The following is a 576,716-nucleotide window of genomic DNA, read 5'->3' on the forward strand; positions in this document are numbered from 1 at the left end:
TTTTTTAGTTTCAAAGTTTTTAAGTTAAGAAGTCTTGTTATTATTATTTCTCTGGCTCCGTAGGCACACTTACAAAGCCGTAAAAACGCCAAGATTCACCCCCCCCCCCCCCTACATATCTTTGTACGCATCGCTCCCTACAGGGACTGGTATCGCCTGAACTAGCCTTGTATAAGCTCCTGACACACACAGCGTAACATACATTCTTCTAACGATGCTCGACAACACGTAACACTGTAAATGTAGAGGATGCACAGAGTATATGTGTACTGATATCCATTCCTTCTAGTTTTACTTAAACCTACACTTTTCCTATCAAAAACCTCATGTTGCATATACAAGCCGGATGTTAGGCGGTTACGCATCTATGGCTAATGTGATTTTACCTGTACAATGTTTTTACGCCATGTTACCTACATATGGCCATATAATGCCGTTAAAAAGCTGTGAACATGCGATACGAACAAATATAAAGAATTTAAAAAAACAAAAAAACAAAAGAAGGAAGGTATGTAGAAGAGCATAAAGGTCTGGCTGACTGCCTCAATGAATATTTTTGTTCAGTGTTTACAGATGAAAATGAAGGAAAGGGAGCTCAGTTAAGAAAGGATAAATGAGTAATTTATTACACTTGAGTTTACAGAGGAAGAGGTTCTATTTCAACTGTCAAAAATAAAGACAAATAAGTCAATGGGACCTGATGGAATACACCCAAAACTATTAAAAGAGCTTAGTGGTATACTAGCAAAACCATTAACAGATTTTTTTAACCAATCATTGTTAACAGGAGTAGTCCCAGAAGATTGGAAGTTAGCGGATGTTGTGCTCATTCACAAGAAAGGTAATAGGGAGGAGTCGGGCAACTATAGGCCAGTAAGCCTTACTTCAGTAGTGGGGAAAGTGATGGAAACCATGTTAAAGTATAGGATTGTTGAACATCTAAAAACACATGGATTTCAAGATCAGAGACCACATGGGTTTACTTCAGGGAGATCATCCCAAACTAATCTTATTGATTTTTTTGATTGGGTAACTAAAATTATAGAACAGGGTGGTGCAGTAGACATTGCTTACCTAGATTTCAGTAAGGCTTTTGACACTGTTGCACATAGATTGCTTATCAATAAACTGCAATATTTAAGTTTGGATTCCAATATTGTTGAATGGGTAAGGCAGTGGCTGAGTGACAGGCAACAGAGGGTTGTAGTCAATGGAGTATATTTGAAGCTTGTGCTTGTCACCAGTGGGGTACCTCAGTTATCTGTACTTGGACCCATTCTCTTTAATATTTTTATAAGTGACATTGCAGATGGTCTTGATGGTTAGTTATGTATTTTTGCTGATTAAACTAAGATATGTAACAGGGTTGATGTTCTAGGAGGAATAAGCCAAATGGCAAATGATTTAGGTAAACTAGAAAAGTGGTCAGAGTTGTGGCAACTGACATTTAATGTGGATAAGTGCAAGATAATGCATCTTGGACGTAAAAATCCAAGGGCAGAGTACAGAATATTTGATAGAGTCCTAACCTCAACATCTGAGGAAAGGGATTTAGGGGTGATTATTTCTGGTGACTTAAAGGTAGGCAGACAATGTAATAGAGCAGCAGGAAATGCTAGCTAGTGATGTCGTGAACATAAAATTTTCGGTTCGCAAACGGCGAACGCGAACTTCCGCAAATGTTCGTGAACGGGCGAACCGGGTGAACCGCCATAGACTTCAATGGGCAGGCAAATTTTAAAGCCCACAGGGACTCTTTCTGGCCACAATAGTGATGAAAAAGTTGTTTCAAGGGGACTAACACCTGGACTGTGGCATGCCGGAGGGGGATCCATGGCAAAACTCCCATGGAAAATTACATAGTTGATGCAGAGTCTGGTTTTAATCCATAAAGGGCATAAATTACCTAACATTCCTAAATTGTTTGGAATAACGTGCTTTAAAACATCAGGTATGATGTTGTATTGATCAGGTAGTGTAAGGGTTACGCCCACTTCACAGTGACAGACCAAACTCCCTGTTTAACGCACCGCAAACAACCGCAAACAGTCCATTTGCACAACCGCAAACTCCCCATTTGCACAAGGTTGGATACCAAGCTAGCCATGTCCCGTTCCTTGTCCTCACTGATGTCATTGAAGGTCTCTTCCTGCACCCAGCCACGTACAACACCAAGGGTCCCCGAAAGGGGACAACAAGCCCCCTGGGACGCCTGCTTTGTTTGGTCTTCCACCTCCTCAAAGCCACCTTCCTCCTCTGACTCCTCTTCTTCAGACTCCTCTCTCTGCGTTGCCTCTCTCTGCGTTATTATAAGGTGTGTTAAGTAGTGCTATTCCTATCAGTTTAATCCCTGTTACGTCCCCTATCAGGGGACGTGTATATAAGGCATCGATTTTAGGAAGCTGGAGATGGAAAAACATGCTTGGTCGGTCCTCCTACTTAAAATTTGGGGCACTGCGCGTGCAATCTAATGTGCCACCAGATAGGAGTGGTGTGTTAAGAAGTACTATTCTTATCAGTTTAATCCCTGTTACGTTCCCTATCAGGGGACGTGTATATAAGGCATCGATTTTAGGAAGTGGGAGATGGAAAAACATGCTTGGTCAGTCCTCCTACTTCAAATTTGGGGCACTGTGCGTGCAATCTAATGTGCCACCAGATAGGAGTGGTGTGTTAAGTAGTATTATTCCTATCAGTTTAATCCCTGTTATGTCCCCTATCAGGGGACGTGTATATAAGGCATCGATTTTAGGAAGCGGGAGATGGAAAAACATGCTTGGTCGGTCCTCCTACTTCAAATTTGGGGCACTGCGCGTGCAATCTAATGTGCCACCAGATAGGAGTGGTGTGTTAAGTAGTCCCCCTGATCAGGCCTTTTTTAGTCAAATGTATCGCCCACTGTCAGTCCCTCCGGGATCCATCCCTCATTCATCTTAATAAAGGTGAGGTAATCTAGACTTTTTTGACCTAGGCGACTTCTCTTCTCAGTGACAATACCTCCTGCTGCACTGAAGGTCCTTTCTGACAGGACACTTGAAGTGCGGAAGGCCAGAAGTTCTATCGCAAATTGGGATAGCTCAGGCCACAGGTCAAGCCTGCACACCCAGTAGTCAAGGGGTTCATCGCTCCTCAGAGTGTCGATATCTGCAGTTAAGGCGAGGTAGTCTGCTACCTGCCGGTCGAGTCGTTCTCTGAGGGTGGACCCCAAAGGGCTGTGGCGATGCATAGGACTTAAAAAGCTCTGCATATCCTCCATCAACAACACGTCTGTAAAGCGTCCTGTCCTTGCCAGCGTGGTCGTGGGAGGAGGAGGATTATTTTCACCTCTTCCCTTGTTAGATTCCCGTATACGCTGTGTAAAGCATACTTTTTAATTTATTTTGGAACTGCTGCATCCTTTCCGACTTGCAGTAATTCGGTAACATTTCAGGCACTTTCTGCTTATACCGGGGTTCTAGTAGCGTGGACACCCAGTACAGGTCGTTCTCCTTCAGCCTTTTTATACGAGGGTCCCTCAACAGGCACGACAGCATGAAAGACCCCATTTGCACAAGGTTGGATGCCGAGCTACTTATGTCCTGTTCCTCGTCCTCAGTGATCTCTCTGAAGGTATGTTCTTTCCCCCAGCCACGTACAACACCACGGGTACCAGATAGGTGACAACGAGCACCCTGGGATGCCTGTTGTGGTTGGTCTTCCTCCTCCTCCTTAAAGCCACATTCCTCCTCTGACTCCTCTTCCTCACAATCCTCTTCCAGCGTTGCAGCAGGTCCAGCAAACCATGCTGATAAGGCTTTTTCTGAGGGTGATGGTGACCACAACTCTTCCTCTTCCTTCATCTACGGCCTGATCCAGCACTCTTCGCAGGGCACGCTCCAGGAAGAAAACAAATGGTATGATGTCGCTGATGGTGCCTTCGGTGCGACTGACTATGTTTGTCACCTCCTCAAAAGGACGCATGAGCCTACAGGCATTGCGCATGAGCGTCCAGTAACGTGGCAAAAAAATTCCCAGCTCCGCAGAGGCTGTCCTAGCACCCCGGTCATACAAATACTCGTTAACAGCTTTTTCTTGTTGGAGCAGGCGGTCGAACATTAGGAGTGTTGAATTCCAACATGTCGGGCTGTCGCAAATCAAGCGCCTCACTGGCATGTTGTTTCACCGCTGAATATTGGAAAAGTGCGCCATGGCCGTGTAGGAACGTGCCATGGCGCCATGGCCGTTGTATGATCAGATTACACACATGTGCCATGCACGGCACATGTGTCAACTTGCCCAAATGCAATGCCGCCCACAAATTTCTTCTGTTGTCACAAACCACTTTGCCGATCTCCAGTTGGTGCGGAGTCAGCCACTGATCCACCTCTGCGTTGAGGGCGGACAGGAGTGCTGGTCCGGTGTGACTCTCTGCTTTCAGGCAAGTCAATCCCAAGACGGCGTGACACTGCCATATCTGGGATGTGGAACAGTACCTGTGGAGCTGGGGGGGTGCCGTTGATGTGGAGCAAGACACAGCAGCAGAAGAGGACTCAGCCGAGGAGGTTATGGAAGAGGATGGAGTAGGAGGAGTAGAGGAGGTGGCAGTAGGCCTGCCTGCAAGTCGTGGCGGTGTCAGCAACTCCTCTGCAAAGCCACGCATTCCATGCTTGGCAGCCGTCAGCAAGTTTACCCAATGCGCAGTGTAGGTGATATACCTGCCCTGACCATGCTTTGCAGACCAGATATCAGTGGTCAGATGGACCCTTGCCCCAACACTGTGTGCCAGACATGCCATTACTTCCTTTTGCACAATCGAGTACATGTTGGGGATTGCCTTTTGTGCAAAGAAATTTCGTCCGGGTACCTTCCACTGCGGGGTCCCAATAGCTACAAATTTTTTGAACGCCTCAGACTCCACCAGCTTGTATCTTAAAAGCTGGCAGGCTAATAGTTCAGTCAAGCCAGCTGTCAGACACCGGGCAAGGGGGTGACTTGGTGACATTGGCTTCTTACGCTCAAACATGTCCTTGACAGACACCTGACTGTGGGCAGATGAGCAGGAACTGCTCAAGGCGAGAGACGGAGGGGCGGATGGTTGAGAGGGGGCAAGGAGGACAGCAGTGGTTAACATGGCTGAAGATGCTGGACCAGGAGGAGGATGGCGGCTTTGAGTTTGTGTGCTGCTTGTACTCATGTGTTGATCCCATAGGCGTTTGTGATGTGCGATCATGTGCCTTCGCAAAGCAGTTGTACCTAAGTGGGTGTTGGACTTCCCACGACTCAGTTTCTTTTGGCACAGGTTGCAAATGGCATCGCTGTTGTCAGAGGCAGACACAGTAAAAAAATGCCACACTGCTGAGCTCTGCAATGACGGCATTCTGGTGGTGGCAACAGCATGCGTTGACTGGTGTGGTGTCTGGCTGACCCCGGGTGCCGATGCATGCTGTCTGACTGTGCCACTAGCTCCTTGCGACGACCTCCCCCTGCATCCAACTCGTCTCCTCCTCCTCCTCTCTGTCTCCCAATCTGAACTTTCCCCCTGTTCTTCTTCTCTTCTAGCGGTCACCCACGTGACATCCACGGACGCATCGTCATCATCAACCGCTTCACTTGTATCTGACAACTCAGCAAAGGAAGCAGCAGTGGGTACAACATCATCATCATCACACCATACGTGTTTAATGCTGCCTGACTGAGACATATCCCTGTTATCTACATCCTCTGGCAATAATGGTTGCGCATCACTCATTTCTAGTGATGTCCCGGACGGTTAGCTGGCGAATAGTTCCCAGCGAACATAGCGTGTTCGCGTTCACGGCGGCGGGCGAACATATGCGATGTTCGGTCCGCCCCCTATTCATCATCATTAAATAAACTTTGACCCTGTACCTCACATTCAGCAGACACATTCCAGCCAATCAGCAGCAGACCCTCCCTTCCAGACCCTCCCACCTCCTGGACAGCATCCATTTAAGATTCATTCGGAAGCTGCATTCATTTATTTATTTTTTTCAATTTATTATTATTATTTTTTTTTCAGTGCATATAAATGTTACAAGCAGATACTCCCCCCAGACACTCTGTATTACTGCAGATACTCCCCCCAGACACTCTGTGTTACTGCAGATACTCCCTCCAGACACTCTGTGTTACTGCAGATACTCTCTCCAGACACTCTTTGTTACTGCAGATACTCCCCCCAGACACTCTGTGTTACTGCAGATACTCCCTCCAGACACCCTGTGTTACTGCAGATGCTCCCTCCAGAAACCCTGTGTTACTGCAGATACTCCCTCCAGACACTCTGTATTACGGCAGATACTCCCTCCAGACACTGACACAGAGCAGAATAGGGACTGTTCCTCCTACATAGGGTCACTTGGCAGATATTGATTGACACCTATCCTAAGGATCCCTGATACACACTGACACAGAGCAGGATAGCGACTGTTCCCCCTACATAGGGTCACTTGGCAGATATGGATTGACACCTATCCTAAGGATCCCTGATACACACTGACACAGAGCAGAATAGGGACTGTTCGCCCTACATAGGGTCACTTGGCAGATATGGATTGACACCTATCCTTAGGATCCCTGATACACACTGACACAGAGCAGAATCGGGACTGTTCCCCCTACATAGGGTCACTTGGCAGATATGGATTGACACCTATCCTAAGGATCCCTGATACACACTGACACAGAGCAGAATAGGGACTGTTCCCCCTACATAGGGTCACTTGGCAGATATGGATTGTCACCTGTCCTCAGGGACCCTGATACACACTGGGGGGGACCTACTGTCCTCCCCCCCGGCCCTCACCCCTGCGCGGTGGGTGGGGGCCATAAATCACAATGGTGGGGACCTACTGTCCTCCCCTCGCCCCCACCCCTGTGCGGTGGGTGGGGGCCATAAAAATAATGAGGGGAGGACCTACTGTCCTCCCCCCTGGCCCCCACCCCTGTGCGGTGGGTGGGGGCCATAAAAATAATGACGGGGGGACCTACTGTCCTCCGCCCGGCCCCCACCACTGCGCGGTGGGTGAGGGCCATAAATCACAATGGGGGGAACCTTCTGTCCTCCCCTCGCCCCCCACCCCTGTGCGGTGGGTGGGGGCCATAAAAATAATGAGAGGGGGAACCTACTGTCCTCCCCCCCGGCCCCCACCCCTATGCAGTGGGTGGGGGCCATAAATCACAATGGGGGGACCTACTGTCCTCCCTCCGCCCCCACCCCTGCACGGTGGGTGGGGGCCATAAAAATAATGAGGGGGGGACCTACTGTCCTCCCTCCCTGGCCCCCACCCCTGCGTGGTGGGGGGGGCATGAAAATAATGAAGGGGGGACCTACTGTCCTCCCCCCGGCCCCCACCTCTGCACGGTGTGTGGGGGCCATAAATCACAAGGGGGAGGACTTACTGCCCTCCCCCCTGGCCCCCACCCCTGCGTGGTGGGTGGGGGCCATAAAAATATTGAGGTAGGGGACCTACTGTCCTCCCCCCGGCCTCCCATAATCACAATGGGCGGGGCCTACTGTCCTCCCCCCGCCCCCACCCCTGTGCGGTGGGTGGGGGGCCATAAAAATAATGAGTGGGGGACCTACTGCCCTCCCCCCTTGGCCCCCACCCCTGCACGGTGGGTGGGGGCCATGAAAATAATGAGGGGGGGACCTACTGTCCTCCCCCCAGCCCCCACCCCTGCGCGATGGGTGCTATAAAAATAATGAGGGGGGGACCTACTGTCCTCCTCCCGGCCCCCACCCCTGCGTGGTGGGTGGGGGCCATAAATCACAAGGGGGAGGACCTACTGTCCTCCCCTCGCCCCCACCCCTGCGTGGTGGGTGGGGGCCATAAAAATATTGAGGTAGGGGACCTACTGTCCTCCCCCCGGCCTCCCATAATCACAATGGGCGGGGCCTACTGTCCTCCCCCCGCCCCCGCCCCAACCCCTGCGCGGTGGGTGGGGGCCATAAAAATAATGAGTGGGGGACCTACTGCCCTCCCCCAAGCCCCCACCCCTGCGCGGTGGGTGCCATAAAAATAATGAGGGGGGCCTTCTGTCCTCCCCCCTGGCCCCCACCCCTGCGTGGTGGGTGGGGGCCATAAAAATAATGAGGGGGGGACCTACTGTCCTCCCTCCCTGGCCCCCACCCCTGCGTGGTGGGGGGGGCCATGAAAATAATTAGGGGGTCGACCTACTGTCCTCCCCCTGGCCCCCACCCTTGCGCGGTGGGTGCCATAAAAATAATGAAGGGGGGACCTACTGTCCTCCCCCCCTGCCCCCACCTCTGCACGGTGGGTGGGGGCCATAAATCACAATGGGGAGGACCTACTGCCCTCCCCCCCTGGCCCCCACCCCTGCGCGGTGGGTGGGGGCCATGAAAATAATGAGGGGGGACCTACTGTCCTCCCCCCAGCCCCCACCCCTGCGCGGTGGGTGCTATAAAAATAATGAGGGGGGGACCTACTGTCCTCCCCCCGGCCCCCACCCCTGCGTGGTGGGTGGGGGCCATAAATCACAAGGGGAAGGACCTACTGTCCTCCCCTCGCCCCCACCCCTGCGTGGTGGGTGGGGGCCATAAAAATATTGAGGTAGGGGACCTACTGTCCTCCCCCGGCCTCCCATAATCACAATGGGCGGGGCCTACTGTCCTCCCCCCGCCCCCACCCCTGCGCGGTGGGTGGGGGCCATAAAAATAATGAGTGGGGGACCTACTGCCCTCCCCCCCTGGCCCCCACCCCTGCACGGTGGGTGGGGGCCATGAAAATAATGAGGGGGGACCTACTGTCCTCTCCCCAGCCCCCACCCCTGCACGGTGGGTGCTATAAAAATAATGAGGGGGGGACCTACTGTCCTCCCCCCGGCCCCCACCCCTGCGTGGTGGGTGGGGGCCATAAATCACAAGGGGGAGGACCTACTGTCCTCCCCTCGCCCCCACCCCTGCGTGGTGTGTGGGGGCCATAAAAATATTGAGGTAGGGGACCTACTGTCCTCCCCCCGGCCTCCCATAATCACAATGGGCGGGGCCTACTGTCCTCCCCCCGCCCCCGCCCCCACCCCTGCGCGGTGGGTGGGGGCCATAAAAATAATGAGTGGGGGACCTACTGCCCTCCCCCATGCCCCCACCCCTGCGCGGTGGGTGCCATAAAAATAATGAGGGGGGGACCCCACCCCTACGCGGTGGGTGGGGGCCATAAATCACAAGGGGAGGAGGACCTACTGTCCTCCCCCCGCCCCCACCCCTGCGCGGTGGGTGGGGGCCATAAAAATAATGAGGGGGGGACCTACTGTCCTCCCCCCTGGCCCCCACCCCTGCGCGGTGGGTGGGGGCCATAAAAATAATGAGGGGAGGAGCTACTTTCCTCCCCCCCCTGGCCCCCACCCCTGCGCGGTGGGTGGGGGCCATAAAAAAAATGTGGGGGATGCGTGGCATGACACGGAGCTGAATGGACGTGCACTAGTTCAGCTCCTGGAATGACGAGTTACAATCTAAAGTAATCGGAAGTCCGGTGGCACTATGGGGAACCCAAAGAAGCACATTAACGCTCAGGGAACATCCAGTAAGACACCGACTGCAAAAACTAGCACTTTTACCCGTTATTTTAAAGACGTGGCAAACCGTGAGGACGAGGCCGCAAATACCAATATGGCGTCGGATTCCGCGCCACCCAGCCCGACAGCATCAGAAAGCTCAGGCACTACACAGGCACAGAATGCTGATCCTGACATAAAAGAACTATTGAAGAACTTACCCTCCAAAGCAGACATGGCAAATATGATCGGAAGACTGGAGGCAGCATTTCAGACTAAAATCGATGCAGTGGATGCGATCATACAGCAAGTAAGTCTTAAAGTAACAGACCAAGAGGAAGAAAAAGATGTCATGCAAGCCCAGATCACTACAAATTCCTCTACTTTAAACACACATGCCCTGACCATGTCAGCTATGCAGAGGCAGCTAGATGATTTAGATAATAGGAGCAGAAGGAATAATCTGCGGATTAGAGGCCTTCCAGAAACACAGGGGGAAGATGTGATGTCCACCTTGAGAGAGCTATTCAATCTAATCTTGGGGGATCCCATAGATGCTCCTATATTTTTTTTTTTTTTATAATAAATTTTTATTAGAAAGATTTCTTCTTTTTTCGGCAAATACAACAATATACTGGTCCCACAAATCATACAATATCTTTAGCAGACAGATGAAACGACATAGCTTATTCTTATTAAAGATTCAGTTGCATTATAGTTCTTCACATTTGTCTTATAAACAATTATGGAACAGTATATACTAAAACATACAAACACAAATACAAAAAAGAAAAGAAAAAAAAAAAACCCAACCCAAATCTAGAGCACACGGTCGATTTCGACCCTCAGTTAAATGTAATGTATCATCTATATCAATTATTCCCTCTTTACATATAATAGCTAATCAAATTAAGTAATAATTTAGGTTTAAGAGAGACTATTAGGAGAAGTTTGTCCAAATAATGACTTGTATTTATCTAACCATTCCCCATACCACTGTTTTTTCTTCGAAATCACATCATTGATCATCTCGTGTTCCATTGATATTTGAAACAGAACCTGGTTAATCAATATACGTTTATCAAACGGCTTAGATGATTTCCAGTGTCTTGCTATCGTGATTTTAACAGCAACTAAACAATGAATAGCGAAACAAATATCTTTTTTTGATTCAAATGACAAATTCAGATGTAATAGGGCAGAGGCCGCATTCTCCATAATTCTATTAGCAGTCACAGCTGTAAAAATATTAAAGGCCCAAGACCATAGGTATTTAACAGCTGGGCAAGCCCACCAAATGTGTATATAAGTACCTGAATGGGTACCACATCTCCAACAAGTTGGATCCGAAGTATTAAACATTCTAGCCAGTCTAGCAGGAGTATAGTACCATCTATAAAGGACTTTAAAGTGGCATTCTGACAAATTCAAACAGTGAATATATTTATTCACCAAGCTCAACGAGGAGTTCCAGTCGTCCAGAGAAATTTGGAGCTCCAATTCTAGTTCCCAGGTTTTAGTCAGACTGTGGGGAGACTCTTTGAGAGCTTCCAACATTGATGCAGCAACAGACATAATCTTTTTAATAGATTGGGCATTGAATATGACTTCTAATTTTTTAACAAAAATGGAAGATGATTTAATCAAATTTTTTTGAATAAAAATTTTTATACGGAGATAGGTAAAAATTTCCCTACGTGGAATATTCAGAGTGTCAATAATATTCTGAAAGGGTAGAATATTGTCTCCCTGCATAATTTCTGCAATCCTTAATTTATCAGAGTTGACCCAATTCTTTAGCGAAGAGTCTGGTATAAGCAGTTGCAATATCTCCAAAGTGCAAGTCTTGGGTATCATATTATTTAGGCCTAATTTTTTCTTAATTAGTATCCACTCTTCTAAGATTTGGGATAATATCGCTGAGTTGTTTATAGGCGAGTTTATTAGATTATTACTTGTAACTGTCCACATCGAATATTGTAATTTGTCTACCTGGGCCACTTCAGACTCCATAGTATACCATGGTTCCGAGACCTGTTTAGGGTCCTGAAGAAGATATATATGCCTAATAATGCTAGCGTGATAACTATAGACAATACTAGGGAAATGTAAACCTCCATTAGTCAATTTTTTAGTTAAGATCTTTTGGGCAATTCTAGGTTTTTTGTTATTCCAGATGAAATTATTGAAGTATGTTTGGATCATCGCCAGCCAGGGTCTGGAGACCTTAAGCGGGATCATGGAGAACAAGTATAGCCATCTAGGCAGAATATACGAATTAATGATGTTAATTTTGCCTTGCCAGGAAGTTTCTAGGTTTCTCCATTTTCTAAGTTTAAGGTTCATATTTCTCATAAGAATCGAAATATTCCGCTCCATTATTTCTGACACTTTAGCTGTTATAACTAATCCCAGATAGTTTATTTGTGAATCAGTCCATATAAATGTATAAATTAAGGCTAAACTATTTACTATCTCATTATTCAAGTTCAAAAACATTACCGTAGATTTATTTATATTCAACTTGAAATTTGAGATAGTGGAGTATCTGTCGATCTCAGACATTAAGGATTTTAGAGAAGACTCTGGAGCTGATAGCGTAAGTAGCGCGTCATCCGCATAAAGGGATATTTTAACATTTAACGAATTCATTTGTACACCTTTCATCATTACATTATTCCTAATGTTAATAGCCAAAGGCTCAATAGATAAGATATACAACAGAGGAGAAAGGGGACATCCCTGTCGCGTACCATTTTTAAGTGCGAACCACCCTGCTGTAATGTTAGGACCCACAGTTATGGCAGAGGGAGAAGAATAGAGAGCCATAATGGCGTCATGTATCCAGCCGGTGAGCCCAAAAGCGTTAAGGGCTTCACTAAGATAACCCCACCCGACCCTGTCAAATGCTTTCTCGGCATCTAATGACAGGGCCAGGAGGGGAAGCTTATTTCTATTGGCCCAATCTATAATGTCAATTATTCTCCTCGTATTGTTGGACGCTAACCTGCCTGGAACAAATCCAATTTGATCAGGGTGAATCAGTGACGAAATTATTTTCTTAATTCTGTCGGCAATTATTGCCGCATATAGCTTCATGTCTGTGTTGATTAACGCTATGGGTCTATAATTACCGGGGTCAGAACTTAATTTATTTTGTTTCAGTATTGGAATAATGTTTGCCTGTAACAATTCAGATGGGAATGATTTATTTAAGGCTATTTGATTGAACATTTCTGTTAAGGGATTAATTAATAAAAGCTGCATCTGTCTGTAATATAAATTCGAAAAACCATCAGGTCCCGGAGTTTTATTAGTAGGAAGTCGATTTATTTGAAGTTTGACTTCCTCGACCGAAATGGTCCTATTTAGAGTTATTAGATCTTGAGATGTGACTTTGGGAATCTGGGTGGAAGCTAAATAATTTTGAATATCATTTAAGTTAGGAGACAATTTAAGATTGTATAGATCTTCATAAAATTGATTGAATCTTTCCCCAATTTCAGAAGGTGTCGAATAGATCCTTTGTCCATCAATCAATTGTTCCACTCTATTTTTTGCATAGTGGTTTTGCAGTCTTTTTGACAGATTTTTATTTGCCCTGTTTCCAGTATAGTAATTATTTAGTTTTAATTTATGAATATTTAATTTAATTTTTTGTTCAACTTTCAGATTAATTTGTTTTTTTAATGTATTTAGCTTACTTTTTAATACTGCAGATGGGTTCTGTTTATTTAATTTAGATGTATTATAAAACTCAATATATAAATCAGTCAGGGTCTTGCCATTGAGGACACTCATTGTATGGGCTAATTTAATTAGATAACCACGCATGACAGCTTTATGTGTACACCAATTGTTTGCCGGTGAAGTATCGGAGGAACTGTTTTCTAGCCAGAATTTTTTTAATAATTGAGTTAATTCCTCTTTATTCTTTAAATCATTAATAAGAGCCTCATTTAATCTCCATGTGGTACGGACCATAGGAGATTTATTTCCAAGGTTCATTAGTATGAGACTATGATCTGACCATAAACTCTCTCTGATTTCGATTGAATTACACAAAGATATCGAATTTGCGTCAAGGAGACAGAAATCAATGCGTGCATACGTACCATGCACACATGATTGATGAGAATAGTCTTTATCAGTGGGATGTAATAGTCTCCATATATCATGAATATTATATTGTTTAGAGATGTTATAAAGTCTTTTAGCCTGCTTAATAGTTCTTTTATCACAAAGTTTTTTAGAAATGTGCGTCTTATCCATTTTAGGATCACATACGCAATTAAAATCCCCCGCTATAATTAAGTGTCCCTTGGATACTTTATCGACTCGGTCCATTATAGTCGCAAATTTAGTCATAGGATCGACGTTCGGAAGATAGACATTAACAAGAGTGTAGGTCACTTTATCAATAATGCAAACAATAATTATGAATCTAGCTTCTGGGTCTAATTCAATATATTTAATTTCCAAATCTATATTACAGTTAAACACAACTGCAACTCCTCTTTTTTTGTTGTCTCTTAGTGAGGCGTGGACAATATTAGGGTATTTATACCCTCCCCATCTTTGTTTAATATCTTTAAGCCAATGAGTTTCTTGTAAGAATGCCACCTGCACATTATGCTCATTAAGAGTATTATACAGTCTTCTCCTTTTTTTATTAGTATTCATACCCTGCACATTCAGAGATAGAAACCTAAGCATCTGGAGTTATCGGGGGTTCATCATATAATATACTATTCGAAGCCCCGATATGTGGAGGCAAAAAAGCTTTAGTGTCATTAAATGAGATAACTTTATCAAAGGTATCGTATGCTCTAAAAAAAAAGAAAAAAAAAAGAACACCCATAGAAAAACACAGAGACAAACATAGTGCGCCTAATCTCGCCGAAGGAATTCGCTGTAGATTCAGCGTCAACACACAACATAAAACAAACTCAAAAAGAACATGGTTCTTTTTTCTCTTTTTTAAACCGTAGATTTCTGATTACAATAGAGATCAACGGAAACAGTGTAGTAGCACTACACCAAGAGGGGCAACCCATCGAGAGGCAAGGGGAAGGAAAGAAAAAGAAAGAAAAAAAAAAAGACAGCCTCATAGGATCATGCTATTTCTAATAGATAGAGAATAGAAAAATAACCTCGTCTAGTGTCTAGTGGACAAGATTCCGTTTGTTTCAATTAATTTCAAGCGACCTAAGCAAGATACGTATCAGCCTATATTTTGTGCCACTATACATCCAAGTGGCATAGTGTAAGGACACCCAATTCTGAATTGTCCGTTTACACCAGCCACTCGAGAGTAATTAGGCAAAACCTTGCACAGTTTGAAAGTGAAATAAATAAATAAATAAATGGATAGAACCTAAATAGATAAGTAGATTAATAGATAAATAAATAATAACAGTAACAGTGAAAAAAAAAAAAAAACCCAGAACAACAACATTACATCAAAGACATTATCTAGATTGTTTGTCCCCAAATTTAAGCCATAGCCATTGCTCAGATTGTTCTATAATAGTGCTATTAGATATATTATGTTATGATCATCACCGCGGAACAGTATCCATTGATATAGATCTATAAGATCCTAACATATCAGTGTGTAATTATATTATATTTTATCAAAATATCTGTGGATATGCCACATGTCCTCATCAAAGCACAATATATACATTGTGTACCACCGTCGTTGAATCCACCATAATAATTAAATTGTTCTATGGTGACACCATTGCTCATACTATATCATATTTAGCACCATGCAAAAATATCAAACCCATTGTCATTATGTTACATCGTGTCAGGATATCTCCACACAAACCAGTCCCGAATTCTTTATAGTAGTGTTAAATTGACTTAATAGTCATTATGTAGTGTCTCTCACTTGGCATCTATTAACCCTGCATCAAACCTGTTACCTAGATTATTTATCACCTCATTTAAGTCATCCAAATTTGCTAAATTGTTCTATATAAGTGCTATTACATATATTATCCAATACTCATCCCCATATAAAAATATTGATTGCAATACCTATAGAAATAAATCATACTTATTATATTATTTCAACCTATCTGTGCATAGACCCCAAAAAATATTTTTCCATATCCTCTGTAATAGTGTTAATTAGGCTAATAGACATTATAGAATGTCTGATAATTGTGTAAAGTAAAAAAAAAAAAAAAGAAAAAATTCCGAAACATTGCAGCAAACACCCTATTTACATTATATCTATTTTTACACCCTCCTTTAGGCCACAGTAGTTGGTTAAATTATTCTGTAGTAGTGCTATTACGTATAATATACCATTGTCATCACCGCATATCAAGAGACTGAGCATAAACCGCCCCAAAAATCTTTCCCATACCGTTTATAGTAATATTAATTGGCCTAACAAACCTTAAACCATGTAAGTTGGTAAAAAAAAAACAAAAACAAAAAAACACAACTAAATCACATTATTAACCGACTGCCCTATCTATTGATCATCGTGATTCACCCTCCCCCCCCCTCCCTGAGACCCCACACAGCCCTCTGGATCCGCTATAGTAGTTTCTTGCCCCTCAACCATTCAAGTAAATCAGAATTTGAATCAAAAGTCTCTCTTTTTTCTTCATGTGTCAGAGACAGCTTTAGGGGATATAACCACCTATATCTTATGTTATGAGCTCTGAGAATTTGAGTTGCAGAACTAAATAGTTTCCTGTTTTGACGAGTTTGATACGATAGATCCCGAAAGACCTGAATGTTTTGGAAGCGACCAGAGTTAATTTGCCCAGTTCTGACAGAGTTTAGAATTGATTCTTTAAATTCATAAGAAAAAAAACACGCAATAATGTCCCTTGGTAGATCTTTCTGAATAGATTGGGGTTTAAATATCCTGTGACACCTTTCTATTATTTGGTCGTGTGGATCGAACTTAATTCCCAGTATTGCAACAAAGTCCAGCAGAATTTGTTTAGTATCTTCTTGTCTATCATTTTCCGGTATATTCCTAAAACGTAAATTCTTACGACGACTGCGATCTTCTAGATCAGTTAATTTATGTTCAAGAGCCAAGATCTTGCTTTGGGCCTTCTTATTATCATCTGTAAGAGATTTAACTTGAAAATCAATTGCTTTAAACTGGTCCTCCATCCTTTGAATATTAACCGAAAGGGGATTTATCTCTTGTTTAAGTTCAGTTTTAATTTCTGCTGCAGTCACAGCCAATTCATTCTTTATTTCTTCCAAATGCGATCTTAAAGTAGTGCGTAGTAAAGTAGGCGTAATTTGATCTTTTTCAATAGTAGTTAACCCCTCAGCTTCACATGGCTCAAGAGTAGAATCATTAATATTATCTTTCAATTTCGGATTTTTATGATGTTGGGGGGAGAAATAGGTATTCAATGACTTGTCTTGTGAGACCTCTCTCTTATCCTTTCTTGATGAGGATTTAGTATCACTAGATTTCTTTGAAGCCATATTCAATTGTATTATATTGCCACTGCCTCATATATTGTGAGGTATATAGGCAGAAATGAAAAATTAATATAAAGGATGTATAAGATTACAAGGTATATGATTGTAATATACCCCTTCAGAATATTGTAACAAGTTATAGCAAAGAAAAAAGGCAGCCACGTGGAAAATCAAAGATACCTTCACTTGAAAAGAGAGAGGTCTCCCACAAGGCAGAGCTAAAGCAAAACCAAACTGCCGTATTGCGTGCTGAGTTGAGGGGGGGGGGAGCTGTGTATATGCCTCCTAGGATGATCCATCAAGGCTGGCGCGGGAATGCCGACAGGAATGCAGACGCCTCATCCGAGAGCGGCCGCTTCAGAGCCCGCCATCGCCCGCCATTCCCCTCGCCGGCAGGTGCCCCTCCTCTTCCGTCACGACGACACCGCACGTGGGCACGTGATCGCGTCCACCCGTCAGCACGTCATAACGCAAAAAAACCCATAGATGCTCCTATATTAATGGACAGGGCGCATAGGTGTTGCGCCCACGAGGCGCAGCAGCTGAAGCCCCCCGGGATGTCATCTGTAGGCTGCATTACTTTTCTGTAAAGGACAACATACTCAAAGCCCTCAGAGACACATCTCAACCTCTCCTGTTCCATAACAACCAAATACAAATTTTCCAGGATCTATCTTGGTTCACGTTACAAGCTAGACACGCGCTTAGACCGGTTACAGAAATTCTACGTACTCATAATATGAAAAAGTGATGGGGGTACCCATTTGCTCTGATAGTTCATCACAAAGGAACACTGCACTCAATCACAACACACTTGGATGTGAAGCCGTTCCTACGGGCCTTAGAATTACCAGACACTACCACTATGGATTGGTATGCCCCACAGCCTACCCAGGAGCCCCCTTCCCTCCCCCAAAGACACAGATGGTCCACTCCGGCCAAGAAACGAAGGGCGGACCAAAGGCTATTCTCCGCCAGGGGCAGAGTGATGAGAGACCGCAGGGATGAATCCCACTAAGATAATTCACCTGAGTGCGACACCACACCAAACTGCCGAGAACATGGTGAAGGTTTATGGGCACGGAGACCGCCAAGTTTTTTGCTTACAGTCACCATTGTGAACAAACACAGGGACTATATGGATATATTTTTCAGAGAGACTCACAGACCAAACGGATCACTCAAGGACACAGCTGGGAACGGCATACCATTTGATCTTCCTCACTGAGGATTTGGGACCTTGGAAACCACAAGACACTCTCAAACTCCCAATCCAAAGCTCAAGCCCAGACTAAGCGGACATTGAACGAAAACTCAAGGGGCCCGAACTCTCTCTCACATTCTCACTTAGAGAAGCTAAGCCCCGGACTGACTGACTCGCTTGTACGGGTATAAGGTTGTATACTATACTATACTACGTGATATTACACTATGTTACACTATGTTGCACTTATACACGGCCCTGGGCCCTCCTATCTCCATATGTCTTCTCGATCACGGTTAATGATGTATACCGCTACATACTTTCGCACAGGTAACAGAGTGATATCACTCTAAAGTACGCCATTACTCTCATTCACGCCTCCAATACCCCTCACCCCTCCTCAGCCACTCCCCCTTCCCTATCCTCCTCACCCCTTCCAACCATATCAATTACCCCCTTCCCCCCCCCCCACCCCTCGGACCATCCATCAACTTCAACGCAAAACTTATATGATTGTAAGACTCGAGTTCTAGTCATTTACCGCACCCACATTTATTTTGTTCTGATTCTTGCACTCAGAATACGAAACAACAGAAGGCATTTCTTTGTGTTCTATTGGGATTAATTCCCAGCTCATCCCCATCCCGCAAGGGGTGGTATAACTGGGGAACCCAGGTGACCTTCCGGTGGTCTCTATTGGGCTTTCCCAGTTCATTCTGTTCAATTGATTCCACAGTTTTCGTACATTATTGACACAGTTTATGTTCATATATAAGTATTGATTGATAAGGGATTAACAAGCTGAACTGAACACGACTGAACACACACAGATGACGACTTTACAGGATGACACCACCATCTCCCCCACCCCAACGCTTACCTTAGAATCCAAATCCTCTTTTCATATACATTCTCAGAATGCTAGGGGACTGAACACCCCAGAAAAAAGATCAATCGCGCTTGCAGATTTCAGTAGATACAAAGCAGACATCGTGTTTGTCCAGGAAACGCATTTCCGCAAACATTCCGCCCCATCGTTTAGAAATCGCAAATACCCAATAGGCTACTTTAGTCACTACACGGAAGCTAAAGCAAGGGGAGTAGCAATCTTCTTTGGGACACAAGTCCCTTCTATACTTACGGGACAACTCCATGACGATGCAGGCAGATACATATTCATTAAGGGAAAAATTGGTAATACCATGATAACACTGGCTAACATCTACCTTCCAAACAAAAAACAAAGCGTGGCCATGAGAAAAATCCTAATTAAACTACTCGAATTTCAGGAATGCCTAGTAGTAGCGGGAGGGGATTTAAATATCTCATTGAACGGCAGATTAGACACATCCACCTCTACCAGTGAATATCTAGAGCCCACCCACAGACGCATACTTGACATCCTATTTCAGGCCAGGCCTGTATGACGGATGGCGGGCATTACACCTTTCAGGTAGGGAATACTCATTTCACTCTATGGCCTCTGGCGCTTACACCAGAATAGATATATTACTACTTCACCATAATTACCTCAACCTGATCAAGGCAGCCTCGTATGGTCCCATCACGTGGTCCGATCATGCCCCTCTAACACTAGATCTTACGATACCCTCTTTAAGTAGAGGTTTTCTGCAATGGAAATTGAATGATCACCTCATGAACAGTGAGGAAGTCATAAAGAAAATTAAAACGTGTGCGGAGGATTACTTCGCAAATAATCTGAACCAAGACACTAGACCAGACATGATATGGGAGGCTCACAAATGCGTCCTTAGAGGAGAGATCATTAAAATAGCATTCCACTCCTACTATTCCTCCTTATACAATATTAGGGATAAGCCACCAGAGGCTTATAAGATCCAGGAATTCCTTTGAAACCGAATCAATGCCACTATTCCTCGTAATTTGGCAGAAATTTTAGATAGTCCCATTACCACGGGGGAGTTTCACGCAGTAGTCAAACAACTACCAATAGGAAAAAGTCCTGGACCAGACGGTTTCACAGGCAAGTACTATAAAACCATAGCCCAGATTTTAGCAGAACTGTTTGTGCGTATAACTATACCCGAGATCCGAGCAAGGCACCACGGGAGGCATTGAATGCCACCATAACATTACTACCCAAACCAGGCAAGGACACAACCAACTGTGGGAGTTATAGACCCATTTCCCTAATGAATGTGGATCTAAAGTTATTCACAAAAATTCTAGCAAATCATCTGAAACCTTTACTCCCTGACCCCATACATCAGCATCAGGCAGGATTTGTGCCGGGCAGGGAGGGGAAACATAATACCATGAAACTCATTAATATCATGCATTAGGCACAAACGAACAAAATCGGGAGTGTTCTATTGGCTATCGATGCTGAAAAAGCATTTAATAGGGTCGATTGGTCCCTCATGATGGCTACAATGGAACATCTCGGATTCGGAGCCAAGTGGCTGGAATGGCTGGGGAGGCTTTATTCCTCACCCACCGCTCAAATACGAATAAATGGCCAACTCTCAGAAACAGATTCTTTGCTACAGTCAAGAGGGCACTGACCTCTTTTATATGGTCGCAATCCAAACCCAGACTGACCTCTTTTATATGGTCGCAATCCAAACCCAGACTGCCTCTGAAACTTTTAACCCAACCAAGAGAGAGGAGTGGTATGGGTGTTCCGGACATTGAGACATACTATAAAGCAGTAAATATGTCTCGAGTCTATGAGTGGACAAGAGAACCCCCACTTCAGCAATGGACTATCATAAAAAGGGAACAATGTCCCACACCTCTAACCTCGCTCCCGTGGCACACACTTATCCCAATGCTTCTCAAAATCGACCGACACCCACTTATTTCGACCACTTAGCAGATATGGTCGAAAATAGCCAATAACGAGATCATAGCCCATTATCCCTCGCCATTGTACCAGATCTCACGCAATCCCTTATTACCATCCGGGATCACATTCCAAACCTACGAAATACACAGGGGAACTGTAACCATCACACTGCGAGACATGACAAAGGATAAGGCATTATTAGCCCTACATGACCTCACTCTCGGAAACACACCTACAAGTTCGCAACAATTACACTACTTGCAAGTTAGACACTTTATGAAAACCCAGAAACTGTTGCCAGGAGGTTATAGGGAACTGACGACTTTTGGAAATTTGTGTACAACTCACTCTTTAAAACAAAAACTACTGTCTACAATGTATATTGAATATTGATATTACGAGAGAGCAATGGAAGCAAATCTTTATCAGAACCCATAAAATGTCCATTTCTACCACTAACCAAGAAAGCAACTACAAGCGCCTGACACGCTGGCACTATACACCCTCTAAACTACACAAAATGTTCCCAGGGTCGCAAAAAATTTGCTGGAGATGTGGACAGGGCGAGGCAAACCCGACACACATTTGGTGGCGATGCCCACAAATTCAGAAATTCTGGATACGTGTACACAAACTCACACAAATCATTCAAGATAAACATATTCCCTTTACACCTGAATACATTCTGTTTATGTTGCCACCCCAGGGATTTATGAAAGCAGAAACATATCTGTCAGCCCAACTGCTCATGGCAGCGAACCACCTCATTCCAGTATACTGGAAACAGGAAAAGACCCCTTCCGTTAGGGAATGGACCACTAGGGTAGACAGCATCCATCAGATGGAGGGTTACACGTATGCACAGTCCAAAAACTACACACAATTCACTAAATTGTGGGAACCCTGGTCATCATACTTGAAGGGTGTAAGTGAGATGGGAACAACAGCTCTTACTCATACATAATGTAATAACGGCACATCCCAGAGTTTTAAATCAGGACCAGGAGACATTCACAAAGTCCAGTACATTTAGGCTATAGCACTATATCTTCACACATGTTAAACATTTGCTGTGTAACTCATCCCCCTAGGTTACAGACAGTATCCAAAACAAGCCAGGAGTAACTTCCTCTGTTTCGTGTATGTCATATGTTGTTAAATGCCTCCCATGTTGTCGAGAAATCATTATGTAACTTAATCTTGTGAAAATGTATCGTCAATTGTCTCTACTGTAACCAGCGTATTTTTTAATATTGTTTTTGAAACTTGAAAACCAATAAAAATATATTTGAAATAAAAAATAATAATAATGAGGGGGGGGGACCTACTGTCCTCCACCCCCTGGCCCCCACCCCTGAGCGGTGGGTGGGGGCCCTAAAGAACAATAAGGGGGGGACCTACTGTCCCCCCCACCCCCCACCCCTGAGTGGTGGGTGGGAGCCCTAAATAAAAATCCCCCCCCAATCAAAGGTGACTAGCGGTCCCCAAGCCCCTAGTCACCCACCCCCCCACCCCAAAAGAAGTTACCCCCTACCTATCCCCCTCACACTAAAAAATAGTGAGGGGGGAATAAAATAACTAACCTGTAAAGAAAAATTCTAAAGAACTTTCCCACGCTGTGTAAAATGACACAGAGCACTCTGATTGGTTAGATTCCAAGGCCACCAATCACAGTGCTCTTTGTTATTTTACACAGCGTGGGAAAGTTCTTTGGAATTTTCCCACGCTGTGTAAAATGACAAAGAGCACTCTGATTGGTGGGCTTGGAATCTAACCAATCAGAGTGCTCTGTGTCAATTTACACAGCATGGGGAAGTTCTTTGGAATTTCCCCACGCTGTGTAAATTGACAAAGAGCACTCTGATTGGTGGGCTTGGAATCTAACCAATCAGAGTGCTCTGTGTCATTTTACACAGCGTGGGAAAGTTCTTTAGAATTTTCCCACGCTGTGTAAAATGACAAAGAGCACTCTGATTAGCTTAAACCAGCCAATCAGAGTGTTCTTAGCCTAATTACAGGGCGTGGCAAGGCTTTATAAGCCTTCCCCCGCCCTGCAGACCTCAGTCTGCGCGGAGCCCTCCATGGGTGAAGATGGATTATTTTTTTTTGCGCTCGTTTTTTTTTTTTTTTAATTGCGTCGGTTCTTATGGCTTTTTATTTGGCCTTTTTTGGGGCTGAAAAAAGAAGATTTTAGAAAAAAGAAGATGTCAAATGGTAAGTTGAATTTTTCTTTACAGGTTAGTTATTTTATTCCCCCTTCACTATTTTTTAGGGTGAGGGGCGTAGGTGGGGGGGTGGGTGACTAGGGGCTTGGGGACCCCTAGTCACCTTTGATTGGGGGGGGGGTTATTTAGGGCCCCCACCCACCACTCAGGGGTGGGGGCTTGAGGGGGACAGTAGGTCCCCCACTTATTGTTTTTTTAGGGCCCCTACCCACTGCCCATGGGTGGGGGCCAGAGGGGAGGACAGTAGGTCCCCCCCTCATTATTTTTATGGCCCCCACCCACCGCGCAGGGGTGGTGGCCAGGGGGGAGGACAGTAGGTCCCCCCTCATTATTTTTATGGCTCCCACCCACCGCGCAGGGGTGGGGGTCAGGGGGGAGGAAAGTAGGTCCACCCACCTCATTATTTTCATGGCCCCCACCCACCGCGCAGGGGTGGGGGCCAGAGGGAAGGACAGTAGGTTCCCCCTCATTATTTTTATGGCCCCTACCCACCGCGCAGGGGTGGGGGCCGGGGGAGGACAGTAGGTCCCCCCTCATTATTTTTATGGCCCCCACCCAACGCGCACTGGTGAGGCCGGGGGGGGAGGACAGTAGATCCCCCCAACCCTTTGTTGTTTATGGCCCCCACCCACCGCGCAGGGGTGGGGGCCGGGGTGGGGAGGACAGTAGGTCCCCCCTTACTATTTTTATGGCCCCCACCCAACGCTCACGGGTGGGGGCAGGGGGGAGGACAGGAGGTCCCCCAACCCATTGTGATTTATGGCCCCCACCCACTGCGCAGGGGTGGGGGACGGGAGGAGGACAGTAGGTCCCTCCCTCATTATTTTTATGGCCCCCAACCACCACGCAGGGGTGGGGGCGGTGGGAGGAAAGTAGGTCCCCCCAGTGTGTATCAGGGTCCCTGAGGACAGGTGTCAATCAATATCTGCCAAGTGACCCTATGTAGGGGGAACAGTCCCTATTCTGCTCTGTGTCAGTGTGTATCAGGGTCTCTGAGGACAGTTGTTAATCCATATCTGCCAAGTGACCCTATGTAGGGTGAACAGTCCCTATTCTGCTCTGTGTCAGTGTGTATCAGGGATCCTTAGGATAGGTGTCAATCCATATCTGCCGAGTGACCCTATGTAGGGGGAACAGTCCCTATTCTGCTCTGTGTCAGTGTGTATCAGGTATCCTTAGGATAGGTGTCAAACCATATCTGCCAAGTGACCCTATGTAGGGGGAACAGTCCCTATTCTGCTCTGTGTCAGTTTGTATCAGGTTCCCTGAGGACAGGTGTCAATACATATCTGCCAAGTGACCCTATGTAGGGGGAACAGTCCCTATTCTACTCTGTGTCATTGTGTATCAGGGTCCCTGAGGCCAGGTGTCAATCCATATCTGACAAGTGACCCTATGTAGGGGGAACAGTCTCTATTCTGCTCTGTGTCAGTGTGTATCAGGGTCTCTGAGGACAGGTGTCAATCCATATGTCAAGGTGTCAATATGTCATATGTCAGGTGTCAATCCATATCCATTGTGATTTAGGAATGTTAGGTGATTTATGCCCTTTATGGATTAAAACCAGACTCTGCATCAACTGTGTAATTTTCCATGGGAGTTTTACCATGGATCCCCCTCCGGCATGCCACAGTCCAGGTGTTAGTCCCCTTGAAACAACTTTTCCATCACTATTGTGGCCAGAAAGAGTCCCTGTGGGTTTTAAAATTTGCCTGCCCATTGAAGTCTATAGCGGTTTGCGGAAGTTCGCGTTCGCCGTTCGCGAACCGAAAATTTTATGTTCGCGCACATCTTTTTTTCGATTAGTGGTACTATGCATGCAAGCTACTGTGACAACAGATATGAGTGGCACTGGTGTGACACTGTGCCCTGGCAGGCCCTGAAACGCACACTTGTGAAGGAAACTGACTGCTATTATATTACAGTCCAAAAAGTTTATTTTTTATTAAATGCAAGCTATTGGGACACCAATGAGTGAGTGGTGGCACTGGGCAGGCCCTGAAATGCACACTAGTGAAGGAAACTGACTGCTATTATATTACAGTCCAAAAAGTTTAGTTTTTTTTAAATGCAAGCTATTGGGACACCAGATATGAGTGAGTGGTGGCACTGGGCAGGCCCTGAAACGCACACTAGTGAAGGAAACTGACTGCTATTATATTACAGTCCAAAACTTGTTTTTTTTGTTAAATGCAAGCTATTGTGACACCAGATATGAGTGGTGGCACTGGGCAAGTAGGCACAGTATACGCTGCGAGCCTGACACACACGCTGGCAGACAACTAACTGCTATTCAATCTATTACAGTCAAAATTGTATTTTTTTTTTAAATGTACACTACTGTTACACCAGGTATGAGTTGCACTGGTGTGACACTGTGCCCTGGCAGACCCTGAAACGCACACTAGTGAAGGAAACTGACTGCTATTATATTACAGTCCAAAAAGTTTTTTTTGTTAAATGCAAGCTATTGTGACACCAGTGAGTGAGTGGTGGCACTGGGCAGACCCCAAAACACACACTAGTGAAGGAAACTGACTGCTATTATATTACAGTCAAAAAAGTTTTGTTTTTGTTAAATGCAAGCTATTGGGACACCAGTGAGTGAGTGGTGGTACTGGGCAAGTGGACACAGTATACGCTGTGAGCCTGACACACACGCTGGCAGACAACTAACTGCTATTCAATCTATTACAGTCAATACTGTTACACCAGATATGAGTTGCACTGGTGTGACACTGTGCCCTGGCAGGCCCTGAAACGCACACTAGTGAAGGACAATGACTGCTATTATATTACAGTCCAAAAAGTTTTTTTTGTTAAATGCAAGCTATTGTGACACCAGATATGAGTGGTGGCACTGGGCAAGTGGGCACAGTATACGCTGCGAGCCTGACACACATGCTGGCAGACAACTAACTGCTATTCAATCTATTACAGTCAAAATTGTATTTTTTTTTTTAAATGTACACTACTGTTACACCAGATATGAGTTGCACTGGTGTGACACTGTGCCCTCGCAGACCCTGAAACGCACACTAGTGAAGGAAACTGACTGCAATTATATTACAGTCCAAAAAGTTTTTTTTTTGTTAAATGCAAGCTATTGTGACACCAGTGAGTGAGTCGTGGCACTGGGCAGGCCCTGAAACGCACACTAGTGAAGGAAACTGACTGCTATAATACTACATTAAAAAAAGTTTTTTTTGTTTATTTGCAAGCTATTGTGACACCAGTGAGTGAGTGGTGGCACTGGGCAAGTGGGCACAGTATATGCTGTGAGCCTGACACACAGGCTGACTGGCAGGCAGGCAACTGCAATTACATTATACAGAAGAAAAAAAAAAGCAGACTGATGTTCTAGCCCTAAAAAGGGCTTTTTAGGGTGCTGTCCTTACAGCAGAGATCAGATGAGTCCTTCAGGACTGTAGTGGACACTGAATACACTAGCCTAGCTATCAATTTCCCTATCAAATCAGCAGCAGCTACACTTCCCCTACTCTCACTAAGAATGTAGCTTCACAATGAATGTAAAATAGATGCAGGAGGTGGGAGGGTCTGGGAGAGAGGGTCTGCTGCTGAATGGCTGGAATGTGTCTGCTGACTGTGAGGTACAGGCCAGGGTCAAAGTTTACAATGTTGACGAATAGGGGGCGGACCGAACAGCGCATGTGTTCGCCATCCGTGGCGAACGTGAACAAGCGATGTTCGCCAGGAACTATTCGCCAGCGAACAGTTCGGGACATCACTAATACTAGCAGAATGCTTGGTTGTATAGGGAGAGGTATTAGCAGTAGAAAGAGGGAAGTGCTCACTCCATTGTACAGAACACTGGTGAGACCTCACTTGGAGTACTGTACACAGTACAGGAGACCGTATCTTCAGAAGGATATTGATACCTTAGAGAGAGTTCAGAGAAGGGCTACTAAACTGGTTCATTGATTGCAGGATAAAACTTACCAGGAAAGGTTAAAGGATCTTAACGTGTATAGCTTGGAGGAAAGACAAGACAGGGTGATATGATAGAAATATTTAAATACATAAAGGGAATCAACACAGTGAAGGAGGAGACTATATTTAAAAGAAGAAAAACTACCACAAGAGGACATAGTCTTAAATTAGAGGGATAAAAGGTTTATACTCGAGTGAGTGTCTGTATTATGGCAACTTACATTGCCATAATACAGACAAGGGGCTGTTGGGGGCTGGCAGCGAGCTGTTACTTACCTTTCATGCAGCTTCTGTCAGCTCCCTTCTCTCTCCTCTGGTCCGGTCAGCTCCCCACTGCAAGTCTTGCGAGAGCCGCGGGGTCAGAGCTCCGCGCGGCACTCACACCGCGAGACTTGCAGAGGGAGCTGTCCGGACCGGAGGTGAGAGAAGGGAGCTGACAGGAGCTGCAGGAAAAGTAAGTAACAGCTTGCTGACAGCCCCCCTCCACTGAACTGCCAATGCCACTGGACCACCAGGGAATGAGAGCCCCCCTCCCTGGCCAGCTAACAAGCAGGGAGGGTGGACAAAAAATATAAATAAAAACTTAATAATAGAATTGAAATAATATATTAATAATATTAAAAAATAATATAAAAATAAAAGCTAATATATAAAAAAATTATATTAAAATAATAATAATAATTTTAAAAAAATAATAAAAATGCCCACCCCCCACCAAGGCTCTGCATCACACACACAAACACACTCTGCATACACACACACACACACACACTACATTCACACACACACTGCATTCATACACAGACACGCTGCATTCATACACACACACACCGCATTCATACACACACACACACCGCATTCATACACACACACACACCGCATTCATACACACACACACCACATTCATGCAAACACACTGCATTCATACACACACACTGCACTAATACACACACACACACACCGCATTCATACAAACACACACACACACACACAATGCAAATAAATATTAAATTAATGTAATTTTTGGGGGATATCATTTTATTTAGACATTTACCAGTAGCTGCTGCATTTCCCACCCTAGTCTTATACTCGAGTCAATAAGTTTTCCCAGTTTTTTGGGGTAAAATTAGGGGTCTCGACTTATATTCGGGTCGACTTATACTCGAGTATATACGGTATGTTTCTTTTATTTTCAGCTACCTAATGAAGCTAAAAGGACATTTGGAATATAAGAAAATACAATTAAATAAGATTGTTGCTAGAGAAGCAATATGTTTTCAATAAACGTTCTTAAATCAATATCTGTGCATATTTTATTTCTCAAAAAAACATTTGTCTACTGTAAACTACCTTTACAAGAAAACAAAATATTTGGCCAGCCGTGCTGAACTAGTGCATTTAAGAAGTACCTTACCCTCCTTATTGTTTGAAAATCCTAAAACAATAAAATCCAGTAATCTAACACTTTAAACCAATATGAATAGAACAGGATTTTCTAATGTAATGAAAGGATTAATTGCTACCTTTTCATATTAGATAATGTGTGCACTGTATTCAAATACTGTATTCTATGAAGACTTAGCTTTCTAATCTACTTTTTATTATAAAATGACTGCTGTGTAAATACATCTTAATAGTTTATTCACCGGTTAATATGTCCATTTAAACTGTTAAAAGCAATGAGCGATTGCAACAAAAAAAGGACAATTCTCTGCTGTGCAGAAATCTTCATCAATCATCCTGCTAAATTGTAAATGAAACTAGCTGCTAACAGCACAAAGTATAAACAGCCCAGAACGGGTTTATATAAGGTGAATGTATAGTCAGTAATTATGTTTACTAAATTGTTACAGGAAAAGAAAAATAATTTGCAATGGCCCTTGATCATTAAAGAGTCATTAAACCTTATATTTATTTAAAAAAAATAAAAAAATGTATTAACATTTTGCAACTTTGAAGAGACTGAAGATAACCAGAAGAGGGTGTCGGGGTGTAGGGAAATTTGATGGTGGACCTAGGCATGGACAGATGCTCAAAAGTTATCGATGTTATTTTTTATTTTTAATCCAACTGTACAGAGGTAGGAAGATGAAGAAAGTAAATAAAGTAATGGATGGAGTGAATTGCTGGAAATGAGAACAGTTTTCATAGATAGGAGAGAAGGGGATATCATTAATTAGATTAATAGTGATGTCGCGAACATAAAATTTTCGGTTCGCGAGCGGCGAACGCGAACTTCCACAAATGTTCGCGAACGGCCGAACCGGGCGACCTGCCATAGACTTCAATAGGCAGGCGAATTTTAAAACTCACAGGGACTCTTTCTGGCCACAATAGTGATGGAAAAGTTGTTTCAAGGGGACTAACACTTGGACTGTGGCATGCCGGAGGGGGATCCATGGCAAAACTTCCATGGAAAATTACATAGTTGATGCAGAGTCTGGTTTTAATCCATAAAGGGCATAAATCACCTAACATTCCTAAATTGTTTGGAATAACGTGCTTTAAAACATCAGGTATGATGTTGTATCGATCAGGTAGTGTAAGGGTTACGCCCGCTTCACAGTGACAGACCAAACTCCCTGTTTAACGCACCGCAAACAGTCAATTTGCACAACCGCAAACTCCCCATTTGCACAAGGTTGGATACCAAGCTAGCCTTGTCCCGTTCCTTGTCCTCACTGATGTCATTGAAGGTCTCTTCCTCCACCCAGCCACGTACAACACCAAGGGTCCCCGAAAGGTGACAACCCTGGGACGCCTGCTGTGTTTGGTCTTCCACCTCCTCAAAGTCACCTTCCTCCTCTGACTCCTCTTCTTCAGACTCCTCTCTCTGCATTGCCACTCTCTGCGTTATTATAAGGTGTGTTAAGTAGTACTATTCTTATCAGTTTAATCCCTGTTACGTCCCCTATCAAGGGACATGTATATAAGGTATCGATTTTAGGAAGCGGGAGATGGAAAAAGATGCTTGGTCGGTCCACCTACTTCCTATTTGGGGCACTGCACGTGCAATCTAATGTGCCACCAGATAGGAGTGGTGTGTTAAGTAGTACTATTCTTATCAGTTTAACCCCTGTTACGTCCCCTATCAGGGGACGTGTATATAAGGCATCGATTTTAGGAACCGGGAGATGGAAAAAGATGCCTGGTCGGTCCTCCTACTTCAAATTTGGGGCACTGTGCGTGCAATCTAATGTGCCACCAGATAGGAGTGGGGTGTTAAGTAGTACTATTCTTATCAGTTTAATCCCAATGTCACAACTAATAGTGTGGTCCAGCACGCAGAAACTATGTAAACATATACATAGGCAAGAAAAGGAAAATAAAAGGACAGAGCGTAAACCGGACCTTAGAATGGCCGGACTAATACGCTAGAGACAGAGAATGGTCAAAGGGAAAGCCGAGGTCAAGGAAGCCAGAAAATACACAATACCGTTTACACAAGCCAAGTCAGGGAAACCAGAATTCAGAATAACCAGGGAAAAGCCAAGATCAGGATACCAGGAAATCAGATTCACAATGATAAAGCACTCTCAGGAAACCAGGAACAGGAAACCACGACAGGGCAAGGTACTGGGGTGAGCTAGGGATTTAAATATCACGCGGCGGGCCGTCAGCCGCGACACCCTGTTACGTCCCCCTCATCAGGCCTTTTTTAGTCGAATGTATCGCCCACTGTCAGTCCCTTCGGGATCCATCCCTCATTCATCTTAATAAAGATGAAGTAATCTAGACTATTTTGACCTAGGCGACTTCTCTTCTCACTGACAATACCTTCTGCTGCACTGAAGGTCCTTTCTGACAGGACACTTGAAGCGGGGCAGGCCAGAAGTTCTATCGCAAATTGGGATAGCTCAGGCCACAGGTCAAGCTTGCACACCCAGTAGTCAAGGGGTTCATCGCTCCTCAGAGTGTCAATATCTGCAGTTAAGGCGAGGTAGTCTGCTACCTGTCGGTCGAGTCGTTCTCTGAGGATGGACCCCGAAGGGCTGTGGCGATGCGTAGGACTTAAAAAGCTCTGCATGTCCTCAATCAACAACATGTCTGTAAAGCGACCTGTCCTTGCCGGCGTGGTCGTGGGGGGAGGAGGATTACCTTCACCTCTTCCCCTGTTAGATTCCCGTTGTGCTGTGACATCACCCTTATACGCTGTGTAAAGCATACTTTTTAATTGATTTTGGAACTGCTGCATCCTTTCCGACTTGACATAATTCGGTAACATTTCAGGCACTTTCTGCTTATACCGGGGGTCTAGTAGCGTGGACACCCAGTACAGGTCGTTCTCCTTCAGCCTTTTTATACGAGGGTCCCTCAACAGGCATGACAGCATGAAAGTCCCCATTTGCACAAGGTTGGATGCCGAGCTACTCATGTCCTGTTCCTCGTCCTCAGTGATCTCTCTGAAGGTATGTTCTTCCCCCCAGCCACGTACAACACCACGGGTACCAGATAGGTGACAACGAGCACCCTGGGATGCCTGTTGTGGTTGGTCTTCCTCCTCCTCATCAAAGCCACATTCCTCCTCTGACTCCTCTTCCTCACAATCCTCTTCCAGCGTTGCCGCAGGTCCAGCAAGCGATGTTGATAAGGCTGTTTCTGGTGGTGATGGTGACCACAACTCTTCCTCTTCATGCTCATCTACGGCCTGATCCAGCACTCTTTGCAGGGCACGCTCCAGGAAGAAAACAAATGGTATGATGTCGCTGATGGTGCCTTCGGTGCGACTGACTAGGTTTGTCACCTCCTCAAAAGGACGCATGAGCCTACAGGCATTGCGCATGAGCGTCCAGTAACGTGGCAAAAAAATTCCCAGCTCCCCAGAGGCTGTCCTAGCACCCCGGTCATACAAATACTCGTTAACGGCTTTTTCTTGTTGGAGCAGGCGGTCGAACATTAGGAGTGTTGAATTCCAACGTGTTGGGCTGTCGCAAATCAAGCACCTCACTGGCATGTTGTTTCGCCACTGGATATCGGAAAAGTGCGCCATGGCCATGTAGGAACACCTGAAATGGCCACACACCTTCCTGGCCTGCTTAAGGACGTCCCGTAAGCCTGGGTACTTATGCACAAAGCGTTGTACGATCAGATTACACACATGTGCCATGCACGGCACATGTGTCAACTTGCCCAAATGCAATGCCGCCAACAAATTTCTTCCATTGTCACAAACCACTTTGCTGATCTCCAGTTGGTGCGGAGTCAGCCACTGATCCACCTGTGCGTTCAGGGCAGACAGGAGTGCTGATCCGGTGTGACTCTCTGCTTTCAGGCAAGTCAACAACAAGACGGCGTGACACTGCCGTATCCGGGATGTGGAACAGTACCTGGGGAGCTGGGGGGGTGCCGTTGATGTGGAGCAAGACGCAGCAGCAGAAGAGGACTCAGCCGATGAGGTTATGGAAGAGGATGGAGTAGGAGGAGTAGAGGAGGTGGCAGCAGGCCTGCCTGCAAGTCGTGGCGGTGTCTCCAACTCCTCTGCAGAGCCACGCATTCCATGCTTGGCAGCCGTCAGCAGGTTACCCAATGCACAGTGTAGGTGATATACCTGCCCTGACCATGCTTTGCAGATCAGGTATCAGTGGTCAGATGGACCCTTGCCCCAACACTGTGTGCCAGACATGCCATTACTTCCTTTTGCACAATCGATTACATTTTGGGATTGCCTTTTGTGCAAAGAAATTTCGTCCGGGTACCTTCCACTGCGGTGTCCCAATAGCTACACATTTTTTTAACGCCTCAGACTCCACCAGCTTGTATGGTAAAAGCTGGCGGGCTAAGAGTTCAGTCAAGACAGCTGTCAGACGCCGGGCAAGGGGGTGACTTGGTGACATTGGCTTCTTACGCTCAAACATGTCCTTGACAGACACCTGACTGTGTCAGATGAGCAGGAACTTCTCAAGGCAAGAGACGGAGGGGCAGATGGTTGAGATGGGGCAAGGAGGACAGCAGTGGTTAACGTGGCTGAAGATGCTGGACCAGGAGGAGGATGGCGGCTTTGAGTTTGTGTGCTGTTTGTACTCATGTGTTGATCCCATAGGCGTTTGTGATGTGCGATCATGTGCCTTCGCAAAGCAGTTGTACCTAGGTGGGACTTCCCATGACTCAGTTTCTTTTGGCACAGGTTGCAAATGGCAACTCTGTTGTCAGAGGCAGACACACAAAAAAAATGCCACACTGCTGAGCTCTGCAATTACGGCATTCTGGTGGTGGCAACAGCATGTGTTCATTGGCGTGCTGTCTGGCTGACCCCGGGTGCCGATGCATGCTATCTGACTGTGCCACTAGCTCCTTGTGACGACCTCCCCCTGCTTCCAACTCGTCTCCTCCTCCTCCTCTCTGTCTCCCAATCTGAACTTTCCCCCTGTTCTTCTTCTCTTCTAGCAGGCACCCACGTGACATCCACGGACGCATCGTCATCATCAACCGCTTCACTTGTATCTGACAACTAAGCAAAGGAAGCAGCAGCGGGTACAACATCATCATCATCACACCGTACGTGTGTAATGCTGCCTGACTGAGACATATCCCTGTTATCTACATCCTCTGGCAATAATGGTTGCGCCTCACTCAACTTGTGCCCTGGCAGGCCCTGAAACACACACGTGTGAAGGAAACTGACTGCTATTATATTACAGTGCAAAAAGGTTTGTTTTTTTTAAATGCAAGCTATTGGGACACCATATATGAGTAAGTGGTGGCACTGGGCAGGCCCTGAAACACACACTAGTGAAGGAAACTGACTGCTATTATATTACAGTCCAAAAAGTTTAGTTTTTTTTAAATGCAAACTATTGGGACACCAGATATGAGTGAGTGGTGGCACTGGGCAGGCCCTGAAACGCACACTCGTGAAGGAAACTGACTGCTATTATATTACAGTCAAAAAAGTTTAGTTTTTCTTAAATGCAAGCTATTGTGACACCAGATATGAGTGATTGGTGGCACTGGGCAGGCCCTGAAACGCACACTAGTGAAGGAAACTGACTGCTATTATATTACAGTCCGAAAAGTTTTTTTTTGTTAAATGCAAGTTATTGTGACACCAGATATGAGTGGTGGCACTGGGCAAGTGGGCACGCTGAGAGCCTGACACACAGGCTGGCAGGCAGGCAACTGCAATTACATTACACAGGGAAAAAAAAAAGCAGACTGATGTTCTAGCCCTAAAGAGGGCTTTTTGGGGTGCTGTCCTTACAGCAGAGATCAGATGAGTCCTTCAGAACTGTAGTGGACACTAAATACACTAGCCTAGTTATCAATTTTCCTATCAAATCAGCAGCAGCTACACTGTCCCTCCTCTCACTAAGAATGCAGCTTCACAATGAATGTAAAATGGATGGTGTCCAGGAGGTGGGTGGGTCTGGGAGGGAGGGTCTGCTGCTAATTGACTGGAATGTGTCTGCTGACTGTGAGGTACAGGGTCAAAGTTTACTCAATGATGACGAATAGGGGGCGGACCGAACAGCACATATGTTCGCCATCCGCCAGCGAACAGTTCGGGACATCACTATAAATCAAGTAACATTAAGCTTGTGTTAATGGAGGTAAAATACTAATGTAAAAAATAGAATATTTACATGGTAGATATGCATTCAGTTCAGTTTGTTTTTCCTGATGTTTGTTGCAACTTCCTAAACTAAACTGTTACATGTAAATTTACTTTAATAGGCATACTATTGGCAGCTTAGTTTTGCGGTTATGATAGCAGAACTTTGTGGGTGCAGTTTATCTATATTCGTCAAACCAGTTCTTTCAGCACCCAGTGACTTCTCCATATAATCTCAAGGATAGCAACATAAACCAGGCTTTTGATGCCAGGAGAGCCCTGGTTTCTTTCTTCCTTTTTTAAACATCTGGAGGACTGCACCCAAATACTCTTTGCCCCATAGCTACTCCATGAAGCTGGTAGTGGCTATATTGCTTCCATTACCTCTTTAAGATAGTGTTCCTTTTATAATATAGGTTGCAAAGTGCCCTCGAGCAGTAGGGAAATGTAGGTGTAATGCATGAGATTAGCAAATCAGGAAAGTATCTATAGTCAGTCCTCTTTGAGCTTCTGAGATATGGCTGAAAAAGCGTTATTCTGCACACTGAAGATTATAATCTTAAAATACATACATTTCGGGGGCGGGGCCGGACCGCCGAGCTGGAAAGTCGCAGGCAAGCAGAGCTCCTGCACCACAACAATATAAATGACCAAAAACCATGCCTTTAAAATTAACAACAGACCGACAGCAACTAAGCCAAACACAGAGGGACGGCTGGATCCAGGGAGAGGCTGGCTCCACGGGCTACAGTCCGCTGGAGGAGAAATTCTCGCTAAACTATCTGGGGCCTTCTCCGGCAGTGAGTGGGGCGGACGGCCGCTGCCCCACTGTCCTGCAATACAGCACCCAACCTGAGGGACTAATCCGGGCGGATCCGGCCCTGTTCCCCCCTTATGGACCGGGGGCGTGATCCCGGTCCCCACCTTAAGGCCTTGACCGGGATGCCACGGCTGAAGCTGTGGAGTCAGACCGCGAGATCTAAGATGGCGGGCAACATGTGCGCAGGGGACGAAGAGGGGACCGACACCCAGCATTAATACCCACAGCTGACAACGCGGTTCCTACCTTCGGACTTGGCAAAGCGGAGAGGAGAGACCGTTGTCACCTCCACCCGCAGCTATTTGAACCAGCGACAATGGCAGTGGCATAGGGGGAAGGAGGTAACCCGTGCACCGATGATTGCTACCTGAATGGACTGAGCCTGTCACCGGCGCGAAGACAGACCAACTACACACCCAGTCTGCAACAAAGCCACCCAAGAATCGACAGCACCTTTATAGTGCTACATAGGTGGCCCGTGGCCTGATACCTGTTCCGGAGGTCACTCGACACATGTCACACAGATCGAGCAGAGCAGGTGTTGATTACCAGCGGGACTCCCCGCGTATGTGAGGACTCAGGACCACCAAGACGATGGCTCCCCGCAGAGGCGGCATGGGGGTCCCGGCCGGCCGGGGTGGTAACAGCAGTTAATCGATCAACCGGACTCTAGCCTGTCTACAACTAAAGCATACTTATTGTTTAAAGTTACAGCTTTAGCTTACTTATATATATTCAGAGCAATATTCAGAGCATTTAAAATATAGTTAATGCATAGACCCAACTTGAATATACCATATAGCTACTGGTAAAATCGAATGTTTAAACTTGTTACTAATATAAAATGTGCTTGTCCATCTTGTGCCCCGCATGTTGAGCGTGGGAATTGCTGGAGGATTGCTCTTGGGGCACCTCTAGAATGCCTGTACTATACACATATGCACAACAAAAATAAAGAATTAACCCTTTAACGACGAGTGACGGACGAGGTCCGTCACTCAGGGGAATGCATTAATGACGAGTGACGGACCTCGTCCGTCACCGGTTAAAATTTACCCCATATTGCCGCAATCGCGGCGATCGTGGGGTTAATGGTGCTCCGGTCTGCCTCTGTATTAGAGGCAGACCGGGAGCACCGGATCCGGCTGTCCCAGCACATGTGCCCGCTCTGACAGCATGTCAGAGCAGGCACATGTGCTCTGTATACTCACCTCCGCCTCCCTGCACTTCTGGGTTCAGTGTGAAGTGCAGGGAGACGGATCAGTGTTGATCCTGCCCCCTGGTGACAAAAAATAACGTTTTTTTAAAATCCCACCCCCCTTTACCCATAAATTAACCCCTTCCCTGCCAATTGATCACTGACTACAGTGATCAATTGGCAGGGATTACATTTTACTATGATCTGATTTTTTTTTTTTAACCCCTGAGGGTTAATTCTTTTTTTTTTTAACCCTCAGGGGTTAAATTTATTGTATTAATTAATTTAAATATTTTAAAATTATAAATTTAGCTAGCTGGGGAGGGTGGAAGTTAGTGGGGAATTGGGGGATTTAGTATTAGGCTAACTAGGGGTTAACGTTAAAAAAAAGTTTAAAAATAAGCTTTAAAAAGTTAAAAAATTAAGTTAAAAAAAGTTTTAATAACGTTTAAGTAAAAAATTAAAAAAATAAACCCTTTACACAGTCCAAATAAAAATTAACCCCTTCCCTGCCAGTCGATCACTGCCTACTGTGATCAAAATACAGATCACAGTATTATACTGTGATCTAATTTTTTTTTTAACCCCTGACGATTAACATTTATTTATTTTTTAACCCTCAGGGGTTAAATTTATTTAATTAACTAATTTAAATATTGTATAATTAAATATGTTGCTAGCTGGGGTGGGTGGGAGTTATGGGAAAATGGGGAATTTACTGTTAGTGCTGCTTACTGCTAGTTAGGTGTTAACGTAAAAAAAAAGCTTAGAAAAATGTTAAATCTGTAAAAAAAAGTTTTACAAAAGTTTAGGAAACTTTAAAAAAATTAATAAGCAAAACAAAAGTTTAAAAAATAGTTTTAAAAAGTAAAAAAAGTTTTAAAAAGTAAAAAAATACATTTAATAACGCTAATTACCACTACACCTGGTACAAGCTAGCGGAAAAATGATCCCACGCTAAGGTTCAAAATATGCCTTTTGAAATACCCTGGGATGTCTTCTTTAAGAAATGGTATGGCTTTATGGGGTATTTGGTTTATATAGCCTGGTAAAATACTCTAAAATGGGACATGGGCACAGCGTAAAAATTTTAAGTTTGAAAAAAAATGGAATGGCTGTGTCCCAAATGTGCCCCTCCGATGTCCACATATACCTGACAAAGGTACATACAGGGGTATTTTTGTACTCAGCAGACATAGCTGAGCAACATATGAAGTATTATACAGTGGTAGTACACATAAGGTTTGCAAAATATACTGTGCAAACTCACTTTGTGTGTCAAAAAGGCAGAAAAAAACGCTTATTACCACTACACCTGGTACAAGCTAGCGTTAAAATGATCCCACGCGAAGGTTCAAAATATGCGTTTTGAAATACCCTGGGGTGTCTACTTTAAGAAATGGTAGGCCTTTGTGGGGTAGTTTGAATTTAAAACCTGCGAAGATGCTTGGAAATTGCACATAGGCCCCGCGTCAAAATTCAAAGTTCGGTAAAAACTGATATGGCTTGGTCTTCTATATGGCACTATAGCTTCACAAAATAGTGCCATAGACATACAATGGGGGTGTCCTTTTACTCAGACGACTTAGCTGAGCATAATTTGGGGGGTTTGAACTTAGTTGCACACATGAAATATACAAAATGCCCAGCAAAAATGCAACCCGTACGTAAAAAATGCACAAAATTATTTTTTACCACATACTTTGGCATGTAATGGTAAAAAAATGGGGGTATGTTAAGGCACAATATGCACCTTATGAGATACCCTGGAGTGTCTACTTTTACAAATGGTAGGCCTTTGTGGGGTGTTTTTGAACAGTCAAACTGTTATAATACCCCAAATGGAAGCAAAGGCTCATTAAATCCGTCTCTCAAAATTCTACTGTGAATACTGAAAAGGACAGGTCTCCTGTATGGCACTGTAGCTTCACGAAATAATGCCATAGACATACAATGGGGGTGTCCTTTTACTCAGAAGACTTAGCTGAGCATAATTTGGGGGGTTTGAACTTAGTGGCACATATGAAATATACAAAATGCCCAGCATAAATGCAATCCGTATGTAAAAAATGCACAAAATTATTTTTTACCACATACTTTGGCATGTAATGGTAAAAAAAATGGGGGCATGTTAAGGCACAATATGCACCTTATGAGATACCCTGGATTGTCTACTTTTACAAATGGTAGGCCTTTGTAGGGGTTTTTTGAACAGTCAAACTGTTATAATACCCCAAATGGAAGCATAGGCTCATTAAATCCGTCTCTCAAAATTCTACTGTGAATACTGAAAAGGACAGGTCTCCTATATGGCACTGTAGCTTCACGAAATAGTTCCAAAGACATACAATGGGGGTACCGTTGTACTCAGCAGAAGTAACTGAACACATAATAAAACTTTGTACAGGAATAGCACACACCAACTTTACAAACTACACATGAGAAGTTCTTTGTTATAAGTTTGTGTGCGAAAACCCCCAAAAAACACAATTTTACTCCAATATTTAGCAGAGGTTGGCGGTAAAATGGCTATGTAGAAAGTGTCAAAACAACCTTAGGTAAATAGCCTGTGGTGTCTACGTTATATAAATATATACTTTTGTGTGGCAATTTTGTTTTCTTTTATGGCTATTAAGCTTACAAGACAAACATACCAAATTCTAAAATCGCTCCACATTAAAAGTTTATTTTACTCCTTGTGCTTTGTGACCTGTAACTAACAAAAAAAACTTAAAATCCCAGACACATTATATATTCTGTAAATCAGAACAACTAAATGAATTTATTTGTAACTACTTTCCTTAACCTGCACTAATTGTGCACACATTATTATTGCAAAAACGGTAAAAAAAACCACAAACTTTTTCATATTTTTTGCATTTTTCTGTATTTTTTTTATAATAAATAAGCATGTATATATATATATATATATATATATGTTACATCAAATTAAAGCCCTTTCTGTCCTTTAAAAAAACTGTATATTATATGCATCGGTGCAATAAATTAGTCACATGCAAATTGCAGTTGAACGCAAACAGCAAAAAATGCAAAAAATGCCGTTGTCATAAAGTGAAAGACAAGCTTCCGAACTCTGTCCTTAAGGGGTTAAAAAAAAATACATACATTTCAATTTCTCTAAAATATTTCAGTCTTTTTCTAAAAAGCTTTCCGTCGAGTATAGTTGATGTGCCATACAACAAATACAGCCCTGGTGGTAGTTTTGCACTGTGTATTAACAGGACAACCAAAAGGACAAGGATTCCAAAGGTTTCCCAGTGTCACCATGTAGTAAACATACAGTGGATGTTATGCAAAGCATTTGCTTCCTTTGCATGTCGTTATCTCATCACAAATGTAGAAGTTAAAGTTGAAACAATACCATTATGTAAATTCTCAATAATGCCTTAGTTAGCTGGTAAAACAATTAATGTAGGTGATTATCAGGTAAACCTTCATTTCTTGCCATGGGTGATTGCTAAAAGATTTTAAACAGTGACACTATGATGGATGGGATAATCTTTATATCCCTGTAATAGTTGATGGATAAGGGCAAGTTAAACATTCACAGATCAATATGTCTCTGCAATTTGTGGAACAAGATCCTGTTGGGCCCTGGTGCAGGACTATGTCTGCTTCCTGATTAGTCGACTCTGTGCTTTGAGCCACCTCTTCCTTTTTGACTTTTAAGCTCTCTAGAAATTGACTGTTCATACTTACCTACAGGATTGCAGAGGAATGGTGAAAACTACTGGGCTAAACAGTGACAAAAAAATCTCCATCTACCATGAGATTTGCACCTAGAAAGGATTATCCCACTGATGTCTGTGGCAGCTCCTGACCTTATATACTACCAGTGACCTACAATAGTCATTTTAGATAATGTCCTGCTACATAATAGGAGTTTGATCTATCAGTTTGTGAACATTGTGATGATTGCTCCTACAGAAAATCCCTATGAAAAAAGTTTTAATTTCTCACATCTTAATGAATGTGAATCTAATGATATATTAAGACAAGATTATGATCATATATATATTTTTTTTAAATACCCTTCAGGTAGCTGGGCGTTTTCTGTCATTCAATGAAGAATATTTACTTCAATGCATATTGCAGAGTTTGTTTTGGGGGTTTGTTTTGCCATATATTGTTTTTATTCATGGTATAACACCTTATACAAGACATAGGAACATACATATATACAGCACAGATTTCATAAGTGAGCCAAAGAAAAGACATTGGAATGCTTAAGACACAGCATTATTGCACAAAAATTACATCAAAATCAATTGTCCATGACTTTGGTTGGGTTAATGCTCACAATAAGAACTGCACTAAAAGAAAGAAGAAAAAGGGTAGATAAGGATAGAAAGTGAGTCACATGTCTATTGATGGCATGTCTTAAGGGAGGTCAATCTGCTGACCAACTTTGCTCCACCTCTTTATAATGTTTATTATTCACTGTAAATTTATAAGACATTACGTCATAATGTTTTGTGACTCAAACTCTTGCAATGAAGGGGGATAATGGGATTTTCAAACATGGACAATTGCGGTAATATCAGGGCCCTACACAAACATGCGTGTCAAACATATTGAACAGGAAAACCTTAGGTGCCATATGAAGAACAAATGAGATATCCTTTATTTTTTCCTGAATATCTCTCCAAAACCACTGCAGAACTAGACTTTCACAAAATATATGAAGCATGGTGTTCCTAGCTTGCCCACGTCACCAATGACCTGGATTAGTTGTGGGATGAATATGGGCTAAGTATGGCTGGAAGGAAGTACCACCTTATAAAGCATTTATGGTTGATTTAATGTTTGTGCTTTATGTCACAGGTTATAGTACCTAACCAAACATTAACAATGTTTGCTATTAGTGTATTCAGAATGCATACCACCTTGTATGCTGTGAAAACTTGCTGGGGTTTGGTAGTTGATAAGGAACTCAGTTGCAGTGGAAGAGCACTCCTTCACAATCATGACCCTCAGGGAACCTGGAGATGAGAACAGGGCCCTAATAAATCAGTGGGCTCATATAGGTCTTTAAAAAGAAAAAGAATACCAAGCAGCAGAATATGAGAGTGAGGAGACAGCCAGGCAGTCCAAAGGCTAGGTCAAGCAGCAAAAAGTGTAGTCAGGAAGGAAGTCAGAGTCAGGAACCAGGAAATCAATAAGAAGAGAGACATGTCAGGAAACAGGTAAATCACAATGCATCAAGAATCAGGAACAGAAATCTTAGAGCAGCCAATCACTTGTTAGGAGGCACCCTGGAGTTAAATGGACACTATAGACATTGAAGTGGTCTGGGTGCACTGTCCCTGTCAGTTTAACCATATTATTTATTGAGAACTGCAATAATTACTATCCAGGGTTAACTCAAACTCTAGTGGCTGTCTACCTTTTGCCTGACTACTCATTTGGTTGCAATCCACAATACCAGTTTTAATATAAATGCAATTATAAACTGTTTAGATGACAAATTTAAGTTTTGGTTACTAAGTTAAAACAGAGAATATGAGACCTGAATGGGGATTAACCGAAGGGCAAGCTATTGAGTTTCTCTAAGCTTTTGCCCATTCTAAGAGTTCTCAAACTCTCTCATTGGTTGCAGTGCATTGGTTGCTTGGGCTCTCCCTAAGCTAAAAGGGCAATCCAGACATGTACCCTGTACTCACACTGCCTAAATGGTTATCATCTACACCTGGCTGATGAGGTCCAAAAATGGCCAGAAGTATCGTCTGAGGTTGCTGTATCTCTTTTCCTAATGGGTGGTGTAGTGAAGCTCCATGTACCCGGCTGGGTACCTCTGCCAAGGACTGCTTCCTAGCTGGAAGAGGGTTAAAACCTCAGCTCTTATGCCCCAGTCGCCGTTACTTAACTCCGTCCTGGAACAGGATAGGGGACTAGCTCTATTCCCTCACAGGGATTGGACGACACACAGTCCTGGGAGCTCTAGTCCTTACAAGGACTTTTCCCGCCGAAACCTCCATGAGCTGGAACATGGAGCTGAGCAGGGATTATAGCCCTTCCCCTCCCAGTAACTAGATAACACATAGTTCTGGGAGTACAACTGGTTTAATGCATCAAAACACAGCCTTTATATACACAAACCCCAGCAGGAGGTCTCCATTGTCTTCACGACAAGCCCTTCCTAGGAATCTCTGGACCTGGGAGATAATTGAGTTAAAGACCACTAAGCCAATTATCTCCCAGGAACAGAGAGGCAAATATAAAAATATAAAACATAAAAATACCCAAAAACATAATAAAAACATAAAATAACCCCACAAATAATACATTGCTAAATAGCCCCAATCTGAGCGCCTAAGTTCTCCAAATAACGCTCAGATCCATGCAGTGTAGGGGAAACGCCACCGTGTTAAAGTTCTGACCGGCCACACACGTGGTCCTATGCCCAAAATAGTTCCAGGGCGTTTGGTGCTTTTGCCGGTCAACTTTCTGGAGCTTCACAAATTTCTTATATTTTAAATTTTTTATTAAGAACAGAATAGTTTTTTAAGTAGTTTTTTTTTTCAATTTTATTTTTTTCAATCTAAAGGTTAGAATAATAAAACAAATAATTTCCCTCTGATGCAAAGCCAGATTGGACACAATACTAATTGAAAAATAGCGGAGCTTGAAAGAATAAGAGGTTTCCTACATGTAACCGTCCTTCATCAGTGCTCGCAACAGAGTGAGTCTGAAATGGCAGACGGCGAGCGAAAATGCGATCTCTGCTGCTTCCAAGTTCTGGAAACAGTTGGGAGCAGCGGCCATATTGCATATGGCAAAATCAAGGCAAACCCCAGTTTGGTTCTCACGGAACTCCAGGGTTGAAAACTAATTGAGAAACGCTGCTCTAAGCTCTAGCCCGTTCTCAGAGTTTTCATACGTAATTGAATACTATCTACCATTAAACTTTTGCATATAATAGTAACATTAACAACTTTTAAGAATCCTTTTCATTTACATTATGTGTTTAATATATTGCTAGCATCTGTTTTAGAGCATTAATTAACCAGTCTGCCTTCCTGACCCTGTGGTTTGACTTAATGTGCATCTTGCCCTAACCTTCTGCCTACTATCCTAGCATTGATACATTAATATCATCTATACTTCAATGTGGACATTTTATTTTATTCAGCTTCATTCAGTACATATAAATATAAAATATTTATACTGGCTCATAAATCATTGCAACAAATGAGAAATACAAGTCATAACTCCCTCCATAAATATACAAACAATTGAAAAGAAAATCACATAGTTAAGAGATCTTCTTCAAAGCCAATAACTGATCTCTGCATTAGGCAAGAAATAAATCCTGCTGGGCGGTTTCTAAACAACATGCCACCACAGTGTAGTTAGCACATTTAAACAAAAACAATAATTATTTATCTAATTCTTCTTTACTTATAAATGATCAACTTTGTATTCAGCTACAAACATAGTGTTTACCACGTTCTCTCCATCTCCAATTTAAATATTAAAAAAACTTCCACACTTTCAAAAGAACAAATGTTCCAGTGCCATATCAATGATCTATGTATAGGTTTCCTTATAACAATTTCACATGGCTTGTGTTTTGTTAAGAAGGTATCAGCCCTGACTGGGCAGGAGGCTGGATCTCCTGTCTTTTTTCTTCTGGGTGTTGCCAAATGAATTTACACTGAAATGACTAGGGTGCATGCCTATGACACATGATATATATGTTCTGATAGAAATAAGATTATACATACAAAACAAAATGTCTGGGCTCAAACGTGTCAATATTGAAAAGCAAACTTTAATTGGAGCAAATGGAAACATTATGGTTTACATCCTAAGCCTTTCTCAAGCTGTGGCTTGACAAAGGATCAGGGTGTGAGTCAAAATGTTGCATAAATATTGCATGTAGAGAAAACAAATTTAAAAAGAGAATTAAATTCAAAATGGCCATGAACCTTTAGAATATATGGTTTCAATATAGCCTTTGCACCTTATGCTACTGATGACACTTTCAAAATGGCTACCAAACAACATGACTCAGTATAGATAAAGCTCACTCAAATATATTACATATAAAATGGTAACTTAAAAAGATGTCAAATTAAAAATGAAAACTGTCCTTTATAACCTTTAATCTTCATATCACCATTGGCGGTTTTGCCATTGAATGGTCATATATTAAACAAGTTGCAATATAATTCAATAGTGAAATAATAATAAATGTATATAATTAGATTGCCAGGTGAGCCCAATTTAAGGAAAAACTACTAAAGGAGGGTGTTCCACATTATTAAGCAGAGCACCATTTTCATGCAATATGGGGAAGAAAAAAGATCTCTCTGCTGCCGAAAAGAGTGAAATAATTCAATGCCTTGGACAAGGTATGAAAACATTAGATATTTCACGAAAACTTAAGTGTGATCATCGCACTATTAAGAGATTTGTGGCCGATTCAGAGCAATGACTGGTTCGTGCAGATAAAGGCACATTGAGGAAGATTTCTGCCAGATCCATGCATCGGATCAAGAGAGCAGCTGCTAAAATACCATTACATAGCAGCAAACAGATATTTGAAGCTTCTGGTGCCTCTGGAGTCCCACACACATCAAGGTGTAGAGTCCTCCAGAGTCTTGCAACTGTGCATAAACCTTCTATTCGTCCACCACTAACCACAAGCAGAAACGGCTGCACTGGGCAGAAAAATGCATGAAGACTAATTTTCAAACAGTCCTGTTCACTGATGAGTGCCGTGCAACCCCGGATGGTCCAGATGGATGGAGTAGTGGATGGTTGGTGGACGGCCACCCTGTTCCAACAAGGCTGCAACGTCAGCAAGGCGGTGGTGGAGTCATGTTTTGGGTCAGAATCATGGGAAGAGAACTGGTCGGCCCCTTTAGGGACCCCGAAGGTGTAAAGATGACCTCTGCAAAGTATGTGGAGTTTCTGACTGACCACTTTCTTCCCTGGTACAGAAGGAAGGACTATGCTTTCCGTAATAAAATCAACTTCATGCATGACAATGCACCATCTCATGCTGCAAATAATAAATAGAAATTAGACGGAGTATCTTACATGCACATAACAGTAACAATTATGACTGTTTAAATGGTATTCCTATAACAGGAAAAAAAAAACAAAGGAAACAAATAATGGTGCAATATCGTTAGTACTGATGGGAAAAATTCCGATATTCCTAATAAATTCCCAATGAATTTGCACTTACAAGCAAGGAGCCAATCAATATCCGGCTCAAATCGTCAGCTTTGTGGGATATATGAGGTCCCACTCCCTCCTCTGTATGTGAGATATCCTCCTTTTGTTGTAATCACAGGCATACAGTTGAGGTAATCAAAGTGCTTTATTCCATAAACTGCACAAAACTATAACAATAAAGTTAAGTTAAAAACCTTACAGTTAGTACTGGTGAGTCTTTAAAAGGTAGCAAAACGTGTTTCGCCTCTCTGGGAGGCTTCCTCAGTTGCTGGCTTACTGTCCTGTGGATGGTGGTCCTTTTAAGTCCGTTTTTTTCTCCACATTGGGTGTTACTTCCGGGTCCCGTTCATTTCTTACGTATTTCCGGTTTGCGTTCCACCGTTGGAACGCATAAGGGAGGAGATCGCGGGCTTCCTGTATTTCTCTCTGTTGGAACACATCCTTGCGTTCCACGTCTCATCTGTCTTCATTCCGACCTTTCTGTGTTCTTTTGGAACGCATACATGCGTTCCCCATGTCATGTCATAGTCCCAGTGTCTTTTTATTCACAATTTTTCTCACATTTACAGTAGGGGGGGGGGGGGAGGGGAAAAATATAGAAATAATAAGGAACTGAAGGTTGTAAATATTTAGTGGTTTATACTTTAATATAACACTTATGTGTGTATCCATCTAATTGCATGCATAAAATATATTATTTAAAGGTAAAATTCATATGATTTTTAAAAATATGTACCATTTTATACACATATGGAGATCTAGCTCTGCAAATAATACCTCTGCATCAATGGCTGCTGTGGGGATAAAAGGAGAGAGTCATGGTTTGGCCTCCATCCTCCCCTGACCTCAATCCTATTAAGAACCTTTGGAGCATCCTCAAGCAAAAGATCAGTGAGGGTGGGAGGCAGTTTACATCCAAACAGCAGCTCTGGGAGGCTATTCTGACATTGTGCAAACAAATTCAAGCAGAAACTGTCCAAAAACTCACAAGTTAAATGGATGCAAGACTTGTGAAGCTGCTATCAAATAAGGGGTCCTATGTTAAAATGTAACATGACCTGCTAAAATGTTTAAAAAGTTAAAATGTTGTTATAAGTTTGATTGAAATAGCTTTTGATTTTCGTAAATATGCTGCAAACACAACAAATGACAATTTTCAGTTCTTTACAACCTATAAAGTGTTTTGAAACTTACTTTGCGTAATAATTTGGAACAGTGCATTGTAAGTTTTTTATATTTAAAAAAATACTGTTATAATTAGGAGGTTTGTTCACTAAAATTTGCATTGTACTCTTAATAGTTGATAACATGAGAATTATGCTGACTGTTATTTACATTAATTATTTAGGTAAATTAGAAAAAATCATTTGCATAATAATTTGGAACAGGGTGTATATTGCTCTAACAAATAGTATCAGAGAAGAAAATTTTTGAAGAATCTTGTGGCATCCAATATGATTCCCAAACCATGTTATATCACAACACAACTCGACATAGTGGGAGAGATATATCTCTTTGTGTGAAAAGAGATAAATGCTAAAAGACATTCTATTGGCTTCCATTGTGGTTATGCATTATTCAGCACTTAGCCCCAAAATAACACCTGTTTATTCTTTGATCCTTTGATAAATCTACCCCTGCAAGCAGCAGATCTGTTGCATAGGTAGTTATAGAGAAGTCTTAATATTTAGCTATGAAATGCTGTGCATACCTGCGTGTAACTGCATGTGACTTCACCTCCAGCAGCATCATTGAAACTTTCTTAGCCAGCATGGAACAAGAGTTCTGCGATATCTAATATCATTTTTTGTGTATATTGGATGTCTATCGTCAGCAAACACAGCAGGATATAAGGATTTTTCTAACCAAAACCAATTTTTTGGTTGAAGTAATCGTCTAAGGTCATTTAGTTCTAGTCAATGTATTCCCTTAATCCAAATAGTTCCCTTTTAAGCAACTTTTATCCGTCCACATCTCAAGTAATTTCAGAATATAATTTATAACTAGGAAAGTCAGCTGAGATAGACTATGCTTTACTTCTTCTAAAATATGCTGGGAAAGGGACACTTGTTTAGTCCTAATGGTAGATGTTTGTGTTGAAATTGTATCTGTGTTCATTCCTACAAATATATCTAATCACACGGACATCTTATCATACAAATTTATATGTGGAGTCACAAGTAAAATAAAATATATATATATATATTCCTATCAATTAAAAATGCTTCTGTTTTATATATATATATATATATATATATATATATATATATATATATATATATATATATATATATATTCTTTTCTTTTTTTTCACTTTGATTCAGTTAGGATGCAAGAGGAATGTTTCAGTAATAGAAAAAATGCAATGAAATACGAAAGTCATTGCCATGCTATATTCATTTTTACTTACCATTTTATGCAATACATCTGTTCCCAATCAATACCTCTGAGTATACCTAAAAATAAAACTGCCTGACATATATAACACTGGCTTTTTGGTTGAGAATTCTGACACCAGTCACAGTTCCCCTCCTTTGGGATTACTGGCTTGATAGTCCAATGCCCAGAGGAAATTTCCAATGTTGCAGTAGCATATAAATATCCCTGTGTTTCAAGCCTGGCTGAAAATCAATGGTCATTCTGGCTACCTGGGATTACTCTCTTGTGTTCATTTTTATTTTGAAGTCCATTTCTTATTTTTTATGGTTTATTATTTTCTAACATGAAATTGGCAATCAACTTTCTAGTAGTTAAATCCTGTCTTATGGTCCACACAAATCCAATGCCATGAGCTCTATAATTTAAAGACATTTAACAATGTAGTCTGCTTCATCTGAAAAAGTAAGAAAAAAAGTATCAGTGGAAATCCCTAAGCCCTGAAGCTAAAACCTGTGTGTTACTATAGTATTAGTTGTACGATGATGCTTTTAATAGTTGAAACATTCTCAAGGAATCTTTCCACATTGCAGATCTCATTTCTAACATCTAGAGACTTGAGCAGTTTCACAGTCTTCGATGATTTTGTTTCCTGCGACTGCAAAATGCTACTGATAATATTATATGATTCAAGATGACTAGTACTCCAAGAGCTCAGTGACCCATAGAGAATCGATTTTGCATTCCACTTCTATCCTAACACACAGCGGTGTTCTAAAGTGGAATCTATGAAAAACTAGGAACAATGTTGCATTAAGTTATGACACATCTGTTTGGAATGACTGTAGAGATATAATTTAGCTGTTGCATTGTTGGATATCACTGGTCTAACTTATAACTTTTGACCTATTTTTATTTTACTTATTTTGACTAATTTTTATTTATGTGGATGATGGTCTAAGCTGTATATAACAGAATATATATGTAGCCATATTCAAATTGATTAAAAAAGGAGACTTTTGTATTTCCTGATGCCCAAGATATACAGTTATCGGCAATGGACAGCAAGCAAGCAGCAGGGATGATATAGACAGGGCAATGTTTAAGCAGAGTAGATAGTGGGAACCGCACTCAATCCCAGCGGCCAGCAATCCCAGAATCATATGTAAAAAATAAAGAATCACAGGCACTCCGAGTTCAAGCCGCAGGCAGTTTTATTGTAACAAAATGCAACGCAACGTTTCGACCGTAAAGGTCTTTTTCAAGCTGACACCACATGGTGAAAAATGTGCTTTTGTAGCAAAAAGTGACAAACAGGAAATCAATCCATAATCCGATTAACTCATTAACAGGATTAATTGTTAGTTAATACAGACAATAAATAATTATATTGCAAAACAAACAAGTATCAAATCTCATAATATATATCACATCTAACAAAAAATAATACATTAATCACTAAATACAAAATCATAAATTACTATACAATTGTACAATTGCTAGGCATAATGTGGAGTATATATATATATATATAGACATCCCATTACAGCAACACGATCATCATTTATAGTCAAGTGTTTAAATGAAAAGCTTACCTATAAGTGCCCAAATAGAGGAGAGAGGATAACAAAATAAATAAATAGAGCAAAAAATAGATATATAGTAGATACCCCCATTGCTGTCCGAACGCGGCTCACTTCCGGGTGCGTGAACCGCATATGACGTCACTGGAACGCAAACGAAGCAACCTCCTAAGGACGGGTCGGCACAAGGACCAAATTAACGATGTTCCGTGCTCGATCGTATAACCAACACAATGGAGCCTGCGCAATGTGCCTCAAGGCACAGAGCGCCGAACTGCTAAAGAATGTATCTCCCTAAAGCGTCCTTGTGATCAAACACACAAATTTACCACAGACCATAGGTTAAGGACACAATCCATAATAGACAGAATGAGCAGGGATATAGTAAACCAAATATTATAATAATTAATCATACCAATATCTAAATAAAAAAACAAATACTAAACAGAAAACAGGAAAAGAGAATAAAGAGAAATAAATAAATAATAAAAGAAATAGTAATAATAAAAAAATAAATAATAAAACATGTATAATGAAAAAATAACAATAAAAATATACAAAAATAAAATAAAGAAAGAAAGAATAAAAAAAGAAAAAGAAGAAGAAAAAGAAAATAAAATAAAAAATACAAAAATAAATAAATACAAAAAGATAAGAAACACGAGGGGGGGCGGGGCCGGACCGCCGAGCTGGCTGGTCGCACACAGGACCAGCTCCTGCAACTTATAATGGAAACACACACAAACCTAAAGATTTTCGACCCCAAACTGACCGGCAACGGCGGCCCCCACCGGGCGGAGTATCCTGGAACCAGGGTGAGGCTGGCCTGATAGGCTTCAGTCCCCTGGTAGAGAAAGCCGACATGACTCCATTGAGGCCTTCCCCGGTGGCGAGCGGGGCGGACGGCCGCCGCCCTGCAGCACACCGTCCAGCACTCGGAGTCAGACCCACGGGGACACCGGCCCCGTACCCCCCCCCCCTATGGACCGGGGGGGTGATCCCGGTCTACACAAACTCGAGGCCCGACCACTACAGCCGACCGGCAGGAAGCTCGACCTGAGACCGCATGGGGAAGCCCAAATCAAGATGGCCGCCAGAACTGGGCCCGCCCGCACACGAATCGGACAACCTGCGCCCACGACTCTGGATGAAGCTACAAATGAGCAAACAACCTCCTGCCCAGCAGTACCTACCTGCCGACGAACAAGGCATGAAGCGGCCCCAACTGTGTGTCCCTCAGTGATACCGCGGAGGTGCAGACGCAGACGGATGCCGCGATCTGAGCATCAGCCACGACGGCACAGCCCCCAAACCGGCCGCCTCTCACATGAGCCGCGGGTTACCCGGGAGGATCCCTGTCGGCGAGCATCCAGCAGAACTGAACACGTGAGCCGGAAAGCCCACACACTGCTGACCCAACGACCGATCAGGATCGGCATCAGAGGGGCGCTGCATCGGAGCGGATGGCGGCTGCGGATCGTTGGAGCGACCTGCTCAAATATTCTGGACTCAGGTTACGCTGGTTACTCAGTGATCCTCTAAGAACAGCGGCTGAAAGAACTAAAGGCAATCTTTAATAGATCGTAGTCTGTACTAATCTTTTTAGATCGTAGTCTGTAATCCAATCATATGCTGTGTTAGCGGTAGTCAGATCTATCAACCCCAGAGGCACCAACAGCCTGATATTTCACTCGTGATTCACTAGCCTCTGAGTTTAAATATAGCTGCAGTTGTTACACAAAGCTAGCTACCACTATAATTTCAAAATTGTGCAGTATAACGGACAGGCATAAAGCAACCTTGTCAACAACAAAAAAAAAAAAAAAAAAAAAAAAAGAAACACAAAAAAATAAAAGGTACAAAAAAGTATGCTCCTCCTCATAGGTACAAAAGGGCCACCCAGGACTACAAAGATATAAGTGTAACAATCTAACACTAATCCTAGCAAAAGACAAAGAAAGAAAAAAAGAAAAATAGTAGGAAAATGATTTCCAACATGAAGCACAAAATATAAAAAATAAAAAAAATAAAAAAATATATAATAAACTGTACATGCAAGACATATATATCAATACTAAATATGGAGAAGGACAGAAAAAGTATCTAATATACAAATATAGTTCTCAAATACTAAGTGCTAGAGTTCGGTTGAGATCACTAGCATACTGTGTGTATTTTTTTAAGTAAAGTGCAAACAATACTAATAGTAAAGTGCAAGTGCAAAAAAATGAAACAAAAAAAAATTAATAATAATAATAACCAAATAATCTAGATGATATAATATAGTGATCACAGTGTATAGCACTAAAGCAAGATAACACCATGATTAAATACTTTTATCAAAAGTGTATACTTATACTTATAATCATAATAAAGTGCAAGTGCCACAAGTCATAAAGAAAATTATAACATAGTGATCACAGTGTATAACACTACAACATGGTAACACCATGATTAAATACTTATGTTAAAGGTGTATACTTATACTTATAGACATATAACAGTGCAATGAGAAGTGAACAATTGGTGTCCACATATTAGTAGTCCCCGAAAGATCCAAGGTATCATGCCATGTAACAGAGAAAAAAGGGTGTCAAAGAAACCAGCACCAAATATATAAAAAAATCCTGTAAAACAAGAAAATACAATTAAAAACAAAATAAAATCAAACAATCATTCCTTAAATGAGCATAGATAAGTCATATTCATAGTTCAAGTCCCTTGGATGTAATGTGTCAAGTTCCCGTATCCAATAAGCCTCACGTAATAGAAGTCTGCTATTCCTGTCACCCCTTCTAAGTGATTCCATGATTTGTTCCAAGATCTGGAATCTAAGTTAAGAGACACCACGTCTAGCCTCTACAAAATGTGCCGGAATGGGCAAGTTAGTCAATCCAGTTCGAATTGTGGACTTGTGTTTAGAAAATCTCATCTTAAATTTCGGACTGGTTTGCCCAACATATAGAAGGCCACAGGGGCATTTCAATGCATAAACAACAAAGTCAGAATTGCAAAATTGCAAGTCAAATGTTGGAATTGGATACTTTTTACCACTGTGTGGGTGATAGATAACATCCCCCCGGGTCATAGAGTGACAAGAGACACAATTATAACAAGGAACATTTCCTTGTCTCACAGCAGTTAAAACTAGGCTGGGGGACCAGAGTTTTTACTAACTTATGCCTTAATGAAGTGCCTCTCTTGTAGGCAAACATATGTCTTTGAAAGAATTCCACTATATTGTGATGACATTGGGAAAGAACATGCCAATGCTTGTATACAATCCTCCGCAAGTCATCTGAATACCTCCCAAATTTGGACACAAATTTTAGCCTATTGTCATTACATTGGTGTTTATGAGAATGAAGAAAATACTCTCTATTCTGATCCTTAATCTGGTTAAGTTGAGCATTCAGCAATGGTAAGGGATAGCCCCGTTCCATAAATCTAGTGGTCATCTCATCAAGACGCCTCTCAACCATATCATCGTCAGATACAAGTCTCCGCACACGTGTGTATTGACTCTTGGGGAGGGCTTTAAAGATAGCTGGAGGATGAGCACTAGAGAAATGAAGAAGTGTATTTTTATCCATAGTCTTCCTATATAAATCAGTGACAAGCCTGCCATCATGCTTTTTAATCAAAATGTCCAAGAATGGTATCTCAACCACATCATAAGTCATCGTGAATTTAATGTCTTCAGAGCATGTATTCAAGAAAGTATAGAATTCTTTAAGGGACTCCAATGTGCCAACCCACAACAGCAGCATGTCATCAATATAACGACACCACCTGGTGGCGAATTGTTGGAATAAAGCGTGAGGATAAATACGTTTTTTTTCCATGTCTGACATAAAAATGCTGGCGTATGTGGGTGCCACATTGGAGCCCATAGAAGTTCAATTGTAGAAAGAATTGATTTTGAAACAAGAAGTAATTGTCTTTCATAACAGTCTCCAAAAGCACCATCAGAAAATTCAAGACATCATCATTGAAACCCAATGAGATAAATGCTGATCTAGCAGCTGCCAGGCCAGCATCATGTTGAATAGATGTATATAGACTCGTCACATCCAAAGTGACAAGAACCACATTATCATTAGGTGATATCTCTTTAAGAGATATTTCTTTAAGTTTCAATAACACCTCAGTGGTATCTCTCACATAAGACTTGATATTAACCAAAAAAGGCCTCAGAATATTATCAAGAAATTTAGCTAAAGGGGAAAGGAGGGGGGCGGAGCCCACGGCGCACCGAGGCAGTCGCCATTTCTGAGCGCTCCACACAACGGGCACTAAAGACCCCAAAAAACGAGCATACCCGACACCCATTGACCTAAACCAACGACGGGCACAACGTCTGGGCACCCTGCTGAACACGCAGATGCCTTTTTTTCAGCCGTCAGGCACGAAACGCCGGAGCAAGGGGCGTTTATCGCACACGCGACCAGTACCTCACCAGGGAGCTGACAACGTGGCTTGAACAAAGCCCGCAATCCACAGAGGTAGACTCCCCGATAGCTGCAGATATGGGACGGAGGTCCAACAAACTGACAGCAAGTACCCCCTCACTTAACAGGGACATCAGCGGCATACTGCAGCACCATCCGCCCGCACAGGCCCAGGCTCCCAAGGCAACCTCACCTAAAAGGTCTGATGATGAGGACTCCATACACAGCACAGCTGAGACCACTGCAGGCACCTCGAATGCACAAGCCCATAGTGCAATAACCCCAGCGACGAAAATGGACATCCAGACCATGTTAATGGGACTCCAAAGTAACCTGCAAATCATGTGGCAAGCTGACCTGAAAGGGCTGGCAGCAGAGGTACAGACATTGACGGCCCGAACACAGACCACGGAAAAAGAAGTGAAAGACCTGAGCCAAGCCTTGAACTCACTGACAGACAAAGTGGCCCAGTTACAAACAACACAAGCTTCTGTCGCCAGGCAGGTAAACATCCTTGATGATAGGGGTAGGAGGAAAAATATTAAGATCAGGGGGGTCCCAGAGTCAATACCTTTGGACGAACTGCCCCACTTTGTAAGACGCTTGGTGGCCTCGCTCATTCCTAACAAGCAGGCGAAGCATTTTACGTTTGACGGGGTGTACCGCATTGCTAAACCCCAAAAGGCACCCAAGGCGGCCTCACGGGACATAATCCTACGCTGCCAAACCGTCACAGATAAAATAGCCCTAATAACGGCCATAAAAGGGAAAACGCCATATGACTTTGAGACTCACCAAATCACGTTTTTTCAGGACTTATGCAGAGATACACTAGTATGGCGCAAGAGTTTGCAGACCATAACCACCACCCTGCGCACAGCGGGCTTGATATACAGATGGGCAACCCCCAGAACGCTTTGGGTGACCAAAGGAGAGCAACACTACAGAATCGCTAACGGGGAAGAAGGGCAGGCCTTGCTACACACACTGGGACTCTACAACAACGCTACCGGTGAAGATGACTCGCACCCAGAACCAATTCCCTGAAACATGAACTGTTCAAAGACCAGACCTTCAGTTCCTGTTATTGTTAAAGTTTTTCTATGCTCTACTATTTGTCTAACGCACCATGCTGAGTTATGTTTAACCTGTATACAGTCAGCTCCCTCTCTCTAACGACGTTAGGTTGTAACTGACCAGGGGCCCGTAAGGCAACACGGCAACAGATTGCCGTTAACCCCCCCCCTAATGTCTCAGGGTTAAGAGACGTAGCAACCGTTGGAACACATTACGCCCTGAATGGTACAAGCTTTCACTCACGCAGACCTCCATTGCCATCTTCGAGAACCCCATCTCAACACGGCTCAGACACAAATATCTTGGGTTATAGACAACCCACACATAGACGATACTCAAACTCCTAGTTCCTACATTAGTACATTCACCTATGCCTCTCCACGACTAAAGGGGACAGGTGGCTTCATAGCACAACCCCCGTACCAGTACCATCTCGTTTTAGGTGCAACACCCTACTTTCAAACTAGACATGACACGCATAGTCCACACTGGTATTGGAGACCATGTCGTTATAACTATTTATCCTTGTATGAAAAAATGTGTACGACCACTCCTAGCCCCAATGGCAGTATATATTGATTGTTGAAACGTTTTGTACGACTGCTGTTGTGGCATATTTCAAACTTGTAATATTGAACTGGCACTGAAAAATAAAGATTTACAAAAAAAAGGGGAAAGGAGGGAACCAATCCCTGCTACTATAGGCCTACCGGGAGGTCTGATTAAAGACTTATGAACCTTAGGGAGAGTGTATAGAGCTGGTACAACTGGTGTAGTTTCCAACAAAAACTTAAACAATTCCTTATCAATAATAAGATTATCCAAAGCCTGTTTTAAAAAAGTTTCAATTTTAAATTGTAAACTCAAAGTAGGGTCATCAGATAGGCATTTGTATGTTTTGGTATCAGTCAGAAAAGAAGGTTGTGAAGGAGGCTCCTCGTAGCCATGGGGTGCTTCACCTCACAACCACTACCCCCAGAATGAATATCAAGCAGTTTTAACTAAAAAATAACAAAACTTTAATGAAACAAAATTGCATTCTATATACGTAAGACATATACTGTCACCCCAAATTGTGAGGGTTAAAAAAATGAAAAAAGTGAAAAAAGACTGTAGATCAAATTAACAAAACGGCAAGGCAGGATCTATATACATATAGGGGAGTCTGCAGCAGTGTATCACATAGATGCAATTAGTATATGGTTCATGTGAAACATCTAATCATAGTTGCAAGTGTTACAGAGAATCATTGCAGAGAAGAAGCACTCCCCAGAGAAAGATCCAGCCTATCCTTAATTCGATGCAAACAGCTTCTATATACGTAAAACATATACTGTCACCCCAAATTGTGAGGGTTAAAAAAGTGAAAAGAGACTGTAGGTCAAATTGGCAAAACGGCAAGGCAGGATCTATATATATATAGGGGAGTCTGCAGCAGTGTATCACATAGATGCAATTAGTACATGGTTCATGTGAAACATCTAATCATAGTTGCAAGTGTTACAGAGAATCATTGCAGAGAAGAAACACTTCTTCTGAAGGATAAGCCTATCCTTAATTTGCTTACCCCTAATAGGCAACCTGGGGAGAATATAAACCTAAGTTACCTATAGCAAATACAAAAGTCCTATGGTACATACAGTTTAGCAATTCTGAATAAGTAAGTGTCTCTAGTATGGCCAAAAGGAAATAAATCGAAAGGATAGAGAGATAAGGGGAAGAGGAAACAAAGCAGCGTGAGAAAACTGAATCTAGACAGAATTAAAAAGAGGGTTCTGTCAGCACACCAGTTCCTTTCTCATTGATCCTATATCTTCCTCCCTATATAGTAAGTAGCGAGATCATAGGTTTTAGGATCTCTAAGTACGGGGTATCAAGCAAGCCGCCAATACAGTCAATTGGAAAATAATATAATAACAAAAACCATCAAATCATAATTTCGTGTAAAAGAACAAGTCGCCCAACGCGCGTTTCGGCGGTCTAACCGCCTTTCTCAAGGGCAGATGGTGCAAATCAGCCTCTCTCTCCCTGTCTTAAATATCATATACCTCCTACCTTTCAACAAGGGGCGGATTTCAAAAAAGCCGCCGGCCGAATGCTCTTGATTGCAGCTGTACGGCACGGCGGGTCTGTGATTGGAACTCCTGAATGCGCATGTCCGTATATAGTTACCGGCGCATGCGCGGAAACTTTGTATCCGCAGGTGCGAGTATCCGTGTCCATTCCTAGGCGCATGCGCCAAAACTCAGTGTTCGGACAGAACGAGCAGAGTGGGGGATGATCCTAATATTTAGGGGACATAGAGAGAGACAGACTCTGCACCTGTATCGTACAGAAAGTTAAGTCATCCAACAGACTAGGTGCAGAGTTATTCTTCCTAGTAGGGAGTTCCTCTCGGGAAAATTTAAGTCTCCTATCAAAGGTTATGGACCAGTCTCCATCAAAAATAGAAGAACCATTATATATATATTCACATCTGTCTTATGTCTTATCCAAAATATAATTTTAGAAGGGAGCCCTTATTTATTCGGGTATGATGGGTCCGGATGAATACATCTTTAGCCATACTATCTATACCCATATCAGGTAGTGGCATATATACAAGGAGAGAAAAGTTATCAAAAATTAAGAATTTAAAATTAGTCAATCATAAAGTTATAAATAAAGTTTTTATGTACAAAGATAAAGTGGTATATAAATGAAGAATAGGCATGGTTCAGGAGAAAGAACCTCAAAACCAGGTCTATATCATTAGGTAGAGTAGATATATAGAGAGGTTAATGTGGCAATTGGAAAATAATATAGTAACAAAAACCATCAAATCATAATTTCGTGTAAAAGAACACATCGCCCCTTTGTTCAGATAAATGGGGCAAAAGAGAAACCCTCGTTCAGGCCTCGAGGTTGGAGTGTCTTTAGTCTATAAATCCATTTGGATTCCCTCTGTCTTAGGGTCCTATCGAAGTCTCCACGTCTCTTGTTCCTCTTTACTAATTCTAAGCCACAGAACCGGAGACTTAAATTTTCTCGAGAGGAACTCCCTACTAGGAAGAATAACTCTGCACCTAGTCTGTTGGATGACTTAACTTTCTGTACGATACAGGTGCAGAGTCTGTCTCTCTCTATGTCCCCTAAATATTAGGATCATCCCCCACTCTGCTCGTTCTGTCCGAACACTGAGTTTTGGCGCATGCGCCTAGGAATGGACACGGATACTCGCACCTGCGGATACGGACATGCGCATTCAGGAGTTCCAATCACAGACCCGCCGTGCCGTACAGCTGCAATCAAGAGCATTCGGCCGGCGGCTTTTTTGAACTCCGCCCCTTGTTGAAAGGTAGGAGGTATATGATATTTAAGACAGGGAGAGAGAGGCTGATTTGCACCATCTGCCCTTGAGAAAGGCGGTTAGACCGCCGAAACGCGCGTTGGGCGACTTGTTCTTTTACACGAAATTATGATTTGATGGTTTTTGTTATTATATTATTTTCCAATTGACTGTAATGGCGGCTTGCTTGATACCTCGTACTTAGAGATCCTAAAACCTATGATCTCGCTACTTACTATATAGGGAGGAAGATATAGGATCAATGAGAAAGGAACTGGTGTGCTGACAGAACCCTCTTTTTAATTCTGTCTAGATTCAGTTTTCTCACACTGCTTTGTTTCCTCTTCCCCTTATCTCTCTATCCTTTCGATTTATTTCCTTTTGGCCATACTAGAGACACTTACTTATTCAGAATTGCTAAACTGTATGTACCATAGGACTTTTGTATTTGCTATAGGTAACTTAGGTTTATATTCTCCCCAGGTTGCCTATTAGGGGTAAGCAAATTAAGGATAGGCTGGATCTTTCTCTGGGGAGTGTTTCTTCTCTGCAATGATTCTCTGTAACACTTGCAACTATGATTAGATGTTTCACATGAACCATGTACTAATTGCATCTATGTGATACACTGCTGCAGACTCCCCTATATATATATAGATCCTGCCTTGCCGTTTTGCCAATTTGACCTACAGTCTCTTTTCACTTTTTTAACCCTCACAATTTGGGGTGACAGTATATGTTTTACGTATATAGAAGCTGTTTGCATCGAATTAAGGATAGGCTGGATCTTTCTCTGGGGAGTGCTTCTTCTCTGCAATGATTCTCTGTAACACTTGCAACTATGATTAGATGTTTCACATGAACCATATACTAATTGCATCTATGTGATACACTGCTGCAGACTCCCCTATATGTATATAGATCCTGCCTTGCCGTTTTGTTAATTTGATCTACAGTCTTTTTTCACTTTTTTCATTTTTTTAACCCTCACAATTTGGGGTGACAGTATATGTCTTACGTATATAGAATGCAATTTTGTTTCATTAAAGTTTTGTTATTTTTTAGTTAAAACTGCTTGATATTCATTCTGGGGGTAGTGGTTGTGAGGTGAAGCACCCCGTGGCTACGAGGAGCCTCCTTCACAACCTTCTTTTCTGACTGTTATATATTTAGGGTTATGCCCTGTACTACCCCTGTAACCCGTCTTTAACTATCGGCCAGAGTTCTCTCTGACTGATAGCCTGTTTTTTGTATGTTTTGGTATCTCCCAATTGTCTAAGAATTTCATTTATATAATCCTCTGTATTTTGTACCACTATAGCACCCCCCTTATCCGCAGGCTTAATCGTAATCACCTTGTTCTTACTGAGGGTATCTAAAGCTAATTTCTCTTTCTTGGAGAGATTACAGGAACCTCGGAAATACTTACGTATCGACTTGGAAGAAATTGTATTACTCAAATCTTTTTGTACCAAATTTGCAAAGACTTCAATGGCATGATCACCCGAGGGAGGGTTAAACATACTTTTATTCCTAAGTTTGGTATCACTGAGCTTAATGTCTGCATCTCTTTGAGTAGTAGACAATGAGGTAGAAATATGAGTCTTGTTAAAGAACTTTTTCAACTTCAGTATACGGAAAAAGCGAGTCAGTTCCAAGTCCTACTCTACAAGTGTTAGAGTATAGATGGGACAGAAGGACTGAGAGTTCGTCACTTGTTAATACAGTAGTAGAAATGTTGATTATTGTAGTTTCTTTCTCTACGGGCCCATTTTTTTATGGTCCCAGATGGCTGGCAGCGTGCGATTTCTTATGCCTGCCCCCACCTCGTCGCATCCTTCTTCACTTGAAGTTACTCGTGAGGAGGCGGGGGTTCTAAAAAAGAGAGAGAACTGTCTTGGGAATTTTCCATCTCAGTGTTAGATGAATCACCACCCGCAAGGTGTTTTTGTTTACGTGTCTTTTTTCTCGTTGTAACTTCCTTTTTCTTAAAGGGATAATTTTTCACTCCACCTCGGTTATGCCACCGGTATATATTTCCCATCTCATTGTTTGCACTTTACTTAAAAAAATACACACAGTATGCTAGTGATCTCAACCGAACTCTAGCACTTAGTATTTGAGAACTATATTTGTATATTAGATACTTTTTCTGTCCTTCTCCATATTTAGTATTGATATATATGTCTTGCATGTACAGTTTATTATATATTTTTATTATTTTTTTATTTTTATATTTTGTGCTTCATGTTGGAAATCATTTTCCTTCTATTTTTCTTTTTTTCTTTCTTTATCTTTTGCTAGGATTAGTGTTAGATTGTTACACTTATATATTTGTAGTCCTGGGTGGCCCCTTTTGTACCTATGAGGAGGAGCATACTTTTTTGTACATTTTATTTTTTTGTATTTCTTATCTTTTTGTATTTATTTTTTTTCTCTTATATTCTTTTTCTTCTTCTTTTTCTTTTTTTATTCTTTCTTTCTTTATTTTATTTTTGTATATTTTTATTGTTATTTTTTCATTATACATGTTTTATTATTTCTTTTTTTATTATTACTATTTCTTTTATTATTTATTTATTTCTCTTTATTCTCTTTTCCTGTTTTCTGTTTAGTATTTGTTTTTTTATTTAGATATTAGTATGATTAGATATTATAATATTTGGTTTACTATATCCCTGCTCATTCTGTCTATTATGGATTGTGTCCTTAACCTATGGTCTGTGGTAAATTTGTGTGTTTGATCACACGGACGCTTTGGGGAGATACATTCTTTAGCAGTTTGGCGCTCTGTGCCTTGAGGCACATTGCGCAGGCTCCATTGTGTTGGTTATACGATTGAGCACGGAACCACGTTAATTTGGTCCTTGTGCCGATCCGTCCTTAGGAGGTTGCTTCGTTTGCGTTCCAGTGACGTCATATGCGGTTCGCGCACCCAGAAGTGAGCCGCGTTTGGACAGCAATGGGGATATTTACTATATATCTATTTTTTGCTCTATTTATTTATTTTGTTATCCTCTCTCCTCTATTTGGGCACTTATAGGTAAGCTTTTCATTTAAACACTTGACTATAAATGATGATCGTGTTGCTGTAATGGGATGTCTATATATATATATATACTCCACATTATGCCTAGCAATTGTACAATTGTATAGTAATTTATGATTTTGTATTTAGTGATTGATGTATTATTTTTTGTTAGATGTGATATATATTATGAGATTTGATACTTGTTTGTTTTGCAATATAATTATTTATTGTCTGTATTAACTAACAATTAATCATGTTAATGAGTTAATTGGATTATGGATTGATTTCCTGTTTGTCACTTTTTGCTATAAAAGCACATTTTTCACCATGTGGTGTCAGCTTGAAAAAGACCTTTACGGTTGAAACGTTGTATTTTGTTACAATAAAACTGCCTGCGGCTTGAACTCGGAGTGCCTGTGATTCTTTCTTTTTTACATATGATTCACGGCCATGTTTAAGGCACGGCATGTGAACTCTACATTTCCATTGTTTGCACACTGCAGATTACACTCAATCATGGTACGGCGATCTCTAATGAGTCAGAGCGCAGCCACCGGGACTCCCAACAAAGCACCCTGACTTAAGAGACGGAACCACGAGTAGCAAGGTTATGTATAGAGAACTGAGCTCCATGTATTGAAGCCTCAGAAGGATAGGGAAAGATTTTGCATGCGGCGTATGGGTTGGTGACAGAAATTCAAAACACACTACACTACATACAGACAGGTTATACACAGACAGCACACACATTACATAGAGCCAGCACACACCAAAACACACACACACAAAATAACACCAGCACATACCAGACAAGCATTACACAAAGCAAGCACACACCATTCTGATTACATACAATCAGCACACACTACATGCCGCCAGACACACACCAGATACACAGTACACACATTATACAGAGCCAGGATGCACCGCACACAAACATTACATAAAGCCAGCAGGCACCGTACACACATATTACACAAAGACAGCACCCACCACACACACAAATAAAATACAACCAGCAAATACACACTACATACAGCCAACAGCTGTTAAATACAGCCAGCACCAAGGACAGGCTGGAAAGAGGGGCAGTTTCCCCCAGGCAACTTGCATGCAAGAGTTATGGACTGCAGCCTTACACCATTTTTCTACAGATTAAAACAGGCAGCAGGCAAGATTTGCACGTGGCCTAGCATTGGCTTTTACATGACCTGCTGTCCTTCTGTCAACTGATCCCAGTTGATTGCAGTAGCATGCCAGTTGATAGCAATGGAATCATAAGAAACAGAGTCTGTGGTCGCTTGTAATGCACCAATCTCTGAGAATGCTCCATTATGCTATACGGATAGTACAGATGGAGGTTGCAGAGATATTTGTTTATCAAATATTTTCCCAGGAAGAATACATTGAAATTTCTCTTGTATGCAAGTATGTCCTGCGGCCCACAAACACTGCATTGTTACAATAGAGTACAATATAATATTACAAAAAAAGAAAAACACACTATACAATATATATATATATATACACACACATACACACATAACAGGTAATAACTATAGTCAACCATGACAGGTGAATTCTGTATTGAGGTATGTTGCCATAGATCTCTTAACCCCGTAAGGACACAGCTTCAGAAGCTTGTCTAACCCTTAAGGACACAAGCCATTTTTGCTGTTTCTGTTCAAACGCAATTTGCATCTGTCATTTATTGCACCAACACATATTATATACCGTTTTTTTTAGAGGGCAAGCAGGGCTTTAATTTGATGTCACATATCCATAGATACATTCTCATTAATTTAAAAAAAAAAATTGAAAAAAAACAAAAAAAAATTTTTTTTCACTGTTTTGACAATAATAGCGTGTGCATAATATGTCCAGCTTAGAAAAAGTAATTCAATATAAATTAATTTATGTGTCTTGATTTATAGAGTACATCATACATCATACATCAGCTTATTTTGAAAGTTACAGGTCACAAAATACAAGGTCTAAAATAAAATTTCAATTCGAAAACATTTTAGAAGTTGGTATGTTTGTCTTGTAGGTTTAGTAGCTATCAAAAAAAACTGCCACACAAAAGTATATATAACGTTGACATCACAGGCTATTTACCTAAGGTTAGTTTGACACTTTTTACAAAGCCATTTTAACACCAATGCGCTGCTAAATATTGGAGTAACATTTAGTTTTTTCTCTATTTTTGCATATACACATATAACAATGTTTTTGTAATGTGTAATTTATAAAGCAGGTGTGTGCTATTCCAGCACAAAATATTGTGTTCAGCTACATCTGCTGAATATAAAGATACCCCCATTGTATGCCTTTGGAACTATTCTGTAAAGCTACAATGCCATATAATAGACAAGGCTATTTCAGTTTCTATAGTTAGAATTTTCGTAGATGGATTTGACGGACCTAAGTCTCATTTTAGGGTATTATAGCAGTGCTAAAATTAAATTTTTTGCCTATCATATTATACTATGTATGCTCTGATATATATTTTCAATGTGTATACTTTTACCTTTAAATCATATCCTGTTCTGATATTACCTATTTTACAATTATTTACATTACATTTACATTTATTTACTTTTTTTAAACGTTATTAAAACTTTTTTAACTTTTTAAAACTTGTTTTATCGTAAACCCCTTGCTAGCCTAACACCAAATTCCCCACTAACTTCCACCCACACTAGCTAGCTAAATATATAATTTTAATATATTTAAATTAATTAATAAAATAAATTTAACCCCTGAGGGTTACAAAAAATAAAAGTTGACCCTCAGGGGTTAAAAAAAAATCAGATCACAGTAAAATGTAGTCCCTGCCAATTGATCACTGTAGTCAGTAATCAATTGGCAGGGAAAGGGTTAATTTTTATTTTAAATGGGTAAAGGGGGGTGGGATTTTAAAATAACTTTATGGGTTTTTTTTACATAGGGAGAAGATCAGCAGTGATCCGTCTCCCTGCACTTCACACAGAATGCGGAAGAGCAGGGAGGCGGATCAGCAGTCCCTGCAGCACATGTGCTCGCTCTGACAGCCTGTCAGTATTCGAGGCAGACTGGAGGAGCGTTAACCCCACTATGACCGCTATTGCGGTGATCTGGGTTTAACTTTAGCGCATGACTTACCTGGTCCATCATCCGGTGCTAAGTTATTCCCCGGCATTACGGACCGGGTCTGTCATTCATCATTAAGGGGTTAAAAGATTTTAGATTGAATGAAGATTTGACTGTGTCTGTGAGGTTATTCCATAATTGCGGTGTTCTGTAGGAAAATAAGGATGAAGCCACTTTATTTTTGTATTGCGGTATGCTAAATATCGTGTTGGTATTGGATTGGCAGTTATAGGAGATGGGAACAGCTGGGGAGAGCAATCTACTCAGGTAGGGTGGGAGCTTCCCAGAAAAGCTCTTATGGACAAGGCTGGAAAGAAGAAGAGTGCGTCGGGATTCCAGCAATAGCCAGGTTAGCTCTTTTAACGTGTCACAATGGTGGCTCTAGTAATTACATTCTAGTACAAAGCAGCAGAACAAATTATGCAATGTATTAGGTTTGTGAAGGTGGGTGTGCAGAGAAGGCATCCCAATAGTCAATGACTGGAATTAGTATTTGTTTCCTTACTGTAGGTCTTAGGCAGGATTTGTTTCTGTACCGGGTACCTAGTTTTGGATGAAGGTTTGAAGAGAGTTTTTCAATGATATCTGTCAACTCCATATATTGTATGCACTTTTCTTTCTCAAAAACAGGTCTAACCATCCTCTGGTCAGCACACACCACACACACATTACATAAAGCCCAGACACACAATACAAATTGCACCCAGCCAACACAACACATACACACACAATGGAGCAGGACAGAGACAAAAATAGACAGTTGTGAGTATTTTTCCAGATCAGCTATTTTGGTTTCAGATTTTCAATTCAGATTTAATCTGGGATAATTCAGAGTTTAGTGAATAACCCCGCCAATGTCCAAGCCTAAGTAGGGTCACCAAACATTGAAATGTTGTGTCAGGACAGTTCGATTGTGATGACGGACAAGAAGATTAGGCTACCACTTTAGTCCCTTCAACTAGTAGATTTTTTAGTAGCTGAGTCGGCATTTGGAGGACCCAAGGTAAAAAGACAACACTTTCTAAAATTTGTGACTACTTACAAAATACTTTAGTGGTTTGTAGTCATTATGGTGCTTGGAGTGTTGTAATATCTTAAGAATGCAGTTGTAAAAAACAGCAAAGTTGGTTACCTGTAAACAGCAATAAAATAAAAAATAATTTCCTAGAAAAGTTACTCTATGTAGGGCAGTTGCCAGGGCCGGATTAACATAGGGGCTGATGGAGCTGCAGCTCCAGGCCCATGGAATAGGCCCAAACACTACTCTTGGGTTTGCCACCTGACTGGTATTTTACCAGCACAGCCAGTATTTTTCTCAGTATAAATGGAGATTACTATGCAATACCAGCACCAGTCAGTAGGGGGTCACTGTGTGTGGAGAGAGGCAGGGATAGGAAGTTACAGCATATCCCTCCCTGCCTCTCTCTACTCACTGATCCGCAGGGGAGCAGCTACACAGCACTGAGAGTTCAGACAGCAGCTCCCAGAGACAGACTACAGCTCAGGGAAGTGAAGGATGGTTGGAAGGCAGCAGGGAAACATGGGGACACTGAGACACTTGGGGACACTGAGACACTTGGGGACACTGTGAGACATGGGGATGCTGAGACACATGGGGATGCTGTGAGACACATTGGGACATGGAGACACTATGGACATAGTGTCTCCATGTCTCACAGTGTCCCCATGTCTCACAGCCAGTGTTCCTAGTGTCTCAGTGTCCCCTAATCTCCCAGTGTCTGTGTCCCCATGTCTCTCAGTATCCCTAGTATCCCATGTCTCTCAGTATCCCTAGTGTCTCAGTGTCCCCATGTCTCCCAGTGACCCCAAATATATGTCGCCCAGTATCCACATGTCTCCCAGCCAGTGTCCCTAGTGTCTCAGTGTCCCCATGTCTCCCAGTGTCCCTATGCCTCCCAGCAAGTGTCCCTAGTGTCCCAGTGTCCCCACATTTTTCAGTGTCCACATGTCTCCCAGCCAATGTCCCTAGTGTCTCAGTGTCCCTACGGCTCCCAGTGTCCCCTAGTATCCCAGTGTCCCTAGTGTCTCAGTGTCCCCATGTCTCCCAGTGTCCCCAAATATCTGTCTCCCAGTGTCCACATGTCTCCCAGCCAGTGTATCTAGTGTCTCAGTGTCCCCATGACTCTCAGTGTCTCCAAATGTTTCCATGTCCCCATGTCTCACAGTGTCCCTATGCCTATTTCCACAAATGCCCCCATGTCTCACAGTGTCCCCATGCCTCCCAGGCAGTGTCCCTAGTGTCTCAGTGCCCCCATGTCTTCCAATGACTCCTAGTCTCCCAGTGTCTGTGTCTCTGTGTCCCCAGTGTCTGTGTCCCCATGCCTCTCAGTGTCCCCATGTCTGTATCTACAAGTGCCCCTATGTCTCCCAGTTTCCCAAAGTGTCTAAATGTCCCCAAGTGTCTCAGTGTCCCCATGTCTCACTGTGTCCACATGTCTCTCAGTGTCCCCTAGTATCCCAGTGACACGGGAAACACTGAGACATGGGGACATGGAGAGAAACGAGGACACTGAGACACTGGGAGACTAGGGGACTGACCAACATTGGGACACTGATGCCAGGCTGGCCTTCCAATTCTTTGGACAGACATGCCCCCTTTTTGGGCATGTTCGCCCTTTTGGCAGCTCTGGTCACGTGATTCACATCAGTGGACCACCCTTTTACTCCACCCATTGACTTCCTGCTTCACTGGACACTGCTGTTAGGGGGTATGGATTTACTTGAAAGATGAAAGCATACATTAGAGAGAGATTAGCATAGAGTATGTGTTTTCTTATAGCTGCATCCTTTGAGTTTCCCTCCAACACCATCAGATACATGACGCTTGGGAGGTAAGACTGTTTTAGTGTTTTTGGTTGATAAGATTTTGTAATTAGGCCCCATCATAATTGTCAGCACCAGGCCCACTGGGCTCTTAATCTGGCCCTGGCATTTGATGTAGTGTCTTGCTAAATGGGTCATAGTAATATAACCTCATTATCGTCCTCTGTGAGGAAGCAAGCAGGGATTTGTATTTAAGGTAATACAGTAGCAATGATCTACTTAGACTTTGCAAAGGCTTTTAGAGCCGGACCACTTAGGAGGTATTTGTACTAAATAAAGGAAATTGGTTTTAGTAAAATATTGAGTAAAGCAATTAGAGAATGCATAATTAATTTTGAGATGTTTAATAGCTTTGTGGAGCTAGACCTGAAAACTTCAGAGGGTGTTGTTTGGGATGATAATGCTAGAGAAATATCAATTGTTTTTATGAATTTTGCTTTGAGTAGAAGAGTAGCAACATTTTAGAGTTTAATTTTTAATCACAGAATGTTTTGTACAACGATATCACAGCTGGAAACAAATGAAAACCAGATAAGAGCATGTAAATAATTATTTAACCCAATATTAATCATTTTAAAATAAGGCCACGAATAAATGTCTCAGACCTTTTGGGAACACAATGTTAAACAAGGAGGTTGAAATGAATTTCTGAATTTTTCTGTTGAAAGGTTGATGATTGCTTTAATAAAAAATTGTATTTACATAGACAAAATTGAGATGTGTGATCATATGTCTGTCTGCAAACACATAAATAAATCGTAAAGTGGACCAATGATAAAATCAATAGTTAATGAGTTATGCAGAAATAGCTGAATATTGAATCATACGAAAAACAAAGCATTTCCTTTGTTTGTATATGGCTAGCTTTTTGTATTTTAATATTTTAATGTATATGTCTTATTTTAGAGATATACAGAGCAATAATCTTTTTGAAGTCAAACTAGGTCCGATCTTAATGATGGCTTTGACACTGTATTTATTTATATACTAATTTCCTAGGATGTTTTTCCAAAATCTTTTAATTTTAAAGGGTCAAATTGGAAAAATAATTTGCATTAATTAATCAGATAAATATGGCTGTTACTCTGTTTTTTTCTTTCTCATTTTAACTCCATTTTATTTATTTTTATTAATAAAACTACACTACTCAGTTAACTGCTTAAATTTAAAATACAGAAACAAATCATTTAATAAAGAATAAAATTAAAAACGATTTAATGATCTGTGGAATTAATGATATCACATCAATGGAAATGTTTTTTCTAATTTTCACAAGTTTGCCAGAAATGACTCCCAATTTGACTTTAATGGGGATCTAAAAGTTGATTTTGGAGAAATCCTGGCAAACATGTAAAAACTAATTAAGCTTGCAGACAAACATATTCATTGCACCAGAAGAACCTGTGAAAAATGCATTTTCGATGACCTAAACCCTTATGTAAGCATTAAGTAAGTATGTATGTTGCTAGTTTCATTCTACAAACCCTTTCAGTGAAAAACATAGACCTTCATTGCAAAGGTAAATAAAGCATACAATAGGGAATGCTAGGTCTGTAGCTAAAATCAAAACATGATCGTTATCAAAATTACCTTGCATGTCAATTTCACCAAAGTAAAAAATGAAGAGTATAAAAAGTCAACATTTAAATAAATTCAGTCAGCTATGCTTTTAGTTTGTCTATTATAGTCTAAAAAAAAATAATTCACTTTGAATTCCCAACAATTCTCCCCTTAGTAAATAATCCTGTTTGATTTTCACAGTGTTTGATTGTGTACATTGCATGCTAAATAACTTAATTGAGTGAAAAGTAGTCCCCAGGTTTTAGATGATATATATCCAGTCTGTGGTGATTTGTCCTTGTTTGTATCACTGGTTATATTGGTGTTAATTTAAAAGGTAGGAACGAATTAAATATATGTAAGGTAACTAAAATAACACTATATTCACCAAAACAACTTAGCTTAATGAAGCAGTTTTGGTGTATAGATCATGCACCTGCAGTCTAACTGCTCAATTATCAGCAATTGAGGAGTTAATTCACTTTGTTTATGCAGCCCTAGTCACACTATTCCTGTATCACGATAGTTGAATTGATTACACAAATAAGGTCTCTTCTGTGTTCTGATGAACACCCGCTCATCCCTAGCTGCCTGGTGCCTCATTATTACATCATATATGATATAGAAGCCTCCCATTGATCTTTTTATAATGTCAGTCTATGTGGCTCTATTTGATGATGCTCACATGTGTGACATCATAGTCCTCTGTAACCAATTGAAACCCAGTATAGGGTATATATACTTCCTGGTTGTCTTTGTTTTCTTGCCCTGTTAAAGTTCCTGTTACCTGAGAGTGTGTTTATATTGTGTATTAGATTTACTAATTTCTGACCTCAGCTTGTTTGACTATACTTGTTTTCTGCTATCCTGACCTTGGCCTAACTCGATTATGAGTATCTCTGTTATACTAGACCTAAACCGATCTCTCCAAAATACCTTCACTGTGTGGTATATATAACCACCCCAGTGAAATGGTGGAGCGCTAAGAACTTTATCACTTACATTTACTATATAGGTAAGGTATAGTATCCTACAATAACAAAATGCTTATATAGTGTAGTGTATCCAGTAATATACAAAAATATATATCTCAATGTTGGTGCATTCACATTTAAATGAGCCCTATAGGACAATCTCAGATCACTTGAGTAGGTGTGTTCTATGGTGACACTTCCCCTCTTCCTCTGTATCTGGATGTACTTGCAACACAGAAAGTGGAAGAGAAAATCTGGTGCAATATGCCAATTAGTGTTGTCGCGAACCCGAAATTTTCGGTTCGCGAACGGCGAACACGAACTTCCGCAAATGTTCGCGAACCGGCGAACCGCCATTGACTTCAATGGGCAGGCGAATTTTAAAACCAACAGGGACTCTTTCTGGCCACAAAAGTGATGGAAAAGTTGTTTCAAGGGGACTAACACCTGGACTGTGGCATGCCGGAGGGGGATCCATGGCAAAACTCCCATGGAAAATTGCACAGTTGATGCAGAGTCTGCTTTTAATCCATAAAGGGCAGAAATCACCTAACATTGACACCTGTCCTCAAAGCCCTGCCCTGATACACACTGACACAGAGCAGAATAGGGACTGTTACCCCTACATAGGATCACTTGGCAGGTATGGATTGACACCTGTCCTCAAAGCCCATGATACACACTGGGGGGAGCTACTGTCCTCCCCAACCCCTGCGCGGTGGGTGGGGGCCATAAATCACAATGGGGGGACCTACTGTCCTCCCCCCCTCGGCCCCCACCCCTGCGCGGTGGGTGGGGGCCATAAATCACAATGGGGGGCCTACTTTCCTACCCCCGGCCCCCATCCCTGCGCGGTGGGTGGGGGGCATAAATCACAATGGGACGGACCTACTGATAGGAGTGGAGTATTGTTCATATCAGTTTAATACCTTCCGCGTCTCCTATCAGTGGACGTGTATATGGCAGCCATTTTAGGAACCGCACACTTGGGACCCGAGCAAGGTCACCTCGTTCAAGCTGCTCTGGTTCCTTGATGAGCCAGCTGCCCGTGAGTTAACATGTCCCGTGGAGAAGCACTCTGTCCTGTAAAGCCTCACCACAAAAAAATTAAATAAATAACAGCACTCGGAGTGGTGAGTTTAGTAAATGTTCATATCAGTTTAATACCTTCCGCGTCTCCTATCAGTGGACGTGTATATGGCAGCCATTTTAGGAACCGCACACCTGGGACCCGAGCAAGGTCACCTCTTTCAACAGGCGACATGATTTGGCCCTGTAAAACTATCCTGGATATTCTCTACAATTTCTATGGATATGGCATTGATTTATGTAACAGGGAGATGGAAGAAGATGCTTGGTCGGTCCTCTTACTTGAAATTTGAGGCACTGCGCGGGCAAGCTAATGTGCCACCAGATAGGAGTGGTGAGTTTAGTAAATGTTCATATCAGTTTAATACCTTCCGCGTCTCCTATCAGTGGACGTGTATATGGCAGCCATTTTAGGAACCGCACACCTGGGACCCGAGCAAGGTCACCTCTTTCAACAGGCGACATGATTTGGCCCTGTAAAACTATCCTGGATATTCTCTACAATTTCTATGGATATGGCATTGATTTATGTAACAGGGAGATGGAAGAAGATGCTTGGTCGGTCCTCTTACTTGAAATTTGGGGCACTGCGCGGGCAAGCTAATGTGCCACCAGATAGGAGTGGTGAGTTTAGTATTGTTCATATCAGTTTAATACCTTCCGCGTCTCCTATCAGAGGACATGTATATGGCAGCCATTTTAGGAACCGCACACCTGGGACCCGAGCAAGGTCACCTCTTTCAACAGGCGACATGATTTGGCCCTGTAAAACTATCCTGGATATTCTCTACAATTTCTATGGATATGGCATTGATTTATGTAACAGGGAGATGGAAGAAGATGCTTGGTCGGTCCTCTTACTTGAAATTTGGGGCACTGCGCGGGCAAGCTAATGTGCCACCAGATAGGAGTGGTGAGTTTAGTATTGTTCATATCAGTTTAATACCTTCCGCGTCTCCTATCAGAGGACATGTATATGGCAGCCATTTTAGGAACCGCACACCTGGGACCCGAGCAAGGTCACCTCTTTCAACAGGCGACATGATTTGGCCCTGTAAAACTATCCTGGATATTCTCTTCAATTTCTATGGATATGGCATTGATTTATGTAACAGGGAGATGGAAGAAGATGCTTGGTCGGTCCTCTTACTTGAAATTTGGGGCACTGCGCGGGCAAGCTAATGTGCCACCAGATAGGAGTGGTGAGTTTAGTATTGTTCATATCAGTTTAATACCTTCCGCGTCTCCTATCAGTGGACGTGTAAATGGCAGAGATTTTTAATTGTTGAATCACCTCCCCTTTTTAGGCCAAGGTGGGAAGATGCTTAGACCACTGGTATATTGGTGCCATCTTGGAGGATTTTTTTTTGGTTTGGTTTTTGAAGCCACAGTGCTGCACCAGTGGGCCTAAAAATTAGGCATGTACACATGCCTGAAAAATTTGGTATTGTTGCAGCCGCTGTTGTAGCAGCGGCCAGAAAAAATGATGTTTGTTTAACAGGCAGAAAGTGCCCTAAAACATGGCGGCTTGAACCCTAGTTGGTGGCGGATAAGTCACGCAAGTCAAACGTCATTCAGAGCTAAAATACAGCAGCATGTGGACCATTTTTAGCCCAAGGCAGCTCATCTCATCAGGCCTTTTTTAAGCGAATGTATCGCCCAGTGTCAGTCCCTTCGGGATCCATCCCTCATTCATCTTAATAAAGGTGAGGTAATCTAGACTTTTTTGACCTAGGCGACTTCTCTTCTCAGTGACAATACCTCCTGCTGCACTGAAGGTCCTTTCTGACAGGACACTTGAAGCGGGGCAGGCCAGAAGTTCTATCGCAAATTGGGATAGCTCAGGCCACAGGTCAAGCCTGCACACCCAGTAGTCAAGGGGTTCATCGCTCCTCAGAGTGTCGATATCTGCAGTTAAGGCGAGGTAGTCTGCTACCTGTCGGTCGAGTCGCTCTCTGAGGGTGGATCCCGAAGGGCTGTGGCGATGCATAGGACTTAAAAAGGTCCGCATGTCCTCCATCAACAACACGTCTTTAAAGCGTCCTGTCCTTGCCGGCGTGGTCGTGGGAGGAGGAGGAGGAGGATGACTTCCACCTCTCCCCCTGTTAGATTCCCGTTGTGCTGTGACATCACCCTTATACGCTGTGTAAAGCATACTTTTTAATTTATTTTGCAAATGCTGCATCCTTTCCGACTTGTTGTAATTGGGTAACATTTCCGCCACTTTCTGCTTATACCGGGGGTCTAGTAGCGTGGACACCCAGTACAGGTCGTTCTCCTTCAGCCTTTTTATACGAGGGTCCCTCAACAGGCAGGACAGCATGAAAGACCCCATTTGCACAAGGTTGGATGCCGAGCTACTCATTTCCCGTTCCTCCTCCTCACTGATGTCATTGAAGGTATGTTCTTCCCCCCAGCCACGTACAACACCACGGGTACCAGATAGGTGACAACGAGCACCCTGGGATGCCTGTTGTGTTTGGTCTTGCTCCTCCTCCTCCTCCTCCTCCTCAAAGCTACAATCCTCCTCTGACTCCTCTTCCTCACAATCCTCTTCCAGCGTTGCCGCAGGTCCAGCAAGCGATGCTGATAAGGCTGTTTCTGGTGGTGATGGTGACCACAACTCTTCCTCTTCCTCTTCACGCTCATCTACAGCCTGATCCAGCACTCTTCGCAGGGCACGCTCCAGGAAGAAAACAAATGGTATGATGTCACTGATGGTGCCTTCGTTGCGACTGACTAGGTTTGTCACCTCCTCAAAAGGACGCATGAGCCTACAGGCATTGCGCATGAGCGTCCAGTAACGTGGCAAAAAAATTCCCAGCTCCCCAGAGGCTGTCCTAGCACCCCGGTCATACAAATATTCATTAACAGATTTTTCTTGTTGGAGCAGGCGGTCGAACATTAGGACTGTTGAATTCCAACGTGTAGGGCTGTCGCAAATCAAGCGCCTCACTGGCATGTTGTTTCGCCGCTGGATATCGGCAAAGTGAGCCATGGCCATGTAGGAACGCCTGAAATGGCCACACACCTTCCTGGCCTGCTTCAGGACGTCCTGTAAGCCTGTGTACTTATGCACAAAGCGTTGTACGATCAGATTACACACATGTGCCATGCACGGCACATGTGTCAACTTGCCCAACTTCAATGCCGCTATCAAATTTTTTCCGTTGTCACACACCACTTTGCCGATATCCAGTTGCTGCGGAGTCAGCCACTTTTCCACCTGTGCGTTCAGGGCGGACAGGAGTGCTTGTCCGGTGTGACTCTCTGCTTTCAAGCAAGTCAAACCCAAGACGGCGTGACACTGCCGTATCCGGGATGTGGAATAGTACCTGGGGAGCTGGGGGGGTGCCGTTGATGTGGAGCAAGAAGCAGCGGCACAAGAGGACTCAGCCGAGGAGGTTATGGAAGAGGATGGAGTAGGAGGAGTAGAGGAGGTGGCAGCAGGACTGCCTGCAATTCGTGGCGGTGTCACCAACTCCTCTGCAATGCCACGCATTCCTTGCTTGTCAGCCGTCAGCAGGTTTACCCAATGCGCAGTGTAGGTGATATACCTGCCCTGACCATGCTTTGCAGACCAGGTATCAGTGGTCAGATGGACCCTTGCCCCAACACTGTGTGCCAGACATGCCATGACTTCCTTTTGCACAATCGAGTACAAGTTGGGGATTGCCTTTTGTGAAAAGAAATTCCGGCCGGGTACCTTCAACTGCGGTGTCCCAATAGCTACAAATTTTTTGAACGCCTCAGACTCAACCAGATTGTATGGTAAAAGCTGGCGGGCTAATAGTTCGGACAAGCCAGCTGTCAGACGCTGGGCAAGGGGGTGACTTGGTGACATTGGCTTCTTACGCTCAAACATGTCCTTGACAGACACATGACTGTGGGCAGATGAGCGGGAACTGCTCAAGACGGGAGACGGAGTGGCGGATGGTTGAGAGGGGGCAAGAAGGACAGCAGTGGTTGACGTGGCTGAAGATGCTAGACCAGGAGGAGGATGGCGACTTAGAGTAGGCGTGCTGCTTGTACTCATGTGTTGATCCCATAGGCGTTTGTGATGTGAGATCATGTGCCTACGCAAAGCAGTTGTACCTAGGTGGGTGTTGGACCTCCCATGACTCAGTTTCCTTTGGCACAGGTTGCAAATGGTATCGCTGTTGTCCGAGGCAGACACACAAAAAAAATGCCACACTGCTGAGCTCTGCAATGACGGCATTCTGGTGGTGGACACAGCATGCGTTGATTGGCGTGCTGTCGGGCTGACCCCGGGTGCCAATGCATGCTGTCTAACTGTGCCACTAGCTCCTTGCGACGACCCCCCCCCTGCTTCCAACTCGTCTCCTCCTCCTCTCTGTCTCCCCATCTGAACTTTCGCCCTGTTCTTCTTCTTGCCGAGCGGGCACCCACGTGACATCCATGGACGCATCGTCATCATCAACCGCTTCGCTTGTATCTGACAACTCAGAAAAGGAAGCAGCAGCGGGTACAACATCATCATCATCACACCGTACCTCCATGTGTTTAATGCTGCCTGCCTGAGACATATCCCTGTTATCTACATCCTCTAGCAATAATGGTTGCGCATCACTCATTTCTTCAAACGGGTGTGTGAATAACTCCTCTGACATACCAAGTAAAGCGGCTGTGGTGCTAGTTTTGGTGGTGGCGGCAGGCGGGTGAGTGGTATCTTGAGAGGTGCCTGAAGCTAAGCTGGAGGAGGATGGTGCGTCAAGGTTCCGAGCGGAGGCTGTACAAGATTGGGTGTCCTGTGTTAGCCAGTCAACTATGTCCTCAGAACTTTTCAAGTTCAGGGTACGTGGCTTCTGAAAACTGGGCATTATTCTAGGGCAAAAGGGAATCACAGCACCACGACCAAGACGGCCCCTGCGGGGTGGCCTGCCTCTGCCTGTCATTTTTTGGGGGATTAGTGGTACTATGCGTGCAAGCTACTGTGAGACCAGATATGATTGGCAATGTGAACTGTAACAGTTCTGCAGAGCACACACTGTAGGCCTGACACACCCGCTTGAAGACAAGTAACTGCTATTCAATCTATAACAGTGAAAAACAAATTTTCTTTGTAAAAGCACGCTATAGAGACACCAGATATGATTGGCAATGTGCACTTGAACAGTTCTGCAGAGCACACACTGTAGGCCTGACACACCCGCTTGAAGACAAGTAACTGCTATTCAATCTATAACAGTGAAAAAAAAAATTTGGTTTTAAAAGCACGCTATAGAGATACGAGATATGATTGGCAATGTGCACTGGAACAGTTCTGGAGAGCACACGCTGAAGGAAGGACTGACAGAGCCGCTTGAAGGACACTGACTGGCTGCTATTAGCTTACACTAGAAACCTTTTTTCTTTGTAAAAGCACGCTATAGAGACACCAGATATGATTGGCAATGTGCACTTGAACAGTTCTGCAGAGCACACACTGTAGGCCTGACACACCCGCTTGAAGACAAGTAACTGCTATTCAATCTATAACAGTGAAAAAAAAATTTTGGTTTTAAAAGCACGCTATAGAGACACCAGATATGATTGGCAATGTGCACTGGAACAGTTCTGGAGAGCACACGCTGAAGGAAGGACTGACAGAGCCGCTTGAAGGACACTGACTGGTTGCTATTAGCTTACACTAGAAACCTTTTTTCTTTGTAAAAGCACGCTAAAGAGACACCAAATATGATTGGCAACTGTCAAAGCACGCTGGCACAGGTCTGCTGCAGAGCACACGCTGAAGTAGGCCTGACACCCAGACGCTTGCAGACAACTAACTGCTCTTCTATTACAGTGAAAAAAAAATATTTCTTTTAAATCTAAAGCTTAAGCTATTGTAAAAACAGATATGAGTGGTGGCACTGGGCAAGAGGGCACAGTATCCACTGTGAACCTCACACAGAAGCTGGCAGGCAGGCAACTGCTCTTCTATTACAGTGGAAACAAAATTTTGGTTGTAAAAGCACGCTATAGAGACACCAGATATGATTGGCAACTGTCAAAGCACGCTGGCACAGGTCTGCAGAGCACACGCTGAAGGAAGGCCTGACAGAGCCGCTTGAAGGACACTGACTGGCTGCTATTAGCTTACACTAGAAACCTTTTTTCTTTGTAAAAGCACGCTATAGAGACACCAGATATGATTGGCAATGTGCACTTGAACAGTTCTGCAGAGCACACACTGTAGGCCTGACACACCCGCTTGAAGACAAGTAACTGCTATTCAATCTATAACAGTGAAAAAAAAAATTTGTTTTTAAAAGCACGCTATAGAGACACCAGATATGATTGGCAATGTGCACTGGAACAGTTCTGGAGAGCCCACGCTGAAGGAAGGACTGACAGAGCCGCTTGAAGGACACTGACTGGCTGCTATTAGCTTACACTAGAAACCTTTTTTCTTTGTAAATGCACGCTATAGAGACACCAGATATGATTGGCAACTGTCAAAGTACGCTGGCAGGGTTGTGCAGGGCACACGCTGAAGGAAGGCTTGACAGAGCCGCTTGAAGGACACTGACTGGCTGCTATTAGCTTACACTGGAAACCTTTTTTCTTTGTAAAAGCACGCTAAAGAGACACCAGATATGATTGGCAACTGTCAAAGCACGCTGGCACAGGTCTGCAGAGCACACGCTGAAGTAGGCCTGACACCCAGACGCTTGCAGACAACTAACTGCTCTTCTATTACAGTGAAAAAAAATTATTTATTTTAAATCTAAAGCTTAACCTATTGTAAAAACAGATATGAGTGGTGGCACTGACTGTGCAAATGGGCAAGGCATCCAACCTGACACAGAAGCTGGCAGGCAGGCAACTGCTCTTCTATTACAGTGAAAAAAAAATATTTTTTTTAAATGTAAAGCTTAACCTATTGTTAAAACAGATATGAGTGGTGGCACTGACTGTGCAAATGGGCAAGGCATCCAACCTGACACAGAAGCTGGCAGGCAGGCAACTGCTCTTCTATTACAGTGAAAAAAAATTATTTATTTTAAATGTAAAGCTTAACCTATTGTTAAAACAGATATGACTGGTGGCACTGACTGTGCACATGGGCAAGGCATCCAACCTGACAGAGAAGCTGGCAGGCAGGCAACTGCTCTTCTATTACAGTGAAAAAAAAATATTTATTTTAAATGTAAAGCTTAACCTATTGTTAAAACAGATATGAGTGGTGGCACTGACTGTGCAAATGGGCAAGGCATCCAACCTGACACAGAAGCTGGCAGGCAGGCAACTGCTCTTCTATTACAGTGAAAAAAAATTATTTCTTTTAAATGTAAAGCTTAACCTATTGTTAAAACAGATATGAGTGGTGGCACTGACTGTGCAAATGGGCAAGGCATCCAACCTGACACAGAAGCTGGCAGGCAGGCAACTGCTCTCCTATTACAGTGAAAAAAAAATATTTCTTTTAAATGTAAAGCTTAACCTATTGTTAAAACAGATATGAGTGGTGGCACTGGGCAAATAGGCACAGTATCCAATGTGAACCTCACACAGAAGCTGGCAGGCAGGCACCTGCAATTACATTACACAGGAAAAAAAAAAAAACAGCCTGATGTTATAGCCCTTAAAAGGGCTTTTTGGGGTGCTGTCCTTACAGCAGAGATCAGATGAGTCCTTCAGGATTGTAGTGGACACTGAATACCCTAGCCTAGCTATCAATTTCCCTATCTAATCAGCAGCAGCTAAACTTTCCCTCATCTCACTAAGCATGCATCTTCCGAATGAATCGAAAATGGATGCTGGGAGGGAGGTTGGAGGGTGTGGAAGGGAGGGAGTGCTGCTGATTGGCTGGAATGTGTCTGCTGACCGAGAGGCACAGGGTCAAAGTTTGCCCAATGATGACGAATAGGGGGCGGATCGAACTGCGCATGTGTCCGCCCGCCGTGGTGAACGCGAACACGCTAAGTTCGCCGGGAACTGTTCGCCGGCGGACAGTTCGGTACATCACTAATGCCAATATTATGAAAGTGCAAATATATAAGGTTGCAAACTGCTCACCTTTTCCAGAGCCTATTATACTTGGCTCTTAGTTTGTAGACTTGTGTGTCTATAAAGGGGACACAGAACCCTTCTTTGTAACAGGATCAAAGGCAGTAGAGTGGAGTCTACAGGAAGGATTAAAAAACTATTTATTACAACTTGCAACAAAACAAATATTTATAAAACATAAAGTCCTTACAATGGAGCTCCCGAGACCCGTTTCACCGATATAAAGGCTTTTTCGATCGATATAATCAACACCAAGTCCTGTCCTGCTTTTGAATGTCCAGTCATCCTCTTATTGGTCAATTCCAGGGACCTTTCTCCAATCCTCCGTTCAGCGGATGATGTAATCCTCTTGCTGGTGTAGATGCCGATCGGAATCACCTGCACTGAAAGTGACACGACAACATCCATGTCAGGTCAATTCCGGCTGCTGATCCGCCATTTTTGAAGAGGGAAAAACTCCTGGAAACTGAAGAGGACTTAATGCCATGCCTTTTCCCCATCGAATATGCCCATATTTGGCCATCATAGTGGTTCCATATATATCTGGCACAGATAATGAACTAGTCTAAAGTACTCACAAATGGCCACAGAAACAAATGAAGGGGAAAATGAAATAATTAATACATAATAATATACTTATTTATATGGAATAGTTATAAAATAATTTCTAAAACATGAAAAGGAACCAACGTTGTTTGGGAGGCTTACACATATACAAATATATAATCAATAAATAAAGTGTGTTAAAATAAAATTAAGTGCATAAAAAAATTAGTGCATAAAAAATTATAAGACATGGCAAAGTTCAAAGTCACTTTTAAGACCATGAGGTAGCATTGTATTCAAGTAAAAAATTCACCTTATCTCCGTTTGGCCCATCTTTCTAATTAGGTCGTCTCCTCTCCAATTTGGTGAAACATTTGGAATTGTGGAGAGTAGAAAATGGGGCGCATTACAGAGTGAACATCTCTGAAATATATCAGACTGGTCCCACCCATACGGGCACTCCAGATCCGAAATGCCAGCAAGTTCCCTCTGCACGAGAGACACAGCAACCCCAGACGATCGTTTCAGCCTTGGTTTTATTACAGTAGCCTAGAGAGATATCAGCTGTGCCTCACTGATGATGCCCAACAAGGCTGAAACGATTGTCTGGGGTTCCTGTGTCTCTCGTGCAGAGAGAACTTGCTGGCATTTCGGATCTGGACTGCCTGTATGGGTGATACTAGTCTGATATGTTTCAGAGATGTTCTCTCTGTAATGGCACAAGATGAGCTAAAACCAGCTTGAGATCTGAGCGGGGACCCACCAAAGGGCAGACTTTTTCAGCTGCTGTCCGTTCTCAGTATTCTCTTGCACACTGTTTTTTGCTCTTCAAAACTTTTGGAATTCCCACAAATTTAAGGTGACCACTATGATGGACAAACATGGACATATTTGATGGGGAAAAAGCGTGGCATTAAATTTGCCGCGTCATATCCATATGACAGATTCATACATACAATACAAGGTGGAGTATCTGTCTTGTGGAGCTAAGATAATTCCTGGATCAATATATTAAAAAAAATGAAATATAAGCAAACAAAAAATAGTGCAATATAGCCAATTTAAAAAAAATAATAAAGTGCAGTAGTGTATAGAAAATCACTCACAAGCGTAGAGCTACTGAATTAGGCTCAGAATTCCAGCTTTGTGGGTTATAAAGGTTTCAAGTAATTGGATGTCCTCACAATAATCAGTGTAGATGTAAAGTGCTTTATTGAAAAATGCACAAATAGTAAAAGTATATAAATAAACTAATAAAAAAACCTTACAATTCTGAAGGTAAGTCCTTTGTATAAAAGTCTTTAAAGTGCAAAACGTGTTTCACCTCGTCCAGAGGCTTCCTCAGTTGCTCCTGTGTCTTGTTCGTGAGTTTTTTTTTTAAATGCTTCTTAATTGGCGGTGTTTTTTCACCCTTCCACCCTCGGCCGTCATTCAATTGATTTCTTACTTCCGCTTCCGGGTTTTGCGTTTCAGCAGTGGAACGCATTCGTCATGTGGTGTGTGTTAGAACGCATCCATGCGTTTCATGATTTTAGTTTGTTAGAAATGCGATCTTTCAGAACATATAGTATTGGGAGAGTTCATAGTTACATGTATTGGGAACAATAGAAGGCAAGAGACATGTTTAAATATAAAATTCATATATTAACATTTTTTTACAGAATTGTAAATGATATATTTCTAAAGTTGTTCATGAAGAGGAGTATTTTATGGCAAAGCAATGGACATTTATAATTATAAAAGCAAAAAATATTTGCGCTTTTATTTAATTTTTCATGTTTAAAAAATGCGTGCTTTTTCATGAACCGTACGTCACGAAACAAGAAATCGAAGTAGAAGCATTTCCCCACCCCCAGACACCCCACCTTCCCCTTCTTTTTTTCGGAGGGATCTTATCCAAAACAGAAGGAAACCGACAGACAGCACTCAACCTTGGGAAATACCGGGGAAAAGACAACGTTCATTCGAAGAAGAAGGAGAAAGAGAAGAAAGAGGGAAACAACACAGAGAGAAGAGAGGGAAGACTTCAGTCTAGATGGGATTTTTAACCTTACTGGTATACCACTAACAAAAGAATAGATTAGTATTTTTAAAAAGGGTCTAAAGTTTGCCCCGACTGCTGATTTTAACTCCTTTGATTTTTTTTGTAGACATGAATCTTTTTATAAGAAAACTATGCCTTAAGAAATTCTTTAGCAATAAAAGGAAAACCAACCAACAATGGAAGAAGATGAATATTTCCACACATCTCTTAAGGAGAAATAAAAAATTATTCCCTAGGTTATTTCAAGTGAAATAAAATCATTTGAATCAATAGTAATGAAGGATGTGGAGAAACTAGAAAAAAAACAAATAAATACCAACATAACCTAACGCTAGGAGAGAAAAAAGCCTTAAAAAACATAAAAAATGATGATAACTTCATAGTCAAACCGGCTGATAAGGGAGGAGGAGTAGTGATCCAAAATAAAGAACAATATGTTAGAGAAGCAGAAAGAATTCTCTCAGACCCCTCCAATTACCAGAAATTAACCCATAACCCTACACAAGATACCATTACGATTTTTAAAGAATATATAAAGATTTAGGAATTCTTAATGACAAGGAAACAGAGTATATGCTAGTAGACAATCCGAAAATACCAGTTTTTTACATCCTACCAAATGTCCATAAGAATACAGAAAATCCACCAGGAAGACCTATTATATCTGGCATAGATTCAATTTCCACAAGAATCTCAGAATATATTGATACTTTACTCCAACCGATAGTCATTAAAAATCCTTCCTATCTTAAGGACACCATCCATATCTTACAGATTTTAGAAGAAATAAAATGGGTGGAAGGATATCGAATGGTCACATGTGATGTAACCTCCTTGTACAGTATCATCCCACACAACAAAGGAGTATCAGCAGTCAAATATATTTTAGAAAAATCAAATTTTAAGATGGAACAAATTAATTTTAATTTAGAAGGGATTTTACTCATTTTAACTAACAACTATTTTTGGTTTGAGAATGCATTTTACCTTCAGATCTGTGGTATGGTGATGGGCACTAAGTTCGCCCCCAGTTACGCCAATCTTTTTATGGCATTCTGGGAAGAAACATTTGTGTTACAGGGTAACAAATGGGGGCGAGCTTGGTGTCCTATTGCCGGTTTATAGACAATATTTTTTTATATTGACCGATTCCACGGAGGCACTTCAGGGTTTTGTCATATCTAAACACTAGTGAATATGGGATCAACATAACAAGCCATCATAGTGAATCGGAGATCGAGTTTTTAGACATATAAGCATCCATGAGTCAACAATAATAACCAAAAATTATTTTAAACCTGTTGACACAAATAGTTACATTGAAAAAACGAGTTGTCATTACAACCCATGGCTCAACAATACCCCCAAAAGTAAATTTTTAAGAATTCGATGTAACTGTAAACTAGATTCTCATTACTTTAACCCCTTAAGGACACATGACATGTGTGACATGTCATGATTCCCTTTTATTCCAGAAGTTTGGTCCTTAAACAGGCCAACTACATCAAAAAACAATTTATCGAAAACGGTTATGATAAAATAATTTTAGAGAAAGAAGTAGAGGAAATACGAAAATTAAAAAGAAAAAATCTTATACAATACAAGCAAAAGAAAAAAAACAACTCAGGCAAATGAAATCCCCTTTATTTGCAATTTTAATGGACATAGTGGACGGATACAAAAAAATATCAAAAAACATTGGCATTTGTTAAAGGACGACCCTATTTTAAACAAGATTTTACCATAAAAAACAAAATTAACATATAGAGGAGCCAAGAATTTTAAAAGTATTTTAGTTAAAAGTCATTTAACCCCCAAAAAGACCAAGCACTTTATTCAAGACTTAAAAGGATTTTATGGATGCGGCATGTGCCTTCCTGGCAAAACAACAAAGTAAAAAGAGACAACTAAAGGACATAGAGAATATAATTAAAAAAACGTACACTATCAATGACCATTTAACCTGCCATTCAAAGGACATTATATATATATTTTAAAATGCCCATGCAACTTACTCTGTATAGGCAGAACCATCCGACCCCTGAAAGTGAGGATTGCCGAGCATATTAGAAATATAAAAAAACGGCTTAGAAACTCACAGCGTGTCATTACATTTTAAACAGGTCCATAATCAAAATCTAGAAAACAAAGAAGTAAAAATGAACTGGAGAGGGGGGAATTATATTAAAATACTAGGAAAAGAAAAATGAGTTTTATTTTCCATTTTAAGACTCTTATCCCTCATGGTTTAAATTCTGACTTTGAAGTTTGTCATTTTTAAAATTATATATTTTTACCCTTATAATATATTTAAGATCTACCTTTTTTAAAATTCTACTTATACCATTTTTAATTATATATTGAGTATTTTAAATATCTTTCCCCTCATCTTAATTATACTAACCATTCTCGTATTTTATTACCTATCTTTAGGTAATTTTACAGCACTTCTCTCACTATTCAAGTCTAATTTCATATTGGTGTGTTACTATAGGTTGGCTACATTGTCTATTTTTCAACCAATAATGTATTTTTTATTCATTCAGCACTTTTCATGAAAAAAGCAAGCATTATTTAAACATAAAAAATAAAAAGTGCAAATATTTTTTGCTTTTAGAATTATAAATGCCCATTGCTTTGCCATAAAATACTCATCTTCATAAACAATTTTAGAAATATATAATTTACAATTCTGTAAAAGAATGTTAATAGATGAATTTTATATTTACATATGTCTCTTGCGTTCTATTGTTCCCAATACATGTAATTATGATCTCTCACAATGCTATATGTTCTGAAAGATCGCATTTATAACAAACTAAAATCATGAAACGCATGGATGCGTTCCAACACACACCACATGACGAATGCGTTCCACTGCTGAAACGCAAAACCCGGAAGCGGAAGTAAGAAATCAATTGAATGACGGCCGAGGGTGGAAGGGTGAAAAAACACCGCCAATTAAGAAGCATTTAAAAAAAAAAACTCCCGAACAAGACACAGCAGCAACTGAGAAAGCCTCTGGATGAGGTGAAACACGTTTTGCACTTTAAAGACTTTTATACAAAGGACTTACCTTCAGAATTGTTAGGTTTTTTATTTATTTATTTTATATACTTTTACTATTTGTGTGCATTTTTCAATAAAGCACTTTACATCTACATTGATTGTTGTAAGGACATCCAATTGCTTGAGACCTCCTATCAGTAAAAGAAGGGAGTGGATACCTTTATAACCCACAAAGCTAGAAATCTGAGCCTAATTCAGTGGCTCTTCGCTTGTAAGTGATTTCATATACACTACTGCACTTTATTATTTAAAATTGGCTATATTGCACTATTTTTTGTTTGCTTATATTTCATTTTTAGGAAAATATTGACCCAGGAATTATCTTAGCTCCACAAGACAGATACTCTACCTTGTATTGTATGTATATATCTGTTTGCTTTGAGGTTTAAGGGAAAACTCACTAAGGTGTTAGAGTATCCATTACTCACTGGGATATTGTAATATATATATATATATATATATATATATATATATCCATATGACAGATTCCTCTACAGTCTCCAGGAGTTTTTCCCTCTTCAAAGATAATGGATCTGCAGCCAAAAGTGACGCAAAGTGGATGTTGTTGTGTCACTTTCAGTGCAGGCGATTCCGAACGGCATCTACACCAGCAAGAGGATTACATCATCAGCTGAACGGAGGATTGGAGAAAGGTCTCTGGGATTGACCAATAAGGGGATAACTGGACATGCAAAAGCAGGACAGGACTTGGTGGTGATTTTAACAAATGAAAAAGCCGTTATATCGGCGAAACGCGTTTCGGGAGCTCCATTGTAAGGACTTTTTGTTTTCTATATATTTGTTTTAATGCAAGTTGTAATAAATAGTTTTTTTTCATCCTTCCTGGAGACTCCACTCTACTACCTTTGGTTCTGTTACAAAGAAGGGTTCTGTGTCCCCTTTATAGACACACAAGTATATAAGAGCCGAGTATAATACACTCTGGAAATAGTAAACAGTTTGCAACCTTATATATTTGCACTTTCATAATATTGGCATATTGCACTAGATTTTCTCTTCCACTTTCTGTGTTGCAAGTACATCCAGGTACAGAGGAAGAGGGGAAGTGTCACCATAGAGCACACATACTCAAGTGACCTGAGCCTGTTCTATGGGGCTCAGTTAAATGTGAGTGCACCAATATTGAGATATAGCTTTTTGTATAATACTGGATATACTACACTATTTAAGAATTTTGTTATTGTAGGGTACTATACCTTACCTATATAGTAAGGGTAAGTGAAAAAGTTCTTAGCGCTCCACCATTTCAATGAGGTGGGTATATATACCACACAGTGAAGGTTTTTTGTCTATATTTGCTGTTAATGTGAGGTAGATTCACATATAGATGGTAGCAGCACACCCATTAAATATTATCTTGCTTATTGTTTAAGTGCCTATTACACAGATTTGCCATTTTTACACTAAGGCGATCTCTCGTTTATTCTCTGTCTGCTTGTAGACGTTTCATTTATCTGTCTCAGGCATGAGCCCGGCCACTCTGAGAACTGGTATGTGTTCTGTTACTTTTTAATTAAGGTTTGCGTGTTAGGGTATCTCCATTCCTGACACCCTGCATGTGACCTCCACAGTCTCCCTAAACATATCCTGTAATAGGGATCTAAGAATTTTTTTTACTGCACAGTCTGGTTCATTTAGGATTTCTTATCTCCTGCTCTGTTATCCTGCAGAGGCCTCGAGTGTGATTAAAGTGAAGGTAACAGAGCAGTAGATTAAGAACTCTAAAGTAAACACACTATACTGTCAGTTTTAGTTAAAAATTAAGCCATTTATATATATATATATATATATATATATATATATGAAACATGAGGGGGTGGTTGCACTCACCTGAACATGCTTAAATCGGGTGCTGCTGGGGGCCATATTATACAATAAACAATACACAAGATCCAGCGCACTCTCCTATCTACTAAACAGCAACTTCAATGTTGACAGATTTTATTAGTTTTTTAAAAGTTTTTTCTGAAGGTTTTTTTTAAAAAACACCTAATCTAGGCAAAAAATAATGGGGATTTAGTTACATTATATGATCATACAGTGCATAAGCCTGCCACAACGTCAATGTACCCCATCTTTGGCAGGTCCTACTCTAAAGTCTTATGTCTACTCCTTGGTTTTGCACCCCTCCCTGTTACAGATTCCTCATCTCAGGTCTCCAGAGAGCCTCAGATGGATGTTTTCCCCCAAGTAAGTGAGTTATTCACATAAGAGCAGACATTAGGCTGTTAGAGTAGGACCTGCCAAAGATGGGGTACATTGACGTTGTGGCAGGCTTATGCACTGTATGATCATATAATGTAACTAAATCCCCATTATTTTTTGCCTAGATTAGGTGTTTTTTAAAAAAAAACTTTAGAAAAAAACTTTAAAAAAACTATTAAAATCTGTCAACATTGAAGTTGTTGTTTAGTAGATAGGAGAGTGCGCTGGATCTTCTGTATTGTTTAAGCCATTTTTACATGGATGCCATGTGAGTTACAGCCAGGGGAGGTGTTCCTATGGCTGCATAAACAGAAACAAAATAGATTTAAAGGGACACTTTAGGCACCCAGACCACTTGATCTCAATGAAGTAGTCTGGGTGCAGTATCCCAGCCCCCTTACCACTGCAATGTGTTCTGATAATCTACAATAATTACAATGCAGAGTAGAGGGACACTATAGTGTTAGAAATACAATTTTGTATTCCTAACACTATAATTTTTCCTTAAGCTTCTCAATGGCAGATAATATTAGCTTAATCTCATTATGTGTTCGAATAATGGGTATGCTGTGAAGTGTATTACTACGATCCTCGTTAATCTTGAAAATATAATCTTTCCGCATCTTACGTGTATGTGAGTAGTACCTGACTTTTGATTTACCCTGTATAACATGTTTCTTTCACCTCCTATATGGTCTCTTTAACCCCTTAAGGACCAAACTTCTGGAATAAAAGGGAATCATGACATGTCACACATGTCACACATGTCATGTGTCCTTAAGGGGTTAAAAAAAAAAGTTTTAATTACAAAAGACTACTTAGTATTACCATGAAAAAATATAGATGGGAGAGGGAACATTTAATCATTCTTCCACTTTACTATGTGAATTCTATGTATTAATTATTAGTTATTGATGAGGGCCACAATGCCCCATACCTTCCTAAAGCACTACTAACATATGAATAAATTTCCTACGTCAGGGGTGGTTTAAAATTTAGTGACGTGAGGTCTACATTTGGTAGTTTGTTTCTATTGTTTCTATTCTGTATAAATACCAATGTTGTGTTTTCATAAATTGCTCTAGATATGAGCACTACATAAGAACTATTAAATAAATAAGTAGGGTGTTTTACCATTATAATTTCCTTGATAAAATTGTATTTATGATTCAATTCTAATAATTCCTGAATCTTTATGAAGTATTGCAAGAAACTGATACTATATAATCTATAACACGTAAAAACCATGTCCAGAGCTAAAAAAAGAGTTAACAAATGCATTAACACAACTCTTCTTCAATTAGCACACATCTTTTTTCATGTATATCATTGAATTGCAATCCACAAAATAGTGCTTTGTCATAAATGTATCTGTTAGCTGTGTTTCCCCTACTTGAAATAAATGTGTTTTTTTTTTCATTAAACAAAAAATATAGAATGGATACGGAAAATCTAGTTACCAACTACATGTTAATGACATGTATTACATAAATAGAACAGAACATTTCCCTGTACTTTATATGCTTAAATATTCTGTATCTGTTTTGCAGATAAACTGCAACATTTAAGCAATTCTAAATTCACAGATTTACAAAAGATAAAAATACAAATATTGAAATAAAATAAATGGATACATGATGTTAGCAGGGCCAACCACTGGTATATGTTTAATCCCACAGCATTACAAAACAGCAGCTGTATTCATAATAGCAAATTATTGATTGTACTACGTGTCTTGACTGAGTTTTTTTTACTTGTGAATGGTAAGCCAAAATGTCAAAAGGTTAATTCTCTGCATGAATTGTCACAAGCCATATGTAGCACATTTTAAACCACCTCACGAATGTGAAGTTTCACATGATAATGGCAAAACTCAAATTTACACATGCTACTAGCAATTGCCATTGAAAATTTAGCCCTGGTGAGTAGATTTGCCACTGAATGTACCATGGACTTGACAAAGCCTAGGACTTGACATATCCAATCCCTAATAATGACATCAACTCGTTAGAGTGTGCTTGTCCTAACAACAGTAGAGAAGTCCTTATCTTGGGGTCTTATAATATGAATGGTCTATGTAGGTAGATAATGGATATATTGCCTTGCATTAAGACTACAAGCTGCGTGTTAAAGAGAGAAAGCATTAGACATTGGGTTTGGCTTCTTCAACTAGAACAGTAGGGACATTTCAAACGTATTTGTTTTTCTGACAATCAATCTAAGTGGAATGAGAATTGAAAGTTTTTTTTTGTTTGTTTTTTAAAACAATATAGGTGACTAGGATGGATGTAGATGCACAAAAGGTAATGATAGAAGGAAAGACAAAGAAAGTAGAAAGAAACATATGGAAAGGCACATTATCGTTATTTCTAAAGCGCCAACAAATTCTTCAGCACCCTACAATAGGCAGACTAACAGACAAGTAACGAGACGAGTTGAACGCACAGGAACAGAGGGTGTTGAGGGACCTGCTCAAACAAGCTTACATTCTAGAGGGAAAGATTCTACCCAGAATGGATAGAAAAGTAAGAAAGGCAAACAAAGACCTTTCCAAAATACTTAGCTTGGACACAGAAATTGGGAGATACCAGAAAAGATATTGTATGCTACTTACACAGTATCATACTTGCTCAATATTACAAACAAAGGAGAATACCAAGAGGAATAAGGGTACGTTTGAAACTAACTTTATTAAACAAAAAAGAGAGATGTTTGTGGAAAAAAATAGTGTATTCAAATAAATGTTTGTTTGTTGTTATGTTGCTATGTCTCTGTGTTTATCTTTTAGAATGAAGACATCGGAATGCTAACACTTTGCCTAGACTTCTAACAGTAGTCTTTGGTATACACACCGGTGAAGATGTTGTATCTTGACTGTATAGTCTCGATACTAAAGTACCACTAACAGTTTATTTTTGTGGCAACCTGTTGCTTTTATATAGCAGGAGCGTGACCCCATTATACTGTTACATTGTGTTACTAATACATCTAAGTCAGACAATACCAAGTGACTATCGACCTATCTGGGACATTTCTGGGCTATTGCATATATAAGACTATTTTTGACTCCTATTTATATTTATTAATTTACCACCTATTGGTAGTATTGTGGTTTTTATTTATTCTATTCTATTCTATTTTCTGATTTTGTACGTTTTGTACTTTTTCTGCATGGTTCCTATTCCACTCTCCTGGCCATTTAGAGTATATTACCTATAGGTTTTGTTACTCAAATATCCTTTCTTACACAGTATCATACTTGCTCAATATTACAAACAAAAGAGAATGTCAAGAGGATTAAGGGTAGATTTGAAACTAACTTTATTAAAGGGAATCTCCAGTGCCAGGAAAACGATCCATTTTCCTGGCACTGAGGGGACCCTCTCCCTCTCACCCACCAATCCCCAGGTACTGAAGGGGTAAAAACCCCTTCAGTCACTTACCTGAGGCAGATGCGATGTCCCTCGCCGCTGTCTCCTCCTCTGCGACGCTCCTCCTCTCCATTGCATCGGCCGGTGGGCGAGACTGATCCCGCCCACCGGCCGAGGAGACCTAATGCGCGGCAATGCCGCGCATGCGCATTAGGTCTCCCCATAGGAAAGCATTGAAAACTAATTTCAATGCTTTCCTATGGGGATTTGAGCGACGCTGGAGGTCTTCACACAGCGTGAGGACGTCCAGCGATGCTCTAGCACAGGTTTCCTGTGCTATTGAGCAGGAAGTGACCTCTAGTGGCTGTCTAGTAGACAGCCACTAGAGGTGGAGTTAACCCTGCAAGGTTATTATTGCAGTTTATAGAAAACTGCAATAATTACACTTGCAGTGTAAAGAGTAGTGGGAGTTGGCACCCAGACCACTCCAATGGGCAGAAGTAGTCTGGGTGCCTGGAGTGTCCCTTTAAACAAAAAAGAGAGATGTTGATGGAAAAAAATTGTTTATTCAAACAAATGTCTTTTTGTTGTTATGTTGCTAAATATTGAATGTATGCCAGAAGAAAAATGCTTGAAACTATTAAGGATGTCAAAAAGGTGGAAGCAGCTTTGCGTTCCAGCTTGGCTCTGGAAACTCAAGAAAGTATTAGCTTATAGCTGACAAAACACTAACTGCAGTCATCAAATTCCAGAATGCTGAGTGCCTCCTGTAAGAGGAGATAGCCTTCACTATAAATGTGAGAAATACATTTGTGGAGACTTTGTGTTAGTTAACTCATCTTCATTCACGTCTTTTCTGAGACCTCTGTGTGGGCAAAAAACAAAAATGCAAACATACAGAAAGAGGAGGCAGTAAGCAGAGATGGTGGATAGCTGACAAAGTGACACAGTCAGAGGTTAACAATGACAAGATAATTCCACAGGATAACAGGGAAACAATCAAGCATTTGAAAATGAAGACCAGACAACCAATTGGCTCTCACTGAGGTATATGTTTTTTCCAAAGAGTTACATGTTTGTATACTGTATCTATTAAAGAAAAAACACTGGCAAATGACATTAACTCATATAGATTTTTGTAGACACATGAAAATAACGTTGACTAAGAAAATGAAAGTAGCTTAATAATGAATGCTAATAATGATGTGTCTTCAGGCAAGCCTGTAGTCTGTCATTCCTTAATCTATATCTTCCTCTCTCCTACCATAATTAGTGGTTCCACGGGACACTTCAGTCTCTCACCTTCCTACTCTACTGCTTTCTGATACTTTCATCCCCTTGTTGCTCTTCCTCTTGTGTTGTTATACTTTACGTCCCATAGAATGTAAGCTCGTTTGAGCAGAGGTCTCATTAACCACTTGTTTTTTTTTTTTTTAACAGTTGTAATGATTTGTATTATTTGCTATTGTATCCCCACAATACTTTTTAAAACACTGCAGAATATGTTTGTACTAGATGAATGCAAAGAATAATAACCTAAACGAATTAGGATTGAGGAATAAAAGCAATTTTATTCTAATGACAAAACTATACAGTTTAACATTCAAAAAGATAATGTATTGAATGCACCTGCATTTTCTCAATTAAATACCAACATAAGCACTGAAGAAAGAAAAGCAATTAATAACTTGAGCAATTGTAAAGCAATTATAGTAAAACCAGCCAATAAAAAGTGCACCATAGTAGTTCTTCACTCAGTGGATTATGTAAATGAGGCCAAAAGATTATTGTCTGATGAAACTATATATTTGATTGCAAGACAATCCAAATGAGCAGAGAGAAACAAAACTATCATTAACAAATGATGAAGTAATGGGATAATTACTAAAGATCTATATACTTATCTGCAAAAAAATATATCCAGTTATACTTTACACCAGGCATTCACAAACTCCGGCCCTCCAGATGTTGCTGAACTACAGCTCCCATGATTCTCAGCCTATCTATTTCATTCATAGAATCATGGGAGTTGTAGTTCAGCAACATCTGGAGGGCCGGAGTTTGGGGAAGCCTGCTTTACACTTTATACTGTATACTTTCATTCTTTACACTCTCCTAAATTGTTATGCTTTTCAATATTCAATGAAAGACTGAAACTGCAAATTCAACCCTTTATTAAGTCACCAAAGATAATAATTCGAGAAGCTAAAGCAAGATTTTAATAGAATTTGAATAATGAGTAACTGTATCTTTAAGATTTAACAAAGGTACCATTTCACTTTAAATCGTTTCTAAGGTTTTAAGGCAAACTTGATTTCTTTGAGAAGGCAGAACTTGAATTTAAATATTTTGAAATGGAATGAAATAAGTTGTCACAAACACTGGCCAAAGTTAGTGTTAATATTTGTTTTTGTGTGAAAAATGCAAAAAACTAATTTGAACGCCAATTTTGGCCAGTGTTTGTGACTAAGTGGCTACTGGACATACCCCATTTGCAATACCTTAGGTTGTCTACTATTGCAAATGGTATGCCATCATGGAGGTAATTTTCATTCCTGGGCTACCATACAGTCTCAAAGGCACCAATCTGGCGAATTTCAGTATGAAAACTGAAACGCAAGCCTTATATTTGACACTGTAACTTTTGAAAACCCCATAAAACCTGTATATGAGGGGTACTGTTATACTCGGGAGACTTCGCTAAACTCAAATATTAGTGTTTCAAAACAGTAAAACATATCACAACAATTTTATCGTCCGTGTAAGTGCCATTTGTGTGTGAAAAATGCAAAAAAATTAATTTTCAGTGACGATATCATCGTTGTAATACATTTTACTGTTTTGAAACACAAATATTTGTGTTCAGCGAAGTCTTCCGAGTAAAACAGTACCCCCCATGTACAGGTTTTATGGTGTCTTAGAAAGTTACAGGGTTAAATATATTGCTAGCAAATTAAATTCCCTGGACTTTCGGCCTGGGTTGTCAGGCAGGTCCCGAAAATTGTAATTAATAAAATGACCTAATTATGTAAAATGATTCCATAAATATATATGTAGAATTATTAAATATATATGTGTGTGCATATATATATATATATATATATATATATATATATATATATATAATTTTTGTATTTATATATAGGTATATATAGTGATATATACACATATACTTATGTATATAGATATATATATTATTTCGTTCTACGTGTATTTTGATATATATGTATATATATATATTAATTATAAAATACAGTTAGAATGAAATTACACATATATTTTTTATTTATTTATTTTTACCCGGCGACCGGGCAAGTAGAAAGGACGGTGGGGACGGCATTTAGAGCCAGGTCCCTAAGGACGTCATGCATGCCCACCATCCTTAAAGGACCACTCTAGGCACCCAGACCACTTCAGCTTAATGAGGTGGTCTGGGTGCCAGGTCCTTCTAGGTTTAACCCATTTTTTCATAAACATAGCAGTTTCAGATAAACTGCTATGTTTATGAATGGGTTAAGCCTTCCCCCTATGTCCTCTAGTGGCTGTCTCATTGACAGCCGCTAGAGGCGCTTGCGTGCTTCTCACTGTGATTTTCACAGTGAGAGCACGCCAGCGTCCATAGGAAAGCATTATGAATGCTTTCCTATGTGACCGGTTGAATGCGCGCGCAGCTCTTGCCGCGCGTGCGCATTCAGCCGACGGGGAGGAGAAGAGGAGGATCGGAGGAGGAGAGCAGGAGGAGATCTCTCCGCCCAGCGCTGGAAAAAGGTAAGATTTAACCCCTTTCCCCTTTCCAGAGCCGGGCGGGAGGGGGTCCCTGAGGGTGGGGGCACCCTCAGGGCACTCTAGTGCCAGGAAAACGAGTATGCTTTCCTGGCACTAGAGTGGTCCTTTAAGGGGTTAAACATCTTTATCGACTCTGATAAAACCACCTCTTCAGGCAGAGAATTCCATGTCCTTATAGTTCTTACTGTAAAAAAAATTTAATTTGCCTTATATTAAGTCTCCTACTTCCAGCCTAAATGCATAACCTTGTGTCCTATGTATAGCCCTGTTTATAAATAGATTTCCAGATAATAGTTTGTACTGGCCCCAAATATATTTGTATAATGTTATCATATCCCCTCTGAGGCACCGTTTTTCCAAAATAAAGATATTTACATTTTTTAACCTTTCTTCGTAACTCAAGTGCTCCATTCCTTTTATCAATTTTGTAGCTCGTCTCTGCACTTTTTCTAGTGCCATGATATCCTTCTTTAGAACAGGTGCCCAAAATTGCACAGCATATTCAAGGTGTGGTGTTACCAGCGATTTATAAAGAGGCAAATTATATTTTCATCCCTAGAATTTATGCCCCTATTTAAACATGACAAAACCTTACTGGCCTTAGCAACTGCAGATTACATTTCTCTACATTAAAATTAATCTGCCATTTTAGTGCCCAGTCCCCCAATCAATCTAAATCCCTCTGCAGCAAAGCAATACCATACTCACATTTTATTACTTTACAATATTTTGTGTCATCTGCAAACACTAAAAATGAAAATCCAGCGCACTCACTTGTCTACTAAACAGTTATTATAGTGCTGAACAATTTTGTTAGTTTTATTAAAAACACCTAATCTAGGCAAAAAATAATGGGGGTTTAGTTACATTATATGATCATACATTGCATAAGCCTGCCACATACGTCAATGTACCCCATCTTTGGCAGGTCCTACTCTGTCTGCTAAATGAGCTACTCACTTGGGGAAATCCTTCCATCTCGAGTTCTCTGCAGTACAAGGCTTAAATAGGGTCCTAAGATGAGGCACCTGTAACAGGGAGGGGTGCAAAACCAAGGAGCTGGCTAGACTCCTAAATATATACATATATGAGAAAACAAGGGTTTGGCTGCACTCACCTAAACATGCTTAAATGGGGTGCTGCTGGGGGCCAATAAGTACAGTAAAAATGAAAATTCAGCGCACTCACTTGTCTACTAAACAGTTATTATAGTGCTGAACAATTTTGTTAGTTTTATTAAAAACACCTAATCTAGGCAAAAAATGTGGCAGGCTTATGCAATGTATGATCATATAATGTAACTAAACCCCCATTATTTTTTGCCTAGATTAGGTGTTTTTAATAAAACTAACAAAATTGTTTAGCACTATAATAACTGTTTAGTAGACAAGTGAGTGCGCTGGATTTTCATTTTTACTGTACTTATTGGCCCCCAGCAGCACCCCATTTAAGCATGTTTAGGTGAGTGCAGCCAAACCCTTATCTGCAAACACTAAAACATGGCATTCAATGCCTATTGCAAGATCATTTATAAATATGTTAAATAGAAGCGGTCCCAAAACAGAACCCTGAGGGACACCACTTACCACTTTTGTACCATTAATGACAGCTCATTGTACTCTATCCTTAAGCCAGTGTTCTACCCATGAATTCCTGAATATTATCCCTTAATAGCACTTCAAATATTTTCCCAGTCATAAAAGTTAAGCTCACAGGTCTATAATTTCCAGGAAAGGATTTTGAACCCTTTTTAAATATAGGAACTTCATCTGCCTTCCTCCAATCCTCCGTTGCAATACCCGAAACAAAAAAATCTTGAAAAATTAAATACAGAGGTTCACTTATTTCCGCACTTTGCTCCTTAAGTACTCGTGGGTGAATACTGTCAGGCCCCAGAGCTTTATTTACATTAATTTTCTTTAACTGCTGTAGCACCTTGTCTCGAGTCATCCGATCACAAGTTATCTGCATATGTCTTGCCATGGGACCCTCATAAATATGTACTGAAGAAAAACTGATATATAAAATTTCTGCCTTATCCTGGTCTTCATTAACTAACAGATCCATCTCTGTTTCCAGTGTACCTACACTTTAATTTTTTGTTTTTTTAGAATTGATGTACTAAAAAAATTGGTGTTGGTTTTGCATTCTTTGGATATCCATTTCTCATTATCTAGTTTAGCCACTTTAATTGCTTTTTTGCAAGCATTATTGGCTTCCTTATATCTTATATAGGATGCCTATGATTTATTTTTTATTCTTTATTTTTGCAGTGCAAAGAAATATGACAACACGCATGAGGTACCCCAACGGCATTCCTCACGCTGATTTTCATTGATTATAACAATGGGGTATTCGATTGACTTGCACATTTTTTAAGTTAGTTAAGGAAATGATGATCATGTTTAAACATTTGTAACGATGGGTATTCAAGTTGTAGTTCACACATTTCTTTTTATCAGCATAGAAAGCATAGTGCTAGAGTTGCCTCACCGACGACGGCATGCATAAGTTAGCAAGCTAGTACATTAGATCATCTATACATCTGTCAGGATACTTATACTGAATCTGCGCTTTGCTGCCTGATAGCAGGCTTGAGAGATGAAAATGAAAGCAAAAACGAAAATCATAGTTTAAATAGGTTAGATGAGAGAGACAAATATGCTAGGCGATATGGCATGGCTGGTGTTTGCATTAAAAAGAAAAATCATGCCACAGTGCTTAAGGAACCCTGGGTCCCCGGACAAAGACTCCCCCCCTGATTGTTGTTGTTCAGGAGGCAGAGAGTAGGCAGCCCCAGTCCTCGTGCAGAGAGCAACTCCCATCACTGGCAGGCTACAGGCCTCCGATCGGGGTAGAGCCCCAGGGTAGGCCGGGATAACCCCCACCGGCCCAGAGGGGGGAAGCAGGGCCATCACCCCATTGCGTTAGGGGACCCCCATGTTACGGTCAGGCAGGATAGCAGGGCGGCGGCTGTCCGCCCTACTCACCACCCGGGTAGGCTTGACTAGGCCTCAGTCACAGAGCCCGTTCACAAAGGGGCCAGGAATCAGGTCGCTGACTGATCTCCAGAGTTAGCACCTCACAGTGCGGTTGTCTGCTGTGTGTCAGCGTCAGAAATTGCATTTTGGGACCAAATTGTCAGAAAATAGCAGGAGCTATAGTGCCATGCGTCTTCTATGCTTGGCGGTCCGGCCCTGCCCCCAGGATGCCTCTGATTTGTCCGATTTAAATGCCCTTTTCTTTTTCTTAATCTTTTGTTTTACTTCTCTACTAAGCCACAGTGGTTTCAAATTTGTTTCTTTTATATTTATTACCCAATGGTACATACTGAGAAATGTATCTTTCTAATATTTTGAAGAGCTTCCATTTATCCTCACTGTTTTTTTCACTAACGGGTTTATGTCAGTCAATATGTTGTAGAGCTGCCCTAATCTTATTGAAATTGGCTTTTTTTAAATTATACGTTTTAGTATACCCCACGTGCTTTTGCTTTTTAGCATTTATTTAAACAATTACCATATTGTGATCACTATTTCCCAAATGCTCCCCTATTTGAATGTTGGTCAAAAGATCGACATTGTTTGTTATAACGAGATCCAGACAGAAAGCATCCTTTCTAGTTGGTGCTTGAACCACTTGTGACATGAAGGTGTCATTTAACACATTCAAAAACTTGATTCTCCTTGCGGAAGTACTAGTCACTCTATCCCAATTTATGTCTGGGTAAATAAAATCTCCAATAATTGCAGCTTTCCCAATTTGCTCCAGCAGCTGTTCTTCCTCATTAATATTTACATTAGGTGGTTTATAACATATCCCAACCAATAACTAATTTCCCTACGTTTGCCCCAAGCAGATATCTATCCATATGGCTTCCACATTTTCCTCGTCACAATCCATATGCCTAAGTTTTGACTTTAACTCATGGCTGACATACAAACATACCCCACCACCCTTCTTGTTTTTCCTATCCTTCCTAAATAACGTGTACCCATTTAAGTTAACTGCCCAGTCATGTGTCTCATCCCACCATGTTTCTGTTATGCCTATTATATCATATTATTTAGTGTATGCTATTGCCTCTAGTTCCCCCATTTTGTTATATAGGCTCCTTGCATTAGCAAGCATACATTTAATATTAGCTTGAGTCGTTTGTACTTTTTGTAAATTTTTATCAATATTACATGCCTCCTCTGTTCTGAGCTTGCCCCTACCCCATCTCAACCCCCGTTATATTGAGCTAAAGCCAATCTCCTTCATATCCTATCTCCATTTTCTAAATTGCTATGACCCTCCCCCCCCCCACTACTATTTTAAAAACTCCTCCAACCTTCTAGCCATCCATCCCCCATCACAGCAGACCCTCTTTCGTTTTAGGTGCAATCCATCACGGCTATACAATATTGACATTACCCAGCCCGGAACTCTAGTTGAAACTCCAATGACACTACTGGAGGTGAAGTTACAGCTCCTGCGGCAGAGGGGTTAAATTCAAAGCAAAATGCAGCACATACAGACTTCAGGCACCATGACCACTTCAAATCACTGAAGTTGTCATGGTACTTCGAGTAACCCTTAAAGTATGACAGTTCACATAGAAAAAGGTTCTCACTAAAAGTCAGTTTTTAAGGGTAAAGTCTTTTGTGTCAAATGATGTCAGATATCAGACTGATAGAAGTTTAGAAAAAAAAATTGTTGATATTTTAAAATATAGCCGGTATTTTATTCAGCTTTACAACAATCTGTAAAAAAAATCTGTACTCTGTAAAAAAATAAAAAGTGGAGAGAGAGAGAGAGAGATTTTATTTTTGCCCCCATTTTTCATGAGCTGAACTCAAAGATCTAAGACTTTTTCTATGTACACAAAAGGCCTATTTCTCTCAAATATTGTTCACAAATCTGTCTAGATCTGTGTTAGTGAGCACTTCTCCTTTGCCGAGATAATCCATCCACCTCAAAGGTGTGGCATATCAAGATGCTGATTAGACAGCATGATTATTGTACAGGTGTGCCTTAGGCTGGCCACAATAAAATGTCACTCTAAAATGTGCAGTTTTACTGTATTGGGAGGTTCCAAAGGGGGGTCCGAAAACCAGTCAGTATCTATTGTGACCACCATTTGCCTCATACAGTGCAACACATCTCCTTCGCATTGAGTTGGTCAGGTTGTTGATTGTGGCCTGTGGAATGTTGGTCCACTCCTGTTCAATGGCTGTGCGAAGTTGCTGAATCTTGGCAGGACCTGGAACACGCTGTCGTATACGGCGATCCAGAGAATCCCAAACATTCTCAGTGGGTGACATGTCCGGTGAGTATGCTGGCCATGCAAGAACTGGGATGTTTTCAGCTTCCAGGAATTGTGTACAGATCCTTGCAACATGGGGCCATGCATTATCATGCTGCAACATGAGGTGATGGTCGTGGATGAATGGCACAACAATGGGCCTCAGGATCTCATCACGTTATCTCTGTGCATTCAAAATGCCATCAAAAAAATGCACCTGTGTTCATTGTCCATAACTTACGCCTGCGCATACCGTAACCCCACGCCACCATGGGCCACTTGATCCACAACATTGACATCAGCAAACCGCTCACCCACACAACGCCATACACGTTGTCTGCCATCTGCCCTGTACAGTGAAAAACGTGATTCATCCGTGAAGAGAACATCTCTCCAAAGTGCCAGACGCCATCGAATGTGAGCACTTGCCCACTCAAGTCAGTTACAATGACGAACTGTAGTCAGTTAAGGACCCCGATGAGGACGACGAGCATGCAGTTGAGCTTTCCTGAGACTGTTTCTGACAGTTTGTGCAGAAATTCGTTGGTTATGCAAATCAATTGTTGCAGCAGCTGTACTGGTGCCTCGTCTCAGACGATCTTGGAGGTGAAGATGTTGAATGTGGAGGTCCTGGGCTGGTGTGATTGCACGTGGTCTGCGGTTGTGAGGCCAGATGCATGTACTGTAACCATTGCACAGCGCTACGGAATCTGATGGCACTATATAAATAATATATTCATAATAATAATAATGTACTGCCAAATTCTCTGAAACGCTGTTGGAGATGGCTTATGGTAAAGAAATTAACATTCAATTCATGGGCAACAGCTATGGTGGACATTCCTGCAGTGAGCATGTCAATTGCACACTTCCTCAAAACTTGCAACATCTGTGGCATTGTGCTGTGTGATAAAACTGCACATTTTAGAGTGGCCTTTTATTGTGACCAGCCTAAGGCACATTTGTGCAATAATCATGCTGTCTAATTAGCATCTTGATATGCCACACATAGGCGTGCACACAGGGTGTGCTGGGTATGCCTGGGCACACCCTAATCCCCGCGGCCTGCGCATGGATCGAGGCTGGCAGGGGAGATCACAGGTCAATGCAAAGCCGGCGTTATCCGAGCACCAGCCCTGCTGTGTGCCTCCATGGGCCAGTGGGGAGATCAAAGAAATCTCCCTCACCGGCCCAGAGGCAGTAGAGGACTCGGGGAGCTCTAGCCAGCAGCTCCCCTGGGTTCCTCTCGCAAGGTCTGAGCATTGCCGCGGCAACGCTCAGATCTCGCGAGAGTGAACTCTTGCCCTGCAGGCTAAAGTTCCCTCTCACCACTAAGACCACCAGGGATCAGGCATGGCAGCAAGGATCCCCCCTCCCAGGCAAAAGGTTAGAAAGGAGGGGGGTTATTTCCTAGTCTGTTCCCCCCACATACATCACTCCAAACAAATTCACACGCACAGCACCCTCACACATACAGCACACTAACTGCACCCACACACACAACACACACACACAGCACACTAACAACACCCTCACACACACACACAGCACCCTTACACACACAGCACCCTCACAGCACACTACCAGCACTATCAGGCACCCTCACACACAGCACCCTCACACACACACAGCACCCTCACAGCACACTACCAGCACTATCACACACCCTCACACACAGCACCCTCAAACACACACAGCACCCTTACAGCTCACTACCAGCACTACCACACACACACACCTCCCTCACAGCACCCTCACACACACAGAAGTGTATGTATATGTGTGTGTGAGTGTGTGTGAGTGTGTGTGTGTATATATACATATATATATGTATATATATACACACACACACACACATACATATACATGCGGCGTGTGTGTTTGTGCTTTAGGGTGCAGACTCTAATGCAATAGGCTGCGCACGCCTATGATGCCACACTTGTGAGGTGGATGGACTATCTCGGCAAAGGAGAAGTGCTATCTAACACAGATTTAGACAGATTTGTGAAACATAGAAAAAGTCTTAGATCTTTAAATTCAGCTCATGAAAAAAAGTGTTGCGCTTATAATTTTAATTGTGTATATATACACACACATACATATATACACACACAGTTATATATATATATATATATATATATATATATATAGTATCTTGTGTATATGTACTGTATAGGCACAAATATATGCAAATTACGACATAAAAAGTGTGTATATATAGCAATAATTACTATACAGAATAGCATATTATAGTTATGTGAGTAAGACATTGCAAGGAGTCAAAGTCATTTTTTTTATAAACATAAGAACTGCACAATGGAATATCTAGTATTTAAACACATTATAAACACCTTTTACAATATATCTCAGTAACGGTTTCATTTAACTAATCAAGTGCTTAAAGGGACACTGTAGGCACACAGACCGCGTCAGCCAATTAAAGTGGTCTGGGTGCCAACTCCCATCACCCTTAACCCTGCTAGTGTAACTATTGCAGTTTTTATAAACTGCAATAATTACCTTGCAGGGCTAAGTCCTCCTCTAGTGGCTGTCTACCAGACAGCCACTAGAGGGACTTCCGGCTTCTTAGATGACTTTTGGTTATCTAAACAATGTTGGAAGTCCTCACGCTATGCATGAAGACCTTCAGTGTCGTCGGAATCCCCAAAGGAAAGCATTGAATAATACTTTTCTATGGGGAGAGCGGGCACACTGCTATTGCGGCGCATGCGCATTAGGTTTCCCTCACCGTCAACGTCGGTGGGGGAGGGCCATGGGCGGAGCTGACCCAGCGTCGAGGGACATCGGCGCTGGATTAAGGTATGTGTCTGAAGGGGTTTTAACCCCTTTAGTGATGTCGGTTCTTATATTTGGTTTTCTAATTGCTCTCTTTTTATCGGTCTGGTACTTACGAAATATTAACCTCAGGGAGTCAGTAGTGACTTTATTGTCTATTGTTTATAATTGTAAATGTTTTAATCCCCTGCATTAAGCCATACAGGCCACTGATTGCAAACGTGCTCTGAAATGTGGATTAGATATGACACCTATCACCAGAAAAGGGACAGGCACAATGATGGAGGCAGCCATTGCCAGGCAGTAACTGCTAGAAAATTGATGTGTGTAAGGAGTCCCGCCAATCTGTGTGACTGTATGTGTACAAGAATATATTGGTCTTGTTGTATGCATGTGTCTCTTTGCATGCAGTGCTCACCACTAATATTAACATATTGATAAACTTGAGCAAAGAGGGCTGTGAAAAAATTGTCTTTGTTTATTTTTTTGATCTTTTGTTCAAAAAATTACACAAAAATACTCTGCTCTCATGGATATTAAACAATTGCAAACACAGCACAGATTTATCCAAAAAATGTAAATGTGTTAAATATATATGTGGCAGAGTTGTTGGCACCCCTATGAATTCATGTGAGTAAAATATATTTGAAGCAGATACACCTGGATGACTAGGAACAGGAAATTGTCCAACCATGACTTCCTGTTTCACAGGAGTATAAATTCCCTTACGATGGGTAAGACTAAAGAATATAGCTGTGATGTGTTGCAAAAGATTGTTAAGCTTCACAACATGGGAGGTGGCTATAAGAAAATAGCAAAAGCATTGGAAATTCCCATTTCCCCCAGGGAAATCAGGGCAATAAATAAGAAGTTCCAGTCAACTGGACATGTTATAAATCAACCAGGAAAAGGACATGTGTTTATATTGTCTCAACGCACTGTGAAGAGGAAGGTTCAAGTGGCCAAAAAATTAGCAAGGATCACAGCTGGAGAATTGCATTTTGAGGTCAATCTCCAAAACTACAATCCTACATCTACATCATCCAAAGTGGTTTGGAAGGGTTTCAAGAAAAAAAAAACCTACTCTCATCCAAAAACAAACTCAATCATCTGCAGTTTGCCAGACACTATTTGATTAAACCAAACTAAAGATTTTTGGCAATAAATACCTGTGGTAGGTTTAGCCCACACAGAGAGGTAGCCATATGGAAAAGTAGCTCATGCCCACAGTTAAATATTGTGGTGGCTATTTTTCTGCCAGAGGACCTGGACAATTTGTTAGGATACATGGCATCATAGACTCTATCAAATATCAACAGAAATTAAATGTATACCATCTGCTAGAAAGCTTAAAATCTACCATGGTTGGATCTTCCAGCAGACAATTATCCAAAACATACCTTAAAATCAACACAAAATGGGTTTACTAACAATCAAGGTCCTACCATGGCCACCCCACCCCAGTCCCCTGAATTGAACCCCATATAAAACCTGTGGTTAACTGAAGTGGAAAGTCCACCAATGTGGACCTCAAAATTTAAAGTATCTGGAGAGATTCTGTACTGCAGAATGGTCTCAGATGCCTTGTCATGTATTCTCCAACTTCATCATGCATTATAGGAGAAGACTCAGAGCTATTATGAGCTTTGAAACATCTCAGGAACAGATGTAAAGGTTCACTGGCTTTGCACCTCTTCCTGAGTTGTGTTTCAAAGCTGTTGCATACAGCAAACAAACCCCAAGGAACAGGACCATTGCAAGGATTCTTAGCGCCCCAATACATTTTGACACCCCCTCATGAATGCAACTACATTCCCTCAGAGGTTTATTCACTAAACTCTGAATTACAGTGAAGAGACATTTAGGCAAAGAGACGCACCGAGTAGGAATTAAAGGGAAACTATAGTGCGAGGAAACCAAACTTGTTATCCTGGCACTATAGCTTCCCCCTCTGTCAAGTGCACCCCCCTTGTGGTGCAGAAGGGTTTAAAACCCCTTCTGTCACTTACTTGAGTCCAGCACCAATGTGTTTTATGCTGGCTTGGGTCAGTCTTCACTCCTCAATGGCCGCGCTCGCAGTGGTATTTCCGTGACGTTAGGATTTGCGTAATGCTGGACGTCTCCAGCCACGAGAGGAGTTAACCCTGAACGGTAATTATTGCCGTTTCTTAAAAATTGCAATAAGTACCTTAGCAGTGTCACTTACACAATCTCACTAATACACACTCTCTCTCACTGGCATACACACCTACACATTCTAACTCTAATTTACACACTCTAACACATACACATTCCCCCTCACCTACATATTGTCACTTGCACACTCTCACTTACACACTCTCACTAACACACACACACTCCCACTAACATACACACACTCTCATTGACATACACAAAGGGTCACCTACACACTCTCACTAATACACACACTCTCTCACTGACATACAGTGTCACTTACACACTCTAACTTACACACTCTCACCAACATACAAAATGTCAGTTACAAACTCTTACTAACACCACACACAATGTCACTTTCACACTCACTAACACATACCCAGTGTCACTTACACATACTCACTAACAGTGTCACTTGGACACTCTCCGTAAAACACACACACAGTTACTTGCACACTCTCACTAACACACACCCAGAGTCACTTGCACACTCTCACTAACACGCATTGTCACTTACACTCTCATTAACACACCCACACTGTTACTCAAACACAAACTCAAACCTATTTACATAAAGTCACACTTTATTTACACACACACACCAATATACCAATTTACAAACATGCACAAAATACCAGGTCATATCCCAGCTTCCCCTGCCTGCAGGAAGCACAGTGCTCTGCTCGGGTTTCAGTAAACCCCACTGCCCGAGCAGGTAATCGGCTGCAGAGGGAGCCCAGAAGCTCAATGGCTGCGCTAGGGGGTGACTAAGGAGCCGCTTGTCCAGCACAGCTATAGCAGGGCAGCCCACCAGGAAACCTCTCAGTGGGCGTCCCCAGAGGCTGGCGCCCCAGGCAAATGCCTTATTCGCCTAATGGTAGTGCCAGCCCTGCTCCTTAGTGTGTGTAGACAAACAGTTTGCTAATGGGTTGACTTACCTGTGGACCACCTGCCTCACCTCTTCCACTATAGAGAGCCACAAGCCTCTGCTAGACGCTTGCTTTAGCTCTCCTAAGCAAAGCCTAGCTGGACTTAACTCAGGCAGTGAGTTTCTAACTCTCAGAGTCAGGGAGCAGTGCCTGCTGGTAAGGAGTCATACCATTAGCAAGCAGTTTGACATCTTACATTGGGGGAAACACTAGAGCATGCCATAGTGGTTATAGTGCTTTGAGTGTTACTTTAATTTATGGGAAGTTTCAATATGTTGCTAGCTTATGAAACAATCAACTCAAATTGGTTAAATATTTGTTTTGGTTAACCTATTCTGACCAATATGATGTATTTTGTTCTATCCACATCTCATCACCACATGTCACATCATTCAAATAGCAAATAAACCCAGAAAGGTTCATATCAGTAGTATATAAGACACATCTTTTCAAACCATATTTTAAGTTTTGTAGAACTTTATGGTATATTTATTTGTGTTATGAGCATTGCAGGCAAAATGGATTGCGAATTTCCATAATGGCTGTTCTAGAAAAAAAACCTTTCATATCACATTATGGCATGATGGCAAGTGTGAGACAAACTCCTGACATACACATTAGCACTGTCATGCCACGTTTATTGATTCTATGTATCTTTTCTCACTTCCATAAAACTGTGACTATTATTCAGTCTAATGGTGAAATTATTTCTTGATGAGATGTATAGAAGTATAAAAATGCATCCGAGGAGCTGACCTGGCTGTTCTACTCTGTTAAAATAAATATAGACGTTAATGTAACTTGACATTAGAGTCTACAGTAAGTAGCTCATTTGTTATAGCATCCCAAGTCTTTGGACCCTGAGGGAAACAAGAAGGGGGTTGCATTGGGGAATCTCATGATCTGTTATAATCCATCAATGCTGTCACTGAATTAGTCTTTACAGCAACTGCTTTTGACATTGTATTCCCTCTTCACTACTTGCTGTGTACTCCAGTGTCTGTACTCAGCCAGAGAGTTGCTGTACTATTTCCATATACTGTATTTAGAACAAAAAACAAAAGGCATGTATGCACTTACAGCAAAGGTAATAGCAGCATTATATAGTATTTCCTGCTCTCATACGACATGAGATGAATATAAATGCTGCGAATGGCCCAGGAGAATATACTTAATGAATAGGATGAAAGCTGGGATACGAGCTTGTTACCTCTGTTGATTCACCTTAGTGTGTTGCATTTGTTTGAGTTGTTTGTAACACCATTACACAAGCAAGTTTTCGCTAACAGGCTTTTTCATGCAGGGTTAATCAATAAACCAGGAACTGATGAGAATTGATCAGAGAATTTTACATTTTACGCCAGACATCTCAAACACAGGCCCTCCAGATGTTGCTGAACTGCAAATCCCATGATTTTATTTCCATCCTCTGGCTTCAAAGAATTCTTGAAGTTGTAGACCATCAATTCCTGGGGGGCCATAGCGCAGGTCCCTCTTTTAAAACAATATAGCGGAGGTGGAAAAATATCTGAATTTAAATGGACACTATAGTCACCAAAACAACTTTAGTTTAATGAAGCAGTTTTGGTGTATAGTAATGCCCCTGCATTCTCACTGCTCAATTCTCTGGCATTTAGGAGTTAAATCACTTTGTTTATGAACCCTAGTCACACCTCCGTGCATGTGACTTGCATAGCCTTCCTAAACACTTCCTGTAAAGAATCCTTCTTTTATTTCAAGTTCTGTTTAATTTAGATTTTCTAATCCCCTGCTATGTTAATAGCTTGTGAGAACCTGCAAGAGCCTCTTGTATGTGATTAAAGTTCAATTTACAGAGAAAGAGATAGACTTGTTAAGGTAAATTACATCTGATTGAAAGTGAAACCAGTTTTTTTCATGGAGGCTGTGTCAATCAGAGCTAGAGGAGGTGTGACAAGGGCTGCATAAACAGAAACAAAGTGATTTAACTCCTAAATGGCAGAGAATTGAGCAGTGAAACTTGAGAGGCATGACCTAAACACAAAAACTGCTTCATTAAGCTAAAATTGTTTAGGTGACTATAGTGTTCCTTTAAGAATGTTTTGATTCAGCGATATTAGTTTAAAATGGGAGATTCCCTGGTCAGTTCCCTACAGCTCCTATTTAGTGAAGAACCCTCAAGGTATCAATGCAAATATATACTGACATATATTCTGTTAATTAACTTTTAGTTTTCCTTGCAGGGTTTAAATGCCTGAAGTTGCTGTCACTCGGACACCAACTAAAGGCACTTCCCTCGAAAAAAGCCAAGTAAAACGAGGCTATTTCTATCATGTGGACTCATAGAGACCACCTGATTGCTAAAGCACAGCATTTTGACACATATTTGCACTAGCCTCCCAGTGCTTTTATGTAGGTAAGCAGAGGATTGACTGAGATCATCAATTTTGATGATCACGGCCAAGGAGGCCAGACAGCAGCAAGAAGACCGCAACAAGATGTGCTCCATGGGAAAAATGTAAGTGAAACACCTTTTTTTACTTCTTATAGGTAGAGGTTTGGGACCTAAACGACTACCAGGACACTATAGTATTACATTTGTATCTCTAACACTATAGTGTTCCTTTAAGTATTTCATTGTAATTATGTGTTTTTATTTTTTTATTCTTTTGGGCACCCACTTCCATGTAAGTTAATTTTACTTTGTCATACATTTTCTTGTATGTCGGTTCCCTTTGGCAGGTATTTGCGGTTTGGTCTGTTAGCCCTAGTGGCATCAGACAATGTTTTATATCAGGTTTATGGTACCATTTGTATTTTCTTTAATAATTGCATTAATTTATCCTCTGTACAGTAGAGGGCACTATTGTTTTTTACTTGCGTTGTTTTTGCATTTTTTTATTGTAGGGGGCGCTATACCACCATGGGGCTATATAGCTCATGTAAATAGTAGAAGTGTATTTTTATTTAATTAACTTATGTGCAATTTGTATGCTTAACTCTTTGTTTTGTATGTAATAAAAAGATTCCTACATTATACAGGTTTAAACTTCCTTGAGCGAGTGAACAGGGATAGTGGCCAGCTATTTGTAGTTGCATGGCGTCCCAGTGAAGTAATCTTTTCTTGCAGAGGTCCACACGAGCAGCATTGGAGTTAATTTAGCTGGAGAAAGAGCGTTTCAAGCCTTCCTGGACTCTGTTTGATTTGGTGATTTTTTTTTAAATTCTCTTATATATTGGGATAAGTGCAAATTTGTCATTCACAAGCATTATACATCAACAAAGGTTATTCTACCTGAAACATTTGTTATCTCAATGTCCTTCATTAAATCTAAGTAGCACCAATATTCGTGTTGCACTTTATTTTTTCATTTTATTGCTCATATATTTTCTTTTAGACATGGACAGAAATTGATTTCAGAATACCAGTAAAAATATATATTTTTTAGCACTTTACAAAGAATTGACAAGTGTTAAACAACCTCTCGGAATACATACTAGCACTGTCAACCTTTGACTATTGATTCTATGCATCTGTCAACACATCAATTCAGCTGTGATTATAAGTTTTGCACAGATGCCAAAGGATAAGTTTTAGTTGAGTGAGTTATCAACGTCTTTATTACAGTTGAGATTGCTTCATTTTAAAAATATATAGGTGTATATTATAGTTTTCTGAAAGATAATTATAAAGTACACTGTTTTTAAAGTATTCCGATTTGACAACCGACAAAAGTCAAATCTCCCGATTCTAAACAAGTGTGGGGTGTGTGTATATAGGCTTGTGTGACCTATAAAGGGACTCCCCTTTTCCTATCCTGCCGTCAATGGTATGGCGATCTGCATGCTGCTACTTCCGGCCATCTTACAAACTTAACTGTCCACGTAGAACTACTGCTGTCTCCTGCTCTGCTGTTGACTTTGGTTTTCTGCTAGGTGGTTTGTTTATCCCAGGATCACCCATTGCAGGTTCTGCTGCTGCAGTCTGCTCCTGCTTCAATCTTCTGTGCGGCCTGTGGACAGGCACTCGCTCCAGTGCCCTCCCATGGCGTCATCACGGTTTGATTTTATTAACTTTTCGTTCATTCATTTATCTTGATTGTTCATTTTAATTTGTGGGTTTCTAACCATTCAAACGACATCCTCAGGTCCCTTTTGTGGAAAACTTTCAGGCTATATGCCTTGTAACGGAGCTCCGTGTACTCCGACCGAGTACCCTCCGTTGATGGATGCTCCTAGCGCTCTCAGAGGACTCCAAGCACTGCAGACGACACCACAACCACTGCAGGCTCCACAACCGCCATAGCTTAACTGGAGCCGCGCCGTCTTCCTTCCACCCTGGATCGGATTCTGTCCTCCAGGACCGTGTGGGGAAGACCTCTCCTCCAGTAGAGCGTATCCGGAACAAGCTCTTAAAAGAGCCAAGTGATTAAGCTCAGGGGAATATGCAGAGCATAGCAATCCCCAGTGTGATATAGCAGTTCCCTCCAATAACGAGACGAGGCTACGTATTGAGGGTCAAAAGAGGTCTGAGGTCTGGAACACCCAGCCTGCTTTTTATTACAAAAGTACACACAGGACACACCCAGGGGGAGGTATAAAATAACCAATGACATAGATGTTACAGCTCACAGGTTCCCTCCCCTCTGCTTGGGAGATAATTGAGTTTCCTACTATATCTCCAAGCTAAAACTTACATATTTTTATAAATTTTTATGCACTTTCATAACTTTCCCATTTTACATAGCACATTAATAAAACTTAAATTTTTATGCACAACATAAATTGTGGAACGACATATTCAAAATTCGTGAGAATCCGTCCAGTGGTTCCAGAAATATTAAAAAGTATCTTTGGACCGACCGCACGCCTGTTTGCATGCCCAAAAACAGTTCCACAGATTCAGGCTGTGTGCTCAGTCTATTTCTGTCCTGTAAAGTCCCATCCGAAAGCGGTGTTCGAATAGTCGAACGCACTTCGACTTTTGCCGAAGTGTCGAAGTCAAAGGCGGTTAAAACTTCCGCGGTGATCGCTAGTCGAGTGGCGATCTATTTCCCATGAAAAGATGATAAAGTCCCATTCGAACGGGTGTTCGAACTTTCGAACGGGACTTAGTCTCCAGCTGTGGTGTCGAAGGATAAGGGAAAGTACAGGTCACCGCTGACGCGTTCGATTGCCTTAAGATGGCCGCCGCCACGTGTTCGGCTGTAATGACGGCCACTTCGACGGCTTCGATACTTCGACGACTTCGGCACTTCGACTGCATTCGAAGTGCCAGTTAAAATGTTGAAACACTGCTCCCAAGTATTTAAAGGGCCAGGAGCAGTATACACAAATCCATTATGCCCAAATGTAGGTTTTACAGGGCAATACAGTCCAGGGCCATAGTCACAGGGGAGGAGGCAGGTAAGCAGGCCTCTCCAGGACAAAGTGGCAAAGGGCACTTCGTCACATGCCTGCACAGATACCAACCCCATTTGGCTCCCTCCATGCGAATGGCTTCTTAGGCTTAGACGCACAAAAGCGTTTGCATGATTATGTAAGGTTATGTGGGCATGAAAGCTCTATGGACGTATAGAGCGTTTGTGTCTTTTAATATACATTTGCATGATTTAGAGGGTTTTCGTCAAGGCATTCATTCATTTTAAAAACGAACCCCTGCAAGGGTTAAAAGCTCTGAATTAGTTCAAACAATGTACGTTTGCACCTTTTTTCATACAAACACCTGTCATAGTATTCACTATACAATATTAATCACTCTCGTTTTTGCACCAGACAGCAAAGGTAGATCTTTGGCTTGTGGCCCTTTAGTGCTCAATTCCTATTACTACAGTATGTACTCTCCTTGCATGAAATTGTTATTTTCCATTGTTCTACATTCATTAAAGGGCTTATTGCAGGATGGTCAAATGATATTGATGCTATTATACATATATTATCAGATATTATTTATACGTATATTGTCATTGATTCCAGGTTTTCGTCTGACTGTTGGTTCTCCTCTGTTAAAAGATAATCAGGTTATGGTTTCTTCCTTTAAGTGGGTCATTTAATGGCTCTTAAGTGCTTTCTGCCTAATAAAACCGTGAATAAAATGGATTCTTTACGCTAAATTGTAACATTTTTAAAATATGCTTGCGTGGTTTAATACCCTGTTAGGTCAAGGAATAAATGTGGTAGTGGGTCTCATTGGGTAAACACTATCCATACATTTGCGTATTTCTGCACGGTCTGCGGGGCAGCTTATAAACCGTACCTTATAAGTCTTATCAAATAATATTGTATTATAGGTTACGGGGTTGTCAATTTTCAGAGCAACATTTGCGCTTCATACCTCAAATCCAATTTCAGTAGGTAGGTGTTTTTGGTATGTAGGGGAAATAAGTTTTAGGAGTTCCTTAGTTTAAACATGCTTAGTAATATGTATACACGTCCTTGTCATTATTAGTTATAGGCCTCTCATTCACCTCTCAGCTTCCTTTAGTGGGAATAATGCATTTTTGTTGCGGGTAAGTATATAATGAAAAAAAATGTAAAAAACACAGTTCCTCGTATCCTCCCTACAACTTTTCTCATTCCTTCTATTAGGTTACAACCTTACTATACAGAACCTACACAAGTACAATATTCAACTCCATTGGCTCCCCCACAATACATACCATTAGTTAGAAAGTTTTACTGGCTTATAGGGATCTAGGTGGCCAATAGTAGTTATATTTCTGGCGTTTCTACCTTAGAGTTAGTGGTCCCGCGAGGCCAACACCCATCCTCCACACATGTGGTAATATGGCCCTCTGACCAATACATAGTTACAAAGTTGCATAGAGAGGGTCTCATTTGTCACGCCCAATCTGTCTTATGCTCTAAAAGTCACCGAGAGGCCAACACCTCGCCACAACGTTCGGTGGCCACAAATCCCCTCACGCCAATGCATAGATAGAGCCTCTCAAGCTGCTTGGCAACTAGCAGGGCCTTACCTGTCACCAACTTAGTGAATTGCTTCCCACTTGGCACCTGCTAGCCAGCCAGTAAAACGGTTTTGATACAAGCTAATTATTGCTATAATTTCAGTATATCTCAGATCCCCGAAGAAGGTGATGACATGTTAATCCCCAGTACTCCAGCCAGGTCCACTACATCTACACGTAAACATGAAAGCAATAGCCCTGATTCTATCAGGTCATGGACCATTCCTCGTATAACTGCTGAACTATGCAGACGCAACCTTCCTTTCCCAGCAACAGCCAGGAAAGTGAAGCTGTTCAGGCTCATGCATACTAACACGGATAATGCAGATGCTGGAGAGTGCACGAGTAGCTCAAACAACACCGATCTCCATGCACTCGTGTCTTCTATGGGAAAGATAATTGACAGACTGGAAAGACTAGAAGCATATAGTCTAGCCATATCATCAACAGGGTCCCGCACGCCTGAACTACCAGGCCCTTCTCAGACTCAATCAGGTAATCGTTTATCAGCAGGGCCGGGTTTACACATTATCTCACACTTACACATACTGAGATGTTGTACTAAAATCCAGGGACCCGAGACTGAGCAAGAAACGGTCTATCTCAGATTTCATATTAGCATTTGGGATTTACAGAGATGTTATACGTTTAGTTTACCCACACAGGAGAGAGGAATTGGATCTCTACATGCACAAGGTGGACTTAGGTAATAAATATGGCCTTATGGCATTTTATGACTACCACCGGCTCTTTTTAGCGAAGGCGTCTGCAGCTCTTGCCCAGTTTAATGATCGAACAGATTGGAGTCAACTGGACATAGCTATTTTGCAAACACTTTGCTGGACTGAGGACACCAGCTTGTGCAATTTGTGCATCCACTTCACACTCAGCTAACCTATGTCAAATCTCACCTGATATCTCACATAACCTGGCTACCCCAAGCACCAAAGCAAAGAATGACAAACCATTCAAGGATACGCTAGGATGTCCAATTGTGTCCAAATATGTAACAACTTCAACGAAGGTACTTGTGGTACTTGTGGGTATAGTGCTTGCCAATTATTGCATGTTTGTTCCCACTGCTACAGACCACCAGCAAAATCTATGTGCCACAATAAAATTCTAAACCTTATTTGACCTCTGTAAATGTTGGTTCTCTAGTTAGCCTTCATGCCACCCAACACCTGGTTAATTTTTTAAAAGCAAGTTTCACTCAAGGTTTCCATACAGGCATCATTCACATGCCAACATGAACCATAGAATGCAACAACCTACAATCTGCTATGGCAAATGCCGAGGCAGTAGATTTACTTATACAGCACAAATTGGATCAAGGGTTCTTATTGGGGAACCTCCATTTTCTAGCTGGAGGACAAACCCAATTGGGTTAGTTACTAGTAAAAACTCTTCAAAGCAAAGACTAATTATAGACCTCTCTGCACCACATGCCTCAGTAGTCCCTAGTCTAAACTCCTTGATTCCCTCAGAGGAAGTTTCGCTACAGTACACAACGATAGACAATGCCATAGATGCAATCATTACAGCAGGGATAGGGCCATGGCTCAGTAAAATTTACATAGTTAATGCCATCAAATTACTACCAATTCACCCATATCTATGGCATCTGCATGGTATTAAATGGAAAGGCCTGTATTATTTTTTCACAAGACTTACTTTCAGATCAAAAAGCAGCCCAAAAATATTCAACACATTTGCAAGACCTTGTGCTGACTTTCACTTAGTGGATTACTGTGTGGCAGCGGCATATACTATCTGGATTATTTCTTGTTTATCGAGAACAATACTGCCCCCCCACCCCCCAAAGTAATTTAAATAAAGCAATACAATTATTCAACACATTAGGGGTACCAGTCTTTTCCAAAAAAACAAAAAGGTCATGACACTATTATTATTTTTCTGGGCTTTCACCTTGACTCTGTGGCTTTGGAAGCCAGCATCCCACGAGATAAAGTCAATAACATCCTCAAGAGTATCGACCAATATATACAAATCAGTTCCTGTAACCATATGGAGTTACACTCTAGGCTCCCTTAATTTTGTGATGAGAATCATCCCGCAAGGTAGAGCCTTCATATCTCCTTAGCTTACTCCCTGAATTTCCCAATGACATCTGTCAGATCTCACTAAACACACATACTACAGCTGTGGCGCACATTTCTTTTAAATTGGAATAGAAAGAGTATGTTTCTTCCGCAATTATCTGTATATTCCCCCGTCATTTGGACAGATGCAGCAGCCACCACCAGGTTCGCAGCCATATTTGGTAATAATTGGCATTGGGGTGGTTAGCCAGAGAAGGTACGGAGTATAGAAGCGTTCTCTCACAACTCAGAGTTATTTGAAGTATACCCAATAGTAGCTGCTGCAGTAGCTTGGGGCCATTTATGGGCCAGCTGTTCGGTACAATGTTTTTCTGATAATCTAGCAATTTGTCACATCATAAATAAAGGGTGTTCATCTTCTTTAACTATTATGAGATTTCTTACAAGACTGACTTGGTTAGCAGCCTGGAAACAATTTCTTAGTTTGTTGTCATATTAAAGGAATTCACAATACAGCAGCTGAGCAGTAATCTCGTTTTCAATTCCAGGCATTCCAGGAAACCCTTCCTACTGCCTCACAACTAGCTACAGCTGCCCCACAATTCCAAGACCTAATAATGGATTAAATGAGTTGTTGAACCATAGCCAAGTGTTGACTAAAATGGCTCTATCACTTAATACTCGTCGATCCTATGATAGGGACTTCTCATTATATATATGTGTGTATATATATATATATATATATATATATACACACACACATATATTAAATGGTGTGCACCCATGGAAAATAGCAATAAAATACTTTTTTTTTTAAAACCTTGTATGGATGAAATGAATGCATATAGAAAGATTAATTTTCACAATTTCTGTATTCATAGAAACATAGAATGTGACGGAAGATAAGAACCATTCGGCGCATCTAGTCTGCCCAATCCAAGCATATAACATCTTAACCTAAACTACCCAAACAACTAGCTTCCAGGATTTGTTGATATTTAGTTGAATCAATTCTTTTTTCCTTTTCATTATTTCCTGTGCACTAAGAAGCCACACACCACAAAGCATAATAGATCCATGCATGCTTAAAGGGACACTGTAGGCACCCAGACCACTTATGCCCATTGAAGTGGTCTGGGTGCCAACCCCCCATCACCCTTGACCCTGCAAGTGTAATTATTGCAGTTTTTATAAACTGCAATAATTACCTTCCAGGGTTAAGTCCTCCTCTAGAGGGACTTTTGGCTTCTTAGATGACTTTTGGTCGTCTAAACGACACTAGATATCCTCACGCTATGCATGATAACCTCCAGCATCGCCAGAATCCCCATAGGAAAACATTGAATAATGGGGAGGTCTAATGCACGCAGCCATTGCCGCGCATGTGCATTAGGTCTCCCCCACCGGCGATGTTGGTGGGGAGGAGTGTTGGAGTGGCACTAGAGAATCCCTTTAATAGTTGGCAAGCCAATATCTTATTCAAATGCCTTGCTTTTAACTTTTTCTAAAATATATACCTGTGACTGCAGCTAAACAGTTAAATTTTAATTTTATGAAAACATGACAGGTGGTTCTAAAATGCCTCTTGCATGTCTGTGTAGTTTTACATGCCTGATAAATTGAGTTTTGTAATGGGATTGCAAAGAAAGATTCCTTTACCGACCCTTCCATTAAAACGCATGCTTGTGCAAGCCTCTTGGAAGGTCTGGTTTTGACTTCAAAATTTCCTCCTAATTCCTATTTAATGACAATATGTACAGTGGAGACTGGAAGCAGGAAATTATCTTTACTTCCTGGTCCTTGGTCCTCTGCTTAGAAGAGCCAAAGGCTGTCATTTGTATGCACAACACACTGAGATGTTCCAAGAGATTGAGAATTTGATAAGCTCTGAAATTGTAACCACTAGACTTAGAAAATGCCTAATGACTATTTAAACAATAAGGTTCTGAGGGATGACAAGTGGGTCAACTGGAAAGAAATGACTAGTTGGTCAACTGGAAGTATACCCAACTACATTTGCTGTTATCCTTTAATCAGTTAAATTGAGCAAGCAAATAGTTACATAGCCCCAAAAATAGGCAGACATATGCATTCCACTTAAGAGGTAGTGTTAAGTTCTCTTCACTTAGAAAATTAACAAAACAATATTCTTTCACTAGTGCCCAAACATTTTCACAGAACTCTACAGAAAAAAAAACAGTGAAATGACTACAACTGGTGATTGAGGTCACAGCCTCATCACCATAGATACGAAAATAACAAAAACAAACTAAGAAAAAAGAACAATGTGTAAATTAGCAGCACTTTGCATATTTTTGTCAAAATGCATAAAACGATTCTTTGCAAAAAGTACACAAGATCAAGCACAGATCATTTTTCAAAAATCTGTCAGGCCATAGACAGGTCATGATTTAAATATATATATATATTATTTTGTAAAAATGCAATTCAGAGAGATTTTATTTGAAACACTCAGAACAGCCTTGCAAACAAGTTAAAAAGTCAGCTATAGAAATAAATAGTTTGGTGAACTGTAAATTATAGAAATAAATCATTTTAATATGCAGCTGAATTAATGCATCTCTATAAGGAAAATTCAGCGTCTCCCTGCAGAACGTGGATATGCTGAATGGCAGTGCTGCCTACTGTGCAGCACTGCCCCAGGAAGCACCTCTAGCAGCCATCTGAGGAGTGGCCACTTGGATCTGCCCCAAGGGGCAATATAAACACTGCCTTTTTTTTTTTTTTTTTTTTTTTTAAAGACAGTGTTTGCATGGATATGCCTGTATATAATGATTATACTCACCAGAACAACTACATTAAGCTGCAGTTGTTCTGGTGACTATAGTGTCCCTATAAATAAAGGGCATAAATATGGAAATGTGTTGCCAAATAGACTGAAAAACCTCTAGATTCCCAAAAGTTAAAAAATGACAAAACGATATCTCTGGTGCAATTATTGTGAATAAACACAATCATAAAGTGCAAGTGCATAAAACAAACTGGGGTACTGTTACGTTAAGAGATTTCAAATGAACAGCAGATTCTCATAAAGGATAAGACATAAGCAATAGTAAGTAAATATAGTGTTGTAATTTAATAATAACAAATTACATTAAAACATAATTGATATTCACTCACAAAAATAGAACACAATACCAAATGTTACAACATGTGCTGTTTCCCAAGGACTAGAAGCCTTCTGATGACCCCCCAGAACTACCTTCAAGCATGAATTCAGTCTATTAAAGAGGTTCTTTCACTTTAAGGATCCTTCATAACACCTCCATATCCACTGCCAGCCGACAAACCATTTTTGGACACTGGGATTAGCTTAATGTAAAGTTTTAGACTGTTATCCAGCCCCCTGGGTCTTCTTTCTAGGCACTGCCAAGCGCCTTCTTTCTGAGGGCCTGTGAGACACCACTTCAGGATGTGACGTGGTTCTGCAGGGAGGTGAGTACACACAGAGAACCAATGACAAGTTGACAAAGGCTGTGAAGCATGACTAAAGCTCCACACCATGTCATTAAAAAATATATATATATATGTTTTTTACCTAAGCAATATATTAAAATTAAGTACCTAAGTATTAGGATAAATACAGAGACATAAGACTAGCACAGGGGTAGGCAACCTATGCCATGCATGGCACTCGAGGTATCTTTGCACGGCACTCAAGGCTGCTAGAGCGAAATTGGCTCTGACCTATCAGGAGTCCCAGTGAAACTTCAGATATCTGCCAATACAAAACAAAAAATGTGATGTAGGACAATCCGCAATTTATGCATTGCAGCACATAGAGGAAGTGATCTCATATCACTTCACTCCAGCACTTGTAAATGGGAATCCACACTGGGGTAGAGCAGCCTGCAGCTGCTGTTGTAGCTCCTGCCTTTGACCTGTACCTGGCCAGCCCGGTCCACATTGGACCCCAGGGAAGCCACCCACACTGCTAGATTTACACTGAAATGCAGAATAAGCCTCCACTCATACAAATGATATGAACAGCCCACCAGGGCCGCCATCAGAAATTTTGGGGCCCCTGACAAAGCACAAGGTCTGGGCCCCCCCAATCCCTCCCTCCCGGGCCCGCCCAAGCCCTACCTAGTCCACTCACAATGATGCAGGACTGAATGTGGTGTGTATAGTGGAAGTGAATTAGAATGTGTGTAATGGATGTAGTGTGTGTGTGCAGTGAATGCAGAGTGTGTGTTTGTGTAGCGGATGCAGTGTGTATAGTGAACGCAGAGTGTATTTGAGTAGTGGATGTAGTGTGTGTACAGTGATGCAGTGTGTGTTTGTGTAGTGGATGTAGTGTTTGTATGTACTAGATGAAATGTGTTTAGTGGATGCAGTGTCTGTAGTGGATGTAGTGTGTGTATTAGACGCAGTGTCTGTGTATAGTGAATGCAGAGTGTTTCAATTTGTGGTGGATGTAGTGTGTGTACTGTGAATACATGATGTTTGTGTAGTGGATGCTGTGTGCACGGTTAATGCGGAGTGTATGCAGAGTGTGTGTCAGTATAGTGAATCCAGAGTGTGTGCATAGTTTAGTGAATGCAGAATGTGTGTTATAGTGTGTAGTGAATGCAGTGTGTGTGTTAGTGTGTAATGAATTCAGAGTGTGTGTTAGTGTAATGAATGTAGTGTGTGTGTTAGTGCAGTGAATGCAGAGTGTGTGTAAATTTGTAGTGAATGCAGAGTGTGTGTAAATTTGTAGTGAATGCAGAGTGTGTGTTGATGTGTAGTGAATGAAGACAGTGTGTTAGTGTGTAGCGGATGCAGAGTGTGTTAGTGTGTAGTGAATGCAGAGAGTGTGTTAGTGTGTAGCGGATGCAGAGTGTGTGTTAGTGTAGTGAATGCAGAGTGTGTTAATGTGTAGTGAATGCAGAGTGTGTCAGTATAGTGGATGCAGTGAGTGTGTTAGTGTGTAGTGTATGCAGAGTGTATGTTGTATTAGTGTATGCAGTGTGTGTATTGTATTAGTGTATGCAGTGTGTGTGTTGTATTAGTGTATGCAGAGTGTGTGTGTGTTAGTGTATGCAGTGTGTGTGTTGTGTTAGTGTATGCAGAGTGTGTGTTGTGTTAGTGTATGCAGTGTTTGTTCTGTCAGTGTATGCAGTGTGTGCGTGTTGTGTTAGTGTATGCAGTGTGTGTTGTGTTAGTGTATGCGTGTTGTTAGTGTATGCAGTGTGTGTTGTGTTATTGTATGCAGTGTGTGTGTTGTGTTAGTGTATGCAGAGTGTGTGTGTTATGTTAGTGTATGCAGTGTGTGTGTTTGTTGTGTTAGTGTATGCAGTGTGTGTGTGTTGTGTTAGTGTATGCAGTGTGTGCGTGTGTGTTGTGTTAGTGTATGCAGTGTGTGTTGTATTAGTGTATGCAGAGTGTGTGTTAGTGTATGCAGTGTGTTGTGTTAGTGTATGCAGAGTGTGTGTGTTATGTTAGTGTATGCAGTGTGTGTGTTTGTTGTGTTAGTGTATGCAGTGTGTGTGTGTTGTGTTAGTGTATGCAGTGTGTGCGTGTGTGTTGTGTTAGTGTATGCAGTGTGTGTTGTATTAGTGTATGCAGAGTGTGTGTTAGTGTATGCAGTGTGTTGTGTTAGTGTATGCAGTGTGTGTGTGTGTGTTGTATTAGTGTATGCAGTGTGTGTGTTAGTGTATGCAGTGTGTGTGTGTGTGTTGTGTTAGTGTATGCAGTGTGTGTGTTGTATTAGTGTATGCAGTGTGTGTATGTGTTTGTTGTATTAGTGTATGCAGTGTGGTGTGTTAGTGTATGCAGTGTGTGTGTGTGTTGTATTAGGGTAGGCAGTGTGTGTGTTAGTGTATGCAGTGTGTGTGTTGTGTTAGTGTATACAGTGTGTGTGTTAGTGTATGCAGTGTGTGTGTGTGTTAGTGTATGCAGTGTGTGTGTTGTGTTAGTGTATGCAGTGTGTGTATTAATGTATGCAGTGTGTGTGTGTTGTGTTAGTGTATGCAGTGTGTGTTAGTGTATGCAGTGTGTGTGTTAGTGTATGCAGTGTGTGTTGTTATTGTATGCAGTGTGTGTTGTTATTGTATGCAGTGTGTGTGTGTGTGTGTGTGTTGTATTAGTGTATGCAGTGTGTGTGTTAGTGTATGCAATGTAAGTTGTGTTAGTGTATGCAGTGTGTGTGTGTGTGTGTGTTGTGTTAGTGTATGCAGTGTGTGTGTGTGTTAGTGTATGCAGTGGGTGTGTTGTGTTAGTGTATGCAGTGTGTGTATTGTATTAGTGTATGCAGTGTGTGTGTTAGTGTATGCAGTGTGTGTGTGTTGTGTTAGTGTATGCAGTTTTTTCACAAAAGCATATCAATTAAACTGTTAATGGCTCCAAAAATCCCCACATGTCACAGTTTACCAAGAGTTGGAGCCCAGGTGCAGGAGATGGCACACGGAGGGAAAAATCAAAGCACAGTACAGATGAGAGGTAATCTAAAGGCAGGGTCAGGCGAGAAGCAGAAGTCAGGGCTGGCAGCGGAGTATCGTAGTCAGTAAGGCAGGCAGAGGTCAGAGTCCAGGAAGTCCAGTCAGCAAGGTAGCATACAACCAGCAGGAAAAACAAACAACCAGATAAAAGGCCTCAGGCAGAGCTGGCTTTTACAGCCTGCTGATTAAGAGCAGCTGCCCCTAATGGATAAAGGGGCTGCAGGTGGACCAGCACTTCTCCATCGCTCCATCCAAGCAAAGGAGTCAGGTAGCAGATGAACTCAACCAGATATTGACTCCCTCTACTGGACAGCAAGGTAGAGAACCTGAGCCAGGTTTTTTATTGGGGCAGTCACGCCTTGCTGTCTGCATGGTTCGGTGTGCACTGTGACACCACACTCTTACCTTTTGTGTCACTTTACCCCACTCCCTCGAGCATGTAAGCTCATTGAGCAGAGCCCTCAACCCCTCTGTTTCTGTGTGTCAAACTTGTCTGGTTACAATTACATGTTTGTTAGTCCGCCCATTGTAAAGCGCTATGGACAATATATAAATATAATTTGATATATATATATATATATGTTTATATATATATATATATATATATATATATATATATAATGTGCTAACCCTCTGTCGCTTTAGATGTGACTAATGCTATGGCTGAAGCATACATAATTTGTGGCTTTTTCCAATCGTTAGCTCAACCAAACATGGCTTTTTACATGAACAATTGCTATGTAGCCCTTCAATCTCCTTTGAATTTGTCTTAGTGAATTTGATTAGTGGTTCCTCTTCTTTTGGATGGTGCACTGGGATCAGGACCGGCCTTAGGACCGGCCTTAGGCCATTAGGCGCCCTGTGCGAAAAGTCTTCACGGCACCCCCCTCCCTCCACCAAGTTGCCTTCACACACCGTATACAGTCACACACACACACAGGCACAAGCAGACAGTCACACAAACAGTTACAGACAGTCAGACATGCTCAGTTACAGGCAGACAGTCACACACACAGTTACAGGCATGCAGACACTCATGCACGATGATAGGCACACACACACTCAGTTAAAGGCAGATAGTCACACATACAGGCACAGGCACAGGCACACACAACGACACAGCTACAGCGACACACACAATTGGAGTTACACACAGGCAGACAGTCACACACACAGGCAGACAGTCACACACACACAGACAGACTGTCACACACACACACAGGCAGACAGTCACACACACAGGCAGAAAGTCACACAGGCAGACAGTCACACAGGCAGAAAGTCATACACACAGGGAAGCAGTCTCACACACACACACACAGGTAGGCAAGTCATAGAGACAGACAGTCACACACACACAAAGGCAGACAGTCACACACACACAGGCAGGCAGACTCATGACCAGGCAAACAGTAACACACACACACACACATACTTACCTCTTTCCATTATGGCTGGAAGGGGGAGTGGAAGCAGTTGGTTGTTGGGGAAGCAGGGACGCCTTCCTGCTTCCCTGTACCTGTACAGCTTCATTACCAGAGGCTTCGGGTATGTATAAGCACCGCCTCCACCTTTTGATAAGCCCCGCCCCATCACTCATTAAGCCCCGCCCCGTTACCTATATATATATTTTTTAATAGTAGTAATTAAATCCTCCACCCGGGTACCTGTTTTAGCTCCCCTGTCACCCGGCCATGTGCAAGCTGTGTTGGCCGCACGGCGCCCCCTGGTCCATGGCACCCTGTGCGGCCAAACAGCTCGCACATCCCTAAGGCCAGCCATGACTGGGATATGAAACACAAGTACTGAGGCTATAGAGGCTAGCCAAGCCCTTCCCCGTGTGCACGCTCACTTTCTGTGTATAAAATTACTCTTTTACAGTCATTCTTTAATAATATGTTGTGATGTAGGATACATCCTTATACCTGCTTTAGCTGTATTGTTATCATAGATACTCCAAGGGGACGCCAAGCTCATCGAAATTTAATTACGGAAACTGCACTCGAAAGGTGCAATCGAACCTGCTCACGAACCCGGGGGTTTCTTCAGCAATATATTCCTGGTGAAAAAGAAAACTGGGGACTTCCGTCCCGTCATAAACTTAAGAAGTCTCAACGCGCACGTAATGTACCGGCACTTCAAGATGGAGGGCATCCATCTCTTAAGGGACCTCCTTCAAGACGGAGACTGGTTCACAAGATTGGATCTAAAGGACGCGTACCTGTCAGTGCCCATCCACCTTTCCTGCAGCCAGTTCCTCAGATTCCGGTGGCACGGGCTCCCTTGGCAGTTCACATGCCTCCCTTTCGGCCTCAGTTCAGCCCCATGGTGCTTCACCAAATTACTGAAGCCAGTGGTTACGCATCTTCGAGCACAAGGAATTCAATGCATTATCTACCTGGACGACCTCCTGCTATTCTGCTCCGACAGGTCCAGATTGACACGGCACACTCGCTATACTGCGGATTTCCTTACATCACTGGGTTTCGTAGTAAACTACCTGAAGTCAGCAATGTCTCCAGCCCAGACGGTACAATTCTTGGGCTTCGAGATAGACTCCAATTCCAGCACACTACGACTACCAACGTGGAAGACCACGGCCATCCGAAAAGAACTTTGCAGGGTCATACGCTGCCATGCCATTCCACTCCGCAATCTGTCTCGGATAGTAGGCCTACTATCCGCGTCCATACAAGCCATTTTCCCAGGACCACTCCAGGGCGATGCAACAACTGAAAGCCTCCTTTCTTCGACAGAACCCTTCCTACGTCCAATTGGTCCCAGTAACAGAAGAAGTTAAGGAGGAACTCAGATGGTGGATGGACAGCATGGAGGCATGGAACGGGCGTGCCATCTTCGGGAACACGCCGGACGTCGTACTGAAATCAGACGCCAGCCTCTGGGGTTGGGGCTCAACGAGCGATGGCATATCAACAGGAGGCGTCTGGACTTCACAGGAACTCAACATGCACATAAACTGCCTGGAGCTCCTGGCGGGATCATTCGCCATTCGCAGCCTGGCGAGAGACTGCTGCATTCTCCTCAAGATGGACCACATCAACCACCTGGGCAGAGCCCGATCCCGGCTCCTGTCAGAGATAACGAAGGAGATCTTCGACTTCTGCCTACCTCGCAACATCTCCCTCAAGGCGGAATACCTTCTGGGAGAGACGAATCTCACGGTGGATTGGTTTTCTCGACACTGGTGGGACGGCAGCGACTGGAGACTAGACCCCCGAGTCTTCCTCTGCCTCTCGAAACAGAGGGGTCCCTTTCACTTGGATCTGTTTGCGTCACGCAACAACAAGCAGCTGGCTCCCGTACCTAGGGAGCAGGCCGGTGGACGCGTTCCTCCAATGATCTAGGGATCCCGGTGGGGAAGGATCCACTGGTATGTCAACTCCTTAGGGGCATTCCACTGCAGAGACCCCTGGGACCCAAATACTCATATTTATGGGACGTTCACATTGTCCTGCGATTTTTGAGAGACTGGCCTGCTATAGACAGGCTCTCTCTCTCCGACAGCTCTCGTCTAAACTCACAGTTTGCCTTGTTTCTTTCCGCAGGGTATCTGATGTTCGGGCCTTCGACATGTTCGGGCCTTAGACGCTTTTTTGGTCTCCCCAGAGGTAGTTACTTTTCGGGTATCGCGTCGACCGAAATTGGACTCAACGTCGTTTTTTTTTACCCCTTTTTCGTTACCGACACACAACTCTGGATTATTTCTACTTTACGACGGCATGTGGAGGTAACGTCCCCGCTACCGGTCTCCACTTCGGGACAACTATTAGTGTCTTACATTAGACCGCATGCTCCTGTCTCTGTCACTACAATCGCCAGATGGACACGATGGGTTTTATCTCTGGCGGTCATAGATGCTTCGTTCAGGGCTCACTCTGTTTGCGGGGCGGCGGCTTCCTCTGCTTTCTCATGGGTGCTTCCCTATCGGATATCTTCCGTTCCGCAGATTGGTCTCGGGAATCCACGTTTCGGACATTTTATTTCCGTCCGAGTTCTGGTGCAGCCATGTCACTTCTACATCAGCATTACAAATGCAAAATAGGAACCCTCCTGTCATGGGGTAAAATTTCAGATTATGCTTGCTTTAGTGTACTTTTAATCTCAATTTTAATAATGACAAGAGGCAAGTATTTTCCCACCCTTTTCCCGCCCTTGGGAAGATGGGGACCTCAGAGATATCATACGGGAAACTTTTCTGTCTTCTCTCCGTATCAAGTATCTATTTCTACTTTTCTCTCTACCCTTGATTGTCTAATCTACCGATTTGAGTATGATTTATACTGCATTTGTTTTTTCTAACAGTTAGACTACTATAATTTAGACAGTCCTATCTAGTCTATATGTAGGCATCTATTGCAATTAATTGATGGGTTACTGCCATTGCTGCAGCCAGTTTCAAGACCGGTGCCTAACCTATTTCACGTTCTCTTTTCAGTTTAAATTTGTGGGATTATGGTCTGTTTTCAGGCTGGATCCTATTAGATTATCACCCGTTCCATGAGGATTACCGTACAGTTGGATTGTAACCCGTTGGTGCTTGTTACCGGATGTTATGGTTTTGAACTTTATCTGTCTGTGATGTCGCTTCTGGAAGAGGGGGAGGAGCCTATTCACTGTGGATACTATACTTCCTATTGCATTTTTATTGGTTCTTGTTTTCACTTTTCTTTGCTGCTGTGGAGTTAGTAAAGAGAGTTTAATGCAAAATACTTGACTGCTGTCATTATTAAAATTAAGATTATAAGTACACTAAAGCTAGCATAATCTTAAATTCTCTAATGAGGTAGAAGGGATATTTTTTATGAATCTCTACAAACTAACCAATAATTATCGTGTTTACTAATTCCTAGATTTTACTAGTAGCATGACGTAAAGTCATGATTTTATTAATGACACGGAGGCGAGTATTATGCTTCTCTTTCTTTTATTTTCCCTCAGCAGCGAAGAGAAAAATGAGTGAAAAGAGAAAAAACATATCATTAACATATATACATATTCAACATATTCCACAGTGCTACATTGGGGAACCTCCCCCTTTCAGTATATAAGGTGTAGCACTCTCTTCCTCTTCCTCTTTCATCGCGATCCGAAGACCCGTAAACCGAACCAGAACTTGAATTTGAACTGTAAACTCGGGAAGCTGAACATATCTTCCTAGAAATGCGGAGTCAACTGCGAAGCTCCTGTTAGTTCCATAAGTATTTGGAATCATGCTAAAAAAAGAGAGAGGGGAGAAATATGGTAAAATCTCAACTTGTAACTGGGTGTAATATTTTCCATTATATATAGCAATCTTGACTTCTGAAAAGGAATAAATGTCATATTAACTAGACATAACATAAAATGTGTGATGATCATGATCAATTAAAGCTAATGTAAACTAAGCCAAACGACAGAGAACGTCAAATCTATACAGCATAATTAAATAGAATATGGGCCAGGAAGACCCGTCTTAAAGAAGTAAGTCGTGAGTCAGTCCAGAAAAACAGGGTGTAACAGAAAAACATATTACCACCTCCAACCCAGGGAGGGAGGGAGGGAATAATACTCGCCTCCGTGTCATTAATAAAATCATGACTTTACGTCATGCTACTAGTAAAATCTAGGAATTTTATTAAAGACACGGAGGCTCCTATTATGCTTGTTTAAAGCTGAGCAATGACTTTATCTGAAAAATGTTGTATCGGTCTAAAGTAAAAGTTCCTGAATGTGGATTCCGTAGACCAATCTGCAGCCTTCAGAATGTCTTCCAAGCGGCATCCGGCCGCCGACGCTTTAGAGGCCATGGCGCCTCTAACAGAGTGTGATGAGAAAATAGAGACGTCTATTCCGGCCGTAGCTAATATCCATTTAATCCATCGTGCCAGCGTCGGCGTGGACAGAGGCCCGTCATTGGACGGGCGCAGTGTAGAGGTGCGAGACTCGTATTCTTTTAGGCACGCTATAGGGCATAAGTTAGGTAAACACGGTATCCGTGGATAGCAGACCTGTTTGGTGGCCGACTTCGTTCTTCGTGAAATATCGAACGACACCCCCTCCGGGGTGAATGAACGCGCTCGCCAGTCCAAGGCTCTCACATCCGATACCCGTTTGCAGGATAGAAGGCAGAGCAGCATCAGTAGTTTTGCCGACAATTGTTTAAGTGAAAGATCCACGTTAGTGGGCCAGCCATCTATGAGTCTGAACACACAGTTGACGTCCCAGAAGGACCCGTATCTGGACGTGGGGGGACGTGAGAAACGGACTCCCTTAAGTAAACGACAAACTAGAGGATTCTGCCCCAGTGGGAGACCGTCCACCTGGTCGTGCCCGGCTGAGATGGCCGAGCGGAAAACATTGACCGTGCGGAAGGCTTTGCCTGATTCGAACAGGTGCGTAAGGAAATCTAGTACCGATTTCACAGGGGCTGATATCGGATCCAATGATCGTCCCAAGCACCAATTGGCCCACTGTCTCCATGCTGCAGCATAGGCTTGTCGTGTACCAGGTGCCCATGCGTTTGCCAGGAGCCGCACAGTCGTGTTCGAAACCTCCGTGATCTCCCAGGGTCCCCGGAAAGGAGCCACGCCATGAGGCGGAGAAGGCCCTGTTCCACCAGGGGGTGGTTTTCCCCATCTGGGTTGGTCAATAGCGATGGATGGTCCGGCAGTAGCCGTGGGTGGTCTATCGCCATCTCCAGCAGATGTGGGAACCAAGGTTGAGATCTCCAGCACGGGGTTATCAGTACCAATGAGCTCTTGAAGCGCCGGAGGTGCGCCAGACAACGAGCTATCAGGTTGAACGGTGGGAAGGCGTAAGCCCTGCCCTCGGACCAATCTTGGAGGAAAGCGTCTGTCGCTACGGCCTCCGGGTCTGGTCTCCAGCTGCAGAACTTCGGTAGTTGTGTGTTGAGTCTGGATGCGAACAGATCCATGCTCAAAGGTCCCCACAGGGACGAGATTCTGCGGAATAATTTCGGTAGCAGTTTCCAATCTCCCGAGTCCCTCAGGTAGCGGGAGTTCCAGTCCGCGGTGTAGTTGTCTAGGCCCGGGATGTGTTCCGCGGTAACGGACACGCTGTTTTGTAAGCAGTAGTTCCAGAAGTCTCTGGCCAAAACCGCTAGGATGCGAGACCTGGTTCCCCCTAGATGGTTTATGTATCTTACGGCTGAGACATTGTCCAGCTTGAGGAGGATCGAGCATGAGATGCCTCTGGGAGACAGACTGCGAATGGCGAACGAGGCCGCCAGCAGTTCCAGAGAGTTGATGTGTAAGAAGGACTCCTCCGTGGACCACCTGCCTCCTGTGGATATATTGCCGCAGCGCGCGCCCCAACCATGTAAGCTGGCGTCCGATTCGATCACCAGGTCTGGAGTGGACCCGAAGATCGCTCGGCCGTTCCAGGCCTCCATGTGGGTTAGCCACCAGTTCAGTTCCTCCCTCGACTCTGTGTCCAGGGAAATGTGAGATTCGTACGAGTGGCCACTTCTCAGGCAGGCCGCTTTCAGCCGTTGTAAGGCTCTGTAGTGTAGCGGGCCTGGGAAAATCGCCTGGATAGAGGCTGCCAACAGGCCGATGACCCGTGCCAGTTGGCGTAGGGATATGTCCGGCCGTTGCATAAGTTTCTTTATTTCCCTCTTGATGTTGGACATCTTCTCTGCTGGGAGGCAGAGAACCTGTAGTACGGAGTCGATACGGAATCCGAGGAATTCCATTTGTTGAGAGGGGATCAGAACCGACTTCTTCCAATTTACAAGGAAGCCTAGGTTCTGTATGAGGTGTAGGGCCCACCCTAAGTGTTCTAGTAAGAGGGATCGAGTCCCGGAGAGTATTAGGATGTCGTCCAGGTAAATGATAAGGCGGACTCCGTGTAATCGGAGGAAGGCCACCACTGGTTTTAGGACTTTCGTGAAACACCACGGGGCGGAGGACAGGCCGAAAGGTAGGCATGTGAAACGCCACTTCTTGCCTTCCCAGCAGAACTGGAGTAGGTTCCTGTGAATTGAGGCTACCGGGATCGTTAGGTAAGCATCTTGCAAATCTAATTTGACCATCCAGTCTCCGGGTAGGAGTAGGTCTCTGAGGCAGTGAATGCCCTCCATCTTGAAGTGCCTGTATTGTATGAAGGCATTCAGGGGCCGTAGGTTGATAACCGGGCGTACCCCGCCTCCTTTTTTGGGCACTAGAAAAAGGTTGCTTACGAAACCCGGTGTGTCTAGAGGGACCTCTTCTATGGCCTTCTTGGCCTGTAATTCCCTGATCTCCGTAGAGATGAGATCTAAGTGTGCAGATGGCATGTGAATCGCCCTTGGGGGAGAGGACTGAATGGGGGGAGCGGTTAGTTCTAGTTGGTAGCCCTTTATTGTCTGTAACACCCAACTGTCTGACGTGATAAGTGACCATGCCCGGGTGAACCGGGTCAGTCTGCCCCCTACCTGTATATGGGAAGAAAGGGGAAACATGGTACTCACCATAAGGGCGTTTTCCCGTGGGTGCTCCTCGACTGCCGCGGGTATGCCAAGCCCGTCCTCGCGAGGGGAAGAACGGGGTGAAGGACCGTTCCTGGGTCGGTCTCTGTTGGTTGAAGGAGCCTCTGCCCGGTCTCGAGAAACCCCGGGGGTTGCGGCCGGGTAGACGGCTCCTACCTCTACCGGCCCCGCCAAAAACCTTTGGGCTAAATACCCTCTTAATGGAGGATTGGGCCTTGTCCAAGGCCGTGAATGTCTTTACGTAAGACCCTAGGTCCTTTACAAAGGATTCTCCAAATAGAAGGCCGTTTGCGGAGGCACCGGGCTCATTAGAGGCCATGCTTGCGAGCTTGGGCTCAATCTTGAGCAGGATGGCTTTCCTGCGCTCTGTTGACATGGCCGTATTGGCGTTGCCTATCATGCAAATTAGGCGCTGGAGCCAGCCGAACGCCACCTCAAAGTCTACTGGAGCCCCAGTCGACTGAGCTGTCTCCAGCAGCTCATACAATTTGGTGACCGGGCCCAGGGTGTCAAGGAACTTATCCTGGCAGTTCCGCATGGAGTAGTCCAGGCCTTTTTTGGGTTTCCAACCCGACTTGCCCAGAAACTGCACAATCTGGGGGTCTACCTCAGGGGTCTTGGCTACCGCATCGGGTATGATCGGGCGTGGGCATTCCGCCCTCAGCTTGTTCCGACCCTCCTGTGAGAGGGATTTCCGTACCCTAAGGGCCAGGTATCGGGCTATATGGGTCGCAGGCTCCCATTCCGCGGAGCGAGGGTGCCTGAGGTTGTCTGGGTCAAAAGCCAGGGCATCCTTTTCGTCAGAGGTTAGCTCTGCATCATGGGCCCCTGAAGGGGTTTTGGCCTTGGTTTGCCTGGAAGGGAATTGTGACCCTGGCAGGTCATCGTCCCCTGAAACCTCGTCCCCGTAGGGATCTGAGAATTGGTTGTCTGACTCCTCGTCCCCATCCTCGTCCGAATCGGACAATAAATCATGGGCACGTGCCCGTTTCCATTCCCTGGCCGCCGTAGCCCGGCCAGTAGCTCTACTGCGCGGTTGTTGCGCGCCATCATCGACAGCCTGAGGCGTGTCAGTCAAACCAGGCTTTACCTGGGTGTGGGGAGGGTCAGCGGTGTGTTTGCGCTTTGTAGGCGCCTTGCGCCCTGGGCTAGTCCCTTCAGGGGAGTTGGGAGAGGGCCCTGTGCCAGACTGGGTGGGAAGGGCCTGCCTAAGGGCCTGAGAGATAGATAGGGAGATACTAGATGACATAGCTCCCATGGCCGAGGAAATGGCCTTATTAATGGAGGTGGACATAGTGGTGTCCAAGAGGGATTGGAATTCCTCAGAACCTATAAGGTTAGAGTCGGCCTGGGAATCAGATGCTGTGGTACCCTTAAGTGGGACAGGGTGGGGGTTCAACTCACCACTGGCAGCCTGCATGATAACAAGTAGGTAATGTAAGGCTAAAGGACAGAGGTGCTGGATTGCTTAACCCACGCACGAAGGACAGAGCAGGAGAGAAAAAATACCCGGTAAGAGCAGGAGCGGGTTCAAGCAGCCTCCTCGGAGCAAAAACACGCCGAGTAATGAGGCTTAAAATGGCCGCCGGCACTATCGGCGACGGGAAACCAAGAAAATGGCCGCCGCGAGCGTCCGCGCATGCGCAGAACGCGCTCGCGGCGGAACCGAGAAGGTGAGAAAAACCGCCGGGGAGTAAGGTTGGCGGGATATAGAGGTTGCCGAAAACGACAAGGGTGGGGTGGGGGGATTGTCAGGGGCACAGAGGAGCCCAGGGACCCGGGTGAAAACGGGTCGGGTCAAAACCCAGCCCAGGGTGAAGAGGGGCAAGAGCCCACCCCAAAGGAAAGAATAAGCAGTATATAAGGAATAAAATTAAACTTAAAACCAAGCCCTGCAGATAAACTGCAGGCAGTGTAGGTATAGATGACAGTATAATGATATAGTCAATAAAAAATGTACTTAGCTGGTCTGAGGGAGCAGCGAAGAAAGAGGGAGAGGAAGAGAGTGCTACACCTTATATACTGAAAGGGGGAGGTTCCCCAATGTAGCACTGTGGAATATGTTGAATATGTATATATGTTAATGATATGTTTTTTCTCTTTTCACTCATTTTTCTCTTCGCTGCTGAGGGAAAATAAAAGAAAGAGAAGCATAATACTCGCCTCCGTGTCTTTAATAAAATTGAAAACTGTTTTTAACAGTTTACCGAGTATCTTTTTGCTGTTTAATTCAATAAGTATATAATGATTTAGATACGTTGTTGAAAACACTTCTCCAGAAGGATTGGAAACACTTAAACTTTACTGGTTGACACAAATGAGAGTCTTTTTTGCCGAAAAAGTTAGCGTCAAAAGTGCTGTAGAAAAGAATCAGAACAGTGAGATTGTGATCAACATTGTTAATGGCCCATTGATAGATTTATCATCTAAGTATATATTATGGTTAAGACTTTAATTATTTGTGTAGTGATGTTTTATGGAAGAGTGTATACTTCTCTCCAGAAAAAACAAATGGTTGTTTTGTGGGGTTAAGTTATTTTCTTATTACAAGTTTTTTAAGGCAAGATCTCACTTAGTGATTAGTTTAAATAACAATACAAAAGATAAGGTGTGCTATACCTTTAAAAATATAAATATGTGTAAAATATAGATTTATATAATATATCAATACCATGAAGTGCATGTGCAATGTGCAACACGTGAGAATATCAATCCAAAAGAGGAGATGCACACTTACAAGTGGCGGCTGGAACACACAATGTGTGGCACTGTTTACCCCTCGGGGTGATATATAAAGCAAACACCAAAGAAAATATCATAGGGTAATATGTAATAAGATATATAAAATAAAATAGAGAAGAGAAACACTCACAATGGTAGAGCAGTGAGAGTCTGCTCTAACTGTGTTGACATATTTTACACATATTTATATTTTTAAAGGTATAGCGCACCTTATCTTTTGTATTGTATTCTTAGTGGTGTTTTGAGCTATTTCTCACTCTAAGGTGCAGCTTTATAGCTACTAATATTGTTTCACTGAGTTATAAGGAAAATATTTATTTTATTATCACTACAATCACATAGCGCCTTCTTGCTTGTATTTATATTTTTTATATTAGTTTAAATAAAGCATAACACAAATCAAATAGATGGATTGGTTTATATTGCCAAAATACTTTATAATGTAAATATAATATTTACATATATATATATATATAATAAAGTTTACTATCCAAATATTATCAAAATTTACAATAAGGTTTCTATGCCTTTTTCATAAATATTCTTTTGTTATATCACCTTGGTCCTGGTACAGACCTGGTACTTGGCTCCTGGTGCAGAGGATAATGATTGGTCAAGCGTACTGAAGGTAAATTGTTAACCAAGGTTAAAGGAGATAATGAAAAACCTCAGATTTCGTTCCATAAAAACTTGGAATGCCTGCATTTCTTGGAATAGGTTTGGTGTACTTGTTAAAGTAAAAAGTGTTCCTTATCAGAACTCCTTTATTAAGTACTTATTAATGATAGCAAGCCATACCCAAATTAGCCAACTGCTGGCAGAGAAATATTCAAATCATTTTATTTTCAATCTTCATGTAATAAAATAATTTAACTATAAGAATAGCAAAAAAGAAAAATATGGAAATAAAAATTTTGTAACTAGAGAAGTGTTATCAACAACATGACTTAACCTTTATATACTTATTGAATTAAACAGTAAAAAGAGACTTGGTAAACTATTAAAAACAGTTTTCAATTAATAAACCCGATAATTAAGGGTAAGTTAGTTTGTAGCGGGGGGCCGGGCCGCCGAGCCGAGCGGTCGCAGGACGGCTCGGCTCCTGCAAAATGAGGCACAAATAGCCTACTAATCGTGACTTACACCTCGGTGTAAATGGGCTGCCTGAGCCGAGGAGAGGCGCGCTCCTGAAGTATTAGTCCCTCGGAGGATGGGGCCCGCTGCTACAGGCGGGACCTATGCTGGCGGTGAGTGAAGCGGACGGCCGCCGCAACGCTATCCTGCCCGACGGAGCCCGACATGCGTGGAAAGCCGGCGGACCAGATCCTGTTCCCCCCCCCTATGGACCGGGGGGGTGATCCCGGTCCAAACCAAGCCAGGCCATGCTTACCAGCTCATTGTACAAACACTGACATGCAGCCCGAGACCCACACGCAAGATGGCGGAGGCCACGTGCGCTAGACCTGCACTCTCAAACTCAAGACGATGAGCAGCCACCATCCGCCCTGGCACCTAGAGCACTACCAGGTAAAGGCCCAAACACCCAGAGATACCCTGGCGTATGGAGCCCAACGACCATCACACATGTGAATCCCACTTCCGAGAAGCCCGCTCTCTCTTCATCTGAGCTGGGCGCTCACCGGGAGGAACCCCCCCCCACACAGCCTGCCATACACCCAGGGAGAAGCTAGGGGCCCGGCGGAACCCTGGGCCCACTGTCCTGAAGATGGGTCCAATGGCGAAAAGGCACGAGTGCCTATTAAGGCCTCAGGCGGAAGACAAGCGGCCCTCGGAAGCAGAGTAACCACAGCGGGTCAGCGGATCACAAGCAACGGATAAACACGAGACTCTGGGCACACACCTGGCTCCCTGTCACTTAACAGTTTAAGGACTCACCCGCATAGCGGATCGTTGGTAGTATTTGCTCACCTTTTGGCTCCCAACAGGTCTTCCCTCGCATGGCGAATCGTCCATCTAGTTCTGTCAGCATAATTATCTTCACTCAGCCGATGCTAATGTACAAAAGTTAGCCTAGCCTCTTAATGTATTCATTAATTTTAACCTACAAGGAACTTGCAATGCACACTGTTTTACTCGTTTATCACAAATGCAAATGTTATCTTGCTAACTTATAATGCAGCTTAATATTAATCGATAACCTGATTGCAACATGTTCACAAATTGTACGGATCTAGGCACCCCTTACCCTAACTCGGTTGCTGACCCTAAGTACTAGACCAACCAAGCTTGTTTTTCTTTAATAATAAGTGCTTAATGTATTAATACCACTGTTATCACCCTGCATGTCGCTCTGATACCATCTACTTTGAAACAATTTTGGGCTCGGACAGATATCCTTATAACGATTCTTAAGACATTCCTGTTATTAGGCCTGGCGTAACCTCCCAGCGGGTTTATACCCATGCTTTACTCTATCAATAAGTCGACTGCTTAGCATGTATTTCAATATCCTGCAACTGTATAACCATCTGACGTAACCTTATTATTTTACACATAAAATGAGGCTAGCACCATTTAGAGATAATATGCCTTGCATTGTATTACCCCCGAATTGTTTGATACTTTATTGTCTCCCTTTCTACATTCTGTACCCACGTAACTTTATGCCTCAAAAAAAAGAGATTTACAAAAAAAAAAGTTAGTTTGTAGAGGTTCATAAAAATACCTTTTCTATCTCATTAGAGATTTTACTTCTAGCCGAGAGCAGCAAAATTAATTTTTAGCATAGGACTCACCTAATATGTATTTGGACCCGTAAGCTTACACTTTAACCCCTTAGTAACCAGACCATTTTTCAATTTTCTTACCGTTAAGGATGAGGGCTGTTTTAACATTTCTGCGGTGTTTGTGTTTAGCAGTAATTTTCCTCTTACTCCTTTATTGTACCCACACATATTATATACTGTTTTTTCTCACCATTAAATTGTCTTTCTAAAGATACTATTATTTTCATTAAATCATATAATTTACTATAAAAAATTATAAAGTATGATGAAAAAAAAAAAAACTTTTTCTGACTTTAACCCCCAAAATCTATTACGCATCTACAACCGTTAAAAAAACACCCGCGTTAAATAGTTTCAAAATTTTTTAATTTAAATGTTAACATGTTCTAACCTTTTTTGAAAATTTATAGGGAAATAAGTACAAGTAGGACATTGCTGTTTCAAAATATATATTTTTAAAATGTATCAATAGTGACATTGTAACACTGTTATCTGTCATAAATATCTGAATCAAACCTCACATGTACATATCTTTTTAAGTAGACAATAAACTGCAATCTTTAAGTTTGGGTTCCAATATTGCTGAATGGGTAAGGCAGTGGCTGAGTGACAGGCAACAGAGGGTTGTAGTCAATGGAGTATATTTGAAGCATGGTCTTGTCACCAGTGGGGTACCTCAGGGATCTGTACTTGGACCCATTCTCTTTAATATTTTTATTAGTGATATTGCAGAAGGTCTTGATGATAATGTATGTCTTTTTGCTGATGAAACTAAGATATGTAACACGGTTGATGTTTCAGGAGGGATAAGCCAAATGGCAAATGATTTAGGTAAACTAGAAAAATGGTCAGAGATGTGACAACTGACATTTAATGTGGATAAGTGCAAGATCTTGGACGTAAAACCCCAAGGACAAAGTACAGAATATTTGATGAAGTCCTAACCTCAACATCTGAGGAAAAGGATTTAGGGGTTATGATTTCAGATGACTTAAAGGTAGGCAGACAATGTAATAGAGCAGCAGGAAATGCTAGCAGAATGCTTGGTTGTATAGGGAGAGGTATTAGCAGTAGAAAGAGGGAAGTGCACATGCCATTGTGCAGAACACTGGTGAGACCTCACTTTGAGTATTGTACGCAGTACCAGAGACCGTATCTCCAGAAGGATATTGATACTTTAGAGAGAATTCAGAGAAGGGCTACTAAACTGGTTCATGGATTGCAGGATAAAACGTACAAGGAAAAGTTAAAGGAACTATAGCTTGGAGGAAAGACCAGACAGGGGGATATGATAGAAACATTTAAATACATAAATGGAATCAACACAGTAAAGAAGGAGACTATATTTAAAAGAAGAAAAACTACAAGAGGACATAGTCTTAAATTAGACGGGCAAAGGTTTAAAAATAATATCAGGAAGTATTACTTTACTGAGAGGGTAGTGGATGCATGGAATAGCCTTCCAGCTGAAGTGGTAGAGGTTAACACAGTAAAGGAGTTTAAGCATGCGTGTGATAGGCATAAGGCTATCCTAACTATAAGATAAGGCCAGGGACTAATGAAAGTATTTAGAAAATTGGGCAGATTAGATGGGCCGAATGGTTCTTATCTGCCGTCACATTCTATGTTTCTATGTTTCTATGTTTCTAACTCAGGGTATTCAATACGGGGTATGTCCATTCTTTTTTAGTAGCCACTTATCCACAAACACCGGCCAAAGTTAGCATTTATATTTGTTTGTGTGTTGCAAAGGCAAAAAACAAGGTAGACTAACTTTGGACAGTGTTTGTGACTAAGTGGCTACTAAAAAGAATGAACATACCCTATTTGAAATACCTTGGGTTGTCTACTTTTGCAAATGGTATGCCATCATGGGGGTAATTCTCATTCCTGGGTTACCATACGCTCTCAAAGGCAACATAACCAATCTGGCAAATTTCAATGTAAAAAAACGGAAAATCAAGCCATATATTTGACCCTGTAACTTTCAAAAAAGCTATAAATCTGTACATGGGGGGTACTGTTATACTCGGGAGACTTTGCTGAACACAAATATTAGTGTTTCAAACAGTAAAACACATCACAACAATTATATCATTAGTGAAAGTGCCGTTTGTGTGTGAAAAATTAAAAAAACTTCTCTTTCACTGACAATATCACCGCTGTGATATGTTTTACTGTTTTGAAACACTAATATTTGTGTTCAGTGAAGTCCCCTGAGTAAAACAGTACCCCCTATGCATGGGCGTCCGCAGGAATTTTTCCTGGGGGGGGGCATAATTGTAACGACATCTATGCTTGGCCCCTTTTTGACAGTGTCATGAAGGGGAGGTACATAGTGATTATCACATAAAGCCAGGGTGAATAGCGTTTTCACAACTATGGTGTCAGGAATACATGTTTGTATTCCTGACACTATAGTGTTCCTTTAAGCAAATTAAAGGAACATTCTGGTCACCATAACAACTTCATCTAAATGAAAATGCTATGATGCCAGGAAGCCCCTGGGTGCTCTTTCCTTTAAGGGGTTAAACCGCTCTCAAATGGTTTAACCCCAAAGGCTTCCTCCAGCTCCAGGTCCATCAGTGGTATTCGGCATCTGAAACGGAGTGTCAGGAAGTGCAGATTGACGTCAGGCATGGGTACCGCTGATTGGCTAGAGTTGACAGTTGACGCTCTAAGCCAATCGCTAGTTCCCGGTTCACAATTTTTTAAACTTTCTTATGAATGGGGAGCTACTGATTGGCTTAGTCAATCAGTCGCTCTAGTCAATCAACAACACCCCTACCCAGCAGCACTCTGTGCTTCCTGACACTCAGTAAATAAAAGTGAACACATTAACACTGATATTTTTTTTTACCTGGGGAGATGAGAAGGTCCAGAGTTTCCCTGCCAGGCCCAGGTACCAAAGCCTTATGATGTGGTGTCCAGAATAAAGTGGAGGGTTCACTTCATTTGTCCTTCCTGCTTCAATCTTCTTTTCTTATCCTTCATTTGACAGTCTTCTTTTTCTTCTGACACGGTCTTCTATATTTGGCTCCTTTTGCTCCGTTCTGCTTATTTTGCGCCCTTCTGCTCCTTTCTTATTCTGATTCCTTTCTGCTCCTTGCAGACCCTTTCTGCTCCTTCTCCTACTTTAGCTTTGTGCTCCTTGCTGTCCCTTTCTGCTCCTTCTTCAACTTTACCTTTGTGCTCCTTCTGATTCTTTCTGCTCCTTTACATGTGTGCTCCTTCTGTCCCTTTCTGCTCCTTGCTGCCCCTGCTCCTTGCAGACCCTTCCTGCTCCTTGCTGCCCCTTCCTGCTCCTTGCTGCCCCTGCTCCTTGCTGACTCTTCATTTAGCCCCTCCCTCCCCCCATGCCTAATCTATAGGCTGCCCCCCCATGCCTCACTTGCCTAATCTATAGGCTGCCCCCCCCCATGCCTCACTTGCCTAATCTTTAGGCTGCCCCCCCATGCCTCACTTGCCTAATCTTTAGGCTGCCCACCCATGCCTCACTTGCCTAATCTTTAGGCTGCCCCCCCATGCATCACTTGCCTAATCTTTAGGCTGCCCACCCATGCCTCACTCGCCTAATCTTTAGGCTGCCCCCCCATGCCTCACTCGCCTAATCTTTAGGCTGCCCCCCCATGCCTCACTCGCCTAATCTTTAGGCTGCCCCCCATGCCTCACTCCCCTAAACTATAGGCTGCCCCCCATGCCTCACTCCCCTAATATATAGGCTGCCCCCCATGCCTTACTCCCCTAATCTATAGGCTGCCCCCATGCCTTACTCCCCTAATCTATAGGCTTCCCCCATGCCTTACTCCCCTAATCTATAGGCTGCCCCCCCATGCCTTACTCCCCTAATATATAGGCTACCCCCCATGCCTTTCTCCCCTAATATATAGGCTGCCCCCCATGCCTTACTCCCCTAATATATAGGCTGCCCCCATGCCTCACTCCCCTAATATATAGGCTGCCCCCCCCATCCCTCACTCCCCTAATATATAGGCTGGCCCCCATCCCTCACTCCCCTAATATATAGGCTCCCCCATCCCTCACTCCCCTAATATATAGGCTGCCCCCCATCCCTCACTTCCCTAATATATAGGTTGCCCCCCATCCCTCACTCCCCTAATATATAGGCTGCCCCCCCATCCCTCACTCCCCTAATATATAGGCTGCCCCCCATCCCTCACTCCCCTAATATAAAGGCTGCCCCCCCTCCCTCACTCCCCTAATATATAGGCTGCCCCCCATCCCCCCCCCCAGCCCTCACTCCCCTAATATATAGGCTGCCCCCCATCCCTCACTCCCCTAATATATAGGCTGCCCCCACCAGACCTCACTCCCCTAATATATAGGCTGCCCCCCATCCCTCACTCCCCTAATATATAGGCTGCCCCCCCATCCCTCACTCCCCTAATATATAGGCTGCCCCCCCATCCCTCACTCCCCTAATATATAGGCTGCCCCCCCATCCCTCACTCCCCTAATATATAGGCTGCCCCCCCATCCCTCACTCCCCTAATATATAGGCTGCCCCCCCATCCCTCACTCCCCTAATATATAGGCTGCCCCCCATCCCTCACTCCCCTAATCTATAGGCTATTTTAAACCCCCTATCCCATCCCCCACTTACCTGATCTGTAGGCTGTCTCTGGCTGCATGTGTTGCTCCCCTGCGGTTACACTCAGCAGAGAGAAGCAGGGATAGATGCAGCTTCCTGTCCCTGTCTCTCTCCATACACAGCGCCACCTACTGGCCGGCGCCGGTATTGCAGTTCAGTTTAAATCTCACACGAAAAATAGCAGAACAAAAGCTGAAAAATCCAGGGGGGGGCAAGTGCCCCCCCTTGCCCCCCCCTGCGGACGCCCATGCCCCTATGTACAGGTTTTAGAATGTCATGGAAAGTTACAGGGTCATATATATAAGGCTTGATTTTCTTTTTTCTTTTTTTTTGTTCCGGGGACTGAAACGTTGATCAACACGTTTTAACTTTTTTCAATAAAGAATGGAACTTTTATCATAAAAACCATGAATGCAAGCCAGTTCATACATTTGGTATTATATATATTATATATGTTACAAATGGCTATTTGTAACTGGCCCTTTAAATGAAAAATTGCCCTGCTTCCCTGGATTGTGGAGAAGCCTATTTGCCAGCCTCCTGCCTCATGACTATGGCCCCTGGAAGATTGTGCCCCTGAAAATGTATTAACTTGTATTGGTGTGTATGGCCCTTTAAGAACCGTCTGGGGACATATTGTGAATTTGCTGAACAATGCCCCTTTAAGACTATGTCCCCAGACCTTTAAAATAACTTGTTCCTGGCTTTCCCCCACTTGGTTCAGTAAATAGGGCTTACTGAACCGAGTACCACACAGGCGGACCACCCAGAAGCTAAAGTGTGCAGGCAATTTACCTCCCAGGCTGTGAGGTTACTGCCGGTTAATTGCACGTGGCGGCGGCCATCTTGGTTTACTCGAATGCGGTCAGCGGTGTATGCTAAAGATTCTGTGGAACTAAAATCGGCTACACATTCTGCCGAACACCGCTGACCCTTACCTTCTCCCATACGGAACTTGCAGCTCCAGAGACTAAGTCCCGTTCGAAATGGGACTTAGTCGTTTTTTCGCATGAAATTGACCGACCGCACAGCCCAAATCTATGGAACTATTTTGGGCAGGAAATTGTGCTTGCGGTCGGTCATAAAGGACTTCCAGCTAACTTTTGATCCACTGGAGGGATTTGGCTGATTTTTGGAAGTGTTTATGTTTGATGTATGCTGAGTCGGAATATGCAACTTTTATTGAAATTGGAGGTATGGTTTTAAAGTTACAGTGTGTGTGTAAAAACTGTATTTTTACTGTATGTAATAATTGGTTTAACTGTTTATCTGAGGGGAGGGAATGTGTGGGCTGCACCAGATGTGTGATTGGTGATTTTATGCCTCCCCCTGGGAGTGTCCTATTTGCATGTAACCTCAATAAAAGCCAGGCTGGGTGTTCCAGACCTCAGACCTCTTCTGACCCTCTAACTTGTAGCCTCGACTCATGTTTGTAGGGGACAGCTATAATCACTACAGGGATTGCTATGCTCGTCATACTCCCTTAGCTACTGAGCTCTTGTAAGAGCTCTGGTTCCTGATCCTGCTTCGCTCGACAGAAGGAAGAGGTTCGCCTATTGGAACCTGGAGCCTGGTCGTAGGTCCAGGGCGCAGAGCAGACGGCGAGATACCAGCCCAGCAGCGGTGGTTCGTGGGGTCTGCAGTGCTTATGGTGGCTGCGGTGCTGATGGTCCTTTGGTGAGCGCTAGGAGCATCATTTTCTACGGTCCAACTTCCAGCCAGCCTGGAGGCAACCGTAACAATATATATATATACACACGTGTGTAATTTTATTCTAAGTGTTTTTTAAAATAATATAATATACTAAGTGTATTTTAAGAATATACTATATAAATATATAATATACTATATTAATAATATACCAAGTGTAATTTTATACATTAATATAAAAATAAACATAGTATGGCATTATATAAATATAAATATATATATATATATATATAGATCAATTTGAAAAGGATAGCACTCTCAGGACTCTGACGTAAAATTTAACTTTTAATTATTTTCAAAGTAAAAAAAATCGACGCTTCAGTCTGCTATTCACAGACTTTCATCAGGATACGTGATGAAAGTCTGTGAATAGCAGACTGAAACGTCGATTTTTTTTACTTTAAAAATAATTAAAAGTTAAATTTGACATCAGAGTCCTGAGAGTGCTATCCTTTTCAAATTGATCTACATTTTGCTTGACAAGCACCGGGCAAGTATTTTTTCTATTATATGGAGTGCAAGATTTTTTTCTATTTATATATATATATATATATATATATATATATATATATATATATATATATATTTGTGTGAAGGGCTCATGATGGCAAAGAGAAATAAGACCTAATAAGTGTAGGATGGTATAAAAGTAGCAAGTCGGTTGTGGTGTGCCGAAACCGACGATGAGGTAGGCCTGAAAATAAAGAGGGCCTACCAAGAAGAAATGTAAGAAAAAGGAGTTGATAAAGAGGTGTGGGTGGGAGGGTGATGCAACGCTGACCTCGAAGGTATGGAGCCAGGTAAGGGGTGTCCCTTAAGTAGGGAAGGGGTGTGTCATACGCCCCTCCCACAAACACAGGCCAAAAGGCCTTACTACTTGTGTGAAGGGCTCATGATGGCAAAGAGAAATAAGACCTAATAAGTGTAGGATGGTATAAAAGTAGCAAGTCGGTTGTGGTGTGCCGAAACCGACGATGAGGTAGGCCTGAAAATAAAGAGGGCAAAAATAGAAGTTTCAACATTTTAATACAAACTACCAATATACAACTTAACAAGACATGTTCTGAAAAGCATTCCTTACTTCTTGTACAGGGTTAGGAATGTACCGTGTGTAAGCGGATGATTTCCAGCGCCCCAGTGTCTTGATAACATGAACCGGTATGTTAACACTGGAGGCTGTGGAGGCCGCTCCTATGCGGAAGGAGTGGCCTGAATAGTTAGCTGGCTTGAGTCCCAGCTGTGTTAGTAATGACCTAACGTGGGTCATGAAGTTGGTAGTAGTGAGAACTGAACCTCGTAGAACAAAAAGTGGTTGTGATGGTGGTGCCTTGAGACTCTCTGTATAAGAGTCCAGTATTTGGACGGGGCACCAACTGTTGTGAGTCGGATAGTATTTAACCTCTACGGGTGGAGCGTGTTGACTGTTTTTTGAATGAGGTAGTGTCAGGATATAATAGTCCATGTGTTTGGTTAAGTGCGAATGAAGCAGTAGGTGAGTGGATTGTGTTGTATTGATGGCGGTAAACTCTCTAGGTCTCAGAAACCCATAAAAAGCCACATAAATAGCTGTTTTGATGACTAGTGTTGTGTTGAAGGAGAAGGGTTTTAGATCTAGTAGTTGTGATAATTTCTTAAGGATATGAAAATCTATAGGAAGCCTCTGTGCTGTATGCGGGGGTTCGGATCTTTGTATACCCCTAAGGATGTTCTTGATTTGGTATGATGACATGAAACTTGAGTTGTTGGGTTGTAAGGTCAGCATGTGATGTTGGATGCCTGTAAGATATAGTTTGATTGTGTTGTAAGAAAGTTTGAGTTTGAGGTGGCAAAAAGAGGCAAAACCTAAAAAAGATGTCATGATGAATGGTTGTAATATGTTGTGTTCCAACAGGAATCTTTTGAATAAACTGAAAGCTCTGTTGTAGGTTTTCCTGGTATTTGTAGATAGAGCTAGTTGGGACAAAGTTCTGCAATGTTGCATGATAACGTCTAGTCCATTGTTAGCTGATGGAACAGTGGAGTGGCCGTGGCTGTGAGCGCGGCTGATGGGAGAAGTTGATGAAAGGCCTGGAATTTAAAACGAGACAAATTATCAGCTGCCTCGTTACAAATACCTGGAATATGAACACAGTGCAAGAAAAAATTATGACATGCTGCCAACCAAGTGAGTTTCCTCAAAAATCTCATGATAGTAAGGGAGTTGGAGCGACCTTTGTTGATAATGGAACAGGTTGCTTGGTTGTCTGAGTAACACCTGACTGATGAACCTGTCCATAGATGTCCCCATGCCACGGCAGCCGCCACGATGGGATATATCTCGAAAAGAGCTGAGGTAGAGAAAAAACACTCCAGGTCCTGCACCTCTGAAGGCCAGCTACCCCAAAGCCATTCGTTCCCAAAAATTGCTGCAAAACCTGTGGTAGACGCCGCGTCTGTCCAAACAGTAGGAGAAGTGTCAGACAATTGAGGGAGGAACATGCTTTTCCCGTTCCAGGAGTTTAAAAAGTTTCTCCACATGAGAAGGTCTGCCGTGGCTTGGGTATCTAGGGTCAATCTGTGTGCATCATGTAGAAACCGTGGGAACATGCTGAGGAGACGTGATATGAAAGCACGGCCTTGAGGTATAATACGCATGGCAAAATTGAGTGACCCCAGTAAAGATTGTAATTCTTTGCGATTGCAAGTGCGTAGTTGTATATAGAGGTTGATGTTTGTCAGAATGTTTTCTACCTTGGTGCGTGGTAGGCTAGCTTGCATGTTGGCTGAGTCTAGCATGATGCCCAGGAAAGTGATGATGGTATCTGGGCCTTCGGTCTTGGTAGGGGAGACTGGGACCCCCAACTGGTTGAATAGGCTGACAGTCTCTTTCAGGCTAGTGGGAGGGGAAGAATTCTCCTCGACCATTAAGAAATCGTCCAGATAATGTATGACTGTAGGGCATCTGGATATATTGAGTAGTAACCAGCATAGGATTTCGGCAAATGTGTCAAATATGGCTGGACTACTTTTAGAACCAAAAGTTAGTCGTGAGAAAAAGTAGTAGTTCCCTTCCCACTTGATGCCATGTAGGTGCCACAGTGTGGGGTGGATTGGTAGTAGTTTGAATGCATTTGTTATGTCGGTCTTACTGAGCCATGCACCGACTCCTGCCTGTAAGATAGCCGTAATGGCGTGGTCTATAGTGGAATATTGCAGGGAGAATTCCTCCGATGGTATTAAGGAGTTGAGGCTGGGAGTGGTAGAGGTGTGTGGTGCCGACAAATCGATAATAAGTCTCTGCTTGTTGGAAGATTTTCCTGTGACAACCCCGATAGGGTTTGTCCTCCATGTAGTGAAAGGAGGGGATTGAAAAGGTCCCAATAAAAAACCTTCTGACACTTCTTTAGCTATGAGTGTGTCAACTGCTGTAGGGTTGTGTTGGGCGGATTGTAGATTTGGACATTCCAGGATTCCTGAAGGCATATGTATGATACCTGTGTGGAATCCTTCTGATAGACCAGAGATTATGAAATCTACTAAATGTGTAGATGGATGCTGTGACAGAAATGTCGCAAGTAGGGATATGTTGATAGACGTTAGGTACTGTTTGGGATACATTTTATTGGGACACATGATTTTTGCATGTGCCCTGAAACATTTTGAGCATATATGCAACAAACGACAACCGCTGTAATTACATGTACCAACATTAAAGTTATTACATATCTGGGATTTGCCCAGAAACTTGATAGGTCTACCCAGTTTGTCTTTAGCTATTTTCTCCGTAGGACCAGCGGAGCTAGGTCCTTGCACGTGGGTATGCTCGTTAGCAGTGGTGGGACAAAAATTTGCCGAATGAGACATGGAGGAGCAGTATGCACAAGCCGGTGTCCTTAGCCCTGCAAAGTGTCTGCAGAAAATCACTGTGTCTATCTTACTCCAGTTGGACCTTGTCCCGTACTGTGAGAAGGCGCCTGACACTTTTGCAGAAAAAGATCTATGGTAATCGTAGAATGCCGATCCACCATATTTATTGCCCAGGTCCACCAGCTTGTGCATATACATGTCAAATTCCTCACGCCTGTGTGGGTAAACGGCACATATGACATCCCGGTAGATGCCAAAAGCCAACACAAATTCCGGGATGGTGAGTTTCCTGTTTAGGCGTGCATCCCTGGACTTTACCACCACAGAAATATCCTCATACGCATAAGTTTTATGCTCCACCACATCCTGGGAGGCAATTAGTAGTGCAGCTAAGTTGACATCTTTACCTTCCAGGATGTCTTTCTTAAGGTGCTCAGGTATCATATGGGCAGGGTTAACCTCCTGCTCGTCAGAGGTGGTGGCTGGAGAAACTAGTGGCAACTCGACCAGTGGCGGAGGGGTCACAGTGACTGACCCAGCCAAGGTAAGGGCTGTGGTGACCGATTCCAGTTTCTCCAGCCTGGAGTTTACCTTGCCCATGGATGACATGAGGGATGTAAGCATGCCATGTATATCTGTCGGGTTAGACTGGCTAGTCCCTTCCCCTGCATCAGAGTTATCAGTTGAGGTGTGCAACAGTTTGTATAGTTCCGCTTTCCTGGCAGTCGCGGGGAAAGGAATGTGTCGTCTCCTGAGTTCGTTAGTTATGCGAGGGATTGTCCAGGACCTGAATGATGCAGGACTAGCCATGTCTTCTTCCGGTGGTGGGGAGTTTGGTCTAGCCGGAGTGCTCGGGATGGAGAAATCCTCTACCCCTTCTTGAGACATACTAGATGAGAAAATATACCGTTAGTGTTGAAACCCAGGGGATGTACTGGCGGGCTAATTATGCCGTGTGAGGCTAAAAAATTAATCTTGTCCTTTGGTGACAGGTGAGGCCCTGCTATTTGCCAAGTGGCTATGAGAGGCTCTATCTATGCGTTGGCGCGAGGGAATATTGAGGCCACCCATGTAGTGGCAGGAATTCGTAGGCCTCTCGGTGACAATAAAAGAAAAACAGGGGAAGGGAGTGACAGGTGACGCCCTCTCTAAACTTTGCGAGGCGGCTAACTAACGTGTGGCTCGAGGGGTGTATGCCTCCGAAACGTTTGAGGCGGGGTGTTGGCCTCGCGGACCTCTAAACTATAGGCGGTATGCCAAGAGGGGAGATACCTATTTGGGCCTATACCCCTAACTGCCAGTACTCTACGTCCTATTTAGGGAGAACGTATGTGACACGTGAGCAGGCTTACGTACCTGCTAGTATGTATACGTATATGGTGCGTAAGGTATAGAAAACCTGGATAAACCTAAAAGGGTAGAAATAGATATGATAGTATGAGAAATGGATCCTGTGATACTAACGTAGACTAGATATGCTGTGGTTGATTTTATTAACCGTATGTGTTGAAGGGGAACAATTAGAGTAAGGAAGTACCCCGCCTGATTTATTATGGAGAAAAACCGTAACGCAGGATTAGCTTGTAGTGTCTACATATAATGTGTATACCTGGTGACCAAATTTAAAATATATATATGGCCGTGCTACTGTAATAATCGTAGTGCAGGGAGTATGAGTTTAAACTATGAAAATTGACCATATGCAGAAAGGTAGACGTATGAGAGGTTAAACCAAAAGTGTGATTCAAACCTGAAAGTGTGAGATGTTGGGACCGTGTTCTGTATACACGATATATCGTTTGAGTATATGCAGAAAGGTCAGGAAATGTAGGTGCCATGTAAACGGGTGTACATGGTAGTGACAACGTAATATACACAATTAATTTAGAGAAAACTTTATCACATATATATACACATTATACCTATTCCTGATTAATTATCTGAGTTTCTAGTGTATGTAATTTGAGTACATAAAGAAAAGTCAGCATATGACAAGTGCCATGTAATGAAAAGTGTACATGGTGTGTTTAAACAGGGAGGAGAGAGAGGAAAAAAAAAAAACGTTTGTTTAAAACAAATTCCTAAGTGTAAATGGAAGGTACACAAAAAGTAAAGTGTTCAAGCAAAACTATGTATATGTATACCAGGATAATATCATGAACTAATAATACATGAGCCCTAACCTAGGTATAATTAATGTGACAGCATAAATTATGAAATACATGCTAAAATCGTTATATGTATATAAAACAGACTGGTATTTAATAAACTATAATCTGTATGAAAATGAATAATCCTACTATCAGGTACTAAAACTTACAAAATAGAAACAAACTGAAATAAAGGAGGGAAAAATAAAGCATAGGAATGCTACATACTTATTACTTGGTTTCCGGAAACCGGAGGGTTAATTTGCCTGAGACTTTGGCCGTAAAGCGTGTGGCCGTAAAGTGAGGCTGAAAATTATTGCGACGCCGTGGGAAGTGATCCGGGCGACGGACTTACGTTTTAGAAGTCCAGAGGACTCGATCAGCGAAGAAGACCGGGTTTTTTGTGCGTGGCTGGCCGTGGAGAGACCTGTAAGGAGTTTCCTGGACACAGCTGACACCGAAGAAAAACGCGGGTTTCTGAAAGCAAGATGGCGCCGTCCGTGAACCGGAAGTGGATTCAGGATGCAACGCTGACCTCGAAGGTATGGAGCCAGGTAAGGGGTGTCCCTTAAGTAGGGAAGGGGTGTGTCATACGCCCCTCCCACAAACACAGGCCAAAAGGCCTTACTACATATATATATATACACGATACCAGTAGAGAGCACTCAGGAGTCTTTCAAGGTAAATTTAATCTGTTGCTTTATTGAGCAATTACAAATTCACACAACGTTCCAGTCGACGTTTCAGTCTGTAAAATATTTTTTTCAAGACAATTGTGTATGTGAGATGGATACCTTATATACAAAAAATGCAGTGATACTATTTGGAGGTGAACAGGTGAAATGTAACATCGGATCAGAGTGATGTCATTAATGACGTAAACATGTTTGAATTACATAATAAATTGAAGTTAACCCTATGTGTAACCGGTATGTGAAACATACTCTCGTGTAGATAAGTCATAAAGTAATAAAGGATAAATAACTATAAAAATAAAGTATATACACAAATGTTTCAACCCTAACCAAGGGAACATAGATACATAGTACATATCGTCATTAGCTAAATATTAGCTCAATTATATAGCAAAATATTGTCAGTTTATACATATATATTTTTATTTTTTTTAACATTTTTTATTTTACAGATGCAGGGAGACAGTCAGTCTGTCAGTTCAGACAGTCCCCCTGCAGGCAGCACTATGGATGCTTTTCATGACCATGTGACCGCTCTTTCAGGCTGTCAGACAGTCCCCCCAGACCAGGAGGAACACTGTTCCCCCATCGGCGATTGGGTAAGAAGGACTGCGAGGACGTACTAGGTACATCCGCGGTCGTTAAGGACCGACACTGACAGACACACACTCTTAGTGACAGATACACTCACTCACTGACAAACACGCATACACACTCACTGACAAACTCATATACACTCTCAGTTACACACACCCACTCACTAACAAACACTCTCATTAACAGACACACACTAACACTCACTAACACACATAAACTAAAACACACACACTCACTAACAGACACACTAACACACTCACTAACAGACACACACACACTAACACTCACTAACAGACACACACACAAACACTCGAAATTTCAAATAAAAAAAAAAAATCAAGTTCAATCCACCCAACCTCCCTACCTTTGGGAGTGCTGGAGTGTATTCTTCCTTGTAGTCCAGTGGGGCAAGTGCCGCCCAAGCAAAGGCCTTGTCAGCCTAGATACATCGCTTCCCGGAAGGACAATATCACAGCTTATTTATGTAATGGTTTTAAGAAGGATTGCAATTTGTAATGTTTCTAAGATGGATGTCCTGTTACCACAACGAGAGAGGAGGGACTGCACTCAATTCCTAGAGGCCATAGGATGGATGTCCTGTGTCAGAAGCTGGTGCTTAACAAGTACTAAATAGTGCTCAACCTTCTAGTGTATAATTGTGTAACACTCAAAGTGTACACTCTGAAACACAGTGCTTTAGTGCATAATAAAAACACTTATGTAAAAGTAAAACATTCTATTAAACCAGTACATAAGAAATAATTTATATACTTATATAAAGTATATTTATATAATGTATATACCTATAATACAATATTTTATTGTGGCATATGAATCTGGACAGCATCTTATCTCCAAATCCAAGAACACCCATTAAGGCTTTTTTGCAGTTTGGATCATGTGGTATTGTGGAAAGCTGTAGACTTTTATTGTTCAGGTTAGCAACAGATTCCAGTCCTTGCTTGCTTCACAATTGCTGGTTTATGCAGTGTGTGTGTTTTCCTGAGCAGTAATTCTCCAACACAATCCTTGTGGCAAACCAGTAAACCAGGTTTTAGTATTAATAATTAATTAATTTTTACTTTTACACAAGTGTTTTTATTATACAAAATGTTGAAGAAGTGGAGCGCTGAATTATTGATTGGAATGGAAGGGTATACAAATAGGGAACCTAACAACCTATTAGAAAAATATATAATATACAATAGAAGCAGGTTATACCCTTAACCTTTAACTGCAGTCTCTATTACTACAGTAATGTGGATGAACCTATCTTTCCTTGATAGTCAAACACTAATCTGTCACAAATAGCAAAAAATAGAATCAATTATAGATCTTCTGTATTAGATGCAACAGACTCAGTAATAAAGTCCAATTTTGGTCTGTGCAAATTTCTTTATCCCAGGTATTCTCTTCAGTAGCAACACTCCACAATAGAGTTTAATATATGAAAAAAATATATGCAGAGAAAAAAAAAAATATATACATATATAATTAATGAAACTCTGTATTATTGAAATGCTTAAGAAATAGTCAAAAATGAATTAAAAAATAAAACTTGCTTTATTTAGCTCTTTGCTGAAATCAATTTCTAAAAGTTCAAGTACTTACTTGAACTTTTAGAAATTGATTTCAGCAAAGAGCTAAATAAAGCAAGTTTTATTTTTTAATTCATTTTTGACTATTTCTTAAGCATTTCAATAATACAGAGTTTCATTAATTATATATGTATATATTTTTTTTTTTCTCTGCATATATTTTTTTCATATATTAAACTCTATTGTGGAGTGTTGCTACTGAAGAGAATACCTGGGATAAAGAAATTTGCACAGACCAAAATTGGACTTTATTACTGAGTCTGTTGCATCTAATACAGAAGATCTATAATTGATTCTATTTTTTGCTATTTGTGACAGATTAGTGTTTGACTATCAAGGAAAGATAGGTTCATCCACATTACTGTAGTAATAGAGACTGCAGTTAAAGGTTAAGGGTATAACCTGCTTCTATTGTTTTTATTATACACTAAAGCACTGTGCTTTTGAGTGGACACTTTGAGTGTTATAGGATTTTACAATAATTTGGAGTTTGCGCACCATTTAGTAGATGAATCTTTTTAACTTTCACCTCACATCATTTTTACATTTAAGAATTCTTACTCTAAGGTGCCTCACCACCTTCGATTTATTATGGTTGTACGCTTACAGGGCTCAAACCCCTAGTTATAGTGGTGGAACACATCTATCTACCACCATCTCTTTACTTATAATCAACAGTGGTGGACAAGAAAGGCTTCCAATTTTTCTACACTTTAATCATGTTAAATATGTGGGTGCTCAACAAGCCCTTACTCATAGTGTGTGATTAATGCCATCAACCAGCACCAAAAACACATTGTCATGTTAGGTACATGTCAGGAGTTCATGTATCACTGTATAGTGTAGAATAGTGTAAAAGGGATGAGTTAGCTGCAGAACAATGGTGTAGTCAGATGCCTGTTTTATGATAAAGACCTCTTGGCAGGTTGAAACGTTGCTGTTCTCTGTTTTTTTGTCTTAAATCTGCCTGCGGCTTGAACACCATGAGTGCCTAGAGATGTTCTTTGTTTGCCTTTTAGATGCCTGTTTTATGACATAAAACATATTTCGGATCAATGCAAAGTTATTTTTATATCATAATTATTTGTTGTTTAGGAACTCGCACTGTCTAAATGCCCTAGAATATACTAATAAATTACACTAAAATACAAAAAGGAAATCATGATGAAAAAGTAATAAACTGTCAAAACATTGCACTGGATGAAAAATCATACATATTTTATTGTAATCTTGTATTTTTATAATTAGTATGTCAACATTATCTTATAGACTGCAAATGCTAGCAGTAATGGGAAAGTTTAGTGTGGATTTACAGCCCATTAGCTTTGTTAAATGTCTTGCAGGCAATGCATTAAAAGAGCAAAACTAAAATATGAATGTCTAAAAGTAATTTTGTAGCTAAAACCTTGGCTTAACCTTATCCATTGGCCACAGTGCTAATAGCTGCTAGTTAATGTTCTGTGTAGGACTAAGGTATTGCCTCTTGCTCTTGCAGTCCTGCTGCTGCATCTCTTGTGCACTCTCATCCAGTCTGGCTCTCTTTCCCTTCCTTACACATGAGCAGGCAGTCCTGTGGGAACACAGAGCTCAGCTGGTCTCGATGCTCTCACAGGCTTACAAATGGGTCCACGATAGGACACTGGCCAGACATATCTAAACCCTAATCTTGTTGCCAGCAAAAAAAATAACAGAAATTACATTAAAGGTAAATTTGCAGAACCAGCAATGCTGGTACAAAAACAGCCAGGTGGCAACCCTACAGCCACCAACCCAATACCACATTCATTATATTATGCACATTATTGTCAGGGTTGGTTTTCCAAATAGGCAGAGTAGGCACCTGCCTACAGGAGCATGTCCTGTAGAAGATGTCAGTTTTGATTATTTATAATGTTTGTTTTAGTTTTTTTAACATAAGTTTTTTTTTTTTTAGGGAGATAAGCACTAGGTGCCTTGGCCCGTGTCCTCTGTAGCTGTCAGGATTATAGTTGATCCAGTACGCAGAATTGTATCATACCTAAACACTAAGGATAACTTCTAACCGGACTTTAGAATGGCAGGACTTAACGTACCCGAGAATAGTCAAAATACTCGCCGAGGTCAGGGACACAGAATGAGACATAACGATGAGGAAAGCCAGAAGTAAAGGATACAAGAAATCAGGGAAGTCAAAACAAAACAAAACAAAGTCAAATTACCGAAAAAACACGATCAGGAACACACTCTTGGATAACCAGCTAGTGGAAACCACGACAGGGCACTGGCAAAAAGGAAATTTGGGTTTAAATAATCCTCTTTAGGCTGTAATTGGCTGTCTGAAACCTCTGACCCTAAAACGTGCATGCACGTCTCTGACGTGACGTCGCACGCACGTTGGCGCCAATTTTTATTGTGGTCGAAGGTAAGTTTATTATAAAATCAGCTGCAGCTGCCCGCCGAGACCAAGGTAAGTTTTAAACATTTCTGTCGGCATGGCTGTCTAGTTTATGTGCAGCCACGCCGACAGAAGAGCCGAGAGACATGACAGTAGCCCAGTCTGCCTCCTATGGTTGATAGCAGAGCTGCAGAAACAGTAGAAGGTGTAATACTCAGTGCTGTCCCAGTTCTTCAACAGTCTGTGTGTGTATAAAATTGGACATGTTTGTGGAAGGGATAATTTCCCATCTGCTCATTAACAGCTTCACACACAAGAAATACCTTATAGCAGAAGCATTGTCAGCACTGAGTAATGCACACTGTGTAACAGCTAATGCAGCGTTTCTATCAATCATAGGAGAGTGACTGGACTACAGAAGAGAGGAGACTGGGTACTTTGCAAATAACCACTGAAACTCCACTAAACACTCTTGTAACAGATCCCCCTGTTCCTTAATACTAAATTTTTCATCATTTCACACTCGATGGCACGAACTCCGCTGATACTTCCATACACCCCTATGTCCGGCTCCATTCATCTGAGGAAAGCGACGCTCGTTGAGAACAAACTCCCGAACAAGAGACACTGGGTGAATGTACGCACGAACAGTTTATTCGTTTATTTTATTGGATTTTGTACTCCCGTAACAGACCGACCGCACAGCTTAATTTCATGGAACTATCTTGGGCTGGCTCCACGTGTGAGTTCGGTCTACACTATACCCCGGTGGCATTTTAGCTACATTCGTGGGATCTGAGCCATTTTCAGATATGATGGGCGCTCAGATCCAGGCTATGCGGGGATATAAGACTTAAGGGGTATCTTGCTGTTAACTGTATATTTTGGGGTATTTCTGTTATGCATGTCCTGGACTTGAGAGTTAATATAATTATGTTGTACATTGTGTGCCTGTCCCTTCTCAGGTCCAGTGGGGAATGCCCCTGGAATATGTCACTGTAGACCTCTTGCATGGGGATTTAGACAAAAGGCGGTGTGTGGTCTCATTAAAATCAGTTCAGCTTTACCCTCAACACAGAACCTTGTCTCGTGCTTGTAGGGACCTGCTATACCAGCTATACCTGCTTCTGTACCATTTGGATTCACGCGGGAATACTTCAGCACTCCTCATACTAGGGGGAAAGGATATCTCTGGTGGCCAAACCCCTGCTCTCACTGGGTGGCTGTCACAACTCTTTTGCCTTGACTGTAAATGTAACCTCTCCCAAAACCTAAACAATCGTTTCCTTAGTCCCAAATTTTAGCCACCAAAACCTAAATTTTGATAACCTTTACCTTAATCCTGAGTTTAACTCCTCTTAAAAAACAAACACACAATTTATCCAAATACTAAATTTAACTAAATTCTAAACCCAAACGCAAAAATCCTAAACATTCCCTATACCTAAATACTAAATGTAACCTCACTCTAACCCCCAATATTTCAAATGAACAAAGATGGACACTTTACTTTTAATGGTGTAGTTAGAGGTGTAACCAGGAGCAGGCTGTTAGAAGAAATTGTAGGTGACTTACTAATAACAATTTATGTAACTAAAATGTATTTTAGAACAAGGACAATGAATCTTATTTACATAGATTGGTTTGTAAACACATTTATTGTAGTTTAACCCCTTAAGGACCGGACTGTTTTGGCCATGTTGTACGTTAAGGACCAGGGCTGTTTTAACACTTTGGTGGTGTTTGTGTTTAGCTGTAATTTTTCTCTCTCTCATTTACTGTTTCCATACAAATTATATATTGTTTTTTCAGGACAAGAAGGGCTTTTTTTTTTACATATCATTATTTCTATCATGTTATGTAATTTAATTTTAAAAAATAATAAACGTGTTTTTTTACTTTTACTTGAAAAATATTTTACTCATCTACAAAAACTAATTAACAAAACAGCTAAATATATTACAATTTTGAGTTTAAAAACACCCAATGTTTATGTGCTTTAAGTTATAGGGCTATAATTACAAGTAGGACATTGCTGTTTCAAAATATATATTTTTAAAATGTATCAATAGTGACATTGTAACACTGTTATCTGTCATAAATCTCTGAAAAACACCTCACATGTACACATTTTTTTTTAAATTTGGCAACCCAGGGTATTCATCTAAGGATATTTTGACACTTTCTATGCAGCCATTTTACCACCAATCTTTGCCAAACTTTGCATAGGTCATTTTTTTCCCCCCACATACATTACAATTCCGGTATAAATTCCTGTTATGTGTTGCTGCCAAAAAACACACTAATATGTGTTTTAGCAACATCTCCTGAGTACATTGATATCACCCATGCATAGGCTTATCAGGTTGTTAGGGGGCTAAAAGGCCACATTTGGCAGGGCTGCGTATCCGTTTTCCATCTTGGAATTTTGACATGTAGTCAACTTGCGCCCATGTCATATTTGGGACATTTGTGAAGCCAGCCAATGTATTTTACCCCCATAAAACACTATATTTTTGAAAAGTAGACAACCCAGGGTATTTTAAATTGTGGTATTTTAACACTTTTCATACACTAAATTCTCCCACCAGCCTTTGTCAAACTTTTGGGTAGTAATGTTGTGTTTTTTCACACACATTGTACTTTAGGAATGAATTAACAGATCCTGTTATTTGTTATTGCCAAACAACACCCTGATATGTGTTCAGCAACATCTTCTGAGTACGGGGATACCACCCATCAGGGCCGGATTAACATAGGGGCTGATGGAGCTGCAGCTCCAGGCCCAGGCCCAGGCCCAGGCCCAGGCCCATGGAAAAGGCCCATTTAAAAAAAAAATATATATATATATTTTTTTTTTACACACTACTCTTAAGTTTGCCACCTGACTGGTATTTTACTGGCACAGCCGGTATTTGAGGCTGCCTGGCCGTGCCGGTATTGCAGTAATACCGACAATACAAATGCAAGTAATTTTCTCAGAATAAATGGAAATTACTCTGCAATACCAGCACCGGCCAGTAGGGGTCACTGCGTGTGGAGAGAGGCAGGGATAGAAGGTTACAGAATATCCCTGCCTCTCTCTACTACTCACTGATCCGTGGGGGAGCAGCTACAAAGCACAGAGAGTCCAGACAGCAGCTCTACAGCTCAGGTAAGTGAGTGATGGGGGAAAGGCAGCAGGGACACATGGGGACACTGAGACACTAGGGGACACTGAGACACCAGGGGACATATGGGGACTGAGACACTAGGGGACACAGACACTAGGGGACACAGACACTAGGGGACACTGAGACACTGGGAGACCTGGGAACACTGAGGCACTTGGGGACACTGGAAAACATGGGGACACTGAGACACTAGGGGACACTGAGACACTAGGGGACACAGACGCTAGGGGACACATGGGGACACAGACACCAGGGGACACTGAGACACTAGGACACATGGGGACACAGACACTGGGAGACCTGGGGACACTGAGACACTTGGGGAAACTGAGAAACTAGGGGAACATGGGGATGCTGAGACACATGGGGACGCTGAGACACATGGGGACATTGGGAGACACTGAGGCATTGGGACACGGAGACACTATGTTCCCATGTCCCCCAGCCAGTGTCCCTAGTGTCTCAGTATCCCCAAGTCTCCCAGTGTTTGTGTCCCATGTCTCTCAGTGTGCCTAGTGTCCCCATGTGTCCCAGTGTCCCTATATGTCCCAGTGTCCCCATGTCTATGTCCACAACTGTCCCCAAGTGTCTGTCTCCCAGCCAATGTCCCCTAGTCTCCCAGTGTCTGTGTCCCTAGTGTCTTAGTGTCCCCAAATGTTTCAGTGTCTCCATGTCTCCCAGTGTCTGTGTTTCTAGTGTCTCAGTGTGCCTGGTGTCTCCATGTCTCCCAGTGTCCCTATATGTCCCAGTGTCCACATGTCTATGTCCACAACTGTCCCCAAGTGTCTGTCTCCCAGCCAGTGTCCCCTAGTCTCCCAGTGTCTGTGTTCCCATGTCTCTGTGTCCCTAGTGTCTTAGTGTCCCCAAATGTTTCAGTGACCCCATGACTCCCAGTGTCTGTGTCCCTAGTGTCTCAGTGTCCCCATTTCTCCCAGTTTCCCTAAATGTCTCAGTGTCCCCATGTCTCCCAGTGTACCCGGGTCTCTCAGTGCCCCCGGGTCTCTCAGTGTCCCCAGTATCCTAGTGACATGGGGACACACTGAGACATTGGGACATTGGGAGAAATGGGGACACAGACACTGGCAGACTAGGGGACTGGGCGACATGGGGACACTGACACTGTGATACATAGGGACACTGAGACACAGGGAGACAATGGGAGCAATCCATCTATACAGCAGAATCAAACTGTGAGTAGTTTGTTGGTGATTTTACAGAAATGTCTCTGATGTCACTCCTTGTGATTTACATAATGTGATGTCATGCATAACTAATTAATTATACAAATGATTAAGGCTGATATTTTTTCCAAGAAAGGTGGACACCTTACCTACTCTTCACATACTCTTGCTTAAAGGAGCACTATAGGGTCAGGAACACAATCATGTATTTCTGACCCTATTATGTTAAAACCACCACCCTGGCCCCTTCTTGCCTCCCTAAATATAGTAAAAAATTACATGTAATTCTGCAGCTGCTGGTTTAGAAGTGGTGGTCTGAGCAAATTACAATACTTCCCCATAGGATTGGCTGAGACTGTCAACTAGGCAGATGAGGGGCAGAGCCAGCCCAAGTCCAACATAGCCCTGGCCAATCAGCATCTCCTCATAAAGATACATTGGATCAATGCATCTCTATGAGGAAAGTTCAGTGTCTGCATGCAGAGGGTGGAGACACTGAATGGCAGTGCTGCACACTAGGCAGTACTGCCCCAGGAAGCACCTCTAGCAGCCATCTAAGGAGCGGCCAGTGGAGTTATTTTCTCTGAACAGACAGTGTTTACTGCAAAAAGCCTGAATGGAATGATTCTACTTACCAGAACAAATACAATAAGCTGTAGTTGTTCTGGTGACTATAGTGTCCCCTTAAGGTTGGAAGCTTAAGAGAGATGTATGGGAACAAAACTTGTGTGGACTGGCTGACATTAAAATTAGTTTAGGTAATGCAGACGTTGGTCTCTCTAACACTGTGGCATGTCCCCTTTCTTCTACACTCACTACATACACCGTTTCTCTGTCTCAGACTATATACCAGGAACGTCTGCCTGCTTGTAAGAAAGTAAGGAGACAAGTGGAGTAAGGAGACAAGCTGGCAGCTGGGCAGAGTGCAGTTGGCCTCTGCCCTACCTTTGTCCCTGGTCCAGAGCCTGATGTCCTGCAGGCTATCCCAGCAGAAGAGCTGGCATCCGGGCAGAGCGCCGCTGGCCTCTGCCCTTCAAGTCCCCACAGCATGTTACCACATCACCACAGCAAAATACCCAGGTGCAGTAATTGTGTCTTGTGGGTGGGTCACCCTTGTACCTGTTTGTTGTGGGTGGGCTACTATGGCATTTGGTTATTGTGGGTTGGTGGATCGACTAACGGAGGCACTGATCGACAGAAGGTCAGGTGCCTGGTTAGTCTTCCCCCCAAAGGGGAGATGTGTTACAAATCGCTATTTGTAACTGGCCCTTTAAATGGAAAATCGCCCTGCTTCCCTGGATTGTGGAGAAGCCTATTTGCCAGCCTCCTTCCTCATGACTATGGCCCCTGGAAGATTGTGCCCCTGAAAACGTATTAACTTTTATTGGGTGTGTATGGCCCTTTAAGAACCGTCTGGGGGACATATTGTGACTTTGCTGAACAATACCCCTTTAAGACTATGTCCCCAGACCTGTAAAATAACTTGCCCCTGGCTCTCTCCCACTTGGTTCAGTAAATAGGGCTTACTGAACCAAGTACCACACAGGCGGACAACCCAGAAGGTAAAGTGTGCAGGCAATTTAGTTGTTTTTTCGCATGAAATTGACCGGCCGCACAGCCCAAATCTATGGAACTGTTTTGGGCAGGAAATTGTGCTTGCGGTCGGTCGGTCATAAAGGGACCTCCAGCTAACTTTTGATCCACTGGAGGGATTTGGCTGATTTTTGGAAGTGTTTATGTTTGAAGTGTGCTGAGTTCAAATATGTAAATTTTGGAGATTGAATGTATAGTTTTAAAGTTACAGTGTATGTGTGAAAACTGTATTTTTACTGTATGCTATAATTATGTTATATGTTTATCTGAGGGCAGGAGACGTGGGGGTGGTACCATGTATGTGATTGGTTAATTTCAACCTCCCCCTGGGAGTGTCCTGTGTGTACCTTTCTGTAATAAAAAGCAGGCTGGGTGTCCCAGTCCTGAGTTCTTCTTGACCCTTCAAAACGTAGCCTCGTCTCGTTATTGGAGGGAATTGCTGTATCACACTGGGGATTGCTATGCTCTGCATATTCCCCTGAGCTTAATCACTTAGCTCTTTTAAGAGCTTGTTCCGGATACGCTCTCCTGGAGGAGAGGTCTTCCCCACACGGTCCTGGAGGACAGAAGCCGATCCAGGGTGGAAGGAAGATGGCGCGGCTCCAGTTAAGCTACGGCGGTTGTGGAGTCTGCGGTGGTTGTGGTGTCGTCTGCAGTGCTTGGAGTCCTCTGAGAGCGCTAGGAGCATCCATCAACGGAGGGTACTCGGTCGGAGTACACGGAGCTCCGTTACAATTGTGTTAAAAGATATTCTGAGAAGGTGCATAGTGGTAATTTTTTAATTATGCTTTTTTTATTTTAGCCAGCTGGTTATATGTGAATGCCAGAAAACACCCCAGTTTGTTTTCTGCAAAGTCCACTGAGTACACATATGACCCCCATGCATTGGTTTGCCACGATTTTACAGTAACAAATTTTGGATTTGACCATTTGGGCTTAATATAGTTTTCTTGCTTTGCTAGGCACATGTTGAGTGTGATGCATTTTTCCATCCCCCGAGTTGAATTTATGGTTTGATTGTATATATTTGTATAAAGTAGACATCCAAGGTTTAGACTTCTTTTCCCCAACCATTTTGCACCAAAAATTCAGAGAAAGTGTGTGGTGGTAATTTTTGAATTCTGTTTTTTATACACACATTGCTTTTAGATTTCTGCCAGAAAACTTTTTTAACCAAATGTGCAGGTATCAAATGCACCTTTAGCAGCAATCTCTAAACTGACTCATGCAAAAAGAATCTAACTGGAGATTTGGGTGAAGGAAACTGACTAACTAAAATTTGCCACTTTCAAAAGAAACAAAAATAAATTCAGGAACAGGTATTACAAAAAGGTATGTTTTGTGTGGTAAAGCTTAAAACATGTTCCTATACACAGTCCAGGTTTTGAAGGGCAATCGGGATAGTAAAAGGGGTTGTCTGTCCTTTTCCATTTTTTATAACAGGCCAGGCAACATTTCTGGGGATTTGTTATTTTTTGCAGTTGGTGGTATATTAAAAATAAAATGTGTAGCACCAATTCTGGATTCCTCTGGCACAGTTGTTGGAACTTGACCATCTCCATAAATGATTGTGGAAATCAGTTTAAGTTTAAATTGGAGAAAGGTTGGTTTTCCAGGATTCATTTTTAACCCCTTAAGGACACATGACGTGTGACATGTCAAGATTCCCTTTTATTCCAGAAGTTTGGTCCTTAAGGGGTTAAAAAAAGTTAAAATGAATTTTGGGTTGCTACTTGCATCATATAGATAGCCATCTTTTTATACCAGGCTTTTGTTTTTCTTAAAATCATTAATGGCTGCATCAGCTGATCAGCTAAATCTACATCCCGCAGGTGCCTGTTATAAGCCCTGATGCAAACGGGTTTGGTCTGTACTCTGCTTCGGACAGTGACGTCTGATATGCTTTCATCATGGCACTGGCGGATCCAGGGGGGGGGGCAATGGGGAATCCGAGGTTCTCCTTCTCCCCTGCCGGCTAATGCAGGGCTGGCGCTGTCCAAGCGGCAGCCCTGCAATGTGCCTTCATGGACCGGAGGGGAGATCAGAGATCTCCCTCTCCGGTCCACAGGCACTGTTTGCTGGCCGACGGCAGGGGAGGGAGAGAGAGGACCCGGAGGAGCTCTGTCTGCAGCTCCTCCAGGTCCTTCTCTCGCGAGCACGGAGCGTTGCCACGGCAACGCTCCGGATCTCGCGAGAGTGAACTCTAGCCCTGGAGACCGGGGCTAGAGTTCACTCTCACCACATGGACCACCAGGGATTCCCCACCAGGCCACCAGGGATCGAGAAATGTCCCCCCTCCTCCCTAAACAAAGGTAAGAAGGGAGGGGGGACATTATGTATATTTTAAATAAAAATAAATAAATCATTTTATCAAATTTAAAAAAAAAACATTAGAAAAAAGCCCCCCATCCTTATCACACACATACCCTACACACACATTGCCCCCCACATAAATACACTGCCCCATACACACACACTGCCCCATACACATACACTGCCCCATACACATACACTGCCCCCATACACATACACTGCCCCCATACACATACACTGCCCCCATACACACACACTGCCCCCATACACACACACTGCCCCCATACACACACACTGCCCCCATACACACACACACACTGCCCCACATACATACACTGCCCCCATACACACACACTGCCCCACATACATACACTGCCCCCATACACACACATTGCCCCCACATACATACACTGCCACATACACACACATTGCCCCCATACACATACACTGCCCCCATACACTGCCCCATACACACACACACACTGCCCCACATACATACACTGCCCCCATACACACACACTGCCCCACATACATACACTGCCCCCATACACACACATTGCCCCCACATACATACACTACCCCATACACACACATTGCCCCCATACACATACACTGCCCCCATACACACACACTGCCCCATACACATACACTGCCCCATACACACACATTGCCCCCCCCACACACACACAGACACTGCCCCCACATACATACACTGCCCCCATACACACACATTGCCCCCATACACACACATTGCCCCCATACACACACACTGCCCCCACACACACACATTGCCCCCATACACACACATTGCCCCCACATACATACACTGCCCCCATACATACACTGCCCCATACACACACACTGCCCCCACATACATACACTGCCCCATACACACACATTGCCCCCACATACATACACTGCCCCCATAAACACACACTGCCCCCACATACATACACTGCCCCATACACATACACTGCCCCCATACACACACACTGTCCCCACATACATACACTGCCCCCACATACACACATTGCCCCACATACATACACTCCCCCCATACACACACATTGCCCCCACATACATACACTGCCCCCATACACACACATTGCCCCCACATACATACACTGCCCCCATACACACACACTGCCCCCACATACATACACTGTCCCATACACACACATTGCCCCCACATACATACACTGCCCCCACATACATACACTGCCCCCATACACATACACTGCCCCCACATACATACACTGCCCCCACATACACACATTGCCCCACATACATACACTTCCCCCATACACACACATTGCCCACATACACTGCCCCAATACACACACACACCCTACACACACATTTGCTCCCACACACATACACTGCCCCATACACATACACTGCCCCCATATACATACACTGCCCCCACATACATACACTGCCCCCATACATACACTTCCCCCATACACACACATTGCCCCCAATACACACACACACCCTACACACACATTGCCCCCCCACACACATACACTGCCCCATACACACAAACTTCCCCCCATATACACATACATTGCCCCCCACTCACACTGCAACGCACACACACACTGCCCCCCTAACACACACTGCCGTCCTCACGTACACACTGCAACTTTCATACACACACAGGCCCGGACTGGCCATCGGGCACACCGGGCAAATGCCCGGTGGGCCGCGATGACCGTGGGGCCGAGGCCGGCAGGGGAGATCACAGGATCTCCCCTGCCAGCCCCTGCAGGGCCAGCGCTACCCGAGCGCCAGCCCTGCATAGTGCCTCCATGGGCCGGTAGGGAGATCAAAGATCTCCCTCACCGGCCCAGAGACACTCAGGTGCGGCCGCCGGCTGGGGAGTGTGGGAGGGAGGGAGGCAGGAGAGAGGACCGGCGGAGCTCTAGCCAGCAGCTCCGCCGGGTCCTCTCGCGAGGTCTGAGCATTGCCGCGGTAACCGCGGCAACGCTCAGATCTCGCGAGAGTGAACTCTAGCCTGCAGGGGGCTAGAGTTCACTCTCACCACAGGACCACCAGGGAAGAATGGCAGCACGGCACCCCTCCTCCCCCCAGGCAGAATGGACCCCCCCTCCTCCCCCCAGGCAGAATGGACCTCCCAGGATAAAGGTAAGAAGGGGGGGGGGATATAACTTTTTTTTTTTTTTCTTAATACAAAAATATATTTAAATAAAATATACATTCACACTCACACACACAGCACCCACAGACACACACAGCACCCAAACACACACAGCACCCAAACACACACAGCACCCAAACACACACAGCACCCCCAGACACACAAAGCACCCTCAGACACACACAGCACCCAAACACACACAGCACCCAAACATACACAGCACCCAAACATACACAGCACCCTCAGACACACACAGCACCCAAACATACACAGCACCCAAACATACACAGCACCCTCAGACACACACAGCACCCTCAGACACACACAGCACCCTCAGACACACACAGCACCCTCAGACACACACAGCACCCAGACACACACAGCACCCACAGACACACACAGCACCCAGACACACACAGCACCCAAATACACACAGCACCCAAACACACACAGCACCCAAACACACACAGCCCCCACAAACACACACAGCCCCCAAACATACACAGCACCCACATACACATACAGCACCCAGACACACAAAGCACCCAAATACACACAGCACCCAAACACACACAGCCCCCACAAACACACACAGCTCCCAAACACACACAGCACCCAAACACACACAGCACCCAAACACACACAGCACCCAAACACACACAGCACCCAAACACACACAGCACCCCCAGACACACACAGCACCCAAACACACAAATCACCCCCAGGGTTCTGTGTGTGTGTTTGGGTGCTGTGTGTGTCAGAGGGTGCTGTGTGTGTCAGAGGGTGCTGTGTGTGTCAGAGGGTGCTGTGTGTGTCTGAGGGTTCTGTGTGTGTCTGAGGGTGCTGTGTGTGTCTGAGGGTGCTGTGTGTGTCTGAGGGTGCTGTGTGTGTCTGAGGGTGCTGTGTGTGTCAGAGGGTGCTGTGTGTGTCTGAGGGTGCTGTGTGTGTCTGAGGGTGCTGTGTGTGTCTGAGGGTGTTTTTATGTGCCGTCACATTCTAGGTTTCTAATTTTCTTTTGACGTTGGCAGGCGGGCATCCCTCCAATGGCCATTGGAGCAACTAAATGACCTCCATTTGTCTAAATATACATAGGGATTAAGGAAAAAGCGCAAGTAACATTTTCTTTTCTTTGGTTTTTACTATATATTGGGGCTGATGTGTGTTGTAGTCCTTGCTGCTTTAGCGCAGGACTTCTCTTTTTGTATTTGTATTTACTTTGTATCACACAGCCTGGTTACAATGCTGCTACCCATCCCATGTGTTCCCTATTAAGGGTTAATAAGTAAAGGGGTGTATATAAAAAATACCCCTTTCTGCCTCATTAGAGATATCTTTGCCAGAAGCTCAAGGAAGCAGGCTGAAGGGTCAGTGTTAGGACCCGCTTAGGGGGGGTCTGCCTTGACGTTGGCAGGCGGGCATCCCTCCAATGGCCATTGGAGCAACTAAATGACCTCCATTTGTCTAAATATACATAGGGATTAAGGAAAAAGCGCAAGTAACATTTTCTTTTCTTTGGTTTTTACTATATATTGGGGCTGATGTGTGTTGTAGTCCTTGCTGCTTTAGCGCAGGACTTCTCTTTTTGTATTTGTATTTACTTTGTATCACACAGCCTGGTTACAATGCTGCTACCCATCCCATGTGTTCCCTATTAAGGGTTAATAAGTAAAGGGGTGTATATAAAAAATACCCCTTTCTGCCTCATTAGAGATATCTTTGCCAGAAGCTCAAGGAAGCAGGCTGAAGGGTCAGTGTTAGGACCCGCTTAGGGGGGGTCTGCCTTGACGTTGGCAGGCGGGCATCCCTCCAATGGCCATTGGAGCAACTAAATGACCTCCATTTGTCTAAATATACATAGGGATTAAGGAAAAAGCGCAAGTAACATTTTCTTTTCTTTGGTTTTTACTATATATTGGGGCTGATGTGTGTTGTAGTCCTTGCTGCTTTAGCGCAGGACTTCTCTTTTTGTATTTGTATTTACTTTGTATCACACAGCCTGGTTACAATGCTGCTACCCATCCCATGTGTTCCCTATTAAGGGTTAATAAGTAAAGGGGTGTATATAAAAAATACCCCTTTCTGCCTCATTAGAGATATCTTTGCCAGAAGCTCAAGGAAGCAGGCTGAAGGGTCAGTGTTAGGACCCGCTTAGGGGGGGTCTGCCTTGACGTTGGCAGGCGGGCATCCCTCCAATGGCCATTGGAGCAACTAAATGACCTCCATTTGTCTAAATATACATAGGGATTAAGGAAAAAGCGCAAGTAACATTTTCTTTTCTTTGGTTTTTACTATATATTGGGGCTGATGTGTGTTGTAGTCCTTGCTGCTTTAGCGCAGGACTTCTCTTTTTGTATTTGTATTTACTTTGTATCACACAGCCTGGTTACAATGCTGCTACCCATCCCATGTGTTCCCTATTAAGGGTTAATAAGTAAAGGGGTGTATATAAAAAATACCCCTTTCTGCCTCATTAGAGATATCTTTGCCAGAAGCTCAAGGAAGCAGGCTGAAGGGTCAGTGTTAGGACCCGCTTAGGGGGGGTCTGCCTTGACGTTGGCAGGCGGGCATCCCTCCAATGGCCATTGGAGCAACTAAATGACCTCCATTTGTCTAAATATACATAGGGATTAAGGAAAAAGCGCAAGTAACATTTTCTTTTCTTTGGTTTTTACTATATATTGGGGCTGATGTGTGTTGTAGTCCTTGCTGCTTTAGCGCAGGACTTCTCTTTTTGTATTTCTAATTTTCTTTGTCTGTTAACTCACTGAGGGTTATTTTATATATATTATATATATAATATATAAAATAACCCTCAGTGAGTTAACAGACAAAGAAAATTACACAATAGTGGATGTTTTAAAATCTCACAAACCCCCAAACGATTATATTCAAGTAACCAGTTTTATGCAGCTTTTCTCTCTGCTACCATTTACAGATTATATTTTTATTAGTGTTGCGGTCTTTATCACTCATTCTAATTTGCCTACCTAAATAAAGGGGGGGGGGGGATAATATGTTTTGTATTGTTTTTTTTGTTGCATACAGGCTGTTTAAAGGCTCTTCTGTGTATTTATTTATTATGCGATGTGTACAAGTTGAACAGTTGTTTAATAAAAAATAAAACACACACAGCACCCAAACACACACAGCACCCAAACACACACAGCACCCAAACACACACAGCACCCAAACACACAAAGCACCCCCAGGGTTCTGTGTGTGTGTTTGGGTGCTGTGTGTGTTTGGGTGCTGTGTGTGTTTGGGTGCTGTGTGTGTTTGGGTGCTGTGTGTGTTTGGGTGCTGTGTGTGTTTGGGTGCTGTGTGTGTCAGAGGGTGCTGTGTGTGTCAGAGGGTGCTGTGTGTGTCTGAGGGTGCTGTGTGTGTCTGAGGGTGTTTTTATGTGCCGTCACATTCTAGGTTTCTAATTTTCTTTGTCTGTTAACTCACTGAGGGTTATTTTATATATTACACAGTATACAAATAAGATAAATTGGCGCAAGGTTCAACCTAATAGACAAAAAAATATTATATTATATACCAATACAATAAAATAAGCAGCACCAGCAATGTACCCTGGTAAAAAGGTACCACGTAATACAGAAAAGAGAAAAGTGCTAGTGCGCTGAGAAATTTGTATAGAGACACCTATAAAATCATCCAGTGACTCTCCAAATGTAAAATAGTGATTAAAACAGAGACCCAAAAGACAAATATGTGCACCCAAATCACTGACACAAATATACTTATAGCCTTATAGCCTGTCAATGTTGGTAGCTGGGTATTGTAATGAGGGAGACAAAAACAGGGAGGGGGGACAATAGGAGGTACTCCTAGTGCATTAAAGTAAAAATATACATATAAAACACATATATATAAAATCCCTATAGGTAAAAAACTCACAAAAGTAGAGTGGTATAAGCCCCACTCACGGCTATCATGCCCAGGGAGGATCAGCCCCTTGGGTACGTGGGATCCGCAGAAAAAGCTCTTTGTGACCACTGTTATAGACGCAAAAATTTATTGGTATAATAATGAATTCCAAGCAATAAAACATAAAAATGGGTCAGTCCAGCCGCAAGCTCATCACTACAAGTACATATTCCACACATCATAGTATTCACGTGATAAATGAAACAGTGACCAGGCCGGTCATTGAAGATATGATATGATATAACACTTTATTGGTTTGTATATATGCCATACATATATTTTGTCTAGCATTCCCTGGATACCACTGATTATCTGTCACTGCCTGTATTCCCCTGTTTCCCCTCCTCCTCCTGACTATCTACGGTCCGGTTGCCACGGCAACACATGTTTACACCGAAGGGCTTGGGAGGATTGACTCATGCCGCTGTCCGTAAGTAAAGGGTTTGACCATAGTGACGTTGGCGTCCCTGGTTGCCCGGTAACGACAGTCGGCGAATCAGATACCTCGGATCTCGTCATGTGGCCAGGAACCCGGAAGTGTAGTGTGCTGATACGGCAGGCAGCTGTGGTCCGTCCGATGGCGGGAATGGAGGTGAAACACCTGAATATGTAAGTTTACTAATTTAGATTCTCCCTATATAAGCTTGCTTGTTTCATTGTTTAAGTTGTCCTGATGAAAGCTCCATGAGGAGCTGAAACGTTGACGTCCTGAACTGAATAAAAGAAAACTTGTATCACTGAGAATTCCTGGAGTGCCGGTATTTTTTGGATATTTATATATATATATATATATATATATATATATACATACACACACACACACACACACTACAGCACCCCTCACACTGCACCACTACACACATTACGCTCCAGATACACGCTAGATCCCTTACCCTATATGCACTCTTAAGCCTCTACACACACACACACACACACACACACACACTCTCCTATACACACTGGGTCCTTTACACACTAGATCTCCTACACACACACTACATTCCTTGTCAGCAAACACATACAACATTCTCTAAACACACCCTCTCTACAACCCCTACACACACTACGTCACCTATACACACACACACTACAGCCCGTATGCACACACTCGCTACATCCCCTATAACACTATGCCCCCTATATACACACTCTCTACAGCCCCTAGCCACACATATTACACCACAAACACAAATGAAATTTACCTATTTACACAATACCACACCACACTCTACACACACGCAATCCCACAAGCACGCTCTAAACATATGCACCATACACTTTCCTGGCCCTTTTGTCCTCTGGTATCCCACTTGTGGAGACACCAGAGACAATTTAAAAGCAAACACAGCGCAAGCATGTTATTAAATTTGCTTGCGCTGCGCAGAACAAATTCAGGGCCTTTTTCTAATGCCAGAGCTCTTCAGCGGGGCTCTGCGCATTGAACCAACATGCTCACTTTGAGAGGGGGCGTGCTTGTCATTAGTGATGACAAAACACACCCTCTCTGGCCCCGCCCCCTTAGGGGGCCGCTCTGATTGAAAAAATGCCCGGGCCTAATTTTTTTCCCAGTCCGGCCCTGTACACACACACACTGCTCACACAGTCCTTCTTACACAAACACACACACACTGCACCTCTGCTCCTATGCCCTACTACAGCCCCATTTCCAAGCAGACCTCAGGTAAGTTGTCAAATTGTCTTAAACGGTTTGACTACTTACTCTGGGAGGGGGTCCCGGCACTACTGGCACCATAACCACTACACTGAGCTGTAGTGGGTATTGTGTCTGGATTATTTCTCTAAATAATCTGCAAGTGCCCCTCCCGAGGTCAGGCTCTGGATCCGCCACTGCATCATGGATGGTGGTAATCGTGTTAACATCCTTCCTGTCCCTAAATTTTATTGCAAGCACTTCAGCTTTGTGCAGAGCTTTACATTCACCTTTTTTTTTTTTTTTTATTTGGCCTCTATGAGAGGTCTGGGGAAATCTTTGGCATTTTTTCTCATAGTGCCGCAGGCCAATGTCTGCAAACCATAAAGAGTTTGAAACAAACGGACACTGCTATAAAAATCGTCCACATAAAGGTGGTAACCTTTATTGAACATGGGGATCAGTAGGTCCCAAACAATTTTTCCACTTGTCCCCAGAGACTCAGGACAGCCAGGTGGATCCAGTTGGCCATCTCTCCCCTCATATACGCGAAAGGCAAATGTATAGCCACTTTACCTCTCAGTTTGTAGAATTTTACACCATACCTAAAGCGCTTTGAGGGGATGTATTGTTTAAATCCTAATCTCCCTTTATATTTTATTAAGGATTCAGATCAATGAATACATTTTGTTGGGGAGTATAAACGTCAGAAAATTTGTGCTGCAGATGGTCTACCAGTGGGCGTATTTTATGAAGCCTATCATATTGGGGGTGATCTCTAGGGTGACAGAGGGTATTGCTCACATGGCGTAATTGCCAGTAACTATCTCCCTGGCATGCCTGGCAGATAGTAACAGCGGGATTTCGGCGGAAGCGATCTCTCTTGCCACCGTCACCGGTCCTCAAGGGGATGTTACCAATGACGGTCCTGAACCGTCATCGTTCCTTAAGGGGTTAAAGACACATTACTACGAGTATATTTTCTGTGAAGCTCTGTTATGCACTCATAAACACAAACGCACAATATGGAGGGACATTAGGACAGAGCGATTTGAGTCCAAAGTAGAGACTGTCCCAACTACATAGGGATAGTTGAAAGATATGCTAAACAGTCTTTATACTACAACTTAACCCCTCTCATGCTTTGAATCTTCTTAATACTCTTAACACTATGTGATCTTTCTCAGATGTTAACCCTTTACTAACCTTAAATCCTCCTTTACCCTCTAACATTATCTTCAAACCTCCAGGTACACCTTGCATATATGCTCACATATTCAAACATAAGCACATGATGTCAGGAGCTGTTATATCACTAACACAAAGCTGCTAAAAGGTAACATTGTAATCCAGTACCAAGGTGGTCTCCTCCATATTGAAATCCGGTAATAACTGCAAACAATAATTACAGCAAAACATACATTTGTGTAATAAAAAAACAATATTAAGAGGATGGAGATTTTTTTTTAAATGACTCATGCAAGGTTCTTAAATAACTAGCAATCTATACATCATAAAAAGCAGTCTAAATGTTGCATTCAAATTATTTTAATGGATCAGCAGTTTTTTTTATTTTAACATATTTTTAATAAATGATATTCATTTGCAAGAAGTGAAAACCGATTCAGTTGTGATAACAGATTAAGAAAACTAATGTAGATGTAACCCAGCAGTGGACTTTCCTGTTGCTATGGCAACTAGATAGCTGAGACTGTGATTGCTTTCCCTCCAATACAGTACATTTTGCAGAAGTCAGTCAGAGACTGTTTCTTCATTTACCCACACAAATAGTTGTGGAATGCCTTTGTTTAACACTTTAATCCTGGAAAGTGAACTTGTTCTCTCAGCTGTCAGTGTGCACCTTGCAGTCCGTGCACTGGGCTGCGTGACAGGAACTCTCTCTGGCACTCTGAAACAAGGCACTTCATGAATCAGAAAGAAGAGACAGCTGCTGCCTGCATCAGGAAATGCTGGTACAGAAGTAATGCTAGTGGAGGAGGAATGGTTTGGTGCAATTGCAGCGTTCTTAAGAAAATCTATGTATACACTTTGTTATCAATAAACCCAAAAATTGTATCTCAGATTTCTTTGTTGTACTATTTGCTCTCAGTATGGAGAAAATGTATGTGGGCACCCCTACTAATTATTGACTTCAGAAGTTTCAGTTTCACCCATTACTGGCAGATGCAATAAATCCAGCACATGGCACATTGGTAATACAATGGGTCATATTAAATAGCTCAGTGAAATCTCTGCAGTCCTAGACTTGCCCAAGTCAGCTGTAAGTGCTATTATTCTGTAGTGGGGCAGCAACAGCCCAACCACGCATATTCACAGAACAGTGGAGTAGAATGCTGAAGCATGTAGTATGTAAACATCAACTATAATACGTTGCATTACTGCATAAGAACTGTACATTCGCTGCTTCAAAAAATGTAGCCCATGGATCAGCGCAGCTAAGAGGAATAGGCCTTGACAGAGCCAGGAGGTAGGCATAGCAGCCACAGGAAATTAGTGACAGCTAGCATGCTGGGTAGGGCGGAGCCATAAGGGGAGTATTCACACCAGCCATTATATGAAGTGGCCATTTTAACTGAACCTAAGCTTACCTGTCAGTTGTGAAAGCTGCCTGCTCTGGAGGGAGAAGGCAGCAGCATGGAGGCAGCATAGAAGAACAGAGCAGTATTGAGGTAGGAGGCAGCATGAAGGTACAGGAGAGGCTGGAGTGAGCTGCTGCTGTATGCTCACTCCCATCACCTTGAGACAGAACTCCAAGCAAGCCACCATCCTGGACACAAAGGTTGTGGCAGAAATCGTGGCTGGTGGCTGCAGGAGCAGCTGGGGGTCCCGAACACGTCTGCTCCCCCCCCTCTCGGCGACGGAATGGAAGCCGGCAAGGAGAGCGAGGCTGCCCCAGCGGCAGCCCGGGAGTGACATTGGCAGTTCGGCGGCGCAAGAGCCTGTCAGGAGGCGGCAAGAGGACAGCTGAAAATGAGGTCGGAAAGCAGGCGGTAGTTGGAGGGCGGCTTGCTCCGTCTGTTTGAAGCGGCGCCGGTCAGGCAAGGTGGCAGGTCATGATGAGGCCGCACAGGAAGAGCGCCCACTGCCGTAAGGCGGGGGGCAGGAAAGCACGAAGGACAGCGGAATCCAGCATGACATGATGGCCGCCGGGCAGGGAGAGCAGCAAGAGGCGTCCTGGTGAGTCTGTTCCTGGTGGCATACCTGAGGGCCGGGGGAAATGATGCAAGGCGCCAGCAGTGTAAAAGCGTTCCCCCCCAATGGGCAGGCGGGGGGAGTCCAGGTCGGCGGGACACAGACGGAGGCGGCCCTGGATGGGGCCAGGGTCAGGTCAGAGGTGAAGGAAGGGGATAGTGAAAGCAACAGGCGGAGTCTTCACAGGCGCAGCAGAGCAGCTATGGAGGGGAAGGCCAGCAACCAGGATTAATTAAAGGGGCCACAAGTGGATGAGGCGGCCGGGGAGAGGCCAGGTACTGCAAGCAGAGGGCAGAAGAGAGGACAAGGACGGGTGGAAATGGACGTAAGGGACAGAGGCAAGCGGGAGCCCCCTGGGGGGCGTTCTCAGGAGCAGGAACACAGGAGGAGCGGCAGCAGGTGTGAGTACGGGAGGGAGCAGCGCAGGGACAATGACAGGCACAGCAGCAGCAGGAGGTCGGATGAGGGATGGAGGAGCAGCAGGTCGAGGAGTGTTACTCCTACGGGCTTGAGGCGGGACCAGTGCGGACAAGAGTCGGCGTCCACCGGATACTCCAGAGCCTGGCAAGGTGGACGGAAGGACAGCGCAGCGCAGGGTTTGGGTGGTGAGTCAATAAACACACCACACTTTTTAAATTGCAAAAATCATTTTAGAGTCACGATCAAGGAAAAAAGGGTCCGTCCCTGCGGTGCGGAAGGGTGGGGTCACCGGAGGGTGGTCGAGAGGCAGAAGTTAGGGCAGTGGTGACGGCGTGCCGGGAAGGGAAGGGGAATACGGTGTACCAGTACCGGGGACATCCGACGGGGCAGGCGAACAGTTAGATTGTGGCAATATTCTTGGCGCGGCGTGACAAAATGGGCATGTGTCCATCGCCGGGACTTTGGGGGGGTCACTTGAAGGCGGAGGATAAGATTTGATTAAGGGGATTTGTAATAAATAAATTTTAAAAAAATAATAATAATTTTCCTGTCTTCCACTCCAGGAGTTCCTTGATTTAAAAGGGGATAATAGGAAGGAGGCCGGAAAAGAAGAGGAGGGGAAAGGCGGAAGTATCGCAAGATACTGAAGACTTTGGGAATTGGCCTAGGGCATTTGTATCCTAGTAGGCGTAATCGGCGTAAGGTGCCCGGTTCCTAATGATGGTGCAGGAAATGCGCTCTTTCCGGGGGCTACCGGCGCGCCCCCAGGAGGTGCGGTGCTGGCCGGACAGAAGAAAGGTCAATGCAACTGGAGACCGTCGGGTAGGCTTGGATACGGGTGTTCCGGAGGCGGTGGGAGTCACGGTGTCAACTGACGCATCAAGAAAGGAAAACCTAAGGCAGGAGGGGTACTCGCCGGGGCTTCAGCTCGGAGGGGCACCGTTGACGATCAGTGCGTTGCTGCCTTGGCTAAGGCAGTAAGCCTCCCATGAAGGCGCTTGTTTTATGGCTGGGATTTTGGGGAGGGGTTTCGGTATTCCATTCAAAGTCGAGTGGTCACGCAAGGAAGCCCAATTGGGGGGATGGCGGGTCCGTTACATCCCGCCGTTAGCGGGTCTGTGGGTGTCTCCGTGGGGGTGGTCCCCTAGAAAGGGGCAGGCAAATTCCGTCTGATATAAAACGTATCGCACCCGAAAGGGGCATCGGTAAATGAGGACATCGACGCGGACCTGTTCTGTATCTTTGGCATAATTCGGCCTTGCCGTCGAGTTGGTTCGGGGGAGCGGGACGTGTTCGATTATTGACGACCCTTCCATCTTTTGGGTTGCATGTTTGCAGGTATTGGTACTATTGGTAACCTCTGCTTGCCAAGGGGCAGTTCCATTTCATGTTCCTACTTCGGGAAGTTGGTTCCGTCTGGGAGTGAGTGGTGAAAGAGGAATCAGGAAGGCGTTCCTTAGTACATTATCTGTAAGATAGCTTGCTGTGTGGGCTCGGCTGGGCCGGGCCGTTGTGGACATACCTTACGGTCGTGGGAATCCTACCGCACGTCTTTGCTTAGGCTGGAAATTGTTTCGGTGGTAGGAGAGTGTCAATTGCCTGGCGATCAGTTGACTGCACTTCGGGAGTTCAGGGTGAAGGTTCGCAGGTCCAAGAAGGTCACGCTGAGAAATCGCAGTTGTTCATCAGGCAGTTTCAAGTTCACATGTCAGGTTAGTCGCGAGAAATGGGTCTGTAGCCGTTTCATGGCGAAGGCTACTTGTGGAGCCATTGCGGGTGGTATCGAGTTGTTCACGGATGCCTCTGGGAACATAGATTCAGGGGCATACCTGGAAGGCAGGTGGTGCACGGAGCGGTGGCGGGAGGCATGAAAGGTAAGTCCTCTGATTCGAAGTTGGCATCTTTTGAGTTATTTCCATTGGGAGTGGCCGTGGCTCTAAAAGGTGAAGGATTAAGGGAAGAAAAGTCGTAATTCACGGACAATATGGCGGGGTTCATGCGGTTTACAATCCAGCCGGGTCCTCGGTTCAGTAGGTACGCCGATGGCGGCGATTCATATTACTGTGCAGGTAGTTTAATATCGGGTGCAGGCACGACAGGTGCCTGGTTGGCGGAAGGTAGGGGCTGGTTACTTGGCTCACGCACAAGGGGACAAGCTGCGAATGGTGGCCCCAGGGGGCGCGGGAGGAGGGACAGGCCGGTCTGGAGGAAATGTGGCAGCTCGAGACGCCATGCTTGGAGGATCGATACGGAATCCTATGGCACGGGGACTGCCTATGTGAAGGTTTGGGATATGTGGGACGAGGCGGTTGTTTTCACTGGGGGTCCCAGTCAAAGGAGGGGCGAAGGGATACCTTGCTGTGGTTCCTAGGCCGCTTGTTCTTTCTGCGTTAGCTCCATCGGCAATGGACAGGAGCATGGCGGCACTGGCGTTAGGGTTCAAACTGACCGATTGGGAGGAAGTGACGGAATGTTGTGACATCGCGGGTCTTACGGAGAGGTATGAAATGTCGGTGCCGGGCGGCTTGTTTCCTTGGGTAACGCAACGCCTGGTGGTGTGTTACTCTACTTTTGCAGTGAGTTTGTTTGCGGTGGCCTTCTCGGGGGCTTGGAGCAATTCAGATTGGGGAGCTGGTGAGTGCCTTTCAGGCGGGTGTTGGGGGGTTCTACACTCGGTTGTCGAACCTCAGTCGGTTAAGGTAACGATTCGGTAGCGTTGTACAAGAACGGATGTGTCTGGTAAAGGAGGTTTGGTAAAGCTATATTCCTTGCCGGGGTCAGGGGTACGCCCGGCGTCAAGCGCATCATGCTACTTGGAGCTTTGCCCGGACATCCCAAGTGGCTTACTGGTAAAAGGGAACGGATCGGCGCTGTCACGATTCAATTCCCACAGGGGTTTGTTTGGAGGAGTTTGACAATGTTGGGTTTGGCTCTCGGGCACTTTTGGGCCCATGCCCCGGATAATGGCGGCGACAGAGGTGTCCCGCCTGGTTTTAAGTGAGGACCTGGGGAAACGTTTAGGCAGCTGGGAGTCAGTACGGTTTAAGTCCTGTTTACGGCTGGTCTATTTGGTTTAATGGCTATGGACATATGGGTTTGTGTTTGGGGCTATGCCTTGTCGCTAATTACTTTCGTTTCAGGTTTGGTGGGCTACTCTTACATCTAAGGGGCGCAGAAGAAAGCCGCGGTTCGGGTCAAGCGCAACTGGGCTTTCCTTTGGAATTGGTGGAGCTGGAGTGGTTTTGGTTTTCGGGGGTTTTGGTGGCAAGGCATTAGTGGAAAAAAATTTCCGGAAGGTAACAAGGGGTACTGTCCAGGACATTCTGGTAATCCGCAACAGAATTTAAGTTTTAAAGAGAGACAGGCCCTCAAACAATTAAGAGAGGACCAAACAATTGTCATAAAACCGGCCGACAGGGGGCGTGGCTTGACCGCTCATGGAGTAAGTCGCACGCTGCACTCGCTCCCAGGCCCCAACCCGCATAAGCCCGAATTCAGAGCAGAACCCGCGGTCCACATGGGGAAACCCAGACGGAACACCCCCCGCCATCCTCCCACTCCCCACACGAACCTTAGACTGGGTCCCATGGATGAGTTTATGTCCACCCCGCAACAACTTGGAGGCACACGAGGCGCGGACAAGATGGCGCCTCCCACCCCTCCCTCCCCAAGCACCAGCAGCATGGCAGGCTCCGCGGAAGGAACACCCGACGCCGATGCCTTAACCCAGATGTCCAGAGATTTAGCAGCCATATCGGCAAATATGCTTACGAGGGGAGATAAAGCGGCCATGATCACTGAACTGCGCACCATCATCCGAGAGGAGATTGCAGGGGTGCGTAGAGACTTAACGGTCCTGGAACAGAGGGTGACCGACCTAGAGGAACACCGCCTCCACTCGACGCACCACCAACAAGCCGCAGACCTGGCGACGACGCGACAGGGGAATATCCTGCTCGAAATGCGTAGACAGGTCGAGGACCTGGACAATAGAGCCCGCCGTAACAATATACGGGTGCGGGGCCTCCCTGAAGCGGACGACGAGTCTCCCCGTGATTTATTGCTGGGCCTTTTCACGCAACTGCTTGGTGGGGACTCACCGGCTGACATACCTATGGAACGTGCCCACAGGGCTCTACGGGGCCCCAGGAGAGACGGCCTACCTAGGGACGTAATATGCTGCCTTTCCTCGTTCCCACAGAAAGACGCCATAATGAGGGCGGCCAGGGCCCAGCGCACAATCACCTACATGGGTACCCAGGTTTGGCTGTTTCAGGACCTGTCGACCCTCACTCTGGACGCCCGTCGGGCGCTGAAGCCCCTGACGCACATGCTGCTTGAAAAACGGATTCCCTACAAATGGGGTTTCCCGTTCAGCCTGCAAGCTAAGGTTGAGAACCGCTGGCACACGCTACGCTGGCCCAATGACGTACCTCGATTTCTACAGTCCGCTGGACTGCCACATGTCCACATCCCGAACTGGATTCTTGAATTCCCACCTGCTCGCCCCACCGGACCTTACCCGGCGGCAGAGAACCTAGCAGGGGGACACGCTGCACCCCCCCCCGCAACGTCGTGGCGGCCCTGACGGCCCGGAAGAATGAAGCACTAACGCTCTCTTGCTGATCTCCTGCCCTGCGGACCACGGACCACTTCCTAAAGCATTCTCCTACTCTCCAGGACCTCACACCATGACACAAGGGGGGGTATGACCTACAGGCCTAGATCACCGGTGAACGGGCCGAAACCAAGAACATCACCTAGCAACACGGGACTTGGGGACTCACAGAGGGTGGGATGCTGCTTGATTGGCGGGCCACACGCTATGAGCCGCATTGCTACGGCCAGTATGGGGTGGGGGACTGGGCCGCGAAATCCAGGACTTCGTATGTATGAACCCGTATCTGCGACCTGTAAGTTAAACGCCCTTATGGGTGATGGTTCCTGCTCCTTGTAACAGTCACTTTTTCTCTTTATTATATTCACATTTGCATTTATGTGTTACTCGTTCTTCACTTTGCTGGTTAGGTTACCACGAACTTCCCAATTTGTAGCGGGCAGCCCCGTAACCTACTGCGCCTCCTACAGTGCCCGCGCTGCCCTTAGAACATCGTTCCCTTTCCTGGGAACACGCTACGAGGGTACTGTATGATGCTTTTAAAATGCCTCGCATGTTACTTACGTGGTACAGGGGGCCTATCTAACGCCACATACTTCCCCCTGGAGTGGGCGAAGTTAGTAATTGTATAGCACATATCCTACAGTTTGGGGCCCTCGCCACGTGGTGCCATGAGCCTGATCTGAGCAGTTGCCTTTCCCCCTCCCGCACGCTACAACGCCATTATGTATTTTGTTCCCATTTACTTATTGTGACCACAGGGATGGCCTCTATGCTTCATCCTAGACACAACTCTCCCCCGTTGAAGATAGTAATGCCACCGGGGGAGGGACACCTCACTGCTTTCATGGCGCCCCGTGCTGCCCCTTAAGCCTAGAACACGCCGTCATTTTTGCCCAGGGTGTGTGTTGTAACTTCGCCTCATGTACCAGGTTTTTTCACTTACACGGCTCCGGGGCATGGACCGAGCCATAAAAGTATCCCCTTAGTGAAAGATGTACAGTTTATGTCGGATGTACTATGCAGAACAAACCGCATTCTACGTGGTGTCCACAAGGACTAAATCGAAACTCGTAAGGGCCTAGGTTACCCAGGGCAGTGTAGTGATCTATATGGCTCACATGTAACCGTTCTCTGAAAGGCTCATGGAATCCATATTTGTTTTATGCTACAGTTTGTCTTTTGATGCATACGGTAATGCTGTGACTTGACGTGTTACGCATAATTTGGTATATACTGTTTATGACCTCACCGAGTAGCTATTGACACTCCAGGTGCCCATACCGTGCTGAGGTTATGTTATCTGTGTAGGATGCAATTCCCATGTTTAAGGCACTTCCTAAACACACGTTAAACTCTTTGTGATGTCCGCATGGAGCGGATTAGGCCGTGCCCACAGGTGCAGTGTATGGGGTACTGTGGTTACTAATTTGACACCTGGATACCTCTGGCATTTCTGTTAACGTAACTTAAAATACCAATGACAGCTTGCAGTTTCGCTTCTGAATTAGATTGATATGTTACTGCGATGTTACTGCACAACGCTCACCCAGGTAATCACTGTACCCCCAGCGTTGCCCCGGATACCTGCCTTGAGTTAAGCTTTGATCTCTGTCGCATTTTGTAATGTAACTGTTTGCTGTTTCATTTGCTTTTTAGAGTACGCTGTATTTCTCCTCCTTAGGGAAGTTGGCGGCCACTCTCCCCCTCCCCCCTCCAGGTTCCACGGACCGCGCCATAGTTGTGCCCCCTTCAGCCGACGGCCCCTCCTCCACGGCATCTCAGGACTCGTCCCCTCCCCCCCGACACCTGTCCCCCCCCCCCCCTCCCGGACTTGCGAAATCCCTGACACCTAAACCCGGACAGCGGGTTGGGTGCCGAGGGAAGCGGGCGCTGACCACCCACACTCTAACGTGACAGTCTCCGTGTGCGGACTTCTTCGCACCTCACGCAACTGACCTCTCCCTGTACATAGGACCGGGGTTCGGTTAGACCCTTTAGTTCTCTTTGTCTCCTGAACACCACCAACCGGTCTAGGTTCATTAGTTGCCTTTACTTCCCTTGCCTCTTTGGTCCTACCCTTCCCGCCCCCCACCTATGGATCCCCCCCCACCAGGGTCCTCCCCACGGGGGAACAGACGGGATTTAAACCAGACTTGCTCACGTTTTGGTCCAACAATACCGGGGGCCTCAACCAACCGGAGAAGCGATCCCACCTGCTACGCCGTCTTTGGGCGGAGAGGGTGTCTGTGGCTTTCCTGCAGGAGACACACCTTAGGGGCCCGGACGCGCCCAAAATCGAAAATAACCGCTATAATCTGGCTTACTATGCCAACCACCAGTCGTCTAAGAGAGCAGGTGTAGCGATACTCTTTGCGAGTTCTGTACCTTTTAGCCATACGGAAATTCTCCCTGACCCTGAGGGCCGCTTCCTCTTCGTTAAGGGGACAATTGCTGACCACAAATACACGTTTGCCTGCATATACTGCCCCAACCGTGGTCAACACACTTTCCTCTCCCGCACCCTGACCAAACTTGGTAAATTCAGAGAGGGCCTTTTGTTGGTTGCTGGTGATCTAAATATGCCCCTTGACCCGCTCCGGGACACGTCTCGCGGGACCAGCATAATCCCCTCCCACTGCCTTAGAACCGCTGCTAGAGCGTTGAACGGCTTAGGCCTCGTGGACTGCTGGAGGACCGCACACCCCGATGAGCGTGACTATACCCACTTCTCCCATGTCCACCGTCACTACAGTCGTATCGACTATATATTCATGCCTCAGGAATTCCTCTCCCTACTCCACGATGCCCATATCGGCCTCATGACCCACTCGGACCACGCACCGGTTACGATTCGTACAAGCTCGCCCCTCCACAGGCCTAGGGACAGACAATGGAAACTCAATGTGTCCCTGCTGAACGACGTAGCCGTCCGTGCATCTACGCTCCAAACACTCACACAGTACTTTGACACGAATGAGGGACCCGACACCCCCCCCCCCCGACGGTCTGGGAGGCACATAAATGTGTTATACGGGGCCATTACATCGCCCTCTGTACGCAGCGCAAAAAAGACAGACGCAGACAACTCACAGACCTCACAACTAAAGTGTCAACCCTGGAAGCCATACATAAACAAACATTAGACGACAACGACTACCTACGACTGACCGCTGCACGGAGAGAGCTTAGAGACCATCTTTCCCAGGGACTTTTACACACTATTACGAAATCCGCCAGGTATTTCTACGAACATTCCAATAAAAGCGGTAGGCTCCTGGCGAGGATGCTTCAGGCAAAGAGGAGGGCACAGCACATTCACAAAATAAACATGCATGACCGACGTAGCACGAGACGACCGGACGGGATACTTGACGCCTTTCAGGCATACTACAGAGACCTGTACAATCGGTCGCAAACCACACCCGGGACAGACATCCAGACACACCAGAAGAGGGTCGCGGACTACCTCACCAAACACATCTCCAAGACACTCACCCAGGATCAATCAGACGGCCTAGAGCAACCCATAACACTTGAGGAACTCAACGGCACACTGAAACTCATGAAGCCGCATAGGGCCCCCGGCCCCGATGGGTTACCGATTGCGTACCTCCGCACGTACAGTGACACCCTCCTGCCCAAACTTCTGTTGGGGCTGAATTCGATCCGTGAGGGCGGGCAATTCCCCACTGACACCTTAGCTGCCACTATCACGATAATCCCCAAAGAAGGGAAGGATCCGACTAACTGCTCGAGCTACCGCCCAATATCGTTGTTAAACTCAGACCTAAAACTTTTTGCCAAGACCCTAGCTCGGCGGATCTCCCCACTCCTCCCGGATCTGGTCCACCCAGATCAGGTCGGGTTCATCACAGGGAGGGAGGCCAGGGACGACACGATACGAGCGCTCAATATAATACATTTGGTTACATCCGAGCGGCGCGAGGCTGTCCTACTTTCGACGGACGCCGAAAAGGCGTTCGATCGGGTAGACTGGACATACCTCGCGTCCACTCTCCGCCACTTTAGATTTGGCCCCCAAATATGCACCTGGGTGTCGGCGTTGTACACGACACCGACAGCGCGGATCCGAGTCAATGGGACCCTTACACAACCATTCCCCATCAGTAACGGCACTCGCCAGGGATGCCCCCTGTCCCCCCTCCTGTTTGCCCTCTCTCTAGAACCATTTCTGGAGGCGGTCAGACGGGATGGGGGCATTACAGGGGTGTCGATGGGAACCGAGGAACACAAACTGGCCGCCTACGCGGATGATATGCTGTTTTTTATAGAAAAGCCTTTAATCTCCATCCCCAACCTCCTTCAAGCGTTCCGTGAGTACCGTCAAGTTTCCAATCTGAAACTCAACCTGGATAAATCTGAAGCCATGTCACTGCTGAGTGACGCTAGCTTAGCTGACCGCTTGCAAAGTCTGTTCTCATTTTCCTGGCAACCCTCCAAACTGAAATACCTAGGCACCTGGCTACCACGCGATCTGACACAACTGTACAAAGCTAACTTTCCCCCCCTCCTCGCGAACATCCAAAGGGACCTCCTTCGCTGGTCACCACAGTACCTCACCTGGTTTGGCCGCATTCAGGCACTAAAAATGAACGTCCTCCCTAGACTGTCGTACCTCTTCGCGGCTCTACCTGTCGCGATACCCCAAGCGTTTTTCCGCGTCCTCACAAGGGATATACGCAACTTTATCTGGAATCGCTCCGCATCCCGCATCCGTAGATCCACTTTGGAAAGGCCAAAATCGGCGGGGGGTGCCGGGCTGCCCTCCATGCAGCAATACTATCGGGCCACACACCTTCAACGGGTCGTGGACTGGCATGCGCGCCCAGGGGCCAAAAGATGGGTACCCATGGAGGTGCAGCAGGCCAAGGGGGCGATCCCGGCCAGACTATGGCTTGGATCCCTTACGTTCGCGGAACTCCGGACCCACAACCCACTCATCGATGCTACCCTTAGGGTATGGTGCACACTGCGTTACACACACCGACTCACCACATCACCGAACCCACTTACTCCTCTAGCACACAACCCAAATCTAGCAGGGGGTCTTCCCCCCTCGGCATTTCGGAATTTCACACAGACGGACTGGATCTACCTTCGTCAATGGACAGGAGACAGAGCCCTTAAACCACTGACTGACGTAGTGACGGCACAGAGACCAACCACACTGGACAGGTTCCGTTATCACCAGGTGAAGACCTACTACACGAGCCTCCGAGGTAAAGACCACATACACAGACCACTGACAGACTTCGAGCGCCTATGCACCGACAGGAAACACCAAGACCATGCCGTATCCTATCTTTACACTATGCTACAAGCGCTGGGCAATGAATGCCCCCTAGGATTTACGGATAAATGGGAGAGGGAGACAGGGGTGCGCCTGACGGCCCAGGAGTGGGACAAAATCTTCCTCTTAACCCACAAGTGCTCCATTAGCTCTAAGTACCAGGAAATGAGCTATAAACTGCTCACACAGTGGTACAGAACCCCGGACATGCTTAAACGTATGTATGGCACTTCCTCTGGCGAATGCTGGAGATGTAGCTCTGCCCCTGGCACCAACCTTCACATATGGTGGACCTGTCCCCGCATTGTCCCGTTCTGGCAGTTGATACACACTAAGATCACCGAAATTGTAGACCCAGACCTCCCACTGCAGCCGCTACCAATGCTTCTGCACCACACAGCCATGTCGGCCCAAAGGTATAAGAAGACGCTTACGATATACCTGCTCTCTGCCGCGAAAAGTCTCTCTGCACTGGAAAAGCCAGGCAGTGCCCACATATAGACAATGGGTGGATAAGGTAGAGGAAATTCATAACATGGAAATGTTGACCGCGTCCCTGCAGGAACGCTCGGACAAATGTGCTCTCCTATGGTTTCCCTGGACGTCCTATATCGCCCGTTGACAGGCCTGACCAGCCTACTTTGCCTCCGACAAACCCCAGGCGACTAAACTTACCATTCTGTTCCGCGCCCCTTGGGGATAACCCTGGTTCCAGACATTCCCCTCCTCTCCTCCTTCCCTCCCGTTCCCCCCCCCCTGTGCCTGACCCAGGCCACGGTCATCAGTGACTAGAGCCCTGCCCTCACTACGAGTCAGGTACTCTCCCAAGTAGGGTGACCTCCACCTGCCGACCCGGACATAGGTACACACTCCTCTGCCACCCCAGACCGGCCTGCTCTATGTGTCAATTGCCCTCACCATGGCCCCGCTCCCCGGCGGGACTCCGCTCATGCAGACAAGGTGCAGGCTGGCTAGGTATCAATCATAAAGGTATTACAGTAATCGCTTTTGACTTTAGGTAACCAATCAAACTGTTCATAAATGTACTGTATTCTGTAAAGTGTAACCTGCTTCCCCTCCCCCCCTCCCTTTTCTTTTTTCTGTCTCCCTCCCTATTTTGAAAACTATTATAAATAAAGAATGTAAAAAAAAAAAAAAAAAACGGCCGACAAGGGGGGGGGGGTATTGTCATCTTAGACATAGATGATTACAATCAGGAAATCTCTAGACTACTGAATGACCACTGCACATATCAAACCCTGAACAAGGATCCCACAACAGAGATTAGAAATACTTATAATGATTTAATTGAGAGAGGAAAAATTGATGAGATTTTAAATCCAAGAGAATATAAATTTTTAAAAGTACAACACCCTAAGGTTCCAGTCTTTTACTATCTCCCCAAGATTCATAAGTATAAAGATAAACCACCCGGGAGACCAATTGTCTCGGGGATAGGATCCATCTCTAACAGGTTGTCACAGTATATTGACAAGTGTTTACAACCCATTGTCAGTACCTGTCAGAGTTATTTGAGAGACACTATGACAGAGGTAGGCAACCTACGGCACTAGTGCCGTGCACGGCACTCGAGGTGTCTTTGCACGGCACTCAAGGCTGCTAGAGCCAAACAGGCTCTGGCCTATCAGGAGTCCCAGTAAAACTTCAAATATCTGCTAATTCGAAAAGATGATGAAGGACAATCCTCAATTTAAGCATTGCAGCACATAGAGGAAATGATCTCAGATCACTTCCTCCAAGCACTTGTGAATGGGAATCCACAACGTAGTTGAGCAGCCTGCAGCTGCTGTTGCAGCTCCTGTCTTTGACCTGTACCAGGCCAGTCTGGTCCCCACTGGAACCCAGGGAAGCCAACCATACTGCTAGATATACACAGATATTGTGGATCAAACCAAGTGTTTATCTGAGTATCTGCTCCTTTCCAAATTGTTCAAATAAATGTGTGCACGTTTTGAAGTAAATTACACTGAGACACAGGTATCAGGTTAATGAAAAACTTCGTAATGTTTACTCAGGGGGCGGCAAGCCCCTTATAAAGGCAAAAATACATCATATGCAAAAATGTAGATAACAGAGAGAATACATCTCTAATTGGTTAGGTGTTAAGTGTCTTATCTAATGCACATCCTACGAGGCGTGATGTCACCATCATCCCGGGATTTTACTCTGGATGTAGGCGCCATCTTGTTACACGAGGTAGTTAGTCGGTGGGAGCGGGTGCTCTAGCAGCCATTTTGAGTAGATATTGAATACAGGTATACACAGTAAATAGACATTTTTACTATCACTAATTTACATTCATAACACATAAATGAAGAATAACCCTCCCCTTATACAAATAATACGAACAGCCCACACACAAACATACACACAATCTGCACAAACGTAACCCGCTAACAATCCACATACATGCACACAAAGCCCACATGCAGCCTTTCACATGCAATACCCCAAACAGCCCACACACACACTACCAAACACACAATGTGACATATCCATCCACACACAATTCCACAAGCAGCCCTCATACACAGCCCACATTCATATGTATCATACACAATACCATAAACTACTAATGAACATATACAATATAATAGCTCATATACGCACAAATACAATGATGCTAAGCAACTGCAGTAAAAATAACACAAACAGAATACGGCAGCATACACAACTAAATTTAAAAAAATAGGACCGGCACGCTACGGGACATCACAATCCTATATCGGCACAGTGCTGCTAAAAGGTTGCCTACCCCTGCACTATGAACATCCTACAGATTATCCAACAGGTCACCTGGGATACTGATTATTATCTGGTAACATCGGACGTTAGTTCATTATATACTATTATTTCCCACACACAAGGATGCAGAGCAACGAGACACTTTTTGGAAAACTCTAAGAAATTTTCTAATAAACAGGTTGAGTTTATCATTGAGGGGATAGAGTGGATTTTGAAGAACAATTACTTTTGGTTTGGTGACCAATTTTATTTACAAATATGTGGAACGGCGATGGGGACGAGGTTTGCGCCCAGCTATGCGAACCTGTTCATGTCGCACTTGGAACAGGAGTTCATTTATGGTGACCATAGATGGGACGCAAACCTCGTCACCTATCGTCGTTACATTGACGATATATTTTTTATTTGGAAGGGTGATGAGTCGTCTCTTAATGCTTTTCTATCTCACTTGAATACCAATGATTGGGGAATTGCACTCACTAGTCACTTTAGCAAAACCTCAGTTGAATTCCTGGACCTCAACATATATGTGGAGGAGAATGTCCTCAAATCTTGTACTTTTTTTAAAAAGGTGGACGTCAACAGCTATATAGGGGAGAACAGCTGCCATTTCTCCCCTTGGCTGTTGAACGCCCCCAAAGCCCAACTCTTAAGAATTAAACGCAACTGCACTGACAATATAAAATTTAAGGAACAATCTACTAAAATAATTAACGATTTTAAAGAGAAAGGGTATAGCAATAAATTGTTGGAGAAGGCTTATGGTGAGGTAGAATTGAAAAATAGGATTGACCTACTTGTATATAAGGATAAACAAACGGAGACACAATACCAGGGGCTTAACTTCATCTGTGACTTTAATAGTAACAGTAAACAGCTTAAGAGAATAATTAAAAAGTATTGGCCGATTCTAAAAAATGATCCGGTTCTCCATTCTATACTTCCTGAGACACCGATGATCACATATAGAGGGGCACGTAACTTGAGTAGCAGTTTAGTACATAACCACCTAACATTACAAAGCACTACTGCCAACACATCTTTTTTTAATGAGGCTAATGGATTTTATGGGTGTGGCTCCTGTGGAGCCTGTAGGAATACCAAAAGCGTAAGACGGGTAATAAGGGAATTTACTCATCCCAGGGACATCAGAAAGAAGTTTAAAATTAAACAACTCATTACCTGCCATTCCACAAGGGTCATATATACAATTACTTGCCCATGCAAGTTAACCTATGTAGGAAGGACCATTAGAACACTGAATACACGTATTCAAGAACATATACGTAACATAAAGAATGGTTTTGAAAAACATAGTGTCTCTATGCATTTCAAAGAGAGACACAATTGTGACCCCAGCCATATGGAATTCATGGGTATTCAAAGAGTTTCCACAAACTGGAGAGGGGGAGATTTAATTAAGACCATAGGACAAACAGAGATGAAATGGATATTTAATTTGGATACCATGCAACCCCACGGACTGAATGATGACTTTGAGATTTGTCACTTTCTATAATTTTATTCATGTGAATAGTGATTTTTAACTTTTATATACATTTTTTATATATATTTTTAATATATATATATATATATATATATATATATTTTTACTAGTATATGCCTTTAAATGTATGAAGTCATCATTCCAGTTCCACACTGTGCACTTCTGTATTGACTGAATAATGATGTCACTATGATATATATTTACACAGTGGGGATATGTATATGGGAAGGTGTCCTTTATTGCTATGTTCCCTTGCTTTGGATAAAACACCAACCCATTTTTTCTCCTTTTCTCTCTTTTTCTGTTTGTCTCTCCTCTCTCACTGTGGCTATGTCCTCTGAGAGTTCACCATATTTAAACAGCATGTTTTAATATTGGATCTATACTGGACTACATATGAGCACTGACTTCCAGCGCATTGCCCTCAAGAAAAATGGCCGACTCCTATCAGGCGGATCGACACGCCCACGTCACGATGGGAAGCAGGATGAGACATTTTCGGACATTTTGGAGGAGCCATAACACTCCTCGGACTCATCATTATTGTGGGACGGATGCACACAGGGGGTTTCACTTCCGCGTGTGACGTCACACGCACGAGCCGTCGTGCGTGATGACGTCACGATACCGGAATTATCATCAGCAGCTGTGTCCCTACACTCACATGAGCGCCGTGATTGGATGTATCACGGACGCCATGCACCAATCAACTACCAGTAGGTGATATTTAAAGTTTATACTTGCAGCATGTTTGTACCAATTGATAAAGCCGAATTACACAGGCGAAACGCGTCTTGGACGGAGCACTGACACTTGAGTATTCATTTTATTGTTTTAAAGTTGTATACACAATAAATGTTATATTTTTAAATCAAGTGGATTAGTGCAATATTTAACTTGCTGCAAAGAAGGGTTGTGTCACTCTATATTTGACACCACGTCTGCATACTGGGAGCCTGGTTACTGGCTCCAGACAAGGTGAGAAGCTAATCGTCACCAATATTCAACTGTATCATTGTTTAAAGGATCTCTACACTAGGGGTAGCACTGCTTCCCTTTTCTGCTTTTGTTTCCATTTCCGAGGTTGTTAATCTACCGTGGATAAACAAGGATTTCTGGACTGTTTCTACATATCTCCTGAATAACACAGGAGTAAGTGTTTTGTTTACTGCTAAAGCGCTCCACACTCTTTTGCACTATTAGGCATTTATTTGCACAATAGTGTTCTTTGTATATACCTAATTGTTAATAGGTTGTTGAGTGCCTATTTTTGTTGTGTGAGCTGCTACCACTTTAGTGTGTATTGTATTGCAATCCACCTTTTTTAAGCGCCTTTTATCACAGATTACCACTTTATTCTACTACACAGGAAGGATATCGGCATGGTCCCGGAAAAGGAATTGAACAGGTGGAGGCAGAGGGAGGTGGACCTGCTATGGGTGTGCTGGCCACAGGTGTGGTGGTGGTCCAGTCCGAGATGGTTCCTCGGTTACATTGGAGATATACTAGGTACCCGGTCGCGGTGGCTCGGTGTCGAGGACGAATTAATAAAAAATTTATGGCGGTATTTATCAGATGTGGGAGCGGTGTAACAGTGAGACACAGCGAACTGGGAGGCAAGCTCCCTGGGTACTCCAGGGGGGATGGGGTACGTTTTCGGATGTAAGGTGTGATCTGTTGAAATTGGGCCTTCAGGAAGGCATTCAACAGGCCTTATTCCGGTGTGGTGAGGGTTGCTCGGGAGCTTTAGGTGTCAAGTCCTGAGCTGTGGCGGGGAATGGCCTAGTTAAATCGGAGGGTAGATGGAGGAGAAAGTGGGCATCCTGAGGTTTAGTGTGGATTGGGCAGTGTTGCACATGGTTGGTAGGTTTGAGCCCGTCGGTGGCTCCGAACCTGGGGGTGTGGTGGTGTCTTGGTACACCCTACACTGGAACTGGTGGGTAGCGGTGTCTTGGTACACCCCTACAATGGATATGGTGGGTAGCGGTGTCTTGGTACACCCCTACAATCGATATGGTGGGTAGCGGTGTCTCGGTACACCCCTACAATTTAACCTGGTGGAAATGTGGTCATATTGGGCAGCCAGTTTCTGTATTAACATGTTATTTAGATTGTTAGCTATTGTTATTATTGTGGGGTCATTGCTAGGGGTATGTTATGTATATGGGGGGGATGTTAACTTTAATAAGATTTGTTGGCAATGACCCTATTTGTTATTCCTTAATTATTTTATTAATAATCTAATAAAGCTGTGGACTAATTATTTCCAACAGTATAACCTGTGTCTGTGTTTTCATAGGGGTTTGGGTAAGGTTAGCGCATATGCCGGCAAATACGACTGTGCGCCTGTCATGTAGCCCATGGATCAGCGCAGCCAAGAGGAATAGGCCTTTACAGAGCCAGGAGGTAGGCATAGCAGCCACAGGAAATTAGTGACAGCTAGCATGCTGGGTAGGGTGGAGCCATAAGGGGAGTATTTACACCAGCCATTATATGAAGTGACCATTTTAACTGAACCTAAGCTTATCTGTCAGTTGTCCCTCCCACCCTCCCTGTATTTGGTTAGGTTAGTTGATTTCCAGTTTTTTCACAGCGGCGGGGAATGGCCTGGTTAAATAAGAGGGTAGATGGAGGAGAAAGTGGGCATCCTGAGGTTTAGTGTGGATTGGGCAGTGTTGCACGTGGTTGGTAGGTTCGAGCCCATCGGTGGCTCCGAACCTGGGGGTGTGGTGGTTTCATGGTACACCCTACACTGGAACTGGTGGGTAGCGGTGTCTTGGTACACCTCTACAATGTATATGGTGGGTAGCGGTGTCTTGGTACACCCCTACAATCGATATGGTGGGTAGCGGTGTCTCGGTACACCCCTACAATTTAACCTGGTGGAAATGTGGTCATATTGGGCAGCCAGTTTCTGTATTAACATGTTATTTAGATTGTTATCTATTGTTATTATTGTGGGGTCATTGCTAGGGGTATGTTATGTATATGGGGGGATGTTAACTTTAATAAGATTTGTTGGCAATGACCCCATTTCTTATTCCTTAATTATTTTATTAATAATCTAATAAAGCTGTGGACTAATTATTTCCAACAGTATAACCTGTGTCTGTGTTTTAATGGGGGTTTGGGTAAGGTTAGCGCATGTGCCGACAAATCCGACTGTGCGCCTGTCATGTGTTTTATATAGTTAGACATCTATACACCATCCTCACATCAACATGTGCAATGTTGCAGCTGGATTGCTGTAAGCATACCACCATTGGATTGTGGAGCAGGGAAAGTGTGTTCATGAGAATGTTGAATCACACTTCACTATCTGGCCATCTGATGAAACTACCATGGTGTGGCAGATACCAGAAGAATACTTCCTGGAATATATAGTGCCTCCGGGAAGTTGGTGGAGGATGGGTTATTGTCCATAGATGTTTTTCAGAGTTTGGGTTAGAATCCTTATTTCCAGTGAGAGGTCAATCTTAATGCTATGATATACAAAACCATTTTACACAATTGAGTTTTTCTAAATTTGTGGCAATACTTTTGGGGAAGGCCCTTTCCTGTACCAGCACTAGACCCATGTGCACAAACTGAAGTTCATAAAAACATATTTTGACGAATTTGGTGTGGAGGAACTCAACTTGTCTGCACAGAGCTCTGACCTACAACAGAACACCTTTGTAATGATTCAGGATGTAACTTGTGAGCCAGGTCTTCTGATCCAGCATCAATGTCTAACCTCACAAATGTTCTTTAAACTGTACAAATGGAAAATTAACCACACTCAATTCACTTAAGACAGGGTGCATAGCTGAACCAAAGACCAGCACAAGTCCAGAAGATAATATATACCAGTATTAGAAAAAGCTTGACAAAGACTCCATTGGGAGTCGAAACATTACAGTGTTCCAAATGTTATAACAAAGGTGCCTAAAGACATTGGAGTCACTGGACCTTTTTTAATATTGGTACTTTAAACTGTACAGGCAGACATTCCCTCAGACACAATCCAAAAGGTGGAAAGCCTAACCAGAAGTGTGGTAGGTGTTATAGCCTTAAAGGAGGAGTCAACTCCACAGAAAATCCCATGATTTTGAAATAGGATAGCCAACAAGGTGCCAAACATTACATATCCGAGAACCCTTTTCATTAGTAAGTAGAAGCAATGCACACTATAGCTACTGCATTTCCCATTTCTCTGTTATGTAGTGAACATTGCTTGTAAATGGATTTGGACAAAGTAAGGATTAGTACTTCACACCATTCAGTTCAAAAGGGGTAATACTTAAATACTGAAGTCTATTATACCAACACTCCAGTTGGGGCAGACAACTTTAATACTTCTCATCCCAAATTCTCTCATTTTATTTAATTGCTTCTTGTGGATTTACTTCACAATATTTTAATAATGAATATGTATTGAAATTATCAGAGCATCACTTTCAACCTCAATAAAGTGCACTTGTCTTGAAAAATATCTTCTATATATTATACCAGCAAATGTTTAATTTACATATTCCTAAAAAATGTATTTAATATTTAAAGCCTAAGCTTCACGTCATATCGATGAGGCAGCAATATGCAAAAAGTATCAGTGCACACAGCTCCCCCTTCTCAATGACTTGCAAAGTATAATCTGTAAAGCATAGTGTAACCTTAGCCCCTTAAGGACCAAACTTCATGAAACTTCATGTCATGTGTCCTTAAGGGGTTAAACATTATATTTTGGAGGCTTTAAATGTCCCCGGGTAATTCTATATTTGAATGTAAATATATTTGCAGGCAATTTTGCAGACACAATATGAGAATTCTGTCAATGTCTGCCTTAAAGTGAACTTGTCATTCACATGTTTTGTTTCAAATTCAATTTGAGCTGGTTGAGCCGATGATAAAGTTAATTTAAATAGCCTATAATAGTATACACAGCAAATATTTTGCATGCACAATTTTCTTTTAAACTTTATGCAATTATAATGCATACACAATTACCCTTAAATCCCTCGCCAACTCCATTGTATGCACAGTTGTGCTTTGATGTTATGTTCTTATCTTCTTAACCATGCCATAAGTAGCATATCCTTTGAGAATTTGGTAATCCAGACCCGTATTAAATTGTGATCATTTTTCCGCACCTCAAATATGTTTTTACGCAGCTATAGTAGAAGTTAGTGCATCCAAGTATTTACTAAAAAAACTGAAGACTTTGATTTCTCTTAAACTCACATTAAGATGAATTGTACTGTGGGTGAGAAATACAATAACAAAAGAGGAACTTGTTATGGCAGATTTTGTGCTTAATTTCAAAGGATAAAATATTCTTCAAAGATAAGATAAAATAACCTTGAAAAGCAGTGGAAAACTTTGAAGTATTTTTCAAAGAACACAGCTTGGCTTCAAAGTTAACCATCAATTTCTGGAAGTTCCAATTGAGCTACCTATCTTAATGACCTTTGTTATTGATGTGAAGCTGATCTTTACACAGTATTAAACTATAATAACTGTTGAAATGACTCACAATTAGTCAAGGACAGATTTTTTTGGTAGTACACTATTGTTAAAGTAAATTTTCTAATCATTTGGCTGGAATTGTTAGCTTCCAAGAATACCTTGTAAATTGTGAGCCTAAAGCTAAACTAATGACCTCTTCCTTAAAGCCCCACCCTTGATAGCACTTCAACTTTAACACCTTAACTCACGCAGACTCCACTTTTTAACTGCTCTACACCAATTGCCCAGACTGAGAGTCAATTATTGCCCACCCCTTTGTCATCACTTACATGGTTATTCACTAAAGTGAGAATACAATTGCAATTTCAAATTTAAGGCCAGCATTGCTCAACTGCCTTAAATTCAAAATTCACTTTAATGTCTCCCTTTAGTGAATAATCATATTCATCTCTCTCTACAATAGGGATATACCGTATTTAAATAAAAAGTGCCTATAGGAACAGAATATAAAAGCAAAATGTACAGATACACACAAATAGATCAGTGCTAATATATTATACTGTAAAAAACTCAGTATGGGCTGCGCCACAGGAGATAATAAGATATAAAAATTGGAAATATGTAAATATAAAAATAAAGTCCAGAAATATATATAGAAAAATCCTTTATATTCACACCAATGGTGTATTTGGGATATGTTCAGGGTAGACTATGGGCTCTTAGGGTCTGGAAATAGTGTCCGTGATCAGTCTCTCCGGTATCCAGTTATATATATATATATATATATATATATATATATATATATATATATATATATATATATATATATATATATATATATATATATATATATATATGAGAGAAGAAGTGAAAAGAACCCAATTGTGCAATATGTATCATATAAAGTGGTTATAGTAGAATAGCTATAACATACTCACAATTTACCGAGCTATGGCTAGCTCTAGCATCAAGCGCTTGTGGTGGTACAATCCCCACTTAGGGATATAATGTGAGTATCCGCAGTCTTGGGAGCTCAGCGACAACTGGATTGCTGGATTGCAGGATAAAACTTACCCGGAAAGGTTAAAGGATCTTAACATGTATAGCTTGGAGGAAAGACGAGACAGGGGGGATATGATAGAATCATTTAAATACATAAAGGGAATCAACACAGTAAAGGAGGAGACTATATTTAAAAGAAGAAAAACTACCACAACAAGAGGACATAGTCTTAAATTAGAGGGACAATGGTTTAAAAATAATATCAGGAAGTATTACTTTACTGAGAGGGTAGTGGTTGCATGGAATAGCCTTCCAGTTGAAGTGGTAGAGGTTAACACAGTAAAGGAGTTTAAGCATGCGTGGGATAGGCATAAGGCTATCCTAACTATAAGATAAGGCCAGAAACTAATGAAAGTATTTAGAAAATTGGGCAGACTAGATGGGCCGAATGGTTCTTATCTGCTGTCACATTCTATGTTTCTATGTTTCTATGTTTCTAGTTACTGAACTTCTTCGAGACAACAATCTGGCATACCGATGGGGATACCCGACCAAACTTTTGGTCCATAGGAACGGAGCAATCAACGCTCTCAATACCCCTGAGGATGGCCTGCGCGTGCTGAAAGGATGGGGGATCGCAACACCGGATAGACAAACAGAGACTCACGTTAATGTCCGTTTGCCGCAAGAATGGAAGAAGGCGCGCAAATGAAATAGTCATCCTTTGGAGCACCACTGTATACCACCTCACCGTTTAGCAAGTATACATAGCAAGTTTAATGGTAATGCACATGTTTAGTAATTATGGCCCGTAGGAACCCACTCCCGACGTTTTTAATTGAGATTAAGGTACATGACATACTGTACAGCCCCTTCAGGTGCTTCATAGAGCACCACAGTCTCATCTCTTGCCTACCATGGGAGTACTTAGTGCTGAGGGTGGTGGGAGAGGAACTGTATGCTTTTGGTTTTGCTTCTTTGTACCATTCGCTCGGTACGGAATGAAGAGTGGTGGTGCCCGGCGGGGGCGATGGTGGCCTATATTTTCAGCTTTCATCTCTCCCATGGGGCCGCAGTGCCGTTTCCTATTGATTCCAGCTACTAATAATTCAGCTCCCATTAATTTTTTTTTTTTTTATTCTTTATTTATTACAAGGTTAAACACCATAATCAACAGTTACATTATCATACAAAAAGTTATATGGACACTTTCAGGCAGTGACATGTAAAGGAACCATGTATAAGAGTACAATAAAAACAGTTGGTTCCTTCAGGTATGATGAATGTATATCGGCCATGAAGGCCCACATAAAGTTACGGTGATCCACCCAATTTTAGTATATATGTAAAACAAAGTAAAAATTAACATTAACATGACTGGCTTTATCATATGATAAAATATGATTCGTGTCAATAGGTTGAGTAATTTCCCGGCTCCAGTGGGCCTATGCGCTATTCGGGTACATCTCCCATCACCAGCCCATAGCAACCAATAGACGCAATGTAGGACCCAAGAGAAACTCTAAGGGGTCGTAGCTCTTTGCAAACAAAGCTAAATAGGTACTGGCAGAAGGAAGATGAGAGAAAATCCAGTCATAGTTGAAAGAGAAAAAATAGTGAGCGAGAGAAGGAATAAATGGGAGAAAAGATAAAGATAGGAACAGGGAAGGATTAAAGGAATAGGTCTAGAGGGGGGTGGGGGGGAGGGTTTGTATAGGGGACGACGTGTGTACCCATCCACATATATGGCAATCAGCGGGCATTATCATGCCGGTGTATAGTATTAGGTGGCATCGAGTCGTATGGCATCCATGTGAGCAGTTGCGCAAACACAGGCCTCCCAGCGGGGTCCACAAAGTCCCACTAAGGGAGGCGATATGGAGTGTATTTAACAGACAAGAGTAAGTCCCAAAAGACAGGGGTATGGGGGAGGGGGGGGGATGAACCCCTCCCCCCCACCTCCTAATCGCCCACTCCACTGTCCATCCATGGAGCCCAGATCTTTTCAAACTTTGCAGTTGTGCCTCTGACCTTCGCCGTCAATTTATCCATAATAAAGGAATCTTTAATCTTTCATACCACAACATCCAAAGGGGGGGTTATGCTCTGTAGCCACACTTGTGCCAGGGCTCTCCTAGCAGCCAAATTCACTTTGTGTATCAACTTCTGTTCGGTCCTGGACCAGTCCTCCATAGGCCTGGCCAGGAGGAACACCCAAGGGTCTAGCTTAACCTCTCTATCAAAGATATCTTTTAGTAACTCTGCTACCTGCTTCCAGAATTTCTGAGCCTCCGGGCAGTCCCACCACATGTGTAAATATGTTCCCTTGTAGCCACAACCTCGCCAGCACAAATCCGTAGACATTCTGTGCATTCTACAAAGTTTCACCGGGGTTGTGTACCACCTAAACATGGTCTTGTAAGCCTGTTCCTGCACGGATACACATATGGACGAAGTCCCCGCGGCCTCCCAAATTTCCTGCCAATCTACCCCTTCAAGTTCCTCACCAAGGTCAGCTTCCCATTGGGACGTGTAGGTGAGCGCCCCCCATTCCAACGTGGACGTACTTAAATGCGAGTACATAGCGGTAATAAGACCCTTTGGGAAATGCTCTTTAAGGCACATGCTTTCAAAAAAAGTAAGCAGTGTCAATAGTTTTGACTGCGATAGTTTTAACTGCCGGTGTCAGGGCGTAATCCCGAAGCTGTAGGTACCTAAAGAAATCAGAAGGGCGTAGATTAGCCCTGGTCTTCAAGTCCTCAAACTGAAGAAGTGAACCGCCTTCATATGGATGGAATAAACGTTGGACACCGTTTTTTTCTATACCCTTAAAGTCTCTAGCATCTAATCCTGGGCTAAAGGCTGTGTTTCTCAGGTACGGAGCTAGCGGGGATAGCTGCGGGGATAGACCGTATTTAACTGCAGTGGCATCCCAAATCTTCAGAGAGTTCACTATCGCTGGGCATGTGATGTGTGGTGACGGTCTATTAGCCTTAGGTATCCACATGAAGAATTGGGGGATGTCAGGCCCCATGAGGGAAGATTCCAAATCTACCCACCTCCTCTCGTCCGGAGGAGAGTGCCAGAGTGCTATTTGCGTTAGCTGGGCTGCTAGATAATAAAAATACAAGTTCGGCAAACCTAAACCGCCTCTCGATTTTGCTCTGTATGAGATATTTTGTGAAACTCTGTGTTTCTTATTCTGCCAAATAAACTTGCCGATAGCCTGCTGAAGCGTGCCCAGGTCAGACTTAGTCAGCCTAGTAGGGAGAGCCTGAAACAAAAACAAGATCCTAGGGAGCACGTTAATTTTTACCGCGTGGATCCTGCCGATCCAAGTGATTGGCTTATCCTGCCATTTTTCCATATCCGTTATTAAAGTGCGAATTAGGGGCACATAATTTTGCTGGTGGAGTTGGGCCGGGTCCGCCGTCAGTCGAATCCCTAGGTATTTGATATGGTCTCTAGTGACGTGTATTTTATAAGTCCCCCCTATGTGGGCTATATCCGAATCCAGCATACAAAGAGGGAGAGCGCTCGACTTGGATAGGTTCACCTTATACCCTGCTATCCCACTATAAGTCTCTAATACAGTCATCAACGCTTCCATTGATGCCTTTGGGTCTGTCAGGGTCAGTAGTACGTCATCGGCATAGCCGGATACAACGAATCGTTGACCTCTGATCTGGATCCCTCGAATCTCCTGGGTATTGCGTATCTGTTGTAAGAGGGGTTCCAATGATAGAGCGAACAGTAAAGGCGATAAAGGACAGCCCTGTCTTGTTCCATTACCCAAGCGGAAGGGGATGATTTTTGATCCCGCTATCCGGATCCTTGCCTGTACATCAGTGTACATTGCCCTAACCGCGGTCACATACGTAGCCGGAAGGCCAAAGTGTCGGAGAACCTCGAATAAATAAGGCCATTCAACTCTATCGAAGGCCTTTTCCGCATCGAGTGACAAGAGTAACGTTGGGATCCCCTTGTCTGCCTGCCTCCAAATAAGATCTATGTTACGTCTAGTGTTTTCAAATAATTGTATACTAGGTATAAATCCCACCTGGTCTGGGTGAATTAAACTTGTTAGGAAAGGGTTCAGTCGGGTAGCCAGGATCTTTGCCAATATTTAAGAATCATGGTTTATTAAAGAGATCGGGCGGAAGTTTTCCGGAGCCGAATCGTCCTTACCAGGTTTTGGTAAAAGCACCACGTCAGCTAGAGACATGTCTCTATCCGGGACACCACCCTCCATGAGGTCTATGAACAAGGTTTCCAAATGGGGTGTAATTTCTTTGCGAAAGATTTTATAATAGCTACCTTCAAAGCCATCCGGACCGGGAGCTTTATGACCTTTCAGTGAGGAAATCGCTGCGTCAATCTCATCGGCTGTGATTCGCGTTCCAAGGGCAGCAGAATCCTCTCCTCTTAACGTCGGCAGAGACATATGTGACAGAAAAGTCCTGGTATCATCAATTTCACGTTGTCGTGCCACGTCGTCGCTTCTGGAGTGATTGTACAAATTGGAGAAGTAATCCGTGAAAACCTTAGCTATGTCGGTGGGATCTGTGCGATACTTACCCGTTGCGTCTTTAATTCTTACTATATGTGAATGGCCCTGTCTCGGGCGTAGAGATCTGGCCAATAGTGAATCCATTTTGTTGGATTTTTTTCATAATATGTCCTCTTGGACCACACAATGGCTCTAGCGGTATCATCAAGGAGGGCCTCGCGAACCGATGCCCGTATATCCCGTACACCTGCCAACGTAGCGGGCGACAGGGCAGCCTTGTGTTTCTCCTCAGCTTTACCCAATGCTTCTAAGAGGGATGACAATAATTGTGATTTACGTTTCTTTTTCAGGGAGGCTTCGCGGATCAGTATGCCACGTATAACCGCTTTATGGGCTGCCCACACCGTAGCCGGGCGGAGATCAGATTCCGTTTCCCTAGCGAAATATTCAGTCAATTCCTTCCGAACAATCTCTACCACTGTCGGGTCTTGCAGTAACGAAGTGTTTAGCTTCCAAGACCATGGAGTCGCCACACATAAATTATCCAAGGTCAGCGTGACCTCAGCGTGGTCTGACCACGTGATAGAGCCTATCGTAGATCTTGAAACCTTCGATGCAGAATGCGAGTACACCAAGAACATATCGATTCTGGAGTAAGTATCATGGGGGGCAGAGTAAAAGGTATAATCGCGGTCAGCTGGATGATGTGCCCTCCAGATGTCTAAGAGGCCTGTTTGGAGTATAAAGGAACGGAGCAATTTGTCCTGTCCCCCTCTCCTGTGTGATCTCGGCAAACCGACGCTCTGGCTTCGGTCCACCGCTGGACATGGTGTAGCGTTAAGGTCTCCTCCCACTATAATCATGCCATGTGGCAAATCATGTACCATTTCAGCCATATTATTCCAAAATTCAGCGGAGGGGTCGTTGGGGGCATATATATTGAGAAAGTGAATAGTGTGGGAATACAAACTCCCCGACACTAGGATAAAGCGTCCAGATGGGTCCGCTATCACTTTCCCCACCCTGAATGGGCAGCTGTGGTGTATAAGCACAGCTACGCCATTCCGCTTGTTCAACGCCCTAGCCTCGTGTACGGTACGAAAAATATGATCCTTCAGAGCAAATTTCACCGGCGCCGGTATATGCGTCTCCTGGAGGAACGCTAGATCTGGGCGTGAGCGCTTAAGATCTCTGAACATGAGGCGACATTTACTTGGGTCTTTAAGGCCCTTGACATTCAGGGATAGCAACTTTAACGACATAGCTTCTGATAGAGGAACTTGCGTATCTTACACCCCTGACCCGTCCGGGGCCAACGTGTACGAAGTAATGTAATAAGCAAGAACAGAGAGTAGTAGCCTAATCCCTGCCGACCAGAGCAATATAATGCGTCATAATGACATACTCTTACATCCCCCTCCAAAGGGTAAGGGATAGGGAAAAGGATAGAAGGGAAAAGGGGAGTAAAAAGGATAGAAAAGAAAAAAGAAACAGAGAGAAAAAAGAAGAACATTTGTGAGAACTTTTGCCTGGGCTTACCCATAGCCAGGACAATATGGGGTGTATGTCGTAGCGTCCCCAGAGCACAGAAAATACTCCAGAGCAGCATGGACATAGACCAACAGTGGTAAGCACCTCGAGGTGCCCTACCCAAACTTAATGCAGACAAACACCTACAACTAAGAAGCCAGAACGAACCCGCCCACCCCCCTCTGCCCTAGCCGGGCGACACTTAGAATTTGTTACCGTAGCCCCAGGCAACGCAGCTGCGCAGCGAAGCGACTATCGCAAACCCCATGCCCGTGGTGCTCGGGTAGACTCCTTCCCGGTGAAAGTAAACCCCACCCCCTCGCATGCGATCACAATTAACACATACTCTCGGGCCTTGGGGGGGGGGGCCCAGTCCCCAAACATTAGTGCTTGCACAGTGGACGTACAAGGAAATACAGTAAAGGCACGTCCCCAAAGCATAGAATCTACCCCACAATAAACGTATCCCAGCACCCGGGCTGCCCCTCGGAACTATGGTATTAGAGAAGTTGTCACTCCCCTAGTTGGAAAACAGGCATACAGGAGCCCTAAGCATATAATATACAGCAATTCGCATGTGTAGGTGTGTAACAAACCCGCAACCCCCCATGCCCTCGAGAAGAAACCGGCCCTATACAAATGCTATCCCAGCCTATACCCACATACCTAGTTGGTGAACAGGTTAACAGGGGAACTCAAACATTAACATCCCCCACCCTAACAAGACAGCCAGGAGAAAACACCCAAATTGCTCCCCCTGTCCACCGTGTTGTACAATCTCCCTAACCAAAACAAAAGAGCCAGAGCATTACCTACCTCACCCCTGACCTGAACACTAGACTTTTACCCCAATACGGTGTAAGGATAGGGCCTGACAAAAATCACATTACATCCAAGACCCCAAAACATAGTACCGGGATCGCCGCCCTCCGCCCGCCGCCCAGAGCAAACGAGAGAGGGAGTAATGTACATCTGCCTCGAGCCACAGTGGGTCCGCATGGAGGAGTAAAGTAGGCCACCCCCGTCCTGCATGAGTCACCCGTCGCCAGTCCCGAGAGGAGTCATGAAGCGACTGCATGGGGGTTAGGCCAAAGAACTAATACGGGGAGGTAGAAAACGGGGATAGCAAACAGCCCTAGTCCGCCCCAAACAAGAAGCCCACCCGCGAAAGGGACACTGGTAAACCCATGGGAGCCCCACCAAAGAGCCCCCAGACTGGGGCCGGCACAACAAAAAAGGGGGGAACCGGCACTACACCCCCAAACACAATAATAGCCCGCCCGGAGGACCTCACCGCCCGGATCCACGATTACCCGACCTCCGATCGCCACAGGAAAGCCGGCCTCGTCATTCGTCCGCCGCAAGCCACTCACGAGGAAGAGCAGTCAGGACCTCCGTCGATGCTTTAGGTACCGCAAGACCCTCAGGAACCTGGATCCCCAGATCGCGCAGAAAAGATGTTGGATCGCCATCTGGGAACAGAATCTTGGTGCGTCTGTCCTTAAATGCCAGCAGGCGAAAGGGGTGACCCCAGGCATATCTGACCGAGTGTCTTTGTAGGAGCTTGGTTATTGGACGCCACTCACGCTGCCGTTGCAGAGTCGTTGGGGTCAGATCCTGGTATAGGGCTATGTCCACCCCTTTGTAGGTGATCGGGCGATCCCTGCCGCATCTCATCACGGCTTCCTTCGTTTGAAAAGAGAGGAACTTTATGATGACATCTCTGGGCCGTCTGTCATCCGCCCTCTTAGCTCGGAGGGCTCGATGTGCCTGCTCGATGTGCCATAAATGGTCCGGTATGTCGGGGAGAAGTGGACGGAAGATGCCCAGGACCACCTCAGCGGGAGAACCTTCCCCTTCCTGCTCCGGCAGTCCGAGGAGGCGAACATTATTGCGCCGTGATCTATTCCCTAGATCATCAATTGCCGACGTAGCCGTGAGGAGCTGGGAAGTCAGGAAGTTGATCTGTGCGGCGGCTTCATTATGGGCCAAGACCGTGGATTCAACCCGTTGTTCCAACGCTGCCGTCCTGACACCTAAGGCCTGAATTTCAGCTTTTACCTCAACAGTGTTGCGGACCATTTCTGTGGCCAGGTAAGACTTAACTTCGGCTAGTTTAGCCAGTATTTGGCCGGTGTCGGAGTCCGAGCCCACCAATGCCGCCCCAGTTCCCGGGCTCGAGGCCGAGCGTGGTGTTCCCTGGCCGTCCCGTCCGCCATCTTGTGTGCTTAGTCGCATAGCGCGAGAGGCCGCAAAGAACTCGGACACCGTTGTAGCCGGTTCAATCACCTTTTTAGCTTGTTTCCTCGGGGCCCTCTTATACATCTTTGTTCCCCCGCGGGTAAATGAGATTTTTGTGGTTTGTCTCTGCTAGTGTATGCCGTTGGCACCGTGGTCGCAGCGGAGCTCTACCCGGACACGTCCAGCTCGCTCGGCTGCTAACCACGCCCCCCTGTCCCATTAATTTTTAAGGACAAAAAAAAACCTACTATTTTTCTGAACACTCGATCTCCAGTTGTATAGGACTGCTAGTATTAGGGTCAACTAAATTCAACCTACATGTTACTTAAGGGTCGACCTCGCCGATGCATTCCCAGGATTGAATCTTTTTGCTTCAACCCCCATGGCGCCTTCTACAGTTTTTTGTTATGTTTCAAGGTTTATTGATTTTTGGTTATGTTATTTTAAGTGAACAAAGCTTTACTATGCCTATTATGTATTCTCCTATTATGTAAATTTTCAGACACTCCACCTCCCTTTCAATCAGCTTGTATGCTGGTGCATCACACTAGGGCCCCCAATGCTAGGTATAACAGATCAGTTTAAATCTGAATACAAACATCACAAAGCAGATTATCCTTCCATTTTGGAAACCATCATATTGCTTAATATATGTCTGCTCAAATGGAGGAACTTTGTTCGACAGAAGAACTATATTTTTGGGGCTACAAATAAAATGAACATGTAAATGGCATTCTGGTCTCACTTGTTACGAAGGAACTGTCTTGGTTTACTTGGTACCCATGGCTTGGCTATTTAAAGGAACACTATAGTGTCAGGAATACAAACGTGTATTACTAAGACTGTGGTTTTAAATTAAACAGTTTAGTTCCCCGGCTTCCCTCTCTTTAGTTTGCGTGCCTTTTTTCCAGCACCACGCTGGTCTTGCCATGGATTTCTGAGCCCTGCTTTACCTCCTTTACTGGGATCATCAAATTTGAGGATCTCAGCCAATCCAGTGGTTTCCCATAGAAAAGTTTTAGGAGGCTATTTGGGAGGCTGTTGCATATGTGCGCCAATCTGCATATCCTCATAGAGATGAATGAAATCAATGAATCTCTATGGGGAGTTCTTAGTGTCTCCATGCAGAGTGTGGAGATGCTGAGAACTGACCCAGGAAGCACCTCTATTGGGCGTTTGAGTGACAGCCTCTAGAGTTGTTACTAGGCAGTAATGTAAATACTGCGTTTTCTCTAAAAATGTATGTATTGTACTCAGATGCACAATATTCTGTTGCACCTTCTCACACTTATTTAATCACCTGTGTAGTAAATCTCTCTTGACTTTTTTATAATTTCCTTTTGTTCAATTTTTAAAAAACTTGCTCAATAAATAATGACAAAAAAAACACTTATCTAGATCTGCAATTAATCTAAGCATTTGCAGAGACCTGTAAGGTACTATATATAGAAAAAGGTTTCTCTAATATGCACAGAATCAACAATTCATAAGTACCTGTAGGCACAGAATTGACAAATGCTAAACCCAGAAAAAACGTCACAAAATAAGAAAAATATTTAAATCCGATAAACAGGGCCAATATACCGTGTACAAGGCCAATGCAAGGCTTTTTGGCTAAGATGCACTTTGCTGCCCTTTACACTTTTGAATGTGCTACCCCCTTTAGTGTATTGTATCCCCTCCCTTATATGTCTCTCACAGCCCCCCTTGTGTGTCTCTTTCTTTCCAATAACCCTTTTCGCTGTATGACGGTATGCCTCTGTATGTATGTATGTATCTGTATGACGGTATGCCTCTGTATGTATGTATGTGTCTGTATGACGTTATGTCTTTGTATGTGTGTATGTCTTTGTATGCCTGTATGTATGTATGTATGTGTCTGCATGCCTGTATGTCTCTGTATGTATGTTTCTTTATGCCTGTCTGTATGTATGTGTCTGTATGACGGTATGCCTCTGTATGCATGTATGTCTTTATATGCCTGCATGTCTCTGTATGCATGTATGTCTCTGACTGCATGTGTCTGTATGTCTCTGTATGATTATTTCTGTCTTTGTATGACAGTGTACCTGTATGACTTTGACTGTGTGTCCGAAAAATGATGCCTGTGTGCCTGTGGCTTGGGAGGAAAGACACACAGGTGAAGATGCATTTTTTTTTTTTTAAATGAGGGTTGGGGGCACCAAAATGCATCTTCGCCTGTGTAACTAAAAATCCTAGCACCGGCCCTGCATACAGTCATACAGACACACACACAGAGAGACATGCAGACACTGTCATATAGAGCAATACAGACACAGTCAAAACAAGGGATACACAGACATACAGTTACAGTCATACAGACACATACAGAACAAGGCATTCAGAGACATACAGACACGGTCACAAATAGACATACAGAACAAAGCTATACAGAGACATACAGACGCAGTCATACAGAGACATACAGATCAAGGCATACAGAAACATACAGAACCAAGTATACAGCGTCATACAGACACAGTCATGCAGAGACATACAGAACAAGGCATACAGAGACATACAGACACAGTCATACAGAGACATACAGTCACAAGCATGTATACACAGACATATAGTGATACAGAGATACAGACAGGAATACAGAGCAGGGGCAGGTACAGAGCCTAATCTCGAAAGGGGGACTGGTAGAGGGTTGCAGTAGGGTCATAGGTGATGTCTGTAGATGGGGCAGAGGGCCTCTAGGGGAGGGCACAGGTGCAGCAAATGGGGCACAGGGACAGCAGATGGGGGGGGGGGACATGGGCAGCAGGGAGGGACAGGGGCTGTAGATGGAGGAGAGGGGCTACAGAGGACCACAGGTGCAGTAGAGGGGAGCACAGACTGTATAGGGGAGGCAGGGGTTGTAGAGGGTAGCTGCTTTAAAAAAAATGCAAAAAAACTTTTTGATTAAATTAAACAAACTAAAAGGTCTTCCCACATCCCTGAGGCTTAACTTGGGCCAGGGAGGAACCTTATCCCTGGTGGTCAGGTAGGACGGGCCAGACGGGAGCTGGAGATCCATTCAGGACCACTGGGGAGTCTGGGAGCAGCGGAAGTCATGCCCCATCATCAGAGGAAGTCGGCTGCCTTCACTGCGAACCTCTTGCTGTGGGTTACATGAGGAAGTCCAGCATCGTTTCATGGGATTAAACTTTGTATAAATGCGGGAAGCACCTCTAGTTGATGTCTGGTAGACAGCCACTAGAGGTGGACTTAAACCTGCACTGTGAACATTGCAAATGCTCTGAAATTGCAATGTTTTACATTGCAGGGCTGAAGAAAGGGACATGGACACTGCATCCACACCACTTCAATGAGATGAAGGGTGGTATGGGTGCCTATAGTGTACTTTTAAGGATAAAACCTCCACTAATATATTAAATTCAATTCCACAGTACAATGCCATAGGTGGTGGACTATATTTTGTATGGGGATTTGATAGACAACTATTAATATTTCTATAATTTTACTAGTAAAATATTGTGCGGCATTTTACACATTCATACACACATAAGCATTTCATTTTCATGTTTTTAGGCAGTATACAGGGAGTGCAGAATTATTAGGCAAGTTGTATTTTTGAGGATTAATTTTATTATTGAACAACAACCATGTTCTCAATGAACCCAAAAAACTCATTAATATCAAAGCTGAATATTTTTGGAATTAGTTTTTAGTTTGTTTTTAGTTATAGCTATTTTAGGGGGATATCTGTGTGTGCAGGTGACTATTACTGTGCATAATTATTAGGCAACTTAACAAAAAACAAATATATACCCATTTCAATTATTTATTTTTACCAGTGAAACCAATATAACATCTCAACATTCACAAATATACATTTCTGACATTCAAAAACATAACAAAAACAAATCAGTGACCAATATAGCCACCTTTCTTTGCAAGGACACTCAAAAGCCTGCCATCCATGGATTCTGTCAGTGTTTTGATCTGATCACCATCAACATTGCGTGCAGCAGCAACCACAGCCTCCCAGACACTGTTCAGAGAGGTGTACTGTTTTCCCTCCTTGTAAATCTCACATTTGATGATGGACCACAGGTTCTCAATGGGGTTCAGATCAGGTGAACAAGGAGATTTGTCATTAGATTTTCTTCTTTTATACCCTTTCTTGCCAGCCACGCTGTGGAGTACTTGGACGCGTGTGATGGAGCATTGTCCTGCATGAAAATCATGTTTTTCTTGAAGGATGCAGACTTCTTCCTGTACCACTGCTTGAAGAAGGTGTCTTCCAGAAACTGGCAGTAGGACTGGGAGTTGAGCTTGACTCCATCCTCAACCCGAAAAGGCCCCACAAGCTCATCTTTGATGATACCAGCCCAAACCAGTACTCCACCTCCACCTTGCTGGCGTCTGAGTCGGACTGGAGCTCTCTGCCCTTTACCAATCCATCCATCTGGCCCATCAAGACTCACTCTCATTTCATCAGTCCATAAAACCTTAGAAAAATCAGTCTTGAGATATTTCTTGGCCCAGTCTTGACGTTTCAGCTTGTGTGTCTTGTTCAGTGGTGGTCGTCTTTCAGCCTTTCTTACCTTGGCCATGTCTCTGAGTATTGCACACCTTGTGCTTTTGGGCACTCCAGTGATGTTGCAGCCCTGAAATATGGACAAACTGGTGGCAAGTGGCATCTTGGCAGCTGCACGCTTGACTTTTCTCAGTTCATGGGCAGTTATTTTGCGCCTTGGTTTCTCCACACGCTTCTTGCGACCCTGTTGACTATTTTGAATGAAACGCTTGATTGTTTGATGATCACGCTTCAGAAGCTTTGCAATTTTAAGAGTGCTGCATCCCTCTGCAAGATATCTCACTATTTTTGACTTTTCTGAGCCTGTCAAGTCCTTCTTTTGACCCATTTTGCCAAAGGAAAGGAAGTTGCCTAATAATTATGCGCACCTGATATAGGGTGTTGATGTCATTAGACCACACCCCTTATCATTACAGAGATGCACATCACCTAATATGCTTAATTGGTAGTAGGTTTTCGAGCCTATACAGCTTGGAGTAAGACAACATGCATAAAGAGGATGATGTGGTCAAAATACTCATTTGCCTAATAATTCTGCACTCCCTGTATTTGTTCCGTGATGTACTCCATACCCAAGTGCAGACATGGCAAAATATAGAGGAGAAAACACAAAGAGGGTGTGTGTAAGATTTGCCTAGAGCACTTTTTTTTTATTTGAAATTTTATACAGGAAAAGATGAAACCAAGACAAACAAAAAAAGAACATATCCAATATGTCAAGATGAGTAACAATGTGTGTGGAAAATTCACACTTACAAATAAAATCACAAATCTCAGCACAGTTTCTATTAGAATTATATAAATACAATTAACATGAACAATTATTTAGCAAAGAAGTGACATATTTAGTTTGAGTACCGATGTACCAATAATGATCCAAAAACATAAGATATAAAAGTAATTATATAAAGGAAAAAACACCCACTGTGTGTAGAATAATATGCCATTATCAGAACCATGAGATATAGCTTTATCTGGACTCTATATATTTAATTTTCAGAACTCTAAACATTCTAAAATATATAAGAAAGGGAAAGAAGAAAAAAAATAGAGAAAGAGCGCAAATGCGGTGGTCATGCATCATGAAATTGTACTTGTAACGAACCCCTGGTACTTCATAAACTCCATTAATTCGCACACTCTCGAAATACTAGAGGCTTAAGTGATTATAAACTATTGGCATAGTACGCTGGATTGTACTCTCCCAAAATCCAATCGGTTCGCCGTACGCATACCCAAACATCAGTCAAGACTTGATGAAGAGTACAACTGTAATGTTTTATTCTGGGTAAATGGCCCACTTATATACACAGACCCCCAGCATGGGGTCTCAAGCAAAGATAATTTAGTGTGTTTTGCTTAAAATAATTATCTCCCAGGCACTAGAGGTACAAAGTATAAAACCTAAAATACCCCAAAATACATATAACTGTCACGTATTCATCCGCACATAAAAATGTGGTTAATGGCATTTACTGCCCTGACAGGAAAAGTTGTGACCGGCAACATTACCGTCCTGACAGGAAAAGTTGTGCCGCGCAGCAATCATGTACATGGAAACCTGGTAATTATGTTTGGGGTCAAAGGCTGGACATGGCCAATCAAATCCACAGGAGGGTTTGTGTTGTGCAGCAATCATGCACATGGAAACCTGGTAATTACTTTTGGGGTCAAAGGCAGGGAATGGCCAATCAAATCCACAGGAGGGTTTGTGTTGAGCAGCAATCATGCACATGGAAACCTGGTAATTGTCTTTGGGGTCAAAGGCCTATTACAACCAATCGGATCCACAGGAGGGGTATTTAAACCTAACTCTCCTCTTGCTCATTGCCCTGTCGTGGTTTCATGCCTATGGTTATTCGAGAGTGTGTTCCTGATCTTGATTTTCTGGTATTTGACTTTGGCTTTGTTTTGACTTCCGTGGTATCCTTGACTTTTGGCTTTCCCTCATCTTTGTGTCTGATTCTGTGTCCCTTATCTCGGCAAGTATTTTGACTATTCTTGGATACGTTAAGTTCGGCCATTCTAAGGTCCAGTTATACGTTATCCTAGGTGTGACAGAGTACGGTGTGCTGGATCAACTTGTAATCTTGACAATAACAGATATAGGAACCCCCACAAATATTATATTACGGGAAAGTCTGGATCTGAGCGCCATACAGCAAGAGCACTTAAGTCTGTGGTTTCTTTGAAGTTAACCTTTTAAGGACCGGACTGTTTTGCCCGTGTTGTACGTTAAGGATCAGGGCTGTTTTAACACTTTTCTGGTGTTTATGTTTAGCTTTAATTTTCCTCTCTCTCATTTACTGTTCCCATAAAAATTATATATTGTTTTTTTCAGGACAAGAAGGGCTTTCTTTACATACCTTTATTATTTACGTGTCATATATTTTACTTTAAAAAAAAAAAAATATGGTAATGAAAAAAACTGCTAAATAGATTTAAAATGTTGTCCTGAGTTTAAATACACCCAGTGTTTGCATGCTTTTTTGCAAGTTATAGGGCTTTAAGTACAAGTAGGAAATTGCAGTTTCAAAATATATATGTTTTAAATTTATTAATAGTGACATTGTAACACCGTTATCTGTCATAAATCTCTGAATCACACCTCACATGTACATATTTTTTTAAAGTAGACAACCCAGGGTATTAAATATGGGGTATGTCCAGTCTTATTTAGGAGCCATTTAGTCACAAACACTGGCATTTATATGTGTTTGTGTGTTAAAAAAATGCAGAAAACAATTATGAACGCTAACTTTGACCAGTGTTTGTGACTAAGTGGCTACTAAAAATACTGAACATACCCCATTTGCAATACCTTGGGTTGTCTTCTTTTGCAAATGGTATGCCATCATGGGGGTAATTCTCATTCCTGGGCTACGATACGCTCTCAAATACAACATAACCAATCTGGCAAATTTCAATGTAAAAAAAAAAGGAAAAGCAAGCTTTATATATGACCCTGTAACTTTCAAAAACACTATAAAACCTGTACATGGGGGGTACTGTTATACTTGGGAGACTTCACTGAACACAAATATTAGTGTTTCAAAACAGTAAAACGTATCACGACAATAATATCATCAGTGAAAGTGCTGTTTGTGTGTGAAAAATGCAAAAACTGTCACTTTCAATGACAATATCATCGCTGTGAAATGTTTTACTGTTTTGTGTAATATTTGTGTTCAGTGAAGTCTCCCGAGTAAAACAGTACCCTCCATGTACAGGTTTAAGGGTGTCATAAAAAGTTACAGGGTTAAACACAGTGCTAGCAAATTAAATTTTCTGGACTTTCGGCCTGGGTTGTCAGGTAGGTCCCTCAAATCACAAAAAATAAAATTACTTAATTATGTAAAAATATTACATAAATATGCACATAGAATTTAAATATAAATACATATTTATATATTTGAAGTCTACGTGTATATTTATGAAATTATTTATGTCTTTTTGTATATGGATATATATATATATATATTTCGTATTTTTTTAAAATGTATTTATATATACATAGATAAATTTATAATTTCAATCTAAGTGGATTTTGAGATATATATCAAAATACTGGTAGAATAAAATTACACACACACACACACACATATATATATATATATATATATATAATTTTTTTATTTACTTATTATTTCTATTTTATAATTATATATATATATATATATCTACACACACACACACAATATATATAGTTATTATATATATATATATATATATATATACACATGTGTAATTAAATTATAAGTGTTTTTTTATTTTAATCTATATAAACATAAAAATATACTTAGTTTGACATTATGTATATAAGATAAATATACATATTATATATAGATATAATACATGTGTGTGTATATATATATATATATATATATATATATATATATATATATATATTTTTACACTGACTGCTTTTTAAAACTTTATTTTAGATTTTTTTCACCAGCAGGGGGACTGTCTGACTGTCTGATTTCAGCACAGGCAGTCCCACTGCAGGCAGATTCACGGACGCCTATTGGGGTCATGAGACCGCTCTTTCAGAGCGATCACATGGCCGCGGGGCCTAATTCGCTGGGGGGGGCTGTCTGGGCTGTTCGGCAGCCCCCCCCAGACCGGGAGTAATGCCAATCGCCGTCGGGGGAACGGCGGAGAATAGGTAAGTAAATATTTCCGTTACCGGTCCTCAAGGGGATGTTTCCGATGACGGTCCTGAAGTTAAATGAGCCAAGGGGTGGTCGGTGTCTGGAGGTATCTGTGTGAAACTTTTTAGTATGGTTCAGGGCGGCCGACACAGATGACTCGCTTAGCGCTGACTTCAGACTCTGGAAGGCGACCTCGCACTCCGGGGACCACACTACTTGTCTGGTGAGGGACTTTTTGATGAGGTCAGTGAGGGGCTTGGCGAGGGCGCTATACTCAGGGACAAAGTTGCGGTTGAAGTCCGCAGTCCCTGGAAAAGCTAGCACCTGCGTCTTAGTATAGTGTTGGGGCCAGTTGGCAATAGCTTCTACTTTGGCAGGTTCAGGCCGTGGCTGCCCAGAACCTACTCTATGGCTGAGATACTGTACCTCGGCCATCCCGACATGGCACTTGTCTGGCATCAATGTGAGCCCTGCTGCCTGAATTTGCTCAAGTACCATAGATACATGTCTAAGGTGATTGTAGCGGAACCCCTTTGTGGCTGTCCCATCTGTAACAGATCCCCCTGTTTTTCATTTGATCTGCAATCTATGTTGCATCAGCCACCTACCATGTTACTTGGGAACCTCTACCCTTTGTTTTATTGCCATCATCCACCTTGCCTTGCACTTACAGACAAAAACTGTTTCTGGCCCTTTAAATGTGTTGTGCAAAGAATGGGTACGTTTGATATGGCACTTCGGATACAGCCGAAGTGCCGAAGTAGTCGAAGTGGCCACCATTAGACAGTCGAACATGTGGCGGCGGCCATTTTAATGCAGTCGAACGTGGTCAACAGTGTGTGCCGTCAAATCCCTGGAACGGAAATCGGCCACACATCTGTACGAACACCGCTGACCTGTACCTTCCCCTACCCTTCGACACCGCGGCTGCAGACTAAGTCCCATTCGAAGATTTGAACATCCGTTCGAATGGGACTTTGTCATCTTTTTCATGGGAAATAGACTGCCACTCGACTAACGGCCACTGCAGAAGTGTAACCCCGTTCTACTTCGACACAAGTCGAAGTGCGTTCGACTATTCGAACGCCGCCTTCGGATGGGACTTTGTCAATTTTCAAGGCAGAAATAGACCGACCACACATCCTGAATCTGTGGAACTGTTTTGGGCATGCAAACAGGCTAGCGTCGGTCCAAAGAGATTTTTTCAATATCTCTGGAACCACTGAACCGATTTGTACAAATTTTTAATATGTTTTTCCCCAAGTTGTGTGGTTCATAAAAAATATAAGTTTTATTCCTGTGTGATAAATCATATAGTTATAAAATTGTATAAAAATGTATAAGTTTTAGCTTGGAGATAATTGAGGAGATACAGTAAGAAACTCAATTATCTCCCAAGCAGAGGGGAGGGAATATGTGGGATGTAACCGTTATCTGGTTGGAGAATGCCTAATTGCCTGTGGGCGGCTCCCTTGCAGGGGAGCACTGCATAAAAGCAGAGTACCTGCCATTAAACATCAGTTCTACTCCTGATACTGTGTGTCGTCCAGTGATTGGGAAAGGTGATGGGATACTATTGGATTTTATTGCTGACTGTGCTGGATATTCTCTGGGATTTATTACTTGTTCCTGCATCCTCTGGATATATTGGTGGAGTTAAGCTGTGAGAAATCAGCTCTCTGCTACAGTGATCCTCCCATGTGGGGCTGTATATGGCGATGTCATCTAAACACGCACATGCAAAGTCCTGAAATCCTTCCAAGAGCCTGTCGTCCATTCGCTGAAAGGTAGCTGGGGCATTCTTCATCCCAAAAGGCATAACCTTAAACTGGTATAGCCCAAACAGGTGACAAATGATGACTTAGAGATGGCCATGGCTCCAGGGATCTATGGTATTTCATTAATTCCCCCCGGCCATACAATCTAGCAACTCATCTATCCGGGGCATGGGCTAGGCACCCATGACTGTCCTGTCAATAAGTTTCCAGTAGTCGATACAGAAACGAGTCATACCGTCTCGCTTGCCACCAATTGTAACGAACCCCTGGTATTTTTTACTCTGTTCGTTCGCACACTCCCAAAATGCTAGAGGCTTAAGTGATTATAGCCTTCTCGCATTGTACGCTGGTTTGTACTCTCCCGAAATCCTAAGGTTGTGGGAAAAAATCTATTGGTTCACCGTTCATCAGTCAAAACTTGTTGAAGGGTACAACTGTAATGTTTTATTCTGGTCAAATGACCCACTTATATACACAGACCCCAGCATGGGGTCTCAAGCAAAGACATAGTAAAACACACCCAAAACACGCCCAGTCTTTGTGTCTGGGAGATAATTTAGTGTACTTTGCTTAAACTAATTATCTCCCAGGTACTAGAGGTACAAAGTATAAAACATAAAATACCCCAAATTACATATAACACATATAGGAACCCCCACAAATAGTATATACCTGGATAGCCTGGATCTGAGCGCCCAACATATCCAAATAACGTTCAGATGCCACAAACACAGATGAATCACAATGGGGGTAAAGTTTTGACCGACCGCACACATGACGTCTGCCCAAATTAGTTCCAGAGAATCAGGGGTAGCGGTCGGTCACCTTCGGGAGTTCCCAAATGAACCAAAAGTTGAACGGTTCTCCTGGCTCATAGGTAGCAATTGTTTGCCTTGTTCACGCGAACAATCCTACCGAACAGCATTCTCCTGTCTTGTCGTGGAAAGAAGCAGGCATTCGTACCAAATCACTGATGTTCACGGAATCAATTGTCCATTTACAGTTCCAGACACTCGATGACCAGGTACCGCTGCCTGCTTTCGGGACACAAGATGGCTGCTATTTTCCAGCGCATGTGTTGTTCGGTTATACAAACAGCGGCCACACAGCAAGAGTTAAGTTTGTGGTTTCTTTAAAGTTAAATCAGCCAGGGGGTGGTTGGTGTTCGATAGATTAGTCTACCGAATGCAGGGGAAAATGACTGGGACAAAGAAATATGGTATTTTGTCACAATAGTCAATAAAAACAATAAAGTGTCTTACTTCCTTCCCGACCTCTCTGTGCTGTGTGTGAATGTGTACATGACAGCATGTACCTGTAATCTATGTATATGATTGTGTGGGTAACGTGTATGTGATAGTGGATGATTGCATGGTGGGTTAATGTTGGTAGGTTACTGGTATGTGCCTGGGTTGAATATGTAAACAAGTGGGTGTGAGCTGGTTAGTGTCTGGTAGAATGTGTATATAGGACTAAGTCACTAAACGGAAATGAACATGCATTTCCAAATGTTAAATCTAAATAGCTATGCTGAAAAAACAGAGAATTCTTTTGGATTCAGCTATTTTGTCCTACGATTCACACTTACATTTAAGATTGTTAAATTGAGACATATAATTGCCAAATAATTGGGTGGTTAGGAGCAAGTGACTGAGTGGTTGTATGTGAACTGATGTGACCCTGGGACTGGTCATGTGATTAATTTAGTGAAAGCAACCAATTTGGAGTTTGTGATTGGATGGTTAACCTAACTTGATGGCTATCAGCATTTGATATGACAAGGGTATGTAGCTGGATGGGTGACATGTGAACAAATGGGGGCAAGTGTTGTGGCATGTGGGTATCTTTGGGATGTGAAGTGGAGGGCTGTAAAAAGAGAGCATGACTGTAAATGACTAGTAGGTGAGGTGGGGGTGTATGTAACAGGATGTAACGGTGTAAATGCCTGCTAGGTGAGTTGGGGGATATATGACAAGAAAATACCAATCTGTAAATGCAAATAGGATGCGAGTGTGGCGAACAGAACCTCGTTACGAGTTCCTGGATGAGCCTGCTTGGCAGCTTTCTGCCTCAGGACTATGGGCCCTGCAATATACCTTGCCCAATGCACTTTAAAAGGCTAAATTCATGTGATTTATGTACTTTTGTACTCCAGAAAGAGAGACCGACCGTTAGCCCTGATTCCCTGGAACTGTTTTGTTCATAGCACCAAAACACGGTCGGTCAAAATTCCATGAAAATCCCGAACCCCTGAACCGATCTAGGTGATTTTTAGATATGTTGGTCACCCAGATCGGGGCTATCAGGGGATGTAACTTTTGTGGGGTTTCCATGTGTTTTGGGGGTACTTTCTGGATGTTATTAAAATGTATGTTTTCTGTGCCTGGAGATAATTGAGTTTAGTACAGTTCCTGACTCAATTATCCCTCAGGTACAGGGGAGGGATTACCCTGTTTTGTATGGGAGTGTCCTGGGCATGTTTGCTGTAACTAGTCTCCTCTCAGGTCCAGTGGGGAATGCCCCTGGAATATGTCACGGTAAACCCCTTGCATGAGGATTCACATAAAAGGCCTTGTGTGGCTCTCATTAACCCCTTAAGGACCAAACTTCTGGAATAAAAGGGAATCATGACATGTCACACATGTCATGTGTCCTTAAGGGGTTAAATCAGTTCCTCTTCACCCTCAACATAGAGCCTAGTCTCATGTGTGGAGGGAACAGCTATATTCACTCTGGGGATTGCTATACTCATTATACTCCCTTGTATTATAATCACTGCTTTACTCTTTTGATTGGGAGAGGTCTACCCACTGGAAGCTGGGATCCTGGTCTTGGATCCAGGGTGGGTGGAGAACAGTGAGACCCCAACGCTGGTTGCTTTGTTTACGGTGGTTATGGTGTATGGTGGAGTGCTTGGAGTACTCAGTGAGCACTAGGAAGCATCGACTGGCGGAGGCACCCAGTCAGGGTGCAAGGTGGTCCGCCACAGAGAGCATTTCTGTGATGCTTTCAGCCTATCACCATCACCCATAGCTGCTCAAATTAATAAAGAAGGATTAACCTTAAGGAAAGTTGCAGGCAGGAGCTTTGGGCAGCCTAGTTAGTTAAGTGATTATGATGTGTGTTCCTTTAATAAGAGGTGAAGATGAAGGCGGTAAGCAACTAAGAGGTGATTTCGGCTGTATAGTACTGGGCACCAGATCAATCAACCATCACCCCCAGCCTCAGTTAGAAGACCCCATCTCTATAATCCCATCATCTCCAGCCCCAGTCATATATGTCAACCATACCTGTCAGACTGACGCAACTTTGCATCAATATTAATGTTGCCCCTTTATACATGCGTCATTCGGGCAACTTTCAAGATGTGAGACAACCTTATGCCTTTTATGCGTTACTTCAGATTCTGCTCGTTTGAACAGTGCGCCTATTTATGGCGTATAGAGGTCTTGCGTCATTTCCGACTCTGATACTCCTGTGTAATTTGCATATTTGACTGCTGATTTTTTTATCTTGACTTGTGTCAGCTATTCTGCTATTTACTGTATCCGTGACATTGACTTTGGTTTATTCTTGACTTTTCTATTTATCTGCATTTTAGTATGTTAAGTATGACCACTCTAAGGTCCGGTAATACCAGCAGCTTCCTTTTCTACTTTGTGAGATGTTACTTAATTCTGTGTGTTGAGTGACATGCTATCCTGACAAAACTAGCTCATCCTCCTAATTCTTTCTTCCTTAGCCCCAGTCACACTACCGTGCCCCCCATAATTCAATCACTCCAGTCATGACAGTGTATGACCCCAACACTTAAGTTAACCCTACCAAATGAAGAGAACAGAGAGGACAGTTGCATATTACCAGTCTTTAAAGTCGATAGGCTGAGTAACATCTAGATTGGCAAAACAGCCTGTAAAAAAGTCAAGTGCAAACAGGAAGCCAAAGTCGAAGGGCGATAGATTAAGACGAATATCAGAAAACAAGCCAAGGTCAAGTAGTGCATAAAATAGAATAACAAAGTAATAACCATATTACGTCATGAATAGATGGAAAAAAAAAAGATCTCACACCAACAGATACCAATATGACACAATGACATGACTATAATCAACCCCAGACAGATAGTGCCTTTACATACCACCACCCCACTCACATCAGTTCCATGTCCATGTTCTCCCCAATGCCAGGACATCTAGTACATCTAGTAGAGCCAGAGAAGGTTGAGCTAAGAAGTCATCTCCTCTCACACTCTTTTGCTAATTCTTTCTCACACACAGCACTGTGAGGGGCAGTGGCAAGACAGCTTCTTCTTGATACTGCATAACTAAAGGACTGCTTACCTTTATAATAAAATGGATATAAGAACAAAAAGCATGGTTTTACATATCAGGACATAATAACTATCATCTGTTCCTTAGCAGGTCTTAAATTAGGTAAATAGAATCTAACAGATGAACAACAAAACATGACAAAAACACCTTTTCACAATGTATTTAACAAAACTAAAGCCAAATGGGGAAGCCATATGTGAAAAACTAAGTACACCCATACTGCTTCCATAGGAATTAGGAGGCTAATCAAATGCCCTTAATTAATTGATCATCAGCAAGTGTTATCACCTCTATTAATGCTGAGGCTTTAGGAGTTTGCTGGTCTAGAGCATTCAAGTGTGTCTTAACACAATGCCTAGGAGGAGGGACATAAACAAAGACCTTAGAGAAGTAATTGTTGCTGCCCATCAAAATGAAAAGGGTTACAAGGCCATTTCCAAAAATTTCAAGTCCATCAATCTACAGTTAAAAAAAAAATTATTATTCATAAGTGGAAAACAAACAGTTGTCAATCCAAGAGTTACATCTCAGACCCTATCGGCCTCAGTAAGCATGTTAAAGTTCATGACAGTACAATTAGAAAAAGACTGAACAAGTATGGTTTGTTTGGAAGGGTTGCCAGGAGAAAGCTGCTTCGCTCTAAAGAGAATATGGCATCATGGCTTAGGTTTGAAAAGTTGCATCTGAACAAACCACAAGACTTCTGGCACAAATTCCTTTAGACAGACAAGACCAATGTGGAGATGTTTGGCCGTAATGTACAGCGCCATATTGGCAGAAAATGTGAAAAAGCACAGTGTAGGAGAGGTGATGATTTGGGCTTGTTTTGCAGCCACATGATGTGGGAACCTTGCAGTCATTGAGTTGACTCCTCTGTATATCACAGTATTCTAGAGTCAAATGTGAAGCCATCTGTCCGACAGCCACACCTTTGCCGAAACTTTGTCATGCAAAATAATTCCAGGCACACCAGCAAATCTACAACAGAATGGCTGAAAAAGAAACGAAGGCACTGCAATGGCCTAGTCAAAGTCCAACCCAATTGAAATGCTGTGGCGGGACCTTAAGAGAGTTGTACATAAACAAATGCCATCTAACCTCAATAAACTGAAGCATCATTGTAAAAAAGAGTGTGCAAGATTCCTACACAACAATGTGATAGACTGATAAAGTCATACAGAAAACAATTACTTCAAGTTATTGCTGTTAATGGTGGTTCTACATGCTATGGAATCATAAGGTGTACCTAGGTTTAACACATGGCTTCATTTTTGTTAAATCATGACACGGTGTAGTCATGTTGCAGTTCACCTGAGGTTGTATTTACCTATATTTTAATATATATTATGGTCACGAAGGAGAGCTCTCACTGGACTTTTCAACCAAGTTCGAATATTTATTGTGAATACAGTCAAATTACATCAACGTTTCAATCTATCAAAGACTTTCATCAGGATCAGTCTTTGATAGACTGAAACGTTGATATAATTTGACTGTATTCACAATTTATATTTGAACTTGGTTGAAAAGTCCAGGGAGAGCTCTCTTTCATGACCATTGTTTACATGAGGCTGGATATTGTTCCTTGGCAAATACTTCTGACAGGCGTGTGCAGGACCTTGGATTGTACATATATATATATATATATATATATATATATATATATATATATATATATATATATATATATATATATATATAGTGTGTGTGTGTGTGTATAGAGTGTAGTGTATTTGTGAAACATCTTTTGAATACTTTTACTAAAGCAACAATTAGTTCTGCTTTGTTACTGTACTTTAGTGTGTTCCTTTGAAAGAGGATAATAAGAGTTATAATAAGAGTTATGGCAGCTTTTTTTTTTTTTTTTGTGAATTCAATTATTTTACACATTTTATCCACATCACAAGCACAGCTGGTATTTTAGATGAAATAGAAAAATGTTGGTGCCAAATACTGATCTCCATGGGAAGACATTTGCATTTTCAAAACAATTTCGCATTCATATGTCAATGCATGTCAGCAATGTCCACAATGCGTCTAAACATTGTATCTACATCCTGCTTATACGGTGATGTGGTGGCACCATATCAGTGTACAAAGATCATGGTGTAAGGTATTGTAAAAATAATCTCATATATACATGTCTACAGCTGGTCCAACAGTACTTGGAAAGTGTTTAGCATAACACAGTTATTCAATTTACATTGAATTTAGACCAAATACATCTAAAATGAAAATGTCCCCGTTAATGCAGATTGCTTATTAAAAATGCATACTTTAGAGCTTTACTGGATCCTATAAAAACTCTTAATATGAATTATATATAAGCATCTTGTTTTAAAGAGCTGACAACCTGATTTTGGACACACACAATAACATGGGAAACTGAATATTTAAATCATCAATTATCTGTAAAGTGCTGTATATACACATACAACATGCACAAATGAATTATATGGAAGAGTAACCACTTAAACAGAAGCCAGACAATTAACATGGTGAGTTATACCTATCCCTAAAACCTCTGCTCATTAATTTCCAAAACAAAATCCATAATGTTGCTGTAAGATGCATTTTATAGACTGAAAATATAAACCGAGTTACAGTATCCCTGATATTGGCTAGGTTGTCAATGGAAAAAGGACATCACTTTGTATGTTTTTCCCTAAAAAAAAAAAAGGGAGATCTGTCACACTTTAATTGTTAGATCTATAAAAAAATAATCTACCAGTAATAAAAAATGGACACTTGCAGCATGAGCTGCCAATCACAGCATTTCAATAAGTCAGCTACTGCAAGAAGCATTTAAATATTTCCAATATAAAATTACAGTGAATGAGCACGTGTCATGCCATACACACCCACATATCGAATAGTTTAAATTTCTTCATTAGGAAAAAGACATTTAAAAGAACACTCCAATTACCAGAACCACTACAGCCAGGAACAATTTTCCGATTAGGCAGCACAGACACCTGACCACTAGGGACACATGTTTTCAGCAGGCTGGTTATAATAGATAAGAGTAGCAGTGGTTTTTCCCAGTGTTTTTTCTATTCCAGTTTGGCTTAACAGCAGATGTGCGAGAACAGTTATAGATTATGTAAATTTACAGATTTTACTATTAACATGACGTAGAGTCATGATTTTATTAACGACACAGAAGCATGACTTTACGTCAAGTTAAAAGTAAAATCTGTGAATTATTATTAACACACAGAGGCTCCTATTATGCTGGTTAAAAGCTGGGAAATCACGTTTCCCGCGAATGTGTTGAATAGGTAGAAAATAAAAATCACGGAAAGTGGACTCTAAAGACCAATCGGCCGCTTTCAATATATCTTCTAAGCGACAAGCGACTGGAAGCCAATGCTCCCCGAATCAAATGTGCCAGGAACATAGATGTATCAATACCGACTAACAACATAACCCATGGAGACAAACTTTTGGAAGGAGATGAAAAGTTCAGGTTTCAATGGATTCAGCAAGGTAGCGGTACGAAGTTCACATTCACGAATACAAACACAGGAACCAGAGTCAATGAACTTACACTGCCCTCAGGGAGAGGCAGTGTCTTATACCTGGCTAATTAGGCTTTTGGAAGGAGATGAAAAGTTCACGTTTCGATGGATTCCACAAGGTAGCGGTACAAAGCTCATATTCAAGTAGACATGCGACCGGGCATAGGAGAAGCCAATCAGGGAAGGCCGGGTGCATCAAGTGCTCAGACATAAGAAACTCTTTTGCAGGAGATTAAACAGAGGAGCATGAGCAGTTTGGACGAAAGTAGTTTGATTGACAATAAGGTATTAGTTGGCCAAGTCTCGAAAAATATTAGGACAATAGATACTTCCCACAAGACAGAGTATCTTGGCAAGGGGGGGTCGACATACCAGAGGATGTCGACCGACTGGAATCCCACCCAAACGTTGATGACCAGCAGAAATGGATGATAGGTAAAGGTTCACGGTACGGTAGGCCTTACCTTCATCGAATATGGAAGTCAGAAACTGGAGGATATGAGTCAAAGGAGCCAATATGGAATCCAAGTCCTGTTGCAGGCACCAACCATGCCATCTGCTCGAAGCATACTTGTAAGCCTGTCTCGTGTCGGGTGCCCATGTGCCTTTGAGAAGTCAGAGAGTTGATTGCAAAACTCCCTCGATAGACCAGGGTCCCTTGAAATGAACTATAACATGAGATGTAAGTGGCCTTGAAGAACCAGGGGGTGAAGCTGGATCCAGAACGAGGTATTTGAGGGGTGGAAGGAGGCAAGTTAAGCTAAAGGGGGATGACGATCACCAGGGAGCCGGCTTGGCGTCGTAGGTGCAGGAGGCAACGGGAGATTAGTGCGAAGGGAGGAAAAGCGTTATTCCTTGCGGATGACCAATCTTGTTTGAAAGCATTTGAAGCTAGAGCTGTCGGATCTGGTCTCCAACTGAAGAAGCGGGGTAGTTGCGTATTCAGATGCAAGGTAAAATAATGATGGGCCCCTTAGGAACTGGATGTCTTGGAAGACCCTGGAATCCAACTGCCAATCGTTCGAATATATAAGGGGTCGGGAATACCAGTTAGCCGTGGTGTTGGAGAGGCCAGGGATATATTCCGCCGTAACTGGGATGCCTTGAGCCAGGCAGAATTGCCAAAAGTCCCGTGCCATGTTCACTAGAATTTTCAATTTTGGGCCTCCCAGGTGGTTGATGTACTGGACAGCTGATACGTTGTCCATGTTCAGGAGGATAGAGCATTGGGATAAAGTTGGTGAAAAACTGTGGATTGAAAATGAACCGGCCAGAAGTTCCAAACAATTGATGTGGAAGTTTGATTGCAGATCTGACCATCTGCCACCGGTAGAAATATCGTCGCAGCAATTGTAGTTTGTACTTCGCTTCTGAATCTAGAGTGACCATATCTGTGTATGATGCGCCGCCCTTCAGCTGAGAAGCTTGTAAGCACTACAGCGCTCGATAATGTAGAGGACCCGGAAAGATGGCTTATATAGAGGCCTATCATTCTTGCTGGTTGTTTGAGTAAGAGTTGAGGGGCAGCAAGTGTGAGCCTGATCTCCTTCCTGATATTTATTAGTTTTTGTTTAGTTTTTATTAGTTTTCACCTGTGGCAGGTGAAGGGTAGAGTCTACGACAAGACCCAGAAATTCTATGCGTTGTGTGGGGACGATGATGGCTTTTTTTCCAATTGATTAGGAAGCCCAGGTTCTGTAATAGAGTTACAGTCCAGGATAAGTGTGATTTGATGAGATGAATGAACTGAGCTATAATGAGAATGTTGTCTAGGTATATTATGAAACATATTCCATGACTTCTTAGCAGAGCGACCACCGGCTTCATGAGCTTGATGAAGCAGCATGGGGCTGAGGATAGTCTGAATGGGAAGCAATTGAATATCCATTTCCGACTTTGCCAAGTGAACTGTAGGAAATCTTGGTGGTGGTGTGCAATAGGCACCGTGAGATATGCATCTTGCAGATCTAATTTGGCCATCCAATCCGATGGTTGGAGAACGTCCCTTAGACAATGTATCCCTTCCATTTTGAAGTGCTGGTAAGACACATAAGTGTGGAGTTGTTTTAGATTGATCACTGGGTAGAGAAAACTGCCTTTTTGGGTACTGAGAACAGGTGGCTCACGTAACCTGTGAAAAAGTCTGGAATATCTATGATGGCTTGGTTGTGCATCAGTTCTGTTACCTCCGTGGAGACAAGCTCTGAGTCCCGTTGGGAAAATGTAACAGTTTACCTTAGTTGGGAGTCCAGTAGGCAGAAATATATGCTTACCCTTGCAATTAAACACAAGCTATGGTGGTCAGGTAAGAATTCACCTGGCCTGTGAGTCTGTGCACAGGGGCTGTGCAGGATATTGCTCCAAGTCGCAGTACAGGTAAGGACAAAAGCAGGAGAATCGTTGAGGGTAAGCCAGAAGTCAGGATAAACAATAGTAAGCCAAAGTCAGAGGATGCCAGAAGTCAGGATACACGATAAGAAAGCCAAGGTCAGGAGTCAATTGGAGAACACTGGATCATGAATACAAACACAGAAACCAGAGTCAACAAACTGACACTGCCCTCAGGGAGAGGCAGTGTCTTATACCTGGCTAATCAGGCATCTGCTTCAGGTGGGCTAAGATTGATAGGAGCAGCCACACTGTAAAGTCCAGCCCCCAGTGCTGGAGATAAGGCAGGAATAAACATCAGGCTGAAACAGGGGCGGACTGGGAGCCTTTGGGGCCCTGGGGCAAAATTAGATCCCAGGCCTTTTGAAGGCTAAATATAGGTGCATTTAATAAATGTTAAATATAACTCTCATCTAACCATATACGGTATTCCTTTGGATGTGTACAGTGTGAAGACCTGTGTATCAATGCAAGTTTGTATTTGAGTCTGCATGTCTGGATGACTACATGTGCTTTTTGTATAGTCAGTGAATACATTTGTGTATTGAGCATTTGTGTGTGACTGCATACACAGGGGTGTGGATTTTTTATTTTTTTAAATCTACTTGTCCAAGTGACTAAAGTAGTAGACCAATATAGTGGTCTGTCATGACAACAAACTAATATCAATTACAAAGATTGGGGGCCCTTGCCTAGAGCCATGCTAAATTCATTTTCACAAATTAAGTCTGAATGGACAAAAAAGGGCAAAAATTGTTGATCTAGAAATATTCTCTAACTTTTTGTTAATTTTACAATTTGGATTTACTTAGCAAAAATTCCAAATTTAGTGAATTACCCTGAGTGTAGTCTTTGTCACAGTGTGTGTGCTGGCTGCATGTGTTGTGTGTCTGTCTGTATGTATGTATGTGCTGTGTGTGTGTGTGTGTGCTGCCTGTATTAATGCGTATATGTTTGCTGCCTGTATTTATGTAATGTGTGTGTGTGCTGTCTGTATGTACAACATGTGTGTGTAGAAGGCTTTATTTTTAAAGTAATGTGATTCAGAGGTTTGTTCTCTACAATTTGAGTGCATTATGCATATATAAACAATGCTTGTAAAAAAATGTACCTTGACTCCCACAACCACTGACCCCCACACCGTCAATCTGACACAATCACTGCTTCACACAATCACTGCCTCACATACTGTCATTCTAGCAATAATAAACACTGGCACATATTCCGCACAGCCCCATCATGACATATTTCACATTACCAGCATCCTTAGTCCTGAAATCCTCAATCCAAATCTTTCCACCAGCCGCTATTTCCTTTCCCCATACTTTTCAATCATCTGTCTCTTTTCCATGCGCTCTGTATAATTCTCTTACCACAATTTTCTCCATCAGATTCCTCCCTACATCTCTGCCATGACCTATTCCTTACATTGTTCTCCTATTCCCATGGCACTCATATTTGACACTATTTTTCTAATGCTTTCATTAACTTTTCTCTCCCCATCTACCCTTTTATTTGTCCTCCTCCTCTCCTGCTCCCTGTGATCTCTCCCAGTATTCCCCTTTATTCTTCTTCCTTCTCTCCTGCTCCCTGGGATCTATCCCAGCATCCCCCTTTTAATTTACTACCTTTGTCCTGCTACCCCTTGCTGGATGTGAAGGCTCTGTGTGTGAGGAAAGTACAGGAAGTGATGTCACTTCCTAGCCCCGCCTCTCCTCATCACACAGAGTGCCGCACGGGACAGCAAGGAGACCTGACAGAGAGCATTTTGAGAGAGGGAGGAGGTGGGTAAAGTGGAGAGTAATAGGTTGCTGGGGGCCTGGGCTCCACCAGGGACCCCGGGCTCCATCAGGGACCCCACAACCTATTGAGGGGAGATATATTTTTTTTAATTTGCCATTAGAGATGTCCCGAACAGTTCGCTGGCGAATAGTTCCTGGCGAACATAGCTTGTTCGCGTTCGCCACGGATGGCGAACATATGCGATGTTCGGTCCGCCCCCTATTCGTCATCATTGAGTAAACTTTGACCCTGTACCTCACAGTCAGCAGACACATTCCAGCCAATCAGAAGCAGATCCTCCCTCCCAGACCCTCCCACCTCCTGGACAGCATCCATTTTAGATTCATTCGGAAGCTGCATTCTTTTTATTTTATGTTTTTTGTATTATTTTTTTTTTTTAGACAGAAGTGTGTTATATTTGAGCATGCTAGGCTGAACGTGCGTATATCATGGCTAGTTGCACTGAGGGTATGAGTATATAGCAGTACATTGTTGTGAAAGATGTCTGTCATGTTTAGGGTGTAGCTTGCACGTTATCAACTGTGTATTTATATCAGCAGCTCCACCACTAGTTATAAATCAAGTGTGAGTCGCCCCATGAGGTGAGACTAGTGAATAACATAATACATGAACGGTTAAGGTAAAAGCCATGTAAGGAACTACGACAATAAACTCTTTAGGAGGTGAAATAATGACATGTTTAAACGCTTGCAACTTTACAATTAGTTAATGTGAAGAGAGCAGTTCATGTGGTCAAAGGCATGGTGTGGAGGATCGGCTATAGTGGGACATGCTTGGCAGGCTGCTGTTTACTGCTTGTGCTCATCCGATCCCTTCTGGGCGCCAGGTGCAGACCCTGGGAGTCCCTGATACCTGGAACAACAAAGGCAAGTCTCTGGCTGAGTGCCGGGTTCGCGGCTTGAGGTGGTGGAAGCTTGTTTAGTCGGGTGGTCGGATCTGTCCCGGTGGTGCTTCACGTCCGGTGCGGGATTGTGGTGACTTAAGGTGGAGGCGAGTGTTTGACGTGGGGCAGGCTCTGCATTTCTGTTTGTGCCTCCAGTCCCGTCTTCGACACCTTTTGCGTTGGTGGATTTTAATGGGGACTGCTTCGCTTAGCTGTGGTGGAGCTTGTTGGGGCTGTGGTGGAGCTTGTTGGGGCTTCCTGCTTGTTATCGGCTTCCAAAATTGATTAAAGAGTCTGTCCAACTTAGACTCAATATCCTGCCATGCTTTGCTGGTACCAGGAGGACACGCGGCTGCCGCCATATTGGGAAAGTCGCAGATGAGTATGTCAGCCTGGGCGGCTGGGTTCTGTGCGTCCATTAGCTCCAGACAGCCTCTCAGGGGTGGACCGGGATAACCCCCACCGGTCCGAGGGGGGGGTAACGGAGCTCCTGCCGGGAAGTTGCTGCTCCTGGGCATCCCAGGATCAGGAGATTGGCCGCCTCTCCCGCCTGGTGAGCACCAGGCCACACTTGCCACGCGGAGGTAAGTAAGACTCTGTCAAGTTGCTGACCGCTATTAAGCATGTCGGGTCGGTAAGGTAGGAGCAACATTGCTGGGTCATCCCCTTCTGGGGTGAAATTCGCTTGTTGATAGCTGCTTAAAGTGAGATATTGAGGGAGCTCACACGAAGTGCGTCTTTCCTCCATGACAGCTAGGCCCTGCCCCCCGGAAGCTGCATTCTTAGTGAGAGGAGGGACAGTGTAGCTGCTACTGATTTAATAGGGAAATCGATAGCTAGGCTAGTGTATTCAGTGTCCACTACAGTCCTGAAGGACTCATCTGATCTCTGCTGTAAGGACAGCACCCCAAAAAGACCTCTTTAGGGCTAGAACATCAGTCTGCTTTTTTTTTTTTTCCTGTGTAATCTAATTGCAGTTGCCTGACTGCCAGCGTGTGTGTCAGGCTCACAGCGTATACTGTGCCCACTTGCCCAGTGCCACCACTCATATCTGGTGTCACAATAGCTTGCATTTAAAAAAAAAAAAAAAAACTTTTTTGACTGTAATATAATAGCAGTCAGTTTCCTTTACACGGTTGCGTTTCAGGGCCTGCCAGGGCACAGTGTCACACCAGTGCAACTCATATCTGGTGTAACAGTAGTGTACATTAAAAAAAAAAAATACAATTTTGACTGTAATAGATTGAATAGCAGTTAGTTGTCTGCAAGCGTGTGTCAGGCCTACAGCGTCTACTCTGCCAACTTCTGCCAGTGCACAGTGCCACTCATATCTGTTGTCACAGTAGCTTGCAGGCATAGTACCACTAATCGAAAAAAAAATGACAGGCAGAGGCAGGCCACCCCGCAGGGGCCCTCGTGGTCGTGGTGCTGTGATTCCCTTTGGCCCTAGAATAATGCCCAGTGTTCAGAGGCCACGTACCCTGAACTCGAAAAGTTCTGAGGACATAGTTGACTGGTTAACACAGGACACCCAATCTTCTACAGCTTCCGCTCTGAACCTTGACACACCATCCTCCTCCAGCTTAGCTTCGGGCACCTCTCAAGTTACCACTCGCCCGCCTGCCACCTCCACCAACACTAGCACCACAGCCGCTTCACTTGATCTGTCAGAGGAGTTATTTACACATCAGTTGGAAGAAATGAGTGATTCGCAACCATTATTGCCAGAGGATGTAGATAACAGGGATATGTCTCAGTCAGGCAGCATTACACACATGGACGTACGGTATGATGATGATGATGATGATGATGATGTTGTACCCGCTGCTGCTTCCTTTGCTGAGTTGCCTAGGTAAAAAAAGTCTAGATTACCTCACCTTTATTAATATGAATGAGGGATGGATCCCGAAGGGACTGACAGTGGGCGATACATTCGATTAAAAAAGGCCTGATGAGGGGGACGTAACAGGGATTAAACTGATAAGAATAGTACTACTTAACACACCACTCCTATCTGGTGGCACATTAGATTACACGCGCAGTGCCCCAAATTTGAAGTAGGAGGACCAACCAAGCATCTTTTTCCATCTCCCGGTTCCTAAAATCGATGCCATATACATTAAACTGATAGGAATAGTACTACTTAACACACTTTATAATGACGCAGAGAGAGGAGTCTGAAGAAGAGGAGTCAGAGGAGGAAGGTGGCTTACCAAACACAGCAGGCGTCCCAGGGGGCTTGTTGTCACCTTTCAGGGACCCTTGGTGTTGTACGTGGCTGGGTGGAGGAAGAGACCTTCAATGACATCAGTGAGGACAAGGAACAGGACATGGCTAGCTTGGTATCCAACCTTGTGCAAATGGGGAGTTTGCGGTTGTGCAAATGGACTGTTTGCGGTTGTTTGCGGTGCGTTAACCGGGGAGTTTGGTCTGTCACTGTGAAGCGGGCGTAACCCTTACACTACCTGATCGATACAACATCATACCTGATGTTTTAAAGCACGTTATTCCAAACAATTTAGGAATGTTAGGTGATTTATGCCCTTTATGGATTAAAACCAGACTCTGCATCAACTATGTAATTTTCCATGGGAGTTTTGCCATGGATCCCCCTCCGGAATGCCACAGTCCAGGTGTTAGTCCCCTTGAAACAACTTTTCCATCACTATTGTGGCCAGAAAGAGTCCCTGTGGGTTTTAAAATTCGCCTGCCTATTGATAAAATTGCTGCTCGCCCGGTTCGCCCATTTGCGGAAATTCGCGTTCGACGTTTGGGAACGGAAAATTTTATGTTCGCGACATCTCTATTTGCCGTTCCAGTTGGAGAGATCTCTGATCTCTCCAGCTGGAGCATGGCTGTCCGAGTAGTCAGTCCACCCCTGGGCTTAAAACAAGAACTGAATTGTGGCTTAGAGGGAGGAACGCAGGCTTGGGATGCATAAGGCCTCAGGGTCCAATCCCCTGTTGGGCGACCACTTCTGGGTCATCTAGATGTCACACTGAGAGTCGTTACAGAAAAGACAATCTCCCTTGGAGGGGAGTATTGTATCGGTGGGGATAGGAAGTCTATGCAATACCCTTTTACAGTTTGCAGAACCCACGTGTCTGAAGAAATAAGAGACCATACAAGGGGAAAATGTGTGAGTCTGCCCCTCATCACTAATAGGGAAGAATGGAGATTTTGAAGACTTACCATAAGGTCATCGTCCTGAAGGAGCACCTTGTGTGCCATGAGCAACCCAGGGCGACTATGTTGTGGGAAGAATGTTGGTGCATTTTGCTGCTTAAAGAAGCTGGCTTGCCCAGTGTAGGATCCCCTGTTCTGTCTAAAAGAACTTCTATTAACCAGGCTGGACAGACGGCTCCTGGCTCTTCTGACCCCACCAAAAACACGGGGGTTGAACACTTTGTGCATGTTTAGCTGCGCTTCATCAAAAGCGGTAAAAGTAAGTACATATAAGCCCAGTTCCTTTACAAAATTATCTCCAAAGAGGAAACTAATTTAGGCTCAATTTTGAGCAGAATCGATTTGCGATGCTTCGTGGCTATCGCAATATTGGAATTGCCAACTAAGCATATAATCCTCTGTATCCAGCCACGTATGGTGGCACGTTCTAATTCTCGGTCATCTTCGACCATATTAAATACCTTGGCCCGGGGCCCAAGATGTCGAGGATCTTATTCTGGCAGTTACGAAGTGAAAAGCCTAAGCCTATATTAGGCTTCCATCCCATCTTACCCAAGAATTGGATAATTTTGGGGTCCACTGAGGGCGTCTTGCAGGCATCAATTGGAACTGTGGGGCATGGGCATTCAGCCCGTAATTTATTTCTTGTTGCCTTGTCTAAAGGCTTGTGTATCCTAGATGCAGTATATTTTGCCACAAGGTCTGATGGGGACAATTCCACCGACTGTGGGTGGCATGGTTGAATAGGGGTAACTCTTGAGGGTCCAAGATCCTATGGGCCCTGTTATCAGTCACCACCTTAGAAGGCTATATAGGAATTATATCCTGATAGGGGTCAGTCTCCTCATCATCAGAGATCAGAGCCTGGATCAAAAAGATCCTCTGAATCATCCCTGTAAGACTCCTCTTAAATGTCACGGAGTTCGGACTCAGAATCTAATTGGGCTTTTGCCCTCTTCCAAAGTCTAGCCAATTTTGCCCAGCTAGTGGCTCTTTTGCGTGGTGGCAGATTAATCCTGCCATCCGTGACAGGATCAGAACTGTCCATCTCAATAGACTGTGAGAAGTGTTTATTTTTGCAAACAGCCTTACAGCCTGGCTGAGGCTGAGCAGGTGTTGCCAAGGGCATCGCCTGTGGGTTACTTGGCTGAGCCAATCTCTGTGCCTGCAGCAGAGCCTGAGCAAAAGTCTGCGAAAGGGAGTCAGACATAACTTCCATCACAGAAACCATGGCTTTGGTCATAGCCTGAGACATAGATGCATCAATTAAGGCCTGCATGTCATCAGGAGCTGTAGAGCCAGTGGAGAGATCTGTTTCATCTCTAGACATACCCGGAGAGTTCTGGCAGTCAATCTGAGCAGTCGTTATAAACCCAGAGGGCGCTGTGAGATCCCTGTCAGATTGCATTTTGTTTAATAGCAAGGAAAATAATGAAGTATATAACCTAAACAAAAAAGGGTTTAGTAACCCACAAAGAACACAGGTAAAGGAATTAAATCACAGAGAACACAAGAGCCATCCGACCGAAATCAGGCAGTTGGGGCAGAGCTAGGAAAAAATGTGGGACAAAAGCAATAAAATTGATGCCACGAATGTGAGCATCGCCGCAAACGGCAGATATATACTAACTAGAGTATTGAATGTGGTCGGAAAAAAACCTCAAAACTCCTGAATGCCGCGTTAGATTGAAAACTGGGTTAAAAAAACTACAGAGCGCGAACTAAGTTAATGAAACACACATGAATGCATTCACACAGTGGCAGGTTCAATGAAAGGTGGCGCAAAAGCGCGAATGGAGGAATAGAGCCCCCAACGACATCTCTGAACCCAGAGGGATAACATTTTGGGCCAGGGAGGTCCAGGGGGGAGAACAATAGCAGAAAATAGATTAAAACATGGCTACATGAATGATAACACACATATATGCACCCAAACACTAAAATATAAATAAAACACTAAAGTAGAACTATTAAATAAAGTTAAAATTATTAATCAATTAATCAACTTACCCACAACCCAAGAAACTCTGAATGTAAAGGTGGTGGTGTAGGGTTTCTCCTCTCACCTCACTGGACCTTCAAACCTCTACTCCCCCAGTCACCCTTCCCTCTCTTTCCCATAATTTGAAATTCATTTGATTCACCTCTTCAAACTCTTCTCTGCTAATATTGCCATTATTTATCTCCCCCTTGGTTCTCCTCTCCTCTTCCTTGACCATTTTGCTACCTGGTTACCCTTCTTCCTCTCTTTTAATATTCCATCCCTAATTTTCGGGGACTTCACTATTCCCATCAACCCACCTTTGACCTCAGCAGCCACTAAACTACTTTCAATTACTTCCTCCCTCAGGCTATCACAGTGGGTTAATTCTCCCACCCATGTAGCTGGCAATACTCTCAACCTCATTTTTTCTTATGCATGTACAGTATCTAATATCTGCATCATTCCATTTCATCTCTCTGATTACCACCTCTTATTGTTTGCTCTCAAATATCTCTCCTCCTCGAACCTCTGCCCTACCGTCCTGCAACGTGTCACTGCTTGCCTTTCTTCCATCTCTGACTGGATGTCCACCCGCTTTCTGAAACTCAATCTCTCTAAAACAGAACTCCTTGTATTTCCTCCGCCTAAAACTGATCTTCCCTCTTTCGCTCTCTCTTCACGTTAGTGGTATCCACATAAGTCCATCCTTGCAAGTGCACTGTCTTGGCGTCATACTTGATTCTGGCCTCACCTTTGAGCCTCACATACAGTATGTTGCCAAATCCTGTAAATTCCATCTTAAAAAAAAGCATGCAGCCGCCCCTTTCTTATGCAAGATGCTACCAAGGAGCTTGTCCATGCTCTAGTAATTTCCCGCATGGATTATTGTAACCCTCTCATAATTGGTCTTCCCAAAAGCCGTATTGCTTTGCTACAGTCTGTAACGAATGCTGCCACCAGACTGATTTTCTCTAGTCTGTCCTCTCACACCTCACTCCTCGGTCAGTCCTTACATTGGCTTCCAGTATTCTATAGGAGTCAATTCAAAGTGCTAACTCATACCTATAAAGCATTGATTAACTTTAGCCTTTCTTATATCTCTTCACAGATCCACAGGTATGCCCCTTCTCAGAAACTCTGCTCTGCCCGTGACCTTCTCCGGTCCGTTGCTCGCACCCGTACGGCCAACTCACGCTTGCAAGGGCTTTTCGCGGACGGCTCCCTTCCTATGGAATAGCCTACCTACCGCCATCAGACTCTCCCCTAGTCTTCAATCGTTTCAATCGTTTAAGAAATGCCTTAAAACCCATCTCTTTAAGAAAGCTTATGGCCTCGCAGAGTAACCTCTACCTTGCATACCTGTCTCTTGCTCTCTCTTAAATGGCAGCACTCTACTCTCTCCTCCAGCTCTGCTTCACTCTCACCTCATTTGATTGTTTTTTCCTGTCCTAATGTGTTTTATACCCCACTTCCTATAGACTGTAAGCTCGTTTGCCAAAACCATGCATCGGATCAAGAGAGCAGCTGCTAAAATACCATTACATAGCAGCAAACAGATATTTGAAGGTGCCTCTGGAGTCCCACGGACATCAAGGTGTAGAGTCCTCCAGACTGTGCATAAACCTTCTATTCGACCACCACTATCCAATGCTCACAAGCAGAAATGGCTGCATTTGGCAAAAAAATACATGAAGATTAATTTTCAAACAGTCCTGTTCACTGATGAGTGCCGTGCAACCCTGGATGGTCCAGATGGATGGAGTAGTGGATGGTTGGTGGACGGCCACCCTGTTCCAACAAGGCTGCAATGTCAGCAAGGCGGTGGTGGAGTCATGTTTTGGGCTGGAATCATGGGAAGAGAGCTGGTCAGCCCCTTTAGGGTCCCCGAAGGTGTAAAGATGACCTCTGAAAAGTATGTGGAGTTTCTGACGGACCACTTTCTTCCTTGGTACAGAAGGAAGAACTATGCTTTCCGTAATAAAATCATCTTCATGCATGACAATGCACCATCTCATGCTGCAAAGAATACCTCTGCATCAATGGCTGCTATGGGGATAAAATGAGAGAAAGTCATGGTGTGGCCTCCATCCTCCCCTGACCTCAATCCCATTGAGAACCTTTAGAACATCCTCAAGCAAAAGATCTATGAGGGTGGGAGGCAGTTTACATTCAAACAGCAGCTCTGGGAGGCTATTCTGACATCTTGCAAACAAATTCAAGCAGAAACTGTCCCAAAACTCACAGGTTCAATGGATGCAAGACTTGTGAAGCTGCTATCAAATAAGGGGTCCTATGTTAAAATGTAATGTGACCTGTTAAAATGTTTAAAAAGTTAAAATGTTGTTATAAGTTTGATTGAAATAGCTTTTGATTTCAGTAAATATGCCGCAAACACAACAAATGACAATTTTCAGTTCTTAGAACCTATAAATTGTTTTGAAACTTACTGTGCGTAATAATTTGGAACAGTGCATTGTAAGTTTTTTATGTTTAAAAAAATACTGTTATCATTAGGAGGTTTGTTCAATAAAAATGCTATTGTACTCTTAATAGTTGATAACATGAGAATTATGCTGACTGTTATTTACATCAATTATTTAGGTAAAAGAGAAAAAATATAATTTGCATAATAATTTGGAACAGGGTGTATATTGCTGAGGGATGGATATGGTGGCCAGTCTTCATGTAAGGTGAAATTATTAGTTCCCACGAGAAACGCAGGACATCACACATATACGTTTATATTAGGTCCTTACTTGGCCTTCCACAACATGTGCTTCATATGGCTCTCAGTGAGCAAAGTACTATCACCACCACTTGACTCATGGGTCAAATCCTTTCTGGGCAAGGATGTCTGTTTCCCATGTGAATCTCCTGTCTCTCCTTGGTCCGCTGAACTTCACCATGAACCTTACACAAGGGAGCGCGTGCATTTCCCATCCACTCAACATGATCCAAGGTTCACCTACCAACAATGTTAAATTTGACACATGCTTGAGCAGACCTGTTCATGTTGCTAAACTTTCTATCCCACCAGAACAGGGAAGTGATGTTCACTCCACCATTGTCCATCATTTCTGGACTGATACAGCCGCCCACACTGGATTGCAGCAAATTTCATAGTTAATGATATACAAAAAAAACACTGTTGTGCAATTACATGCAAAAATAGTGTAAAGGGTGGAGCGCTTGTAAATAAAGTAAAACACTTACTCCTGTAGACTTTAGGAGATGTTACAAATGATATTAAAGTCCTTTCCAGTATTCATAGAATATGGAGAGACCTCAAAAATGGAGATAAAAATGAGAGAGACAGGGAAGCAATGCTAACCCTGGTGTAGAGATCCTTAATATGTTGGAAAATAAGGTATAAACAGCAATTTACTTCTCACCTTCTTAGGAGCCTATAACTGGGCTCCAAGTATGTAGATATACTGTCAATTATAGGGTGGCAGTTCCCTTCTTTGTAGTGGTATAGATGTATCACCCACTCGTAAGGTGCTTGTAGGCTGTAACAGGACCTCAAGGTAGAGACAAAAAATGGGAGAAACAGGGAAGCAATGCTAACCCTGGTGCGGAAATCCTTAATGAGTTGGGAAATAAGGTGTAGATAACAATTTACTTCTCACCTTATTAGGAGCCTATAACTGGGCTCCAAGTATGCAGATATACTGTCAATTATAGAGTGACAGTTCCCTTCTTTGTAGCAGCATAGGTAAATCACTAGTTCACTTGGTAAAAAACGATTAACATTTATTGTAACTTATACATTAAAACAATAAAGTGAATACAGTATACTCAAGTGCCAGTGCTGGGTCCAAGACGCGTTTCGCCGATATAATCCGGCTTTCTCAATTGGTGTCCATAATGCTGCTACATACAAGTTTAAATATCCCTGACTAGAGGTTCATTGGAGTATGGCGTCCGTGATACAACCAATCACGGCGCTCATACTTGTGGGAGTATGCTGCCTCAGCTGTTAGTTATCTCTTCCGATAGCGTGACGTCATCATACGCGGAAGTAAATTGGAGGCGTGCGTGAATCCGGTATTGAATCAAATGCAGGGATGTTCTACTTGCTCGAAATGTCCCTTTCAGCACCCAGTAGTGCCGGAGATTCTTAGCTTCGGCCATATTTCTTAGTGGCAATGTGTAGGATGTCCAAAATGGGTCCAATAATAGTCCAATATTTCGAAATATTCATTTATCCAAAAGACCATATTAGTAATAAAGGGAAACAAAAATAAAAAATAATATCAAGGAGGATACAGGGCATATAAATAAAAGCTGGATAACTGACATAATACAGTGTAAAATACACAGTGCAAAATGGAAAATGCAAACCACATGAATAGCATAATGGCTGAAAGATAGAGCCATAAGATAAAAAACAGTAAAAAAAAATATATATATATAAAAAATATAATATATATATATATATATATAAATAGTCTCTAAAACGTATATATTCATATAAAAAATATAATTTATGCATATATACAATATAAATATAGTAAAAACTACAAAAAATGGCAAATCTCGAAGTCATCATTTAATCCATGCGGTTGCATTGTATTCAAATTCCCACCAGAACAGGGAAGCCATGTTCACTCCACCATTGTCCATCATTTCTGGACTGATACAGCCGCCCACACTGGATTGCAGCAAATTTCATAGTTAGCTGGGTTCGTGACACATTTTCCATATTGACACGGAACCAACCCTATTCTAGTAATCAGCAGCATGGAAATTATTATCGGTCGGTCCCCCTTACTAACAATAATAAGGTTGATTAGGAAGTGATCTTGCTGTCAGCATCATAGTAACTCTACTTTGTCCACATACCATACCAGGCTGCCACAACATAGCAACCGATGCCGTGACTCAATCACAATTTCTTGTATTCTTTCCAACTCTCCCCAAGATGGCCAAATGACGGGCCAAACCCCTATATTCCAGGATTTAATGCTGGATTAGGTTATCACATGACCATGGTAGGTTGCTGGCACACACAAAACTCTATGCCAATGCCAGCTGTTCATGCGCTGGGTGCTCGGCATTTTCAATAAACAAACTTCCGAATATCAAATCATCAAACCATACTCTTTTGATTCTATGGCGGCATTTGCATATTTTTGCCACCTCAACCTAAAAACTCGCTCACAACACCTTAAAGTTATTTGAATAGAACCTTCAACATTTTCCAGTCATTCTAAAAAAATACGCTCCTACTACCTCTAGTAATATCCCAGTACATCATCTAATGGCTGGGACAGTAGAGTCATCTGCATTTGCCAGATATATCCCTCAACCTGAGAGGGAATTGAGACATGCATTTAGATATTGGTTATGTAATGTCAACACATATTTAGTGTTAGACTGTTAAACCTTTTGCCCCCTTTTACAGGCCTACCTGGATGTCTGTTTTGGCACACCACAATCGCATTACACCACCATTACTATAACGCTTATTGTATCCAGCCACAAATGAGAAGGCTAAGCTGGCAGACGATGCCTGTAGTTGTGGGACGAGTTGCCCGGCCTATAAATACACAGACCTCCCCTTCCTCTGGGTCGAGACCGCATGGTTCAGCCCACCCACTCCCTTTATTAAGCCATTCATCTTGGTGGGCCTGCTTTTACAGGCCTACCTGAACATCAGTTCCGGCACACCACAACCGACTTACACCACCATTACTTTAACTAAAGCATTGTTGGGAATTCAAAGTGAACTTGGTCATGGCACCTGGGGATTGTGTGTACAGAGTTTTGCTATGATATGCTGCACACAAAGAGTTTAACCCCTTTGCTGCTGGAGGTGTAATTGCACCTTCAGCAGTGGAATAAGATTTCCAGACTTAATGTCAATTTTGTGCATATTTCTACGTACAGGCGCTCATTCATTGGCTGAGAGCAATCAGCTGACACTCAGAAAATTAATATGTGACAGGATCAACATTCAGCTTCTGCAGCTCTGCGTAACAGCACTCCTGGTATGAAAATATTATGCAGGCTGGAAGCATACGCGAGACCACCATGTCATTACCGATGATGAGTCATGAGCTGGAATGGTAACACCTCCTCAGCAAGGTCCTGGAAGCTATGCAAGCTAGTTTCACATGGACATTATAGTTGGGGCACTCACTAAACCTCAGGCACATTGGACATTTAGGGTTAATGTTAGGGTTAGATTTATGTGGGTAACTTTTTATTTAGAGGTCAGTGTCACCTAGGAAATAAGCAGTACATTTATGTATAGGGTTAATTTTAGCCTACTCCTAGGGCTAAGGTAAGAAGTGAAAGAGGTTAAATTAATTACCTAACCCTATTTCTTTAACCCTCAATTAAAGGGACACTATAGTCACCTGAACAACTTTAGCTTAATGAAGCAGTTTTGGTGTATAGAACATGCCCCTGCAGCCTCACTGCTCAATCCTCTGCCATTTAGGTGTTAAATCCCTTTGTTTATGAACCCTAGTTACACCTCCCTGCATGTGACTTGCAGAGCCTTCCATAAATACTTCCTTCAAAGAGAGCTCTATTTAGGCTTTCTTCATTGCAAGTTCTGTTTAATTAAGATTTTCTTATCCCCTGCTATGTTAATAGCTTGCTAGACCCTGCAAGAGCCTCCTACATGTGATTAAAGTTCAGTTTAGAGATTGAGATACAATTATTTAAGGTAAATTACATCTGTTTGAAAGTGAAACCAATTTTTTTTTTTTAGTGTTCCTTTAAGATTAAAGTAGCTGAACTTGAAACATTTACCAAGTCATCTATGCTTTCAGTTAGGTTAATCTGGCCTTAAATGTTAAATTTACTTTGAATCCCAGACAGTTCTGTGTGTTTGTGTGTTACTGTAGGTTTCTTCTGGTGTTGTGACAGGGATTTATCAAAGAGAGCTGGACGTTGGGTGATAAAAGGTAAGGGCTATCATGCTACTTCTCTGGTAGGTCAATAAATGCATAGTTATGTGTGACTTTACTGTCAATATATAACAATGTAAAGGATTATAATGTAAGGTGTTTTAGAATGATAGGAACAGATGTTAGTACATCTATCATTCTATGTTATTACAGCTACACACAATTATGTAACAGCCTAAAATATCATGCCAAGCCAAGTATATTCTAAGCAGCAGAGAGATATTTTCACATGTGAATAATTGACAAAAACCTAATAAAAAGACAGCACAGAACATTTGCAAAGATGTGAAAGGAAACATTTAAGAAAGAAAATAGTTAAAAATCAAAGAACTATAAAGGGCAAACAGGAAGGATAGGGAGGATATGACCAGAATAAAATGAAGGCATGCTGTGAATTATGTGCTTGGGAAACAGCAATGAGTGACATCCTAGCAAGAAAATGAATCAATATTAGCACAGCTACTAAAAGCAGACTGTGAATCTGTTGCTGACCACTTTTCTAGAAAGGCTTTGTTAAATATTAATGTGTTGGCAATACAATACAATAAACTACATGTTAGTAACCTATAGGGGTAACCCTAATTTTAACCCCAACTTAACTAGTGCTTCTATTGGTGCTGTGTGACTTAGGTTATGTGATTTGTAGTTGTCTTTTTCAAGTATAATGTCTCAATTTTCTTATGTTACATTTGGGACATTATAGCAAGTAATTGTGTGCAGTTTGTAAAGTCCAAGAATCTAAGAAAACTCACATAAGGTATATCAAAACGCCAAAATAGTGAATATATATTGGGCACCCACATTGTGACTTTAGGGCAGAAGCACGTATTAAAAGAACAATATAGTGACCCAGACCACTTCACTTCACAGTACCACTTAGTTTTGCAATGTAATTATTGCAGTTTCTTAAAAAAGTGCAATAATTAACATTGCAGGACTAAGACTGCCTCTAGTGGCGCTTCCTGGTTGCTAACGGATGTTTGGTTACCTTACTGACACTGGACATCCTAACTCTCTGCATGAGGACATCCAGCGTCTATAAAATCCCCATAGGAAAGCACTGCGCCCTATGTGGATTTGGTTGACAAAGGATGTCCTAATGCAAAGCATGAGGACGTCCAGCATCATTTAGGCAACCAAATGTCTGCTAGCAACCAGTGACTATAATGTCCGTTTAAAGTGTGCTTCTGCAGAAAAGTCACAATTTGTGAGTACAACCTTGTCCCCATGCACAGGCTTATGTGGCTTTGAGTAGTTACAAGGCCAATTTTGGAGCATCCCTACTATAGTTTTAAATATCAGAAACAGATTTTGTAATCAGAAACTGCATTTGTCTCAATCTAGGGCATTGTACGCGCGTAGCAATTCAAATGCGTCTATAAAGTAAGACATTTTGGAAAAAGAAGATAGAATATATCTCCAGTGGTTAACTTGAGTAATTTTGTGAATTCAGTTTGTTTCTTTGCACATGTCTGTTTTTTTTTTTCTTTGCCATGTCATATTCTTTCTTTAGATGCTGCAAGATAAAAAAATGAGCTGATCTGCCAACACTAGATAAGAAGCTCTGAATATTTGTTTTGCATTGATATTTTTTTATAATTGCATTAAAAGTAATCCAATGCTCTAAATTCTACTGTGGGAATATGGAATATTTAATATTCTGTTATACTGTCACTCAGTTCAAACGGTCATAACATAACTACCTAAATGAATGCCATACCTACCACTTTCTGACACAAACTGGGCATTATTCGGTAAGGACGGACAAGTTTAGCATGTCAAGATCACTAGTACGTCTGGGGACAAAGTATGCTTTGGATATTATGAAGACACTGCCAGTTTTTTTTGTTAGCATTTTTATAAGTAAAATGCTAGTGTAAGAAAAAGATGCTGTGGAACATCCTAAACACAATAAAAAAATAGTTAAAGTAATGTTGAGATTACCATAAAAAACATGCTTTTGCAATAGCAAATTATTTTAAGGTGTATGAGACACATACTGCATTATTTCATACACGTCATTGCCTGATAATCACACTAATAATTTCTGCTTCACTAATGCAACTATATGTTTCATTGCAGCATAAATATTTACCACCATAAACAACCCTATTCGAAATTGACAAAAAAAAAAAAAAAACAGACAAAAGCTCTTTGCATTATTCCCTGGTAAACCAACCGGTAAAAAGTACAGATCCTATAATACAAGATTAAACTGGGAAACAGTAAAAACAAGGTAATCACAATCAAACAGTTCATCTGTAGCTTGCTACTGTTTCCTTATGCATCACAAATCCCACCAGCAGATCAAGCTGTGGTGTCCTCAGTGACCCCCCAGCAGCTTATGTTACAATGTATCTATCCAGCTTATACTGATGGAAGGACAGGAATCACTTTGTTTTGGTAGCAGCAGCAAAGCCACCAAATGACCCCATTGCAGCAATGTCACCATTACTAGTGCACATTCATCACCATCAGTGCAGTCAATACTGCAACAAACCATAGCCAAATATTCAAAGCACTGGGCTTGTTTTCTGCATCTCCCATACACACTATATTATCTGACAGCAAACAAACTGGGCTGGATAACAGTTAAAAGGAGGAGCAGATTTCTTTAAGCCAATCCTATGCCTCAGCAGAACCTCCAATCTATGCCCAGCTTACATCCTGGCATTAAGATACTCAGTCATCCTGCTCCAGTTGTCTGTAATGCTGCAAAGGAATCATTAGTGGGGCATCTCCCTGCCAAGCTGTTCCCAGCACTGTGGTTCCCTCCTCCCACTCCTCCTCCACTTCCTAGTCTGCAGCCAAAGTGACAGGAGAGAGAGCCATAGTAACACCAGTGAGGTTTAGGGAAGGAAAATACCTGAAAGGGTTCCTACGCCTGATTGATGGCTTTGCTGAACCAATAGTGTAGTGAGAGAGGGAGCAGGGGGAGGGCTCTGAGTTGTAACCCAAACTGGGCTGAGGATAGGTTGATATCTGATGGTGTAGAGTGCTAGTGCCTTTGCATGTATGTGTGTGTGTATGTGTGAGAGGGAGAGTGTGTGTAAAAGCAGAGGCAGTCAGGGAATACAGTGTAGCAGTGTCTCTGTCTAGAGATAGGCTGTTGCATTTCAGTGCTAGCTGCAACAATCTTTGGCTTTATAATTCTATTTTGTTTTTTGGGGGGAAAGGGGTATTTCTGGTTCTACATTTTTCTCCCCTTTTTGATTGCTGATGATTCAGATCTGAAAAAAAAGAGGATAAAAAGAAAAAAAAAAGGAATAACTTTGATCCAAACTGGGATTTAAAGACTGTAATCCATTGAAAGCCTCTTTCTTTACGAGAAGTGCACACACCATCTGGAAATGTCTGAAAACAAGGCGGTGGATCCCAAGTTATCAACGTTGGACAGGGTGGTGAAAGGTAAGGCACTGGGGCTTTTGGGGGGCCGTGTATTCTCCGTATAGGATTGGGGTACGGGTAGGATTTAAAGGTGCTTTCTTTCTTAGACTGCCAGACAACATATGGGTATTTGGGTAAGGGGTGAGTGCTGCGTTTTGCAGTCCATAATGATCTGTGGGTCTGTGTTACATTGCAGTATTTTGGGGGGAGGGGGTGGTTGGGTAAGAGAGAGAGAGGGTGGGAGTCAGACAGCATAAACCTTGCGCAGGCTCCACTTCCTCCTAAATACATAGCCGAGATCTCAAGCTATGCCAACGTTAGGGGGGCAATGCCTACCTACCACCCCCACACTGCACCCCCTATTATGGCTATAGCTGTATAGGGTGTGTGCTGCTCATATTTTATTTCCACCCTAAACAGATGGCGTGGTCCATTCCTACAGGTATAGAACGCATTTATATGGCGAGAGAACGTTGATCACAATTTGCAAATAAATCTGTCACGTAGTTGTTGAAATTAATCATTATTATTAGCATTGGGTGGGGTGCTGTTAGGTTCTAAGAGGAAGATCTGCGGTGCTTCATATTTATTCCTAGATTAGGGACTGTGAACAAAATGGAATCATCCCTTGTTCTTTCTGATCACACAGTAATAACACCATTTTGCAATCTATTATGCCATAGCTCAACACTGTGGAGCTGCTGTTGCTGCAGTAATGACAGCACACATGTGCCTGGGGTGGCAGACTGCACGATGAATAATGCTGATTAGCCCCCTGTGGTGTGGCCTTAATGATTCAATTTATATCACATGCTTCCGTAAAAGTATTTGTCTTCCAGTTTTATATTTTACAAATGACCATTGAAATATGTGTTAAAACACAGTTATTAATGGCTAAGTAATGCTAGAAATGAACATCTGTGCAGTTTTCTTAAGTGTGTGTGTGTGTATATATATATGTGTGTGTGTGTGTGTGTGTGTGTATATATATATATATATATACACACACACACCTCATGGTTTTTCATAACCACATCTGTGAATGCATGAATAGGATTTGTGGTCTGAGATTCCACCCATTGAAAATTATACTAATGCAGGTGTCTTATCACATAACATGGCTACATTCCATTGCTCTGTCTGGAGTGCACTAGACACCTGGATTATATTATAGGAAATTTATATTTTTTATATAATTGTAATTGTTGTTTTTTTTGTGTGTTTTTTTTTTTCCGGTTTCTTCTGTGATGTATTGGCATGTCATATTCATGGTTAATAATCCAGCTATACTGGCTTGGTGAGATATATTGCACCAAGGGATTCACTTATGCCCTGGAGGTAGCTGTATTGCTTGAGAAAAGCCTGCAGTCAATATGTCCTCAAATTGGTACCTCCCCCAGAGACCAATGTTTCATGCACTCTTATTATGAAATTTGTTACATTCCTAGATTTGACATCTTCAGTATTGATTTTGAGGCCTGTAATTCTAATTCAGTGTTTGAATATAAAAAATTATACAATGTTTATTTTTTTTCTACTCTCTTTTAGTTGTCCATTCGCCATCTAGCAATCTATCTCACATTCAACATGTAAATAAAAATAAATGTTTTTTTTTTTTGTTTGTTTTTTTATAAATCTGAGTTGGTCAAAACAAATCCCATCAGCTGGTTTGTAGAACTACATTTCCTGTAATTGCAAAGCACCATGGGAGTTGCAGTTCAAAATCAACTAGGGCTACCTTTGGGCCATTGCCGTTAAGATGTATTTACTCTGCCTATGGTGAAAAACGTTACCTCTTACCCCTTTGGCAAATGAGTGGTTAAATCGCCAGTTTAGAAATTGCAAATTCCAGAGTGCTGTCAGGAGGTTTTACATGTAGGAGCAGTGCCACATTCCTCACTCCTGTTCTGAACTTAACCCCTTTTTAGTTTAATTAAAACAGGGTAAAAAATATTTTCTTGTACATGACCTAACATTTGAAATTCAGTTTCACTCAATATTTTTCAAGCTCTCTCTAAACAAATTCTGTGTTGGCTTTTTGCAACCAAGCATAGTATAACCTATGTATAAAGGAAGGCTATATAATTCTGAAAGCATTGTCTTGTTTAAGGCAGACCTGTCACCTATTTTAGCATGTTGTTGTTTTTGTTTTGCACATTTTGTAATTTTAGCTTGGATTTAAAAAGGTGATCCAGTTCAAGACTTCGATAATGCTGTCTTTTGTTTGTTTTCAATACATATTCTAGTCGACCCACCAAAATCTCTTTTCTCATTAGCAATCTTCTCCCTTATACTTCTAGAAGCCTAGTTTGCACATTCATGCATCAATTGCAGGACTGTTGATATTATTATTATTATTATTATTATTATTATTATTATTAAAAGTCAATCTAAGTGCCAAAAACAATTTTAGCTTAAAGATACAGTTTGGTTGCATAGAACATGTAGTCTCATTGCTCAATTCTGTGACATTTTGAAATTAAATCACTTTGTTTATGTAGCTATAGCCACACACCCCTTGGCTGTGACTCACATAGCCTGGTTACACATTTCCTGAAAAGATGTATTCATTTTGGAACCTATCATAGCAGAGTGTGTTTACTTTAGAAATGCCTATCTTGCTCCATTAATTGTTTGCTATTGCAAAAGCAATCCCCTGTGTGAGACGAATAAAGTTAGATAAAGAAATCAAAACTTCTTAAGAAAAAAACAATTTGTCTCCAAACTTGCAGACTTGGAGGCAATATTGGAGAAGCACATCAATATCAGCACAATGTGTCTTTATTTTACATTCTTTATTTTTTGTGGGCAATTGGTACAGAGATAGCGATGTACATGGCAACAGGATTCCATACTAGTATCTTATAGACATACAGTGTCCATTTTATATAGTTATATATGGGGGGAAAATCAATAAACCAATAGAAAATATTCTCTAGTATAAGTGCCTTTCTGCAAACTTAAATGAAAACATTTTAGGACTATTTATTTGTAGGCTGATGATAATGATCCATAATCCTGAGGAGGAGGTGGTTGTGGTGGTGGTGGGTGCAAGAAAAATGAAGCAGCCTTCTGGTAGCAACATCACATTAAATCATCTGAAGTATAGAATGGGAATATTCTGCATAGTTAGTGAATCATAAGCAGATAATGACAAACTAGACAACATTGGTAGTAAAAATAGTCCAACTCATACCGTGGCAGTGTCGGGGACAAAAGGTGTGTGTGTTTGTATATATAGGCCTCCCGTAAAAGCATTGAGGAGTTCCTCAGATAAGGAGGCAGAGTAGTGAGGATCCGTCTGCAACGCCATATTAGGCCGAGGCTTATTTAACAGTAATTTCACACATTTTGGGTGATTCCTTGAATCAGAGTACTTTAAGCTTCTTAGTCTTCTTCCTCATAATTCCCAGGCAAGTATGAGAACACAAATCGATTTTTGTTATGGAAAAAATAATAACAATTTCTCCAGTTATCATTTTTGGAACAGAGCACAGTAGACCTGTGGCATTTTCCTTGCTGCCTCAATATTACACCACAAAGTATTTTATTCTGTTCATACAATTTGTCTAAATTTCTCTCTCTGGAATGTATTTATTTATTACTTATATCTATTTTCATGTAAGTTGTTTATTTATTTTTATCCAGCTTCCAGCTGTGATCACTGTGTCCAAAATGCCTCTCCATGAGAAGCATTTGAAAGGACACTGCCCAAAGCCAAGTGCTTTGGAAAGGTAGTTTGGAAATCCTTTTGATTCTTCTTATGGATGCATCTACTTGAATGTCTATGCTTAAAAATATCACAGATTAACTTTTGATATTTTCAGCATATGCTACAGTAAAAATGTCCAATGGCAATAGCCATTTAGTTGAAAATATGTAGAATGTTTGCTGTTTTTCCTCTCGAATTCTACAAATAGAAGTTGGTCTGCTGTTTGTAAACTATGGTACTGAAACCATTATAGCTTTATGAAGTAGCACGTGAAAGCATCATAAATTCACAATAACAACTGTTATTTGACTCCTGTTAATTGCCTTTTAAGGCAAAGTAGTTCGTAAACATAATTGTATGATCTGAGACAAAAAAAACCCTTACTTGTCTACTCTGTAACACGGTGGGAAGCTGTTCTTATTGGAACTCCGAGGCAGGTACCAATAAATTGAATGCAGATGATAGGTCCACATTACCGTAGTATTGAAGTCCTTTTATACTGGTTGCCTTTTAAAGCATCTGTCCCTGAATTCCCCCCCCCCCCCCCCCATGTTTAGTGGCGATCTTGGTGGTAAAATGCTGCCTCTTCCCTTCCCAGGGCTTTGTGAGTCCACACACTGCTGAAAGTGCTGCTTCTCTAAAAGGAGGTAAGAACTTGGCAAATAATTACAAAGGATGGGGAGGTAGACTAAAACAATGCTCCTCAACCCTCTCCTCAGGGCACACATAACAGTCCAGGATTTAAGAATTGCCCAGGTGTGTCTAAGGTGTTTTAAAAAAATAAAAAAAATAAAAGCACCTTAGACTTAAGTCAGTTTATATTTCTATTTCTAAACACTTTACACACACCTGGGTAATCCATAAATCCTGGACTGTTAGGTGTGCCTTGAGGAGAGGGTTGAGGAGCACTGGACTAAAACTCTACCCTTTGTCAGCCTGCAGGATGTACATAAGGAAAAATAGTCTCTACTTTGTTCCTTATGTATAAATGCAAAATGATTCATAGTATAAAAAAAGTGTTGCTTTAACAATCTTCTAACGTCCTGTCTCTGTAGACAACTGAAATATGCATTGTAAGACCTTTTTTAGATGATCTAAATGATATGGTCACCAGAATCTAATGAATTGCCCTAACCTATTCTTTCATCTAATGTGCTTGGCCATTTTGAGGGAGAACTTTGTTCACATAGAACATAAACAGTTTCAGAGAAACTACGACAAGACATACCAAATCCGGAGTTCAAAGCACCTGTAGTGTGATATTTTAAATATTGAATACTACCGTATATACTCGTGTATAAGTCGATCTCATGTATAAGTCGAGTGCAGTTTTGTGACCAACAATTGTGAAATATGCTATGCCTCGTGGATAAGTCGAGGGTAAAACTTGGGGCTATGAAATTCTGTGATTTTTATAATTATATACATACACACTCATACAAACACACACTCTGCATTATATACACACACACTCATACAAACACACACACACTCTGCATTATATATTCACACACTCATACAAACACACACTCTGCATTATATAAACACACTCTGTGTGTTTGTGTGAATGCAGAGTGTGTGTTTGTATGAGTGTGTGTGTATATAATGCAGAGTGTGTGTGTGTGTGTGTGTGTGTGTGTAGTGTGGGGGGGGGAGGGCATTTTTATTATTTTAATTTTTTTTATTTAAATATTCTAATTTTTTTATTTTAATATTATAATTATTTTTTATTTTAATATTTTTTTATTAAATTTTTCCATTTTATTTTATTATTATTTTTTTATTATTTAATTTTTTTTTGTCCCTGTGGTCCAGTGGTGTGTACTGTGCAGGAGGGGGGCTGGCAGGAAGAGTTTACTTATCTTTCCTGCAGCTCCTGTCTCCTCCCTTCTCCTGCGTTCCGGTCAGCTCCCCTGTAAGTCTCGCGGTCTGCGTCTCGCGCGGAGCGTTGCCACGGTAACCTGTGGGAACGCTCTGACTCCGCGGCTCTTGCGATATTTACAGGGGAGCTGACCAGAATGCAGGAGAATGGAGCTGCAGGAAAGGTAAGTAAATGCTTCCTGCCAGCCCCCAACAGGACCGCCGGGCTTGTAATGAGCCCAGCGGTCCTAGTCTGTATTATGGCAATGTAAGTTGCCATAATACAGACATTGACTCAAGTATAAGTCGAGTGGGGTTTTTTCAGCACAAAAAATGTGCGGAAAAACTAGACTTATACTCGAGTATATATGGTAATCCCTTCTAACCACCATCCCTTGATGCGATCTGTAGCATATAATGAATTCTACACAACGTCAGCTTTAAGATTTAGGTGCACACTGAATCAGGGATTCCCTTGTTATCACTCGGAAAAGTAGTAAAAAAAAAAAAAAAAGCTGTGCTGGGATTTCTGCAAACGTTAACATATTAGGACAGCGATGTAGAGGGAATCTAACAAATATTTCCAGGACATTTTCCAATACACTCTATCCTGTTGTTGGCTGTACCTTGTATACGGCTGGCTTATCTAGAAGCAGTTGGTACACAGAATGTCTGGTCTTACTCTGAATGCTGTAAGGCAGGACTGGTCTGGCTGCAGCCCTCTAACTGGTGAAAGGATAATCTAAGCACCAAAATTACTTCTATGAGGGTCACCCGAGACACCTATACAATTTTGATGCATTTGATAATGTTGGCCTCATTAATGTGATGTATTTCTTTGGTATGCTCAGATCTTCATAGTTTTTGCACAAAAACAATGAATGTTTTGCAGAATGCTCCACCATAAACCTGCCTCTTTAAAGCCACACACCCTAATGCCAGAAAGACTTGTGTATGAAATTATTCACATAGTATCAGCCCCAATATCACTGAGTGAGCTGCTGTCTCTCTGCTTGTCCTTTCCTTCTAATGCAGGTTGCTTTCCAGTGCTGTCAGTGTGTGCATACATTTCATAAGGAAGTTTTTTTTTTTGTTTTTTTTTTTATTATGGGGTGTGGCTAAAGAGGCAGGCTTATGGTGCAGCATTCAGCAAAAAACATTTATTTACTTTATGCAAAAAGGTTAAACTATTAAACGTTATAACTATTAAATGTGTTAAAGTTGTATTGGTACCTGGGGTCTCCCTTTAATTAAGTAATTATGGGGCATATATGCTGCCAATACGGCCTTGCAGATGTTTACATTTTGTCTTTAGTGGCTGTCAATCAGATGGCAACTAGGTGCTTTATACTAAAGTAGATTCAGTTATTGAATATATATTTTGTGCTGTGTGTGTTCTGTGCTTCTTTTTGAGCACTGGATCACACATGCGCCATATGTCCATAATGCCTTTTCATGAGAAGCAATAATTGAGCAAAAGTCATAGTCTTCATGAGTTCAGTGAGCTATGGTTTGCAGACCTGCAGTGAGGAGTATGTCCGAGGTCTAAATGACATGTACATTTTTAATATAAAGGTGTGTTATTATTATTTAAGGGGGTAGGATGCAGTATATTAATATATTAAAGGAGCATTTCTAACTTTAAAAAAAACAAGTATGAGTAGTGTATCAGCCTTTCCCCGCGTAATCGTTATTATATAATCCTCCATTTTACATTGTTTTTCTTTAATTAGACCTGACAGAAAGATAGTAACCCTGTCTGACCTGCTTAGATTTAGCTGAATCTTTCTGTAAAAAAAATAACTGACTGTTTGTCAGGGCCTGAGGGTGGAAATTAAGAATCTCTATACTATACCACCACATGAAATTGGCTTAAATAATGAGAGTTGCAGTTCAATTAAATGCCAGGGCATATTTAAAAATGTGTTTATAGGGTCACCAAATGTATCATGCAAGTAAGAACCACACATATAGTATGATTTGATTAAACAGCGTCTAAGCACTTTATGTAACCTTGTGGGTAAAACCCCAAGTTTACAAAGCCATGTTTAACCTGGCAAAGAAAATGTTTGACATATGGTGAAGCCTCACTTCCAGCACAATAACAGACTATATTGAATATGCTTTTGTTTTTTGGCCTTGTATAAATCTGAACTAAGGTTACTAGTATAATGCAGAATTTTGATACAAAAGGAATACCCAATACATTGCAATTGCCAGCATGTAGTTCTGAACTGTATCCTAGAAAATGTGCATTGATTCTTCTGAAGAAGGTAATTGACATCAATATTCCTTTTACACAGGGAAAGCCTCACGATGTTCATAATAATTATACAGTTGGGTTAGTAACAATGATGTAATTACATGTTATTTAAAATCCACTTTTATTTTTTTTTTAGCTTGGTGTCTCAGCAGTGATTTGCTTTAAAAAAAGTGGGGAAAAAAGGTAACTGTTTTGATGAGTCAGAAGACTCCTTGCCTGTTAATCAAGTTAGGTAACAGGCTTTGAAGATTGTGCACACATAAATCCTCTAATTTAATCTTAAAGTGTACCTGTCATGAAAATACAACCTAATCTTAAATGAAAGAGAATCAAATTTAATCTATAATTTCTGCTAGCAAATGTCTAGCTTTATCAAAAATCAGAGGTTAATAAGCTGTCCTTTCCCCTCCTCCCCCTCAGCCAGTTCAGTATGTGCTGATTTGCACAGAGATGAGAGCGCTCATCCACTGTGCATGCTTTCTGCTTGAATTCTGGCTAAGGGGAAGCAATACCTGCAATGGGAAGTAGAGGGAGTGGCAGGTTCTGTGTCAGAGCAGCACCAACACCAGGCTTTGACATAGGAGAGAAACAACTAAAACGATTTATTACAGAAAGCTTTCGTATCAATGCTTTTTGACTAATGAAGCTATTTTAACTACTGTAATGAGACAAGTGATCTACATTTCAGAATAGGTGGTTTAAGATATGCACACTTATTCTTTTAAAAACAATTGAATAATTAGGATTGAGTGGCAAAAAAATCAGCCCTAAAATAACTGCTGCTTATTTAACATTTGACCCAGATTTGCACATGATACTTTCATAAGTTTGGCTCCACTTCCATGGCTGAGATCATCAATGTTGACAATCTCAGCCAATCTAATACTTCCCCCTAGGAAAGCATTGGAAGACTATTGCGCATGCACTTAAAAATGCCACTGCGCCCATTTAACTTCTCATAGAGATGCATTGAATCAATGCATCCCTATAGGGAACATTAACGTACGTGAAGCACCTCTAGAGGCTGTCTTAGTGACTGTCGCTAGAGATGTCACCAGGCAGCAATGTAAACACTGCCTTTTGTCTGAAAAGTCAGTGTTTACATTGAAAAGTTTTCAAGGACATGATATAGACTTCAGAACAACTACATTAAGCTGTAGTGGTTCTGGTGACTATAGTGTCCCTTTAAGTATTGTATTTTTGGCCTTGATTTCTCTGGCTCCTAACTTTTTTGCAGTGGTTTGTCCCTTCTAACTTTGAGGGTTGAACCACATATCCTATAAACCTATGCTGGCCACGGGTTTATGCAATGGCTACAACACACTTGAAAACCATGGAGAGACACAATTGACTTATATTCCCTGGTACTGCAGATTCAGCAAATGTGCTGTATCCCTGCAGGGATGTTGATTTCATAACGATATAGAGTTCGAAGCACCATGCAGGAAGATTTTTTTTTTTAAATATATTGCTTTGGGGAAATTGGTACTCTGACTTGATCTTAAAAAAAAAAAAAAAAATCCACACCCCTTCTCTGTATACATGATTTTTAATTAACTATCTCCACTGCATTTTTTTTATTTATTTTTTTCCAAAGTGTGCAGGTATTTATATATCATGGATCACCTTTGGAAAGAGTTTTGGTAAAGACTTGCCTGTTGGAACCAAACCACGGAGTGTGCATATTGTCTTTTTTAATAACTTTGAAAATCCTATTTTGCAGTGGTTTTACGGTGCTGCTCATGATTTAATAAGGATCTGTATACTGTCCATCTTTATTAAATACAAATTTTACTCTTGATACAGACAGGCGTTATGTTTATAATAGCAATGTATATTTTAACGAGGTAAAAAGTTAAATAATAAAACATTATGAAATTATTCTGTTACGTCCGGGGTAGACATGCTGTTTTAGTGTGGTTTTTTTTTGTTTAAATGTCTGCAAATCATTGAGAAAGAGGCTAATTTTAATTTTGAATCTACCCATTATAGATACTGTATTTGACATTGTGGGATAACATTGATAGTGTATGTATTATTTTGGGGTTGCATAATTATGTTGGATGTACATAATTTAATGTGTATTGGGTTAATGATTGTTTTATGTGTTGGAATGTCCCTTGTATGACTATTGTCTCTTAAGACTAAAAGAATCTTTCTTTCTGTCATGACAGCTTCATGTTGTTTTTCCCCGTTTCTCTTGCACCATAACACTTTAACAGGAAGTGATACATTGCTATCACTCCTAATGCATGTGTTGTGTTTCCCTAATACAAAACCCAACAGGAAGACGGGCAATTGCGCACTAAAAGCTTTTGCAGCATTGTATTTTTTTTTATTTCTTTTTTTACATTTTAACTGCTGCATGCATTTGTAGCAGTGTTGGCTTACACAAGCGTATGTGTAGTAACTTTGAATGGTTTACCAGAACTTAGCAGACCTATGTAAGAAACATCTCTGTTGCTATAGATAAAGAGAAGTCCATTCAAAGAGAGAATATAAAGATATTTATTTATTACAAATTGTTTTTGAAATGCCTTTTTTTTTTTTTTTTTTTTTTTTTTTAAATGCATTTAGTCCACCCTGGTCTGACCATTTATGTTAAAATGGCTCTGAAACCTGTTCAAATCTTAGATTGGGTGATGGGCTGCTTAGGTAATCATTTCTACCTACAAAATAATTTTATCATATAAGATTTAAAAGTCTATATGAATAAATGTTTCTGCTAGATTTATTTAATTGTTTTGTACATTAGATACATTGCACCTCCCACAGGGAGTGCCGCAATTTAGTCACCTGGCCTAGAATATGGACGGATAGAGCACTCTGCACTGTATTACTGCTTCTCTGTCAACGTTGCACTTGAATTAACAGATTAAGGAACAGCGCAAACACAAAAGTACAGAATTATATTTTGCAAAGCTAATTAAAGAGACACTATAGTCACCAGAACAACTACATCTTCTTGAGTAGAACCATTCCCTTCAGGCTTTTTGCAGTTAACACTGTCTTTTAAGAGGAAATGCAGTATTTATATAACAGCCTAGGGATACCTCCACTGGCCACTCCTCAGATGGCTGCTAGAGGTGCTTCCTAGGGCAGTTCCTTCTGCATGGAGATACTGAACTTTCCTAATGGAGATGAATTGATTCAGTGCTCTATTTGGCTTGTGCTGGCTCTGCCTCTTTGACAGTCTCAGCCAATCCTGTGGGAAAGCATTGTGATTGGCTCAGATAATCACTTCTGATAATGTCAGCCAAGCAGACAGATCAGAGGCTGCAGTTGCAGACTAGAATAAAAGTAAGATTTTAATATATTTTAGGAGGGCAAGGGTGGACAGGGGGGCTAGATGGTGATTTTAAAAATATTGGGTCAGGAATACATGTTTGTGTAGTTTGCAACAGCCCATCTTCCTGTTGGGTTTTGCTTTAGGGAAACACATCACATGCATCAGGTGTGATTGCAATATATCTCAAGGGGGAAAACCAGCATAAATCTATCATGATGGAAAGAAAGAAAGGGGCGCTTCTATCACCCTTTGCCCCCTACCCCCCCCCCCCCAAAAAAATATGTTTTTTAAATAAATTATACCATCAGTTCAGTACTCTTAGTTGGGACTACTTTGTCTCTGTATTTCTCCTCTGCATGAGTCTCTTAGACTCGAGGCCTCTAAGAGTCAATACTGCCAGCCGTCAACAGTGGCCGGAATTTTCTGTGTCTAAGGAGGATCCTGCAGTCTCGCTAATGTGTCAATGCACGCTAGAGTACAGCAGTGACATCGGCTCCAAAGATGACCCACCGGATCAAGATGGCAGTGCATGCGGGGACTGGATCAGGTAAGTAAACTCTCCTTTACCTGCCCCCGGCCAATGTCACCATTGGGGGACTTTGCTAATTTGGGAAAGTCCCCAGACTGTTACAGTGCCACTTTAAGTTGCAGATGAATAGGTAAGAAGTTAAATGGTTAGCAAATGGCTTGGCCACTTACAGAGGTGCCAAGGTGCTTTTTGCACTATAACCACCACAGCACTCTGAAGTGGTTATGGTGCTCGGAGTGTTACTTTAATTATGAGCATTTAAATAAAACTTTGGTTTAAATAAAATTGGACAATTATTCTGGTCAACAATGTATTTAGTTCAGCTATATTGATATAAAGTTCACGTTTAAAGGGACACCTCCAAAATAAATAAATAAAACAGTGCTAGTTTTTTTTTTTTTTTCTCTGGGAGTGTATCTAAAAAACAAAACGCAAAAACTACTTGCAAAACCTACAAATCTCGTATCTAAAGCCTTTGCAAGACACCCCAAGCCCTCCCATTTAAACTCAGCCCAGATGGCTCTATGGCTGTCAAATTATAGACTTGCCAAGGCAGGGACTCCTGGTCAATTGCCTGCCTCTTGGGTTTAGCTCCATTGAACTAAACAACTAGGAAGTAACAAGACCGGTTGTTTGACAGCTAGGGAGTATAACCGTTAATTGAGAAAATTGCAAAAGTTCTAATGAAATCTGCACTTTTTGTAAAATGGGGGAAAAAATAGCATGGACTCTTTACACATAAAGAAGTGCTTTGGTAGTCTTTAGTGAACAGCCCTTGCAAGTGTGCTGCACCTTTACTAATATTTTGATAGCAGCTTACACGCAGTCCCTAGTTAACACATTGTATATTTTAAACTGTTAAACATTGATAAATATTGATTACTTGAAAATTATTTGCATATGCGTCACTTCTTAGACAGAAGAAACCGATCAATGAGGGGATGCCACTGTTCCTTCACTAATAACTTCTGGATGCCAGAGGAATGCACCCTTCCTGATAATTTGCCAGAGTCGCACGATGTTGAAATTCATATGTGAAACCTCATAAGGGCACTAATACGAATAAAATCTTTTTATTATGAAAAAATAATTTTAAAAATGGGAAACCTTTCCGTACCTATAAAAGAAATGGTATACAAATAACCAAAAAATATATAAATAACATATAAGTTGATAACAAAAATGATGTACTTCTGCCTCTGAGAAGTATAACTAATGCATATTTTCAATATGCATTATCCATATGTATTGGAAACGTAAATGTGTTTTTTTTTTTTGTTTTTTTTTTTTTACGTTTAGCATCTTACTTCAAAATAAAATGTCCTACCATATTACATACTGCAAACTGCTTTAAGTATCTGCCAGAACTAAATACAGGTATGCAGGACATATTTTGAAATGATAATTATCGTAGTGGGTCCTTAAAGGGTTAAGCCTATGTAGTGTGAGCTTTAAACAAACAAGCTATATCTGTACCTGTGCCATGTTCTCAAGACTCTTGGTTTCACTTACAATTTGTAGGGGCAATCTTCACCATCTATTTTTAGTGAAGCCGTTTCCCAGGTGCAAAGAGAGGCTATTGACAACTAGTACCCCTGTCTGCTCTCAGCTTGATGCAAACAGTGCATGTTCAGGGGGAAAAAAATGCTTCATGATTAAAAGTACACTGCAGGCTTTTAAAATATCAAGAACTTGTTTTTAACTAGTCTTTAAAGGGGCATTTCAGATATCTACTTCTTAGGTGCAATATGTAGGTTAGAATATAGTTCTATATGCTGGGTGTTTCTTTTTTTTTTTAATCATCTTTATCACCATCACAGAGTGCAAAAATACAAATAAAAATTGCATTACATACTTATGGACAAATACACTGTGAGGGTCATTTTAGATACAGTATATAAAAAAAACACATAATAATAAAGTTGCGCGCTGGTCCAAAAATATCAGTGGTAAGGCAATTTAATTGTATGCAGTAGCCATGGTATCCATGACTTTCTGACTTGGTGGAGGTTGAAAAGAAAGTCAGTTTGTCCATAGGTATGGAATGACCAACTTTATTTTTGACGCCCAATATAATTGAAAAGGAATCTTGTAACCACAATGTGGTTAATTTTCCATGTTTGTCAATTTCTCCTTGGGTAGTGAGAGAATGTAAACCTAGAGGTCAGGAGTAATTCTGCAATACATGAAAAACTAGATTATCTACATGAGACCATAAGATAAAATATTTTTGGAACATAACCGCCATCCTGATTGCTGCATTAATACTCCTATATGTCAGTCGTAGGTTTGCACGTACAATAAGTTGACAATTTGAGTGGTATACCACTTAAAGAGCATCTTCTAGCAGTGCTCTTGGAAGGTGTCTTGGCTGAGAGCACTCAGCTGACGGGGGATCAACATCTAGCTTCTGCAGCTCTGCAGAACCCAAACGCATATCAGCCAGCATCAGAGGCTTGGCGCCCAGCGAGAACACAGGTAAGGGGGCAAACCAACGCAGTCTTTTTTTTTTTTTTTTTTTAGTCTCTTAAGTCTTCCGTTCACAAATACCAGCATTAGAAAAAGGGTTCAGGCACCTTTAGTAGAAGGTGTGGAACACTGCAACATTTCGACTCCACATGTTCTAATAAAGGTGCTTGAACACAATGGAGTGTCTGGACCCTTTTTCTAATACTGGTATTATCTTCTGGGCTTGTGCTGGCCCTTGGTTTAGGTAAACACCCTGTCTTAAAGGACCACTGTAGGCACCCAGACCACTTCAACTTAAAGGGACACTATAGTCACCTGAACAACTTTAGCTTAATGAAGCAGTTTTGGTGTATAGAACATGCCCCTGCAGCCTCACTGCTCAATCCTCTGCCATTTAGGAGTTAAATCCCTTTGTTTATGAACCCTAGTCACACCTCCCTGCATGTGACTTGCACAGCCTTCCATAAACACTTCCTGTAAAGAGAGCCCTATTTAGGCTGTCTTTATTGCAAGTTCTGCTTAATTAAGATTTTCTTATCCCCTGCTATGTTGATAGCTTGCTAGACCCTGCAAGAGCCTCCTGTATGTGATTAAAGTTCAATTTAGAGATTGAGATACAATTATTTAAGGTAAATTACATCTGTTTGAAAGTGAAACCAGTTTTTTTTTTCATGCAGGCTCTGTCAATCATAGCCAGGGGAGGTGTGGCTAGAGCTGCATAAACAGAAACAAAGTGATTTAACTCCTAAATGACAGTGAATTGAGCAGTGAAATTGCAGGGGAATGATCTATACACTAAAACTGCGTTATTTAGCTAAAGTAATTTAGGTGACTATAGTGTTCCTTTATTAATGAAGTGGTCTGGGTGCCAGGTCCATCTAGGATTAACCCTGCCTGCTGTAAACATAGCAGTTTCAGTGAAACTGCTATGTTTACTTTAGGGTTAATCCAGCCTCTAGTGGCTGTGGCTTCCGCGCTTCTCACTGATTTTCACAGTGAGAAGACGCCAGCGTCCATAGGAAAGCATTGAGAATGCTTTCCTATGGACTGGCTGAATGCGCGCCCGGTTCTTGCCGTGCATGCGCATTCAGCCGATGACATCAGAAGAGGGAGGAGAGTCCCAGCGCCAAGGGAGCCCGGCGCTGGAGAAAGGTAAGGGATTAACCCCCTTCCTCACCCTAAAGGCACTATAGTGCCAGGAAAACTAGTTTGTTTTCCTGGCACTATGGTGGTCCTTTAATTGAATTGAGTGTGGTTCATTTTTCTATTTTTGCAATTAGTTTAGCAAACAATGATCTTTAAGCTTTAAATACATGAATGTGTTTTTAGTTTAGTTAAATAAAACAATCTACCTTTTTTTTCTCCAAATATTAGTGATTGACCCATTAAACGGGATACATTTAATATACAAATAACTCCGTTCTGATCTATCTGTTAAAAAAAAAAAAAATTGAAAATGTAGTATTGTGAATATGAACCAGATATGCACCTGGTTGGAAAAAATAAAATAACAGCCAGCAAGAATGTGTCTTTATGTTTAAAATTGTGATTTAAATAGTCTTACTCACTAGTGATTTATAAACAAAATCACAATTTAAATCGACTTGATTTACACAAAATCCTGCATCCATCCACACAATGTACATTATAACTGTTACCAAATGGCTATTTATTTAGGTGCATAATCTGTCTTTACTTCAGGCCTAGTTTGGTGTTGAAAGTTTGCACCCCAGTCTAGTTAATGTAGATGTCAACTTTCTATGGCTTGATGCTGTTGTAGGCTTTAGAGAAATGAATGTGTCTTGGAGTTTCTTACAGCATGTCTTCTTGTTTTCTGGCACTGTTATAAAATTACTCAGCATGTTGCCTGTAGACTTGCATTATTGTGTTGGTTTTTTTTTTTCTTTTCTTTTCAATGTGTATTCTCTGCCTAATGCCAGCAATGACTGAAGATGTAATTCTATTCGGCATGATCAATGGTTTGCAGATGTCCTGGTAAAAATGCTATCTTCTTATTTATTCCCTGTGACTCCTGGTGTCTGTGGATTTTTGAGAGCTGCCGTTTAACAGCAGGAATTCTGCTCTTTGGTTTCCTGCGTACAAAATTATTTGATAGGTCACGCTTAATAATAGTCTTAATTAATTGGTGAGACCAGCTAATGTTTTATTTGAAAATAGTGTTGTATTTAAGTGCTCTGCAGTGATAAAGGTGCCAGGAGTCACCTAGCAGCATTTTATGGTAAGTATGCAATTTTTTTTCAAACCTTTTGATATTTACCTCTGTTTCCTGGGGAACTTCCGATTCTATATGCTGACTATTTTGTTTTTTAATACTTTCTAGAGTTTTTCAATGCACCATGTACACTTCAGTGATTTAAATGGGTCATGATGCCTGGAGTCTTTCAATTAAAAAACCTGCAAAATACAAGGTTTAACCTCTCTGCTGTCAGAAGTGTAACTCCACCTATGGCAGTGTCACTGGGGCGTCATCAGGCAGCCTGTAACAAGAGTTCTGGGCATGCTAATGTCCATTCTGTGTGGTCAGCGAATGCAGTCAGCCAATGATTGAAGAGACCGCTTAGACACCCAGCTTCAGGAGCTCTTTAGAAGCAGGGTGTACATAATAAGAGGAGGAATGACCCAATGAACCTGGCAGGGACCCAGTAAGGGGGTAAACTGTTGCAAATAGTTCCATTGTTTGTAGATAGGGCCAGGGTACACCTCACATCATAACCACTACAGTGGGCTGAAAGTTTCAGGCATTTAACCTAATAGATCTTTGTTGGATCTGGTAAGATAACGTTTATATTTTACAATTTTTTTTTGTTTGTTTTTGTTTTGGATTTCACATAATTACAGAGCTATTTGGTATTTTATAGGGAGTGCTAAAACTGATTTGACTGTTTATTTCACTGTGATGATACTTTGTTGTAAAAAGGTACTTTTTATTTTATTTAATTTTATTACTTATTTTTGTAGAAAATAATGTTATGCTTTCAGTTTATTTTAGACCGGCTACCTATAGAAATGTATATTTAATCACAAATATTTTGATTCTAGAATTCACAAAAAAAAATATATACATGATGACTGGTTAACTACCCCGCAAAACAAATTGTTAATTTTGCTTCTTCTATGTTAGATCAAGTTAGATGAATTATTATTTGCGTTAGATCTAACAAACTGCATTCGTTTTCAATAAAAAGGTTTTTATTTGGGGGGGTACTAACCTGGCTGCCATATAAAAATATAAAAAAAATGTCACTTAAAATGCATGTTTAGAGGCTTGTCCTCTTTTTGTATCCTAACCACATATTAGGATGCAGTTTTGGTGCTTGGTGTCCCCTGATAGATGAGTGGGTCATTCCATTTTGCAATAGGATAATCAAAGTGTCATTTGTTATGACAGAATTACTGCACTACTTGGTTACTAAAGGGTTAAAGGTCAGACCGTAAAGTAGCCTTAACTAAGGCCTTGATGTCATTATTTTGGATACAATTTTGAAATGATCACAACCTGTTAGAAAACTCGTTAAAATTATTTATCAACATATAATGTTCCCTTCTGCAGAGAAGTCCCCTCTGCCAGTCCTTACATTGGCTTCCTGTATGCTATAGGAGTCAATTCAAGGTACTAACTCACACCTATAAAGCACTGAACAACTCTAGCCCCTCTTATATCTCCTCACAGATCCATAGGTATGTCCCTTCTCGGTCTCTCCGTTCTGCCCGTGACCACCTCCTGTCCGTTGTCCGCACTCGTACGGCCAACTCGCGCTTGCAGGACTTCTCGCGGGCGGCTCCCTTCCTATGGAATAGCCTGCCTACCGCCATCAGACTCTCCCCTAGTCTTGCATCTTTTAAGAAGTGCCTTAAAACCCATCTCTTTAGGAAAGCTTATGGCCTCCAAGACTAACCCTTACCTCACATACCTGTCTCTTGCCCTCTCCAAAAGGGCAGCCCACCTTATTTGATTGTAAATTCCTGTCCTAATGTGTTTTACACCCCACCTCCTATAGAATGTAAGCTCGTTTGAGCAGGGTCCTCTTCAACCTATTGTTCCTGTAAGTTTATTTGTAACTGTCCTATTTATAGTTAAATCCCCCTCTCATAATATTGTAAAGCGCTACGGAATCTGTTGGCGCTATATAAATGGCAATAATAAATAAATAAATAAATAAGTCATTTGAAACATTTTTCTAACAGATTGTCTGAAAGAATTAAATTGAGGCCTGAACAGGAAATTCAAGTTATTTTTTTTTTTTTTTTTTTTTTTTGTCTCCTTAAAAAAAAAAAAATAATAAAAAAAAAAAATAGATTTAAATACTTTGCTGAATTGTGCAGTATGTATCATTCATAATGAGAATGTTCCAAAGTATTTCATCAGACCTATATTCTGCCAGGAAAGCATTTTTGTGTCTGTTGGGGCTTGTAGAAGAAGGCTTGTTACAGGGTAGGCAGATTTCAAGGGAAGTCAATTGTGGTTAACACCCGTATATGGGAGTAAGAAAATTACTTCAGCGTTTCTGGTTTAGTTCTTATAAAACATTATAAGAACCTTTAAAGGAATACTTCAGCTTGCTGAAGTGCTTTGTATGTCTGAAGTCCTGTCCTATTATATTTTTTCTTTTAATAGAAATCTTCACTTTTATAACTGGGGCAGAAACCACTCTTTGGTTGTCATTCACCCGGGGAGGTTTTTGTCTGCTTTCTCAGATCTAATGGAAACAGCAGGCATACTAAGCTTGCGTTCTCCTGCATTCCCCACTCCTCCGTGAGCTCTAATGCTCACTAAGGATCACTGGAAAGGTGCAATTGTGTGCGTGTGAGAGCTTGCTGCTCCAGCACCGAGACTTCTAAACGAGAAGCCTCTGATTGGTCTATTCTATAGCACAGACCGCAAACTCTTTCTCCAGCTCAAACTTTAAAGATATGCAGCTTGTGCAAGCTGTTTCTTCATATACATCCCTCCAAAAAACTTGATTTCTCTGGAGTATTTCTGCTAAATAGGCTAATAATAGAAACAATTGCTGAAGTAAAATGTCATAACAGATATGTTTGCAGTTTTCTAACCAATTACGTGCTTCTTCCCTTTATTTCCATTACCTCTATCTCCTGCTGAGCACTTTAATTGCGTTTTCTTTTCAGTGGGTGTTGCGTTTGCTGTAAGACACACATCTACTGCATATCCCTGTTTGGGATGCACATACTTGCTTATAACCGTTTAAAAGTCCCGTACACTTCATGTTGGCTTTGTGGAAACATAAATTATCCGTTCACTCGCTCCTTTCTCAGATTGCTTGTCCAAAGCAGCTACAAAACGTTATTCTGGGTAGTTTTTCTCCTTGCTGCTCTCACACAAAGCTTTCCCCTCTTCCCTACTTCCCTTAGCAGTCATGGCCTTTGCCCTTAGGCTGAATTCAAGCAGGAGAGATGCACAGAGGAGGGCAGATATATGAAGTCCGTACTGTGCATGTCTGTTATCATAGATGGCCTTCTTATATCTGTGCTGATTGGCATGGGTTTGGCACAGACTTGGTGAGAGGATAGGGATGTGAATGTTTTCTTTTTTGTTTAGTTTTTTTAAAATAACTTTTAACCTCTAGTTTTAGCTAAATGTAGAAATTTGCTAGCATAATGTAAAGATGAAATTTGAGTCTCTAACATTTAAGATAAGAGCTGCACTGTCACCCCTCTGCAAAATTAGTATTTCATAAAGATAAAATCTTTATGAAATACTCATATTGACTGTGTTTGAATTTAACTGAAATTCCAACTCTGTCAAAAGTTATATTGAGACAGAGTAGGCACTGAGTGGAGCTATCGCCATCTAAAAGTGTCATTCCCCAAGATCTATGGAGGATACTGAGGTCTCGCAGGATCCTCCATAGACCTCAGTGCATGAGAGTACAGCAGTAACGTTGGCTCCTGGCGCTGAGCCTGAAGCTTCATTTGCATAAAAGGACTGGCAGATTTATGTTATGTGTACACATAGGAGAGACACCCACCGCTCAAGTTAAATGTTAACAGGGCACTCGTAGGAGAAATTTATAACTTGTGGGTTTATTTAAAAAAAAAAAAAAAAAACACAAAAGAAAAAAGTATCTTATAGTTATTTGCTTAACTTTTTTTTTTTTTTTTTTTATACCTATATGTTTGTAGCCTAAAATGTTGTTGTATTCTTGTCTGGCTATTCCTTCTACAGACCTAACATTAAAGGGTCACCTGAACAACTTTAGCTTAATAAAACAGTTTTGGTGTATAGAACATGCCCCTGCAGCCTCACTGCTCAATCCTCTGCCATGTAAGAGTTAAGTCCCTTTGTTTATGAACCCTAGTCACACCTCCCTGCATGTGACTTGCACAGCCTTCCACAAACACTTCCTGTAAAGAGAGCCCTATTTAGGCTTTCTTTATTGCAAATTCTGTTTAATTAAGATTGTCTTATCCCCTGCTATGTTAATAGCTTGCTAGGCCCTGCGAGAGCCTCCTGTATGTGATTAAAGTTCAATTTAGAGATTGAGATACAATTATTTAAGGTAAATTGCATCTGTTTGAAAGTGAAACCAGTTTTTGTTTTCATGCAGGCTCTGTCAATCATAGCCAGGGGAGGTGTGGCTAGGGCTGCATAAACAGAAACAAAGTGATTTAACTCCTAAATGACAGTGAATTGAGCAGTGAAATTGCAGGGGAATGATCTATACACTAAAACTGCGTTATTTAGCTACAGTAATTTAGGGGACTATAGTGTTACTTTAAACAAATACACATAGACCTGTACTGTCTGCTCAACTGGCTTAAGATGCATTGCACTTTCAATAAAGTAGGAAATAGAGAGTGTATCTCCAGCTTATGAGTACAAGCTCAATGTTCTAAACTTTAAAGCCTCCTCCTATATATGGATATGGAATGAAAATGACTACGAACTTAAATTTATGCACAACAAGCTCAATACGGAAGTGCTTCGTCCATAACGCACGGACACATTGTTATTTATTGTGATAATAAATGTACTTTTTGTTAGTGTCTGCTTATATTTAAATAACACATTATTCTGCCATGTTCCTTATATTTACCGTTTTTCATTTACAATGCTTGGAAAACTATGTAAACTGAAGAAAAACACATTTAATCTACAGTGTATATATTTTTATCTATTTTTTTGTAGGTGTTTCTAGGACAATAAAAATATTGCAACCATAACAGTTTAAACCATCTGCGTGATTTACATCATCTTGCTTACAGTTAGAATACATGATGTACCCTCCCCCTGCTTTCAACCTGTTTAAATTCATGTTGAGATATATATATATATTTTTGTAGCTGTGCAGATCCCATGCCCTTTCTGTTTGTTTACTTTGTGGAAGTATAGCTCACCCTTGGGTTCCTACATGCTCCAGCTGTTATCCTTGTACTAAGTAAACAATGATTATTTGCTCAGATTTTGGCACTCCTATATACTTGTTCTTTTACTCTTATGGCACACACATGTTTATTTCTTTTATAATCTTCCTTACCTGTCTTGTTATGAAGTGACAAAAGGTAAATTACTTTTTTTTTTTATTTAGTTTATTTCAAATTTTAGAGTAATCGAAATGTTGGCATACCCCTAGAAAAGCATGATAGTGATAAAACCTTTATCTTAAATATCTTAAATAATTGATTCCCTGTCTGGGGTGCCCTATTCATTACTTTGTCCCCTGTCAATTTAGGTCAGGAGACTGCATTAGCTGACAGTTGTTGACAGTTGGACAATGACCACGTATAAAACAATAACAGTATTCCAATATCTTACTGCTTTAGCTTTCTGCAGTGTTTAAGGTACAAAAACTCTGTCTGTGCAGCATTCAATCATGAAACCTTTCCAATAAACATATATTTGTTTTCTTACTGGACTGAAAATCCACCTGTAACTCTTGTCAGTCATCCAGGCAGAAACATTGCCAGTGTTATCCTAGTTTTGCATGTGGTGTTTCGTCAGCATGTGGTGTTCTTCCCTGATAGAGCACCATCCACTTTATTGTTTCTGTCATTCCTAAATAGTACATAGATGGAAACTTGCAAAGGTTTGGGTTCATTAAAGGGACACTATAGTCACCAGTGCAACTACGTGTATTCCTGACCCTATCGTGTTAACACCACCATCTAGCTCCCCTGGGCCCCTCATGCATCCATAAATATAGTAAAACTCTTACTGTATTCAAGGCAGAAGCTGTAACTCTGTATGCTGTTTGCCTAAAAACAAACAAGCAGTCTGCTGACATCATCAGAAGTTGTAGCCTGATCCAATCACAATGCTTCCCCATAGGATTCGCTGAGACTGACAAGAAGGCAGATCAGGGGCAGAGCCAGCATGATTCAAACAGCATGATTCAAACACAGCCCTGGCCAATCAGCATCTCCTCATAGAGATGAATTGAATCAATTAATCTCTATGAGGAAAGTTCAGTGTCTGCATGCAGTGGGAGGAGATACTGAATCACAGGATACTCGTGCACAGCAGATCTGAGTGGATGGAGGCATATTATGCCTCCATCAACTCCGAAGTCCCTCTGGTTCACGGTGAGTGACTGCAACTGGAGGTGTTCCTAGCATTCAATGTAAACACTGTATTTTCTCAGAAAATACAGTGTTTACATGAGAGAGGCTGCAGAGAGCTATAGTTCTCACCTGAACAACCTCATTAAGTGGAAGTTGTTCAGGTCCCTTTAATAAATCTGGCACTTAGGAATCTAACCTAAGGCTCCTTTTTATAGTTTCCAGCTTGGGGCACTACACAAACACACACACTGCATTAGATACACACACTGTATTAGATACACACACTACACAAACACACTGCATTACACAGTGTGTTTGTGTAGTGTGTTTATATAATGCACACTACACAAACACACTGCATTATATACACACAATACAAACACACACTACATTCACTATACACACACTACACAAATACACACACTTTGCATTTAGTATATACAGCATTCACTTTACACGCACACTACCCACACACTACGCAAACACTCTGCTTTCATTATATACACACACTGCATCCACTACACACACACACTACACAAACACACACAGCTCCCCTGTCTAAACACACTGTATCCACTACACGTGGCATGTATATTTTGTGGATTTACCTTTAGAAATATTTTTTATTTTCCAAAATGGTAAATGTACAGAATATCGGCAAATTATATCGGCCTGAAAGTTCACAGAATATCGGTATCTGCTCTAAAAAAAAATCAATATCGGTCGATCCCTAATTTATAAGTATATATGCACATACAAACACGTGCAGTTGTCAAATTGTTTTTTCGTGTGCTTGCAGTGTCCAGGTAATAAATTCATTAAACTATCATCAGATGCCTTTTTTGGGTCATGGGGATTAGAATATTGTGCCTACAAGCAGTTGACAATCCGGCCCTGATGTGGATATTAGTGTTTCCTATGTAATCCATGTACCTTTCTAATAAAAGATTGCCGTTCTTTGTTGCAAGGTTAGGATTTTTTTCTTTGTTGTTGTCATAGCAACATTGCCTTGCAGAGAACGTTAGGGATTCCTACACAATGTTATTTGTTGAACGCAAATTCTATGACAAATGATAAGTTGAAATGTGCGTTATTTTTTTTATTCTGTGTGAAACCTGGTGCAGTGGCATGTAAGTGGTGACATGTACACATATTAAAGCAGTACTTTTGTTTTCCATGAAGATATAATTTTTATGAAATACTCCTATTGACTGAGTCTGAATGTCACTGAAATTTCAACCCAGTCAAGAGAGATACTGAGACTAAGTAGGGGCTACTTTTGTCGCTGTATATTTCTTACGCCTGACCCTTCTAGACACTGGGCGGAACCAGAGATGGCTGCAGGGAAGTGGTTATATCTACATAGACCTCAAAGCTGTACTCTCAGCATTTCAGCAGTGATGTCTGCTCCTGGCACTGAAGCAGACCCACAAAAACTGGCTTAGGTAAAGAAAACTCACCTTTGCTATTTGACTCCTCCCCTCCCCCCGAGCCCACCGGCACAGTGATGTCACCATGAAGGTTCTTGTACATTCTGCAAAGTGCCCAGATGGCGACAGTGCCACTTTAAGACTGCATTCTGTATCCACATCATATTGTTCTCCATTATGTTACAGAATAGCAGTGCATTGTCCTTCACAGTTTCCGTCTCCCACTCATACACGTTTTCTACAATACTTGTCCAGAGGATTCAAAGTACTGAAAAATATGTGTGCACCCTCCTGAGTAATGCAGCACAAGTCCCCTTTATTACAAAGAACCATTTTGTACGAAAATGCACTTACTAAATGTTCCATCATAATCAGGCTTGGTATTGTGAATGTATTAATCAATAAAATGGATACTGCATATTTAACATTAGATTCAACTTAAATAGTCCAATCCTCTCAAAATGACTGTTCATTTGCAGTAGTCCTCAAGTTTAGATTTATGCCTTTATTATAGGATAACCATTTACTTCTACCCTTCGGACAGTGGAGGCTGGAATTGCCCTCGGTTGTTTAGTGCATTGTACAGATAATTTAAAATGTGCAAAAGAAAATAAATTACTTACTCTTTAAAAACTAAGGTGCCACTGTTACTGTCTGCGGTCTCTGCAGAATTCACAAACACCTCTGATGGTGAAATCTCCACTAGGGGTTCGGTGGCTGGGTGGGGCAGCTAAGGTGAGTTCTACTTACCTGAATCTGTCCCTCGCATGTGCCGTCATCTTCACCCGGTAGCTCCTCTTCAGCTCCTGGCGCTTCAGCATGTCTATGAGGAGAAGCTGACTAGCCAGTGCAGTGTTTGGCTCTGCCCTGCCTCCTTGGCTGAGATCATCAGAATTGAAAATCTCAGCCAGTCCAATGCTTTCCAATGGGGAACATTAGACTGGCTGAGATCGTTAATTCTGATGATTTCAACCAAGGAGGTGGATCAGGGGTGGGGGCCAGTGCTGGCAGACCCATGTGGCGGTGGAGTAAAGATACTTTTTTAAATCCTATTTAAGGGGTCAGGGGGGGGGGACAGACAATCTAAATTGTGGTTTCTAACACTATAGGGTCAGGTATAAGCAATTGTGTTCCTGACAACTTGACACTTTTCTGAGAGTTCACTAATAACCCTTCCATACACTTATCATGTATGCTGCACACTTGAATTCCCTTACAGACTTTGTAATTATCATCTCTATCCACAGGCTTTTTCATAAATCAACTATCCTGTCTTTATAACGAAGTGCTTTTGTACTCGGTTTGTTATAAACTATATTTTAAATGGCAGAACATTGCTATGGTGAGTTTATAATGGGTATAGAAAATGCAAAAAGAGAGAATACTTTGTATGCTCATATGTGGCATATTCCACATCATTCTGACATTGTCATAGAATCACTTCTCTAGGTAGCTAGTTATCTTTCTATCTATAACTAGTAGATCAAAAGCTTTTAACACATTTACTCAACAATAACTTGAAACTGGTCCAGTTAACAAAAAATACCACAATTAAAGCAAATTACAGTAGTAGTTATCAGTTGTATAATGCAAACAATGACATCCCCTGCAAAGTGTCAGCTTCTGTCATTCGGCATTCACTGGTGAGGGGTGGGGGATGCTCAGGAAATGAAGCTGGCAGTAAGGAATCAAGCAAAATGGTTTTAATTTTTTTTTTTTTTTTTGTAAGACATGTTGAACACTGGGGAGAAGAAGAAATAATCATGTAAAACAATAAAGCAAGATGTTAATGAGCTGTAGCTCACACAGTAATCTTAGTAATTGTAATGTTCCCGGCTAATGCTGTGTACAGGCTGCTTCTTACAGAAGAAAGCTGTAATTGTAAGATTATATAGCTGGGGATAAATCGTACCTAATGAATGATTGGGGTAAAAAGGGAGGAGATCTGCTCAGCTACAAATGTCTAGAGAAGCTTACTAGTGAGAAAGGTTGTCCTGCTTGCTAATTGCCTGCTAAACACTGGAGGTAACATTTGACCTGCTCTCAGCAGTGCAGTATTGAGATTTATTTAATTTAAGTCATTAGTAACTCTGTGTTCCAGCTAGGCTTTACAGAGAAGGATATTGGAATATGTTGAACAATGGGTTAATCAGATTTGATTTATTGTATTTTTTAGGATTCTAAATCTGCGAAGGGGGCAGTCTGAGAACCATAACCATTCCTTATTGTTAGGCGCCCTCTTCCTCGATTCTGTGTCATAGTTGTTTTTCTTTTTGGCCGTTTGTCATAAACCAAAGATTCCCTGGATGCATGTGGCCCAGGCTCTCTCTCACTACACTTCAACAATAGCAATATCAATTCAATATCAATATGAACTCTTGCATGGTCATGAAAAAGTGTTTATAACTCATCATGTATGACTTGGGGGGAAAAAAATGCTAATATCACAAATCAAATTTTTATCGCAATGCCCTAATTTGAGAATTGCTTGGAATTCCTATTGGTTACTTTGACCTTTTTTAAAATTCACTTTTAATTCTCAACAATTTTCGCTTCAGTTCGTAACTCTTTAAATGTAAGCATCCTTATATTATTTTCCAATGCTGATCTGCTTTTTATTGTTGAATTAATCACAACTTTACTGTGCGTGCAGAGCTGTATTACTAGTGCAGTTTAAAAACAAAAAAACGAGAACAACATTTTTTTTTTTTTTTTTTTTTTAATTACGAGTACCTATTTCGTTGTCCGGTACCTTCATCCTAAAAAGGTGGGGTACCACCTTTTTCTTCTTATATTGGCAATGGAAAGCATAGAGATAGTTGAACTGTTATCCATGCAATGAAAATACGATGTTATACCACTAAGCTTCATGTTCAGATTTTTATTTTCGTTTGGGGGGGGGGGGGGGGGGGGGGGAGCAGCATTTCGTGATTAAAAATGATGTAATATGAATGCTGCTCTATAAAAATAGAAAAGTAATTTAAGTTATCCCTCTCTATCTCCACTGAGGCAGTGAATATGTTAAGGGTGGCTTCTTGAAATATTTCCTTATGCAGTATTTTTGGTTAGAATTTTAAGTTAGCAGACTGCACACAGTTTTATATTACCTTTTTAGAAACTGCAGTAACATTATCGTGATCTAAATAACGGAGTCGGGATGTGCTTAAATTTAGAACAGTATGAACATTTCTGTATTTCATTTAGAAAATGCTACCATTTTCTGCAGAACTAGCATGCAAAAGGATGGTTCTGTATACAAGTCATCATTTTCAATGAAATAAAAAAATAAATTTAATTATTATTGGAGACTGTCCATATTTTCTTTCATAGAAAATTTAACTGTGGAGAGGGTTGTTGGACTGCTTTTGTCCTGATATGGCCTTGTAAGCTTGATGTGTGCATTTAATTTATTATTATTTTATTATTTATATAGCGCCATCAGATTCCATAGCGCTGTACAATGGGTGGACTAACACAGTGTTCCCCAACCCCCGGGCCGCGGACCGGTACCGGTCCGTGGATCAAACGGTACCGGGCCGCCCAGGGGTGTGGGGTGTGCGAGCCTGCCGGCTAATGCAGGGCTGGCATTGCCCAAGTGCCAGCCCTGCAATGTGCCTGCGGACCGGAGGGGAGATCAGAGATCTCCCTCCCCGGTCTGCAGGCACATTGCTGGCAGCCGGCAGGGGAGTGAGAGAGGACCTTTATGTGACTGTGTTTGTGATTTTCTGACTATGTATGTGTCTGCGTGTTTTTTTTAATATATGTGACTGTTTGGTTTTTTTTTGTCTTATTAAATCAAAACAAGCGGGCCACGGAAAAATTATCAAATGTTTACCGGTCCGCGGCGATAAAAAGGTTGGGGAGCACTGGACTAACAGACATGTAATTGTAACCAGATAACTGGACGTACAGGAACAGAGGGGGTGAGCTTACATGCTAATATACAAAGCCGATCAATGAGCTTACATGCTACTATACAAAGCCTATCTCACTTGCAAATACCCATTTGACACAATGAGTGTTGCAGAAGTGGTGGTAAATAGCCAAATATATAATAATAATATTAACTGGAATGAAATATCCAACAAAGGGAACAAGAGCATAACAATTAAAGGGATACTGTAGTGCCAGGAAAATAAAGCTGTATTCCTAGCACTACTGATCCCTCTGCCTCCTCCTCCCTCATGCTGCCTCCTACCCAATAAATAAAGGGTTAAAAACCCTTTACTTACCTGACCCGCTATGAGCAGGGTGGCAAATGCTGCGCACGCATTAGACCTCCCCAAAAGAAAGCATTGAATCAATGCTTTTCGTATGGGGAAAAAATCTGATACTGGAGGTCCACATGCAAAGCGTGAGGACGTCCAGCGTCAGATAACGGACCAAAAGTCTGTTACGATTCCAGAAGCGCCCCCAGTGGCTTTCTGGTAGACCGGCACTGAGGGCAGACTTAGTCATGCAATGTTTAACATTGCAGCATTAGGTGCAAAAGGGACACCGCACCCAGACCACTTCAATGAGCTGAAGTGGTCTGGGTACCTACAGTGTCCCTTTAATGCTTTTCTGTCTAATCTTATTAGTTAAAAAACGCTATGCATGAGAACCTCCAGTGTCAGATGCAGTACGTCTGTTCAAACCTGTTTCAGCTTCATATTCCATTTTGGTTTTTAAATAATAAGAAACTGAAATAAGTATTTGAGAATTAAGTTTTTAATACAAATGTTTTTTTTAAAAAAAATGCCATGAGGATTGACGCTGGCTTGATATTCACATTTGTGACTTTGCCCAGAAGGATAGATAATGCATTGTGAACTGCTATTAGAAATCTGTATTAGATGAGAAACATTGTTACATGCTGTAACAACGATCATCATGAAACACCTCCATTCGCTAATATAATAAATATAATGGTTGTCGAACAAAAGAGAGAAAAAAAATAATAATATATATATATATATATATATATAATGTATATGTGTGACCTACTAAAAATAGCCAAGTGCTTAATAAAACCAGGCTGCCTTCCATTGTGTACTTTTTCATATTTTTTTCTATTCTTTTAAGATTTAACATTTTTGTAATATTGTGTGCTTGTTTCACTGCAGAATTGCACACGGTGACAAGTATCAGCTAAATGATACCCATGAAGAATAGAAATACAAGTAGGGTGCTTCAATACTTATTAAATCAACACACAATGCATAGAAGGGTGAAATAGGTGTTACCCCAACACCCTACAATAGTAGATAAGTAATAGCACCAACAACAAAGTGTAAAAACACAGAGTGAAAGTGTACCCTTCAAACTAAATCCAAATATAAAGTAAATATGAATAGATGGCAGAGTAGTCTTCACAATGCCTAAAAAATAACACAACACATAGTGTATACTGTATGGATAGAAGTGAGTATAGACAAGTAAATAGTACTACTCACGAATTTCAGAGCAGTGCCAGGCTCTGTATAGTAAGCCCAAATGTGTTATAATAAAAGTTAATTTTTATATATATATATATATATATATATATATATATATATATATATATATATATATATATATATATATATATATATATATATATATATATATATATATATATATATATTTTGAATTTTAATTGTTTTGGATAATCCAACTGGGCAACACTCAAACTACTCAAAATACTTGCTTGGTGGGGTTTGTATAGCCTTTGTATTATAGAAGGCTTATTGTGCAAGATTTAAGAGCCATATCGGGAGAGAGATTTGATTGACACTTGGCAAGAACACTGCATTCCTGTAAGACCTGCATAGCCAGATTCTGTTTCTATTTTGTCTTCTTAAGAGTTTCTGTGATCTAGCTTTTGTTAGTACTTGGAGTAACAGGAGCACTTTTGCTTTTGAGGTCATAGATTGGGTATAACAGGTGACTCTGCATTACCAAACCTTTTGCATGTGACATTATATGCAACTCGTGGTTATTTATACAAATAAGTAATGTAGAATGAGAACCCAATATGTTGTTTTATATAACTAACTCAAACTTTTCTAAAAGTATTTACGGTCTTAGAAACCCATCATTAGCAGTTGTGTAGTTCTTGAGGTCAGTCAGTGCTTTGATAGAATGTACCAATACTCTTGAGATCAAAGTGATGCAAAGGTTCTACCTTTATTTGTTAACTTAGAGCAGTGGTTCCTAACCCTTGGAATTGGTCACAGAGTTGGGTACTCATTGGGTGAAACTGTCATCTTGTTAATTAATGACACGTTCCAAGCACCATAACGATAACATAACCACCAAGAGCCTAGAGCACCTGCTATAAGCTTCTGTTGGTTTTCCTGATCTAAACCCTGTCACACAGGGCAAGATCATTGGGTGAGGGCATCAGCCAATCGCTATCAGTCAATAAGGTAAGCTCTGTGAAGAGCGCTTTCAGATGGATAGAGACTGGGAGCTATATCTGACAGTCCCAAGGTAAGAAGCTAAACGCTCTGAAGTGGTTTTGGTGCTTGAAGTGTTACTTTAATGTGAAATGGCATATTGGGAGGGACAGCAACAAGTAATGAGCTTAGCTAGCTGTGTCCTTTTCAAATCTATTCTTCCAGGTAAATTGATCTTTTGGGAAGTTGACTGTTATTTGAAAAAAATGCTTTCCAATGGCTGGTGAGGCAGGGTTAGAAAGAATATATAGATTTTCGAGATATCAATTTCTCTTTTGTTGAGGATACAAAATAAGTTTTGTGTTTCTGATTAAATACAGGGTATTGTTTGTCAGCTCGTCTACATGGCCTTACGAAGAGACTTGCATTGCTGATATTTGTAAAGCAGATGTACAGAGCAGCTGGACATTTTATTGTACGCTAATAAGAAAGATCAAGAAGATGCAGCTGAATCCTAAAACCAGTATTTGCTTTTTGTACAGAGACAAACCTCTTTAGAGCTCAAATTACTTGCGATAACACAATTTAGAACAATCACTATTTGAAATACTCGAGGCAGAGCTTGGTGAAGCTCAAAATAAACTTCACAGATGAAACATTTAAACTTTGCATGAGTCAGCATAAAATAAAATGCTCTTATATAATGAATATATTATGTTAGTGTTCCCCCACTTGGTAACATTATGTTGTCCCTACATAGAGAGGCATTGGGACCTTCTGTGAATGTATGGCAATTGCCATACTAAGACATTTAGATGCTTCTTATAGAAAAACACTTAAAGGAACACTATGGGACCAGGAACACAAACATGTATTCCTGATCCTATAGTGTTAAAACTACAATTTTGCCCTCCTGGTCCCCTCCTGCCTCCCTAAATATAGTTACATTTTACTTGTATGCAGCTACTGCCTCTGCCCCTACCTGCCTGCTGTCTGCTGAGATCATCAAAAGTGATTCTGTAAGCCAATCACAATGCTTTCCCATAGGATTGGCTGAGACAAGGCGGCAGTTCAGGGGCAGAGCCAGCACAAGCCAAACACAGCCCTGGCTGTCACGAACGCACCCTACTTCAAGAGTGTGCGTGATGTTGTGGTGGTGAAAGGGTTCAAGTTCACTATTTGTCTGCACTAGACCTGAAATAATGATAAAATCCTCCATAACACCACACACACTTAAATATAAATAATATAAATATTACTATTTTAATGCTGCCACCACCAAGACAATTTATATATGGGGTGCCTTGGCCCCCCAGGTAACTGAATAAGAAAAACCCATCAAATACTGATAAGGGAATCTTTTTAGGCAAACCAATAAGTTTGAATGACTATCTGTTCCTGACCAAATTAGAGATGTTTAAATTGCGTATACGCAGAAGTAAATTCACACTGACACACGGAGTTCAGGTTAAAAGAACTTCAGGAAATTTATTGGCATCTGTTAAAAAGCGTGCTCTCTTCTCTTCTCTTCCATATTCTTGTTGCTGCTGAGAAGGGAGATATCTCATAACTGAGTAGAGTACTGGTTTATGTCATCCCTTTCTTGAAATAGTTTGGCATTAAAAGAGCACTCTACTTCCCAAATTAAAAAATAAACACTGTTTAGTAGATATACAAAGTTGCAATTCTCTCGTCGTCTGCCTTTGCAAGCCGTCCCCTTCTAACAAAGTCAAGACTTTCTGTGACTGTCCAATTACAGACTTCCCAGTGCAGCTCAATGAGCAACGAAAGTGCTGTGGGAAATTGCTGCTCTTGAATTTAGCTCAATTTGGCTAAACAAACCGGAGATCTGCTGGTAGCATCCTAATAAATTAGACAAATTTGTTATCCTTCTACTAAATGTTTATATACCTGACCTATATATTGCAGTCTTTTTCAGACTACCATACAGAGCTAAACTGTTGATTCACATAACTCTGTGTGACTTGATTTATTGGTTATTCTAGACTCCTGACTTTGGCTTCTTGTGATTACTCTTTGTCAGCTGCCTATACTGACTTAACCCCTTAAGGACCAAACTTCTGGAATAAAAGGGAATTGTGACATGTCACACATGTCATGTGTCCTTAAGGGGTTAAAGGGAACCTCCAGTCATCATAACATTCTAATTGGAAAAATGTTACGTGTCCAGGAGGTCCCTGGTGCAGGCTTAACTTTAGGGCTTAAACCGTTAAACGGATGGATTAACCGTAAGTCTTCTCTCTAGTACTGTTTAAGTCTGTGCCTGTCCTTGCACTTCTCTGAGATTCTTTAAACAAATGCACTGCAATCAGAGGCTTCCAGTTTGAAGAATCTCAGAGAAGTGGAAGAACAGGGGCAGAGCTAAACAGCGCTGGAGAGAAGACTTTGGGATTAAAACATTTGTAAGGACATGATAAAAGTCCCATAGAGGACTGGAACTTTGACAAATTTTCTGGTGTATCATTACTCAAGAAAACATCAAGATTTAACTACCAAATTCTGTGAGTGTACCTTCCTTGATACTTATATTTTGGCATAAGTGCTTTGCACCCAGTCAAGGACAAGACCAGGAGAGTGAGTGCTGGGTTCGTGTGTGTGTATATGTATGTGTGTGTGTGTGTGTGTATATGTGTATATATGTATATGTATATATACACACACACACACACACACACAAAATCAAGAGCTAGGCACTCCTCCTTCTCAAAAAACTCTCCAAAGTAAATAAGCCTAGGTGCAATCCCGCGTAATATATAGAAAAAGCAATAAAGGGAGCACACTAGGTCTTGATTATAGTGCAAAAAATATTTACTGCATTCACAACGAATACATAACTGTGGTTAAAGCAAAAAGATTTTGCTTTAACCACAGTTATGTATTCGTTGTGAATGCAGTAAATAATTTTTGCACTATAATCAAGACCTAGTGTGCTCCCTTTATTGCTTTTCATATATATATATATATATATATATATATATATATATATATATATATATATATATATATATATATATATATATTTATTTATTTTTTTTAAATAGATTTTCTCACCCCTCCTGGGTGGTATGTTTATTCATCATTCTCGGGCCTCTACCAGAGGCCTGGGAGTTTGATGGTTCTGCGCAGTATCTTAGCTGTTCCTAGAACTGCACTCTTCTGGACAGTGATCTCAGATGTCCCGCATGGAATCTGTTCAAGCCACTCACCTAACTTGGGAGTCACAGCCCCGAGTGCTCATTTTGCAACTGGGACTACTACTGCCTTCACTTTCCACATCCTTTCCAGTTCTTCAGTCCTTGGTATTTGCTCACATTCTCATGTTCCTTCTTCCTGATGTTATAGTCACTAGGTATTGCCACATTCACCATGACTGCAGTCTTGCGTTCCTTGTCTACCACCACAATGTCTGGTTGGTTGGCCATATATAAAGTTGAAATAGAGAGCACTCTGTAGAATACGTTTGAAACTGCTGCTTTTTTTGGCAAATAAAGTGATAAAGATAATAGTCGACGTTTCAGTCCTTGCAGACTGTTTTCAATTCTTGAAAGGAGGGACTGAAATGTCGAACTCTGGATTCTATGTTTTTTGACTAAAGAAGATTTAGATTGAGTGTGTGTGTATATATATATATATATATATATATATATATATATATATATATTGTGTATATATATATGTTTTGGCATTGTCATGAATCATGTTAAGAGTATTATTAAACTTTGTATAAATTCGTTGTTCCATTGTTGTTTACAATGTATACTCGAATTACATCCTCTTCCAACGTGAAGACTTTTATCCTGCATAGTCAAATTTCACATGTGTAAGTCATGTGATAGGGCTCCAGCAGGGTTATCTACTAAAGAGAGAATTGTTGGGAATTCAAACTGAATTTTCGGTTTAAGGTCATAATGGATTAACTGGAAGCATAGGTAACTTGTAGCATTATTCCAGTTCAGCTACTTCAAATTCACTTAGAATTTCTGACTATTCTCAGAACATTCATAACACTTTGGCAACATGCAAAGCGCTTTGATTGTGGTATGAAAAGAACCAATTTTAGGTAAAATATCAGCCAGTTAATTCTTCTGGAAATTAGATGTTAGAAGCCTGTTTATACAAATGCATAGAAAAAAGGGGTATTTGGGGGCACATCAAGAACATGCATTTCCTGGCAGTAGTGCTGCTGTGAAAACCAATGTGTATACATAATACAGATTGAAGAATAACGCACACAGAAAAATACATCTTGAAATTTTCCAAGGCTACTTAAGCACGGAGCCAAATGTACACGTTGTGATTAAAACAATACATAAACAAAACCTTGAATTTGCGATATATGTCTGTTCAGGTGTAATTCATCTCTTTTCATATTATGTGCACCCACACTTATTATATATCATTTTATTCAGGGGAAACAGGGCTTTCATTTAACATCAAATATTTAGGTATGAAACCTAATTTAAAGGGACACTCCAGGCACCCAGACCACTTCTGCTAATTGGAGTGGTCTGGGTGCCAACTCCCACTACCCTTAACCCTGCAAGTGTAATTATTGCAGTTTTTTATAAACTGCAATAATTACCTTGCAGGGTTAAGTCCTCCCCTAGTGGCTGTCTACTAGACAGCCACTAGAGGTCAGTTCCTGCATCATAGCACAGATTATCTGTGCTAGAACGTCGCTGGACGTCCTCACGCTGTGTGAGGACCTCCAGCGTCGCTCTATTCCCCATAGGGAAGCATTGAAATTAATTTTCAATGCTTTCCTATGGGGTGCGCCAATGCGCATGCGCGGCATTGCCGCGCATGCGCATTGGGACTCCTCGGCCGGTGGGCAGGATCAGTCTCGCCCACCGGCCGACAAAGGAAGAAGGGGGAGCGGCGGGGGAGGAGCAGGCAACGACGTGGGACATGTCGCTGCATGAGGTAAGTGACTGAAGGGGTTTTCACCCCTTCAGTAACCGGGTATTGGGGGTAGGGAGGGAGAGGGACCCTCCAGTGCCAGGAAAACGGATTGTTTTCCTGGCACTGGAGTTTCCCTTTAATATGAATAAAATATAAAAAAAAAGGGAGTTCTATGTGACATTTTAACTGTGAATGTCATAATACTGTTTGCTTTTACTGCAATAAAATACACATATTTGAGTTCAGCAATGTCTCACGTGTAAAACAGTACCCACTATGTACAAGTGTTATGGTGTTTTGGGAAGTTACAGGGTCAAATATAGCATGTTACCTTTTTTCACATTGAAATTTGCCAGATTAGTTACATTGCCTTTGAGACCGTATGGTAGCCCAGGAATTAAACTTACCCCCATGATGGCATACCATGTGCAATAGTAGACAACCCAAGGTATTGCAAATGGGTTATGTCCAGTCTTTTTTAGTAGCCACTTGGTCACAAACACTGGCCAAATTTATTGTTAATATTTGTTTGTGTGTGAAAAATGCAAAAAAAATAATTTGAACGCCACTGTCCTTAAGGGGTTAATCATTATTATCATCTATCACCGCAAAAAAAGGGGATTCAGTTCCACCATATGGCCATATTGTGTTAAACCCACCACTACTCCACAGTACCCCAATATCTGGAATTGAATGCTGTAATAATTTGCTGAGATATGTGTTTTAAGTAGCTGTAAGTGATATTTAAAACTGTATTATTATTTTTTTGTGCATGCGCTGTTCCTGATCTGTTTACACAAGTGCAACATTGCCAGAGATCCAGTAATGCAGTGCTGAGTGCTCTATCCATCCATATTCTAGGCCAAGTGTCTAAAGTAATATATCTAACATACATAAAAAATTTAGTAGCAACATCATATTTATTCATATTCACATAGACTTTTGACTTACAAGCCGAGGACTGCAATTCCCGGAAATTCATTGTGCTACAAAAACCATTGTACCCTGAATAACCCCAACATAATTAGCATGAAATACTGCAAGATGAATACAAAGCATTCTGGTCTTCCCTTCTACGCTATTGTTCTAGAAACTTGTGCATAGTTGTGGTAAGGTGAAAAGTGCTTATGTATCCAGAATCCCTTAATTTAACTCCAATGTAAATCAGTTGGCATTACAATAGCACGTATATTAATGCTCACATTCTCTTATAATAACGCTTATTCCAGCAGCTTTGTAGCCTGGCGGAGACCTTTCTTGGTTACTACTATACCAATAAAAATCAGGCAGTGCTGTGACTTCTGAAACCATAGGGTGCCCTTAAGAAATATTATAAGCACAAAAAAAAAAAAAAAAAAGGATAATCAAAATTCCAAAAGACTTGTGGGACAAGGACAAACAATTTTTTTGGTGCATATCTGGATGGTCCTAATCACTTGATGCATGCACTATATAGGTTTGTAATTGTAAATTGTTGCAGTGTGTCATTATATACCCCAGCAGCCTTTATTAAAATGATAAACAGAGCTTGAGATCTGTGAATGCCTCCAAGAGATATGCAGACTCTTCTTTCCTGCTTGTAAAGATGAAACCAAAATATGGGTCAATGCAACTATAGGAAAATAAAAAGTATCATAGTGCAACTCTGTTTGGTATATATATAATAGTGATATGTGCCAAATGGATCACTCACACTTTTTCTGTAAAAACAGGGCGTATCAAAACTCCTTGTTGTTTTAGGTATTTCTGATTTCAAAATTATTCAATCTCATTTATGTAGAAAAAATATAAGAAGAAAGACATCCAGAATGAAAAAGTAGAAAGGCTTGTGCAAAGTACAAAAAGCATTTATTACTTACACATAGGTAAGGATCAATCAGCATAAAATCAAAGATAAAACTGCCCACAATGTATTTTGTTCTTCTTGTAAAGATCACAGCCTCATCTCACCTCACAGCCACCTGCAAATACTTCCAGGGATACCATACACACTCACCATAGTTTCACAGCATGCTCGGCCTCTGCTACTACAGTCTACTGGGAAAAATCCCAATGGGCAGTCTAGGCCTGGAGAGCATTGAAATCATGGGTTGGCAGTCCAATTCTGGGCTTGCAAGACCCTGCTTAATTTCTGTATTCTGCGTTCTTCCTGTAATCCAATCCCGAGATACATCCTAACATAACCCCTGCTGCGTTCAGTCGACAGAATAACAATACTGTGAGACCGAGGCCTAAATCACCTGTATGCTTGTGCCCTTGGATCATTTCCACCCCCTTCCCTGGTGGACCATGTATTTAAGGAGACTTTAACATCTATCTACATTTGCTAGCATTTTGGCTAGTACACTAGATGGAAAACATTCTGCTTTTTAACCCCTTAAGACTGGAGGGCATACTATTACGTCCTTTTTAAAGCGGCTCTAAACGCCGCAGGACGTAATGGTAAGCCCTCCGGTTTTTTGTTACTTACCCGGTCGCCGGCGATCCCACGCCGGCGATCGCGGTTGGGGGGACTCCCAGGGAGCCCCCTGCGGCACCTCCGTCCTCTTCAGCCCCCTCGGGCCATGTGAGAGTGAGGTCCTTGCGAGGACCTCACAATCACATGGCCGGGTTACCTGGCTGTAATGACAGTTAGTCCCCCTGCTGGCTGGAAATACAATTAAAATAATTAAAATAAGTGTAAAAAAAAAAAAAAAAAAAAAAAAAAAAATATATATATATATATATATATATATATATATATATATATATATATATATATATATATATATATATATATATATATATAATGATCTAAGTATATATAAACACATATATATACACACACACACACACACACTGTCTAGGTGTATTTTAATATTAATATATATATATATATATATTAATATCAAATTACACGTAGACTGATACTGATTAAATATATATATAATTATTGTTATATATATATATTTATATATAATATAACAATGTAAATATGTAAAAAAAATAAAAAAAATAATTAAAAATAAAATATTAAATATATAGATGTTTTATTTCGTTCTAACTGTATTGTGATATTAATATATATTTATATCAAAATACACGTAGAACGAAATAATATATATCTATATACATAAATATATACGTATATATCACTATATATATATATATATATATACCTATATATAAATAAAAAATATTTTACAAAAATTATATATATATATATATATATATATTAATTCTACACATATATTTATGTAATAATTTTACATAATTAGGTATCCTAATTAATTACAATTAGCGGGACCTGCCTGACAACCCATGCCGAAAGTATAGGGAATTTAATTTGCTAGCATTATATTTAACCCTATAACTTTCCAAGACACCATAAAACCTGTACATAGGGGGTACTGTTTTACTCGGAAGACTTAGCTGAACACAGATATTAGTGTTTCAAAACAGTAAAATGTATTACAACGATGATATCGCCAGTAAAAGTGAAGTTTTTTGCATTTTTCATGCACAAACAGCACTTACACGGACGATATTATTGCTGCAGTACTTTTTACTGTTTTGAAACACAAATATTTGTGTTCAGCGAAGTCTCCCGAGTACAACAGTACCCCTCATGTACAGGTTTTATGGTGTTTTCAAAAATTACAGCGTCAAATATAAGGCTTGTTTCATTTTTTTCACATTAAAATTAGCCAGATTGCTTACGTTGCCTTTATGACCCTATGGTAGCCCAAGAATGAAATAGTAGACATCCCAAGGTATTGCAAATGGGGTATGTCCAGTCTTTTTTAGTAGCCACTTAGTCACAAACACTGGCCAAAATTGGCGTTTTTTGCACTTTTCACACACAAACAAATACTAACGCTAACTTTGGCCAGTGTTTGTGACCAAATGGCTTCTAAAAAAGACTGGACATACCCCATTTGCAATACCTTGGGATGTCTACTATTGAAAATGGTATGCCATTATGGGTGTAAATTTATTTACTGGGCTACTATACGGTCTCAAAGGCAACGTAACCAATCTGGTGAATTTCAATTTCAAATGTAACACGCTATATTTGACCCTGTAACTTCCCAAAACGCCATAAAACCTGTACATAGTTTTACACGTGAGACTTTGCTGAAATACAAATATGTGTATTTTATTGCAGTAAAAGCAAACAGTATTATGACATTGACAGTTAAAATGTCATGTAGAAAATTTTTTCATATTAAATTATGTTTCATAGCTAAATATTTGATGTTAAACGAAAGCCCTGTTTCCCCTGAATAAAATGATATATAATAAGGGGGGGTGCATTTAATATGAAAGAGGTGAATTATGGTTGGACAGACATATAGCGCAAATGCCAGGTTTTGTTTACATTTTGTTTCGTTCACAACTTGTACATTTGGCTCCGTCCTTAAGGGGTTAATTAAACGTGAGAACAATGACAAGAACACTTTAATAAACTCATCTAAAAAATTCCCTTTATCTGACATCTACCATGCAGAATGAACAGTTCCTTATTGGAACACTCTAAAAATGGCTATTTGTATTTTTAATCTTGGAGGGCTCCTTTATTACTATGAATTATGGTCTCCTCCTTCAAAAATGTAAACTTTGAAAAAAAAAAAAAAAAAGGTTAAATCTACCTGCAATCCTGCGTGTGGACAGTCTAACCTCCACCTCTTCTAGTCCTATCCAATGCTTCCCATATAAAACTTGTTATATGTGTGATTTGGGTGCTTAGAGTGCCTCTCTTCTCTTCTAAAATGTGCTCTATCTTGTTTAAAGTTCTTTTTAAATTTTGTGCGACTGCAATGCACTATAATTTATATAGTTTACATAATTTTGTTCTATCACATGGTCTGGTACCTGTTCTATGTTTATTTATTTTTTTATTATTTTTTTTTCTTCTCGTTCGGGTGTACATGCTTTCTTAGCATTGTTAAAGAATTGTAAGCATTCAGTGTGCTGGAAGACGATATTCTTGTGCTGGACACCTGTTGGTAGTCAGCTCTCAAAAAGGGCAGCAAGTGTTTTCTTGGTCTGCCACGGCTTGCCCTGCTGTCCACAAGGAGTCTGGTTTCTCATCTATTAAAAGTAATGTTCGCAGAGCGGTTTGCAGGCAAAGATTATATTATATATATAATGTGTGTGTTCAATGCAGTTTTTTTTTTTTTCTTACGGTTTAAAAAAAAATTAAGTGCCATGTCATCTATGAATGTCCTATACAATGCTGCAAATATTATTTATCTATAAATCCTTCTTGTCTCGGTGACTGCATTACTTCCTTATGGTTACCTAGGCCTAGATATCCCTTGACAAAATAATTTTATCTTGCAGCTTTTATTCCATCGGGCTATTTCCATGCTGATAGAGGGGTGACCAGGATAGAGCTTAAAGGGACGCTGTAGGCACTATGATTATTTCATCTCATCTAACCGGTTATAGTGCCTGGTGTTCTCTGGAGATGTCCCTCCTTTTAGTCTTAAAGATACATTATAGGCACCCAGACCACTTCATCTAGTTGAAGTGGTCTGGGTGCAGTGCCCCTGTCCCCTTAACCACGCAATGTAAAATTCCCAGACAGTCACTAAGGGCGCTTTCTTGATTCACCCAGAGTTTAACTTCATGAAACAACGCTGGACATTCTCACATTCTTTCCTTTAGTTTTTCTTTTCCTGGCACTATAGTTTCCTTTTAAACCAAACCAAAACAAGTGGACCCAGCAACTTCTTAAGCCCTTTTTTTTTTTTTAAGGAATAAGTGGTCACACTGTACCGAGTGCGGCGCAAATTTATTCAAAATACATACATATCATTACAATGATCTAATCCAGGGGGTGCTTCACAAGCAATATATTTAATGCAAGATTGGTGAGCTTGTAAAATGCCCCAAAATGCAACCCATCATTCAGATTTTGTAACATAAGTAAATGGGAAATTTGCTGATTTGACACTGTTATTTAACAAAACCATTGTCAATGTTAAATTTCGGGTTTATTGCTATGTTCCGGAGATGTAACTAAACAGTGTTAATTTTTTGTTTTTGTAGTACACTTTCTACAGAAAACACAGTGTGGTGTCTACATTTGCAAATACTATGAATTATGAAGCGAATTGAGTTTGTGAGCTGCTAAAATGCCCTAAATTTAGACACGAGCTCAGTGAATTCCAAGTTTGAAAAACAAGTTGGCACTGTAACTTCACAAAATCCTGGCAACGGTATAGATGGAGGTATTTATTGCTACACTCTAGAGTTGTAGCTGAGCACAGTTTATACTTGGCGTGATAATAATATATATTTTTGTATCCCAGTTTTGGTTCCTGTGACCGCTAAAATATTGGCCACCTTGTAATTTGTGACCTGTACCATCTGAAAATAGACTAAAATCCTATGCATATGATGAAATTTGGAAATCAGGACAGATAAGTGAATTTATTTTAAAGGGACACTATAGTCACTAGAGCAGCTTAATGTAGTTGTTCTGGTGAGTATAATAGCTCCCTTCCGGCATTTTCATGTAAACACTGCCTTTTCAGAGAAAAGGCAGTGTTTACATTGCCTCTAGGGACACCTCCAAGTGGCCACTCCTTAGATGGCCACTGGAGGGGCTTCCTGGCTCTGCATGGGGAAGCTGAATTTTCCTCATAGAGATGCATTGATTCAATGCATCTCTAAGAGGAGGTCCTGATTGTCCAAAACTGCATTTGGCCCCGCCCCATGCCGATTTTAGCCAATCCAATGCTTTCCCTATTAGAAAGCATAGGATTGGCTAACAATCGCCCATTTTGATGTCACAAAGTGGGTGGAGCCAGCACCGGCAGACCTGGAAATAAGGTGAGTCTTATACTTTTTATAGGGGGGCTAAGAGGGGGCAAACCACCTATATGGTGGGTTAACCCCTTAACACCGTTACGACGTACCATGCCGTCCTGCATTAAATGGGCTTTAAAGCCGTTGCGACGGCATGGTACGTCGTAACGGCTTGCAGCCCCAGGAGGTGAGTTGTACTTACCTCTGCCGCGATCCTCTTCTGGGGGGCTGCCTGACAGCCCAGGCAGCCCCCCTCCGGCAAATGAGGCCCCCGGGGGCCATGTGATCACTCTCAAAGAGCGATCTCATGGCCCCCTATAGCTGGCTATGGATCTGCCAGCAGGGGGACTGTCTAAAATATCAAACCGTCCCCCTGCTGGTAGGAAGAATAAAAAAAATAAACATGTTTAAAAATAAATTAAATATATTTTTTTATATATATATATATATATATATATAAATACATATTATATATATGTAATGTCATACAAAGTGTATTTTAATATTAATATTAAAATACACTTAGAATGACGTTACATATATATATAATATGTGTGTATATATATATATATATATATATATATATATATATATATATATATATATATATATATAATGTACATATATAATATATAAATACGTATAATTAAAATTATAAATAAATAAAATAATAAAATTAAAATATTGAAACTAAATTATATATGCATATGTAATTTCATTCTAACTGTATTTTGTTATTAATAAATATATATATATATATATATATATATATATATATATATATATATATATATATATATATATATATCGGTAACAAAATACACTTAGAATGACATTCTATATATATCTATCTATATATAAAATACAAATAACCGCAAATATATATACACATACATATAATTACATAAAAGATTACATTAGTATACACATAGAATTTAAATACCTATAAATGCATATATATTAAAATTCTACGTGTATATTTAAATAATCTTTTAACATAATTATGTGATTTGATTAATAAAAATTTGATTGACATGCCTGACAACACAGGGAGAAAGTGCAGAGAATTTAATTCGCAAGCACTATATTTGACCCTGTAACTCTCCAAGACACCATAAAACCTGTACATAGGAGGTACTGTTTTACTCGGGAGACTTCGCTGAACTCAAATATTAGTGTTTCAAACTGGTCAATTGTATTACAACAATGATATTTTAAGTAAAAGTGACGTTTTTCACATTTTTTACAAGCGAACTGCACTTTTATGGTCTATATTATTGTTGTAATATGTTTTACTGTTTTAAAACACTAATATTTGTGTTTAGTGAAGTCTCCCGAGAATAAAAGTACCCCCCATGTACAGGTTTTATGGTGTTTTGGAAAGTTAGAGAGTCACATATAAGGCTTGCATATCATTTTTTTCCCATTGAAATTTGCCAGATTGGTTATGTTGCCTTTGAGAGCGTATGGTAGCCCAGGAATGAGAATTACCCCCATGATGGCATACCATTTGCAAAAGTAGACAACCCGAGGTATTGCAAGTGGGGTATGTCCAGTCTTTCTTAGTAGCCACTTAGTCACAAACACTGGCCAAATATTCGTTTTTTGCTTTTTTCACACAAAAACAAATATGAACACGAACTTTGGCCAGTGTTTGTGACTAAGTGGCTACTAAAAAAGACTAAACATACCCCACTTTCAATACCTTGGCTTGGCTACTTTTTCAAATGCTATGCCATTATGGGGGTAATTCTCATTCCTGGGCTAATACACCGTCTAAAAGGTAACATTACTAATCTGGAAAATTTCAATTTGAAAATGGAATGTTCTATATTTGACCCTGTAACTTTCCAAAACAACATAAAATCTGTTAGTGGGGGGTACTGTTGTATTCGTGAGACATCGCTGATTACAAATATGTGCATTTTTTTGCAGTAAAACCTAAGTGTTATGACATTCACAGTTAAAATGTCAGACGGAAATGCAATTTTTTTTAAAAAAAATCTTATTTTCTCAATTTTTTTTAATTTTATTCATAATAAATTATGTTCCATATATGAATATTTAATGATAGATTAAAGCCCTGTTTCTCCTGAACAAAATGATATATAATAAGTGTGGGTGCATATAATTTGAATGAGGGGAACTACGGGTGAACAGACATATAGCGCAAATTCCAGTTTTTGTTTACGTTTTGTTTTGATCAGAACGTGCACTATTGACTCCGTCCTGAAGGGGTTAAACACTATAGGGTCAGGAATACATGTTTGTGTTCCTGACCCTATAGTGATCCTTTAAGGTATGTTTCTACTTTTAGCTACACAACTAAGCAACCATTTTTGTATATTTCCCACACTAAATCTCATATTCAGAGATAAGCAGCCTGAGGTGTTCATTACTTCCCTTAGCTGCTTGGCCATTTTTACACCCATGCTAAGGACATTGTAAGGTTTATGCTGGCATTACCTTTAATCGTTTTTTTTTTTTTTTACCCTCACAAATTATGTGTTTTCTCAGCCAATAATGCGCTTTCACAAAATAAAAATGCTACAAATTAAAAAGGAATAGGAATGAATGAGAATGTGAAATGCAGTGGATGACACAGGTGTGCTGGGAATGACGACACAGAGTTATCATCTTCAGGGAAAAAGTAAAAATACATTACTGGAATAGTTACTAAGCATTTTGTGCTATATTTTGTTTCTGTTCATAATTTAAATGAGTAATTTTCCTTTACTTTTGGGGCACAACTGTAAATCTCATGATTTTTTTTTATTATTATTTTTTTTTGGATCAATTATTACATACACGTGGTAACAATCTACTTTGGATTTTAGGTTGACTATGCATTACTTTCGTGTTGCTGTAGCAATGTTGTAGCAATGTTTAATATTGCTTTAATTTAGTCTCTTACTGCATTGAGTTTTAATGATACAGGTCACGGAGACCTTCCGTATATACTCGAGTATAAGCAGAGTTTTTCAGCACATTTTTTGTGCTGAAAAACCCCAACTCGGCTTATACTCGAGTCAATAGTCTGTATTATGGCAATTTTCATTGCCATAATACAGACTGGGGGCTGCAGAGATGTTACTTACCTCTCCTGCAGCTCCTGTCAGCTCTCTCTCTCCTCCTCCGCGCCGTCCGTTCAGCACCTCGGTCAGCTCCCAGTGTAAATCTCGCGAGAGCCGTGGCTCTCGCGAGACTTACAGTGTGAGCTGACAGAGGGAGCTGACCGGACGGCGCGGAGGAGGAGAGAGCTGACAGGAGCTGCAGGAAAGGTAAGTAACATCTCTGCAGCCCCCACAGCCCCCCACTGAACTGCCAACCCCACTGGACCACCAGGGAAGGAGCCCCCCTCCCTGGCCAGCTAGCAAGCAGGGAGGGGGGACGAAACAAAAATAAATTAATAATAAAATAATAATTAAAAAAAAAAATAACATTACAAATAATAAATAATAATAAAAAAATATGAAAATAATTTAAAAAAAAAAAGTAAATAAAAAAAAATAATGAAAAAAAAATATTAAAATAATGTAAAAAAAAATAATAAAATTGCCCCCCCCCCCCAAGGCTCTGCAACACACACACACACACACACTGCATTCATGCACACACTGCACTCATACACACACTGCACTCATACACACACTGCACTCATACACACACTGCACTCATACACACACACTGCACTCATACACACATACACACACACTGCACTCATACACACACACTGCACTCATACACACACACTGCACTCATACACACACACTGCATTCATACACACACTGCATTCATACACACACTGCACTCATACACACTGCACTCATACACACTGCACTCATACACACACACACACAGCATTCATACACACACTGCATTCATACACACACTGCACTCATACACACACTGCACTCATACACACACTGCACTCATACACACACTGCACTCATACACACACTGCACTCATACACACACTGCACTCATACACACACTGCACTCATACACACACTGCACTCATACACACACTGCACTCATACACACACTGCACTCATACACACACTGCACTCATACACACACTGCACTCATACACACTGCACTCATACACACACTGCATTCATACACACACACTGCACTCATACACACACACTGCATTCATACACACACACTGCATTCATATACGCACGCTGCACTCATATACACACACACACTGCACTCATACACACACACGCTGCATTCATACACACACACTGCATTCATTATATACACACACTGGAAATAAATATTCAATTAATATAATTTTTTTAGGATCTAATTTTATTTAGAAATTTACCAGTAGCTGCTGCATTTCCCACCCTAGTCTTATACTCGAGTCAATAAGTTTTCCCAGTTTTTTGGGGTAAAATTAGGGGCCTCGGCTTATATTCGGGTCGGCTTATACTCGAGTGTATATACGGTAATTGTTGGTGACTGTATGTAGAAGAGAAATTCTACCCCCAGCGCGGTGTGTATGTATATATACATGATATATATGATCTTGAGGAAGACCTGAAGAGGTCGAAACGTCGATCGGATTTATGCTATTTGATATTAAATAATAGTGATTTTTTTCTACATTTCTTAGAATGCATCTCTTTTCTACTTGAGATTTTATATATATATATATATATATATATATATGTGTGTGTGTGTATATGTGGAATGGCCTATGGGTGCCAAGGAGAGCATCATTTTGGGCAAATTGCTATAAAACAGTTTGACTGAAAACCAGGTGACTATAATACCTTTTAAACTACAAAGCAAGGGGTTTTATTACCTCAAAAAATATTGTCCTACCTAGATATTTGGAGAGCATAAAATTCTAAGCAAAATGGATTACTCCTGGATAAACTTAGTCTCATCCATAGACTTCAAAGTGCCCTTTTAAATATCAATATCCTACCTTTTATATAGTGTAGCTCCTCCACGGTTGAATTTTGGTGATTTTATATACACATTTTATGTTGCTAGATTTTATTACCAGTATCATATTATTGTAAATCACTTTACAGCAGAACATTCTGAATTCAAAACTTGCCAAAGTATTGCAAGGCCGCAGCCTCGCCCATTGTTGTGTTCAGAATGGACTATTTTGTGCATTATGTGACTAACAAATGGTAGAACAAACTATTTAGTGATTACTGTGAGCTTTTGTGAAGGGATTACTATTAATCTGTCAATTGATATGTTTATGCAGTTAGAAATAAATGTTACATGATATTGTATTCTGGCAGGGCCAGATTAGTAAATGAATAAAACCTCACTGATACAAAAGATTGTTACATTTGTTCATTTAGAGGAGTATTGATAAATCTGCAGCTCATGTGTTGTAAGAACATTCTTCCCAGCTTTTTAAATTGCTACAGTGTTCACTGGCTCATATAGTGAATATGGATTCCTCCCATCTGCCCTTCAACCCACTAGTAAAATAAATAACATTTATTGCAGTGTATAGGCTCACTTTAGGAATATTCACTTGTTGTGTGTGTGTCCGGTAAAGGTCCATTCAGAAAATGGAAAGCCATTTGTAAATCGGGAACATATTTCATACGACCGGTTTTTGCTTGCCGAAAGAAAGGATCTTTGTTGATACTACTTTAAAAAATAGAAATATTCCTTGCCAATGTTAAGTGTGCCCGGATAGACAGAGAATTAGCAACCATTTCTTGGTAAAGTTACAGAATTAGGGCAAGCAATAATAGTTCAGAGGTGGTTATTTTATAGATTATTGTGAAGTACACTGGTTCAGGTACTCCAAAATGTAAAGGCATTTTTCCTTTTTGCAGCAAATCTCCCAGGACACCTCATGCATCAGCATTTTCAAAGTGGCTAAACAATTTCAGCCAATCGGCATTGCACCGAACATGTAATTTAATGTGCATGTGGGCCTAAAACTTAATGTGCATGTGAAGTTGTTTATGCTGTTAAGTAGAGTTCTTTCATAAGGCATTTACATAGCTCATTTTCTTATTTATTTTAACTGTATTTTTTTTCCGTTAATTTGCATTCAGATATTAAGAGAAGGGCGCATAATCCTTTTTTCATCTTGCTTCATTGCAGTATCCTTGCTGGCTGGTTATTATTGCTTTTGTGGTTAGAGATGTGGCTCGGTGACTTCTGCTTTCCATCCTAATAAAACTAATGTTTAATCCTGACTAAATTTTGGCTGTGCATCTTGTAGAATGACTCAAGGACATAAGAATCATCACTTTTTTTCTTTTTTTTTACTCCTTGATTAACCCCTTGGCAGCTATTTATTTAGTTAGTCTGGCTTGCAAAGTCTTCTCGCATATTGTCTTGGAAAAGTACATCATTTAGTGACAATTTAGAAGCCTTCTGAAAACAAGACCATGTCCGAAATAGTTGTTTATTGCTCGACTGCCGATAAAATATCTGTTTTGTTTTGATGGTATTAATTCACAAAAAGCAGGGACTACACTCCTCATAAAGAGCTACAATTGGCACAAAATGTTTTTGTTTTGTGTTTTATCCTGAGAGGGGGCTTTAAATTTGCCTCTGTTAAGCGCAGTCTTAAATTCAATCAGAATATGTCCCACATTATATATATATATATCCCGGCATATAAGGAACATTAAAGCGTGAGTGCATGGGATTTTTTCTATTTTTTATAGATATATATATATATATATATATCTCTATAAAAAATAGAAAAAATCCCATGCACTCACGCTTTAATGTTCCTTATATGCCGGGTGCCAAAGCCTGGACTCCAAAGATACATAGAACGCCAAATGATAGCTGCTCACCGGTCTTGTTAAAATTCAAAAGTTTTATTTAATCATATTAAAAATCTGTGACCAACGTTTCGGTCCCCGCTCGGGACCTTCCTCAGGGTCAGACAATAAATGATAGGACAACACATATTCCTTGCAATGTATGTCAATATATAGCCATAACAATAATGAAAGGTGACTCACCCAGGTGCATGGTGTCCTCGGCGTTTCCGCCGTGTGTACTTCCGGGTATGCGCATTATGTATCAGCCCAGTACTGCCCCTTTCATCTACGTATCAGAAATTCCTATATCTCGAATAGGGAGTGGGCTGGCATATTAACCGTGCGTGTAGCCTCGGCTATGCTTCCGGGTGTGCGCGAGCACTCAACCCGTGGCTCCACCTTCCATATGGCACGTGACGCGTATCGTCACGTGACACGTGCCGTGTCAGAAACGGCAAGCGGGGCGTTGCTGGGCAACGTAATGCGAATCTTACACCGGTGATATGTAAACAAACTTGTAGTGTGAGTTATAAGGGCGAATGCATATGGATGTAATGTGATGAATATATTATAATATTAGATGTGACATAGTCAACTAAAGAACCAATAAATATTTATCTAATAAAGACATGTAATGTATATGGATCAAACCATATGGCACAGTGAAATAGTGTCACTAAGGATACATCCCGTTATAGTGAAATGTGTAATTATTATAGTGCTGTAGAAAATACTACGCCAAGTTTAATCGTTAAAGTGATGACGTGCAATAAATAAAGTGCAATAAATAGTGCTGAAAACCATGCAAGAATAATAGTGCAAAGCTTGGGTGTAAAAAAACATAACTCTTAACGTCATAGCCATAACATATCAATTATCACTAAAATATAAGCACATGTCTACAACACCCAGATAGGGGGTAATAGCTTATATGTCTAAAATAATAAAATAAAATAATACTGGTACTGCGTTTAAGGAGCTAAATAAATGAGTAATAGGGGATATTTTCATTTAAACCCCTAGGGGCCACCGTATCTAACTGGTGTATCCAATATGCTTCTTTCTGAAGTAGCATTTTGCCTCTGTTGCCACCTCTCTTAGGAGGGGGGATGTGGTCTATACCCACAAATTTCAGGGATGCTAAAGGATGTCCTTTGTCAAAAAAATGCTTGGCCACTGGCTTGTCACTTAGTCCATCCCTATAGGCTAGCCTAATACTGGAACGGTGACCCCTAATGCGTTCACATAATTGCGTCTCCGTCTTACCCATGTAATAAAGCCCACATATGCACATAAGTTTATAAATGACGTGGGTGGTTCGACAAGTGATGGTATGTTTGATGTCATATACTCTATTAGTGTGTGGATGATTGAATTTTTTTGACGGAATCCTGTGTCCACATGTCACACAACCAAGGCAACGAATGCATCCTCATATATTGCTCTTGGTTGTCTTAGAGTAACTGGCGATCGGATCCGTGTGCATCAATATGTCACGAAGATTTCTATTGCGTTTATAGCAAATCGGAGGTTCTTTGAAAATCTTAGGAAGCTGATCGTCAGTAGCCACCATCTTCCAATTTTCTTTAATCATTGTAGAGATCTGATGTGAAGAATTGTGGAACGTCATGGGGAACACCATCCTCTGTATCGGTTGTGCTTTATCTTGATTCGTAGCTGTTTTGGCCATATTGAGAGCGTCCTGAAGAACCCGGCTTTCATAGCCTCTATTTGCGAATTTCTGCGTCATGGTGTCCAACTGTGCTGTCATCCTAACCGGGTTTGAATTGTTGCGGATCACCCGTTGGAACTGTGCTTTAGGTATCGATCTTTTAAGTGCAATGGGATGAGCGCTGTGGGCATGCAGGAGGGTTTTTCTATCGGTGGGCTTTGAGTATAAAGAATACTCAATATTATTCTGCCCCCAGGTTAACTCCAAATCAAGGTATTGTGCCTTATCCGCACTTATGTTAGCCGTAAACCTGATAGGTGATGGTAGGTGGTTCAATGCAAGTACCATTTGTTGTGCCTCCACTTGTGTCCCTCTCCAGATTATTAGCAGATCGTCGATGTAGCGATAGTATCCTATGATGGAGTCCCCATATGGCAGTAGAATGTGTTCTGTTTCGTATACATACATGTATGCGTTAGCATACATTGGGGCTACTGATGACCCCATAGATGTTCCCGCCACCTGGAGGTACCATTGTTCCTCAAATCTGAAATGGTTGTTATGGAGAATGAGGGATAATAACTCCAAAACAAACTCTATGGGTGGACCATTATAAACTGGAGAGTTACATAGGACCTGTCGCATAGCCTCTATTCCTTCTGTGTGGGGTATGACCGTGTAGAGGCTGAACACGTCCATTGTAATGAATACCGGTGCAGTGTGGTGTAGTTCCAAGCCCTTAATTCTGTCCAAGAGTGTCTGTGTGTCTTTGACACAGGTAATCAAGGCCTCTACTGTTTTTTTAACAACATGATCAAGCCATTGTGCAATGGGTTCTAATATCCCATCAATGGCTGACACTATGGGGCGTCCAGGCGGTCTGTTGGCGTTCTTGTGTATCTTGGGGATACTATAAATCACCGGGGTACGAGGGTGGACTTTATTCAAAAATCGGTACAGTTCTAATCCTATATAGCCTGCTCTTAAGGCCATATCCAGGACATCCGTGATTTTCCTCTGGATATCTAAGGAAGGGTCCCCAGGGAGTGGACGGTATGTATTTTCATCCTGAAGCTGCTGTCTAAGATCTGCTTCATAATCAGTGTAGTCCATGAGGACTATGCCTCCTCCCTTGTCCGCTGGGCGAACGACAATGGTGTGATCTTTAGCCAAATTGGCCAACGACTTTCTTTCTGGTTTCGTGATGTTGTATAGAGCTGTAGGATGTTTCGTAGCGATATTCTGTCATCTTGGCTGTTGTCATAAGGAATGTCTTAATGGAATGTTTATTACTTGGTGGGTCAAATGTTGATTTCAACCTAAATTTATCAATGTCCGTATCATTGGACCTGGTGGTGTCTTTGGCAGCATGATGAAAGTGGTCCTTGAGTCTCATGTGCCTTCCAAATTGGAAAAGTTCGGTACTCCATTGAAATGGGCTGAGTTTGCTGGTAGGAACAAATGAAAGTCCTTTACTGAGGATGGTGGTTTCTGAGTCGCTTAGATGTCTATGTGAGAGATTAAAGATGGGCGTTATCTCCTGAGAGGTGGTTTGCCCCTGGGTGCTACTTTGGCCCTTGCCCCCTCTCCTGATTCTGTGCCTTCTTCGCTTCGTATGCGGCTCCTGGTTACCGCGCCCATCTCGGCTATATCTAAAAAAGGTGCCGTATGAGCTGGGATGTCGTTGTCTGACGCCGATTCTCCCGATGTAATATCTATAGTGGGTATATTTGGGCGTATGACCCTTTTTCGGAAGCGTCTTGGTCTGGTATTTTTTGCACTTTATTTATTGCACGTCATCACTTTAACGATTAAACTTGGCGTAGTATTTTCTACAGTACTATAATAATTACACATTTCACTATAACGGGATGTATCCTTAGTGACACTATTTCACTGTGCCATATGGTTTGATCCATATACATTACATGTCTTTATTAGATAAATATTTATTGGTTCTTTAGTTGACTATGTCACATCTAATATTATAATATATTCATCACATTACATCCATATGCATTCGCCCTTATAACTCACACTACGAGTTTGTTTACATATCACCGGTGTAAGATTCGCATTACGTTGCCCAGCAACGCCCCGCTTGCCGTTTCTGACACGGCACGTGTCACGTGACGATACGCGTCACGTGCCATATGGAAGGTGGAGCCACGGGTTGAGTGCTCGCGCACACCTGGAAGCATAGCCGAGGCTACACGCACGGTTAATATGCCAGCCCACTCCCTATTCGAGATATAGGAATTTCTGATACGTAGATGAAAGGGGCAGTACTGGGCTGATACCTAATGCGCATACCCGGAAGTACACACGGCGGAAACGCCGAGGACACCATGCACCTGGGTGAGTCACCTTTCATTATTGTTATGGCTATATATTGACATACATTGCAAGGAATATGTGTTGTCCTATCATTTATTGTCTGACCCTGAGGAAGGTCCCGAGCGGGGACCGAAACGTTGGTCACAGATTTTTAATATGATTAAATAAAACTTTAGAATTTTATAAAGACCGGTGAGCAGCTATCATTTGGCGTTCTATATATATATCTATATCTATATCTATATCTATATCTATATCTATATCTATATCTATATCTATATCTATATCTATATATATATATATCTATATATATATCTATATATATATATATCTATATATATCTATATATATATATCTATATATATATCTATATCTATCTCTATATATCTATATATATCTATATATATCTATATATATCTATCTCTATATATCTCTATATATCTATCTCTATATATCTATATATATCTATCTCTATATATCTATATATATCTATCTCTATATATCTCTATATATCTATCTCTATCTCTATATATCTATATATATCTATCTCTATATATCTATATATATCTATCTCTATATATCTATATATATCTATCTCTATATATCTATATATATCTATCTCTATATATCTATCTCTATCTATCTCTATATATCTATCTCTATATCCAATTTGTCTGAATATCACAAATTACATTAGGCAGTTCAATTCATTCACACAAATGTGGTTCCTCAGACATAGTACGTTTCTTGGACACCCATATTCCATCTCCTATTGTACCAAAGACGTGCATAAAATTGGAGTATTACATGGCCTCTACAATGAGCATGGTGAGCGCATTTGTGTCAGGTGTTAAATATAACAAAGGGGTATTTGGACAGAGATAACTGTAACATGATTAAATACAAGAAATAACTGCTATTAAGAATCTCCCCTTTGTATGTGATGTGTCAAAACTCTAATCACAGTGAAACAATTTTAGATCTTGTGGTCGGTGTGCTCACATGGTAGAATCACTTGAATGGAAAATGAAGAAGTGAAAATCTCTCATGTTGTCTCATGTTTGAAGGGTGGGCTTTGAACAACTGTGAATCATCTAGTGTACTCAAACATCTTGAGCACATTTGGTTTGTATAGCTTAGTTTCTACTTTAATTCCCCCAGAGCTCCCAACTTTCTTCAAGACAGTTCCGATTTCAGAGTCCTAGTTCACCACCCTGATTTAGTTCCCAGGTGTCCTGCATTTCAGGGAACTGTCCTTGAGTAGCACAGCACAAATGCAACGTTAGACATGCTTGATCTATGCACTGGGTACTAGGACTTTCTCTAAATGGTCCTGTAAGTAGGGCGCTGGCTTGGAGGTTGTCACTTCCTGGGTGGACATGTCTATTGTGGGTGTCACCAGTGATGCAAAGAGGTTTGTTGGTGATGCCCCTAGAAGGCCTGTCCAATCATCTTGATTCCATATCTCCCAATGTTGAGCGGTATGTTCTCCACTGGAAAATTATGTGAATGTATTTAACAAAACCTTGTATTAGCGCCTAGTGAGCTTATAGCTTGTGAGGTTTTCTTCTTTTCTTTTTTTCCTTTTCCAAAAACCAAGTAGAAGTAGAAGCTGGGTGAATTGATGTGTTCTTAATTTTCTAAATTACCTTAAGTAAATAGAATGTCTGAAACACTTTTAGGGAAAAAGTATTATTAAAAAAAAAATTAAAAATTAAAAAAATATTGTATATTTATTGTTGGGTAAATTATCTTCTATTTTATAATGTTGTATTACTTACCACAAATGATTAAATGAAAGTGCTTTTTGTGAGACCTGAATCTTACGACTTCAAAGGCTCTAAGATTAGGATATATTCCATGGCTTGTGTAAACGATTTAATCTCCAGGTAATGTTACAATGGCTCCTTTTGAGGTTTGTGGAGTATAGCTGCAGAGACTTAATGGCCACAGATTACTAAAAATGCCAAGTTCTTACCAGTGTCTCCAATATCCATTGCCTCCCTCCCCAACCCTCCACCCTCACCCTCCAATTGATTACATTATATTTAGAAAAAAGTTGTGTTTTTATTTTTAAGATAGTAGCTTTTTAAACCGTAAAGCACTCCTTAAATAAGTTCTGTCACAGCAAGCTTACCTTTTTCTGATCATTCCCTCTTCTTTTCCTCTCTTTGAATCTGTTCTTCTTTTCCGATCTTGTACTTCTAAAATACTTAAGACAAAGTAGTGACTACTTTATCTTATGTATTTTTCCTACACTTGATAAATCTTGATAAAGGGTGTAGCTTAAGTCGTACTCCACTTCCTTTATTGAGATTTGCCAAGTCTTATTTTCTGACCATACGTACCTCCTCATCACGTCCATCCTCTGTTGTCTGTAATCTCAGGATCTATCTCTCCTTTAAAGAGCGTCACGTGTCCTGTACAATAGTGGGCAGAAGAAAGCAATGAAAACAGGACATGCACAAATGAAAGTTCTTGTTATATATTCATCATAGAGACCTGTATTACTTCTTGGCTTTCAATGGTCTTTAAAATAAAGCATTGTTAGGTTAAACTAGCAAACATAAAGTAAATAAGCAGTAAAACTTCATATATTGTAAAATGTATTGGGTATTTATTGTTCGTAATAATACTAAAACAAAAAATAAAAAAATACATGTCCCTTTAAATTTTCAAGGTTTCTAAACTTTGAAAGTTGGAAGAGCCCGAAGCATGGCAGCATAAAAAAAACAAAAATGTTATTGGTTCCAGTAAACTAGTAATCCTCAAAAGGCCAAGTGAAATCATCTCCTTCATAACCCTAGGGACATATGTGCTATTAAGAAACAAAACATCATAACAATAGGTATGTTCAACTTCACAATGCACTGCTGGCTATTGGTAAACAATTTGAAAGCAAAGATTTTATTTTTCTCATCTACAAAGCTGGCCAAAAAACAGAAATAGAGCCTAGTGTGGCTATAAGTTTTGGGGGGTTCTGAATAAATATAATCCAGAAGAGATAGCATGGCCTCTGACACACACTAACCCCCATCCACACACTGCACATCACGGCAATGACAATTCTATACAATCTTCTGGTAGATTAGTATCTGTGTATATAATACATTGCCTTACATTACTCCTATTTAGTTTACTTGGTATGATCTTAATTGGCAGATCTTTAACCTTCAGACAAAAGGAAGGACTAGAAGGCTTTGATCAAGTGTGTCACAATCCCTAAGGAACCAAAAACACAAACCGGACACAACAGCCAGAATTGCAATACCAGTCCTTAGAATGGCCGGGCTATGCAAAAGAGTAGTCAGAAAACGAGCCAAGGTCAAGGGATACGGAGAGACGAGCCGAGGTCAGGTAACGAGAAAACAGAATAAACTACTTGTGGCAATTGTAACAGAGAGGCTGCCGCGAGTGGCGTGCAGTTGGCACGAGCCGCCGCTCGGGGAGCCCTGACAGTGAGATTTTGGTCCAGAATTATTGTGGTGGGAATACTTTTTATGGACTGTGTAAAAGAGTACATATGTGCTTGCAGAGAGGACAGAGAAAATAGCACACGTCTCTAAAGCCGAGACATGACCTAGTGAAGTGCATGGATTATACCTGAATACTATTTGTTTCCATGGTCTACCATTCTATTCATGATTCTTACATGTCTGATTTATTTAGACTTCCAATACAGTGTCAAGACAGTTTTCTTTTAGTTGCATGTTATAACATTGGCATTGACATCCATCAATTTCTTTCTGGGGATTGTAAAGAGTAACATGTTGCAAAAAAAAACCAAAAAAAAAACTTGATATAATCAATAATTCCTGCAGCGGTTATAAACAAATTATAGACTAAAAAGTTAAAAATTGGCTATATTTTGTCAACAACATCTATTTAATTTTTTTCATGTTAAGGTCAGGTCAACACATTGCAATTGTTTTCTCTGTGGAATATAATATGTATTTGTTTTTTCCTGTATCATTTATAGTTCTATCCACTCCTCAAGCTGATTGAGCTGGAGGGGCATGCTGAGGCTATTTGCTGGATAACATTAGTTATGGATGTTAACCTAGGACCCCCAGGTATCTTTTGGATTCCTGGGGTTCTTATCTGTTAGCTGGGGCCACTAACGGACTGACAAATGAGCTGCTCATAGTTATCTAAATCATTTTTACTGTGGCAATAGCGTGATCGAATTGCCACAGTAATTTTCCCTTCGTATAGTGGCAGTACTTACAAGTGGGATGTTCCTTAGGGTTCTGGACAAGAAGCTCCCCCTTCTTTAGAATTTAAATGCTGTGCTCCGCCTGCTGCCTCCATATAAGCTGTAACCCAGAGACACACACCAGTTCTTCTTGTCCCGGCAACGGGACGGACAGGTTCCCCCACAGTGCAGGTGGAGATTTGGTGCGTTCAGCATAGGTTGCTGACCGGGAGGTGAGTGCCCGATAGTTTCCCGGGCGGGAACTGAGCGGCAATAGTACTTCTGGGTTCGTGTTACGGAACGCGACCGGGTACTGGCTTTTGTGTTTTTTTTCTGATCATTGCTCGTTACGCATGCGCACAGCGGTGGAACGCACGCCCGGGAGGTTTTGCGTTCCTCGATCACAGAATCGCGCTACTGAGCATGCGCGAAACGGTGTTTGGCGCCAAATTAAAAATTTGGACCTATATGGCTGTGCAGGGCCTTCCTGACCCCAAGGGTGGGTGTACAGTCCTGGTTCTCCGTGTCACCAGCCTCCTACACGGATCTTAAATGATTTGAGGTGAGATTTATCTATTTAAACTCTCCTTTTTTCACCTTTCTTTATGCATGCTCCTGGAATTAATTTATTCTGGTGTTTTTTCCCACAGTCCTGTGTCTCCAGATAAGACAGATAAGACAAGATGTCAACTTCTGTTCCGGAAAAAGCCACAAGCAAATCTAAGCACTTATGTTGTCTGGAAGTGCAGTACCTCTACCTGACGGATGTCGCAAAAAAACATGCAATCAGTGCGCAACGGAACTGCTAGAAAAAGCCAAGCAGACTGATATGGCATCCTTCCTGGGCTGGTTTCAGGAACATTTGTCCCAGACATTTTGAATCTTTTAAAGATGCTGTGAAAAAGAACCGGCTATTCGGGAGAAACTGCCCACAAAGCGTAGGAGGAATAGATCTCCTTCTGTGTCTGACGTCTCTTCAGGTGAATGCTCTTTTTCTTCACCTTCAGAATATTTCCAACTGGCTTCAAGTGTGGAGGAGGGGTTTCCACCAGAAGAGCTGAAGAAAGTTATTAAAGAAGTGACGACTGCAGTACAAGAAACTGAACCTACCAAGGGTAAGGTTAAAGGTTTCACAATGTCTCCTAAAATATTGGATCTCCTTCTTAGAGAATGGAAGAATCCTGAAAGACGTGCGTTTATTTCAAAGCATTTTAAACTGCTGTTCAAGCTACAGTCTGAAGAAAAATGGTGGATGTTCAGATTGCCCAGCTATCAAAGAAAACCACTATACCCATTGGCGAAGTCTCAGGGCTTAAAGACCCAATGGACAAACGGGCCGAAACTTCGTGTAGAAGAATATTCCAGGCCGCAGGATATCAGTGCAGAGATGAAATGCAGGTTCAGCGGTTCTCAGAGCTCAGAGCGTTTGGCTACAAGCCCTGGAAGATTCCCTTATGGGAAAATCAGATACAGATCCTTCCCATCTCTTGTTACTACTGAAACTCTCCAATGAATTTATTTCGGATGCCTCTAATGAGTTTCTGCGTTTATCAGCGAGAATTATGGGTTTGTCATCCGTAGTCAGAAGAGCGCTTTGGCTATGAACATGGACAGCTGATTCTGCGTCTAAGGCATGCTTATGTGACTTACCCTTTGAGAGGAACAATCTTTTTGGCACTCCTTTGGAAGACATTATTGGACAGATGTCAAATACAAAGAAAGCCCTACCTCTGGAATCAAGAACCAGGGATATAAAAGATTTCAGTACAAGGGTCAGAGGTTTTTTCGTTACCATGGGCGGTTTCGCAGGTTTCAAAAACATGGTGGAAACAGCCAGTGGTCTAGACAGGAATCCAACAGGCAAGACAAAACGTTTTGACGCCATAAGAGTGGGAGGTCGCCTTCGGTTCTTCGCCCACGTAAGGGAAAAGAGTACTTCAAATGGGTGGATTACAAGAACCATTTCAGAAGGTTACAGAATAAAATTTTCATCAAAACCACGTCCATCCTTCCTACTGTCAAGCTATCCTTTAAGAGTAAAAACAGAGGCTCTCCTAACAGAAGCTCTTCTTCTTTTAAGAAAAGATGTGGTAGAGAAGGTACCCAAACGTTGGGAATTTCAGGGAGTTTACTCACGCCTTTTTCTGGTTCAAAAACCAGATGATCCTTTCGGCCAATCCTAGACCTGAAACAAGTAAACACCTGCATACTGTACCAGAAGTTCCGTATGGAAAGTATTCTGTCTGTGACACACATTTTACGAAAGGGAGATTACATGGCAAAGTTAGATTTAAAAGATGCTTATCTCCATGTACCGGTTTTAGAATCTTCCCGGAAGTTTCTCCGGTTTGCGGTTTTAACAAGTAAGCGAAGGATTCTCCATTTACAATTCAGGGCTCTTCCCTTTGGCCTATCCTCAGCTCCTCAAAAATCCTGTCACCCATAGCAGCAGTTTTACGTCTGAAAGGTATCTCGATTGTTCCATACCTGGACGATTGGTTCCTGAAAGCCCAATCAAGACAACTGCTAAATCTTCATCTCAAGATTGCAATGAAGGTTTTTTAAAGATCACGGTTGGATCCTGAACCTGGAAAAATCCAAGCTGACTGCGTCACGAAGTCTAGAATTCTTGGGTCTTCGAGTAAATTCACAGTCCCTCTCTTTTTTTCTACCAATAGTGAAACAAATGAGGATTTTAAAAGCCGTATCAAAGCTACAAAAAACCTGTGTTCTATCAGGGATGCTATGAGGTTACTGGGCCTCCTCACTTCTGCAATCCCGGCAGTAGCCTGGGCAAAGGCAGAATCAAAACCATTGCAAAGGGACATCCTTTCCCAATGGACACGAAAACAGGAAGATCTAGACTCGCCCTTCCACCTATCCGAAGGGGTGAAAAGACAACTGAACTGGTGGAATCACAGAAGCAACATCTCAAAGGGCCTATCGTTTGCACAGAAACAGTGCATTACGATAACCACAGATTCCTTCCAGACGGGTTGGGGCGCCCATCTATGTTCTCAGTTCCATCAAGGTCGTTGGAACAGTGTGGAGGCAGGCGCTTCCTCAAAATTTCAGGAAATTAAAAGCGGTTTGGAAGGCACTGGTTTCCTTCAGTTCAGCCATCACCAATCAGTCAGTGAGGATTCAGTCGGACAACGCCACTACAGTGGCTTATTTGAATCACCAGGGAGGCACGAAGGTGAAAGCTCTACAAGATCTCTGCTACCGCATAATGTCTTGGGCTCAAGCGAATCTTCTCGCTATATCAGCTACCCATATCAGAGGGTCTCTTAACATTATTGCAGACGACCTCAGCAGAAGCCATTGGTCTCAGGCAGACTGGGCACTGTCAAGCCAAGTTTTCTGGGAGCTGGTTTCACGCTTCGGCAGGCCAGAGATTGCCCTGTTGGCCACAAGGTGAAACAGAAAAGTACAAAGTTTTGCTTCTCTCCATTCAGGAGATTACCCAGATGTCCTAGATGGTCTATCGATCCCTTGGAGCTTCGACATGGCTTATGTTTTCCCTCCTGTCGCTCTTATACCACGGATTGTTCGGAAGTAAGATGGAGAAGGCAGATTTCAGCTCTAAGTCACTTCCTGGTTCGTGTCATTGCCTCAAACCTTCTTATTCGAAGATTTCTTAAATCCATAAGGCTTAAGAGGCCTCCTAAGTTAGTACCTTTCCCTACTTGGGATCTGTCTCTGGTGCTTCAAGCCCTTTGTGAACCACCGTTTGAACCTTAATGGAGGTTCCTATCAAGTTACTTACCTTCAAGACGGTTTTCCTGGTGGCTATCACCTCTGCTAGATGAGTAGGTGTGATCCGAGCTCTCTCTTCCTCTCCGGAATTCTACATTTTTTTCATCAAGACAAGGTGGTCCTGCACACCAAGCCTTCTTTTTTGCCTACGGTTATTTCTAGTTCTGCTATTAACCAACCTATTGTCCTGCCGGCTTTTTGTCATCTCCTACATCGGATCTGGAAAGAAAGTGACATCTCCTAGATGTTAGAAGATCCCTGAAAATCTATCTTCAGAAGACTCAGGGATTTAGATCCTTAGATCATCTATTTGTATACTTTCATGGCACTAACAGGGGTTGTGCTGTCTCAGGACCCTCTTTGGCCAGATGGCTGAAGTATACAATCAGGTTGGCTTATCAATCCAAAGGGATTCCCCTTAGTTTCCCTTTAAAGGCTCGTTCCGCTAGAGCAATGGCGACCTCCTGGGCTGAAAAAACAGCCGCCTCACCTGAAGACATCTGCAAAGCTGCTACTTGGTCTTCCTTACATAATTTTATCAAGCATTGTAGGCTGGATGTATTCTCATCATCTGAAGCTGCTTTGGGCGTAAGGTGCTACAAGCTGTGGCCTGCTGAGTTCCCACCCTTTGTTTTATGCAGGGGTCTTGCTATATCCCACTTGTAAGTACTGCCACTATACGAAGGGAAAAACAGTAATTTTACTTACCGTAAATTCCTTTTTTCTTAGTATAGTGGCAGTACTGGCTTTCCCTCCGCTTTCAAATAGATTAAATTCTATGCATCATTCGGTCTCCGTTTGGTTCTTTTGTATTACTGGTGTGTGTCTCTGGGTTACAGCTTATATGGAGGCAGCAGGCGGAGCACAGCATTTAAATTCTAAAGGAGGGGGAGCTTCTTGTCCAGAACTCTAAGGAACATCCCACTTGTAAGTACTGCCACTATACTAAGAAAAAAGGAATTTACGGTAAGTAAAATTACTGTTTTTCAGCCTGGAACAGTGTCCCCCAAGTGTCAGGGAGGGTCCGAAAAGGTCTCCTTGCTTGCCCCCTGTAGAAGGATTGGTGCTGGGCTCTGCCAGCTGCCCAGCAATGATCTCAATGTGCTGCAGCATGAGTGGGCTCACCCTCTTGTGCTCCAATCATACCTCCAGCTGTGGCATTGGGGTGTTATAAGCCTATGCTGAACTAGAGTTCCGGGCTAGCTAATGTCAATTCTGTGCAATGGCTGAGAGTTGCCTGCTGATGGTCTCGGCCAATGAATTGCACTGGCTGCAGCTTCTGGCTTCTGCGGCTCTGCAAAGCCAGTACCAAGTTACTGGAAGACAATTGGTGCATAGCTGGGACCCAGGTAAGGAGGCAACTGATCGCTAAACAGTTTGTCCAATTAACAGAGAACCAGATCAGGGTATTTCTGGAATCATTATAGCGGTTACAATCAGTGGTTACAATGCTTGGATTTGCCCTTTAACCCCTTAAGGACCAAACTTCTGGAATAAAAGGGAATCATGACCTGTAACACGTCATGTCACATGTCATGTGTCCTTAAAGGGTTAAAGGTTAAGAATGGGACTAGTTAAAGCCACAAAGTGAGGAGAAGGGGGGTGTTTTTTCCAAAAATAAAATGCCTTATGCATGTCTGTAATATGTCTCCCTCTCGTATCCCCTCTAAAACTTAGTATTTTACGGTGGGAAGTAGTGAGTGAATGGGTCAGCCTACTTTCCTTCTAATGAACCTGTGCAAGTTACTAAAAGGCTACAAAATAATCCATGTCTTCAAAGCACACTTGTACTTTAATCCAACGTGTAGACAATCTCTTTAGAATTCTAAATGGTTCAATTTAAATTTTCTTTGGAAATGGGTAAATTTTAAAGCAAAGTTGCAGCAAGTAGTCAAGAGTGAAGATGCAAGTTGGAATCCATCAGTTTGTGCAAACAGATGGTGCAAGAACTGATTAGATTGTTGTAATTCCCAGGTGTAGATTTGGTGTGGGCAGATGTTCATTAGAATTGATGGATCCTTGTAGACATTGGAAAATTACTTTCTACCATTTCACCAAAGCAGCAATTGCAGACGTGAATGTAGGAATTGCTACTGTGAAACTTGATAAATGACACTGACACTGTTCCAGTATGTATCTGCTTTATATCTGTGACCTCTGTCAGCATAGCCTGAACTAGTATTAGGCACACCATTAATTCCAAGACCAGAGACGATTAGATCTGCTCTTCAATATAATTCAAAATAACAATGTTTCACTGTCATGTACTGACTTTGCTTAGACTTCTGTAAAGAACAATACTAAAAAACTGTGCCAATCTTATAAGGGCATTTTTATCATATTGGCATTTTGCTGGAGATGTGTACATTCAAGGGATGTGTGATGATGGGTTAATTTTCCACTTGTAATGCATTGTATAAGTAAGTAATTCTTATTGTGCATTCCTTATTGAATGTGTCTATCATGTAGCTAATCCATACACTTCTCATGCTTTTCCAGTTATCTTTTCTTCCAAATGGAACCCACTAATCTTAAAGCTTGTCCTTTTTTTCTTCAATTAAATTAATCAGAGATTTACAGTACTAACAGTAATGTACTTGTGTGGTGACATTAAAATGGATGAAACATGCTCTTTAATACATATTGAGCAACTTAAGCCCTTAAGGACACATGACATGTGTGACATGTCATGATTCCCTTTTATTCCAGAAGTTTGGTCCTTAAGGGGTTAAAGGACCACTATAGTGCCAGGAAAACATACTAGTTGTCCTGGCACTATAGTGCCCTGAGGGTGCCCCCACCCTCAGGGACCCCCTCCTGCCGGGCTCTAGGGGGAGGAAGGGGTTAAACTTACCTCTTTCTCCAGCGCCGGGCGATGAGCTCTCCGCCTCCAATCCTCCCTTTCGGCTAAATGCGCATGCGCGGCAAGAGCTGCGCGCGCATTCAGCCGGTCTCATAGGAAAGCATTTACAAAGCTTTCCTATGGACGCTTGCATGCTCTCACTGTGATTTTCACAGTGAGAATCACGCAAGCGCCTCTAGCGGCTGTCAGTGAGACAGCCACTAGAGGATTTGGAGGCTGGATTAACCCTATTATAAACATAGCAGTTTCTTTGAAACTGCTATGTTTATAAAAAAAAAAAGGGTTAATCCTAGAGGGACCTGGCACCCAGACAACTTCATTAAGCTGAAGTGGTCTGGGTGCCTAGAGTGGTCCTTTAATCATAAAATATTAAAAATGTCAACCTTTTGCATTGCTTTGATATTCATGAATGTGTGATGTCACACAGCATACAGGTAGCATACAGGTTTTAATTAATATAATTAATTTTATTTTCCAGCTAAGCAATCTTTTGTTAAAAGCCTCTATTTTTGGAGATGTTCATTGTTGTGTGAGGAGGCCAGAGTTTGTGTCCACATGGCTTGATAATTGACATGGAAAGGGGGGACTTCTCTGAGTTTTGGAACTGTGGCTAAAGTTTAGCCCAATTCTCATGGAAAAGAATTTATGCAAAATAATGGAAGATTGTTTCCCTACTTACTGTATTTCCTGATTTGCTGTATTTGTTTGTCCTGCTATATAATTGATTCCTAACCTTTGGTTAAGACCGAAAATTGTCTCCATTGCATTTTATTGAGTGGCTGTTGGAAAACTGATATTAACTTAATTTAATATTAACTGATATTAACAAGAACCAGGAAACCTGTCACAATTGTTTAAAACTGTATAAACATGTTGTTTTTGTGGCACACCAGTGACCCCCTTCAAAATATAAATAAAGTGAGCGAATGAAGAGATTGGTAGCTCTTAGACATGTGCTGTTACAAAGCTACTTGATGACCAACATCAATGTTGAGTGACAAATACCACCTATAAGAATAAAACAAGAAAAGAAGAAAAAAAATCACGCTGTAGAATTTGCATTAGTAATTTGTATCTATTTGATTAATGCTAGTTGCATAATTATGGATTCCTGTGAAGCATGGTATTTATCATTTAGAAGTAAAAATCTATAAGTGTTACATCTGTTAATTCCCCTTGGTACCATCTGTATCATCTTTGCTGGCTGGGATTAAATAAGGTCAGATGTGTTGTGCATTTAAGGCTCAGTGCAGTATGCTCTCAGTTCTCTTCCAGCTCCATTCACATGAATACATATTGGGTATAAATGCTGTTCAAATAAAGTCCTGTGTTTTGCACATAAATTGTCTTTTTCATCAAGGATGTTGCTTTCCTCTGAAGATCCTATGGCCTATACTCAATCATCAAGCCAGGTTTGCTAATATGTTGAGCTGACTAAGGTTGAGCTTTCGTTGGTTTGATGTACATGAACAGATTTAGGAAATTAATCAACTCTGAATTGGGATTATTAGACAATGCTTAAGGGTGGATCAGCTTAGAATGGCTCTTTATGTTAAAATGTGTTTTTATATTAGTGCTAGTAATCAGCATACACATTTTTTTAAATGCTGTGCTAATTTTCTTGGGTTATTATGAAAAAAAAACAACAAAAAAAACAAAAAACGAATAGCCCTTTATTGGGAGTAGTTAACCCACGACATGCAAGGCCGCCAGACAAAATGGGTCAGGTAGGGAGATCAGAGGATCTTAACAGCTGGCCCAGAATGCCTCCGCACCCAGAATGCAAGGGAGCCTGTAATCTGTACCCCCAGTGGCTGCAGACACCATAGGGACTTCTCCCTTGTGATTTAATGCATCTTGGTGATTCAGAACATTGCTGTAGGTTACCATGGCAACACTGCAACACTCACTGGTAAAGCCCCGGACCAAAATGAAAGACAGAAGGCATCACTCATGTGTGAAAGTACAACAGGGATGGCGACTCCTTTCTTTCAGATGAAGTTGCCAGGAGTTTGCTCGACCTGCTCCCCCTCAGCCACCTCCACAAATGCAAATATGTCACCTTGTGGGGTCTTGGTTTAAATTCACATATGCATGTACCCTTAATAGGAAAAACATGTATTTTGTATCTGTTATTATGGGGAAAATGTGTCCATACACTAGTAAGTGTTTTGATGTCTGATAAAATTAATGGGACACTATAGTCACCAAAACAACTTTGCTCAATTATGCAGTTTTGGTGTATAGATCTTGCTCCTGTAGCCCCACTTCTCAATTTCTCTGCCATTTAGTAGTTAAATCCCTTTGTTTATACAGCTCTATTCACACCTCCCTGCATGTGACTTGCAGAGTCTTCTGTACACTTCATGTAAAGAGTCATCTTATGTTTACACTTCCAAATTCTTTTTAATTTAGAATTTGTTATTTCCGGTTCTGTTAATAGCTTACTAAAATCTTCAGGAGCCTCCTGTGTGTAATTAAAGTTACATTTATAGAGCAGGAGATGAAACATTTACATAGTTACATAGCTGAAAAGAGACTTGCCTCCATCAAGTTCAGCCTTCCTCACATATGTTTTTGCTGTTCATCCAAAAGTTAGTTACATCTGATTTAAAGTGAAATCATTTTTTTTTTTTAATTCATGCAGGCTGTGTCGGTAACAACCGGATAAGGTGTGACTAGGGCTGTATAAACAGAAATAAAAGTGATTTAACTCCTAAATGGCATTGAATTGAGCAGCGAGACGTCAGAGGCATGATCTAACACCAAAACTGCTAAATTAAGCTAAAATAGTTTTAGTGACTATAGTGCCCTTTTAAGTAAATTAGTATTATGCATTCTTTTATCTGGAAATACATTTGGGATTTTTTTTTTTTTTTTTTTTAATAAAACTTTCTGAACTTTGGTTGTAGTTTCCACCCCACACCCCCACCATGATAAGTATGTTATGTTTTCACAGTATTTTTATTCTTATTATGGAAGCATAGCATATTGAACTTTTGCATTTTTGGATTTATTGGCTACTCTTCCAGGTTGCAATATCAAAATGCGTAGCTCTTTTTATTTACTTGTCATTCATTATGGATAACCGGACTGCTGGCTAAGGTCAGCCAATACATGTTCATAGTTTAAATAGCAACTTAAAGAGACTATTGGAAGAAGAGTATTATTTATGGGGCGTGGAATTTTCATTTTTTTCAAATTATATTTCAAAAGTTTTTAAATATTTAATAGAATAATTCCAGATGTCTTCCAAGTTTGTTCTATGTAACATTTCCATAGAAGTATACATTTCTTGGATGACTTGTAACATTTTGGCTTTTGTAAAATCTTGTGCGAATAACCCGTTTCCAAAATATGTCTGGAGGTAAAATCTTTGTGTGAAGCACAGGCAAGTGAGTAACTATGGTAACAGAAGATTTGCAGCGTTGACTCATTGTACTGCGACTAAGATTTAAATTTTTTTTTTTTTTTTTTTATTCCCCCATTTTCTAGTCACTGATGTATAGAGCAGCAATTAAGCCGTTTCACTGTTTAAAACACAGCAGTAAAAAGCAACAAACCATTCTAGTGTTTCTACCTTATTTCTAATGTACTAGTAGTGCATTGGATAAAATACAGGTGGGTTCAAGTGTGTAGAGTTACAGCTGTTTCACCTGTATATGATATGATAAGGGAATTCCACACTTCTAAATCACTTGTTTCAAAGTAGGAACTGATAGCATACCAATTCCACATTAAGCTTTAATTTTCCTGTAAAATATTTAAAGTCCATTCTACATTAACTGGAATATTATTTACGCATTTCACTGCATTATGGTGCTTTCCTCATGAGGACGACGCAAGATAAAACCGTTTAGGGATAAACAAAGATTAGGTTAATGTATACTAAATTTTTGAGAGTAACATTTTAGTTCACTTTACCTTTTAAAGAAAGAATCCCCAACAAAAACAGAATGTTGCTTTTTAGAGAATTAAATGTAATCTGTATACTATTAGCCAGGCCACAGGCTAAAGGATGGTTTATTTATTTTATGTAGAAATCTCTGTATTACTCTTTTGCGTCTATAGGAATAAAAACGGAGAAAGTTTAAATATGTCTGAAAGGTTGCGCTTATGCTTTGTCCTAAAAACCCATGTGGCATTCTTCAGGATTTAATGCACTTCCTTACTTTGAAATGGTCAGATAGGCAGACATACAGTCCATACAATGCAGCAGCCAGCCGCCTTGAGAAATGAAACCTCAAGTTGTATGTGATCTTATAATGTATATTACAGGAACATTCCTAAGAACTGCCATGGCGCCCACACAATTGTAAGTAGTTAAACCGTCTTAAAGGGACACTATAGTCACCTGAACAACTTTAGCTTAATGAAGCAGTTTTGGTGTATAGAACATACCCCTGCAGCCTCACTGCTCAATCCTCTGCAGTTTAGGAGTTAAATCCCTTTGTTTATGGACCCTAGTCACACCTCCCTGCATGTGACTTGCACAGCCTTCCATAAACACTTCATGTAAAGAGAGGCCTGTTTAGGCTTTCTTTATTGCAAGTTCTGTTTAATTAAGATTTTAATATCCCGTGCTATGTTAATAGCTTGCTAGACCCTGCAAGAGCCTCCTGTATGTGATTAAAGTTCAATTTAGAGATTGAGATACAATTATTTAAGGTAAATTACATATGTTTGAAAGTGAAACCAGTTTTTTTTTTCATGCAGGCTCTGTCAATCATAGGCAGGGGAGGTGTGGCTAGGGCTGCATAAACAGAAACAAAGTGATTTAACTCCTAAATGACAGTGAATTGAGCAGTGACATTGCAGGGGAATGATCTATACACTAAAACTGCTTTATTTAGCTAATGTAATTTAGGTGACTATAGTGTTCCTTTAAAACTGTGCCTCGGGTCTGCTGGGCACTGCTTCTCACCTCCATGGCTTCCAATGGAGAGGAGGAAGTACTCTGTTTAAACTAAAATGCACAGGAAGACTTTGCTCAGGAAAGGGAGGGGGGGGGGGGGGGAGAAACTACACATATACTTGGGGCATTCCGTTAATATAGATTATACTGCTTAAGGTGATCTTATCCACACGTTTGATAACTTGCAGAGTCTCTGAAATAAATAAGGAGTTTTATGTATAAGTAAATGTTCATACGAAAAAAAAAGAAAATTAATAATTTACTTGAATTCTGAAAATGTTATGTAGGGTTGATATATTTAATGTGGTGTGTGTGCGTTCTGATCCACTTTTTATTTTTTTTATATTATCCTTTTATTTTGTTGTGCATAAGTTTGACATGCAAGCATTTTATGCCACGACAGCGAGTATAGTCATTTCAAGAGGCAAAATATTTTGGCATATGGTAAAGCAGCACATTTTTAGTTTATCAAAAAGCTTAAACATATAATGTCAGGTAATGAGAGAGCATCATGAGTGATGGATACTTACTCTGTAGACTGACATTAATTTGGTCACAGAAAAAGAAAATTGTGTTTCGCGTTAAACTGTAGTTAAATCTGTAGCTAAGTAGCCGTTGGGTGCTGAGGAGCCTATAAACATATTAAGATAATGGGTAAACCTGCGTGCTCTCTACTAGCTAAGATATTTCTGTATCAGCAGGGGTAACATCTGCCAGAGTGGTTGACTTGGCTTAGGATATGTGCCAGTGCCTCCAAGGGAGTGGTCCTGCTTGGGCCCAACTTGCTATTGCAAGACAGCAGGTACAGGCATCAGAAAGGTTGCTGCTTGGCGCGGTCCCCATGACAGGAGATCGGCCGTCTCTCCCGGTCATTACGCCGCATGTGTGGGATGCTGTGTATCTCCGCAAAAAAGCACGAGACTCGTCTCCATGAGCCCCCGTTTGTGTTGTGCTGCAAAAAACACGATTATGGCCAGTAAAAGTCACTTTTAGGCTTAGTCAGACAAGAGCTCTCAGCAAACCCGTATGGCTAGCTCAGCTGTCGGGCCTGCCCCCTGTCTGATCCACTTTTGAGGAGAGTTAGATTAACAGGCTTGGTATGAACAGTGGCAGCTGCCATTTATTTTTACGTTTGTTACAGGTCAGATACACACCATATGGCAGGTAAAGCTCTTGCCTTACAGCCCCCGTGTTTCTTTCAACAACATGAACATTAAATAATTCAATGATTTATATATATATATATATATATATATATATATATATATATATATATATATATATATATATATATATAAAACCAAGAGGGCTGCACTCACCTAAACATGCATACATTATAGGGTGCTGCTGGGGCCAAAATATACAAAATACAGAATCCAGCGCACTCGCTTATTAACTAAACAGTGATTTCATAGAGATTGTAATAGTTTTATTTAAAAACACCTCACCTAGGCAAAAAATGATGGGGGTTTAGTTACATTATATGATCATACATTGCATAAGCCTGCCAACTACATTAAAGTACCCCATATTCGGCAGGTCCTATCCTAATAGCCTCATTCCAGGACCCTATTTAGCCTTGACTTGCAGAGAGTCCCAGTAAGGAAGTATTTCCCAAGTAAGGGAATTAATCTCATAAGAACAAGCATTAGGCTGCTATTAGGATAGGACCTGCCGAATATGGGGTACTTTGACGTAGTAGGCAGGCTTATGCAATGTATGATCATATAATGTAACTAAACCCCCATAATTTTTTGCCTAGGTGAGGTGTTTTTAAATAAAACTATTACAATCTCTATGAAATCACTGTTTAGTTAATAAGCGAGTGCGCTGGATTCTGTATTTTGTATATATATATATATATATATATATTTATATACTAAAGCAGCTGAATTATTGGCCATAATAAGAATGATCCTCCATTTTAAAACCTGCTTTATTTGCATAGTTTAGTTCAGTTTGCTGTTATGCTTATTTACATGGACATAATATTCTTTAGATTGTAAGCTTGTTTGAGCAGGGTCCTCATCAACCTATTCCTCCTGTAATGTTTTGTATTTGCCTAATTTATTGTTAAATCCCCCCCCCTCCCCCCACTCCCCCCCCCCCCTTTATAAAACTGTAAAGCGCTGCAGAATTTGTTGGCACTATATAAATGCCAGTAATAAAAATTAAAAAAACTGATTCTTCCCAAGTTCTTTAAATGCCACAATAAAGATTTTCACTTCTTCATTAACTATAAAAATACTTTTTATGGCATGAGCACCCCGAATCTTTGCAGCCCTTCCCTTTTGTTCTTATTTGCATTTATATAGAGTCAACAAATTTTGCAGTGTTTTACAATTGTAGAAATAGTGAGGGGGAGACAATAAAACGAAATACATGTAAATAAATGTAAAAAATATACTTACCAATTGATGGCTTCTTTTTTTCAGCCACAAAAAAAGGCAAAAAAATCCATAATACCTGTTGAACTTTAAAAATAAAATCTAAACCCGAACGCAAAAAAAAATCCACAGGGCAGGGAAAGGCTTATAAAGCCTTCCCACGGCCTGCAATTTGGCTCAGAGCGCTCTGATTGGTTGGTTTAACCAACCAATAAGTGATCTGATAGGCAAATTTGAGCCTTGCAAGTTACCAATCAGAGCACTCTTATTGGTTTGCTTGGAATCCAACCAATCGGAGTGCTCGGAGTCATTTAACACTGTGGTGGGTGGGGGCCAAGGGGGAGGACAATAGTTTCATGGAAATGGTGTTCCATGATGGCATTGACCTTTTTCAAGAGGTCAGTTGACAGAATATTGTTCAGGAATAGTTTGAGGAACATGACAAAGAGTTCAAGCTGTTACCTTGACCTCCACATTTCTCACAACTTGCAGAATTTAAAATATTTGTTGCTAATGTCTTGGTATCGGATATCACTGGACACAATCAGAGGTCTTATAGATTCCATGCTTTGACACATCAGAGCTGTGTGTGTATATTAAGGCTTTGCCTGGAGTTGTGGGAGGGGCATATGGACATGTATAAGGGACTCCCTCCTGGCCTACCTCACCATCATTGGTCTGCTGATCTGCATGCTGCTAATTACAGTGCATAAAACTGCCATCTCACCTACTACCTGTCTGTGGAAACTGCTGTCTCCTGCTTTCTGGATCCCCAGGTCTTCATGGCTACATTCCGTTCCGCAGTTCTCCCGTATGGCCTTCCAATCCGGAAGCTCCAGCTTGACCTCCGACCCCTTGGACCGAGCAGTCGCCCTTCATTGGCGTCTTGACGGTTTGGGCTTTTCCTTTCAAATACGTGTTGATATGCAGACACGTGGGCTCTATTGTCCTTTTTCTACTTATCCATTCGGCTCGTTTATATACGAACGGGTCGTGTCTTTGATTTTTTTCGGTGGCCTGGTTATTTCATCCCACCCCACCCCCCGTTTAGCTATTTACCAGGTGAACGGGTCGTTTAGGCGCACAACTGCATTTGCATGTAATATTGGTAAACGGACTTGTGGGCTCTCTTAACGTTCATGTCATTTTCCTACTTATTAACTTGGTAAGGAGGATTCAGTAATTTCCCTAGGTTCGGCTAGCCGTAGCTAAACGATTCTCAAACCTTTACGCCTGTGCTCACGAAAGCTATGGTTTCCTAGCTCAGGGTGATTTGGCTGGCGGCCCTCTAGCGGTCAAAACTTAAAGTTGCAGTAGTATAGAGGTGCATAGGAGACCCTCATACTAGAAAACTATTGGTTGACAGAATGTATTTTCTTCTATGTATCGGTTGTACATTATAATGTTGGGTTCAGCAGGTCAGTCTGGATGCGGTTTCTAGTTAGTCATTGGCTTGCTTACAAACATATTTATGTGTCATGCCAATCATTTTCAGATCTCGAGGCGAAGATTTAGAGCAGCATTTGCTCTTCAGACCTCAAATCTTATATCTTGTAAGTAGTTGGTCTTGTTAAGGGGCAATATATCTGTTGTATTGAAATCTAGCGATCCTAGATTAAGTAAGAAATTGTCTCTTTCCTGGATTTTGTCATTGCCTTTGGGATTTATAGGGATGTTATATGCTCGGTACACCCTCAAAGGATGGAGGAGTTGGATCTCTACTTGCACAAGCTGGTGGACTTAGGCAATAAATACAGTGGTTCATCATTTTATGATTACCACCGGTCCTTTAGGGCGTCTGCCATTCTGGCTCAGTTCAACATCAAAACCGATTTGGAGCAGAATGGACACTGAGCTTGTTTGCAGGCATTCCGCCTGACTGAGGACACCAGCTTGTGCAATCTGCGCATCCACCGTGCATGCCACTGACTATTGTTCGATCTCCCCCAACATCAATCCTACCATGGCTTTCCCAGGCACCAGAGTCAAGTTTGACAAACCGGCAAATGATAAGCTGAGTCGTGCTATTATATATTTAGGAAATCTCAGGTGTGTAACCGCAGGTACCTTCATTGAAATTGTTATAGTGCTTAACGCTTGTTGCATGTATGTTCTCACAGCTTTAGGGACCATGCTAAGTCTATGTGCTCAAAATGCATGCTAAACCTTATCTGACCTCGGTAAATGGTGGTTCTCTAGCTAGCTCTTTAACCACTCACCTTTCCAGACACTTGGTCGATTTATTAATAACTGGGTTCACGCATGGTTTTCATACTGGTATTATTCACATACCAGCACATATTGTGGAGTTCAATAACCTCCAATCAGCTATGGCTGATACGGATGCTGTTGATACACTGTTACACAAAGAACTAGGGGAAGGTTTCTTATTTTTGACACCTTCACTGAGACTTTGTGTTGGCTTCTATTGAACACATGCAGGTGATCCACTACCTGGATGACTTTCTGTTTATTGAGCACAATTCCTCACCCCCAAGGAACTTAAACAAAGCCATTAAGCTATTTCATTCCTTAGGCATACCAGTCTCTCCCAGCAAAACTGAAGGTCCCGACACCATAGTTAGTTTCCTGGGTATTCACCTCGATTCCATGGCCAGTTGTCTCGTTTTAAATTCCAGGCATTCCGAGAAATGCTACACAAGGCCATATCGGCACAAATTCCATGCAATCCAAAAGGAGAAAAAAAAGCTAATAATCTTAGGCTAGCTGTTAAAGATCTAGAGTGCCTTTCTAATTTAGTAGCCCTTTTGGATGATAAAAGGCTGACAAAGAGGGAAATGTGGTAGTCCTGAATAGAGAGGACTACACGCAACCCTGCCTGCTGTAAACATAGCAGTTTCAGAGAAACTGCTATGTTTACTTTAGGGTTAATCCAGCCTCTAGTGGCTGTCTCATTGACAGCCGCTAGAGGCGCTTCCGCGCTTAGTGAGAAGACTCCAGCGTCCATAGGAAAGCATTGAGAATGCTTTCCTATGGACTGGCTAAATGCGCGCGCGGCTCTTGCCGCGCATGCGCATTCAGCCGATGACGGCCAAAGGAGGAGGAGAGTCCCCAGCGCCGAGGGAGCCCAGCGCTGGAGAAAGGTGACTGTTCTGATTCATATATTGGACAAATGACTGTCCTTAATGGGTTAATTGCAAAGGACGTTTGTGTTGGTTTTCTGCTGGGAAACCTACAAATAAAAACCAGTTAGTGATTGATGTCTGAAATATCCTGTTTCATAATATAAGCCCTAGTTGCAGGTTCGCTAATCTATTTTCGGGGAATTTTCCTCGAACATAGATTTGCAGGGCTCCAAACACTAGTAAGCTAATCTATGTTCGGGTAGTTTATGCGGATTTCATGCCCTAGTGAACTGGTCTATGTTCGGGGGGAATTTCCTCGAATGTAGAACTCCTTTCTAGCACATGCTTGCTACTGTTATTCATAAATAAGACACCCCCTGAAAATAAGCCCTTGGTCATTTTTCAGGGGGGGAAATTAATATAAGACCTGGTCTTATTTTCGGGGAAAGACCGTACATACAGGTGCATACAGGTAACCTGTTTTGGATTGGGATTTGTAACAATTGTGAACTTGTTTAGCATTTTCTAGTTCAAAGTCATCAAGTTGCTGCTGTTTGATGATAAATCTCAAAATCCCAGTGTAATAGGAACTGACCCTGGAGATATTACTTTAGGTGAAGTAGCTTTTCTGTTATGATTGCCAATTGGGCTTAATTGGTTTTCTAAAACGATATACGCACATTTAAATAAATAAATAAATATATATATATATATATATATATATATATATATATATATAATGTTTCAATATGAAACGAAAATGTAGGACAGAATTATACTATGAATTTTCATTCCACATCGAATGTGCTGGGAGATGGATTATAAAACTGGATATCTTGTCATTCAGCGACTTCCTAGGAATAATCACAAATTGGAATTGTAAATGGTCACAATGCTGTCTGCGTGTAAAATAAGGAAAGGGCACATACATTTTACATTTAAATTACCTTTTTATTTGTACTGTTTGGTGCACTAAACAACTCGCTACAGTTTAGCAGATCTGTATTTTGAAAGTAATTGTGCATTAAAGTGTTAAGTAGCTTCATACTTATGGCAAATTTATTTATACAAAGTCCATTTGTTTTTATCTATAATATCTGTCACAACAGGTTTTTTTTTTTTTTTTTTTTTTCTTCTTTCCATCTCTAAAGTTTATATAATTGTATTGTTCTCAACGTTGTTTATAATAGAACTGAATAAACATAGATAACATAATGGAATCTTCATGACAAAAGCAAGTCTAATTGGCCTAAACATTTGCATTCACAGAAGAAATGGAATATAATTATTTGTTTACCTTGCTAAGAATTCTTGTCATCTCACCAAGTATCAATGTAAGCAATTCAAGGCCCAGTGAACCTATATTGTTATTATTTTTAATAATGCAGCCCACTGCACAGGTTAAAATGTGCGGAGAGCTTGGTTGCCCTCCCAGTGTATCTGGGGTCCATGGCGTCCTCATGATCTACTGCTAGAATATACTGTTGACTCAGCCATGTGCAGGGACCAGTAGCGGAACTAAAGCAGAGATGGCCCTGGTGCAATATTTTTTTTTTTTATTCCCCATCGCAAGGATGGACAAAATATATATCTCCATCTATCCTACAACTCCAACAATACTTAGCCAGCTGGGGATCTACCATTTGCTTATGCTTGCAGAGTTGTGTCTAGCACTGTGAAGTGTTTGTTGTTTGAATGTAAGCATGTTTTGTATGGAGAATCTGTGTGAATGTAGTGGTGTACTTGAGTGTGGTGTATTTGTGTGTAGTGTTGGAGTTTGCACACTGACACCCCTTCAAATACACAAAATGACACACAGACACAAACACACTGACACACATGCAGATACACAGAATGACATCTATACAGATACAAGCACTGACGCACAGATATACAGGCTTACATAGAGACACTCATGCAGATACAGAGATACAGACACATGTACACATACAGATCAATATATGCAGACAGATACAAACATACAGAGATTCATACAGATACACATACACAGACAAGCAGATAGATACAGATATACATACATACAGACAGACAAGCAGATGCACACAAACACACACTGTTTTCAATGAGGGTGTATTCCCTGGGGTCCAGTTGGCTGGCTGAGGCTGTTGGGAGTTAGAGACTTTCCCACTCCATGCATCTCCTCTCTGCCTCTCCTGCACACATCTCTGAGTTAACTAGGAGGAAGTGACCAGCTGTCACTTCCTCCAAGCACTGGCTGCCATCATTGAACGGGCCCAGTTGTGATATTAAAGGGCTGCATTGACCAGGCTCCTGAAGACACATTACCATAGGGTGGCCCTAAGTGCATGTGCCACCTTATGGGTCCCCTCAGAGTCGGTTTTCCAGTGCAAATCACCAGCGGTAGTTTCGCCACTGGCAGAGACGGCTTAATGATTAAGAGTGTCAGCTGTGCAATATTAGCCAATGAGCTAAGCCCTGCACCACTGGCTGTGACTGCTGTCGAATTGTCTACTGGATTGGAAGGTAAACTGTTTAGCTCAGCCAGGTTGAATTGTGTGTGATGTTGTCTTGTTTATTATACCAATACTGTCAAATGATAGCAATACAGTGATTGGCTGTGGGATGGAGTGATGTCAACAAGTCTACTCACACCAATCTCTCATTGGCTGAGTGGAGTATGTAGGCAGAGTACCTCTTATAAGGATGCAACATTATTAACCCCTTAAGGGCCACACTTGTGAAATAAAAGGGAATCATGACATGTCACACATGTCATGTGTCCTTAAGGGGTTATAAGATGGGGTGTGGCTAAGGAGGTAAAATTAAACTGCAGCAGAAAACTACAAAATGTTTTTTTTTTTTTCTCTCTCTCATTCAGCAAAGCTAAATTTGAATGTGGAGAAAAATACAACATGAATATGAGACCTGAGCCAAATGCACTTAAATTATGTGTGCCAGGAATTTCTTTTTAAAAAACATTTTTTAACAATACTTATAAAAATTGTTTATAACTTTTATTTTTTTTCAATTAGTATAATATTTTAGAAATATTTGTTTTATGAGGCCCCAACTGACAGTGGGGAGCACTGTGTATAGATGAATACCTTGGTGTTCCTGGTGTGAGCAGGGATTTAACCCTGCATATACCAAAACCTTAGATGTTTCATTCTGTCCTAAGGATTTTAAAGCCCACTCTGCGGAGGATGGCATGGAAAGTCTTAAAGAATTAACAACCAATAGGACATCATGCAAATAATAATCCTGGTACGTTTTGGGGAAACTATAAGTAAATGCATGCACTTCCCCAGATATACGAAAGGCCTTTCCGCTCAGTGCCTTTCTCTAATATTGTGCAGAATATTTTTTCTTATTTTTATTTTTAACAATTAATTGCTTTATAGATTATATCACGCTGATAGAAGTGTCTTTATGTTAGTTTGGAAGCTGTTGTTTTTTCTTTAACTTCCTGTTGCTATTTGTGCAATGAGACCAGTGGACTGTGGATTCAGCTGTGGTTACACTATTCCCAGATAGCTATGGCTACTCTGTTTTCATTGATTTTGTTGTTGAATTTCCAGGAAATTTATACTGTGAAACGTAGGAATTAAAATGTTGTGACTTTAAAAAAAACTCTATAGTGTTAGGACTACACACACGTTTTCCTAACACTATGGTTTTGTCCTACCCATTTAGGTGTCTCACCTGCCTTATGTGGGGTGAGTATTACTTACCCTTTATTCCTTGCCACGCTGGTCTCAACACTCTTTCCCTGAGAGTCATTTTAGATAATCTCAACCAATCCAATGTGATTTGAACTGGTCATTGTGCCTGGAGTCTGTGCAGCTATTAAACACTGCACGTACGGACATTTACCCTTTAGCCAGCCAGCCTAGAGTTCAAGGCTTGCTAATGTCCATTTTATGTAATATTTGTTTCACTTGAGCAGACTGAACAACACAATAGAGCTTAGACAAATGAGGCATTAACTTCTGCATCAGTTGTATTATATCTCTCCCTGCGTTGGTGTTTTTCATATTATTTTTACCAGAATGTTATCACCTTGCTTTAATAACTAGGTCAATATTTTGGTGGTGAATACATATTTAAAACTGAAGACCAGAGTAATTGAGACCCAGAAGGCTTCAAAAAGCCTTCTAATAAATCCACCCATGTAACATTGCTGTGTAAGTAAAGGCCTGACTTATAAATAGCTGTTACTGTCCAGTGTCATTTACAAGCTAGCAAACTACTGAATCCCAGCAATTAAATTTGTAACAGACACTAGTAAGATCCATATTTCCCAGATGTTGGTATTTTCTCTCCTTTCTATTTTCATATTGAACATTGCTATGAAACATGTTAATGGGTTATTTAGCTATTGACAACATTTGGCATGACACTGTAAAACAACAGATAAAGCTCTATTTGAGTTTTCTAATATCTTATTTAAATCTTTAGGGTCAGCTTGTTAAAGGGACACTATAGTCACCTAAACAACTTTAGCTTAATTAAACGGTTTTGGTGCATAGATCATACCTCTGAATTCTTAATGCTCATTTCTCTGCCATTTAGGAGTTAAATCACTTTTCTTTCTGTTTATGCAGCCCTATCCATACCTCCCCATGCAGTGACTGACGCAGCCTGCATTAAAAAAAAATAAAAATTAAATTTCAATCAGATGTTAACATTCTTTAAATTGCGTCACTGGCCCCACCCACTCAGAAGCTGACAGGTCAGCCTGATGTGAATGTACACCAAATTGCCTGCCAATCATGTAAGATTAGCTCACTTAGGTGATATTCTGCATAGGAGTTTTATTTCAGTGCTCTCTGCAGGGTCCTGAACATAGCACGATCACATCTAGTGACAAACTCGTTCTATGCTTGTTGGGGACAGTTTGAAACTAAGGTCTCAATTTACTGTTGTTGGATATGCTTTTCGAATGACTTGATCTCTTTGGATACACTTTTTTTTTTTTTTTTTGAAAAAACATTTTTCAAAATAATAAAAAAAGACATCACGTGTGTGTGTGTGTGTGTGTGTGTGTATGTATGTATGTATAAAAAAGTCCATATATAAAAAAATAAAGTTAAAATATTACAAATCAAATACTTTTAATAATAAATAATTTGAAGTTTATCAAAAAATACAAAATTATTTGAAAAGCTTGTCCAACTTGATTAAATTGAGGAGAAGATCAGGACTATCCCTCCAAAATCCAACAAAGATTTTATTTTGATATATATGACTTGCTTACAGGTTAAAGAGCCACAAGTCTTACCATATCAGAACCGTGGTTTGACATATTCTAAATGATTTAAATAACCCATTGCACAGAACTGGCACTAAATAACATATTGTAATACTGTATAAAGACTTAAGCATTTGTAACAGTTCTGACCAAAACAAAACCTAGTGAGCCATATATCTGTTCAATCATAATTTACCTCTATCATAAGTGCACCCACACTTATTATATATAATTTTGTTCAGGAGAAATATGGCTTTCATTTCACTTCAAATATTTATATATGAAACATAATTTTATAGGAATAAAATCTGGCGGGGGGAGGGGGGGAGGAAACATGCAAAGTTATGGTGTTTTGGAAAGCGGGGTCAAATAAAGAGATTGCCCGTTTTAGTTTTCTGCATCCAAATTTGCCAGATAGGTTTGCTGGACCTATGCTACCTTTAAGACTGTATGCCAGCCAAGGAATAAAAAATTACCCCCATCATGTCATACCATTTGCAAAAGAAGACAACCCAGGCTATTCACAATGGGCATTGTCCAGTCTTTTTAGTAGTCAGTCACAAACTCTGGCCAAAGTTAGTGGTCATATTTGTTTTGTGAATTGTTCACGAAAAAACAGCACTTTCTCAAATGATATTATCGTCCCTATACATTTTATTGCACTAAAACACTCATATTGGTGTTGCAATGTCAAAAGTACAACAATACCCCCATGTAAAGGTTTTATAGGGTTTTGGAAAGTTACACAGTCAAATATAGGGCGTGCCCATGAAATTATCTGGACTTCCTGCTTGTGTGATTATATAAATAATATATAAAATACACTGAGAATGAAATTATATATGGTTTATTCTATCTGGATTTATTATTTTAAAATAACTTATTTTATTAATCTATATGTTGAGGCATTTGCCGAACAACCCCTGGCATGCTCCTTGCAGTAAATATCAATCATGCTGATGCAAGTCATGTGATCGATCATGGTGTCATCACTATCACATTACTCGGATTGGCTGCAGGGGGACTGCCTAGGTTGTCCGACAGGTGCACTCGATCACAATCAAGGCAAACGGTGACTAGGCTGCTGGGAGGGCCCGATCATTAGGGCATGCTGTGCCGTCCTAACGTCGTTAAAGATCTCCTTTTGTAGGAAGGCATAGTAGCATGTCCTTCTTCATGTAGGGGTTAATACTCTGCATGCATTAATCAGCATAAACCCAAACAATTTTCCTGTTCTTATTCAGGCTGAACTAGCGAATAATTTACTGTCATATTAGTAAAAATGAATATTAAGGATTTATCCTGAAGAAATCAGACTGTGTTTTGATAATCCTAGTGCTAATGAAAGCTCCTTGTAAATACTTGCACTGCTGGTGAGGAGACCTACTACCATCCACTTAAAACCTTTACATAATTATACATCATTATGACTGGTATGATATTCTGCTTAGGAATTTGACATTCACATTATATTTAGTTGGGTATTTGAAGGCAACCACTTGTTGCCTGTGATCCATCACCTTATGACTCCTAAAGTGTCTCTAAGCTTTGGAAATTACCTTTACTGCTTTTGTTATATAACAATGCATGTTAAAATGTTAAACGCTGTGATTTAATCCTTCAAGTGCATGCTGCAGGGCTTAATATTTCATGTACTACACTATTAGCAAGGCCTTAAAATTTACTCGCCGTTGTTAGTCTGGAGTGTCCATGGCACACTTACCAGGACTGATTTTTCACTTGCCCATTGCTGGTGGGGAATGGAAATTTTGAGCCCTAGCATGCAGTATTTTTCTACGTGCTGCACTCACAAGTAATCTGTGAGATGCTGGTGCTTATTCTTCATTTTTTTTTTTTTTTTTATAATTTCTATAAAATTTTCATGGCAAAACAACAAAACATATTGAAATATAAATTATCAACATGTCCCGACTGCACAAAATACCTAGCTCAAATAGGTAACATAAAAACAGTCTGCTACAAGAAAATCAGACACTTTCCAAGTGGTTTAAGCAGATTGAATCGGAAAACTTTCAGTTTTAACCCATTGGGTAATTTAAGGGTCACCAAGCAGTCCTCTTTGGCCAGTGTGCACACAGGTCCAGAGAAATTGGGTAAACAATTTCTACAGGTAACCAACTTTTGCACAACAGGCAAGCTACAATGTAAGCTACTCCCAGAACAGGCTTCAATAAGGGGGCATGGGCTCAGTTGTCTTCTTTTTTTGTTGTTGTTGCTGCCTGTGATAAATCTAAGGAAATGTCTAAATGCAAAGGATCAGAAGGAGTGTTAAGGTTACTTATGTAGGGTGGGGATGTCAGCATAGCTTCAAGTTGCGCTGTACTCCCATAGGATTGCTGATTATAACTGATCTGGTAAGTTACAGCTTTTCAGTTTTAGCTTCAACCTTGCAATTTTGATCTCTACAATTTGGAGTTTAGTGTATGAACTGCTGATGGCTCTCAGCCAATGACTGACATTCAGTGCAATACAACTTGCACAGAATTGACACTAGCCAGCCCGGAACTCTAGTTCTGGGCTGGCTCATGGTGCCCTTATGACGTTGTTGGAGTTGAAGTTAACCCTCTGGCGGCAGAAGGGTTAAACTCTGTGTATGCAACATTTTTTTATTATAGAGAAATGCTGTACATATAGACCCCAGGCACCATGACCACTTCAAATCAAGTGATGTTGTCATAGTGCTTGGAGTAACCCGTTAACATATTTCTTTCATACAAAAGACTGTTCAAAATGTGAGATTCACATGTACTATTAACTAGGTCAAGATTATAAAGAAACTAGCTACTCTTGCTACACAATTAAATCTCTCTAGTCTGTCCCTGTTAGTTTACCATATATTGAGTATTGTGACATAACTGCTTTTGCATTCTTCTACAAATTATTATGGTGCGTGGAATAGATTTAATCTTATTGCTAATGCATTAATGTCCTGCTGAGCCATCTGGTGGTTGTATAAATATAGGCTGAGATTCCCTGCCCTCCCTACTGAGAGCACATATCATCAAATTGTTACATGTATTGTTTAGTTTTGTTTTTCTTTGTAGTACTGCAAGAAAATTACAATAACAGAAGCCATGCACAGGAGAGACTTCCTTTCCTGTTAAAAACAACCTGGCTGAGCATAAATCACATGCGGTCGATTCCCTGGGTGATTGAAAGAACACTGACTCTTTAACCACCATCTAAACTACACAAATACAATAGTAACCAACTTTAATTCTCCTAAATTCCTTGTTTGCCTATTCATCCATTGATGTCGATGATGACCTAGGATAAGCTAAACCCTAGAATGTTTGTGGCTAACTGCACAATGTTTCTATGGTAGCTGGAGCCTAGAAAAGGCAGCAACCAACCTATGATTTCATATTAATTCTTCAGAACCACTCATATTGAAAAGAACCATGGCTAGACTGCTAATACTGGGTTTAGGTCTACTGCATGTGGTGTTTTGTATAATATATATATTATTATTATTTTATTTATATAGCGCCAGCAAATTCCATAGCGCTGTACAATATATATATATTTCCATGTGTCAAACCACCATAAAAATGCAAGAACCTATCATATATAGAAAGTGTGAGTGATAATGAGACTTATATTAAAATCATGTTGATTATAGATTGCACAATGGCTGTGGGTTATTTTGTTTGTTTACTATTTATCTACTAGTTATCCTAGTATTATTGAGCGATGTATCATAAATAATATCGGTTATGATGTGCAATACAAATTTGCAGTAAGGTGTGTGTGTGTGTGTGTGTGTGTGTATATATATATTGTACAAATATTATTTTACAGACTTGCGGTTTTAGACTACATCACATCTGTGATGCCTTATTTCCTTCCTTCTATTTTAAATTGCCTCAGTAAAAAAAAGTGTGTGTGTATGTATGTGTGTGTGTGTATATATATATATACACACACACAAACACACACTGCAACACAAAATTTAGAAATGGGAAGTAAGTTTATTTACCACTAAAGAAAACATGGTAATATAAAAATAGTTTAAAGAATGCTGATACCACACCAATCAAATGTGCAGTAGCAGGTTTAAAACAGATATATATCCAATGTCAGTTGGACTTGGAATTGTTCTAACAGCTATTCTTAAGTGTTGTCTAAATCAGCTGCATGTATAAACTTTTTTTTTTTTTTTTAAATGATTCATTCTGGTTAATAAAATAGTATTTCATCCTGCATTAAAGGACCACTTCACAGCCATAAAACCACTCCAGACTCCTAAAGCTTGCTGAAGTGCTTTATGGATGAAGAGCATCCCATAATGACCATTATATAAAAGTGCAGATTTCTATTAGAATTGGCTATTTCCCTGTGAAAAAGCTGAAAGTTTCTTCTGGGGAAAAAAGGGGAGGGCTTGCAATGGCTGCAGTTGATAAAAAGATATACCCCCAGTGAATACATGCATAGCTGAAAGCCACCTCCTACACTGTCCTCCATCCTATGAGAAAACTCTGTATTCTTTTCTCATTCAAGGGCTCTTCACTGATTTATTTCAGTAAATGTAAAACCCGATCAGCACTTGTTCATGGGGATCTGAAGCAGAGCATTATAGGATACAGTAAGTTGACCATTGCCCGTTTGATTTCTGTTACTGTTATTCTTTAGATATAAAAGGTACGTGTGCCCAAGAACTAGGAAACAAGACCAGGCTCACAATCTCTGTTCCTGTTCATCCCAAAGGTGTTCAATGGTGTTGGCCAGTCAAGTTCTTCCACACCAAACTCATCCAACCATTTCTTTATGGACCTTGCTTTGTGCACCAGGACACAGTCATGCTGGAATAGAAAAGGGCATTCCCCAAACTGTTACCACAAAGTTAGAAGCATAGAATTGTCCAAAATGTCTTGGTATGCTGAAGCATTAAAACTCCACTTCACTGGAAGTAAGGGGCCTAGCCCAACAGCCGAAAAACAGCCCCATACCATAGAAACATAGAATGTGACGGCAGATAAGAACCATTCGGCCCATCTAGTCTGCCCAATTTTCTAAATACTTTCATTAGTCCCTGGCCTTATCTTATAGTTAGGATAGCCTTATGCCTATCCCACGCATGCTTAAACTCCTTTACTGTGTTAACCTCTACCACATCAGCTGGAAGGCTATTCCATGCATCCACTACTCTCTCAGTAAAGTAATTATTTCTGATATTATTTTTAAACCATTGTCCCTCTAATTTAAGACTATGTCCTCTTGTTGTGGTACTTTTTCTTTTTAAATATAGTCTCCTCCTTTACTGTGTTGATTCCCTTTATGTATTTAAATGTTTCTATCATATCCCCCCTGTCTCGTCTTTCCTCTAAGCTATACATGTTAAGATCCTTTAACCTTTCCTGGTAAGTTTTATCCTGCAATCCATGAACCCGTTTAATAGCCCTTCTCTGAACTCTCTCTAAGGTATCAATATGCTTCTGAAGATACGGTCTCCAGTACTGCATACAATGCTCCAAGTGAGGTCTCACCAGTGTTCTGTTTAATGGCAGGAGCACTTCCTCTTTCTACTGCTAATACCTCTCCCTATACAACCAAGCATTCTGCTAGCATTTCCTTCTGCTCTATTACATTGTTTGCCTAATATCCAAGTACAGATCCCTGAGGTACCCCACTGGTGACAAGCCCAAGCTTCGAATATACTCCATTGACTACAACCCTCTGTTGCCTGTCACTCATCCACTGCCTTACCAAACTTAAAGATTGCAGTTTATTGATCAGCCTTCTATGAGCAACAGTGTCAAAAGCCTTACTGAAATCTAGGTAAGCAATGTCTACTGCACCACCCTGATCTATAATTTTAGTTACCCAATCAAAAAAATCAATAAGATTAGTTTGGCATGATCTCCTGTAACAACCCATGTTGTTTCTGATCTTGAAATCCATGTGTTTTTAGATGTTCAACAATCCTATCCTTTAACATGGTTTCCATCACTTTCCCCACTACTGAAGTAAGGGTTACTGGCCTATAGTTGCCCGACTCCTCCCTATTACCTTTCTTGTGAATGGGCACAACATTCGCCAACTTCCAATCTTCTGGGACTACTCCTGTTATCAATGATTTGTTAAATAAATCTGTTAATGGTTTTGCTAGTACACCACTAAGCTCTTTTAATAACTCTGGGTGTATTCCATCAGGTCCCATTGACTTACTTGTCTTTACTTTCGACAGTTGAAATAGAACCTCTTCCTCTGTAAACTCATGTGTAATATATGACTCATTTATCCTTTTTCTTAACTGAGGTCCCTTTCCTTCATTTTCATCTGTAAATACCGAACAAAAATATTCATTGAGGCAGTCAGCTAGACCTTTATCCTCTTCTACATACCTTCCTTCTTTTGTTTTTAATCTAACTAATCCTTGTTTTACTTTTCTTTTCTCATTTATGTATCTAAAAAAAGTTTTGTCCCCCTTTTTTTACTGACTGTGCTATTTTCTCTTCTGTGTGTGGTTTGGAAGCTCTTATAACTTGCTTAGCCTCTTTCTCCCTAATCTTATAGATCATTCTGTCTTCCTCACTCTGTTTTTTTTTTTATAATTACTAAATGCTAACCTTTTTACTAATTTGGCCACATCTGCGGAGTACCACAGTGGTTTCTTGAATTTTTTGCTTTTACTGACAAGCCTAATGCAATTTTCTGTTGCCTTTAGTAGTGCAACTTTTAAATATTTCCCATTTCTCTTGGACTCCATTTAAATTGCTCCAGACTGATAATGACTCCTTTACACATATTCTAATTTTAGAAAAGTCTGTTTTTCTAAAGTCTAAAACTTTTGTTTTTGTGTGGTGTGACTCAGTCACTGTTCTTATATTAAACCACACTGACTGATGATCACTGGATCCCAAAACTTTCACCTACAGTAATATTGGATACCAAATCTCTATTTGTTAACACTAAATCTAGTATGGCCTCTTTACGAGTTGGCTCCTCAACGACTTGCACCTCATTAACTTTTATTAGGCTAGATTTTATGCTATCCTTCACATACAGGGCCACCCCTCCCACTTTCCTGCCTTCCCTGTCTTTTCTATATAAAGAGTACCCTGGTATTGCTATGTCCCAGTCATTTTTCTCATTATACCATGTCTCAGTAACAGCGACTAAATCGAAACTATCAGTTGCCATTATTGCCACAAGTTCATGGATCTTATTCCCTAAACTGCGAGCATTTGTAGACATGACTGAAAGCTTATCATTTTTTTAACACACTTACTACAGGCACCTTCTGTCCTTGTTTTGGGGGACAATTGGATTGATGTTTTATCACCCTTTCCCCCCCCCCCCCCCGTTATTCCATTATCTCTCCACCACCTAATTTTACAGTTGGTGCAGTGCAGTCAGGAAGGTAATGTTCTCCAAGCATCTGCCAAACCCAGACTCGCCCATCAGACAGCTAAACTGAAAAGAGCAATTCGACATGCCACAGGACATGTTCCCAATGCTCCAGAGTCCAGTGGTGGCATGCTTTATACCACTCAATTTGACGCTTGGCATTGTATTTGGTGATGTGAGTCTTGCATACAGCTGCGCTGTAATGTAATACCATTCCATGAAACTTCCAATGCAGAGTTTTTGTGCTGATAGTGGACGTCTAGAACTCTTCAATTATGGAATATGCACTTTGTGACCCCGCTTTTTGACCTTCCAGATCGTGGCTGAGTTGCTGCTGTTCCTAAACTCTTCCACTTTCCAGCAATACCACGTACAGTTTACTGTGGAATACCTAGCAGGGATGACGTTTCTAGAACTGGCTTATTGCAAAAGTGGCATCCTATCACAGTACCATGATTGATTTAACTAAACTCTTCAGAAGGACCCATTTTTTTCACAAATGTTTGTAAATGCAGACTGTATGACTAAGTGCTTGGGTCTGATTGAAACACCTAGATTCAATAATTAAGAGGGGTGTCCCAATACTTTTGTCCATATAGTGTAATGGGGTTGAAAAGAAAGGGAAAAAATTTACAGTTCCCTTTTTAGTTTTTTTTCTGGGCTTAGCTATAACAATTTACATAACAATGTTAAAACTGTTAATGAGTAAATAAATGATGAAATCATATACACATTCACATCCTGCCATATACACGGGTGGGCTGATAAGCTCCCAGCATTCCTCTCTGCATGGGAGATGTAATGCAGTGTTTTGAATTGGCTGGTAATGCAGACACAGTCTGAGTTAGATTGTTAGATTTTATTTTTTTTCTTCTCCAAATAAACGTCTTCTGCCAGTCAGACATATAAAAAGCACCTTATAACACAGGATAAGGTTATTTCAATGGTATAGAAACCGTATGTGATTGCAACATCAAAGGCAAATTATCACTGTATGGTAGGGTTCCCCACTTACTGATAGTTGAGTTTAAATTGTCACCTCCGTTCTTGGATAAAAACCAAACACTAGCACTGAACAACAAAGGAGAGTGATTTCCCTCTGCCTCTATTCATTCTATTCATTAATAATGTAGGTGCATTTGTTTGCTAGACAAACATGTTCTTTCAGTGCTTTTGGGATGAGAGTCTCTGCTACCTGAGGCTGTATCACCAAGTACACTTCTAGCGACACGCTGCTGTGCATCTGAATTCAAAATTCAACACTGCATAGCATTCTGCCTTTTTTGTCAAGTGTTCGCATGAATCTGTTCAGATTATTGTATATTACAGCCATGCTGGAGAGATGGAACACTATTGATTATATTGGGGAAGCCGAGGCTGGTTTTCAATTCAGTGGGAACTGGCAGGAAGGAGGACTGTAATGTGCATATAGTAACACATTCTTGGGTGAGTGGGAGAGATCTTATGCATTAACATCGCTGCTGGCTGACTCACGGGAATTTAAGAAAATGCAGAGGATGTAGTGAATAAAACACACTAGGAAATCTTAAATGCATTAAATTGCAGAATATTAGCTGGAATTTAATGTCTGTATAGGATGTATTTTACTTGATTCATTGTTACAGCAGTTAGGTGTGGCTCCATCACGGTTCCATTTGGAATAAAACTCCAGCAATGAAAAAAACCATTCACCCATATTGATCATGTAATGCCCATGATGGCAGACAGTTCTGGGGAAGTGTAGAATACTTGAGCTTCACATACACAGCGTATTTTATTACTAACTAAATGAAAATAGCAAGACTTTTTTTATTTTTTTAAATTGGCAACTATATTTTAAATCGGCAATTATACTTCAGTACACAAACTGTAAAAATAAAGTTAAAAAGTTTAAGTGATAAACATTATGAAGATGACGGAATTTGCTGGCGCTATATAAATGATAAAATAATAAGCAGCCACCATTTGATGGAAATTATTCATTCCTATGTGAAGAATGGGGAGACCCAGATTGGTAACCAACACAGGGCCCTTTGGCATTTTAAACCTTCTCTGTCTGAATGCACAAACTGAGCCCTGCATTAGAGTGTGTCTGGGCATGCCACATGTGCACACCTATTTTGATAAGCTTAATCTCTTTTCTGTGTGCCGTCCTACATATGAATACAATATAAAGTGATCAACTGTTAAATGATATTGAAATTACAATGAAATTTGATTTAAAAAGGTGGAATCTCTGTATTATGGAATAAGAGTAAATATTTAGTTTCCCTTTTACTTTATTAGTTTTTATTGTACATATTGTAGATCGCTAAAACAAATCAAAATAATACATAAACTAATCATGTATTATTCTATAGCTTTTCCTTTAACAAATTTTTTTTCAAATGTTTTAATTATCCTTCAAAATTTACATTGAAAAAATGTATATAATCGAGCATATAGTGTTTTGCAGTTATTGCCTTTCAACATAGAAACATAGAATGTGACGGCAGATAAGAACCATTCGGCCCATCTAGTCTGCCCAGTAGCTGGAATTTTAATGAGTTTTAACGAGTCTGCAGCTAGAAATGATTTGGCAACTTTGAATGTGAACTGCTACTCAAAATTTGACATCCTCTGGCTGTGAAGTAAATCATGATTTCCTCCACTAATCCCAGTGGGAAGAATGGGGTTGACAGTCTCTGTTAGAATTAAAAGCTGAATGCTGTTGGTTAGCTTAGTTTATATTTTGGAGGTCATGACATTTTGTGCACGGTTATTGCTGAATTAAAACAGATTTTAAAAGCCTAGCTGTCTCCTATTCGTGAATCAGCTGTGGGTTGAGATATATATATATATATATATATATATATATATATATATATATATAATATTTAGACGCTCTGGAAACTCCCCACGGCACACATATTCACCAATATGTTAAAGAATTCTAGGAATACAAATTGTTTCTTTTAACTATATCATGATATGATTCCGTATTGCTATGGTCAAGTTGTTCTATTTAAAGGAACACTCCAGGTTAGTAAGAAGATTGTTGTTTAATGCAAAATATGCAAACCTTTTAAAGACACTTTCCTTTAAAGTTTCTGCATTTGCTGCAACTACTCAGGCTATACAGCATCTGCAGTGATTTTCACTAAGAAATGTCCCAGCCTATGTGAAGGCTCTCATTGTAGCAATGGTTTATTGGACATGTAGTTTAGCACTTGGTTGCTATTCCATTAATTATGCAGGATGGATTAAATGAATGCCTAAACTGATAAGAGTTGCACTGTTCAGTTTTTTTGAGTTCTTGTTTGTGATCACTTTATTTTGCAACCATGTATGCATTCAACTACTTGGGCTCTTTCACAGACAAGGTGTTGAACTGTGTGGTTCACGCTGTTTTAATATTTGGATGAACAGATGAATTATAGTTCCCTTTACGGTCATTGGTATTGAGTTAGTAGACTTGTGTGAATGTTTGGTGACTTTTGTTCTATTTTTGCTTTTGCGGAGCTCTACACTTTAATATTAAGCTGTCTCCAATGATAAGGGACATTATTTCACCATAGACTTTGCAAGAAGCATAAAGTCTACCTGCCATGGTGGTACAACACAAAAATTAAATGAAGTTTAATTTAATTTATACATTGCTAGCTAATCTAGAAGAAACCCCTATTTATAAAACAGATTTCCCTACCCTGTCATTTCTTTCTTTTAAGGGCTATGATGGCAGCATAGGCATCTAACAGAGCAACTATGCTACTTTTACTATCATTACCCCTATATCAAGTGTGTCTCACTCTTCCGAGAGGAACATAGGAATTCGGTGACCTATGTCATCATCCTGTGATGTTGGTGCACTGGCGACAATCTCAGTGTGTACGTGTAATAGGAATTGATTGGCCAGTCACAGCAGGGGGCTTGTAAACTAGTAGGGGATCCATTTTTCTCCTGTAGTAGCTGGAGTGGTAAATCAATGTTTCACGTATTGTACTTGCCAGCATTGGACGTGTGTGTTTGTGGAACAAGAAAACCATTCAGCAAATTTAATCGTATTTTTGATTTAACTGTTTATTATACAGAGGAAATAAAGTTTGTCACACCTCTTTAAGATCACCAGTAGTTTTGAATATTAGATGTTGTATAAAATCTGCATCCGCTTGTATTAATCACTTGATAATACTCCTAACTTCAGCTGGGCTGAACGAATCCAATGCCTGCTTATCGCTGGACAAACAAAACTATCCGTTTGTGATTTGCTAAACAGATCAATTAATTTGTCCATCAATAAGCAGGCATTTGATTTGTTCAGTGCAACCTAATGGGATTTGTGCACAAACTATAAACCATAAAATATAATATTTTTGGTGTCCTTAAAATTGGTGTGTTTTTCTTTTGACATACCATTATAGGTGAACTATAACTCTGCTGCGATTATTTTTCTTTTTTGTTATTTTGTTTTTCTTTATCGATATCTGGTCTGTGCAGATAGTTTTTTCCCCAGCTGAACATGCTGATTGAACAGCTCAGAGTAATTTATTTTGTATAGACACACTATGGCATTATACACGGTTTCTTTTTATTATGCAAATATTTTAGGGCTGTAAGGAGTAATTTATTGACACGTCTTGTGCCAAAGGGCTGTGTTTCTTGCTAGCCCCATCTGGAGCACAATGGGTTGTATAATTAGCAAATGGATCTCATCTATTTTGCTTGTCACTTGATTGTTCAGTGGTTACTACAGCTTGTAATTTAAGGCTAAACCTTGACATGTTGCTATAATTTGTCCCGGTATTATTGTGTATTTCTGTCTGGTAGCCTCCAATTTGATACTGATAAATAATGAATTTCGTTCTAACTGCTCCATGCTAGCTGTAGCATACAGAAAGTAATTCAGAGCTGGGGTTTTTTCAGGTGATACAGATAATAATACAATGGGCCTTCCTTACGGCAATCCATCCAATAGCATACAAATAAAAAAATAAAGACTAAAAGAAAACCACTCTATTTTGAGGAATTGATTGAAGCTTTGAAGACCTAAAAGTTTTATTCTACTTTTTATTTAGGCCTTGTGTGGCTATAGCTATATATGTATGTGTGCTGTTTTCAGTACATAGATTTTATAGAATAATTTATTGTATGTTCAGATATACATTTTTTTTGGCAATATCATCCATTTGCTAAACTATTTATTATATTTTATACTACAAATGTTTACAATACCAACCTTCCTTGGTCCCCTGCCCGTACCAGGAGTACACAAATTCATCTGGTTATCATCCTTTCATTAATATTTATTTAGAGGCCACCCTCCAGCAAAATGAAAAATATAAAATCATCCATTATCATTGAGCACAATTTCACACCGGCCCCCTTATCACACTCACGTAGTTTTAAGATTATTTTATGGCATTACCCTCCAAGTGCTTAACATCGTTCCCAATTGCCCTCTCAATCACTTTACATCTTGCATTTACATGTGCTTCAAATGTCTTTTATAGCTCCCTGGCCCATCGCCATCGCCTTCAACTCCTCAAAAATGGGGCATGTCTGGTTTAAATTCACACGAGATATACTTCCATCGTGCTGGCCAGCTTCTCTAGTGCATCTCACTCACAGAACAGTGCTGTAGATATGGGCTGAATGCCTTTTTTGCAGTTTGCACACTGAAAATGTGGCTAATGACCTGCTTGCACTAAGCGAGCAAACCTGGGTTGGCATGACCGGACCCCAAACTCGTGTGCTGATGCTTTTGATCTCAACTCTGCATAATTTCCAACAGAGTTTAATCTTCTGAGCTATTGATGAAAAGTCTGTAAATGTGAGATCTCTGCTCCTCTGTTCCTTTTGTACTGTACTTTTCTCCAGTTGTACAGCACTGCAGAATATATGCGGTTGCTATATAAATCAATTATCATAATAGCATGCTCTGGATAATACTTTTGCCAAACACTCTTCCTAGTTTGATCCACAGGTAATTTATCTTCATACCTAGATGCATAATAATGTTGTAGGGGGGAAAAAGGTGAAATGATAGATTGGGATAGAATTGTATAATCACAGTTGCTGCCAATCGCTTTTTGAAAGCATACTATTGGATAGCAGTTTTTTAGGCATGTGCTATACCAGAATATTTATTCATCTTCCTAAGGTTTTGCATAGTGCATACAAGTCCTAGACAGATGATTAACTTGCTCCCATGGCATTTTACACGAGCCCAGTCACGGATTTAAAGGCAGGCACCTGTTGGCACAGACATTTACTCACTGTGCAAGCACTGCTGCCCAGTTGTGGCTTCCTCATTATTTGCAGCAGTTATTTTACTGGACTCAAGGTGGGCAAGTAAATGCCAGAGATATCCTAGAAAATAAAAAGTTAATTGTAGTCAAAGAGGCATCCTTGTTTGGTGTGCCAGTAGGCTGATGCTTTCTCACCCTAAAGAGAAATCTGGCCCTGCATGTGCATGTCATGTAATCTGCTGTTAAACAATAGCTTGCCTATCATTTGTTTGTGTATTAGCCTGTCCAACTTTGCATGGTAAAGATAGGCTTAGAGTACAAGCCCAGCACACTCAGCTTATCATTGTTTCCCAAAGATTAGTGTGGATATTCACTTCCGCATTCACCAAGTCATAGCAGAGGGGCTGAGTGATAGCTGTGGAGGGTCCAGTTAGAGATAGATAGATATAGATAGATATCTATCTCTAACTGGACCCTCCCAGAGCCGATCTCTATCTGGGCCCCCCATAGCCCTGCGACCGCGGTAGTTCTGCCACTGTATATAGATGGATCCTCCTACAAACGTCTTGCATCATAACCATTACTGCATCCATTATTCACTACCGTTTAAGGCTATTAAGATATTAAGAGGCTAAAAAGATTCTCTTTTTTTCTTTGGATCTCAATGCAGTAAATAATGTACCATCCACGGACATTGAATGTAAATAATAAAGAGTATATCAAGCAAGCAACATGTTGATGGCCCCTTCTGACAAAGATGGCTGAGCTCCAGTTTTATAATTATTTTGTAAATGCCGACAGTGAATGCCAAAGACTAACCCACAGCACGAATGATACATGATTCATAAGTAATAGTGTTTTCGTGCTGTTAAAACATCAATCTGAAATACTCATCAGAACCCCTGACCCTCTGTGCAGTACAGCTTCCTCTTTTCTTACAATACCTTGCCTGCTCCAGTTGAGGAATATTTAAAATATTTAAATCACTATTTTTAACACTATATGACAGATCCGGCTGTTTTCTTGTGTTTTGCTCTAGAATTTTAATTTTGTTCACTGAAGCTTTTTTTTTTTTTTATTCCTTCCACAAAAGTCATCATTTTTCTTTGCACAGTCTAGTATTTTTATTATATGATCTCATGTAGATTGTCCATATTTTGTAACAAAACAACAAATGTAGCAGTAACAAACTAACATCTATGATAGTCTTATACGTTCTGCTTTCCCTGTATTCCGTGACATTGTTTACATTCCAGTTGGCAGGAATTAGCTGTGCACCATTGGTGGTCTATGGACACGATCACTGTAAATTGTTACAACTCTAGATGGACTGTAATGACGTGAGCAAGTGAAGACTTGAGCAGGATTAAAGAACCACTCCCAACATAAAAAAAATATACCTACTTGGGTGTGACAGTAGATAGAAAAAGGGTTATTGGAAAGGATAATCTGTTTAAATGCCGTAATGCTTAAACTGTAAAGGCTGGTATTTTTCCAGTGTTTATTTTTTTCCTTTTGTTGTTTCATTTTGCCAACCCACTTACTTCCATGATTAAAAATAGATCACCTCTAAAAATACATAAAACAGGATCACTTGTTCAGGAAACGCCCTGCAAATGCCTGATTGTGTTTTGTGTAAACACTGTAGCACCCTGCTAAGCATGAATTGTGCATCATTACCTTATACTCACTAAAGTGCAGTGCTTGCATAGCAATGGTTACTTTTTAACAAAAAAAAACCAAAACAAAACAAAAAAAAGCATTGGTTAAAGGACCACTATAGGCACCCAGACCACTTCAGCTTAATGAGGTGGTCTGGGTGCCTGGTTCAGCTAGGTTTAACCCTTTTTTCTATAAATATAGCAGTTTCAGAGAAACTGCTATGTTTATAATAGGGTTAATCCAGCCTCTAGTGGCTGTCTCATTGACAGCCGCTAGAGGGCTTCCGCGTTTCTCACTGTGATTTTCACAGTGAGAAGACGCCAGCGTCCATAGGAAAGCATTGTGAATGTTTTCCTATGAGACTGGCTGAATGCGCGTGCGGCTCTTGCCGCGCATGCGCATTCAGCCAAAGAGGAGGAGAGGAGGAGGAGAGTTCCCCGCCCGGCGCTGGAGAAAGAGGAAAGTTTAACCCCTTCCTCCCCCCAGAGCCAGGTGGGAGGGGGGCCCTGAGGGTGGGGAGGGTGGGGGGGGTGGGGGGGGCACCCTCAGGGCACTATAGTGCCAGGAAAAAGTGTGTTTTCCTGGCACTATAGTGGTCCTTTAACTACATAAATGGAAAACTAGAGCAAATTAAAGTAAAAGTCATTGACATTATGATGCTTGGTGTCCCCACTTTTGAGATGAACTAGTTAAAGGGACACTACCGTCACAAAAACAACTTTAACTTAATCAAGCAGTTTTTGAGTATAGATCATGCTCCTGCAGTCTCACTGTTCAATTTTCTGTCATTTAGGAGTTAAATAACTTTGTTTATGCAGCCCTAGGCGCACCTCCCTGCATGTGACATACACAGCCTTCTAAAAACTTCCTGTAAAGAGTCATCTAAAGCTTGACCTTCCTTTATTGCAAATTCTGTCTAATTTATAATTTCTTACCTCCTGCTCTGTTAATAGTTTGCTCGACCCTGCAGGAACCTCCTGTATGTAATTAACGTTCAATTTACAGAACAGGAAAAAACAAACATTTAAAGTAAGTTAATATCTGATTCAAAATAAAACCATTTTGTTTTTTATCTACAGGATGTTTGTCACAGACAGGGGAGGTGTGATTAGAGCAGTAAAACAGTTACAAAAGCGATTTAACTCCTAAATGGCAGATAATTGAGCAGTTAAACTGCATCATTAAGTTAAAGTTGTTTTGGTGACTACAGTGTCTCTTTAAAGAGACACTCCAGGCACCAAAACAACTTAATCTAAATGAAGCTGTTATGGTGCCAGAAGGAGTTAAACCATTCTTAAGGAGTTAAACCATTCTTGAAGATGTCCACTCTTCCCCTGGCAGCATCCGGCTTCTGATTTTTTACTTGCAGGAAGCATGGAGTGCCACCGGGCAGAGGCGCCGCTGATTGGCAGAGAGCGTTCATCTGATGTACATTTCTTTCCAAACCAGTTTAGTGAATAGGGAGTCATTAATTAACAGAGAGCATTAGCTGATCGCTCTCCGCCAATCAGCGGCGCCCCTGCCAGACTGCACTCTGTAAGTAAAACTTCAACTTCAAGATGCCCGGAGTGTCCCTATAAAGAATATAGCTAAATAAAAAAAAATATTTAAACTAAACTGTACTTTATAAATATGTTATATTTAGGTTTTGTGCAAACGTCTTTCTCTAGCATATATTTGTGTGGTTATATCATGTCTTATTGCAGTAATTGCTAGAATTGTGTGCATCATTCTCATTTTAATTGTGAATTGTAGTTTTATCGTGCAATTTTTTTCCATCACTACTATATTTTTTTCAACATCTTTATTAAAAACAGGCACACATAGAAGCTTTCATCTTCGACAAAACACAATAAAAAAAAAAAAAAAAAAAAATTTGAAGAAAATAAAAAAGTTACTGTCTTGTATCAGCCACATGCAGGTTACTGCTTGTTTTGCATCAAAACCCATGATGCTTTTGTCTAAAAAAGGTGCGTTTAAAACACTATTACATAGCTAAGGGTTCTTCAATAAATGCAGCATGATGTCTATGCACGTATGTGCTCATTTGCATATCAAGCTGGGAATTCGAGAATAGTTGTGGAAACATGATTTTCTTTTGGAATTTGTGCCCACGGTGGAATTACCAAAGTGTGTCTGCATGTGAATGCCCTGTATAACACATGTAAGTTAAAAGCGCACATACTCTTAAATGTAGCTAGGTAGGCACACACAGTGAGAGATCTAATTAGGTCAATAGAAGAATAATTTTAACTCCCCTAGTACTGTCTAACCTCTGTTCTGCAAGTAGTGTCATCATACTTCTTGCTTAACCCTTCCATGTTTTAAATAAATAAATAACTAGAAATGTATACCTCTTAGGTGTACCACAGGTAAAAGCAGTGTATCTGATATCCCTGTACTCCATGCCCTTAACAGAATTGAACTTGTGTGGGTCTTATACTGCTATTGTTCCTTTTTTTTAAGAAATGTTATACAAGTCTTGGCGAGATGGTCTCTCTTCTTGTAAAATTATCCTTTTCCTTTTGTTGATTTTGGTCTGTCTTATTTATGGGCATTGTTTCAGTTCAGAAAGGAAAAAAATCTAACAAAATAAGCCTGATCACTAAATATTGAAATGTAGTTGTGACGGACCGCCTGGCACTCCAGCCGGGTGCCTCCGTCAGTCGATGCTCCTAGTGCTCACTGAGGAATCCGAGCACTCCACTAGACACCATAAGCACTGCAGACCCCACTTCCAGCGATACAGCTGCGCCGGGTTCTCGCCATCCTTCACCCACCCTGGACCCAAGACCCGGATCCAGCTTCCAGTGGGCAGACCCACGGCCGGACTGGGAATACAAGGCAGCCCTGGAAAAAAAAAAAATCTATGCCAGCCCCATAAATCATTGTGCCATATATTGTCGCATGTAATATGTAAGGCTATGTCTTGCCACCCCAGATGATTGAGTAATATATACGTGACAAGACCAATCTCGCCACTGTGCATTGGAGGAGCCTGGTTGCCTGCCTGCTGCCTTTTGACTATGAACCGGCATTTAAATACTTTATTTTCCTATGCAGAAAGGTCAGAAAGGTGTATTCATGTATTTCTGCCCTGGCGTTCGGTAGATGAACTCATTTAACCCAGATAGCAATGCCATGGAGCCTATTTGTGTAATAAAAGACTTTGGCTCCTTGGCAATTGAACTGTATGTGTGTGGTCTGAGCGCCATTCAGTAATAATATGCGCTCAGACCTAAGCTATCTGGGGCTATGTTGCATGTCTGTATTTTATGTAATAAATGTAACCTTGTGTATTTTATTGTATTTTACTGTATTTTGCTACCATGTGGCTAATGGAGTTTTGCCTCTGTCCTTGGAGATAACTGGATTACGTCTCAATTATCTCCAGGATAGAAGACTCTGTGGAACTGGTTTTGGGCAGAAAAGCCATGCTTCATTTGGTCACAAAGGACTTCGAACTATCTTTTGAACCAATGGACCAATTTGGATGATTTTGACATATGTTTGTATTTGGAGTATGCTGATTATGTGAATGTGATGCATACTTTTAACCCCTTAAGGACACATGACATGTGTGACATGTCATGATACCCTTTTATTCCAGAAGTTCGGTCCTTAAGGGGTTAAAGTTATGAATAATGTTGAAAAACTGTATTTCTCTGCCTGTGATAATTACATTACCCATTGTGTAAGGTAATTGTTTCACAGGCAGAGGGGAGGAATTTGTGTGGGAGTGTCTGAGTGTATTGTACATGTTTATTGGTTGTTTTCCAAAACCCTGTGGGTGGTACTAATGTGTTAGAATGTGTATATAAGAACAATAAACCCACAGCTCTGTCTGTTCCTGCTTGACCCTCAAAATGGAGCCTTGTCTCATTCTTGGGGGGATTTATTGTATGCTGTTCCAGTTTGACTGCTAGGAGTGTAAACCTTTCGTATGGTTTTTCCTATCCGACTGTTTACAGCATTCGTATGTTTGAGAGCATTCGTATGCTTCTCCGGTTCGGTGGATTGGTGTCTACAGTAGCTGTGCCTGGGTTTTTATGCTTGGGGTACCGTTACTATATATATCTACAAACAGTGTTTCTTGGCACTCACCCTTTCATGTGTATAGTTAAATCTAGCCTGGGTGCAAGCCAGGCTATTTTTTAATGCTATACCTATTGGAATAAACTACCCCTTTTTTCATCTACCAAGTCCTTGGAGTGCATCTCTTTATATATATATATATATATATATATATATATATATATATATATATATATATATATATATATAATAATGGTCCTTTCAGAGTAAAATGTTTAATTATACAGTAAGCATACTCACATGCAGACACAGACAATCTCACTGACACACACAAGCTCATTGATACACAGCCTCATAGACAAACAATCTCACTGATATACATAAGCTCACTCACTAGCAGGCGCACACACACGCTTAATGTAGTGGTTCTGGTGTCTATAGCCTGTCCCTGCAGGCTTTTCAATGTAAACACTGACTTTTCAGAGAAGTCAGTGCTTACTAGTGACACCTCTAGTGACAGTTACTCAGACGATCACTAGAGGTGCTTCCTAGTGACACTTCCTAGTGACACCTCTAGTGACAGTTACTCAGACGATCACTAGAGGTGCTTCCTGTGTCACCTGTTGCTTTGTCAGCATTATGGCAGTAAAAGCATTATGGGAGATGTAGTCCTTAACATTTAAAGTGCTGAAGGTTGAATACCCATTGCCCTAACGGATGTCCAAACAGCCCTCCCTTCCCCTCCCATTAGTTCTGTAGTGCTCATTTTGTGTCATTTTGGGGTAGCTTATCTAGTTAAAAGAACACGTATCCCTATGTATACACAAAGTCCCACTATTAAAATAAAGTAGTATATGGTGCAGAGTTCTTTGCATTTAGATGTTAACGTGTCATTGATGAATATAAAGAAGTACCCAGCATGACTACATTACCAAAGTCCATTTACATATTTTGAAAGTAAGAAAAATAAAACCAGACTGGATTAGTAAAATGTGCTGCAGGAAATCGACGTTCACATCTGCTATTATTTGATGGCAAATGAATATAAACTTTGTGATAAAGTCTAAAACCTGACAATAAATGAGTACATTGAATAATAAAAAAATATTGTAATATCATTGATAAGATGTTAATAGTACTGTAGTACAGCTCTAGACAATCAAACACACTCTATTGTGCATTATCCCAGCCATAAGCATAGTTGACAACAGTCCTGAATTTGCTGGGACAGTCCCAGGAAAACTAAACATCCTGTCCCACATATCAGGGGGGGAACTACAGCCAATGTAGCTGCTTCAGGAGTCGGACCCACAGGAAAATGGAGAGGAATATGTGTATGTCTGTGAGATTTTTTCAGTGTGTGTGTGTCTATTAGTATGTTTGTATAGGTGTGTGTGTGTGTGTGTCGGGGTGCTTGTGTGTGTATTAGCATGTGTGTATCTCTTTGAGTCTTGCTGTTTGTGTGTGTGTGTGTGTGTCTGTCAGGGAGTTTGTGTGTGTGTCTGTCTGTCAGGGAGTTTGTGTGTGTATTAGCATGTGTATATCTCTTTGAGTGTTTCTCTGTATGTCAGGGTGCTTGTGTGTGTGTGTGTGTGTGTGCTTACCACAAACTGCCCTTGGCAAAGTTGGCAATGATGTTTAAGGAGTCACTAGAAGACACTGACAGGTTTAATCACTGAAGATTCCCAATGTACAATGAAGGAAAAGGAAGTCAGGTGTACTAACCTCTTGGCTGTCCCCAGCAGTGTAGTGTTAGGAACAGCTGATCTCAGGGTCTCCACCTTGCTCATCTTGTTGGGACCTTGGGCTTGGGGCACATGCTGCCTAAGTTTGGCAAAACCCATGTTTTGCTGGGTGGGCTAATGGCGGCCGCAGGGGAGAGCTGTCTGCTCCCCAGCACTCAGTTTAATGAGACCGGGGCCGGAATATGACGTCATATTCCGGCCCCGGTCTCATTAAGTAGTGCGCGAGGGCGGGGGAGCACAGGCAGCTCTCCCCCGCGGCCGCCATTACCACTCTCCCTGCCTACGGCCATTAGCCCACCCAGCTATCTGCCCGGCCCCAGGTGCCGACGGCCCACCGGGAAATTTCCCGGTATCCCGGTGGGCAAGTCCGGCCCTGGGCAGACCTCTCCTACTCCCAGAGAGCGTAGCAGGAACAGCTCTTATAAGAGCTAGTGATTATAATTCCTGGGGAGTATAGTGATATAGCAATCCCCAGGATAGATACAGCTGTTTCCTCCACACATGAGATGAGTCTCTATGTTGAGGGTAAGCAGGAACAGAATTTGAATGGAGGCACACTGGCCTTTCATGCAAGTTTCCCAACAAGGGTGACACTAAGGTGGACCTTGTTGGGCACAGGGACACAAAGTGAATAAACCAATAAAAACAGTCATACAGTGAGGCACTCCTATACACAAACAATAGAATCTCTCCTCGGTGCTTGGGAGATAATTGAATCAGGGATTGTACTAATCTAACCCAATTATCTCCAAGCACAGAAAAATATACAATTTTTATGAAACCCCAAAAAGTACCTTTAAAAACGCATAAAAGTTGCATCCCCTGATAGCCTAGATTTGGGTGAACAACATATTAAAAAATCACCCAGATTGGTTCAGGAATTTCCTGGAAATCATAGTTTTGACCAACCGTGCACATGGTCCTATGCCCAAAACAGTTCCAGGGAAATCAGTGCTAACAGTCGGTCAAGTTCGGTAGTCTTTTACACGTTTCCCTGCATGGCCCACAGTCTGTGGGCAGGAGGCTGACAAACAGGCCCCTCCAAGTACAAGTGGCGAGGTTACTTTTGCCACAGTAGTGTATTGAAAACCACTAATTTAGGCTAAAATTACCAATCTGTGCAATAGCCAACTCAACTAATATTTACAAAATTGTGTTATATGGTTTTTATTCACTGCAGTTTGTTGTTTTCAGAAATTAAACTTAACATTTTTTTTTATGTGAGCCATATTATTGAGTTAAAGAGATGCAAAAGATTGTAATGAAGGATGTTAAAAATATAGTTATTTTAAGAACTGATCTCAAATTAAATGCCAATTTAAAACGACAACAAAAAAACTACTATTCTTACTCAGAACGGAAGCATTTATCTGTTAAGCACTTGGGAAAAAACAGTCAATTGAACATTTTTTTTTTTATAAACAATAGTGTTTCGGGTGCATGTGTAGCCATTAGGAAGCTCAGAATTTATAAAACTTTACTCAAATAATCTTGATTTAATGCAATTAACTGCTAGTGAATTATTTATATCGCACATTAAAGGGAAACTTCATTTAAGTGAGATTTTCACAGGCCACTTCATTTCAGTGAGATTTTGTTATTGATATTGGTGCCTGCCCCTGTTTTACCCCAGCCAGTGAACACATTGCTGTTCTGCAGTAAAAATGTTTCCATTGCAGGGTTAGCATGCCTCTAGTGGCTGTCACAATGGTAAAAGTAGCAGGTAGTAGATTTGTATGTATGTAGATTAGTTGTGTTAATAAAATGTGATTTTAAAGAAATATGTTTCTAGAAATCCATACATTCTCACAGTTGCTGGAAATGGTTATGTCTGAGTGCGTTCTTTTATGGTGTTTTCCAAAATTTTAGAAGAAAGATCTCATCTCATTAGGAATTTAAATTTTTTTGTGTGTGAGGTATACCTTCATTACTTCTGAAATCATAAGACCAGCCAATGGTAACATTCTTTAGGATATTTTAGATTAGGTATATAATTGACCGTTCAATTACCAGTGAGGTCAGCTTCCTAAAGCTGGGTTTTAAACAAAAGTGACATGATCTCATACATCTCCAATAATATGAGGGCATGTAATGCATGGGAGACTTAGCGAGATTAGTTTGCTGAGCTGAACTGTAATGATGCTTGTACAATTACTGGCTTTTATCAACCACGCTGGAAATAATTTTCCATTTCTATTCATATGAGTTAGCCTAACATCAATATAATTATGCAATTAATTAATGGCATTTTATGTTACCGAACAGTAGGTATCCTGTGGTATAACAGGATCTGAATTTAAATTGTCATTATGTACATATATAAATCACTGCTAGACTGCTGTAGCCCAGGGCTGAGGCATGAAGCCTTGCCAGCTTTTGGCCACCCTCTCCTGTAACCAAATAAGCAATAGCAGTATGATCCTTAAATGAATTGGCCAAATTAGGTAATCCAGTACATAGACTGCACCTATTCATATACTGCATAAACATGATATGTGATAATATATTCAATAAACATATATACCTATGACCTAAACATGAGTTCTTTGTGTTTGCGTAGTCCATGCTTACATACTACCTGACCACATAACAGAATGACAAATTATTTCATGGGATGGCATAATGGGAGAAAGAGCTGTGCTAGAATGCAGGGTAATTATAACTGATGGTAAATGATATGCTTGTGTAGATTAAATTGTCCTTTAGGAGACCACTGCTTGGCTCGATTTGTTGAGTTGTGAGTTAATCCTTGTTCCTTCTGTTGCATCGTTTTAGCATACCTCCCAAAAGTCTTATTGTCTTAGGTGGGGGTTCTACGTGGCTGCTTCCAGGGACAGCAGACATAATCAGCAAAATACCACTGTCCCCTTTTTCCACTTTCATACCTTCTAATAATGGCAAGCATGCATATTATTTCACTAAGCTTCTGGGTTACAGAACATGTGTAAAATATGAAGCATTATATAGTTGTTATTATGGAAAGAATAGTGTTGGGCAGGTAGTTTTAAAACATATGGGGATCTACCCCTGGTGTAGACCTAGACTACTTCAAACAGATTAAGCTTTTATCATATGTGGGAAATACAAATATAACATTTTATTTACTTGCCTAAAATGTCAAAAATCTATGGGCTTTATTAATGAAACTTATTTTTCTGTTCTCCTCAGCTGTACCATTTCCTCCAAGCCATCGGCTTACTGCGAAAGAGGTGTTTGACAATGATGGCAAACCCCGGGTAGATGTCCTCAAAGCTCATCTTATGAAAGAGGGGAGGCTCGAGGAAAGCGTTTCTCTTCGAATAATAACAGAGGGAGCATCTATTCTTCGCCTGGAAAAAAACCTCTTGGACATCGATGCACCAGTCACGGGTGAGCAGTGCATTCTGGGAAATTATCATACTAAAATTGACTCTTTTGGCTGTTAAATCTTTGTTGGTCACAGAGTTAAACTTTTGATTATTTAACCCATTTCAGAGATGGGAAGGAGGTGGTACATATTTCGTATAGATATGCTGTTCTTTCCTCATACCTAAAAGGCATAGTTGAAGCACCATAACCACTACTGCTTATTGATGTATCATGGTGCAAGGACTGTGTATGTGCAGTTCTTTTCTTGAAATGCTGTTAATACAGAGAGAGAACTTTATTTGCCAAGATGTATCTTTACCTCTAGCAGCTTGCACCAGTCATCATGGATTTGCAAGCAGTGTTCTGTGAATGCGCCTGTTTGTGTGTGTCTGTTGAAGCATGCACAGGCATACTACACTAAGTGTTGGGATTGGAAGACACACACACACCCAATGCTGGGATTGGGAGACACAAATTGTTCATATTAGAGAACACAATTTCAACATATATACACTGCTTGGACTTGGATAATGTTTTTAGCAAACACACAGTGGTGGTAATAGATAACAAATTATCAGCAGAAATTAATTTCAAATTCAAGCCCAAAGTAGCCGAATTGGAAACACAGCTAAACTACAGAATTTTTCTAGTCTGAAAAGACAGTGTTTACATTAAAAAGCCTAAAGGGGGTGGGGGGGGGGGGCGGAGCGCGGAGCCAAGCTATAGAACTGAATGGTCACAAGCCTGCCGAGCTTCGTGCACAAATGCATAATAACCAAGCTTTTAGCAACACAGATCCCAAGCAATTAGACCCCCCTGGACCCCCAGGTTCCGGACGATAATATGGGTCGAAAAACCAAAAAACAAAGGCCGGACAAGCCGAAACAGGGCATGAGTATAAGCGACCTATGGCGGCAGGCACGTGGAGACTCGCTACCCAAAATGGCCGCTTACATGGGAGAGAGCTCAGACTTCTCAGACGACCAAACTCTGGAGCCGGGAGACCTCCACCTGCCTACACCGCGGGAACTGAACTCTAAATCAGCACCAACAACCTCCAAACCGGATTCAGCACCGGTCACTAAGGCCGACATACAGGAATTGCTGGCAGGGCTACGGAAGGACCTCCAAGCGGACATGGCAACATTCCGCAAGGACCTGCAAGGCCTGACCGGCCGCATGGGAATCCTGGAAAGCGACTCACATAATGTAAAGGAACAAGTCACTCACCTACACAACAAAATTGCAACGCTCCAGCACCAGCAACTAGCCACTGAACGGCGGTTTGCTGCGCTGGAAAACTTTAGGCGCAGCAGCAATCTCAAGATAAGAGGGGTTGCAGATACAGTACCTGATGCGGAACTACCACACTTTGTGAGGAGGCTTCTAGCAACGATACTGACCCCCAAGCAGGCGAAAGCGGTGGTAATCGAGCGCATGTTTCGGTTCCTGAAACCAACAAAAGCACCTGCCATGGCCCCACGTGATCGATAGTGCGCCTCCAAACGGAACACAACAAAGCTAAGATAATGGGAGAGCTCAAGGGAAAAGCTCCATATAACTTTGAATACTCAGTCCTCACCTTCTATGCGGACTTGTCCCCGGCATGGGGCAAAACCCTGCAGCCCTTCACGACACTCCTTCGCGAAAGAGACATTCGCTACAGATGGAAAGGACCCCACGTCCTGGCGGTCCTACAAGGCAGCACCTCATACCCATCCAAGACATAGAAGAAGCTCAGGCCATCCTGGAGACTCTAGGCCTCTCACAGGACGCTCTCATAAACAGGACACAACGCACACCTGGGACCCGGCTGGCACGGTCCCATTTGATCCGCGAAGGCCCAACGTGGACACGTATAAGGCAGCCACCACTTGAAACCGGGACACTGACCCCCTTGGAGAGCCCTCTGCCAGAAATGACCTCCTGACCATATGAGGTTACATTAGATTATGTCACACATATGTTGTAGCCTATACTTTACGCTTCCGACCCCATCGTTAGTCCGACACACACCAGGACACCCCTTTGTCACATAGCAACACTTAGGCTCATTTTTTTATGTATTTTTTTTTTAGTTTAAAAAGGGAAAAACCGCGAGAAATAACTTGTAACTAACCATCTGCTTAGCCAGGTACACAGCTTATTTCTAGCCAGGACGACTTGCAATAACCTCCTTAACACTAGACATACCCCTCTTAAATTGCAAAATTTCAGCTAGTCGGCTATGCCAGCAAACCCAAAGGTGTACACCCCGGCTATAGATTCATAGACATGTCATTGTCCTTAGAATTGTGGGGCTGATGTTATTATATGTTTGTATTATCATTTTATTTCTTCATTTATCTTTTTTCTCTCAATAACGTTTTTACTCAAAGTTAAGCTTACTTAATATAAAAATGTGCAGTCTCACTCAGTGCCATCTCTGTTAACCAAGAATGGCTGGTAATTGCTGTTGTGGCATTACTGGCGTGTATGTACCAATCTACCTGCACTCAAAAATAAAGAATAAAAAATAAAAATAAAAAAATAAAAGCCTAAAGGGAATGATTGTACTCACCAGAACAAATACATTAATCTGTAATTCTTCTGGTGACTATAGTCTCACTTTAAATATGGTTAATTTTGTAAATTGGTAATTTAAACAGCTTTTCTTTTAATATTTCTTTGCATGCACGTAACTGTGTACACCCACTTCATACGTTAGTCGTGTGTGTATGTATATATAGAATATATATGTATGTATGTATATATAGAATATATATACATACATACATACATACATACATACAACACATGTGGTCTATCGTATTGTATGCCCCTGCGGCCTTATGTACATTGGCAAAACATCGAATGACTTAAGACAACGAATGAGGGGACACAGATCGACCATTAGAGTGGCACTCTCCAGTGGTATTGCATCGACCCCCATAGCGAGACACTTCCTTGAAATGGGACACACATTGCCAACCTTCAAATTTATGGGCATTGAACATGTCCCGATCCCTTTGCGGGGTGGTGACAGAGACAATTTGCTTCTCCAAAGGGAAGCCTTCTGGATCTTTACACTGGGAACAGTTTATCCAGGAGGATTGAACGAGATAAATCCTCTGAATTGCTTTATCCCGAAAAGATAATGATAGATTACATATTTAATCTTATGTTTATTTTTAGTTTCAAGTACCGTATTTATCGGCGTATAACACGCACCGGCGTATAACACGCACCTCATTTTTAGAAAAATTCCAGGAAATTTCCCCCCTCCCATAGTATTCCCCCCCCCCTCATCCCATAGTATTCCCCCCCCCCTCATCCCATAGTGTTCCCCCCCTCATCCCATAGTGTCCCCCCCCCCCATAGTATTCTCCCCACCCCTCCCCTCCCATAGTATTCTCCCCTCCCCTCCCCTCCCATAGTATTCTCCCCTCCCCTCCCATAGTATTCTCCCCCCCTCCTCTCCGATAGTATTCTCCCCCCCTCCTCTCCCATAGTATTCTCCCCCTCCCCTCCCATTCTCCCCCCCTCCCATAGTGTACTTCCCCCCTCCCCTCCCCTCCCCTCCCCTCCCATAGTGTACTTCCCCCCTCCCCTCCCCTCCCCTCGTGTACTTCCCCCCTCCCCTCCCATAGTGTACTTCCCCCCCCCCATAGTGTACCTCCCCCCTCCCATAGTGTACTTCCCCCCTCCCCTCCCCTCCCCTCCCCTCGTGTACTTCCCCCCCTCCCCTCCCATAGTGTACTTCCCCCCCCATAGTGTACCTCCCCCTCCCATAGTGTACTTCCCCCCCCCCCCCATCGTGTACTCCCCCCCCCCTCCCCTCCCATAGTGTACTTCCCCCTCCCCTCCCATAGTGTACTTCCCCTCCCATAATTACTTACCTGTCCTGAAGCGTGGGCCGGCTTCACAGCTTGCACCGCGGTACAGGAACTATTGTGCACACTTCCTTTCAGTCCCGCCGGAAACCGGAACATGAAATTAAAGTTCCTGTACCGCGGTGCAAGCTGTGAAGCCGGCCCACGCTTCAGGACAGGTAAGTAATTATGGGATATCGGCGTATAACACGCACGAACGATTTTTCCCCTATTTTCAGGGGAAAAAAAGTGCGTGTTATACGCCGATAAATACGGTATATCTTTAATATGTATTCTCTATTTCAGTAATTTTGCTACTTGTATTTAAAGTTATGGATCATTAGAATTTGATACTGTCTATTCTCCTTTTGAAACTTTGTAACTCTAATTACTCCATAGGATCCGATCTCCCCAGTTCTAGTTGTGTTATATATATTTTTTCTGTACTCTACAGTAGACATTTAGTAGACATGTATATTGGGTGACGTCCCGATCCTTCATTATTCATATCCTTGTTTTTTAATTTTTTGGGTTGTGGATTATCTCCAGCTCGGCTATTTATGCTGTTATCACTTTCTCTATTAGATTTACACTCTATGGGGTTAAATTCTTTCAGGGATGATGCTCTCTGGACTTTGACATTTCACTTATGACATCACTAACTTTTTTTTCACGCAATCTTACTCTCCAATCAGAGCTTAGCTTCACCATATTTAAATCTTCACGTTTCCCGCTTCTCACTGTCTTGAAAAAAGTCCTTCGGGGACTGAAACGTCGACTTGACTGTATCTTCACACAGATGTGAATAAAAGAAATATATTTTTTCAAAGAAGTCCTCTGGAGTGCACTCCTTTCTTATGTGTATATTATACGGCTGAGGCAGCACCGAGGCAGGTACAAGACCGGCAAATTGAGTGCGGGAGTATCAAGATTACATACATACATACATACATACATACATACATACATACATACATACATACATTCATTTTTAAATATTCGAAGACTACCCTAGTATGAATAACTGGAACATTTCCTCTTTATTCTGTTTGCATCCTACTAACTAAAACCGTTACAAGCAAATATAATGGACATGAAAGGTTTTAACAGCTGTAGAAATCGTATAAATTGCAATCAATATTGTTATAGTGGAGTTCATACTTCACTTATTCTGTAGTAATGTCTGCAGAGTGTTTGAAGTGGGCATGTCATCAACAGAAAAGTGGATGAGAGGCCTGCTGTCTGAAGTAGATAACTTTTGATGTGTTCAGAGTGGTAGCCTTACTGACATCAAATGTATAGATCAGAATATATTTATAGCTGGTATTCTGCACTGGAGGGTAAAACATTTTAGACTCCGGAACAGTTTATGGATGTAAATATGCCGGCACTAACAGTATGATGATATTTACTGAAGGGTTGTTAATATAATTGATCTATGCAATTAACAGATTGTTTAGAGAACAGCTATATGTAAATAAATTGTATTCCCCCCCTGCAGACCATTTTCTATTTGTTGTACTCTATATTGCTCCTCTGCTGTTATATATTATAAACATGTATTCCTGACCCTATAGTTAAAACCACCATCTAGCCCCCCGGCCCCACTTTTCTTACCTAAATATACTAAAATCTTACTTGTATTCAAGTCTGCAGCTGCTGCATCTGCCCCTGATCTGCTTGCTTACAGCTGACTTGATCAGAAGTGATTCTGTGAACCAATCACAATGTTTTCCCATAGGATTGGCTGAAACTGTCAAGGAGGCAGATCAGGGGCAGAGCCAGCACAAGCCAAACATAAGCCTTGCCAATCAGCATCTCCTCATAGAAATGCATTAAATCAATGCATCTCTATGAGGAAAGTTCAGTGTCTGCATGCAGAGGGTGTAGACACTGAGGGGCAGTGCTCACTGTGCAGCACTGTCACAGGAAGGACCTCTAGCAGCCATCTGAGAATGGCTAGTGGAGTTTGCCCTAGGCTATAATGTAAATACTGCATTTGCTCTGAAAAGACAGTGTTTACTGAGAAAAGACTCAAGATATATATATATATATATATGTATATATATATGTGTGTGTGTGTGTGTGTATATATGTGTGTATATATATGTGTATATGTATTCATAAAGCGACAAAATATTCCACAGCGCTGTACAATTGGGAAAAAGACAATACAATAAGAACAGACCGATACAACAGGTAGAGGGCCCTACCCATGAGCTTACATTCTAAATGTTAAAATGGGGAAATGGCACAACGGGTAGCAGAGGAATTTGTATGTGATGGCAGAGAAAGTTAATAGTATGAAGTAAATGATTCTACTTACCAGAACAAATACAATAAGCTGTAGTATTTCTGGTGACTATAGTGTCCTTTTAAAGGACCAATTAATCATTATTAATTGCCCACTTCATGGCTTCTACTCTCCCACCCATAACTCTGTCTCCTCCTATCTGGGGTTCTCCCCTCCTATCTGCCTCTGCAATTGTGATAGCGTGCATTATATGAATGGATATCTGCACTTGCAACAGGTTGACTGATGGCAACACTGCAGGCAGACACTGGGTGGCAGAATTGGTAAGTGTCAAATGTTTGTCATTAATATTAAATATAGAGGGTCAAAGGTCTTTTACTCGTTGTGAGGAATTTTCGTTTCTCCTTTACATGAACTGTCATTACTCTGAAAGTGACTGTACATCCATCCCCACCCTAGTGAATGCGGAGTATTCATTTAAGACTTTAATTTTTTACACTGTTGGTATTTAAAAAAAATATTAAATTTACGCACCAGGATAGTTACCTTACTGCGGCTAAGATGCGCCTTCTGTGAAATCATTATTACTGATGACTTGTGTTAAATTAAATGCTTGTCATAGGGAATCATTAGGACATATCAATAATGCTTCTGCTAGAGAAGCATTGAAACTAATACATTTGTTTGAAAGGTACTTGCTCTGCTTTGAGCTATCCTTCAAAACAAGTTTTGTAGGGGGTGTTTCTACTGGAATTTATAAAAGTGCCAATACCTCTTGAAATCGGCACTGCTATAAAACACGCCTGCAAGGGCATTTAACCAGTGAAGCACTTCAGCAACCTAGTGGACTAGAGTATCCCTTTTAAAACAAACAAACAAAAAGCACATTTACACAACACTTTTATGTCCTTGTTACCTCACAATACCTCTGTAATCTGGTAATTTTTATGAAGGAAATTCCTTATCAGTGTTGATCAGCCTTTGTAGTTGACACCTGGCTATGAGCGAGTGACATGTTTAGGTTTTTGACTGCTCTAGGTCATGCAAAGATCATGCCCCTATTTTGTGTGTGTGTGTGTCTCTCTCTCTCTCTCTCTATATATATATCTATATCTATATCTATATATTGTACACAATTGCATGCATACAAACCTAAATAGTCACTTACAGACAACACTAGCATAAACACAGACATATACATCAACACAGTCACATATTTCGTTACAATTAAGAGAGTGCTACCATATCACTCCACCTGCTGGACGTGTTTGCAATTTAGCAGGCAGCTGCAAGAAGTGCCAACCACTTATGGTTATAGCTATCTTAGCTATTTAGGAAGTTGAAGAAATGCACTTTTTTTTTTTTTACACTGCATATCACTATGATTTAATAACATATGTTGAGTGATGGGCAGTTAAGTACCTGGTCACCAAGATTTCCTGTTGCTTTATTAGTATATGGCTATACAGACACCTGGTCAGACCTGTCCCAGGATACATGCAAACTGAGACCTTCTGAGTCACACTTCTAAAGTTAAAGCCTGTGTCAGATTGGAAAGGGCAAGGGATCCCACGCCAATTTGTACAGTATATTATAATCAAATTTGGAAATCAGAGCGGAAAGCAAAAAAACAAAACCGTACAGTACAATAACAAAAGTTCAATAAATAAATGTGCAATTATAAAACTATCCGTATGGCAGGGAATTAAACCAACAAAGAATAAACTGATAGTTGAACAGACCATTAGCTCTCTTTTCCTTTTCCAGTGCTTTGCCTTCCAATTATTAATTCCATGAATAGTGATTAGATTAAATGTGACAAGTGAATAGAAATTCTCCTGTTTAACTCTATGGGAAAATTGTTACTCCTTTGCATAAATGCTCACAAAGCCCTTTCTGAAAGGTAATTAAAACATGGATTTACACTTCCAAACCCAAATGGAGTCAGGATTTCAGTTCAGCTAGTAAAACAGACTAAAATCTTAAATTAAATCTGTTTAATACAATATGCTATAGTTTTATTTAGATAATTAAAATAAACAACCAAACTTTTTTCTAAATCACTATATATAAAAATGTAATTTTTACAGAAATTTGTGGTAAAAGTGGCCACATGAAGGCAAAGTATATTGCACGGAATAATTCCCAAATGATAAGCCATTTTGTCTGTATAAGGCATGGATTAAAGGAACACTAAAGGCACCCAGATCATTGAAGTGTTCTGGGTGCAGTGTCAAAGTCCCCTTAACCCTGCTATGTAAAACATTGCAGTTTCATAGAAACCTTTCTACTAGGCACACAAGTGATAAGCAACCTCTTTTCTCTTTTTGTCTATTATAATATATTGCATTCTGAAATAAGTTACTTCTTAAAAATGCTATATTTTATATATTAAAATGACTTCTTAAAGGACCACTCTAGGCACCCAGACCACTTCAGCTTAATGAAGTGGTCTGGGTGCCAGGTCCAGCTAGGGTTAACTAATTGTTTTATAAACATAGCAGTTTCAGAGAAACTGCTATGTTTATCAATTAGTTAAGCCTTCCCCCAAAGCCTCTAGCGGCTGTCTCACTGACAGCCGCTAGAGGCGCTTGCGTGATTCTCACTGTGAAAATCACAGTGAGAGCACGCAAGCGTCCATAGGAAAGCATTATAAATGCTTTCCTATGTGACCGGCTGAATGCGCGCGCAGCTCTTGCCGCGCGTGCGCATTCAGCAAACGGGGAGGAACGGAGGCGGAGAGGAGGAGGACAGCTCCCCGCCCAGCGCTGGAAAAAGGTAAGTTTTACCCCTTTTCCCCTTTCCAGAGCCGGGCGGGAGGGGGTCCCTGAGGGTGGGGGCACCCTCAGGGCACTCTAGTGCCAGGGAAAAGAGTATGCTTTCCTGGCACTAGAGTGGTCATTTAAGTGTTTGGCTCTAAACCTTCCAAAATAACCCCAGACAATTTGCATTTCTATAGAATGTTTCCTAATCTGGTATATTTGCCCATAATTTTAAGTTTAATATTTGTCACTACATAAGGAGTGTAGTGAATAATTATTTTTGTTAATTCATCTGTGCATTTATGATTACTATGCTAAATGTTATTAAAAGAACACTATAGCATTATGAGTAGACACATATGCTCCTAACGCTTATATGCTCTCCTCACTTTTTAGATGTTCAGTTCCCCCTGCAAGGGTTAAAAAAAAAAGCATGTTGCCTACCTTAAATCCTGTTTCACATTGCTCTCGATGTTGCCTCACCCAGTGGCGGATCCAGAACTTGATCTCGGGAGGGGCACTTGTAGATTATTTAAATAAATAATCTAGGCACAATAACCACTACAGCTCAGTGTAGTAGTTATGGCGCCAGTAGTGCCAGGATCCCATACCAGAGTAAGTAGTGAAACCGTTTAAGAACAGTTTGACAACTTACCTGGGGTCTGCTGGGATATTGGGCATAGGAGCAGTGGTATGTGTTAGGGGTGAAGTGTGTGTGAAAGGCGCAGTGTGTGAGGGGTGAAGTGCGAGTGCGTGAGGGGGGCAGTGTGTGTGTGTGTGAGAGTTGCAGTGTGTGTGTTTGGGGCGGTGTGTGTAGTGTGTGTATGGGGGCAGTGTTTGTGGGGCAGTGTGTGTAGTGTGTGTATGGGGGCAGTGTGTGTATGGGGGCAGTGTGTGTATGGGGGCAGTGTGTGTATGGGGGCAGTGTGTGTATGGGGGCAGTGTGTGTATGGAGCAGTGTTTGTGGGGCAGTGTGTGTATGGGGGCAGTGTGTGTATGGGGGCAGTGTGTGTATGGGGGCAGTGTGTGTATGGGGGCAGTGTGTGTATGGAGGCAGTGTGTGTATGGAGGCAGTGTTTGTGGGGCAGTGTGTGTAGTGTGTGTATGGGGGCAGTGTTTGTGGGGCAATGTGTGTAGTGTGTGTATGGGGGCCAGTGTTTGTAGTGTGTGTATGGGGGCCAGTGTTTGTATTGTGTGTATGGGGGCCAGTGTTTGTAGTGTGTGTATGGGGGCCAGTGTTTGTAGTGTGTGTATGGGGGCCAGTGTTTGTAGTGTGTGTATGGGGGCCAGTGTTTGTAGTGTGTGTATGGGGGGCAGTGTTTGTAGTGTGTGTATGGGGGGCAGTGTTTGTAGTGTATGTATGGGGGCAGTGTGTGGTAGTGTGTGTATGGGGGGTAAGGAGGGTAGGGAGGCTTTTTTTTTTAAATGTAATTAAAATTAATATAATTATGTCCCCCCTCCCTTCTTAACTTTATTGATGAGGAGGGGGGACATATTTCATTCCCTGGTGGTCCCAGTGGGATTCCCTGGTGGTCCGGTGGTGGTGAGGTGAACTCTAGCCCAGCTACAGTTCACTCTCGCAAGATTTGGAGTGTTGCCGTGGTTACCGCGGCAACGCTCTAAATCTCGCGAGAGGAGGACCCGGAGGAAAGAGCTCCCGGGTCCTCTCTCACTCCCTCCCCTGCCGGCTGTCAGCAATGTGCCTGCGGACCGGGGAGGGAGATCAGAGATCTCCCTCCCCGCTCCGCAGGCACATTGCAGGGCTGCCACTTGGACTTGGGCAATGCCAGCCCTGCATTAGCCGGGGGGGGCGGCAATTGCCCCGTTGCGCCCCCCCCCCTGGATCCGCCACTGGCCTCACCTCCTCGAATGAGATAATCAGTGTTGATGACCTCAGCCTACCCAGAGTTTCCCCTTAGGAAGCATTGGAAAGCTTACGCATGTACAGTCAAATTGCCACACTGCACCATTCAAATGCTCTCTGAACATCTATTTGATTGAATAATCAAGGCTAATCTGGCTATCTAGCAGAAACGCCTCTAGTGGTTGTCTGGAAGGTACCCATTAGAGGTGTATTAACCCTGCAAGAAAACATTGCTGTATCTACAAAACAGCAGAGCTTAAAGGACAGGACCACTGCACCCACTCAGTCTACTTCTTTGAGATTAAGTAGTCTGAGTGCCTATAGTGGCCCTTTTATATAGGTGATAAAGCGCATTTTGAAGATGTGAGTGTTTTTTGAGAACTGATAATTTAATTATAAGTGTATTTTTATATTAATATATTTATATATTAATATAAAAATACACTTAGTAGGATATTATATATACAAGATATTTATACATATTATATGTAGATATAATATATGTATATATACATATATAATTTTTTTTACTAACATATTTTTATTTATATTTTCATTTTCCATCAGCAGGGAAGACTGCCTGACAGCACAGGCAGTCCCCCAGCAGGGAGATACTTGGACACCGATTGCGCCCATGTGACTGCTCTGTTGGCCGGGGGACATGGGGTGGCAGTGGTGGCAGGGGGATGAAGGCTGTAGTGGGTGCTGGGGGCATAGGAGCACAGGTTATAGGGGCTGTAGTGGGGGCAAAGGCTGTGTTGGGTATAGAGGCTATAGTGGGGGCAGGCGGTTATAGCGTCTGTAGTGGGGGTAAGGGTGAAACAGGGGCTGTAGTGGGGGCAGTGGGTAATAGAAGCTATAGTGGGTACAGGGGAAGGATAGGGGTTGTGGTAGCTGCAGGTGCAGGATAGGGACTGTGGTTGTTGCTGGGGGATAGCGGTTGTAGTGGATGCAGACAGCAATAGAGGCAGTAGTTGGTGCAGGGGAAAAGGGCAGTAGTGGACCTAGGAGCTTTAATGGGTAAGGGGTTGTAGTGGATGCAGCGGGTATAGGGCTGTAGGGGATATAGGGGGTGTGGTGGGTGCAGCAGGTATAGGAGCTGTGGTGGGTGTAGGGGTTGCAGCGGCTCTAGTCATTTTCTGGGGTATAAGGGCTGTAGTGGGTGCATATTGTATGGAGGCTGTAGTGGGTATAGGGGCTATAGGAGGTGTATGGGGTATACGGACTGTAGCAAATATATGGGCTGTAGTTGGTGCATGGGGTATAGGGACTGTAGTGAGTGCAGGGGCTGCATGGGGTACAGGGGCAGTATTGTGTGCAGGGGTAAAAAGAGCTGTAGGGAGTATAGGGACTCTACTGGGTATAGGGGCTGTAGTGGGACTACAGGAGGTATTCGTGCTGTGGTGGGTGTAGGGGGGTTAGGGACTGTGGTGGGTATAGGGGGTAAATGGGTTGTAGTAGGTGTAGAAGCTGCAGGTGTTAGAGGGGCTGCTGGGGGTAGAGGGGATATATTGGCTGTAGTGGGTAGAAGAGAGGGGCTACTGGAGCGAGTGGCGCTGTAGTTGGTAGAAGGTATAGGGGTTTCTGGGTGTAGACGGGCTGTAGTGGGTATGGGGATATAGGGGCTGCTTGTGGTAGAAGGGCTGTAGTCGGTAGGGGGATATAGGGGGGGCAGGGGGTAGAAGGTAGAGGGGCTGTAGTGGGTAAGGGGATATAGGGGATGCTGGGGGTAGAAGGTAGAGGGGCTGTAGTGGGTAGGGGGATATAGGGGATGCCTGGGGTAGAAGGTAGAGGGACTGTAGTGGGTAGGAGGTAACTGGGCTGTAGGGGGATATAGAGACTGCTGGGGGTAAAGGGATATAGGGGCTGTTGTGGGTAGAATGTAGAGGGGCTGTATACATGGATATAGGGGCTGTAGTGGGGAGGGGGATATTTGTGCTGCTGGGGGTAGAGGGATTGAGAGGCTGTACTGGGTAGAAGGTAGAGGGGCTGTAGTGGGTAGGGTAATAAAAGTGCTGCTGAGGGTAAAGGGATATAGGGGCTGTAGTGGGTAGAAGGTAGATATGGATGGATATAGGGGCTGCTGGGGGTAGACAGACAGCTCTCCTAGTGTGTATCTTTCATGCACACTGAGAGGCAGCCTAATGGGTCTTTGGGAAGGCCCCGCTAGCTGTCTCTGTGTGCCCTTCTGGGGCTGTGTGGCAGAACAAGGGGAGAGGGGCCGAAAAAGAAGAGAAGCATTTTGTAGCAGGGGCCCATGGAGTACTATGTGGGCCCCTCACTGACTGCAGGCTGGCTGGGGAGATTGTTTAACTCCCCAGCCAGCTGTTCCTTTCCTGCACAGTGGGCGGGCCCCGAAGTCCATGACCGATTTTGCCCATATGCTCAGTCTGCCCCTGGATAATAGTGTTACAATGTCACTATTGATAAACTTTTTAAAAATTTATATTTTGAAACAGCAATGTCCTACTTGTACTTATAGCCCCATAAATTGCACCAAATAAAAGCATGTAAAAACTGTGTGTTTTTGAAACTCGGGACAACATTTTGAATCTATTTAGCTGTTTTTTTCATTAGCTTTTGTAGATGAGTAAAAGATTTTTCAAGTAAAAGTCAAAAAACATGTTTGTTTGTTTTCAATTTTTCACCAGATTTATTTATTTTTTTAAAGGAAATTATATGACATGATTCCAATAATGGAATGTAAAGAAAGCCCTTCTTGTCCTAAAAAAAAATATATATAATTTGCATGGGAACAGTAAAAGAGAGAGAGAAAAATTACAGCTAAACACAAACACCACAAAAGTGTTAAAACAGCCCTGGTCCTTAACGTACAACATGGCCAAAACAATCCGGTCCTTAGGGGGTTAATGAAAGTCTGTAAGTTTTCTTATATCCTGTACATTTTGTTTCCTCTAAATTCTGTATACCTTGATTATCTCAATTCAAATCCATCTATCTCCCACTTAAATATTTAATACAAAGATAAACACTCGTGCATTAGCCATACTCTTGTACCTGTATGACCTTCTCAAATAGATGTTTCTGGTGGCACAACACCAACTCTGTATTACTTTTAAGGTTAACGGCCTAATAGTGTTTGCTTTGTTCATGTTTTTTTAATACAATATTTGATCGATCAAACATAGTTTTGATCTTGTGGTATATTGACATAACGTATTTTCTTTTGTGAAAGAGTTATCTTATTTTAATTTTGCCTCTACTATTTGAATGGTTTATGATAAAATAGCACCTTGTCTTTCATTATTATTATTAACTAAACAGAGTTTGTCTGAGATGTCGCTTCACCTCTGACAGCCTCATTGTAGCTCTATTAGCCAACATGGAACAAGAGTCCTAGGCTTGCTAATGTGAATTGTGTGCAAATCTGACATCTGTCATCAGCCCTCACAAGCATGCTGGTAACAGGCCGCCAATGGTGACATTGCCCCCCACTCTGTGCTACCCATGTCCTCCCCTCACTGTAATGTCAGTGGAGGAAGATCAGGGTGAGCTCTCTCTCTCTCTCTCTCTCTCTCTCTCTCTCTCTCTCTCTCTCTCTCTCTCTCTCTCTCTCTCTCTCTCTCTCTCGTGGGATCAGCGCATAAAGGGTTACTCTAACCCAAGCCAGTATGTTCTGGTTGGAGTAACCTTTTAAATAAATGCTAAACGCCTAAAGCAGTTTAGCTTACAGAATTGCTTGATGTGTGAACTTTGTGCCCTTGTTTATTTTTTTTTTGTATTTTTTTTTTTTTACAGAAAGTAAAAAATTGGTACTGTTATGTCCTGTTACTTCCTGGTTGCTTAGCTCAGGGGAGCTAAACGCTTGAGGAAGCAATTTCTCTGAACACCTGCCTTCTAAAGACTTCTAAAGAATTAGCACAGTGACTTCTTGGACACACACATTGGCGCCTCTAGGATTCATATTTAGGGGGGGCATATGATGGGCCAGGGACAATCCCTCTGCAAACTGGTAATGGTAGCTAGGTAATGTGTCACACCTTCGATGTAGCCGCACTGTCCGTTGAGCTCGTATTTACACTATGGATTGAAGAATCCATGTCAACCTCACTGACAGACACACACCTACTGGCATATACACACTGACAGTCACATTCAATGACAAACACAATGCCTTCACTGACAGACACAGACTCTCACTGATTTGACATCCACACATTCACTCACAGACACAGATACACTCACTGGCAAACACACACTGACAGGCACACAAACATGCAATGATAAACACAGACTCTTACTGATGTGACAGACACCTACACATTCACTGACAGACACACACACATTCTCTCACACACACTCACAAATTACTAATATTATTATTTTCATTTGTTCACCCAGCCTCCCTACCTTTGGGTTCCAGTGGGGCTGCTGTGAGACTGTTGGCGGTGAGCACATCAGAGGCGGCAAAGGAGCTGTAATCTTCCTGCTCTGTTCCCTCGCGGGCTGTCTACTGATGCAGGGAGACGGACTATGATGTCCTATTCTGGCTCCCGGCATCAATAGACGGCGCGCAAGGGAGCAGAGCAGGAGGATTACAGCTCCCTCGTCACCTCTTATGTGCTCACAGCCGCCAGGCTCGGGGGTCCACAAATTGCTTCCTCCATGACAGGAGGAATCACCAGGGATGTCCATGCAGGCACTTTGGGATCGATACAGCTAGGGCCGGCTTTAGGCGCCATGTGTGAAAAATCACACACACACACAAGCAGACAGTGATGCACACACAGTTACAGTGAGACACAGGCAGATAGTTTCACACACACGCAGACACACAGAGGCAGGTTGTCACACACACAGTTTGTCACACACACACAAAGTCAATTACAGTTACACACAGTTACCTCTGTCCATTAAGGGAGGAGTGGAGGCAGTGCAGCTCCTGGAGTCTGCTGCACAGGAAGAAGTCCCTGGTTCCCGACATCCATGCACCTGGCATGTCTCCTGGGCGCTTTAGCCCCACCCTGTCGTCATTTAGCTCTGCCTCTGCCGTCTTTTAGCAACGTCTCCGCTGCACGCTAAGACCTGACACAATGTTTTTTTTTTTTTGTTTTGTTTTTTAATAATCCCGGGAATTATGAAATCAAATGGCACACACAAATTAGACCTCCCCATAGGAAAGTATTGAACCAATGCTTTCCTATGGTGAAAAATCGGATGCAGGAGGTCCTCATGCAAAGTGCGAGAACGTCCAGCATCAGATAACGGACCAAAAGTCTGTTACGATTCCGGAAGTGCCCACAGTGGTTGTCTGGTAGACAGCTACAGACTAGGTGCAAAAGGGACACAGCACTAGGGACACTAGGTGCAAAAGGGACACAGCACCCAGACCACCTCAATGAGCTGAAGTGGTCTAGGTGCCTACAGTATCCCTTTAAGTGTGAGTGCTCACTAAAAAATGCAAAGTGTCACAATTCAAATAAGTGAATAAAGTGCAACAACCATATAAGTACTGGCAACAATACACATTAAAATTCTAAAAGCACTCATGCGCAAAAAAAGTCAGTGCAATGTTTGCATAGTTGCCTATGCTTAAAATTTTTAGGCAATCCAACCTATAAATAAAAAAATAAGAAAACAACAAAAACAGTGCAAAACTGTATATTTCTAAAAATGTACGGTAATACTGCAAAAATTGGAATTTCACTCACAAACATGGAGTGGATTTATTTCCACTGTCAAATTTCAGGTTCAGGTAGGATCAGTCCCTCGTGTGTGTCGGATCCACAGTATTACTTTAAAAGGGCTTACCATCAGCCAGCCTTTAACACCTATATTTAGATTCACTGTAAGTTCAAATTGCACAGAATGCCTTATACCATCGCAGTTCCTTTGGAGATGAAGAATCTATAACTGCTTTAGCTGTCCGCTGAAGCACAGCGGTTTGTGTAAGAAAACGATCCAAAGTTTTTGTTTCCGGATAATGTTGGATTACTTTTTCAAACTTGATATTTGGGTGGTGCATAACTCTTTTTAAGAAATTATATATCAACTACTTTGGTTTTATTTATAGCCATTGTGGAAAATTTATCGTAGAATTTATATATTTTGTAAGTCAAAATAGTCAAGCCAAAAAATAGCTTTTTAGAGTTGGAGAATGTCTAAATCATTTAGTTTGACCCATATCATTTATAGTTCCTATATCAGTTCTCCACAAGTGCTGGATTAATGAGTAAACACTCTTGATGGTAACTTGTGTGAAATTTTATCAAAAACTCTGTTTCAGTTGATGATATGATAACATCAAAAATAATTCAAAAATGTGCATCAAAATATGCAAAACTCTGAAAAATCAGGTAAGACAAATGCTTTTTCACAGCATTTTCAGACTGATCGCCTAGTTTGCATGTTTCAAGGAACTGAACAAATGTTGTGTGGTAGCGGGGAAGATATTTAAACTTCTCTGCATTCCAGGTGTCAGCTATGTCAAATATTTTTGGTCAAGCCAATGTTAACAAATTGACAAATACAAACCAACAAAAAATGTAATGGTTAAATTACGAATTCTAGACTGCTCTCTTCCTGCGCCCTGCTCAAGAACAGTCCCCTACAATGATCATTATTTTTTTTGTCCAATTTGACTTCCAGATGTTTTGTTCTCTTTGTTTTTGCACTCCTACTGCTTTTAAGTTATTTGATCTTATATCAAGTCTAGTGTCCAGGGGTATGTATAAGGGTGTGTGGTAAGGCTTTTTTTTTTTTTTTTTTTTTTTTTTTTGCATTAGTGATTTGAGGATTAGTGAAAGTTAGGAGCAATGCCATACTGAGACATATAACATCCCAAGCACATTTTAGCGGGACTCCACTCAATCCAACCAACTTCCCCCTACTGTCCTTACCATTGCTGGCCTAGTCCTCTTCCCTCTACGTCTGCTAATTGGCTCTAATCTAATTATAGAGACCCATGTTGATTACTGCATGGGCTTCTGATAATTACATTTCTGGTGAAAAAGTGCTTCAAGTGTTGATGCAATACCTTCAATAATAAATAAAGAATAACATATATGTTATATAATATTATATTTTAAAGGGACACTCCAGGCACCCAGACCACTTCTGCCCATTGGAGTGGTTTGGTGCCAACTCCCACCACCCTTAAAGGGACACTATAGTCACCAGAACAACTACAGCTTAATGTAGTTGTTTTGGTGAGTATAATCGCTCCCTTCAGGCATTTTCATGTAAACACTGCTGTGACGGACAGCTTGGCACCCCGACTTGGTGCCTCCGGCAATCGCTACTTCCTAGTCACCTTGAGTACTATAAGCACCGCACTGGACACTATAAGTACCTTAGCCGCTACAGCTTGGTGGGTCTCGCTGCCCTCCACCCACCCTAGACATAAAAGAAGGATCCAGCTTCCAGTGGATGGACCTCTCCTCCTCCAGAGAGTATAGCCGGTCTGGCTGTGTAGCTCTTATAAGAGCTAGTGATTATACCCAGTTTAGTAATCCCAGGAGCAGGGATTATAGCTGGTATAGCTTGTATCCCATTGTACAGTGCTACAGAATTTGTTGGCGCTATATAAATAATAAAATAATAATCATAAAATAATAATATAGCAGTTCCCTATAACAAGAGACAATACTCTGTGTTGAGGGTAAAGTAAGACTGGTTTAATGGTAGCCACACTGGCCTTTTATGCAAGTCCTCATGCAAGGGTTTACACCCACATGGACCTTGTTTGGGACTGTGATACAAACTTACAAACCAATAAAGACAGAGTTACAATGTTGGAGGTTTGCTTTGACTTGACAGCCGTTTCCACTGGAAGGAGGTCACCATTGCATAGGTCATACTGGACCAGTGTTTTCTGCTCTGAAACAAAACCACTCCCATGTGTGTCACCGTTTACGAGACACTGTCATTTTCAACTCGAGATTCAAATTGGAACATTGACACAAGCAAAGTGGGTTACTCCTAAGTGAATAAAAAATGAATTTTTGCTAATATTTGCACATTACACAAGAAAAGTGTGTTTTTCACAAGTGCACTTTGTCACTTTGGTTATAATGTCTTTGCACTAATATTTCCAAATTATTTACACTATTATATGGTATTAATCTAAAGGTAATGCATAGCGTGAGGACGTCTAGTGTCATTTAGACGAGCAGGAGGACTTAACCCTAGCAGGTTATTATTGCAGTTTGTAAAGGTGATGGGAGTTTTCACCCAGACCATTTTAATGAGCTGGCGTGGTCTGGGTGCCTACACTGTTCCTTTAATGTGCCTCAATTTATTTTGTTATGCTACAAGTATTTTTTGGTTGTTCTTATTCTAATTCTTATGCAAACGGATAGATTCAGATGAGAGGCCCGTACAGAAAGAGGGAGAGTAGGAAACTGTGCCCAGCCAAATGACAGGATCAGTGGCCACAGTGAAGTTAAAGGTTAGGAACTTATAGAACCTAAAAAATAGCAAGAGAAAACTTCCATGCTGCTGCCATCTCAGCCTTATGTGGCTATTGCAGGAGGACAAATAGACAATCCAAGCAGAAAAAAATGATAAAGAGGGTAATACCCAAAAGGCTATTGCTTGTAGTAGAATAGTTGTGGAACACTTTGTGAACAATTCTGCATTCTAGGAAGTGCTGCTCTCACTTTTTTTGCCTAGAAATTACAAGGTCAGTTGGGGTGTTCCAGTGATCTACCTAGTTGGCATTCATTGTATGACCATTGTGGAGCACCTGTCCGGAGCTAATGTTGTCATAAGCAACATTACTTTGACTGTATATGAATGAATACTGTTGCCTACTCTCTCTTTGAAGAAAACAAATCATGGTGGCCATAGATCACTGCATACAGATTGGCATTAAAGGACCACTATAGGCACACAGACCACTTCAGCTCAATGACAGAGAGACCGACCGCTAGCCCTGATTCCCTGGAACTGGTTTTGGCATAGGACCATGTGCCAAGTCGGTCAAAAATAAGACTTCTGAAATGCCTGAACCCCTGAACTGATCTGGGTGATTTTTTGATATGTTGGTCACCCAGATCAGGCTATCATGCTATCATATTTGTGGGATTGAATGTGTTTTTAGGGTACTTTTGGGGTGTTTTAAAAAACAAACAAAAAAAAAAAATATATATTTTTTTTTTGTGCTTGGAGATAATTGGATTAGAATTAGTACAGTTACTAATCCAATTATCTCCCAGGCAGAGGGGAGTGATTGTGTGCTGTGTGTGGGAGTGTCGTGCCTTGTAACTTTGTTATTGGGCTGTGAAGTTGCAAATCTGTCTACCATCAGGTCAATGTTGGCGTACCCCTTGCATTGGGATTGTCACATAAGGCCAAGTGTGGCTCCAATTAAACTGAGATTAATTTATTCCTTCATGAAGTCTGGGCTCATGTTTTGGGGATTGGAGAGCTATATTCACTCTGGGGATTGCTATAATCACAATACTCCTGGGTATAATCACTAGATATATAAGAGCTGTTCCTGCTACGCTCTCTGGACTAGGAGAAGTCCACCCACTGGAAGAGTCCACCCCTGTCTTGAGTCCAGGGGGGGGGGGTGGAGGACGGCGAGACCCCAACCAAGCTGCGGCGGTTTGTGGGGTTTACTGTGGTTATGGTGTCACAGCTCTGAGTGCTCCTATCATAATTGGGATTTCTACTGCCCTCACTTTCCACATATTTTTTAGCTCCACTTTCAGTCTTTGGTATGTTTCCACCTTCTCATTTTCCTTCTTTTTTGGATGTTATGGTCACTGTGTATTCCCACATCCACCACCACTGCAGTTATTCCTTCCTTCTTGTATCGGATGGTGGATCATTCATTTCTTGGATTTTAGCTCTGTCGTTCTCAACTACATTTGGTGGCACCACCTATTGTGACACCCATAGGTGATATGCACAACTGCTGCAATCTACTATACTAAACAATCTTTTACATTTATAGACCGATGCCCAGTCTAGCCACTTGTTCAAAACCAACAACATAAAGTGTGACCGGAAAAAAATGATTTGCTTATCTCAGCTCTTAGAGGCTTGAAAATAACATAATACTAATTATAATAAACCGAGAAATGTAATTTAAACTGCAAAATGTAATGTAATACTTTTAACTCTATACTACCATCCATTAAGCTTTGGGTTTTGAGTGACCAATTAGGTAGACAATTCTCTTGTATTGCTAATATTATACATGTATTAATCGATTTTTTTTTTTTTTACTGCACAGTGACAATAAATGACAATAAATAATATATTCTACTTTGCCTAGTTTTGTACGTGCTGTGGATTTTGGAGTTAGGCTTCTGTATAAATGCCATGTTTTTGTTGCTAAAAATGTGACTCATCATAATTCTCTGTGAAGGATAATCATATACTTATAATGATGCATGTCAATATGGCGAGCCGAACACAGATTTATTTGGCAAGATCCCCATGTTCTTAACTGAGCAAATTATATCCAGTTATCAAGCGCTTATTCAACTTTCTCATGTTTTGCTTTTTTTTTTTGTAATTACAACATGGAAAATGATTGTGTTGAAAAAAGATCTTTTATCTGCATTCATGTAAATAGGTGCAGTTTGTTTAGTGGATTTCTTTTAAATGCTTATAATTATCCTTAGCAGTGACCTCACTAATTTAGAGTTTATAAAAATAACTTGAAGAATGGATCAGTCTTCTTTGTTCATTCTTTTAGTTTGTGCCTTTTATCTTGAAGTTCATCATAATGTATTATTAAGGTTTATTGACTTGTTCCTTGTACAATACTCACAGGGTTGCCAGGTATATTGCTGGTTCTCATGACTTTTTTTTATCAAACCTATTTTATTGGGCAATGCAGGTAAGTGACAATAATGCATTGTATTGAATCAGTTCATCTCTATGTGGAGCATTAAGCGTCTCTATGCAGAGCGTGGAAAAGCTGAACGTAGGTGTTGCACACAGTTTGCACTGACCTATGAAGCTCCTCTAGTGGCGGTCTGAGTGACTGATACTAGAGGTGTTACTTGGCAGCAATGTAAACACTGCCTTTTCTCTGAAAAAGCAGTGCTACATTGAAAGGCCTCCAGGGACATGCTATAGACATCAGAATTAATCTGTATTGGTTCTGTTGAGTTTTTTACCTTTAAGGTGATGTTGCCCATTAATCCCCTGGTTTGTGGAACTAGGGAATAATATTAACACTGAGAAACAATGCCGATTGGAGAAGAGAATTGAATATGCAGAGCCATTTAAACTAAACTCATACAATAAACATCTACAGCGCTAGAGTAGTAGAACAGCAGTGGCAGCCTTATGCGCAAACAAAAGAGTATACCAAAGTCTGAGTCCTCATTTTACCCCTTAAGGACACATGACATGTCATGCTTCCCTTTTATTCCAGAAGTTTGGTCCTTAGGGGGTTAAAGGAACATTCCATCTACCCTGGGTTCAGTTGTTGGCCAGGAACAAAAGGAGTAATATTGTGCACATGCCACATATATGTCAGACTTGGGCTTTAGTCACACAGGACACAAGCAGAGAACTTGTCTAAGATTATGTCCATTCTTTACAATAAGTAGGGCGTAGCTTGATCCCCGCTTATAGGCTAAGCCTACCATGCGAAGTGGAGTAGTATCTGAAGATAAGGATCTGCGCCAGTGCAGAGTAGATCTACATAAATATTGGAAAAAGGGTAGTTGATATGTTTCAAATGTTAAATGAGTTGATCCCTGTGCAGCTGTCAGAACTTATTACAGAGAGTTTAGCAAATTCATTATTACATCTTGTAGAGCCGATTTAGGGGTTCTAAGGGACTTGGGAAGATGGAATATCCATTTAGGTATATGTCCATGTCATGTTGGCTGAGCAAAAGGGTGGAGAATTGCTAATGGATACAATTAGAAGTTATACAGAAAAACATAACAGTGCAATACAGTTGGCTAATATATGCAGATATTAGCAATGCTAATAGAACACAAACACTTTCTAGAGCCATTATAGCTCTATTTCTGTAGGCGTGGACGGTATAATCCCCGTCTAGGGATACAATGGTGAGATTCAGGAGTCTTGGTCCAGGTAGGAGTATATATTGGGAGATATAAACAGTAGGTAATATTGGAAATATTAAGGAAACCTTCCTACTTACAATACCCAGAGCATGGACGTGCTCTGTTATAATCAGGCTTGGGTGGAATAATCCCCACCTATAGATATACTGGATGTCCAGGAAGCCAATCTAAAATTAAAATAAAATTCCACGGACTGGTGGATATTTAAAATTAAAATAGAGAAGTGTTTTGTGGAGCACCTAAAGTAGTGAGGACCTGAAACCAGAGACTACTCAATTCTATTGTGGACTGGTACTTTTTTTATCTAATTGTATCACTATATATATATATATATATATATATTGGTAAAGTACTTTTTTTTTATTTTAAATATACAGTCCTTGGAATTTTATTTTAATTGTATTGTGGCTCCCTGGACATTCAGTATATCCATAGGTGGTGATTATTCCACCCAACCATTGGAGTTCTCTCTGTTTATATATATATGGATCTCACCATTGTATCCCTAGACTGGGATTATACCGTCTGTGCCTACAGAAATAGAGCTATATTGGCTCTAGAAAGTGTGAGTGTGCCATTGGCAATGCTAATATTATCTGCATATTTTATCTTAACTGCATTGCACTATTATGTTTTGCTTTTTTGTTCTTAAGAGACCTATTGTACAGAATTTTCTTCCATCAACTGTATGTAATTATATACTTTCTTCATGACCCTTTGTATAACTTCAGCGTGGTCCACCACCACTGCTAGTTTTCTCTGTATACAATGGTTCTGTGAGGTAAGTAACTTGCAGAACCATGAGTCAGAGCTTGAAGAATTTAAAATAATTGAAATAATATAACAAAATGTGGAGGCTATGGCTCTGTGTGTCTTCTCCGGGTGGCTGCTTCATAACTAAATTGGTTTGTCTCACTGTTTTGAGATTGGTACACCTCACTTTTTTGAGATTGTTTTCAAATACCTTTTCATATTGCTTGCTATAATAGTTAAAGGGATAGGAGAGAGAACACTTAAAGGAACAATCAGAGCATCATAACCACTACAGTGCACTGTAGCGGTTATGGAGGCAGGAGTTCCCAAACACCCCCATTGTCGTTAGCCAAACCGTTTTAGATTGGTTTGACTTCCTACCAACGGTCCTTAATCGGACAGTCTCAGCCAGTAAGGTAGTCTTACACTGCCCAGCTTCGCTCAGACACTCCTGACAATATAACAACTAAAGCTCACTGCAGTGATTACGATGTTTGGAGTGTTTCTCTAATGTAAACAAACAAATTGAGGTTTTATATATTCTATCTGGAAGAGCAAATAATTTAAATGTAATACTATAAACAGACACAAGAATAGACACGATTGGCTTACACTTTGTAATACCTTATTGCTCTTGGACTGTTGCATTCACAGATAGATTCTGTTTTCTTGTATATTCTAGATGTCACCAGTAAGCCAGCTTCCTGGGAAAATTAGCATCTTAAATAAGAGTAATAGAAGAGTCAACTCTTTGTGTGTTGGCTCAGCTTGCAATACATTTCTGTACTAATCCATAATGGGAAGATTTGGTAGGACAAGTTGGTTGCTAATAAGTGTGCATAGTACATGTTGAGAGATGTTCTCTTGGTCTCTAAGTTGATTACTCGTTATTTAGCACCAGAATACCACCTGTTTTGCATTGTCAAATTAACCCCAGTGTGTTTTTTTTTTCTCTCATTTGCAATGTGTACCTGGATTATGATGTCATCTGCAAAATATTTAATGTAAATATAAAGAAAGAATCATGTGGATAAAACATCCAACGCAAATTATAGATCATTTGCATTGATTTACACAATGTAATTCCAAAAGACATGATGGCTCCTCTTGGATGTTTGACTCCATACAATTATAATTCCCATTTGCTGGACTACCTGGCAACTTCTTCATTTTTGATAAACTCTGGGACTGGGTCTCTGGCTAATGGCTCAGAATTACACGTCATGATTACAACAAAGGATTCTCCATTATTCTTCTGGTATGATGAGCAAATTAAAGGACCACTATAGGCACCCAGACCACTTCAGCTTAATGAAGTGGTCTGGGTGCCAGGTCCATCTAGGGTTAACCCTGCCTGCAATAAACATAGCAGTTTCAGAGAATGTTATGTTTACATATGGTTAATCCAGCCTCTAGTGGCTCTCATTGACGTCCGCTAGAGGCGCTTCTGCGCTTCTCTCTGTGATTTTCACAGTGAGAAGACACCAGCGTCCATAGGAAAGCATTGAGAATGCTTTCCTATGGACTGACTGAATGCGCATTCAGCCGATGACGTCCGAAGGAGTTAATAATTTAACCCCTTTCTCCCCCTTCAGCCCGGCAGGAGGGGGGCCGTGAGGGTGGGGGGGGGGAGGGGGGGAGGGGGGGAGGACCTATTATACTATAGTGCCAGGAAAACTAGTTTGTTTTCCTGGCACTATAGTGGTCCTTTAAATAGTGGCAACATTTTAACCTTATTTTGCTTTAGCTCATAGTGTGCAAGATCATAAGTGTATATCAAAAAACACATTCCTTGAACAGTTCCTATTTTCTCTTTAACTTTCTGTTTTCGGTTTTGCCATTAAGAATTGTATGGTTTTGGTTTTTTTATATTCTAGGAATCTACATATGGTAGTTAAAGGGACACTATATGTACCCAGTCCACTTCATCTCATTGAGCTGGACTGGGTGCCCTGTCCCCTTACCCCAACAGCTGACAATATTGTAGATTTAGAGAAACTGTAATGTTTACATTTCAGAGTTAAGATTGCCTCTAGTAGTTTTGTATTTCTAATGCCATAGTGTTCCTTTAATATATGAATAACCACCTCAGCTTTAGATAACTAGAAGACATTTTAACCTACTTATGTTTGTGAGATCTTGAACAAATATTGTCCGGTATACCAAACTGAAGCCAGCTTCTGTCTCTACCAAGGTGGCCACTAGAGTGTTAGTTTTTTTTAGTAGGTGTGTTAACCTATAATGCTTAATGTGCCTAAGGTGCAAAATATACGCAGTCTTTGGTATCCTGCATCTTGGCTCCAGTGACTATATCACTGAGGCGGAACTATGCTACCACCTTGCGCCATACTAATTCAAACCAGGAATTGGTGGCAATGATTGGCTGAGAGTGCAAAGCTAACGCTCTTACCCTATTGTGGTTTATTACCTCTGGTAAGGCTTGAAGACTCTTCATTCCTTCTCACCTACGTGTCTGTTTTGAGAATTGTTAAAGACGTAGGCCAGTCACAGAACTGCTCTATTTATTGAATGCATATTTGTATTCACAGTGCAACATTTGACTTTCGTTTCTCATGTTTCTATGCTCTTATTTCCATACAACTTCTGTGCTTTTGGCATGAAAAAAGAAAAATGGCAGAAATCCATAAATAACAATTGTATAACTAATGTGTATCATTACATTTTCACCAGACATTTTTTAACACAATGACCATCTAATTTGGCAAAAAGTGCTGCTTATGTCAGTCATTGGCTCCACCAGTTGCTTTAAATGAAACATCACTTGTGTTTTAAATGTTTCTTTAAAGTACAGTTAGACAGCGTTACTTTCTTTTTTTTCTTTTTTTTCTTTGGCTTCTGAAAGTTTTTAAATGCTGGGTAAAGGGTTTTTATGATGAGTTTGCAAACTATTAGAATGGATAGACCCCGTCATATTTCTTTTCGAAGCATTTTAAAATTGCATTATCCATTGCTAATTATGCTCTTCAGACATAAAATCTCTTTCCATTAAGGAGCAATATATATTTTCCATTAGAAAGGTTTCTCTCTGGCACCTAATAAATGTAGGTTCACTTATCCTCGCAGGATTCTTTCTTGGTAGGAATACCTTCACAGGATGTTTTGTAGTGTCAGATGAAGAGTTGGTCGAAAATCAAATATCCACTTTAGACTGCTGCAAGAGGTTGTTCGCGTACCAGGCATAAATAATAAATTGCCCTCGCTCTGACTATTAACAGGGAAATGAAAGGATTAGTAAACATTAAAAATGTTTTTACTTTTTGTTTTTTTTCCCCTTAGTTCAAAAACCCATAATATGTAATGCTTTGCTTAACTCACACCATGAGGGAGATTTATGGGCTCTGAAGGGTGCTGGGTGGATTTAATTTACTATGGCCGCCATTCAGGCAGAATCACTGTGTCTTGTTGTTTAACTGTGTTTCATTTCTTAACTATCCTGACATGTTGTCAGTCCAAAAGGGTTGAATTATGAAGGGGAGAGAGGGATGCTAGTGTTTCACTAAAATGAAATGAAGCCCCAGATGCACTCGTCATATGGGGCTATAAGTGCCAGGATTGATCCAAGGGTGACGAATAGGGTGCAGGGTGCCCATACACCTCATCTTTAAAGGTTAATTTATTCTCTTTACCATTGACTACTTGATTTGTTTCTTAACAGCGTGCATAGGTATAGTGCAAACTCGCTATATCCCCTCCCTGCAGCCCAGTTAGTTGTAAGTGATACCGGAGAAACTGACGGAAGCCAAGCACAGAGAGATGGACACAGGTTTCTTCAGGAAGGAAGAGATTCTTTATTGGATCACCGATCGGGACTCAGAGGGACTAGCGTCACCAAAATACAGCAAAGTCTGAGTACTGAATACATAGAGTACATTCCTTATATAGCACTGTAGCTCCTCCCACAATTAACTACACCCACACATACCCTTAACCTATTTAATAAATAGAGTCTAAACTCATCCATCCGGTCTAACCACGTGGCTCATCTGATACAAAGGAGAGGGACGCGTAATTCCAGTTCTTACATTCCTGCACCTGGTCAGTACAGTGATAACAGTATCTTAGCTACGTGTAATTAACTAACTACAAACACATATACATACATATGCCTTGTGGCAATCTTAGCCTGCTAAACTTGTATTTTACTGGAATTACATCACATTCCCCCCTTTGATGCCTCTGATATTTCACAATTACTTGAGGCATCACTTAACCTTGGTTTGCATATACCTCAGGTTACCATGAACCAGACCAGACTTATCTTATGATGTGAATCTTTTAACACTCATCTTCCTGCATTGGTTCTCCTTGATCTAGAGCCTTATACTTATATATCGCCATTATCTGTGCAGCAGCCTTCCTCTCTGCTATACTTCCTATCAGGCTTTGCACAGACCTAACTACTAAGGGTATAAGACACGGTAGGAGTAGACACAACAGTAAAATCAGTAGGACTCCACCTACCACTGCCTTAAGCCCTCCAAACCACTCATACCAGCTACCAAACCAACTACTTGGATTGTACCCTTTCCATACCTGAGTAGGCACATGCACTAGTTTAACCATATGGCTAGTAAGCTCAGCTATTGCTTGCCCTTCGTCATCTATTTGAAGACAGCAATTGCTCAGGTTAAACTTCCCACATACACCTCCCTCTACTGCCAAAAGGTAATCCAAGGCTAATCTATTTTGGTACACTGCTGTCCTCATCCTGGTATTATGCTTCGCTAGAAGATTGAGTGCTTGTGAGGTCTCATTAGTAATAATCTCAACCACCGCCTGTAATCTTATAATACGGTTGAGCATATAAATTGGGGTTCTATAACCAAAGGTACCATCTTCTGCCCACGTGGCTGGCCCATAATAATCTATGATACGCTGGGGAGGCCATTCATTATCTTCCCAGGTGCCTATCTCTAAGGGTCCCCTTTTCTTCCTATGATTCACATCATACACTTTAACACCTAAAGTCTCACCTGTTTCAATCGGTAACAAGAAGAAGGATGGTTTGAGCATACCCAACACACATGCCCCTTCCCAGTCCTGTGGCAACTCCGAATAGGCTTTCTTACCACAGATCCAGTACAAATTTGCTGGGGCTCTCCAGGTAGATGTGATGGATAAATCAAACCACACATCCTTTAAACTGGCATATCTAGCAAACGGGTTAGATGGTTCTGAGACATTTGAAGCCGACCACCAAGTTGTATTTTTAGTATCATCATCATAAGCTTTTTGCCCTAGACAAGTTAATTCTCCTACAGAAGTATTATACATTATTCCTTTCCTTGCTATGCAAACATAACCTATGATGGAGGTCTTTAATCTCCACTCAGATTTACCTCTAACACTCAAATGATAATCGGCTTGTGTAGATATTAGTTGGTCAACTGCCTCAGAACCGGACATTACCTCCTTTGCTCCCCAAGGCCATTGGTCTCCCATGTTAGTACCTCCACACACATAGCAGTTGGTAACATTAAGACTACCGGCAATACTTTCAGCTAGGTCAATGAACAGGTTTTTAGCGTTATGGGGGATCTTATTATCTATACTCATCTCTTCATAAAAGGAATGGTATACTTGATGAGTCTGGGAGGATACCGTATCAGTCTCTATTCCTATAAACAATAATGTCCCAGGATCTAAACCCGTCCCGTATATCTGAAACCCAAATAAATTTCCATACTTATCTAGGAACTTGTCGGGGTTATTAATAAGTATATGGACTGGGTTGCATTCCATAGACTTACAATAAGGGCTAGTCGGCAACTTAGTCACTATCATGTCTTTATCTACTGTCTGTCCCCAAGTCGCCCACCCCACACAAGACCAATATGGACAAAAGTTATAGTCTTTATTTGGGCATCTAGGACTCACATATTTATTTTTACTACTGGGACAAATATATTTATCATTAGACCCATACGTCCTCTCCCATCTAAGATCCCCACATACATTCCACGGTTTTCTACCACTTGATATCGCCTTACATGCATCAAATAGCAGAACACCCGAAGAATGTACGGATTCTAACACCGTCTTATTAATTAGGGTCCCCTGAGGATCTCCATTCCTGAGAGTCAACCAAATTGTACGAGGTTGATACTCTGGACTGAAGCACTTAGGTTCTCCTACTCCTAAATAGCACACACTATAGTCTATATTTAGGTATCTACATCTTGATACCTCTCCTTTACATTCGTATTGTGAATGCCAAATTAGGGTTTGGGAAATATGGTTACCTGTTCTCGTAGTCTTAATGCATACCTCACAGCTAGGAGTGTCGGTACCTCTACCTTCCTGAATATAAAAACACATATAAATAAACACAATCAAAAGCACATCTTTCGCCGTCATCCTCAGTCTTCGTCCGTGCGATGGAACCTCAGCTTCCAGGATGTGAGGGCTGCAGGGAATGGAGTTCTGCTCGTCTTCACAGGTGTCCCTTCGAGACTTTCCTGGCTTATACACTATGTGTTGGTAAGCGGACAGGCTTTATTATGGCCTTCTCACTCACACCTGTAACAATAAAATTTGTAATCCACAATAATTCCTCGTTACTCCGACTGAGTAGTGCGTTTCAACCGGATCTTGCAGGGATTCTCTGGATCTGCTGTAATTTGCCAAGAATCGACTGCTGCTGGTTTAACCCTGGAGTGATGTATCCACGGAGTTACTTCGGCTACTTTTATCGCTGTAGGGGTAGACAAAAGAACAACATAAGGACCTCTCCACTTGGGCCCTAACGGTACATTATTCCACTCTTTAATCCACACTTGGTCTCCTGGATGATAACTATGAACAGGGGGATAAATATTCACAGGTAATCTATCTTGTACCCATTTCTGTACCTCCTCCATAGTCTTACCCAACTCTACAACCTGCTGCCGGGTAATTCCTTCTCCCAACTGACTCAAGTCCCCCCTTAAGTTACCAAGTACGGGAGGTGGTCGCCCATACATGATTTCAAAAGGAGAGAGGCCCATCCTTCTGGTAGGGGTACTGCGGATTCGCAATAAAGCTATGGGTAAGAGAACGTTCCACTTAAGTTGGGTTTCCTGACACATTTTAGCCAACTGGTTCTTTATAGTTCTATTCATTCTCTCTACCTTACCAGAACTCTGGGGTCTATATGCAGTATGAAGCCTCCACTTTATACCAAGCATATGAGTCAGTTGTTGTAGGCACTGATGAACAAAAGCTGGACCATTGTCCGATCCTATAGAACAGGGTAGTCCATATCGGGGTATTATTTCTCGTAGCAGGAATCTTACAACTTCTCCTGCTTTCTCTGTACGAGTAGGACATGCTTCTACCCAGCCTGAATAGGTGCACACAATTACCAACAGGTAACGATGTCCACCCGATTTAGGCATTACTGTAAAGTCTATTTGTAGATCGGACATGGGGAGTCCCCCCATAAACTGGACTCCTGGTGGCTTTACTGGTCCTTGTCTTGCATTATTCTTAGCACACGTTACACATCTGCGTACAATGGCCTGAGTCAAGTTGGACAATCTTGGTATGTAGAAATGTTTCCTGAGAGATTCTTCAGTACTGTCTCTCCCAGAATGTGTCCCGTTGTGATAATTTTGGACAATTTCTACCGCTAGTGATGCTGGTATGACTATTCTTCCATCTTCTAGCTGATACCACTTGTTCTCCAAATACTTTCCCGGTTCAGTCTTTAACCACTCCTCTTCTTGAGCTGTATAAACTGGAGTCCATTGGGACAGTGGAGTTGGTATAAGAGCAGCTATATGCCCCACATACTCCTGTCTTCCTGATTCAGCAGCACGCTTAGCTGCACTATCTGCCATCCGATTTCCCTTGGTTACATCACCATCTCCTCTCAGATGCGCTCGACAATGTATGATACCGACTTCTTTCGGCTCCCACACTGCTTCCAATAGTTGTAGGATTTCAGCTGCGTACTTGATTTCTTTGCCTTCTGAATTCAGTAGTCCTCTTTCTTTATACAAAGCTCCGTGGGCATGAGTGGTTAAAAACGCATACTTAGAGTCCGTATAGATATTTACTCTTAAACCTTCAGCCAATTGTAACGCTCGTGTTAGTGCTATTAATTCTGCCTTTTGTGCTGATGTTCCTTTCGCCAGTGGCCGAGCTTCTATCACCTTGTCTATTGTTGTCACTGCATATCCTGCATAGCGGATCCCTTCTTTCACATAACTACTGCCGTCGGTGTAATATTGAACATCGGGGTTCTGGATGGGAAAATCACGAAGATCTGGTCTACTTGAAAATACTTCATCCATTACTTCCAAACAATCATGTTGACTTTCAGTAGGTTGCGGCAAAAGGGTAGCTGGATTTAAGGTGTTTACAGTCTCTAAATGCACTCTTGGGTTTTCACACAACATTGCTTGATACTTGGTCATACGGCTGTTACTAAACCAATGATTTCCTTTGTAATCCAACAACGTCTGTACTGCATGTGGGACTCGTACATAAAGTTCTTGACCCAGAGTGAGTTTATCGGCTTCAGCTACTAGCAGGGCGGCTGCAGCTACGGCTCTTAGACAAGGTGGAAGTCCGCTGGCCACTGCATCCAGTTGCTTAGACATGTAGGCAACAGGTCTTTGCCATGATCCCAAGTACTGTGTCAATACTCCCACAGCCATTCTTCTTTGCTCGTGTACATATAAGTAGAATGGTCGTGTGTGATCAGGTAGACCTAATGCTGGGGCACTCATCAAAGCCTTCTTCACATCTTCAAATGCCGTTTGCTGTTCTTGGGTCCATAAGAAGGGGTCGTGCTCCGTACCTTTGATGGCTGCGTACAGAGGTTTTGCCAGTATCGCATAGCTGGGAATCCATATCCTACAGAAGCCTGCTGCCCCCAAGAATTCTCGCACTTGTCTTCTATTCTTGGGTATTGGTATTTGGCAGACAGCTTCTTTTCTCTCTGGCCCCATAATCCTTTGACCTTCAGAGATATGGAATCCCAGATACTTGACAGTTGGCAAACACAACTGAGCCTTCTTCCTGGACACCTTGTATCCTGCCTTCCAGAGAATATGTAGTAGATCGTGCGTTGCTTGCTGACATTTTTCTTTTGTAACTGCTGCTATCAACAAGTCATCTACATATTGTAACAATACACATTCTCCTGGGATAGACTCGAAATCCAGTAGATCTTGACTTAGAGCTGAACCAAATAGGGTAGGTGAATTTTTAAACCCTTGGGGAAGTCTTGTCCAAGTCATTTGGCGTTTTGAGCCCGTTACAGCGTTCTCCCATTGGAAAGCGAAAATACATTGGCTTTCTGCGGCAATTCGGAGGCAAAAGAAGGCATCTTTGAGATCTAAGACTGTGAAGTAAGTAGCCCCGCCCGGAATTAAAGCAAGCAGGTTATATGGATTGGGTACAACTGGATGTATGCTAACAACCGCATCATTGACTGCTCTTAAGTCCTGTACAGGTCGATACTCATCTGTACCGGGCTTTTGAACAGGCAGCAATGGGGTGTTCCAGGGGGAAGTACAGAATTTTAGGATACCATACCGTATGAACTTATCCAGATAGGATTGGATGTTCTTCTTAGCCTTCTGCGGAATGTGATATTGTCTTAGGCTCACTGGATAAACCCCATGTTTCAGTTCAATTTTTATTGGTGGAATATTGCGGGCCAGTCCTGGTGGGTTGTTCTCTGCCCAAACTCCTGGTATGTTAAACAATGTCTCATCACTCCTAGGGTTTTGGCTAGTCAACACTGTATAAAGTCGCCACTCTTCTTCCTTTGGTACGGATAAAGTCATAATACCTGAAGGTCCATTAAACTTTAAGGATGTTGTTCCATTTGGTAGGAACGTAATCTGCGCTTGTAATTTTGATAGCATATCACGTCCCAGCAATTGGACTGGACATTCAGGCATATAAAGGAATTGGTGTTTTACTACGTGGCCTCCCAATGTACAGAGTCGACTTTTAAGAACCGGTTTTTCAGCACTTCTTCCAGTTGCTCCTATCACAGTAATAGTCCTTCCAGATGGAGGAGCAACTAGATTAGTCACCACTGAATGTTCAGCACCAGTGTCGATCATGAACGCACTCCTTTTCCCCCCTATTGATACATCGACCATAGGCTCCGCTCGACCAAGGGGGATGGAGCCCGGTCGGTATCAATAGTCCTCCATGACAGTGTCAGCCAATCCTACAAAGTCCCTACCTTCTCTATCGCGGGACCTTTGCGCTGCTGGAATATACCTGTCTTCCCTAACACTTCCTCTGTTCCCATTACTCCCTCTATAACCATTACTCCCTCCGGGGCCTCCTCTACCTCTCGCTCTACCTCTAAAGTTTCCGTAGCCTGCCCTGGGTTGGTCTCTCTCGTACTGCTCTCTTTGCGGACATTCGTTCCTCCAATGCCCTTCTTCCTTGCAATACGCGCATTGATCCCTACTCAAAGGCTCCCTACTCCATCTATTATTGCCTCTATCTGGGCCCCGTTTATCTACGCCTGCGATCGCTACCGCTAGCATATCAGCCTTTTTACGCATCTTGCGCTCTTCCTCTTTCTTACTTTCTGTATCCCTGTTCATATAGACCTTATTTGCTACCTCCATTAGTTGGGTGATGGACATACCTGCAAACCCTTCTAACTTTTGTAGCTTGCGCTTAATATCTCCGTATGCTTGGCTGACAAAGGCGGAGTTAACCATTCGGGAATTGTCTGCGTCTTCCGGATTAAAGGGGGTATACAAGCGGTATGCCTCCAATAATCGGTCATAAAAGACACTGGGCGCTTCATCGCTTTTCTGGATCACCTCAACTGTCTTCGACATGTTAATGGCTTTCTTTCCTCCGGCTTTCATGCCAGCAATTATAGCGTCTCTATAGGCTCTGAGTTGAACCATATCAGCACCATTTACGTTCCAATCGGGATCGGTGTTGGGATAGTGTGTCGCGGCCCATGCTGCTGGATTAGCTTGGTTCAAAGCACGGGCTCTATCTTCTAATGCTTTAATGGCTGCTTGATTTATTCTTGTCCTTTCCTCATTGTTAAATAAAGTCATTAGTAACTGCTGGCAATCAGCCCATGTCGGATTATGCGTCTGTACTATTGAGGTGAACAGATCAGTCATAGCTTGTGGTTTCTCAGTATACGAGGAATTATGGGTCTTCCAGTTTAAAAGATCGGTTGTGGTAAATGGGACATATACGAAGACTGGGTCAGCGTGTGCCATTTGACCTGCGGCATCGATATAAGCTGACCCGGGATTCAGACGAAGAGGCATCTGATAGTGCTTTAATTGTTGGGCACCAGTCAACTGTCGGGTTTGGATGGGGCTACGTAGAGAGGCGTCAGTCATGGGTTCCGGTCGGGGAGAGATAGGGTATGGGGATGTGGGAGGTCGGTTTTGGGAAAAGGTCGTAAATAAAACACTTCGAGCCGAGCTAGATGAAGCTTGACCGGAAGTCTGAAGTGGCGCCAAATCAGGATATTCGTTTCTAATGGGGGTGGATTCTGGTTCCGGAAGGGGAGATTTAGTACGAGGGGGGGTGGATCCTGTACTGGAGGAGGAAGCGGAAGTGGATGAGGGTAATGAGGGGAGGGGTGCAGGACTTCCTGCGTTTGCGTCACTTCTTCTTAACGGAAAGTAAGGGGGCGGCAAAGGGATCTCGGACTCAGGGGGCGTGTACAAAATGGGCCTAACACCAGTCCTAGTGGACGAGCAAGTCCTAGCTACCATGAGGCGACACTGCTCCTCGTGGCATGTCTGGAGCCATTTTGGCGAGTCATTTACGGCCTGTCTCCAACAGTCAATATAAGGAAACTGGCCGTAAAGTTCAGGCCTACCCGATACAGCCACGTGTAAGCGCTGTACCAGAGTTGGATCCAAACTGCCACGTGGCGGCCATGCCGCAACCAAAGTAGGCCACTCCCTAGTACACAAAGTGACCAAACGTACAGGAGACATCTTTACCCCAAAATCACAAACTTTGAATCCCTTTTTAAAATTCTTAACCATACATCCTAAGGGATCCGGAATCGTTGACTGCGACGCACCCATACTTAACAATGGAACGTCGTCGACAACGAATACTATACACGCGTACTATTCAACAGTCACACCCGTTTCCTCTGGCAACAGCACCACGTGGTACGGTTACCAAGTGAAACGTACACAATAACAATAAACACTCAGGGAATTCCCGTACACACACAGCTGTTACACCAGTCACTATATAATCAATATTATGCCCTTTGGCGTAACTATACAGTCACCCACGCTATAATTCTCTATATACGAATTACCCGTCTATAACACACCCCAGTAACATCGTCTTTTACAAATAGCGGTTACAGTACGGTTAGCATAGGTCAAAGCACAAGTTAAGGTCACAATACAATTATTAGTGGTTATGGTGTTAAACATGCAATGGACGACAATGATTAGTACTTATTATATAATGTCAGTAAATATACAGGGTTATGGTACCGTGCACTATAATACAGCAACACACTATTAACACTCTCGCTAGACGGCTGAGCTCGCGCTATCTAACAAGATATACACTTTACTAAAACAATCGTTAACACATTTACAATTCCCAACTAAACTATTGGCCAGTACCTTGAATGGACTACCTAAAACTATATACACCCGTTTTGGTTAGCCACACTGCCCAATCACCACATATATAGCGAGCTAGAGAACCGAATTTACACAGGCGCCTCTTAGTCGCACTATCAAAAGTCTAGTGGGTTCCAAATTTACACGCCTTCCCACTTAGCCCAGATAGGATGAGAACTAGCGAACCGAATTTACACAGGCGCCGCTTAGTCTCCCGGTCCCTCCGACCTAGCGAACGTAATATACACCCTAGAACGCTAGTCTAGACAAGACACCGGTGTCCGGCTAGGGCTATCTTACACCTGGACCCCGCCTGACTAACCAAATCAAACGGTCTGACTAAAGAGCGTTCGATCGAGCGGTGCGCCTTCGCTCCTTCCCTCCGACAGAGGGGGCAGATACAGATTCAAAAACCCCTTTGGGCCTACCGCACAATCGGTATACCCCTAGCGGGTCCTGCCGTCTAAAACAGCAGTTATCTTACCTCCTCGTTCCTGAACCTGAGTTCACACTCATCGACGGGGACACCCCAGCACTTCTTACGTAGAGGCCGATGATCTCCTGGACAACAGACCAGTGGCGCCGAGACGAAGGGAGGTCCACGCAGAAGTTCAGGGGTGCAGCCGTAGAGAACGTGGGCAAAGATAGACCGTCTCACGCCTCTGCCTCTCAGCTACCGTTGAACGATGAGCTTCCCGGCCAATGCACCAAATGATACCGGAGAAACTGACGGAAGCCAAGCACAGAGAGATGGACACAGGTTTCTTCAGGAAGGAAGAGATTCTTTATTGGATCACCGATCGGGACTCAGAGGGACTAGCGTCACCAAAATACAGCAAAGTCTGAGTACTGAATACATAGAGTACATTCCTTATATAGCACTGTAGCTCCTCCCACAATTAACTACACCCACACATACCCTTAACCTATTTAATAAATAGAGTCTAAACTCATCCATCCGGTCTAACCACGTGGCTCATCTGATACAAAGGAGAGGGACGCGTAATTCCAGTTCTTACATTCCTGCACCTGGTCAGTACAGTGATAACAGTATCTTAGCTACGTGTAATTAACTAACTACAAACACATATACATACATATGCCTTGTGGCAATCTTAGCCTGCTAAACTTGTATTTTACTGGAATTACATCACATAAGCACCCATCCACTCTGGCACATTTTCCCAATCTGTTAAATACAATCACCCGGCCACAAACCCTGTCACATATTTCAATACAGTCACATACAACCACTTACTTATATTCTCCCCACCCACTGATTACATAGTGACAGTCACCCACATCTTATCCATCATCCACTTCCCTGCTCACATACCCTATCTGCCAAGTCACCTACACTTCCAAACCCAACTAACTTCTTCAATGAGAATTTGACATTAAACACTGTAGATCTCTGCCCCCTAGATGTTGATGGCCTACAATCTCAAGAATGTTTTTAAATGCAAAACATGGGTGTTACTGATCCCCTATACTCTGACTGAATATATCCGTGTAAAATCTCCCGACATCCAAGCATAGAAGAAGCTGCAGTGATTGTAACTCCCAATCCCTCAAACATGAGCCAAGACTTCATGAAGGTGTAAAGCATTCTGTTTAATGGAAGCCACAGCTGGCCTTTTATGCAAGTACCCAAGTAAGGTATACTCCCACATGGACCTTGTTGGGGACAGGGACACAAACACAATAACCAAGAACAGCAAGGTTACAAATGATGACACTCCAAGTACAAACAATACAATCCCTCCTGAATCTGGGAGATAATTGAGTTAAGTGGCTGGCTTAAACTCAATTATCTCTAGTACAGAAAATATTTACTCTAATATTTCACAAAAACACTTTAAATACAAAAGTCATATTTTGTGTAACCAAACCCCCATAGTCTGCACATCCCCATGAGCTGTAAGCCATAATCATCGCACTTATGATAAATCACGGCTTGAACTATCTTGCTTTGCATGTAATGCATCTATCTCATATATTAGTTTCCCCTTTTACGTTGCATTACAGAAATAAACTTTTGCACGATATTCACATTTTTCGAGTATCACCTGTAGTTGAATCGCCACTGGAGAAAAGAATTGACCGACCACTCTGGCGATGTCTACCCAGAAATAGTTCCATAAGTTCAGGGGTAGCGGTCGGTCTAGTTCGAGAGTTTCATACCAAATGAAATAATGTACGAATAAAAAGGTGAACGGGGTTCTCTGGCTCATAGTGTGGGGTTTGTTCGGGAGTTCTTGCCAAACAATCTGTCGAACTGCGCTCTCCTGGCTTGCCGCGGCTAGAAGAAGGCGTTAGTACGCTTTCACCGGTGTTGAGGCCGTCGAGTGGACGCCTCAGAATTCCAGACACTCGACGACCAAATTTCGCTGCCTGCATTCGTGCGACAAGATGGCACACAAAGAGAGCACTGAATTCCTGTGGTTAGTTTGAACTTAATGAGTCAGGGGGTGATCGGTGTTTGATACTTGGTTCTTTCTAATGAAATGGGGAATAAAATATGAACTAAATATCTGAACAGAGTAGGAGAATAACTCTGGGGAAGGCAAAATAGGGATTTTGTCACAATGGGCAGAGGAATATGGGAGTTTTAGATTAGCAAGATTTGGGGGATCGGAGTTTGAAATGCACTAAGCATATAGCATAAGCAATATTTGTATGTGTGTTAAAAATGTTTTAAATTAACTTAATGGCTGGTTAGTTTAGCAGCCATGAGCAGAATCTCATTTACGGAGTAATATCTGGTAGAGATGGGCTGCATATTGTTTTTCCCAAGCCAGGCAAGTAATTTTATAAATACACTTTAATAATTGTCTGCTATCAATGTGTCTGTAGAGATCCTTGTAAGTTTGAAAAGCAAAACTATTTTAAAAAAATCTGCTGCCTTTTACTGCCTATGGTAAAGGTATTTTTTTAACCATGCATAGATAATTGCAAAGTGTGCTTGTAACCAGAGATGATGCGAACGCTTTAATTGGTATAGCTAATATTTACATACAAAGTCAGCGTCGCTCTCCTGGTTATTTTAATGTGGCATCAGAGTTAATTCTGTTGGTAATTATTACATGTATGCAAGGTTAGACTTTTTAATGGCTGCAGCTGCTTTTTCTAAATGGTTATCCGCATTATCGCTTTCAGAGTGGCTGGTTTTTAGTGGATTAGTAATTCTAGCTTTAGTCTTCATCATTCTGCAACAGCTCTAGGTAACTTTGCTATCCCAGATACATGTGAAATGCATTTCCCACCATGCACAGCCAGTCTAAGTATATAAATATGTATGTGAAGCTTTTGTACTGTACTTTACCTTACCATTTACCGTTAATTTAATAGAATAACCGTAGATACACATTCTCTATAAAAGTACTGAAAGAATGCAGCTTTTAAATACAATAGATAATACAACTTATGTACATATATAATGTGTGTCTCATTGCCCCCCAGCCTTTCTGTGTGTCTCATTGACCCCCCAGCCTTTCTGTGTGTCTCATTGACCCCCCAGCCTTTCTGTGTGTCTCATTGACCCCCCAGCCTTTCTGTGTGTCTCATTGACCCCCCAGCCTTTCTTTGTGTCTCATTGACCCCCCAGCCTTTCTGTGTGTCTCATTGACCCCCCAGCCCTTCTGTGTGTCTCATTGACCCCCCAGCCCTTCTGTGTGTCTCATTGCCCCCCCAGCCCTTCTGTGTGTCTCATTGCCCCCCCAGCCCTTCTGTGTGTCTCATTGGCCCCCCCTTCAGCCTCTCTGTGTGTGTCATTGGCCCCCTTCAGCCTCTCTGTGTGTGTCATTGGCCCCCTTCAGCCTCTCTGTGTGTGTCATTGGCCCCCTTCAGCCTCTCTGTGTGTGTCACTTTATACCTTAATGTAGCATGGCCAAGGAGACTGCAGTTAGTGAATCTTCTGTTTCTTCTACCTGGTCTGGTGGGAAGCTGTTCGGTGCTCTCAGCAGGCAGTGTTAGACCAGTAGAAGATATAGGACATCCTCTACCCATGGTCCACTCTGCCACACTACATTCCATAACCGGCAAGAGCGAGAACATTGTGCAGTGCGCTCCCCTTTAGCCATTCATCCGCTGGTGCGCCCTAGGTGGCTGCCTAGTTCGCTTAATGCTAGCACTGACTTCGTGTTTTCAAGAAGTGCATACGTGTGTAAAATATAGCATGATTTTTCTCTTTATTAGGTGTTTCTATGTGCACAACTAAATGTACAAATATGGTCTCCAGTAATTCCAGTCTTCTAAAGAGGACCTAACCTAAATTCTCCTCATTAAATAAGAATGTCCGGTATATATGAATATACCCTTGTCACATTTAAGACAAAGAAGGACTGGTCACAAATGTTGGTAAACTGTTATCTTCAGCATTAGTAAGGCCAAAACATTGCCTAAAACACTTTAATAAATCTGCCTTAGACTGCATCAGGAGTGGAGCCTGCTCTGGACAGCCAAATTATTTTTTGTGTGTCTTCTAGTTTCTCTATAATATACCAAATCTAAGCTCCTGCCTTTTAATCCTATCTGTGGTACCAGGTGCTGGGTTGCTAGTATATTCTAATCTGACATATAAACGTGCCATAGCATATTCAATGCTATCTTCACGTAATAGAGATTCTCATTCCACTGACCCTATTTGCTGTATTTTCTGTTGGCAGAAGCACACTAAATGGAAGTGTTTCATTCATCCAGTCAGAGCTGCACATGTCTAGAGCATTACCGAGGTAGTACTCTTGTATGGGTGGAAATATGTTTGGAAAATGCTTTGCACTTTCAGTTGTTTTTTTTTTTTTTTGCTTTCTTTGTTTGCTTTAAAAACAAGTATTTTATCCTCTACTGATTGGGCAATTTAATCATTACATGCAGATATAGCGCTTATTACACCCATTCAGTTGTGTGGTTTAACCATTTTTGGCCAAAGCTCCTTAAGGCTGCAGCAGACTTGCTCCTACATGCGTGTTGCTTATGTGGACATTCCACTTTTACATTAGTATCAATGTCATCCATTTTTTACCAGTCATTGGATAAGCCTGTCAGTAATTGCTATAGTTTCTAGATTGTTAATTTAAGTCTGCAGTGTGGAAATTTTGATTGTTAATAGATAGCAATAATGCCAGTGTGTAAAGGGAAAACCCTGGAAATGGCTATTAACACCTGCTCCCTCTGGAGGCTTTTCTACAAACTACAAATTAAAAAATCCAAATAAACCAAGACCTGTACATTTTATTACTCATTCCAATCTGCAGGTTTCACCACAGCGAAAGGGAGTCTGTAGTTCCTTCTCACATCTTTAAGACTCACAAAAAAGAACGCACGCATAACATATGCTCACTAAGGTTCCTCAAGGAACATGCCAAAAATCAGGTTGGACTGACCGATGCACTTATATTTTTCTTGTTTTTTTGTTTTTGTTTTGCAGTGTGTGGGGATATTCATGGACAATTCTTTGACTTGATGAAGTTGTTTGAAGTGGGTGGATCTCCTGCCAATACACGTTACCTGTTTTTAGGAGACTACGTTGACAGAGGATACTTCAGCATTGAAGTAAGTTTAGCATTAAATAGCTGCAATGCGTTATTTTACTGTTATGATAATCGGAGGGTAATGGTCGTACATGAGTTTTTTGCATAATCTAATAGTTTTGTGTTGTTAAAACAAAAACACAGCTATAGTATGCAGTTTAATTTATTTTTTCATAATGTTGCTAAGCATGGGCCATAAAGCATTATTAAATAAATACCAAAATGTATGTTATCTTATGCAATATGTGCCATGTATGGGGCATAAATCTACATAGTTAGTATAACAGTCGGTTAGGAATAATATAACAACGTAGAGTGTTGCTTTACCACAATAAGCTAATGGTTTCGTTGCCTGAAGTGTCCCTTTAAAGAATAGAAAGAAAGAAAAATGATTACTGTTTCAGTTAAGGTAGGAAGTTTTATTTTCTTGTCTTACTTGAAGATGTGGCCATTCCATTTGCTTATATAGTTTAATAAAACAGATTACATTGATCCCAAGAGTGCACTCCTTTCCTTACTCACTGATGGAGCAGCACCTAGGTACTTCATGTTACTAGCCATTACAAGGATTCTGTTTTTTAGTATGGATAAAGAATGACTGACAAGGTGATGTGATCAATGGGCAGATTTAAGAGCAAAGATTAATTACAAATAGTATGCTCAGACATTGGTCCAGGAACATGTAATATTATTTATTTATTTCTTTCTTACATGGCAGGCACATTAAAATAGTGCTTTGTTAAAGAAATTATAACCAGTTATCCAAATGACGTACATGACATTATAAAATGGGGACCCTGGTCAATGTCAGAGGGTCTGTATTGCTCTATGGAGAGCCATTAAAGTTATCTATTCGGTGTAGGTGTCTGACTAATAAGATGTATCTGTTTCAAACTGTGGAAACCCACTCAAAACAGGGAGCCAGATATGGGTTAACCCGTGAATTAAAGGTATACACTGAGCAGCCACAACATTAAAACCAACTGCCTAATATCGTGTAGGTCTGTCTTGTGCTGCCGAACCACTATGCTGTGTTGAGGCATGGACTCTGCAAAATGTCTGTGGTTATCTGTGGTTTCTGGCACCAGACCCTTTAAGTCCTCAAGTTGGGAGGTGGGGCCTCCATGGATCGGATGCGTTGTTCAAGCACACCCTGCAAATGCTCAAATGGATTTAGATCTAGGGAATTTGGAGGCCAAGACAACGGCCCAAACGCTTTGTCATGTGACTCAAACCATTCCTAAACAAGTTTTGCAGTGTGGCAGGGTGCATTATCATGCTGAAAAAAGGTAACTGTTACCAGGAAACTATTGCCATGAATGGGTGTACATGCTCTGCAACAACCTCAAGGTAAGTGATATGTGTCAAAGTAACACCCACATAAATGCTAGGACCCAAGGTTTCTCAGCAAAACATTGCCCAGAGCATGACACTGCATCCTGCGGCCATCTTTTCCCCAGGTAAACGACAGACAAGCACCCAGCCATCCACCTCAACTAAAAGAAAATGTGATTTGTCAGACAAGGCAACCCTCTTCAATCGCTCTATTGTCCAAATCTGAAGCTTCCGTCCCCATCAAAGGTGCTTTCTAAAGTGGACAGGGCACTGTGGTTGATCTGCAGCTATGCAGCCCCATATGCAGAAAACTGCGATGCAATTTGTGTTCTGGCGCTTTTCTACCACGACTAGTGTTACTTTTTTTTTTTTTTTTTCAATTTGAGCTACAGTAGCTAACCTGTGTGGCCCAGACAAGCTAGCCTTCGTTCCCCACTCATTGCCGCGTGCATCAATAAGTCCATGACCCTGACACTGGTTCACCAGTTCTCATTCCTTGCTCCACTTTTGGTAGGTACTAACCACTGTATACCAGGAACAACCCACTGTATACCAGGAACAAACTACAAGACTTGCCATTTTGGTCTACCCATAACAATTTGGCCCTTGTCAAAGTCACTCAGATCTTTTCAGTTGACCACTTTTCCTGCTTCCAAGCCATGACATTCAAGAGCCGACTTATTCACTTGCTGTACTACTGGGAATGTGTCATTGTAACAATATAAACAATTATTCACTTCACCTGTCAGCGGTTTTTAACCCCTTAAGGACAAAGGCAGTTCTGAACCTAAACAAAACCTAGAATTTGAGCTATATGTCTATTCAACCATAATTTAACCCTCTCATATTAAAGCGACACTGTCATTTTCCCACGCTGTGTAAAATGACTCAGAGCACTCTGATTGGTTGGATTCCAAGCCAATCAATCACCGTGCTCTGAGTCATTTTACGCAGCGTGGGAAAGTTCTTTGGAATTTTCCCACGCTGTGTAAAATGACTCAGAGCACTCTGGTTGGATTCCAAGCCAATCAATCACAGTGCTCGGAGTCATTTTACGCAGCGTGGGAAAGTTCTTTGGCATTTTCCCACGCTGTGTAAAATGACTCAGAGCACTCTGATTGGTTGGATTCCAAGCCAACCAATCAGAGTGCTGTGACGGGTAAATGTAGAGACTTACCGGTCAGTCTCTTAATTTACCTGTCAGAGCACTATCATTGGTTGGCTTAAACCAACCAATCAGAGCGCTCTGAGTCAAATTGCAGGGTGTGGGAAGGCATTATAAGCCTTTCCGCGCCCTGCAGAGCTCTTGCTGGGTGAAGATGGAATATTTTTTTTAGCGTCAAGATTTCTTTTCTTTTTTTCTGCTTTTTTTTTTTTTGCCTTCTGTATTTTTAGAAGTTCTGCAGGTATTTTGGATTTTTATTTGGCCTTTTTGGGGGCTGGAAAAAGAAGGTTTTAGAAAAAAGAAGACATTAAATGGTAATCTTTTATTTATTTACAGATATTTAGTTTAATGGTCTCCTCCTCACTATTTTTATGGTGAGGGGGGTAGGTAGGGCTTTATTTAATTTTATTTGGGTGGGGGAATGACTAGCATCTTGGGGACACCTAGTCACCCCCCCTCCCGTCGCCCATGGGTTGGGGTCAATAGGTCCCCCGCCATTTTCGTTTAGGGCCCCCACCCGCCGCACATGGGTGGGGGCCGGGGAGGACAATAGGTCCCCCCCATTGTCATTTAGGGACCCCAACTGCCGCTAATGGGTGGGGGCCGGGGAGGACAATAGGTCCCCTCCCATTGTCCTTTAGGGCCCCCACCTGCCGCTCGTGGGTGGGGTCCGGGGGGAGGACAATATATGTGTGTGTGTGTGTGTCCGCTAGTTAAGAGTTGCCGCACCATGGGGCCATTTATTTGGGGGGGAGGGGTGGTAATGTATTTATGTTTTACAACCGTAAGCAGCCACAGGCTTCTCACTGTTTACTAGACATGCCCCTAGCGAGAAGGGGCATATTAATTACGAATACAAAGTAATCTTTACTTAATATTAGTAAAGTTGGCTGAAAGACCAATCTTGGTATTTCAGCCTTTTGGTAGATAGCTCCCTAATACCATGGGAAATGGGGTGCTATCTACTAAGCGGCTGCAAGATGCAGCCGCAGCAGGGGGATAGGATCGGAATTTCATTAATTCGAATGAAATTTCGAACCAACCTAAAAGTACAGATTGTCGTCCTAACATGAATGAACAAAGTGTTCTCATTCTGTTAGGGCGAAATGTGGAAGTTTCACTAGCTTTCTGTCTAAATGACAGGAAGTTCGGTAATAGTTAAAGGAGGCATCGCGAGATCACGGAGGAAAGGTGAGAATTGTGGGAAATTGCTCTGACCACAGGAAATGGAGCACACTTTGCTCCTTCGCTGGTCATAGCTGGTCACGCATAGAAAATATACATAAGACAAAGTAGTCCCTAGTTTGTCTTTAAAGAAAACTAGAGCAGACAGGAAGAAATGAAGAACAGATCCTGAGAGAGGAAGAGAAGAGGATGCGATTAGGGAAAGGTAAGTTCAGCATGACAGTGCTGCTTTAAGGGGAACCTACATTTATTAAATATCGTTTTGTTTAGAAGAAACAGGGCTTTTTCATTTCATATTTATATATGAAACATAATTTAATATGAAATATGTGAAATTGAGAAATTGTATTTTCCAAGGCCTGCATGACATTTTATCTATGAATGTTTGTAATGTCTGTTAGATTCTACTGCAGTAAAATACACATATTTATGTTAAGTGATGCCCCACGAGAACCACTGTCCCCTGTGTACAAGTTTTATGGGGTTTGGAAAGTTACAGAGTCAAATGCAGGGCTTTTCCTTTCTCAGTTTCTGCACATTAAAATTTGGCAGATTGGTTGGCTTGGCCAATGCAGCCTTTGAGACCGTATAGCAGCCCAGGAATGTAAATTACCCCATCATGACATACCATTTGCAAAAGTATTAAAAATTGGGTATTTTCATTCTTTTGTTCTCAGGCAGATCCCCTATTATATAATTAATAAAATCACATAAATATGAAAAAAAATACTTCAATATACACAGAATAATATTGTGTGTGTGTGTGTGTGTGTGTGTATATATATATATATATATATATATATATATATATATATATATATATATATATATATATATATATAAAATTCCAAGTGTATATTTATGTTTTATTTTTTCAAGGTAGTCAATCTGTATGTCACAGTGATCCAAATCATGTGATCAATGTAATCGCGCTCACATGATTTGGTTTTCAGGCAGTTCCAATCAGATCCGGGGAGAATGTTGGTATTTGTGCTGCAGGGAGGGCCCAATCGTTAGGACATGGTGTTCAAGCCCTTCTTTTGTAGGAGGGCATACCGTAATGTTGGAAAATGGTTAACATTGTGGCTGAACATTGTAAATAGTGTGTTTTATAAGAATCTTTTTTCTGTCTCTCTCTCTTCCTGCTTTAGTGTGTGCTGTACCTGTGGGCCTTGAAAATTCTATATCCCAAAACTCTGTTTTTACTACGTGGGAATCATGAATGTAGACATCTAACAGAGTATTTTACTTTCAAGCAGGAATGTAAGTATCCAACGATATCAAAAGGGTATTAAAGGTATTGTATTATGTGTGATAAAAGAAAATAATTAAATTGTGGCAACGTTTACTTAGATTAATTTGGTACCTTTTGTCAATAAAAGGGGTTGTAATTAAAAAAGTGTTCATTGTGTAGGGATGCAATAATCTTCAAATGAATGCTAACATTGTGTAGGATGTGTTCTTTGTTGTTGCTTCATTGATAATCCAGAGTGCTGGAGATAAAACGGCAACAAGACTTGTGTCACCATCCTAGTTCTCATGGGCACGATTTTATAGATCACAAATGTCACTCCCATTTGTGACCCCTAGTCGAGATACTGAGTTTTATTTGGGGCAATCACTTTAGGTTTTGTGACCAACAAAATTAGGTTTTTAGTGTTGAGTCTCCTCTAGCTTGTCAGAGATTTGGGAAATTCTGGGAATAGTCTGAGAATGTTATTTTATTGATCAGCACTCAGAAGATCCCAAACCTTTGATATAAGGCCATTTGTAAAAGAAGTAATCACTTTTAAGATTCTATTGTGCTTTAATATGTGAGATTTAGAATTGTTTTGTCTTTTTGTTTTGTGTGAGTGTGTGTAATTTTTCTTTGTTTTCTACAAAGGTAAAATAAAATATTCTGAGAGAGTGTATGATGCCTGCATGGATGCCTTTGACTGCCTTCCCCTGGCTGCTCTGATGAATCAGCAGTTCCTGTGTGTACATGGTGGCTTATCTCCAGAAATCAATACTTTAGATGACATTAGAAAGGTAAGTGCTGTTATCTGGTTTAGTGTTACACCACAAAACATACGCTCAGGTTTTGTTTTCTTTGAGTTTTTTGTTTTCACTAGAATATTGATGGATAAAGTTTACATGTATTTTCTTTCATATAAATATTTCTTGAGGTTTTCTATGTGGCTTTCTCCCAGAGAAATCAGAACTCTACCTATATTGATAGAAAACGGTTCCAATCTTGGACATAAGATCACACAAGGAAGGGTGACAAAACCATACCTTTCCAAAATTTAGAATGCGACCAAAAGATTTATCTTGTAGTAAGAGATTTTGAACACTTATTTAGATTTAAATAAGCACCCAGTACTGTTCTTGAAATATTAATTTAAAGGGACACTATAGGCACCCAAACCACTTCAGCTTGATAAAGTGGTCTGGGTGCAGTGTCCCAGGTGCCTTAATCCTGCAAAGGCAATTATTGCAGTTTTTAAGAACCTGCACCGTGAGGATGTCCAGCGTCATACAGGTGCGATTTATTTCATGTAAATTTGCGGAAGCGGCCTTTAGTGGCTGTCAGGAGACCGCTGTGTTTTTAGCTGCAGGGTTAAAACTAGGGTGACCTGACACCCAGACCACTTGCATATAGCATATAGTGGTCCTTTAAATCATTTTAGTTGTGAGTTTAGCTGTTAAGTTAAATTTCAGGAGAGATTTGAATGCATTGTAGATAACTACATGAATACACATATTCATTTTTAATGTATCATAGTGGTATTGCATAAAGTAAATCAATGAATTCATGTGCTGGAAAAAAGTGTTTGTATTATATGTATGTCCACAGTCAGTAAATAATTTTTTGGTAAAAAAAAATATATGATTGAAGCTACTCAGCAAGCTCGCCTCAGAATTTTTTTTTTTTCATGTTGCTCCTTTAAAAAGAATGTTTTTAATTATTATTGAAAATAAAACGTTATATGTATTATAGTATTTTATTTTTGTGATGCACACATAAAAATTCCCCTTTTCAGTGCATCTCCTTGCTTTACCTTGCTCTATGGGAGCAGCCATCTTAAGGCATCTTTGGTCAGAACCCCAGCTGATCCAGCCAACAGGCATAAAGATAGTCAAGAGGAGTCACAAAATCTAACATCCATTTGGCATCTCAAAAACTCTCTTTGAGAAGGTCCCAAATTGTGAATGAACATATAGGTGGTACTTCTGACCAAAGAGGGCTAAAGATGGCTGCTACTCCATAGCAGGAATTAGTCAAGTAATACAATAAATAATATATGTTGTTACTTCTTTTTAATGCAATATAATTCATATATGTATTGCATTGCATATTTTATTTCCAGGAATATAAAAATTATGAAGTATTTTTTCTTTAAGAACTTTTCTGAATTAAGCTATTCATAGCCACACTTAGCCAGGGAGCTGGTTCAGTCAGTCACTGCACAAACTGCAACGTCATTTATGATCAGACCAAAGCATGACTTTCCTTTGTCACATAAGAGTGTGGGTGTCATATCACTGTAGCCAGTTTTACAAAAGCACTGCAACTGTAATGAATAGGATAACGTGTGACATTTTGATACCATAGGCATCCTAACTATGTACTGGCAAGGATTTTTTGTTTTGTTTTGTTTCTTCTTATGACTATTTGAGATTCGCTACATATTTAAAAAAGTAGTCTGTGATTGTCTTTGGTTGTTTTTTGAATTGGTCATTAGAACTCCTGCCATTCAACCCCATATTTTATGTGATGATATTTGTTGATGCTAGGGGTGCACTGAAATTTCGTCCTCCAACATTTTCGGACGAAAATGGGCCTATCCCGTTTCAGCCGAAAACGGGTAAAATTTGCAGAATTTTTTATTTTTTTTTAATTTTAAATGTTCTTTTTTAATTTTTTTATTTTTATTTTTATAGTGCATAGTTTAGCAGACATGCTTGCATTAACAATTCAGATGATTATATATCACAATGAAAGATAGTAATGATAACATGAAAGTCAAGAATACTGCACTTCGGATGGAGGGGGGGGGAGAACACTATGGGACAGGGGAGGGGGGAGAAAAGAACACTAAAAAAGAGAGAGGGGAGAGGAACACTAGAGGGGTGACCACTAAAAGAGAAGGGAAGTTTTTCATATTAGATTAATACATTAAAAAGTCTAATATTAAAAACATTATAGGAAAAAAACTTTTTTTTAAATCATTTGGGGAAAAAAGTAATTTTCGTTTTCGGCCAAGGGCATCCTGAATTTTCGGTTTCGGCCCAGAATTTTCATTTCGGTGCATCCCATGTTGATTCCCTTCTATTCACATACTTATAAAGATTTCATAGAAAGGCATTGGTTATCTTTTGCCGCAGTGCTAGATCATACTTTTCAAGGGAATCTTTAATGCAGAAATTGTTTTGTTTTAGACACTTTATTAACTAAAGCCAAAATATTGTGAAATGATAGATTTGTACATTTTGTTCTATACAGATGAAATATGGCAATTTACCATCTAAGAGTTTGAAATTGATAGGCTTTTAGGTCACTAGTGTCAAATTTATGTGTGTAAAAGAACAGACTGTTTCAGAAGGAGTATCATTTTCATTACTCTTGCCTTCTGGCAATATTCTGCATGGTTTCCAAGTCATTCCACTGTTCTAAAATGTGATTGATATTCTTTTTGCTGAAAGTTATAAAAACTATATTTTTTAATTATTTGTTCTTAAATAAATGTTCCAAACAAAAAAAGTAATATGGCAAAGCAACTTTACTTTTTATTATCTTCAAAGAAGCATTTCTTAGTTGTAAGTATATGTGTATAAATATACACAAATCAATATGCCTAAATAATATATAATAGTATGCCCCCCTCTCTCCTCCCCATAGACACATGTATGAACAAGGACATGACATTTTCTTATGACAGAACACAACTTTTTATTTAATAACATATTACAACTGTTTGCACACATTATTAACACAGTGACACATGCACACACCTTGACACATACACACATTGACACACACACTCAGATACAGACACTGGCACATTCACACACAGATATACATACTCAGATACACACATTGGCACACACTAACACACACACACACACACACACACAATCTGACATACTCCTGCGTGGTGCTCTGTTTGAAGCTCAGAGGAAGTGACAAGCTGTCACTTCCTCTCAGCAGGCAGATAATACGGTTGCCCCTGTATGATATCATTAGGCATACCAATAACTTTATAATTCAATGTGAGCTGTTACTTCTTTGGAATTCACATTATTGAACTAAACATTGAAAATCACCTATAACTTGTGTTATTCATTTGCATGATGCTCACTTTTTTTTTTTTTTTTTTTTTTAAGATTTAGCAAATTATATTATAACTCAGCCAGTCTAAGCAAAGCCAGGGCAAATATTGCAAATAAGGAGGATACATATGAACATTGTGTGATTAAAACATGTAATTACCTTAAATAGGTTCCAAATACAATGAATACAGAAATAAATGATGTATTGAATATAAAATATTGAGAGAAACTCACTTTACCTCTGTTCCAGTGCCACCATCTTCTGAGCTTTTTTTTTTTTTCACTTCCAGTGTGACACTGACACACACACATCACATTAATTACTCCATTCCTATACTCCTTAGCCAGCAATAGCGGCATCAGCTGGTGAGTTTCCATAGCAACAATAGCACATGCACAGTGGTTGCTATGTTTCGTAGAGCAGAATGAGCACCTGTGGAAGGTCTTTTCTGCTCTCCCGTGTCGACAAAATAGTCTGAGGTGGTTGTAAGGCCTATTTTTAAATACTTTTATTCCTCAAACATAATGCACCGGTCATGGTTGATGATATATTTCCTACCTGTTCTATGTGAAATTTTGTATATATTGTGTATTAATATTGTTTTAGTTTTTTATTGTGTACCCTATTGTATCAATGCAATGTTTTGTGGACCCAGGACATAATTGAAAATGAGAGAAATCTCAATGTATCTTTCCTGGTAAAATATTTTATAAATAAATTTTATAAATAAATAAATGGGCGCTTCATCTTTGCGTCATCTTAATCTTTCATACCTCTCAAATACATTTTTGTGGAATAAGTAAACATACTATTAAAAATCCAGGGAAGTTAGAATTTCCCTTTCATAATCGTGTATTTACACTTCAAATTCGCATTAGATGTGTAATCTGTTCATAAAAAGCAAAATTTCAGCAGTCAAAGGAGAAAAAGAACAGACCAACTAAAGTGAGGATTGTTGGAAATTTAACCCCTTAAGGACACATGACGTGTGTGACATGTCATGATTCCCTTTTATTCCAGAAGTTTGGTCCTTAAGGGGTTAAGGGAAATTCATATGGAAATTCAAACTTTGATATGTTGCTTGTTTTGGCATCATATTTGAAATTCACTTTGAGTTCATTGTGATGCAGGTTTCCTTAGTTTTGGAGTGCATTAATTACTGTTGTGTTCACTCTTCTGTGCACTAAGTTAATTGCTGTTTCTTGTGCTCTTATTGGACAGTTTGAGGACACTATCTAGAGGACTGTGAAAAGGCAGCATACCTCTAGCGTATTTCGTGATAACACAAAAATATTTAGCCAAAATATCGTTCTTGTCGTGCAGAGTTTGTAAGCTTTAGCGTTCCAGTATGCACAGCTTTTATACTTGCTGTTCTGTGACCATGCCTTGTAGTGTAGGTTGCCTGTGCTTTGTGCATGTGGCTTGTACGGACTCGGCGTAATCCTCCCATATACCTAAGTAGAGGAGGAGAGAAACACTGTCCTATGCTGGGATAGTTTAAAACATAACTTTTAATTATAGAAAAAAATAAATAAAATAATAATGAGAAAATAAACCTAATTGTATAATAAGGGAATAGGAAGAGAGGATATATAATATTAATAAGAATATTAAACCAATAGACACAATGTCCTTGGACAGAATGTCTAAGTGAACAGACCTAAAGAAAAATATATATCTTAGCTTTCTATTGTCTCATATAGCAGTAAGGTCTACAAATGTGCAAGGGCTATTGAACGGAACTTATTAATGTTGCAATAAAGTGTATAATTGCTGTAGCAACATGAAGAGCATGTATACAATTTGTCCAAATGCAAGTATTTATTAGCAACAGTAACGTTAATGCCAAGGAAAGTAAGTTCAATAGTAAATATATGTCACCTAAGCGGTTGTTTTGTCAGGACTGTATATACTGTGAAAATGCTTGTGAATATAGTAAGATTTTACAAAGGAGATTGTAGTTTATCGGTCTGCTTTCTAACTCCACGCATTTACTGAATTATAAGAAATGCTGGAGATGGTAAAAGTCTGTTAGTGCTAGTTGGCGTTACAAATAGAATTGCCGAGTAAATCTATTAGATAGAAGTAACTTGGATCTGTGCCTTCGAGGGCACCTTCCTGTGTTAACAGCTATAAAGCTGACTTCTTAAAAAAAAATAAATACTATCTTGCGCTGGCATTCATAAAAATATATAATTATAACATCCTAATTGACCAATAGATATGTTTAACTGTGCCTTCATGGGCACCTATCCAGAGATGATAGCTGCTCAACTATCTTCACTAACTCATAACTATGCTATATTAGCACCCGCCGTGATATTACACATGGCAAAATAGATCCAAAGCCCCAAACCACCCGAAATTTTTAAATTGTCAAAGATAATCCCCACTTAATATAAATCAAAGTCAAAGTAGTTTAGAAAAGTTAATCGGGAGATTAGGGCTTTCTGATTTCTAAAGCCCCGACGCGCATTTCGCTGGTAAGCGGCTCTTCAAAGGGAAACAGAATCCCTGAAGGTTCAGGTTTAAATATCACGCTCTAATTTGTGATAGGTAGATATTGGTGATGACATCACCAATTGGTCTCTGACGTGGATTGGTGGTCAGAATAGACCACAAAGGTCTTTATTACTTACAGACAACTTATAATGTATTTATGTTAATACAGATATTAATACCCCATACTTAGCTGCTCCCTGCCTGCCTCACTCAAAACTGATTGACATCCAGGGCTTATCTATAAAAACGCGTTCGCTTGATCATCCAATAGCTAACCAATCTAATGCTTCTATATGACAAGCATTTGATAGGATACTACCCAGCACAAAGTTTATGCTGGGTCTGGACTCCCTGTTAGGTGCACCTCACCACATGCTGTTACCTGAGCACAGAGCCTATCCAAGTTCCAGTGGTATTTCCCTTGTGTAACCAGCTAGTTGTCTAAGCAAATCTAGCCAGGTTTGACCTAGGCAGTCACTCTTGAAATGTCAGTCTAGCCTGCCTTTCATGTTTATTTTCCAGTTTGTGCTACGCATATTCAGCCAGATTCTCTATTCTTATTTTATAACCTAGGTTTGTCTCGTGCTCTTGGTGATTCTGAGTGGCTAGCCGGTCCAGTAGTATTCACGGTTTACTTTGCGTTAATCATACTTTGATAACTATATAACCCTGCCATATGCATTGGATTGAATACATAGCAAGTTATAACTCCGAATTAGACGTGCATACTTGGCCTGTTCTTATCACTTGATCTTTTCCGTAATAACCAAGCATCACTATGACTAACTTACCTGTTTCATATCTGAATTACCTGATGCTCATGTTAATTTTCATTTTACTTTCAAAATTGTGCACAATAACATTTACTTAAAAAAAAAAAAAGTTTATGTTGGGCAGCAGGAGAGAATCAGTTTAGCTGCAGAAGTCTCTGCAGCTACTATTTTATGTAATGTATTATAAATGCATTTTTATTTTAAAAATGCATTATTCATGGTCAGGAAAAAAATGTATTAATTTATCTAGAGTATTACTTAAATACAAGTTATGGCTGATTTTCAATGTTTTATTTAATGGTGTGAGAACAAAATTGCTTCACCACTCATCCAGTCCTGTATGATTGCCTTGCTTTTACTGAAGGATACATTCTTTTTTTTAATTACAAGTTCTAAAAACTACTGAACTTTCCAGTAGGGAATATTCTCTTCATAAAATGCAAATTACTGCAACACGGAATGTTACTATTATTATTTTCTAGTTTCTTACTCTGGGATTGAATGCTTAATTGCATATTACTTGAAGTAATTATTTATATGGTGTGTGTGTGTGTGTGTGTGTATGTATGTATGTATGTGTATATATATATGTATGTATGTGTGTGTGTATATGTATATATATATATATATATATATATATATATATACACATTGCTAAACACAAATACACACACCAGTCAAGCCATAAGACTTGCTTTTTCCACAGAAATCTCACTTTCACAGTGCTCTCACTACTACAAGATATTCTGGGTAGATGTATGCAAATGAGCTCAACAAAGAACCACATTTTTGTGGAATTATGAGGCAAACATTTGGTTATTTGTTGTGCTCATTTGCATATGACTACCCAGAATCCCTTGCAGTAGTGAGAGTACTGTTAGTGAGATTTCTGTGGAAAAAGCAAGTCTTATGGCTTGACTGGTGTGTGTAATTGTGTTAAGCAATGTATCCAAGTTTATCAACTTCAGGTGGAAGGGGTTTTCATCCACACTTTTTTCCTCACCACAACTCGTTGTGTGTGTGTGTGTGTATATATATTCTAATATAATTACACAAGATCCAGTGTACTCACTTATCCACTAAACAGCAACTTCAATGTTAACAGATTGTATTCGTTTTTTTTTAAAACACAGGGGGCTGCACTCACCTGAACATGCATGAATTGGATGCTGCTGAGGGCCAATTTGTACAATACACAAGATCTATTATACAATAAACACAGGCCCGGACTGTCCATTGGGCACACCAGGCAAATGCCCAGTGGGCCGCGATGGCTATGGGCCGAGGCTGGCAGGGGAGGTCACAGGACTCCCCTGCCGGTCTATGCAGGGCCCGCGCTATCCAATCGCCGGCCTTGCTGCATTCCATGACGGGGGGTGGGTAGATCTACGATCTCTCACCATCTCACATGCACAGACATGCAGCTGGGGGAGGAAGGGAGAGGAGGGCTAAAGTTCACTCTTGCGAGATTGGGGGTGCTGCCATGACGCCCCCTATCTCGCGAGCATGAACTCTAGCCCCACAGGCTAGAGTTCACTCACCACTAGTACCACCAGGGATGGCAGCACTGTCCCCCCTCCCAGGCTAAAGATAAGTAGGGAGTGGGAATATAATACCTCACACACATCACCCTCACACACTACACATACACAGGACCCTCACACACACATTACCCTCACACACACATCACCCCTCACATAAACCCTTCACACACAAACGCGCACACACACTGCACCCTTCATTCACACACACACAGAACCCCCAACACACTGCACAAGTCACACACACACAATACTTCCAAACATATATATATATATATATACACATACACACACTACTGCACCACTCACACATACTCTCTACCTAGCCACACATGCATTACATTACACCACAAACAAAACACGACTAAAACCAACCTTATTACACAATACTACACCACAATCAGCTCACTCTACACACACGCAATCCCACAAGCAGGCTCCAAACACATGCACAATACTCTTTCCTGGCCCTTTTGTCTCCTGGTATCCCATGTAAAGAGACACCAGAGACATGTTGCAAGTAAACACAGCGTAAGCATGTTATTAAATTTGCTTGCACTGTGCAGAACAAATACAGGGCCTTTTTCTCATGCTAGAGCGCTTCAGCAGAGCTCTGCGCATTTTCTGTCCTGGAAGAACCAACATGCTCACTTTGAGTGGGGGCGTGCTTGTCATTGGTGATGACAAAACACACCCTCTCAGCCCCGCCCCCTTCTTAGTGGGGCGTTGTAATTAAAAAAAATAAAAAATGCCCAGGCTGAATTTGTGTGTGTGTGTGTGTATCTCTCTCTCTCTCTCTCTCTCTCTCTCTCTCTCTCTCTCTCTCTCTCTCTCTCTCTCTCTCTCCGGACTGGGGAAAAATTTCAGCCCGGGCATTTTTTTTATTATCTTTTTATTTCTTTTTTACTTTTGTAAGGAATGCGCAGCTAGTAATAACTCTGTCCCTGGCAAATCGAAACACAATCTGCATATTTATCACACACATTTTTATTCCAGAGTAATTCAGACTCCGAGCCATGAATAATTGAAAACCTAAAATAAGTTAGAAAGTGTTGCTTAGTACTGCATATTTTATGATCTACATTTGAAGTCATTTTTTTTTTTATGTAAAAGTTTTTCTTCTTTTTTAATTGAACGTCACGTATATGAAATATCACTTCATTACCCTCAAATCATAATAAGCTCTAGGCTATGAATTCACTGTTTTTCTTTTTTTTTTCTCAATTATTAATGTTTTATTTTGCTTACTGGCTGACGTAGAGGTTTCATTAGATGATAAATCAAGGTGACAAGTGAACTGAACTTCAATATTATTTTCGATCTTAATTTCCCCCATTTACAATGAGAATGTATCTGTAGTTTTTTTTTTTAATTACATTTTCTTGTGCATATAAAGCATTACACTTTCATGTTTATTCATAGTTAATGTCTGTTTACTTGCTTTTCATAGTTAGATCGGTTTAAAGAGCCCCCTGCGTACGGACCTATGTGTGATATTTTATGGTCGGATCCACTGGAAGACTTTGGAAATGAGAAAAGTCAAGATCACTTCACCCACAACACTGTGCGAGGATGCTCCTATTTTTACAGGTAACCTGTGTGTTCTGTGATGAGAAATCTTGAATGGATAGCTGTTTTCCTAAAATACTCTGTTATGTAAAATGAAATACAATGAGAGAAAAATAGCACTATGCCATCAAAAGCATTGTTTTAATATTGTGAAACCTCATTGTCTGCATTCTTTCTTACTTTTTCTCTCTATTTCTGTCTCTCCTTTTTCTTTCTGTCTCATTCCCTCAGCTAGTCTAGCATTTTGTTTTTCCCGTGTCGAGTTTTTTCGTTCTTCTTTTACTGATTTATTTATTTTATTCTTTGGTGCTGTCTCTTTCTCTTTGTCTTGTTGTCTGTCTTTCTCTTGTTATTTTTATCTTGCCTGTCTCTTTCTTTTTGTCTAATGCCTTGTCTAGCCTATGTCTCTTTGTCTTGAATGTTAAATGCTCCGCCTCTTTCTCTGTCTACAGTCTTTGTCTTTCTCTCTTATATATATTTATCTGCCTCTTTCTCTCTCCATCTAGTGCTCTGCCTATGTAGTGCTGTGCTGTTTTTTGTTTTGTTTTTTGTCTTGCCTGCTGTCTCACTTTCTGTATAGCTCTTATGTTTATGTGCTGAGTTACTTACGTCATAACTGTTGGGCAAATTCCAGGCTCATTTGGTTTCATATTTTATGACCCTGTGAGATTTAGACTTCCACGAAGTGCACTTACGTTTGTAAGGTAACATGTTGTGTTCAGAATACAAGCTAGTGATGGCAGCATCCCTAATGCAATTCTGCATTGCAATTCCAATGCCAGCTTCCCAATTTACAATGGTTAAACGGAATAAATCAATGTTATAGTGAGTGTCAACTATTTTGTCAGCAACTTTGATTTCTCAAAATTTAACATAAATAACTAAGAAAAGTAATTATTTTACATTCTTTTTGAAAAATTATTAAAAACCTTGATCTCTGAAAAGCTGAGCTGTCAACCTTTAATATGCAAATAACTTATTTTTTTGTGCAAGGGTATAAAGAGTCCATAGTAACTGGGACCCATCTCTGCTACCAATAAAACTGATGTCCGTTTAATAAGAGTGTTCATCTCATATCCTTAGCTGGATCATGGCTGCATAATTATGGCTTGGCTTCATTCCTCAAGTTGCTTATTCATCAGCCTTCCTCTATTTTCATTTAAGTTCCATGTACATTAAAAGGACACTCTAGACACCAGAACAGCAAAAACTTGATGTAGTTGTTAAAGTGTCTAAAGCAGGTCCCTACAGGCCTTTTAATGTAAGCATTGCATTTTTAGAGAAAAGGCAGTGTTTACATTGCTGCCTAATAACATATCTAGTGGCAGTCACTCAGACGGCCACTAGTGGTACTTCCTGGGTCACTGCAACACGGTGTTGCAGCAGTGACATTCAGCGTCTCCACGCTCTGCATGGAGACACTGAACTTCCCATAGGGATGCATTAATTTATGAGGATATGCTTATTGGTACCCATCTGCATTTTGCTGCGCATGCTCAATAGCCTCCCAATGCTTTTTTATGGATTGAATTGGATTGGCTGTGACAGTCAAATTTGATCATCTCAGCCAAAGGGGGGGTGCCAGCCACGAGAAGACTAGCATGATGCTGGAAATAAGGTTAGTAGAATCACTTTTTTAACAGCACTTCTAGAGCCATAGTGTTAGGAATGCGAGGTCTGTCCAGGAAAAGTTCAGTTATTGTTAAAATAATGAGAACGGTTTGCGTGACATCAATGTAAACTCGCAGCCAAGGAGAGTGGACTGGAATGCGCATGCATGAACAACAACTTCACTGTACTAGTCAGTGGGGGTGCTATGTGCCGCTGAGTGAACATGTGTACTGTGTGGCTGTCGCATTTAAAATGACTGAGTGAGTAGAGTAACGAATCTGCATAAAAAAATATTTGGGGCTTGAACATTCCTCCGCGCAAGCTATTCAGGACATTCAGAAGGCTATTGGGGACAATGCAACGAGTGCAAATAACTGTGGCACAAACAATTTCAAGATGGTCAAGAATATGTTGGAAGAATTGGCACCCTGCGACTTCTTTCTTTTCCCAAAACTAAAATAACCTTTCAAAGGAAAGAGATTCCAGGCCATCGATTAGATTCAGGTAAATACGACAAGCCAGCTGAAGGTGATTCCAGCAAAGAATTTTGCAGAATGTTTAAAACAGTGGAAGAGGAGCTCTGAGAAATGTCAAAGGTCACAAAGTGCCTGCTTTGAAGGGGCCTGCAGCGTCATTGTCCTGTGTGCAATGTTTCTTGTATCTTCATGTATCTTCTTGTATCAATGTCTCTATTTTTTATATTACATGGCTAGATATTTTCTGGACGGACTTCGCATTACTGACATTATAGTGTTCCTTTAAGGAAATGACATAGGGGGTTGTATGGTCTATAGCAATTTCTTATTAGTATTTTTTTAAGGATTGATAATTATAGGCTTATATAGGCTACAAACATCCATTGGTACATACTTTACAACAGTTGTGATTTTTGATCGCTGTCTCCACAACAGCCATTGGTAAAGAGCTTGGACAGCTCTTCTTGAAGGCCTTGCACAGTTGCCTGTCATCTTTAACCCTTAAAGACACATGACATGTGTGACATGTCATGATTCCCTTTTATTCCAGAAGTTTGGTCCTTAAGGGGTTAAAGGTGGGCACATCACTAATAGTACAGATTGACAAAGTGGGTCTGAAACAATAGAAGTTAGTGCCAGTGATGAAAAGTTCCAATCCAAGTGTTCTACTCACAATAAGATTCATGCTTTCCACTGTGTTTTACCTGGAGAGTAAATGATATAAAATGATCTTCTTAAGCCCCTGATATGACAGGGTTATGGAAAATTGTTATTGATACTGTAGATGCCCTTCACTAACTAGCAGAAGATGATGTTGCCATGGCAATACCTTACATTCTGTTAACCTAGAAGCTATTGGAGAAGTGTTTTGCACATAAAATGTAATGAGGTCAGTGCTGTCGGATATATTTTTTTTTTTACTGAAGATTTTGACTTTCAGGGAAACGTTAATTTTGATCAAAGAAAAAGAGTATTCCTTTTTTACATTTTACATGGGACTTATTAAAGACAGAGTCTTTAATTTGGCAGTTTTGCTTTGAAGAGAACACTTTTGTTCTGTCTTGAATGTGACATGTGAAAGATCACCAGTTAATTAACTATATTCCTACACTTGGAGTCAAACTTTTAAACTTGGGTTTTGTGGGCGTTGTGCCTTTCTTTTCCTTTTGTTACCTTTGTAAATAATATACTGGGCATGATACTAGTTATAGAAGCTCTGAAGACTTTTTGTTTTGGATATTGAAACTTGCCTGTATTGTACCAGCAGCTTAGCAGTAATATTAAACTGCATACAACAGGAACGTTAAGGTGGTCTGTGCTGTCATAATAGAACACCTCACTTACAGCATGGAGCAGGACATCTAACTCTTAATCTTACTAAATACCAGCCACCGCCTGTGGTCAGCTGGGTTAGATTTAGGCGGTATATGCTGATTTAGTGAATGTGAAATTGCTGCTAATCCACGCGGCCTGAATATTTTCTACAATGAATTTCTATCTATGTTGATAAATAGAGCAATGTAAAGAGTAAAAAACAGTGGCGTACATACCGGGGTCGCAGGGGTCGCGGCCGCGACCGGGCCCGGCCGCCCTGCGACCCAGGTATGTACCCACAGGGCCAGCCTCTTCTGCTGGGGGGCCCAGGAGCCGGCCACCTCAGGGCCCCCCGAGCCTGGCCCTGCTGTCACCCGGCTGGCGGGCACACGAGGGAGCACTGTCCCCTGAGTGCTCCCTCTTCAGCTCCCTCGCGCACCGCACTGAAACCGGGGCCGGAAGATTACGTCATCTTCCGGCTCCGGCATCAGTATTCGGCGCGCGAGGGAGCTGAAGAGGGATCACTCAGGGGACAGTGCTCCCTCGTGCGCCCGCCAGCCGGGTGACAGCAGGGCCAGCAACACCACTGGACCCCAGGGAATCCCCTCAGCTCTCCCACAGGTAAGGAGGCTGGGGGGATTACATTTTAAAACAACAAAAAAAACGTGTGAGTGTGTTAGTGAGTGTGTTAGTGAGTGTGTTAGTGAGTGTGTTAGTGAGTGTGTTAGTGAGTGTGTTAGTGAGTGTGTTAGTGAGTGTGTTAGTGAGTGTGTTAGTGAGTGTGTTAGTGAGTGTGTGTGTGTTTTAGTGAGTGTGAGTGTGTGTGTGTTTTAGTGTCAGTGTGTGTGTGTGTTAGTGTTAGTGTCAGTGTGTGTGTTAGTGTTAGTGTGTGTGTGTGTGTTAGTGTTAGTGTTAGTGTTAGTGTGTGTGTCAGTGAGAGTGTGAGTGTGAGTGTGAGTGTGTGTGTCAGTGAGAGTGTGAGTGTGAGTGTGTGTGTGTTCCGATCCGCCTCTCAGCTCCGAATGCACATGCGTGGCAAGAGCCACGCGCGCATTCAAACCGCCCATGGGAAAGCATTACTCAATGCTTTCCTATGGACGTTCATCATCTTCTCACTGTGATTTTCACAGTGAGAATCACAGAAAATCCTCTAGCGGCTGTCAATGAGACAGCCACTAGAGGCTGGATTAACCCTCAGTGAAACATAGCAGTTTCTCTGAAACTGCTATGTCTTCAGCTGCAGGGTTAAAACTAGAGACCTGGCACCCAGACCACTTAATTGAGCTGATTTGATCTGGGTGTCTGTAGTGGTCCTTTAAGTGTATGTGTTTATGCATGCACTGGCGTACATACCGCGGTCGCACGGGTCGCAACCCTGCGACCAGGTGCCTGCCGCCATGTGTTGCGGCCCCAGCCCGCGCAGAGTAAGCGTGGGGGGGGGGCCCACGGATCAGTTTTCGCACCGGGGCCCCACGGGTTGTGTGTACGCCATTGCCCTTAAGGACACATGATATGTGTAACATGTCATGATTCCCTTTTATTCCAGAAGTTTGGTCCTTAAGGGGTTAAAGATTAGGGGGTTGTAGTTTCAGTTATGTAGGCTTCATGGGACACCAAAAGTAAAAGGAAAGTGATGTTACTAGACCAATGTGCTTGGCATATGTATGTGAATAAGTGACGCACAAGCATTATCCTTTATATGTGGACCCCTTGTTTTTTTTGTAAGTTAGACTCCTGAAAAAATGTGTTCCTGAAATGTGGAATAATTTGGAAAAGCACATGACTGTTCTGCATAGATAAAGATGCTTGGGATATATGGTACCACTATGATGATGTGACTGCTGTCTAAATATCCTTCTCTCTGCAAAATTAAGATGGATAAAGTGGAGCGGTGACTGCAAATTACTTAGTGGACACCATGCAGAGCAGTACAGAAACCTGTGTGTAAGATTGTTTTAATTAGATTTCCTAAATTAGATTTCCATGGTGCAAATATATCCAGGCAGTACACTCATACACAGTTTGAAGAGTCATCAGACTTATTGCTATTGATAGCATGTGATCTGGACAGTACGGGTTTAAAATCACATACTTAGAAAGTTTAATTTTCCACTTCTCTGTTAACCTTGTTTTTTGGTGTTAAAATTGCAGACAGAGGGGGAAAAAAGTATATTTGTAATATATATATTATTAAAGGTGCCTTTTAAAAAACGTTTATTTTAAACAATATTGCTGCTGAAAGTACATGTCCTGTAAACCGAGAGTTTATGGGATATGGTTGCTAACAATTAAAAAGGAATCTTTAGAAATGGTTGAGTTACTGAAGAAAATCAAAGCAATTTAAATTATAAAATGTTATACCTTTAAATGTATTTTATGTATTGTTCAGGTTTTGCTTTGTATTTGTGTACATTACTAATGCATTAAATATGATGTTCAACTCCAGTCAGACGTGCCCCAGGAGAATTTGATTAGGTAATTTCCAATCCTTGACCTTTTAAGGCTTCTTGGAGATGAGAATGTAAATGATTGACTTGTCTATAAAATGTGAACATTCTCCAGGTACAACAGCATATTCAATTATAAGGTTGTTTTTTTTTTTCTTCTTTTCTAAAGGCCAGTCATGTTACTGCTATACAATATTAACAATTTGTTTAATATCAAAATTACATTCTTTTTGAAAAATTATTAAAAACCTTGATCTCTGAAAAGCTGAGCTGTCAACCTTTAATATGCAAATAACTTATTTTTTTGTGCAAGGGTATAAATGAAATTGCATACATATTTGAAGAATCGTGTCATGGAATTGTCACAGGTTAAAAATGGAAAAACTCTTGTTTTGCAGCAGGAATGGCACTATTTACATTCTACAATGTTCACGACTACTTGTGGCTGTAAGAGAGGCAGCCACTAGGGGCTTCAGAATCAAATTCATTTATTTGATGTCTGGCATCAGTATGGAAGGTAGTCTAATACAGGGTGTGCGGCCAATGCTTTTTTTTTTATAACACATGCATATTGTGTAGTGTAGTAAGTTCTTCTTCGTTGAATTTGATTGGACAAACGTTATTAGTCTTCATGACTTCACTGAATGAGGATACGGCTACATTGTAGAGTCTCTCCCGGCACTGTTATAAAGCTCTGTTTCATTGTTCTTTTTTAGTGGTTTAAAAAAAATAAAAAAAAAATAAAAAACAACGTGGCCTGGCATGTTGTAGAGAATTAGAAGCATTTAATGAAAAGAAAAGGTTGAATTAAAATGTTCTTGTAAAGGGGGATGGTCGCTTACCAGATCTTTTAATGTTCTGTTTGACTTATTCCTTTACAAGACAGTTCTTTATTTATAAGATGTAAAAAAAAAATGTAGACATCCACACCGTTATCCTACAATTGAGCACCCATCTGTGCTCCCTGTCCATAATTGTTACAAGCTCTGTCCCTTGCACCTGGTAGTGAGCAGAGAAAGCATGTAGAAAGAGGAGCTATGTGCAGTTTTTGTGCTGACTGTTCTTGGTGTTTGCTGGTTGTATGTCGGGTGTGCGGTGAGTACTGACTGTGTGTAGTGTTTGTATGTAGTGTGTGCTGGCTGTATATAATAATTGTTTTTGTGAGTGCTGACTACGTGGTCTTGTGCTGGCTAACTATTATTATATAATTCCTGGGAAGCAAGCCAATTTTTTGTGTGTTTTGAAAGTGCCCTGTTTTTAAAAATAATAGTTCCCCCTTGTAATGCACAGGGCTGAAGGCTTGTGGGATATAGTGCAACGTAATATGCCGGTGGCTGACGCTCTGAGTGGCAGAGAGAGAAAGGGGGGGAGGGGGGGGAACAACCTCTGCTGAACAAGAAGACAGACAGCTGTTGGTAATTAAAATACTAACGGTATTGTGCTATGTGTAATGTGTGTGTGTGTGCTCGATGTGTGTCGAGTACTGACTCTGCTTGGTGTGTACTGGCTGTATGTGATTGGGATAAACTTTCTGATACAAACACATCCACACACATACAGCACAATACACATAGCACAATACCGTTAGTATTTTAATAATAATAAACATGGATTTTAGACTCAGATTGTAAACAAAACTTCAGTATCATCAAGAGACTAATAATATGATCATTTCTATGTACTGAAGGATTTTTGTAATAAACCACAAATATTATTAGGTTAGTAATGTTAAAAATACTGCGACAACTTGGAAAACAATTCAGTTTTTTTTTTTTTCAGATTTTTCCACTTTTGTTTTTTAAATTCATGTTTAGTCCCTTAAATCTGCAAAAATTATAAATGAACACTATTTTTTTCTATATTTCCAGAATTCCATATATATATATATATATATATATATATATATCAAAGGTAAATGATAAAAATTATTGTACAAACATAAAATATGTAGGTCTTTAGTTTATGGTGAGTCTTAGCTCATGTTCTGTTCTGTTTTTGAGGCTCTTCTATGTATCTGTATGATCCAGGACATAATTGGGGGGATTTATCAAAGTGGCCTATTCCAAGAAAATGGTACAAAAATGTTGAAAGGGAGACAGATCATTATTGCACATAACAAACTGAAGATTTATGGCAACACTTCAAAATATTAAGCCAAATTGACCAAATATTAGAATGGGAATACCTTGTGACCTTGGGATCTAGGACCGTGGTAGTTGGTTGATACAAACTAACTGGCCTGTTGATTTTCTACAGTTACAGAGAATGATGAAACAATCAAAAGGAAATAAATTAAAAAGTGTTTTTTTTTTTAGTGAAAACAGAATGGGCTCAGTGAAAGATATCACACATAATCACCAATTGCATCTCTGAATGTACAATATGTGGAACTTTGAAGCACATGGCACGAACAGCAGAAGACCGTGCCGGTTTTCAGTGTCCGCAAAGAGCAGAAAAGTGTGGGCATATAAGATCACCAAAACTGAAAGACTGACTTGATCTAAATCTCAATTTTGTGCCAGAATGTGATATAAAATTCATTAATTCATCCTGCATTTTGTCATTGGTTGCCTAATGTTGTGGAATAATGGTTTTCTTGACACACATTGAGCTTGATCAGTCACAAGAGAAACATGCTTCATTAAGACAAACATGACAGAGTGTTTACTTTAGTCAGTAGCTGGGCAGTCAAAGGAGCTTGATCAACTTAAACACTTGACATAAGGTAAAACAGTAGATATGCAGCAGTAATGTGTAACCTCAAATTCTACAGGCATGGAGGCATTTTATTCAGCCCCTTTGACTGTTCCAGAACCAAAAAGTGGAGCATTATTAGATTGTTCTGATATAGATCCAAATATTGATCTTTTTTATATTCAGAGGAAGCCAAATTATTATTACAAGTGCACTTGGAAAAGCGTGAATTAGACGCCAGACGCGTGTTGGTTATCAAAATTGAACTATTATAACAAACACAATTGAAAAGGAAATTAAAATTATGACAAGAAAAGATAGGAATGAATTGATGATGGATCATCAACCCATAAAAAAATTGGGAAATAAATTCCAATGTCCTTTTTATACCCAATTTAACACAGACCATTGGAATTAAAAGAAGTCTAAAAAAATATTGGCCAATTTTATTGGAGGATCCAATATTGGGAGAAACACTGCCTAGACAACCAACATTAATCTATAGGAAAAACAATGTTTTTAAAAATGTTCTGGCCCCCAGTTAGGCCATTAAACGAAAACAACAATGCAACCAGGAGAGAGAGGTTTCAGGGGGTGCAATAGATGCTGAGCATGTTTAACAAAAAACTTTCCATTTCACCAGTAAAGCAACAGGTGAGATTTTGCCTATTAAGGCCAGAATTGGTTGACTCACGGACTATGTAGTGTACCTACTGCAGTGTCCGTGTGGCACACAATACATGGGCCGTACAAAAAGAGCCTTACAAATTAGAGCATTGGAACATATTAACACTATTAAAAAGATCTAGTGTCTCACTCTGTACCAGTCCACTGCAACTTTTGCCCTGCTTTTAAACTAAAGAACCTCACGTGTGTGGGTATAGAGAAGGTCTTGCCATCTTGGAGAGGGGGAAATAGAGAAAAGAAATGAGCCCAAAGGGAAACATTCTGGATCCACAAATTACAAACGGTCACTCCTACAGGACTAAATGTAGATATCGACTTGGTGTGCTTTTTGCAATGATTTATAGGTTACTCTTAAATAATATAGCTATAAGTAACAATATTCATTTTGGGAAATAATAACACAGAGACTAGGGACAACTGGAAAAAATATATGTAGCAATTTTATAATTGTTATATTACTTTAAATTTTTATAATCAATGGATCCTTTTTTTATCAAGATACTTGTCGTATCTGTTGCCTCAACCTCTTATAGTAGAGAGGAGCGAGTGAGAGGTGTATAAAATATATAAATTATAAAAAATAGGTACCACATGATAAATAGATATAAACATCTACACATTGGATATATGGTTTAAGGGAATTGTGTACCATGAAGTCGCATATCAACATGCAACTACCCTATATGTGTAAAAACAAGCACGCATAAACCATATCTATAAAGAAGGGTATGTAATAAAAAGATTAATTGAATATACATTTTATGAATGAAAAAAACAAAACATAAATATGGAGGATATAGCATGTTGATGGGTGAACGAAAAATGTCAAATCGAGATATCAGTCAGCTAAGCTGACTATCATAGATGCCATCACATTACCCCTGGCGACCTCCAGAATGGGATCAAATACACTAGGAAGAGGACTGCAATGGAACGCACGGCCATATTGTATCGCCCGAGCGGTGGAACGCACAGAAGTGCACAGCGACAAGGAGAAGTCCATTCTAATGTCAACTAATCATCGGTAAAAAGAACCAGCTGAAAGGGAGAACACAGGGAGAACACAGATGAAGAGGCTTGTCAAAATACTAAGTATCCAATCGTGGAACAGGTTGAAAAAAACACCCGTCCCCACCCCACCAATGTATTTTCAGGACGTTTCATATTTAAGGGGACTCTGGGGGAGGGAGGTATCAGGCTTGATGTTCGATTTTTATTTTTTTGTCACAATACTGGTCCATGAGGAAGTTCTTTTTTACTTTTAAAATGTATTTTATGCCAATACATTTTTTTTTTTTACACACACAAACCATTTGGAGTTTGTGATCTTCCTGGTATCCAGATCTGAGTTATTGCTGACGGTGGGAGATAACCCCCCATTACAATCAGGGAGGCACTCTGAGGGCTCATTTAAATCAACAAACTTGTGATTGTAACCAATAATGTCTTGTGACTGAGAGAATTTAACAGTTTTACACTATGTCTTGTTTTATATATGTTTTTCAGTGATACTAGCTGGATCCCTATTTATTTGTATTTGACACTACCTTGTATATAGTTACCATATTGGGAGGTAACTGGAGGGAAGCAAAGTATCCAAAAGTTTTTATTTTATTTCCATGGGTGAACAAGTGGACGTTTGTTAATTTGTTTGTAAATGCAGAAATAGCCCACAGAAAGAGTCTATACAAATAGATGATGGAAATAAATTAGTGCTTAAAACGTATCTTTTATTTATTTCATTAAAAAGAGGGAAAGAAAATGTCTTTCCACCCTTTAAGGGTTGAGTTCTTTCATGAAAAGGTAAATACAGGTGTTAGGTTTGAACCCTATGGTGAGAGAAAAAAGACAATATATACAGTATTGCTCTATTAGGCTAATCGCCTCTTATACTGTCTGTAAACCAGAGTGTGTGTCGAGAGGACAGCAATACATCTATTTTGGCAACTGTAAAGAAAAAGTGATACGTTGTTATACAATAAATAGACACTATTTGAGTTGTGTCCAGTGAAGGGAATAGTTAGTGCTAATCGTTATAGAGCGGAAAATCTTTTTAAAAGAATTAAAAAGAGGGGAGCTGTCTCAGTGCAGCTGTAGTTCTGCACAGATTTGAAAGTGTGCCCGGTAGGTACATAAGTACAATGTGGGTCAATCTCTAATATAGCCCATCGGCTAAGAGATAGTAACTTGTGTTGTGCCCTCAAGGACATCATTCTTTAAAGCAATAAAAACTGTGGTATTGCAGAGATTTAAAGTTGTACCTGGATGGGCACATAATCCTAACACGGGTTCATCTCTATTATGGCTGTCTGCTAAGAGATAGCAACTCGTTCTGTGCCTGCGAGAGCACCTATCAATTAGGCAAAGTAAATATATACGATAGAAATAGCACCTATTAGTCAAATTTCTCACTGGCTATTGGTAGATAATGTGCTCAAACTGTGCCTTCAAGGGCAACTATCAATTCAGCTATAATTATTGAGTAAAGACAGCTCTTGTTTTAGATTTCTATCCAGTAAGTATCTTGAATACCGGCTCAGTGTGACACCGGCTTGCCTTGAATGTAGCAAGTTAGTATATGCAACTGTGGTTTTGTAGAGATGCAGTATTGTGCCTTGATAAGTATATCGGTATTGCAAGGGTTAATCTTTCTTCTAGCTGACCGCTCTGAGATAATAATATGCTACTATGCCTTCACAGGCACCTATCACTTATGCAGAATGAATTTCTACGGTAAAGGTAGCACCTATCTGGCAGTTAGATTACTTGCTGACTATTCAGTAGATACGATTCTAATCTGTGCCTTCAAGGGCACCTATTGTGGTGTATATATATACCCAGTGGTGTATTTTGGATTTGTGCTGCCCTAGGCACGACTAAATTCGGGTACCCCCAAAATCTAAATTTGACCCCCAATTTGTGTTAAGGCCACTTTTTGGACTGACAGACACATGCCCTCATTGATACATGCACTGATATACACTCACTGACAGATGCAGTCATTGTCACACACATACAGTCATAAGCACACACTGTTTAACCAACACACACTTTCACTGACAGACACACACTGACACACCCACTCACTGACAGACACACACTCTCAGATACACATAAAATGACATACACACACTGACATACACTCACAGGCACACCCATTCTCACTGAAAGACACACACTGACAGCTACGATCACTCACTCACTCACTTGCTCACTCACAGTAAGGTGGACAGCACCAGAACCACAAGGCAAGCAAGGCATTTGTCTGGGAGCTTGGGGTGGCATTTTTTGGGCGCCTCCCCCTGAAAGTGCCGCCATAGGCAAATGCATTGTTTGGCTTGTGGTAAATACATCCCTGTGTATACCTATATATATCTTCGGTAAAGAAAGCTTTTGATAAAGATTTTTCAAGTAGAGATAATGAAAGCTGGCTCGGTTTGGCACCGGCTTCACTTGAGTGTGTCAAGTTAGTATAGGGCTTGAATATGCCTGTCGGGAGCCAAGAATATATATATCGGCAGCCAAGAATATATATATCGGCAGCATGGAAGGCTTAAGTCCTAAGTAAGCCTAAGTCACTGATGTCCTGAGCCGAGCCCCAAAGCGCATTTCGCCTGGCAGGCTCTTCAGGGGGAATGAGTGAGTACAGACTCATGGACAATTTAACTATCCGATTCAGGGTTTTGGTTGGTTGGAGCTTAATGACCAATTACTTAGTAAGATATGACTAACCGTTATTTTGACCAATGGTGTTTACCAAGTGATGGAGCAGTCGCTAGAGCCCATTAGCATATTGGGTTTCTTGTGCGTCTAATGAACAGTTCTGTTTATGCGGAGGGGGAAGGGGGAAAGAAGTATCATCCTCCCGGTTTGAGATGAGCACCCGATTACGTTGATCAGAGTATCTCATGACTTTGATCAAAATATCTTATGATTTATTTTATGTCATAAGAGGCAATTTGTGTGGGGCTGTTGTGGGCAAGATTGTATTAGTTGTGAATTTCATGTCAGTCAGTCATAAGGGTTAATTCAGATTAATTTACACCCTGTGGACTTTAGTGACTGAGAGGCTTTAACAGTTTTACACTATGTCTTGTTTTATATATGTTTTTCAGTGATACCAACTGGATCCCTATTTATTTGTATTTTACACTACCTTGTATATAGTTACCATATTGAGAGGTAACTGGAGGGAAGCAAAGTATCCAAAAGTTAAGTTTATTTTATTTTATTTCCACGGGTGAACAGGTGGAAGTTTGTACACCGTAATTGCAGATTACCTGAACACCAATTAATTTTAAAAGACTATTTACAAGACTATATACATTTTTTTTTCACAAGGACTTATGATTTTTGTGCTAATTGTATTTTACAAAGACTTGTTTTTGACTTTGTTGATCTGCTTAATCAAAATATTGTTATACTGGTTTTGCATAGACTGAAGTAAGTGTTAAATATAGAGAATAGGGTGAATTGATTGTTTATTTTTGTAGGACCTTCCATGTTCTGGCAAGGAATGTGATTGGTCTGTAGTTAGATGGTGGTGTTCCCGTCTGAGGGTCTTTCATGACCAGTATTGTTCTGCCTTGTGTTAGCCAGGCAGGGTGGGAGCCTGTTGCTAGTAGCTGGTTCATTTGTGTTGCTTGCATTCATCCAGCGCTGGTAATTTCTTTATCCAGAAAATATGGATTATGTCAGGTCCTGGGGTTTACAAACTATTCATGTGGTTTCCTTGCTGTTGGATATCTTCGATTGTGCTGGTGACTTGTTCCTGTTCTGGAAGCATGCAGTGGTTTGCTTTTTGGTCTAGTAGGCACTGGGCATTGGTGTTAATTGATGCTTCTTTCTTCCAGATGTTCTTCCTTTACTGTTCGGTCTCTGCTCTGGGTTAGTCTAGGATGGATATGTGGTTACTCTGCAGCTGTGCATACATCTTTTTTTTTTCTTTGGTAAACAGGGCATTTATTCTCTTGGCTTCTGTTTCTTTGGTGTATCTGCTCAGTCTGGTTGCCAGTGCAGTCAGCCTTTGCTTAGCTGTTTCTAGTGCCTCTTGGATGGGCGTATCCTTGTATTTCTTCAGTAGTCGGGACATATGCTTGATCTTTCCACCTCTGTTAATTCGATATAGCTTACTAACTTCCTTACGTGTTGTCTTCATCTTGGCTTTAAGTCTTAGTCTCCATTTTGGGCATTGTTTCTCTTTCAGCCTGACCTTGTAGTCAAAAATTTGGAGGACACTAATACTGTGGCATATATGGCCTGTTGGGCTATGTTATGGTGCTGGCTGGGATTGTGGACTGTGCTTCATTAACTGTAGCTAGCATACTGTCTAGTGGCAGTTTACCAGTGATCTTTCGAAGTCTGGTCCGGTGGTCAAGGATTGCTAGCTTTCCTAGAATCATCTTTGTTATATCTGTTGCTATGCCATCATGGGGCAGAGATTCAGGTTGGCAACCCTCTTCAAGTATGGGAATTTCTGCCTGCTCATGGCTTGCGTGTGTGTGTATATAAAATTTCATTCTAAGGATATTTTTATATAAATCTATCTATAATGTGTATATATATATAGTGTGTATGTATACAATTCTAATCAAGATTATTCAATCCCCATTTAAAATAAGGTTTATTGTCAAAATGTACTGACTTTCCCCTGTTTGCAATGAACAAATTTAACAAAAGCTATTTAAATAAGTCAACACAATGAATGCTTTAAGTGGCATCCCCAAATTCAACTAAAAATGCATCTTATAATGACTTTTCCAGTCTCAAAATTATCTTCTGAAATGCCAGCCCACGTGGCCAATTTATGATGCCTGGGCCTTTGTCATGACATGACTCTGTTTGTTATCTGTAAGGACCCTATATTTTTAGACTCCTGGCTGCAGGCACAGCAAGGGGGTGCTTTTGAGCAAAGATCCCCAACTTCCTGCCAAAGATGCTGAACAAAAAAAAAACTATATGAGTGAAACCTGTCCTTGTTTGTGTTCTAATAGAGCATAGATTGAAAATGTGATTCAACTGTGTCAGTGGTGTAACAGTGATTTGACTTTCTGTTTAGTGTACAATCTTTACAGCCATCCAAAGCTCTTGTTTCATTATGCATTTTCTTAATAATTATGTTTTATTTCCAGGTTTTTATTTAAATGAGTTGGAAAACGCTATATTGATTATTCATTGTCCAAATATGCAACTCCTTAATTAACAAGTTTTTTTTTGTTTTCCCCAATAGCTATCCAGCTGTCTGTGAATTCCTTCAGCACAATAACTTGTTATCTATACTACGAGCTCATGAAGCCCAAGATGCTGGGTAAGTTTTTTATCTTTATCCATTTTGTGTTCTTTATTTTATTGAGAACAATGAGTTTTATTTTGAAATGTCCTATTCAAACAGTGCACATGTTAGCATATTATTCAGGATCTTTGTTGTTTAACCACTTAAGGACCAGTGATGGAATAATAACCTTCGATCAAACCAGCCTTTAAATCGCTATGTCCCAGGGACACTGTAGGTGCTGTAACTGCCAATGGAAGTGTTTGTTTATAGTGTCTGGAGATCCCTGATGTCTCCAGTAAACTTTTTTTTAAGGTTGTAATGCTACATGAGAGTCCTGGGCCCCTCCCCTCTGTTCTGCTTGAGCTAATGAGGAAGCAGACAGTGTCAGATGACCACTTTCAGTCTATCGACTGATATTAATTGTTATGGCTAGAAGAAAGTATGTAATCATTACTTTAGCTACACCTGTAGTAGGGGACAGGGATGTAGGTGGCCAGGGATTTAGTATTCAACTGCTCAAAAATGGCTTAACACTGAATGAACGTACAGTGACAGAGGACTCTAGGTACTATAACCAGTTTAATGATATAGAATAGTTATAATATTTGGTATCCTATAAAGGTTCTGTATAAATCTATTGATGCAAGAGAATAAGAACATCCCATAGTGTAATAGGGTCCTAAGTTATCAAAATGGGAATCTGGCAATAGCCATCATATCCTATAGCAACATAGAATTTCCCACTCATTTACCAATGGCAGAGCTGTATAGATCTGTAAATTCTAAATAAGGAGGCCATTCCATAATGAGTGTTTACGGACAAAGGTGAGGGCACAGATTTGAAATGGTCCCTAAATTGTCCTTAATGGGAACTCTCTAAGGAATACGATGACTATAACTTAGTATAATGATTGTGCTTATAGTTTCTAGTAACCATGCCACAGATTTTTGTCAAACAGTTGATCAGCGATTTAAATAAATGCTACGGTGCTTCGCTTTGAATCGCTGCTGCTGGTGGTGTAACTCAACCTCCAGCAGTGTCATAGGGATGTCATCAGCCAGCCCAGAAGTAGAGTTCCAGGCTGGCTAATGACAATTCTGTGCAACTTGCGTTACACTGAATGTCAGTCGCTGGCTGAGAGCCGAATCCAGCAGTGAGAAGCACACATCATAAATATGGGCACTCAAAGAGCTGTTCAGTGAACAGTCTTAATTGACTTAAAGCAATGTTTTGGCTGTTCTCTGCAGGAACCTTTATCAAGTATAGTGTGTCATCTGATGCTATCAGCCAATGAATGTTAAACCGCTGCTTCTTGCTTCTGCAGCTCTGTAGAAGATGAAGATACATCACTGGAACTCCAGGGTATATAAGAACCTGGTGGGGACCCAGGTAGAGGGGTGGAAATCTGATGCTAAACAGTTTGCCTCATTACCGGGGAACTGGACTAGGGAACTTCTGGCATCATAACCACTACAGCAGACTGTAGTTGTTATAATGCTTGAAGTAACTCTTTATTAATAATACTAATAATAATATTATGTTCTACTGCTTTGAAAGTTCAGGCCTTTTGATTTATTCTTAAATGCAACTATATATTCACAATTTTTAATGACTGATGAGCTTAAATTTAAATAGTAGTTTAATTTATAATTGTACCTTAAAATCAATATACCTCTTTTTTTACCTTTTTTTTTTTTTTTTTTGGTCTGTGGAAAGAAATTAATCTAAGGTTTATTTATTTTGTTGTTTTTTTCCAGCTATCGTATGTATAGGAAAAGCCAAACAACAGGTTTCCCGTCACTAATCACAATTTTTTCAGCACCGAATTACTTAGACGTATACAATAATAAAGGTAAAAAAAATATTATGATTTAGTTTTTATTAAAAAATAAATAAAAAATCAGTTTGCTAAAATAACAGTTTTATTTGTAATTATTAAAGGGATACTTTATGTGCCATAACCATAAATGTTTATGGTCCCAGGACCCTGTCCCTGCAGCCAAAGATTTGACAAATGTAGCAAAGTTACAAAATAAGGCTTGAAAGTCAAGCTCATAGCTTCACCTACAAGCTCTGTCAGTCAGACACCCAGAACTTACAAGGGGCCATATTTCTCATTAGGCTGTCAGGTGCCTCCAGGCACAAACCTGATGGGGGTACTGAACTCATTGTAGAAAGCTTCAGACTGAACACTACAATCTCCTGATTAGATGGATAGGAGAAGAGAGAGGACTTGGACCAGAATGGTCAATTCTGAAATTACAAGTACACTCACACAGCTTCACATACTGCACACCCTGTTCAGAAATATCCTACAACACACACTGCTGAACATACTTGTCATATTTTTACCCACACACATTACTACACATGATGCTACCCACACTGTTACGCGCGCACACACTATTACACGTACTGCTAACAACACTTTTACTTGCAAGCCATTTGCTCTTGAGGAACACACTGAGCATGCTGAGATCCATCATGTATAACTCCAGGCTCCTTTAATTAATATAATCTGTTGTTAAATATAAGGCGGCAGGGACAAAGTCCTGATACCATGACTATTTTGTTAAGCTGAGGTGGTCATGATGCATAGTGTCACTGTAACAAGATCTTTATCTCTAATAATTAATTTTATAGTTCTTGCATGGTTTCAAATTGTAACTGTATTGATATGTCAATGTTAATAGCATGCATTAATAGAAACAAGAGGAAGCAAATCTTAGTTCATAGTACAGTGAACACGAAGAATGTTTTGTCATGAAAATGGAAAAGCATGGCTTCAGTAGCTTGTTAGATCACAGTATTACAAAATGTATCTCTAAAGAGTAACTATAATACGGCATATAACTGTCAATAAAGCAACAAATACATAATATTTATGTGTTAAATAACAGAATAATTTGCCGATAATGAACAAGTAATTAAACATTTAGACAGTGCAGCTTACCAGATCACAGAAGAAGAGTTGAGGAGGGGAGAAAGAAGAATTCAAAAAAGAGAAAAATTGTAGAAAAATAGGAGGAAGGGAAAAGGCCATTGTTGCAAAAATTCTATAGTTATACTTGTTTAGTTTGAATTTAAAGTGAATTCATCTTTTATTCCAAAATAGTCCAAATGAAACAGCAACAGACACGGAGTTGTTTTCAGATTGGATATTTTGGGTGTAAAAATTTAAATTTTGCTTTGAATTCCTAGTGAAATAAACTTTAGTGAATGTCCATGATTGGCAAACTATTTTATTTCTATTTTTTTTTCAATTCTTTATTTTTGCGTGCATGGGTAATTACAAAACAGCCCGCCTGGCCACAACAGCCTTGCGGGTGGTGATTGTTACATGACTTCACAACATAGTTAAGGCATACTTTTGTCTGTCAATTCCAAGTTGTAATGTCAGCTAGGTCTGCACTTTTTTATTTACATGTCAACTGGTGTCTAACTAAGGCCTCCATGGAGTAGATTCGCAGTGTATGTCTTTCCCCTTCGAGTGCCAGGATCGTGTTAATATGGGGGGTGGGTACCCGAAGGTTGTCGGTCTGGAGGTAGTTTTGTGTTTGTACCCTCTGATGTGTTCCGTGTTGGGTTTGCTTGTGCGTGTACATGGCTGTCCTTAGTAATTGTCCTTAGTAATGTTCGTGTCTGCGAGTGAGTACTGTGATGTCTGTTTATGTCAGCGTGTGCGCGTGGGGTAAGCGTAATCGCTCATTGAGCCCGTTGTACCTCTGTGGTCTTTCGATGGGTTGGGTTTTGACTTCTTACCGAGGAAGTCGTGGGGGGGTGGGAGAAGGTATATTCTCCCTGGAGCTTATGGTGTTCTGTGTCCGAGTAAGTCACGGCTGATGGCGGGTCAGTTGCAGTTATGGTGTAGTGTAAGCTAGACTTGTCAGATGCGTGTGTACCAATATCGTGCTTAAAACAGTAACAAAACACAAAAACATAAAAAAAACAAAAACAAACACAGGGTAAAACAGAAGGTAAACTGGCATGCAAAGTACTAAAGAGAAGGCAGTGACTGATTAATGTATTGAAGTTGCTGGCCACCATTTTTGCAGTTCAGATCAGCTCTCCCTCAGCGCCTGTGGAGGATAAAGAGGAAGTCAAAGGTTTGTTTCAGTGGGACAGTTCAGGTTAGGGCCCCGCTTCTCTCCGTGTTTCTAGGAGTGAAAGAAATTACTTTCTCTGGATTCCATGTGTGTGACGTTGTGGGGTTCTCCCGTGGTTGGGTTTGAGTTGGTATCCCCAGTGCCCTCAGGAATGGTTCTGCATCCTGTAGCGAGGAGAGGCTGTGCGTGGCGCCCCCCTTGGTCACTGTCAGGGACCTTGGGAATGTCCATTTATAATCGATCTTTGCATCTCTCAGTTGAGTTGTGACCAGGGCCAGAGACCTGCGCCACAGTAATGTGTTGCGGGTCAGGTCTTGGTAAAAGGTAACTTGAGAATTTTCGAATGTAAGTGCGGTCTTTCCTCTGACCGCTGTGATAAGCTTAATTTTGTCGGTCACCGGATAATGACATCTTGAGGGGCGTCTGTTGGTGCTTGTCTGGCTTTTCGGATCCTAAAACAGCCGTCCAATACAAGCTTTTTTGCCTGTGCGGGTGGCAGAAGTGTTGCCATGAGACGTCTGAGGTAGTGGGGTAGTTCTGAGGAGTCAATGGTATCTGGGATCCCCCTTAGTTTTAGGTTGTCACGTCTGTTGCGGTCTTCTGTTTGGTCCACTCTTGTGGTTAGGGTGGACTGTGCGGCCTGCATATGGTAACAAGTGTCTTTTATCTCTCTCACCTCTCTTTTGAGATCTAGGATGTCCTCCTCTGTGGCCTGTGTGCGTGCGGTCATCGCTTGCATTTCAGTCTTTATTAGGTTAATATCTGCTGCGTGCATTCTCCTCATTTCAATCAGGAGGTCGGCAATATCTTGCTTGGTAGCCGGGGTTTGTGTGTCTTGGCTGGCTACTGACTCTGTGGCTCGAGGAGTGGTGGATATTTCCAATCCAGCCCCATTCTGTTCCCCCTCGTCTAGAGAGGCTGGCGTGCGCTCCGGCGGGGCCGCCATCTTGGGCGCCATTGGCCTCTGCAGCATGTCGCCGATATCTTGTGTGCCTCTGCCGGCGGTTGGTGGAGGCTTTTGGGACCTGCGACCCATTGTGTAGCTGTCCGGTTCCGTGGGGTCAGTTAGGAGGTAGGTGCTGTTTCATGCGTCTATTGCTGTGGCCTCCGTCACGTACCTTGCGGTTTGAAGTGTCAGGTAGGCCCCAGATTTTCGCCGGGTCTTTTTACCCGTTTGCGGGAACTGAAACGGCATTCACCTGTGCCTTGGGATCCGGGGGTACTCGGGTGGGTGTTTGGGTCGTCTGATGGTACCCTGGTACCTCAGATTGATTTGGATTGTCATCGATTGTTCGGAGCTCTGTGTAAGTGCGTCCGTTCAGGTTCAGCTCCAGGCTCCGCCCCCGCAAACTATTATTTTTGTATATACATTTCAAACTAGTATTTTGGTTTATTAATGCATTTTGTACCTCTCATGATTTTTTTTTTTTTTTTTTAAATAATGCTTTTATCTTCAACTTTTAGTTAAGCCATGAAGTGGATCTAACATTGTTTGTTAGTTAGTTAGTTGTTTTTTTTTTATATATATTTGCTGCATACCTTATGCAGTGAAACTCCTGTCTAATAAATAGTGTATATAGTGACATATGCTGGGTTTTGTGATGTGATATATGTGAATGTATCATGTGTTTTGTTGTGATTTTTTTTTTTTTTCTCTCTTTTCTTCCAACAGCCGCAGTATTAAAATATGAAAACAATGTCATGAACATCAGACAGTTCAACTGTTCTCCTCATCCTTACTGGCTTCCAAATTTCATGGATGTTTTCACTTGGTCTTTACCATTTGTTGGGGAAAAAGGTACGTTTCGGTACCTACTCATTGTTTTACTAACAGCTTTCTTAAATATCAAAGGGCAGTTTTTAAATTCTTTAAAAATGAATATACCACTATGAACTGTTTTCAGTTTATTTTACAAAATACTCAATTGATGAAACAAAAATAAATAAAGCAAATCACTTTTGTGTCCATGCACCAGAGACACTAAAGCCCGAGTAGACTTCAGGTAAACTAAACCTGGTTGAAGACTAAAACATCCATGTAAAGAAAACAATGATATTTCCATAAAAGCTCTAACATAGAACAATTTGCAAAATGAAAGCTACTGCTGTGAAGAGAATGCCCCTATCTCTGTAGTAGTCAAAGACAGGTCCTCCATCTTCACTAAATAAAAAAGTTATTGATGTCTCCTGCTTGATGTAGCCAAAGAGTCATCTACCACTAGTCAGAATGCATTTGTCCGCTGGGTAGCATCCATGAGTTACATATTAAAAGTGACATCTGGAGGTGCCAAATTAAGTTTACAATCTGTATATTTATGATATTCTATCATCTGTGCCAGTGAACTTGTGCCCTCTGTGATGAATCTATTAAACACATTGAATCATCAGTTTACCATTACATTGCTTGTTTAAAACACAATTTCCCCCATTTTTTTATCACATAGAAGTAATTCAATATATGGAGCCATGCATATGTACTTTTGTTAAAATTTGCTATAATTAGATTTATAATTAGGTACAGGCAGTGGGATGAATCAGCTTTTCTGTGATATTAATTTAGAAACCAGATATAGTGATTTTGATGTGTTTTTCTCTTTTCTTTCCCCCCCGCCCCGCAGTGACGGAGATGCTTGTTAATGTACTTAGTATCTGTTCTGATGATGAACTTGTGTCAGATGAAGATGCATTTGATGGTAAGAGCCTTAGAATTGTGAAGGCATATTTGTGCTTTGCAGCCTTTGAGTGCTATTTGGAGCTTGAAATAGCTTCCTGCCTGAATGCCTCTTAAGGCAAGGTTTTTTTTTGCCTATGTGTATGTGAGTGTTTAATCAAGCACCATGCCTAACACACCGTGGCATGATGCATGTATCAACAATCTGCGTTCTATGTTATTTGGGAAAAATAACACGTCATGCTGTATTGTGACTGTTAACTTTCTATATTTGGTTAGTCATTTTCTTAAAAATAAATAAATGCATCCGCCGCTATATATACATGCAAGGTTAAACAACTAGTCTGGGGTATGATTGAATGGGAGTGGGGAGGGGGGAGGGAGGGGAATAGTGTCTGTGGTGGAAAAGTATGCGCTATAGTGGAGAGGTAATGGCCAGTAGGGAATACAGGTCTATAGTGGAAGGATTGGTGGCTAATGTTTGGGTTATAGGGTCAATAGTGTGGGGGGTAGTGGCTCTAGAGGTAGAATAGGGGCTATTGTGGGGTGGATAATGGCTGGGTATGGTGGAGATAGGATGTGTAGAGGGAATCGTAGTGGGTTACAATTGGCTATAGTGGATGGATTGGGGTGTAGGGGATGTAGTTTGGGGATAATGGATATAGTGTGTGAATAAGGGGAATATGGTGGCTGTAATAATGTAATAGGGGCTGTAGTAATAGGTGTATCGGGGCTGTAGTGAAGAAATATGGGCGATAGGGGCTATAGTGTGGGGATATGAGCTGTAGAGGGAGAATAGTGACTATTGTGGGGTGTATATGAACTGCAGTAGGTTACAGGGGGGGTTATAGTTTCTTACCTGTCCGGGGGGATTACATTCCCTGGTTGTCCTGTCGACTGCAGAGCTTGTGTGAATTGGAGAAAGGAGCAGCCAGTAGTGAAGACAGTTTTTCATATATCTCAATGTTCGCTATATAAATGTGCACATTGGAACCGTGGGGCCCAGGCCCAAGTCTCTCAGATCAGTCCATGACAACTGTGTCCTGATGGCGGACCTGTCTTCTAATCAGATCACATCCAGGCTACTATGACAATATTGCCCTTATAGGACAGTTTAAAAAAATGTTTTTCATGTTGGGCTGCTTATTGCTTTAAGCAGTTTTCAGCTTTTCACTGGGCTGTATATATGGATTTTTAGAAAATATAAAGGGATAAAATTTCTTCCAGATATAAAGGGATAAAATTTAGTTTTCTACAAGTGCAGAACTTGCATTATAGTTTAATTATTTAGTTTGCACGTTTATTCTGATATTTTTCATATCTTAAGTCAAATCTTGTTTTCTTATTAAGAATATTTTGCTAGTATTGGATATTTGCAGTTGTTCTGATAATCGTGGATCTAAAAAACACCCCCTCAGAAAACATGGTAAGACACAAGGGAAAATTCCTTACTGAAATTCACTACAATAGTTTACATTTTGGGTAATATTTATTAAGGCTAAACTAGCTATTGTGCAAAGTTCTAAATGCAGATGAATGAACATTCCATTGATTTACATTGTTATATGATATTGCCCTAAACATAAGGCCATTCGATAGTCTTATCTGGCTCCAAAGGAATCAGTTGGGTATTTGCATCTAAAGGAAATGCAAAGTTTTATATTCTTCATGGACAATTTAAAAGAGGTCATGCTATTTTCTTACTTGTTCCATATCCTGCACCAAATAATATTGATTTGTCTTAAGTGTGTTTGTTCGCGTGTGCGTGCCTGTTATATATTGTGTGTAAATGTATGTGGGTTGTGTGTGGATAAATTCTAATGCCTATCATGGTTTACATTTTCATATCTCATAACTATGTTGATCTAGGTACTGATATATCTGCAGAAAAACATATATTGTATCATAGTTATTATATTGCTTGCTGGTTCCCAAACTAGTTTAACATTGGCTCAGGGCTTGCACTGCTGCTCTGCCACATTAACATCAGCCACTCCAGTCTTTGGCATTGTAAACTGACTTCCACTAGAAGCAAATTGCAGCACATACTTAACTTGAAATTGTGTAAGTATAATCAGAATCATTGATTGGGCATGTGTAGCCTGACATGATCTGGTAGTGCTTTTATAAGATCTGGGTCCTTCGTATGAGGAGATTTCAGGCACTTAATACAATATCTTCAAAAGGAAACTGTTCCAGCTCAGAGACAACAAGCAGGGAATTGGGCAACTATGCTACCAGGGGTGCTCTTTTGTTTTCAATATTAAGAAGTGAAAGACAGAGGTCTATAGTGTACTTTAAATTGGTTATAGTGTCTAAATTACTTGGTTTCATTATTCTGTTCATTGTTACACTGCTTTTAATGTTTTAATACTAAATGAGAGTACCCGTCAGCCCATCCCATCTGTGCTGCCCAAGCTAATGAGGAAGCATTAGCCTGAACAGCAACAGACTATGTCAGTTCGGTGCTTTCAGCCTAACATCATAGCCACCATTGCTGGTATAAATTGGTATAGCTAGAAGGAAGTGTGCAATCTCTGTCTTATCCATACCTCCGGTGAGGGGGTGGCCTGTGTCTGGCCAGAAAACCTCATGTATTATTACAATAACACTGGTAATTATAACACTACCACAAATGTATACAACACCCAGTGTAACAATTATAGGGAGAAACTTATATATACTTCCCAGTAGTCACTTTCTGTAGTTAAAGCATGGCATCTCCCATAGAATCTATAAGAAACAAATGTAACCACACATAGTGAAATCTGTATAACAACAGTATAAAGGAAATAAGATATAAAATTTCCACTCACAAATATAGAGCCGTGCCAGGCTCTATACAATCAGCATAAGGGTGCCAATGGTTGGCTACGGAGATATCTCAGATGTAGATCCACAGCAATTTCAGAAAAAAAACATTTATTGGAATAAAGCAATAAAATCAGGACATATATAAGCAGTGTGTAAAAGAAAAACTTACACTACCGCAATATGCAATAAGTCCTTAATTAAAAAATACAGATACAAAGTGCAGACGCGTTTCTATTGTAAGGTGATTGGGAACACCTATACCTATTCACACCCTATAAGTGTTCTGAAGTGCCTAGACACCTTAAACTCTTTGAGTATTTGTTTGTGCTCATGTATTATTAGACTGCTGAAATATGGCTTACCACTGAATGAAGGGACGGCAACAAGTGACTATATAACCCATGTAATGAGATGAGATGAAGTGGTTTTAGTGTGTCCAGTGTCCCTTTAAGCAGCATAATAGAGCAGATTATTAATGGTGTCCAGGTGCCACTTTAACCCCTTAACGCCGTTACGGCGTTCTATGCCGTCCCGGCTTTAAAGGGCTTTAAAGCCGTTGCGGCGGCATAGAATGCCATAATGGCTTTGAGCCCCTGGAGATGAGATTTATTTACTTCCGCCGCAATCTTCTTCTGGAGGGCTGCCTCACAGCCCAGGCAGCCCTCCCACTGCAAATTAGGCCCCGGGGGCCATGTGATTGTTCTCAAAGAGCAATCACATGGCCCCCTATAGCTGGCTGTGGATCTGTCAGCAGGGGGACTGTCTGAAATGTCAGACAGTCTCCCTGCTGCTGGGTAGTGTATATGTATATATATATATATATATATATATATATATATATATATATATATATATATATATATATATAATAGATATATATATATATATATACACATATATTATATATATCTATATATCTCTATACGTATAATTACAATAATAAATAAAATATTGAAACAAAATTTTATATAAATTATATATTCATATGTAATATCATTCTAACTGTATATATATAACTGTGTGTGTATATATATATATATGTAACAAAACACAATTAGAATGACATTCTATATATATCTATCTATATATAAAATACAAATAACCGCAAATATATATATATATATATATATATATATATATATAGATATATATATATAGATAAATACATATAATTGCATAAAATATTACATTAGTATACACGTAGAATTTAAATACAGTAAATGCGTATATATTAAAATTCTATGTGTATATTTAAATAATCTTTTAACATAATTATGTGATTTGATTATTTAAAATTTAATTGACATGCCTGACAACACAGGGAGAAAGTGTTTAGAATTTAATTCGCAAGCACTATATTTGACCCTGTAACTCTCCAAGACACCATAAAACCTGTACATAGGGGGTACTGTTTTACTTGGGAGACTTTGCTGAACTCAAATATTAGTGTTTCAAACTGGTAAATTGTATTACAACAATGATATTTTAAGTAAAAGTGACATTTTTTTTTAATTTTTTTTTACAAACGAACGGCACCTTTATGGATTATTGTTGTAATATGTTTTACTGTTTTAAAACACTAATATTTGTGTTTAGTCAAGTCTCCCGAGAATAACAGTATCCCCCATGTACAGGTTTTATGGTGTTTTGGAAAGTTAGAGAGTAACATATAAGGCTTGCATTTCATTTTTTTTGACATTGAAATTTGCCAGATTGGTTATGTTGCCTTTGAGAGCGTATGGTAGCCCAGGAATGAGAATGTACATGGCATATGGCATACCATCTGCAAAAGTAGACAACCCGAGGTATTGCAAGTGGGGTATGTTCTTAGTAGCCACTTAGTCACAAACATTGGCCAAATATACAATAGTGTACAATATTTTAACCCAGATTTTCTAGAAATAAAAGATGGCTTAAAATCAAGGCTGTAGGAGGTGTGCTTTGTATTTAATGGTTAAAATAATAAAGACATCCTTTTTACAGTGCTATAAATAAAATTGATTTGCTGCGCTGTCGTAGCCGATCAGTTTTAGAGCAAAAAATATATATTGTAGCTTGCTTTGTATTGAAGGAAAGGTATCTGTAGTTTACCCACCATGCAAATCACCTAGCAACCATCACTGCAGGGTTACTATTGCCGTCATATTTTAATTGCCATTTACAGCGAGGCGCATGCTTGACTGGAATTCTAAATCTCTCTAATACACCAATCAAAACAATGGATTAATTTAAAATATGGCATGACACAATCTATTTGCTTGTAAGAAGTGTTGTCACATTTTGCCAGTAAGATGTGTCCTAATTAACTAAACTAATTCACATATGCCGCAGAAATGTCTAGGTTCTCTATCTTCCTGGAAACAGGGACGATAAACTGTTAATAATTAATATTCCTTTTTATGTTTTGCTTGCAAATGTGTCATAAATGTATTATATGCATATTACTTTTGTAGAAGGAACCTAGCCTTTGGTTCATAAGTTAACGAATTCGGGACACCTTTGAATACATATTTTTCAGTCTTTCTTAGTGAAATGGCAATTAAAATATCATAGAACATCATTACTGAGGGCACAAAATGTAATTGGTAGACTTATAGGCGAGGTCCAATAAATAGACGTATACCTTCTATTAGATTATCAAGTAAATTCATAGGACTTGAAAAGAGTCAGTCTCATTTAATATGAGTATTGCTGAACTGTGCACTATGCAACACGCTGATTGGTCTGAACTCTGCTCTTGCACTATTGGGTAGTAGTGTATATTAATATTTCGGTTAATTAAACTGTCCTCTGGAAATGGAAAGACGGGCATGTAATGAAAATGCATTTGTTTGTTTTGTAATGTTGCTGCTCCTTTTGGAATGGAGTGTATGTACAATAGTAATGGAAATTTTGGAATACCTAGGAATTAAAGGTCTTTTCATACGGTCTTTTCATATAAAGTGCAGTGTTTACATTACAGCCTAGTGATAACTCCACTGGCCTCTCCTCAGATGGCCAGTGGAGGTGCTTCCTGGGGCAGCGCTGCACACTGTGCAGTACTGCCATTTAGTGTCTCCACCCTCCGCATGTAGACACTGACCTTTCCTCATAGAGATGCATTGATTCAATTCATCTCTATGAGGAGATGCTGATTGGTCATGGCTGTGTTTGGCTTGTGCTGGCTCTGCCCCATATCTGCCTCCTTGACAGTCTCAGCCAATCCTATGGAAAAGCATTGTGATTGGCACACAGAATTACTTCTGATGATGTCTGCTGTAAGCAGGCAGGTCAGGGGCTGAGGCGGCTTCTGCAGACTTGAATACAAGTACGATTTTACTATATTTAGAAAGGGGGGACCAGGAGGGCTAGATGGTAGTTTTAACACTATAATATCAGGAATACATGTTTGTGTTCATGACCCTATAGGGATGCGTTAATACTGGCACTCTTTCAGAGACTAGTGAAACATACTAAAGCTATTTAATCTCTAGTCATCTCTGTCATGAGAAAACCGTTAATTGTATGAAATGCATGCACTTCTTGATGATGTTTGAGAGCAGTTTCAGTTATTTCTATACTAAATCAAAATGTTGTTTCTCTGAAATGCAAATGTCCTCATTTGAAACATAATAATTCCTCTCTAGCCCACTGCAGGTTAGGCACGGTGCTAATCCCATACACACCCTCCTGTCATTATTCAACTTTGATTTGTAAATGTCAGTTTACCAAATGTTTTCCTTACAGAAGGCATCCATCCTTGCCTGATGTATATGCTTATCTAGAGTGTAAGACCAGGTATTTATTGGTGATCGTTATACATTAGATGCCAAAAGTATCTGAACCAGTTTTCAAAGGTTTATCTAATCTAGAACATCATTGAAGACTCACTCCAGAACAAAGTTGTTTCCGTTATATCAACACCACTCTTAATATTCCATAAATATACCTAGTATATTCCCCATTATTTGGAAAGTTAGTTATATTTTACATCCACCATCATTGGCATCTTTATTTTAAATTGGTTCTTGATAAACAAAACATGATGTAATCCAATGTCTATATTCATCTATTTAGTAAACACCCCGTAACCATAATAGCAGATAAAAATGGCCGATGCCACACAGAATGATTATAAAATTGTAGTAAATCTGGTATGGTATAGTACCGATACTCATCATTGTTAGATCTTAAAACAGAAGATTGAATTTAGCGCAATGATAATTAGTAAACCTAGGTTGCCGCATGGGAATAATGTCGTTTTTTTTTTTTATAGATTTATAAAATATACCTATTGTCATTTAGCAATATAATTTTTGCCCAACTCTCTCTGATAATTGACATGTTTTTTCATCTTCTGCATTGTGGCAAAAAACTGGGTTTCCTTATTTTGAATAAAATAACTAAGCTCATTTGAGATCATGTGATTCTCCAAAATAATTATCTAACACTTCCTTTATGCTTGGACAATTAGGGGAATATTCATTCTACCCAGGGCCGGCGCGTCCATAAGGCGGCACAGGCGGCCGCCTTAGGGCGCACCAGCTCTGGGGGCGCAAAATTCCAGTGACCGGCAGGAGGGAAGTGCTCCCTCCTGCCTGGTCACCTCCTGGATCCCTAGAGCTGCTGGGAGGCGTGCGGCTGCAGTTGATTAGGAGGAGGCGGCGAGGGAGCTCTCTGATCTCTCTGACCGGCTCCCTCGCGCGCCTTTTGCTGATGCCGCGGGAGCCGGAATATGACGTCATATTCCGGCTCCCGCGGCATCAGAAAACAGCCTGCGAGGGAGCAAGTCAGAGAGATCAGAGAGCTCCCTCGCCGCCTCCTCCTAATCAACTGCAGCCGCACGCCTCCCAGCAGCCTCACTGGACCACCAATGAGAGACCCACGCCAGCACTCCAGGTAGGGAGGCTGGGTGGGAAATTTACATTTAATTTAGATAATTAATTACTGTGTGTCTATGTGTGTGTGCATGTGAGTGTGTGTGTCTGTCAGTGTGTGTGTGTTCGAGTATGTGTGTGTGAGTGAGTGTGTGTGTGTCTGTCAGTGAGTGTGTGTGTGTGTCTGTCAGTGTGTGTGTGTCTGTCAGTGTGTGTGTGTCTGTCAGTGAGTGTGTGTGTGTGTGTCTGTCAGTGTGTGTGTGTGTGTTCGAGTATGTGTCTGTGTGTTCGAGTATGTGTCTGTGAGTTTGTGTGTGTGAGTATGTATTTTTCTGTAAGCCTGTCTGTATGTATGTATCTGTATGACGGTATGCCTCTGTATGTATGTATGTGTCTGTATGTCTTGTACGTATGTTTCTGTATGCATGTATGTAACTGGATGTATGTTTGTCTCTGAATGTCTGTATATATGTCTCTGTATGCATGTATGTAACTGTATGCCTTTATGTCTCTGTATGTACGTATGTGTGTGTCTCTGTATGCCTGTATGTCTTTGTATGTATGTATGTGTCTGTATGACGGTATGCCTCTGTATGCATGTATGTCTTTATATGCAGGTCTTTATATGCCTGCATGTCTCTGTATGCATGTATATCTCTGCTTGTATGTGTCTGTATGTCTCTGTATGATTATTTCTGTCTTTGTATGACAGTGTACCTGTATGACTTTGACTGTGTGACTGAAAAATGATGCCTGTGTGCCTGTGGCTTGGGAGGAAAGACACACAGGTGAAGATGCATTTTTTTTTTTTTAATGAGGGTTGGGGGCGCCAAAATGCATCTTCGCCTGTGTAACTAAAAATCCTAGCACCGGCCCTGATTCTACCATGTATGCTAGCATGCTCTTCATCTGTATAATGGCAGTGTGTTAGTACACACTGCCATTATACAGACCTGAGCCTACTGAAGCATAGTGCAGAGTGTCAGCAAAACTTAATCCACTACTTTCATTGCCATTCATTGACCTTTTTACACAAGGCTTTACATTGCTACTGGCTGCCATTAACCTTTGTGTGTGAAAACACTTTTTGGTTTTATTTGCTTCACCTTACTTAATCCACTCACAATTTGCATTTGTGTTGTGTGCCCCATTCATATTCTGATTTCTATTTTCTCAATTTATTTTCCCTAATATTTCTTCATTTTATTTTACAGAACTTTCTTTTAAAACTTTTCACTTTTAATAGAAGTTTCACGCTTTCTCTTTTTTCCCCCCTCTCATCCATCAAATGTCATTTTATCTTTGTGTGTTTGCCTCTGGATTTTCATAAGAAGATCAACTTATTTATGCACAGAAGAAAGGTATTACCATGACTGGTCTTGCTCAATGTAGAATGTACCTATATACATTTCTTCGAGTTGAATCTTATATTTGGTTCTTTTAAACCAAAATCTGATGCGTTTTTATTCCAGGGGTATGTGCAATGATATACAGTTTGCTAGTTTTAGGTGAATCCATGACAGATTGATAACCATTTTCGCAAATATGCCTTGAGAACCAAGACCAAAAAACGCAAGCACTAAACATGTGATTTGTGGATTGATTTTTGTATTTTTTTATTTTTTTTTGTCAACCATTTCGTGGTTGTAGGTGTTTATTTTTTAGTGTTCAGTTTACAGCTGCCGACCAAATGTGCACCATCAATGCGCAACATAATCAAGTCACACCCCTCAACCCAAGCCTGTTTGCCTACATATACTACAGCCATATGCTTGGTTATTTTTCCCTAGGTAATCCTAAACAGCTTTCTATTGGTCCTAATCTTCCATTGGAATTACTCCAAAATGAACCTAGTCATTGGACTAGTTGCTATCCACCCACAGACACACAATGATATTGGTGTTTTGTGCTTTCATGTGGTAGGGATGTATTCTGAAACACAGAACACAGATATGGAAATACTGATGTTGTAAATTTTAAAACCGAACTAAAACGTGAGATTTCTGCACAACTAAATAACTAGCTTTTTTTTAAATTTATTCACATACTCTGTCAGGTGCCATATATACATTAACTGAAAGGGACACTCCAGACCCCTAAGCAACGTTAGCTTGCTGACAAGCTTTATGTGTGAAGAGTTTGTCCTTCTTTATTTTTATTTTTATTTTTTTTGCAAAAGTGCAGATTTCTAAATTTATAAATCCGCCTGGTTACACCCCCTTGACTTTCAAGCAAACAACATGTAATGTTACTTCCTGGTTTCCTTAGCTCAATGCAGCTGGCCCCAGGACACAGCAATTGCCCAGAGGCCAGAGTACCTGACTTGCAAAGCCTTCTCATTCAGCTGTATTGGGAAGTTTGTGATTGGACAGGCACAAAATATCTAGGCGGAGTTAGAAGGGGAGGGCTTGCAAATGCAGCAGACAAGAGAACTGCAGGTTTTGCAAGCTGATTTTAGCTATATCACCAATATACGTTTTCATTTGGGGTATATCTATTCAACAGTGATTTTATTTATTTTGTATTTGGGCATAAAACACCTCAATCCACTCAGATCTGCTGTCAGCAGAGCTCAGGGCAGCTCTGGCAGCACTGTGCACGAGCATCCTGTCTTCGTGGGAGTGGCTTGAGCGGACAAGCTGGAGACCGAGGAGGAGAGGAGGATATAAAATGTAAGTAAACTTATTTGGTGAGTGTGGGTGACTGAGTGTGGGTGGGTGACTGGATGGATATGGATGATGGGGATGGATATGGATGGATATGGATAATGGGGATGCATATGGATGATGGGAATGGATGGATGTGGATGATGGGGATGGATGGATATGGATGATGGGGATGGATATGGATGGAGAAAGAGTGTGTGTGTATGTCTTTAATTTTGTACTACTTGTGTGTTTGCATAGAAACACTATATATAGAGAGGTCTCTATATATAGTGTTTCTATGCAAACATGCATACACACAGTTTGGCTGAGGAGGGGGGCGTGTATAGAAAGCGAACTGAGCTGTCAGTCAGAGAGCTCAGCTCGCAAACGCGCATTCCGCGCACATGCGCGGTTGAGTGCTGAGTTTCTTCATAGGGCGGCATTCAATGCCGCTCTATGAAGAATGCGTTTTGGTGCAGCGCGAAACCGCGCATGCACACCACATCGCGATGACGCTTCTCAAGGAGAAGCGTCTTACTGGGCCCTGCGATTTTGTCATTTTGATGAAAAAGGGGGCGTGGCCTAGCGGAAGGCTCGGCTGTGGAACGGAGATAAGTTTTATTATTAAAACTTACTTGGATTTTTTATTTTTTTTTAATGTTTTTAAGTTCATATAAAAGCAAGAAAGAAGGCTGGGGGACCTGTCTTTCTTGCTTTTAAATGTTGACTATAGTGTCCCTTTAAAATGTTTTCTTGGGAGGTATTTGAGTGGTCTAGGAAAGGGCTCTTTGCATCAGTGTTTTGGCACTATGTATCATATTATGCTTTCTTGTAATGTTTTGTGCTTTAAATCTAGTTAGTTCAGAGCAATAGTTTGAAGATTGATGTACAGGTTTTATTCTGTATCCAGATAGATTATCCTGTAGTAAATCTAGATTATTCCTTATTTATGGGAATACAAAGATATGCATCCTTTTATTTGTTTATTATTTTGTCCATATAGCTGATGCAATGACAAGGGACCGTATTTCAATTTTAATATGGCCAGCAAAAAAATGTTTACCTACAATGCAGAACTATTGTACTCGGTGAGCAAACTTTGTGTAGGTCCCTGTAAGTTCTGATTTGTATTGCATTTTGATTGCCTGGTAGTACATGAACCTATTTGCCAAGGTATTGGAAAACATAGGAGCAAACAAAGCTCAATGCCTACCATAAAACTTTATTATTTACTCCAACAAATGGATTATTACCAGGCCTGAGACATTTTATTTTAGAAGAATATTTTATTTTGCCAAAGATAATTAAAAGTACATGTTTGGAGAAAAAATTAAAATAAAATAAAATTAGGAAGGCACCTCTTTCCTCCCACCCCTCTTAAAATAATTTGATGTAAGAAAATTGGTGATGTTCGATTCACTTTATTTCACATTTAGGTGGTTAGGTTTAGAGGGCCTGATTATTTGGTAACAAAGATAACTAGATAACCAAGAAAAAAAAAAAAAAAAAAAGAATCTCCAGGGTAAAGAGGAAGTACAGATCCAAATGGCTTTGGTATCCATCACACCTCTTTGTCCTATTGTGTCTGTATATATCCTAAATTATGAACACAGCTCTTTAATTTCTCTTGCCTGGCAATTAAATCGCTATTATTGTTTTCTTTAAACTTTCTTCTTGCTTAAAATGTCGAATTTAGTCAGGTTGTGATGGTGGTATGGCTTTTCAGTGTTTCAAACTCATATTGGTGGAGCGTATGCAGCACAGGCAGGACTAGATGCTCTAAAATTTCACTGGACCCTCATAGAACTCTTTCCATTTCATCTCTATGCGACCTGCCCAGTGAGCTATACAGGTATTCCGTTCCTGAGATTTGCACATCATGGAATTAAACTCATATACTTCAATAATTTACTTTATCTTCAGCAAACATATTTTTTCAAATTTGTCATAAAATCGTATCTTTATTTTTTGGTTCATATTTTCCCAAAGGATATAATTTGACAACTGTATTATATATTTGTGTTTCTTCTATTATTACACGTGTGGCTTGATAGGTCATTGAATCAGATTTCAAGGAAGAATAGGTCCAGGCACTCAAAGGATTTGAACAGGCAAATTTATTGGACCCAAATGTCAAGCAGCAACGTTTCGACCTAGAAAACCTGAAAAAGACCTTTTGTAGGTTGAAATGTTGCTGTTGGACATTTGGGTCCAATACATTTGCCTATTCAAATCCTTGGAGTGCCAGGACCTACAAATAATATTTATGGGCTTGGTGCTGGCCCCTGTTCGGTTGCACCTAAGCTTGAATATGTGGAAGAGTGCAGTTCCTGGTTTGGTTTTTGCTTGAATAGGTATGTCTGCCATAAGCCTCGTCATTTATAAAGTCAGAATACTACATAGATTACATGGGAAGAGGTATTTTATGAAGATATGAATGCTTTAGTTCATCATTTTAAAGACTACAAGATAGAGCTGGTATTCATTTGACCATTTTTATGAAATATAAAAGATACTGTTTGAAAATCCACTTCACATTACTGGGTACATTTTCCAAAACTGTTCATCTATTATTTTGTATGATATATTTTGTGTCTGTGTCTGTTTTAAATTGTGACACTGATTATCGAAATAAAATTAATTACAGGAGCAACAGCTGCGGCTCGTAAAGAAGTAATCCGAAACAAGATTCGCGCTATTGGAAAAATGGCTAGAGTGTTCTCTGTACTGAGGTGAGAAAAAATGTTGGTTTTTTTTGTTTTATATGCAGCTGTTTTCTTTTTATATTGTTTTTTGTCTTTACACCATATTATAACTGTTATGCAATTGTTCATACACCTGTATAGGCGTAGATTTTCTGTGGTTCCAGCAGTGATGCAGAAACTGGATGATGATAGTATTTTTTCTTGTTAACAGTCCAGTTAGGTATAGGTTTATTGGACAGCCATGTGGCTTAATGAAGCTCTGTCTTTTACTTGAACTAATGTATTTTAAGATCAATACATGTATGACAGAAGGTATTTTTTGTATGCTTAACAAGTAAAATGCACTAATAGGCAACACTGTTCTCTAAGGGGGAACTGAGTGGATACAAATAAGGAGTAACCTCATGGAATTGGTGATTTATAGCGGAGTGCTGTAAACTGACAGGTCTTCTAGAGCCATTTAAATGTTTCAATAGCTGCATATTTTCAGAGAGGTTCAAGTAGGGATAAATTTATTGTAAGTCCACTCGTAAAATAAAAATAATAAAGCAATTGAGTAAGGGAAAAAAATGCAGGAAGTAGGCCTCATAAATTATATTTTTCTTGTTTAACAGAAATCACTTTATATTATGTTGAAACATTTAAATATATTATCCCCAGCATTTCCACATTAGGGGAACACACCTAGGTCTTTGCTGAGTTTGACTCTAAGAGTCTTACTCATTCATATTAAGTGACCCTTTTTCATGAAATCATTTGGCCATCATATTGCGCACTAGTAACTATTTGCACCCCCGCTCCTACCAAAACCCTATTTAATAAGATATAAACCTACCTGACAGTGCCTGAAGATGCATTTGATTGGACCATTCTCACCGGCTCAGAAGACGGAGTGCGTGAAATGAGCTTGTAATTAAATGGAGGAAAATAAGATACTATAACTTTGAAAGAAATTGGTGCTAAAATGGCCATGTAGTAAAGCTCAAAATATACCATATCACATATCTTTTGGGGTAATTTCAACAGTCAAACAGTTAGAACGCCCTAAAATGAGACATTGTCCAATCAAATGCATCTATAAGAATTTGAACTGTAAAATCTGAAATGGTCAAGTCTTTTATAACACTGTAGCTTCACAGAATAAGGCAAAGGTATATTTTGTTGTACTCGGAGGATGAAGCTGAACACTATAGTTTTTTTTTTATGGTAGCACACATCAGGTTTATGAAATACGTATTAATTAAAAAAAAAATCTTGTGTGTGTTTGTTAAAAATCTGAAAAAAATAAAATAAATTTTACTTCAAAAGTTATACGGCTACATAGTATGTGTCGACATTCCTTTAGGTAAATAGTGTGTGATGTCTACTTTATATAAATACATACTATTGTGTGTCAGTTGTATTTTCTGTGATGGCTATTAAACTTTCAAGACAATCACACTAAGTTTATAAAATCGCTCTACAATGACATTTTATTTTACTCCTTGAATTTTGTGACCTTTAATTACCAAAATTAAACAGTGAGGTTATATATTGAAACCAGTAATTGATCACTGTTTGTTAATAAATGTCTTAGTAGGGTTAAATGGTATACAGAAGACAAAGCAAATTGTGTTTCTTGACAATACACATTAAACACTAAAATATGGTTGAAAACAAAACCTTATAGATTAGCTATGCACGCAAGGTATCAAAATATGGTTTTAGAGTTAATGAACAGTTTTGATATGTCCAGCTTGTATAGCCAGTGGTTCTATAGATAATGCATCAAACAGACCTTAATAAAGCAGAGGAAACAGCGGGCCAGGCTGTATAGATTTTATTGTCAATTTTTTTTTTTTTTTAATTCAAAGCTAACTGCTGAGCACAGGAGACCACAAACATGTCCCCTGAGCATACCTAGCTTGTAACCAATAACTTGTGTGCTTCATTTCAAGGCCAATGACATATTATCTGTCATTCTTCTCCGAGCTTTCCTGTGCTGTGCTTTCAACTAATTATTTTAGGTCCTTAGTCTCACTTGGCATTATGTTCCAATCCATTCTGGGATCAAAGCCAAGAGCAGGGGTCCAATCATCACAGGTGTAAACACATCTTTCCACAGCTGCAGGCTTGCTAGCCTTACACCAGCTGGGTATCTGCAAATACAGATGCAGCCTGATTGAGATGCACTACCCAATATTTTTTTAATGTGACACTCCAAGCTGGCTAATGCATTCAAAATTCAAATATTTCTAACATTAGAACAAAAAAAAGTATCCTGTTTTGTGTTTGGTGCAAATCCCCAGGATTTGCAGGTATTATGGTGAGCTCTTGCTATACCAGGAAGTATCAGCCTGTGCCCTTCTTAGATAGTGGCCTGAGCTTTGTGCATATGCCATAACCTTCATGCAGACATTTCTAATATTTCTGCAACAGCACCATTTATTATCAAGACAAATTGAATTTAGCATTTTATTTTTATTTTTTTTACATTTGTTTTGACTTTCAGTGAGTTGCCTCTTTAATTTGCATTGTTGCATTACAGGGACTAAATTTACATCCAGATTTTACAATAAGAAAAATAAGCAATAAACATTGAGGTTTCCCTAATAACTGCAATGAACAGAAAATCGGTCAGAATAGCTGATTTGTTATAATTATCCTACTCAACTATATCACTTTCAGCCTACATTTTGCAGTACAGTTTCATTTTAGTACAATTCTGTGTATAGAGTATAAACCAAATTGTCTTAGTTGCAATGAGACTTTTTGTTCATATCAATGCTAGTAGTCTACCCAGAATTCATGTTTGGACTTCAGAAATTATTGTACTCACATGATGTTCATGGGAAGTCTACCATCTGAACTTATTGTCATGTTTTATTTTTGTTTACAGAGAAGAGAGTGAAAGTGTGTTGACTCTGAAAGGTCTTACACCCACCGGAATGCTACCCAGCGGGGTTCTGTCTGGAGGCAAACAAACTCTCCAAAGCGGTAAGGATGCTTACTTTCAACAGCTTTGTAAAGAACATTTCAGTCTCCTGTTCTAGAACACTGTGTTTAGTTAAGGGCCTGTAATTGGTAAAACAGATTCAGGGTTAAACATAACTTTTTCTATTGTATGTCTATTGTATATGTAAGTAATATTCATGGTAACTGAAATGTCAGAAACCATGCGTATTTCTGTAAGACTTGTAATATTAGAACATACAATTATATGACAGACCCATGGGTGTACCTATAATGTATGCAACTCTACCCTTTATTCACCATGTTGAATGCATTAACATTAAAGGTCAATGTAAATACTATAATCACTGTGGGGTATTGTGGGCGCCATCCTCGCAGTTTGTGAGCTCCCAAAACATTTGTGACATAAAACGTTGCTCTCCTGCTCCTGGAATATGTACCCGTTCCCCTTTGCCCTTCCACATGGTGAACTTTTTCATTAGCCTTTCAATTATGGGCAACTGCTGAGAGAGAGCTGTGCTTGACACAAACTAAGGGAGAGGCCTCTCCTGGTGGTTCCTTTTTAAAGAATGAAATTATCTGGTACACAATTGAAAGTTTTGTATTCCACAAACTAAACTATGCATTGGTGGAGTATCCGTTGGGAGTTAAAGGAACTCTCCAAGCACCATTACTACTAGTGTACACTGCAATGATTATGGTGCCAGGAGTGCCTTTACAACCGTCCAGAGTATGTGCTTGGTATTTTACTTTAACAAAGAGTGTACCTTAATAATAGTTTAATAATAGATTTAACTCCTAAATCCACATTGGCGCCCTTGCATGATATGAAAATGTGACAGATGCAAGATACAGAATCATGTGAGTGAAGTCATGTGCTACAGGGTCGCTCCCTGAAATATCATACATGACTGTAAAAATACAAAATATCAATCAGAATTATGTTTGTTTTTACTATGCGGCCAACAATTTTGGCCTTTACTAAATTTAGAATGAATCTTGAAAATATACTTGGGGTTAGTTCTAAGTTATAGTTTAATTCAAGGCTAGCCAGGCTGTAGTTTTTCAGATTTTTTGAAAGTGCTAATAACTTGACAACTGACAAAATTCTAGTAAATCTGTCACTGATGGAAATTATTTGACAGTTTCAGTAAGTCTGTACACAATGGGGGAGATTGATCAAATAGTCATTTTCTGAAAAATGGTGCATAGTACTAAAAGTGGAGCAAAACCCATAGACATACTACCACTAAACCAAACGGGTACATTCCATTGTAACTCCTTCCCTTTACACATATGCACAACTTTTGAGATCACAACACATTAATAAATGTTCCCCTGTCTATCTAGACTTAAGACTAGAATTATACAGTAAAGGGTTTAAAGATATGTTTACATTTCTCTAATGACTCTCACACCATGAGCTATTGGAAGTTTAATGCATGGTATGTCTTGTGATAACCTTTTTTGATTCTCTTTTTCTCTCTCCACATCCTCATTATATGAAGCGTACTAATATTTTTTTTAAAGAAATCGATACTCTTAATTATTTCAAAGATTTATTTGCTTGTGGATACATCTTTTCGATATATTTGAATGTATATGTTGTATATATTCTAATGCATGTGTACTGGTTTTTTTTTTTAACTGCATTTAGGGCTGAGTGTTCATGAAAGAAAAGCATAATATGCTATGCAGTTTGCTTTGAGTTAACATTTTCAAACTGCTGAGTCTGGCTTTCCTAGTAACAGTTTTAGTTTGCACAAAACCTTAGTGGGAACATTACCTGCTAATATTGTTTCTTACTAATGGAAGCCATTTGAGGTAAAACTCTTTGATTGTGCTACATAATGACCAGAAGATGACGCACTAACCTCCCCAAATCAGTGTTACTCAATTCACTACATTCTCCAAAATCTCTTTTGTTTTGCAATGGTCTCAAATGTACCTGATATTAAAGTGGCTCTGTCATCAGAAATAGAAAATTGTCATGCAATTCCAAGATGTCTTATAGTAAATCCAACTAATCTTGCAATAGCTTGGTTATATGCAGGGCCAGAAGCCAGATTTCCCATTAGACAGAGTTGGCACGTATCTGCACGTGTGCAACAGATGCCTACTTTGCCTGTTAAAATGTGTCCCCTGGATACACGTGGTATTTGCCATCTTCCTAATCAACAAAGACCCAAACTGAGGCTGCCGGACTGACGGTCCGCTATTTCAATTCTAAGTAACATGATCCCTCCATGGGCCCAGTCACCTCAGACTGAACACTGCAATCTGCAGAGAGAGAAAGGTGAGGGGAGAGCTCAAGGGCCATAGAGGACACCTGTATAAAGCAGGACAAGTAAACACACATACTGCTACCCATACTTACATTGTACACACACACATTCCACACTGTTACCCACACACATTCCACACTGTTACCCACACACATTCCACACTGTTACCCACACATAGCTACACATGCTGCTACCCACACTGTTGCATACCTGCCAACACTTGGGAATGGAAAATTGGAGTGACACCAATAATGGGGTCCAGCATCTGGGGAAACTAGAAAACAGTCATTGAGAAGCACACAAAAAAAGGGGTCTGTCTGTCCACTGGCTGTGTCCTTAAGAGTCCCCAAGCCCAAACGCACCATGTAGGGAGCGCTGCTTAAGTGCCTCCTGCATGGTCCCAGTGACCGTTGTATAGCAAAAATATATATAATGTTGCATTCCCACTGTGCTCCCAATGGACTGTTCCCTAGTGTCCTCAGATGCAGGACCCCAGGGAGCTGAAGTGTGACAGGACTCCAAAATTAGGGCGGGATAGTTGAGAGACCTGCTATTACACACACTACCATCCACACTGTTAAAAACATACACTGCTATACTAGCAGTGGCGTACCTTCCCACCATAGCAGGGGTCGCAGCTGCGGCAGCCGCGACCCCTGTGACCCATGCAATCGTGGGCCACCTGGATACCTTCTGGGCCATTTCACATCCGCACCGGCCTGGATCCGCGGTTCCCGGGTGTCTGGCAGGAAGGGAGAGCTACGCTGCTCCCCCTCCTACCTGTGTGTAGCATGTCCAAGCACTTCCTGTCAGACTGGGAACTGCGGCCAGGTACAGGAGGGGGGGAGAGAGGTAGGAATGGGACATGGGGAGGGGGGAGAGCAAGGGTATGGGACACATGGAAGGGAGGGGGAAGAGAGGTAGAGGACAGGACAGGACACATTGAAGGGAGGGGGGAGAGCAAGGGTTTGGGACACATTGAAGGGAGGGGGGAGAGCAAGGGTTTGGGACACATGGAAGGGAGGGGGGGGAGAGCAAGGGTTTGGGACACATGGAAGGGAGAGGGGAGAGAGGGAGGGTATGGGACACATTGGAGGGTAGGGGGGATAGAGGGAATAATGGAACACATGGAGTGTGTGCTGGATGGAGGGAGGAATGGGACATTGAGTGGAGGGGGAGAGAGGGAGGAATGGGACATTGAGTGGAGGGGGAAGAGAGGGAGGAATGGGACACGGGGAGGGAGGATGGGATATAGGGAGGGGAGGGGGAGACATGGGACACGGAGGGGAGGGGGAAGAAGGGGACAGAGGGAGGGGAGGGGGAAGAAGGGGACACGGAGGGGAAAGAAGAAAGAATGGGACACATGGAGGGCAAGTGAAGAGAGCATGGGTATAGGGCACATGGAAGGGAGGGGGAGAGAGGAAGGGCATGGTACACATGGGAGGGGAGGGGGAGAGAGAGAGAGAGAGAGGGAGGGAGGATATGGTACACATGGGAGGAGAGGGGGGAGAGAGGGTATGGGACACAAGGAAGGGGGGAGAGAGGGAATAATGGGACACATGGAGTGTATGGGGGATGGAGGAAGGAATGGGGAGGGGGGAGAGAGGGAGGAATGGGAAACGGAGGGGAGGGGGGAGAGAGGGAGCAATGGTATATAGGGAGGGGAGGGGGGAGAGAGGGAGCAATGGGATATAGGGAGGGGAGGGGGAGAGAGGGAGCAATGGGATATAGGGAGGAATGGGAAATGGAGGGGAGGGGGGAGAGAGGGAGGAATGGGATATAGGGAGGAGAGGGGGGAGAGAGGGAGGAATGGGAAATAGGGAGGAGAGGGAGGAGAGGGGGAGAGAGGGAGGGAGTAATGGGATATAGGGAGGAGAGGGGGAGAGGGGGAGGGAGTAATGGGATATAGGGAGGAGAGGGGGAGAGGGGGAGAGGGAGGGGGGAATGGGATATGGGGAGAGGGGGAGAGGGAGGGGGGAATGGGATATAGGGAGGGGAGGGGGAAAGAGGGGGGAATGGGATATAGGGAGGGGAGGGGGAAAGAGGGGGGAATGGGATATAGGGAGGGGAGGGGGAAAGAGGGAGGAATGGGATACAGGGAGGGGAGGGGGAGAGAGGGAGGGGGAGAGAGAGGGGAGGGGGAGAGAGGGAGGAATGGGATACAGAGAGGGGAGGGGAGAGAGGGAGGAATGGGATACAGAGAGGGGAGGGGAGAGAGGGAGGAATGGGATACAGAGAGGGGAGGGGGAGAGAGGGAGGAATGGGATACAGGGAGAGAGGGAGGAATGGAATGAGGGGAGGGGGGGGGATAGAAGGGGGACACGGGGAGGGGATAGAAGGGGGACACGGGGAGGGGATAGAAGGGGGACACGGGGAGGGGATAGAAGGGGGACACGGGGAGGGGATAGAAGGGGGACACGGGGAGGGGATAGAAGGGGGACACGGGGAGGGGATAGAAGGGGGACACGGGGAGGGGATAGAAGGGGGACACGGGGAGGGGATAGAAGGGGGACACGGGGAGGGGATAGAAGGGGGACACGGGGAGGGGAGGGGATAGAAGGGGGACGAGGGGAGGGGATAGAAGGGGGACACGGGGAGGGGAGGGGATAGAAGGGGGACACGGGGAGGGGAGGTAGAGAGAGAGAGAGAGAGAGAAAAAGAGGGAGGGAGGAAGGAATGGGAAACATTGAGGGGAGGTGGAGAGAGAAGGAGGGTACGGGACACATGGAGGGGCTGTGGGGCAGAGAGAATGAGGAACCGGGGACTGTGGGTTCTAGTTACGCCTCTGTATACTAGACATATACACTCACACACAGACACATGCATACATTTTGGAAGAGTTTAGGGTTGGAAGGGACTTGAAAATGATGTACCTGCATGTGCTTTGATGCAAATTCAGCCCTAGTTATATGAAAATTATACTCTCTTTGCATTATTGTTCTAACTGCTTCTAACTCAATAGATATTTTCAACTGACAGTGCCACTTTAAATTTATGACGTAGACCTCTCTTCACTGAAATGCAACAGATTAACATCTCTGTTTTCCATGCCATTTTACTTCCTTTAAAAAGCACACATTTTAACCAAACTATAACCCATTTTCTCTTATGTTTTGGAAGATAACGCTCCATATTCATTGTATTTCTTTCTTACTGGATTCCTAATATTTCATTCTAAGAATGTATAGATTGTTTTATTAATAAAAGAAAACCACCCTCTAATATATAGAAACAATGTTATATGCACTTGTTCGGAAAACATGTCTTACTAATCACTTTATGCTGTTTTTCATGTTCAGTTTATGTAGATTTACTGTGCATATTTAGAGGTCGGAATATTCTTATTTTAATTGGCAGATAACTTTGGAAAGAATAAACACTTTATTTTTGTACTATTAATTAATTGCTTGATACCGTCCCAGTTTTAAGGCTATAGTTTTAAAACATCTGGGAATCTTCCTTTCAGCCACCCTTTGGTTGCAGTTTGACTACATAGATCAGCAATGAACGGTGCAATATTATATTTTCTTTGCTAATAAAAAAAAAAAATAGTTTCCAGAATATCTTCTCACTCCTCAATGTTAACAATACAATCTCCAAGAATGACAGATACGTTCTTGGTTATGCAGACCCATTCTTGTTGCTTTTAGTTTACCAATTGCAGACCATTATAAACAATACCATCAACTGTTCATTTCAGGAGACAAGGTTAATGGTCCCATGATATGAAATTAAAAAGCTTCACACTGTAAATATTATTATATTAATTAATTAAATTATTTTATTTTTTTACTAATTACAAAATTAACAAAAGCACTTGGCTATTGATGCTTGAAAAAAAGAAAAACAAATTCTCCATGCTGAAGCTGATCCCCATTCATGACACGTTAATTAAAATTACAAAAATTAATGTATTTGTGTTTTAAAATATGCATTTGCCGCAAATGCCAGGATTTGTGGATCTGCAGTGAGCCTTCACAGGAGGAAGTAAATTGAAGTGAATATCCCATTATATTGTATGGGAGCATAGAGCATATCCCATGAAATCTGTCCAAAACATGAAGTAAGCTGTTGTGCAAGGCATAGAATGCTTTGCTTCCCCAATGTATATAGTCGGATACACATCCACAACACAAGCCCTCTCCTCAACCTCCTAGAAAGCCTTTCAGTGGAAGGTGAGTGTCGGTGTAGTGTGCATTCCACTTGCATGCAGTGTTTTTTGGGGACCATAATCGCTCCCTGGATATATTGGATATGGGGGTGAATTTATAGGCGCAATGATCTTTGCTGTTTGTGAAGCTCTAAGTAACAAAGATAAACCGTGATAGGCGATCTCCTTGCACTATGATTCATATAAAGAGTGTAGTTAGTTAAGGAGTATAGAGTGTCACGTTAATGTAGTCTTAGGAATAAAAAAATTAAATGTACTTCCCTGCAAAATAATTAATTGTAACCAATTACTTTAGCAAAAAAAACAAAGCTCCCAATTACCGATCAGAAAAAGCAACTTATTAAATGAAACATTGGATAGGTATAATTTGAGTTTGGTGTGTAAAGAGGAACAGTCCATTCCGAACTGAATCCCTTTCTGATAACGGAGTTAACGTTTTCAAAGAATTAATCAAATAATATGTGATCGCTGTCCGATGTCCAGAATGGTAAAGGAAAAATCTTGTTTTATGCACATGTTGTGCGAAGCATATGTGGAAGATGCCAGCACTCATTACTAGGAAGTGCAACAAGTGCAACACAGGTAAGTATTTTTTTTTTTTTTACCTCCTTCTCATCTACACTTTAATGGCCATTTCTGACGTTTGCAGATTCACAACAAAAGGCACAAGGTACTCTCTGAGATGACAATGTAGTCATGTATTTGCTTATGTGATTGCCATCTAAAATATCTTTACATTAACACTTTTTCTCATTTCACATATCTGTATACTGTGCCAAATGGTGTTATTTTGTAGCATATGGTTGTCCACAAAAGAAAGGATGCTCCAGTTCTCGCTGGAATACTTGCTGTTTAGAACTAACTTTGCAAATCTTTCCCTAAGCAATGCTTGACCAATGGAAGAGTGTCCCTGGTTGCTGTGTAATATGAATTTGTAGCCAATATAATCAGTGGCATCATCACTTATTTTGTTTGTTTTGCTTTCGCTATATAATGTATTTATTTAGCCCTGTATGAAGAAAACGTGTTTTGTTTTTTGTTTTTAACTGCCTAAATGAATGTTATATTTCTTCTCTAGTGAGTTTAAACTCCTCTTTTTATTAAAAGTGGCCTTTAGAAAGATGCAATTGATGGAGTTCTAGAGTACATCCATAAACCTTTTTAAAGATCTGGAACATGTCTAAATCTCAGATGGGCAATAGTGGAGACTTGCCATAGTGGTCAATGGGAATATGTCAGCGTGGGTAGATGGAACAAGTACTTAGTTTTTTGGTTTTTTATACTAGGTGCACAAATCCTTTCCACCTGCGATGAATCAATCAAAATCCTTTAATCTATGCCCAAACGAATCAATTGTCCGGGATTTAAGTGACGCATCATTTTGTTTGGTCGTAGATTCATTTGATTCGTTCAGTGTAGCTGAAAAGGATTTTGCGCACAAGTCTATTGTTTTTCCTAATCATGGCAACCAGGAATAGGTGTGGGAGTCTCAGAGAGAATATATAAAAGCTTTTAAAATTAAATCTGCTCTTTTTTATAGTCATTGGTGATAAAACATTTTTTTCCTCTACTTACTGTCATCTTAAGGCAGACACAAAGAAGGATATTTAGTTACTTTGTATTTTATTTTTATTTAATGGGTGTGGGGGGGGGGGGATGTCAGATATTTTGTCTTTATACATCTAACCGTTACGTTATGAAAAGGTACAAAAAAGCCAAACTGCCTATTTTCTGTGTAGCATATGTGTTGCCTTCTGTGCCAAAAAAGAAAATCTAGCATTGACCGCAACATTAGTTCACCTGCTCTTTTGCTGCTCACTGACTTGTTCTTAAGAGTTCAAATCCTCTGCTCATTTTTCTCCTCCATTTTGCTACCCTTTCTTCTCTTTAGCTACTGTTGAGGCTATAGAGGCCGATGAAGGTAATTGGCAAGCCCCCTTTCTGTTGCACATGTACCAGATAAGGGCACTGCTGGGTGTATTCATTTTGCTGTAGCTTGTACAAAGTGTGTGGGTGTTGGGCTAACAATTGTGGCTAAGTATTAATAAAGTGTGCTTGGTTTAAAGGGGAACTAGACCATACCAAAGTATTGTGGTAGCTATAGAATACTCAGGCCATCATTTCAAAACCATATTTTATGATGGCAAAAAGAGAATACCCTGAGTTAAATGGGCATCTCTCACTACTATATATGAAAACCCATTTATTTTGGAATTTATTCCACACTGTTTCGAAGCAACCTCTTATAAAGAGTGCAATCTATTTGTATTATGTGTTCTACGGGTAATGTTGTTTACCCACGTAATATAAAGCTTGTTGTTGCTCAAATTACAGCCAAGTCTCTTTGTAAGCACAATATCTTGTACCTTGCTTGGTAAACGCATCTTTTCCCAACATAACTTTATTGTCATTAAATTATAGAAGGGAAAAAATAAACATATGGCAATATGCAAAAAAGTACAAATATATGTATATATGCACTTACATAGGTCATTACAGTCATTCTTCAGATAAAATGCTCCCCTTTAAAGCAATGTTTACAGTTGTATTTTGTTCTTGCACAGGGACGATTGTTTTAGATGCTAAATTGTCTACTTTTATTAGATTTACTACTGTTGAAGAAATTTTGAATGTGTCAAATTAGAACTGAAACCCACCAGTAAGAGAAAATACAACTGTTTTCTAAATAGCAGCACATTTTAGCTGTTATTTATGTTGGAATTATTTATTCCTATCAGCAAAATCAAATTTGCAGTGTGCATTGTTGTTGCCAGTTTGGCTGTTTTGTGTGATATATGTGATTCTGTGTTGTGTACAGTATAACATTGATGTAAACTGCTAACACTTTTTGGGCCTCATTTACTAAACGGCAGTAAGTTCCATGACATTTATGAAGAATGATTTACCTTTTTTAATTTTTTTTTCTTCCTCTGGATTTTTTTCGTGTGCAATATCTTTATAAAATCTGGCCATGTGTTTTGTTTTGTTTTTCAACATGTGCACAGTTTTTAAAGTATTTGTGTAAATGGAGCATCTATTTTTAACTTTAAAACTTGGAGTAAATATTTTTGAAAATAGTACTTTTTCAGAATCGTAATTTCTCAGCTGTCTAATTTTATTGACGGCTTAGTTTAGGTAGGATAGTTGAGTTAATGGCTTTAAGTTTAGAAAAAAAGAAGAGCCTTATCGCTGCCTTATAATTAACATTTAATTAACCTTTCTAAGCCTTCAGAAAGAATGGCCATAACAGAAAGTAATTTTTACTTCAGCAATAACTTTAAACAGGACTCATTTTGAAAAAAAATATAATTGTGAATAAACCAGATTTAAGCAAAGATATTTATTATACCATACACAAAACATGACAGAACCAATTTAATGCAGTCTTAAAGAACTAGAAGAAATTAATTACAAATAAATCTTTAAAAAATTATACACATTTTTGCAGACACCTGTCTAAGTCAAAAATACCTTGTACAAAATGTACATGCAATTTATTTTAGAAAATAATTCTTAATAAACGAGTTAATACAACTATCGTAACAAATAAAAAAAAATGTATATCTTTAAAATAAAAATAGACAAATTGTTATTCTGAACACAAAATGTGTTCAATATAAAAAGTAGTAGTACATGATATGTAATAGAATAAAAGTAACATGTTCTCCATTTCGGAGAAGTAAACCCGTTCTAACCAGAGTAGATTTTGCTTTTGAATTTTTATTTTCTTACTTTCTTCTGTTACCGTTGTATAATCAATTAGCTCCTTTTTAGCAACTTTTTTTCGAGCTTCAAATTTGTTTCTGAATTCTACTTACAAGATCATCAACTATATGCACAACCGCACAAACAGATTATTAAAGAAAGAGCAAGAAAAAAAAAGTATATTTGTGATTGGCCTCTTCAAATTAACTATTTTATAAAAATCACCTGCATTAAATTGCTGACTATTTACACGTATTTTCTATTTTTTAATTTTTTTTTTACTTTTTAAAGTTGGTCTTCATATGTATATTTTTTTTTCTATCTTGACATGGGTGGCAGACTGAAAAGCTTTGCTTATAGATTTTGCTTCTGTTTCATCCTCTCTTTTTCACGCTTCCTCACTTTTCTAATTACCTGTGTGCTATCAAGTTAACATGAGATGTATAAAACAATGCATTCATTATTTTTATTTTTTTATTGCCCATCAATGGTAAATCTATCCACAGGAGTTCATCTCGGCTAGACAATTTTTTCTATATTTCAGTAGATATTACTTTTGGGTTCAAGTATTTTTTTATTGTTGTTTCTTTCTATTTGGGATGGTATTTCTCATCCAGCCCAGTTAGAAATCTCGTCTAAGCCATATTTCTGAATGTTCTTATGTTTCTAACATCCAGTGTTTGATGTGATTAATTTAGATTAGAATAATGTGTTTAGCTTGTGGATGATTCCAAAAACAGGTGCTGCTTAGAATAGTGATGACTATTATACAATGCAATTCCCCCAGTGTTTGGAAAAACCATTTAAGCAATTAAAGTAATGATAAAGAGAACTGTAATGTAAACAAATCTCCTACAATGGGATTTACCTTGACTGATCTCTTTAAAGTCTGCCATTGTTTGCCACATATGAGTAAAATTCAGTCCACTCAGATGTTAAAAATGTTTTCAAATGAAATGGAGTTTTTTTAATGCAACTTTATAGGTAGTGTGGGGACAAAAGTGCAGAGGTGGATATATTTTGTGTGCTAAGGAAATATCAACAGTTTTTTGTTGAAAGGGAAATCTTAAACTTACATTCTTAAAGCCACATATAGTTAAGGTTGGGTAAAGACATCAAAGAAGTTAAAGTTGAACTATTTTTTTAATGTCCAGATAAAAGTTACTGTTGGGAACTGAAACATCAAACAGAGTATGCTTATGGAATGGTAAAAATGGTGTGTATATACATGCATGCACTATATGGACAACATAATTGGGAAACCTGACCATTACACAAACAGGGGATTTTATGGCATAGCATTCTAAATCCACAAACATTAATATGTAGTTGCCCCCCCCCCCCCCCCCCCCCCCCAAGATAAGAGCTTCTACTCTTCTCCCACAAGATTTTGGAGTGTTTCTGTGGAAATGTTTGCCCCTTCATCCTGTAGAGTATTTCTTAAGTCAGGCACTGATGTTTGACAAGCAGGCCAGGCTTGCAATCTCTGTTCCAGTTAATCACAAAGGCATTCAATGGGGTTGTGGTCACCGCTCTTCCACACCAAACACATCCAACCATATCGTTATGGATCCTGCGTTGTGTGCAGTTGCACAGTCATGCTGGAATAGAAAAGGGCATCTCAAAACTTTTCCCACAAAGTTGGAAGCAAATCATTGTCCAAAATGTCTTGGTATGCTGAAGCATTAAGCATTTCCCTTCACTAGAAGTAAGGGGCCTAGCCCCAACACCTGGAAAAAAAGCCCCATGCCATTATCCCTCTTCCATCAGTCAGACTGGTAATGTTCTCCTAAATTCTGCCAAATCCAGACTCGCTCATCAGACTACCAAACAGAAACACGTGATTAGTCACTCCAAAAAAGATGTTTCCACTGCTCCAAAGTCCAGTGGTGACGGGCTTTACGCCACTCGATTCAACGATTGGCATTGTACCTGGTGTGAGGCTTGCATGCAGCTGCTCGGCCATGGAAACCCATTCCATAATTCCATAATAAAAATCCTTATTTAAATATTCTAGGTTATATTTCTACACTTTGGGGTTACAATACAAGCTTTTTTCTTAATTATATGTGCGAACGCAAGTTTGAATTTCCTTTTAGGTTATAGATATATACATTACAGGAAGCAAACATGTCTAACTCTGCACTTTTTTGTGTGCCATCTCTATCGCCCCCTACAGTACTAGAATGGTGCAGTGGTACACAAATGTTGTTTATTTGCTTTTTTTTTAACATTGCACTATATTGGATTTTATTCATGTGCTTTTATAGCACAGAGTGGCAAATTTAGGATGTTGTATTTAGTAATGTTAAAATCCTTCCTAAACCAGCCCTCTGGCTGGCTGGGCATTGTGGGAGATGTTGTCAAAAGCTGGAGTGCAAGAGGTTAGTCTTTACTGACCTAGAACAAAGCTGGGTTACAGGAAACCTTGTAGATCTCTCCTTACAATTCCAATCACTGTCAGAATGCCAGTCTGTAGCATCCATAGACTTGCAGTTTATTTAAGAATGCACACACATATATTTATTTAATGGTCTATGGCTGCAGAACTATCTTACATGGTCCAGCTGTCTACAATTTACCCCTTCAGATAAGTGTAGGAGATTAGTAACTAAAACTAATAATTCACTAATTATTGACTACTATCAAATGACATGACGATATTAAATTAACAATGGTTCTGTTACAGTTAACATTTTATCAAAAATATGCAAAAACTAAAGTTTCTGTTTAAACACAACCTTATGTTGTAGTTTCTAAAATGTGTTTCTATGCAAGTACTGATTGTGCCAAATATTCGGTGTTTTGGGCATGCTGTTGATAATAAATCATCCATGTATAAAAGTTTGCAGTTCTTATTTCCCCAGCCAATAATAACACTTACTTTTATCTGACCATTACTATGTGCCTTTGATAACAAAATTAATCCATTTGATTCCTTTATAGACTTAATTGAGCAAGAAACATAGTTGGTCATTTAATGATTGTGAATGCTAGCCTTTGCAGTTATTTCTGAACTAGATTTACCATGAGGTTCTGCATCAGGGTAAATGTAGTTTACAAAGAAGCACAGTGCCAAAGTTAGCCGTCACTGGTATGAATGTGCATGAACAAAAACACAGGGATTATGCAGCTTTCTATTTCTATTAGTTTTAAGTCATGCTATATTGTGACTATTTTTGCTGTAGTATTGAAACCAATTCTTCCCTAGTGTTTATCAGTAGAGAAACGTGGTAAATAATTGTTATATGACTCATTTAGTCTATTTACGCTTCATACCGTTTTTAAATATTCGTGAGCTTTTTTCTATTATATTAGCTTTTCCTGTAACTGTAAAAAAAACATCCTCTCTTAATTTATATTAATAACGTTGGTCTCTGCTGTGGATTTACTATTCCCCAATTGCCAAATACGATTTTAATGACAGGCTTATTTTTTTGAGATTAAAGAAAACTAATACAGTTTTTTAACTTTATTGTATAATTTTCCTTTATAAATCTTATGACATACTGCCATAAATGAATATATCCCGTTGTAGAATACAGTGTATCCTTCATTCTATTGTTGTCTGTGTAGTGCTGTTAAAGTGTGCATGCAAAAATGTCTACACTTTGTAATAACTTATATATTCACTTTTTATATTCTTGAACTATATTGTAGCGTGTGTATAAGTGTATTGTGTATATTGTTTCTATTATTGCAAAATATTCACTGCATACTATATGATTAACAATGATCTAACTGCAACGTTAACTGCAGCATGAAAAAAAATACAAAACTAAACATATATATAATGCATAATTAAAAGTTAATATATATATATATATATTAACTTTTAGGAATAAAAAAAAAAACCTCTAAAAAACTTTATATAGTAAAGAAAAACTGTGAATGATTAGAAAGAGGTAGTAGCGATTGCTAGATAGTAAGCAATTCATCCAACAAACACATGAAGTAGGACAGTTAAACAATTCTATACTTCATTTGTTTGTGTTGTAGCGTGACCCGTAGCCAGGTTTTTAACCATACAAAATGATATACTGTATAAAACAATATGAGCTGAACTCAAATGGATGATCATTTTTATATTCTTATTTATTTTATTTTTTGGCTGGCATTGTTTACGTTTTCAGTAGATTCATTGGTTTAGAAAAATTTTGTGTTTTTTTTTTTTGTTTTGTTTTTTACACATAAGCCTATCACGTTTTGTTTTGATTTTTTTTCTGTGAAGTTTTTGTTAATGCTTTTGCTAGAAGTGCTTATCATGATATAATTTCCTTATTAACCCTCTTCTAATATTTTTAATTATTTTCTTCAATTCTGACATTTTTCATTCAGCAATCAAAGGATTTTCGCCACAACATAAGATCACTAGTTTCGAGGAGGCGAAGGGCTTAGATCGTATTAATGAGAGGATGCCACCACGCCGAGATGCTATACCTTCGGATGCCAACCTTAACTCTATCAACAAGGCTATATCTTCAGAGACCAATGGTACTGACAGCAATGGCAGCAACAGCAGCAATATTCAGTGACCACTTCCTGTTCATGAATATTTTTTGTAGCTGCAAGGCATGGCAGAATTGCTGCGTATCGGCAACTGGGTGATCTTGATGTGGGAAAATGCTACTTACTCTTTGGGTTTTGTTGTTAAATAATTCAGTTTACAATGTCATCTGAAAACAGATAGTCAAATCTCTTCTATTGTAGGCGCATGCCTCATCTGGATATGCCTATAACTGCTTGTAGAATACAAACAAAACACCTATTTCTGGTATACATAAATATATATTTCAAAGTTAGGAGAATAAACGTATTTCTCAGCTCTATTGGGGACTTCTAGTTACATTACTGAAAGGCCTTCTTTTAGTCACTGAACATACAGTATGTCTTTGTTTAATTTCTTACTAACTATTGTATGTTTACAGTTGCAGCACTAAAACTACAAATAGATGTTAAAACATTTTTAACATAATGTACAAACTAAAATAAGGACTATTTATTGATGATGTTTTGTTACTCTTGTAAGGCATTGGCTCACTGTTTTTTGTTTGTTTTTCTTTCGGGGGTGGGGGTGTATTTTTATTTTTGCCGAAGGAGCCTGCAGCACTTCATTAAGCAATGCATTGCTAGGCCATCCAGCAAAAGAAGGGTTAAGAACCATTCAGTTTGGTGATATTAATGGGTTAAATGCTGGATTATTAAAGTTTGGTGCGTTGCTTTTGTTAGTGTGGTAGAACAAATGGCAAAAAAAAGGAAATATATTAATGACAAAGAGTAAGAATGTTATAAATTTGTTAAAGATGCCAAAAAGGAAAGTTTAATTTTGTACAGATTATGCTTACCTCAGGTTAATTTAGTGTGCTTGAATGCCCTTCTTAATATAAAACATATAGCGTACTTATTTGGCAGTGAATATCTTATCTAAATATTATTTTTCTTTTTCTTCAAGAAGCAAAACTGGAATAATGATTACCATTATATGTATCTATATTTTTTCTTCTTCTTTTTCTTTTTTTTTTGTTGCTGTTATATCTAAGGTTTTTTGGTAAATAAAGTATTGGTTGTGGCTTGCTGAGTTTTAATATTTATGAGTGGTGCATTTTTAAGTATAGTGAACAAGACACCATATTAAGTGCAGTGAAAAGCATATATATTCTGTAAAAAATCTGCCTATGCATGTTTTATAAGACAAAATGGTTGTATAGGCCTGTATGGGACTGTAATGCTCTTAGTGGTTGGACTTATACTGGAAATGTATGTATACTGGCATACTTTATATTCTCTAAAAAAACAAAAACAACAAAAAAAAAATCGCTTAATGCCTTTGAAATTTTGTAATCAAATAAAATGAAAAAGCTTTGAAAAAATCTAAAGAGGGAAGACAAAATATTCTTAATGTTTTTTAACATACGCTTGTCAATGCACATATATATGGTTAGCATGTTTAGCAAACCTTGTGAAATTTAAAATAAGTTTGTGGGTACATGTGATACTCTTAAGTGCATGATAACTGTTTAGTGTCATAATAGTTTGGTCATTCTGTTACGTTACGTCACGTGCCACAAATATGTAAATTTTTTCCACTTTTTTTCCCCTTTATAATATGAGTTACGGGTTATTGACTCCTGACAACATTGAGGAAAAAAAAAATATTGATTAAATTAAGTCCATTGATATTTTCTAACAATTGTTTAAGTGCCCAAGTAATTCACTACAGCCTAAAGCCTTGCCTTTGTAATTTGACTTCTGAAATGTTGGCAATCAAAGCATGCACTTGTAACAATGAAAAAAAAAAAAAAGCATTTTATATTACTACTCAATAAAATGTGCATGAACTTAAGCAGCCTTCTGCTTCCTGTTCTTTCTCTTGTAAACAATCAATTAATTGCATGAAAGGAAAGTGATAGAGCAGTTACAATTCATAGTACAGATACATGACCTGTAAATATATTAAGATAATGGTAAATTGCTTCTCATGCATTACATTACTGGAAACTTCTTTGTACACAGAGATGTAATGAAGTTCTTTTGAATTACCGGGTGTATTATTATTATTATTATTATTATTTTTTTTCTAGCAGTAAGCCGACGTGTGTCTTGTCGGACTGTGGTCATCCTTTGTCCTGTAACACAATGTTCAGTGTTCTTATTTTTATGCTTTCCTTTTTCCTCTGATCTGTTCTCTCTGATTGCCCAATTTAGTACATAGTTCTTTCTACAGTGTATGTTAGACTTAAATGAAAAAAAATTGATAAATGCTTTGAGTCCATCTGTTTGTATTGTTTAGCTTATGTAGGTTTCTATATTTAACATTTTGACTTTTGTTCTTCAAATAAATCATAAATGCACATGCTTAATAATATTAGCATTTTACCTTGGTCATATATTTGGTAACACCCAGGTATAAGAGTGCTAAAATTCCATACAAATGAGATATAGGCTTTGATTTAATTAGCGCAAATCCCATTTTTCTGCAGTGTATCAACCCTCAGTAAGCCATTTAACTGTTCCGACCAATTTAAATTACTGTTGTTAAAGACTTATTGTTGGCCAATAATTATTTTTAATTCAAAACAGATACCTGTACTGTGATTTAAAGGGACACTCCACTGGCCAAATACAAAATATATAAACAAAAAACACTGTTTAGTACATATACTCAAAATGAACACTTACATGCATTTCATTGTGGATCTTTTCTTATAGGCTATATGCCTAAAATTTAGCTTGCAAAACCTACAATTCTCTTGTCTGCTGCCACATTTTGCAAAATGAAAAAAGAGGACACACTCTTCACACACAAAGCTTTTCAGCAAGCTAAAGTTGTCTAGGGGTCTGGAGTGACCCTTTAATTCCATTTATCAGACACATGTGAAGTTTTATTCAAAGATGCACAATATTGGGATATCATTTTTTTTTATTGGGGGGGAGGGGGGGGGGGTGGAATGGGGTAAATGATTAAAACCAGCCTATTGGAATCAATATGACCCCCAGATATAGTATAAGGTTAGTAAAGGGTGTTTTACTTCCTTATTCCCCCACCCACCATGCTGCTCATCGCAAAAGTATGATTTCTATCAGAAGTCTCATTAAATCATTTTTCAGCCCCACAAAAGGCCAAATTTCTATTATTATCAGCATTAAAAATGCAACAATACAAATTGAGACATAAACATTAATCCATCTTCACCTATTGAGGACTCTGCACAGGATGAGCTTCAAGGTGGAAAATGCATTTATAAGGGATTCCCAACACAATTTAACCTCAATCAGAGCAAACTGACAGGAAAATCTCACGTCTCTCGAGACTTGCAGTTCCACAGTAATCCTCCCTTATACTAATGTGGGGATCATATTGATCACTATAGGTGTTATTTATTTGAAAAGGATTAGTCATTAAACATGGCCAATTTAGGTACATTAATTGTGGGTTTATTTTAAACAGCTGACCTGTTTGCGTTTGGCTGCTTGACATTCTTTTTTTAGTTTTTTTGGTGCAGGGACATACATACAGGTTGTACGGACATAATAGAGGAGGCATACATGACAACGTAGATTAGGTCCAATCAGGTAAAGTGGGAGTTGCAGGTTACTTGTATCCAGAAATCCTGGCACAGCTCATCAAATCTGGCCTCGAATCTCTGCACCCAGTCCTGGATCTCTAGGTCCGCTTGATTTAATGCATGTCCTAGCATGGCGGCCATATTTAATTCACAATGAACAAGTGTCCACTGCAGAGTAGGGAGTATACACAGCGGTGACCGGGATAAGCCCCTCCGGTCCAGAGGGAGGGGGGTGACTGGGCTTTGGTAGATTCCTTGTGGAATGCGCAACTCTGAGCAGCACATCGCCCACCTCTCCCAACTGTCAGGTCGGCAATCCTGGTAGGCCGCAGAGCCTAATGGCAGATGAGGTGTGCAGGAATACTAATTTCTAGGCTGTCAGTGTCCCCCTTTAGTCAGGGTGCTTGCTGTGCATAATGATGAGCCTTTTGTTATCTCAAAAATGCAATTTTAGCTAATTTAAGGCTTGCTCAGGCAAGAGTTTCTGGAAAACACATCTTGCCAGCATGAGTCATTAAACCTTGCCAAAATTCGATTGGGAAAAAAAATCAGCTGACAAAAGTTGATAATTATGAACTGGTTTGGGCGAATTAAATCAAGATCATAGTTTGGTTATTTAACCCCTACTAAGTAGGTCCGACAACATTGGTCCTTACTTACACGATCGGTGTTGCTCTCAGTCTATCAGACAGTTCCCCCTCTGCTAATTAGGACCACAAGGGCCATGTGACCGCTCTGAAAGAGCGTTCACATGGCCGCAATAGTCGTCCATAGTGCTGCCTGCAGGGGGACTGCCTGAACTGACAGGGAGTCCCCCTGCTGGTGAAAAAATTAAAGTTAAAAGGTTAATGAATAAAAAATATATTTAATATATATATATAACGTCTTACTAAGTGTATTTTTTTTAATTAATATATACACATATTAATATAAAAATACACTTAGAGTAAAATTACACACGTATATAGATAATCTAATAACTATTGTGTATATAATCTAAAAAATAAATAATTACAAATAATGTAAAAATAATTTAAAAATTACTGTGCGTGTCTACCAGTCACACTCACAGGTAGACAGTCACACACACACACTGACCTGCTTTTTACCTCCACATCCCTTGGAATCGCTTGGAGCTCCTGGAGACTGGTTGTTGGGGAAGCAGGGACTCCTTCCTGCTTCCCATGCTGCAGTTACCCGGCTCATTTAGCCCCACCCCACCGCACAATAAGCTCCGCCCTGCCACACGCTAAGCCTCACCCCCTCTGCAATATATCCATATTCTGCAATCGGCGCCATCCAGTGAAAGGGTTTACCCTGCCATTTTCTATAACTATGACTTAGCAGCATGGCTGCATTAGCCACAACTCTGAGGATTCAAAGTTAAACCATAAATGCTTATAGTGATGAAGAGGTGTTTCTAAACAAAGTGTGCGAATAAGCTGCTAAAAAAAGGTATTGCTTCACTTTAAGTACATTTTCATTTACATAAATGCTTGTCCCATTGTGTACTAAAAAGTCCTACTTGTACTTATAGCCCTATGACTTGCAAAAAAAAAAAAAAAAGCTAAGAATATGTTAACATTGGGTATTTCTAAACTCAGGACAAAATTTAGAATCTATTTAGCACTGGTGTTTTTTGGAGGTTGTATATGCGTAACAGATTTTGGGGGTGAAAGTTAGAAAAAGTGGTATTTTATTTTTTTTTTCCATCATATTTTCCATTTTTTTTTATAGTAAATTATATGATGAAAATAATGGTAACTTTAGAAAGAACATTTAATGGCGAGAAAAATGGTATGTAATATGTGTGGGTACAGTAAATGAGTAAGTGGAAAATTACAGCTAAACACAAACACCGCAGAAATGTAAAAAGAATTTAAGAAAATTTAAAAACGGTCTGGTCACTAAGGTGTTAAAAGAACCTACCTAAACAAGCTTAAGCACTCTAACAGTTTATAAAGGACCTGACAGTGTTTTAGGATTTTTTAAATCTAATTTAATTTGCTTTAGATAGGGAAGCATTCTAATCTCCTTCTTAAGCACACCAAGCAATATATATATATAAACTAGAACTTGGGAGGCGTTGTTTCAGGTGCAATTAATTACTACATTTCTATGGTAGCTTATTAATTTATGTCTCTGGGATAAAAAAAATATAGTACTGCTCATACTCTTATTACACAACCCACTGTAGCTGGTCTCCTCCTCCCTAACATTAGGTACAGAAGAATCCAATGAAGTTACAGGACATTAAATTTATAAGGCAGGATAACTTGAATGTAAGGTTGCACCATATGCTCATTCATACCACTGGTTGAGCAGGCTGTAGCAACCACTGATCTATGCACATAACTGAAACTATATTGTATTTATTTGAAAGGCAACACAAAATGATGATCCCTTTTTCAAGTAAAATGCTAGAAAAGTATACCTATTTATTAACATTAACTGAGGAACACACATTCTATATAGCTCAATGTTTGAAACCAGATATATAAAGACTACAAACAGAGAATATTTTAGAAAAGTAGCTTGTTATATATCTTTTGTATTTTGTTTCATCTATGTTTATCTTGGTACATTGTTTTTGTGTTCTTTATCTGTGCCAATTACCCAATCAATGTTCACCTTGTGCTCACATTCTAAGACAAATTTACAATTTCAGATAAAAATACAAATGCACATGACCACAATTTTGTTCATAATGAGTAGGCACTTATCCAATGGTTTTCCAACCGGCCATAATATTTTAGGATTCTGTAACTGTTTCTGTAGTTAACGGTCAGTAGGCATGAAGGTTTTTTTTTTTGTGTTTTTTTTTTTTTTTTAGAATTAACCTCGACAAACTGAAGCAAAGCTAAAATTACTCTGGATAAAATTACACTGGATAAAATAGCTCTACTTGTCTTGTACAAATGGTGTAATTTTGCAGCAGGTAGGCTAGCAAAAATATGTTTGTTAGCTACCTGCCTGATGGCAAATGCTGCTTGTAAACCCGTGGGTGGGGGCCCTAAATAACAATGAGGGGGGGGGGGGGGCTACTGTCCTCCCCGGCCCCCACCCATGGTTTTTTATTTGCCCTTTTTTGGGGCTGAAAAATGAAGATTTTAGAAAAAAGAAGACATCAAATGGTAAGTTTTATATTTCTTTACAGGTTAGTTATTTTATTCCCCTCACTATTTTGAGGGTGAGGAGGGTAGGTAGGGGATAGTTTTTATTTGGGTGGGGGGATGGGTGACTAGGGGCTTAGGTACCCCTAGTCACCTTTTAGGGGGGGGGTTGTCTTAGGGCACCCCCCACCCTCATTATCTTTGTGGCCCCCACCCGCCGTGCAGGGGGGGAGGACAGTAGCTCCCCCCCCATTGTGATTTATGGCCCCCACCCACCGTGCAGGGGGGGGGGCCCATGCCCATGCCCATGCCCATGTCCATGTCCATGTCCATTTTGCTTGGGGCCCCCAAATTCCTTCAAATGGCCCTGTGTTCCTTTTTAAATACAGGCTCTTTAATCAGCAAAAGTGAATAGATTTGAAAAGGCAAAGGGGAAATCAGAGCAGAAAAATAGTTCCAAGAGACAAATGAGTGGTAAAGAACGACAAGCTGATCTTACAAGTTGACCATAGAAAGATGGGGAGGAGAAGTGGCATCACAGACAAAACTAGAAAAATTATAAGAATAGCAGCCAGAAAAATAGAGTTGCTCTGACTGCCACCATCTGATTCTTAAGTAAGAAGAGTGTGAGAGTCTGGACTGACACAGGAGTTTAGAAGGAGGTCACGGCCAGTGGCGTACATACCAGGGTCGCAGGGGTCGCGGCTGCGACCGGGCCCGGCCCACCAGGGGGCCCGGCCGCCCCTGCGACCCGGTATGTAGCCACTGGGCCAGCCTCTTCTCCTGGGGGCCCCAGGAGCCGGCCACCTCAGGGCCCCCCGAGGCTGGCCCTTCTGTCACCCCACGGCCGGTTAGGCTGGCGCGCGAGGGAGCACTCTCCCCCCGAGTGCTTCCTCTTCAGCTCCCTCGCGCACCGCACTGATACCGGAGCCGGAAGATGATGTCATCTTCCGGCGCCGGCATCCGTACGTGGCGCGCGAGGGAGCTGAAGAGGAAGCACTCAGGGGAGAGTGCTCCCTCGCGCGCCAGCCTGACCGGCCGCCCAGGAGCCACCACTGGACCCCAGGGAATCCCCTCAGCACTCCAAAAGGTAAGGAGGCTGGGGGGATTAATACAAAAAAAAAAAACTATTGTGTGAGTGTTAGTGTGTGTGTGTGTGTGAGTGTGAGTGTTAGTGTGTGTGTGTGTGTGTGTGTGTGTGTGTTAGTGTAAGTGTGTGTGAGTGTTAGTGTAAGTGTGTGTTAGTGTGTGTGTGTGTGTGTGTGTGTTAGTGTAAGTGTGTGTGAGTGTTAGTGTAAGTGTGTGTGAGTGTTAGTGTAAGTGTGTGTGAGTGTTAGTGTAAGTGTGTGTGAGTGTTAGTGTGTGTGTGTGTTAGTGTGTGTGTCTGAGTGTTAGTGTGTGTGTGTGTCTGCTAGTGAGTGTCAGTGAGTGTGTTACTGTGTGTGTGTGTGTTAGTATGTCTGTTAGTGAATGTGTGTTTGTCAGTGAGAGTGTATGTTTTGTAAGTGAGTGTGTATGTATGTCTGCCGCTGAATGTGTCTCTGTCAGTAAATGTGTGTGTCTGTTAGCTAGTGTGTATGCGTTTGTTCGTGAGAGTGTGTGTCTTCAGCACTTACCTTTCTCCAGTGCCGGACTCCCTCTCAGCTCTGAATGCGCATGCGCGGCAAGAGCCGCGCACGCATTCAAACCGCCCATAGGAAAGCATTACTCAATGCTTTCCTATGGACATTCAGTGTCTTAGAATCGCAGAAGCGCCTCTAGCGGCTGTCAGTGGGACAGCCGCTAGAGGCTGGATTAACCCTCAGTGAAACATAGCAGTTTCTATGAAACTGCTATGCTTTCAGCTGCAGGGTTAAAACTAGAGGGACCTGACACCCAGACCACTTCATTGAGCTGATGTGTCTGTAGTGGTCCTTTAAGTGTGTGTGCATCTGCATGCACTTGCGTACATACCGCGGTCGCAGCCCTGCAACCCCTGCGACCAGGTGCCCGCCGCCATGTGTTGCTGCCCCTGCCCACGGGGGGGGGGGGGGCCCACAGATAAATTTTCGCACCGGGGCCCCATGGGTCATGTGTACGCCACTGGTCACGGCATAAAATATTTACCTGTGTTCTTTTGAACAAAAAAAAACCCATAGAAGACAAGCATGCACATTGCCTTTTCAACAGGCTCAGACGTCTAAAAATAAACCAAATCTCATGCTTTCTTGAAAAACGGCCAACGATCGTGACATGCTCAGTTGCTTGTTACAGCATTTTTTAACCATTTGCGCTTACATTTTTAATTTTTTTTTGTGGAAATTTTATTTTGTTTGCTTCAAACTGACCATTCCCTCAGAAAAGAAAATCAGTTGTCTGTATCTGATATATTTAAGACTCACAACAATATTGCTTGGCATTCCCCCCCAAGTCTCCACTTCCAGTAGCACCATTGCTGCCCCACCCCCAATTAACCTTTATAGACGCCATATTCTTTTTTCTTTTTGTTTTTGTTTTCATGCATAGCATATTTATGACCGCAAACAGCTACGATATTTGTTTGCTACTATAATTTACCATCTCAGCAATGTTTTTCCTGAAGCTTTGCCCAACCACCTCTTATGTAATGAAGAAAAAAACAAAAAACACTCGGCAAGTTTTGAAGTTAACACTTTGGCAGCACCAATAAATACTGTGTTTCCCCAAAAATAAGACCTACCCCGAAAATAAGCCCTAGCTGAATTTTCGGGGTGGGCTGCAATATAAGCCCTACCCCGAAAATAAGACCTAGGCATTTTACCTTTGCGGCCCGGCGGGATTCCTTCTTCTATGAGGAGGAGCGTTGCGGGCCGCGGCATCGTGCAGCGTGATGACGACGTGCGCAGTGTGATGACGAAGTGCGCAGCGCCGTCAGTCTGCCTTCACGGATCTTCAGCGGAAGGATCCATTTCGGGCGGTGAGGCACTCTTTGAACTGTGAGTAGATACCGGTATTTTATGTCTGGGACTTAATTAATTAAAGGGGGGGGGGGTGAATTAATTAAAGGGGGGTGGATTAATTAAAGGGGGGTGGATTAATTAAAGGGGGGTGGATTAATTAAAGGGGGGTGGATTAATTAAAGGGGGGTGGATTAATTAAAGGGGGGTGGATTAATTAAAGGGAGGGTGGATTAATTAAAGGGAGGGTGGATTAATTAAAGGGGGGTGGATTAATTAAAGGGGAGCTGGATTAATTAAAGGGGAGCTGGATTAATTAGAGGGGGGTGGATTAATTAGAGGGGGTGGATTAATTAGAGGGGGTGGATTAATTAGAGGGGGTGGATTAATTAGAGGGGGTGGATTAATTAGAGGGGGTGGATTAATTAGAGGGGGTGGATTAATTAGAGGGGGTGGATTAATTAGAGGGGGTGGATTAATTAAAGGGGTGGTGGATAAATTAGAGGGGGGGTAGATTAATTAAAGGGGTGGTGGATAAATTAGAGGGGGGTAGATTAATTAGAGGGGGTGGATTAAATAGAGGGGGTGGATTAAATAGAGGGGGTGGATTAATTAGAAGGGGGTGGATTAATTAGAAGGGGGTGGATTAATTAGAAGGGGGTGGATTAATTAAAGGGGGGTGGATTAATTAGAGGGGTGGATTAATTAAAGGAGGGGTGGATTAATTAAAGGAGGGGTGGATTAATTAAAGGAGGGGTGGATTAATTAAAGGAGGGGTGGATTAATTAAAGGAGGGGTGGATTAATTAGAGGGGGTGGATTAATTAGAGGGGGTGGATTTATTAAAGGAGGGGTGGATTAATTAGAGGGGGTGGATTAATTAGAGGGGGTGGATTAATTAAAGGGGTGGTGGATAAATTAGAGGGGGGGTAGATTAATTAGAGGGGGTGGATTAAATAGAGGGGGTGGATTAAATAGAGGGGGTGGATTAAATAGAGGGGGTGGATTAATTAGAGGGGGGTGGATTAATTAGAGGGGTGGATTAATTAAAGGAGGGGTGGATTAATTAAAGGAGGGGTGGATTAATTAGAGGGGGTGGATTTATTAAAGGGGGGTGGATTAATTAGAGGGGGTGGATTTATTAAAGGAGGGGTGGATTAATTAGAGGGGTGGATTAATTAGAGGGGGTGGATTTATTAAAGGAGGGGTGGATTAATTAGAGGGGTGGATTAATTAGAGGGGGTGGATTAATTAGAGGGGGTGGATTAATTAGAGGGGGTGGATTAATTAGAGGGGGTGGATTAATTAGAGGGGGTGGATTAATTAGAGGGGGTGGATTAATTAAAGGAGGGGGTGGATTAATTAAAGGGGGGTGGATTAATTAAAGGGGGGTTCAATGTACATACCGGTACCGTAAATAAATAAGCCCTACCCTGAAAATAAGTCCTAGTGTGTTTTTTGTGACTAAAATTAATATAAGACACGGTCTTATTTTCGGAGAAACACGGTAGCAGAAAATGTACTTTGTGACATCGAAATACTACTCCCTTTATGAGCCATGCTGGTTTTTGTATCAACTATTAAATTGGTTTAAATAAACATAACAATGCTGACAATTAAATTACTCCATTCAACCACCCATAACAATCAATGGAAGCCAGTATTCCCCAGCTATAAGATTTGATATAACCTTAACATCAGTTACAAACTGAGCCTAACATCTTAATACCTACTGCCCCCCCCCCCCACCCCTGCGCGGCGGGTGGGGGCCCTAAAATTATCAATAAGGGGGGGACCTACTGTCCCCCCCCCGGCCCCCACCCCTGAGGCTTGAAATCCATCCAATCACAGTGCTCTGTGTCATTTTACAAGCGTGGGAAAGTTATTTGGAATTTTCCCACGCTTGTAAAATGACACAGAGCACTGTGATTGGATGGCTTGAAATCCATCCAATCACAGTGCTCTGTCATTTTACACAGCGTGGGAAAATTCTTTGGAATTTTCCCACGCTGTGTAAAATGACAGAGAGCACTCTGATTGGCTTAAACCAGCCAATCAGAGTGTTCTTAGCCTAATTGCAGGGCGTGGCAAGGCTTTATAAGCCTTCCCCCGCCCTGCAAAGCTCAGTCTGCGCGTAGCCCTCCATGGGTGAACATGGATTGTTTTGTTTTTTTTGCCCTCGTTTTTTTTTTTTTTTTTTTTTACAGGTTTTTAGTTAAAGGTCCCCCCCTCATTATTTTTAGGGGGGTAGGTAGGGAGATATTTTTTTTTGGGGGGGGAAGCGTTAACTAGGGTCCCCCCCCCTTTGTATTTAAGGCCCCCACCCACCGCTCAGGGGTGGGGGCCGGGGGGGGGGACAGTAGGTCCCCCCTTATTGTTAATTTTAGGGCCCCCACCCACCGCTCAGGGGTGGGGGCCGGGGGGGACAGTAGTTCCCCCCCTTATTGTTAATTTTAGGGCCCCCACCCACCGCTCAGGGGTGGGGCCCGGGGGGGACAGTAGGTCCCCCTTATTTTTAGTTTTAGGGCCCCCACCCACCACTCAGGGGTGGGGGCCGGGGGGGGACAGTAGGTCCCCCCTTATTTTTAGTTTTAGGGCCCCCACCCACTGCTCAGGGGTGGGGGCCGGGGGGGGGACAGTAGGTCCCCCCTTATTTTTAGTTTTATGGCCCCCACCCACCGCTCAGGGGTGGGGGCCGGGGGGGACAGTAGGTCCCCCCCCTTATTGTTAGTTTTAGAAAGCGAGCCGAGCTGTCAGACAGCTCAGCTCGCGAATGCGCATTCCGCGCACATGCGCGGTATAGCGCTGACTATCTTCATAGGGCGATATTCAATGCCGCTCTATGAAGAACACGATTGGTGCAGCGCGAAGCCGCGCATGCTCATCACATCGCGATGACGCTTCTCTCAGAGAAGCGTCCTATTGGGCCCCGCGATTTCGTCATTTTGACGAAAAAGGGGGCGCGGCATGGCTGGGAGCTCGGCGCTGGAACGGAGGTAAGTTTTTAATATAAAAAAAATATTTTTAATAATTGAAAGTTCATATAAAAGCAAGAAGGAAGGCTGGGGGACCTGTCTTTCTTGCTTTTATATGTTGACTAGAGAGTCCCTTTAATGTATAATGAAATGGATTCTTTCTGAAGTGAACCATCTATATCGTAAATCTATGGCCTTAACATCTGACACCATTGTGATGGAAACAAGACCTCATAAAATGGTAAGTTTATGAAACCAAGCATTTAAAGATAAAGATTAATTACCACAAATTATTTACTTCCCCTTTAAATCCAGTTACATCACTGTTCCCTTTCTGCTGTAATTAATTGTAAATATGTATATATTCATACTGTACAGGTTTATCCCCCTCGAATAGGTAAATTCTCATTATGAGGGTCTTATTCAAGTGGCCACCATGTCCTATGATTATAGACATGATGATGTCCAATCAGAATTTAGACTGTACGATCGATGCTCTTAGAAAGCATCCACTCAGCATATGTAAGGGACAGTAACAAGCCGATAGTTACTCAAGCTACCTAATCACGGTAATGTGATGTTCTTCCTTTCACTGAACGGGTTAGGTTAAGCTCAGATGTAAATAATATTCACGTCATTAGGCCACTCCCCCTGAATGCGGCTGAGTCCTCTCAGTTACCCACGTGGGTACCGGCCGGCCGAGATCAGTCACCACGTCTAATCAGAACAAAGGGATGTACTGACCAATCAGACAACGCGGCATAATCACGTGACACGTTCACACCGGCTTACAATTTACAGGGTGATTGCTACACGGTATATAAACGTTTACTGTGTTGCAAGACAAGTTCATTACTCCTGACGACGGCGTGTTAGAACGCTGAAACGCGCGTCGAGTTAGACTTACTTTTTTATTTTATTTTGTTCACTTTAGGTAGCACTATGGATTTATTTCTTATTTAAATGTATTATTTTGGCTACTTAGGCAGGCAGGGCAATAAGGTTATAGGTAGGCACTATCTTTATAGTGCCGAGGTATATAGGGAACGGTTTAGTGCTCTTTTGAGGTGGGGAGTTTGGGGAATTTGGGTAATTAATTGGGAACTTCAATCCTCCATTTAGGAGGTTTTTTTCCTCAGGTGGGGTAGTTTGGAAAATTTGGATAATTTACTGGGTAACTTTTATCCTCCATTCAGGAGATTTTGTTCCCTTTCCATTTTTTCTCCCTTTGTGATGACATTACTAGCAGTTCAGCATACTAAAAATGGCAACAGAATATAAAAATAATTTCTCCATTGGAACATAATTGAAAAATGAAAAATAAAGTGCGCTGTGCCTTTAAGACCAAAAGCAATTAACAAATAGCCTATACAAGTGAATAATAATCATATGAACAATACAAAAATAAATAAAGTGCACTGTGCGTTTAAATCAATAACTAAAAGTTATAAATAGTGATGTCGCAAACATAACCTTTTCGGTCCGCAAATGTTCGCGAACCGCCATAGACTTCAATAGGCAGGCGAATTTTAAAACCCACAGGGACACTTTCTGGCCACAATAGTGGTTGAAGGGGGGGGGGGGGAGGAGATCTACTCTCCTTTCTCCTCCCCGGCCCCCAGCCCTGGGCGGCGGGTGGGGGCCATAAAGATAATGAGGGGGGGACCTACTGTCCTCCCCCACTCTGGCCCCCACCCCTGGGCGGCGGGTGGGGGCCATAATTATAATGAGGGGGGGTCCTACTGTCCTCCCCCTCTCCGGCCCCCACCCCTGTTTGGTGGGTGGGGGCCCTAAAAATAACAATAAGGGGGGGACCTACTGTCCCCCTCGGCCCCCACCCCTGAGCGGTGGGTGGGGGCCCTAAAATTAACAATAAGGGGGACCTACTGTCTCCTCCGGCTTATAAAGCCTTGCCACGCCCTGCAATTAGGCTAAGAACACTCTGATTGGCTGGTTTAAGACAATCAGAGTGCTCTTTGTCATTTTACACAGCAGGGGAAAATTCCAAAGAACCTTCCCACGCTGTGTAAAATGACACAGAGCACTGTGATTGGATGGCTTCCATCCAATCACAGTGCTCTGTGTCATTTTACACAGCGTGGGAAGGTTCTTTGGAATTTTCCCCTGCTGTGTAAAATGACAAAGAGCACTCTGATTGTCTTAAACCAGCCAATCAGAGTGTTCTTAGCCTAATTGCAGGGCGTGGCAAGGCTTTATAAGCCTTCCCCCGCCCTGCAGAGCTCAGTCTGCGCGGAGCCCTCCGTGGGTGAAGATGGATTTTTTTGGGGGGCGCTCGTTTTTTTTTTTTTTTATTGCGTCGGTTTTTATGGTTTTTTATTTGCCCTTTTTTGGGGCTGAAAAAAGAAGATTTTAGAAGAAAGAAAACATCGAATGGTAAGTTGTTTTTATCTAAATTTTTTTTTTACAGGTTTTTAGTTAAAGGTCCCCCCTCATTATTTTTAGGGTGAGGGTGGTAGGTAGGGGGATAATATTTTTGGGTGGGGGAGGGGTGACTAGGGTCCCTCCCCCTTTGTATTTAGGGCCCTCACCCACCACCCAGGGTGGGGGCCGGGGGGGGAACAATAGGTCCCCCCTTATTGTTAATTTTAGGGCCCCCACCCACCGCTCAGGGGTGGGGGTCGGGGGGACAATAGGTCCCCCTTATTGTTAATTTTAGGGCCCCCACCCACCGCTCAGGGGTGGAGGCCGGGGGGGACAGTAGGTCCCCCTTATTGTTAATTTTAGGGCCCCCACCCACCGCTCAGGAATGGGGGCCAGGGGGGACAATAGTTCCCCCTCTTATTGTTAATTGTAGGGCCCCCACCCACCGCTCAGGGGTGGGGGCCGGTGGGGGGGACAGTAGGTCCCCCCCTTATTGTTAATTTTAGGGCCCTCACCTACCACTCAGGGGTGGGGACTGGGGGGGACAGTAGGTCCCCCCCTTATTGTTTTTTTTAGGGCCCCCACCTGCCGCTCAGGGGTGGGGGCCAGGGGGGAGGACAATAGGTCCCCCCCTATTGGTATTTAGGGCCCCCACCCGCCGCTCAGGGGTGGGGGCCAGAGGGGAACAATAGGTCCCCCCCCCTTATTGTTAATTTTAGGGCCCCCACCCACAGCTCAGGGGTGGGGGCCGGGGGGACAATAGGTCCCCCCTTATTGTTAATTTTAGGGCCCCCACCCACCGCTCAGGGGTGGGGGCCAGGGGGGACAGGCCACAGGCTGCTCACTGTTTAATAGACATGCCCCTACTCGCGGTATTGCGAGTAGGGGCACAATTTACTAATACCAAGTAATTTTTAGTTAGTATTAATAAATTTGGCCACAAACAAAAAATAAATTGGGGACGGACCAAACATCGCATATGTTCGCTGTCCGTGGCGAACGCGAACACGCTATGTTCGCCAGGATATATTCGCCTGCGAACCGTTCGGGACATCACTAGTTATAAATATTACATACATGTGTGATAACATAAGTGACTTGTGCTAATACAAAAACAAAAGTGTTACAGTGCACTAGTGATAAAAAAAAAACATAAATATGTGAAAGATAGTCAAAATTAAAACCTCACTTTTGAGAAATTCTTGAAAATGCTTCTGCCAGAATTTCTCAAAAGAAAAACAAAACAAAAAATTCATAGGGCAATATGCAGGGCCGCCATCAGGGGGTGACAACCATAACGGCCGTACGCTGATGGGGCCCATCGGGTGGCCCATGCACTTAGGGCCACCCGATGGGCCCCATATCTTCAGGGACCCGGTCAGCACTGCGGCCGTGGTATAGCGCGACTGGCCCCTTTAAAAAAAAAAAAATGCAGACGCAGCGCAAGTGCTGCTGGGAGGAAGTGGTCACTTCCTCCAAGCTCACTCCGCGCGGGAGGAGCGCTCGCGCCCGACTGTATGTATGTCTCTGTCTGTCTGTCTGTGTATGTATGTCTGTGTGTATGTCTGTCTGTGTGTATGTCTGTCTGTGTGTGTGTGTATGTATGTATGTCTGTCTGTCTGTGTGTATGTCTGTCTGTGTGTATGTCTGTCTGTCTGTGTGTATGTATGTCTGTCTGTCTGTGTGTATGTGTGTGTGTGTGTGTGTGTCTGTATGTATGTCTGCATGTCATTATGTGTGTATGAATGTCAGTGTATGTATGTCTACATGTCATTATGAATGTGTGTATGTATGGATGTCAGTGTCTGTATGAATGTATGTATGTATGTAACTATGTCTGTATGCATGTCATTATGTGTGTATGAATGTCAGTGTATGTATGTCTACATGTCATTATGAATGTGTGTATGTCTGTTTGTATGAATGTATGTCATTATGAATGTGTGTATGTATGGATGTCAGTGTCTGTATGAATGTATATCTGTCTGTATGCATGTATGTATGCATGTATGTCTATCTGTATGCATGTCATTATGTGTGTATGTATGTCTGCATGTCAGTATGAATGTCTGTCTGTCATTATGAATGTGTCTGTGTCTGTATGTCCTTATGCATGTGTGTCTGTATGTATGTTAGTATGTGTCTGTCACTATGTACGCCTGTGTCTGTATATGTGTGTATGTCTCAGTATGTATGCCTATATGCGTATCAGTATGTGTGTCTGTTAGTATGTATCAGTGTGTGTGTGTGTGTATCTGTGTCCTTTTGTATCAGTGAATGTGTTTGTGTCTGTGTGTGTATTCCTGTGGGCGGGATTTGGAGGCGGTCTCTGTGGGCGGTTTTGGAGGCGGGCCCCCAGGGGCCCAGACCCTGAGCTCAGTTAGGGGCCCCAAAATTTCTGGTGGCGGCCCTGGCAATATGTATAAACAATAAATATTGTGAATATAGATTATAAACACTCACAAGAGTAGAGCAATTAAGTCTGCTCTGGACTATGTTGGCATCTCAAATAATGTATGTAGAAGCTTGAGGCTGTGATGGAAATGCAAATAATTAATTACTCCACTAATTAAAAGCAATTGCCAGGCTGGTAAGTCCTCTTCATATGTCTCCTCCTCACAAGTGTAGCGGAGTCCCAAATGCTTGCGTTGATTATCTCCAGGCTCCAGGGGCTGAATACACTTTCACTTGTTCCGGGAGGCGGGGCTTACGGTCGTTGAACATAATGACTTAATAACGTGATGACGCGTTTCGCCGACGTGCTCGGCTTCATCAGATCTGAAGGGTGATATTAATGATATGATTATTATTCACTTGTATAGGCTATTTGTTAATTGCTTTTGGTCTTAAAGGCACAGCGCACTTTATTTTTCATTTTTGTATCTTATGTGAGTTGAGCTTTTTCACAGTATGTAGTGCTGCTTTAGATTTTATTGTACTGCATATATTATGTCAGCGCCATTTTTACTTGTTTTTTTGTTATTCATTGGAACATAATGCCCACATATAGTAACCACAGTTAATCATAGATTTCTAAATTAAATATATAAAATAAAATAGCAATCTTTATAGATTTTTGGAATGGTAATGTAATGCTAAAAGAGAAATAGGAAAGTTGATTCACTCCCATGACTGTAAGGACTCGTATAACCCATTGACATGTCTTTTACTGTTTGGAAGGAGTGGGTATTTGGGGGTTTTGGGATATGTTTAGCCATTAGCTAATGCCTTTCTGGTAGAGAAATTGATTCCTCTACAGGCTGGTGATAAGTTATGGCATATAAAAGGTGAGTGAATTTATGAATGAAATTTTGTTTTGCAAAGTGCATGAAATTAAAAACCTCACAATGAGCATAGCGCATCAGTATAATCACAATCTATCAATTATAAAGTGATCATGCAAAAGGTGCTTTATCATACCAAATAAAGTATGTTATAAAGTGTTCCTCCTTCCATTAAATTGGCAAGGCCCAGAAACACCTTTAATTATTGCCTCTTAAAGTGCAAAATACTCTAAAACTGTATTCCAAAATCTGGAAATATCACTCTTACTATGTATAACCTTCAAAACTGTCTCATTAATAAAAATATGGCAGAGCTCACAGCAAAAAAAAAGCTTTAAGCCTCTGTCTTACTGAGGAACATGGCTGAGATGTTGGGAACACTAGTACTCACACAGCATAGTGGACAATGCTGCACCACACCGAAAGAAGCTTGGAACTACCTATTGTGGAGAACACTGGAGATTGAGGCATTGAATGCACGCTGTGACACACAGTGGGACAGTGCAAATCGTCGCTTGCAAATATTCTTATTAAGTGAACAAAATTAACACCATAAAAGTGTGATGTAACATGCCATGGAATCTCCCGGTACCGTTGGTTCCTCAGCCCGTAGCCCCTTGTACATATCCACATTAAACAATATTAAGTGATATCAATAGGTGCTCAATATAAATAATTGACAGTTGAGCAGCAAAAACTCCCATTGTACAGCGCTACATAAATAATAATAAAATGTGACTGGCCCTTCCGATTCCAGTAAAAGTGCAAAAATACAGCGAAACACTACAGTGAGGTGCGCTTCTCAAGACTTCTCGAGGGCTGCACCGTTCCTGTGGAACTCACTTCCCTCCTCCGTTAGATGCTCACCCAGTCTCCACTCCTTCAAAAAAGTCATTAAAAACCTACTTCTTCATAAAAGCATATCAATTAAACTGTTAATAGCTCCGGACTGATTCCTCTCTTGCAACTGTCATTAGTCTAATAATATCCTTACCTTTTGTGTCACTTTACCACACTCCCTCTAGCATGTAAGCTCATTGAGCAGGGCCCTCAACCCCTCTGTTCCTGTGTGTCCAACTTGTCTGGTTACAACTACGTGTCTGTTCGTCCACCCATTGTAAAGCGCTGCGGAATTTGCTAGCAATATATAAATAACATAATAATAATAAACTATGCCAAGGTTGACAGTTATTTATAAACACATTGTAATGTCATCAGAGTCTGTCTCTGTGGTTTATTGTGCTTCCTTTTTGGTTGTGTGTTTGTATGTTTGTAATTTTGTTTCCTTATCTAAAAAGACAGTAATCTCTGTCCATGACTTTTGTATGTTTCAAAAATGTGATATGATCTATATTTTTTCGTCATTTCAATAAAGAATTAAAAAACAAAATTTTATAAATAAATCAGAATCCTCTGTATACCATCAACGGATCAGTCCAATCAATGTAAAAGCACCTCCTGGCGGACCTGAATCAGTAAGTGTACAAGAGAATGTGCTGTAATGACGTTTAATGTTTATAACTGCATCACACATTGCCAATCCAGGGGAGGTGCACCGCGCCCAGGCACCCAAAGGTGGGGGGCATAAAGATGAGTTCTGTCACAGGGTACCCGGGAGGTGGCTGTCTGGCTAACTTAGGGCACCCCCGAAGCGGCGCTTTTTAAGTAAGGCACAGTAGGCACCTACTCTGATGATATATTTCTGAAGGGGGAGAGGAGGCAGTGAATCAGGTTTTCTGGGGGCAAGGGAGAGAGGTTTTGCAGTTCCTCACTCCAGCCTTAGCATACCAAACAGCGCGTAAGAGGAGTGAGAAACTGCAAAATTACAGCACAGCCCCACACAGGACCCCTGGGAGAGGTAGGGAGGCTGGATGGGCCTCAAAAAATGTAATTAAAGTGTGAGTGTGCAAGAGTTTCTGTGTCTGTGAGTACTTGTTTGCCAGTGGGTGTGCGTGTGTATGTATGTTATACAAACGTACATACATACATGTCTTGGCTGTCAGTGACTTTTTTTTTGTTTTTTCTTGACCAGATCGTTTCAAGTTTATTAAGGTGACATGTACAGAATGGTTTATTTCTAAACAAAGAATGAGTGTGTGTCAGTGAGTGTTTTTTCAAATCGATGAGATTGTGTCTGCCAGTGTGGGTCTGTCAGTGTCTCTCTCTCAGTGAGAGTGTTTGTAAATGTCAATGAATGTATCTGATTAGAAAAATGGGTGGGACTTGTAGATGGAAAGGTGGAGTAATTGCCATAGAAACATGCATGTCTGACCATTTGCAAAGGGGAGGGGTTAGTAAGATGACCATGCTCACATGGGGAGAGGGGGTAAAAAATATTCTGCACCCAGGCGTCTGTGACCCTAGAATCGGCATTGGTAGCACATATACAGAAACTTATTTCTCCTGTATAGCCAGAACAGCTTATGCTTCATTCAGAATGATCTATCAGAGAGGGGGGATATCATTTTAAATGTTTAATAAAAAACAAAGTATATATTTATCAATTTGCCCTCCTGCCCCCACAGACCCCAACCACACAATAACTCCCCCCATACACACACACACACACACACACACACACTGCCTCCCATACACACACTACCCCCATACACACACACACACACTATCATACACTACCCCCATACACATCATCGCCCCCTCATTCACACACACTGCATCCCTCACACAACCGCCCTCCCCACACACACACTGCACCCCTCATGCACAAACTGCCCTACATACACACACACTGCACCCCTCACACACACAAACTACATCCTTCACAAACACAATGCACCCCTGTACACACACGCACACTGCATCCTTCACAAACACAATGCACCCCTGTACACACACGCACACTGCAACGTTCACACACACACAGACACACACACACACACTACAGCCCCTATCCTGGCAGACCCCACGTAAGTTGTTAAACTGTTTTTAAACAGTTTGACTACTTACTCTAGGAGGACACTACGGCACTACTGGCACCATAACCACTACAACGTAATATAGTGGTTATTGTGCCTGGATTGTTTCTTTAAATAATCTACCAGTGCCACTCCCAAGATTAGGGGCCCAGTATATGCCGCAGCACTGTACATGCATACAACCTAGAATTTTTTTTTTTATTTGGGGTGCGTTGGAAAAATATTGAAATATTAAGGGCGCCTTGAACCTAAAAAGTTTGGGAAACACTGATCTATAATGTTTATTCTAATGTTGACCTTGGCTTTGTATCTGACTCTGAATTTATCTTTAACCCTTTCATGTCTTGTTTGTCCGTCTGATTGATTACCGTGTACCTGACTCTGGCTAGTTCTTGTTTTCACGGTCTCTCCGTTACCTTGACTTTGTCTTATCTCTGATTACACCTTTCCTCTGTGTAGCATTTAGTCTGGCCATTCTAAGGCCCGGTGATACGTTATTTCCTAGTCTTGTCCCTTGCTGACCTAAATTCTGCATGTTTTAATATTTGCCATGACAATGGGCAAATATTACAAAAATGAAAAGTTGGGGGGAGGGGGTGAGAAAAGGTAATGAACACATGGATAAAGATGATGACATCTGACTACATATAATCAGATAAGACGAAGGGGGCGGAGTCAACATCCAAGCTGCATGGACGTGCATCGTTAGCTCTCTGAGAAAGCCTTCAGTAAATTCGCTACCATCTGGCTCAAAATCCAAGATGGGACATCCAAAAAGATCCCTTGCATCCCAGCAATCCTCTGGGAAACATAATCCAAGCAAATCTGGCCCCCTTACTAAGTTTTTCCGCAACAATGCGGAACTTCAACAAGGCGCCTCAGGTCTAAACATGGTGCCTGAATCTTCGCAGGATGGCTCAGCCCCATCGAGCCCTAAGGGATTGACGGGCTCCCTCTACACTGCAGACATAGATCTCAAGGAAACCATAAGAAACTTACCCTCCAAGAGTAAATTAGCCAATATGCTAGGCAAACTCAAGACCTCATTCCAATTGAAGCTGGATACCATAGGGATGGACATCTGCCGTGTCGGAGATAGTCACCTCCCAGGAGGATGACTGAGACATGCTGTACACGCAAATGCAATGGCTACAAGCCGCAATGGCCTCGCACACCTCCAGCCTGTCAGCACAACACCGCTCTATGGATGACAAACGCGACCGTCACAACCACCTGAGGATTAAAGGTCTGCCAGAGAGAGACCAGGAAGACCTTGTGGTGTCCCTAACAGAGCTATTCAATCTCCTTCTCAACAGGCCTCCAGACTCACAAGTGCTCTTGGACTGATCCCACAAAGATCACAGGGAGCCCCCTCCGCAGCCCTGAGAGACGTAATATGCAGACAGCATTACTATTCCCTAAAAAAAAGACATACTCAGAGCCTTACGCCAAACCACGCAACCGATACTATTTCACGACTCACCCCTGCAAATATATCCAGACCTTTCCTGGGCGACCCTCCAGGCCAAGAGGACTCTGAAACCCATCACAGAACATAAAATAGAGGTGGGGCTTTCCCTTCGCTCTCATAACAACCTACAAAAGCTCAACTCATTCCATTTCCTCGATCCATAATGTACCTACCTTCACGCAAGCCTTGGACAGATACTTATGTAATGGACTGGTATGGTACACTTCCTGGCCTACCGCCAACCCAACTCACGCAATAGGTGGCAAACCCCTTCTAAGCGGAGAAAGAATGAACCCGGAGGAACACAGAGGGAATCTGCTCCATCTACCTCAAGGGTGTCCTCCACATAATTTGACTCTAACAGGTCACTTTTGATCAAACTACAGGGACACGGACTACCTATATGCTAACTGGTACTATAATTTGATCACCTTCCTCAGGGTAGACAGACCCTAACCGCAAAGAAACCCACAACAGACTAGCATCAGACTAACTCCTGCCTATAGCCAGGTTTGCCACAAGGCTTCTGCCAACATCCAGCTCCATAGTCGAGGGTGAGGCGGCAGTAAGACTCATCCACACCATCAAATCCTATCTTCCAAGCTACCTCCTACCCACACCTTTTTTTCCATCTCTCCTACACCTGACTCACCTTTTCTCCTTGAGCCTCAACAGATCTCCCCTCCTTCAACCTACTCATCTACCAGATCCTACCAGATCCTTTTCAACCTACTCATCTAACAACAGTGTTCCCATGTACGCAAGCCAGATACTAAAGATGGAGGGGGTGTTGGCTCTGATAGTTGGCTCTGATAGTGGGCCCACTAGTCACAAATGTGATAACTGTTAATGTTACCTATGCTCTACCTATCACCTAATTTAGAGAGTGCGCTAGTTGAGGCCTGGCAGAGGCCTGTCTTCCACTATCCCTCTCCCCTCCCTGGCGTTCTAATTAGAGGTGTGAAACAAATCTACTGCAGTCGGCTGGGGGGTAGGGGTTGAGGGGCTTGCGGGATGGGTGGGCTCTAGGTTGGTGGGACTAGGGACTGTGTACCAGGGAATAAGGCTAAAAGGCTAGTTTAGCTATATGGTTTGGTTTGCATTCACTGAATGCTTTTCAAAATCTCCAAGGTTCCCAGAGTGACCCCCTCCCTCCCATCAAAGGTTTTCTCAATAATCTTCATGGATTGCTGAAGAGCTCAGCATACTGACATAAGAAAATTTGTTTCCAGGTTACCATACCTTCATACTGAAATCCTCTCTACTTTAACCTTTCACCCCCCCACAACGCGTGTCCCATATTGTTCCCACGTGGTACAATGACCACGATTTGGGATAGACATCGACGGATATCGAACGCGTATTGATACAAATTCACAATCCTAGACTGCATTACATTGCATCGCAATTTCTTTTCCCTTAAACTTTTAATTTTATCGTATATAGTTATCGTTATAGATTTACTCTTCATATTTTGCAATACTTGGATAACTTGGAGTGTTGGAATCCAAGAGCGGAAGCCAGGAGCCAGATGATATGCGGATATGTGTCCAGTACTAGAAACAAGGTAAGATTAGAACAGGCACAAAACAAGATAACAACACAAGACTAGAAGAACCCAGAAACTGAGAAGGACAGAAAGCAGAACCCAGAACATGTACACAGCACATGAGGAAACATGTAACAGGACATGGGCAGGACAGGACAGGACTGTACATGTACTGAGAATACAAGACAAAATAAAACAAGACAAGAGATACAAGGCAAAACAAGAGGAGACATAACTAAATACTGTATATGTAAGCCCACCACTGCGCCAAAGTACTCCAAGTACGGTGGGTCCTAACTGCCTAGATATCCATGACTAAATAAACAACAATAAAACACACACAGAACTTACCTGCAAAGAAAGGAGCAGAGGATATTAGACCACTGCTTGAAGGAACAGACTGGAACAAAAAGGATTAATGGCAAAGGAACAGGTGTGGCAACAAAAAACAAACATTTTAAGGAATCCAGGAGACGTGGAATAAAGGAATGAACCTAGAAAACCCAGCATAAAGAAAATCAGACATAGAATAGAAAACCAGAAAAACTAAACAAGAATTGTAAAAAGAGTACTGGATAACAGAAGCCAAGGCTAGACATATGAACAGAACGGACCAGGACATGACAGAAAGTTTGCCAGATCCTTAGCCTCCAGAAATAGAGTAATTTCTACAAAGCACTCCACAAATCACTCAAGTACTTTTCCTCAGCTCAGCCATCTCACATTATTGAACATCAGCAGTTCACTGTGGGTTGAATCAACTGCCTGTAAAAGTGCAGAACATTCTTGCTTGTGAAGGGGTTGATCAGCTATTAAATTCACTATTTATGTATGTTACAACTGACATTAAATCATATAAATCTGTGAATCCTGCGTTGGCACATAACACCTCCTGATGGACAACGAAAAGGCACAAGTGGATGTCCAATAGCTTCCATAAACAATTTCACAAAGAAATCCGAGGTGGGGATTATTCCACCAGCGCTGAGTTAATACAGCAGTATCCTCTGCTCTACACTTGTAAGTACATTTTATATATCTTTTATTATTTTTTCCATTATATACTGAGAGCACTATCGCTGTTTTCTTATATATACCCTGGAGCATTGCCTACCAAGCCTGGATTGACGGACGTACCTCTTCACTATATCCGTTAGCGGGGATCATACCGCTACACGCCCTTTACCCCAGAGCTGGTTAGAGCTCTTCCAAATGTGAGTGTATTACCTTCATTTTAATAATTTTCTACTGGATCCTGACGATATTACACCATCGGCTATTTTGTCATTTTTCCTTTCTCTCCACATATACCGATATTTGAAACCATCCGGACGGATCAACTCCTGAGGATTGCCAACTTCCCCCCCTGGTATATAGAGAGACTTTTTATGTGACTTTTACCTACCATTTTTTTATTCTTGAATTTTATTGTACCCATTGTTTTATTTTATATAGGCCTATTTGTTGTATTTTCATTTAGGGGGTGAATACATACGCACATGCCAATTTTCTGTTTTCTATTTCTAAAAAAAGGTTTTATGTATATATTTTTCTTATTTCACTTCACCAACTTAGACTATTGTGTTCCATCACATAAAATTCAGATTAATAAAACATTGAACATAAGGCTGTAATGTAATAAAATAGGTATAAAGTCAAGGGGGGGTGAATACTTTTGCAAGGCACTGTAGGCCTACCCAACCTGGAACACTATCACAAAGCCATAATCCTTTCAAGGAAATATGAATGGGCAAAGCCACACAACCAGAAACAATGGGTACAACTTGAATCCCTGAGTTTTTAAGTTCCACTATACACTGTGCCATGGCACTGCAACTGCAACCCTTTCTCAGGCAACCTCACCTCTCTCACCCAACGATTGCACCGACCTTAAGAACTTGGCAGCAAACAAAATCACTACCTAGCATTTCACCTCATCCCTCCCCTCTGTACCCATTGACTCATAATACACTTTTCCAACCAGGCATGAACGCGTCCACATTCAAGACACTCCATAACTCACAATATCTCAAGTTAAGCTGTATCCTTGATTCACAAGAATCAAACGACTCGAAGAAATTACTCCATGCTGCACCCCAACAATATTACAGCTCTTTAACCTACAATAACTCAAACACTTCATCTCCTCCACACCATTTCTCCTTAACGCAGACAGAGACCTTTCCAAATTCAAAACGTACAGTGACACACATGCCATTAAAACAAAACAATTATCCACATTTTACAAACTTCTCCAAGGAGACAGACGCATCCTCAAACCTACATTCATATCTAAGCGGGAGGACGAATTACAACTCTCTCTGACAGCCACAGAGTGCAAATGAATGTTCTCTAATGTATTCCAATGTGTGCCATAGATGGCACAATACTCCCTCACACCTCCCAGACACCTGCTGGAGATGTCACCAAAACAGAGGCACATGTGGCTATATATGGTGGCTATATCCAGTGATCCAAACATACTGAAAGATAATTATATCCCTAATCAGTGGGGTTACGGGCATTCAGCTCCTTCTCTCCCAAACATTTTTCATGTTTCTCTTATACCCAAACCCACTTGCGTTTATACCCAAACCCACCCTTAACGTTTTCTGATTAACTACCTTCTGACAGCTGCCAGTAGGTTAATTCCACTATATTGGAAGAAACCAATCCACCCAACACTGAGAGATTGGATACAAAAAAGTAGAGTCTATTAGACTCATGGAGGAAATACATCTATTTCTCTCACACTCCTACTCTCTATACACTGAGAGCTGGTCTCAATGACTTAAATTCATGCAAAGCCATCTTGATACTCAATACCTGCCCTCACCCTAGCCATTTATATCCCGATACATTCAAACTTCACCCCTGCAGGCCCAACCCCAACAGACACTGTGGTTCATCATCAGATAGATATACACCGCTAGCATTATGCAACGGTATTCTTAAAAAACAAAACAAAAAAAATGTAAATTTCTCGAAGCAGATTCCTAGGCTCTCCCTAGACAGTGTTTGGGTATACGTATGATAACCACCGAATTTTAGAACTGGAAAATTTTATTGGTACCCATACTACCTGAGCCTGCAGAATCCCAAACGGGAGGGACATTACCATGTTGCACCAGAATGTATAATTTCAATGCTTCTGTGTATAAAACAGACTGTTTGAATCGTTTTCGAGTTTTGATGTTTAAACTTTACTGATATCTACACTACATTCTATTGATGTCTACATTGTACTGTTTTCAAATTGAACGATGTGTATAACCACTCTTTTTCTGAAATTATAGAAAAAACATAAAAATCAGATAAGACACCTTTATACACATGTTTATCCATATAAAAAGCAGCATTGTACTATACCTCATAAAATCATCTAATGTAGATGAACACAAAATAAACAATAATACAATAGATAACAGATCCAATATTTTGAAACCAAGCTTCTAATACAGAAATAGAGAAAATAAAATCGTAAGAAACGACACAATTCAAAATCTGCATTTAAACCTCTAGGTATTAAAGAGTGTCATTTAAAAATCCACTGCATTTTATGTTGGCCTAGCCATTTATTGAATTTCTCAACCCTCCAACTCTTATATAATTTCTCTTTTGCCATAAAGGACATTGGAAGTGTACATGAACACTTTGGTTTTGAACTTTATTCATAATGTTTCTGATGTGTTCCTCAATGAGGATGTGTAGGGTTTGAATGCAGATTTTGGTCCAGGAGGTATAAAGATAGGTAACATAGCCAAATCTCAGTGATCGCTCTCTACCTACACATTTCATGGGACTGTTTGCACTATTTGGTTCGATAAAGTATTTCACCACATCACAGCTCTGTGAATATGTTACTCCTGTGTTCATCTCTGATGATAGGGAATGCATCGCTCTCTGTTGCTCAAGGATATGTTCCATCATCTAAAATGTGAAATTCCCTTGAGTCACAACATCTTAACTAAGATGTTGCTGCAGCAAACCTACTTGTTATTGAAGTTCTCTCAACTTTTGACTAGCTGTCTCACTAAGATAGATATGCCCAGCAATCTTTTGACATTTCTCTATTAGGCTGCATAATATACCACCCTCTGCACCAGTCGGAAAAAGCACAACCAGATACAAAATATAGGCTCCACAGCACACTGATAAAGTTCCCATACGCGATAGTTATATTTTGGTTTGGTGTATTTTGGTTTGGTGCTGCCCTAGGCATGACTAAATCTGGGCACCCTAATCTAAATTTGCCCCACCCTTACTGGTCAAGGCTGCACCTCTTCCTGATTAAGACTCTTTAGACTCCACCTTTTCCTACTTCTTTTAAAGGGATACTGGCACTATAGTGCCCCACTCCTTGTGCTCTCCCCCTCACTCAGCACTGAAAGGGGTTAAAACTCCTTCAGTCACTTACATGAATCGAGCGCCGATGTCCCTCAGTGCTGGGTCAGGCTCCTCCTCTGTGCTTGTATTATGCTACAGGATAGGAAAGCATTGTATCAGTTCCTTCCTATGGAGATTTAGCAGATGCTGGATGTCCTCATGCACAGCGCAAGGACGTCCAGCATCAGCTAGGCGACTTTTGGTCACCTAACCACCCAGAAGGAGTTAACTCCTCAAGGTAATTAATGCAGGTTCTGAAGAACTGCAATAATTAAACTTGCTGGGTTAAAGGGACACTGCACCCAGACCACTTTAATGAGATAAATTGGTTTGGGTGCCTACAGTGTCCCTTTAAGCACACACTCTGACAGGTACACACACATTCACTGACAGACACAGACTGGCAGATACACACACAATGACAAACACACAAACGTCACTGACACACACAGACTTGCTGATTTGACACACGCACATTCTCCAACAGACACAGACTGGCAGATACGCACTGACAGTCACACACACACACTCAATGACAAACACACAGTTGTCACTGAGAGACACATTGATCTGACATACACGCACACTGACACACACAACACTGATAGACACTCATTGAAAGACACACACTGATAGTCAAATGCAGACTCAATGACAAGCAGACTCTAGTTGATTTGACAGACACTAACACACACACACACACTCACAGACACACTCAGCACACTCATACACTCTCACATACACACACACTCAAAGACACTCATACACACATACACTCACATGCATACACTCACAGACAGACAGACACACTCATACACACAGAGATACACTCATACAAACATACACTCACTAACTACTAATATTATTATAATACTATTTTTTCACTCATCCTTCCTACCTCTCTCCACCTCTCTCTCCACCTATGATTATAACACAGCCGCAGTGGCAGCCATAAGGACCCTCCCATGACAGGGGGAAGCACTGGGGACACCCGAATGGGCGTTTGGGGGTATTTGGGGGCCGCCCCCTGGTTAGTGCTGCCAAAGGCAAATGCCTAGTTTGCCTTGGGCTAAATACACCACTGGTTATAAACATATTGACTCCCCAGTCACTTACTAGAAAGCCCTTATGTACTGCTGTGCCTGCTACCTGTTTAACTGCTATTCTAGCATAATTTCAAGAGCTCCCAGAATATTATCTCAGCCGTGCTGCTGATCCATAATCTCAGCATGTAGCAGAAGAGATCTGAAGCTTGCACTGTCACAGCTCGTGTCACCTGACAGGCCTCCTGCACAGGGGATATTTGGCTGCAACTAATGTGCCATAAGAGACAAAAAAGTATGCCATGATCTAGGTACACTCTATATGTCTGTGTGGAAGTGCACACTCTGTATGCTAACCTCAAACAGCTCCTTCTCCTTTAAAACTCATATACACAAGCGGTATAGAAAAGGTCCTTAAACCAATTGAGCTAAGGGTTATGCATGCATTTGAACAGTGTACTAAATAAAATAGAACACATGAGAACAAAAAGAGTAACCAAATTACTGAAGGCCACATTAAGTGAGGACAATATGGCCCATTAGATTATTCAAGCAGTAACTGCTGCACATAAGGCCTGTGTCGACTGTCTTGGGTAAACCAGGTCGTAGTCACCGGATTCCATCGGTGAGGTACTGGTCAGCCACATGGGGTACAGTATGATTCAGAGTAGGGGTACCCAGTTGGTAGATCCCCAGATGTTGTAGAACTACAACTCCTATGATGCTTTGCATGCTTTTAGTATGTCTTTAGAATGACAAAGCATCATGGGAGTTGTAGTTCTATAACATCTGCAGATCTACCTTGTGGGCACCCCTGGTTTAGAGAGCCCCAAGGAAGTCCCAGTGTGGCTATCAGGGCCTTCACAATTTAAGGTCATGTATCGTCACCCCTGAGAGACATTCTCTAGCGGTATTGTATACTGTGCTTCCTGAAGAGGGATGTGGATGGCAGAAGGGAGCTTTGCCATCACAAATTACCTGCAGCGAGGTCTGCATAAAAGGTAAAGGACATGCTTAGAGGTCATATGGCGACTTGGGTAACTTAGGGATGCGAAAGAATCTATTCAGCTCCACATCTTTAACCTTCCTTGGAGGTAGAAGTGCAAACAGGAGGTGTCATAGTAGATGCAGTCACTCTACTCATGGTAAATCCTCTGGGACACCTGAAATCTTTAAATTATTTCTACGCTGCATATCCTCTAGTGCTGCAAAGCGGCAGTCATAGGTTTTGTTTTGTTGCTGTACCCCCTGAACTACCTACTGCAGCGAAATGATATGGCATGCACAATCACTGGAGGCAGTCTGCAAAACTCCAATCTAGCCCACTATGTCTTGCGAATCTGTATGAATTGTTGCCACATCAATCAAGATGTTTTTCTGGAGGTCCACCAGAAGTACCTTCAGAACTGCAGTTTTCACCAATGAGGCATCCGGACTTGGAGGTGCCAGCGCTGGAGGCTGTCTGGCAGGTGTATCATCCATCGCCAAGCCCCCCCCCCCCCCCCCCCCCATGGACAATTTGTCAGAAAACTTGGGCCCAGTCACACCATATGCCTGCTGCAGGGGGTCACCAATATTTTAACCCATCCTTGGCTTGTTTTTTTTTCTTGGTCTTGTGACCCATACTGCTTCCACAGCCTTAAGTGTGTGCTCCTGGCTGCCCAAATCAGGTTATTAGGCAAAAAAAATAAGATAAAGTAATATCAGTTGCGCAGAGCTTTCATTTAGTGAGACCATCTGGCTTGGCGGCACGACTCTGCCAAAAAACATATACCTTATTAAAAATGAATTCATCCATTACAGTTTATATTAAAAGTATGTAAATAGTTTCATTAAAAAAACAATATTATTAATCATATCTTGATATTCTTAAACAGTGATATATACCTGATGCATAAGCGATTTGGCATAAAAGGAGAATTTTTTTGACAATTATTCATAATTCCCAGTTCAATGAATAGACATCCATAAAGTCTAAAAAACAACTCAGCATTTTTGTAAAGAGATTGTTTATTTAAATTTTTAGACAGATCTAAAACTTTGACTACAATTAATACCAAAACTTTACACTGAAACTATAACTATTAAGGAAACAATAATTATATTAAAACATTTGCATAGTTAATTCTAAATCAGGCAAATGCAATTAGTCTCTTGAATTTATTTTGTAGCATGTCCAATAAAATTAATTACTCTTATTAAAACTTTATAGGCTAACTAGTTTATTAAAATTACGTATAACTGATCCATGCTAATATCCTGTGTTGACCAGGGAGTTAATTAATACTAGGTCTCTATAATAAATGTCTCTTCATTTTAAAGAGCATAAAATATGATGCCCTGTTGCATATTAAATGTCAGGCATTCAAATCTGACATTTTGCCATTCGATATACATCTTTCACAGATGATTATAAAGGATCCACAAATTAATGTGACTGCAGAACGTCAAACTATAAATGGAAAGTTCTTGTGGTTATCCATTTACATAGTTCTGAGGATTTCACAAACATATAAGCATCACAAGTTTAAAAAAAACAAACAGAAATTACATACTATTTTTTTCTTAATGACAAAACAGAGACAAATGATCACAGTAATGCCCATTAATACATATTCACTAACTAAGTTCAGTGGGTCAAGTATTAGGAGTACTGTCAGATGTAAGCCAGATGATAACCATCCCATAGTAACATAGGTATGTAATAGCATATCCGTTGTCCAAACTCAAGAGCAGAGCTTGTTGAAATCTATTTCTGCTTTTGATACAAAAGAAGGCACAAGCTTTGCTTTTGAGTTTGGACCACGGATATTCTATTACTTACCAAGAAGCCGTTTGCCACAAACTAAGTGAAAATCATTGTTGACCCCAGTATGGCAGTCAGATATCTATTTGGATCTCTTTGCAGTTGTTAATATTACATTTTTTTTTCTGGTTATAATATTTTTGCAAGAATTCATCTAGTCGCTGTTTAAAAAGTTGTACTAACTCATATAAAATGACCTATTCGGGCAGAGAGTTTCACATCCTTATTTCTCTTACTGTAAAAAAAAACATATCCTTTCTAATATCCAACCTCCTTTCTTCCCCACTAAACAGTTGGCCTCATGCCCTATGAGTCCTATTTATCCATAGATTTCCAACCATTTTTACAAGGTATATGGTATATTCAAGCTGTGGTCCTACCAATGATTTATAAAGAGGCAAAATTATATATGCATCCCAACAATTAAGACCACATTTTATGCATGACAATTTACTAGATGGGTCTCACCATTGATTTATAAGGGTGCACGATTATATTTTGTCCAGCAGATTTCTACACATTTTTATGTAAGACAATACCTTACTGATCTTGTCAACTGCTACCTGACGTTGCACATTGTTGATTAGTCCATTTCCTATAACTATTCTTAAACTTTTCTCATTTTTTATTTTCCCTAACTTAGTTCCATTTATTATATTGTAAATTACAAAGGCAATAATAGGAAGATGAAGTGGTACCCTTTAATTCCACCTAGGGAAGAAAGGAAGCCATGACATCAGGTCTCCAAAGGAGAAGGTGGTCGCCTGGACTGTGTACAGATTAGGGCATAACCTTTGAACGTATATACAAAAATGAAAACAAGTTTCAGTGAGTTCCTCTATGGAAAAGGGAACTCTATGAGGGAGAGTACGGTAGAAAGCGTGATAAATGTACAAGGGGGAATAATACAAGGAAAAAACCCTACCTTTATTTAAACTTAGTAAAAAGAAAAGGGACAACGTGTATAGACACTAGGGGAGAGGATAAACACCAAAATTATGGTGTAAATCAAAAAGAGAAATACAATAAGATATGTCCCTAATATGCTCCTCTTGGAAAGAGTGTGGTAATGGAGGGTAGGTACAGGGCTGTGTCAAGATATGGCCAGTAATCACTGTGGTACCTCTATAGGAAACAGGAGCCCTTCATAAACTCACTGAGAGACAGGTAAATCCTAGAGGTATGAAGCCTTGTGCAGTTCTGAGGTAACTTAGGGACAGATTTGAGAAGGCATCTCCTCCCTAGGTTTACCTCTAGAATCCTATAAAAAAACACAAAAATTAGGTGCTCACTATATACTTTAAGGCAGCAGCAAATCTTACAATGATTTCCCAAAACCTTGTAGGAATAGAGACAGAAGACAAATACAAAAAATAGATAATCGCGCCTTAAAACACAGTAATGTACAAAATGAAGTAAAATATAAATCATATGCACATACTTTTTTGTTACAAATGCAAAAAAATAAGTCCTGTGCTCACAGAAGCTCAAGGAAGCAAGGTGAATGGTTAGAGTTAGGACCCACCTAGGGGGGGTCTGCCTTGACATTGGCAGGTGGGCTTACCCTCTTATGGCCATTGGAGGTAACTAAAAACCTAAATTTGTTTAAAAATACATAGGGACTAAGAAGAGAGCGCAGGTAACTTGTTTTTCTTTGGTCTTTACGATATATTGGGGCTGATGTGTACTGTAGTCATTGCAGCCGCCCAGTAGTGATGGGAGTGAGCGCAGGACTTTTCTTTCTGCATTTGTATCCATTTTTTTTATTACTCAGCCTTGTTACAATGCAGCCGCCCATCCCATGTGTTCCCTATTAAGGGTTAATAATGTATAGGGGTGTTTATAAAAAAATACCCCTTTCTGTCTCATTAGAGATTTTTGCCAGAGGCTCAAGGAAGCAAGGTGAATGGTTGGAGTTGGGACCCACCTAGGGGGGTCTGCCTTGATGTTGGCAGGTGGGCTCATCCTCTCATGGCCATTGGAGGTAACTAAAAGACCTCCATTTGTTTAAAAATACATAGGGATAAAGGAGAGAGCGCAAGTAACTTCTTTTTCTTTGGTTTTTACTATATATTGGGGCCGATGTGTACTGTAGTCATTGCAGCCGCCCAGTAGTAATGGGAGTGAGCGCAGGACTTTTTTTTTTGCATTTGTATCCACTTTTTGTATCACACAGCTTTGTTACAATGCTTTTTTCCATCCCATGTGTTCCCTATTAAGGGTTAATAAATGTATAGGGGTGTATATAAAAAATACCGCCTTCTGTCTTATTAGAGATGTCTCTGCGAGAAGCTCAAGAAAGCAAGGTGAATGGTTAGAGTTAGGACCCACCTATGGGGGTCTGCCTTGACGTTGGCAGGTGAGCTTACCCTCTTATGGCCATTGGAGGTAACTAAAAACCTCCATTTGTTTAAAAATACATAGGGATTAAGGAGAGAGTGCAGGTAACTTGTTTTTCTTTGTTTTTTACTATACTTTTTTGTTAAAAGTCTATGAAGTCTTTGGCTGTTACGCAGTGCATGGTATCTCAAAGAAAAAGGAAAAAAAGAGACAATAATAGTGCAGTATGTCTTTAACACAGTGGAGTAGAGTTCTATAGCAAAACCTCACTCACAATTTATAGAGCTACAAAGAACTCTGCTGTGTAGAGCGTAGGTGGTACAATCCCCGTCACTGGATATATTTTCAGCTACCGTCGTGGTAGACTTTATCTGTGTCTCGAATATGTGAAGGCAAAAATTGGAATATCCAGTAGTGCAATATGTATATCAAAGTGGTAGTGCATATATGAGACGGTAGATATGTTACTCACATGAACTAGAGCATAGAAATGCTCTAGTATAAAGCGGTTTGGTGTTATGATCCCCACCTGGGATATATGTTAAACAGGAAGCCAACCCCTCCCCCCTAAAAAAATAATCTAAAATAGATTACATTTATATTTAAAATGATTAATTGTATTATGATAAACAAGATACATATACATATATATATAAATATATATATATATATATATATATATATATATATATATATATATATATATATAGCAATCCAAATGGAAGACAGAGCCACACTTTACGTGTTTCACCCTGGAGGTTTCATCAGCAGTGTGATGAAGATCACGGATAAAGTGTGGCTCTGTCTTCCATTTGGATTGCGTTTTATATTTATTGTTTGTCATAATATTAGTCTTTTCCCTCTAGAATATACCCGGTTTACACTGACCTCTATGAAGGGTCTCCTGCTTCCTGTAGTAGTATTATAGATATTCAGATACTGAGATTACCTAGAGACAGATTTGAGTTTGCATCCTTCTCCTGTTGAGTCATACCTCTAGGATTTACCCGGTGAGTTTATGAACAGCTCCTGTTCCCTATAGAGGTACCATAATGATTACTGGTGATCTCTTGACACAGCCCTGTACCTACCCTCCTGTACCACACACTTTCCAAGAGGAGCATACTAGGGACATATCTTATTGTATTTCTCTTTTTGATTTACACCATCATTTTGGTGTTTATCCTCTCCCCTAGTGTATATACACGTTTGTCCCTTTTTTTTTTTTTTTTACTTAGTTTAAATAAAGGTAGGGTTTTCCCCTGTATTATTCCCCCTTGTACATTTATCACCCTTTCTACTGTACTCTCCCTCATAGAGTTCCCTTTTCCATAGAGGAACTCAGTGAGACTTATTTTTTATTTTTGTATATATTGTAAATTACTTGTCCGTTCCTTGTGCCAAAATGCATAACATTGCATTTATCTACATTAAATATCATCTACCACTGTTTCCCAATCCAACTAATTTGACACATTGTGCCCTAACTAGAGTTGTGTTATCTGCAAACACTGCCTAGATTATTCCCAAACAAATTAAAGAGAAATGAACCTAGTACAGAACTCTGAGGCACCACTTACCACTTTTGTCACACATGATCAGTGTGACAAACAGGACATGAACATGATTTAATACGAAAGGTATGTACAGTAGCAAGGAATTCCAAACACTATAACTGCTACAAATGAAATGAAGTGGGTACAGTGCCTTTAGTACCCCTTTAAGAATTTGAATTAGCTGGGTAAAACTGTGGAAACAATTTGGCTTTGTCTCTAAGTGCCGTCCAGGCGTGATTAAATGTCATAGATAGTATTCCCTTACTTAGTGTATTTCTATGGAGAGGGACATTTAAAAAAACAAAACTCCCTATATACTTTAATGGTGACTTCTATAGATAAATAACTTGAAAAGTTTTTCTAACAGATTGTGATCATTTGAAAAGTGTATCCAAACATTTTAAACCAAGGCCTTAGCAGATACATTATTTGCAACAAAGGATAGCCACAGGATAATAATTTCTTGACATTGTTTAAACAGCTACACCAAATCAAGTTATTCAATAAAACTAAATTGTTAAAAAAAAAAAATGCCGGGGTGTGGCCTGGAAGCTAAAGTACATAGTCGCATGAGTGCTGAGCTCCAGCCCTGACCGGGAGATATAGGGAGAAAAACGGCACAACAAACCTCCAATGGCAACTAAAAAGCATCGCAATACAACAGGGAATGCCCCGGTGGCAGACACACCGTCAGCCAAAACCTCCCTGAGACGATATTTCGGCGAACAAACAGACCCGCAAAAACGGGACAAAATGGCGCCCGCGGCACAAACACAAGGCAGCCAGCCATCAAGCCCGACGACATCAGAAGGAACCACAGAGGAACAGGATATCAGGGCTTTGCTAACCCAACTGCCCTCAAAAACGGACCTGGCAGCAATGTTTCAGAAACTGGAGGACAGCTTTAGTGAGAAACTCCAGGCAGTGAATGCAGACGTGCAGCAGCTCGGAGCCAGAGTGCAGGCCCTAGAGGAAGAAGCAGAGAACAGTGACAAACAATGGGCCGAATCATACACCACACAGTTGACACACGCTGAAGCAATAAGGTACCTACAGAGGAGATTGGAGGATGTAGATAACCGAGGGCGCCAAAATAGCTTGCGGGTGAGGGGCATACCGGACAGTGCGGAAGGTGTCGCAGAGAACAACATACAGGTCCTAACCACCCTTTTCAACCGCATCCTAGCCAGACCCAATTATACACCATTATATTCGACAGAGCCCACAGGGCTGCTAGGCCTAGAAACCTACCTCCTGATAAGCCACGAGACCATATCTGCCGTATACACAATTTCCCTTTGAAGGAGGCCATTTTTCACAAAGCCCGCCAAAACAAAGACTTAACAGTAGATGGCCATTTTGTGACTCTATTTCAGGACTTACAGATAATAGAAAAGAATGCAGCGCTTATATAATAAATAAATGATCACCTTTTGGTTTAGTTAGGAGGGAGTTCCCACTTTTATCATCAATTTGCTGAATATCTATAAGAGACAACCAACTATAGTGTAGATAGTACAGGGTTAAATGATATGAAATTCTAAGGTATATACACACTCACAAACAGAGAGTTGTGGATCCAGCTCTGGTATAAATCGCCTCTGGGTCCGTATATGCGGAGCGGAGATTGGAATAGGGTGCTAGACCATTCAATTGACAGCTCCTCTAAATCCACTGACTCTAAACAATACCAAAGGACGATGTTCTCAAATGAATTACATACCCACCAGTCAGTAGATTGTTGGCGTATAATGCATCCCCAAGACACAGACTACTCATATTACTCTCAGACAGCCAAAAGCTACTCCAGAATTGATATGTTCCTAATTAGCCATAGACACCTCCTCCTTTTACACGGAGCATCCATAGGTAACATCACGTGGTCGGACCACACCCCAATTTCCCTGACGGTCACCCTCCAGAAAGAGCCCAAACACGCCACACACTGGCAACTAAACAAAACCCACCTAGATGACCCCAGAGTACTAGAAGACCTGCGATAGACTGTAGACAACTATTTTATAGACAACGGGAACACTGAGATATCAGACCCTTGGGTATGGGAAGCCCACAAAGGAGTTATCAGAGGTACCCTTATTCAGGGCCGCCATCAGGGGGTGACAACCACAATGGTTGTCACGGCCCAGTGGCCCTGGGGGGCCCGGCCGCCTGGGCCCCACCTGGTGGGGCCCATCGGGTAGCCAACACACTTAGGGCCACCCGATGGGCCCCCTCCTTTAGGGGCCCGGTCAGCGCTGTGGCCGTGGTATAGCGTGACCGGGCCCCTTTAAAAAAAAAAAAAAAAAGCAGCCGCAAGTGATGCTGGGAGGAAGTGGTTACTTCCTCCCAGCTCACTCCGCTCGCGAGGAGCGCGCGCAAGTGAAGAGGGAGCCGCGCCGACTCCCATCATCCCCAGCCACCCTCCTGCAAAGAAAAGGTAAGAGACAGGAGGGTAAAGAAAGAAAAAGGTTGCGCCAAGAATAAAATAAATAAATAAAGATAAAAATTAAAACAACAATAAAAATATAAAAATAAAAATAGGTAAAATACAGAATAGTTGGTAAGTTCCAATGGGTGTCTGGAGATAAGATAGGTATAGTCACTAATTCCGCTGTGGGGGTAGGTTCTCTTGTTGTAGTAGTTCCAACCGTCTCGTAATATGGAAGACACAAGGTGAAAGGACTAATCGTGCGGAGTGTATACACTTAATGTGACAGTATGGAAAATATATAAGTTACACTCACATTTGGGTGAGCTATAGGGTTAGAGGGTTAGAGGGTTACCCTCTAAAGGTCGCTGCCTGTTCAATATATTATTAGCGCTAACCTTACCCCCTTTTTTTAAGAGACAGGAGGGTGGCTGGAAAATGAGCACTGTGTGTGTGTCTGTATGCATGTATGTCTGTCTGTCTGTATGCATGTATGTCTATGTATGTATGTCTGTATGTATGCATGTATGTGTATGTATGTATGTCTGTGTATGTCTATGTATGTATGTATGTCTGTCTGTGTATGTCTATGTATGTATGTCTGTCTGTGTATGTCTATGTATGTATGTGTGTATGTCTATGTATGTGTATGTCTGTCTGTCTGTCTATGTATGTGTCTGTCTGTATGTATGTCTGTCTGTGTATATCTATGTATGTATGCCTGTGTATGTATGTCTGTATGTATGTCTGTCTGTGTATATCTATGTATGTATGTCTGTGTATGTATGTCTGTATGTATGTCTGTAAGTATGTCTGTCTGTGTATGTCTATGTATGTATGTCTGTCTGTGTATGTCTATGTATGAATGTATGTCTGTGTATGTATGTCTATGTATTTATGTATGTCTGTGTATGTATGTCTATGTATGTATGTATGTATGTCGATGTATGTGTCTGTCTGTATGTCTGTCTGTATGCATGTGTGTCTGTCTGTATGCATGCATGCATGTCTGTCTGTATGTCTTTGTATGCCTGTCTGTATGTATGTATGTATGTATGTATGTCTGTCTGGATGCATGCATGTATGTATGTCTATGTATGTCTGTCTGTCTGACTGCATGCATGTATGTCTGTGTGTGTATGTATGTATGTATGTCTGCATGCATGTCTGTATGCATGCATGTATGTCTATGGATGTATATATAAGTCTGTATGTCAGTATGAATGTATGTCTGCATATCATTATGAACGTATGTCTGTGTGTATGGATGTCTGTATGCATGTATGTCTGTCAGTAGGTCTGTATATACAGGGAGTGCAGAATTATTAGGCAAGTTGTATTTTTGAGGATTAATTTTATTATTGAACAACAACCATGTTCTCAATGAACCCAAAAAACTCATTAATATCAAAGCTGAATATTTTTGGAAGTAGTTTTTAGTTTGTTTTTAGTTATAGCTATTTTAGGGGGATATCTGTGTGTGCAGGTGACTATTACTGTGCATAATTATTAGGCAACTTAACAAAAAACAAATATATACCCATTTCAATTATTTATTTTTACCAGTGAAACCAATATAACATCTCAACATTCACAAATATACATTTCTGACATTCAAAAACATAACAAATACAAATCAGTGACCAATATAGCCACCTTTCTTTGCAAGGACACTCAAAAGCCTGCCATCCATGGATTCTGTCAGTGTTTTGATCTGTTCACCATCAACATTGCGTGCAGCAGCAACCATAGCCTCCCAGACACTGTTCAGAGAGGTGTACTGTTTTCCCTCCTTGTAAATCTCACATTTGATGATGGACCATAGGTTCTCAATGGGGTTCAGATCAGGTGAACAAGGAGGCCATGTCATTAGATTTTCTTTTTTTATACCCTTTCTTGCCAGCCACGCTGTGGAGTACTTGGACGCGTGTGATGGAGCATTGTCCTGCATGAAAATCATGTTTTTCTTGAAGGATGCAGACTTCTTCCTGTACCACTGCTTGAAGAAGGTGTCTTCCAGAAACTGGCAGTAGGACTGGGAGTTGAGCTTGACTCCATCCTCAACCCGAAAAGGCCCCACAAGCTCATCTTTGATGATACCAGCCCAAACCAGTACTCCACCTCCACCTTGCTGGCGTCTGAGTCGGACTGGAGCTCTCTGCCCTTTACCAATCCATCCATCTGGCCCATCAAGACTCACTCTCATTTCATCAGTCCATAAAACCTTAGAAAAATCAGTCTTGAGATATTTCTTGGCCCAGTCTTGACGTTTCAGCTTGTGTGTCTTGTTCAGTGGTGGTCGTCTTTCAGCCTTTCTTACCTTGGCCATGTCTCTGAGTATTGCACACCTTGTGCTTTTGGGCACTCCAGTGATGTTGCAGCTCTGAAATATGGGCAAACTGGTGGCAAGGGGCATCTTGGCAGCTGCACGCTTGACTTTTCTCAGTTCATGGGCAGTTATTTTGCGCCTTGGTTTCTCCACACGCTTCTTGCGACCCTGTTGACTATTTTGAATGAAACGCTTGATTGTTCGATGATCACGCTTCAGAAGCTTTGCAATTTTAAGAGTGCTGCATCCCTCTGCAAGATATCTCACTATTTTTGACTTTTCTGAGCCTGTCAAGTCCTTCTTTTGACCCATTTTGCCAAAGGAAAGGAAGTTGCCTAATAATTATGCACACCTGATATAGGGTGTTGATGTCATTAGACCACACCCCTTCTCATTACAGAGATGCACATCACCTAATATGCTTAATTGGTAGTAGGCTTTCGAGCCTATACAGCTTGGAGTAAGACAACATGCATAAAGAGGATGATGTGGTCAAAATACTCATTTGCCTAATAATTCTGCACTCCCTGTATGCATGTATGTCTGTCTGTATGTATGTGTATGTCTGTATGCCTGTCTGTATGCCTGTCTGTATGTATGTATATGTATGTCTGTCTGGATGCATGCATGTATGTATGTCTGTCTGGATGCATGCATGTATGTCTGTCTGTCTTACTGCATGCATGTATGTGTATGTCTGTGTGTATGTCTGTATGTATGTATATATGTATTGTTGTATGTCATTATATATGTATGTCTGCATATCATTATGAACGTATGTCTGTGTGTATGGATGTCTGTATGCATTTATGTCTGTCAGTAGGTCTGTATTTATGCATGTATGTCTGTATGCCATTATGAATGTATGTGTGTATGGATGTCAGTGTCTGTATGTGTGTATGTGTGTGTGTGTGTATGTATGTATGTCGGTGTATGTATGTATGTATGTATGTATGTATGCATGTGTCTTTATGTCCTCATGCATGTGTGTCTGTATGTATGTTAGTATGTGTCTGTCTTTTACTATGTATGCGTATGTGTGTCAGTATGTATGCCTGTATGCGTGTATGTCTGTTTCAGTATGTGTGTCTGTTAGTATGTATCTGTGTCCTTTTGTATCAGTGTGTGTGTTTTTGTCTGTGTGTGTGTATTCCTGTTGGCGGTATTTGGAGGCGGACCCAGTGGGCGATATTTGGAGGCGGTCCCCAGACCCTGAGCTGAGTTAGGGGCCCCAAACTTTCTGGTGGCGGCCCTTCCCTTATTAACCCCTTAAGGACACATGACATGTGTGACATGTCATGATTCCCTTTTATTCCAGAAGTTTGGTCCTTAAGGGGTTAAATGGGGTTCTAGAATCAAAAAAGAACGAACTCACAAAATGGATTCTCTCACAGCAGACATACACGCAGCCGAGGCCACAAACAAACAAGATCCCACAAATGAAAACTTTCAGAAATTAACAGCCCTACAAATAGAATAAAGATCATTACTAGCCGCAAAGGCATATAGATCAGTACAACTGACAAGAGGCACTTTCTATGCCCATGGCAACAAAAGTGGAAAACTGCTGGCCAGAGCCTTGAAAGCCAAACAGCAGTGATCATTCATAGATAAAATAGCAGACAATACAGGAAGACAACATAACACTACGGATGATATAGCCAAGGCATTCAACGCTTTTTACACAAACCTGTATAACCTAACCTCCCCAAATGAACAAAGCCACAACCTGAGGGAATATATTTCTACAAACCTCCCACGTAAGATCCCAGACGACAAATCACACGCACTGGACGAACTGTTTACACATACGGAACTGCTCTCCACAATTAAGGCACTGCCGAAAGGTAAAAGCCTTGGCCCAGATGGACTGACCGCAAGATACTACTAAACACTCACACAAGAACTGTCCCCTCACTTTCTGAAAACATTAAATGGCCTAACCCATGAAACTCCTCTACCACTTCCAATGCTACAGGCATCCATCACTATCATCCCTAAGCCAGGCAAGGACCCCACAAAATGTGGTAGCTATAGGCCCATATCACTATCTGGGCCTAAAATTAATGGCGAAAAATGATTGCCAATGGGCTCAAGCCTCTTTTACCAAACCTAGCCCACCCTGATTAGGTGGGCTTCGTGTCTGGACGCGAGGCTAGAGATAATACCACGAAAATTCTAAACGTCATTTACGGAGCAAAGGTGACTAAAACACCAACTTTACTGATGGCTATAGATGCTGAAAAGACATTCGACAGGGTGGACTGGTCCTACTTATTTATGGTCCTGGAGGTCTTGGGGATGGGCCCAAGATTGAGGAATTGGATACAGGCTCTCTATAGGGGACCCTCAGCCAATGTTAGAGTCAACGGTCACTTATCTGCACCATTTCAAATAAGCAATGGCACACGCCAAGGCTGCCCCCTCTCACCCCTTTTATTTGTCTTGGCCATGGAGCCTTTCCTGACAGCAATCAGGTCCCACACTAAAATACAGGGATATCGTCATCAGGGAGGGGAAGTGAAGGTATCCGCATTTGCGGACAATGTCCTATTCACGCTCACAGACCCAATTAAAACACTACCACACATAATCAACGAGATTCACACCTTCGGATCCCTCTCGAACTTTAAGATTAATGCAGACAAATGCGAAATACTGGGGATCTCGATACCCCCGACCCTGCAAACACTAATTCAACAAAGGCATACTTTCCCTTGGACTCAGACCGGACTGACATACCTGGGGATACGACTCACCACGTCACCCAAAAGCCTATACAAACTTAATTACCCCCCATAGACAATATTAAACGAGACCTCCACAAGTGGGATCTACCTTATTTCTCCCTAATGGGAAGAATCAGCATTCTAAAAATGATGATCCTTCCGAAAATACTATACCTCTTCCAGGCCCTACCTATTCCTCTCCCAGGGGCATTCTTCAAACAGATGCGGACAATTTTCACCAACTACATCTGGGGCAACAAACCAGCAAGGATAGCCCTCACCACACTGACCTCCATCACAGGCAGGGGCGGACTAGGGCTTCCCCATATGTACAAATACTATGTAGCAGTATTGTTCACTCGAATAAAAGAAAGGACAGATACTAACAGGAAAAAATTGTGGTACGCACTAGAACAGAGCTTTACATCAGTCCCCTTACACACCCTGCCATGGCAGACATGCCAACTTATAGAGCTCACTCCTACACGACACCCACTCACACACAACGTCCTCACAATATGGAGAAGGTACAATGGTGAACACAAACCATTGCCATTCCAACAGAAATGGATGAAAGACCTCTGTATACATCTTTCTGACAAAGACTGGTCAGGTATTATGGAAACGGGTGTTAAAACCCCGATCAGTGTTGCACACAGGGAGACCTTCTATAAAAGAGCCACCATAAAAGAGCCACTCCAGTCCTACTAAACTCAATTTGGCCTTCTATCAGTAACACATACTGGAGATGCTCAAATAGTCCCGGTGATATAGAACATATTTGGTGGAGTTGTCGAGACATACAAGGTTTTTGGCTACTTATACTTTCTGAAATAACTAAAATACTGAAACCACCGACTCGCCTAACCCCATCCCAGGTTCTGCTAGGCTGGCCTTGTACATTTGCGGAACCTCATAAACAACAGCTGCTACACCTCCTACTGGGGGAAGCAAATGCTCTTATCCCGCTACACTGGTGGAAATCCAGCACACCATCCAAAGAGCAGTGGGTACAGAGGGTAGAACGAACTAGAGAACTAGGGGAAATCCACTGGGCATCAATGGGGAAACAGTATAAATATCTACAAAGATGGGAGACCTAGACAGAGTTCTGGAAATGACCCCCAGGGGAAAAGGTCACCTAAGAACTCCTAGGTTGGACATCTAGAGGTCTAGACAATAAGGCAGGACACAGAACCACCTTCTACAAAGACAGAGTATAAGGAAACCAAGGTATAACCACCGTACCAGGCAGGACACCCTTAGACCTCCACCACCTCCCTCCCCCCCTTACAGCCCCCTCTCCCCCCGGCAAGATGCCAACCCTTAGTTGATCCCCAACCCCTTATATGGTTCTTGATAGAGACAACAACCACCATTCGACAGACACCAAACCAGTAACATCTAGCGGAACCAATGTTAAACTCCAACAAGCAACTGTAACAGTACTAAAATATTGATAAAAGAATGTGTGAATGCACATGATGTTATGAAACCCTTATGTGTAACAATTAAATGTTCCCTCTTCTCTTCTGTATCCCAGTATCTTGTCTTTCAGAAAATAAAGAAAAACTGGAATAAAATTTAACAAAACAGCTGGGCTAAAAGAATATAGAGATAGAGATTTTTTTTTTTCAGAACAGGTATTTTGACCTAAATTATCAAATATCCTGGCCAATTCTCCAAATATATTGGTTTAGTGAATAACCCAGTCATTCCATTCCAGGTAACATGCATTCTGAATTTCAGAAAAATGTTTAGTATTTTACACATTCTACTGTGACAGTTGAAATGTGCTGGTATTCATATTCAGGGCAGTTAGAAGTCGTACCAGTAGGTGGACCAGAAAAAGAGTCTAGATGGATTATGGACAGAGTGTCTTTTACAAAATCTCCATCTTCCAGTTCTGGTTCTATATTGGACTCTAAGTGTGTAAAATAAGCAGTCTATTTTAGTATCTCCTTTATTATTCTATACATGTCTGTCAAATGAGTCCCAGCTGCTGGAATGCAAAGACTGCTTAGGTTCTGTATCCCTTTGGGAGGATTAACAAGACAAATTTCCTCATGATCAGTGATGGTGAATTTATATTATATTAGGTATACACTGTGCAGGACCTATGCAACAACTTGTAAAGTCTACTATTCGAGAAGGAAATTGTAAGGTGGCAATCTTATGTCAGTGGAGTAGAAAGACTGGCATTTCTACTGCAATATGAAGGCTATCCAGCTCCATAGACAGGTACAAGAAAAGCCAGGACCATCTAGAACAGGGGTTCTCAACCCAGTCCTCAAGGACCCCCGACCTGTCCAGGATTTAGGGATTACCCTGCTGTGTCTAATGTGTTTTTAGGGGGGCAACAAACACTTTAGACACAATAGGGTAATCCCTAAATCCTAGACTGGTAGGGGGTCCTTGAGGACTGGGTTGAGAACCTCTGCTCTAGAATGTTGGCTCTAGTTGGAATTCCACTTTGGAGATGCTTGAAATGATTCTATAGGTATTGAGTGGCCACTAGGCAGTGAAGATTGAACAACAATTACTGAAAGGTACAGGGGTAAGGAAATATTTGGGCAAAATGTAATGCATAATTTTTATGTTTACAATAGTTAATTATATGCATTAAAAAGTGTGCGTATTTGGATATTTCTCTTTAACATTGATTTGGCTTTTACCATGGTAAATCCTTTTTCCTGAATTGTTTCAATAAAGTAAATAAACCAAATTATTTCACTCTGGTGCATAAGTTGAGCAGACAGATGATTCAGTGACAATCCATATATACTTAAAACCATTGTCAAATCCATGTAGGGCCTGAGTGGACATCTATATACATAACTATTCATTTGTTTTCCCCATAGATGGCAAGCTTTGTGAATGTTATTTCAGTTCTAAAATACTAGCAACTGATAGGGCATCTAAGCCTCACTATTGTGTAAAAATACACATCTGGTATAATTGCTCTCAGTGGTATAATTGCGCATTTTTATTATTCAATGAGGTTTTTGTTTTTAATTTATTTAAGGATATAAAATTGTCAGTAACACAGATTTGAAAAGCTAATTGTTTGTGTGGCAGGGCCTTATCACCATGCTGAATGGTCGCATGAGACAACAGCTCCAGTAATCCCTCGACTATTAAGCACACTAAAGCTGATGTTGTAGCAACTTGCAGCGACTAGACGCTGTGGTCCTGTACACAAGGGAGTACTGACTCTGAGGTGAGGCTTGCGCACTATGTTTTAGTCCCTTGGAAGGACATCCTTCGTCTACCTAGATGAGGCCTACTCAGGTGGTGAATGGAGTGGACAGCTGCTACTCTGCTATCCTGCCTGACTGTACGAAGCTGGACTAACAATGTTATGTGTACCTGGCCCTGTTCCCTCCCTCTGAACCGGTGGGGGTGATCCACATTGAGGCCCCCACCACTACTGTGACAGATGGACCACGAGTCTCATACAAGATGGCGGAAGCCATGAACCAAGCAGCACGTTGTGGAGAGGACACAGATTTACCCTACCAGCAAAATGAAATATTTTCAGAGATTTTGCAGAAGCCAATCAACCGTCTGCTTATTCAGCAGTAACAAACAGATTCCTACCCCGGAATCTGCTGGACAAGATCCGACTTAGGGTCTCGGCTCTGACTCTGGGGAGAGCCCTCATGTGGCAGCAAAGATGGAGGTACTCCAGTTTAGCTAAGACGGCTCAGAATTAGCCAACACACATCAGCCCCCGAACACAGAGTATGCAATGCTGCCTCCTCACCTGATCCTGGCCTGTTGTACCTTCTGGATGACCATGACAGGTCCGCAACAATTGCTGACAGCGAGATCACAGCAGGGCTATACGATGCCCCTAGAGAGCATCGGCTGACTGGAATTCCAACAGAGGTTCTCCCCATTATATTCGGGCCTCCCTTATACTCTGCCTTAACATTGTTTGCACTAGTTTGGCATGCTTTACAATATATGTTCCAAGCCAAAGTTGTTCATAACATACATTTGATCTCTCCCTGGGGCGTTGCTAGTCAACCACCTGCTGTGGGGGTAGTGGGGATGTTCACATACTCTTCTGATATCTCTACAAACCAGCTCAATTCAATTAATACGATCAAGCCCACGTATCTGTCTTTGAGCTGACATTTTGGTTGTCATGAGGCATAGTTTTCCTTCTAAAGCATCTGGGACGTAGCTCATACTCCATCATAAGTTTACAATGTGATTGTGACTCTCACAACTTTACCACGCATATTAATACTTAGTTTTCTCAAGTCATAATTTTAAAAATGTGCAGTTCCTTCACTTACCATGCTATTATTTCACAATGTATGATGTTGTTAAGCTTATTAAGGCTGTTGTGGCAATACAGGCTCATTTGAAATCAAATGCACAACAAAAATTAAAAAAAAAGCTAATTGTTTAAAAAACAAACACTACTACATAAAGGATGCATCTGGAAACTTTCTTTTGTAGAAAAAAAATACATTCATGAAATATAAAGTGATTTAGAAATAATTGAACCATTTGTTTTTATGAGACTTATATGGTTGTTCAAGACATTATAAATAGTTGGGCTGAAAGTGAATTGAAAATGTTTTTTACGATTGTAGACCAAAATAGTCACATTGAAAATGTAGCCAATTTGGAGAATCTTTAAATTTACTTTGAATTCCTGGCAATTTCTTCACATATTAATAACCCTGTCTGTTTCAGAAGCCATCAACATGGATATATACCCATAACCCTCAGAATTATTTGAGCTCCAACTCAGATATTACTAGTTAAGCTATTTAATGCTGACAATAGGTTTCTTTTCCTGCCATGGAGGGTCCACCCATGTTGTGTGGTTAGACCATCACTTACCATTATGTGACAGAGACTGCAGTGTAGGCCATCTGCTGTGTCTATAATAGCAGTAGCTACCAGTAGTATATCTCCCAGCAGGATTCTACCTGTTTTTAATGTTTATCATTCTCATCTCTGTCCTTGTATGATCACTAAACATTGTGAAGAGCCTGGATAAGGGTGCTCTATAAGAAATGTTAACTAAATATTTAATAAATGCCATGATTTATGTTTGCAGCAGGGGTAGGAGAAATAGAGTTAAGTCATGAAAAATTTAAAAAGCTTCTTAAAGGGTGACAGAAAAACAAAGAAACTAGGAATGAAAAAGGCAAATGAAATACAAGCGTTGTGCACACTGCTGTAGGGACTTTCTTATAGAATTGAAAACAGAGCACTTCACTGCATTTTACATTTAACGGCAAGCAATCAAAAAATAAATCTTTCCTTTTCAAGAGTATGTTCTTTTGATGAAATCCGTAGGGGGGTACCTTTGTAAAGTGATGCGTGGGAGGGAGGTACACAAAGACCCATAATTTTTAACAGGATTTGGGCACTTTCCTCCTGTGAACTCCTGTTTTGAAAATTATTTTCCTTTACAAGTTCTAGCATTTCTCTGTTTTTGTGATCTCCAGTCCCCCCTCATAAAAATAAAAATTATGAATCCACAAACACCTTCATGAGTCAAGTTGAATGTTACTAGAATAATGTATTCTAGTTTTTCTGTAGCATTATTTAGACAAGAACACACATCAAATCGAAATGAAATCATTTTTTTTTTTATTCAGGAACTGTTGCTGGTGTAAATGTTGGTGACAACCACTGCAAGTGGAGAGTTAGGGTGCAGAGAGGATGGGCGATGTAACTGAATGGACTGATTATTTGGCTCCTCAACTTACTTCTCTTTATTTCAAGCTTGCTAAGATACAGAACAAGTGAGCATTATTTGACAGGGGAACACTGACTGCTGTTCTATGGGAGGGAATAGTAAGGTCTATACCACACAGTGCACCTGCAAAAACTATGGCTATCCTTACATTTTATTGCAACAGTTGATAAATATTGACCATTTCTGGACAATTTTAGTTTTTTTAAATTTCAGTTGGATTTAATGACAGCTAAAATGCAAGCAGCCAAATCCGAAATAATAATGGCTGCTCACACTAATAATGGCTGCACAGCTATTGACGTACTGTCTTGGTCTGTTATAGCCAATCAGACTGCTCCGACTGAAACTGCAGTCAAATAGAAATACAGAAGAATAAGTATGCTTGTTAGTGTAGGACCCACCTAAGAGGTTTGCCTTGACGTGGCAGATGGACTTACACTTAATGGCCATTGGAGTGTTACTAAAAACCTCCTGTTATTTAAATATGCATTGGATAACTATTTTCTTTGGTTGAAACTGCATAGTGTTGGAAGGCTCTCAATCGGTTAATGGGGATTTTTTTTTTATCACGTCATGTTTTTTTGTCACTTATTTGGCAAATCAGGCTTTTTAAATTTGTATAGTAATATCAAGCCTTAATGGCTTTTTTGGCTTTTTTTGGGGGGCTCAACAAAGAAGATTTTAAGAAGAAAGAAAAACACATCTGATTGCAAGTATAACATGCATTTAGATGTATTGAGCCCCTCTCTACAATTAAGATGAGGTGGTAGACAGGAATTTTTTTATTGGGGGAGCTGATTTATTAAAATTAAAATATTTTTGGATGGGAGTTGGTAATAGTATGTCCACCCCCTTCTGTATTATATTAGTAGCCTCCTCAAGCTAGGAGGGGAGAGGAGAGGGGGGATATTAGGTCACTCTGATTATAATAATATTGATATCACCCACATGCCACCTATAGGTGTCGGCTGGGGGATATTTAGTCTGCCTGGGTCATTAAGAAATGTCCCTTTTGTTGCCAGTGAGTGATTAGTTAAATAAATAAATCAGCAGCTGTAGAATCCGCTGTGCAACCTACAAATGGAGTTGAATTGCTGAAGCCTATATTTTCAATGTAAAATATAGGTTTTGGATTAGACTTGTGAAATGATTTTTCAGCTTTCAATAAGTCTGCCTTTAACTGCTGTTAAAGGAACCATTACATGGCTTATCAGGATAAATATGGTTGCCTGAAATTGAATGAAGGACCATATGTCCATAATCTTTGTTACCGGAGGATAAACAAATTAATGATATCGTCATTTATCACCTATTAAAAAAACACTTTCTGGGTCAGCATCTGAAAGCTGTATGAAAATAACCATATAAAAAAAAAATATATATATATATATATATATTACACCTCCACAATCATAGTTCACGTTTTTATTATTTAATGTCATTGTTTAAATGCTTACATAATTATGATCAGCATAAACTCAACCTGTTTTCCAGGGAATATGTGTTGTGATATCATTGCATACCAGTAGGTGGCATTAAAGAAAAGTATAGACTGCAAACTAAAAGAATACTTACAATGAATTTGTAAATGTGTTTAAGATGGTAACTGAAAAAATTGAACTGTTTGCACTGATGCATTACAAGGTTAAATTGCCACAGACATAACATACAGTGCGCACCACAGATCAGGTATATTGTAAAAAATGTCTGTCTGTTACTTACCTGAAAAGTACTACATTTTTGGATCTCAGGAGGATCTAATACTGCAGTAGACCTACTTATCTAGTTCAGAACTGCCCACCGGTGTGGCGTGTTAGCCTGTCATCTAGTACTCTACTGACAGAATCTCCCAGCCAGCCTCCACTATATAGGACTACGCAGAAAGTGCTGCTGAAGTGCTATCTGCACGATCTGTACAGCCTGTCCCAATAGGAAATAATTTATGATACAGAAGAATTGCCAGAAGAGTTCAGAAAGCTGAGGTAGCAGTCCACCATCTACACCTACTGTGATCTATGCACCCACATCATGTATTTGCATCTGCTAAAGTTTAAACTGAGAGTACATTTTTATGTATCATATATTTTATTAATCGCTACTGTATTTCTGTTTTGAGGCCAACTTTGTTTCATTGTCTTCGTAGGTACATTGATAATAAAGTTAAATCTGAACTTCACTTTACAAATGCTGGAAATACTTTTGGAATAGCAGAGGGCAATCCATAGTCTATTTTCCCACTACAACATTGTTGTTGATTCCCTACATGTGGCTCGAGTAATGGACACAAACTAGTGGCAGTTTTTGCTCCATTTCGGTACATGACGGACAAAATGAGCCACAGTAATGCTAATTTAGGACAGGTCATCTACTTGTTCACCCAGCTCAAAACCATAATGGATGCTTTCCTGGAGAAGAGGTTCTTGGTGGCACACTCCAGGCTGATGTTGCAGCAGTGGTCAAGAAGCTGAAAGATCGACACAATGCTCATCTGAGCGAATGAGTTGCCCTGAACTGATGCTAGATACCCTATGAGGTCCTAGGATTAAGTGGAAAGTGTCACACTGATCCAACTGCCTGACTTACTGGAGAGACAGACTTACTAATACTATCTGTCATTTGCAGCAAAAGAGAGACGTGTGCATTCAACCTACCATGTTGTCCTTTTCTACTATTCCCCGCAGCTGCACCAGCAAAATAACACCAAGAGAGCAGAGTGGATTACCGAACTTTTGCTTAATAAAGGAACACTCTACTGCCTAAATACATACAAACATACATACGTAAAATCACTTTTACTAGATATCTAATTATGCACTTTTTCCATTGGAAATATATCTAAAAACAAAAAAAAAAAGGAAATACTCCAAAAGTTAGGAAAAAAACAGGCTTATGGAGTATAGGCAGGAATATGAAATTAAATAATTATGCTTAAATAAAGTCAATTAAATCAATAATGTTAAAGCATTAGTAAAGGGTAGAATTGTGTACAAGAAATGATCAAGCCTTAGTGGCTCACCTCTTCCATGTCCTAGTCAAGGAATGCTAACGGCTAAAACGTCAAAAAGAGCAATCGACTAGAGACTTTAATAATCCGTATACTTTGTCAAGTCTGGTTGCTCAGAAAATAATAGGATAGGTATATGGCATTCACAGAGACAATAGGTAAAACGATGGTCTCACTGCCTAACCCCTATGGTTGTGTGGGTGTCATGTGGCTAGAGGTAGCTTGTGAGTAGCTGAGTCTATAACTCTAGATGGCTTCCAACCACATCACTCAGCCATAGGAGGTTGCTTAGCAGGTAGAGTCCAATAGATATGACTGTTGCTGCTTAGGTAGTAAACAAAAAATAGGCACTTGGTAGGGATTTGCACTGTCCCTTTAATTCTAGTGCCGATGGGTGCACCGCTGGTTAGAGTGGTAGCAAGGCTTGTTTACCCCTATCTGAACAGTCTCAGACTAGCACCTGTAATAGGCATAAGGTGACCATATAAGAGGCAAAAAAATAAATAAAGTGAAAAGTTTAGAGTGAATGTATGTACATAACCATGCTTAGAATGCTGGATGCCTGTACATGCTGATAGGAAGCACTAGTGATAGAAAGATTAGAGAGGGAAACAGAGCCCGACGCGCGTTTCGGTGCTGTGGTAGTGCACCTTCGTCAGGGGCTAACAGGAGACTGACTGATAGTCTCCTTATAAATGAACTCCAGTAACCACTAATTAAGGTTGGTCCAATCAGGAGCCGGCATTATGAACGATTTCGGCGCCAAACATTCACCTAATGCATATGCAAATGAGCAGAGCAGCATCAACCAATCGTGCTGCATCCACTTTGAAGTAATATGTTGGCTTTAATTGACCCTACTAATGTTAATTCAACGTGTGTTTAAATCACCCGTGTAGCAATGTAGTGTATCCGAATTGATAAATATATCGGATACATCAGTTATTATTTCGTCGGCTCGTTACACTAAGAATATATTGTCGTTCTAGTTGAAGTGAGATTAAAGGACTGATGGGCTTAAGAGGGATATGCAGGGACCTATGAGTCCGTTAAGAGGATGGAGTATATATTCAGTTGAAGTAACCCTTTCAGTGCCGTGCTTATGCTCAGTGTTTGCTCCCAACAACCGTGTAGCAATGTGGTGTATCTGCTTTGATCCACCTATCGGATACATCATACAGTAATAGATTCGTCGGCTTCTTGCTGTTGGTCTCGTTACATCCAGACCATATAGAGTGGGAATAAAGGACTCTTGGGCTTGAGGGGGGTACGCAGGGACATATGAATCCGTTAGGAGGATCGAGTGCCTCTTATGATAAAGTAACCCTTTCAGTGCCGTGCATATATTAACCCTTATGTGATGTTCATCATACACTAGGAGAACTTATTTGTTAAGAGGTAACGCTAAACTCATGGACATACTGACTTATTCAGTGCCGTGCTGAAACTTGGCACTCAGTGGTGCCCGTTTTGTGCAGGGTGAAAAGAGTCTCCTAATATGTATCATTTCTAATAATATGATTTTGTTACAATAAATGTAGTGCTTGAAGTAACATAGACTATTTTAGACGTGTACTGTCACAACCCGAGTCTGTGTGATGTGGCCCTTTCATTGACTAATCTTGCTAAGGGTTAAATGGTATGTAACTATGACGACTAGATATTAAAGTATAGCGATATGCTGAGTGTATTGTGTGGGAAAGTTGAAACGGCTCAATGAGTCTGGTGCCGCTTAGCTTGTCCTTCATTCCTCTAACATGATCTTAGGTATGCCATAATCATTCCGTCCTGTGGCTTCTGCAAACTCGATTGGTATAATGCTTATAGTAGCCATCTCTCATAGGGGCTTGTTCAGAAGGTTAGGATAGTCCAGGTGGCATAAGCATAACTAACGTATATGACGTATACTTTCATATCCCATAGTCCTAAGGTCTCTATTCGGCTGTAGCATCCACTCTGAGCTCATAAATGCCCTAAAGTGCGGGCAGGACTCAAAAACTAAATTGTATCAGGGTTAGTTAGGCCACGTGGCATAACAATGTTAGGACTTGTTAGAAAAAAAATATATACTAAAACATTTCTATGTCTCCTCGGCCAGAATTACACCTAATGTGTAAAGAAATTGTTGAATTAACTTGGACTGAAAGAACTACCATGGCTACTGTGGTGTGTGTTGCCCAAAGAACGTGAAACCACCCTACTAAAAACTAAAACTTATTTACAAAAATTTACAAATTATACAGTATATAAGGTGCGTTACTTATATCTAGCATTCTGGAAAAAGAGATGGTAAAGTCTGACAATTAATATATCCACTCGGGGATACATCAGACAAAATCCGAATCAACTCTCTAGTGGAAGGTTAGATCCCACTGGGTGGTAGGATCTTCTCACTAGTGTTTTTTAAATAAAAGATGTGTAGGAGAATCCTTCATTCAGTCCTGAAGGAGACAGTGTCTTTAAAGTGTAGATCCAGTAGCTCTCCCTTTGTAATAATTTAATGTCGATATCTCCCTTCCTTGGTCCCAGCTTGATTTTTTCAATCCCACTGAAACGTAGGCCCAGAGCTGAGCCACCATGTTTTAATTTTAGATGACGTGAGATAACTGTGTCGATTTGCCTGGAAGGGTTGACTGAATTGACATGCTCAAGAATTCGATGTTTAAAGGGTCTGAAGGTCTTGCCTAAATATTTCAGGTCACAGCTACATGTGAGAAGGTAAATAAGTCCTGAGGTTTGGCAATTAAAAAAGGTCTTTACACTATGTGTGTAGGTATTAGTAGAATTTGAAAAGGTTTTAGAGTTCCTTCGAATGAACTTGCAAGCTTTGCATCGGCCGCATTGGAACGTGCCAGTGGCTGGAGTTTTAAGCCATGTGTTCTGGCTTGTTGGTAATGACAAATGACTCGGTACCAGTAGGTCTTTCAGGTTACGTCCCTTTCTAGCCGTCAGTGACACCTTCGGCGTTGGGACTTCCTTAAGGTGTTGGTCCTGATAGATAAGGGGCCAGTACCTATCCAGTATGCTTTTAACTGGGCCCCATCCTGAGTCAAACGTGCTGATACATCTGATGGTCCTTTGAGTCATACCCTTGGCTGAATTGTCATCAAGAAGGGTGTCTCTCTCAGTAAGGAGTGCTCTCTGGTAAGCTGTCTTGAGGCATCTGTTAGAGTAGCCTTTCATTTTAAACTGAGATCTTAATGTTTTTGCTTTGAGCTTAAAATCATCGAGAGTGGAACAGTTTCTTCTAATACGAAGATACTGGCCTATGGGAATCCCTCTTTTTAGGGAGGTAGGATGATGGCTTTCCCAATTAAGAAAGTTATTGGTGGCAGTGGGTTTTCTGAAGAGAGTAGTGGAAAGCTGATTATCTCCTTGTGTGTTCTGTAAAGTCAGGTCCAGAAAGTGTAGTTTACTTCCTCCCATTTCATGAGTAAGTTTTAAATTGAGTTCGTTAATGTTCAGTATTTCTATGAAGCTGTCAAATAATTCAACTGTGCCTGTCCAAACAATCATCTATATAGCGCTTCCATAGTTTGATGTAGTTATGATACCTCATCAGTTTGGTACTGAACACAATGTTTTGTTCCCACCATCCCAGGTGGAGGTTTGCATAGGAGGGGGCACAAGTGGTCCCCATAGCTGTCCCTCTCACCTGGTGGTAGTAGGTCCCCTCAAACAAGAAGTAATTGTGTGTTAAAATAAACTGTAAAAGTTGCAACACAAAATTGTTATGTTCATTGAGGGACAAATCCCGTGTCTTATTTTTTCGCCTATTATTTTTTCGCCTCTTATATGGTCACCTTATGACTATTACAGGTGCTAGTCTGAGACTGTTCAGATAGGGGTAAACTAGCCTTGCTACCACTCTAACCAGCGGTGCACCCATCGGCACTAGAATTAAAGGGACAGTGCAAATCCCTACCAAGTGCCTATTTTTTGTTTACTACCTAAGCAGCAACAGTCATATCTATTGGACTCTACCTGCTAAGCAACCTCCTATGGCTGAGTGATGTGGTTGGAAGCCATCTAGAGTTATAGACTCAGCTACTCACAAGCTACCTCTAGCCACATGACACCCACACAACCATAGGGGTTAGGCAGTGAGACCATCGTTTTACCTATTGTCTCTGTGAATGCCATATACTTATCCTATTATTTTCTGAGCAACCAGACTTGACAAAGTATACGGATTATTAAAGTCTCTAGTCGATTGCTCTTTTTGACGTTTTAGCCGTTAGCATTCCTTGACTAGGACATGGAAGAGGTGAGCCACTAAGGCTTGATCATTTCTTGTACACAATTCTACCCTTTACTAATGCTTTAACATTATTGATTTAATTGACTTTATTTAAGCATAATTATTTAATTTCATATTCCTGCCTATACTCCATAAGCCTGTTTTTTTCCTAACTTTTGGAGTATTTCCTTTTTTTTTTTTGCCATTGTAATTAGGGGTTATGCCCCAGGACACTGCTGGAGTGTCCAACTAGGTGTTCCTCCACCTCTAAGACGGATCCTAAACTTAGGACCCTTCTACACAGGTGGATTATTCTATATCACTTATATCTAAAAACAGCTTGAAAAGCTGCAAATCTCTTGTCTGAAGTTTTTGCAAACCCTTCCCTTCTAACCTCTCCCAGACATTCTGTGGAAGTCCAATCAGACTTCTCAATGCAGCTCAATGAGAAGCCTTTGTAAGGCAGGTGTTCTGAGCAATTGCCTCTTGAGTTTAGCTTCACATAGCTTAACAACCAGGAAGTCACAGGACTGATTATCTGACTGACATTCAGGGGGTGTAACCAGGTTAATTTATAAAAGTGTCAATTTCTTTAGAGATCTGCACTTTTTGTAAAATGTAAAAAAGAGGACATTTGCACATTAAGCACATAAGCAAGCTGAAGTTCTCTAGGGGTCTGGAGTGCTGTTGGGGGTTTTATGTGAGCAAGTTAGGCAGCAATCAGCCAAAAGGAGAGTAGTGCCTTGGGAATGGTAAGAGCTTAGTTACATCCTACAGAGGATCCTCTGAACTTTTGCGATGAGAAGAAGAGTATGTTACCTATGTGTCTGGTTGCAAAGCAGTTATTGCTATTGTAACAAACATGGGCTATTGGCCCAGCTGAGACAGTGGGGAAAGTGTGGAAGTGAAAGGGTTAATGACACCAGACCCCTGGTTACCTATTGCTAGTCCCAGCAACCACTACATTAACCCCCTGCAATCCCTTCTACACTAACACTCTGGTACACACTTTACTGCCACCACCAAGACTTTATATCTAGATGTTTTAGGTTACCCCACACACAGTAGAATTATAGTATCACAACCTTACTTTACTGATCAGACATATATAATTAACCCTATTGGTAACGTGTTTACCTGAGCTTTCCTCAGAAGAGTGAGCTCATAGAGAACAAAGACACAAGCTGATTAAAGGACCACTATAGGCACCCAGACCACTTCAGCTCAATTAAGTGGTCTGGGTGCCAGGTCCCTCTAGTTTTAACCCTGCAGCTGAAAACATAGCAGTTTCGGATAAACTGCTATATTTCACTGAGGGTTAATCCAGCCTCTAGTGGCGGTCTCACTGAGAGTCGCTAGAGGTGCTTCCGCAATTCTCACTTTGAAAATCCCAGTGAGAAGATGCTGGATGTTTATAGGAAAGCATTGAGTAATGCTTTCCTATGGGCAGTCTAAATGCGCGCACGGCTCTCGCCGTGCATGCGCATTTGGATCCGACGTCGGCAGGGGGAGGAGAGGTCACGAGCGCCGAGGGAGCCCGGCGCTGGAGAAAGGTAAGTGGCTGAAGGGGTTTTAACCCCTTCAGCTCAGCGGGAGGGGGGCTCTGAGGGTGAGGGGGACGTAATGACCCATAGTGGTCCTTTAAGTAAACATTGAATCTGACAAAAAGTATTCACAGTGCTGTGTACAAAAATACAGAAAAAAATTACAAAGAAACACAGATAACAAATTGCAAAATAATCCTTAAAATAATATAGGAGAAAACACAAGAGATCTATTTACCGCTTATATAAAATTCTTGTGGGAGATTCCTATGTTAAAGATCTTCAAGTAGTTGTTAAAAAGAATCTCTCACCGGATAGTCCAACATCCTCAATTTATACCTTAAAACTAGTTGTTTCTGGGTGGATCAGAGGGGTTTGGCCTGGCAGTTTATTATAAAAGTAGGCTCTCACTTCCTATTTTATTAAATCCATATTTATAAACATATATTTTAAAATTTTCATTTTTTTTTACATGTATATATGTATACATGTATATGATATATTTTCTATAAGGTATTTATAGTCTATATGCTTTTTTTCCCCCAATTTTTTTTAACCCTACAGCAGAAATCATCACTTTGTTTCTTTCTGCTGCAACTCTAAATTGGGTTAAGTTACAATGCAATGTAGAGTGGGGTTAGAACCTAAAAAAAAACCTTGTGGCCATGATGTAGCTTAGAGCAGGCTTAGTTGGACAAGAGCAAATCATGTATTTTGCATGCTATTATTTTACATCCACTGGCTCAGTGGATTTCAGTGCAAGTCATTGAATAGATTGCATGGGTATCCCATAGATTTATATGGTTATTTTAGTTGGAGGTCATGATTCCTGTCCAAGGCCACCATCAGGGAACTATAACCAAAAACCTGTTAAGGAGCCCAGGCTAATACTTAGGGCCTGCTATGGAGCGGCCCCTTGTTGTGGTTTCTGACTACATATGTCTCTATCTGCGTGCTAGTGCCAAGAGGAAGAGAAGAGACTGTATGACTTTGTCTCAAGTGAGGAAACCATGCAGTTGGTGAAGAATAAAGCTTGCAATACATGTATCCAGATCCCCTTTGTTCCAGGTTCGCCTCAGCCTTGCTACCTTAAGGTAGTTTAAAACATATTTTTTCGAGTGTATGTATCTTGCATTGATATACTTGGTCTATCACTGGCCACACAAGTAATATACTAACAATTGGAAGTCCATCTCTACAGAGCCAAGAACACGTAAAGCAAAAACATGAAGAACTTTTCCTTAAGTAATTCTACCAAAATTGTTATTTTATTTTTATTTATTTTGTTACCAATATCTCAGTTTCCTTTTTCTTTTAATAGAGGAGTCACATAGAAAAAAAAACAATTTCAAACTACTTTAAAATACTGTGCCTCTACATTTCATGGGACATCAGATGACATCCCTTAATTAAGACAGGGTGGAGTCAGGAAAAATGGTTTGAGAAGGAAGGAAATATATTAGATCTTTGTGCACAATAGCTTAAGGTTATTTGACTTCAAATCTGAATTTATGGTAACCTCCTTCCTGTCATAGGCATCTTATTATGAACTATCTAGAATTTAATTTATACCAACCTACTGCTAGTGTTTGATTTGGCAACAAGTAGATGAGCAGGAAGGAATCATCATAAAATCATGAGATATTATGAGACATTTGTGTTTTGTTTTTAAATCTGTATATGCATATTTGCATTGAATACATAGTTTGAAAGTAGTTTATCATTTAAAAATTACTGTAATTTGCTCTTTATTTCTGTATTTTTTTGTTTTCATTGAAATGCTAAATGTGAACTTATCTTCAGCTTGTCGCCTTCACACATGATGCCCCATCCCCTTCTCTCTCTTTCATACATGTATCTGCCACCAAGCAATGACAATGACTGCATGATCTATCCTGATGACCTTCAACTCCATGCATTGCGAGGACTGGGTAGATCCAGAGTCTGGACTCAGGAATGGCATTGCCATACATTTTGGCTGTATGGAAGATAAATATATATATATATTGTTCAAACGCATTAATTCAGATATAGTGCATAATGTATTTTCATGCTGTCTTTATGATATACTCATTTACAGTGCACATTGGACCTAGATTACGACACTGATCAGCCACAATATTAACACCATTGACCAATGAAGTGAATATCGTTGGCTATATCATTACAATGATATCAATCAAATAGTGGGAAAGATTAGGCAGCAAAAAAACAATCAGTTCTTGAATTTCAAGTGTTGGAAGCAGGAAAAATGGGCAAACAAAAATTAAGGCTCATAGGTGCACATGGAGCGAAGACTAGATTATCGGTTTTGAACCATAATGCTGGCAATGATAAAAGGTGCCAGAACACACTGTGCATCACAGCTTTCAGACCGGTCATGGTGCCCATGATGACCCCTGTTCACCGCTGAAAGCACCTTCAATGGGGATGTGAGTATCAGAATTGGACCATGGAACAATGGAAGAGGGTTCCCTGGTCTGATGAATCATGTTTTCTTTTAGATCAGCTGAATGGCAGGTGCATGTGCATTGCTTACCTGCCAAAAGCATAACACTGCCTCCACTGACTTGAACTATGGGAAAAAAGTAAATCAGTGGAGTCAGTGTTATGCTCTTGACAATGTCCTGCTGAGAAACCTTGGGTCCTAGCATCCATGCGGATGCTACTTTGACATGCACCACCTACTTAAAGATTGTTGCAGACCACATACATCACTTCATGGCAATGGTATTCCTTGATGGCAGTGGCCTCTTTCAGCAGGGTAATGCAACCTGCCACACTCCAAAAATTGTTCAGAAATGATTTGTGGAAAAAAGATAAAGAGTTCAACCTTTCCTCATGCATATTCCAATCACAGCGAAGAAGAGTATAGCCCACGCTTGATATCACCCAGGCCCTCGTATATGATTTTGCATAATTTTGACAGACATTGGTCTACCTGGCAAGTCTACATGGCAACTGATCCATAGGTAAATCTGTTCAGTATTCTATTCTGATATGGAATTGCCCACATTTCTGTGGAAAGTCACAGTAGATGTGCTCGTAACCCTGCCTATTTAAAAACCCTGCCGGATCCGCTCCTGTCAGAGAGTGGTGTGGAACCCGGTTATTACTTACCTCCTCCTGCAACGCCCACTGGTCTCACCCCGAGCACGATCTCGGAACTGACAGGCGCCCCTCCCCTCACACAGCGGCTGTGTCTGAAAACATTAGAGAAGCGAGCCATTGCAAGTCAGAACCTTTTAAGGTTCTTAGTTAACCCCTTGGTCCCTAACCACAGAGAACATGCGTTCCACTGTTATATGCTCCTCTACAACCAATCAAAGAGCATCTTAGGCTATTCAAACCTTTTTTGTCCATTTCTCAGTGCCCTGTCGTGGTTTCCATTGTGGTTATCCAAGAGCGCATTTCTGGTATTGATTCTTGGGTATTTTGAACATGCCTTGTTAATTGGCAAAGAAGAAAAACTCACAGGCACTCCGAATTCAAGCCGCAGGCAGTTTTATTGTAACAGAATGCAACGCAACGTTTCGACCGAAAAGGTATTTTTCAAGCTTTCAAACTTTCTGCTTGTATTCAAGCCACCATCACTTTTAGAGTTTCTATACAGTTTGATAAATTGCCCAACCTAAATGCTCTTTATAAGATAGAACGGATGGTGACTGTCAGGATACACTAATATGCCCAGCACGTAGAACTTAAGTAAAATATAAAGAACATCCTAAGGCATATTACCGGGCCTTAAAACGACCAGACGTAATGAATAAAGAAAAGTACAAGACAGGCTGAGGTCAGGAATGCAGAGTATACGCAAATGGTAGGTCAAGGAATAAAGAAGTCAGAATAGTCAGGAAACAAGCCAAAGTCCAAGGGATACAGAAATCAGAATAATCAATTAACAAGACATGTGGATGGTAGGAACCGCACTCATTCCCAGTGGCCACGGGTGCTCTAGAGCAGGACCGGCAATCCCAGAATAATCGGCAAAGAAGAAAAACTCACAGGCACTCCGAATTCAAGCAGCAGGCAGTTTTATTGTAACAGAATGCAACGCAACGTTTCGAGTGTGGTTCTCATCCTTGTAAAAAGTCAGTATTTTGATTTAATCGTGTCAGAGGAAACTTTGCGATACATGCATAAATTAATTGCAATTCAAGATATATAATGTATTTGATTACTTTTACTTCATGTAATGTGCACTATGTGGGGAAGAAACTAATTTTAAAAAGATTTAAAGATCATACCAGAGAAACTTAATATTAAAATAGGTAAATGTCCCATTAGGCATTGGATTTGATACATACATTTGAACACCTATGTGTATTCAAGGTGTTATACAGGCTAAAATATTCACATGGATAAATGAGTTTGTCACAATGTTTATGTTGTTAAGGTGAAGTGGTGTCTCTGTGAGATTAGAATATGACTTCATAATTTTGAAGTCATATTATTTCTTTTTCACAATATATTTTTTTGTTGGTATGGGTTTGGCTTTTATTTAGAAACTGATGTATGTTCTCATCGTTTAGTTGAGCTGGAGTTTGATAAACCTTACCGCAGTTTTGCTTTAATGATTGTCGTGAATTGAAAAGGGGCTACTTATGCTATATTTTAGCTGAGGTTTTGAATCTAATTTGATCTTAATAAAGTGCTTCTATGCATGAAACCCATAGATTTCCTAGCAGTGGTGTAATCATTTTGGAGATCGCTGAATGGTAGATAGCAGGTCTGGTCTCCTGCTGTTAGGGATGTTCTACCTTCAGCTTTAGATGGCTATCACATTGTTATCTTTCCATGCTGATGATCATAAATATCTATAGAGAATTTTCTGTTTACAGATGCTATTTTAACGACATTCTTTTATAACAACAGAACTACTTGTTGCCATAGATACCAATGCACGCAGTACCAGATCATGGAGCCCATTTGTTTAGTTCAGGTTATACTAACTGACTTGACAAATAATTACTCAAATTGATTTTCTCTGTTTCTTAAGAATCATACAGCTAATTAATTTGTATGCCCGATGTTGTACCTATTTTCTGACCATAACTGCTTTTAGCTTGCCCTGTCCAATTACCTTACACAGTCATAAATACTTAGAGGGTATTTCCTTCTACTTATTTCTTATAATAATTAGTAAGGAATAGCGAAGTCAGAGTTAGATTACACTTGACTAAGTTAAAAGGAACTGGAGAGGTGGTGACATCATTAAAAAGGTTTGCCAAAGAGGAACCTTTTGGATACATCAACTAAAAATATATGGAATATTTGGCATGAATGTTGATATTGACATTATGGCATTTATGTAATCTATATATATATATATATACAAAACCAAAAAAGACCAGCACTCACAGGATTTGCAAAAAATAGAAAAATATTACTTTACTCCGTAGTCAACGTTTCAGCACCACTTGTGTGCTTTCATCAGGACAGCATACAAAACATAAATGAAAATACATTGCTTAAATAAGAACATCAATTAGATTGGGACTCACCATTCAGGTCTGACGTCAGCTAATTCGTGATGGATTTCAGCCTCTAGCCGCAAAAACGCCGGGAAACATCTCCTTCCGGCTAATGCATGCACTGTCACATGATCCGGATGACCACGTGACGTGACCGATCACTATGGAGATCAAGACGCTATTTGCGTCTAATGATCCGCCCTCCAGTTACTTCCTGGTAGATCGTGTGTCCCATCACTATGGGAACGTACTGCGCATGCGCACTAGGTCTGCCATTCCGAAATCCGGATGCATTCTCGTGATAAATACGAGTAGCTAACTGTTAAGGTATTAGGCTTTAGGCTCACGAGAATGCATCCGGATTTCGGAATGGCAGACCTAGTGCGCATGCGCAGTACGTTCCCATAGTGATGGGACACACGATCTACCAGGAAGTAACTGGAGGGCGGATCATTAGACGCAAATAGCGTCTTGATCTCCATAGTGATCGGTCACGTCACGTGGTCATCCGGATCATGTGACAGTGCATGCATTAGCCGGAAGGAGATGTTTCCCGGCGTTTTTGCGGCTAGAGGCTGAAATCCATCACGAATTAGCTGGCGTCAGACCTGAATGGTGAGTCCCAATCTAATTGATGTTCTTATTTAAGCAATGTATTTTCATTTATGTTTTGTATGCTGTCCTGATGAAAGCACACAAGTGGTGCTGAAACGTTGACTACGGAGTAAAGTAATATTTTTCTATTTTTTGCAAATCCTGTGAGTGCTGGTCTTTTTTGGTTTTGTATCTATTGTGCAACCAAGCACCGGGTTAAAATCTTTATTGGTAGGAGTGCAAGACTTTTTTTGTATTTTGTATATATATATATATATTTAATTATGTGCATTTATAGTACATTGTGGTTACTAACAATATCCCTCCCACATATTCATATTTTTATTCATTTTATTCTTCCTTGTTTGTTTGAGCAAAATTTGAAACATAGTGTAGTTTAAAAAAAAACAAAAAAAAAAAAAACACTGCAATTATTTATGATAATTTGGGGTCTTTAATGTTAAAATATGTTAAAAATCATGTATTACAAAAAAGTAATTTTGATAATATGTATCATTTACTAGAGGCTGTGAAGTTTCATGCAAGCTTCTTCTAGTACTAATAATAAATTTGTCCCATTAGGGATTCCATCCAAAAACAACCCACTGAGAAATCAGGCCCCCATAATTTTGAATCATTGCTTAATTGATGTACTCTTTTAGAATGGAGCCAACGGTAATTCTAAAAATCCAACAGCTTCTTATAAATGTGAGGTTGTTTTTAATGAAATGAAAAATGCATGTATATGCCTTAAAACCAAGTGAATTTATATAAACGTAGCACTGTAAGGAGGAGCATCCTCCATTTTGGCAGAGCCTTCCAAATCAAACCAATCGAGTTTGGAACTATTAAACATGCAATGAGTTATTTGAAACATATTAAATATGCTTGGTGTATACACTCATATGTTTATTTGTGTAAAATTTATCATTTGTGCTTAAATATACTAATACAAATCACTTGATAGACGGTGCCTTCACAAGAAATAGGCTTGCCATGTGGGGCTTGACAATGCCTGCTACTTCTGCAGATGCACTTCCTGGAAGTTGATAGGGCATTGTTTCTTTCCACAATGTTTTTTTCCCCATCATTTATTTTCAGAGACAGATTATTTGATTTGCAGTGTGTTTCTGTGCTACTACTTGTTCTTTGGCAATGTCAAGCTTCTTCCCTCAGTACTATACACAGTTTACTGCACACGAGACCCTTGCCTACACTAGTCATGTGGCAGGCAAGGTACAGCTTCACTGAAGATAAGGAAGCCATTTGGAAAGTTTTTTATTTTATTTTTTACTGTGTGTTGTGCAAGTGTTAAAGTAAACCCACAAAGCAGCAACCCATTGTTCAACACAAACATAAGGCATGATGGAACCACTACAATGATAGGCATGTTGAAAAAGGGGAAACAGTGGCACCAGTACCTTATCAGTGAATAACTGAAAGAAAAATTGGAGCCTTTGGAGGTAATAAGAGACAGGGCAGTGGTAGAGGAGGAGAAAAATAGGGGATAATACCTAAATGGTTAATTGTTGAGGATCAAAAAAAGAAACAAAAAATGGGACTACCAGTGGTTATCTCTTAACTGTGTGTGGTGTAACAATCAAATATTGTCACAGTGTCAAGGAAGAAGTAAAAAAGTAACTTTTAATGAGTATATTTAAAATGTAATCAAAAGATAAAAGCAAAAACAAAAAACAAGAAATTCAGTCCTGTATAAAAGATAAATCTTGCTAGAGCTGCACAGGGACTGTATGTCTGCAACATTAGCAGAGAGAACTAGGTGCTAGTGTCAGGACTAAAAGAATACAATTGTTTCTATAATATACTATGTTAACACATGGACATATAGTAGAGGTATAAGGGAAAAGCAAGAAACATATATCAAATAGCTAGACTCTCCTGCAGGAAAGAGTCAAATTCTATACCAACTAGCTTAAACAAAAAAAGTCCTATAAGAATATGACCCTTTGTAGCACAGAAAATAAAAAATAGAAATAGGAGGGTAAGGCAACTATTGCCAAGCCAGTCTCTGTGGTAGCAGAGGTCCCTATTATTGGTATATCGCTAAGGTAGATGAAAATCGATCTGTGGCAGTATAAAGTAGAAAAGGTGCTAGGCTAGTAAGTAACAAATCTAATGTGCCTTCGTGGGCACCCCTTAATAAATGCCTGCGCTGCCACTAGGACCCCCACCCTTCAAGCAAGATAGGATATTGGATACGAGAGAACAGACTAAGATATCTATCACAGGATGCCAATTAGGAAGTGAGCAAGGTTGCTGTCTGGATCTCGGCAGTGTGAATGTAACACGTGTATAATGCCGGCTAGGCGTCCTGAACCCCTGGCGCGCGCGTTTTGCAAGAAAACTCTTAGAACAAGTTATTTGTGAAAATGATAATGGGATTGCTTTAGTTAAAGTCCTGAGGTACTTTTAAATCTGTGAAAGGAGACATTTTATACAAGCAAAAGCAATTAGAAAAAATCAAATTACAAACGAGAACAAAAACTGCAAGAATAATATGCAGAACCGAAATGTAAAAAATAGAGAGGAGTAAAACATACATCTTCACAAAAGCTAAGTCTCCATCCTCTAATGTATTTGGATTTTATGCAAATGCTCCCCACTCACACACACACACACACACACACATTTACCATACTTTGTTCATGTATCACACACCATTTCATCATCTACAGATCCCAAAAGCCTTGGTGGTGAGCATGCAAACAAATGGGCACTTATTGTGGCCCACTCACTATAATACTTAAAAGACAACCACATGACAAAATAAAAATTATTTTTTTAAATTCTTTATTTTTGAGGTGCAAAGAGCCTCAGATTTTGTAACAATATGTTATAAACATCACATCAAGACAATTCAAGTAAAGTTCCAGTAACACATTATATAAAGCTGCACCATTTTTTAAAAGGAATCATAAAAGGATTATGCATGCTGACATGACATAGCTTGTAGAGCAGTTGAGGAATATATAAGTTTCCAACACATGGTTTTGTGAGAACATGTAAGGCTTGCAGAAGTTTAAGGTATACTATATTTCGAACAGGTAAGGTGCACATAGCTGATGTTACTACCGTTTAAGTACAAATAAGGAATATGTATGCTAATAAAGCCGAACTATAAAAACATTTAAGGAATACAGTTGCTGGTGATACTTAACTTATGAGCTTATAAGGATTATACATGCTGATAACATGCGAGTAGTGCACATTTTTAATTTATTTATATATATAGAGTTGCGAGTGGGGCCTATACGTCTAACAATTGAACAGTATAACTTGGAACATAATGGGTATAGTTTGTACTCGTCGAGTTAGTACAGTCATCTAACTGGCGTAGATGTTTGTGTGTGGATTTCAACATGTGGGTCCAGTGTATTTAGTTTAGCTTGGTGTATGTGTGGCCCTCTGTGAGCGATATAGTTAACGTTATGGAGATGGTTAGCTAAGGGGCTCGTCTGTGTGCTAGCTGTGGGCATCCTGGGATGGAGTGCCAGTGTGTCCGGTAGTGTGTTGAGCAAAGGTTGCAAACAGTGTCTGCTTTGCGGTCCTTATACGTATGGGTATGGCGACACTTATTCTTTTGCGGTGGTGGTTAGGTGTGTTTTGGCTGCCCTTCCTGGGTGTTTAACAACTGGGTTGCCCCTGGGTAGCGTGTTGTATTGTGTGAGTAAAGTAATGCACGTCTGACAAAATAATCTAAACAGCATTAGTGGTTAAACAAAACAATTTGTAACTTGAGGTGGGTGTCCACTAAAGTAGGGACTACTTGTGACTTACAGTGTCCTTAGTTAGAGGTGAGGGAGAGAGAAAGAAGAAGACAAAGCCAACAAAGCAAAAAAACCAAAAAAAACACTGAGCTGTCCAGCTGTGGTTGAGTTCATTTGTGGAACTCCTGTGTCCCCACTGATTGAGGCATCCCGTGGCTCTTCAGAAAGCCGCAGGGGGTGTCTGCACAGTATCTAGGTGGTGACCGCTGCGTAGGAGTCCGGTGTTGTGCCTGAGGGGAAGAATGGCTTGATCCTCGCTGGGTCCCAGGTGTAGGTGGGAGAAGTGGGGTTAGGTGGTCCCCCCTGTGAGAGAGCGTCCTGGGGTAGGCCCAGAGTTCGTAGCAGGGCTGCGGCATCTTGGATGTCGTGGATCTGGTGGGTGTCTTTCCCTTGGTGTATGTGGAGTGCTCGGCGGTGTCGCCAGTGGTAGCCGATTTTGTGGTTTTGAAGCAGGGTGGTGAGCGGTCGGAGCGACCGGTGCCAGGCTAGGGTGCCACTGGAAAAATTCAGCTCCATGGACTCAAATGGGAGAGGTGTTTTCCCCCGCAGGGCTGCGAGGACAGCAGTTTTTTCCTTTCCATTTCGGAATGTGAGTATGACGTCCCTTGAGGCTGTGGCCGGCGCGCTTGCAGGCTTGGTGACCTGGAATAGCTCTGTAGGGTTAATCTCCTTGGCTTGCCCGGTCGGTAGGATGGTTGTTAGCAATCGCTTAATGACTAGTGGCAGCTCGGTCTCCGGTACTGCCTCCGAGACCCCTCTGACTTTCAGATTGAGTCTCCGTCTGGAGTCTTCTTGTGCCGCGTGGCGGCTGTCTTGTTTCTGGGCTTGTAATTGTAGGCTGTGCACTGCCTGCTGTAGTGTAGCAATGCTTTGTGCATGAACTTGTGTGGATCCCTCCAGTACGCCAATGCGGCCTGTCAGGCCCTGTAGGTCGTTTCGGAGTGCCGTGACATCCGCCAGGATGTTTCTCTGCAGGTCTGCCAATAGTGTCTTAAGGATCGCCGTGGTGACCGGCTCAGAATCTGCGCCCTTCTTGCTGTATTTTGTCGTCTGTATTGGGGCAGGAGCAGGTAAGTGGTCGTTGTCTGCGTCCTCAGACAGTTCTTCTGAAAAGTCTGAGCAGCCTCCATGGAGGGCCGCCATGTTGGGCCCGCTGGCGTAGCTTGCTTGCCGCCACATTTCTCCAATAGTGTCAGGATCGGGACAGGGATCCAACACTCAGAGTACAAACAGTAGCCAGATACGTATACCGGACCTTAGAATGGCCGGACTAACGTAAGTAGTACAGTATAGAATGGTCAAAGACAAGCCGAGGTCGAGGGTAACAGAAGACAGGTAAGCGAGAGACAAGCCGAATCAAGGGAAACAGAGATAAGCAGAGTAAGGTAAACAAGCCGGGTCAAAACCAAAAGGGATAATAGAATACACAAGCACTGAGTGACTAGAACAAGCTAGAACCACGACAGGGCAATGAGCTAATGAAAGAAGCTCTGTTAAATACCCTGTTCAGAGCAGTAACCACGCCTCCGAGGCGTCCTGATTGGTCCTGCAGCAATTGACTGACAGGTCGTTCCGGGGGAGTGTCCTGATGACTACTTCCTGCCTAGATGCTGCAAAAGGCAGTCACTCCCTCGCGGCCGGCCTAGCATGACCGGATAGACCGCGGGGAAGGGAGCCATCAGACCGTCTGGATGGAGGAACAGCTAAGTCTCTACCTCTTTCGGAGGTAGAGACCACAGGTACCCTGACAGTACCCCCCCTCTCAGATACGCCCACCGGGCGGAATGAACCGGGACGAGATGGGAAGCGAGAGTGATACGCCCTGCGGAGACGGGGAGCATGAACATCCTCCTGAGGTACCCAACTCCTCTCCTCAGGACCATATCCCTTCCAATCAACCAGATATTGTACTCTCCCCCGGGAGATTCGAGAATCAATAATAGAGTTAACCTCATACTCCTCCTGACCCTCCACCTGAACGGAGCGAGGAGGGGCTATTGTGGAGGAAAATCTGTTACATATGAGTGGTTTCAGCAATGAAACGTGAAACGAGTTCGGGATGCGTAAGGTATTAGGAAGAGCTAAACGATACGCAACTGGATTGATACGGGTCAGCACCCTGTAGGGTCCAATATAACGAGGAGCGAACTTCATGGAGGGCACTTTTAAACGGATGTTCCTCGTGCTCAGCCATACCCTATCACCTGGAACAAAGACCGGAGCCGCCCTTCTACGTTTATCAGCGTGTTTCTTGACCAACATAGAGTTGTGCACAAGGATTTGTCGAGTTTGATCCCACAACTTCCTCAAATTGGCAACATGAACATCAACCGACGGCACCCCCTGGGAAGGAGAATCCGAAGGAAGAATAGACGGATGAAAACCATAATTCATGAAGAAGGGGCTTGAATGAGTAGAATCGCAAACGAGATTGTTGTGTGCAAACTCCGCCCAAGGAATCAAACCGACCCAATCATCCTGGTGTTCAGAAACAAAGCATCGTAAATATTGTTCAATTTTATGGTTGGTACGTTCAGCAGCTCCGTTAGACTGAGGATGATAGGCAGAAGAAAAGTTTAATTTAATACCAAGTTGAGAGCAGAAGGACCTCCAAAAGCGGGAAACAAATTGGGAGCCTCTGTCCGATACAATTTGAGAGGGTATCCCATGTAGGCGAAAAATCTCCTTAGCGAATATCTCTGCCAATTCGGGAGAAGACGGGAGTTTAGGCAGGGGAATGAAGTGTGCCATCTTAGTAAACCTGTCAACCACGGTGAGGATAACAGTCTGTCTTTTAGAGATAGGTAGATCGACAATAAAGTCCATGGCCAAACAGGACCATGTTTTTTCTGGAACCTCCAAGGGGTGCAGGAATCCACATGGAAGTGTATGGGGTTGTTTGGTTTTAGTACAAACTTCACATGCAGCGATGAACTCCTCAATATCCCTCCGTAAAGCAGGCCACCAGAAGTCCTTAGAGATCAACGCGTAAGTTTTGCGAATACCAGGATGTCCCGCCATCTTGCTATTATGTAAACACTGTAAAAGTTCCAGTTGAAGAGCAGGAGGAACGAAATGACGGCCCGCAGGAGTCTGTTTAGGTGCTAGATGTTGCAACTTAATGATCTCGGCCAGTAATGGAGAATGAATCCTGAGATTCGTATTAGCAATGATATTGCATTTCGGAACTATAGAAGAAAGAACTGGTTCAGGTACAGTAGAAGGTTCATATTGGCGAGATAATGCATCGGCTTTAGAGTTTTTAGAACCAGGTCTGTAAGTCAGTACATAATTGAAGTGAGTCAGGAATAAGGACCAACGAGCTTGTCTAGAGGATAAGCGCTTAGCCTCCCCAATATAGGACAAGTTTTTGTGGTCCGTCAAAATCGTAATAGGGTGTAGGGTCCCCTCCAACAAATGTCTCCACTCCTTTAAGGCTTTAATGACTGCTAACAGTTCCCTTTCCCCGATGTCATATCTGCTCTCAGGCCCAGAAAATTTCTTAGAGAAGAAACCACAAGGGTGTAACGGTTTATCCACCCCTAACCTTTGAGACAGAACAGCCCCAACGGCTGTCTCAGAGGCATCGACCTCGAGCAAGAAAGGCAGAGTCATATCAGGATGGACTAGAATGGGAGCCGAGGCAAAAAGTTCCTTGAGAGTCTTAAAAGCACCAAGAGCTTCCTTAGACCAGAACTTAGTATCAGCCCCTTGTTTGGTCATATTGGTAATAGGCGCAATGATAGAGGAGTATCCTTTAATGAAGCGCCTATAGTAGTTGGAAAAACCAATAAACCTTTGGATAGCCTTGAGTCCTTTGGGCAAGGGCCAGTCTAAAATAGATTGGAGTTTTACAGGATCCATTTTAAAACCTTCCCCAGAAATCACGTATCCAAGAAAGTCTACCTGAGACTGATCAAAACTGCACTTCTCCAATTTGCAATATAGACCATGTTGCAGCAGCTTGTGTAATACCTTTCTGACCTGTCTATGGTGAGTCTCAATCTCCTTAGAGTGTATTAGTATGTCGTCCAGGTAAACAATAACACAATCATGCTGAAACTCCCTAAGTACCTCTTTAATCAAATCTTGAAATACTGCAGGAGCATTGCATAGTCCAAATGGCATAACAGTGTATTCGTAATGGCCATACCGGGTATTGAATGCCGTCATCCACTCGTGACCTTGCTGGATTCTCACCAAATTGTAAGCCCCTCTGAGATCTAACTTGGTGAAGATTTTGGAGCCCTTAAGACGATCAAATAACTCGGTAATCAGTGGGATAGGATAGGCATTTCTGACAGTTATTTTATTCAAGCCTCGGTAATCGATACAAGGTCTCAGCGTGCCATCCTTCTTCTTAATGAAAAAGAACCCAGCCCCGGCCGGAGAAGAAGACCTCCTGATGAATCCCTTTTCTAAATTCTCCCGAATATACTCCTCTAGAACCGAGTTTTCCTGAACAGACAAAGGATATACATGGCCCCTCGGAGGCATAGTGCCGGGTAGAAGCTTAATCTTACAGTCAAATGACCTGTGTGGAGGCAAAGAATCGGCATTCTTCTTGTCAAACACTGCCCTTAAGTCTAGGTAAAGGTCTGGTATTTGTCTTTCTGTGGACTGAGTAGGATTCTCCGGTATGTTAATATTAGCTAATGGAGAAACCTTGCACAAACACCGATCCTGGCAGCCCTGGCCCCACGAGAGTATCTCTCCTAACTCCCAATCGATAATAGGGTTATGTTTTTTCAACCATGGGTACCCCAGAACTATGGGAACGGAAGGAGACGAAATGAGCATAAGAGATAAATTCTCCACGTGTAGGATACCAACAATTAAATAAATGGGTATGGTCTCACGAAAGATAACAGGGTCTAGTAGTGGTCTACCATCTATGGCCTCAACGGCCAAAGGTGTCTCCCTTAGCTGGGATGGGAAATTGTTCTTACTAGCAAAGGCTTGGTCGATAAAATTCTCAGCAGCACCGGAATCTATCAATGCCATAGCCCTTACTACTTCCTTCCCCCAAGTTAAGGAAACTGGTAGCAGAAGCCTGTGATCTTTATAATTAGGAGTAGAGGACAAAATAGAAACACCCAAGGCCTGTCCTCTAGAGAGACTTAGGTGCGAGCGTTTCCCGGGCGGTTAGGACAGTTCGAGAGTAAATGACCCTTGGCTCCACAATACATACACAAACCCTCTCTTCTCCTGTGCTGTCTTTCCTCCTCAGAGAGGCGGGTATACCCTATCTGCATAGGTTCAGTAAGCAAAGATATCGTGGAGTCAGGACTTGGAAAAGCGGGAGCTAACCTAAAAGAAGGTCTCTGGTTCCTCTCTCGAGTGTTCTGTCTCTCTCTTAGACGTTCATCTATACGAGAGATGAACGAAATTAAATCCTCTAAATTCTCAGGGAGTTCTCTGGTAGCAACCTCATCAAGGATTACATCAGATAGGCCATTCAAAAATACATCCATGTACGCCTGCTCATTCCACTTGATTTCTGCCGCCAGAGACCTGAACTCTAGTGCATAATCCACCAGTGTTCGGTTCTCCTGTCTCAGGCGCAACAGTAATCTGGCTGCATTAACCTTTCTACCTGGAGGGTCAAATGTTCTTCTAAAAGCAGCTACAAATGCGTTATAGTTATAAACTAATGGGTTATCGTTCTCCCATAGTGGGTTGGCCCATCTCAGAGCTTTCTCAATGAGTAGGGAGATAATAAATCCTACTTTTGCCCTATCTGTAGGATAAGAGCGAGGTTGCAATTCAAAGTGGATACTAATTTGGTTTAAAAAACCACGACACTTCTCAGGAGCCCCACCATAGCGTACTAGGGGGGTAATGCGAGAAGAAGCACCCACTGTGGCTACCTCTAGACCTGAACTGACAGGAGAAACAGGGGTATTACGTATCTCCTCTGGTGGGTTATTGGCACAAGCTAATAGAGCCTGTAGCGCAAGCGCCATCTGATCCATTCTGTGATCCATGGCTTCAAACCTAGGATCAGGAGCAGCCAGCTTACTGTTTGTACTTGCAGGATCCATTGGCCCTGTCGTAATGTCAGGATCGGGACAGGGATCCAACACGCAGAGTACAAACAGTAGCCAGATACGTATACCGGACCTTAGAATGGCCGGACTAACGTAAGTAGTACAGTATAGAATGGTCAAAGACAAGCCGAGGTCGAGGGTAACAGAAGACAGGTAAGCGAGAGACAAGCCGAATCAAGGGTAACAGAGATAAGCAGAGTAAGGTAAACAAGCCGGGTCAAAACCAAAAGGGATAATAGAATACACAAGCACTGAGTGACTAGAACAAGCTAGAACCACGACAGGGCAATGAGCTAATGAAAGAAGCTCTGTTAAATACCCTGTTCAGAGCAGTAACCACGCCTCCGAGGCGTCCTGATTGGTCCTGCAGCAATTGACTGACAGGTCGTTCCGGGGGAGTGTCCTGATGACTACTTCCTGCGTAGATGCTGTAAAAGGCAGTCACTCCCTCGCGGCCGGCCTAGCATGACCGGATAGACCGCGGGGAAGGGAGCCATCAGACCGTCTGGATGGAGGAACAGCTAAGTCTCTACCTCTTTCGGAGGTAGAGACCACAGGTACCCTGACAAATAGTCAGCCCTGGGGTGGGCTTGCCTGGTATCGTTTTTTTAGTTTTACACCCCATGTGGTCTCGGGGGTCTCTCCTATCGTTTGGAGGGTGAAGGGGTGTAGGTCAGTCGTCGATTTCGCCGGGTAACGCTCGGAGCTACAGGCACATGCGACCGTTCGCTTCGGCGTTCCGACAAAATAAAATGTAACTCAAAGTTAGAGAAACTCAGATAATAAAAATTCCAATGTTCTAATTTACCATAATATGCAAATATATGCAAAATAGATTGGGGACTAGGAACATTCAACAAATAGATTGTAATATAACACACCTTGTCCCTGTAGATTATTGCGGCTCCATTACAGTGTTAAACTAAAGTCATTGTTTTATGATGACTTTGGTCCAATAAGATGCACTCAAATACTTGTCATAGAGAAGTATTGAGGACATATTCCATATGTGTTGCAATTGCCTCGATCTGCCAATCATATGGTTTTCTGATCAATGAATTCAGTGTTTCTCATAAAGATGCATTGATGCACACAACATTCGACATCAGAATACTTTATATGTCGACACCATCAAAACGAATCATAATTGAATATTTTCCAAACCTCGGCTTACAATCTGGTACATTAGCTCAACCAACCCCCACCCCTCCATTATATGTGCCCCTTTGGAGCTGGCCACAGTAAAGCATATATTTGAGGAGAATCTCTGGAAGCTGTTTGAGCAGTGGGTATTGCATGTTTGTCTCCCATGCACAGATTGCCAAGGTGCTGTGATCTTGTGGTGGGCGTAAAACGATATGGCCATATGGTGAAGGTGAATCCCCATCTTTGTTTGCCAAGATAGGAGATTTCAAGTGGCCTTGTAAAATTTTAAACTGTATTTCTTGTGTGTGCTGTTCCTTTATTTGTATTTTGTAATCTGTATTTTGTAATGCTAAATATGTGTCTGTGAATAAAGGGGCTGCAGTTCAGGTTTACTTATTGTTTTGTATCATCCAATATCTGAAAAGATCTTTGATTTACATCTTAATAGTAGGTTTAAAGATGCAAAATCCTACAAACGATGTTTACATAATAGTGTTTATTGCTGATGTCTTTGATAAATGTACTTCGTAATAATTTAAATATTACAAAAGGATTCTAAAGTGAGAAATTTGAATTTATATACACAATTAGAAACAATGTTAATGAATCCTTTTATTCGATTGAAAAAAAAAAATCCCAAGTTTATTCTGTATTCTTCATAATGCTCTAATGTATAATAAACAGACATGAAACAGAAACTTTCTTGAATCATTCAGCTGGTGAGCTTTTCATCTATACATATTTTGTTTATTAGATAGTCTATAGATGTCTCATATTTCCATTTCAAAGAAATATGCTTTCTTGCCACCATGAAAATATAGTTGAATATATTTAACTGTGAGTTTGCAAAGATAATTTTGTTATATCAAAAAACATTATAATATATATATATATATATATATATATATATATATATATATATATATATATATATATATATATTAAAATAAAGGTGTTTATTTGCCCTTTTTTTGAAATTTCATCTTATTATAGCCTGGTCAGTTCACTGAAGATGTGACTTATTCATTAATAATGTCACAATAATTTATATTACAAAATCTTCTTTTATTTATAGTATGATAGCGAACTTATTAGGAAAACATTTAATTGGTATATTGATATGCAGATAGGCCACAATTATAGTCAAAACTAATTATGTTAAAGATAGCTTAGTTTCATTAAAGATGTACCTCATCCCGGCCTATTAAGTAGCGGAAGTATAGATAACTAGCAATTCTGCAGAAGCTGGGGATTTACATTTATGGCACGATTGAAAAGGATATGAAATAAATCCATCTATGTCCATCTGCATTAATTTAGAGGCATATTTGTGGAGGGAGGGATTTTTATTTTCATTATTGAGAGGAGGCTTGGCAAATTTAAAATACATGGGCTGGATATCCCTGGCAATTTTTCTAATTGCTGAGCCACTGTCACTGCCCTACTACTCATTTAACCTCTCACATTATATGGGTGTGAGACAAGTAGGCCATAAGCCAGGCTGCCATCACATAATTTTTGACCCCTTCTCATAGCACAGGAGACGGGGCCGGAATATCTGGGCAGTGCAGCTTGCACTACGTTTTGTACACATTCAAGAGCCACTGGGATTAGGGTAATAGAAGGAATGAGAAAGAGGGCATTACAGCTCATTTCATATATACCCTCATTCCCTGAATGCATGAATGAAAAACTGGCAGGTCTTATCCTACCAACCTAATGTCTGCTCTTATGAGATTAACCCACTTTAAAAAACTAGTATATTTTGTGAGACTGAAGTTTGGGTTTGGCGAGTGACTGCATTGGATTTTGTAAGTTGCATTAATTGGCACCAGAAGAATGTTCAGGTGAGTGCCGTCCTACTGTATATAAATATATATTAAAATAAATAGAGTATTGCAGTATACAATGATACTTTTTATTGGATTAACATAATAGTTAAAAGACAAGTTTGTAAAAATGTTCTCCTCTTTCTCAGGTTTAAACAACTGTGGTTTTACATTAGTGACACTCTGGAATAGTATATGGAATAAACCCATCTATGTTTATCTTCAGACCTCTTGAAAGCATGCCTTTTAAATCTTACGCTAGTCCAATAAAAGATATCATTGCATTCAACAATACTCTGGTTATTTTGGCATCTGATCTACTGGGCCAATATGACTTATTTAAAGTACATTCTTAGTCAAAATGTATCACAGTAAGATTAATGTATGCAACACATAAGTTTCATGTCTCAGAGCTCATCACCAGTGGATTGTGGATTGAGAGCCATCAAGCTTGATTTGGAAGGGGCAAGTTTCAGTAGATCATCTCTGCATTCTATGTTGTGGAAGCATGTCTGTTGGGCTGTATATTGGCACTGTGGACACATATTCTCCATATGTGTCATGAAATTTGGGGTCAATACACTAGGGAATAAACTTTAAGCTTTTATCCCCTCCATTTCCTACCTGCAACTTCACCTTTAGTCAAGTGGTTCTTAATCTTGGGCATGGAACCCATAGTTTAGTATCTGAAGAGTTTAATGAATTTGTTCTGCAGAGCTTATTTGGTTAACTATGACATAACAGTTGCACCATGGATCACTGATATAATACAATTAAGAATGCATTGCCAACATATTGGAATATATGCACATTAAGAATTTAACTAAAAATGTTGGAAACCACTGTACTAGTCCATTGAGTCCACTTCAGAAGTAGGAGAGACATTTGAGAAGGAAACATGAAAGTGGATACAGAAGTGTTGAGTATTTAAGGTTTTATCTAGTTAGTAAATGGAAACTCTTGAAATCCAGTGACACAAATAACAAAACATTAAAAAAATATGTGAAAGCAACTTTTACCTTAGCGGTGTAATAAACAACATATCTATCTTCATCTTTAGTTTACCAAGTACGATCCTCCACCTCTCTTAAATCACTTCCAGTAACCTCCTGATAATCTCATTAGTTCCTGAGTTGTCCTTCACTCATCCTGTATCATCATTAATGCCCTTTGAAGATCCATTGATCTTTACCAATTATCCATGAATTCTCCACCACTTTTAAACCTTTGCTTCACTGCTTTATTTTATATTTACTATGTATAACCCTTTAATAATATTGTACAGTGCTAATAAATATTTTATGTTGGTGCATATTAAATAAATGTTAACAATAATAATCATTTCTACTATTTATAAAATTGTGTTTATATCAGGTAGTAGCAAAGCAAAACAAAGCTCAATATGATTTTCACCAACAAGTACATATGCATTGTATGACATTTGTATTTTTTATATATTAAAACAACAATAGAGCGAGATCTACGTTACTTAATGAAGTAAAAATCATATTAGCTGAAAATATCATGCAAACGATTATTTGCATAATTGCCATAGTGGGCCTGTGAGATTCCTAAATTACAAATGCTATATAATGTGCTATTAATTTTATGATGCACCTAATATTGAAACAATCAACTACAGTAAGTTAAAAAGAAATCTGGCTAATACATTGCTAATGTATTGTTTAGGGATAAAAAATATATCTGGGGATAACAGCAAATTGTTGAATTATTAATTATAGTTAGTAAGCAAACATTACAATTACTATTCTGAATCTGTTATTTTAATATAATAGTTAAAAAGGCAATGCAAACTTTTCAAGAAAGTGGTCATGAAAGATTTGAAACATCAAAATGATTAATTACCACTCTCGCCTATAATCATTTAAGAAAACAAGAAAACTGAGTGAATGCCATTACTCTAACAAAACTGTAATAAGAAGTATAAAAACGTAATGTTGCTCATTTAAAAATAAAAGAAAAAATCATTTGGGTCGGCACATTGCTGGTTGGAGTTAAAAAAAGTATGAAATAACGTATAAATATAAGAATAGATACCACACTCAAAATTGAAATGCTCAGAACAGATGTTTATTTCTGGTGATATACATATGATATTACCCGTAAATGTTTAGTAAATCTTTTAATCAATATAACAAGGTTTATAAGATGAAAGGAAAAAAAAAAGAAAAAAAAAACATTCTTATATACACACAAAAGGGGGATACTGAACATTATTCCAAACCCTGGAGAGAAAATGTATCCTGCCCCAGTCCCAGAAAACCATCACTTAAAGGGAAACTCCAGTGCCAGGAAAACGATCCGTTTTCCTGGCACTGGAGGGTCCCTCTCCCTCCCACCCCCCAATCCCCAGTTGCTGAAGGGGTGAAAACCCCTTCAGTGACTTACCAGAGGCAGCGACATGTCCCACGTCGCTGCTTCCTCCTCCCCCGCCGCTCCTCCTTCTGCTTACGTCGGCCGGTGGGCGAGACTGATCCCGCCCACCGGCCGAGGAGACCTAATGCGCATGCGCGGCAATGCCGCGCATGCGCATAAGCGCACCCCATAGGAAAGCATTGAAAATTAATTTCAATGCTTCCCTATGGGGAATAGAGCGACGCTGGAGGTCCTCACACAGCGTGAGGACGTCCAGCGACGCTCTAGCACAGAAAACCTGTGCTATAGAGCAGGAAGTTCCCTCTAGTGGCTGTCTAGTAGACAGCCGCCACTAAGGGAGGACTTAACCGTGCAAGGTAATTATTGCAGTTTAAAAAAAACTGCAATAATTACACTTGCAGGGTTAAGGGTAGTGGGAGTTGCCACCCAGACCACTCCAATGGGCAGAGGTGGTCTGGGTGCCTGGAGTGTCCCTTTAAGTTTAAACAAGACAACTAATGAAATTTGTGAGTCCTTATTAGAGTTGATCCACTCAGGATTTGCTTTCTCTTATATGTACATCAAAAACAGTCCATGTATATTATATATGACTCTCAAGTTGGGGGAGGGGCTTCAACAGATTTCAGGTGGGACATCTGAGATAGCTGCAGTTCTAGGAACAGCAGAACCCTCAAACTCCCAGGCCTCTGGTAGAGGACCCGAGAATGAGGAATAAACATACCACCCAGGAGGGGTGAGAAAATCAATTTTTAAAAATGATATATACATATCATACAAGCTTTCGGGAAAACCTCCCTTTCTCAAGTCTAAAGCATTTCTGAGCAAGATGACACATAGAATTCAAAGATGATTTGTCACAGACAGGTGCAGTTACCTTCACAGCTCCAGCTTCCACCCCTCCCATACTAAACATGGCATCATCTACAGCCAAGCCATTAGGTACCATCGCAATTGGTCTGATTCTAATGACCGTAATTCCCATCTAAATGTACTCTCCCAATCTATGAGAGAGACAGGCTACAAACCAAAGACTATTACCAAACAAATCAAGTCTGCTGTAAAAACTCCATGCACGCGCCTGCTACAGTACAGAAAGAAAAAAATATCTACACGTGCACCACTTGTGGTCACCTATAACCCAGCTCTTGAGGAAATATGGAAAATCATTAAAGACCTACAACTAATGTTAACAGAAGATGAGACTCTAAAAAACATTTTCTCTGAAACACCCATTTTGGCCTTCACACAGGGCCAGATTAACCTAGGGGCTGAGGGAGCTGCAGCTCCAGGCCCATGCCTATAGAATAGGCCCATTAATAAAATTAAAATAAAAAAAAATTATATATATATATATATATATATTTTACTTCTCTTCAAATGATCTTTCCTAAATATGAAAACGTTAGTGGGATGCAGGGGAACAGAACTAGTGTGGACTGGCTGACAATGAAATTAGTTAAGGTAAAACTGACTTTGCGCAGTACGGGAATTCTCTTGCTGCTTCAGTCTCTCACACTGTGGCATGTTCCCTTTCTTCTACACTCACTACGTACACTTTTTCTCTGTCTCAGACTGTGAAACAGGAGCTGCTGCCTGCTATTATTATTATTATTATTATTATTACTGGTATTTATAAAGTGCTAAGAGATTTCGTAGCGCTGTGCAATTAATGGAGGACATAAAATATACATAGACAAATACAAAAGGTAGAAAGGGCCCTGCCTGTAAGCTGGTATCTAGCAATTTCAGCTCTTTTATACAAAGTGCTTAGCAAGATAGCCCTGAGCTTAAAATCTAAAAGATACAGTGGGGATTTGAGACAAGAGGTAGCCGGGGAAATTTGGAAGTGATGGCTTAAAAAAAGTAAACAGAGAGTTGCAGCTATTAGTAATTTCATTGTCAGCCAGTCCACACTAGTTCTGTTCCCCAGCATCCCACTAAAGTTTTCATATTTAGGGAAGATCATTTGAAGAGAAGTAAAATATATACATATCATTTTTTTTTAAATCAATGGGCCTATTCTATAGGCATGGGCCTGGAGCTGCAACTCCCTCAGCCCCTATGTTAATCTGGCCCTGCTGCCCCCCCATACACACACTGCCCCACAAACATACACTGCCCCCCATACACACACTGCCCCACAAACACACACTGCCCCACAAACATGCACTGCCCCCATATACTCACTGCCCCCCATACACAGACGGCCCCGGAAACATACACTGCCGCATATACACACACTGCCCCCATACACACTCTGCCCACAAACATACACACACTGCCCCACAAACATACACACACTGCCCCACAAATATACACACACTGCCTACACTTCCCCCCCATACACACACTGCCCTACAAACATGCACTTCCCCACAAACATGCACTGCCCCCCTCATACACACACTGCCCCCATACACACACTGCTCCCCCATACACACACTGCCCCACAAACATACACTGTCCCCCCCATACACACACAGTGCCCCCCATACACGCATTGCCCCCACACACACATACAGTGCCCATAGGCGTGCGCACAGGTTGTGCTGGGTGTGCCTGGGCACACCCTAATCCCCGCGGCACGCCTATGTATTGAGACCGGCAGGGGAGATCTCAGGATCCCCCCTGTCGGCTCATGCAGAGCCAGCGCTATCCAAACGCCGGCTCTGCTCTCAGCCTCCCTCCCCACCGACCCACAGGCAGTGAGGGAGGCAGGAGAGGACCGGCGGAGCTCTTGCCAGCAGCTCCGCCGGGTTCCTCTCGTGAGATCTGAGCGTTGCCGCGGCAATGCTCAGATCTCGCGAGAGTGAACTCTAGCCCCGCAGGCTAGAGTTCACTCACCACTGGACCACCAGGGAAGGATGGCAGAACAAGGATCCCCCTCCCCACATAAAGTAAGAAGGGAGGGGGGAAATTGAGTAATGTAACCCCACCTCCACCCCCCACAATCACCCACACACATACAGCACCCACACACATACAGCACCCACACACATAAAGCACCTACACACATACAGCACCTACAGACATACAGCACCCACAGACATACACAGCATCCACACACATACAGCACCCACACACAGCACACACACACATACAGCACCCACAGACATACAGCACCCACACACATACAGCACCCGCAGACATATACAGCACCCACAGACATACACAGCACCCACACACATACAGCACCCACACACATACACAGCACCTACACACATGCAGCACCCACAGACATACACAGAACCCACACACATACAGCACCTACACACATACAGCACCTACAGACATACAGCACCCACAGACATACACAGCACCCAGACACATACAGCACCCACAGACATACAGCACCCACAGACATACAGCACCCACACACATACAGCACCCACACACATAAAGCACCTACACACATACAGCACCTACACACATACAGCACCTACAGACATACAGCACCCACAGACATACACAGCATCCACACACAGCACACACACATACAGCACCCACAGACATACAGCACCCACACACATACAGCACCCACAGACATATACAGCACCCACAGACATACACAGCACCCACACACATACACAGCACCTACACACATGCAGCACCCACAGACATACACAGAACCCACACACATACAGCACCTACACACATACAGCACCTACACACATACAGCACCTACAGACATACAGCACCCACAGATATACACAGCACCCACACACATACAGCACCCACAGACATACAGCACCCACACACATACAGCACCCACACACATACAGCACCCAAAGACATACACAGCACCTACACACATACAGCACCCACACACATACACAGCACCCACACACATACAGCACCCACAGACATACAGAGCACCTACACACATACAGCACCCACAGACATACAGAGCACCTACACACATACAGCACCCACAGACATACACAGCACCCACACACATACAGCACCCACACACATACAGCACCCACACACATACAGCACCCACAGACATGCACAGCATCTACACACATACAGCACCCACAGACATACACAGCACCCACAGACATACACAGCACCCACAGACATACAGCACCCACAGACATACAGCACCCTCACAAAAACACACAGCACCCTTACACACATTACACAAACAGCACCCTAACACACAGCACACAAACATTACCCTCACAAACACAAACAGGACCCTAACAAACACACACAGCACACTACCAGTACCCTCACACACAGTACATTAGCAGCACCCTCACAAGTGCACACACACACACACAAACAGCACCCTCACACACAGTACATTAACAGCACCCTCACAAACACGCACACACAAACATCCTCACCCACATAGTACACTACCAGCACCCTCACACACACATCACACTAACAGCACACACACACATCAGTGTATGTGTGTGTGTGTGTATATATGTGTATATGTATATATACACATATATATATATACACATACATACATACAAATATATATATATACGCGGCGTGTGCTTGTGCTTTAGGGTGCACACCCTAATGCAATAGGCTGCGCACGCCTATGACCGTGCCCCCACACACTGCCCCTACACACAGTGTCCACACCTACACTGCCCCCCATACACACACACTGCCCCACATACACATACATTACCACAAACACACACACTTCCCCCCATACACACAGCCCCAAACACACATACACTGCATCGCTCACACACACTGCAGCTCTCTCCCACACATACTGCACCCCTGACCTGCTGCCCTCACACACACACTTCACCGCTCACACACTGCACCCCTCACACATACCACTGCTCCTATGCCCTATATCCCAGCAGACCCCAGGTAAGCTGTCAAACTGTTCTTAATCGGTTTGACAACTTACTCTGGGATGGGGTCCTGGCACTACTGGCATCATAACCACTACACTGAGCTGTAGTGGTTATTGTGCCTGGATTATTTATTTAAATAATCTACAAGTGCCCCTCCCGAGATCAGGCTCTGGATCCACCCGATTGAAAGGGTTTTATAAAATACCCAAGAAAGAAAATATTTTGAAGCCAGAATGATCAAATTGTTGTTGTTTAGAATAGAGGACTAAATATTGGTTTGGGTTTCCAGTCCCACTACCAACACTTTACATGAACACTCCCCCACATTATCTTACTGTTCTGTCATATGTATCAACATTTTAAAATGCATTCCAATATGTTTATACTATCAATATACTATGCTTTCCCATACTCTTAAGCATGTATGCTTAAATATGTGACTGTGCATTTATATTTGTGTATATGAGTTCATGTGCATGTATGAATGTATATAGGTTTGTGTGTATGTATATGCATATGTGTATGTGTATGCGTATGAATATACATATGTATATTTATGTGTGTGTGTGTGTGTGTATGTATGAAGTGTGTATATACATTAATATATGTATGTATATGTGAGTAGGTGTATGTGTACATATATATTGGTCTATGTATGTGGAGGCACATTTGTATATGTGTAGGTACATGTATTGGTGCTTGTGTGTGGATGTATGTGTAGGCGTGCATGTACATATATTTGGGAATTTGGTTCTATTTATATGTATATTGTTGTATGTACTTGTATATACTGTGTATGTACTTGTGTATACTTGTACATATACACTACTTGTGTATATTTATATGTACATGTACATGTGTGTGAGTGTGAGTGTATGCGTGTGTCTGTGTATGCTGGATAAAGGCCTTCATGCATATCCTGTAACTTTTGGATGGGAATTTATGCATTCTTAATATAAGTAATTATTTCATTTTTTATCTTCCCTTTCTAGAATCATCTTCTGCACTGTTTGCTTGGTTTTGTCTTTCTCTCTCCCTTTCTCTCTCCCCCCCTCACTCTGTGATCTTCACACAAGATATTTAGGACCTTTTGCAAGAATGGTGTCTATGTTCTATCAAACATGTGTCTTATTAGTATTATTATTATTTTATTTTTTATATAGAGCCAGCAAATTCCATAACACTGTACAATGGGTGGACTAACAGACACGCAATTGTAACCAGACAAATGGACGCACAGGAACCGAGGGGTTCAGGGCCCTGCTCAATGAGCTTACATGAAAGAAGGAGTAGGGTATAGTGAATCAAAGGGTATAAGTAGGGGTAATGTAATAGGTTGCTAGAAAAGTATTCACTGAGAACTTGACAGTGGCAGGAGAAGAGTCATCGAGGTGTGGGGGGAAAACCCGCTAACAGTTTAAATGATATGCTTTTCTGAAGAAGTGTGTTAAAGATTTTTTGAAGGAGTGGAGACAGGGTGAAAGTCTAACGGAGAAGGGAAAGGAGTTCCACAGAAAAGATGCAGTCCTGGAGAAGTGTTATCTGCACTCATGTCACTTTAATCCCTGTATCACTGCTTCTCCCGAAAGCTTGTCATTAAAAGATTCTGTGAGTCCAATAAAAAAAGTATTACAAGATACAAATTGCATCTGTTTTTTACATCTACATCACTGGAGTAATACGGCTACAATGTCTACTTGAACTAATAAAAAATGTAAAAAATAATTAAAAAAGAAAAACAGAAAAAAATGGAAAAATGAAAAACACTTTCACTGAGTACTCAGTGAAAACATATTTACCGTATATACTCGAGTATAAGCCGAGTTTTTCAGCACATTTTTTTGTGCTGAAAAACCGGAACTCGGCTTATACTCGAGTCAATAGTCTGTATTATGGCAATTTGCATTGCCATAATACAGACTGAGGGAGAGGGGGGCTGGCAGAGATCTTACTTACCCGTCCTGCAGCTCCTGTCAGCTCCCTCCTCCTCTGCGCCGTTCGTTCAGCACCTCGGTCAGCTCCCAGTGTAAATCTCGCGAGAGCCGCGGCTCTCGCGAGACTTACAGTGTGAGCTGACAGAAGAGCTGAACGGACGGCGCGGAGGAGGAGAGAGCTGACAGGAGCTTTTTTTTTAAATGGGCCTATTCCATGGGCCTGGGCCTGGAGCTGCAGCTCCATCAGCCCCTATGTTAATCCGGCCCTGGTGCACCCACATTTGTTATATATCATTTTATTCAGAAGAAACAGGGCTTTCATTGCACATCACATATTTATATATGAAACATAATTTAATATGAATAAAATCTTAAGAATGTGTGAGAAATTAAGACATTTTGTAATATTTCAAGTTCTGCATGACAATATTAGACTGAAAGTCATAATACTCTTAGCTTTTGCTTCAAAAAAATACTAGGCATGTGCATGGGATAAAATTTCGGTTCAGTTCGGCATTCCGAAATTCTGTATTTTCGCAATTCGGGACTTCGGCAATTCGGCACTTCGACACTTTGGAAATTCGGCAACTTCGGAACTTCGGCACTTCGACCCTTAGGAAATTCGGCAACTTCGGAACTTCAGCATTTCGGATTTTCAGGACTTCGGCACCTCGGGACTTCTCTTGCAGCCGCTTGGTAGATAACTCACATTTGGTAGATAACTCACAAACGCATTTGCAACACTTAGAACAATCAAGTAACATACATTCATATAAAATGTAAGTTACTTAGCCAGTCAGTGTAATGACAGGAATAAATAAGTAGATAACTCCCTAATTCCCACGGTATCAGGGAGTTATCTACCAAAAGGCTGAAAGACCTAAATTGATCTTTCAGCCAAATTTACTAATACTAAGTAAAAATTACTTAGTATTAGTAAATTTTGCCCCTACTCGCTATACCGTGAGTAGGGGCATGTCTAGTAAACAGTGAGCAGCCTGTGACTGCTCACTGTTTAAAAAAAAATAAAAAATAGTGCCCACCCCGGCCCCCACCCCTGAGCGGCAGGTGGGGGCCCTAAATACTAATAAGGGGGGAACTAAGGTCCTCCCCCCGGCCCCCACCCCTAAACGGTGGGTGGGGGCCCTAAATTGTAATAAGGGGGGACCTAGAGTCCTCCCCCCTGGACCCCACCCCTAAGCGGCGGCTGGGGGCCCTAAACTAGAATAAGGGGGGGGACCCCCTGAGCGGTGGCTGGGGGTCCTAAACAAGAATAAGGGGGGTCCTAGTGTCCTCCCCCTGACCCCCACCCCTCAGCGGTGGGTGGGGGCCCTAAAAAAATGTCCCACCCAGGTGACTAGGGGTCCCTAAACCCCTAGTCACCCCTGCGACGAAGTGCCCTTCGCCACATGTGCCTGGAGGGGACTACTGGCTAGCCTCCTGCCTTCCGACTATGGCCCCTGTGCTGATAGCTGTATTTCCCCCTGCAGAAAGGTTTATTTGTGTATTTCTGCATATTTCTGACTTTCAGTATGTGAGTAGTGCTACCCCAGATAGCTATGCCATGGAGCCTATTCGTGTAACAAAAGACTATGGAAAAGACTTTGGCTCCATGGCAATTGAATTGTATGTATGTGATCTGAGCGCCATTCAATAATAATGTGCACTCAGATCTAAGCTATCTGGGGATATGTTGCATGTATATGTTTTATGTAGTAATTGTAACATTGTGTAATTTTATGTCTTTTTGTAACCATGTGGTTAATGGAGTCTTGCCTCTGTCCTGGGAGATAATTTGATTACTTCCCAATTATCTCCAGGATAGAGAGGAGGGATGTGATGTCACTGTGGGAGTGTTTTGTTTGTGTTGTCTGTGATTGGTGTACTGTGTCCCACCCTGTGGGATGTCCCCTTGCATGGGGACTTGCATAAAAGCCAGTGTGTGGTCATTAAAATCAGATCATCTTGAACCTTTCTTAAAGCCTTGGCTCATGTTTGGGGGAAGGCATACCTACACTCTGGGGATTGCTATAATCACTTACTCCCCAAAGTAAGCTCTTGCAATAGCTTGATTTGTTCCTGCTACGCTCTCTGGTTTAGGAGAGGTTCACCCACTGGGAGCTGGATCCTGGTCGTGGATCCAGGGTGGGTGGAGACGGCGAGACCCCGGCGCAGCTGTATCACTGGAAGTGTGGTCTGCAGTGCTGATGGTGTCGGTTGGAGTGCTTGGAGTCCTCAGCGAGCACTAGGCGCATCGATTGGCGGAGGTACTCAGTTGGAGTGCCAGCGTTCCGTCACATTTTGGGTGAGGTTGGTTTCGCCACAACCCCCTCCCCCCCCAATAAAAATGATCCCCCTACCTACCTCCCTCACCCTAAAAACTAATGGGGGGGGACCTTTAACTAAGTACCTGTAAAAAAAAAAAAACAAAAAAAAAAACTTACCCTTCGATGTTTTCTTTCTTCTAAAATCTTCTTTTTTTAGCCCCAAAAAAGGCCAAATAAAAAAACATAATAACCAACGCAATTCTAAAAAAAATAAAAAATAATCCTTCTTCACCCGGCGAGGGCTACGCGCAGACTGAGCTCTGCAGGGTGGGGGAAGGCTTATAAAGCCTTGCCCCGCCCTGCAATTAGGCTCAGAGCACTCTGATTGGTGGGTTTAAGCCATCCAATCAGAGTGCTCTGACAGGTAAATGAAGAGACTGACAGGTAAGTCTCTACATTTACCTGTCACGGCACTCTGCTTGGTTGGTTTGAAATCCACCAATCAGAGTGCTCTGTGTCATTTTACACAGCGTGGGAAAGTTCTTTCGAATTTTCCCACGCTGTGTAATTTGACTCATAACTCTCTGATTGGTTGATTAAGTAACCAATCAGAGAGTTATGAGTCAAATTACACAGCGTGGGAAAATTCCAAAGAACTTTCCCACGCTGTGTAAAATGACACAGAGCACTCTTATTGGTGGATTTCAAGCCAACAAACCAGAGTGCTGTGACAGGTAAATGTAGAGACTTAAACCCACCAATCAGAGTGCTTTGAGCCTAATTGCAGGGTGGGGCAAGGCTTTATAAGCCTTTCCCCGCCCTGCAGAGCTCAGACTGCGCGGAGCCCTCGCCGGGGGAAGAAGGATTATTTTTTTTTCTTTATAATTGCATTGGTTATTATGTTTTTTTATTTGGCCTTTTTTGGGGCTGAAAAAAGAAGATTTTAGAAGAAAGAAAACATTGAATGGTAAGTTTCATTTATTTTTTACAGGTACTTAGTTTAAGGTCCCCCCCCTCATTAGTTTTTAGGGTGAGGGGGGTAAGTAGGGGGATATTTTTTATTGGGGGGGACGGGTGACTAGGGGTTTGGGGACCCCTAGTCACCTGGGGGGGGGGGCACATATTTTTTAGGGACCCCACCTGCCACTGAGGGGTGGAGGCCAGGGGGGAGGACACTAGGCCCCCCCCCTTATTAGTATTTAGGGCCCCCACCCACCGCTCAGGGGTGGGGGCCAGGGGAAAGGACATTAGGTCCCCCCTATTCCAATTTAGGGCCCCCACCCTCCGCTCAGGGGTGGGGGCCAGGGCGGGGAGGACATTAGGCCCCCCCCTTATTCCAATTTAGTGCCCCCACCCAACGCTCATGGGTGGGGGCCAGGGGGAGGACATTAGGTCCCCCCCTTATTTTACTGTAGGGCCCCCACCCACCACTCAGGGGTGGGGGCCAGGGGGGAGGACATTAGGTCCCCCCTTATTAGTATTTAGGGCCCCCACCCACCGCTCAGGGGTGGGGGCCAGGGGGGAGGACATTAGGTCCCCCCCTTATTACAATTTAGGGCCCCCATCCGCCACTCAGGGTTGGGGGCCGGGGGGGGGGCAATAGGCACTTCAAGACTAAATAAATATTTTTATTTTTTTTACAGGCTGCTCACTGTTTAATAGACATGCCCCTACTCGCGGTATAGTGAGTAGGGGCATAATTTACTAATACTAAGTAATCTTTACTTAGTTTTAGTAAATTTGTCTGAAAGACCAATTTAGGTCTTTCAGCCTTCTGGTAGATAGCTCACTAATACCCTGGGAATTAGGGAGTTATCTACTTATTTATTCCTGTCATTACACTGACTGGCTAAGTAACTTACATTTTATATGAATGTATGTTACTTGATTGTTCTAAGTGTTGCAAATGCTTACAGCTGAATCCTGGCTACGTTTGTATACTTTTTATTTAAAATTGTATGCAATGTAACATTCTTCTTCTTTCACTGGGTAAGTATATTAGTACTTAGGCAATACTGTGCTTCAAAACTTCGGCACTTCGGCACTTCGACACTTCGGAAATTTGGTAATTTCTGAACTTCGGGATCTCGCCATTTCGGGACTTCGGCAATTCGGAAGTACCCGAATGTCCGAATTGTCAGAAATTCGTCTGAATTCCTATTCGGACCGAAGCGAATTGCACATGCCTATAAAATACACATATTTGTATTCAGCGATTTCTCACGAGTACAACAGTACCACCCATGTACAGGTTTCATTGGGTTTTGGAAAGTTACAGGGCTAAATATTGGGCTTTCCTACAGTATTTACACATTAAAATCTGCCAGATTGGTTTGCTGGGCCTATGTTGCCTTTGAGACGGAATGGCAGGCCAGGAATGAAAATTACCCCTATCATGGCATATCATTTCAAAAAGTAGACAACCCAGAGTATTAAAAAAAAAAAGGGTATTCCAGTAATTGTTTTGCATTTTTCAGAAATAAACTGCCCTTTCACCCATGGGCGTCCAGAGGGGAGGGGAAGGGGGGGGCACTTGCGCCCCCCCCTGGATTTTTCAGCATGTTCTGCTATTTTTCATGTGAGATTGAAAATACAGTACAATACCGACGCCGGCCAGTAGGTGACGCTGTGTATGGAGAGATCGGGACAGGAAGCTACATCCTGCTTTTCTCTCCTGACTGAATCCACAGGGGAGCAGCACATGCAGCCAGCAACTCCCAGCATACAGAGACAGCCTACAGATCAGGTAAGTGATGCATGGGGGTGGGGGAGATGAGGGAGAGCCTATATATCAGGGAAGTGAGGAATATGGGGGGCATCCTATAGATCAGGGAAGTGAGGCATAGGGGCGCAGCCTATAGATCAGGGAAGTGAGGCATTGGGGGAAATCCTATGGATCAGGGAAGTGAGGCATGGTGGGGCAGCCTATAGATCAGGGAAGTGAGGGATAAGGGGGCAGCCTATAGATCAGGGAAGTGAGGCATAGGGGGGCAGCATATAGATCAAGGAAGTGAGGCATAGGGTGACAGCCTATAGATCAGGGAAGTGAGGCATGGAGGCAGCCTATAGATCAGGGAAGTGAGGCATGGGGGGCAGCCTATAGATCAGGGAAGTGAGGCATGGGGCAGCCTATAGATCAGGGAAGTGAGGCATGGGGGCAGCCTATAGATCAGGGAAGTGAGGCATGGGGGGCAGCCTATAGATCAGGGAAGTGAGGCATTAGGGGCAGCCTATAAATCAGGGAACTGAGGCATAGGTAGGCAGCCTATAGATCAGGGAAGTGAGGCATAGTGGGGGGCAGCCTATAGATCAGGGACATGAGGGATGGGGGCAGCCAATAGATCAGGGAAGTGAGGCATAGGGGGGGCAGCCTATAGATTGGGGAAGTAAGGCATGGGGGACAGCCTATAGATCAGGCAAGTTAGAAATGGAGGGATCCACCTACAGATTAGGTAGGTGAGGGATGGGGGGAGGCAGCCTATAGATCAGGTAAGTAAGGGATGGGGAGACAGCCTAAAGCAGGGCTGTCCAACCTACGGCCCCCCAGATGTTGCTGAACTACAACTCCCATGATTCTTTCAATGAAACAGCCAGGGAATTGTAGTTCAGCAACATCTGGGGGGCCGCAGGATGGAGAGCTCTGGCCTAAAGGAAGGGTCAGCAAGAAGCAAGAAGGTAAAGTAAGAGAAGGAGCAGAAAGGAGATGGAACAGAAATGAGCAGGAAGGGGCATCAAGGAGCAGGAAGGGGCATCAAGGAACAGGAAGGGGCAGCAAGGAGCTTGAAGGGACAGCAAGCAGCACACAAGGTAAAATAGGATAAGGAGCACAAAGGAACAGAAATGAGCAGGAAGGGACAGCAAGGAGAAGGAAGGGTCTGCAAGGAGCATGAAGGGTCTGCAAGGAGCTGGAAGAGTCAGCAAGGAGCTGGAAGGGTCAGAAAGGAGCTGGAAGGTAAAGCGGCACAAATGTAATGTAGAAGGAGCAGAAAGGGTCAGCAAGGAGCACAAAGGTGAAGTAGGAGAAGGAACAGAAATGAGCAGGAAGAGACATCAAGGAGCAGAAACGGTCAGCAATGGGCTGGAAGAGTCAGCAAGGAGCGCAGACGTAAGGTAGGAGAAGGGTCAGCAAGGAGCAGGAAGGGTCAGCAAGGAGAAGGAATGTAAAGCAGCACAAAGGTAAAGTAGAAGGAGCAGAAGGGGTCAGCAAGGAGCTGGAAAGGGCAGAAAGGAGCAGAAAGGGACAGAAGGAGCACAAAAGTGAAGTAGGAACAGAAATGAGCAGGAAGGGACATCAAGGAGCAGAAAGGGTCAGCAATGAGCTGGAAGGGGTAGAAGGAGTACAAACGTAAAGTAGGAGAAGGAGCAGAAATTAGCAGGAAGGGTCAGCAAGGAGCAGGAAGGGTCTGCAAGGGGCAGGAAAGGACATAAGGAGCACAAAGGTAAAGGAGCAGAAAGAATCAGAAGGAGCACAAAGGTAAAGGAGCAGAAAGAATCAGAAGGAGCACAAAGGTAAAGTAGGAGAAGGAGCACAAAGGGATCAGAAAGAGCAGCAAGGTAAAGGAGCAGAAGGAGCCAAGGAGGAGAGAAGACAGTGTCAGAAGAAAAAGAAGAATGTGTCAAATGAAGGAGAAATAAGATTGGAGATTGGAGCAGGAAGGACAAGTGAAGTGAACCCTCCACTTTATTCTGGACACCGCATCATAAGGCTTTGGTACCTGGGCATGGCAGGGAAACATTGGACCTTCTCATCTCCCCAGGAAAATAAAATATCAGTGTTAATATGTTCATTTTTATTTACTGAGTGTCAGGAAGCACATAGTGCTGCTGGGTAGGGGTGTCGCTGATTGGCTAGAGCGGTCAGCCAATCAGTAGCTCCCCATTCATAAAAAAGTAAAACATTTTTATGAACCGGGAACTAGCGATTGGCTTAGAGTGTCATCTGACCACTCTAGCCAATCTGTAGCACCCATGCTTGATGTCAATCTGCACTTCCTGACACTCCGTTTCAGAAGCTGAATACCACTGAGCGACCTGGAGATCTGGAGCTGGAGGAAGCCTTTGGGGTTAAACCATTTGAGAGCAGTTTGAACCCTTAAAAGAAAGAGAGCATCATAGCATTTTCATTTAGAGTAAGTTGTTATGGTGACCAGTATATATATATATATATATATATATATATATATATATATATATATATATATATATATATATATATATAATTTTTGTAAATATATATATAGATCAACGTTTCGACCTTACGGTCTTTGTCAAGATACAGAACAGTGCACAAATTTGCTTTATATAGCAGTCAAAAATACAAAAAAATATGCATTAGTGAGTAACTTACCAATTACAGGTGTTAGCAGACAATCCTCAGTGCCAGTGCCGAGAAACCCGTAAATGTACGCCATGTATGCATGATGACGTTATCAGGCATGACTGGCGGCAGGACGCGTGAGTCATAGCGTCCTGTTGCTATAGAAACATGCTCAGTGTTCGTGAAAGAAGTAGAAAGTGCTGATTGCCCAAAGGTATAAAAACATTCAAAGGAGGATATAATAATAAAGTAAAATAACCTTGATGGTAGAGCTCACAGCAATAATCCTAAAGAGACTCATAGAGGTCATAAGAGTGTAAGAGAGCAGACCTGAATAATGGATTGCCAATGTGGAAGTGATCCAGAGCAATGTGAATGAAGAAATAGAGGAGACATGATGTGTGTGAGACTAAAGTGTAGACTAAAAAAGTGACAAATAAAAAAGACAGAGGGGAAAAAAATACAAAAGAAAAAGTAAAGGGGAAAAAATAAATGATGAATGAATGATAAAGTGAAAAAAAATAAAGAAGGCAAAAACAGAGGAAGAAAGCCACCCCAACGGCTTTAAAGTCCATTAGTCCCCCAGCAGGCAGCTCCACGAACTGCTATTGGGAGCATATAATCGCTCTGTGAGAACGATCACTTGGCTCCCAGGGGCCCGATTTGCCAGGGGAGGACTGCCTGTGCTGTCAGACAGTCCTCCCAAGCGGATTGTGGCGAGTACCGCGGACCTCCTGGACATGAAAGCCGTTACGGTGTTCCATGCCACCGCAGCGGCTTTAAAGCCTATTACATTGTGGACGGCATAAAACACCATAATGGCATTATGGGGTTAAAATAAAGCTAATTTTCATGTAAGGTGTGATATATCAAAAATGTATCAAGTAAAATTGTGTGTTCAAAAACAAAAGTAATTTATGTAAATACAGAACAGTTAGACTAACATTTAACCCGAGCTGCATAAACAGAAAAAAAAGTGATTTAATTCCTACACTCTCTCCCAAAATTCCTGCACCAGGGCCCTCTCTACTTTAGTTCTGCCACTGCGTTGGGGTGTGGAGGGTGTGATTGTATGTCAGGGAGTAGGGGGGTCAAGGACCAGGGGGCCCAATCAAATGTTTGCCCAGGGTCGAATCACTATTAAAAAAGGCCCTGCCAACATATCGGCAAAACTAGACAAAGAATTAATTCTAACAAAACAGGTTTGGCATACAAGATCTGTAGATGAAAATGGCCCTGCTAAAACTGGTTTACAATCTAAAAAAGATCCAATTTGCTAGACAATGCAATAAATTATCTTACAGAACAGTAATTTGAAGACACTAAAAATATTTTTTTCTATTTCACTTTAAAGATGAAGGCAAGTATAATTTCCCCTTTTTTTCCAGTTTTTTTTCATACATTAGATAATAGACCAAAACTTATATTTGTATAGCTGGTAGACAAAAGAAAGATCCATGACTCAAATAACATGTTTTTGTTCTCCAGTATTTCAATATAATGTTTGCTGAAAATTGGCGGGAAAAACTACATTTTCTTAGAAATTATTCTCAGGAGGAATACAGGTGATGATGCATAAAGGGGTGATTGTATTTGAATAAAACATGCCCGTAAAGACTGATAAAATTAGAAAGCAATTTATATGCATGTGTTCACGTGTAATTTATTTGCAAATAGAAATCATTATTGCCGTGGTAAATATTTTGTTGTGGGTCTGACATGCCCTTTTGTGAAAGCCTCTTCTCTAAGCTACACTAATACCATTACTAGATGTGATGTTCTTAATCAAAAGCATGAATAAATAATAAAGGAGGTAGTAGTGAAAAACAGCTGTTCAGCTCCGTTAGTTACCATCAAAGTTTGCCTTTGATTAACACAGTCATTTCCAGAAGCTGTTGTCATGGCAACAAAAAAAACACCAAGAATAATATATTAGTGGTGTGTGTATGCCCACATATTTACAGATTATTTTTCCTTCTGCTTTATTCTAAAACAACCTGTTCTATGTTTACAAACATTCTTGATATTTTTATTGCATCCCATCCTGCAACAGATGTGTGCAATTTATTAAAATATTCTCCATATTAAATCCAATTAAATAAATGTACAATAGGTTTTTGTAGACTGTGTAATTTAAGAAAATGACTCAAGAATATAAATTGCAAATAATAAAAATTATAAGAGCAAATCAAACATTTGCTGTGACACCCTGATGCTGCCAAAACCCAGAGGAGGTATGGCTATCCCAGACTTCAAACTTTACTAACAAGCCACACATGTTAAGAGATCGGTTGAGTGGTCCAAGGCTGAGATCATCAACTGTGGGAATAGGTGAAGGTTGCCCAAGTTTGCATCCTCTTATCATTTGATATCTGTACACATATGACATGTTATGGCTTTCAAACTAGAGCTTTCCTCATTCCCACCTTCTTTTCTGCTATTGGTATACAACCCAGTTTTACCTTTGGAGGTTTTGGCACTTCTGAACAACTAGACTACTCAAATAAGCCACATACTTAAAGATTGTAAGTGTAAGCCTTTATGCACAATGAAGAGGCACTGCACACCAGCCTTTATGGCTCAAATTAGATCTAAGCAGCTTTTTTCTCCTACATCCCACAATCTCCACAACTTATTCAAGTTCTTACCACCCTTTTACTGACCCTGATCCATTAGAACATGGGATAGCATTTCCCTATGCAACCCTTCAGCATCAAGAGAAAGTACCTCTACCTAAGTTTTTGGGAAGATGGGAAGAGCCATTGGGAATGACACTCACAGCAGTGGTATAACATGATTTCCTGACCCGATATAATGTGGTATACATCACAATAATAGGCCAGGTCACAAAGAAATCTACACACTTCTCTCATTTTGATACAAGATATTATAGCTATTGAATGTCATAGATCTATCAGTTGGTAACTGGTGGTAGTATTGCTAGAGGGGGAAGGGTACTCTCCTCCATATTTGATGAGACTGCCCTGTAATCCACCCATATTGAGAAATTCTCAGACAAACCCCTCTCCACTCTTGTATGTCTGGCCCCATGTTATTTCATTAAATGGATTCCAATCCTCAGCTTATAAAACATCCTAAATTAAGCCTGTGACAACTTTCTAGTGCCCTATGTTGGTCAATCTGAAATGCCTTATTTTTTATAATTTCAATAAGAAAATTAGAAAATTGCAAAGAACTAACCATTTACATTTGTTTTTCCATATGTTAGAAAGTTTCGGTTGTCATATATTTGATGCATTATTATGTTTGTTCTGTTTCTGTATGTTTGTATATATTAAAATGGTTTTCATTACTTGCTAAAAGACAAGTTAGTAAAGGATAGTCCTTGTTCAAAATAAAGTAGTGTGTGGTTGTAAATATGGTAGCAAAAGCTAGGCCTGAGAGCTGGAAGTGTCTTTGTAAATGGGTTGATAACTGCTTGTGAGAAGGAGTACAGACAGGAGGTTCATACCGGCATGGGAAAAGTAGGACAGGCAGAGGGAACAATACCTGCCTGGGAGGATAAGCCCTTCCAAATGCCAGCCCGGCTGAGGTAAATATAGCCAGTGGCTTGACACCCGGTCTCGGTAATGGTCTCTCTCCACTGGTAGACCCAAATCTCCAGTGGTGTTTTGTCACATAGCCAAAGGGATGATGCCCCTGTTCCGTAAAGAAAAAACAACACTCCCCCAACTCTAAGCCTTTGATTTCAGGGTATGTAGGAGTCCTTCTCTATGGAGGAGCACATATTTGGATCTACTAAGTGTAACCAAGCATACCATGGTATATGGACTCGTTGGCTCTTATTTATGGTATCTATGGTTTCCAATCTCTGGTGCCATAGTTTTGGGTGAAGGGCCCACTGGTGACATCATTGTTTGCCCATCATTGTTTGTTCAATCTGCATTTTTACAGCGTAGTCTTGCTTTCCTGGTTGTCCCCGCCCCATACTCTTAGTGACCTCCTACTTTCTTAGGTGTGCCCTTCTGTGGCTGGTGCCAATATAGAGGGTATGGGCACCACCACAATGAAGATTCTTAAGGCACACTTCTGCCAACCACCACTGACCACCAATGAAAATGTATTTTAAAAAAAGGCAGGAAATATAGCCATTCAATGTATTTTCAATGTATTTTCAGGTGGAAATATAAAAATAAAAGGTTGGGAAACCTGAAGATATCAGGATTGGTCAATCAAACTACACATGTGATGTGAGCCAAGGGGAGTGTCCATATGGCATTTAACCCCTTAAGGACACATGACATGTCTGACATGTCATGATTCCCTTTTATTCCAGAAGCTTGGTCCTTAAGGGGTTAAATATGGAAGATTCACGGGACTAGATCACAGCTGATTGAAGATCAAGAAGGAGTGAAATGCGTTTTGGCTGTTTTAAGGACTTTTATACAAGTATGTACTTTTTTTTGTTTGTTTATTTATGTATTTTTAAATTCTTTTCTTTTTGCAGTGCATTGCATAAACCTTACATTGAACAGTACTTTGCGGTATAGAGGTTCCAATGCATAAGATAGTGTTGTAGAATTATTAGACCCCTTATAACCTATAACCACTATTAGGCCCCTTATAAACTATATAATCCTTACTGGGCCCCTTTAATACTATATTCTCATATTCAGCTCTCAGGCCTCATAGTTTAAGCTTTACAAGATTCCTTTGTTCGTAGAAACAGCATGTCAGCAGAAAATGCTAGAATCTTCTGATTAAATGAAACACTGTAGCAGATAGTCTTGATAGAATGTATAATTGCTAAAGAAGCCTTGAGATGCTAACCTTGAAAAGACTAAGGTACCAGCTACTCCTTATGGAGAGCTGCCAAGCCCCCCTCCCATCGAGTAAAGCTCCCTCGTGCTTAGCAAAATGGAGCCGAAACCTGTAGGAGCTAATCATGACGTTAGTTATGACATAAGACGTAACACCCAACAGGGAGGGCATTTGACTGACCACGTTACACCTTAGCCAATTGACAATGTTTTCTTGCTTTTTATCTTGATTTTTACAATGATGTAATTTTGCTTTTAAAAGGGCTTGCAAGCCTGCTTTTTAACAGATGCCAATAAATCTCCTGAAGTACTTTTAACCGGAACTCCGTGTGTCAGTGTGAATTTACTTCTGCGTATACGCAATTTAAACATCTCTAATTTGGACAGGAACAGATAGTCATTCAAACTTCTTTGTTTGCTTAACCCTTTAAGGACCAAACTTCTGGAATAAAAGGGAATCATGACATGTCACACATGTCATGTGTCCTTAAGGGGTTAAAAGAATACTTTATCATTTTGGCGCATCAACGTGGGGCCTGGGTTATGCTCTGCTAGGACAGCCGTCCGAGAAGACGTGGGGTAGGTTAATCCTGGGGGAAGGAAGGAGATTGATCACCTCTGAATACACGGTAGAGTGCACCTGTCCGGTATGTTCCAGCCCCTGTGATTGACCTGCCCCGGCGTCTGAGATCGACTGCCAAGAGGACATCAAAGTCAGGTAATATCTTGCCCAGAGACCCCTATACCTTACCTGTTGACTATCTGTTGCCTGAGTGTGTTTGGTTTGTTTTGTCTCTAGTATGTGCCCGGGTTTAGTGATTGCCTGTTTACCCCTTTTAGGAACCACGTGGCTGTGGTTGTAAGGAAAAAGGGGGGTGGATCTGTGGAAGTTTTCCTGGGGATCTTCTGTTTGCCTGTTTTCCTCTTTTAGGTGCCGAGTAGCTACGGCAGTAAGGAAAAAGAGGGGGGGAATCTGTGGAGGGGTGTAGACTCACTGCCTCCTGGGGGTTTCCCATAAGTGTCACTTTGACTGCTAGCCTCATTGGACATCACTTTACTCTGCTTGTTGTGTGCAGAGAGGTGGAACACTGCAGCCTCGAGCGCTGACGCTGGGTGTTCCAGTTTAACTTTTGTGGCAGGTGGATTCAGGCTGGTATTGCTGTTTCCATCACCACGTGGTAGTGGTACTTGCGGGTGGGTCTGCAGGTGTACTACGGGATTGAGTTAGGTGGCTTTTGCCACACGTGTAAGGGAAAGGGATTTTTGTTAACCCTGTTTGAACTTATTTGAACTGTGATGCATGCACTGTATTTTACTTGAAATGTTGTCTTAATTGTCTGTCACACAGATTCCTGTGTTTAGTTTTATCTTACTCTCTGTACTATTTACACTTTCCCCTCCTGTTTCTCTTTCTCTGATGAGAGAAGTGATTGGTTACACACTTCTTGCCACGCTCCAATTCTTGGGTAGACGGAATCAGTGACTAGTCTACGTTTTGGGAAGACGTACGTTGGAATTTATTCTTGCGTAGCAGTCGAGCATTGTAGACATTATCTTTCAATATATCTCTCTCTCCCTCTCTCTCTCTCTCTCTCTCTCTGTCTCTCCCTCTGTCTCTCTCTCTCTCTCTCTGTCTCTCTCTCTCTCTCTCTCTCTCTCTCTCTGTCTCTGTCTCTGTCTCCCTCTCTCTGTCTCTGTCTCTGTCTCTCTCTCTCTCTCTCTCTGTCTCTCTCTCTCTATATCTGGGACGCCTTATATAGAGGATATGGGACAGAAATTAGGAAAGCCCAGTAAGGGGTGGTTCGCGTGTGATTTGGTAGAGGATAGAGAAGGGGAAGAGATGGTTAAGAAGGTTGATAAGATTGCTAAAGTCTGTGGAATTACCGTACCTCTGTGCGGTAAATTGCAGCCAGAGAGCTGGCGTAAGTTACTGACAGAAAAGAAGGGAAAGCTTTCAGATCATGATTTAGTCTGGACAGCTGAGGCTTGGTGCCGGGTGGCAAAGGCTATTCAGCAAGAGGGATGGATTGAGGAAGAGGTTGATCATAAAGATGTAAAACTGTTTGTATATCATAATAATTGTGTTACTGGGAAGCTGTCTCTTTGCTTTTGCAATAATTGTAATGTAACTATCCTTCTGTCTTGTTACTGTACAGCAGTGACATGGTTAAATCTTATGCCTGTAGATTCTCTCCCTCCTCCTCTCTCTCTCTTGCTTCTGGTCTCCGTGCAGAGGTTCAGGGGGGGGAGGGGGGAGGGGAGGAGGGAGGAGTGAGGGGGGGGGGGACATGCTGTCTTCCTTGAATCCCACATATTATGAACAGGAAAGTTACAATTACTATAATAATCCTGCTATTTGTATCCCTATATCAGAAAAGTGTCTGTGACAAGTGAATGGTTAATGTGTAGATAGAAAGTATATATATATCGATTCACGTGTAAGTAACAAATGTGTTTTAACTTTGTGTACAAAAATTGATAACATGCTGGAAAAAGGGTTATCTTAAAGAATATTTACTAAAATAAATTTCTAATAAACAAGGATTTCTTGAACAAATGGCAATACAATTAAAGATTGGTCTCAAAATGTTTTGATCTAATTGAAAAGGAACCAGAAAACATTATAAGCCTAACTATTAACTATGGAGGTGGGAGTGTGTTCCAATCTGTCTTTATTGGAAAATGATAGCCTCCAAGATTCAATAACTGACTAACATAATTTTTGATGTAAGCCCAGATATTTTATTATTGCATATACATATTAGTCGAGACTTTGGGCATTATAGTGTATTGATTCCAGATCTGTTACTAGCAGCAAGTGCATTACATAGAGACATAGAATGTGATGGCAGATAAGAACCATTCAGCCCATCTAGTCTGCCCAGTATTCTAAATACTTTCATTAGTCCCTGGCATTATCTTATAGTTAGGATAGCCTTATGCCTATCCCACGCATGCTTAAACTCCTTTACTGTGTTAACACTACCCTCTCAGTAAAGTAATACCTCCTGATATTATTTTTAAACCTTTGTCCCTCTATTTTAAGACTATGTCCTCTTGTTGTGGTAGTTTTCCTTCTTTTAAATATAGTCTCCTCTCTTACTGTGTTGATTCCCTTTATGTATTTAAATGCTCTTATCATATTTTCCCTGTCTCGTCTTCCCACCAAGCTATACATGTTAAGATCCTTTAACCTTTCCTGGTAAGTTTTATCCTACAATCCATGAACAAGTTTAGTAGCCCTTCTTTGAGCTCTCTCTAAGGTATCAATATCCTTCTGAGGATATGGTCTCCAGTACTGTATACAGTACTCCAAGTGAGGTCTCACCAGTGTTCTGTATAATGACATGAGCACTTCCCTCTTCCTACTGCTAATACCTCTCCCTATACAACCAAGCATTCTGCTAGCATTTCCTGCTGCTCTATTACATTGTACATTGTCATTAACAGACAGAAACTGGAAAACAAGAAAGGTGAATTAATGTATAGTTATTTATAAAGCTTAACAAAATCTCCATTATCTTTTTCATTTATTTTGCAGAACACAATGTAATTTGTCTATTTTTTTTGTTTTTTTATGTTTTAATACATTATCTGTGAAGAGTAGAATAAGTTTTATCCCTTTTGCGAGACATAAAATTGACCCTGACCGTGTCAGAGCAGTGTTGGCCATTCCACCTCCAAAGAGCACAAAGTCCCTACATGCTTTCCTAGGCCTCATCTCATACTGCAGAGCCTGGATCCCTGAGGCCTCTCTGCTCATGCAACCCTTGAATGACGCTCTCAAATCAGACCCCTTCTGCCTGTCACCAGAGGCACTTGACAACTTCTATACTCTTCAACGAGCAATTGCCTCTGCCCCTGCTCTTGGCCTACCAAATTATGACAAGCCTTTCAATTTGTTTGTGTCAGAAAGACAAGGCCACGCTACAGGCGTCCTCACTCAACCACATGGTCCTGGCGGACGTCAGAGGCCTATTGGATTCTTCTCCTGTCAACTGGATATCGTGGCCAGAGGCACCCCTTCCTGCCTTCGTGCTGTCTTTGCAGCCCAAGAACTTATTGACTGTACTGGGGACCTAGTTCTTGGTCACCCTCTTACTGTTTTGGCACCTCATGACATTTCTACAATTATTAACCAGGTCCAAATTAAACATGTCACAGCTGCCAGACACCTCCAAAGATGCCATGTCACCCTCCAAAGATGCCAGGTTTTAAACCCGTCCACTCTTCTGCCACTCCCTGAGGGGGGTACCTATTATGGATTCATCATGGACGAAGGATATGTCCTACTTCTTACACACACCCTGGCAAAACTGCTCCCCAATTTACCTCCCTGTGACGGGCCTGAATATGCTTTTTGCACCATGTGGTACAAACCAACCATCAACCCTGAACCTCGCTATGAAGATGAACTTTTCCAATTGGTTGAGATAACTCACCTTACAGGACTTTTACTATGATACTGAAGGTAACAGCATGACTTTAGTCCAACTGCCACATGAACTTAAACATCTGTACCATCATTGGGACACAGCCATTCCACATGTCCCTGTAACCAAGTCAAAGACTAAGTCATGGGATGATCTTGGGCCCATGGCAAAATTATGGGCCACCATGGATGATTCACAACTTCAAGAAATAGGTGTTGCCAAGTATGCATCAACTGAACGTGAACCTGTAAGAGCATGGCCACGTTACTTTCTGGAAGAAGAATTTGAAGACCTGGTCATACAGCATGACTATGATCCAGAAACCCCCCATGACTGCTTTGCACAGATGAAAATGGAAACAACGCACCTACCAACCGTGCATGAGGATCCACTAACAGATCCTGACATCACCCTGTTTGTGGACGGCTCCAGATATGCTGATGAAGAAGGAAAATATCATACAGGATATGCCGTCACCACAACAGATGAAATTATTGAATCATCATCTCTACCATCAACAAAGTCTGCACAAGAAGCTGAATTACAAGCTCTAACTTCAGCATGCAAGATCTCTGAAGGAAAACGGGCCAATATCTACACAGACTCAAGATATGCACTGGGCGTGGCTCATGACTTCGGACTGATTTGGAAAACAAGAGGATTTCTTACCACTGCCGGTACACCAGTCAAGCACATCAAGGAGCTGATGGATGCCCTCCTACTTCCAGAAGAAGTGGCTGTTTTGAAGATAAAAGCACATGGGAAGTTGGACTCGGATGAAGCAAAGGGCAACCATCTAGCTGATCAAGCTGCAAAGCAAGCTGCAAGAGGACCACAGGAAGTGGAAAGAAGAGTGTCCGGAAATGAAGAAATTCCAAGAAATGAAGAAATTCCAAGAAATGAAGAAATTCCAAGAAATGAAGAAGCTCCAATATTCACTCTGCAGACTCTTCCTACTGACCTAAGAATCCTATGGGAACAACAAGCTGCAATTGCCCCTGAGGAAATACAGAAATGGAAGAAGAAAGGAGCAGTCCTAAAAGATGGAGTATATTACAACAACCTCAGATTCTGTCTCCCTAAGAGTTTGTACCCAGCAGTTGTTCAATGGGCACATGGCCCTGCACACTTATCAAAAGATCTGATGAATGCCCTCACACAGAAGTATTATGAAGCTCCTGGAATTACCACGCTAATCAATAACTACTGCAAAGCGTGTGTCATCTGTGCTAAATGTAATCCTGAGAAAACAGCTAAAGTCCCCTCGAAGCACCTGGCTAAGCCCATGTATCCATTCCAAAGAATCCAGATAGATCATATCCAGATGCCAAAGAGCGGCAATTATGAATATGCACTAGTGATAGTGGACTTGTTCTCAGGCTGGCCAGAAGCCTACCCAGTGACTAACATGACCGCCAAAACAACAGCACGACGTCTACTTACAGAAATTGTGTGTAGATTTGGATTGCCGGAAATCATTGAAAGTGACCAAGGTCCGGCCTTCACAGCATCAGTTGCCAAAGAAATTTGGACTGTTCTAGGAGTGACTCTTGCTTTCCACACCCCTTACCACCCACAGAGTAGTGATCCTGATTCTGACACAGGCAACCACAGTCTGCTACACGGTGATTGGGTCCTAGTCAATCCTGATTCTGACACAGGCAACCACAGTCCTGATTCTGACACAGGCAACCACAGTCTGCTACCCGGTGATTGGGTCCTAGTCAAGAAATTTGTGCAAAAACACACTCTGGAACCAAGATTTGAGGGACCATTCCAAGTTCTCCTGATCACCGCTACCTCTGTCAAGCTGGCTGGTAGGCCACATTGGATTCACGCCTCTCACTGCAAAAAGACACCTGCTCCAGAAGAAGCTGATTCCGCACAACCATGTACTTCTGGTACCTAATCCCCTTGATTGGCCTTCTTAAAGCCCAGCAGGTGGCCATAACTAAAGATGCTAGTGGGTACACCTTCTGGTATAATTCATCATGTACCCGTGTGGCCACCTTTGATTACTGTGATATTGTAGATTGCCCATTCCCTAAATCACAGATTCAAGCCATTTATAAAGACATACCGCAAGCAAAGGACCCCTACATTTGTGTAGTTGATAACCAGTGGGGGCATAATTGTGACCATTGGGGGGCGGCGGGATGGAATACCGGGCCTGCCTGGGGTTACAAACCAAAAAGTGCTTCATCAAAAGTAGATGATCATGGTAGATCCCTCCTCCAAAGAATGACTTTAAGAAAGCCTGGAAGAAGTACACCTATGAAATTAATGTTAAATATTGAACATCCTGGCCCAGAGGATGCTGGTCGATATGTAAATGGAATGTACTGGAGAAGGGGTTCCTATAACAAACTAGGACATTTCTACCTCAATGATATGTGTCACTCTCCAGAGTGGCAAGGAGCTGTAAATATGGTCCCAAATCCGCTGAAACCACATATCCAGTCCTTTAGAGACATGATGGCCATTGCTAATCCTACTTTTGAAGATACCATGGCCGCTGAAACTGGATTTAATGACATTAATTTGTGGTTAGAGTGGATGAGATATAATGCCAATAAGCATAATCGAACCGCATGTTATGTATGTGGTGGTGCCCGACCTCACCTTGGCACCGTTCCCCTAATCCTCCCTTTAGAAATAGAAGAGTGTTTCTTGAGCCTTTTTGCCTACCGCTATGATTTTAACAGATCCCTCTGCGAAGCATGGACAGCAGAGTACCCTCTCCTAGTAGGAAGTGTCAAACCCCCAGATGGAATTATTATCTATAAAGGTAATTACACTTGCTACATCATGTATGATGGGATCGGTAAATTCATGGGTAACTTTTCCAAAGGTTATTGTGCCACCTACAGAACTGTTCCTGTGCACCTGTTACAACACCATACTAGGTCACTAGGCAGGGCCGGTGCTAGGATTTTTAGTTACACAGGCAAAGATGCATTTTGGCACCCCCAACCCTCATTAAAAAAAAAAAATGCATCTTCACCTGTGTGTCTTTCCTCCCAAGCTGCAGGCACACAGGCATCATTTTTCAGTCACACAGTCAAAGTCATACAGGTACACTGTCATACAAAGACAGCAATAATCATACAGAGACATACAGACACATACAGTCAGAGACATACAAGCAGAGATATACATGCATACAGAGACATGCAGGCATATAAAGACATACATGCATACAGAGGCATACCGTCATACAGACACATACATACAGACAGGCATACAGAAACATACATACAAAGACATTCAGGCACATACATACAGACATACAGGCATAAAGAAACATACATACAGAGACATACAGGCATGCAGACACATACATACATACAGGCATACAAAGACATACGCACATACAGATACATGCATGCATACAGAGACATAACGTCATACAGACACATACATATAGACAGGCATACAGACACATACATACATACAGAGGCATACCGTCATACAGACACATACATACATACAGAAACATGCATACAGAGACACACAGACACACACATACGTACATACAGAGACATAAAGGCATACAGTTACATACATGCATACAGAGACATATATACAGACATTTAGAGACAAACATACATCCAGTTACATACATGCATACAGAGATATACAGAAACATACGTACAAGACATACAGGCATACGGACACATACATACATACAGAGGCATACCGTCATACAGATACATACATACAGACAGGCATACAGAAAAATACATACTCACACACACAAACTCACAGACACATACTCGAACACACACACACTGACAGACACACATACTCACATACACACTGACATACACACTCACACACACCGACAGACACACTCACTCACACACAAACTCATAGACACACTTACACACACACTGACAGACACACATACTCACATGCACACACACACTGACAGACACACACACACACACACACACACACACACTGACAGACACACACAAACTCACAGACACACATACACACTGACATACACACTCACACACCGACAGACACACTCACTCACACACAAACTCATAGACACACTTACACACACACTGACAGACACACATACTCACATGCACACACACACTGACAGACACACACACACTGACAGACACACACAAACTCACAGACACACATACACACTGACATACACACTCACACACACCGACAGACACACTCACACACAAACTCATAGACACACTTACACACACACTGACAGACACACATACTCACATGCACACACACACTGACAGACACACACACACACTGACAGACACACACAAGCTCACAGACACACATACACACTGACATACACACTCACACTCACATGCACACACACATACACACACACAGTAATTAATAAAGAATTAATAATAAATTAAATTTAAATTTCCCACCCAGCCTCCCTACCTGGAGTGCTGGCGTGGGTCTCTCATTGGTGGTCCAGTGAGGCTGCTGGGAGGCGTGCGGCTGAACTGAATTAGGAGGTGGCGAGGGAGCTCTGATCTCTCTGACCGGCTCCCTCGCAGGCTGTTTTCTGATGCCGCGGGAGCCGGAATATGACGTCATATTCCGGCTCCCGCGGCATCAGCAAAAGGCGCGCGAGGGAGCCGGTCAGAGAGATCAGCTCCCTCGCCACCTCCTAATTCAGTTCAGCCGCACGCCGCTCCGCTCCGCTCTGGGGATCCAGGAGGTGACCAGGCAGGAGGGAGCACTTCCCTCCTGCCGGTCACTGGAATTTTGCGCCCCCAGAGCCGGTGCGCCCTAAGGCGGCCGCCTGTGCCGCCTTATGGATGCGCCGGCCCTGTCACTAGGAGATAATTACTGGTTGTGTGGGGACTTACAGTTAAGGTCTAGACTGGAGTCTGAGTGGTGGGGGGAGTGTACCCTAGTTAAAGCCATCATGCCCATCCACATTATTTCTGATAATCACCCTGACATTCATAATCCAGCACACACATCAGCCAGAGCCAAACGGGAAACCCCAGTAAAAGGCAGTTTTGACCCACATGTTTACATAGATGCCATTGGGGTACCTAGGGGGGTACCTAATGAATTTAAGGCTAGAGATGAAGTTGCAGTGGGGTTTGAATCACTGTTCACTATAGTCACTGCTAATAAGAACCTTAACTGGATAAATTATATCTATTACAACCAACAGCGCTTTGTTAATTACACCAGGGATGCCCTCCAGGGTTTAGCCGAACAACTACAAGCCACATCCCAGATGACCTTTCAGAACAGACTGGCCTTAGACATGATTCAAGCCGAGAAGGGGGGTGTATGTAAAATACTACCCGACACCATGACTTGTTGCACTTACATTCCAGAAAACACAGGCCCTAATGGTAAGGTCACTTTGGCCATAGAAAAATTAAATAAACTCTCAGAAGAGTTGAAAAAGAATTCTGGGGTGACAGATCCCTGGGGAAAATGGTTTGGTTGGATGACTGGTTGGCAAAAAGCATTAGTTCATATTGGTATGGCTCTACTAATTTTTCTTTTTGTTCTCGCTCTTCTCGTTTGTTGTGTCCTCCCATGCCTCAGAAAATTCCTACAGAAGACTGTAGACCAAACGACACCAACCTTTACTCATCTGGAAATTGGTGATCAAGATCTCACATTGCCCTGCATTCCGCTACAATCTCTTCCCTATGACGACAAAGTGCAAGAGTTTTAGGTAGGGAACCAGCTTAGGGACAGCGTCCGTCTTTATGGATAGACTGCCGTGCGGAGATGTAGTGGACAAGCCACTGCGGGATACCAGCGGAGTGAAGAAAGTTCCTGACCGTATTGACGGATGAGCTGTAGTCTATTAGGGACAGGAAAGGGACAGAATTGCACTTTGCAATAACACCTAACTAGCGGTCATGGGGTTTATGTGTCTTTGGGCTAACAAATCTTCTGATATTAACAAATAAAGTTTATCCTTTTTAGCAATTAACACTCTATAGGGGGGACTGTTGTAGAATTATTAGACCCCTTATAACCTATAACCATTATTAGGCCCCTTATAAACTATATAATCCTTACTGGGCCCCTTTAATACTATATTCTCATATTCTCATATCTTAAACCTCATAGTTTAAGCTTTACAAGATTCCTTTGTTCGTAGAAACAGCATGTCAGCAGAAAATGCTAGAATCTTCTGATTAAATGAAACACTGTAGCAGATAGTCTTGATAGAATGTATAATTGCTAAAGAAGCCTTGAGATGCTAACCTTGAAAAGACTAAGGTACCAGCTACTCCTTATGGAGAGCTGCCAAGCCCCCCTCCCATCGAGTAAAGCTCCCTCGTGCTTAGCAAAATGGAGCCGAAACCTGTAGGAGCTAATCATGACGTTAGTTATGACATAAGACGTAACACCCAACAGGGAGGGCATTTGACTGACCACGTTACACCTTAGCCAATTGACAATGTTTTCTTGCTTTTTATCTTGATTTTTACAATGATGTAATTTTGCCTTTTAAAGGGCTTGCAAGCCTGCTTTTTAACAGATGCCAATAAATCTCCTGAAGTGCTTTTAACCTGAACTCCGTGTGTCAGTGTGAATTTACTTCTGCGTATACGCAATTTAAACATCTCTAATTTGGACAGGAACAGATAGTCATTCAAACTTCTTTGTTTGCTTAAAAGAATACTTTATCAATAGTATGTTTGGAAAACATTAAGTAACTGCACCAGTTTTTTAAATTTTATATGTGCTGTGAACGTGGGCCTAGGTCCTACTGTAGGGGATAGAACTCTTCTTGTGTGTTTAGAGGTGTAGTTCACCTATTTGTTCCTAGTGCTGCTGTCCCGTGTTGCCAGGAGGGCTAAATAGGAGGCAGCATGTCAGTGGTTGCGACACGTGTGTTTAGAGAGATTTTAAGTGAAGGTGCTATGAGTGCAGAGGACACAGTTGTGCATTATCAGAGGTGCTGAGGGTGATTGGATGTAGATTCTTCTTAGTGTGGCTATGCAAGCTGGTGGTTGTACTCTATGCCTTGAGTGAGGGTACTTCTAACCAAGGGAGTCGCGGGGGGATGGGGGGGGGGGGGAGGAAGAGTTTGCGTGTTGCCTTTCTATTCGTTTGGTGGACTACATAATCCAGGGTTAGTTTGTACATCTATGTATGGCTATTACCGGGCTGTGACATTAGGGGATGGGCTATGCTGTACACGTAGTGTCGTACATTTAAAAAAATAATACTAATGGTAAATTCAAACGAGGAAAATCATAGCAAAAAAAAAATCATATAAGCCAAATCAGCAGAAAAGTTGAGTTAAAACTGTTGCAGTCTTTAGACCTCCAAAGGTGATACCTGGATCTGGGATAGGCTTCCTTCCATGGGTTCTTGTGCTTTGCAATTATCCAGTCCCTTGAGGCTGTCTTGGTTCCGAGGTCTGGGAGCTCCTGGCCCTCGGGACAAATGGTGCGAGGTGTTCTGGGTCCTAATTAGCAGTAGTGGGTCTTGGGGAAGGATTATCAGTTGGGATCTCCAGTCCCAGTGTCTCTAAGAATGTGGGTGCCTCCTCCATCGAGGCGCGTGTGTTGGGTTCTGTTCCGGTGCACCACCAGGGATCCGTTTGCCCCCCATCTGTAAGTGATGCCTGCCGATCTTAGGCCGCTGGTGAGAGAGCTGAATGTTTTACGCCACTTGAGGGTGGCTTTCGTCAGGCCTTGGAAGAAAGTCAAGGTATCGCCCTCAAAGGCCAGAGGTGTTTTTACCTTTTAGAGCTGACATGATTTGTATCTTATCATGGACCATTAGGCACCTGAGTGTCACGTTTGAATGCGCCTTTGCTGATGTGGGTAGGTGGTATATCTCTTCGGTGCCCAGTTTCTTTGCTGTAGTGTGAGGCAAGATTGTGGCCAGTAGGCATCTGGTGTAGTGCGGCAATTCATCCGGTGAGATTTATGACGGGATGCCCCTTATATTTATGTGTGTGCACCATTGACGTTCCTCCATGGCTGTCAGCTGGCTGTTGTGGCTCTTTGTTGTGCCCAGACTTGCTGCACTGAGTCTTGGAGGTTGGTTAGGTGAGACTGCAGGTCCGTGATGTTTTTTTTCGGATGCTTGCACCCTCTCTGTGATGGCTTTCACATCCTTATTGATGGGAGCGAGATCCGCCGCCAAGATTTTGTGGAATTCCGACAGCAATATTTTCAGGTCGTGTCTGGTGGTTGGAGTCATGTCGGTTGAAGTTTCAGGCTGTAATTGACTCTAATTGAGTGTCCAGAGAGGTCTCAGGCTCCGTTTGCTCTGGATGGTGAGTTTGGGTAACGGGGCGCGGGGTTTCTGTGGAATGGGTTTTAGGCTGTGTAGGCCATTGAAGCATGGCCCCAATATGGGGAGGCACCATCCAACGTTTTTCTCACCGCGTTACCGCTGAGTATTGCCTCCAGGCCTGGAAGTGTCAGCGTGTGGTAGGCCCCGATTTTCCGCCTCCACTTTGGCTGAGTGGAAGCCGCGAAGAATGGCATCTATCGCTTCAGATGGAGTTAAGGCGTCTTGCTGGCAACTTTTTGGAGCTGGATTGGCTTGAGGTAGTGATATATTCCTTGGATAGTAGGTTTTGCAGAGGAGCATGCAAGAATGGCATCTGTTCAGGTTAATGGTCAAGTTCCGCCACTCCTTTATATGTTTATTTTATATGTTTTAATATTTATTTTGTACAATAAATTTAGTACTTTACAAGTCCTCTGAAGCCTTACAGGGATTCTGTAGACAAACAAGTTTATTTTACTGGCACTATAGTTTCCCTTTAAGAATCTTCATTGGGGTGGTGCCACTCCCTCTATATTGGCACTAGACCTGTTACCCTCAGTGCCAGGATTTTAAAGCTCTGTAAAAGGTGAGCCTAATACCTATTTCATACCTTTATGGTGTTTTATTGGATATACTACACTTTGGACACCTCTTTCTCTTTCACCTTTGCTGGAGTGAATATCAGAGTGAAGAAGTTGTGTGATGCTGTCCTAAGAGCATTAAAGCCCTCTGTATGGATCAAATATATATAGGTTCCTTTACGTGTGAGTGATCCAATTTTTTAAGACAAAGCACTCAAATTTTCTGTTCTTCTTGTTTTATCTTTTATGTACTTTATGTGCACAGTCTCATCAAAATAACATGGGGTAAGCTAGTTAACTTGTACCACTTATAGCTTTGTGTTTATTGAAATATGGAGAGGAGGGTATTCCACAAAAATGTATACAGCTGCTGGTTTTATTATTATTATTATTATTGCCAATTATATAGCGCCAACAGATTCCGTTTCACTTAAGCATTTTTGTATTAACACATTTCCTCCTAAAGGAGGTTTGTTTCTTTAATTATGGCATTGTATTCAGTCCCTTCGACTTCGGTGCTGATTTCCAGTAGTTTGTCACAATCCTTTGCCATCAGCAATGGGACTTGTCAGGGATGTCCACTATATCCCCTGTTGTATATTTTAGCATTAAAGGCCTTGACGTGTGCTATGTGGTCTGATGAGGGTAAAGAAGGGATCACAATTCTAGGAATATCCCACAGAAAATAGCACTCTTTGCAGATTACATTATGCTGTTGCTTACAAATCACCTAACTTGTCTTTCTAAAGCTCAGGCTCAGTTGATCCTTTATTGCAGTGTGTCATGTTACAAAGTAAACCCTACAAAATCTCACGCACTGCTTTCATATGTTACTGACCATCAGACCTGGAATAGGTTCAAGCACGCAGCCTAACACCGACACTAGGATATTCTGAGCTGATACAGGCTTTTTAGGATTATCCATCCCCAGTGTACCTTATTTTCTTACCATTACCCACAAATACTTATATGGCTTAGGGGTACATTTGAGTTGAGATATTGTGACAACCTATTAGAAGCGACATGAAGTATCAGTAACTTGTATAGTGTATACGTGTAACAGAGACTGTGAATAGCTGTGCATCAGAGCTCATGTTACACCTTTCCAGGGCTAACGGGCACACAGTATAGAGAATACTAGGGTCAGTTTTCGGCAGACCGGGAACTGCTTAGCCTGTAGTCGGGTCACGTTGTATTCATTTTTTTTCCTCCCTTTTTGTTTTTGTTTCAATCATAATTTTATTGTTTTTGAATGGATCATTACAAAAAGGGCTATGGCATTTAAGACAGGTAGCGTTTTACAACCGAAGACATTACACTTCAGTGTAAATGCGGGGAGGTACTTTATGTTTCGTTCATCTTGGCATTGCAACGTGTTTGTTTGGCCTGTCGTGTCTGTTCCCCGGTGGGAAGGTGCCCCATATTGTACCTGTGTGGCATGTTTAACGTCTTGTGGTCTTGCATCCATAATATCAGGTGTTCTTGTCCAGGGCTATCTGTGGGTTATCGTCCCGGTTCTGTCTGGTGTGTTAATTTTTGGCTATACTGCTAGTCTGTTGGTTTCGCAATTGGGGTATGGGTCAAGGTTCTGGGAAGATTGGCTAGGGGGTGAGATAGAGATCTCAGAGGGAAAGGGATAGGGGTGGGAGGGAACAAGAGGCCCAGACTTTCCTTGTATAGTTATCGGTTCCTGCATAACTGTCTGTCCCAGGTGTGTGTCTGCAGTCCCATTTTTTTGGGGGGGGGGGGAGGGGGGAAGGGGGACAATGCTGTTCCCCGGATATATAAGCCCTCCATGGGTACGAATGTCATGGCGCATTTGTCTGAGGCCGTTGTCATCTCCATGTCATAGATGTTTTCAACTTAGTCTACCGATTGCCCGATGGTTGGCACTGTCGGGCGTTTCCAGTGTAAGGGAATGAGGGCCTTGGCTGCAGAGAGTAAGTGTATGGTGAGGGAGTTTTTGTATGCCTGTAGGGTGATGGGTGTGTGGTGTAGTAGCATCATCAGGGGTTGCAGTGGGAGGTCAGAACCTGTGATTTCCTTGATCTTTGTGTTAATCATCTGCCAGAATGGTGTTACATAGGGGCATGACCACCAGATATGCAGGCTGGTCCCTACCGCTGCGCCACATCTCCAGAAGTCACCTGTGGTGGTGTTGTGTACATGTCTGAGAATGTCTGGGGTCCTGTACCAGTGTGTCAGCAGTTTGTAGCTTGTTTCCTGGAACTTCGAGCTTACTGAGCATTTGTGAGTTAAGAGGAATATTTTATCCCAGTCTTGGTCTATGAGCCGTATCCTGATCTCCCTTTCCCATTTTTCTGTGAAACACAATGGGCAACTATCCCCGTTGGCCAGGAGATCGGTGTATAGGTATGATACGCCATGCGCTGTGTGTCGTCTGGTCGCGCATAGTTCAAAGTCTGTTAGTTTCCTATGGAGATGTTCTTTACCTCTATGTTTTGCATGGTACATCTTTACTTGGTGGTAATGAAATACATCTAGTTGGGTTGATTGTTGGTCTGTGAGTATGTCTGCAAGTGGATTGAGTGCTCCCATGGAGCACCATTGATGCACGTGTATCCAGTCCATTGCCTGGAAATTTTTTAGTGCGGGGGGGGCAGGCCCCCTGCCAGGTCCAGGTTGTGCGTAATTGGGGTAAGCGGGCTCGGTGAAGTGGTGAGCTGTTGGGCATACCGCAGGCCACACCAGACTCTGAGGGTGGCATCAATCATGGGATTGCTCTTTCGTAGTTCCGTGTAGATGGTTCCACTGAGCCAGGGCTATTTTGTTTTAACCTGTCTCTGCCAATACAAACACTTTGTTTATCACATAATAAAGCTTGACCACTAAATCCAGTGAAAATTAGACTTGGATTGTAGATTTGTTATGGAGCAAACTGCAGTTTGGCCAAATTATGTCCATTTGATATGAAGAATCTCAGATTTTTGAAAAGCAAGCTGATATGTTTAGTTTGGTTCCTGATGCTGGCAGCAGGAAAAAGGGGAATAGAATGGAGAAGAGGTTGCTTTATTTATTTGGGGGTGGGGAGGAGATGATAGTCAGCTAAATTTTTCATGGATTTTAAGAGATCTGTCCAATCATGTGGGCTAGATCTCCTGTACAATTAAGAGGAAGGTAGTAAAAAAAGATCATTGTTGGTTACGGGACAGCCACAAAATGCTTATTTTATTTGCAAACCAAGTGAAGTGACCAACAGACGAAAAGAAGCAATAAAATAGTATTTTATTTGTAAGTAGTAAAATAGAGAAAATAAAACATCTGCACTTCTAAACAGGATTCTTCTATACACTTTGATTTCAGCTACTGAGGGAGACAGACCAGCACCGACAGCTTACACAGCTGTTTTTTTGATAACTATTTGGAGGAAGAAAATTAGTATTTTGTGGATTATGGTTTCAGGAAAACAAAAATTTTGCCTATCCTGGGACATCGACTCTAGCGTACAGATGTTAAGAGTTATTATTATTATTATTATTATTATTATTATTATTATTATTATTATTAATAATATTTTTTTTGTGAACTGTTTGGAGGAAACAAATCCCTTTTTTTGTTTATTTTTATAAATGTAAATGTCAGTGTCCACTCTGTGCTGTTATAGTGTGCATTCAATCAGGGCTGATTCTGGGTGGTGGCATAGGGTGCACCGCGCTCAGGCACCAGGAGGTGGGGATGTTGCACAGAGCAGGCCGATGGCATGTCACAGGGAGCACAGTAGGTGGCCTGCTGGACACCTTATGGCGCCCCCGTAGCAACACTTATTTAGCAAGGCAGAGTAGGCACATGTTTTTCCCAGATGGCAGGTGCCTACTCTGCAGCAATATACCAAGTTGGGGAGGAGAAGGAGGCAGGCAACAAGGAAGCATTGTCTGCCCTGATGATATTCCTGCTCCTCTCTGCTTCCTCACTCCTCCTCTGTGGTGATGGTGGGAGCTGGAATAGGAATAGGCCCAGCCCAGCATCATGAAACAGCGCAAGGGAGGACAGGGAAGATCACAGGACCCCAGGTAGAGGACCAAGAGAACTCCTAAAGTGTGCAAGAATGTGTGTGTATGTGTCTGTCAGTGAGTGTGTGTGTATGTGTCTGTCAGTGATTGTGTGTGTTTATGTATCTGTCTGTGAGTGTGTGTTTGACTGTCAGTAACTATGTCTGTCAGTGTCTGTCAGTAAGTGCGAGTGTGTGTCTATCAATAAGTGTTTCTGTCCGTCAGTGTGTGTGTGTCCGTCAGTGTGTGTGTATCTGTCTGTATGTAAATGAGTGTCTGTATGTATGTGACTGTCTGCCTGTGACTGTCTGCCTGTGAGTGAGTGACTGAGTGAGTGACTAAATGGCTGTCTGTGAGTGAGTGTCTGTGAGTGAGTCACTGACTGTGAGTGACTGACTGTTTGTGAGTGTCTGTGAGTGACTGAGTGACTGTGAGCGAGTGTCTGTGAGTGACTGTGAGTGAGTGACTGTCTGTGAGTGAGTGATTGTATGTGAGTGAGTGACTGCCTGTGTGTGAGTGTGTGTCAGTGAGTGTGTGTCAGTGAGTGAGTGCCATTGAGACTGTTAGTGAGTGCATGTGTGTGTGTTTGTCAGCAGGACCAGGCTTTGGGGTGTGCAAGCTGTGCGGTCACACAGGGCGCCGTGACAACAGAGGCACCTCACGGCCAACACAGCTCACAAGTTAGGGACACCAGCATGTGAAATGTTCAAATGGTTCAAAGTTCAGGCAGCAATGGTTAAATAATGGTATGGCAAACCAAGGCCAGGTAACAGGTAGTCAGCAAACAGCGAGATGAAGGCTCAGCTGTTCCAGGTTTAAATAGGGTATCAGATTGAAGGCACACCTACTTTGACACGCCTCTATAACACCCTAATGGTGTAAGGGTCTGTCCATCATCTGTGCTGCCCTTGGAGGTAATTCTGTTTTTAAATGGATTTGAGCCGCACCCACAGGGCTGTCCTGCAGCAGGGAATGATCGTGCACATCTCCCAATCGTCTATCGTTGCATGAGAGTTGTGATGCGATCGGAGTTTGAAGGTTACGGTCTGCCCATAGCAGTCGAGGGAGCGAAGGCAATTCATGACAATATCTACCTACCCATTCATATACCTACACCTGAACACCAATTCAATTAACCCACCCATCATCCTGCTATACATTGTCACGATTCGGGGAACCCAACACGCTAACACACACACACACAGAAAATGTGCAGTACCGGACCTTAGAGTGGCCGGGCTAAGCACACACAGAATAGTCAGGAGACAAGCCGAGTAAGGGGAACCAGAAGACAGAATAACGAGAAACAAGATGAGGTCAAAGGGTAGGAGAAAGTCACAAAGTCAGATTAACAAGCCAGAGAGTACGTAACCAGAAACACGAGTTCAGTATCAATACTAGTAAGCAAAGACCACAACAGGGCACTGAGAGACAGGAAAGGTAAGTATTTAAATCATTGCCTTAATCCTGATTGGATAACTTCCAATCAGTATTAACAAACACACGTGGGAGATATCTATACCCCCAACTGTGATTGTTGCGCTGTAGCTTTAACGCCGGGTCACGTGAGTGACCCCGGCGTTCTGATATTAGTGCCGGCTCCCAGCGTGCCGCGTTAGACATGCTGCCGCTGGGAGGAGGAGAGGAGGACACGAGCGGCATGTCAAGGGGAGAGGATTGCAGCCTCCCCTCACAGCCACCCGCGGAGCCCTGACATAACCCCCCCCTCGAGGATCGCCCGGAGGGTGGGAAGCCAAAGGCTTCAAAGGAAACCGCGCATGAAAGGAACGGATCAAAGAGGGAGCGTTCAAGTCAGAGACAGAAACCCACGACCGCTCCTCAGGGCCGTAACCCTTCCAATTAACTAGATACTGCAACTGACCTCGAGAGAAACGAGAATCAAGGAGAGCAGCCACCTCATACACGTCACTAGAGGCCGCGCGGAGGTCATCGGAACGCCTGAGGGACCCAGAGAACCGATTACAGAGCAAGGGCTTCAAAAGGGAGGTGTGAAAGGTGTTAGGGATACGCATGGAAGGAGGCAAGGCCAGGGAGTAGGACACAGGATTCACCCTACGCAATACCTTATAGGGACCAAGGAACTTGGGCGCGAACTTCATCGAGGGAACCCTAAGGCGGAGATTCCTAGAGGACAACCAAACCCTATCACCCGGAGCATAAGAAGGAGCCGCACACCTACGACGATCAGTAAATCTCTTTTGAGCAGCAGCCGCACGACAAAGAGCAGCATGGACCTGATCCCACATCTTCCGTAAGGAGGCGAGGTGCTCGTCCAAAGCGGGCATTCCCTTGTCGGAGAACACACCGGGAAGGACAGAGGGTTGGAACCCATAAGCCACCATAAAAGGACTTACGCCAGTAGAAGAATGAGACACAGTGTTCCTGGCAAATTCAGCCCAGGGAAGGAGATGGGACCAGGTGAGCATTCGTGAAACAGCGTAAATACAACTCCACAAACTGATTTACCCGTTCGGCAGCTCCATTAGATTGCGGATGATAGGAGGAAGTAAACGATAAGGAGACCCCCATCTCAGCACAAAAGCCCCTCCAAAACCGAGAGACAAACTGAGGGCCCCTGTCAGATATGATATCTTGTGGTATACCATGCAAGCGGAACACTTCTTTGGCAAACACCTGAGACAACTGAACCGCAGAAGGTAGCTTCTTAAGCGGAATGAAGTGCGCCATTTTGGAGAACCTATCAGTTACAGTCAAAATTACTGTCTGTCCATCAGATGAAGGAAGATCCACAATAAAGTCCATGGATAAGTGTGTCCATGGTTTCTTGGGTACAGATAGGGGCATAAGGAGTCCCAGGGGTTTAACATTAAGGGACTTACACTGTGTGCAGACACGGCAAGCCTGCACATAATCTGCCACATCTTTTTTAAGTGAAGGCCACCAAAACTGTTGGAGGAGACCGTTGTAAGTCTTGGTAACCCCTGGATGACCAGCAGTTTTGGCTGTGTGAAATAACGTATAGCTTACCAATAGGAGTCTCAGAGGGTGCTTGAGATTGGTATGTCTTGATACCACCAAGAAAAAGAGACGAAATAACTAAACGGGTAGTAGCTATTATATTAGTTGTAGGTACAATGGGCTCAGGAGTGGAGGCAATAGAATCTACAGGTTTGTACTGGCAGGAGATAGCATCAGCTTGACATTGCGATATCCAGGCCTGTATGTGATTATGTACTGAAAACGTGAGAGAAATAAAGACCATCTCGCTTTCGAGAGGATAACCTTTTAGCGTCTGCGATATAGGATAGATTTTTATGATCGGTTATAACCAGAATTTTGTGTTTAGCTCCTTCTAACAAGTACCTCCATTCTTTAAAAGCCATCACTATAGCGAATAATTCCCTGTTCCCGACATCGTAATTCTTTTCAGACTCAGACAAGCATTTAGAAAAGTAACCACAGGGAAGGAGGGGTTCGACATACGATTGTCTTTGTGACAACACTGCTCCTATACCCGATTCAGAAGCGTCTACTTCCAGTACAAAGAGAAGGGAAGGATCAGGATGGTGTAACACAGGGGCAGTGGCAAATGCCTTTTTAAGAGTCTCGAAGGCCACAATAGCTTTGGGAGTCCAAACCCTGGGGTGTAAACCTTTTTTAGTCAGTTTAGTGATAGGGGAAATGATGGATGAGACGTTTTTAACAAATTTCCTATAATAATTGGCAAACCCTATAAATCGCTGTATTGCCTTAAGTCCTTGGGGAAGGGGCCAGGACAGTATAGCTTCCAATTTTGAAGGATCTATGCTGAATCCTTGCTCAGAAATGACATACCCCAGGAACTGTACAGAAGTTTGGTCGAATAAGCATTTTTCTAATTTACAATAAAGACCGTTCTGCAACAACCTCTTAAGCACCATCCTAACATGAGTATGATGTGTCTTCAAATCCGGAGAATATACAAGTATGTCATCAAGGTAGACTATGGCACAGACATGCAGTAGATCTCTAAGGACATTGTTTATGAGATCCTGAAATACGGCAGGAGCATTACACAATCCAAAAGGCATGACTAGATACTCGTAATGCCCACTGCGTGTATTGAACGCCGTTTTCCATTCATCGTTCTCCTTTATACAAACAAGGTTATAAGCCCCCCTGAGGTCTAGTTTTGTAAAATATTTAGAACCTTTGACACGATCAAACAACTCAGTAATGAGAGGGATCGGATAGGCATTTTTAATCGTTATATTGTTTAGAGCCCTGTAGTCTATACACGGTCTCAAATCACCCTCCTTTTTTGCCACAAAAAAGAAACCAGCACCAGCAGGAGAGGAGGACCTTCTAATAAAACCTTTACTTAAGGCTTCCCGTATGTACTCCTCCATGACCTGGTTTTCTTTCTCAGAAAGAGGGTAGACCTTACCCATAGGAGGCATAGTACCCGGTAATAGGTTTATGGCACAGTCATAGTCACGATGTGGAGGTAGCTTATCTGCCTCCCTTTTTTCGAAAACCAATGCAAGGTCTGCATACACAGAAGGGACAGAAACAGAAAGTGGTTTAGCTGTGGGCACGTTGAGTAAACAAACAGGACGTACATGAGCCATACAGTTTTGTTGACAGGATTCCCCCCAGGAGAGTATATCTAAACAACCCCAATCAAGTACTGGGTTGTGTTTAACTAACCAGGGAAAACCCAGAACGATGGAAGCAGTAGGGGAGTCAATTATTTGGAAGGTTAACCTTTCCTTGTGTAAAGCACCCACAGACATAACTATATCTTGGGTTTCAAGGGTCACCAGAGGTTTCTCAAGTGGTCTACCATCTATGTCCTCAATGGCCAAGGGTGTGGCCTTTCGGATCAAAGTCAGGGCTGCGGTTTTGGCAGCAAAGTCTCATCCATAAGGTTGTCTGCCGCACCTGAATCGATCAAGGCTTTAGCTGTTATAGTGGTTTTATTGACCAAAAGAGAAACCGTAATAAACGGTCTGGAGATGGACACATGAGGGGACAAAGTCATAACACCCGAGGCCGACCCCTCTCTAGGCCTTAGGTGCTGTAGTTTCCCTGTAACTTAGGGCAGGTATTACAGTGGTGCCCCCTCTTTCCACAATAAAGGCATAACCCCTCCCTTCTACAATACGTTCTTTCAGCCTCAGTTAACCCCATAGCACCCAATTGCATGGGTTCGGGGGATGGTTGCCTAGGAGCGGGTAATGCTAGTAATGCAGTACTGGGTAGAGCAGGTAACACCCGTGTATCCAGCCGTCTTTGACTACGCCTCTCTCTAATACGGTTATCAATAAGAATTACATAGTCTATAACATCATCCAGAAGAACAGGCAGTTCCCTGGATGCTATTTCATCCAGTATGTAAGCGGCCAAACCCTCCTGAAAGGCTGTTACGAGGGCGTCGTTATTCCAAACGACTTCAGCTGCTAGAGTGCGGAATTCGATAGTATAATCCGCTACAGATCTGTTACCCTGTCGAACCCTGAGCAGAGCTTTGCCAGCAGAGGCAACCCTACCGGGTTGATCAAACGTGCGTTTGAATGCTGACAAAAAATCTGCAAAGGACATAGGAGACATATTCTCCCACATGGGGTTTGCCCATGCTAAAGCTCTCCCGGACAGGTGGTTTATCAAAAAGGCAATTTTGGATCTGTCAGTGGGATAGGAACGTGGATTCATCACCAAATGGATGTCGATTTGGTTGAGGAAACCACGACACAATGCTGGGTCACCACTATAGCGCTGTGGCGGCGTCATATGAACTACATGAGCAGGAACGGGTACTGGAGTGGGAATGGGTTCAGGCACAGCAGCAGCCGCCTCCTGAACATCAGGCTGCAAGTGTGCAGTACGAGCCAGTATGGTTTGCAAAGCTTGAGCAAACTGATCCATACGGTGGTCCAAGCCATCCATTCTAGCCTCCTGATTAACTAGGAGCTGTGGTAGGTCAGCAGGTTCCATTATGGCCCTGTTGTAATGTCACGATTCGGGGAACCCAACACACACACACACACAGAAAAAATGTGCAGTACCGGACCTTAGAGTGACCGGGCTAAGCACACACAGAATAGTCAGGAGACAAGCCAAGTAAGGGGAACCAGAAGACAGAATAACGAGAAACAAGACGAGGTCAAAGGGTAGGAGAAAGTCACAAAGTCAGATTAACAAGCCAGAGAGTACGTAACCAGAAACACGAGTTCAGTATCAATACTAGTAAGCAAAGACCACAACAGGGCACTGAGCGACAGGAAAGGTAAGTATTTAAATCCTTGCCTTAATCCTGATTGGATAACTTCCAATCAGTATTAACAAACACGCGTGGGGGATATCTATACCCCCCACTGTGATTGTTGCGCTGTAGCTTTAACGCCGGGTCACGCGAGTGACCCCGGCGTTCTGATATTAGTGCCGGCTCCCAGCGTGCAGTGTTAGACATGCTGCCGCTGGGAGGAGGAGAGGAGGACGTGAGTGGCGTGTCAAGGGGAGAGGACGCCGCTCGGTAAGGGGAGGGGGGACCGCGGGCGGCGACGGACAGAGGGTGAGTGCTGCGAGAGGATTGCAGCCTCCCCTCACAGCCGCCCGTGGAGCCCTGACATACATAAGCAGTCTGTGTGTGACTATGTACCTGTTATTGTGTACCTATGTATGTGACTGTTTTTGTGATTTTATGTCTATGTATGTGACGTAGTGTGTTTGTCTAATATGGTACTTTGTGTCTTTTAACGTGTGTGCCTCTGTTTTTTTTGTACAAGTTAGTTTAAAGAGATACTATTTTCA

The 576,716-nt window shown here is 41.4% G+C and overlaps 1 protein-coding gene across 5 annotated transcripts; it reads left to right on the forward strand.

The window, feature by feature from the left end:
* The first annotated feature begins 239,473 nt into the window (after positions 1-239,473).
* PPP3CA (protein phosphatase 3 catalytic subunit alpha) lies at positions 239,474-455,749 on the forward strand. 5 transcript variants are annotated; one of them, XM_063458570.1, is made up of 15 exons: positions 239,474-240,175; positions 343,759-343,959; positions 385,500-385,624; positions 390,439-390,550; positions 391,173-391,318; positions 400,871-401,010; positions 416,448-416,525; positions 418,251-418,345; positions 422,272-422,397; positions 423,218-423,292; positions 432,272-432,301; positions 436,236-436,320; positions 439,172-439,269; positions 447,593-447,622; positions 453,745-455,749. In XM_063458570.1, exons 1-15 carry the CDS (start codon positions 240,118-240,120, stop codon positions 453,939-453,941), a joined length of 1,596 nt encoding a protein of 531 aa, XP_063314640.1. In that variant the 5' UTR covers positions 239,474-240,117; the 3' UTR covers positions 453,942-455,749. The 5 variants fall into 5 exon arrangements, with proteins under 5 accessions (XP_063314640.1, XP_063314641.1, XP_063314643.1 ...); XM_063458571.1 differs by having other exon boundaries at positions 432,275-432,301; XM_063458573.1 differs by lacking the exon at positions 447,593-447,622 and having other exon boundaries at positions 239,475-240,175.
* The last annotated feature ends 120,967 nt before the right edge of the window (positions 455,750-576,716 follow it).

The sequence above is a fragment of the Pelobates fuscus genome, chromosome 6 (genome assembly GCF_036172605.1).
Source record: "Pelobates fuscus isolate aPelFus1 chromosome 6, aPelFus1.pri, whole genome shotgun sequence".
NCBI lineage: Eukaryota > Metazoa > Chordata > Amphibia > Anura > Pelobatidae > Pelobates > Pelobates fuscus.

Excerpts from the sequence above, each read along its gene's own strand:
- PPP3CA (XM_063458570.1), top strand. The coding sequence starts at position 240,118 with ATGTCTGAAAACAAGGCGGTGGATCCCAAGTTATCAACGTTGGACAGG. Across the intron at positions 391,319-400,870 it reads CTTTAGATGACATTAGAAAG|TTAGATCGGTTTAAAGAGCC; the intron begins GTAAGTGCTGTT and ends TGCTTTTCATAG. Across the intron at positions 447,623-453,744 it reads GGCTATAGAGGCCGATGAAG|CAATCAAAGGATTTTCGCCA; the intron begins GTAATTGGCAAG and ends TTTTTCATTCAG.